This window comes from Melanerpes formicivorus, unplaced genomic scaffold, assembly GCF_026170545.1.
Source record: "Melanerpes formicivorus ecotype bairdi unplaced genomic scaffold, bMelFor1.0.p_v2 SCAF_26, whole genome shotgun sequence".
Taxonomy (NCBI): Eukaryota; Metazoa; Chordata; class Aves; order Piciformes; family Picidae; genus Melanerpes; species Melanerpes formicivorus.
The window spans coordinates 10,049,507-10,595,674 of NW_027142378.1; the positions used below are offsets into that span (position 1 = coordinate 10,049,507).

The 546,168-nt window shown below is 55.3% G+C and overlaps 20 protein-coding genes across 31 annotated transcripts in view; 13 read left to right on the plus strand and 7 right to left on the minus strand.

Moving 5' to 3' along the window:
* Positions 1 to 2,202: 2,202 nt before the first annotated feature.
* On the minus strand, positions 2,203 to 6,385 carry VSX1 (visual system homeobox 1). Its single transcript, XM_068153603.1, has 5 exons — positions 5,975 to 6,385; positions 5,515 to 5,593; positions 5,161 to 5,284; positions 4,026 to 4,206; positions 2,203 to 3,415 (listed from the first exon to the last, which is right to left on the minus strand). The coding sequence occupies exons 1-5, from the start codon at positions 6,342 to 6,344 to the stop codon at positions 3,150 to 3,152; spliced, it is 1,020 nt and encodes a 339-aa protein (XP_068009704.1). The 5' UTR covers positions 6,345 to 6,385; the 3' UTR covers positions 2,203 to 3,149.
* Positions 6,386 to 41,805: 35,420 nt separating this feature from the next.
* ENTPD6 (ectonucleoside triphosphate diphosphohydrolase 6) lies at positions 41,806 to 63,401 on the plus strand. The gene is made up of 14 exons (XM_068153598.1): positions 41,806 to 41,852; positions 45,036 to 45,369; positions 47,000 to 47,076; positions 47,870 to 48,013; positions 50,079 to 50,154; positions 52,227 to 52,262; positions 54,571 to 54,659; positions 56,444 to 56,523; positions 57,355 to 57,419; positions 57,769 to 57,870; positions 58,446 to 58,586; positions 59,962 to 60,018; positions 61,449 to 61,561; positions 61,988 to 63,401. Exons 2-14 carry the CDS (start codon positions 45,111 to 45,113, stop codon positions 62,069 to 62,071), a joined length of 1,323 nt encoding a protein of 440 aa, XP_068009699.1. The 5' UTR covers positions 41,806 to 41,852; positions 45,036 to 45,110; the 3' UTR covers positions 62,072 to 63,401.
* A 767-nt stretch (positions 63,402 to 64,168) lies between these two features.
* On the plus strand, positions 64,169 to 90,115 carry PYGB (glycogen phosphorylase B). Its single transcript, XM_068153601.1, has 20 exons — positions 64,169 to 64,429; positions 67,387 to 67,488; positions 69,810 to 69,888; positions 70,823 to 70,926; positions 73,250 to 73,381; positions 77,191 to 77,302; positions 77,985 to 78,067; positions 78,966 to 79,109; positions 79,628 to 79,720; positions 80,354 to 80,500; positions 81,911 to 82,074; positions 83,510 to 83,624; positions 84,477 to 84,578; positions 85,143 to 85,290; positions 86,092 to 86,150; positions 86,485 to 86,626; positions 87,794 to 88,001; positions 88,370 to 88,504; positions 88,678 to 88,744; positions 89,008 to 90,115. Exons 1-20 carry the CDS (start codon positions 64,187 to 64,189, stop codon positions 89,158 to 89,160), a joined length of 2,532 nt encoding a protein of 843 aa, XP_068009702.1. The 5' UTR covers positions 64,169 to 64,186; the 3' UTR covers positions 89,161 to 90,115.
* A 491-nt stretch (positions 90,116 to 90,606) lies between these two features.
* On the minus strand, positions 90,607 to 145,058 carry ABHD12 (abhydrolase domain containing 12, lysophospholipase). Its single transcript, XM_068153602.1, has 13 exons — positions 144,780 to 145,058; positions 111,403 to 111,527; positions 109,687 to 109,792; positions 106,583 to 106,702; positions 103,242 to 103,272; positions 101,625 to 101,670; positions 99,972 to 100,101; positions 97,642 to 97,679; positions 97,381 to 97,460; positions 96,248 to 96,330; positions 94,482 to 94,560; positions 93,016 to 93,143; positions 90,607 to 92,569 (listed from the first exon to the last, which is right to left on the minus strand). Exons 1-13 carry the CDS (start codon positions 144,932 to 144,934, stop codon positions 92,530 to 92,532), a joined length of 1,161 nt encoding a protein of 386 aa, XP_068009703.1. The 5' UTR covers positions 144,935 to 145,058; the 3' UTR covers positions 90,607 to 92,529.
* A 9,951-nt stretch (positions 145,059 to 155,009) lies between these two features.
* On the plus strand, positions 155,010 to 188,375 carry PPP2R5D (protein phosphatase 2 regulatory subunit B'delta). Of its 2 annotated transcripts, none has more exons than XM_068153605.1 (16): positions 155,010 to 155,093; positions 156,056 to 156,166; positions 162,947 to 163,160; positions 165,736 to 165,935; positions 167,163 to 167,273; positions 169,809 to 169,901; positions 171,273 to 171,403; positions 171,965 to 172,024; positions 173,483 to 173,591; positions 174,438 to 174,491; positions 177,575 to 177,745; positions 179,970 to 180,097; positions 182,470 to 182,571; positions 186,588 to 186,660; positions 187,101 to 187,217; positions 188,138 to 188,375. In XM_068153605.1, the coding sequence occupies exons 1-16, from the start codon at positions 155,067 to 155,069 to the stop codon at positions 188,273 to 188,275; spliced, it is 1,839 nt and encodes a 612-aa protein (XP_068009706.1). In that variant the 5' UTR covers positions 155,010 to 155,066; the 3' UTR covers positions 188,276 to 188,375. The 2 variants fall into 2 exon arrangements, with proteins under 2 accessions (XP_068009706.1, XP_068009707.1); XM_068153606.1 differs by lacking the exon at positions 155,010 to 155,093 and adding an exon at positions 155,502 to 155,565.
* Positions 188,376 to 190,936: 2,561 nt separating this feature from the next.
* On the minus strand, positions 190,937 to 192,194 carry MEA1 (male-enhanced antigen 1). The gene is made up of 3 exons (XM_068153615.1): positions 191,902 to 192,194; positions 191,696 to 191,819; positions 190,937 to 191,613 (listed from the first exon to the last, which is right to left on the minus strand). Exons 1-3 carry the CDS (start codon positions 192,142 to 192,144, stop codon positions 191,450 to 191,452), a joined length of 531 nt encoding a protein of 176 aa, XP_068009716.1. The 5' UTR covers positions 192,145 to 192,194; the 3' UTR covers positions 190,937 to 191,449.
* Positions 192,195 to 192,421: 227 nt separating this feature from the next.
* Positions 192,422 to 229,129, plus strand: KLHDC3 (kelch domain containing 3). 2 transcript variants are annotated; one of them, XM_068153611.1, is made up of 11 exons: positions 192,422 to 192,516; positions 204,590 to 204,749; positions 208,459 to 208,635; positions 211,893 to 212,008; positions 214,322 to 214,393; positions 217,906 to 218,119; positions 219,364 to 219,450; positions 220,695 to 220,803; positions 227,633 to 227,706; positions 228,211 to 228,289; positions 228,475 to 229,129. In XM_068153611.1, exons 2-11 carry the CDS (start codon positions 204,596 to 204,598, stop codon positions 228,539 to 228,541), a joined length of 1,149 nt encoding a protein of 382 aa, XP_068009712.1. In that variant the 5' UTR covers positions 192,422 to 192,516; positions 204,590 to 204,595; the 3' UTR covers positions 228,542 to 229,129. The 2 variants fall into 2 exon arrangements, with proteins under 2 accessions (XP_068009712.1, XP_068009711.1); XM_068153610.1 differs by lacking the exon at positions 192,422 to 192,516 and adding an exon at positions 195,408 to 195,861.
* Positions 229,130 to 229,752: 623 nt separating this feature from the next.
* Positions 229,753 to 234,810, plus strand: NPAS4 (neuronal PAS domain protein 4). Of its 2 annotated transcripts, none has more exons than XM_068153607.1 (8): positions 229,753 to 231,338; positions 231,920 to 232,086; positions 232,183 to 232,322; positions 232,488 to 232,593; positions 232,737 to 232,998; positions 233,754 to 233,863; positions 234,288 to 234,423; positions 234,503 to 234,810. In XM_068153607.1, exons 1-8 carry the CDS (start codon positions 231,238 to 231,240, stop codon positions 234,789 to 234,791), a joined length of 1,311 nt encoding a protein of 436 aa, XP_068009708.1. In that variant the 5' UTR covers positions 229,753 to 231,237; the 3' UTR covers positions 234,792 to 234,810. The 2 variants fall into 2 exon arrangements, with proteins under 2 accessions (XP_068009708.1, XP_068009709.1); XM_068153608.1 differs by having other exon boundaries at positions 232,186 to 232,322.
* An 81-nt stretch (positions 234,811 to 234,891) lies between these two features.
* Positions 234,892 to 251,558, plus strand: RRP36 (ribosomal RNA processing 36). Of its 2 annotated transcripts, XR_010989216.1 has the most exons (9): positions 234,892 to 235,241; positions 236,930 to 237,068; positions 237,519 to 237,585; positions 238,992 to 239,096; positions 239,219 to 239,293; positions 239,395 to 239,512; positions 240,248 to 240,940; positions 241,414 to 241,557; positions 250,815 to 251,558. XR_010989216.1 is itself a non-coding variant. In XM_068153614.1 (7 exons), exons 1-7 carry the CDS (start codon positions 234,983 to 234,985, stop codon positions 240,385 to 240,387), a joined length of 903 nt encoding a protein of 300 aa, XP_068009715.1. In that variant the 5' UTR covers positions 234,892 to 234,982; the 3' UTR covers positions 240,388 to 241,331. The 2 variants fall into 2 exon arrangements, 1 of the variants encoding a protein (XP_068009715.1); XM_068153614.1 differs by lacking the exons at positions 241,414 to 241,557; positions 250,815 to 251,558 and having other exon boundaries at positions 240,248 to 241,331.
* Positions 243,878 to 247,297, minus strand: LOC137448770 (transmembrane protein 121-like). Of its 2 annotated transcripts, XM_068153612.1 has the most exons (3): positions 247,176 to 247,297; positions 246,466 to 246,585; positions 243,878 to 244,811 (listed from the first exon to the last, which is right to left on the minus strand). In XM_068153612.1, the coding sequence occupies exons 2-3, from the start codon at positions 246,570 to 246,572 to the stop codon at positions 243,878 to 243,880; spliced, it is 1,041 nt and encodes a 346-aa protein (XP_068009713.1). In that variant the 5' UTR covers positions 246,573 to 246,585; positions 247,176 to 247,297. The 2 variants fall into 2 exon arrangements, with proteins under 2 accessions (XP_068009713.1, XP_068009714.1); XM_068153613.1 differs by lacking the exon at positions 246,466 to 246,585.
* A 2,287-nt stretch (positions 251,559 to 253,845) lies between the features above and the next one.
* On the plus strand, positions 253,846 to 312,308 carry LOC137448774 (phosphofurin acidic cluster sorting protein 1-like). Of its 2 annotated transcripts, XM_068153618.1 has the most exons (25): positions 253,846 to 254,086; positions 286,623 to 286,710; positions 294,560 to 294,649; positions 295,479 to 295,604; positions 295,777 to 295,939; positions 297,336 to 297,427; positions 298,578 to 298,658; positions 299,383 to 299,442; positions 300,035 to 300,186; positions 304,794 to 304,887; positions 305,205 to 305,276; positions 305,529 to 305,659; positions 305,782 to 305,914; positions 306,037 to 306,141; positions 307,345 to 307,451; positions 307,760 to 307,914; positions 308,775 to 308,885; positions 308,964 to 309,066; positions 309,353 to 309,385; positions 309,752 to 309,794; positions 309,897 to 309,939; positions 310,045 to 310,186; positions 310,375 to 310,598; positions 311,238 to 311,351; positions 311,452 to 312,308. In XM_068153618.1, the coding sequence occupies exons 1-25, from the start codon at positions 253,893 to 253,895 to the stop codon at positions 311,565 to 311,567; spliced, it is 2,772 nt and encodes a 923-aa protein (XP_068009719.1). In that variant the 5' UTR covers positions 253,846 to 253,892; the 3' UTR covers positions 311,568 to 312,308. The 2 variants fall into 2 exon arrangements, with proteins under 2 accessions (XP_068009719.1, XP_068009720.1); XM_068153619.1 differs by lacking the exon at positions 309,353 to 309,385.
* Positions 312,236 to 327,440, minus strand: LOC137448773 (cullin-9-like). Its single transcript, XM_068153616.1, is given in 28 exon segments — positions 312,236 to 312,856; positions 312,936 to 313,138; positions 313,485 to 313,602; positions 314,015 to 314,160; positions 314,242 to 314,393; positions 314,395 to 314,700; positions 315,173 to 315,321; positions 315,602 to 315,784; positions 315,933 to 316,048; positions 316,329 to 316,535; positions 316,614 to 316,747; positions 317,352 to 317,527; positions 317,612 to 317,707; positions 318,749 to 318,854; positions 319,024 to 319,195; positions 319,720 to 319,810; positions 319,897 to 320,124; positions 320,784 to 320,889; positions 321,386 to 321,611; positions 321,788 to 322,190; positions 322,624 to 322,814; positions 323,512 to 323,647; positions 324,155 to 324,280; positions 324,282 to 324,560; positions 324,562 to 324,675; positions 325,036 to 325,190; positions 325,951 to 326,559; positions 327,282 to 327,440. Coding segments are annotated over 27 exon segments (5,199 nt in total). The 5' UTR covers positions 326,546 to 326,559; positions 327,282 to 327,440; the 3' UTR covers positions 312,236 to 312,571.
* Positions 327,441 to 328,108: 668 nt separating this feature from the next.
* Positions 328,109 to 329,796, minus strand: MRPL2 (mitochondrial ribosomal protein L2). Its single transcript, XM_068153624.1, has 6 exons — positions 329,522 to 329,796; positions 329,291 to 329,432; positions 329,089 to 329,204; positions 328,865 to 328,975; positions 328,445 to 328,518; positions 328,109 to 328,355 (listed from the first exon to the last, which is right to left on the minus strand). The coding sequence occupies exons 1-6, from the start codon at positions 329,760 to 329,762 to the stop codon at positions 328,143 to 328,145; spliced, it is 897 nt and encodes a 298-aa protein (XP_068009725.1). The 5' UTR covers positions 329,763 to 329,796; the 3' UTR covers positions 328,109 to 328,142.
* Positions 329,797 to 329,904: 108 nt separating this feature from the next.
* On the plus strand, positions 329,905 to 361,404 carry KLC4 (kinesin light chain 4). Of its 4 annotated transcripts, none has more exons than XM_068153620.1 (16): positions 329,905 to 330,012; positions 342,722 to 342,988; positions 343,265 to 343,495; positions 344,195 to 344,273; positions 344,363 to 344,588; positions 345,411 to 345,498; positions 345,845 to 345,946; positions 346,253 to 346,426; positions 346,586 to 346,685; positions 347,267 to 347,319; positions 349,907 to 349,974; positions 350,057 to 350,165; positions 352,516 to 352,665; positions 359,862 to 359,986; positions 360,109 to 360,166; positions 360,872 to 361,404. In XM_068153620.1, exons 2-16 carry the CDS (start codon positions 342,740 to 342,742, stop codon positions 360,959 to 360,961), a joined length of 1,902 nt encoding a protein of 633 aa, XP_068009721.1. In that variant the 5' UTR covers positions 329,905 to 330,012; positions 342,722 to 342,739; the 3' UTR covers positions 360,962 to 361,404. The 4 variants fall into 4 exon arrangements, with proteins under 4 accessions (XP_068009721.1, XP_068009723.1, XP_068009724.1 ...); XM_068153622.1 differs by having other exon boundaries at positions 352,516 to 352,638; XM_068153621.1 differs by lacking the exon at positions 329,905 to 330,012 and adding an exon at positions 331,964 to 332,057.
* A 135-nt stretch (positions 361,405 to 361,539) lies between these two features.
* LOC137448777 (heme-binding protein 1-like) lies at positions 361,540 to 366,737 on the plus strand. Of its 2 annotated transcripts, XM_068153625.1 has the most exons (5): positions 361,540 to 361,690; positions 361,951 to 362,036; positions 365,143 to 365,284; positions 365,420 to 365,603; positions 365,760 to 366,737. In XM_068153625.1, the coding sequence occupies exons 1-5, from the start codon at positions 361,540 to 361,542 to the stop codon at positions 365,932 to 365,934; spliced, it is 738 nt and encodes a 245-aa protein (XP_068009726.1). In that variant the 3' UTR covers positions 365,935 to 366,737. The 2 variants fall into 2 exon arrangements, with proteins under 2 accessions (XP_068009726.1, XP_068009728.1); XM_068153627.1 differs by lacking the exons at positions 361,540 to 361,690; positions 361,951 to 362,036 and adding an exon at positions 363,471 to 363,657.
* Positions 366,738 to 367,901: 1,164 nt separating this feature from the next.
* PTK7 (protein tyrosine kinase 7 (inactive)) lies at positions 367,902 to 416,116 on the plus strand. The gene is made up of 20 exons (XM_068153628.1): positions 367,902 to 367,998; positions 396,392 to 396,685; positions 397,252 to 397,354; positions 397,815 to 398,005; positions 399,379 to 399,526; positions 400,401 to 400,531; positions 400,804 to 401,070; positions 401,311 to 401,444; positions 402,304 to 402,439; positions 402,579 to 402,698; positions 403,418 to 403,567; positions 403,827 to 403,977; positions 404,798 to 404,925; positions 406,507 to 406,710; positions 412,519 to 412,674; positions 412,851 to 413,083; positions 414,000 to 414,080; positions 414,161 to 414,312; positions 414,389 to 414,567; positions 415,269 to 416,116. The coding sequence occupies exons 1-20, from the start codon at positions 367,962 to 367,964 to the stop codon at positions 415,427 to 415,429; spliced, it is 3,156 nt and encodes a 1,051-aa protein (XP_068009729.1). The 5' UTR covers positions 367,902 to 367,961; the 3' UTR covers positions 415,430 to 416,116.
* A 4,941-nt stretch (positions 416,117 to 421,057) lies between these two features.
* SRF (serum response factor) lies at positions 421,058 to 436,499 on the plus strand. The gene is made up of 7 exons (XM_068153629.1): positions 421,058 to 421,615; positions 422,995 to 423,261; positions 429,211 to 429,472; positions 431,518 to 431,637; positions 432,645 to 432,836; positions 433,323 to 433,399; positions 433,624 to 436,499. Exons 1-7 carry the CDS (start codon positions 421,166 to 421,168, stop codon positions 433,717 to 433,719), a joined length of 1,464 nt encoding a protein of 487 aa, XP_068009730.1. The 5' UTR covers positions 421,058 to 421,165; the 3' UTR covers positions 433,720 to 436,499.
* Positions 436,500 to 441,326: 4,827 nt separating this feature from the next.
* CUL9 (cullin 9) lies at positions 441,327 to 467,849 on the plus strand. The gene is given in 44 exon segments (XM_068153630.1): positions 441,327 to 441,384; positions 444,160 to 444,768; positions 445,548 to 445,702; positions 446,363 to 446,667; positions 446,669 to 446,795; positions 446,797 to 446,883; positions 447,017 to 447,152; positions 447,848 to 448,038; positions 448,468 to 448,615; positions 448,754 to 448,870; positions 449,073 to 449,271; positions 449,517 to 449,724; positions 449,806 to 449,999; positions 450,094 to 450,299; positions 450,423 to 450,648; positions 451,083 to 451,188; positions 451,496 to 451,723; positions 451,811 to 451,901; positions 452,076 to 452,247; positions 452,417 to 452,522; positions 452,971 to 453,066; positions 453,151 to 453,326; positions 454,071 to 454,204; positions 454,283 to 454,489; positions 454,770 to 454,885; positions 455,034 to 455,216; positions 455,498 to 455,646; positions 456,188 to 456,493; positions 456,495 to 456,646; positions 456,727 to 456,872; positions 457,541 to 457,658; positions 458,013 to 458,215; positions 458,295 to 458,554; positions 458,632 to 458,995; positions 459,299 to 459,439; positions 460,241 to 460,405; positions 460,497 to 460,660; positions 462,275 to 462,368; positions 462,592 to 462,666; positions 463,150 to 463,260; positions 464,339 to 464,456; positions 464,810 to 464,943; positions 465,961 to 466,052; positions 466,876 to 467,849. Coding segments are annotated over 43 exon segments (7,527 nt in total). The 5' UTR covers positions 441,327 to 441,384; positions 444,160 to 444,173; the 3' UTR covers positions 467,102 to 467,849.
* A 769-nt stretch (positions 467,850 to 468,618) lies between these two features.
* On the minus strand, positions 468,619 to 490,288 carry PSEN2 (presenilin 2). Of its 2 annotated transcripts, none has more exons than XM_068153632.1 (11): positions 490,223 to 490,288; positions 485,303 to 485,499; positions 484,066 to 484,292; positions 481,515 to 481,656; positions 480,243 to 480,310; positions 476,192 to 476,412; positions 475,331 to 475,429; positions 472,404 to 472,481; positions 471,414 to 471,530; positions 470,811 to 470,929; positions 468,619 to 469,732 (listed from the first exon to the last, which is right to left on the minus strand). In XM_068153632.1, the coding sequence occupies exons 2-11, from the start codon at positions 485,444 to 485,446 to the stop codon at positions 469,577 to 469,579; spliced, it is 1,371 nt and encodes a 456-aa protein (XP_068009733.1). In that variant the 5' UTR covers positions 485,447 to 485,499; positions 490,223 to 490,288; the 3' UTR covers positions 468,619 to 469,576. The 2 variants fall into 2 exon arrangements, with proteins under 2 accessions (XP_068009733.1, XP_068009732.1); XM_068153631.1 differs by having other exon boundaries at positions 484,066 to 484,295.
* A 9,314-nt stretch (positions 490,289 to 499,602) lies between these two features.
* The window catches only part of TTBK1 (tau tubulin kinase 1), a 54,782-nt gene continuing 8,216 nt past the window's right edge, over positions 499,603 to 546,168 (plus strand). Inside the window, exons 1-6 of the mRNA XM_068153728.1 lie at positions 499,603 to 499,775; positions 516,831 to 516,989; positions 527,212 to 527,359; positions 535,157 to 535,230; positions 538,497 to 538,637; positions 539,498 to 539,602. Of these exons, the coding sequence (XP_068009829.1) occupies positions 516,882 to 516,989; positions 527,212 to 527,359; positions 535,157 to 535,230; positions 538,497 to 538,637; positions 539,498 to 539,602 (576 nt within the window). The 5' untranslated portion in view covers positions 499,603 to 499,775; positions 516,831 to 516,881. The remainder of the gene's footprint in view (positions 499,776 to 516,830; positions 516,990 to 527,211; positions 527,360 to 535,156; positions 535,231 to 538,496; positions 538,638 to 539,497; positions 539,603 to 546,168) is intronic.

Genomic DNA, 546,168 nt, shown 5'->3' on the forward strand with positions numbered 1-546,168 from the left:
CCCCATCATCACCCAGCTCCACACGAGGGAGCGCTTACAACCCGCTCCTGCTCCCGCTCTGACAATTCAGCCAGTGGCTTGGGAGAGTCACGGAATCACAGAACGGTAGGAATTAGAAGGGACCTCTGAAGATCATTGAGTCTAAAGCCCCTGCCTGAGCAAGGCTTTGAAAGTCTTCAGAGTTAGAGACTCCACCACCTCTCTGGGCAGCCTATTCCAGTGCTCTGCCCCCCTTAAAGTAAAGCAATTCCTCCCCGTGTTTAGATGGAACTTCCTGTGTTCAGCTTTATGCTCATTACCTCTTGTCCTGTCACTGGGGAGCGCTGAGAAGAGTCTGGTTCCATCTTCCTGACACCCACCCCTTAAATATTTGTAAGTATAAGATCCCCCCCAGCCTCCTGTTCTCCAGGTTAACCAGCCCCAGGTCAATTTCTTATTCCTTCCCAACTGCAGGACTCTGCTCTTATCTTTGTTGAACCTCATTAGGTTCCTCTCTGCCCAGCTCTCCAGTCTACCCAAGCCCCATTGTCATCCACCAGCATCTCCACCACGGCCTCCCCTGGGCTCTCAGCCTGTGAGCAGGGCAGCCAGGGCACACCTAGACATCGCCATACCTGTCTAAACCCCGTGCTTACTTTCCAGCACAAGAAGAGCGCCTTGAGCCATCAGTCCTTGCTGTGACTCCCCCTCACAGCATGAGGTGAGCGCTGTGAGCCCACCAGACCATACCAGGAGCGTTGTCTGTACCCTGGTACGGTACCAGGGCCGCGATGTTTCACCTTGTAGCAGCTGAGGCAGCGACGTGCTTGCTCTGGCAGCCCTGCAGCCAGCCCAAGGCGAAGAGCCAGGCCATCTGCACGTGGGCAGGGCACAGGAAAAAAAAAAGAGAAAAAGATTGCAAGCATCCAGTGCCAGCATGGCACAGCCCAAATAAAAGGTTTGCAGATGCTGCTCAGGCAGGATTAGGTCGCCAATGTGCTAAGTCTCGGCTCTCAGTGAGCCTAATTGCTGCTGCAGTAAGCCCTGGCTGGTCCTTCCCTGAATCATGCTCCCCACAGCCCTCCCTCCCTCCCCCCACACTTCCCACCAAACATCTCTCTTTTTTTTCTGGTGCAAAGCTTGTATTTACCATGCATATGTTCCTCCCTGCCCTGCCTGGCCAAGCAGAGGAGAGGAGAGGCAGGCAATCTGTAGATACCAATTGTATTGCTCTGCTCTCCCCAGCCACTGTCCCCACTGCTGTTCCACCACTCTTCCCCTGGCCCCCACAGACCCAGCACAGCCCGTGGCTGCCTGAATGTGAGGAGCCAGGCCCAGCAGCAGGGGCAGGAACAGGTGACAGCATCCATTACATGGCCACACACCCACCCTGAGCTGTATTAGGAAACTTTCCAAATTGGAATTACTCAGATTTCAGTAAAACCTTTCGATAATTTTCTGTTATGTTTTGGCTGGCAGCTGAAACTGGAGGTGTTCCAGGAGAGCTGCTGCTGCATGTGCAGGGGCCAGTCAAGTCCAACCAGGAGATGAGGACCCGCTGCAGCCAGAGGTTAGGCAGTTAGGTGGCCATGATGCCCTTTGTGCTTGTGTGGTTGGCACCACACAGCTGCTCCGTGTGCTCCCCAGGAGGCAGAGGGGCCTCCAACAGTAACTCCCACCCCACACTCGCTTTGCTCAAGTGAGCAGCTGCTCCTTGTGTTTAACCAAGAGATGTGGGGACACAGGACCCAACTCTGCACCTTTGAAAGCAGCAGGATCAGCAAGAGGAGGAGAGCACTGCATGGAGACTCAGGAGGCAGAGCAACTTCCCTGCCACTGGGGCAGCAGATGCTTTGGTGAGGACCCTCACGCTTGAGCTGTGTCGAGGAGCATTTCCAACAGCCCTTGTGAGAATGGAGCAACTCCCCATGACTTCCCTCAGGAAGTGGCTGAGGGCTCCACTTCACCTTCTAACCTATAAGCTGTGGTTTGGCTCTTTGGCACACGTCAACAACCCTCTGGCATGTATAGGCCTGTGGACTAGAACTCAGTTCAGGGAAGAGTTTCCCTTTCCCCACCAGAACAACCACACTGCCTCAGCAGAGCTCTCCAGCCCACTCTAGGCACGAGCTCCACAGAGGATCTGCTCAAAAGCTAGCAACTGCCCTGAGCTGTGCAGAAGGAAGGTACAAAAAAATTGCAATCCAGAGCAGGAAAAAACCAAAAGGTACACCACAATTTTATTTTATGGATGTGTAATAAATAAATAAATGATGGACAAGAACCCAGGAAGAGCCACATTCAGAAATCCCTAAAGTGCTTTTAGACATAAATACAAGGACGGACCAAGAAACAGCTCTGACATTAACACTGTGGGGTTTTTTTTTCACCTTTTTCTTCTTCTTTTTCTTTTTTTTTTTCAGACAATTTACAAAATATTTTCTTCCCCTGTCAATTCCCCAAAATGGTTTAACTCTGCTCTGGGGGCTACTATGGCTTGGTTTTCAGAAAGCTCTGTTCTGGTATGCATAGCGCGGCAGACAACATCCAAGGAGTGTACAAAACCATTGCATAAGCGAGAACGTCTTCGCCCCCCTTCTCCCAGATGTGAGTTAAGGAAGCTCCACAGTGTAAATCCAGTGATAAGGCTGCACTGGCAGGCCAGATCCTCAGGAGGTATAGACCAGCGCTGTCTGTCAGGTTACACCAGCTTTAGGATGACTTAAAAACCCTGCCGCAACTCAAGGTGGAAGAAGTGCGTGTTCGAAGAGGAGGGGCTTGCCACGCAGGCACCGTGCAGTGGTGGAAGTGCTCAGAGAAGGCATCCAAATCCCTTGCTCTGTGCTCCTGGCTGGCCAGGGAAGCCTTGCTAGCCCAGGCTCTTCCCCAGCAGTGGGCTCAAGCTGACACCAATGCGGTCTCCTTCCCGCACTGCTCTCTGGGCCCTGCCGGGACACCTCTGCCACCCTCCACCCTGGCTCTGTTGAGATGTGAACAGCTTGAAAGTGAGGGAAACAAGGGGATGTGTGTGCCCACTTTTAAAATGCCCTGAATTCAGATAAAAGTTCAATTATATAAGAAATATATATATATATGTCTCCATAAATCAATAAATATTATTATCTTGCCAAGAAGCTGTGAGGTCTGGCCTCCTCTGGGGCAGCTCAAGCTCAGTGGTCCCTGTCCTTCTGCTCCGTAGGGGGGTCCCCATTGATGCATTGCCTCAGTACGCCCCTCTTCTCATGCTTGGCTGTCCTGGAGAGGTCAATAGCTGTGTCCTCCGAATCTTTTGCAGGGCCAAGCTTGTCAGAGCCCCTCTGGGAACTGGCCTGCTTCCCTTTTAGTTCCTCCTCCTCCTGCTCCGCTCGCCAGCCATCTGCCAGCTTCTCTTGGCTCTCCGCCTTCCTGCTCACCTCCATGGACTTTTTGTGCATGCCTTGCAGAGGGGAGAGAGCAAAGCCAAGGGTTCCAGTTGCTTATTTTTGCCCAGGACTGCTCAGCACCTCCTACCCTCCTGCTGCTGCCTTCAGGTCTCGCTTGCATCTCAAGGAAACCTCAGGCTAGCTACCAGCAATTCCTGATCCAGAGCCCTGCCACCTGCTCCCTGCAACCTGAGAGAGCAGCAGCAAGTTGGTCCATACCTCCCCTATAACAGGGGAGACTCAAAGGGGAAGAGGTACTGTGATGGTCCATCCCAGACTGGGTTTCGAGTGCCACTCCAGTGTAGGACTGTGGATGTGCAGAGGGCAGCTCTGCAGCACCATTACCATTATCTTCATTTCAGAGGGGGAGTGATGACTTCCTAAATACCCTGCAGCTCCCATGCTGGCTACTAGCACTAGGAAGTGATACCTCACCACGTGCAGGCACCTGTCTGACAGGGCTCTAAAAGGTTTTTCCCTTCCTCAGCCATTCTTTGCAAGGAGGGAGTGGAAAAAAGCCAGGCAAATGCTTGGCAGCTCGTGGCAAGGATAGCCATAGGAAAGAGGAAGGAAAGAGCCTGGCAGCTGCCCCTTAACACCCCCTGACCCTGAGCTCCCACTTACCCAGCAGCCACGGGGCGCAGGATCCCACCAGCCCGCTCTTGGCAGAGTTGATGATGGACTCGGGCAGAGGGATGGAGTGCCTCACCATGGCCCCATAGAGGCCATACTCTGCCATCACGCTGCTCCGGCCCCAGCACTTCTCCCGCTTCCGCCACTTGGCTCTTCGGTTCTGAAACCAAACCTTCCGGGGTAACAGCCAGGAGAGCACAGAGGGGTGGGATCGGGGAGGAGACGGCCCCCACGGCCGGGCATCCAGGGCCCATCGGGCACAGGGCAGCGTGTGTCCAGGGCAAAGGGGCAGCCGTGGGGTTGCGTGGAGGGATTGGGGTGTGAGGGCACAGGGTGCAGGTGTGCAGGCGGCAGCAGGAGGGCAGCCGGGGCAGTGCACAGGGAAGGGGTTGAGGGAGGGCACACACGTGGGTGTCAGTGAGAGAGGGGAGGAAGGGGGGGAGAGGGAGGACACGTTACACAAGGCTGATCGTGACACAGGAGGGTGATCCCAGCCAAAGTCACCCTATGCTCTGATGCCCACAGGGCCCCTCTGCTGCCTCCACATGGAGCACCAACCTCTCCAGAAAAAGGAGCCCATCACTCAGTGACAGACAGTGCTCAGGTCCTCCTTCCCACCCCCTTCCTGTGTTTGAAGGTTTAAGGGGTGTAGACACAACCTGGTTGCTGCCCAAGCTGCTACCCTGTTCTTAAGCCAATGGGTTGCTCCAAAGTGGGACAAAATCAGGCCCTAAAATGCCACGTGTCCCTCAAAGGGATGAGCTAGTGAGAAAGCTTGTGGGGCACATCATGGTCTAACAGCTCCCAAATTGCTCTTGGCTCCTGCCTGAGTTGGGTCTCCAGAAGACAGAGTCAAGCTGCTGGCAGTAAGCAGATGTCAGGGCCATTTCTATCCCCCAGTACTCGACTTGCATTTGGAGCCTGTTCAGTGCCAGAGGGCAGAAGCTGAGCCCTTCCCAAGCATCCTGCTGCATATTTCAGTGCCACCACTTTTCCACCACCGACACCGTTTCACTGCCACCACTTTTCCCACCATCTGCAGTCACTGACTATAGAACAGAGGAGACAGCCAGGGACAGGCAGCCCGCAGACTTCCCGGGAAGTGAGGATCGGTGCAGCCACCTACCTGTATCCTGTCCTCTGGCAGCTCCGTCTTCACCGCCAGCATCTCCCGGGCATAGACGTCGGGGTAATGAGCTTCGTTGAAAGCTTTCTCCAGCTCCTCCAGCTGGTGAGCTGTGAACACCGTCCTGCCGAGGAGAACATCCTGTGACACAGTCCCGATCCTCACGGCTCCCTCCCCGCTCAGGTTTTCCTCCTGAAAATTCTCCCCACCCCCAAACCATCTGCAGCCCTTCTCGTTCTTTGCTCCCTTGGGGACATGCCCCGCTCCAGCCGAAAGGGACCAGAGGAACGGCAGGAGGCTAGTGACAACGGTGAGGAGGTGACAGCGGGGACAGTCCGACTCCCGGGCTCTTACCTGTGCCGGCGTTTCTTCCTCTTGATCTGAGAGGCTGACATCTTCAGGTCGCTGGCGTCCCCCGACAGACTGTCCTCATCTGGCAGCAGCGGGCGGGAGGGCAAGAGTCATGTTCCAGTTGAGAGCAGGGAGACCAAACCCAGCTACCAAAATACGGCTCCGGCCGCCCGCGGGGAGCGCGGCTCGGGGCCGGTGTTCCCCTCCCCCAGCACGCAGCGACATCGCTGGTGTCGCCATCCCGGGGGCAGGCGCCCACCCTTGCCGGGGGTCGGAGGGGCGGCAACCCAGCGGGGCAGGGAGCTCGGGGCCGATCCTGACGAGGATGCTCGCCACCGCTGCTGCTCTTGCCTGTGCCGGGGGACTGCAGGTGTGAGGCAGCCTGGGGCAGCGGCTCCGGCAGGGGGTCCCTGTGAGCGGGGTGAGCGGCAACCCCCCGCCCCTGGCCCCGGCCCTCGCTCACCGGAGATGTTCTCCTTGTGGCGGCGGGCGGCGGGCGCCGGCCCGGGGGGCGGGCGAGGGCCGCGGGCGGGCAGGAGCGGCAGCGGGGCGGGCATCAGGCAGGGGGTGCCCGGCCCCCCCAGGCCGCACAGCAGCCCCAGCCCCAGCCCTAGCGCCCCGCCGGCCTCGTAGCCAGCGGCGGCGGCGGCAGGGAGGGGCCCGGGGGGCGGCTGCAGTTCGGCTTCCAGCCCCAGCAGGTCGGTGATAGCGAAGCCCTTGGCCCGCAGCCCCGCGCCGCCTGGCCTCACCGCCGCCCCTGGTGCCACCGGTACGGGCACGGCCACCGGCCCCGCCGTCGCGCGTCCCCCCGACGGCTCCGCCCGGCCTGGCATCGCCGCCGCCGCCGCCGCCTGGCCCGGCCCGGAGCGTGCACCGCCGCCCGCCTCCCTTTTTATCGTCCCGCCGCCGGCCCCGGCTCCAATCACGCCCCGGGCCGGCAGGGGAGCGCTCCCAATCCCGGGATTAACGGCCCCCCCAGCGCCCCCGCCGCACGGGCCCCGCGCTCCGCCTCCGGACTGCCCGGCCAGCCCCCCCCTCCCCCGCTCCCTTCCCCTCGGTCCTGAGAGCCCAGCTCCCCAGTAACCACCCTCACATCCCTGTGTCCCTCCTGGGACTTCTTCCTGAACTCCCCTGTTATGTCCCCATCTTCTCCCTTCCAAAGCCCCTCAGTGCTCCGGGCCCCGAGGCATCCCACCAGCCCTCTGCCCCTCTGTCAAGTGCCCCCGGGGACAGGGAGGAGGACGAGGACAGTCGGGGGTTGTGTGGCAGGATTCTCCATGAGCCCAGGTGTCCCACCACCGAGGCCAAGGCTACCTGCAAGAGCCTGGCCTCCCCGTTCGCTTTTGCTCCCAGATTCTTGCACCTGGGCTGCTATTTTTTTCCCCCCTCTTCCCTTCATCTGTTGATGGAAACGATTTACAACCGGCTTACACGGGCTGCCTGATCCGGGCCTTCGCTGGACGGTCAGATTAACCGAGGGTCCTTCTGATAAAGATAATTACAAGGGGACTCCGCATTAACTTTGCATTATTAAAGAAAGACCCAAATCTCCCCTCGCAAGCTGTTCCTGGGATTAGCAAAACAATAACTTTCATTTAGGATAATTGCCGTGGCCGGCGCTGGGGGCTGGTCTGGGGGGGGGGGGGGGGGGGACGGGGATGGGGCCGCACAGCATCCTCTGGGCCATCACGTTTTGCACCAAGAAAGGCAAAGGAGGGGAGCAGGAGGTGTGTGTGTGTGTAGGCATCACACTCCCAAAGCCACTGACTGGGAGTCCCTGCGTGTTTGGGATGCATCCCCACCCAGAGCTATCTCTCTACCAGGGGACAGGACGCTCTGGGGTCCCCTTGGGCGCCTCTGCTTCTCCAGAATGATTTTGCTGCAGTTTTGCTGGAATCAGGAGACTTTCACTGCTAGGCAGAGAGGATCTGCCACAGTAATTAGAAGCCATAATCCGGCCACCACCCACAACAAATTTCCTGTCCGGGCAGATATTAGTGGATAAAACCCTAATTTTTGACGTTGCCCCAGAATCAGCTTGATTTCAGCAGTTTATGTTCAGGCTGAGCTGTTGGGAGAGATGATGAAGCCCTTAAATATGCATATGGCCTAGGCATTTGGAAAGTTTGGGGATAAAGCACGTATAATTGCTCCTAATCAGTTTATGAAACATAAAAGCTCAAGCCCAAGAGAAAGCTGATGGATGGATGGATGGATGGATGGGTGGATGGATGGAGAAATGGAAATGGTGATTAAATCCCCTGGTGCCAGCGCGGTGGTGGCCTGGATACGGCACTGCTTCCCCCAGGGCAGAGGTTGGGGACAGGGGATGCACCTGCTCCTTGGGACAAGGGCTGGGGGGCAGGGGGGTGGGGGGGAACAGGTCTGCTGCCCACTGCCGGCTCCCCTGGCCCTGGTGGAGAAGGGGCATCCCCCCACTGGTCCTTTGGACAATAAATCAGTTAAAGGATATCTTGATCTATGCTCATCAGATAGGATTAGCTGGGATTAGACTAATCAGTAAATGTTTCTCTGCTCATTATTTTCCAGGGAAGATTTTCAGCTGATTCTCCGACGCCGAAAGATTATTAATTGCTTAAAGAGCAGAACATCAAACATCGCCCCTTGCTCTAATTTCCACGGGCTTCACCCCCCACACACACACCCTGCCTGCTGTGGGCACAGTGCCTGAGCCAACTGACCTGGCGGCCCTGGAGTGCCCCAGCACCCGGCCCCTCCATGGGAGCTCCAGCCAGGATGGATGGAGGCCACAGCACGCGGACCCCAGCACAGACGTGTGCCCCAGGGGTGGGTGCTGCTTGCAGCTGATGCTTGAGCATCCCTGTCCCCTGTGCTCTGCCTCCAGCTGCACTTTGTAGGACTGGGAGCACAGCAAGGTGAAGCAGCCTCCAAAGTGTTCCCTTCTCCCCGTGGCTGCTCCAGCACTGTGTCAGGCATCCCTGTGCCCTGCAGTACCTTACAAGGTGGCATGGTGTGGGCACACGAGATGGGATGGGTGCCTGGGGCTGTCAGACAATGGGGACAAGCCCTGCAAGTCATAAACTCATAGAACTGTTTTGTTTGGAAAAGACCTCTAAGATCACTGAGTCCAGCCATCAATCCAACACCACCGTGGCCATTAAACCATGTCCCAAAGTGCTATGTCCCCATGGGTTTTGAACACTTCTAAGGACAGCGACTCCACCACCTCCCTGGGCAGCCTGCTCCAATGCCTGACAACTCCTGCAGGAAAGAAACTTTTCCTCCTATCCAACACAAACCTCCCCTGGCACCATTTCAGGCCATTTCCCCTCATTCTATCACCTGATACTAAGGAGAAGAGACCAATCCCTGCCTCACTCCAACCTCCTTTTAGGTAGCTGTAGAGGGCAATGAGGTCTCCCCTCAGTCCTTGGGGGATTACAGATACATGGCATATTTTGGCAGACTCTCCTCAGCTGGTGATGTCTCCCATGCCAGTGGGGTTTTGGGGCCTCTACCTTTGCAGGGCTATGAAGCTTGGGGAAGCCCCAGAAGGATGTGCTCTCCCTGTGCAACCACCTGCTGTAGCAATGAGGAGGGGGTAGCAAGGAGAAGGTATTGAAGGGCCTGATTTAGGGGATTAGTAATGGGATAAGACAGCTTTCACCTCCCTGGTTTAGATATGAATCAGGTCAATAATAAAGGACCATCTGACAGTTTCAGGCAGCTCAGGGTGGAAGAGGCTGCCATGCCCCAGGCTGAATGGAGAACCCCTCTCTGAAAGCCCAGCTCCTGCTGCACACCCATACTTTGGACACACACCAGCAGACACAGCCCAGTGCTCTCCACCAGCTCTGTGATGCACACCTGCATCAGCTCCTGGCAACTTGGCCAGTCTGGTGCCCAGGGATATGTCAAAGCCACAACCTCTCCTTCATGTGTGTCCTTAGCAGGGCAAACTCATCCAGCCAGATGATGGCCACGGTGAACCTTGTGTGGGTGCAAGGTGGCCCAGCAGTGGAGCACAGCAGGGTGAGCAGCAAGCCAACAGCAGCACTGGCAGCTCAGAAAGGGCGAGAGCCTGTGTGGAAGGTCCCTGCATGGACAGAAGGAAAAAGGGCTTCTCTTCCACCTCCTCTGGGTACTGCTGGGAGCATTACAAAGTGATGGCTGTTGTGAGAACGTTGCCTCTGACAGATGTGTGAAAAAGAGCTGGGAACAGCCCATTTCTAGGGCACAAGATGGCAAATGGCATGAGGAGGGGTGTTGCAGTGAGGCCCATCCATCTTTGCAAGGCTAAATCCCCACCTCAAAGTCACAGGTTGGCTTCCTCCTTGTGAAGGAGGGGATGGGACTTTTCTCAGGCTGTTCCTTCTACTCTGCTCTTGTGAGTCCCCACTTGAAGCACTGTATCCTGTTCTGGTGCCCCCAACACAAGAAGCACATCAAACTGTTGCAGCAGGTCAAGAGGAGATCAGAGGGCTGGAGCACCTCCCCTGTGGGGACAGGCTGCGAGAGTTGGGGTTGTTCAGCCTGGAGAAGAGAAGGCTCCAGGGAGACCTTGTAGCACCCTTCCACTACCTAAAGGGGGACTACAAAAGAGCTGGTGAGGGACTTTTTTCAGGGGCTAGTAGTGACAGGACTACAGGAAATGGCTTTGAGATGGAAGAGGGCAGATTTAGCCTGGATATTATGAAGAGATTCTTTCCAGTAAGAATCGTAAGACACCAGAACAGGTTGCCCAGAAGGGCTGTGGATGCTCCCTCCCTGGAGGTGTTCAAAGCCAGGTTGGACATGGCCTTGAGCAACCTGGTCTTGTGGGAGGTGTCCCTGCCCATGGTGAGGGGGTTGGAACTAGATGATCTTTAAGGTCCCTTCCAACCCAAACCATTCTGTGATTGTACCATTTTATGCAACACTTTGTTTCCAGCTTGACTTCATGTGGGCGAAGCAAAGGCTTTGCAGGATGAGCACAACCACAGCTGGCCATGCATACCACCTGCCTAGCTCTGTAGCATCATCAGCTGAGCTTACTACAAGTGCATCAGCAGCCCTAATTTGGCACTGGAGGGGGCAGCGGGGTCGGGGCGGGGGATCCCTTTCCACGCCTCTCTCCCGTATACCCTGGAGACATCTCAACTAATTTCTTTGCCCATATTTCTGTCTTAAGGCATTTGTCTTTGATTAAAGCCAGAAGAGCAGTCATGATTTAAGCAGAGTTTAAGAGCACGCCATGTGCCAGGGCAGAGGGCTCTCACATCTGGAGTGTCGCAGATTTAATCAAACTGCTGGGAAGTGCCGCACGCCGACAGCTGTCGCAGCAGCCTGCAGCCCATCTCCCACTTAATTCCTAGCCAAACACAGGGCAAACAAATGACCATCAAGGTGCTGCACCTACCTGCTACTAGGAGGGGCTGGAACTAGATGATCTTTAAGGTCCCTTCCAACCCAAACCTTTCTATGTGGCCCCATAGCCACAATGGGTGTGACTGGCAGTTGGTGAGCGAGCCGAGCTCATCCTGTGTGCCTCCAGGAGCTACAGGCAACATAGCACATGGAAAGCCCTGGCTCTGCTCCTAGGGAAGAGAGTGGAGCTTGTCCCAGAGGTGTAAGCCTTTAGGTGATAGATGGGAACACAAGGGAGAGGGTGGTCATGAGGAAGCCCAGGTGGCACAATGGCTGTAGCTCTGATTTCTGTCTGATCCTTCAGCTGGTGCTTCTCATTTCCACTCCACATTGTGTTGTTCTCTAGTCCCATTGACCTACCCACATCTCACATCCCTGTGGGTGACTCCCTCCTGTCCTCTACAGGTGATCCTGCTTTGGCAGGAGGTTGGATCTGAAGAGGTCCAAGGAACCCCAGGGAGGTGGTCCCTAGACATCTTCAAGGTGAGGCTCAACAAGGCCCTGGGCAACCTGATCTAGTTGAGGAGGTCCCTGCTGACTGTGGGGAGGTCGGACTACATGACCTTTGGAGGTCCCTTCCAGCCTGGACCATTCTATGATTCTATGATCTGTGGAGGTCCATTCCAACCCCTGACATTCTATGAATCTATGCTTCTATACAGGGTGTGTGAACTCATCCCTCCCCGGGGAGGCTCTGCCCGGGGCTAGCCAGAGCCCAGTGCCCACCATAGGTCCTGCTTGCGTCCCCAGCCTTCTGCAAAGTCTGGGCAACAGTAAAACAGGGCAGGTCCAGACTCAGTTCTCCTTGGTGCTCATTCACAGCTCATTAAAGCTCATTGAACGACTACCAGAGCTGGGTCTATGTAGGTCCTTGGAAGTCCTGGGCACACAGCACAGCTAGGCTGGGAATATCCAACTGTGAGGAGCCCCAAACTAGCCGATGGACTGTCCACTCCAATTAGCCCCACAAAGGAGCTGTTATTCCTCTGCACTATGCTTGTCCGATTACTTTATCTTATTATTTTTTGATCATACCTCCAAAATGTGCTAATTACACAGAAATCATCAAGTCAATTAGAGAAACACTCATTAAAGCAGAAAAGAAAAGGCACTATCTGCAGAGGGGAAACGGCTGTGAGGCTCCCAAGCAGGCACAATAGCTGCCACAATCATTACATCAGGGAGGGACACTGTCCCGCTCTGCTAAGCGCCCTGGAAATGAGACTTCCCAAGAGATGGAGTCACATTTCTTCTGCTTTTATTTTCTTTCTCTCTTTTTATTTATTCCACCACCACCCCCTTTTAATTCTAAACCCAGCATTTCACCTCAGGTTTCTTTTACATTTGGGAGAGCAGAGAATTTATTTGTCCCTTGAAGGTCTCGACTCAAGCACAGCAAAACCTCCTTGGAAGGTTTTTTTCTCCTCACCTGAGTGGGTTTGCAACTGAACCTAGAGTCTTAACTTCCAGGCTGGAAGGCTGTCACTCACTTCATTCAGATGTTTGGCTTTCAGTCAGATAATGGCATGAAGTGAAATTGAGTTAAAGCAAGTTAAAGGCCAGGAAGGTCTTTCACAGTATCTCCACTGACATCCACAGCTTGTGCCATCTAGATACAGAGGTGTGAGGGAGTTTGCTGCACTTTACCCTTTGCACTGTATGGAACAGGCAGGGGAAAGGACCTTCCAGAGGCGAAGCTGTGAGCCAAGTCTTGCTGGATCCCAGCACAGGCACCTTAGCTAGGTGTCACAGGCATTGCTGCTGTTCTGCACTCACTCCTGGTGTAACATCATAAAATGTCCCAGTCTGCAGCAGACACACCAGTTGCTTCCAAGGGAAATATGCTTGCCTCAAGGACTCCAGGCTCCTGACTTGGGTTGGCCCTGGGGAATTGGATGGATTCCAATCTCATTCCCACAAGAGCCACAGCTTGTGACTGCAAGGAGTGGTGGAAAAGCGCAGGGACAACTGATTTGCTTTGAAACACACTGGTCCCAGAAGGTGAAAGAGTGATGGAGAAGTTCCTAGCTACAAGCAGTCCCTGTGAGAACTGGATGCTCCTCTAATGATTTGAAGGTTGATTTCTTTTTCTTTTTTTCTCTGCCTCACCTTCCTCTCCAACTCACAGTCTCCTTTCCCTCCCAGGCACCTCTACCCACCCAGCCTCCAAGCCACCCTGATCTTTCTGTGTGCCTCATTGTCATCACCTCTGAACCCCTATTCATCTTCACAAAATCATAGAATTGTTTCAGTTGGAGAAGACCTCTAAGATCCCTGAATCCAACCACCAACCTAAGGCCACCATGGACATTAAACCATGTCCCAAAGAGCCATGGCCACATGTTTTTTGAACACCTCCAGGGATGGTGACTCCACCACCTCCCTGGGCAGCCTGTTCCAATGCCTGACCTCTTGCAGGAAAGAAATTTTCCCCAATATCCAACCTAAACCTTCCCTGGCACTATTTCATCCCATTCTATCACCTGATAGTAGGGAGAAGAGACCAACACCCACCTCACTCCAACCTCCTTTCAGGGAGTTGTAGAGAGCAATGAGGTCTCCCTCAGCCTCCTCTTCTCCAGACTAAAGAACCTCAGCTCCCTCAGCTGCTCCTCATAAGAGCTGTTCCCTAGACCCTTCACCAGCTTTTTTCTTCTTCCTGCTGCCTCTTGTGGTTTTCCCATCCCAGGAACTTGGTGAACCCCTAGGCAGCACCTCCATGTTCATATCCAGCACTTCACCAAGCCAAAGCCTCCAAGAACAAATGCATCCCTTCCCACCTCTCTGCCCTGACCTGCAGCAAGCTGTAAGCAAGTGGCTGGCCCTGCAGACCCAGGGGAAATCCTAGAAAACACATCAAGAAGTGATTTCAGTATCTCTAAATGGGTAGTATTTCAGCATTTCTAAGTGGGCAGAGGAAGGTGGGGTTACTTTATTCTTACTCCAAAGTGGTGGAGAGCCTAGCTCAGCTCCGGCCTTGGCATTTCCGAGCCAGTTCAGCCATGCCTAATCGTGGGTGCCATGCTCTGAGACTTGACAGAATTACTTCTCCTTTAATTAATCTCCAAGTTTGCTCCCTGAGTGCTGTGCCATATGGTATTGATTTTTCAGCTTGCTATGACAGCACTTGCCATGAAAGAAGCTAAACTAATTAAAGCAGAGGACACCACGCAAGCAGGCGGCTACTCTCACTCTTCCCTTCAATGCCAGCCCTCTAGATGGGTTCCCTTGAATGCAAATAGGGGCCCAAAGGTGAGTTCAAAAGTTTCATCTCTGCAGTGAGGTCTGTGTCCCTTCCTCAAAACCAGCCTGGGATTGCAACATGGCTCTGAGTCTTGCCATTGGCTTTCCAAGCTCTCTCCACTCTGCAGCTGAGCTGGGAGATGGCATTGGCAGAAGGGCCAGGAGATTTTGGAGCATGGCTTCCCAACACCAAGAATTGTCTCCATTTCTTTTCAGACTGAGCAGATAATCATAGAACCATAGTTTTGGAAGTCTCCAGACTTTCATTTCACACACATCCCAAGCACCCCACATCCCCTGAAGGACTGGACTCCCAAGAGACATCAGCTGAGATCTTACAGCTAAAGAGACTGACATAGAATCATAGAATAATAGAGTTGGAAAGGATTTCCAGAGATCCTTGAGTCCTACCCCCCTGCCAAAGCAGGATGACCTAGCACAGGTCACACAGGAACATGTACAGATGGGTCTTGAAAGTCTCCAGAGAAGGAGACTCCACAACCCCTCTGGGCAGCCTGTTCCAGTGCTCCAGCACCCTCACAGGAAGGAAGGTTTTGTCATGTTGAGGTGGAACCTCCTGTGTTCCAGTTCTCACACAGCCCACCCAGCACTATACAAGCAAATGACCCTTTACTGAAGCAACCTTATCCCAACCCAACCATGAAAAGGACCTTCAGAAATAACAGAAAGATCACATCAAATATATCCCTGTGGATTGGGCAGGGCCTTGAGCAACCTGGTCTCATGGAAGGTGCCTCTGCCAATGGCAGGGGTTTGGAACTAGATGAGATTTAATCTCCCTTCCAACCCAAACCATTCTGTGATTCTATGATCTTCCTCCTCCCATCAGTATATGTGCTTGGCTGTCCCACCTTTGCAAGCAACTACATTAGAATAACAGAATCATTTGGGTTGGAAAAATAACATCCAGTCCAACTATTATTTGGAGTTAGAAGCACAGGTAGGGTTCCTATAGCTCACTTCACCCTGCAGGAGAGCTCTCTGTGACTATCTTGCCTCCACACTCTCAGGAGCACGTTTTCTGTTCTCTGATCCTGCATTCTGCAACTGTCTGATGCAGAAAGAGCAGCTTCCAACATGCTTCTCCTGATGTAGTTCAGCCTAGCTCTCACCAATGTCACTTCTGAGCCATCTTTTTGTCCTCTCCACCCTCCAGCTCCTTCCCTGGTAGCACCTAGTGATGAAACACACAGAATTTTCTTGTGGGGATTAATTTCTCCTATAATAATAGAGACATATTTTAGCACAAAGGACTTCACAGCTCTCCAACCAACTCCTGGCCTTTGCTTTGCTGTGATTCCTCCAACATAGCCAAGGTGGACCTTGATGCCAAAAGGGAACATATTGTCCAAGAGGAACAGCTTGAATGCTGCTGACGATGAACAGTTACTTAATCACGTCAAATAAGGACTTACATTATTGGTATTGTCATGCCCTAGGAAAGAAAAAGGAGGAGGGAAAGGATTAAGAGGAAGAAATAAACCTCTCCCTTGTGATACCATTGCCTGCAGTCTTCCCTTTTGGTTTGAGATTTCACTGGCTGATCTTCCTGTTTGGATATGGAGGTGAAGGCTCTTGGTTCCTTTTGCTCAGTACCTAGAAAGGTTTTGGTTTCACTAGAGAGGAGCTGCCTGGGTATCAGTTTCTTTCAGCATCCCTCACTCACCCTCCTCTTCAGCTCCTGCAGTGCTTAGCCAGCCAAAGTGCTCCCCAGTCTCCTGGAGGAGGTTGTACAGTGGACACCCCAGAAACCCTGGGGAATACCCTTCATAGAGTCAGAGAGTCACAGAATAGTGAGGGTTGGAAAGGACCTCCAGAGATCATTGTGTCCAACCCTGCCGCCAAAGCAGGGTCACCTAGGGCAGGTCACACAGGAGCACATCCAGACAGGTCTTGAAAGTCTCCAGAGAAGGAGACTCCACAACCCCTCTGGGCAGCCTGCTCCAGTGCTCTGGCACCCTCACAAGGCAGAAGTTTTATCTTATGTTGAGCTGGAACCTCCTGTGGTCCAGTTTGTACCCATTGCCCCTGTCACAGGACACCACAGAGACTGGCCCCTTCCTCTTGACTCCCACACTTCAGATATTTGTCTGAATATTATCTGAGTTTTACCCCTCTGCTCAAGTCACCCTGCCCAGCCCAGGGCAGGGAACCTGCTCCATTTTGGGGTGCTTGCTGCCCCAGCCTAGTGGAGCATCTTTGGAACAGGAGGGGACACACTGCAGAGCGTGTTCCTACCCCCACTTCCCCTTACTTTTGTTGGCCATCCTGACACCGTAACGGTTTGGAGCACGTTTGGATGGGTTACCTGTGTCTGCCCTCCCAGCTGGGAGCCCACAGCCCATCCTTCCCTCTCTTTTTAAGTGATTTCCCCTTTGTTTATTTAGCTCAGGAGGAGAAATGTGTGCAAGAACCCCATGGCCCCTCGTGGCAGTTGAGTGTTCATTTGTTTGGCAAAGGAGACGCTGGGGCTGGGGAGGGAAGCTCTGAGAACTCTGTGGTGAGCCACGGCCGGGCTGGGGGGCAACCATCCCCAGGGACAACCTGAGAAAAAAGGCAATTAGCCAGCCCCTCACCAGCACAGTGGGAGCAGTCCAAGGGGAAAGAAAAGCTGAGCCCCGGTGGTAATGACATTTTTCCACATGGGTAAATGCATTGATCTGTGACAAACAATACCAGGCACAGCCTCTGCCGGCGGTGCAGAGGAGGAGGGAAGGGAGAGCTGCCCGGTGCAAGATGTTAGAGGCAGAAGTTTCCCAGCTTCCCTGCAAGAGACTGGATGTATGTGGAGGATGAAGGCATAAGGATGGAGCCCCAGCCCATGCTGAAACCACAGCCCAGGTCTTGCCCAGGGATAGGCTCCCCAGCTGGTGCCAGGAGCTCCTCTTAAAGGCAGATGAAATGCAGATGAGCCTCATGCACCATCCCATACTGCACCTTCAGAAGCTCCTGCAGAGGAGAAAAGCAGGGTAGAGAGCACTTGAGTGAAGTGAAGCTTGGTTCACAGACCTCTCCTGGGGCAAAACAACCAGGGGCTAAACCAGCAATAATTAAATCTGCTTCAGTCCCTGACACCCTCACATCCCTGTAGCCTTAGCTGTCTTTTACCCATCCCCTGCAGGGCTGATCCCATGCTTGTAGAGCACCTGATGTAAGACACCCCAGGTGGTGCCTGGGCTGGAACATCTCTCCCAGGGCAATTCCTCTAGGAAAAACCTAAGCCTTGCAAATGCTGAATCTTTGGAGACCTGCTGAGTGTTGGTCTCTTCTCCCTAATAACAGGAGATAGGATGAGAGGAAATAGCTTCAAGTTGCACCGGGGAAGGTATAGGTTGGAACTTTGGAGAAACTTCTTTACTGAAAGGGTTCTCAAAGTCTGAAACAGGCTCCTCAGGGAGATGGTTGAATCTTCACCCCTGGAGGCATTTAAAGGCTGTAGAGATGCAGTGCTGAGGGACATGGTTAACCCCCAGGCAGAGAATGGTTGAACTCAATCTTAAAAGAGTCTTTTCCAGCCAAAACAATTCTAGGAGGCTGTTGTTCTATGGTGGACCTCTGATGTGCTTGCAGCTGCCTCCTTGCTTCTGAAAATAGCCTGGTGACCAGGTATAAATACCACTGCTCAGAGAGAAGTGATGGGATGTCCCTGGAATGTCATACACACTATGAACCGTGCGTCCAGAAGAACCATCTAGGATTGCGTTATTAGTGTCTTGTCATCAAGTGGACAAAGTGGTTTAAGAGAGCACAGGGCAAGGCAGGCATCCTGCCTGAAGAGCTTAACTTCTAAGCTTTAATCAGAAGAATTAGGGCTTTACTTTGGCTCTAATTTAATCAAAATGAATAGCAGAGGTGGTTGTGCCATTTCGTGGGCAGGGTGCTATCTGCATGGGGCAGTCGCTGCTGCCTCGCCTCCACCAAGCAGCACCCCTGGACCAGGGTCTGACTGCCAGTGACAGACACAGTCACCATTCAGCTCTGAGTACCTTGAGCAGGACAGAGGCTCTGTCAGCTCTAGGGGAGCTGATCAGACTGGCTTTGACCTGCCCTTGGAGGATTTAGATCTAGGTGGGCCCCAGAGGACTGTCCAAGAACTCAGCTACCTGGAAGCATGTGCAGCATGCTCCAGCAGGTCTCCGATGTCTCTGCTCATTTCAGCACTCTCCTTTGGGCTAGGAGCCCTTGGCAAGCAGCCCTTGATGGTTGTTTTATTGCCAGCTGGACTGTAGCTTGGGACCTGGTTTATCCTAGCTTCCAGCACCCATGTGGTCGTGTGACTGTGCTGTGAGCACAGTGAAGGTGGACCAGGTCTCCCGGCAGCAATAGCAAATATAATGGAAGCAGATTGGTTCCCTTCATGGCAGGCCTCTCCATCCATGGCACAGGGGTTGCAGATCACAGCATCACAGAATGGTAGGAGTTGGAAGGGAACCCTGGAGATCATGGAGTCCAACCTTCCTGCCAAAGCAGGATCACTCAGGGTAGGTCACACAGGAATGCGTCCAGATGAGTCTTGAAGTCTCCAGAGACTGAGACTCCACAGCCTCTCTGGGCAGCCTCTTCCAGTGCTCCAACACCCTCACAGGAAAGAAGTTTTTCCTCCAGTTGATGCTGAACTTCCTGTGCATCTTCCTTAACAGGGAGGACTTATGCATAGGGAAAGGATGCAGGGCTAAACCCAGAGCCAGCACCACTCTTCCCCCCAGCCCCGTGCCTGCCTCACCCATCATATTGTCATGGGATCACTTTCCCTTCCTTTTTAACTGCAATCTGCCACTTTGGGGACTGACTTTTCACCTGGCAAGCTCCAATTCAAGGTGAAGAGCCCCCAGACTGTGACTGGTTAAAGCAAACTGTCCCATCCTTCTGATGTGAGCTGTGGCAAGCGCAGGGCTTTTGTCTCTCACCTCTTTCCACCCTCTTGTGGGTTGTTCTTTTTTGGACACTCTCTTCAGTTTGCTTTTTCCACAGAAGCAAGCACATCCCTCATTGCAAAGCTGGACCTCAGCTACCCTGGGCACTGTGCCACCCTGTCACTCTCCTCCCTGGCCACAGCCAACTCCTGGCTGTGGCAGCAGTGACAGGCACAGGCACTGGATGCAAGCCTCATCCCAGCACCTCTCGCTGCATTTCCAGCCCACTGAAATGGCTGGGATTCTCCTGAGCAAAATCTAATCAAGCTTGTGTGAAAAGGGGGGGCCCCAAAAAATAATAATAAAGAAAGGAAGATGGAAGAGGAAAGAAAGCCCTGCTCACATTTTTAAATAACACCCAAAAGCTGTAAGTATGTGGTTGCTCTGCTTGCTCTTACTGCCTGGGATCAGCCCGATTATTCAGGGATTCATTTTTTATTTCTGAGTTTTATTTTTTCTCATTTAACAGCTGCACATTAATAAAAACTCCATTTATTGGAGGATTTGGCTGGGATTGCTATAATAAAATAGAAGGATTTGTGCTGGGCACTAAAAGAACTCTCTGCAAAAAAAAAGAGCGAGAGGGAGAGCAGTGTTTTTCCAGTGATTAGGAGCACCAGAACATATTGTTTTGCTGTGTAGCCCCGTCACTGCTGAGGATGGTGACAGATGTCTTGTGTTAATGTTGAATGATTAAATGCCATTTCTGAAGCCACTCCCTAGCTGGGTAGAATGGTGCTGCTTCATCCACACAATCTGCCTTCAATCTGTTCCCTTTGCCAAGAGCATCCTGCCTCGCTGACTGTCAAGAAGCCCCAGTCGTAACTTGGGCTGTATGCCTACATCCAGCCAGTGTCTGAACATCAGCCTTTCAGTCACCCTCTAAGGACCAGCCTACATCCAGCCAGTGTCTGAACATCAGCCTTTCAGTCACCCTCTAAGGACCAGCCTACATCCAGCCAGTGTCTGAACATCAGCCTCTCAGTCACCCTCTGAGGACCAGCCTACATCCAGCCAGTGTCTGAACATCAGCCTTTCAGTCACCCTCTAAGGACCAGCCTACATCCAGCCAGTGTCTGAACATCAGCCTCTCAGTCACCCTCTGAGGACCAGCCTACATCCAGCCAGTGTCTGAACATCAGCCTCTCAGTCACCCTCTAAGGACCATCCTACATCCAGCCAGTGTCTGAACATCAGCCTTTCAGTCACCCTCTGAGGACCAGCCTACATCCAGCCAGTGTCTAAAGTGATATCAGCCTTTCAGTCACCCTCTAAGGACCAGCCTACATCCAGCCAGTGTCTGAACATCAGCCTTTCAGTCACCCTCTAAGGACCAGTCCACATCCAGCCAGTGTCTAAAGTGATATCAGCCTTTCAGTCACCCTCTGAGGACCAGCCTACATCCAGCCAGTGTCTGAACATCAGCCTTTCAGTCACCCTCTAAGGACCAGTCCACATCCAGCCAGTGTCTGAACATCAGCCTTTCAGTCACCCTCTGAGGACCAGCCTACATCCAGCCAGTGTCTAAACTGATATCAGCCTTTCAGTATGGGCACTGCACCTTTGCTGTGGACATCTGATTGCTTCTGGGGCAGCAGGTGCTGTCACAGCCAGGTGCCCTGTTTGGTTTTTAATCCACTGGAATGTTGTGTCCAGTTCTGGGCTTCCCAGGTCAGGAGGGACAGGGACCTAGTCCAGAGAGTCCAAGAGAGGGCTACAATGATGATGAAGGAACTGGAGCATTGCCCTGTGAGGAGAGTCTGAGAGCCCTGGGGCTGCTTAGTCTGGAGAGGAGAAGGCTGAGAGGGGATAAATGTTTATAAGTATCTGAGGGCTGGGGGTCAAGAGGGAGGGGACAGGCTCTGCTCACTTGCACCCTGTGACAGGAAAAGGGGCAGTGGACATAAACTCCAGCACAGGAGGTTCCTCCTCAACATGAGGAGGAGCTTCTTCACTGTGAGGGTCACAGAGCCCTGGAGCAGGCTGCCCAGAGAGGTTGTGGACTCTCCTTCTCTGGAGACTTTCCAGACCCATCTGGATGTATTCCTGTGTGACCTGTGCTGGATTCTATGCTCCTGCTCTGGGGGGTTGGACTCGGTGATCTTGGGAGGTCCCTTCCAACCCCTAGCACGCTGGGATCCTGAAATTCAGCAGCACCAGTTCTCCTCTAAAGGGCTGCTCTGGCCGCTGCAAACAGAGACACTGAGAGAGAAACACAGACACACACAGAGATCCTTGATCATAACATCTGTATCCTCTGGAAGTATGTTGTCTTTCTCAAGCCCATGATCTGTTTGGCATCTGTTGCAGTGACCTACTCCAGCGACCAGTCGCGCGCCGCCGCTGACCCACACGCACACACGCGACATCTGAGCCCCAACACAGCCCAGAGGACAAATGAGGTTGTTTCTCCAAATAGAGCTGATGTGGTGGGGAGGGAAGGGGGGGAAGGGAGGAGGCCTGCTGGGGAAAATCTGCCTGTTCACATGCATTCACACATGTCCCTACGACTCCTGTCGGACAAGGAGAAAGCATGGGGAGGGACACTTGGGCAAGCTGGAGGTGTGGAAAGATGTTAAGGAGGGGGGGATGCTCCCTTGGGATGCCGAGCCAAGGTGGTGTAAACGCACTCATTCACAGAATCACAGAATCACAGAACATTAGAGGTTGGAGGGGACCTCCAGAGATCAAGTCCAACCCCCCTACCAAAGCAGGATCACTTAGGGTAGTCTGCACAGGAATGCATCCAGGTGGGGTTTGAATGTCTCCAGAGAAGGAGATTCCACAACCTCTCTGGGCAGCCTGCTCCAGGGCTCTGGCACCCTCACTGTAAAGAAGTTTCTCCTCATGTTGTGCTGAAACCTTCTGTGTTCAAGCTTGTACCTATTGTTCCTTGTCTTATTAGTGCACACCACCAAAAAGAGCTTGGCCCCCTCCACTTGACACCCAGACATTGATGAGAGCCCTTCTCAGTCTTAAGAGTAAACAGCCCCAGGGCTTTCAGTCTCTCTTCATAGGGAGGATGCTCAAGTCCTCTAATCACCCTCATAGCTCCTTGTGATTCATAGAACAGCAGTTTGGAAGGGACCTCAAGGACCATCCAGTCCAACCTTTCAGGGCAAGAATGTCGTTTGTACGAGACGGCTCAGCAGTCCATGAAGCTGCGCCTTGAAGGTGTCTCATGTAGGGGAATTCACCACCTCCCTTGGGAGCTTATTCCAGTGTCCAGTACTTTGAATCATGAGAACAAAAAAAAATTCCTGGCACCTAAATTGACTTATTTCCACCACCTCTCCTTTCAAAAACCACGCAACCTGCTGTCGCTCCCTAATCCAGCAGCCTGCCAGGTCAAGTAAAAGCAGGTTGCCCACTTGCTTTCACTTCTCCCCCCTCCCCCCCCCCCACCCCCTCACCCCCTAATCTCTGTGCTAAATTTCAAGTTGATAATGGGTTCTCATTAATTATTGATTTTCCAGATAATACTTGTTAAAGTGGAATTAACGCTATTGTTTCTGAACAAATACTGCCCAAATACTGTGTTTAGTGAGCTTGTAATCAGCTTTACCCACTTCTCCCCTAATCTGATTGGAACAGATTTCCTACCAAATCTTTTTTTCCCCCTCCTTTATTTTTTTTTGTTTGTTTGTTTGTTTGTTTTCGTGTTTTATCTATCCTCCTCATTTTTGTGGATATTCAAAGGTCACAGATTTTATGCCTGCCCAAAAGTTTAATCTAACTTCGCTGCCGCCGCCGCCGGTGACCGCCGGGGGGCTAAACGGCGGGGAGCGGAGCGCCCAGGGACCTCCTCAGCCTTCCTTCGGCCTGGGGGCGAAGAGGAAAGTGAAGAAGCAGACTTGCCAGAGCCTTCAGGGGAGGGATGTTGGGCATTGTGCATTTTAGCTTATTTTCCCAAGCCCTATATTATGATTCCGTTCATCATAATGCCTTTTGACCCGCTGCATTTACTCCCATCATAATTATCCTTTAATACTCTTATAAATGAACTTTTAGCTTATCTTCCATTAATTCTCAGAACAAGCAAAGCACACACGTAACAAACAAAGCCATCTCCACAAAGTGGTTAACCCTTTTGGTGGCTTCCCCTGATTATTCAAAGGCAGGCCATGCATTTAAGGGAGTGCTGCCTTAATGACACCTCCTTCTCTCCTGAGGTGCAGAGCTCCTGAGGTGCTGAGTTGGTGAGGGGCTTGGAACACAGCCCTATGAGGAGAGACTGAGGGAGCTGGGGTTGCTTAGCCTGGAGAGGAGGAGGCTCAGGGGTGACCTTATTGCTCTCTACAACTGCGTGAAGGGAGGTTGTAGCCAGGCAGAGGTTGGTTTCTTCTCCCAGGCAGCCAGCACCAGAACAAGAGGACACAGTCTCAGGCTGCACCAGGGGAGGTTTAGGCTGGAGGTCAGGAGGAAGTTTTACACAGAGAGAGTGATTGCCCATTGGAATGGTCTGCCTGGGGAGGTGGTGGAGTCACCACCACTGGAGGTGTTCAGGAGGAGACTTGATAGGGTGCTTGGTTGCATGGTTTAGTTGATTAGGTGGTGTTGGATGATAGGTTGGACACAATGATCTTGAAGGTCTCTTCCAACCTGGTCTGGTCTATTCTATTCTATTCTATTCTATTCTATTCTATTCTATTCTATTCTATTCTATTCTATTCTATTCTATTCATTTCAGCCCCTCCTCAAGCCAAGCCACGGTTTAGTAGTCATAAGGTCTTGGGTGACAGGCTGGATGGGTTGGACTCGATGATGTTTGAGGTCTCTTCCAACCTTAGTGATTCTGTGACTTGATGATCTTTGAGGTCTCTTCCAGCCTTATTGATTCTCTGATTCTATGAATGGCTCTCAAAAGCACCAGCAAGGAATTCAAACCAAAGCAAAGCTGCCTGGCAAGAGTGCCACAGAGCAGCCTGGGATTTCTCCAGCTGTGGTACTTTCAGGCTATGCCTTTAAAAATGTTTCAGAGATCTCAGAGCAGAAGAGTAGTAAAATGTAAACAAATCACTGCTGGGTGCCAAAAGGAAAATAAAGATCATTCTAAACAATCCCATTGGAAGAGATAAGGAACTAAAACTAGCCCTACCAAACCCATCTCTCCTCACTTCTTTGCTTTGGGAGAGATACTGACTCACTGCTGCTTGACCTTGGCTGCATTGGTTTGGTTTTAACTTCTCTGCCTCTATCTCTTCTCCCTGTTGTACAAGGGAATGAGGGCAGAGAGAGAGAAGCCAGTAGCTTCTCCTGGTCTTTCACCAGGGGGATTCTTGTGCTGTTTACTAACTGTAAGTATCTGTGAATATTGTAGCTGCTGTGTTTTGTACACATTTGTTGCATTCCAGTGTAGCTTGTCGTTTTGCTTGTAAACACAGCTTTCATTCGCTTCCACCTGAGCTGCTCTGGCAAAGTTAATGGAGGGGTGTGTGAAATTTCAACCCACCACACCAGGGCTGGGTGGCTACCCAAGCCCAATGGTATGCAGGACCTGAGATGAGCTGGTTAGAAAGGGAAGGTGGAGGCAATTTGTCTCAAGCACTTGAGTGGCTTACATTTGTTTTCCAGCTTGGCCAGGAGCTCTCAGTGAGCCCTTGGACAACACTTCTCTAGGAATCATAGAATCAGAGAATTGTCAGGGTTGGAAGGGACCTCAAGGATCATCCAGCTCTGACCCCCCTGCCATGGGCAGGGACACCTCACACTAGATCAGGTTGCTCAGGGCCACATCCAGCCTGGCCTTAAAAACCTCCAGGGATGGGAGAGAATACCCCTGTGAGGTCTGTCCTGTGTGCCTGCACCTTGGAGCAGAGACCATTTCTCATGACACAGCCATCAAAGAGCTTATAGTACTAACCAATCTATTGTCTCCCACCTTGTTTCTCCTTCATGGCCATGCCTAAGCCATGGCAGCAGAGGGGGATGCACCAGCTTGTTCCATTTACTGTGTTTCAGAGTTTGGCCCATAATCACCTCTCAGCTGTGATCTCCATAACGCTTTCTGTTGACACAAACATTCCAGTGATACAGTATCTGGGCAGCACCAGGGCCAACACTGGTTTGCAGCCTGAGCTGAGTGCAGGCAAGACATCGTCTGCCGGCAGAGTCCTTCTCGTCATTCACAACCGAGGAGGGGTGAGAGTGTCCATTACTCCCAGTGCCTTGGACATCTGCCACTGACCAGGCATGTCAGACTTTCTCAAACTCTTCTGCAGATGGCAGAGCTGCAACCTACCTGCTGTGACCTGATTTCCCTCACCCACCTTGCGAGGAACGCGAGGCAGCTGGCACCGGTCAGCGCCTGCCCTCCGAGACAGAGGGCAGACACCCACCACCCAAACACCCCTGCTGCCCATGCACTTCTGGAGGTCCCAGATGGGCAGAGAATGTGGCATAATGAGGGGTCACTTCCTTGGCAGATGCCTGCTGCTGCTAGCAGTGTTGTCACAACTCCTCTTGCTGTGGTTACTCCAGACTCCAGTTATTTATGATTAGCAAGAGAAGGTCCTTTTCCTGGAGAGTCTGCCAAGCCTAGACATGCAAGGGGAGATAAACAGAGCACTGTGCACCCCAAAGGAGGGGAGACACAAAGGTTAAAGAGTAGATCCAATGCAGGCTTTACCTGCCTGGGGGCTCAGATTTTAGGTGTCTACATGCAACCTGCAAACCTTAAACAGCTTCTAAGCAGCTGGTCAATGGTCAGCCCAAGCAGCCACACATTTTCCCAGGACACCTGGCAATGAGGTCTTGTAGGTAAAGTGAGGAATGGAGGTGGGTGGATGCTTCAATCACCAGGCCATTGGCTGGAAATAGGTCCACATACAGCAGGTACCTCATCTGCTTCAGCATTTCCTTCTCCACATGCATCCTGCACCTGCCTGTTCCAAAGGCAAAGTGCTTTCATTTTCCATCAGTTCATTGGAGAGAACCTCACCTGCACCATTCATAGAATCATAGAGTGCTTTGGGTTGGAAGGGACCTTAAAGGAAACCTAGTCCCAACCTCCCTGCCATGGGCAGGGGCACCTTCCACCAGACCAGGTTGCTCAAGGCCCTCTCCAACCTGGCCTTGAACACCTGCAGAGATGGGTCACCCACAGCCTTCCTGTACAACCTGTTCCAGTGCCTCACCACCCTCACTGGAAACAATTTCTTCTAATATCCAATCTAAATCTCCCCTCTTCTAGTTTCAATCCACTCCCCCTCATCCTATCACTACAAGCCCTTGTCCAAGTCCCTCCCCTGCTTTCTTGTAGGCTCCCTTCAGGTACTGGAAGGCTGCTCTAAGGTCTCCCCAGAGCCTTCTCTTCTCCAGGTTGAACAGCCCCAACTTTCACAGCCTCTCCCCACAGGGGAGGTGCTCCAGCCCTCTGATCATCTTTGTGGCCTCCTCTGGACCCACTCCAGCAATTCAATGTCCTTCTTGTGCTGGGGGCAACAGAACTGGATGCAATGCTCCAGGTGGGGCCTCAATGAGAGAGACCTGTTGGCTGTTTATCACAAGACCTCACAGGCATTGCAGTACAGGTATGTGATGCCTGATTTTTGGGGGTGCTGGCAGCCTGCAGTGTTGACAACTTTCAAATTGAGCAGAGCGCTACAAGGTCTCCCTGGAGCCTCTTCTCCAGGCTTAACAGCCCCAACTCTCACAGCCTGTCCCCACAGGGGAGGTGCTCCAGCCCTCTGATCATCTTCGTGGCCTCCTCTGGACCTGCTCCAACATTTTGCTGCTCTTCTCGTGCAGGGCAGCTACAAGATGACTCATGGGAGACAATTCTTAAGATCCCCTTCTGTAAGCTGAGTAAACTTTGCAAGCTGCCAGCGAAAATCAATCAGATTTTCATGGAAATTCGGTGGTGTTCAGTGGAAAGCTCTTAGTGTGCATTAATGAGAGAAACCCCCACCTAATTCTCCCACAGAATGTTTTCTGCCCCTAGGTGCATCTACAATAAACTGGCAGGGTTAGATTATAGCTGCTAATGCCACACAGCCTTCTAAAGGAGATTAACTCAGGAGGTCTCCTTATTAAAGGTGTACTGTTTGTGAGTTTAACTCCACTACACTGATAGCCACTGGATAGTCCTATGAAAGCTTAACAGCTCTGAGCAGCTCTATCAGATAATTTGCCTACACTGGTGTATATTCCAATAATGATGATGATGATGATGATAGTAATAATAATAATAAAGACCTCAGTAAATGACCAGTGAAGTCCTGTCTGCTCTCCAGCCCATCTTATCTGCTGTCTAATATTATATGCCCTCACCTCATTATATGTGATGGGTTAGGAACTGGCTGGAGGCTGAGCTCAGAGAGTGGTGGTGAATGGTGCCACAGCCAGCTGGCAGCCAGGCACCTGTGGTGTGCCCCAAGGATCAGTGCTGGGCCCCATGCCCTTTAACATCTTTATTGATGATCTGGATGAGGGCATTGAGTCCATCATCAGTAAATTTGTTGATGACACCAAGCTAGGGGCAGGAGTTGATCTGCTGGAGGGTAGAGAGGCTCTGCAGAGGGACCTCGACAGGCTGGGCAGATGGGCAGAGGCCAAGGGCATGAGACTGAACACATCTAAGTGCCAGGTTCTGCACATTGGCCACAACAACCCCAGGCAGTGCTACAGGCTGGGGTCAGAGTGGCTGAGAGCAGCCAGGCAGAGAGGGACCTGGGGGTGCTAGTCGATGGCAGGCTGAACATGAGACTGCAGTGTGTCCAGGCAGCCAAGAGAGCCAATGGTATCCTGGCCTGCATCAGGAACAGTGTGGCCAGCAGGAGCAGGGAGGTCATTCTGCCCCTGCACACTGCACTGGTTAGGCCACACCTCGAGTCCTGTGTCCAGTTCTGGGCCCCTCAGTTTAGGAAGGAGGTTGACTTGCTGGAATGAGTCCAGAGAAGGGCAACAAAGTTGGTGAGGGGTTTGGAACACAGCCCTGTGAGGAGAGACTGAGGGAGCTGGGGCTGCTTAGCCTGGAGAAGAGGAGACTCAGGGGTGACCTTATTGCTCTCTACAACTACCTGAAGGGAGGTTGTAGACAGGCGGATGTTGGTCACTTCTCCCAGGCAGCCAGCACCAGAACAAGAGGACACAGTCTCAGGCTGCACCAGGGGAGGTTCAGGTTGGATGTTAGGAAGAAGTTCTATACAGAGAGAGTGATTGCCCATTGGAATGGGCTGCCCAGGGAGGTGGTGGAGTCACCGTCACTGGAGGTGTTCAGGAGGAGACTTGCTGGGGTGCTTGGTGCCATGGGTTAGCTGTTTGGGTGGGTTGGATTGGTTGATGGGTTGGACACGATGATCTTGAAGGTCTCTTCCAACCTGGTTTGGTTTATCCTAATAAAGGTTTATTATTCTAAATCCTGTTATAGTCTTTTCCCTGGGTTTGCCAGCAAAGATGATGATTCTTTCAAAGTCCTGGGGCTGGATCTTCAGCTGCTGTGGACTGACCCAGCTGTGTGAGCTAATGGGACTATGTTGACTTAGATCAGCTGGGAATCTGGCCTCTCCCCTGCTTCACGTGGAACGGGCTGACAAAGATTATCAGTTAGCTTTAAGACTATCATGTTTTTATTGTAAAGAAATCACTCTAAAAGCATTTCCCCACCCCCTGATTCTGGTTTTTAAGAATCCAATCCTCTGCTGTAGCTTAAGGACAAACAATTTCACCATGACCACCAGCAGGGCCGAGGCCAACTTGAGAAATCATTATTTATTTTCTTAATAACATAATCCAGATTCCCCTGGAATCTGCCCTGTGAAATACACTCCTGGGTAATGCCAAAGTGTTAATGGCACAGAGTAAAACCACAAGCTGGGTTGAAATCCAGAGATTTCTGAAGGCAAAGATATGAAATCACATAATGCAGCTCCATAATCATTTGACAATAAATGATCCTTTCAGCCGATTATTGTCTCTGTTGCCCCTCTTTAATGAAATGCAGCAGCTACCCAGTCCTCCTCCAGGCACTGGGAGCAAAATGATGACCAAAGAACTGTAGCCTCTACCAGGAAAGCTGTGTCCTGGTGTAGGGGAAGTGGTTTGTGTTAATGAATGGTGACCCTGTGTTACTAGCTCAGCACGGGTTAGGCCACCCCTTGAGTCCCGTGTCTGGTGCTGGGCTCCTCAGGTTAGGAAAGATGTTGAGATGCTGGAAGGTGTCCAGAGAAGGGCAACAAGGATGGGGAGGGGTCTGGAGCACAGCCCTGTGAGGAGAGGCTGAGGGAGATGGGGTTGCTTAGCCTGGAGAAGAGGAGGCTCAGGGGAGACCTTCTTGCTCTCTATAACTACCTGAAGGGAGGTTGTAGACAGGCAGGGGTTGGTCTCTTCTCCCAGGCAACCAGCACCAGAACAAGAGGACACAGTCTCAAGATGCACCAGGGGAGGTTTAGGCTGGATGTTAGGAAGAAATTCTTCATAGAAAGAGAATTGGCCATGGGAATGTGCTGCCTAGGGAGGTGGTGGAGTCACCATCACTAGAGGTGTTTAGGAAGAGATCGGATGGGATGCTTGGTGCCATGGTTTAGTTGATTAAGTGGTGTTGGGTGATAGGTTGGACTTGATGATCTCAAAGGTCTTTTTCCAACCTATTCTATTCTACATCCTGGCCCTTCATTACCCCATGCATAGCCTGAGCTTCTCAAATCTTAGAACCATCAATAGGATGAGAGACAGGATCACATAGAATCATAGAATTGTCAGGGCTGGTAGGGACCCCAAGGATCATCTAGTTCCAAGCCCCCTGCCATGGCCAGGGACACCTCACACTACAGCAGGTTGCTCACAGCCACATCCAGCCTGGCTGCAAAAACCTCCAGGGATGAAGCTTCTACCACCTCCCTGGGCAACCTGTTCCAGTGTCTCACCCCCCTCACAGTGAAGAATTTCTTCCTAACATCCAGTCTGAAGCTACCCATTTCTGTGTTTGTTCCATTCCCCCCAGTCCTATCATTAACTGCTTGAAACTGCAGGAGCAGTTGCACCAGTGGTTATGGGCTGGCACATAGGAAATGGCAAGCACCCATACAGGAATATAAAGACAGCACTGAAAAAGAATCATAGGATCATTTTGGTTAGAAAAGGTCCAACCATTCTCTAACTCTGCCGAGACTGGTGCTAAACCATGGCCCCCAGCCCCTCTCTGAAACTCCTCCAGGGATGGAGACTCAAGCACCTCCCTGGGAGCCTGTTCCAGCCTTTGGGAACCCTTTCAGGGAAGAAGTTTCTTTTAATCTCCAACCTAAACCTCCCCTGGTGCAACTTGAGGACATTTCCTCTCATCCTGTCACTTGTTCCCAGGGAGAAGAGACCAACCTCCACCTCACTCCAACCTCCTTTCAGGGAGCTGTAGGCAGGGGGAAGGTCTCCCCTTACCCTCTCCTTCTCCAGGACAAACACCCCCAGTTCCCACAGCCATGCTGTTCTCCACCTTTCCTCCTTCACCAGCTGTTTTGCCATTCTTTGGGCCTCCACTGGACTCAGATGATTTTATTGTATATCTAAGTCTATATTTCACTAAATAGAAACTTTAGCATATTTCTTATGTTTTAATTCCTTCAATATCTCTTAAAATGACATAGTTTATATTCAGTCCATGCAAAGGTCTCACTTTTATACAAGGAAAGCAGAAGCGCTCACACCTCCTGATGACAGCTTCAGGAAGCCACCAGCTCCTGAACTTTCCAAGGGGAAACTCCCCAACACTGATAGACAGCTCCATCTGTAAAGAATCTGGGGGAAGCTCACAGAGCACCAGGGAAAGTTCTGCTCTTCATGGTGTCAGGAAAGGGAAATGATCCTTTCCCACCAGGCCAGCAGTTGGCTCAAAGAATGCAAGCATGTGGATAAAATAATCCCAGGGCTTCTCAAAAGAATTTGATTTCTTCCAGGGTTAGAAAGAAATGAGTGTTATAAAATGTTGGCTGTGTCCATATTGACCACTTTTCAGTCTGTTTGACTGCTAAATCCCCAAATCAACATCAGCCCTGCCTCAGCCCAGTGGAGTTTGGTTAACCACCGGGCTGCAAAAAAACATTAAATGTTACGGAGGTTTCATCACATTTGCAGAGGATTCAAAAATGAGCCCCAAATAGCACAGGGTCAGCTCAGATATGCAGACAAATTTAATCACCTGCAGAAATACCTCTTCTCTCTTCTCTCTTCCCTCTTCCCTCCCCCCTCCCCCCTTTTCCCTTCCCTTCCCTCTCCTCCTCCTCTCCCCTCCTCTCCCCTCCTCTCCCCTCCTCTCCTCTCCCCTCCCCTCCCCTCCCCTCCTCTCCTCTCCTCTCCTCTCCTCTCCTCTCCTCTCCTCTCCTCTCCTCTCCTCTCCTCTCCTCTCCTCTCCTCTCCTCTCCTCTCCTCTCCTCTCCTCTCCTCTCCTCTCCTCTCCTCTCCTCTCCTCTCCCCTCCCCTCCCCTCCCCTCCCCTCCCCTCCCCTCCCCTCCCCTCCCCTCCCCTCCCCTCCCCTCCCCTCCTCTCCTCTCCTCTCCTCTCCTCTCCTCTCCCCTCCCCTCCCCTCCCCTCCCCTCCCCTCCCCTCCCCTCCTCTCCCTCTCCTCTCCCTCTCCCCTCCTCTCCTCTCCTCTCCTCTCCTCTCCTCTCCTCTCCTCTCCTCTCCTCTCCTCTCCTCTCCTCTCCTCTCCTCTCCTCTCCTCTCCTCTCCTCTCCTCTCCTCTCCTCTCCTCTCCTCTCCTCTCCTCTCCTCTCCCTTCTCCTTTCTTTCATTTTCTTTTAATTTTTCTTCTCTTTTTCCTTTTCTCTTTTCACATCTTCATGGCCTCTGAACTCACTCCAACAGTTTGACGTCCTGAAGGACATTGAACTGCTGGAGTGGGTCCAGAGGAGGCCACAAAGATGATCAGAGAGCTGGAGCACCTCCCCTATGGGGACAAGCTGTGAGAGTTGGAGCTGTTCAACCTGGAGAAGTCTCTGGGGAGACCTTAGAGCAGCCTTCCAGTACCTGAAGAGGATGACAAGAAACCTGGGGAGGAACTTTTTACAAGGGCTTGTAGTGATAGGATGAGAGGGAAGGGCTGGAAGCTGGAAGAGGGGAGATTTAGACTTGAAGAAATTCTTTCCAGTGAGTGTGGTGAGACATTGGAACAGGTTGCCCAGGGAGGTAGGGGATGCCCCCTTGCTGCAGGTGTTCAAAGCCAGGTTGAATAAGGTCTTGAGCAACGTGGGCTAGTGGAAGGTGTCCCTGCCCATGGCAGAGGGGTTGGAACTAGATGACCTTTAACACAGACTGTTGTATGATTCTATGGCTCAATTACAGACTTTGTGAGGGCAATAGAATTTGTCTTTCCTGACCTTCATCTCCAGAAATTTGAGGCACATTTTCTCCCTTCCAACCCAAATCACAGAATCACAGAATTGTCAGGGTTGGAAGGGACCTCAAGGCTCATCTAGTTCCAACCCACCTGCCATGGGCAGGGACACCTCACACTAGATCAGGTTGCTCAGAGCCACATCCAGCCTGGCCTTAAAAACCTCCAGGGGTGAGGCTTAGAATAGAATAGAATTAACCAGGTTGGAAAAGTCTTTGAGATCATCGAGTCCATCGAGTCTACCACCTCCCTGGGCAACCTGTGCCAGTCTCTCACCACCCTCATGGGGAAGAATTTCCTCCTAACATCCAATCTGAATCTACCCATTTCTATTTTTTTTCCACTGTAGTAGCCACCACTGCTTCATTTTATGAAGTATTGAGGGGTTTGTTCTTTTGGCATGGGGGCAAAGCAAACCATGAGCTGCAGTACATGTAGCTCATGTACATGCAGTACATGCAGTACATGCATGTGCAGTAGGAAAGATTTAGGGGAAATTAACTTCTTTTTAAATCCCCTTCTTTCACCACCACCTCCCCTTTTCCACCCCACCTGCCCCATTTGCCCCCTTTTTCCCCTCAAACCCACAGCACCTGAGCCTGTTGGAGTCTCCTCCCATCCCAGGTGTAGCCACTTGGCCCTCCCCACCCACTCCTCTTTTTAATCCCCTCCAGGACAGGCAGAAGCTCTAAGCTGAGCCCTTCGGGGCTGGAGGATCCTCCTCTGATCACAGGTGAGTGCCCCTGGTGCACACTGGGTGATGGTGGTGGTGACAACAAAGGCCGGGGGGCCTGGTGGCCCCCCGGCTGTTAGGGCAGTGATTAATGACTACTCCAACATCACCCACGGGTGCTGGCTGGGGCTCCTTGCTGGGGCTGAGCTCCTCTGGGTAGTATCTTGGCTGGTTGAGGGTCTTGCCCCTGCCTCTGGGATGGCTGTGAAAAGGGTGGTGGTAGAGCAGAAGCTGTTTAGGCAGGCTGGAGGAAGGTGTAGAGGGAGCAGGAACTGCTTTGGGAAGGTGAAGGACGGTGGGAGGGGGTGGAGCAGGAACCCCTTTAGGAAGATGGAGTGGGGGGGAAGCAGGAACTGCTTTGGGAAGGTGAAGCAGGGTGGTGGTGGGGGAGCAGGAGCTGCTTTGGGAAGGTGAAGCAGGGTGGTGAAGTCTTACAGAATCATAGAATTATTCTGCTCAGAAAAGTCCTCTAAGATCTCTTAGTCAAACTTTCAACCCACCACCATGGCCACTGAACCATGTCCCCAAGTGCCATGTCCACTCACTTCTTGAACACCTCCAGGGATGATGACTCCACCTGGGCAGCCTGTTCCAATGCCTGACCACTCTTGCAGGAAATAAATTGTTCCTAATATCCAATCTAAACCTCCCCAGGGCAATTCCAGGCCACCTCCTCCAGTTCTGTCCAACCTGGCTCCAAACTCTTTTAAGGGAGCTGCAGAGAGCAACAAGGTCTCCCCTCTGCCTCCTCTCAGGATAGCAAAGCAGAACCATCTCAGCTGCTTCACATTGTTAACATTCATTCTGTGAACAACAAAATGCAGTGAAGGAAGACTTGCTGTAGTGGAATTATGTGTCAGAGAACAAGCCAGCAGAGCCAGGCTGGACAAGAAGGAAGTGGCTGACCCAGTGCAAATGTAGAGACCTTCATTAAAACCAGCCACTGTGTCAGGTCATCCCACAGCAACATTTTGGTACAGCACTGTTTATCTAAGTCCTTACAGCTGTCAAAGACATTTGCAGAGCAGTAAGTTTTTGACTTCAAGTGGCTGATTGATGTATACAAAGAAAAAGGTCCTACAGAGCACCTACAACAGCATGCTCTGAGGTATCCCAGAAGAAGGAATAGGTTGCCCAGGGAGGTGGTGGTGCCACTGTCTCTGAAGGTGTTCAAGAAATGTGTGGCCATGGCACTCTGGGACATGGTTTGATGGCCATGGTGGTCTTGGGTTGAAGGTTGGACTCAAACTTAGAGATCTCTTCAACCAAAACAATCCTATGGTTCTACAAATGCAGATGTCCCTGTAGCACATTCACACCTCCTGACCACAACTTGCTTTTCACAGCCCTGGAGGTAGCCTTTGGATTGCCAAGGGACATTTTGCCTGCATTACAGTGGTCCAGTAGTTGATGAGATAGCAGGAGCTGTATCTAGGCTCTGAATGTTATTTTGAATATCAATTAAGGAGCTGAATACTTTCAAGACCCACCTGGATGCATCCCTGTGCAGACTACCCTAAGTGTTCCTGCTTCAGCTGCGGGGTTTGGCCTGCATGATCTCTGAGGTGCCTTCCAACCTCTAATTTACTGTGGTACTGTGAGTATTGGGGTCTGCAAGGTAAATAGCTAAGCAGAGGAAGGCTCCTCTCCATCCTCGTGCTGGTGGAGAAACATCAGCAGGTTCAAAGCTGGGTGACTGAACCCTTAGACACCTGCAGAGACGATCAAAGATGGGGAGAGCACAACCACTCTCTTTGGCCTGTACAGGTTGATTGAAATGTCTGGTCAAGATGCCCAAGTATGACAGATGGAGCTGCTGCTGCTCAGGTAGCAGTGAGCTGCAGTTTGAGGTTTTGGGACTGAAACAGTAAATGTGGTGTGATGAGTGAGCAGGACTGTCCATCCAGTTAGACTCTCTTCCTTCCAATACGAACTCCCCACCAGCTCCAGCAAGTTCAGGCCAGAATAAAACTGCTGCTGTTAAATCAGGCTGAAAACTCGGTGGCCCTGCTATTTCTTTGGCTGTTGAAACCCCACCATGGGATTTCTCCAGAAATGAAGGAGCAGTTCAGTTGCTGGGATTGGGGTCACCTCTTCAAGCACGGAGCCTGTGCACCAGTTGGGGCAGTACGAGCTGACAGCTGTCATATTATTTTCCCTCACCAGAAAGTACTAAATGAGCAAAAAAACCCCCAACCCCCCATAACAAAACCCTCTGCACAACGCATGCCACCATCACACCCTCATCAGCCCCTCCCAGGCTTAAAACCAGGCAGAGATAACGCCCCTGGGAACCACTCTTTTTATTCCTTCCAGGGATCCCACCCGTTGCCTGTCCTCCCTCCCCAGGCAGAGGCGAGAACAGCGTGTGTGTGGGGCGGGGGGAAGGCGTTTGGCCAAATCACCTCATTTATTCATGGCCTTTCTTTTTTTTTGCCTTCCCTCCACCCCTTCCTAGCAATGATAAGGAGAAGAAATCCTGTGGGAGCAATGCCACTAATTCATGCACGGATGTGCAAATGGGCAATTTGCAAACTAATTGCCCCCACACAATGCCTTGCGCAGACAGGTTGTCCTCTGAGGGCTGTTTTTGTGTGTGTGTCCGGGGTGGCTGCCTGGTAAGAGGCGGTTGAAATGCCTCTTTTTTTAGGGGGGGGGGCAGACAATGGGCTTGCTCAAGTGTGCAACTATTTCAGAGGGAAGCTATCCCGCCCACCCCGGGTGGCAAAGGCTTGTTCTGCCTGCCTCCAGCTGCCGTGTCCCGCCAGCAAAAGACGGGGGCCATGTGTGGGACAAAACAGTTTGTTGCCTTCTTGCCTCTGCCCGGGGCTCAGGAGGACACAGAGAATCCCGACAGCATATGGGCCTCGGGGGGATTGCAGCTCTTTACCAAACGTTGGATGCTCCCGAAGCAAGCGACAATGATTTCAGCGCTTAGATCAAGCAGAGAGATAGCTAAATTAAACTCCCTAGATGGCGAGGGCTGGTATGCTAATTGGCTTGCCCGCTGAATTTTCTAAGCAGCTTCCCCAAGAAACAGACTGGCCCATTTTTCAGGCAACTGATTGTTAATTGGAGTAATGAATAGGAGGCTGGAAGGGCCGGTCCCTCTGCTTGGTAAATTCAACACCACCACCGCCGCCCTCCAATCGTTATTCATGGGGATGAGCTAGAGGTGAAGTGGCTTCTGTGGAAAGCAGGCAGATGGGCTGATGGCCAGGTCGACCCAAAAGTGTTTTTCTTTCCCCTTTCCCTTGTGTACCCAGCGTAAGGTTTAGCACCAGTACAGGTTAGGGTCTGGCCCGATGGAAAGCAGCTCCATGGGACAGCAATGTGCCCTTGTGGCCCACACAGCCTAAGGTATCCTGGAGGGGGACATCAAGAGAAGTGTTTTCAGCAGGTCTAAGGAGGTTCTTCTCCCCCCTCTACTCTGCCCTAGTGATACCACACCTGGAATACTGTGTCCAGTTTTGGGCTCCCCAGTTCAAGAGAGACAGACCTGATGGAGAGAGTCCAACAGAGAGCAATGAGGATGATTAGGGGGCTTGAGAATCTCCCCTGTGAAGAGAGACTGAGAGCCCTGAGGATGTTTAGTCTGGAGAAGAGAAGGCTGAGAGGGGATCTGATTAATGCCTATCAATATCTGAGGGGTGGGTGTCAAGTGGAGGGGGCCAAGCTCTTTGTGGTGGTGTGCACTAACAAGTCAAGAAACAACAGGTTCAAGCTTGAACACAGAAGGTTTCAGCACAACATGAGGAGAAACTTCTTTACAGTGAGGGTGCCAGAGCCCTGGAGCAGGCTGCCCAGAGAGGTTGTGGAGTCTCCTTCTCTGGATCCTTTCAAACCCCACCTGGATGTATTCCTGTGCAGACCCCCCTGGGTGATCCTGCTTTGCCAGGGGGGTTGGACTTGATCTCTGGAGGTCCCTTCCAGCCTCTCATGTACTGTGATTCCCCCATCCCTCTAAGATGCTGTGCTCTTCAGATGGCTGGACTGCCCGCAAGAAGGGCTTCCCCACATTGTCTGCAGAAGGGCAGCCAGCACTGAGCTGGTCTCTGCAGATCAACTCCAGCTCTGCACTCCCTAACACAAGCAATGTCTGCTGCCTTTGGGAAAGTCTTTTGTTTTGGCCATCTAGTCCAACCCCCTCTGCAGCAAGCAGGGACGTCCTCAGCTAGATCAGGTTGCCCAGAGCCCTGTCAAGCCTCACCTTGAATATCTCCAGGGATGAGGCCTTCGCTTCAGACAACAGAAATGGTTTGGAGTAGCATTAGAAAAGCAAAGACAGCACAGAAAACCAAAGCAGCCAGTGGAGGGCCCACAGGTTGGTATGATAAATGTTATGGTTTCATCCTCATTTCCTCAGAAGAGGAGGATGCTTATGCTATTGTTGTGCCTACCTGCTGCCCCTCTAAAACTTGAAGCAGTCACTAGTTCCAGCCACAATTGCCAGAAATATGCATGTCTTACATTTAATTTCTTTAGGTCTGTCAAACACTGATGGGTATCCAGAGCAGATGGAGAAGTGTTATCTCCATTGGAAGGGAAATGGCAGCTCATCATTTATCTAGCATTTGACCACAGCCCTCTGACCAAAGACAGATGCAGCTCCAGAGAAGCCCCAGGAATAACAAAACACAGTGGAGGGCATCAGATGCCCTGTGGGGTTTCAGACAAGTGATGGACTGCAGGGCTACCCATCCTGCTCAGGGACACAGGGAGGACATGGGGAGAGAATATCAGAGCCAAGGCTCCAGGTGTGTGCTTTGCAGCAGGGAGATAAAGAGGCTGTAGGACTCAGATCTGTAAGGAAACAAGCTTAATGTCCACAGTTCAATGGAAATCCCATTTTTCTGCTAAAGGTCACCACTATTACAATTTGTTCTTTGAGATGAAGGGGGGGAATGGATCTTGGATAGAAATTTGAGCTGCAGGTTTAGCTGCTGTTTGCTTTCCTGGTCACAGATATTGGTCACAAGTGGTGGCCCCCAGGGCTCAGTACTGGGGCCAGTTCTGTTTAATATCTCTATCAGTGACCTGGACAAGGAGATTGATGACACCCTCACTAAGTTTGCAGATGACACCAAGTTGGGAGGGAATGTTGATCTGCTGGAGGGTGGAAGGCTTTGCAGAGAGACCTGTGATGAGCTGAGACCAAGTGTATGAGATCAAGCAAAGTGCTGGGTCCTGCACTTGGGTCACAACAAGCCCTTGAATGCTCCAGGCTTGGGGCAGAGGGCTGGAAAGCTGCTCAGTGGAGAGAGCTGGGAGTGCTGATCAACAGAGAGATGAGCATGAGCCAATGTGTGCCCAAGTTTATCCTGGTGTGGATCAGGGATAGTGTGGCCAGCAGAGGGAGGGAAGGATTTGTCCAGTGTACTCAGCACTGGTGAAGCCACAGCTTGAGGATTGGGTTCAGATTTGGGGCCCTCACTACAAGACAGACATTGAGGTGCTGGAGCATGTCCAGAGAAGGGTAAAGGGTCTGGAGAACAGTTTAGTATCACAGAATAGTTTAGATTGGAAGGAACCTTAAAAACCATCTAGTTCAAACTCCCCTGCCAACCCTCCTGCCTCCCACCAAATCAAGTTATTCAGGGCCCTGTCCACCCTGGCCTTGAACACCCCCAGGGAGGGGGCATCCACAACCTCTCTGGGCAGCCTGTTCCAGTGTCTCACCACCCTCACTGGAAAGAATTTCTTCCCAATCTCCACTCTAAATCTTCCCTCTTCCAGCTCAAAGCCTTTCCCCCTGATCCTATCACTACAAGTCCCTCCCCAGTTTTTTGTAGGCCCCCTTTTGTAGTTTTTTTTTTGTACTGGAAGGCTGTTCTAAGGTCTCCCTGGAGTCTTCTTTTCTACAGGCTGAACAGCCCAAATTCTCACAGCCTGTCCCAATAGGCAAAGTGCTACAGCCCTCTGATCAGCTGCTGGACGTGCTCCAACAGTTCCATGTCTGTCTTGTGTTGGGGGTACCAAAACTGGATGCAGTACTCCAGGTAGGGTCTCACAAGAGCAGAGCAGAGAGGGAGAATCCCCTCCCTTGTCTTGCTGGGCACACTGCTTTTGATGCAGCACAGCACACAGTTGCCTTCTGAGCTGCCAGGGCACCCTGCTGGCTCATGTTAAGTTTTTCATCAACTGACACCCCCAAGTCCTTCTCCTCAAGACGTTTCAACTATGAGAAATAAATACTCTACACTCACGTCCCATCCTTGGGAAAATGGTGTTCCTGATAAAACACTGCTCCCTGCTGGCCTGACCGGCTTTTCTTTTCCAGCAGTCCTCTCTTCCCCAGTGAAAAAGGGAAACACCACCTTGTTCTGCTGGCTCTTTAACTGCATCCTTTAGCAATGGGTACCAAGAGCATCCTACATTTAGGATTAAAAACCATCCTATCACTAAGGAAAACAGTACTGATATCAGCTGAAACTCTTTGTCTTGAAGAAAAGAACACAAGTAGTCCTTGAACCTGAGTGGCTCTCTAGAATCACAGAATTGTCAGGGTTGGAAGGGACCTCAAGGATCATCTAGTTCCAACCCCCCTGCCATGGGCAGGGACACCTCACTACAGCAGGTTGCTCAGAGCCACGTCCAGCCTGATCCTAAAAACCTCCAGGGATGAGGCTTCTACCAGCTCCCTGGGCAACCTGTGCCAGTGTTCCAGCACCCTCATAGTAAAGAACCTGTTCCTAATATCCAATCTGTATCTGCCCTTCTCTAGTTTGAAACCATTGCCCCTTGTCCTATCCCTACAGGTCATTGTAAACAGCCTCTCTCCAGCCTTCCTGTGGACTGACTATTAGCAGAAATTCTTTCCAGTGAGGGTGGTGAGACACTGGTTGCCCATGGAGGCTGTGAACGCCCCCTCTGTGGAGGTGCTGAAGGCCAGGTTGGAAAGGGCCTTGAGCAGCCTGGTCTAGTGGAACATGTCTCTGCCCGTGGTAGAGGGGTTGGAACTAGATGATCTTTAAGGTCCTTTCCAACCCAAGCTATTCTATGACTGTGTTGCAATCATAGAATGGAGCAGGGGGGAGCCATAAATCTTAATGATTGTTTAGTCTTTGTGCCTTCATTTTCTTTTGCAGGATTCTCCCACTCATAGCATGATTTCTTTTAAGCAGAATTAAACAACATGAAAATCAGTTAGCAAAATAGTTTGAAAGATCAGTTTAATTTATCTGGGTAAAAGAGAGAGGGAGTTCAGTTTGCACAGTAACCAACAACAGCAAGTGATAGGATGAGAGGGAGTGGCCTCAAGTTGCACCAGGGGAGGTTTAGGCTGGAGATCAGAAGAAACTCCTTCACTGCAAGGCTTCTCTAACACTGGAATAGCCTCACCAGGGAGGTGGTTGAATTCCTATACCTGAAGGTGTTTCAGAGACACAGAGATGTGGTGCTGAGAGCCATGGTTTATCACCAGCTTTGATAGAGAATGGTTGGACTTGATGTCAGAGGTCTTTTCCAAATGAAACACTTTCGTGATCATTTGAAGCTCCTCCTCAATGCCTGCTTACCCACAGGGCTGGGGAAGAAGAAAACCTAATTTACATTCCAAACACTGCTCCAAGGGAGGTAACATCTTGGGAGACCACACTCATTCCTACCGCTGGGTCTCTCAGCACCTTCATGGGGCTGCGGGAGTGACAGCAGCACTCCCTGGGGGGATGTAAGCTGCTTGCAAGCAGCCAACAGCATCACTGCTTAAACCTCTGCTCTGCATTCTGTTTCCAAACATCAGCCTTCATCTGTTTTCTTAATTTTTGCTGCTGTGTGCTTGTCACCAAAGCTGGGAATCAAACTCCTTAAGACTGGGTTTAGCATTAGTGGCCAGGCTTTGGAACTGGCTGCCCAGGGAGGTGGTGGAGTCACTGTCCCTGGAAGGGTTCAAAAAATGTGGGGATGTGGTACACGGGAACATGTGGCCATGGTAGCCTTAGGTCAAAGGTTGGACTCGATGATCTTAGAGGTCTTTTCCAAGTGAAATTGCTGAGATGGCACCAGCTGCTCAGGCCAATGAAAACTTGTAAGCACCTTCAAGCAAGCCATGGGCTAAAGTAGTTCCTGCCAGGGCTGATCTGAGCAGTGGCACAGAGGGGGCTGCTGCCCTACCACTGGGTGAACTACAAAAGGCTGTAAAGATGGTTAGGGGAGTACAGCATCTCCCTGATGAGGAAAGGCTGAGAACTGTGTGGTTTTAGTCTGGGTGTCAGAAGGATGGAGGACCAGTCTCTTCGCAGTGGTTCCCAGTGACAGGACAGAAGCGTAAGAAGCTCCATCTGAACATGAGGAAAAACTTCTTTAAGGGTGACAGAGCGCTGGAAGAGGCTGCCCGGAGAGGTGGTGAAGTCTCCATCTCTGCAGGCATTCCAAACCCGCTTGGGCACGTTCCCGTGCGACCTTCTCTCGGTGAACCTGCCGTGGCTCAGTGATCTCCTTCAGCCCAGGGTCCCTCTCTCCCCTCGCACAGAGCCTGCTCTGCTCCACCCCTGCCTCACCTCAGGGACTGTTTCCCTCTCCGCTTTCGTGGCGTTTCGCTCTCTCTAAAGCACGTTTCCGCCTAGCTCCCGCAGCCAGCCCCCGTCCCGGACACCAAGGTACAGTCGCTCCACCCCGGGGACAGCCGCGGGGGGCGCACCGCGCCTGCGCAGGGGGCGAGGCGGGCGGGGCGGGGCGGGGCGGGGCGGCGAGGCGGCTGCAGCATGGCGGCGCCGGCGGCGTGAGTGCGGGGTGGGTTGGGTGCGGGGGTGGCCGCGCTGCGCTGCGGGGAGGCGGTGGGCGCCGAGGTCCCGCGTGGGAGGGCCGCGCGGCCCGTGGGGTGCGGTGGGGTGAGGCGGGCCGCGCCGCCCGCACCCCCCCGGGGGCCGTGCCGGAGCCCTGCAGGCCTGGGCTGTCTGCCGCGGCGAGCACCTGCCCCACGCCCGGCTGTGGCAGGCGGAGAGCTTCGCCTGTGCAGGACGTCGGAGGCAGGGAACAGTTAACCCTGTGTCTCCCGGCGAACGTAGGGGTAGAGGGTGCGGGCTGCTGCTGCGACGACCCCCTTCATCCTGCCGGCATCCTCTCGCCCGCGGGGGGCATTGCTGCCTTCTCCTAGGGCTCTCCAGTGCCTGCTGCTTCCCTCCCCTGCTGTGTTTTCAGCTCTCGTGTAGCTGCAGTCGAGGCCCTTCTGGCACCAGGAGGATCGGAGCAATTGCCCTCTGTGTGTGCCGCCTACATCCTACATCTCGGTGTCAGCTGATAGCAGGCACAAAGATTTGTCGGTTTTATTTGGTTGTTGCTTGGTGTTTGGCTTTGGTTTGTTATTATTATTGTTATTTATTTAATTTTAATGTTGTGTGTGTGTGTGTTTTGGTTTGGTTTTGGGGTGGGCTTTTTTTTGGAGGGGGTTGTGGTTTGGGGTTGGTTTATGTTTGGTTTTGGTTTGTTTCTTGGGTTTGGTTTGTTTCTTTTGCTTTGCTTCTTTCTTTTGCTCTGCTTCTTTCTTTTGCTTTGCTTCTTTCTTTTGCTTTGCTTCTTTCTTTTGCTTTGCTTCTTTCTTTTGCTTTGCTTCTTTCTTTTGCTTTCCTTCTTTCTTTTGCTTTCCTTCTTTCTTTTGCTTTCCTTCTTTCTTTTGCTTTCCTTCTTTCTTTTGCTTTCCTTCTTTCTTTTGCTTTCCTTCTTTCTTTTGCTTTCCTTCCTTCTTTTGCTTTCCTTCTTTCTTTTGCTTTGTTTTGTTTGGTTTTTTTAATGCAATTTCCCTGATTGCCTGGGTCAGGCAAAGCGTGGCCAGCAGAACCAGGGCAGTGGTTGGCCTCCTGTACTCAGCACTGCTCAGACCACACCTTGAGTCCTGGGTTCAGTTTTGGTGTCCTCTTTAAAAGAAAGGCATTTAAGTCTCAAGCTGTGCCAGGGGAAGGAAGTTTAGGCTGGAGGTGAGGAGAAAGTTCTTCCCAGAGAGAGCTGTTAGCCATTGGAATGTGCTGCCCAGGGAGATGGTGGAGGCACCATCCCTGGAGGTGTTCAAGAGGGGATTGGACCTGGCACTTTGTGCTGTGGTTTAGCAGTCATGAGGTGTTGGGTGACAGGTTGGACTTGATGATCTTTGAGGTCTTTTCCAACCTTATTGATTCTATGATTCTGTGAGATGGAATCGTAGAATGATTCATGAATTCATGAAGTAGAATCCAGGTCTGGAGAAGGGCAATGAAGAGAGCTGGTGAAGGATCTAGAGGACAAATCTTGTGAGGAGCAGCAGAGGCACCTGGGGTTGCTTAGTGTGGAGAAGAGGAGGCTGAAGGGCAACCTCATTGCTCTCTACAGCTCCCTGAAAGGTTGCAGCGAGGTGGGTGTTGGTCTTTTCTCAGTAGTAACAAGTGACAGGACAGGAAGAAACAGCCTCAGGTTGCACCAGGGGAGATTTAGGTTGGAGATTAGAAGAAAGGTCTTGGCTGAAAGGGCTCTCAAAGACCAGAATGGGCTCCCAGGGTTGAATCTCCATCCCTGGAGGTGTTTCAGAGATGCAGAGGTGTGGTGCTGAGTGACAGCAGAACGACACAATGGTATTTGCTCCCCATAAATCACTGCTGCCTGAGTTTTAATCATCTGAATGATGACATCTGAATGCTTGTAGGCTTCTTGCATTGTGCTTAGCTGTGGTTGCTTTCCTGTTACTGGAGCTGGGGGCAGAGGGCTGCTCTAATTCCTTGGGCCTTGTTATGCCTTTTAAACACTGATTTTTCAATTGTCCTTGTTCTGGGACCTCCTTCACTCTCCAGGAACTAACAAAGGTAACTGTGTGTGATTCAGGTTGCCCACAGAGATTGTGGGATGTCCATTCATGAAGGTTTTCCAGATGCAGTTGGATACAGCCATGAGCAGCATGTTGTGCCCCCATAGCTGTCTGTGCTTCGAGCAGAAGGTTGGATAAGAGATCTCTTGAGGTTTCTTCCCACCTCAGTGACTTTAGTTTCTCTGAATTCTCCTTAGTCTATTCCTTCATAGGCCTCAGTAGCAATAGGGGAGGAAGACTTCTGCAGCTTCATGTCATAAAAACAGTTGTAGAACACAAAGACATGCTGAAGGAGGATGGATGTATTCCTTCTGAACCACTGTAGAGTGCAGTCTTGTAGGCATCCAGCAGCCATGGAGGCATTTGCTGGGTAGGGCAAGCAACATGGGAGAGTGGGATTTTACAGGTGCTTTGCAGGTGAATCCCAGAACTTAGAATGCAGGAGTCTACTGCTGGAGTAAGTGTAAGCAGGGCAACAAAGCTGGTGAAGGGTCTAGAGAACAGGTCTGGTGAGGAGCAGCTGAGGGAACTGCAGTTATTTAGTCTGGAGAAGAGGAGGCTGAGAGGAGACCTCATGGCTCTGCATACTCCCTGAAAGGAGGTTGGAGTGAGGTGGGAGTCTGTCTCTTCTCCCTAGTATCAGATGACAGAACAAGAGAAAATGGCCTGAAATTGTGCCAAGGGAGGTTTAGGTTGGATATGAGGAAATACTTCTTTCTTGCAGGAGTGGTCAGGCACTGGAACAGGCTGCCCAGGGAGGTGGTGGAGTCTCCATCCCTGGAGGTGCTCAAGAACCCTGTGGCCGTGGCACCTGGGAACGTGGATTAATAACCACTGTGATCTTGGGTTGGTGGTTGGACTTGATGATCTTAGAGGTCTTTTCCAACCCAAACAGTTCTATGATTCTGTGGTTTAACTGCAGGTTTCCCTGAGTTAGCTGAGCACTGAAGTCAGCATCTGATACCTCAGCCTTACTGCAGGTGCTGAAGGAGTCGCGGGCACAAATCCTGTCCGGTTTGCTCCTCTAAGTCCCTTACCAAATAACCATCAGACTCTTGCACCCTTTCAGCAGGTTTACAAAGCCAAACCTTTCTCTCTTTTTTTTTGCTCTTCCTTTTCTTGCTGGCTCTACAGGAGTGATGTGAGAGCCCCCTGCTCCGTGTGAAGGACGGAACGTTGGCTGAAGGGGAGAACCGAAACGTCCGATAAATGGAAGCCATGAAGATATCAAAGCGCTCCTTTGCTTTTGGGATTTTGGCATGCATAGCTATTTATGTTGCCTACATCAAGTGGCACTTGGATTCCAAGCCTCTGGTGGCAGCAACAGAAGGGTTGGTGGAGAGGAGGGGAGACAAACTGAGCCAGCCGGCGCTGACCGCGGGGCTGGCCGTCTTCTACGGGATTATGTTTGACGCAGGAAGCACAGGGACTCGCATCCACATTTTTAAGTTTACACAGCAACCCAAAGGTATGGCCAAAGCCTGCTGGGGGGGTGGAATTACCCATTGAGGAGAAAGTTCTTCTCCAAGCTGCTCTCCATCATTTTCCTCCAGTCCTGGCTCACAGGTGAGGTCCCAGGTGACTGGAAGCTGGCCAACGTGGTCCCCATCCACAGGAAGGGTCGGATGGAGGAACCTGGAAACTCCAGGCCTGGCAGCCTGACCTCAGTGCCAGGGAAAGTGATGGAGCAGATTATCCTGGGGGCAATAACTGCACCTGAAGGATGGCCAAGGGCATGGATTTAGGAAGGGCAGGTCCTGCCTCTCCAACCTGATCTCCTTCTATGATCAGGTGACTGCCTGGTGGATGTGGGCAGGCTGTGGATGTGGTCTGCCTGGACTTCAGCAAGGCCTTTGACACCGTCCCCCACAGCAAACTGCTGGCTAAGCTGTCAGCTCGTGGCTGGGACAGCAGCACTCTGAGCTGGGTTAGGAACTGGCTGGAGGCTGAGCCCAGAGAGTGGTGGTGAATGGTGCCACAGCCAGCTGGCAGCCAGGCACCAGTGGCGTCCCCCAGGGATCAGTGCTGGGCCCTGTGCTCTTTAACATCTTCATCGATGATCTGGATGAGGGCATTGAGTCAGTCATCAGCAAATTTGCAGATGACACCAAGTTAGGAGCAGATGTTGATCTGTTAGAGGGCAGAAGGGCTCTGCAGAGGGACCTTGCCAGGCTGGGCAGATGGGCAGAGTCCAATGGGATGGCATTTAACAAATCCAAGTGCCAGGGGCTGCACTTTGGCCATGGCAACCCCATGGAGAGCTACAGTCTGGGGTCAGAGTGGCTGAGAGCTGCCAAACAGAGAGGGACCTGGGGGTGCTGATTGACAGCTGCCTGAACATGAGCCAGCAGTGTGCCCAGGTGGCCAAGAAGGCCAAGGGCATCCTGGCCTGCATCAGGAATAGTGTGGCCAGCAGGAGCAGGGAGGTCATTGTGCCCCTGTGCTCTGCACTGGTTAGGCCACACCTTGAGTCCTGTGTCCAGTTCTGGGCCCCTCAGTTTAAGAAGGACATTGAGACACTTGAAGGTGTCCAGAGAAGGGCAACAAGGCTGGGGAGAGGCCTTGAGCACAGCCCTGTGAAGAGAAGCTGAGGGAGCTGGAGTTGCTTAGCCTGGAGAAGAGGAGGCTCAGGGGAGACCTCATTGCCCTCTATAACTACCTGAAAGGTTGTTGTAGCCAGGAGGGGGTTGGTCTCTTCTCCCAGGCACCCAGCACCAGAACAAGAGGACACAGTCTCAAGCTGTGCCAGGGGAAGTTTAGGCTTGAGGTGAGGAGAAAGTTCTTCCCAGAGAGAGTTGTTGGCCGTTGGAATGTGCTGCCCAGGGAGGTGGTGGAGTCCCCATCCCTGGAGGTATTCAAGGGGGGATTGGATGTGGCACTTGGTGCCATGGTTTAGTCATGAGGTCTGTGGTGACAGGTTGGACTTGATGATCTTTGAGGTCTCTTCCAACCTTGGTGATACTGTGATACTGTGATCTTTAAGCTTCCTTCCAAACCAAACCATTCTCTGAGTCTGTGTAATCAGTGAAGGGGCTTGGGGTTTGTGTATGCAGCATGGTTGGTACCATTACTTACCCTGGAATCCTGTTTTTGAACAGAGACTCCCAAATTAACCCATGAGACGTTTAAAGCACTGAAGCCAGGTCTGTCTGCATATGCTGATGATGTTGAGAAGGTAATTCTGTTTCTGTTACTGCCAAATCCTGTCCCCCCAAAACCTCCTGCTTTCCATATGCCTTGCAAATCACATGCTGCTAAACTGCCTTAGTCTGGGGAAGTGTCTCCAAATGATAGGAGCCCACAGGAAAAGTTGGTTGACATGCAGAGGAGCAAGGAGCAAAATGCATCCAGTTCCACTCAGTGCTGCTGTAGTTAACCACAGGGGATGTTCATCATACCTCTGCCTCAAGAGTTTTGATGTGCTGAAGAAGAGAACCAAAGATCTGTGTTGAATTGAAGCAGAGCTGTTTCTAAAGCTGACCAGAATTGGATTCTCAGGAAGACAGTCTGAAAGCCAGGCCAAGTGCCAGGTGACTTCTCTCCTATTTCATTACCTCCTGGCTCACAGGGATTTAGGGGCTTCCTGATCCACACTCACACCCAGCCCACAGTGTTTTCATGGTCCCAAAGGTCTTTTTTTTTCCCCTCCAAGAATTTGTCCTGCTGCCTTTTTCATCTTTTGGAACCAAAGCATTCAGTTACAGAGAGCTCTGTGTCAATGTTTGAAAAGGTGACTCCTCTTGTTCAATTTTGATCTGGGCAATCCCCATTGAACCCACATGGCAGGAGATAGTGAGTCCCTCACCTTCTTCTAACCCCCTGGGATATCCACCTGTCTTTGTTCCATGTTCACAGTGAATCATACCTCTGATCACCCTTTTGCCTTTCCAGGGAAGGCAAATCTGAAGAGTTTCTAAGATTTGATGGGGGGTTTGGGTTTTTTTTTTTTGTTCTTTCTCTGCTCACAGAGTGGCCAGGGAATAAAAGACCTCCTGGAGGTGGCAAAGAAGGAAGTTCCTGTGGAGCTATGGAAGTTTACTCCTCTGGTCCTGAAGGCCACAGCTGGCCTACGGTTGCTGCCAGGAGAGAAAGCTCAGAGGCTGCTGGATAAGGTACAGCTTCTTGTCTTTTGGGTTGCTTTCCAGAAGTCTTGTGGCAAAACTTGGTCACTTCTATGTAAGCTACATACTCCTTTACCTTCACAGAGTCATAGAGTTGGTTTGGTTGGAAAAGACCTCCAACTGTTACCTAACTCTGCCAAGGCTGGTGCCAAACCATGGCCCTCAGCATCATGTCCCTGCACCTTTTAAACACCCCCAGGGATGGGAATTCAACTACCTCCCTGAGGAGCCTGATCCAGTGTGTGAGAACCCTTTCAGGGAAGCACTTTCTTCTAATCTCCAACCTGAACCTCCACTGGTGCAACCTGAGGCTGTTTCCTCTCCTCCTATGTCTTGTTAATAGGAAGAAGAGACCAACACCCACCTTGCTCTAACCTCCTTTCAGGGAGTTGTAGAGAGCAAGAAGGTTTCCCCTCAGCCTCCTTTCATCCAGGCTAAACAAGCCCAGTTCCTTCAGCCATCCAAGCCATGAGCAGCCAGTTTCTCCAGGAGGATGCTGTGGGAGAGTGTCAAAAACTTCACTGAAGTCCAGCTAAACAACATCCACAGCCTTTCTTTCATGCACTAAGCAGGTCACCCTTTTGTAGAAGGAGATCAGGTTCACCAGGACCTGCCCTTCATGAACCCATACTGCCCAGGCCTGATCACCTGGTTGCCCTGCCCTTGCTGCATAATGGCACTCAAGATGACCTGCTGCATGACCTTCCCTGGCACTGGGGTCAAACTGACAGGTCTGGAGTTCTTCACAGAACAAGTGGTCAGGCACTGGAATTGGTTGCCTGTGGAGGTGGTGGAGTCACTGTCCCTGGAGTCATTCAAGAAATGTGTAGGCCTGGCCATGGTGGTCTTAGGTTGATGGCTGGACTCAAGGATCTTAGATGGTCTTTTCCAACAGAAACAATTCTCTTACTGTGTTGTGTTCCCTGCTGCCTGCCAGCTGGCCTGTTCTTGTACACAAGGAATTTCAGCTGGAACTGCTGCAGTTGTTCCTTTAGAGGACTCTGGGAACCCAGGACTTCACTACCTCATGTAGGGTGTAGTGTAAAGGACCTCTAACAGCTAACATGCTCCTTGAAAAAATGCCATTCCCTTGGCATTCCTGAGAGCAAGGGTGCATTAAGAGAGTGTCCAGCAGATAGAGGGAGGCTCTCCTTCCTCTCTGCTCTGCCCTGGTGAGACCCCACCTGGAATATTGCACCCTGGGCACCCCAGCTGGAGAGGGACAGGGGCTTGAGATGAGTCCATGGAGGGTTAGAGGAATGATTAAGGGCCTGGAGCACTGCCTTAGGAGAAAAGGCTGAGAGACCTGGGGCTGTTTTGTCTGGAAAGGAGGAGACTGAGAGGAGATCTAATAAATGCATATAAATATCTGAGGGCTGGCTGTCAGGAAGGAAGGGACAGCCTCTTCTCAGTTGTGCCCTGTGATAGGACAAGGGCAGTGGATGTAAACTACAGCACAGGAGGTTCCACCTCAACATGAGGAAGACCTTCTTTACTCTGAGGGTCACAGAGTGCTGGAACAGGCTGCCCAGAGAGGTTGTGGAGTCTCCTTCTCTGGTGACTTTCCAGCCCTGTCTGGATGTGCTCCTGTGTGACCTGTGCTGGATTCTATGCTCCTGCTCTGGCAGGGGGGTTGGACTTGATGATCTTTGGAGGTCCCTTCCAACCCCTAACATCCTGTGATCTGTGTCCATAGGCCTCTGTGGTGCTTCTACTGCACAGAAATTGCAGTGAAGTAAGCTGGGTTCCCTTCTCTACCTGTGTTCACCTCTTAGAAATGGCATTTCTGAGTAGTCTTCATGCTTGATAAACCCCCACCCCTGTGGGGAGACTGTGCAGAGAGAGTGTGAATTGGTAATCTTGTATAGCAGAGTGCCCTCTGATGCTTGTTGGGCTCTTGAACTTGCCACAGTGATGAGCAGCAGTCAGGATCCAGCCTGAGAAGAGAAGCAGCTGTGTGAAACTACAATGTGAAAACCCAGAAGTTAAGATAGAATACAACTTGCTTGCTGGCTGAAGAAAGGTTTCTGAGTGTAGCTTTTATTCTGAACTACAGGTGAAGGAGATTTTCCAGGCCTCCCCCTTCTTCGTGAGGGACAACTGTGTGTCAATAATGAATGGAACTGATGAAGGTAGGCTTCTGTGGAGATCCTTTCTGCAGTTCTGGAGGTTCCTGCTGCACTGTGACAAGTCCCCATTCACTGTGGTGGGAACCCACAAACAGCAGGTTTGACAGAGATTTTCTGCTGCCTCAGGCAGGGCCAGCCAAAGAGAACTTGTGCTGTGTTTTCCAGTTTGAAGTCCTGAACCCTGTCCTGCTTTCCAAAGCTCTGTGTGCTGAGCAGTTCCTCTGGGATCACCAGAAAGCCACTGTGCTGTCAGCACTGCTGGAAAGGCTTCTTTGGTGTCTGCTTGTTGAGATGGTCTTCAACAAGTGGTTTTGCATGCTCTGCTCTTGACAGTGCTCCTTAGAGCTTTCTGGAAGTATTTGGTCCTCATGTTATTTATAACTGACCTGGTGACCACCAGAGACAGCAGCATCCTGGCCTGGAGCAGCAGTAGTGCAGCCAGCACTAGGGAAGTGATCATCTCCCTGTACTCAGCACTGGTGAGGCTGCACCTTGAGTACTGTGTCCATTTCCCCTTATAGGTGGACACCCTTGTAAAAAGTCCCTCCCCAGCCTTCCTGTAGGTTCCCTTCAGGTATTGGAAAGCAGTTATAAGGTCCCCCTGGAGTCTTCTCTTCTCCTGGCTGAGCAATCCTGGTTCCCTTAGCCTATCCTCATAGCAGAGGTGTTCCAGCCCCTGCATCATCTTTGTGGCCCTCCTCTGGACTTCTCCCAACAGATCTCTGTGTCTCTTACAGTGGGACAAAACCCAATGTGAAGAATATCTAAATTCTAAGGGATCAGATGTTGAAATGTGGATTTCAATCTGCTTAGAACCCAACAGTCAGCTGTTTATGAGGGGGTTTTGGGTGGTTTTTTTAGCTGCTTAATGGAAGGACAACTGTAGTTCTTCTTTTTGTTTTCAAATCACTCACAGCAGTGACAGCCTTCTTGGTTCAGCCAAGGGTTGAGCTGAGCTGTGCTCCCCAGCATGCCTTCAGCTTCAACCACAGAGATAAATGTTTGAATCTGTTAACATAAGGAGCACTGAGTCATCTAATTTGTGGGGGAAAGCTTTCTAAAACAAAGAGAAGAGAGAAACAAGGGTGGCTCACCAAAATGCTTAGAGGAAAGTGGAGTGCCTGGCATCAGACCCAAGCCTGCCAGGGGATGTTCTCCTGGGAAAAGAGCAATGTGGATTTCAAGTCATTGCCTTGCCTCCCAGCTGAGGGCTGAAGCCTTTGTGACTTTCTCACCTGTGAAACACAGATTTCCTCAGACATTTGATATATATGGGGCTTCTCTTCCAAATATGACACAATCTCTGGTGTAGAAGGTTGTTCTCTTTGTTCCAATCTTGGGTTTCAACAGCCATTGACAGTTGTGGACACACTGGCTTTTGGGCAAGGTGGATCAGGGAAGCTCAGCAGAGCCTCTTCACCCTTCTTGAAGGTCCTTCTTTGCTTAACTCTCAACTAGACATCCTTTGGAGAATTCCAGCTAGAAGAGGAGAGAAGGCTCTGGGGAGACCTTATAGAGGCCTCTTAGTACCTGAAAGGAGCCTACAAGAAAGCTGGGGAGGGACTTTTGGCAAGGGCTTGTAGTGATAGGATGAGGGAGAATGGATTGAAGCTGGAAGAGGAGAGATTTACATTGGGTGTTAGAAATTCTTCCCAGTGAGGCTGGTGAGACACTGGAACAGATTGTCCAAGGAGGTTGTGGATGCCCCCTCCCTGGAGGTGTTCAAGGCCAGGTTGGACAAGGCCTTGAGCAGCCTGGTCTGGTGAAAGGTGTCCCTGCCCATGGCAGGGGGGTGGAACTAGATGATTTTTAGAGTCCCTTCCAACCCAAACTGTTCTATGATTTGTGAAAGGGAGACAGGAGTGCTCGTGGCAGGCAGTGTCTCAGTTGGTGGGTAACAAGCTGTGAGCTGCTGCTGATTTTGTTTAGGTGCTGCAGTTAAAAATCCCCCCAGCTGAACAGATCCTGCAGCAGGAAGACTTTGTAGTACAGCTCATCTGCTTTGTTGCTGTGCTTAGCTCAAACCAAGCCCTGTGATCTAACACTGCCTCTTCTGAATCTTCTCTCCTTACTAGGTGTTTCAGCCTGGATCACAATCAATTTTTTAACAGGTATGTGTACATGGGCATGCATGTAAGGATGTCAGCAGTTCTTTAGTTGGGGTTTTGTTACATAAATCATACAGATTTTGGCCATGTGCTTGACAGAGTGAGGGATTTAGTCCCTTTTCCTAGATGTTTAATTGTGGCCTTTCTCATGACTCCCTGGAGTGTCCATTTTATTAGATTCCAGAGAATTGTATTCCTTTGTAGAGTCTGCCTTTGTAGAGTCTGACACTAGCTCTGACTGCATGGGGTTAATTCTCTCCCCTCTCCTCCTCTCCCCTCTCCTCCTCTCCCCTCTCCTCCTCTCCCCTCTCCTCCTCTCCCCTCTCCTCCTCTCCCCTCTCCTCCTCTCCCCTCTCCTCCTCTCCCCTCTCCTCCTCTCCCCTCTCCTCCTCTCCCCTCTCCTCCTCTCCCCTCTCCTCCTCTCCCCTCTCCTCCTCTCCCCTCTCCTCCTCTCCCCTCTCCTCCTCTCCCCTCTCCTCCTCTCCCCTCTCCTCCTCTCCCCTCTCCTCCTCTCCCCTCTCCTCCTCTCCCCTCTCCTCCTCTCCTCCTCTCCCCTCTCCTCCTCTCCCCTCTCCTCCTCTCCCCTCTCCTCCTCTCCCCTCTCCCCTCTCCTCCTCTCCCTCTCCCCTCTCCTCCTCTCCCCTCTCCTCCTCTCCCCTCTCCTCCTCTCCCCTCTCCTCCTCTCCCCTCTCCTCCTCTCCCCTCTCCTCCTCTCCCCTCTCCTCCTCTCCCCTCTCCTCCTCTCCCCTCTCCTCCTCTCCCCTCTCCTCCTCTCCCCTCTCCTCCTCTCCCCTCTCCTCCTCTCCCCTCTCCTCCTCTCCCCTCTCCTCCTCTCCCCTCTCCTCCTCTCCCCTCTCCTCCTCTCCCCTCTCCTCCTCTCCCCTCTCCTCCTCTCCCCTCTCCTCCTCTCCCCTCTCCTCCTCTCCCCTCTCCTCCTCTCCCCTCTCCTCCTCTCCCCTCTCCTCCTCTCCCCTCTCCTCCTCTCCCCTCTCCTCCTCTCCCCTCTCCTCCTCTCCCCTCTCCTCCTCTCCCCTCTCCTCCTCTCCCCTCTCCTCCTCTCCCCTCTCCTCCTCTCCCCTCTCCTCCTCTCCCCTCTCCTCCTCTCCCCTCTCCTCCTCTCCCCTCTCCTCCTCTCCCCTCTCCTCCTCTCCCCTCTCCTCCTCTCCCCTCTCCTCCTCTCCCCTCTCCTCCTCTCCCCTCTCCTCCTCTCCCCTCTCCTCCTCTCCCCTCTCCTCCTCTCCCCTCTCCTCCTCTCCCCTCTCCTCCTCTCCCCTCTCCTCCTCTCCCCTCTCCTCCTCTCCCCTCTCCTCCTCTCCCCTCTCCTCCTCTCCCCTCTCCTCCTCTCCCCTCTCCTCCTCTCCCCTCTCCTCCTCTCCCCTCTCCTCCTCTCCCCTCTCCTCCTCTCCCCTCTCCTCCTCTCCCCTCTCCTCCTCTCCCCTCTCCTCACATGGATGTTCTGGATGTGCTTGGCAGCTGCTTTCACAGAGTGAAAGAAAGTGCAGTGCTGCTTCCTTATGGATTTATGCCACAGAAAGCCCACACCTGTTTACACTGCTGAGTCAGAAAAGGGTAGCTGAAGAGTAAAGAAAAGGGTGAAGGAGGAACTAAGGCCTTTCTGACCATGAGTAAAGCAGTCTGCCATACCCAAGCACTCTGGTCAGCACTCACTCTGTATGGAGTGCTGTGAAGCTTTTTATGCTCACAGGAAGGGTCAGAGATCTTCAAACATAAGCTACCAAGAAGTATTTTGTGATATTTGGCAGGAATGAGTCTTGTCAGGAAGGGGTGTTTGAGGGATCTGACTGAGAGGAGCTGGATTTAAATGAGAAGAGAGGTCTGGCTTGGCAGCAGGAAGAAAGCCAAGAGAGCTGAGTGTCTTAGACCAGTTCTTTTCAGTCTGTCATCCCCTTGGCCATAGGAATCTGCAGAATATTTCTAAGGGATCAGGGAGAGGTGGCCAAGGAAGCCACATTCCTCTCTGCTGCACAGTGGTTACCAGAGCAGAGTTTGTAAAAGGATTCCTTGCACCTACTGGAAAAATGTTTAGGAATCCAATAACCAAAGCTGCTGTAATTAGGGCATGAACAGCCACCAGAGAAATGAGAGGAACTTTGTCACTTGGGGATTTTCAGGTCACCTTGATAAAGCCAAAAGAAGTGTCTGGTAGTTGATGGTATAATTGGGTGCTGAGTGGAAGCTGTCAGGTGGAGTTAGGTTGCCCTCTTTCCCCCTGTACTTCTGACGGTGTAGTGCCCAGCCAGTTTCTCACAACATCCTCCCATGTCTTCCTCTGCTCTCTCACACATTTCAGGCAGCCTAGATGATCCACAGAAGAGAAGTGTGGGGATGCTGGATTTGGGTGGTGGATCAACACAGATCACCTTCCTTCCACGCATGGAGGTAACGCCGGCGAACGCTGCGGCAGAAATCACGAACGGCTCGCTTTGCTCTCCCTTGGAAACTGAGCAGGGCTGTGTCAGTGTGCCATCAAGTCATGCTGTTGACAGGGAACCCCAGGTCACTTGGGCACCTCTTCCTTGTTCTAGTCAGTCACAGAAGCATTCCTAACTCTGCCTCCATGGGGCAGTGATGCATATCTCAGGTGACAGGACAAGAGGAAATGGCCTGAAATTGTGCCAGGGGAGGCTTAGGTTGGACATGAGGAAAAATGTCTGTACTGAGAGAGTGGCCAGGCATTGGAACAGGCTGCCCAGGGAGCTGGTGGAGTCACCATCCCTGGAGGTGCCCAAGAGATGGGCACTTTGGGACATGGTTTAATGGCCATGGTGGTCTTAGGTTGATGGTTGGACCTGATGGTCTTAGAGGTCTTTCCCAACCCAAACAATTCTGTGACTCTATATGGTGAATCTGCCAGGGGTGCTTTATCCTGGGGAAAATGCAGCTTTGCCTGAGTGTCTTAATCCTTCTCTCTCAGTTTGTGCTGCTTACCCTGAAGAGCTCAGTGCTGTTAAGGAATTCAAGTCCAACATTTAGCCTGTATTAGGTTTTCAGAACTCAAGGTGATTTCTCCATCCTTGTTTCTGGTTTCCCTGAGTTCACTCATTTATGAATGGTTGCTTTTTGAACTGTTAGGAAACTGTTCTTGTTATTAAGCTGTTACTCTGCACTAAACAGTACCTGGCTGATGTTTGTCATGCCAGCTTCCTGTGGTCTGTGCTGGAGGCCACGTGGATGTGGAGTTGCAAGGCTCTGGCCTGAGCAAGGATACAGTTCATACTAAAGCTACACAAAAGCAGAGAGTTGGGATGCTGCCTCAAGTGTCCCAGCCTGGGCTGATCAACACATTGTGCTCTTACAGCAGAACCAAAAGGGGTGTGAAGAGCCTGGGGTGTGGAAATTCTTGGCCTTAGGGATGGTGTTAAGGTTTGAGCAGCCTCAATAGCACCGTGGCCTGAGCTTCGCTCCTCGCAGCCACGCTAGCCGCCTTGGTGCGCTTGGGGAAGAGGCTGCAAAGTGCTTTAGATGATAACCCTGTCATTTCTCCAGACCACAGGCTGGTCCTCACTGTTCCTTGGCCAGCAGAGTGATGTTATTTTCCTCTGGCTTGTGGAAGTTCACAGCTGAATTCACTTGAGTAGGAAGTTAATGTGTGCCTGGCTTTCATATTACCTTGCATTCCGTTTTCCCTCCCAGGGGTCATGTGAAGAGGTAGTTGCTATGTGGCCTCTTGACAAAAGCAGTTAAGAGCTGGACTAGAAATTCCTTTTAAATTAAGTCAATTCTTTCATACAGCAACTTGGTGTGGAGTAAAATAGGAACTGAACCAGCTTCATGTGAAGACAGTGTTTGAACTCCAGGTTTTGTTGTGCTGGAGGTGTGTAAGGCCAGGTCGGGGGAGGCCTTGAGCCATCTGATCTAGAGGAGGGTGTCCCTGTCCATGACAGGGGGGTTGGAATTAGGTGATTTTGAAGGTCCCTTCCATCCCAAACCATTCTGTGCCTCTGTGAATCAGTGGTCAAAATGAAACACTGGCAAATCCATAATGTCTCCTTGAACCCTGTTAGGGTTGTTTCATGTCTTTCCTAATGCTGTGGAAGGTTGTTGGTTTGACCTGATGACCTTGGAGGTCTGTTCCAACCCTCATGGCTCTGTCACTCTGTGGTGCTGCTGATGTTTGATTCTGCTGGCAGACACCTTGCAGTGACACCATTTTCTCCCTCCAGGCAACTCTGCAGACGTCACCAGCTGGCCACACGACTTCATTTCAGATGTTTAACCACACCTACAAGCTTTATTCCTACAGGTTGGTTGTGGGAAAGAGAGCACTCTGTAATGGGCAGAAGCTTTTTATGGAGCTAGTGAGATGTTTGGCTGAAGTTGGGTGCTTTCAAATCAATGCTGGGAAAAAGCAGAGAAACCTGAGCCAGGTTTTTGTGGTGGGTTATCCTTGGCTGCCCACCAGGTGCCCACTTAGCTGCTCTGTTGCTCCCCTTCAGCAGGACAGGAGGAAGAAAAAGCTTGCCAAGATAGGAGAGGGAGGTCACAGACTCAGCTTAGAAATTAACTGATTGCCAATTAAACATTAGGATAATGTCAAATAATAACAAAATAATGAATACCCCTTTCTCCCCCCCTGCTCCTCCTCAGGCTCAGCTTCATTCCCAACTCTTCTGCCTCTTCCCCATGGAGCAGCACAGGAGGATGGAGAGTGGGGACTGCAGTCAGTTCATAGCACTTTATATCTGTCAGTCCTTCCTCCTCATTTCTGTTCCCCTGCTCCAAGTGTTTGAGGCAGAGGGAAGCAGCTTTATCCCACCCTTTGCTTGTTGTGAGGTGCATTTGGGCTCAGAAAGAGTAAGCTCTGCATGCTAAAGGCTGTGCTCTGTTTGAGGGGAGGAGGAGAAATGTTAGGGGAATGCCTTCAGCTTCCTTCAAGAGCCTGATGACTGCTGGCAGCTATTGCCTGTGCTTTTTCAGAGAGGGATTATCCTTCTGGCTAAGAGCAATGCAAGAGTGGGGTGTCACACTGTTGCTCTTGCCTCCCCCTGGAGCCATGTGGCTGGGCCCATGCTGTCATGTTGTCAGCAGTGGATCAGAGGAAGGATGTTACTCAGAGGTTTTTGTCTCTTTGCAGTTACCTGGGACTCGGGCTGATGTCAGCAAGGCTTGCCATTTTAGGAGGAGTTGAGGGGAAACCCTGTAAGTTATGGACACTCCCTGAGCCTTGGCTCTAAGCATAGGGTACACAGCCCTGCTGTGGGGGGAGGAGCTGCCTGGCCCCTTTGCACTGGACTCCTAAGTGGTATGTGGACTCCTGTCACCATGGCTGGGTGCATGTGAGATGAATGCAGGAGGTGACACTGCTGGATCCCAGAAGACTTGGATTCCTGTCAGCCCTGAGGGAGGGAATGGGATATCTAAGCCATGGCTGGGGCTTAAAGGTGCCTTACTGAGGCTGTGGGACAGGATGGAGAAGTGCTGGGGATGAGTGATCTGAACCTTAACTCCAGGTTTCTTCCCTTAATGTGGCTTTCTTTTACTTCTGCAGTAGGAGAAGGGGAGGAATTGATCAGCCCTTGTTTACCACCTGGCTTCAAATCTGAGTGGCAGCATGCTGAGATAGTGTACAAAATTAAAGGACAGAAGGCAGGTATAGTGATTTATCACTCTTCCTATCTAGGCCAGTGTGCTGTTAGCAGAGTAAATGATACACTCAGCCTCTTGCAGAGACACTAGATCCTCTGTTTACTGTTCTGTCTGGCTCCTCTTGATGTGCTGCTGCTGCTAAAGAGATTGTGCAGCTCTTTTCTTCTTGTGCTGTGGTGTGTGTATCCAGTCAGTAAAGCTGCTAGCAGTAATGCAGGAGGAGTTGAGCAGTCCCTGAGCAGGGCTTTCAAAACCTTTCTGCCTCAGATGATATTGTCCATCCCTGATCTATCACACAGTCTCATGCTGAGGATGGTTAAGTGGAAAAAAGATGCAGATTGCAGTTGCCTAAGAAGAGCTTAAAAGGTTGTGCAAAGGAAGCCTCTTTCCTGGCAGATCCTAGGTGAATTTTGTGTGTATGTAACTCCTGGGTGTTCAAGGCCAGGTTGGACAGTGGAAGGTGTCCCTAGCCATGGCAGGGTGGTTGGAATTAGATGATTAGGTTCCTTCCACCTCAGACCATTCCATGATTCTATGTAATTTGCCTGTAACATGCTGGGTTTCTTTGCCTTCTTTTAGGTGAGCCTCTGTACGAGTCTTGTTCTAACAAAGTGGCCAAGGTGCTGTATAAGAAAGTCCATAGAGCTGAGGAAGTGAAGGACCTGGATTTTTACACTTTCTCCTACTACTATGACCGTGCAGCAGAGGTTGGCCTCATAGGTATGTGTGCTCCTGTGGAGATTTCATTTCAAATGACACACCTGGAGGAAGTGCTAATGCACAAATCATGATGCTTGCACCTTGTGGAAGGTTTTGGAAGCAAACTGCCTGCATTTCCAGCAGGACTTTGCAGTCCTGGTGGACAGTAAGTTATCCTTGGGACAGCGATGTGCCCTTCTGGCCAAGAAGGCCAATGGAATCCTGGGGTGCATCAAGAGGAGTGTGGTCCTCAGGTTGAGAGAGGTTCTCCTACCCCTCTTCTATGCCCTGGTGAGACCACATCTGGAGTATTGGGTGCATTTCTGGGGTCCCCAGTTCAGGAGGTACAGGGATAGACTACAGAGTGTCCAAGGGAGGCTCCTGGGATGCTGAAGGGATGGGAACATCTGTCTGACATGAAAAAGGGGCCAGTTTCTTGTCAGTGGAGTTCTTTGTTAGAACAAGGGGCAGTGGACACAAACTGGCACACTGGAAGTTCCACCTCAGCATGAGGGAAAAACCTCTTTATTGTGAGGGTGCCAGAGCCCTGGAACAGGCTGCCCAGAGAGGTTGTGAAGTCTCCTTGCAAGACCTGTCTGGGAGCATTCCTGTTGCGATCTGCCCTGAGTGACCCTGCTTTGGCAGAGGGGTTGGACTCCATGATCTTTGGAGAGTCCTTCCAACCTCTGACATTCTCTGATTCTATGATTTTACAGTTGTCTGATTAACTGCAATCAAAAAGGAAGAGAGAGGGGAAAAAAAAGCCCTTATAGTCATAAACACCTTTCTTGAGCAGTGAAGTGATCTTGGGCTTGCTTCCCTGACCTTTCTAGCTGGCATGGAGATTTTCACATCACTCTGTGTCTGTTCAGAATGCCTCCCATCTCCTTTCCAGCAGTGTGCTGCTGCACAGAAGGCTGTCTTCAGAGGTAGAAAGCAGATTATGAGACCTCAGGCTAGTTTGGACACCCCTCTTTCCTTAGCCACTCTGCTTGACAAATAATTCCAGCTGTAACAGGTTGCAGAGCACTGCACTGACCTGTCGGATCTGGTCAGAGGCGTTCAGTGTGCTCAGGCATCCCAGGGGCAGGGTGGCAGAGATGTGGGGAGAAGGTGAGAGTCTATAAACCCTTCCATTAGGCTCTTGGAATAAAGGTCCTTTATAAAACAATACATAACAACCACAAACCAAGGCTTTCCAAGCTATAGGAATAATTGACTCTCTCACAGGTCTCTTCCCTTTAAAGCAAGTGTGAGTATTGTCATGGATTTCAGTGGCTCAAGGTTTGGTTGCCAAAGAACTTTTATGACTTGAAACTGCAATTGCCTTTATGCAAAGCCCATGAAAGAGCACCTTGGGTTTGTGGTGGGGGTTTTGTTCTCTCTCTCTTTTTAGATAAAGAAAAAGGAGGAAGCTTGACTGTTGGTGACTTTGAAATTGCAGCTAAATATGGTGAGTAAAGCACAGACACACACTGCTGGTTGTGTGTAAACTCATACCCAGGTGGCAAATGTGTGATGTGCTAAGAAGCCTGATTTGGTTTTCCCTCTCCACAGCATCTCACCAACTTTTCTACTTACTTCTGAAAAATCTGGTTTATGACAAAGGCCTGCAGCGATAGGATGAGGGCAAAGGGTTTCAAACTAGAGCAGAGCAGATTTAGATTGGATGTTGGGAACAGGTTTTGCACCATGAGGGTAGGGGAACACTGGAACAGGTTGCCCAGGGGAGGTGGTTGGGGCTTCATCCCTGGAGATATTCAAGGTGAGGCTCAAGAGGGCTCTGGGCAACCTGATCTAGTTGAGGATGTCCCTGCTGACTGCAGAGTAGTGGAACACTGGAACAGGTTGCCCAGGGAGGTGGTTGGGGCTTCATCCCTGGAGATATTCAAGGTGAGGCTCAAGAGGGCTCTGGGCAACTTGATCTAGTTGAGGATGTCCCTGCTGACTGCAGGGGGTGGTTGGACTGGATGACCTTTGGAGACCTTTCCAACCCAGAGCATTCTATGATTTTTATATCAGTTCTTGCTTTTGCAGCTCAGGTCAAGCACACCCTTAGAATATTTACACTTCAAAACTCTCACAAGAATTAGTGCTAAACTTATCCAGTTAGCAATTGTCCTGAAATAGAACTTTGAAGACAGCTGTCCTGAGCATCACCTGCTCTGATCTCAGGTAGTTTTTGGTTTTGGCTCAAGATTTCTTTGTGTGCTTGACTGTTAATTGGAAAAGAGGGAAAACCACTTCTTAGCTTTCTGCTTCTTGAGCTGCAGAGGGAATTGCCTGTGCAGATGTACAGATGGAAAAAGCCATTAGGGGTTTCTTTAATCCTGCATTCTGGGGTTTCTTTAATCCTGCATTCTGGGGGGGGGTGGTGTTTGATGAATTCTATGACTGACCAAACAATTGTTGCAGTTCTGATTCCTGAACTGCCGTTTGTGTAATCCCGAGAAAGGAAGTGAGGTTTGGTTTGGTTTTATCTTTTCTTTTGTCTTTGGGTGTTTTTTTTTCCCCTTCCCCTTGAGTGCTTAGGCTTGGGAAACACAACACACCTAAGGCTCTTCAGATTTTCTTTAAAGGTTTGAAGTCAATAGAAGAAAAGTTGGGACAGCCTTTTCATCCTTTCCTGCAGGGATGCAAGGAGCTCAGCTGTCTTAGGGGAGAGACAGAAGGCCTTGGTCTCTCCTCCAGTGTGCCAAAGCTTTTGTGCTTCTCCTAACATGTACATGTCCTTTCAGCCCCATTGTAACAAGCTTCATCACTGTGCAACTCAACTGCCAAGAGGTGTTTTGTGGATTCATTTGAGGGTTTTTTTCAGAGCTTGGGCTGATGCCAGCCCTGAGTCCAGAGTGTGCATTCAGACGCTGCTTTCTTTCTCCTTAGTATGCAAGACGATGGAAATCAGCCCTGGAAGCAGCCCTTTTCTCTGCATGGACCTCACATACATCACCTTCCTCCTGCAGGAACTTGGCTTCCCCAAGAGCCAAGTCTTTAAGGTGATGCACAAAATGGACTGCTGGGGGGAGAGTTGGCAGGAAGGTGCCAAGGCAGTTGTCGTCGTGCCAGGAGCTCAGTTCTTGATTTGCCTTCTTGCTAATGACACATGCTGTGTCCCCAGGGGTGGAGGGACAGTGTCCCCAGGGGTGGAGGGACAGTGTCCCCAGGGGTGGAGGGGCTTTGTCCCCAGGGGTGGAGGGACACTGTCCCCAGGGTGGTGCTAACTGTCTGGTGACAACTTTCAACACTGCATTCATAGAATCGTTTTGGTTGGAAAAGACCTTTCAAGATCATGTAGTCCAACTGTTGTCTAACTGTGCCAAGGCTGGCCTAAACCAAGCCTCTCAGCAGCACATCTCTGCCTGTTCTTCCAGAGAACTGGGATTTAACTTGGTTTGGGTTTGTTTGTTTCTGTTTTGTTCCAGCTTGCCAGGAAAATTGACAACGTTGAAACGAGCTGGGCGCTGGGAGCCACTTTCCACTACATCGACTCACTCAATAGGTACTAAAGCTCCTTGGAGGTTACTTTTGGGGAATCTCAGTTCTAGGAAGCTCAACACAGGAGAATCTGTTGAAGGGCCTGGGGGTTTGCCTTCCAGAATGCTCTGGGGGTTCCTCATGAACTTGGGCCCCTGCCCTCCCACCCCCTGCCAAGACCCCTCCGTCATTGCACTTTCATTTGCAGCGCAGAGTCCGCTCTCTAAAGGATGAGCCTTGATTTGGCAGGGCCTGCAGTCAGCTTGCTGTTCAATTTTGATCCCTGTTGAAGGGAAATCCAGGACTCTGCAGGCCATCTGTGATCTCTATGAGAAAAACAAACCTCTTTTTGTTGGGTGTTTTCTTGGAATGTGCCTGTACTGTGTGCTTGTACTGTGCTGAAGTCGCTGTAGGAAATGATCACTCCAGAAGGAACTCTTCACCATCCTGATTTCAGGGTGGGTTTTTTTTCCTGCTGGCCAGCAGCTTTCAGTGAGGACTTTTCTTTTACTACTTCCGTGTTTGAAGGTGAACTTGTGTGTCTTTGCACAAGAACAATGCCCTCGCCCCAGCAATGCCTCTGAAACAGGAAGTCTCAGCTCTGCTTTCCACTTGCTGAGCTGGAAAAGCTCAGGAGCGCTCTAGAAACTAAACATGGACTCAAGAAGAATAAATCACAGCCCAGACACCCTGTAGGGTTAAAGCCTACAGCCTACTGTTGGCTCCCTGGCTGTTAGGAGGTAGGTGGTGGATGACTTAAAGTGAGCAAGGCCTGGGAGTTGGGTACAGGGCTAATGAGGGATTTGGCAGTTCTGGAGCTGGTCAGGGTGACTGAGCAGCAAGATGCAGCTACAAAAAAAAGAAGGCCTGAGCATGGCTTCTTGGACCTCACAGACATTTGTGCCTTGGCAAGGTTGCTGCAGGGCCTGGGATAAAAAGCACTTCTGTGGCATTCTGGGTGCTGCTTCCTGAAGATGCATCTCACTTGATAAATGAATGTATTGCTGCACTGAGCTGGGGCAGGGCAGCTGCAGTGCACCACTCCAGCAGTGTCCTGGAGGTGGGCTGGGAGTGATCTTGGAGGTGGCAGGAGCTGGAGAGGGCACGCTGTAATCTAACTGTGAAACTGCATTGTGTCTGTCTGGATGTTCAGAGCAGACCCCAGTGGTCTCTTGGGGTGCAAAAGAGTCCAGCCTCCTGAAGAGCCAGCAGTGCCTGCACTCATGGCCACAGCCTTGTCCTTTCCAGGGGGTAGTGAGATGTTGTGTGGTGGCCTGCTTGGCTGCTGGCTCTGCAGCTGACTGTACAGGGGACACTTGAACCCTGCTGTACTGACAATAAAACCCCAATTTAAAACAAAAACCTGGTGATGGTGGCGTGGCTTTTGGCACTGGAGCCTGCAGGGCAGGTGGGTAGAGAAATGAGTGTGCTCAAGCCATTTCCAGCCCCTCACACCATCGCAGCCCCTGATACCATCCCTGTTCCCTGCCTGCCATCTCAGCCCCCATAGGCCAACCCTGTTCTACATGCCTTCCCTTGTCTCCTGAAGCCATTTCCATCCCCTCACACCACCAGAACCCCATATGCCAGCCCTGTCCATTCCCCACACCATCTCAGCCCCTGCATGCCATTCCTGTCCCCCCACAAACCATCCCCACCCCTCCATGCCACTTCAGTCCCCCCTATGCCAGCCCTGTCCCCCCATGCCATCCTTTTCTCCTCAAGCCATTTCCATCCCCTCACACCACCTGAACCCCCTATGCCAGCCAGCCCTGTCCATTCTCCACACCATCCCCGTCCCTGCATGCCACTTCAGTCCCCCATCTGCCAGCCCTGTCCCCCCATGCCATCCTTTTCTCCTCCAGCCATTTCCCTCCCCTCGCCGCCACAGCCGCGGATACCATCCCTGTCCTCCCATGCCACCTCTTGCCTCCCGAACCTTTTCCTACCCGTCGCAGCCCCAGCGCCAGCCCTGTCCCCCCCGGGCCATCCCCGCGCCCCCCCGGCCAGCCCCGCGCCGGGGGCCGGGCCGGGCGCCGGCCGTGCGGGGGCTCCGCCTCGCCGCGGGGCGGGGGAGGCGCAGGCGCGGCGCTGCCGGCCCCGGCTGCGGCAGAGGCGGCGGCGGCGCGGGAGGCGGCGGCGGCGATATGGCGGCGCCGCTGAGCGATGGGGAGCGGCGGAAGCAGATCAGCGTGCGGGGCATCGCGGGGCTGGGGGACGTGGCGGAGGTGCGCAAGAGCTTCAACCGCCACCTCCACTTCACCCTGGTCAAGGACCGCAACGTCGCCACCCCCCGCGACTACTACTTCGCGCTGGCCCACACGGTGCGCGACCACCTGGTGGGCCGCTGGATCCGCACCCAGCAGCACTACTACGAGCGGGACCCCAAGGTGAGCCCTTGCCCGGCCCCGCGGGGACTGCCCTGGCAGCTGGCGCTTGGCTGCGCCCTCCCCTTGGTCCTGCCGGTGTTTCCGTGTCCTCCCGACGTGGCCCTGTCCCTCGAGGGCATCTCGCCGCCTCCCCTCGGGCGTCATTACAGCCCTGGCTGTGTGCCTCATGCACCTTCTTCCCTCAGCTGTGTCCCCTGCAGCCGTGGCCGTGTTGCTCGTCGTGCACTTTCGTCCCTCTAGGGCTGTGTCTCCGTGCATCTCACTGTGTCCCTCGTGCATCTCACTGTGACTTCTTCCCCGTGGGCATTGCCACAGCTGGATCCCTTGTGTCCCTGTGGGCATCACTACAGCCATGCCCTTTGCGGGCACCTCCCCGTGGCTGTTTGATGCCACCCCTGTCCTCTGGTCCCTCCCTGTCCCTACAAGGCATCCCTTGCCCCGGCCATGTCGCTTGTGCCCATCTTGCCCTGTCTGTGCCCCTGTGGGCATCACCACAGCCATGTCCTTCGTGGGCACCTTCCCGTGGCTGTTTGATGCCACCCCTGTCCTCTGGTCCCTCCCTGTCCCCACACAGCATCCCTTGCCCCAGCCATCGCTTGCGCCCGTCTTGCCACGTCCGTGCTCCTGTGGGCATCGCCACACTGTGTCCTGTGCTCTTTCTCATGGCTGTGTCCCCACAAAGCTTCTTTGCAGCCCTGCCCTGTTGAGCCTTGCTGCAGCCATATCCTTCCTCAGGCATCCCCATGACTGTGACCTCCTGTGCCTTGTTGCAGCCATGTCTGTGATCCCCCTGTGAGCGTGTCCTCACATGGGCCTTGATGCTGCCATTCCTCTGCACCCTTCAGCACAGCCACGTCCTGCACTCACACCACTGTGGCAGTGTTCCCTGTGGGCATCATAGCCTCTGCATCTCAACACCTCTCAGTATAGCCATGTTCTGGCATCACTCCTACAGAGCCCACAGCCAGCTGGGCTTTGGGCAGGAGTTTCTTGCCTCGTGCAAACCAGACGAGCTCTCCCAGGTCACCAAACCCTAAGCTGCTGGTGGTTTCTGGGGTGTTCAACCTGCTCCCTCTTCTCCTGCCCAGTTGTCAAGTCATGGTGGTGATGCTGGAGATGTTGGGAGCTGCAGGACGTTACTCAGCCTTAATCCTTTTAATTTAAAACCCGTTGCAGCACTTAGCTGCAGAGCCCCAGAGGGCAGGGGTGGACTGCAAGAGGCATGTAGCTTCTCGGCATGCAGGCAGCTGCCTCCTCAAGTCAGCTCTTTCTTCAGGGTTGTGAATATTGGCCTGACAGAAGAAACAAGCTGCACTTTCACACCAGCATGACTGCACATGCACTAGGGACCGGCATGCAGAGCTCTCTCTCTTCTCCTTTCTCACCCAAATGCCCTCTGATCCATACTGCTGCACTAACAAGGGATGGTACAGATCCTGTAAGCTCTGCCTACAGTCCCCCCTGTGCTTAGATTTCCACTAGGAACACATCCCTGCAGGTGCCCGAAAGCAGCAGGTCGTTTATGCATCTGGGCCATGTTTCCAGTCTCTCTGATGTGGCCCAAGGAGCAGATGGACCCTTTCAGACTTGGAACCGTGGACTGGTTTGGGTTGAAAGGGACCATAAAGATCACTTGGCTCCAACCCTACTACCATGGGCAGGGACACCTTCCACTAGCCCAGGTTGCTCAAGGCCTCATCCAGCCTGGCCTTGAACACCTGTAGGGAGGGGGCATCCACAACTCCAGAGCTTCCCTGGGCAACCTGTTCAGTGTCTCACCACCCTCACAGAAAAGAATTTCTTCCCAATCTCCAGTCCAAATCTCCCCTCTTCCAGCTCAAATCCATCACCCCCCATCCTATCACTACAAGCCCTTGTGAAAAGTCCCTCCCCAGCTTTCCTGTGTGCCTCTTCAGGTACTGAAAGGCTGCTCTAAGGTCTCCCTGGAGCCTTCTCTTTTCCAGGCTGCACAGCTCCAATTCTCATAGCCTGACCCTGCAGGGGAGATGCTCCAGCCCTCTGATCATCTTTGTGTCCCATCTCCTCCTAGCAGAAGTGGCAGGATGAGCAGTCCTGCTGTTTATCAGGGAAAGATCCCAACCAGGAAGGAGAGAGATTCCAGGGAAAGCATGATTTAAAGTCAGGGTGTTGCTGCCTTGAAAACTGCTGTTTGTTTATAAAACCATGCAGAGCACTAAATCTGAGGGCAGGCAGAAGTTTGCCCAGCCTGTTTCTCGTCCTGCAAGCAGGCTTTGGTTAGCATTCACACCACACAGGCTCAGCTCCTCTGGAACTTGGAAGGTCGCTGCAGAGCTGACTGTCCTGCCCGGCTCTGCCAGGACCCCTGCTGCCCATGGGACACTTGATTTGTTCCACTGGGTGAAAATGTGCCTGTGAAACTCAGCGTGGGGAGAGCGAGAGGACCTCTTGTTTTTCAAACACAGAGTGCTGGAAAGCTGCTAGCAGGAAGGGGCCTGGCCCTAAGCCCAGACAGCGTGCATGGGGCAGGGGGGGTTCGCTCTGCCTTTCAGCAGGCTCCAGATCAGCTCAGCCTTGGAGGGAGGGGGGTTGGGGAAACTTTTCAAAGCCCAGCAGCTGTAAGCATCACCTCAGCTGAGCGTGGCAGTGTATAAATACCACCCTGCAGCATCCCAGATAATTCTTGCCCTAAGTTAATTAGGGAAACTCTTAAGAGGCAAGGAGATTTTGCTATAGAAGGCTGTTGGCAGGGAGGCGCAGGGCCGGGGTTTGGCCGGCGTCCCTCCCGCCTGAGATCCTTCTGACAAACAACCTCTGGTGCCTTGGTGTTCAGGGGCAGGCGCCAAGAGCAGGTTTGGGAAGTCATCCCTGACTGAGCCTGCCCTCCATTTGAAGTGTTTTGGGGTGGAAGGGAAGGGCTTTGCTACCTGTAAGCATCTTGCTTTGCTACCTGTAAGCATCTTGCTTTGCCTCCCCAGCGCATTTACTACCTGTCCCTGGAGTTCTACATGGGCCGTACGCTGCAGAACACCATGGTGAACCTGGGCCTCCAGAACGCTTGTGATGAAGCCATTTACCAGGTGATGTCCCAAGGGGTGCCTCTGGAAAGCTGGCCAAACTTTTCCACGCAGACAGGAAAGGGATGCCCTCTAAGGATGTGTTGTTTTGACTAAACAAAGGGAGGCTTGGCTGGCTGTTGGTGGTTGTCATCCCTTAGAGAAGACCGTGGTGGGACCTTGAGGTTCCTTAAGAGCTGGAGTATAGTTTTCCTCAAACCACCCTTTTCCTCTGGTGGCTGGGAAAGTCCAGAGTAGTATCCAGAAAGCAACAACCATTATAGAATCATAGAATTGTCAGGGGTGGAAGGGACCTTAGGAGATTGGACGTGGCACTTGGTGCCATGGTCTAGTCATGGGGTCTGTGTTGATAGGTTGGACTCGATGATCCTTGAGGTCCTTTCCAACCTTGGTTATACTGTGATACTGTGATACTGTGACCTCAAGGCTCATCCAGGTCCAACCCCTCTGCCATGGGCAGGGACACCTCACACTACAGCAGGTTGCTCACAGCCACATCCTGGGCTTAAAAACCTCCAGGGATGAGGCTTCTACCACCTCCCTGGACAACCTGTGCCAGTCTCTCACCACCCTCAAGGGGAAGAACTTCTTCCTAACATCCAATCTGAATCTACCCATTTCTATTTTTTGTTCCATTCCCCCCAGCCCTATCACTCCCTGACACCCTCAAAAGTCCCTCCCCAGCTTTCTTGGAGCCTCCTTCAGACACTGGAAGGCCACAATTAGGTCTCCTCAGAGCCTTCTCTTCTCCAGACTGAACAGCCCCAACTCCCTCAGTCTGTCCTCATTGCAGAGCAGCTCCAGCCCTCTGCTCATCCTCATGGCCCTGCTCTGGACAAGTTCCAGCAAAAAAATAAACCAGACAAAACCCAAACCCAAAAAGTTAGGTAGTGACAGGCTGCAGATAGCTTTCCATGGCTGGAAAGGAAGAGAGGGGGTGATGGCTCATCTTTGGGGTGCAGTCTGGGCCAGAAAGGGGAACTCGAGCACTGAACCAGGTTACACTTCACACCTACAGGTACACAAGGCACCACAGCCAGCACTGCCAGATAAAAGTGAATCACTGGGGAGGAAGAAAGGGAGGGGGGGATGGAAATTGTTTGCTTGACTCAAAATGTTGTGGGATTAGTTCACACTGGAGAAAAGCAGCACCAAGGCAATCGCAGACCTGAGGCCTCGACTCTCCGACTTGCAGCCACCTCTGCAGCAGGAGAGGGAATTTTTTGGACAGAGTATTGAGGTTTTGGGCTTTCTCAGCCCAAAGCTTTATTTCCCCTGTCTCCTCTTCCCAACTGGATTGATCCATGCTGCACTCCCTGGCAGAAGTTGGGCTCTGTCAGTGTCTCAAAATGAGGTGCTCTAATTGCCGCTGAAACGTCCTGGTGAGCGCTTTCCCTGTCAAGGCATGGGAAGGGATTTCCAGGGTGGGACCTGACACATTTCCTCTCTGAGGTGGTGTGCCTCAGAGGGCAGGCTGTTTTCTTTCAGGGAGGATCCTCAAGTTCCTTTGCAAGGCATTTTCCACCTGCTGATTTGGCCTGGTGTGTGAGCAGAGGCTTCCCTCTCTGTAGCCTCTGACATGCATGGCCGCTGGCCAGCTGGGATGGGAGGTCTCGTATCTGGTGTGGCTCTGCCATGGAGAGAGACTCTGTCACACTCTGCATAAGGTTTTCCTGCCTTGTGGTTGCAGGCTGTTGCCCCTGGCACTGAGGTGAGGCACTGGTGCCCTCTGAGAGGCAGCATTTCTTGTCTCCTGGAAAGTCCTTGCTGCTGGTGCACTTAGCCTTCAAGCAGCTGCAGCCCCTGAGCCAGAGAACAAATGGCCTGAGAGATGCAGCAGAGGAGATAACCACTTCCAGCATGGGCTCTGGCCAAGGAGCTGGTGGCAGGCTGGGCAGGATGTGGGAAGGTATAGAAAGCAAATGCCCTTCCTCAAGGACTGGGTGGGTGTGAGCAGAGGGGCAGCACGTGTACCCTGGCAGGACTCAGCTGTCCCTTCCATGTGCACTTGACCATTTGCCATCCCATCTCCAGTGACCAGTCCAGTGGAAGGGCCTTCTGCCAGGAGATGAGGTCTCTGAGGAAACCTAGTTCATGGGCAAGTGATGTTGGATGATGGGCTCAATAATCTTCCAGTGGATTAGGCTGCCCAGGGAGCAGAGGCTGCGGAGATACTTTGTGAGGAGGGAATGCAGAGAACCCTTTGGGTTTCATTTCCTGTGGTGTGCGTTGTTCTGCCATCTGTGTTTGCTGTCCTCAGAGAGCAGCCCCAGGGCATGGCCTTCCAGTGGTGACATGTTCTGCTGTGGCTCTTTCTCCTGTAGCTGGGTTTGGACTTGGAGGAGCTGGAGGAAATCGAAGAAGATGCTGGGCTGGGAAATGGAGGCCTGGGCCGCCTGGCAGGTAATATGGGTAGAGTGCAGCCCCCTCCTTGGGCAGAGTGCACAGGGACTGAGGGTGACCTGGCTGGAGGCTGTGGCAGCTGGCACTGCAGTGGGTCAGCATGCAGACCTTGGCTCACATCTGCTCTACAGCCCTTCAGCAGCATTGTGCCCTCCTGGCCTGCTCCCGGCTGTCCAAAACTCAGCCTCCTCCACGCTGAGAGGATCCAGGAGATGTAGTTGTGTAGTCCACAGCACAGCAGGCATGGCTGTGGCTGAAAGAGGCTGTCTGCAGCACTTCTTCTCACCTCCCTGTGGAATCTCTCACTTCTTGGAGGCACCCAAGCACTTAGGCAGACTGTTGGCTGCTATTTTCGTCTGCCTGTCCCGTGGGACTGCTGGAGGTGAGAGCTCCCCAATGTGGAGGGAATGCTGGAGAGCTGGTCCTTAGCAGAGCTGCCCCAGCCTGAGGGCTGGGAGGGTTTGCTTTGAAAGCACTAACTGCAAAGTAGCTGGTGGAGCTAGCAGTGAGTTAGGGTCAGAAGGGGCTTACAGCAAGGTGTGGGCAGCTCATGCAAGTTTAGAACAGCTCTCACTACACCGAGGCTGTGTTTGAGTTCGTGGTGGCCTGTCCTTGTCACCAGCTTCGAGGTGTTCATGGTGGCTTGGTGGGATGTGCATTGGGGTCTTGCTGCAGACTGTCCTCTTCTGTCCCTTCTGCACATGGACTTCCTTGGAGCAATAAATGCTTCCAGAGGCAGTGGTTGTGGTATCTCCTCACCCTGTTGTGCAGCACACCGGAGCAGGTGCAGTGGCCGTGGGGTGAGGTTTGGACATGTTCCTGTGTGGCCTGCCCTAGGTGATCCTGCTTGAGCAGGGGGAGTTGGACTAGATGATCTCCAGAGTTGCCTTCCAGCCCCTGTGATTCACTCTGTGACCATGCTCTGCTCTTCCAGCTTGCTTCCTGGACTCCATGGCCACGCTGGGGCTGGCGGCGTACGGCTACGGCATCCGCTACGAGTTCGGTATCTTCAATCAGAAGATCGTTGATGGCTGGCAGGTACATTGACAAGTTTAACTCAGCCTTTCTCCTTCTCTTCCATCCTGTGCTGGCTCACTCTGCCTGTGGACAAGACCTGTCCCCACTACTGGTGTTGCAGTGCCTTGATCTGGTCATAAACAGGGAGTCTGACAGCTGTCACTTCCTGCCACTTGTGCTGAGCAAGGAGGCAGTGGAGGGCAGTGGGGAGGGTGTGCAGCAGGTGCTCAGGCAGGGGCATGTGAAAACTCATCTCTGCCAGTCACCAGCCTGGTGTGATGGCATTGGAGCTGAGCCCACAAGGGCATGGCTGCAAACAGGAATCCTTGCCTACAGCGCAGCTGCAGCAAACTCAGGAGTCCCATCCAGCCTGGCAGTGAGTGAGTCAGGAGTCAGGCTAAGGATGGAGATGTAGCTAAGCACCTCAGCAGGCTGTCTGATGGAGGATGAATTTGAACACAACAGAACCCAGGCAAGTGCCTGGAGTGCTGCTGTTCCTGTGGGTTCCCTGGGAGACTGGCAGCAGGAGTTTAAATAAGATTCTAGTGTGGCATGAACCATCACAATATTTACCAAGTGAAAACAGGCAAAACAAACTGCCCCAGCTGGCAGCTTTCCCCACTGTGTATCTGGAGATGGTTTCCATTAGATCTGCCTTGCTCCTTACATGGAGCTAAGAAGGCCATCAGCATCCTGGCCTGGATCAGGAAGAGTGTGTCCAGCAGGACCAGAGGAGTCCCCCTGTGCTCTGCACTGGCCAGGCCACACCTTGAGGAGTTGGTTCACTTTTGGGGCCCTCACTCCAAGAAGGACATTTTGGTGCTGGAGCAGGTCCAGAGAAGGGCAACAAAGCTGGTGAAGGGTCTGGAGAGCAGGGCTGGTGAGGAGCAGCTGAGGGGACTGGGGTTGTTCAGTCTGAAGAAAGAAGGCTGAGGGGAGACTTCCTTGCTCTCTGCAACTCCCTGCAAGGAGGCTACAGCCACTCTTTTCTTCCTAGTAAAGAGTGACAGGAAGAGAGGAAATGGCCTCAGGTTGCACCAGGGGAGGTGCAGGTTGGAGATGAGAAGAAACTTCTTCCCTGAAAGGCTTCTCAAAGACTGGAAGAGGCTCCTCAGGGAGGTGGTTGAATGCCCATCCCTGGAGGTGTTTCCAGGAAGCAGAGATGTGGCTCTGGGGGCCAAGGTTTAGCAGCAGCCTTGGCAGAGTTAGAGAATGATTGGACTTGATGATCTTTAAGGCCTTTTCCAGCCTAAACCATTCTGTGCTTCCATGATTCTGTGCTTCTGAGCATAAAGCACCACTTCTCTTCTTAAACTAGCTCTCCATAGGTCAGGCTTTGTGAGAGCTTTGAGGGTTGTTTTTCCCTCCTTCCCCACAAGGAAGCTGTAGTGCTGGGCCCCATAAATAGTGAAAAGAGGGGAAAAAGCATCCAGTGTAACTGGCCTAAGGTTACTTCAGAAAGCACAGGGGTGGTGATGGTGCTGGCTGTGGACCAGATGTGCCCCCTGCCTGGCAGAAAAATGCCTGCAGGCACACAGCATCTCTCCAAGTGCCTCAGCCCCTGTGGTCAGCCTTGGTGTCCTTTCTGAACTCCTGTTGGTGCTGTTCTGGGCAGAGAGGGGAAACTCTCTCTGGCAGAGGGCAGAGAAGTCAGCAAGATCTGGGTTACAGGAGTTGGTTTGTGGCCAGGAACAGCACTGATGGGTTTCTGGGGAACCCCACCCCATGTTTCCCATGCTCACAGTCAAATGGGGTGTAAATGCCTTGAGACAGGCTGAATCATAGAATCATTTTGCTTGGAAAAGACCTTTTAGAGCATAGAGTCCCAGCATTCTCTAACTCTGCCAAGTCTGGTGCCAAACCCTGGCCCTCAAAACCAAAGTTATTTGGGTAGGGGTGTGTGTGGAATCAGTCCAACCCATCACTTGAAGCCTCAGGCCATCACTAGAAGCCTCAAGCCATCACTTGACCTTATTCATGGTTATAAACATGTCAAGGGTGAGTGCCCAGAGGCTGGAGCCAGGCTCTGCTCAGTGATGCCCAGTGACAGGACAAGGGGCAGTGGGTGGAAGCTGAGGCACAGGAAGCTCCATGGAAACAGGAGGAAGAATTTTTCCCCTGTGAGTGTGAGAGAAGCCTGGCACAGGCTGCCCAGGGGGGCTGTGGAGTCTCCCTCTCTGGAGATACTCAAGACTCACCTGGATGTGCTCCTGTGTGAGCTGCTCTAGGTGATCCTGGCAGGGGGGTTGGACTGGATGATCTCTTGAGGTCCTTTCCAGCCCTTAACATTGTGTGATTCTGTGAAGCCACAAAGCATCCCTTGTGCCCCCTTTGCCTTTTGCAGGTGGAGGAGGCTGACGACTGGCTGCGCTACGGCAACCCCTGGGAGAAGGCGCGCCCCGAGTACATGCTGCCCGTCCACTTCTACGGCCGGGTCGTCCACACCCCTGAGGGGGTGAAGTGGATTGACACCCAGGTACCAACATCTCCCTCATGGCTGGGCTGGGGGTGGGGACAGGTCAGGGTGGAGTGGAGCAGAAGAGTCTGTCTCTGGGCTGCCTGAGGGGGTCGAACTATGCCTCTCTCCCAGTCTGACAAAACTCACTCCGCTGCTCCTGCGGTTGTGAAGGTGATCAGAGCTGCCCCTGCAGTTGTGAAGGTGATCAGAGCTGCCCCTGCAGTTGTGAAGGTGATCAGAGCTGCTCCTGCAGTTGTGAAGGTGATCAGAGCTGCCCCTGCAGTTGTGAAGGTGATGTGATCAGAGCTGCTCCTGCAGTGGTGAAGGTGATCAGAGCTGCTCCTGCAGTGGTGAAGGTGATGTGATCAGAGCTGCTCCTGCAGTTGTGAAGGTGATGTGATCAGAGCTGCTCCTGCAGTGGTGAAGGTGATCAGAGCTGCTCCTGCAGTGGTGAAGGTGATGTGATCAGAGCTGCTCCTGCAGTGGTGAAGGTGATCAGAGCTGCTCCTGCAGTGGTGAAGGTGATCAGAGCTGCTCCTGCAGTGGTGAAGGTGATGTGACCAGAGCTGCTCCTGCAGTTGTGAAGGTGATGTGATCAGAGCTGCTCCTGCAGTGGTGAAGGTGATGTGATCAGAGCTGCTCCTGCAGTTGTGAAGGTGATGTGGTCAGAGCTGCTCCTGCAGTTGTGAAGGTGATGTGATCAGAGCTGCTCCTGCAGTTGTGAAGGTGATGTGATCAGAGCTGCTCCTGCAGTTGTGAAGGTGATGTGACCAGAGCTGCTCCTGCAGTTGTGAAGGTGATGTGATCAGAGCTGCTCCTGCAGTGGTGAAGGTGATGTGATCAGAGCTGCTCCTGCAGTTGTGAAGGTGATGTGATCAGAGCTGCTCCTGCAGTTGTGAAGGTGATCAGAGCTGCTCCTGCAGTGGTGAAGGTGATGTGATCAGAGCCGCTCCTGCAGTGGTGAAGGTGATGTGATCAGAGCTGCTCCTGCACTTGTGGAGGTGATGTGACCAGAGCTGCTCCTGCAGTTGTGAAGGTGATGTGGTCAGAGCTGCTCCTGCAGTTGTGAAGGTGATGTGGTCAGAGCTGCTCCTGCAGTTGTGAAGGTGATGTGGTCAGAGCTGCTCCTGCAGTTGTGAAGGTGATGTGGTCAGAGCTGCTCCTGCAGTTGTGAAGGTGATGTGGTCAGAGCTGCTCCTGCAGTTGTGAAGGTGATGTGATCAGAGCTGCTCCTGCAGTTGTGAAGGTGATGTGGTCAGAGCTGCTCCTGCAGTTGTGAAGGTGATGTGGTCAGAGCTGCTCCTGCAGTTGTGAAGGTGATGTTTCTGGCTGTGGCTGCACCAGGATTTCACAGGATCCCAGGATGTTAAGGGTTGGAAGGGACCTCCAGAGATGAGAGGTGAAGAAAAGCAGATCCTTCTCCAGGAAGCCTGGTGGTCAGGCAGTGCAGTGACATGGGTGATTCCCAGGACACACACAGTGCAGGGGTTCACCAGCACAGAGCCACAGACAGCATGGAGGCACCATGCCAGAGCTCTCTGGAGGAGAAGACATCCACTTGGGGAGCAAGTGGTGTTGTCTTTCTCTCTGTTCCTCTTCTGAGTCTGGTGGTAGTGCAGGGTTTGAGGGATCCCAAGCAGTGCAGTGGTTGCACAGCTTCTACAAGGATGCTCATTTTCAGATAGTGCTGTGAGGGGAAAAGCTGGAAAGGCTCAAAATAGCCCAAGACAGAGTCTCCAAATATAGCCTTGCTGAGTTCATGTGATGTCTGCTCCAGGCCTGTGGCTCAGGCAGGGCAGGCTTTCTGCCTGCTTCCATCTTGGGAGCTGCTCAGAGCAGCCTGGGAGCCTGACCTCTTGCTGACTCTCCTCAGAGGGGAGGTGTTGCTAACACAAAGAGGCTGTTCAGGGCCACTGTGCTGATCTGCCTGGCTTTCCCCTGCCCTGTCAGCACAGCTCCTTCTCTCCTCTGCTGCCTCTCATATTTTTGCCTGGGGATAGCTCCTGGCTGCCAAGCTGTCATGCCAGTACACACTGACTTGTTCAGGGGGATCATAGAGTGATTTGGGTTGGAAAGGGACCTTGAAGATCATCCAGTTCCAACCCCCTTGCCGTGGACAGGGACACCTCCCAGGTTCCTTAAGGCCCCATCCAGCCTGGCCTTGAACACCTCTAGGAAGGGGGCAGCCACAACCTCCCTGGGCAGCCTGTGCCAGTGTCCCCCAACCTCACTGGAAAGAATTCCTGCCTGATACTCAGTCCAAATCTCCTCTCTTCCAGCTCAAAGCTATTTCCCCTCCTCCTATCACTTCAAGCCCTTGTTTGTATGCTGACTCCCTGGCCAAGCATCAAGAGGCAGCCCAGGCTGTGTACTGCAGGGTCAGGGCTCTGCCCTGCATGCACCATTCAGCTCTGCTGGTGCAAGCCCTCAGTCTCTTGGTTCCAGGCTCAGGTTGGGGTGCTCTGCCTTGCTGCTTAGCAGCTCTGGAGCCATGTGGGTCAACTGCTCCACACAGCACAGTTTGGAAGCAGAGCCATGCCTTTCCTGGCTGGGAGCCTCAGTGTTATTCCTTGTAGCCATGTGTGCAGCATCCTGATGCTTAACCATCATCCACAGACTGCACTGAGTGATAGTTCACACTCACATGCAGCTCAGGTGCTGGAGATCTCAGGAACTTTACCCAGGCAGGTTCAACAAGCCTGGCACATGGAGTGAATTGCTGCAGGAGTAGTGCTGCCTTGGTAGGGTTTGGTCCTGGCAGGCTGCAGCAGGCTAACAGGCAGGCTTCAAGTTGTGGAGTTTATCCTGGCTGGAAACACAAAGGTCTCAGCTGCCCTGGCACTACCCCAGGGCAGACAGAATTTCAGTCACCAGCTGAGGGTGCTCTCAGTGCTCTGAATAGCAGCTCACACCAGTTGCTAGAAGAAGGGCAGCAGAGATTTCTTGCATCTCCCTCTTGACTGGCTTGCAACTCCAGTTTGTCAACTCAGGTCCAAACAGCTCTGCTTCTCCTGCTGGTGCTTTGCTGGTGCTGGAAGTGCCTGTGATATCAAGGAAGCTGTGTGTTTTAGTGAGGTGAGAGGCTAACCACAGCCAGGAGTTGGCCCTGGGTCAGCCCTGTGCCCTTGTGGCCAAGAAGGCCAATAGTATCCTAGGGTGCATTAAGAGGAGTGTGTCCAGTAGGTCAAGGGAGGTTCTCCTCCCCCTGTACTCTGCCCTGGTGAGACCTCACCTGGAATATTGTGTCCAGTGCTGGGTTTCCCAGGTCAGGAGGAACAGGGATCTGCTGGAGAGAGTCTGAGAGAGGGCTCCAGGGATGATGAAAGGACTGGAGCACTGCCCTGTGAGGAGAGGCTGAGAGCCCTGGGGCTGCTGAGTCTGGAGAAGAGTGAGAGGGGATTTAATAAGTGTTGATAAATATCTGAGGGCTGGGGGGCAAGAGGGAGGGGACAGGCTCTGCTCAGCTGCACCCAAGGGGCAATGGATATAGACTACAGCACAGGAGGTTCTCCCTCAACATGAGGAGGAGCTTCTCCCCTGTGAGGCTCACAGAGCACTAGTTGTGGAGAGGTTGTGGAGTCTCTTCTCTGGAGACTTTCCAGCCCCATCTGGATGTGTTCCTGTGTGACCTGTGCTGGATTCTGTGGTCCTGCTCTGGCAGGGGGGGTTGCACTTGATGATCTCTGGAGGTCCCTTCCAACCCCTAACATCCTGTGAGCCTATCTGTGTCCTCTGCATTCTTCCTGCAGCAGTTTCAGCCACTTTGCCACCTTCTCTGAGGCCACCATGCTCCTAATCCCAGGGGAATGCTGTCTGTCCTTCTGCAGGTTGTCCTTGCCATGCCTTACGACACGCCAGTGCCAGGATACAAGAACAACACCGTGAACACCATGAGGCTGTGGTCTGCAAAAGCCCCCAATGACTTCAACCTCCAAGAGTGTAAGTGCCCTCCCTTCTCTGCCTCTCTTGTGGCCAGGCTGGGACCTGCCTGTTCCTGTGTCTGGCCTGCTTTACCCATATCTCTTGGTTACCTCCAAAACACAGCATGCTGTGTGCATCCATGGGGTCACACTGCCTCCAACCACTTCCAGAGCCCTCATGCACCAGCACGCCCTCTGACCTCCTTGTGCTCTCAAAACCTGCCTTGTGCCTTCCCCAAGTGACACAGCTCCTGCCACCCCCTTCCCCACTTCACCAAGTGAGCTGCAAGCCCACACTTGCCATGGAAGGCAAGTCTCTCAGCCTTTCCTCACAAGACAGAAGTTCCAGTCCCTTCATCACTCTCTATTGGACACTCTCTAGCATATGTCTGTCCCTCTTGAACTGGGGAGCTCACAGCTGAACACAGTACTCCAGATGTGGCCTCACCAGGGCAGAGTAGGAGGGGAGGGGAACTTCCCTTGACCTGCTGGCCACACTCTTCTCAGTGCACCCCAGGTACCGCTGGCCTTGGCCACAAGGGCACATTGCTGTCTTAAGGATACCTTACTGTCCACATGTACATTCCCATTTCTATCTCATTACCACCAGCCTGAATGTTCCTGTTGCACAGCTCTGTGTGTGTCAGGGACCTGCCTGAGTCTCTCCAGCTGCTGCAGTGTCTCTTTCTCTCTTGCTGCAGTCAATGTGGGTGACTACATTGAGGCGGTGCTGGACAGAAACCTGGCAGAAAACATCTCCAGAGTCCTGTACCCAAACGACAACGTGAGTGATTCCCTGGCCTCTCTTCTCCTTCCTGCTCAGGATTGTCCTCCCTGTAGTTGGATCACCTTGTCTGAAGCACTGGGAGGTCATGGGCACCTGATGTTTATTGCTCCAGTTTGAGGAGTTCTGGTACAATAGGTTGGTCCTGTAATTCTCAGTGACCAGACATGGCTCTGCTGGCTCCAGAGCTCCTCAGCTGACTGATGGCAGCTGAGAATCTGGGCAATGTTGGCTGCTATGTTCCCTGCTGCGTGGAGGGAAAGAGATACTGCCCCTTCAGATCCAAAGTAGGTGACAATTTACATGCCTCACCCTTGGCAAAAGTAAGTTGTCACTTCAGAGGCAGCCATGAGAGGGGAACTCGTTTCCATCCCCACTTCAAGGGGATTGCTCACTGCAAAGACTGTCCCAGGCACCACATCCAAAAGGGAAGAGGCCTCACCATCAGGTCATGGATTGGCATCTGCACTGGAAAACCTCATCTGCACTTCCCCCCTGGCACCACCTCATTCCTCCTTGTTTTTAAACCAGACCAGCATGAGGTGTGGCATGCCTGGGAAGTCAGCTGGTGTGTTCAGAGCTGCTGGCTCCTGGTCCAAAACCCCTGCAAGGGGTCTTGCAGTGAGGGAGGGAGCTGCCTGTGCTGTGTAGGAGCAGCATGGGCATGGCAGGTTCTGTTTTCCTTTGGGCTGCTGAGCCACTTGTCAGTCCCTACAGCTGCTGCTGCTGCATCAGAGGCAGTAGGAGACGCATCCACATTTGCCCTTAGGAGGTGATGAGCTTACAAAGCCTGTTGGGAAGCCCATCAAAGGGGACAGGAGCATAGCCAGGCACTTGGCTGCCAGCTGGGGATGGCAGCTGCAGCCCTGGTGGCTGTGGTTTTTCTCCCCCCTGGCAGTTCTTTGAAGGCAAGGAGCTGCGTCTGAAGCAGGAGTACTTCGTGGTGGCTGCTACCCTGCAGGACATCATCCGCCGCTTCAAGTCCTCCAAGTTTGGCTGCAGAGACCCTGTGAGAACATGCTTTGAAACCTTCCCAGACAAGGTGAGGCTGTGGGCAGAGGGGGCCTGGGGGTGTTTCAGGCAGACCTGCATCTCATGAGGGATGCTCAGGAGCAAGCTGGGACATGTAGACTGGAGGTGAGGAGGAAGTTCTTCACCGAGGGAGTCATTCGTCATTGGGATGTGCTGCCAGGGAGGTGGTGGAGTCCCCATCCCTGGAGGTGTTCAGGAGGGGATTGGATATGGCACTTGGTGCCATGGTCTAGCCATGGGGTCTGTGTTGATAGGTTGGACTGGATGATCCTCGAGGTCCTTTCCAACCTGTGATACTGTGATGTACACAGAGCCCCTGGCAGTTTGGGTTGCAGAGCAGGTGGCCTCCAGGCCTGTTTTCCCAGCTTGGAGCAAAGCTTGCAGAGGTTGAATAGCTCTGCTGCTGGCAGCTCCATCTGATTCTGGGGTGTGTGCCTTGGGGCTGATCCTCACCTTCCCCCCACGCGTGCAGGGCACTGTCACAGCCCTGTCACTGCCAGATCTGAGCCCAGCAAGTCTGTGTTGCAGGTGGCTATTCAGCTAAATGACACCCACCCTGCCCTGTCCATCCCAGAGCTCATGAGGATCCTGGTGGATGTGGAGAAAGTGGACTGGGACAAGGTAAGCAGAGCTAGGAGGTCTGTGCTGAGCTTTGCAGGGCTGAAAATTCCACCCACCCCCCATAAAATTGCCAGAGCAGCTCAGCTGGAAGCAAATGAAGCTGCAGTTGCAAGCAGAACTACAATCTACAATGAAATGCAATGGATATGTACAAAATATACAGTGGTTACAGCTTATAAACAGCACAAGAACCCTCCCTGGGCAAACCAGGGGCTACTAATAGCTTCCCCTTCCCTGCTCCCTTCCCTACCCCCCTCTACACACGGGCCAGGAGAAGGAGCAGAGAGTTGTTTGTTGATACTCAGCCACAACAAAGCAATGCAGCCAAGGTCAGCAAAGCCAGCAGAAAGCAGAGCTGGTATCTGCCAGAGCAAGGAGGCCATAAAGAGAGAAAATGAGTTGACAGGCCTTTCATGTTTGTTATCTCTCCGATGGCATTGTTGGGAGCTTGTCATCAGTTCCCTGCTCACATCCAGTGGGGATTTATTTGCATTCTACTACTTCCTGCTCAAGACCTGTGGAAAATGTTCCAGGCACAGCCTGAAACTGCCACAGAGGAAGAGCTTCTCCTCTGTCCTCATGCAAGGATTTGCTTGCCCCTCTGTGCCCACTGAGCTCCTGTCCCTGCTGCAGGCCTGGGAGATCACGAAGCGGACCTGTGCCTACACCAACCACACGGTGCTGCCCGAGGCGCTGGAGCGCTGGCCTGTCTCCATGTTTGAGAAGCTGCTGCCACGGCACCTGGAGATCATCTATGCCCTCAACCAAATGCACCTGGATGTAAGGGTTTGGGCTGGGCACAGGCTGTGGGAACTCTGGAGGAAGTGTGGCTGGAAAGCTGTCTGGCTGAAAGGGACCTGGGGGTTCTCATCGGCACGCAGCTGAATATGAGCCAGCAGTGTGCCCAGGGGGCCAAGAAAGCCAAAGGCATCCGGGCTTGCATCAGCAGTGCTGTGTCCAGCAGGAGCAGGGAGGGGATTGTCCCCTGGTACTCAGCCCTGGGGAGGCCACACCTTGAGTGTTGTGTCCAGTTTTGGGCACCTCAGTACAAGAGAGATGTGGAGGTGCTGGAGGCAGTGCAGAGGAGGGCAAGGAAGCTGGGGAAGGGCCTGGGGAATAAATCTGATGAAGAGCAACTGAAGGAGCTGGGGATGGTTAGCTTGAAAAAGAGGAGGCTGAGGGCAGACCTCATTGCTGTCTACAGCTACCTGAAAGGACACTGTGGAGAGGCTGCTGCTGGTCTCTTCTCCCAGGTAATTAGTGACAGAACAAGAGGGAATGGCCTCAAGCTGAGACTGGGTAGGGTTAGACTGGACATGAGGAAAAGGTTTTTCCCAGCAAGAGTGGTCAGGCATTGGAATGTGCTGCCCAGGGAGGTGGTGGAGTCCCCAAGCCTGGATGTGTTTAAAGGTGGTTTGGATGTGGTGCTTGGGGCTCTGGCTTAGGGGTGACCCTCACAGAGTAGGGTTCTGGTTGGGCTTGGTGGCCCTGAGGGGCTTTTCCAACCTGAATGTTTCTGTGATTCTGAGTGTCTTGGGCTGGCTTCCAGACCAAGTGCACAGGCACTGAGATGCTGAGGGGGCTAGAATGTTTATCATGAGACTGCTGGGGCTGCTTAGCTTGGAGAAGAGGAGGCTGAGGGGGATCTCCTAAATGCTTGCAAGTATCTAAGGAGTAGGTGCTGGGAAGATGGGGCCAGACTCTTCTCAGTGCTCCCCAGTGACAGGAGAAGAGGTAACAGGCACAAACTTGGACTTAGGAAGCTCCTTGTAAACATGAGGAGGAGGCTGAGGGGGATCTCATTAATGCTTGCAAATGTCTAAGGGGGGTGTGTCAGGAAGGTGGGGCCAGACTCTTCTCAGTGCTCCCCAGTGACAGGAGAAGAGGTAACAGGCACAAACTTGGGCTTAGGAAGCTCCTTGTAAACATGAGAAGAAACTTCTTTCCTGTGAGGGTGGCAGAGCACTGGGACAGGCTGCCCAGAGTGGGGGAGTCTTCACCCCTGGAGACTTCCAAGGGGCACCCAGACATGTTCCTGAGCGATCTGCGCTCGCTGATCCTGCTCTGGCAGGGGGTCGGACCGGATGCCCTTCGGAGGTCTTTCCCACCCCCTGCCGCTCTGTGGTTGCTCCAGGACGGGAGCGCCCCTGGCTGGGCTGCTAACAGGGGACTCTCCCTGCCTGCCTGCAGCGGGTGGCAGCTCTGTACCCGGGGGACGTCGATCGGCTGCGGAGGATGTCTGTGATCGAGGAGGGGCCCTGCAAGCGCATCAACATGGCGCACCTCTGCGTCATCGGCTCCCACGCCGTCAACGGCGTCGCGCGCATCCACTCCCACATCGTGAAGAGCTCCGTGTGAGTCCTCCTCCCCCACCACCCTGCCCCAGGCACACCTCACCCCCACTGGCAGGCCCAGTTCTGGCCTCCCCAGCTCGGGAGGGACAGGGCGCTGCTGGAGAGAGTCCAGTGGAGAGCTGCCAGGATGATGGAGGGAGTGCAGCACTGCCCTGTGAGGAGAGGCTGAGAGCCCTGGGGCTGCTTAGTCTGGAGAGGAGAAGGCTGAGAGGGGATAAATGTTTATAAGTATCTGAGGGCTGGGGGTCAAGAGGCAGGGGACAGGCTCTGCCCTGTTGCACCCTGGAATAGGACAAGGGGCAGTGGATATAAACTTCAGCAGAGGAAGTTCCACCTCAACATGAGGCTCAGAGCCCTGGAGCAGGCTGCCCAGAGAGGTTGTGGAGTCTCCTCCTCTGGAGCCTTTCCAGCCCCATCTGGATGTGTTCCTGTGTGACCTGTGCTGGATTCTATGGCCCTGCTCTGGCAGGGGGGTTGGACTCAGTGATCTTGGGAGGTCCCTTCCAACCCCTAACATCCTGTGACCCAAGGCACACATCACTCTTCAGTTGCTGGGCTCTGCCTGCAAGCCTGGGGTCCCACTGGAGGTGTCAAGGTTTGCTTTGGCTGGGCATGGCAAACCAGGGGGACTGTCTCCTTCATGTATGTGTAAGGTCTAACTCATCTCCATTTGGAGATGGTGAAACCCTCAGCATTACAGCTGGGGAGTATGGTGAGAGGCCTGGTCTGCATGAGGATTAGAGTGGCCAGCAGGACTGGGGAAGTGATTGTCCCCCTGTACTCAGCCTTACCTTAGACAGGCCACACCTTGAGGACTAGGTTCAGTTTTGGGGCCCTCACAGATGACAGAAAGAAAAGTGTCCAGAGGAGGGCAGCAGAGCTGGTGAAGGGCCTGGAGAGCAGGACTGCTGAGGAGTGGCTGTGAACGCTGGGGTGGTTTAGTCTGGAGAAGAGGAGGCTGAGGGGAGACCTCCTCACTCTCTGCAGCTCCCTGCAAGGAGGCTACAGCCTGGTGGGGGTTGGTCTTTTCTTCCTAGTAAAGAGTAATAGGAAGAGAGGAAACAGCCTCAGGTGGCACCAGGGAAGGCTTAGGCTGAAGATCAGAAGAAACTTCTTCCCTGCTAGGGTTCTCAAGACTGGAAGAGGCTGCTCAGGGAGTTGGTTGAATCCCCATCCCTGGAGGTGTTTCAGTGACACAGAGATGTGGTTCTGAGGGGCATGGTTTAGCACCAGCCTTGGCAGAGTCAGAGAATGGTTGGGCCTGAATACCTTCAAGATCTTTCCCAACTGAAATGATTCTGTGTTCTGTGGTAGAGAGTTTGTGCTGGTTACAGGGAGACCTGCAGAGACTCTCCTCAGTCAGGAGCAGTTGCAGTGGGGCTCCAGTGGAAGCTCTGAGCAGCAGTGGGTGGTTCAGGACTCCCTGTTGTTCCAGGTTCAAGGATTTCTATGAGCTGGAGCCGGAGAAGTTTCAGAACAAGACCAATGGGATCACCCCCAGGCGCTGGCTGCTGCTGTGCAACCCCGGCCTGGCCGACGTCATCGCCGAGGTGAGTCGCGGGCGCCCGAAGGGTGACCTGGCTGCTTCTCAGCACCCCCTCACGTGCTCTGACCAGGCTGGGGCTAGCATGCCTGGGTGAGCACAGCCTGGCACACATGAGGCTGTCAGATTGGCTGCCCTTTAAACTCAGGGCTGGCCAAAAGAGTTGCAAGAAACTTGGGTCTGGTCCTCTGCCCTCGCAGTGGCTACACACAGCCGGTCAGGCAGTTCCTTGGTGCCAAAGCATTCAGTGTCACAGGGACAAAGAAGCTGCAGCTCTGGTTTGATCACCTTTGGGCTGGATTTCCCCTGCACCTTTGGGCTTCCTGATGACACAGAGGAGTAACCTCACCATAAGAAAGAGTGAGCCACAGTGACTCTTGCAGCTCCCAGTGGGACTGTGGTGCTTCTGTTGAGGAAACCTTTGACTACCAGACCCTTTTGGCACAGGTCTGTGTGATGTAGCACAGCTGGATGATGACCTGCAATGAACTGTATCTTCTCATCCTGCTCATCAGTTTCTCTGGCTGCATGTGCACATACCCTCCCTGTAAAGCTCCTTGAGGAGCCCTTAGAGCCCTTAGGCAGGGGGGTGGGAACTAGAGGATCTTTAAGGTCCCTTCCAACCCAAACCATTCTGGGATTGTATGATGTGATGTGTTGGTGTTTTCACCAGTGCCCAGTTTCCCCTGTAGCTTTGGTTTCCCTGCTGACACAGAGGAGTAACCTCACCATAAGAAAGAGACACAGTGGCTGTTAAAATTCCCAGTGGGACTGTGGCATTTCTGTTGAGGACAGAGATGGGTGGAGCAGGAGAGGTGTCTCACCAGGGGGATGTCCCTTTCTTGGTTTGCTCTTGTAGAAAATTGGGGAAGGCTTCATCACAGATCTGAGTCAACTCAGGAAGCTGCTGGATTTCATCAACAATGAGACTTTTATCAGGGATGTGGCAAAAGTCAAACAGGTAATGTGCACAGGAGGTGGGGTGAGGGCAAGGAGGTGAAGGGCATGAGAATGGTCAGGGGGTTGGAACACCTCTGCTGCAAGGGCAGGCTGAGGGAGCTGGGGCTGTTCAGCCTGGAGAAGAGGCTCTGGGGACACCTAATAGCAGCCTCCCAGTACTGGAAGGGAGCCTACAGGAAGGATGGGGAGAGTCTGTTTACCAGGGCCTGCAGTGACAGGACGAGGGGCAATGGCTTCACACTAGAGCAGAGCAGATTTAGATTGGATGTTAGGAACAAGTTCTGCACCCTGAGGGTAGTGGAGCACTGGAACAGGTTGCCCAAGGAGGTGGTTGAGACACCTTTCTTGGAGACATTCAAGGTGAGGCTCAACAAGGCCCTGGGCAGCCTGATCTAGTTGGGGATGTCCCTGCTGACTGCAGCAGGGGCCGGGCTGGATGACTTTTGGAGGTCCCTTCTGGCCCAGACCATTCTGTGATTCCTGTGAACATCCCAGCAGCAAATCCTCACTTCTGACACAAGGCTTGGGAATCCATGACTGTTTCTCATCAGGCTTTCCTTGCCAGGAGAACAAGCTGAAGTTTGCAGCCTACTTGGAGGAGCAGTACAAGGTGAAGATCAACCCCTCATCCATGTTCGACGTGCAGGTGAAGCGAATCCATGAGTACAAGCGGCAGCTGCTGAACTGCCTGCACGCCATCACCCTCTACAACCGTGAGTCCCTGCCTGGCCCCCCAGCCTCCCACTGCCAGGGACCCCCTGGCAATGTCTGTCAGCTGGTGGCCAGCCAAGGCCTTCTCTCCAGGAAGGAAACAAGACAGTGTCTGTAGGGTCGTCAGGGTTGGAAGGCACCTCTAGGATCAGCCAGTTCCAACCCCCCTGCCCTGGGCAGGGACACCTCACACTACAGCAGGTTGCTCACAGCCACATCCAGCCTGGGCTTAAAAACCTCCAGGGATGAGGCTTCCACCACCTCCCTGGGCAGCCTGTGCCAGTCTCTCACCACCCTCATGGGGAAGAACTTCCTAACATCTAATCTGAATCTACCCACTTTTGGTTTTGCTCCATTCCCCCCAGTCCTATCACTACCCAACACCCTCAGAAGTCCCTCCCCAGCTTTCCTGTAGCCCCCTTCAGATCCTGGAAGGCCACAATTAGGTTTCCTCAGAGCCTCCTCTTCTCCAGACCAAACAGCCCCAATTCTCTCAGTCTGTCTCCATAGCAGAGGAACTCCAGCCCTCTGCTCATCCTCATGGCCCTGCTCTGGGGCTCCAGAACTGGACACAGTACTCCAGGTGGGGTCTCACCAGAGTGGCTGTGTCCCTTGTCCTACCCCAGGGTGCAGCTTAGCAGAGCCTGTCCCCTCCTTCCTGACCCCCAGCCCTCAGATATTTATAAACATTTATTAGATCCCCTCTCAGTCCTCTCCTCTCCAGACTGAGAATAGCCTCCTTTCAGGAGAGCCCTGAGGTCTGCCCTCAGCCTCCTCTCCTCTGTTTGCTCCTGTTCCTGCAGGCATCAGAAGCGATCCGTCCAAATCCTTTGTGCCCAGGACCATCATGATTGGAGGCAAGGTAAGGCATGTTCCAGGCTGGCTGCATCTCTGGCTCAGTGGGGATGTGGGGAAGGTGCTGTCTGCTTGCTGTGGCTTTGCCAGGCACCCTGCCCAGCATTTGTCTGCTGGTGGGCTCTTCAGGACACACCTCTGTGGACAAGTCAGACTGAGGAGGTCCCCTGCACTCTTCCTCTGTGGCTCAGGGCTTTTCCCAGTAGGGTTTTGTTGCTGGTCCCTGTGAACAGCAGAGATGAGGCTCAGATTCTCTCCCCATGCTGAGGACCCACAGTGGCACCTCCTGTGCTCTCCCTTCCTTAAAAGCTTTCCACCATTTCTGGGCTGCTCTTCTGCAGGCAGCCCCTGGCTACCATATGGCCAAGATGATCATCAAACTCATCACATCCGTCGGGGAGGTCATCAACAACGATCCCTACGTGGGGGACAGGCTCAAGGTCATCTTCCTGGAGAACTACCGAGTCTCCTTGGCTGAGAAAGGTATGTCTGGTCCTGTGGAAGGACAGCTGGGGGCTTTGGCTGGCACCCCATGAGGCTGTGCTGCCATCCAACGAGAGCTGGACAGGCTGAGAGCTGGGTGCAGGCCAGCCTCATGAACTTCAGTAAGGACAAGTGCAGGGTCCTGCATCTGGAGAGGAATAACAGCAGGCAGCAGTACAGGTTGGAGGCTGCCCTGCTGGAGAGCAGCTCCATGGAGAAAGGCCTTGGAATGCTGGTGGACAGCAAGTTCTCCGTGGGACAGCAAAGAGAGCCCACAGTGCCCTGGGGTGCATCAAGAAAAGCGTGCCCAGCAGGTCTAGGGAGGTTCTTCTCCCCCTCTGCCCTGGTGAGACCTCACCTGCAATACTGTGTCCAGGTTTGGGCTCCCCAGTTCAAGAGAGACAGAGACCTGCTGGAGAGAGTCCAGCAGAGAGCCATGAGGATGGTTAGGGGGCTTGGGCATCTCCCCTGTGAAGAGAGACTGAGAGCCCTGGGGGTGCTTAGTCTGGAGAAGAGAAGACTGAGAGGGGATGTGATCAATGCCTATCAATATCTGAGGGGTGGGTGTCAAGTGGAGGGGGCCAAGCTCTTTTTGGTGGTGTGCAGACAAGGAACAATGGAGACAAACTTGAACACAGAAGGTTTCAGCTCAGCATGAGGAGAAACTTCTTTACAGTGAGGGTGCCAGAGCCCTGGAGCAGGCTGCCCAGAGAGGTTGTGGAGTCTGCATCTCTGGATCCTTCCAAACCCCACCTGGATGCATTCCTGTGCAGACTCCCCTGGGTGACCCTGCTCTGGCAGGGGGGTTAGACTCAATCTCTGGGGGTCCCTTCCAGCCTCTCATGTACTGTGATACTGTGATCTTAGGAGCTGGCTGTGTCCCAGATGAGTCCAGAAGCTGGCTGGCCCAGGAGCCTGTCACAGCAGGCCACCTGGCTCTCCCTTGGGAAGGGCCTGAAGGCTGCACACAGGGCAGGAAGCCAGCTCCATGCAGGAATGGCAGGGCCGAGCCTGGTCTGACCCCAGAGCTGTGCTGTTTGGGCTGAGGTTGGGGTCAGCCTGGCCACTAGCAGATGCCCAGGGTCGTTTTGCTGTCCTGGGCACAGTTCATGGGAAGCTGCAGTGTGCCTCCCAAAGGTTAACTCCTCCCTCTCCTGTACCCTGCAGTGATCCCAGCAGCAGATCTCTCCCAGCAGATCTCCACAGCTGGCACAGAGGCCTCAGGCACTGGCAACATGAAGTTCATGGTGAATGGGGCCCTGACCATTGGTACCATGGATGGGGCCAACGTGGAGATGGCTGAAGAGGCTGGTGAAGAAAACCTCTTCATCTTTGGCATGAGGGTGGAGGACGTGGAGGCCCTGGATCGCCAAGGGTTGGTACTGGGGAGAGCACAGTAAATGCCAGGCCTGCTCAGATGGGGCTACAGATGCCAGCTCTGGCAGGGAGCTCTGCTCTCTGCAAGGGACACCTTCCTCCCTAGGCAGCTCTGGGGGTGGGAAGAAAAGCCCTGGGCTGGTCAGTGGGTGTTCCATCCCCAAGCAGCTTCCCCAGAGCATGGTGGCTGTGAATGGGCCTGGGCACAAGGCAACCACTAGCAGGGTGCTCTGATGGCTGCAGCCCTGGGAGCAAGGCCCTGTGACATCCCTCCCTGCCCCAGACACATCAGGTCCTGCCCTCCAGGGTGCTGGGCCCCAGAGGAGAGCATCTTCAGCCCCTCCAGCCTGTCTCTGCTGGGCACAGGTACAATGCCCAGGAGTACTACCAGCGGCTGCCCGAGCTGCGGCAGGCTGTGGACCAGATCAGCAGTGGCTTCTTCTCCCCTCGAGACCCTGGTTGCTTCAAGGACATTGTGAACATGCTCATGCACCATGACAGGTGAGCCCTGGCAGGTGTCCCCTTCAGTGGGCTGCTCTCAGAGTCTCCCTGGGGGCCCCTGCAGCGGGGCTGAGCCTTGCCTGCCTGCAGGGGGGTGACCACGCTGCCCTGTGTCACCCGGCTGGGACATCACAAGGAGCCAGACCCCAGCCTCCCTCTGCTTTGGGTTTCAGGTTCAAGGTCTTTGCTGACTATGAGGCCTACATCAAATGCCAAGGCCAGGTGGACCAGCTGTTCATGGTAAGAGCTGCCCACTCCTGAGAGGTGGGCTGGGGTCCTTGGGCATGGCAGCAGAGCAGGGAGAGGAAGGGGAGCAGGGGTGAGTGTGCTCCTGTGGAGCCCTTACAGACAAAGCATTGTGCAGGCACGGGACAGGGAGGGGCAGGTTTTGGTGCTTCAGCAGCCCCACACACAGCCTTGAAACCAGCCAGGGGTGCAGAGTGGGTGCCCTGCAAGGCCAGGAGCTGGGCCAGAGCTGCTGACAGCGTCTCTCCTCTCCCTAGGACCCCCGGGAGTGGACTAAGAAGGTCATCAGGAACATTGCCTGCTCGGGCAAGTTCTCCAGCGACAGGACCATCACGGAGTACGCCCGGGAGATCTGGGGGGTGGAGCCATCCGCCACGAAGATCCCACCCCCCAACCTCCCCCGGGATTGATGCAGGCACAGAGGGCAGGGAGGAGGGATGGGCTGCCGGCCCAGGAGGCCTCCCCTGCGCTTCACCACCGGTCAGATGGGCTCAGCTCTGCAGAAACGAGGCCTTTCCCTCAAGGGGATAGAAGGATGCTCTGAGGAGGAGCCCTGCCTAAGGAACAGGAGCTGAGGAAGAGGAGGAAGGCTCCTGTCTCTGCACCCCTGTATCAGCCTGCACGTGCTGCGTAGTGCTTTCAGCCAGATGACCACGGGTCAGTCTTCCACAGCTGTGCTCCATGCCTAACAAGGGCTTCCCAACTAAATCCTCCCCTCCCCACTCACATGCAGCCTGGCCTGGCCTGGCCTCCTCGCGCCTGCCCCACAGGCAGGCTTAGCCAACCCAGAGTGTGTCTTGCATCCTTCCCCGGTGGGTCTGCCGGCCTCAGAGCCAAGGTAAGGAGAGGCCACTGCAGATTCCCACCTTGGGGATGCCTACAGAAGGTAGGGCTGGCTGTTTCCCACCTTGGTGATGCCTACAGAAGGTAGGGCTGGCTGTTAAAAGCAGCTGGCCCCAGTGCAGGCACCAGTGCCAAGTGCTGTGTGCCACAGAGTGCCTGGAATCAGCCAGTTCCTTGCCACAGGGTGCCATGGCCTCCTCCCACCCCTCTCTGTTAACTAAAAGCCCAGTGCCCAAACCACTCCAGGGAGGGGGTTGGCCTCCAGCTGGAACCTGCCACTGCTAGCTGAGTGGGTGACCCTGCCAGGCCTGTGAGCCCCAAGCAGGCTTCTGGGTCTCCAGGCACAGCTGTGTGCTGGCTGTGAACATGTGCACCAGCTCTTGCCTCCCTCCACAGCTGGGTCATGCTGCCCTGTGTGTGTCCTTCCTGGTGCTGGGGTCAGAGTTTAACACCCCTAGTGCTGTGTAGTGCACCAGTGCTCCCCTGTGTGATGCAAACTCATTAAACCAAGCAGAGCACCTACTGCTTTGACACTTGTGACTCCATGCTTGTGGGGCTAGCCCTTCCCCAGCTGTGCCTTCATGGGATGTGGGCTCCTGCAGCTGGCACGGTGCTGGCACCATCATGGGGGCTACATGGCCATGGCAGAAAGGTCAGTGGTGCCAGTGCATGGGCTGTGCAGAGGGCACTGGGAGCAGAGGCCCCGGGCATGCCCCGGGCATGCTTGATTGCACCGTCAGCAGTGCTGGGTTTGCCCAGCAGAGGGCAGCAGAGGGCTCCCGTGCCACAGCTCCCAGCCCCAGGAAGGGAAGTGGAGCCTCAGCTGCAGCCAGGCGACAGGTACAGACCTGCTGGGCTCCCGGGGAGCTGCTCATCCAGCGCTGAGAGCAGCCACAAAGACTTCCCCTGTCCCCCCTGCGAGTTTCTCTCTGATGCACAACCCTACTGCAGCTCACCACACCCCCAGCTGCCCTACCCAACCTGAGTGCCAGGTAAAAGAGCTGAAGCTGAAGTGATGAGCAGTCAATGCCTTTATTAAAACTACACCACTTGAAGATGATAAACAGTTGGGTTTACATTTCTGAGCGAATCACTGGCCTAATGGGAATGGAGTTGTTGGGCTCAACAAGACCAGCTGGGTCTGGTTGATGTGCTGGAGCCTCAGCTCTGTCCTGCAGGAGGCAGGCAGGCAGCAAGCCAGCCCCTGGCTCTGGCCTTGCCCCCAAGCCAGCTGCCAGCAGCAAGCAGCAGTGGTGGCTGGAATGTGCAGGTTGCTCTCCAGAGCCAAGTGGAGAAGTGTTTCTCTTCTGTCAGTGCAATAAATACAAATGCATCAAACATAACTGAAGTGGCACAGTTAGCTTGTGAGTATCTTGGGTCAGAAACCTCAGGGGACGACCAGGCTACAGCAGAAGGATCTGGGTACAAGACAGCTGCAGTCTGCTCTGCAGCCAGGAGGAGCCTGCACGAACTCGGACGCATGCTGAGCGGTGGATGCTACGCTGCACAGCCCTGGACAGATCCTTCAGGCAGCACAAGTCACTCTCAGGACTACTGACTACACCTACAGCACCTGGTAGTGTCTGTACAGACTGCCAGGGGGCAGCCAGACACCACAGAGTCGGCACAGGACCCCCACGGAGGCACAGCCAGCCCCTGTGCTAGCCCCAGGCAGGGCAAGGCCATCCCCAGATGTCCATCTCCTCCTCTCCACCTCAGCCTCCTGGGCAGCGTGCTCCACCCGTGGCTGTGAGATGGGCTGAGAAGTGCTACTGCACCTGGGAGGCACAGAGCACAGAAGGGAAGTCTGGGATGTCCCTCCCCCATCTATTTTTTTGCACCAAGAACTGCATACCACTGCCTGCTTTTAACTGCAGAGGAACAGTGTAGCCCTCCAGGGAGAGGAAAACCTAACCAGAGTAAAACTAGTGGAGGGAACAAAAAAACCCAAGGGAAAGCTTGTCCCTCCCACCCAAAAGGAAGCACAGGTCTGTCTGAGTGTGTAGGGGGAGAATGGAAGACATCCCTCCCCCCATCCTGGGCCTGTGTTGATGGAAGAGGCAGCTCAAACCAAAAGTAACAGCACACTTGCTGGCTTAAACTCCCAAATTTGCAACTCCTCTACTTCAAATCACTCCAGTCCTAATAAGAAGTGCATGTGAGGAAGGGCAGGAGATCCACAGGGAGCAAGAAACGATGTGCAGAGGGGAAAAGATAAGAGGGCACCAACCTTTTCCATCAAAGTGAGGGCTGAAAGGGAAGAATAAATTAAAGGGGGGAGGGGAGGGGAAGCAAATCTTCAGTTTTATTTCCAGATGACTGTAATTAGCTCAACACTTGCACCACAGTGTGGCAGAGAGAGGCTGAATAAAAACAGCTCTCCCTGCCTGGATCTCCCAGTTAGCCAAAGGCAAAAAAAGGGAAAGACAAAGACATTGGTTTCCTAGAAAGAGACCACCTCAAACCCAAGAGCTGTGGTACTGGAGACAGGGCCAAAGCCATTCACCTAGCAGTGAGTCTCTACACGATCCAGAAACCCCAACAGCAGCAGCGCTTTAGAAGTGAAAGAGCCACCCTCGGTCAGGGCCTCGGAGCGTCTGCCCCCAGGGGCACCACGCTGGATTGTCCAGGCTCTGTTGTGCTTGCAGGGTTTGGTGCTAGCTCCTGGGCTGTCCTCATCCCTTCACCCATGTCAGGCAAAAAAAGCCAAACCAAGAAGCAGCCAACGACTTCTTTCTTCTACCCTCGCAGGCGCTGAGGCCGGGAGCTGGAGTTGCCACGGGTACACAGCAGGAGCGGCGCGGGAATCCCTGACCTCCTTCGGTGCCAGGGGCGGAAGAATGGCAGACTGACCCACAGGGGGGAGGGGGGAGGAGCAGAGGGAGAGAGAGGAAGGAAAGGAAGGAGAAACCTCTGTGCTGCCAAGCAGCCAGGCTTCAGTGCTGATGCTCGTGTTCAGACTTTCCCAGGAATTCCCTAGGGGAGGAAAGGGCAGAGAGTGACTCCGGGCTCCGCCCTGCCGCCTGCTCCAGCCCTCCCCCGGCGCCGCGCAGCCCTCCAGCTGCCGCAGCGGCACCCAGCTTTGCCCTTGCCCAGCAGAGCCTCGCACCAGAAGAGGCAGGCAGAAGTAACTGCTCTGCAAGCAGCTCCTCCAGAGCCTCCAGCTCACAGCAGAGATGAGCTACGGGGGAATGCTCCCAGCCGTCTGTGGCTCCCCTTCCCGAAAGCCGTTAGCAGGGACGTCGAGAGTGCCGGCCGCGCTAAGCCAGCCCGAGCATCTCGCCCACTCTGGAGACCAAAGGGGTTTGCCAAAGATCTGCCTGGTGAGACACTTCTCTTGCTCCCAGGCAGGTGTCAGAGTGTGCCCCCACGCCCCCCCTCCTCCCCAGAGGCAGAGGAGCCCCCGGGAGCTGCGCTGTTACCGCAGTATTCGAGGTAGCTCTGGACTCCTGTAGATGTACTTGTGCAGGTAGCCCAGGTCTGTGTGGAACGGCACGAACTGCACCTTGTAGTCTCGGAAGCTCCGGGATGTCGCAGCGATGTTGTAAAGCTGGGGTCAGAGGGAGGCAGGTGAGGGACATGCAGCACTCCAAAGCAGCTACCTCTGCCCAGTCAGGCTGGGTTATGGGCCCTGGCCTGATCAGCTCTGCTTCATTGGAATCACAGAATGGTCTGGGCTGGGAGGAACCTCCCAGGGTCACCCAGGCCAGCCCCCTCTGCAGTAAGCAGGGCTGTCCTCAACTACATCAGGCTGCCCAGAGCCCTGTCAAGCCTCAAGGATGGGGCCCCAGCCACCTCCCTGGGCAAACTGTTCCAGTGTTCCACTACCCTCATGGTGCAAAACTTGTTCCCAAGATCCAATCTAAATCTCCCCTTCTCTGGTTTGAAACCCTTTGCCCTCATCCTATCACTGCAGGCCTTTGTACACAGTCTGTCTCCAGCCTTGCAGCCCACCCTGGGGAAGGTTGTTATTAGGTCTCCCCAGAGCTTCCTCTTCTCCAGGCTGAACAACCCCAGCTCCCTCAGCCTGTCTTCATAGCAGAGCTGCTCCAACCCCCTGATCATTTTCATGGCCCCCTGGACCCTCTCTGTCAGGTCCATGTCCCTCCTGTGCTGAGGGCTCCAGACCTGGATGCAGTACTCCAGGTGAGGTCTCACCAGAGCAAAATAAAGTGGCAGAATCAACTCCAACACCACCTAAGACACACCTTAGGACTTTTGCCTTCCAAAGCTCTCACAAGAATTACTAATGCACTTGCCAGTCAACTTGCAGCAGTCCTTGCAAAACAGATGCTCTAATACCCTGTAATTTTCCTTTTTGCCTCAAGATCCCTTCATCTGCTTGGTAATAGGAAAAAAAAAAGAGGGGAAACTGGTCCAGAGTGGTTTGCTTTATGCTTTCCCTCAGGCTGGAGCAAGGAAGGGATTGAGGGGAGAGCTTTTTGCTCTCTACAGCTCCCTGCAAAGAGGTTGGAGCCATGTGGGTATTAGTCTCTTCTCCCTAGTAACAAGTGACAGGACAAGAGCAAATGACCAGGGGAGGTTTAGGTTGGATATCAGAAGAATTCTCTTCACTGCAAAGGGTTCTCCAAGACTGGCACAGGCTCCCCTGGGAGGTGGCTGAATCCCCAGCCCTGGAGGTGTTTCCAAGAGGCAGAGATGTGGTGCTGAGGGAGATGGTTTAGCCCCAGCCTTGGCAGAGTTAAGGGAGTGGCTGACTCTCAGAAAGGTCTTCTCCAACCAAAGTGATTCTATCCCACAGCCCTTCTAGTCCCCCTGGCCTGTTTGTGCACACACTCTCCCAGTGCTGCCTTTCTGCCTGGCTGGGCTGTGAGCCTGCCCACACCAGCTCCCCCTGGCAGATGCGTTCGCAGGCCCCCGTCCGTACCTTCTTTCCGAGGTGAAACGGTACCACTGGGTCATCCTCAGCATGGAGGATGAGCAGGGAGCAGGAGATGTACTTCACACTGGAAGAGAGACAACCATGTCAGGAAGGCTCAGAGCACTCACTCCCACCACCACCAGGAATTCCCCACACCAATGTGTCTTTGCCTGCGGTTCAGACCTTCAAATCACCGTTAACCTGACCTGTGGAAGAGGTGCCACTGAAAGGCATCCTGTGTGAAAGCTACCTCTGTTTCCACCAGAGAAAGGTTGCTCACCCCACTAAAAAGCAGCACCCCCCAAGGCCTGCTTTGGTTTCAGTACTGGAAACCAAACTCACAAAGGCTTGAATGAAAGGCTCCAGTGAAGAACAGACAATGGTACAGCACACAGGGGTGGCTTAGAGAAATGCACTGCAGAGAACCCTTCCATGTCCCAGTGCTCCCAGTAAATGTGGAGCCTACACTTGAACAGCAGAAATCACATGGACCAAATTAGCACAGCCCTGAGTGGGCTCTGTGCTCTCTCTGTTCTATCTGCCCTTGTCAAGAATAATGGAAAAGGAAAGGGCTCCCCAGTGCAAAGCCTGTGTTGCACCCAGGGCTACCAGAGCAACTGAAATCCCCTCAGCAGCTATAATCACAGAATCACCAAGGCTGGAAGAGACCTCACAGATCATCAAGTCCAACCTGTCACCACAGACCTCATGACAAGACCATGGCACCAAGTGCCACATCCAATCCCCTCTTGAACACCTCCAGGGATGGGGACTCCACCACCTCCCTGGGCAGCACATTCCAATGGTGATTGACTCTCTCTGGGAAGAACTTTCTCCTCACCTCCAGCCTAAACTTCCCCTGGCACAGCTTGAGACTGTGTCCTCTTGTTCGGGTGCTGGTTGCTTGAGGGAAGAGACCAACCCCTTCCTGGCTACAACCACCTTTCAGGTAGTTGTAGAGAGCAATGAGGTCTCCCCTGAGCCTCCTCTTCTCCAGGCTAAGCAACCCCAGCTCCCTCAGCCTCTCCTCACAGGGCTGTGCTCAAGGCCTCTCCTCAGCCTTGTTGCCCTTCTCTGGACACCTTCAAGTCTCTCAATGTCCTTCTTAAACTGAGGGGTCCAGAACTGGACACAGGACTCAAGGTGTGGCCTAACCAGCACTGAGCACAGGGCACAATGACTTCCCTGCTCCTGCTGGCCACACTACTTTTGATGCAGGCCAGGATGCCCTTGGCCTTCTTGGCCACCTGGGCACACTGCTGGCTCATGTTTAGGCAGCTGTCAATCAGCACCCCCAGGTCCCTCTCTGTTTCCACAAACCAGAACAACACCTCCACCCCAGCCAACCAACCTACAAACCACCCCCTCAACCCAAACCCCAACCAACAACCCCCCAAAAAGCCCAGCCCAAACCAACAAAGCAAATTCCCAACCCCACCAACCCCAATGAACCAAACCCTCCCAACCCTCCTGCAAACCAAAACATCAAACAACAAAAATCCAACCCCCAAAAGGAAAAAAAATCAAACAAAACCCTCCAAACATACAAAAAAAACCCCAAACAAAAGCCCCCAAACTAATCCCAAACAAATGATTAACCCCCAAAGCAAGCAAATAAATCCCAAACAGAGAAGGTCAACCTCAGGCAAGCCAACCAAAAAATGAAGCCCTGAAGCAACCAACCCAAGCCAAGCCAAGCCAAGCCAAACCAACCCAAGCCAAGCCAACCCAAGCCAAGCCATGGCTGAAACCCCAGCCAAGAGGGAACTCACTTCTCATCATTTGCAAATTTAATCCCACTTGTGGTGATGGGGTCAAGGAAGAACCAGTCAAAGCCAGGGAAGTATCTGTAGATCTGAGGAGACAAACTGGCATTGGTGGCAGGCAGCAGCAGGACAGTTCACTAACAGCAGTCATGGGGCAGGCAGCTGCCAGCCCTGTAACACCCTGCTGGCTGTGCCCTCTGCAGTCAGATGGGCAAGGTTTCCACCTGCATTGTTCTCCCTCTCCTGTTGCAGCCCCATCCACTCAACCTGCTCAGAAACAGGCACTCTGCACTCTGGGTGCTTGTATGGTCAAGTCTCCACTTACCATGCTGCTGCTGACAGCAGTCAGGGAAGGGCAACTCACAGCCCAGCTGCACCCAGCACTCAGGGACTTGCTGGTCTCTGAGGTCTTTTCCAACCTTATTGATTCTGTGATTCTACTTGGGCTGGGGATCTCCTCAGTTCAGAGTCAGCTGGCAGCCATGCCAGATGGAAGAGTTGGCCACAAGAGAGTGACCTCACCAAGGAAACCAGGCAGGCAGACAGGGTAGTGACCAAGACAAGCTCAGCTTTGCCATCACTTTGCTTACAGCCCACAGAACACCCCCCTGCTGCAGAGAAGCTACAGCAGGAGAGCAGGCTGCCCACTGCTGAGAGCAGTCTTCTTCCCCTCCCTTGAAGTTTGAGGAAGGGAAGAAGATTCAGACTGGATATTAGGAAGAAATTCTTTCCAGAGAGGGTGGTGAGGCACTGGAACAGGTTGTCCAGGGAGGCTGTGGATGCCTCCTCCCTGGAGGTGTTCAAGGCCAGGCTGGATGTGGCTTTGAGCAATCTTTTCTAGTGGAAGGTGTGCCTGACCATAGCAGGGGAGTTGGACCTAGATGATCTTTAGGGTCCCTTCCAACCCAAGCCATTCTGTGAGTGCCTTACTGCCCTTGCTGCTCCCAGTCAGTGTCTTCGAGCAGGCTGCTTCCAGGGCTCTGGTGCTGCTCATTGTTTTGGTGTTCCCAGGAGCTGCCTCAAGTACCACTGCTGCCCCAGGAGCCATGCAGTTAGCTCAGCTACAGCACTTCTGCAGGCTCATTTCTCAGCAAACCCACACTGCCATGGCACTGGTGTGACAGCCAGAGTGTACTTGCCACAGAGAAGGGATGACTTCGTGCCTCCTCCCTGATGTTGGTGAACGGAGATTCCAGGATCAAGGCATCCGGGGGCGTCTCTGAAAAGCCAAAGGCAACCTGCTGAGAGGCAGGGGTGCAGAGGGCCAGCAAGGTCAGGTGCTGCTCTCAGTGAGCCCCTGCCACCGTGGTGCACCCAGGACAGCCTTGTGACAGCCCCAGCCGTAAGTGGGAGTCTGGGAGAGCAGCAGGAGCTGGGCTGGGGGGGGGGAGCAGACTCACCCCTCTCGCAGAGGCGTCTCACCAGGTTTGTGGCCACCCTGGAAAGAAGAACAGAAACATCTGCTCTGGCACAGACCCTCTGCAAAGCACCAGGCTCTAAGTTGCAGAAGATGGCACAGAAGCACAACTCAGTTGCCACAATGTTGACCCCTCACACTGACTGAGGTCTGGGCAGCAGCCCACAAGGACTTGGGTTCCCACAGGGCCCCCATACCAAAGTGTCCCCAAGGGCAGCAGGTGCCTGCCCTTAGGGAAGTGAACAAGTCCAACAAAGGCAACAAAGCTGAAGGGTCTAGAGAAAAACTCTTATGATGACCAGCTGAGGGAACTGGGGTTGTTCAGTCTGGAGAAGTAAAGGCTGAGGGGAGACCTCACTGCTCTCTACAGCACCCCAAAAGGAGGCTGGAGTGAGGTGGGGTTGCTCTCTTCTCCCTAGTATCAGGTGATAGTTGAGAGGAAATGGCCTGAAGTCGTGCCAGGGGAGGGTTAGGTTGGATATGAGGAAAAATTTCTTCCTTGCAGGAGTGGTCAGGCACTGGAAGAGGCTGTCCAGGGAGGTGGTGCAGTCACCATCCCTGGAGGTGTTCAAGAAACCTGTGGCCATGGCACTTTGTACCACAGTTTAATGCTGTGGTGGTGTTAGGCAGAAGGTTGGACTCGATCTTAGAGGTCTTTTCCAACCCAACCAATCCTATGATTCTATCCTGAGGAAGCAGCACAGCATGTAGCCACTTGGAAGAGCCTCCAACAAGGTGGCTCTCAGGCTGCCAGCTCACATGCAGCAGTGTGACACAACCTGTTGCCCTCACACTACAAGGACTGACCAAGGAAGAGGGGATGCAAGGGTATGAGCAGAGGGGTGCTGTGTTCCAGGCATCTGATCCTCAAGGTCCCATGGTGACACTGCATGGAGCTTCCACAACTGGGTCAGGAAGCAGCAAAGTCTCCCCCCATGCAACACCCTAAGAGAATGGAGTGTCACAAAGGTGCTGAACCATCCAAGCATGGGGTATTTCCAAACCCTCAAGCTGCAGCCTGGCTCTGGTCACTGCACCACAGTCCCAGGCCACTCACTTTGCCAGCAGTTATGCAGAAAAGGATCCTGCACAAGGCAAAATCTAGAAGAGCTAAAGGAAAAGCCTTTGCCTTCTCTCAAAGCAGGATGTTTAGCATCACAGAAACAAAAGGGCACCTTCCTGTCCCAGCAGCACATTTGTAGGACAGCCAGGCAAGCTGCCATGGTCTCAGTTTAATCTGCACACAGCTCAGCTCAAAAGGGCTTCCCTGGCACAGGCTGCCCAAGGAGGTGGTGGAAGCCTCATGCCTGGAGGTGTTTGCAGCCAGGCTGGATGTGGCTGTGAGCAACCTGATCTGGTGTGAGGTGTCCCTGCCCATGGCAGGGGGGTTGGAACTAGATGATCCCTGAGGTCCCTTCCAACCCAGACTGTTCTATGACTCTATGATTCTATGACTTCTTGTGTATGCTTTCTGCTCCTCCACAAATCAAGGGGGGAAGAGCACATGCCTGTGTGCTGAGGACAACCCACCTCCAGACAGCAACAGAGAGGAAAGAAGCAAGAAAGGAAGGAAATAAGGAGCAGGCAAGGACACCTGGAACTTGGAACTTCCCTGTGCCAGGCATGACCATGTAAGCATCACAGATAGTCAGCAGTGTAGTCATGCAGGCATCTGTCTGCACAAGTACCAGCTCCTCATGGCTTGTTGGCCAGGACAGGAGGAAAACCTTTTGCAAGGGTAAGTGAACGTGGCTGGTCTGAGACACTCTGAGCTTCACCACAGGAACAGAGCAGCACAGCTCCACTTCCTCTGCCTTTAGTCAATCTGCATTATATTGTCCTAATTGTCCTTGTTTCAGTGTAACCTTCTGGGCAATGCAATCTCAGGATCAGTTCCTGCACACTGGAGCTTTTCTTGCTCTGTGGAGTGTGAAGTGGAAGCTACTCAGCAGCAATGACGCCACAGACTCCAAGCTAAACCAGCTTGGTGCCTACAGCAAGCAGCACCTACAGCCAAGGTTAGTATCATAGTATCATTCAGGGTTGGAAGGGACCACAGGGATCATCTAGTTCCAACCCCCCTGCCATGGGCAGGGACACCCCACACTAGATCAGCCTGGCCAGAGCCTCAGCCAGCCTGGCCTTAAACACCCCCAGGGACAGGGCCCCAACCACCTCCCTGGACAACCCATTCCAGGGCCTCACCACTCTCATGGTGAAGAACCTCCTCCTCACATCTAGCCTGAATCTCCCCACCTCCAGTGTTTAGTGCTTTCCAGAAGCTGCCAAATGCCACCAGGATGAGATACTTGCCCTGTGCCCAAGGAGTGTCCCCAGATGTAGACAGGGTTGTCTCCACTTCTTGCTTTTATCCAGTCGAAGACGTGCAGGGCGTCGTAGGTCATGCCCCTCTCCGACGGGCTACCCACTGAATCACCCCAGCCTGAAACACAGACAGCACTTGTCAGAATCACACAAACTGCTCACTAAAGCCAACCAGCTCCTCCCATGCAGCCCACCTTCCACTGCACAGGGACCTGGCACTGCAGCTCTGCCATCTGGGGCTGAAAGATCTCACTGAGACAGGCATCTAAACAAGGTCACTCCTGGCTGCCAAAGAACTTCTGTGGATTTAATCCACAACAGGAGCTGGATCTCAAACTCATCCACACTGCCAGGCTCTGTCCACTCAACCCAAGACACACACTGTGTTCCTTGCCCCTGTCTATCTGCAGCAGCAGGGCACCCAACCCTTAGCTGCTTCTGCATACAGATTTGGAAGTGGAGTCTCTAACAACAAAAGCATTGGATGCTTAGGGCCGAAACCCAAGCATGTGTCACAAAGCTGCTGCACATCAGCCTGATGTTCAATCAACACCCTGCAGCAATTTTCCACCCTCCTGATTGTCTGGGCTCTCACTGCAGCTCTACACATGTTATGCTAAGCAGCAAGCATCCCCCACCCCTTCTGATACCTAACAAACAGCTGCCAGCAGGACTGAAAATCAGGGCAGGCTCCTACCACTAAAACTCTCCCAGATGTTGCCTAGATCAAAATGCAACAGATTAATTTCTGTATCTCCAGTGGCATCACACTGCAGCAAATTGCTTAAATGCTAAGAAGGGATAAAACAAACAACAAAAAGAAGAGAGAGAGCAGCAGATGCTTGGCTGCTGCTGCTGGCACAGTTGCAAAGCAGTCCTGGCTTTTGCTGAGGGCACTACTAATTGTTAGCAAATCATTTACTCTGTCTTATCTCACCCACAAGCTTGTATAAAGGAGTGCAAGTTCAGTTCCCTGTCTGAGCTCAGGAGAGTCAGCCAGATAATGACCAAAGCAGCCTGCAGAGGTGCAGCTGGAGGATGCTTTAACTGGATGCCGTGGCAGTACACGTGCCCAGGCCGCCCTCTGCTCCTCAGCTTCCAAAGCAATCGACCCTGTGTGTGAGTCCACTGAGCTCCTGAGGGTGGAGACTCCCTTTACACAAAGAGTCCCATGGAAAATACCAGGAGTAAAGGGTACAAGTTCTTCCAGTTGGAATCCAGAAGAAAACTTTCCCCCATGAGAACAGTGAGGCCTTGCAAACATCTCCCAAGGGGAGGGATGGATTCCCCTACGTTGTTCTGTGTTAAGGCTCAGCTTGAGGGGATGCTGGGCCAGCTCCTCTCAGCTACCACTATCACCTTGAAAGGCTGGACCAGATGATCCTTGGGGTCCCTTCCAACCTGGCATTCTGTGAGCTGCACATCAGGAAGCAGTGCTACATGAGGGCACTGGAAAGAAATTTTTGGATGTTCTTTGGATACCCATGAGGGAAAAAAAACCCAACAAGCAATACCCACATCTAATTAGCTGGAAACAAGCGTTTACTAACAGCCCTCCTGAGACTGAAGAGTAGAGTAACTTTGTTGCTCCTACAGAAAGAGCCATCTGAAAGTAGTTCAGAAGGAAAGCAGCTCACATACCTCGATAATCAAAGGTGACCACATGGTATCCAAGGGAGCTGAGAACCTGGAGGGCAGAGAAACAATGCAGGAACCCATCACAGAGACTTGCACAGCAGCCCTGCTCTTGGGGCAGGGATTGGATTTATCAGCTAAGCAGCCTGACAACTTACAGCTTTCTGGCACAGAGCTTTCCAAACACCAATCACCTCAGCTTGCTGGGTTTGCTCCATTTCTTTCCTGAGCTTCCTATCAGGCTATCCTAGGTGTTGATTCTTCCTTTAACAGCTTTGCCCTTAAGATTGATAAAGATCCTGTGACTGTTTGCCCCTGCAAACACTTTCAGGTTTTCAAGTGAAACAGCACAGCTGCATCATTGATGTTATTGTATTGGCCAAGTGTTAGCACAGCACACAGGAGCCCGTTTCAAGTTTAGAAGGCATCAATTTATGCATCCAAACCATGCATTGCCCTGGTGAGGCCACAGCTGGAATACTGTGTCCAGTTCTGGGCCTCTCAGCTCAAGAAGGACCTCAAGGAACTGTTTGAAAGAGTCCAGCACAGAGCCACAAAGATGACAGAGGGAATGGAACATCTGCCTGAGGTCATGAGGTCTGTGGCGACAGGTTGGACTCGATGATCTTTGAGGCCTCTTCCAACCTTAGTGATACTGAATCCTGAACATTAAGGGCTGAGGGAGCTGGGGCTCTTTAGCTTGGAGAAAAGGGGACTGAGAGATGACCTCATTCCTGTTTGTGAAGATGTGAAGGGCAGTGTCAGGAGGATGCAGCCAGGCTCTGCTCAGTGATGTCCAATGACAAGGGGCAGTGGGTGCAAGCTGGAGCAGAGGAGGTGCCATGTGAACACAAGGAAAACGTTTTTCACTGTGAGGGTGAACTCATGGCTTAGTGGCAGTAGCTTAGCAGAGGTGGGATTGGCAGCTCTAGGTGAGCTGTTGGAATGGATGATCTCAAAAGCCTCTTCCAGTGTCAACAGTTGTATCCTTCCATGGAGAGGAAGGTGCTGACCCATTTGCCATGGCATGCAGTGATGTTTGAGAAAGGTTCAAAGCTGCACCAGGTGAGACTTAGGGCATTAAGAAGCATTTCTTTGTTGAGAGGCTGGTCAAACACTGAAACAGGCTTCCTAGAGAGGTGGTTGATGCCCCAGGCCTGTCACAGTGTTTAAGAGGCATTTGGGCAATGCTTGAACTTTGTCAGCCCTGAAGTGATCAGGCAGTTGGCTTAGATGATCATTGTAGGTCCCTTCCAACTGCAAATACTCTGCTCTGTTCTGTGAAGGTGAGTATACAGAGGCTGATACCAAGAAGTAAAGCTCTTAAGTTAGTCTATGAGAATCATCATGGCTGGGATTCAATTCAAATTTCCTTCTTTTTCCCCTACAAACTGTGCTATTCCTGTGCTATTAGCTGGCTTGGAGCTGACAGTTAACAACAGCAAGCAGAAGACCTCTCAGATATCTTTTAACGTGGGGAAGTGTGCTCACAGCTTCCAGACCCCTTTCTCCCCAAACATGCCTCCTGTTCAGAGGAGACCTGGGCTGTAACAAGGTCTCCTCAAGCCTGTGCACATCTGCTGTGTTCATGCAACTGCCTGGGCAAGACATGCAGCCACTCACCTTGTACAGCTCCACACGGTGATCTCCTCCTCTGGCCAAAGTGATTCATGCAGAGAAGAGAAGAAAAAGGAACAGAAAACAACAAATCAAACCAAAGGCAACCCCACATGTGAACATTTAAGCTTCCAGAAACAGGGTGTCCCAATGGCCTCAAGCTTCCTGCTTAGCACAAACACACCAAACTTCAGGAACACCCAAACTGTTTTGTCACTGGCTTCGAGGAGACAGCAAGGCTATGCAGGACACAGTTCTGAGGTCAGCTTCTCCCTGGAAATCTCTTCTCACAGCAGGTAAACACAACCTTTTCAACTCACCCTGCTATCTGCCTTTTCCAAAGCCTGTCAGCTATCCAGAGCAGCCTGGCCTTGTTGGCTTTGCAGACTCTGCTCCTGCCACCCCTGCTGGCCCAGCCAGTAACCCCTGGTCTGCAAGGTGTGATGCTCTCAGCAGAACTCAACATGTCATTCCAAGGAGATGAAACCTTGGCTTTCCTCATCTGGCTCATAGAATGGTAGGGGTTGGAAAGGACCTCCAGAGATCACCAAGTCCACCCCCCCTGCAAAGCAGGACCACCTAGGGCACGTCACACAGAAATGCATCCAGGAAGGGTTTGAAGCTCTCTAGAAAAGGAGACTCCACAGCCTCTCTGGGGCAGAAAGGACAGATGCAGAAGACCAAACAGAGTTCTACACTGCAAATATGTCCAGTGAAAGAATCTGCTTTAAAGTTTTTGGGTCAGGTGAGACCTGGACAATGAAGTGGAGAATGAATGTGCCATTAGATGCTTTACAATACATCCACAACATGATGTGGCTGATTCACACTCAGACTTCAGACTTCCTTTGAGGTTAGAGTAGATTCTCTCCTGCACTCATATGAAAACTCCAAAACATTTAACCTGTGACTGGTTTGTGCAGCCTCTAAGCCAAAATGTCATGTTCCAGACCTTCCTTTAAGAACATGTGCATCTGGCCAGCCAAAAGCTGTCAGCTCCAACAGTACCACAAAATACCTAAGGAGGCCAAAACCACTCTGGGCAAAACTCAAGGGTTCAGTGTAAGTCAGTTTGAATCATACAAGTCTGAAGAAGAGGAACACTTGCTTGAGAGACTTGCAGTCTTTGAGGAGAAGGACTTGGGGGTGTCTGATGATGGAAAGTTCAAGATGAGCCAGCTGACAGTCCAGAAGGCAACTGTGTGCAGGGCTGCAGCAAAAGCAGGGTGACCAGCAGGACAAGGGAGGTGATGCTGCCTCTCTGCTCTGCTCTCATGAGACCCCACCTGGTGTACTGTGTCCAGTTCTGGTGCCCCAAACACAAGGGCATGGAACTGCTGTAGGGGGTTCAGAGGGACAGGCTGAGAGAGTTGGGGCTGTTCAGCCTCAAGAAGGTTCTAGGGAGACCTTATAGTATCCTTGCAGTATTGAGAAGAGCCTACAAGAAAGCTGGGGAAGGACTTTTCACAAGGGCTTGTAATGATAGGATGAGGGGGGATGGATTGAAGCTGGAACAGGGGAGATTTAGACTGGATTTTAAGAAGAAACTCTTTCCAGTGAGGGTGGTGAGGCACTGGAACAGGTTGCCCAGGGAGGCTGTGGATGCCTTCTCCCTGGAGTTGTTCATAGCCATGTTGGATAGGGCCTAGAGCAACCTGGTCTAGTGAAAGGTGTCCCTGCCATGGCAGGGGGGTTGGAACTAGGTGCTCTTTAGAGTCCCTTCTAACCCAAACCATTCTATTCTACAACTCTATGCAAAGTGACCCCTGACATGCACACACTGGTGCCTTTCCATGCCTTCCTCAAGGTACAACTGGATTTTTTTCCTATGGGAGCCAAGTAAATGCAACATTTTTGCTGCAGCCCCAGAGCAGTCAAGCAAAGCAGAAAGGCAAGGCAGTGCATTGTAGTTCTAGTTAATGCAGGCTGCACCACTGAAGCAGCCCTTTGACAAGAGGCTGAACATGCAGTGCAGCCACATACAGTAATAGACAACATTACAGCTGAAATAACAAAGCCATTTCACCCCCTCCAGCTTCTCCAGCACACAGTGTGTAAAGCAAAATGTGAAACACCTCATTGATCCACAGCTCAGCACTTCACCTCAGTGGCACTTTGGGGGAAGCCAAGAATTAAACCTAATCAATACACACATAACAGAGCTACTGGTCCCAGATGACCACCATTAAAGCTGCAGAACAGCTTCCATTAGTATCCTCTGCTACACCCAAGGCAGGAAGGGAAACAAAGCAAAGCACTATGTGAAAAAACAAACCCAAGAATGCAACAATTTGATGAAACCTTGCAATACAGCAGCACAAGGAAAACAAAGGTAATGCTAACCAACCCCATTGTTCCTCTGTCTGTGACCTTCTCTAGGTGATTCTGCTCTGGCAGGGGGGCTGGGCTCAAAATCCAGAGGTCCTTTCCAACCCCCACCATTCAGTGATACTAGTAAGACAAAAGAACTGAACTGAACTGAACTGAAGAGCTGCCTCATGCAGGATGTGTCAGTAAGAACATGATTTGGAGAAGCAGCCAGGAGGTCTCAGCCTGTGCTCATGGCTTTTCCCCTCTGTTTTCTACAGGGAGAACCCACCAGCTTCTTCAGCTGATACATGTGCTCAACTATGAAGTTAAAAATGCTCCTGTTAAAGCAGAGTGTCCTGAACATACCAAGCAGTGAAACAAGACCAGCACATTGCCTTCCTCTTTCCTTCTGATTTTCCTTCCTCAAAATGTGTTGACTGCTCAAAGAAGCTCCTGAAAGGAACTGGAAAGTGTCTTTAATGCACTTGCATCTTGGTGATGCCCAGTGATTGGACAAGTGGCAATGAGTGGAAGCTGAGGCATAGGAAGTTCCATGTGGACATGAGGAAGAATTTTTTCACTGTGAGGGGGACAGAGCACTGGAGCAGGCTGCCCAGCAGGGCTGTGGAGTCTCCCTCTCTGGAGACATTCAAACCCCACCTGGATGCATTCCTGTGTGATCTGCTCTAGGAAGGGGAGAGAGGAGTGAGTGAGTGGCTGTGAGAGGCTGAGCTGCCACCATGGCATCTCCCTGCAGTGAGCAAGGACATCTTCAACTAGATCTGACCTTTAATGTTTCTGGGGATGGGACATCTACCACCTCTCTGGGCAACCTGTGCCAGTGTTTCACCACCTCCAGTGGAAAAAATTCCTTCCTTGTAATCCAGCCTCCATTTCCCCTCTTTTAGTTCAAAACCATCAGCCTTCCTCCTGTCACCACAGACCCTGTTAAAAAGTCTGTCCACTTCTTTCTTAGCAATCTGTTGAAGCCAGGAAAACACAGCATGAAACAAAGCCAAGACTGTTCTGTGCCTCACCTTGTTCCTGCATTGCCATGCAAGTAAAGGATGACAGGATAGCTGGAGCCCAAAGCATCTTCAAACCACAACTGGTCCTTTCCTCGGGCATTCTTCCACAAGGCTGCAGGGACTGTGTGCCTGTATGCAGAAGGGAAAAGGGCATTGGCCTCTTGCTACTCAGTTTTCACTAACCAAAGCTTACACACCTCAAGCACACTCCTGATGAAAGTGTCATGATGAGCTGACCAATGGCCAAATTTAAGACACAGGGACTTGGCTTGTTTCTACATCTTCATCTCCATCGCTGTGGCCTTCAAAACTCAGGGCTGTGCAAGGCACCAAACTCCACAGGCTGACCCAAAGCACAATCACTGAACTTCCCACTGCTCTGGAGAAGGGAATCTCAACTGCTCAGCTTTGATGGCACTGAATTGCTTCAATTAACATACCTGCACACCATAAACAAGATTCAGAGAGAGGTCAGCAGGTATAACCCAAGTCAGCTGCTTGGGGGAAGGATGTTCTAAGTAAGAAGCACATCTGACTCCACAGACACTCTGAGGAAAAAGAGGGGCTCAGAGGCTGATGACTCTCTCTCATGTATTCTGTTTCCAAACACCAGCTTCCTGAAGGCAAAACATTTCAGGTGAAAAGGCTAGAATCGAGGCAAGAGGGCTGAGAGGGTCCAAAAAAGAAGGTGGGCATTTGATTTGGATCCTTACTCTAGGAGATGAACACTGAGAGCAAGTACATGCCCACAACCACCTCAAATTGGTGCTAAGGGGGCTGGCTTACAAATGCCAGAAGTAACTTCAGTACTCACAAACCATTCTCCTTGGAAGGAAGGCAAACTCCATCATCCACATCTTCCCTCCCCACCCCCAGATGGAAAGCTCAGAGGTCAAACCAGCCCAGGGGAAAAACAACACAAAAAGCCTACTTGCATGCATACAGCCAAGCAGACTGAGTTCTCAAGAAGTGAAAACACAAAGACATACAAAGCCCCAGGAACTGTAGGATTCAGAATTTCTCCAACTGCTCTTCCCCAAGACCTTTGAAAACTTGAGAACAAGACAGGCTGAGGACTTCATTTCAGAAACACACTGAACACAAGGCTTTGCACTGTCTGATGGTTTAGAGGCTAGCTGCCTTTAAAAACCTTGGAGTTACAGACCTCCAGGAGGTCCAGAGTGTCCAGGGGGTGGACCAGAAGGTGTATTTCATTCCCATACATCCTGCATCCCTATCAAACTGGCTGCAGGGTCACTTTTCTTCCCTTTTTTCCCTCCCTCTCTCCTCCCAGGGGGATGCACAGGCTGGGGAGGCCTGGTGTCAGCCTTGGCAATGCTGCCAGCTAGGCCTGGAGCAGCCTCACTGGGGCCTGGAGCTGCCAAGCTGAATTGTAGCTGCCTCACAATGGTGTGGTGTGAGGGGTGGAGAGGCACTGGGGTGGGGGGGCACAGAGGCCTGGGTTTGTTGGCCTGGTTTAGAGTGAGGTTTGTAAAAGCTCTGACACAATGAGCTTCTGTGTTAAGCCCAGACTATGGATTGTAGTGTGTTTGATATGCTTTGTACTGTGCTGTGTAGCCATGAACAGCATTTCCATTCAAACTTCCCAATCCTATCCAACCCTTTGTGTGAGCATTTTTCTCTTTTGCCCCTTTTGGAAGAGGTCAAAGAGCATCTGTCTCCCTCTGAGCATTACAGCAAGGCTCCAACCTCAGATGAAAAACCTGTCCCAAAAGATATCCAGACAAATGATGTGGACTTCTGAATTGCCACCACAAGCTTGGAAGTTCTCCTTCAGTGAAGACAGCACAGTGTGCTTGTATGGGAACTCTCAGCACTGTAATCTAAGCCTGCTCAGCAGCTTGGCAGGTAGAACTTGAATCATCCAAGTGAAGACACAAACCCTTCTTCATCAGCCTGCCCTGGAAAGGCTGAACCTTCAGCTTCTCAACATGTCTCTCACCAAAATTCACTTAAAGGGAAGGTACCAGCTCTATGCAGCAGGGTATCACTGGCCCAGCTCCCAAAGGTCACATACCCTCAAGGGGAGACAGAATCCCTGTACAGGTAACAAGTTACACACAGAGGATTCAGAACTCCAAGGACCACAGCTTACAGAGCTAAAAATGACTGCCTGCAACAAAGAACACTCCAGTCCCTCCACACCTCACATGGCCCATGTGTCACCTTCCTGCACTGGGAAGCACCTTTCACGTAGCTCAGGTGGTGTGAGAAGCTTTGTGACAATAACAGCACTTAATAACTATTCCTACATAGTTCCCAATGCTCAGAAAGCACAAGGGAAGATTCAAAGGCAGACCCAGGTGTTTGCTGCTCCTGCCCATGCATTCAAACTGCAGGCACCTCTTCACAGCTAGCTGTGGCTTTGAAATTTCTGGTGCTGAGAGAGAAGAGAGAGAGTGGTGATGCAGGAGTTGGTTTGAGCTGGTGAAGTGATAGGGGAAAGGCTGAAAGCAGAGCTTTTCAAACCAAAAGAAGCCCACAGCAGTGTTCTGAGCTTACCCTGGGCAACAAGGAGCATAAAATGACTTGCCCTTGCCTGGGATGGCAAAATGACAACTGATTCTGACACTGTCACTTGTTTGGTTGAGAGAGTAAACTCTGTGTTCTGTTCTCACCCACTCTCCAAACCCTGCATATGGATATTCTGCCTCCTACTCTAACACTTTGATGCTGTTTTTCCTGTCTTCCCCCACATTTGTTGTACACCAAAGGTAAAAAAATAATCCCCACAACACAGCTCCATTTGAACAGCAGTTGAATGACAAAAGCTCAAACTCCTTGGGTCCCATCTGATGCAGGATCTCTGTAGCAGTGCAGCCCTGGAACCTTTAGGATTCCAAATGCTGAAGTTTCTCTGAGTATACAGGTTGGCCAACTGCATTTCATGGTCTTGAGTTCAGACAGGCTTCAGACCTTCCCATACTTTTTAACATGCACACAGTCACTTGGCAGGGGAAAACACAAGCATCCACAAATCAGAGCAGGCAGTGGCCACTGTGTGCACAGCAAAAACACCAGACAGGCAACACTGGGAACAAAGAGAAGGACAAAGATGCACCACACACACTGCACAGAACAGGGTTCCTTACCAGACTCCTATGGTTACATCCTCCTCTGGCTGCAGATAATAGTTACAAGTGTGGTTTAAACCTTGATCCTGTGGTCTTTTCAAGTCAATGAAATATGGGACTCTCACTGAAATAAAAGTAAAGAAAAATCAAGAAGAAAAGAAGAAAGGCCTCTGAAACCTTCTCAGTTATCTTTACCTTACAAAACTGCTTTCCCAAGGCACTGAAGAGCTGTACCAGATGCTGTGCCTTAAAGATCCCCTAGTTCCAACCCCACTGCCATGGGTAGGGACACCTTCCACTAGACCAGGCTGCTCAAGGCCCCATCCAATCTGTCCTTGAACAATTCCAGGGAAGGGGCATCCATAAGGTCCCTGGGCAACCTGTTCCAGTGTCTCACCACCCTCACTGGAAGGAATTTCTTCCTAATCCCCAGTCTAAATCTGCTCTCTTCCAGCTTCAAGCCATTCCCCCTCATCCCAAGCACTTGTCAAAGTCCCTCCCCAGCTCTCCTGCATCCCCCTTCAGGTACTGTAAGACTACTATAAGGTCTCCCTGGATCCTTCTCTCCTCATACATAGAATACATACATAGAATAGACCAGGTTGGAAGAGACCTTCAAGATCATCGTGTCCAACCCATCAACCAATCCAACCCACCCAACCAACTAACCCATGGCACCAAGCACCCCATCAAGTCTCCTCCTGAACACCTCCAGTGATGGGGACTCCACCACCTCCCTGGGCAGCCCATTCCAGTGGGCAATCACTCTCTCTGTGGAGAACTCCCTCCTAACATCCAACCTAAACATCCCCTGGCACAGCCTGAGACTGTGTCCTCTTGTTCCGGTGCTGGCTGCATGGGACAAGAGACCAACCTCTGTCTGTCTACAACCTCCCTTCAGGGAGTCGTAGAGAGCAATAAGGTCTGCCCTGAGCCTCCTCTTCTCCAGGCTAAGCAACCCCAGCTCCCTCAGCCTCTCCTCACAGGGCTGTGTTCCAAACCCCTCCCCAACTTTGTTGCCCTTCTCTGGACTCCAGACTGAACAGCCCCCACTCCATAGGGAGGTGCTCCAGCCCTCTGAGCATCATTTCCACAGGAATAGAGTCACAAGTAAAACCTGACTGCCATTATATAAAGCAGTAGGAACAATGCCCCAGGGATATTAGAGCAAGGACAATTAGCTATGGGACAATCCGTTCAGTCACTTGGGAATTAGAGTTAGGAACTTCAGGGAGAACTAACAAAGACCTGCTAGGGCAAGCTAACAACTGGAATGATGTGAAAGCAAAAGATCTGGAGCTGGCCACTCTACCTTCCACAGCCAAAGGAAGATAGTTGTCAGAATTTAACTGCAAAATAGGAGTGAGGTTTAAAGACAGATCTAGATGGCAAAGATGTCTCTCTCATGCAGCAATGCTCCACCATTTTCAACCCTGTGGATTTTAGATGGGATATGAGGAAAAACATCTTTGCTGCAAGAGCAGTCAGGCATTGGCACAGGCTGCCCAGGGAGGTGGAGTCTCCATCCCTGGAGGTGCTCAAGAAACTGCGTGGCCATGGCACTTTGTGATGTGGTTTAATGGCCAGGGTGATGATGGGTTGAGGGTTGGACCTGATGTTAGAGGATTTTTCCCCCAACCTTAATGACTCTGTGCAAGTCGGTGCAGACAAACAAAAGATAAAGAAGCTCCTCCCCTTCACCCCTCACCCACCCCAACAGGCTGAGTCACTTACCAAAGTTAAGGAAGACCAGCTTAGCCTGAATAGCAGGGCAAAGTTTGACTAGAAATGGCACAGCTATGTACACTCCCAGCAGCCAGAGGAGCAGCTTCCGCAACCGAAACCATAATCCAGATCGCCTGCAGGGAGGGAAAACACAGACCTGAACTCAGCAGGACACAGGGCTCACAAGCACACAAAGCACCAGCTTGCAAGGCACCCTCAAAGGTCATCTTGTCCAACCCCTCTGAGGTCCCCAGGGACATCCTCACCTAGATCAGGTTGCTCAGAGCCTCATTAAGTTTGACCTTGAATGTCTCCAGGGATGGAGCCTCCACCACCTCCCTGGGCAGCATGTTCCAGGATTTCACCACTCTCACTGTGAAGAGCTTCCTCCTAATGTTCAACCTAAATCTGCCTGGCTCTAGTTTATAACCATTGCCCCTTGTCCTACACCACTACAAGCCCTTTTAAACAGTCCCTCCCCAGCCTTCCTGTAGGGTCCACTGCAGATATTGAAATGCAGCTCCAAGGTCCCCCCAGAGCCTTTTCTTCTCCAGGCTGAACAACCAGAACTCCCTTCCAGCCTGTCTTTGTAGGAGAGGTGCTCCAGGCCCACTGAGCATCTTTGTGGCCCTCCTCTGGACTCACTCCCAGGAGGTCCATGTCCTTCCTGTGTTGAGGACTCCAGAGCTGGACACTGTACTGCAAGTGACATCTCCCAAGAGCAGAGCAGAGGGAGAGAATTACTTCTCTCAATACGCTGGCCACGCTGGTTTGGATGTAACCCAGGGCATGTTTCACCCTTCTGGACTGCAAGTGCACACTGCTGGTTCACATCCAGTTTCTCACCTACCAGTACCCCCACAGGGTACTGGTAGGGCTGCTCTCAATCTCAGCCTCCCCCGAGATGTCCCTCCCAGCATCCCCAGGCTTGGCAGAGAAGCCATCAGACCCAGTGCAGGAACACAGAGAATCACAGAATTGCCTGGTGGAACATCTTCCTTATGAGGAGGGGCTGAGGGAGCTGGGGCTACTTAGCTTGGAGAGGAGGAGCCTGAGAGGTGACCTCATTCCTGTGTATAAAGATGTAAAGGGAGAGTGCCCAGAGGCTGGAGCCAGGCTCTGCTCAGTGATGCTCAGTGACAGGACAAGGGGCAGTGGGTGGAAGCTGAGGCATAGGAAGCTGCATGGAAACAGGAGGAAGAATTTTTTTCCCTGTGAGGGTGACAGAACACTGGAACAGGCTGCCCAGGGGGGCTGTGGAGTCTCCCTCTCTGGAGATATTCAAGACTCACCTGGATGTATTCCTGTGTGTCCTGGTATAGGAGATCCTGCTCTGGCAGAGGGCTCGGACTGGATGAGCTTTCAAGGTCCCATCCAACCCCTGTGATTCTGTGGTTGAAGAGACCTTAAGATCCTAGAGTCCAACCATAACCTAACATCTCATGCTGTGTGTGCTAGGTGCATTTGACAGCCTGGACACCTGCTGGTTAAACAGCCCCAAACTTTGAACACTTCCTGTAGCCTCAGTTGCATGAGAGAAGCAGAGGCAACCAAACTGTCAGCGGCTGATAGGCAGCTGAGAAAAAGGGAATAGAAACTCCCCTTTCGAACCACACTGCAACAAAAGCCTTTTCCTGCTGATCTCACAGATTAGAGGACCTTTAGAAATGCACAGCACGTGTTTGCCTGCGAGCTGCAGCCCGGCAGCACTTCCCCTTCCAGTCGCTCTCAGCCAGCTTGTGTTCCAGTCGATTTTCACAGTGGTTTGAGGAACTGCCTCCAGTGGGGCTGATCAAATTACACACTGCCTGGTGTGCAGGCTGCAGCAGACACCCTGCCTTCTGCAGCCAGCAGGATGCACACCTCTCAACACAGTCTCACAGTGTCACCAAGGTTAGAAGAGACCTCAAAGATCATCGAGTCCAACCTGTCACCACAGACCTCATGACTAAACCATGGCACCAAGTGCCACATCCAATCCCCTCTTGAACACCTCCAGGGATGGGGACTCCACCACCTCCCTGGGCAGCACATCCCAATGGCAAACAACTCTCTCTGGGAAGAACTTTCTCCTCACCTCCTGCCTAAACTTCCCCTGGCACAGCTTGAGGCTGTGTCCTCTTGTTCAGGTGCTGGTTGCCTGGAAGAAGAGACCAACCCCCTCCTAGCTACAACCTCCCTTCAGGTAGTTGTAGAGAGCAATGAGGTCTCCCCTGAGCCTCCTCTTCTCCAGGCTAAGCAACCCCAACTCCCTCAGCCTCTCCTCACAGGGCTGTGCTCAAGGCCTCTCCCCAGCCTTGTTGCCCTTCTCTGGACACCTTCAAGTGTCTCAATGTCCTCCTTAAACTGAGGGGCCCAGAACTGGACACAGGACTCAAGGTGTGGCCTAACCAATGCAGAGTACAGGGCACAATGACTTCCCTGCTCCTGCTGGCCACACTATTCCTAATGCAGGCCAGGATGCCATTGGCCCTCTTGGCCACCTGGGCTCACTCCCTGCAAAACACCCTGCAAAACAAAGTTTGCTCATAAAGCAGCCTGAAATTTCTTCTCTCTGGCACCACTCTTCATGACTCCAAACTGAGTTTGCCCCAACGACTTGTTTCTGGTCTCATGGAATCATGGGATGGTTTGGGTCAGAAGGGACCTTAAAGATCATCTAGTTCCAAGCCCCCTGCCATGGGCAGAGACACCCTCCATAAGACCAGGCTGATCAAGGCCCTGTCCAACCAGGCCTTGAAAACCTCCAGGAAGAGGCCATCCACAGCCTCCCTGGGCAGCCTGTTCCAGTGTCTCACCACCCCCACTGGAAAGAATTTCTTCCTAATACCCAGTTTAAAACTCCTCTCTTCCAGCTCAAATGCATTTCCTATTGTCCTATCACTACAAACATGCCAAAAATCCCTCCCCAGATAACCTCTAGGCCCCCTTCAGGTACTGCTCTGTCTCCCTGGAGCCATCCTTCTTCCAAGCTGAACAACTCCAACTCTGTGCAGCCCAGCCTGTCCTCACAGTATTTCTCCTAAATGGTGTTCAAGGGGGGGATTGGAGGTGGCACTTGGTGCCATGGTTTAGTAAGTCATGAGGCTTTGGGTGCCAGGTTGGACTTGATGGTCTCTGAGGTCTTTTCCAACCTTATTGATTCTGTGATACTCCGACGGGGGGAGAGCAAGCTACAGAAGAACCCCAAAGCAACCACACCAAAAAGACCAAACCAAAACCAAACAAACAAGATTTAAAAAGAACAACAAAAAAAAAACCCCAACCACCAAACCACCACCAAAGTATCACACAACAGATAGTTAAGCATTTTTCTTCCTCATACCAGACTTTGCTGCTTCCAAACCGTCACCGTGGATGCGGTACCACTCGTGCATGTAATGTGTGCATGCACATAAAGGGGCAGCAAATCTAATGGTCACAGACTCATGGAATTGTTTCAGCTGGAAAAGGCCTCCAAGATCATTCAGTCCAAGTGTGAAACTAACACCACCATGGCCATTAAACCATGGCACAAAGTGCCACAGCCGCTCGTTTCTTGAACGCCTCCAGGGATGGTGACTGTGCCACCTCCCCCCCGCAGCCTGTGCCAGTCCCTGAGCACTCTTGCAGGAAAGGAATCTTTCCTCATATCCAGCCTAAACCTCCCCTGGCACAATTTCAGGCCATTTCCTCTCTTTCTATCACCAAGGGAGAAGAGACCAACCACCCCCCACTCCAACCTCCTTTCAGGGAGCCAGAGGTCTTCCCTCAGCCTTCTCTTTTCCTGACTGAACAACCCCAGTCCCCTCAGCTGCTCCTCACCAGCCCTGCTCTCCATCAGCTTTGTTGCCCTTCTCTGGACAGGCTCCAGCACCTCAGTGTCTTTCCTGTAGTGAGGGGCCCAAAACTGAGCCCAGCATTTGAGGTGCAGCCTCACCAGTGCTGAGTGCAGAGGCACAATCACTTCCCTGCTCCTGCTGGCCACACCATTCCTGAGCCAGGCCAGGCTGCCGTTGGCCTTCTTGGCCGCCTGAGCACACTGCTGGCTCATGTTCAGCCGGCTGTTAACCAACACCCTCAGGTCCTTTTCTGCCTGGGCAGCTTTCCAGCCACTCTGCCCCAAGCCTGTTGCATTGCATGGGGTTGCTATGACCCAAGAGATCGAGCTGATTAACATTTCATGTGCAGAAACACTGAGGCCCTCAAGCCCCAGTGCAATCACGAACTAACATCCACGTAAACCCTTCAGGCAGCACAACTTCCTCTGCTCTTCAGCAAGTGTCTCAAGCAGGAATGAGATTGCACAGCACAGAGCAGCCAGCTCTCAGCACTGGGAGCTGCTGGCAGCTAAAAGCAGAGGTCAGTTTTTCCAAGAGGCATGGAATTATTCATCTCCCAATTGGTGAATGAGGAGCTGACACACTAAACCTCCCTCTCCACACTCATATTAAGAGGTTAATCACTGCCAGCTAGATGAAACTGTCAAGCAGAGAGCCTGGAAACCTCTTTTTAAAGCATTTCTACAACCAATACAAGTGATAAAATGGTTTTTAAGGGAAACCATTTGAGTAAATGCTTAGGTCACAGCGACACTGTATAAGGCAGGGTTGAATACACCACAGTGATGTTCTAAGTAAGATCACTGATCAGGAGCTCTGTGGTGTAAAGCTTTTCCCTTGGAGTAAACAATACCTGCCTTGCTAGGGACTAAAGGCTTGAAGAGGTGCTGAAAGACTGATGGTGGCTGGCTTGGGCTGGAAGTTCCCATCACAGCAGAACAAAGGGCTGTAAGGAGATGCCAAGGACATCCAGAGTTAAAGAAACAAGTACTTGTTAATGGAAGAAACTGATCAGCAAACCATGAACATGCAAAACTGTTGGGGGGGGCGTTCCTAATGACTGAACTTTACTCATTAGCATATCCCTGACCAGCAAGGCAAGGGAGGTGGTTCTCCCCCTCCATTCTCCTGAGACCTCAGTTTTGTGGCCTCTAACACAAGGGCATCGAACTGTTGGAGTGGGTCTAGAGGAGGCCACAAAGATGATCAGAGATCTGCAGTACCTCCCCTATGAGGACAGGCTGAGAGCTGGGGTTGTTCAGCATGGAGAAGAGAAGGCTCCAGGAAGATCTTACAGCAGCCTTCCAGTACCTGAAAGACACCACAGGAAAGCTGGGGAAAGACTTTTGACAAGGCTTGCAACGACAGGATGAAGGAGATTGGCTTTGAGCTAAAAGAGAGGAGATTTAGACTGGATATTAGGAAGAAATTCTTTCCAGTGAGGGTGGTGAGACACTGGAACAGGTTGCCCAGGGAAGTTGTGGATGCTCCCTTCCTGGAGGTGTTCAAGGTCAGGCTGGACAGGGCTTTGGTCAATGAGGTGTAGTGGAAGGTGTCCCTGCCCATGGCAGTGGGGCTGGAGGGGACCTTAAAGGGACCAAACCATTCTAATACTAAAAGCACACCACCCCTGGAACTGAGAAGCCCCTTACCTACAAAGACCAACCCCCGCTGGAGCATGCCTCATTCATTGTGTAGGTACTGCTGCTTTAACTGAAGGCAAAGGAGCTGCACACGAGTCAAGCAGTAGAACAAGAAGGGATATCCAGAGGATGTTCATGAGGCTTCCTTTTCTTAAGGAAACACTTCTTTACTTTTGAGGGTGCCTGGGCACTGGAACAGGCTGCCCAGAGAGGTTGTGAAGGGCTCCTTCTCTGGGGACTTTCACAGCGTGTCTGGGCACATTCCTGTGCAACCTGATCCCGGCACTAGCAAGGCTTCAGAGGTCCCTTCCAACCCCGACCATTCTGTGATCCTGTGAACTGAGCCAAGAGTGTGAAGCTCTGTAAGCAGGTAGAGCTAGCTCTGTGGAAATACAGCCAGCCCCTGGCTCTGCACCGCTCTGAGAGAACTGAAATCCCTCTGGCCTGCTGCACACCAGGTAACCGAGCCTGCTTTTGGGTAACACAGACAGAACTGGGATGGAAACGGTTTCATTGTGCAGCCTTCAAGATCTCAACAGCACCTGCAGCCCTAGATTGAAGGCAGAACTCTAGGGAAGAGGGTTTTTTTTTTCAGCATGGTGAAAAGAGAGAGACTAAAGTCCTCCTCAAGTGGTGACTGCTAGGCTACTCACAGAGAGCAGGCTGTCCTCCTCCTATCCATCCAAACCCTGCCTCTGCCACCTGCTAACAAGTACCAGTCTGTCTCCTCTCATGCAGGAACCACACTTTAGGCTTCAGAAGCATTGATCATTAAAGCTGATGCACTTTCATAGTATCATAGTATCATTCAGGGTTGGAAGGGACCACAAGGATCATCCAGTTCCAACCCCCCTGCCATGAGCAGGGACACCCCACACTAGATCAGCCTGGCCAGAGCCTCAGCCAGCCTGGCCTTAAACACCTCCAGGGACAGGGCCCCAACCACCTCCCTGCACAACCCATTCCAGGGCTTCACCACTCTCATGGGGAAGAACTTCCTCCTCATCTTCAGCCTGAATCTCCCCACCTCCAGCTTCATTCCATTCCCCCTAGTCCTATCACTACCTGAGATCCTGAGCAGTCTCTCCCCAGCCTTCCTGTAGGCCCCCTTCAGATACTGGAAGGCCACAATTAGGTCACCTCGGAGCCTTCTCTTCTCCAGACTGAACAGGACTTTGCTTGACAAGCTGAAGGGATTGCCATTCTTCAAGAGGGAAAGCCCAAGATAAATAAATAACTAAATAAATAAACACTAGTGAGACAGTGCCAGCCAGCTCTGGCTGCAACAAGCCCTTTGTGACAGGTCCCACAGATTCTAGTATTTTCTATGGCAGACCTGACAATTAGAGAGGTGAAGAAAGCCAGCAAGGCTTCCAGTGACATTTCCACACCTCAAGCCCAGTTTCCAAAAGCAGAAGAAAATTAAGGAAAGCAGAAACAACAGAGGAACAGCAGAGGGAACTGTACAAGACAGAATGCTTTAGAAGAAGATTAGCAAGTAGCAAAGACATCAAAGACACCTCTGGCCTGCCCTGTGGAGAGCAGCAGAGAGGGCAGCAGCAGAGCCCAGAGTGCACTAGCAGTAACAAGCAACACAAAGTCTGTCTATAGTTGTAGTCTTTGAGGGAAGCTCAGCAGAAGTAGTCCAGAGCCAGGGTCTGCAGGGCAATGCACTGTAATTTCCAGGAGGAGTCCCAGGGGTGATGAACGAACAGGTGAAGGTGAGCCAGCCTCTGCCCCAATCCCGCCTCTATCAGCAGCGTGGCCAGCAGGACCAGGGAAGTGATTGCCCCCCTGTACTTGGCACTGCTCAGGCCAGACCTTGAGCTCAGCTTTGGGGCCCTCACTAAAAGAAAGACATTGACAGCTGGCGGCCAGTCACCAGTGGCGTCCCCCAGGGATCAGTGCTGGGCCCTGTGCTCTTCAACATCTTCATCGATGATCTGGATGAGGGGGTCGAGTCAGTCATCAGCAAGTTTGCAGCTGACACCAAGCTGGGAGCAGATGTTGGTCAGTTAGAGGGTAGAAAGGCTCTGCAGAGGGACCTCGACCAACTGGACAGATGGGCAGAGGCCAACAGGATGGCATTCAACAAGTCCAAGTGCCAGGGGCTGCACTTTGGCCACAACAACCCCAGGCAGAGCTACAGGCTGGGGTCGGAGTGGCTGAGAGCTGCCAAACAGAGAGGGACCTGGGGGTGCTGATTGACAGCTGCCTAAACATGAGCCAGCAGTGTGCCCAGGGGGCCAAGAAGGCCAAGGGCATCCTGGCCTGCATCAAAAGTAGTGTGGCCAGCAGGAGCAGGGAAGTCATTGTGCCCTGTGCTCAGTGCTGGTTAGGCCACACCTTGAGTCCTGTGTCCAGTTCTGGGCCCCTCAGTTCAAGAAGGACATTGAAACACTTGAAGGTGTCCAGAGAAGGGCAACAAGGCTGGAGAGAGGCCTTGAACACAAGCCCTGTGAGGAGAGGCTGAGGGAGCTGGGATTGTTTAGCCTGGAGAAGAGGAGGCTCAGGGGTGACCTCATTGCCCTCTACAACTACCTGAAGGGTGGTTGTAGCCAGGAAGGGGTTGGCCTCTTCTCCCAGGCAACCAGCACCAGAACAAGGGGACACAGTCTCAAGCTGTGCCAGGGGAGGTTCAGACTCGAGGTGAGGAGGAAGTTCTTCACTGAGCGAGTCATTCGTCATTGGAACGGGTTGCCCAGGGAGGTGGTTGAGTCATCGACCCTGGAGGCGTTCAAGGGGGGATTGGACGTGGCACTTGGTGTCTGTGTTGATAGGTTGGACTCGATGATCCTCGAGCTCCTTTCCAACCTAAGTGATACTGTGATACTGTGATGTGCTGGAGCAGATCCAGACAACAAAGCTGGTGAAGGGTCCGGAGGACAGGTCTTGTGAGGAGCACCTGAGGGAACTGGGGTTGCTTAGTCTGCAGAAAAGGAGGCTGAGGGGAGACCTTCCTGCTCTCTGCAACTCCTTGAAATTAGGTGGTAGCCAGGCATGGGTTAGCCTCTTCTCCCTAGTAACAAGTGATAGGATGAGAAGAAATCTCCTCAAGTGGCACCAGGGCAGGTTTAGGTTGGATGTCAGGAGCAAACTCCTCATTAAAAGGGTTCTCAAAGGCTGGAACAGGGAAGCAGTTGAATCCCCACCCCTGAAGATGTTTCCAAGGGGCAGAGATGTGGTGCTGAGGGACATGGTTTAGCACCAGCCTTAGCAGAGTTAGAGAATGGTTGGACTCAAAGGTCCTTTTTAACTCTCATGATGCTGTGATTAGCACCTACCGCCTATTTCCATCCCTGGAATGTGTCTGTGGGAGAGGGATCAGCGAAGCGTGGCTGACATTTTGTTGCTGAGCAATCCGGATCTAATTTAGCTCTCTTTGATGAGGAAACTGGGGCTTTTCATTAAAGCTTCATCTCACTTGGCTGCCTGCTCAGAGTTAACAGAGCCTTGCCGTTTCCTTTCGCCTCACACTGGAGGTCACTCTGCCATCACCACCTTCCCCCTGGGAACTAACCCAGGTGAGAAACCACAAAGGATGGGGCCCTCCAGCAAGCTGTCCTGCCCAGGGGTGAGCAGAACTCTCCTGGGGGGAGCCTTTGCATACACCTGGATCTCAGTTCTCTACAGAAAAACACCTTGTTTAGAAAGGCACCAAAGTCAGGTCTGAACTCCTCCAGACACCACCAGAGCACATCAAAACACGAGCTCTCTGGATGCCTGGGCTGCAAAAGCCACTTAGCATGACCCAGCCACAAGCTGGGAGGGAGGAACATAAAACACAGAAGACCACACTGTCCAAGGAATGCTGTCAGAGCTCAGGAGTTGTTGTAGCTCCTCTTTCTTTAGAGCCTGAACTGAGACATCTCTTCCTTCGCCCTGGTGCCCCATGCCAAATGCTAATCAGGAACGTGACATTTACACTTCATCTCCAGGGAGATGTCTGCTTAAAATGCAACCAGGGCAGAGCCTCTATCCATTAAGAAACAGCTTCTCTCCTCCTGATAGCTCCAAGACAACGTGCTGAAGTGCAGGCGTTGTACAATTATTAGGTAAGCCTTCAGTGAGCAATTTGGCTAAATTAAACTGCTCTTGCTCTGCAGAAAAGCTCTTTCAGGAGATAAATGCCCTGCACAGGGAGCTTTTGATGTGCTGAGGCCAAAGCAGTGGCAGCAGCAGCAGCAGCAACATGCTTTTCACTGCCTTTTTTAACCAGGAAAATCCATTTGCCTGAGCTGGAACCTGGAAATGAGTTAAAAGGAGAAGCTGCTGCAAACTAAATGGGTTGAAGAGTGTCACAAACAGAACTGCAGTAACAATAAAAGTAAGAGCTAAAAAAAAAACCCCAAACAAACAACAAACCCCCCCCCCCAAAACAGCAACAAAAGCATCCAACCTCCATTCAAACCACTCAGGTTTTTAAGTCACCCCCAAAAAGGAGCAATTTCCTCACTGTCGTGGGTTGAGCTGGAAACAGCTCTGGACTGAGGACAGAAGCGAATTTCATAGTATCATAGAATCAGTCAGGGTTGGAAGGGACCACAAGGATCATCCAGTTCCAACCCCCCTGCCATGGGCAGGGACACCCCACACTAGATCAGCCTGGCCAGAGCCTCAGCCAGCCTGGGCTTAAACACCTCCAGGGACAGGGCCTCAACCACCTCCCTGCACAACCCATTCCAGGGCTTCAGCACTCTCATGGGGAAGAACTTCCTCCTCCCCTCCAGCCTCAATCTCCCCACCTCCAGCTTCATTCCATTCCCCCTAGTCCTATCACTACCTGAGATCCTGAGCAGTCCCTCCCCAGCCTTCCTGTAGCCCCCTTCAGATACTGGAAGGCCACAATGAGGTCACCTCGGAGCCTTCTCTTCTCCAGACTGAACAGCCCCAACTCCTTCAGTCTGTTCTCATAGCAGAGCAGCTCCAGCCCTCTGCTCATCCTCCTGGCCCTGCTCTGGACACCTTCCAGCACCTCCACATCCCTCCTGTAATAGGGGCTCCAGAACTGGAGGCAGTACTCCAGGTGGGGTCTCCCCAGAGCTGAGTAGAGGGGGAGGATCACCTCCCCTGCCCTGCTGGCCACACTTCTCCTGCTGCAGCCCAGGATCTGATTGGCTTTCCGGGCTGCAAGTGCACACTGAGAGCTCCTGATGAGCTTCTCCTGCCCCAGCACCCCCAAGTCTCTCTCCTCAGGGCTGCTTTCCAGCCTGGATTTGTGCCTGGGATTGCCTCGACCCAGATGCAGGACCCTGCACTTGCTCAAAGGAATAAATGTGGAACTGGAGGTGAAACAGAAATGCTGTTGCAAAAGCAAACCAAATACAGAAGGTAGAAAGGCAAGAGGATATACACACACACTCAGAACCAGGCCTGGCTTAGCGCTCCCCCTCCCACCCCACCCGCCCTGGCTAAGCCCCACGCTAGGTCTCACTAAGCCTCAACAGACAAAACCCAGCCAAAGCCTAAAGAAAGCTGGGGAGGAACTTTTTGCAAGGGCTTGTAGTGATGGGATGAGGGGAGATGGCTTGAAGCTGGAAAAGGGAGATTGAGTCTGAGGGTGGTGAGACACTAGAACAGGTTGCCCAGGGAGGTTGGGGATGTCCTCTCCCTGGTTGTTCAAGACAGGCTCACAGTCTCACAGTCTCACTAAGGTTGGAAGAGACCTCAAAGATCATCGAGTCCAACCTGGCACCACAGACCTCATGACTAGACCATGGCACCAAGTGCCACATCCAATCCCCTCTTGAACACCTCCAGGGATGGGGACTCCACCACCTCCCTGGGCAGCACATTCCAATGGGTAACAACTCTCTCTGGGAAGAACTTTCTCCTCACCTCCAGCCTAAAATTCCCCTGGCACAGCTTGAGACTGTGTCCTCTTGCTCTGGTGCTGGTTGCTTGAGAGAAGAGACCAACCCCTTGCTGGCTACAACCTCCCTTCAGGTAGTTGTAGAGAAATCTGAGGCTGAGATCTGAGACCAGGCTAGATGGGGCCTGGAGCAACCTGGTCTAGTGGAAGGTGTCCCTGCCCATGGCAGGTGGCTTGGAACTAGATGATCTTTGAGGTGTCTTCCAGGCCAAACCATTCTGTTATTCCATGATCTGAACCCACAGAGGCCACCTGAACCACCTATGCTGAATGATCTTTTCACTTGGTCCCTGCCAAGAAAATGGTAAAGGAAAGGAACCTCTCAGCTGTGTGAAAGCACATCCAGAGCCTCCCAGCTCCTGAGTACAGACAGGCAGCCTCCACTCCTAAAAGCTCCCAGCAGCTTTTGGTCAGCTTGTGCAGTGACAGGCACCAAAGGGATTCTCCCCTCCAACTTGAGCATGGGGGTCTGTACTCCTCTGATTTGCTTCAAAATCTTGGCTCATGGGCAGCCAAATGCCAAGGGAAGAGATGCTAATGTCTAAGGGCTGGTCCCCTCCCAGTTTCTGTGTGCAGTGGACTGACAGGCAAAGAGGCAGCCACATGGTTCTGTTCTTTGGGACCTGGCTATTCAGAATCCTCCTCAATGAGAAGTTTGCAGCCAAGCCTTAATTCTGCCTCCCTGGAGAGGCCCTGCACAGAGAGCAGGGAGGCTGAATTCTAGAAACAGCAAGAAGGAAGTCATCTAGCCAGTCATGTCCAGGGTCTCCTTGTGGGTTTGAATGGGGATTTTCAGAAGGGTCCAGCAAGCTTCATCTGCTGAGACCTCAATAACCACCTCTCAGCTCATGGAATTAGGGAAAGATTTTGGGTGGGACCTATGAGAATCAAGAGCCCAGTGCTGCAAGATGGGGAAATGTGACATCAGAACTCAGGCTATGGGCAGCCTGTTCCAGGGCCTGGCCACTCTTGCAGGAAAAAACTTCTTCCTAATATCCAGCCTAAACCTCCCCTGGTGCTGCCTCAGGCCATTTCCTCTCCTCCTGTCATTAGTTACCTAGGAGAAGAGGCCAACCCCAGCCTCACTCCAACCTCCTTGCAGGTAGCTGCAGAGAGCAATAACGTCTCCTCTCAGTCTCCTCTTCTCCAGACTGAACAATCCCTGCTCCTCCAGCCACTCCTTGTAAGTCTTATTCCCCAAAGCCCTCTCCAGCTTCATTGCCCTCCACTGCTTCAGCACCTCAATGTCTTTCTTATAGAGAGGGGCCCAAAACTGGAGACAGTACTTGAGGTGCAGCCTCATCATTGCTGAGCACAGGGACAGGATCACTGCCCTGCTCCAGCTGGCCACACCGTTCCTGATCCAGGCCCAGGTGCTGGTGGCCTTCTTGGCCACCTGAGGACACTGCTCCCTCACGTCCAGCAGGCTGGCAACCAGCATCCCCAGGGCCTTTTCTGCCAGGCAGCTTGCCAGCCACTCTGCCCCAGGCCTGGAGCACTACCTGGGATTGTTGTGACCCAAGTGCAGGACCCAGCCTTTGGTTTTGTTAAACCTCCTACAACTGCTCTTAGCTCCTGTCCAGACCTCTCTGCATACCCTTCCTACCCCCAAGCAGATCAACACTCCCACTTAATTTTGTGTGGTCTGAAAGCTCACCGAGGCTGCACTCAACCTCCTAATCGAAATCATTGATTAGGATCTTAAACAGGACCAGCCCCAGCACTGAGCCCTGGGGAACACTGCTTGTGACCAAACAAACCAAACAAGGAGTCCATAGAGTGAGGGTAAGGCAGGTCAGTGTTCAACATGAGCAAGCAGAAACAATGGAGCAATGTCTGGGCCTTTGCCACCGAAATGTGTTTGCAGAAAGCAAAACAAACAAAACAAGGTAGGGAAAGGCCCACAAAAGTCTTTATCCAGCCACAGGACAGGGAGATGAGAGCTAGATCTAACTTTTTCCCTCCTGGAGCACCTCAGGAAACAAGGAGTTGACCACTCAGCGATACAACACTGATTTTAAACGTCTCCTGGCAGCATGGCACAAGAAGCAGCTGCTCCTTCCCAGCACTTGGGTGAAAGGGCATTAGCATTTGTGTGACAGGATTAACCTGGAAGCTGTGCCGAAGAAGAAAGGAGCAGATGCTTCTGTTATTTTAAGCAGGCAGTAAACAAGGAATAATTACACCCTAGGCAACTGAACAATTGACTTTTGGGACAGAGAAGCAGGCTTGGGGATTAAGGGTTTAAGGTTGTTGACTCGAATGCATCTTCTGCAACAGCTGCTTCGTTGTACTAGCAAGGTTCTGGTGCCAAACCATTTCTTTACAGTCTAAGAACGTGCTTTCTCCCTAACTTCCCAGCAATGCTACTGACATTAATGTAAGACTGCCCTGCTGAGACCACACCTGAAATACTGTGCCCAGTTTGGGGCTCCCCAGTTGAAAAGAGACAGGGATCTACTGGAGAGAGTCCAGCGGAGCTACAAGGCTCACAGGATGTTAGGGGTTGGAAGGGACCTCCAGAGATCATCCAGTCCAACCCCCCTGCCAGAGCAGGAGCAGAGAATCCAGCACAGGTCACACAGGAGCACATCCTTTAGAATAAACCTTTATAAGAATAAACCAAACCAGGTTGGAAGAGACCTTCAAGATCACCGTGTCCAACCCAGATGGGGCTGGAAAGGCTCCAGAGAAGGAGGCTCCAGAAGGATTATTAAGGGACTTGAACACCTCTCCTATGAAGAAAGGCTGAGAGGCCTGGGGCTGTTTAGTCTGGAGAAGGCTGAGAGGGGCTCTTATTAATGTCTATAAATATCTGAGGGGTGGGTGTCAAGATGGAAGATGCCAGGCTGCTTTTGGTAACAGGTCAAGGAACAAGGGGTGTAAGCTAGAACCCAGGAAGTTCCACCCCAACATGGGGAAGAACTTTCCTGTGAGGGTGACAGAGCGCTGGAACAGGCTGCCCAGAGAGATTGTGGAGTCTCCTCCTCTGAAGACATTCAAAAGCCACTTGGATGCACTCCTGCATGACCTGCCCTAGGTGATCCTGCTCTGGCAGGGAGGTTGGATCCAATGGTCTCAAGGATACCTCCAACCCCTAACATTCTATGATTCTAATCAACTCCTAGATCACTCATACTAGATTGTTAGCTGAGCTACTGAAACACCGTGGGGCAGCAAGCAGACTCCCTCCACAGTGTTTACTAAATCCTTAAGTTTTTCACTCCTCTCACAGCTGACAGCTGGTTTATATTAAAGGCACAGCCAGCCACTAGTCCCTGAGCTGGGGAACACAAAGCTCTCTGCAAATGAAAGAGGAAGAAACAGAATGTTACCATGAAAAGACTGAAAGAGCCCCAGAAATGCAAAGCAGGAGTTGGAGAGCAGCTGAGTCAGATTTATATTGACTCATTTTTCCCTGCACAAGGAGGGACACCAGGGTGCACAAGGGAAGGTTCGAGGGCAAGACCAATTTTGACACCAAATGCTCCACCCCAGTTCCCAGCTGCTGCTAAACACAGTGGGGATAAGCTGGAGCACAGGAAGTTCCACCTCAGCTTGAGGGAAAACTTCATTGTGAGGTCCCAGAGCACTGGAGCAGGCTGCCCAGGGAGGCTGTGGAGTCTCCCTCTCTGGAGCCTTTCAAAACCCATCTGGATGTGTTCCTGTGTGGCCTGCTCCAGGTGATCCTTCTCTGGCATGGGGGTTGGACTGAATACCCTGTAGAGGTCCCTTCCAGCTCCTAACATTGTATGATTCTATGAAGCCACTTGCCTGTTGAATGCATACCATAACTGAAAAAGCACCCAGTGTGGCCAGGTCAGCTCTCCTACCGCCACTCAGAGCTGGTTAATGGATCACAGTATCACCAAGGTTGGAAGAGACCTCAAAGATCATCAAGTCCAACCTGCCACCACAGACCTCATGGCTAAACCATGGCACCAAGTGCCACATCCAATCCCCTCTTGAACACCTCCAGGCATGGGGACTCCACCACCTCCCTGGGCAGCACATCCCAATGGCCAACAACTCGCTCTGTGAAGAACTTTCTCCTCACCTCCAGCCTAAACCTCCCCTGGTGCAGCTTGAGACTGTGTCCTCTTGTTCTGGTGCTGGTTGCTTGAGAGAAGAGACCAACTCCCTCCTGGCTACAACCTCCCTTCAGGTAGTTGTAGAGAGCAATGAGGTCTCCCCTGAGCCTCCTCTTCTCCAGGCTAAACAACCCCAGCTCCCTCAGCCTCTCCTCATAGGGCTGGGCTGTACTGTAGAGCTGCCAGACTTGCATGGCATCACAGAACTGCTGTGTTTGGAGCTAAGATCATTGAGTCCCAAATGTCAACCCATGACCACCATGGCCACTAAACCATGTCCCCATGTCCACATGTCTCTTGAACACCTCCAGGGATGGTGGCTGCACAGCTGTGAGAACTTTACAGCAGTAACAGGAATGCCCAGGCAGATCCAGGCTGCTGTTCCTGTGGCCCCACATGCATGAACAGGTCCACGTTTCCAAGCTGCACCACTTTGTGAGCATGAAACCTGTTTCCTTTCCCCACAACACAGTTTTGGGGAGACAGCCACCCAGCACACAGCTTGAGAATGGCCACCCCTGGGAGGGGTTGTCACTGCTTCTCTTTTAAACCACCTGAGTGGAAGTCTCATTTGTGGACTGCAAACCTTCTCCCTTTTAAATACATGAAGACAGTCACCTTGTATTTCACAGGATCACAGAACCTGGCCCAACCTTCCTATTTGTCTAACTGAGAAAGCTCTGCTTTTGCTGGCAGAGATCAGAAGCCACTGCTCCTTGGAAGATTGCAGGGGGGAAAAAGCAGCTTTTGTGTTAGCAGGGATACTGCCACCTTTTAGAGGCAGAACACATCATTAGTAATACATTTTGATGACAATAAACCAACAGTTCCCTGTCTGAGACATGCAAGCAAACAAGAACACTGAACAATGCCAAAGCATTACATATGCTGACTGTCAGCTGAGCACAGTGACATTTAGCTGACAGTCACACTGCCCTCTGCAATTGTGGCTTGGTTCAAAAAGGGAGGCTTAACAAACAGAGCATGGCCAGAAAGCAACAGCTCTGGATGAAGAACAGATGCACAGAGAGATACAGAACCACTGTCAGCCTCTGGCATGCCTTGAGCAGGGCTGTATTCAACTCCCCTATGAAGAGAGACTGAGAAATCTGGGGCTGAGAGAAGGCTGAGCAGGGATCTCATCAATGTGCATAAATATCTGAGGGGTGGGTGTCAAGAGGAGGGGGCCAAGCTCTTTTTGGTGGTGCTCAATAATAAGGCAAGAAACATCAGGTACAAGCTTGAACACAGAAGGTTTTACCTCAACATGAGGAGAAACTTCTTTACAGTGAGGGTGCCAGAGCCCTGGAGCAGGCTGCCCAGAGAGGTTGTGGAGTCTTCTTCTCTGGAGGCTTTCCAACCCCACCTGGATGCATTCCTGTGCAGACTCCCCTAAGTGATCCTGCTCTGGCAGGGGGGGTGGACTTGATTTCTGGAGGTCCCTTCCAACCACTAATGTTCTGTGGCTCTGTATTTCACACACAGCTGGAAAGATTCATCTGTTCCTGCTTTCATTTGTGCTGTGAGACACCAGAACAGGTTGCCCAGAGAACCTGGGGATGCCCCTCCCTGAAATTGTTCAAGGCCAGGTCAGACAGGGCCTCGAGCAACCTGGTCTAGTGGAAGGTGTCCCTGCCCATGGTAAGGGGATTTGAGCTAGATGATCTTTAAGGTTCCTCCCAACCCAACCCATTCTGTGATTTGTTCAGTGCTTCCAGACTTAGCTAGCATCTTGTTGAGGAAGCATCTCCAAAAGGACAAAGGCTTGAACAATGGATGACAATTACAAGCTGAGGTTTTGGTAATACTACACAAGCCTGAAGAGACAAGACAGAAAACATGCTCCAAGAAGGTGAAATTCAGGTGCTGCAATTTCTGCTTAACTGCACAGAAAGAGAACATTTTGCAGCACTGCACACCAGTTTACCATGAAGTTTAAAGGGGGGAGGGGGGGGGGAATAAAAATCAGTTCCATGGAGGAGATAGACCTTGGAGCCAGCCATGTGCCCTTGTGGCCAAGAGTACCAATGGCATCCTGGAGTACATCAAGAAAAAGTGTGTCCAGAAGGACTAGGGAGGTTCTCCTCCCCTCTCTACTCTGCCCTGGTGAGACCACACCTGAAAGACTGTGTCCAGTCTGGGGCTCTCCAATTCAAGAGAAACAGAGATCTGCTGGAGAGAATCCAAAGGAGAGCTACAAGGATGATTAAGGGCCTTGAACATCTCTTCTATGAAGAAAGGCTGAGAGACCTGGAGTGGTGCCCAGTAACAGGACAAGAAACAACAGGCATAAGCTGGAACAAAGGAAGTTCATCTCACCAGAAGAAAAACTTCTTTCCTGTGAGGGTGCCAGAGCCCTGGAGCAGGCTGCCCAGAGAGGTTGTGGAGTCTCCTTCTCTGGAGGGCTTTCAAACCCCACCTGGATGCATTCCTGTGTGACCTGCCCTAGGTGACCCTGCTCTGGCAGGGGGGTTGGATTCAATGATCTCTACAGGACACTTGGAATCCTTAACATTCTGTGGCTCTATGAGATGTGGTCCCTGCTCTGGCAGTCAAAAGGGGGAAAGAGTGCTTCACTAGAGACAGCACAAAGCTACCAGGAGCTGACAGAAAGGTTATTCACTGCATTTCTGCTGAGCTTGCAAGACCAAGAGGATGGGATCTTCCCGATGATTGTGTCCAATTCATTTCTGTCACATTCAGCAGGATAAAACTGACATTGTCAGCTTTACTCCTGCTTCCTAAAGCTGCTCTGAAACCAACCAAAGCTTTACAAAAAAACAAGATAGGGCTGGTTTAGGGGAGAAAACAAGGCCAGGCTTCCCTTCCTGGAAAGTCTGAAAGTCTCCATCTTGCACACATTTTCCTCTGCAAGCAAGGATGCTGCAGCCTGGAAGCCCTGACTCCAAAGCTCCAGTTACATCACCTTCATTTGTGTAGGCTTCTCTGTCTCAGAATTCTAAGTCACTCCAGGGGCTGCTTCACTGCCAAGGGAAGGCAAATCAGCCTCTGCACAAGGTGAATGCATTTCCTGTTCTCTGCTCTGCATATATCCCACTGAAAAGTACTCTTCCAAGAAGGGTTTTTTGTCCAGTTATGTCACACAAAGTCCTTTATTCTGCACACCTTTAGGAGCAGGAGAGATAAGGCTCCACACAACCTCATCTTCCTTATCCTTCAACAAATGAGGAAGAATTGTCCTGCCTTTTAAGTGGGCAGAGATGTGATTTTAACCCAACCCTTCACATTTAGAATGGCAGCAGAGATACTGAAGAAAAGAACTAGAAAGCAGAGAACTGTTTGGATTGGAAGAGACCTTTAGGATCATCAAGCCCCTAAGAAAGCTGAAGCATTGAAAGGTTGAAGCATCAAAGACCCAGGCTTTCCTTCCTCTTCCCAGAGCTGAACAAGAATGCCAAGGTACAAAAGGTAAGCCTGACCCCATGATGCCAAGGCAGTGCTCCTCTCATGCCCCTGGAGTTGGTAGGCAGCTCTCCCAGCAAGCTGTTTGCAGCTGTATACACAAAAGAAAAAGGGCAGAAGCCAAGACCAGGATGAGCTACAAAAAGGTGGTCTGCAAAACTTCTACAAGTGTGGGCTGCCCTTCTGTATCCTGTCTCTAATGCACACAGACAGACACCAGAAGTGAAAGGGGAGGCCCAGATTCTGGCCTACCCCCAAGTTGTTCTTTTCAGAGGCTGAGGAGGAATACCAGCTCTTGACATTCATGTCACCCCTACTGCAAACACGAGAGAGAGGTGACCAGTGGGCAGTGTTATCACCTGGTTTAAACACCTCCCTGGAGATGGCTGACTCCCCACCCCTGGAGGATCTTTGGAGTTGCAGAGATGCGATGCTGAGGGGCAGGGTTTACCACCACGCTTGGCAGAGTCAGAGAAGGGCTGGGCCTGTTCTTAAAGGTCTTTTCCAACCAAAATGATCCCATGATTTCATAGAAGAGAAAAACTCTGAGCTTGAGGTGCTGGGAGAAGAATTCTAGATTCTGTTATCTACACTTAAAACACTTCAGCATCCACACAGCAGTGGCAGTTACAAACAAAAATCATAGAATTGTCAGGGGTGGAAGGGACCTCAAGGCTCAGCCAGTTCCAACCCCCCTGCCATGGGCAGGGACACCTCACACTACAGCAGGTTGCTCTGGCTGCAAACACCTCCAGGGATGAGGCTTCCACCACCTCCCTGGGCAACCTGTGCCAGGCTCTCACCACCCTCATGGGGAACAACTTCTTCCTAACATCCAATCTGAATCTACCCACTTCTATTTTTTTCCATCTCCTTTTTCCCCTCAAACCCACAGCACCTGGGCTCTGTTGAGTCTCCTCCCACCCCAGCTGTGGACACTTTACTCTCCCCACCCACTCCCCTATTTAATCTGCCCCAGGAAGGGCTGAAGCCCTAAGCTGAGCCCATCTGGGCTGGAGGATCCTCCTCTGATCACAGGTGAGTGCCCCTGGTGCACACTGGGTGATGGTGGTGGTGACAACAAAGGCCGGGGGGCCTGCTGGCCCCCTGGCTGTTAGGGCAATGACTGATGGCTCCTCCAATCCCATCCACGGATGCTGGCTGGGACTACTCAGTCCTGTGTGGGGTATCTTGGCTGGTGAGGGTCTTGCCCCCAGCTCAGGGATGGGTGCAGAAATGGTGGTGGTGGAGCAGGAGCTGTTTAGTCATGGAATTATTCAGGTTGGAAGGGACCTCAAGGCTCAGCCAGTTCCAACCCCCCTGCCATGGGCAGGGACACCTCACACCACAGCAGGTTGCTCACAGCCACATCCAGCCTGGCTGCAAACACCTCCAGGGATGAGGCTTCCACCACCTCCCTGGGCAACCTGTGCCAGTCTCTCACCACCCTCATGGGGAAGAACGTTTTCCCCAACATCCAAACTGAATCTCCCCATTTCTAGTTTTGCTCCATCCCCCCCCAGTCCTTTCAGTACCTGACACCCTCAAAGGTCCCTGCCCAGCTTTCTTGTAGGCCCCCCTTAAGAAAAAGACGGGGGGAAGTGAAACAGGCCAAGTCTATCCAGGGGGAGGGTTTTTATCCTAAGCATAAACTCCACAAAGACTGAGCTGCTTGTACTGCTCAATCCTATCTGCCCTCCACTGAAAGGTTTTGTTTCAGCTGTTTGTAGGTTCTGAAGACCACTTCAAGACTGAGGGTTTGCATGCCTGCCTTTCAAGTTCTCTCCCTGTGGTTTGATAAGATTGTTCTGATCAGGGTGAGGGCAGCTGTGGGACTTACCCCAAATGTTTAAGTGTTTGTGTTTTCAAGTTAACTTTCTTGTCTAACTATGTTTGTTGCTGCTCTGCTGCTTAGTAAGAGTTACAATGGTGAAGTAGAAGTGGATTAAACAAACACTTTTGGTTCAGAAAGTAAACACAGACATCCTTTCTCTTAGGTCAATAGCCTTACTTTACATGACCAAGGCATTTAAGAGAGTTTGAAATTAGGAGGCTCTGCTTGCAAGTCGAAATTGCCCTCGGGAAGAGGCAGACTCCTGAAGCTCAGTGCTGCACTGGTGACCAACATTTCTGGGCCCCTCAGTTTAGGAAGGATGTTGGCTTGCTGGAAGGTGTCCAGAGAAGGGCAACAAAGTTGGTGAGGGGTTTGGAGCACAGCCCTGTGAGGAGAGGCTGAGGGAGCTGGGGTTGCTTAGCCTGGAGAAGAGGAGGCTCAGGGGAGACCTCATTGCTCTCTACAACTCCCTGAAGGGAGGTTGTAGCCAGGCAGAGATTGGTCTCTTCTCCCAGGCAGCCAGCACCAGAACAAGAGGACACAGTCTCAAGCTGTGCCAGGGGAGGTTTAGGCTGGAGGTTAGGAAGAAGTTCTACACAGGGAGAGTGATTGCCCACTGGAATGTGGTGCCTGGGGAGGTGGTGGAGTCACCATCCCTGGAGGTGTTCAGGAGGAGGTTTGACAGGGTGCTTGGTTGCATGGTTTAGTTGATTAGGTGGTGTTGGATGATAGGTTGGACACAATGATCTTGAAGGTCTTTTCCAACCTGGTCTGGTCTATTTATTGTTTTGAGAAAGAGGTGTGTGCCAGCAAGGCAGAAGTGCAAACCCTGGGCTGCAGGCGGTGCCCCTGCCAGGCCTGTGTGAAAGGACAGCTCACAGAGGTCAATACCTACAACCACCTTGCTCTTAGTCACACTTACAACCTCCACACTCCCTCCCTCAGCCCTGCCAGCTACATCTAACCCGTGTTCTGGTGACCTCTCCATTGTTTGATCAGCTACCCCAGCCTGCTGGCTGCACTATCTGTCAGCCCTTATCAGCCCTCTCCTCCTCAGGGTTTTATCAGCAGTTATTGTCTCATCCTCGGGATAGTTGATACACACAATTGTGCACCTCTGAGCTCAAGCATCATTCACAAAGTAGCTCCCCAGTTGCTTCTCCCTCCTCTGGGCCAGTTTGCAGTGCAGGTAACACACTCTGCATGAGCAAAGCAAGCCCTTTCAGTACAATCAGCTGCAGTACAAAGTACGTTGGAGAAACAGTTTGAGCAGCGATGCTTTCAGCACCCAGGCTGTAACCTCCATACATCTGCCAGACCCTTGCACAGGGCACATCCATTTTGATTAGTATGTATCAGGTGCTCGAGAAACAGGAGGGCTTGATCATCTTTGAGGTCTTTTCCAGCCCAAACGATTCTATGTATTTATCTGCTAAACCTTCTTCCAGCTGAAGTGCAAATCAGCTCTTGACAACAGAACTGCACAGACTCCGCCTCAGGCTAATGACTTTAATGTCCCTTAGGTTTCCTGTTACCTTTGTAATACACCAGGAGTACTTCCTCTTTTAATCTCCCCGTGGTGCTGGTTCAGTCACATTAGCATAGTGCTCTCATTCCACACCCTTAGTGAATCTCTCTTGCTCACAAGCTCTCGCTCTGTGTGTGGTAGTTTCAGGCTGTGCCTTGAGAACGTTTCACAGACCTGGAGCAGAAAGCAGTATCATGTAAATAAATCACTCTTGGGGTGTGGAAAGGAGAATAATGATAGGTTCTAAACAATGCCATGGGATGGGATAGAATAGAATGAACCAGGCTGGAAGAGACCTTTGAGGTCATTGAGTCCAACCTATCACCCACCATTATCTAACCAACTAAACCATGGCACCAAGCACCCCATCCAGAGGCTGTCCCCTAACACCCACAATGTGAGGGTGCAGCTGCTAACACCACCATCACCAGAGCAGCTAGCCACTGCTTCTAAAACCCAGGGGCATGCAGGGGAGAATTGCTGTGGAAGCCTATTGACTGATTTCACATGCTGGCACGAGTACCAAAATAATCTGACCTGTCCTTCAGGCTTGGAAGGATAAAGTAACTTAGCTGCAGCCTCTTTAGAGGTCATCGTGGTGCTTTTCAAAGCAAACTAGTCTCAGCAGGAAGAACTCTTCATCTCCAGCAGCACAAGCCCTGCTTGGCTACAAAGGGGCTCCTGCATGTCCTGCAGCAGCAGGTTCAGGCAGGGAAATGAAGCCATCACCATAACTGTTAATGAAAACACCAGAAAGGTTGTTTTCACCCCAAAAAAACCCACCCCAAACACACAAACCACAGAGGTGGAGCATACTGGAGAGAACTTAGAGGCTCACTGTGATGACCTGAGGCTGAATCTGCAGAGAACTAGCTTCCTGGCTCAGCAACTACATGCCATTTATAGCATGAAGGCAAGCCCTCCTCAAAAAAAGAGCTTGTCATAAGTAAAGCATTGATCCTCTGCAGCAGTGGAAACAGCCTGGAAACACAGATGGGTATATCTGAGGGAAAGGTAGAGAGGGGAACCTAAGACTTGAGCTGGTATTAGAAACTCACTTTAGCCAGCCATCCTCTGCATCACAGTGGCCAACAAGCCAGCCCCTGGTTGTACAGGTATGTCCAAATGAACTGGAAGTGGCCAGTTGAGGAGAACTGACAGACCTCAGAGCCCCCCTTCAGGTACTGGAAGGTTGTTACAAGAAGGATGGAGAGAGACTGTGTACAAAGGCCTGCAGTGAGAGGATGAAGGGGCAATGGCTTCAAACCAGGGAAGAGTAGATTTAGACTGGGTGTGAAGAACAAGTTCTTCACCATGAGGGTGGTGGAACACTGGAACAGGTTGCCCAGGGGTGGAGTTGAGGCCCCATCCCTGGAGATATTCAACATGTGGCTTGAGTGGGCACTGGGCAACCTGATCTAGTTGAGGATGCCCCTGCTGACTGCAGAGGGGTTTGGACTAGATGACCTTCAGAGGTCTCTTTCAACCCAGAGCACTCTATCAAAAGATTGCAACAACACTGAGACTACCTTGGTCACCACAGACATCCCACTACAAAGCCCTCTTAGTCCCAGGAGCTACCCAGCACCATTCATATCCTGGGAAGTGGAGGTATAAGGAAACAAGCAAGGGTCTGCAATTCATACAGCTCCTGAGCAGAACAGACCCCTATAGGAATTACAAAGCAATAGCTATTAATAACACCACAGTAATTATTAATACAGGCACAAGCCATCAAAGTAGAGCAACTGAGCCCAGGGGCACACACATGATGTCAGAAGGCTCCCAGGTGACCTCATTGTGGCCTTCCAGTATCTGAAGGGGGCCTACAGGAAGGCTGGGGAGGGACTGCTCAGGATCTCAGGCAGTGATAGGACTAGGGGGAATGGAGTGAAGCTGGAGGTGGGGAGATTCAGGCTGGAGGGGAGGAGGAAGTTCTTCCCCATGAGAGTGGTGAAGCCCTGGAATGGGTTGTGCAGGGAGGTGGTTGAGGCCCTGTCCCTGGAGGTGTTTAAGCCCAGGGTGGATGAGGCTCTGGCCAGGCTGATCTAGTGTGGGGTGTCCCTGCCCATGGCAGGGGGGTTGGAACTAGATGATCCTTGTGGTCCCTTCCAACCCTGACTGATACTATGACAGAAGTATAACACTGTAGTGAAATAAGGAGTTCAAGGAGACCAGCACAAGGCTCAGTCACAACTAGAAGACAGACAAACTGCCTTCAGTCTGAAGCAAGCCTGAGCAGAGTTCTCCATGGGAAACACGGAGACTTGAGAAAACTGCTCAGAGACTATGAGTCTGTAGGATGAATACCACAGAGCAGCTGCAGCAGAAACATGCTGTGCTCTATTGCAGAGCATTCAGAGAAGGCTGGAGCTGGGGGGGGGGGGGGGGGGGGGGGGGGAATGTAGATCAGATAAGCCTGCAGGAGGATACCAGGAGCCAAGAGATGCCTGGGAGAATAAACAATGCCATGGCTTTAACACTAAAGGAAAAAAAAACCAGCAACACAGCAAAGTGAGTGATGAACATGGTGAGGAAGAAAGGAGAGGAGCCAGCTTTGACACAAAGGCTTAGAACTGTTAGCTACACAGCAGAACCTCACACATCAGTAAGTCCTTAAAAGGGGAAAAAAAAACCCAGATCAAAACCTCCACAGCACTGAAGCTGAGAACTGCCCACACTGCAAGGGAGCTTGCTGGGTTTACTGAATGACTTGAGGAAGAGGGAGGGAAGAGGTGAGCACAAGGCAAGAGAATGGCAAGGGGTGTAAAGGCTGAGCAAATGGGGAGGATGGTTGAAAGGCTGAACACCTAAAGCCCCAAACCTGGAAGCAATTCAGAGGCACCCACTTAGTGCTCAGCTGCCAAAATGGCTGGCAAGGCATGAGACAAACTAGGATTTAGGCACAGCCACTGAGTTCCCATTGATAAAAGAGAGAGGCAGAGAAGTGTGGAAATAATTACATAATCCCATTTGTGACAGATCTGATCAAAATACTCCTGAGCAGCCTCTTCCAGAGAGTTGTAACCAAAAAAAAAACCCCAATCAAAAATAAACCCAACAGAAATCCTCACACAGGGTAAGCTGCTTCCACCCATTTAACACAGATGAAGAACTGATTAAACCCCTGCTTACTATGGAAGAAAGCACAAGGAAGTCCCTGGAAAGCTTTTCCCAGCTCCTCTCTGAACTTTGCTCAAGGACAGCTGAAACAGCAAGCCAAGGAGAAGGTGAAACTGCTGCAAAAGCTGCAGGGCTGGTGAAAGGCCTCTGCACAAGCAGCACCTTTCATCCGTGAAGAGAAACTAACTGGTTTAACCTGAAGACAGCAATTAAGACAGACAATAGCACAAAAACTCACTCAGGGGAGGAGGAGATCTTAAGGAAGAGCCTGAGCAGAGAATCAGGCTCTGGAGGTGTTTAAGCCCAGGCTGGCTGAGGCTCTGGCCAGGCTGATCTAGTGTGGGGTGTCCCTGCCCATGGCAGGGGGGTTGGAACTAGATGATCCTTGTGGTCCCTTCCAAGCCTGACTGACACTATGATACTATGAATCTTTTAGGTTGGAAAAGACCTTCAAGATCAGGGAGCCCAACTATTATCTGCCTCTACCCAGTCTGGTGCTAAACCGTGTCCCTTAGCACCACGTCTGTGTCTTTCAAACACCTCCAGGGATGGTGACAGAGTCATAGAATGGTTTAGGTTGGAAGAGATCCCCAAAGGTCATCCAGTCCAACCCCACTGCAGTGAACAGGGACCCCCTCTGCTACATCAGGTTGTTCAGAGCCCTGTCAGCCTCACCTCAAGTATCTCCAGGGATGGGGACTCAACCACCTCCCTGGGCAACCTGTTCCAGTGTTCCACCACCCTCAGGGTAAAGAACTTGTTCCTCACATCCAATCTGAATCTGCTCTTCTGTAGTTTGAAGCCATTGCCCCTCCATCCTATCACTGCAGGCCTTTGTACCCAGTCTCTCTCCATCCTACAGGTACTGGAAGGTTGCTATTAGGTCTCCCTGGAGCCTACTCTTGTCCAGGCTGAGCAACCCCAACTCCCTCAGCCTGTCCTCACAGGAGAGGTGCTCCAGCCCTGAGACATGACAAGTTTTTAAACTGTTCTCACACAAGCTTTCATCTCTGCTACAAGGAGCAGGCTGGAATAATCCTAAAAGAATGTGCAAATGCTTCTAGACAGAGGGCAAAGGAGGCTAGAACCTAGAGACACAAGGTGGGTGGGAAGCCAGGTAATGGAGATAACCAAGTTCTCAGGTTTTTCTGTCAGAGTAAAGATGCAGCTGCTTAAACCCACAGAAACACAGGAAGGCAGGGAGCACTTCAGCTGCTGGGGCAGGATGCCACCACACACTGTGTTTGACAAGGGGGCACACTCAGCAGTCTAACTCAGCTGCAGCAGAAGGAAAGATAACAGCAGACTGCTGCAGCCTCCTGGCTTCAGCACCTCACTGTAGCTTTGTAAAACCCCTGGGGAAGTGAACCATCCAAGCAATCTTCTCTGTGCTTCAAGAGCAAGCACTGAGTGAGAAAGCTGCACCCAACAAGCAAGGAGGCGACCCTGGTGTAACTGAATTTGTATCTAATTGTCATGCTTCCAGACCCACAAAAGAGAGAGTCAGCTTGTGGGATATGCAAGCTGGACAGCCAGAGGAGGGCTGCCAAGAATGTACCTTGCAGGGAGTGAGGAATAGAGTGGCCCAGGAGCAAAAAATAGCTGAGATAACTCAGGAGACAGCCTGAGGAGCAGCAGGCTCCAGGCCATGGTTTAATGGCCAGGCTGGACTCGCTGACCTTAGAGGTCTTTTCCAGCTGAAACAATTCTGTGATGCTGCTGCTCTCCAGCAACAAAGAAATACTTGGTATCAAGATACACAGCTTGCACAGAGGGGATGTGCAGCCTCCCAGCAGGGAGAGAGACACAGAAACAGAGCTGAGTGTTGGCAGCAAACAAGTGTTTGTAGGAGAACAGTGAGGGGCAAAACTCATACTCTGGGACTACAGTCCAACTATTGATTGGGATGAGGCACAGATAAGGTCTAGGTCACAGGAGAGAAGGGTAACACACATGTGACTGCCACCAGGACCAAGGATCAGCAGCAATGAGATGGGAGAATTTGCTTTGCTATCCATGTCAGCATTCAACTCCCTTGGTTTCCTTTATTCCCTGTGTGCCTCCATAAAGAGTGTTTTGGTATCTCAGGCTGCTCAAATGCATTGCCTCAGAACCACACAAACAAGTCAGAGCAACTACCCAACAGATAGGGATGAGGCACAGATTAAGGTCAAGGTCACAGAAGAGAAGAGTAACACACATGTGACTGTTTGCCACCAGGATCAAGGATCAGCAGCAGTGAGATGGGAGAATTTGCTTTCCTATCCATGTCAGCACTAAACTCACTTCAGTTTCTCCATTCCCTGTGTGCCCACAGAGATCTTCTACACCTAAGGCTGCCTCAGAACCACTGATCACAGAGCAACTCCCCAAAACACTACCTTGATAAACACCTAGCACTCAAATACTGTCACCTGGGAAAGACATTATCACACAAACACTGGAGGAATGGCCACCCACACAAGATAAAAACAACCCCCAGAGCAGAAAAAACCAAACATTGCAGGGTGCTCTAGTGCTGCATTATTGCCTTGAGGAGTTTCAGGCAAAATAGCTCAGTTCTGGTAAAAATCAAGTCTTTCACAGGCTTTTGAAGCAGCTTCCTAAACACTGGGCTGCATTTTTCTGCTACCCGTGGAAGAAAAACAGAAATACCTGTGTTTGTTCCTCACTGCTCTTAAGCCACTTAAGAAAAGCCACACCAAACTCCAGTATGCACCAGACAAAGCCACAGCAATCTCATGTATCAGATCCCCATCTCTCTGTTACACCTTCTGTGCCAGAGCAGTTCAAAAGCACAGCCACCTCTTCAGAAGGGAGTTCCAGCCCCTGGATGAATGAGCACAGTGTGAAGATAGGACTGAACCAAACCAGAAGGATAAACACAGTGCTAGCAACAGTCAAATACCACTGCAAGAACAAGCTGCTGCTGGTAAGTCAATATTGTGTGCTGCAAGCATCACCTAAAATGTACAGCTAGGCTGCTGTGATTCAGCCCTTGTGGAGGAACTGGATGTGAAGAGCGATGGGACGTGAGGAAATGAGCTTAAGCTGTGCCAGGGGAGGTTTAGATTGGATATCAAGACAACTTTCTTTCCTGCAAGAGTGGTCAGGCATTGGAACAGGCTGCCCAGGGAGGTGGTAGAGTCACCATCATCCCTGGAGGTGTCCAAGACACGTGTGCATGTGGCACTCCGGGATATGTAGTTTGGTGATCATGGCGGTACAGCTACAGTTGGACTTAACAACCTTCAAGGTCTTTTCCACCCTTAATTATTCTATGATTCTAAGAGAGACAGCCCTTCTGCCCTGCTCCTGCTGCTCCACAGCCCTTGTCACTGCTGCAGTGGCAAACAGCAGTGCTTTTGCAGCCCCCTGCCAAGGATCTTGGCTGCAGAACTACACAGTTACTGTGGGGTCGCTTTGCTTCCCTAACCAGTGGGCTGTATCGCTTACAAAGGCAAGATGGAAACCCACGTGCTGAAGTCTCAAGGAGAAGGGGCCAGGCTCTTTGCAGTGGTGGGACAGGACAAGGGACCATGGATACAAACTGGATCAGGAAGCTCCATCTCAACAGAACAAAAAACTTCTTTACTGTGATGGAGCACTGGAACAGAGAGGTTGTGGAGTCTCCTCTGGAGACTTCCAAGGCCCATCTGGATGTGTTCCTGTGCGATCTGCCCTAGGTGATCCTGCTCTGGCAGAGGGGGTGGACTGGATCTCCAGAGGTCCCTTCCAACCTCTGCTGCTCTATGACTCTCTGAAGGCAAGCACTGGTGCTGTTTCCTCAAGTCTGCAGAGAGAGTAAGTAACAGAAGTCTGAAATGCAGACAGTTCCACTTCCCCTGAACTCTGAATTCCCAGCCACCAGCAGTGCTGAACTTAACTCATTTATCAGTGAGCAGCACTGCTAACAATGGTTCACTGTGGTACAAATTCCCAGTTTGAGAGATTATGCCACCCCCACCATCCCAGCAACCTCACAGCAGAGTTTTCACCTCCTTACCATCTCTACAAGCCAGGGTGTAAAGGTGGTGTAACACACTGAAAACACCACCACGAGCAAATACCAATTTCATGTCCAGTGGTATGAAGGAATGCTGCAAGAGCAGCATGACTTGGCATATTAAAATACAAAGATAGCTCATACTGCAACTGCTTGGCCCCCTAACTGGCTGCTGTCAGGATGTCCCACAAGGAAGAGGCACTGTATAGATACTCTCCTCATTATCTTCCTTAAACACCCACTGCTGTCTGCTGCCAAAGGGATACAGAGCTGGAAAGCTGTCTGACCTCACTTAAGGTGGTGGTTCTGGACAATCACCTTACCCCTAGGCATCATACCTACTCCTACCTGGATTAGCCATTCCTGCATGATCAGATGCACCCTTTAGCAGTGCATTTGATATCCTGTAGAAAACATCACTAGAAGGTTTTGGCAGGCACAGACTTTGGGTGATTCTGCCACTTTGCTCTGGTGAGACAGCACCTGGAGTACTGTGTCCAGGTCTGGAGCCGTCGATACAGGACAGGGACCTGATGGAGCAAGTCCAGAGGAGGGCCACAAAAATGATCAAAGGGTTGCTATGAAGACAGGCTGAGGGAGCTGGAGTTGTTCAGTCTGGAGAAGAGGAGGCTCCAGGGAGTCTTAATAGCAACCTCCCAGTACCTGAAGAGGGCCTGCAAGAAGGATGGAGAGAGACTGTGTACAAAGGCCTGCAGTGATAGGACAAGTGGCAATGGCTTCAAACTAGAGAAGAGCAGATTTAGATTGGATGTTATGAACAAGTTCTTTACCATGAAGGTGGTGAAACACTGGAACAGGTTGCCCAGGGAGGTGGTTGAGGCCCCATCCCTGGAGATGAACAAGGTGAGGCTGACAGGGCTCTGGGCAGCCTGATCTAGTTGAGGATGTCCCTGCTGACTGCAGAGGGGGTCGAACTAGATGGTCTTCAGAGGTCCCTTCCAACCCAGACCATTCTGTGATTCATGCCTGCAAGCCACTGTCTGGTGTCTTGCAACATGAGGAAGTCAAAGGTTCATTGCAAGTCAGTAAGCAAGACGGACAACCCAACGCAGGACAGCAGGGGAAAAACAAACCAACCAACACCAACCAACCATAAAGCAACCAGAATAAGAAGTGAGCTACTATCCCACTTCACACTTGTACTCAGTTACTCAATTTCAGCAATGCTGCACAGGCTGACCTTCAGGAACCTTTAAAAATACAAAGATTACTTGAGATGTAGAAAAGGGAAAGGGAGTTCCAAACAAATGAGGCCTTCCTACACTGTGGAGAGTTTAAGAAATACTGTGTCAAAGGCTCAGTGTAGAGAAAAGTGAGGAAATTTTTGCCTGCTGAGCATCTCAAATTGCACAAAGAAATAAATCATTGAATACTAAGGGTTAGAAGGGGCCTCCAGAGATCATGGAGTTCAACCCCACTGCCAAAGAAGGATCACCTCGGGCAGGTCACACAGGAACGCATCCAGAGGGGTCTTGAAAGTCTCTAGACTTGGTCACAAGCTCACCAGAATGTCATTCAAGCCTGCACCAAATCCAGGATTGTCTCTCCCTGGCTTCTCAACATCTCTTGCTTGCCCAATCCATCAAAACTTTGGTTGACCCTTTTGCCCTGACATCTGAGTACAGCCACAACCAAATCCAGGGTTATCTCTCCCTGGCTTCACAACACCTCTTGCTTGTCCAATCCATCAAACCTTTGGTTGACTCTTTTGCCCTGACACCTGGGTACAGGTACAACCAAATCCAGGGTTGTCTCTCCCTGGCTTCACAACATCTCTTGCTTGCCCAATCCACCAAAACTTTGGTTGACTCTTTTGCCCTGGCATCTGAGTACAGCCACAACCAAATCCAGGCTTGTCTCTCCCTGGCTTCACAACACCTCATGCTTGTCCAATCCACCAAAGCTTTGGTTCACTCTCCTGTCATGACACCTGGGTACAGCCACAACCACCTTGCTGGCAGACTGCACTTCAAAGAGCTCATCACAATACAAGGAAACTCTCCACAGACAGGATGTGCTTTCCTTGCTCTTAACTTCACAACAGCAGGTACCCAATAGCTGTGCTGTATCTGCTTTCCACAAAGCATCTGCCTGCCAGACCAAGCCAAAACCCTGCACTACGAGCTGTCAGGGCTTGCCCAACACTCATCACTGAAGGAGCATTTCCACTTCAGGATAAAGCACTCGAATGCCATTCACAACGCTGAAGAAGTTCATAAGCCCTCATTTGATCACCAGCGGTCTCAGAAGCTGTGCAGTCAGGCAAATGGGATAAACATGCTGAATTTTTTGGGTGGTGTGAAAGCAGAGCACCGACAGAGTCTGATCCATTGCAGAGTCACTGAAAGGGAGAGCTGGACGCAAGCCCCACCTTCAATCACCAGAAGCTTGTCACAACAGGAACAGAGAGCTGACAACATCCCAAAGGTTGACTCTCCAGGGCATGAAATTGAGTATCTATTACCCAATATATATGCATATACACAACAAAGTAACATTTTAAAGCCTCTGCCTTTGAGCACGACAAAAACCCACACTGTGAGCAAGAGAACCTTCTTTCCAAGTGTTTCTTTGGATTCAGAGAACAGAACAAAACCACCTCAGAAAATTTTACCAGGGGAACGGCTCACTTCCTAGAAATTCACTCGTGGTTTGTTTTCCTTGGTTGGTTAGTTCATCTGGGGTGGGGGGGGGGTGGTTTTGTTCTGCTTTGTTTTAACGAGGCTGCCGGGTTCCCAAAGCCCAGCACCTCGGGACGAGCGGCAGCCACGCAGCTATTCTGATCGTTCCCTGTTCTTTACACGTACAAAATGGAGTCAAGGGAAAGCAGCAATACTGGTGTAGAGGGAACTAAAAGGTTTGCATCTTTTGCCCCCCCTTCCCCCTCCCTGGAAGCGTTCAAGGCCAGGCTGGATGAGGCGTTAAGCAACCTGGTCTAGCGGAAGGTGTCCATGGGGGGTAGGGTGGTGGTGTTTGGAACTAGATGATCTTTAAAGCCCCTTCCAACCCAAACCATTCCATGAATCTTCCCTCCCCTAAGCCCTCTCCAGCCGTGAGTTGCTCTTGTATATTACAGCCCCCCCCCCCCCCTAAAATCCTGCTAAAAGAAGGTTCCATCTCCTAAGCACCTTCTTCTTGTCACGGACTTCATGGAAGGACACAAACATTTTCCCCAGCACAAACAGCTCCCAAACGCTCACAACATTAACACAGCCAGCAGAAATCCACACCCGATGGAGCCACACGTTGAAGCTTCTCCTACAGACCCCCCCCAACCTGATTCATTTATGAGAAAGGGATCACTTCTGACAGCTGCTTCCAAGGGGAAAAAATAAGAAGAAATAAAACTAATAAAAGGATATCCTACCTGCAGGACCCTGCTCCTCCACCTACACTCCGTGATGGAGAGGATAAATGCCAGGGTAATAAATGCCAGGCAGAGGATAATAAATGCCAGGCGTTTATTCTTTTCCCCACCTATCATTCCACGATTCTACACGGAGGAAGCAACACTCGGGCACGAAAATCAAACCCCTCCAGCCTTTGCTGGCAAGATCGGGGTCTGCAGATCTCGGACCCACAACTTGAAGCATCCCAAGGGACCGCACTTGCTCGCCCGCCCGGCACACGAAGGCCGGGGAAGTGTCACCGAGGCTGGGAGCACCCCCAGCTCCCAGGCACCTGCCTGCCCCCGGGGGCTCCTCAGCCGCAGACCGCCTGCGGTGCTGGAGAGGGATGATGGAGGGGGGGGAGACGGCGTTGGAGGAAAGGTCCTTTCCCCTCTCCTTGCAAAACCCTGCCCTGCTGCCACAGTCCTGAGGAGGTGCCCGAGGCCCCGCTCGCCGGCGGAGCGCCGGTGGTCCCGCTCGGGCGGGCACGGAGGGTGCTGCCGCCGCAGGCCCCTGGAGGGCGGCGGGGGCAGGAGGGCGGCGGGGGCAGGAGGGCGGCTCCAGGTGGGCTCGGCAGGCACTGGGGGGTGTGCGTGGGAGGGAGGGCTGACAAACCCCGGCGCGGCGCCGCTCACCTGCCTAGCGGTCGCTTCATACCCGAGTCGGCGGAGGCGGCGGCGGGCAGGCGCAGGCTGTGCCTCAGGCTGCAGCCCTTGTCGAGGGGCGCGGGCGCGGCGGCAGCGGCGGCGCGCTCATGCTCCACCGTGACCGACTCGTTGCGTTTCCTCATGCCGGGGCGGCGGCGGCAGCCCGGGGCGGCGGAGAAGGCAGGAGCAACAGCAGGGAGCAGCGACGCCGCTCACAACTGCCGCCCGCTCTGCTCCGCTCTGCTCTGCCCTGCGCCGCACCCCGCCTCGCCTCGCCGGCGCCCCCGTCAATCCCCGCCTCCGGACCGCCGGGATCGCGACGAAGTCGCCGCTTGCCAGCAGTTCAGAGGGGCCGCGGCGCCATCTTTGCTGCGGGCAAAAGCACCGGCCGCCATTTTCTTGGCGGGACTTCGCGGCGCGGGCGCGGGCGGTGCGGGTGTGGGGCGCGCTGGGTCTGGGGTCCTCCGTGCCCCTCTCCTCTGGGCACGGGAGCTGTGGTAGGGCGAGCAGGTGACCCTCTGGCAGCAAAGGGGCACAGCAAGGCATTGCCTGTGCTGGGGCTGCCAGGGCACAGTGTGTGTGTGGAGCCCAAAGCAAGGCAGAGCCTCAGAGCACGCAGGACCCTGTGGTTGAAGCATTGTTACCCAAGTTGGTTGAGTTTATAACCTAGGTCATCAGTGGTGCCGTGTCAGACAGGGCTAAATACACTGCTTTGGTCTTCTAAGGAGGATGACTGGCCTGGGGCTTCATGGAGTGAGGCTGGTCTGCCTTGCAATAAACAATACATGTGTGTGTGTCACACAACTGTGGAATGGCTTTGGGCTGGAAGGAATCTTAATAGATCATCTGGTTCCAGCTCCCCTGCCAGGGGCAGGGACACCTCACACGGGATCAGCTCACTCGAAGCCTCATCCAGGCTGGTTTCAAACACTCCCAGGGATGAGGCATCCACAATTCCTCTGGGCAACCCATTCCAGTGTCTCCCTGCTCTCACAGGGGATAACTTCTTCCTAATGTCTAACCTAAACCTACCCAGCTCTAGTTTAAACTCATTCTGCTTTGTCCTGTCCTTACAAGCCCTTCCAAACAGTCCCTCCCCAGCTGTCTTCCAGGCCCCCTTCAGTACTGCAAGGATGCTGTAAGGTCTCTCTAGAGCCTTCTTCAGGCTGAGCAGCACCACCTCCCTCAGCCTGTCCTCACAGGAGAAGTGTTGCAGCCCTCTGATCATCTTTGTGGCACCCCTCTGGACCCTCTCTAACAGCTCCACACAATTCTTGTGATGGGGGCCCCAGAACTGGACAGGCTGCTGCAGGTGGGCTCTCACAAGAGCAGAGCAGAGGGGTAGAATCACTGCCCTTAACCTGCTGCCCACACATCTTTTGCTGCAGCCCAGGATATGGGTGGTTCTTTTTTTGGGGGCTGCTGATCCACTTTGACAGCTAAAGTCAATGCATCAGCAGCCAGCACCCCCAAGCCCTTCTCAGCGGGGCTGCTCTCGATCCAGTCATCACCCAACCTCTCTCTGCGCTTGGGGTTACCCCAAATCAGATGCAGGACCTTGCACTTTGCCTTGTTGAACTTCCCGAGGCTGGCATGGGCTCACCTCTCCAGCCTGTCCTTTCCTTGCAGAGGAGCTGATAGATGGCTGATGCCTGGCCTGTGCTGGAAGTGCCCATCAAAGACTGTAAGAAAACCTCCTAGACATGGAGAGAAGCTCTTAACTGGAGGAGATTCCTTGGGTTTGTGTAGGCTGGGAAACACCCTGAGACAATGTGTCACCAGCACGGACTCTGGCAAGAGAACCCAGATCAGAGAGACCCTTTCTGTGAACGCCCCTCCTTACAATGTTAAACCCCACACCTAGCTAGAAAGCCCCTACCCAAATCCACCCCTCACACCCCCTCAGCATGGAGTTTAAAAGCAGATGAATCTCTTCAGCTGGAGCAAACAAGAAGCTAACCTAGGCCTAATCTGCAGGTGTTGCCAGGAGGTGTAGCTGGTACGTGCTACTGTAGAAATACCTGCTGTGAATGTCAGCTGCTGTGCCTGGCTTGGTGGGGACACCCCCAGCACTCAGATTGGCACAGCTCTGTAAGAAATCAGTACCTCATCCCAGTGTGTGAGACCAGCTTCTTGCATACTGGGGAAAGAACCTGTTTTTTTTGGGGGCAACAGTATAAGGTGTCATGCTGGTGCACATCCCAGTGCAGATCCCTGGGGGATAGCCCCTTTGGTGTCATGGAAACCTGCAGGGAACTGGAAATGTTGGCACCCCAGCACCCAGCAGGGACACCCAGCTTGCTGAGGTGCCACTCAGAAGGGGCAGAAGGGGGATGAGCCTGGCGTAATTCAATTGATGAGCCAGCGGGGCATGGGAAACGGGGCAGCTGTGAATGAGAACTCCACCTGGCCTGCATGGGCCTGGAGGGTCTGTCAGACCCTGCCAGGGGCTGGAAGCTAAGCTGTAGAGCACACCTCAGTATGGAGGTGTGGCACAGCTGATACAAGGACACAGGGAAAGGCAAAGCTAGCAGCAGTTGTGAGTGTTGGGCTCAGCAGTGAGGACAGGAGTGACGCAGTGAGATGACACAGATAACTGTAGCCATAGTCTCTGAGCAGTCAGAGATATCACCTTCAACTGTTTTGTGTTCCAAAGCTTTCTTTGAAGCAGAAGGCAGTGATATCAAAGGGCTGGATGTGACTCCCTGCCTCCCCTTTGCTATGTAGCCTTCTGGGGAGGTTATGATACCACTTTGGAAAGTACATCCTCATCTGCTGATCTCTACAGGCACACAGAGGCATGGCCAACTGGCAACAGAGCTTCCCTAGCAGTGCAGGGGGAGCATCATACAATGGTTTGAGTGGTAAGGGACAACCCCAAAGGGCATCCAGTCCAACACCCTGCAGTCAGCAGGGACATCTGCAACCAGAGCAGGCTGCACAGAGCCTCACACAACCTGACCTGCAATTGTTCCAGGGATGGGGCAGCCACCTCCTCTCTGGGCAACTTGGGACAGTGACCCACCACCCTCAGTGTCAAACACCTCTGCTCTATCTCTAGTTTGAATCCCTCTCCCCTAGTCTAAACCATCACCCCCTGGCCAGTCACAACAGGCCCCACTCAAAAGTCTGTCCCCAGCTGTCTTCTTGGTCTCTTTAAGTACTGAAAGGGCACAAGAAGGTCTCTCCAGGGCTCCCTCCTCTCCAGGCTGAACAAGGCCAAGTTTCCCAGCCCATCCCCATAGCACAGGGGCTCCAGCCCCTGGATTCTGCACTGGAAACAAGTGGTGGCAAACAAATCAATAAAACATTCCCTGAAGCATCAGCAAAAGCTGATGACCTCACTGCCCATACCTCAACATGTAGCCCATAGCTGGGGGCTATGGCAGTGGCTCCCCAGCAGAGAAGAGGAATTGGGCAGAAGAGACTCACAAATTGAAACTACAACAACAGTTTGACTTGTCAAACTGCTACCAAGATCAGTATAAAGTATATGAAGTTATACTCAGCCCAGCAAAGGTACAGGAGGCACAATAAACAGGAAGGCAGTCCTTGAGAGCAAGAGGAGGAAGAGGAGCAGGGTGAGCAAGAGCCTGAGCAGGAAGCTGGAGCACCACACCACTGGGGAGCAGGACAGCAATGCAGTGCAGAGAGCAGCCACACTCCTGTGTTCTGCCTCCCACTGCCACTGCTGCTGTTGGGTTGATTATTAATCACAGAATGCTTTGGATTAGAAGGGATCTTAAAAATCACCCAGTTCCAAACCCCCTGCCATGGGCAGGCACACGTCCCACTAGCCCAGGCTGCTCAAGGCCCTGTCCAACCTGGCCTGGAACACCTCCAGGGAGGGGGCATCCACAACCTCCTTGGCCAGCCTGTTCCAGTCTCTCACCACACTCAGTGCAAAGAATTTCTTCCTAGGTTGCCTTCTCTTTTCCTGCCAAGTGAAGCAATTCCTGGAAAATGGTTCTGTGGACAAGCCACCTCAGCTGTCTTCCACCCATTTCTCCTGACTTGCTTCTGACTGATGGAACAGAGGCATTCAAGAGAACTATGTGACTGTATTAATCCCAGAAACAAAGAACAAGGCAGTGCCCCCAAAAGGAGAAAGCCACTGTTAAAACACAAGCCCTCAGCTGTCTCAGCAGCCATGGACAGCTAGCAGAAAGCACTGTGTCACCTGCTGGTACACGCTTTGTCATGTTTCTGGAAGCTTCTCCTATCATTTCACAGAATGCTAAGGGGTGGAAGGAACCTCCAGACAACACTGAGTCATTTGAGACCCTTTAGACAAGCTCTCATAACTGCTAGCATTTTCAGCCAGGCTCTTCAAAAGACTGGGGCTTATTTGCCTCAGGCTTTGAACAGCAAAGGACAGTGTGCCCATCTCTCTGACCTTGTCTTGTTTCCTACATCTCATTGGGAAGGCTGAGTGCTGCAACTGGGGATTGTCAGCCATGTGTTCAAGGAGCTTGGTGGTCACTCCAAAAGCAGGCTCTGCAAAGGCTCTCTGGGGCTCCTTGGGAGTGCCAATGCAGTCCTGTGAAGAGGGAAGTGCAAGCTGCTCAACAGGCTTTGACACAAAGGAAATGGACTCAGGTGACATAAATCCTTCAGATGCTGCTGGGTGGTGTTTATTACTGAGAAGCATGACAAAGAAAAACTATCTGGAAGTCTGTCTTTGTGGCCTGAGTCTTAATCCTGGTTGATGTTTTTTTTCCCCTCTGTACAAGCAAGAATATTCTTGTGGTGACCTTAAGCTATTCTCAGCACTTCTAAAGGCTGCTTTTCCTTAGCTATGTATGGAATCAGTCATGGAATGGTCTGGGTTAGAAGGGACCTCCAAAGGTCCAACCCCCTCTGCAGTAAGCAGGGACATCCTCAACTAGGTCAGGCTGCCCAGAGCCCTTTCAAGCATCACCCTGAGTATCTGCAGGGATGGGGCCTCAGCTACCTTCCTGGGCAACTTGTCCCAGTGTCCTACCAGCCTCATGGTGCAGAACTTAAGCAGGTGCTTATTTGGTCTCTCCCATCATAAGAGGTTTTAAAGACTCAGTAAACACCACATGACCTTTTCTGTGTTCTCTGTGCTACTCATACATAATTCATGGAGCATGAAGATGTTCTCCCTTCTGGGATCAGCACTTGCTCTTCTTATCTTATGAAAGAGATGCCTGAGACATTTGCCCACTCACAGCAATCAACTCCCACCATCCATTCTGAACTCTAGAGTAACCCCCCCCAAATGCCATGGTGGAATTCTGCTGGACTTGGCAGGACTTTGTTGAGCCAAGGGTCCACTACATACACTACTGTTGCTGTTACAGGCAAGCCAGGGTGAAACTCTACCATCTGTGGTGACCAAATACTTCATCTGAACAATGCAAAGCAGCACAGGGAATGTGCTGCCAATGGATTGCTTAGCAGCCAGCAACTCCATGTGGTTCTACCAAGACAGCATGTACAGGAAGAACAGGAAAATCCAGTCAGAGCAAAGGTTGGGAAAGAATCTGAGATTCCTTAGCTCAAGGCATGAAGATTATGGTAGAGCAATAGGAGAAACTATCCCTATGGGCAAGGACATGCTCCATAGGCTTCCTGTATGTGTGGAACAATCTGGAAGAGGTCTGGAGGCAAGGCCATGGGGACAGAGCCTGTTGGACTGCACTGATGGCAATCTCTTCCCCATTGTGTTCTCCAGAGGCAGCCATGCATGAATTCATCTGTCTGGCCTGGAGATGAGGAACACAGATGGAAAGCAAAGGACAGGAAGTGAGCACAGTAACATCAAGAGAAGTAATGAGAGCTGTGCTTGGCTGTGGATGAGCTCAACCATCTCTCCCCAAAGGACAGACTCTAGAGCAAGGGACACTGAAGGAAGCACAAAAAGCCAGGAGAAAGTACTGGTTAGGGAGTGGCTGGGAGATAAGTCTCTGGAGAGCACAAGGATATTTTAAGCAGCAGAGAAATCAGAAAAGGGCAGAGCTACCTTCTTTGATGAGATGCTGAAAGGAGGGTAAAAGCCAAGGAGAGATGACTCAGGACAGAGCAGAGACTGCACCCTGCTGAGGAAAGCAGCAGTACCTCAGGAAATGAGGAGAGAAGCCCGCTAGGAGGACAGCTACCCACAGCTTTTTGTTCCTCAAGCTGCTCCTCTCTGGCAGGGCCTGATGGTACAAACTTTCCCGAGCCCCCAGGGATGGCATAAACTCTGTAGCTCAGCTTGGTGGTGTGGGTTTGTGCTCGATGAGCTGCTGCCCACTCCCAGAGGCGTGGAGTCGCAGAGCGGAACACTGAAACGCTTGACCCAAAGGAGAGCAAACTTCCCCTCTGGGGAGGGAATAGGGTTGCCCTTCTTACTTCAATTTTGCAAAGCTTGTGTTTTGAAGGGATATTGCTCAACTGCAGACAGTGACACTGAGGGTTCCATAGACAGATCGCTCACCAGAGGTGACTGCAAGGTTGCAGACGTCGTTGGGTTAGAAGCACAAAGACTTTGAAGAGATTATAGGGGACAGGGGTGGGCATCAAGATTATGGAACCAGACTCTTCTCAGTAGTTTCCAGTGACAGGATATGAAGTACTGGGCATAAACTTGAGCATAGGAAGTTAGATCTAAACATGAGAAGGAACTTCTTTCCTTTTGAGGATGGCAGAGCAGGGGAGGAGGCTGCCCGGAGGCATAATGGAGTCTCCATCTCTGGAGACACTCAAGGCCCATCTGGATGTGTTCCTATGTGATCTGCTCTGACTTCAGAGGTCCCTTCCAGCCCCTACCATTCAGTGATTCTGTCACAGTGATTTTCCTTACTCAGGTTGGACCATGTGGATGGAAAAGTTCATGCCATCCAGAAGGTTTTCCAGCTTCAAGTCCCTGCAGGGAAAAGGCAGAACGTGCTGGGGGCAGGTAAGGGCAGATGGCAGCTGTGGGTAGGGCAGGTCAGGGGCAACAGAGAGAGCTGTGGGTAGATGAGAAGCCAGAGGCTCCGCTGGGAGCTATGGGGCAGGTGGCCACGTGGAGGGAGGGTAGGTAAGGGTGCAGTGCGGCAGGCAGAGGTGTGGAGGCAAAGAGAAGCTTCCACGAGACCCTTCATGGCCTGGGCTGGGGTGAAAGATCCTCCAGTCATCATGGCCAGAGCCTTGCAGAGCATGTGCTGCCTCCAGGAGCTCTGCCCCTGCTGCCAGAGACTCTCTGTGTCGCTCACCCATCAGCGGACGACAGCCACAGTGAGAAGCAGCTGAGAGAAGCAGAGCCCTGCCTGGCCCCAGGATGCTCCCCGCGGTGGACAGCTCCATGAGGAGGTCAGAAGCCCATCCTCACCCCCGTGCCTCGGTACAGGAGGTGCTTGTGGCACCAGCCCTTCAAGACCTGCGGACAGCAGGGGTTTGAGATGGGACAGGGCTGCCCCCCTCTGGCGCCCCTCTGCCTTGCACCCCCTGTCTTTTGGCTACCGATGCTCCTCTAACGCCTGGCAGCTCCCCGCAGTGCCCACCACGGCTGCCAGCCTCCTGGACCTGCCACCCCAAAGAACTCCCTACCCCCTCTGAATTGCACACACACCCCGTGCTCCCAACGGCCCCCTACCCCACAGACTTTCCCAACCACTCCCTGCCCCACTGAGACCATGAAGTTCTCCCCAAAGGCTGCTCCCTCAGCTCCCCCTTAGCCCCTGATGCCCTAGTGACCCTCTGATGCTCCACCTGCCCCACAGCATTTCCCCTCCGTGGCCTCCTGATCACTCTGTTTGCATCAGATGGGGCAGTAGGTTCCTATGGTCTTCCTTGATGACTTTGACGGCTGCCTTGTGCCAGGGGGGGTGGGCTGTAGCCTCATACTCCTCTCAGTGGTCACCACAAGCCAGCAGCAGCCCCAGCTGGAAGCCCATCTTCCACAGCACCAGGGAAGTCTCCACTTGGAGTTTGAAGGTGTGTGTCAAACAAGGCTGTGGTAACCCCCTCTGTAACCAGCTGCCCCCAGACTTCTATGCTGCTCAGCACCCCTCACCCTCCTCTGGTTGTTCCCTCCACTCTTGACCCCTGGCAGAGCTTATGCCAAGGACCCTTGAGCACTGGCAGCAGCAACCCACCTGCCAAGGACCAACCCCCCTGAGGTGTGATGAGAGGGAGGGCAGCCAAGATGGCTGCAAAGTGGACAGGTGCAGACAAGGGCCCTCCTCTCCTGCAGCTCTGCAGCAGCAGCTAGCCAGTCATTTCTGAGAAATGTCCTCTCAGCCCTCCAGAACCACTAACAGCCTCCCAGCTGGAAGGTCAAATACCTGAGGTGATCTGGAAGAGCCCTTGGAGCAGCAGCAGCAGCAGACCTGCCATGCTCCTGCTATGGGGATGGCAGCTGGGAGAGGCTCTTCAGCTCTGGGTGTGGAGGGAGTACTGCCAGCAGCCCCAGCTGGGGGAGTGCAGAGCTCACTCTGCAGATGCTGGAGCCTGAGGTGTCCTGGGCTGACAGGCCAGGCAGGTGGCAGCAAAGGGCCTTCTGGTTGAAACCTCTTTCAGAGCTCTTTGTTAAGCTTGGAAAACTACAGTTTTGCTCTTTGCCACTCTCCCTGCTGGGGGCAAGCACATCCTTCACGGCTGGAAGCTGGGACTGGCACCAGGTGGATCTCACTGCTTGTGTGCTTGCTCTTGGCAGGCAGGACCCCTGCTGGAAAAGGCAACTGCTGTGTGGCTGTGGCAGTGGGATGCAACTTCTCTGCTGGTCCAATGATGATAGCTATGAGCTCTTCAGTCAAGCCTACCTGCTCACACTGGTGCACTTCTCTGCTTGCAAGCACATAGCTGCACCAGCGCTCTGGCCAGGGTTGCTCATGCATGCCATGGGAGGGGGACAATAACAATCACAGCCTCATTCTGTTTCTGGGGAACCTCTTGAGTGCCAGTGGCTCTCAGGCAGCTGCTGCTGGACTGATCATTTGTGATAGCCTCAGGGGATGTCTCACCCCTCTCTCCATGTGCAGTGCTGATTTTGTTCACCTGATGGCTTTGAAAAGATTGTGCTCCTGCTGGAGCACCTGGCACAGCCCAGTGCCCTCCTTCATTCCCCACTGAAATGCCAAATCCCACCCTGTGCAGAGCAGCTGTGAGGAGCAAGGACCCAGTACAGGTTTCCCGGTAACATGTCGACAGAGCACTCCACAGCATCCCCTGTGGGCAAAGGCTTCAGCCGGTTGAAAGTCACGGTGATGCTTACTGCCAGCTTGGCTAAAGTGAATGGGAGCTCCTGCACCTACTGCAGCAGGCCAGCAGCCACCAAAGGCACGCTGGCTTTTGTGCTGACCTTAGGCTCTCCAGGCATCACATGCCCTAACAGAGTGGCCCTTTGCCAGCATGCCCTGCTCAATCCAAATCCTTGAACTTGAGGACAGCTTGCCACCCACTGGTTGCTTTTCCCCGTGCTCAACATCAGGTTGAAGGCAATGTTTACAGGCTGTCCTCCTACTGCAAGGATGCAGGGCCATCTGCCAACAAGCTGTCCAACTTGTGCTATGCAAACAAGGAGGCATCCAGGGTCCCATATCCCAGGAACAGCTTTCTCCGTTATCAGCAGGGGCAATGCTCGAGCCGTGCTGGGATTCGCAGTGCTTCCGCACGCCCTTTCCCATCCGTCCACCCTTGGATCCATGCCTCCATCAGCTTTCTGCTGACACCATTATTTCCATCAGCAGCCTCCCTAAAGCTGTGCCTCGGAGCGCCAACAACCACCTGTCCTGCAAAGGCGGAACACTGTCCCTGAGGCCAGCTCAGGCTGCTGGGGCTCCTCCTCCCCAGGCGACGCGGGACGCAGCATAAAAAGGACCCTCGCCATTGTCGCCACTATCGCCCCTGCCCTTCGTCAGCCAGGGGCAGCAGCAGCGGCCCCACCGCCGGGGGTCCCGTGGAGATCTGCCCTTTGCTTGCACGTCCCCAGAGCTGCTTCCCTGCGTGGGAGAACCCCCGGGCGGGGGGGCCAGCGCCTCCGAGCCGCCGCGCCAAGCTGCACCCCAACCCCGCCGCGAAGAGGCGAGGCGGGCGGCGCTGCCCCGGAAGCGCCCCTCGCCCGCAGCCCTGCCCCGCCCCCCGGGGCCGTGCCCGGCGCCGGAGCGCACTTCCACCAATGAGAAAAATCCGCTGCTTTGCGTCAGCGCCGCGCGGCACTGGCGGAGCCTGTTGCTAGGCAGACCGCTACGCCTGGCCCAATGGGAGCAGCGCGCTGCGGCCGGGCCCGGGCTCAGGCGGCGGCGGTGGCGGCGGGCGCGGAGCGGCTGGGGCCCGGCGCTCACCATGCCCTACAAGCTGAAGAAGGAGAAGGTGCGGCAGGCGGGCAGGCGGGCGGGCGGCGCCGGGGATGCCCTTGCGCGGCCCGGGCGCGGCCCCGGTAAACCGGCCTCCCGCCCCCGCAGCCCTCCCCGGCGCGGCCTTCCCTCGGCGCGGCCCCCACGGGGCGGGGGCGCGCGCGCGGGGCTGCGGCCGGCAGGGGGCGGGGGCGCGCGCCCGGGGCGGGCGGGGCGCGTGGTGCAGGAGGGCGGCGGGGGCGCGCGCCAGCCGAGGGAGGGGGCGGCAGCCGGTGCCAGCGCGTCCGGTGCCAGCGCCGCCAGCGGCGACTCCGGGCCGGGGGGCAGCGGAGGCTGCGGCCGCCGCTTCCAGTGCTCCCCAGTGCCAGCTGTGGTGGTGGTGGTGAGCAGAGGCTGCGACCCGCCTCGCTCCGCGCTGTCGGGAGGTGGCGGGGGCTGCGAGGCACGGCCACCTCTCCTGCTCCCCCGTTATGCCTCCTATGGGGGAGGTACGGCTCCACCCGTGACCCGGACCCGCGGCGGGGCGGCCGGCGATGTGCTGCCTGCTCTGCCGTGTGTCCCTGCCCTGCCCGCAGGCGGGGCGGCCCCGATCCGCTGCTCTTGCCCTGAGCCCGCCGGGTCTGTGGCTGCCCTGCACTTTGTCACCGCAGCGGGCAGCGGCGGGACCCTGCGCTGGGCAAGGCGCTGGCACAGGCAGAGTGGGCGCAGGGCACTGTCACCCCCGGAGGTGTCTGGCCCGGGTCATCCTTCAGTGACCGGAATGGGCCATGCCAGCACTAGCTTCTGCTTGCGCCCGTGTCCCTGCCGCGGTTACCCGCTGCCCGCTCGTACCGCCCTTCTCAGGGGAGAAGGTCTGGGAGTTACCGCCCGCAGCAGGGCTGATTGCCGGGGGGGGGGAGGAGGGACGAGTCTGTGATCCTGCACGGCTGAACTCTGCACAAGGTGACATTTTATCTGGACGCGTTTTGCCCTTTTCAGGAGTCTCCGAAGTCTACGAAAAGCACGACAAAGCCTGGCGGCAGCAGCAGCAGCAGCAGCAGCAGCAGCAGCAGTAGCGGGAAGGATGGTGGGGTGGAGAATTCAGAAGAGGTAAGGCTTTCACCTTGGATACAGCAGTGTGCATGTGCAACTCATCTTTGAAGAGCAATTATCATCTTTCATTCTAGCTGCTTCGTGCTGCTCTGCCAAATAATGCCTGTCACCAGCCTCTTGAGGATTAGGAGAGGATGAGAGCAAAGACTGAAGTTAAAGATGAAGTTACTTCCCCTTGAAAGTTGGTCCAAAAGGAATGATGACTGTGGTGGAGACAGAATGAGTCTCATGCCCTGCAGCTCTGCAAGAGCAGTTTTGGCACAAAGCTGCTAGTGAGTGCTGCTCACAGAGGTGGGCAGAGATGAAAAGAGAGAGGGAAAAGCCACTGTTACCGGTGAGGAAGCCTGACAGATGGGGGCAGTTTCCTTGCTCCTTTCAGAGCAAAGTGCAATCAACTCTCATCACCTTGTGTATGAGTGGGAAAGTGGTGGGTCTGAGGTGTTTTCTAGAGGAAGTAATGGATAGAACACCTGAAAGAATAGAGGTGAGCTGCCAGAGGTCGGATGGTTTTCCTTTGGTGGACCAGCCTGGTTGCTGATCACATTGCTCACAGAAAGGCACAACCTATATTCCCATCCATGCTCCGTCTCTTTCACTCTCATTTGTGATGTTCACCAAGCTGGATGTGTTAAATGGCCCCAGCAGACTGTGATAATATCATCTGTGCTTAGGTTCAGCACAAATTTAGGTGAACTGGGACTTTTCTGGTGGATTTGAGTTTGTCCAGTGGTCAGGGTGGTTGTGGATTTTTAGACTTGCTTCAGAAGATGATGTGTGTCCAAGGAAGTGTGTGTGTGTGTGTCTTAACCCTGCAGTTTGGCTGTGCCAAGCAAGCTGTGCCACTTGGGTGTCCCTAAATGCCTGTGTGCTTGAGTCTTGTCTAGACCATGTTGCACTTGTAATTTGAAGGACTGGGGTAAGGGTCTAAGATCCTAGGAAGAAACCTAGTTCAGTGGGATGGTCCTGGTCAAAATAAGGTTATTTTAAAGTCTTCTTCAAAGCATAGATCTGTATTGTAGAGCCTCAGAAAATATCCCTACCTCTAGCCATGCAGTTTCTGTACCCCTCCCTAACCTGCTATGTGGCCAGCAAGGACTCAGAACTCGAATTTGTATGCTTTGTAGAAGTTTTGTGGATCCTCTCTTTATATCTCACCCTGGTCTTGGCTTCAGCACATTTTATTTTGTGTATACAGCTGAAAACAGCTTGCTGGGGGAGCTGTCTTCCAACTCCTAGGACATGAGGGAACTCCTGCCTTGGCGTCATGGGGTCAGGCTTACCTTTTGGTAACTTGGTATTCTTGGTCTGCTGAGTTCACAGCTCTGGGAAGAGGAAGGAAAGCCTGGGTCTTTGATGCTTCAACCTTTCAGTGCTTCAGCTTTCCTAGGTTGAAGTTTGGACTCGATGATCCTAAAGGTCTCTTCCAATGCAAACGATTCCCTGACTGTATGGTCAAGCGAGGGTGACGGATGGCCGTCCGAGCAGAGCACTCTGATGGTCCCCAGCAAGATCAGCGGTGGGCTGTGGCACTGCAATAGGAAAGGAAGGGCAGTGCAAGGCTGCAAGCTGCCTTCTGTGACCTGAAGTAGCACATAATATCTGGTTGTGCCTGAGTGCAGAAGAAACTTAGGAGCGATTTGTCTAACTTTTCCCTCCCACAAAACATTCCCAGCCACTTCCTCATATTCCAAACAAAATCCAGCCCTTCTTTAAGATGGAAGGCTCAGGCTCCTTTGATCATAGGAACAGAGAGCAGAGCAGAAAGAAGACACCTCTGCAGTCTGCACCGCCACAGATCTCTTTTCCTGTTGAGTTTGTGGTGAAGTTTGCTCTCTCTGGGTGCTTTCCTGTCTCCAAACTGCTCTGCTGCAGAATGGAAGAGAGCTCTTGGCTCCATCAGAAGAAATGCATGCTGGTTTGAATGCAATTTTCCTGCTCTTCAGGAAGAACAGAAAGGTATTTTGACTTTCACATTGGGGGACCATAAGGAATCAGGTAACGTGTGCTGGGGGTGAGACTGCTTCCTTGTGTCAGAAGCAGGGGATGGTTTGACTCGTGAGACACCAGGAGTGATGTTGCTTGGGGGGATTGGTGAGCTGATCCTAACCTAGATGCCTCTGCTAGCTGTTGAGAGAGTTCTGTGCCATGTAAATCCTTCCATGAAGTTTTGGTTGCTTTGTTGCCTTTTCTAGGCTGAAAGTTGTGTGCATCAAAGAATTTTCCTTCTTTTTGTCAGATTGCAGCGGGAGAGCAGCCTTTGGGCATCCTTCTTCCAGTATGCACTTCCCTCTCACACCATGCTCCAAGGAGCAGGGGGAGAACTCAGCCCTAATTTATCCTGATACCAGAAAGTTGTGACTTGTTTTGTGGGTAGGTTGTCTGGCTGGTGGAATGAGTAAAGCTCTTTGAAGAGCAGCTCTGGTTTGACAGATCTGAGCAAGTGCAGCAGACAAGGACCTCCTATGGGGATCTTTGTGGAGGGAGATGAAGAGGGTAGGAGTCAGTCCAGAAACCCTTAAGCATAGTGCTTTGTTCTCTGCAGCAAAGGAGCTTTTGCTGGAGCTGATCTGGAAGGAAAGATAGGTCCAAAAGCAGACATATCCCCACAAGGGAAGGCAAGAGTTCTCTTGCAAGTACAAGGGTGGTGCAGTCCTCTTTTAGATGCCTGTCTTAAGGTGAAGTTATCTGAGGTGAAGAACCAGCAGAGGTTGATCAGCCCTTGGCTTTGTGGGGGGCCAATGTGTTCAGGGAAAGGCAGGAGCAGTGGGGTAAAACAGGAGAGTAAGGAAAGGCAAATAAAAGGCTTGTTCAGTTTGTCCTCTCCAGAACATGATGAAGATGTGAATGGAGGGAATTTTCATGTGGCTATTTAAGGAGGGAAAAGGAAAAAAACAAAAAAGGACTAATGCCAGTATGATTTTGTGTGTGTGATTCAGCATTGAATGAGAGGATGAGAAAGAGTTACTCCTTCTGGCCAGAAAAACTGGGAGAGGCAGCTGGGTGGGGAAGAGAGTTAATGACCTGGAAGTGGGAGCAGGGATTAACAGCAGTAAAAAAGGAGAGAAGAGTTGCTCTGCAGCCTCAAGGGCAGCTTGGAGCCTCGCTGATGAGGCTTGCAGCTCTGGGAAAGGGTGCTCCTTTCCACTGAGCTGCTGCATGACGTGTTTCGCAGACATCTCCATGGGGCTTGTTACTGCAGCACCTGGGCTTCATTGTTCAGAGGCAGGCAGAGTGCTGATGGTACTTGTGAGGCAGAGAGCTTTATTTTAATGGGGAAGCTGTGTAACAGCAGACAAAGAGAGCAGGTACTGACTTGAGGGAAGGGAAAGGAAGAGTCATCTGAGGAGGAGGAGCTGAGAGCAGATCTGGGCTGAGAAGCTTAGTAAGCAGGAGGTGCTCAAGGGACCAGCGAAGCAGACGGGTTTCCGAGCGGCGATGCATCCAGCCGCCGCGGTAGGAGTGCCTGCAGAGGTGAGGTCATGCCTGGGTAGGAATGCAGAGGAGAGGCTGTCACAGCTCAGGGTGGATGGGGAAAAGTATCTGTCCCTGGGAGCCTGAGGTGAGGAGGGATGACACAGAGCGAGCCCAGGGCCTGGGGCTTGTCGGCTTGTGCAGGCAGGTTCGTAGCAGGATGAGGAGGTGATGGGAAGCAGTGGGAACTCCTGTGAAGCCAGGGACCTGCGCTTGGGGCGGGTCGAACGTGGCTGCAATGGGGGCTGGCCCAGCCTGTTGGCACAAGTGGCTGCACCACCCTGGCAGGAAAGTGGGTCTGCCACAGCTTTGTGCTGTTCTCCAGTCACTTCAGCACAGGCAGCAGGGTTACCTGCCTGTCAGGAGGGGGCTGAGCTTTATCAGGTAGATGTGTGCCTGCAGCCGTGGAGTAGCCAGCTGGTGTTGATGTTAGGAAAACACTCTGTGAGGTTGGTATCTGTGCATTAACAAAAGAACCTTTAAGTTTTAGCCTTCTGCTGTGTTTTCAGGAATGGGAAACTTAAGAAAGTGTTAGGAAACTTAAACCAAGCCTGTTGTGATTCATGCCTCCAGGATTGGAGGTGTTGAAGGCAGATGGACAGCAGGCCTGCCGCTGGAAGCACCTCCTGAAAGCAAGTATTGAGGATGATGTCAGAAAATCCATACAGAGGCAGTCCATCCTAAAACCCTCTGAGCACTGCTGCATGAGAGACTAGCTGACCTCCCCCACCATCGAATTTCCTCTGGCAAATTGGGTTGTGTGATTTTTGCATGTGTCTGCCTGCTTCTTAAACAACCAGCAGCTAAACCTGAGGCCCTGTTTTGTCTTCCTTCGTGCCAGCTGTTGACTGTAGAGCCTGGTGACAAGGACTTTTCCAGACCCCTTGATGCCACATGCCAGGCAGTGTGGCTGCAGCCTGTTAGTCTGTGATACACCACACTCACAACATTTGTCTGTGATGTTTCCTGAGTAGGTGGGGATGGCCTATCAGACAGGGGGATCCATGTGTCCTGCTTCCTTCAGCGTTACCTGTGAGGCCACTGGTGCATCATTTTTGTCTGTCCTGTCTTGTCTCTGTGGAGGCTCAGCATTCAGATTTTGCCCTTTTTCCCCTGTAGAAGGAGAGTGATGCAGAGTAGAGGACTAGCCTTCCCAAAAGCACCTGGGCAACAGTCTGTGGGGGTCATGCTGCCCTGATACCCAAATATTCAGGGTGAGGAATGAATTGGTCCATCTTGGAAGGTTGTCAGCACAGATCCAGCCTGACTTAGCTGAGGAGAGACCACTGTGGAGGATAAGTTGCCTCCAGTTTGCAATCTGGATCTGCTTTGTCTGGCAGTCACAGCTGTTTTCATCACAAGCTCATCATGCTTCCTCCTCTCATTGCAGGGCAGTGCTGCTCCATGAAAGGAAACAGATAACATCTAAAATGAAGAAACTTAAAATCTTCTTGTCTCCCCCAGCCTTGGCTTGGAGCTGAGCTTGAAACAGCACCACTTAAGATTTCCTTCAAGCAGAGCCAGAGCAGAACCAAAATGTTTCCAGTTTTATGTAATGGCTTGACAAAACAATTGGTGTTTTGTTTTAGGCACTGTTTTTCACAGGGAGTCCTTGCACTTGCTCTGTAGATCCCAATCTGCAGAGCAGAATATCCATGTAGGCAGCTTTCCCTGCCTGTACCTTGCTGCCTCCCCACATGCTGTGGGTGCAGTAACTCTTGCAGGCTGGTGCTGTGCTGCACCTCTTTGGAAACCATCAGGACTCAGTAAATAGGCCGTGCAGGGTGAATTGCAGCTCAGCTGCTCCCCACAGGAGGAACCTGGCCATATCTCACTTGGAGGAAAGCTCTGATGAGCTTCTGCATTGCTGCTGCTTTTCCTCAAGCCCATGCTGATGGGTACTGTGAGAAGGTTTGCTTTTGTCCCACCGTGCTGTTTGTGACAGCGGGGAGTTGATGGGGGTGACATCCAAGGGTTTCACCCACCTCTGCTTTGGACCCACTGTGCAATCCCTGGCATGTTCTAAACAGGTTCACCCTGCAGCTCCTTGGCTTTGTGTACCAGCAGGAAAGAGGTGGCAGCACTGAGGAAGGGAATGTTGCTGGGCTCACAATGCAGGGCCAGAGTAGGCTGAGTGCTGCCTCCAGCTAAGCCCCCTCCTACAGGCTTGCTGGCAGGATGTTGCCCTCTTCCATAGTACATTTTCCAGGAGTTAGGTAAGTGTGGGTCTTAAAGGGTCAGTTGTTGAGCCATTATAGCTTAAGAGGGACTTGAACCAGCAGAGGGTTTCAGCAAGATCAGGACAAAGCTGAGCTGAGCAAACACTGGCTTGAGTTTCTGGTCACCTGCTGAAAACAAGAAAGTGCCTCTAAAAGTGCTGTGTAACAAGCATGAGGTGAAGAGAATGTCCAGTGGAGGAAAGTTGGGGGGGTGTGCTAAGAAGAGTGTGGCCAGCAAGTTGAAGGAGGTCCCTTCCACCCCTTAGCATTCTGTGATTCAGTGAAAGTGCAGGCAAAGAGTTTGTGTTGCTGAAAGGAGTGATGGGGAAGAATCAAGCCTACAGGAGACAGCCAGAGAGCAATGAAGCAGAGACAAGGCAGGGGTGGAGGGAGCAGCCAGGATGGGTTAGGAAAACCAGCAGCCCAAGACATAAATTTGTTGTGGCTCCTGTGTGGTTCCTAGACTACCAGCTATGGATGCAGCAATGATTTTAAGTGGTCTTCACTGTTGTCATTCCAGGGCTGTCACTCCTGCTCTGTACTACAATACTGCCTTACTTTTCTCCAGGTGGTTCTCCATACAAGGACAAGGAAACAACTTGCATGTTTGCTATGGGGTGTCCAGGCTGCTGTAATCAGAGGCATTTCTGTCTGGACCATGAAAAGTTCTTACTTCTGCTTTTCTGGGTCAACAGGCTCCTGTCACTTGTTGCAAGATGTGGCTTTGCTTTCCATATCTCTAGCAGATAAGAGGCTCCCATGTCTTTGTGGTCATGGGGGACATGGTTTAATGGCCATAGTGGTCTTAGGTTGATGGTTGGACTCGGTGATCTTAGAGGTCTTCTCCAAGTGACACAATTCCATGACCTCTGTAGCTCACAGGAGTGAAACTGATGCTCACTTTGAAGGGGGACTGCAGATGCAGCCAGCAGGTCCAGAGCCCTGCAGGAGCAGGTGAATTGCAAGTGCCACAGTGGAAAGCTTGCCTGCTTCCTTCAGTCCAAGGAGCTGCTTGAAGGTATCTGATGGTTTGTGAGACTTGTAGGTAAAACCTTGTAAACTGTTTTCCTTTCTTCTCTCCCCTCAGGCCCAGCAGCCGCAGCAGCAGCCGCAGCAGCAGCCGCAGGCGCCGCAGCCGACTTCGAACAAGCGGCCCAGTAACAGCGCTCCGCCCCCAACCCAGCTGAACAAGATCAAGTACTCAGGGGGACCCCAGATTGTGAAGAAGGAGCGGAGGCACAGCTCGTCCCGCTTCAATCTCAGCAAAAACCGGGAGCTGCAGAAGCTGCCAGCCCTTAAAGGTGAGGAGGCTGTGGGGGGCCGAGCTGCGCCTCGGCCGGGGCAGAGCGCGGCGATGGAAGGGCTCTTCCCAAAGGCAGCCTGGTAGTGTCCTGCTAACCTCCCGTCTGCAGTACAGCAGGGTGGGCTCTGGGAAAGCTGCTTGGCTTGGCAGCAGCTTGAGACAGGGCTCTGGGCAAGCTGATCTAGTTGAGGCTGCCCCTGCTTGCTTCAGAGGGGGTTGGACTAGATGAGCTTTGGAGGTCCCTTCCAACCCCAAGCATCCTGTGAGTCTATGAATAGATAGACAGCCCAAAAGAGAAGGAAGATACTCAGTGGCAACTTCAGTACTTCCCTTCCCATTTGAGCTGATTTAAGCTTTCATACTTAACATGTGTGTACATGTGTGTATATATGTGTGTGTGTGTGTGTATACACACATATATATGTGTGTATATATATATATAGTGACCCCACTGCCATCCAGTGTGACCTGGACAGGCTGGAGAGCTGGGCAGGGAGAGACCCAATGAAATTCAACAAGGTCAAGTGTAGAGTCCTGCATCTGGGGAATAACAGTCCCATGGATCAGTACAGGTTGGGGGCTGACCTGCTGGAGAGCATCTCTAGGGAAAGGAACCTGGGGGTGCTGGTGGACAGCAGGATGACCAAGAGCTAATGATGTGCCCTTGTAGCCAAGAAGGTCAGGGGCACCCTGGGGTGCATCAAAAAGAGTGTGGCAGCAGGCTGGGGGAGATTCTTCTCCCCTTCTACTCTGCTCTTGTGAGACCACAGCTGGAATATTGCATCCAGTTCTAGGCTCTGTGGTTCAAGAAAGACAGAGAACTGCTGGAGAGGATACAGAAAAGGGCTACAAAGATGCTGAGGGGACTGGGACAGCTCTTTTATGAGGAGAGACTGAGAGCATTTGGTCTTTTTAGTCTGGAAAAGAGAAGGCTGAGGGGGGATCTCATCAATGCTTGGAAATACTGAAAGGCTGGGTGTCAGGAGGATGGGACCAGGCTTTCTCCAGTGGTGGCCAGTGGCAGGACAATAGGTAATGGGCACAAACATAAGAAGTTCCAGCTAAACATGAGGGGGAACTTCTTTAAGGGTGACAGAGCACTGGAACAGGCTGCCCAGAGAGGTGGTGGAGGTTCCATCTCTGGAGACATTCCAAGCCTGCCTGGATGTGTTCCTGTGTGACCTTCTTTGGGTAAAGCTGCCTTGGCAGGGTGTTTGGACTCGATGCTCTTCCAACCCCTACCATTCTCTGGTCCTGTGATATGCTTGGGATTCTCACATTCTTCAGCAGGTTGTGAGGAAGGTGGTGAAATGCAGAGACATGAGTGCAGACTGCTTTTGGTTCCTGCAGCCAATTGTTCCTGGGAGAGGGCCAGGCTGCCTCTTCCTCCTCCTTGTATTTCCATCACATGTTATGCAAGTGCAATTGAACTTGTCCACATTAGGGCAATGACCTAGGACTATAAATGAGTGCTAGGTGTCTGTACCACTACAAATGGTGGGCTTAAACATGGTCTAAGTGTGGACAAGGAGGAAGTGTTTTCAGCAGTCACTCTGCCAGACATGTTAGTGGCACAGCTCACCAAAACAGGTCATTGTTTTAGGAAGGATGACTGCCTTGCAGCTTCACCAGCTGTTCTGCAGAAAAGAGCTAGGTTTGGCCTTAGCACTGGGTGCTTTCCAGTGGCAACACACCAAAGAGAGAATGGTGCTAACACGGGGCCTCTGCCACCTGGGCCTCTCTTTTGGGTTAGCCTTTCTAGTATCCGGTGACAGAGCAAGAGGAAATGGCCTGAAATTGTGCCAGGGGAGGGTTAGGTTGGAGATGAGGAAAACTTTCTTCACTGCAAGAGTGGTCAGGGATTGGAACAGGCTGCCCAGGGAGGTGGTGGAGTCACCACCCCTGGAGGTGTTCAAGAAACATAGGGATGTGGCACTATGAGGAGAGGCTGAGGGAGCTGGGGTTGTTTAGCCTGGAGAAGAGGAGGCTCAGGGGAGACCTCATTGCTCCCTACAACTCTCTGAAGGGAGGCTGTAGCCAGGAAGGGGTTGGTCTTTTCTCTCTAGCAACCAGCACCAGAACAAGAGGACACAGTCTCAAGCTGTGCCAGGGGAAGTTTAGGCTGGAGGTGAGGAGAAAGTTCTTCACTGAGAGAGTTGTTAGCCACTGGAATGTGCTGCCCAGGGAGGTGGTGGAGTCCCCATCCCTGGAGGTGTTCAAGAGGGGATTGGATGTGGCACTTAGTGCCATGGTTTGGTCATGAGGTCTGTGGTGAGAGGTTGGACTTGATGATCTTTGAGGTCTCTTCCAAGCTTGGTGATACTGTGAGGCTGGGCACTTGGGGACGTGGTGTAATGGCCATGGTGTGTTAGGTTGACTTTGGGACTCGATGATCTTAGAGGTCTTCCCCAACCAAAACAATTCTAGGCTTGTATTCCTGTTCTCCTGCCAGCCCTAGAGGGGCTGTGATGGGGGAGGGGGAACGCAGGACAGGACCACAGCGATGCCTGTGGGCACATCAGGAGGATGCTGTACCTGCCTCCAAGGCCAGCCGTGCCTGCTTTCTCTGGCAGATGCTCCTCCCCACGAGCGAGAAGAGCTTTTCATCCAGAAGCTGCGGCAGTGCTGTGTGCTCTTCGATTTCATCTCTGACCCCCTCAGTGACCTGAAGTTCAAGGAGGTGAAGCGCGCGGGGCTCAACGAGATGGTGGAATACATCACGCACAACCGCGACGTCGTCACCGAGGCCATCTACCCCGAAGCTGTTATCATGGTACGCCCTGGGGCCGCTGCCGTGCCTGCCTTCCAGGCTGCTCTGAAGGCTGGTGGGGAGCAGGGCAGAGGGGTTTGGCAGAGAGGAGTGTGAGCCTGCTCCTACCCCTCCTTGTTTTCTGCCCACCCCCTGAAAGAGAGGAAGGGTGGGGTGGTGTAGGGAGAGGTGGGAGAGCCTCTCTCTGGCACAGACTGCACTTGTGGGGTCCCTCTGCAGGCTGTAACCCTACAGCCTCTAGGGAGGGATCTGTTAGCGGGCACAGCTATGGCAAATCCCAGTGTGGTGCTCTGCAGTGAAGGATTTGCTGCAGGGAGGAACACCATAAGGTGCAGGCATGTCAGTCATGCAGCTTCTCACTCACTTAAAGTTGGACACAGTGGTCATAGAACACCATAAGGTGCAGGAATGTCATACAGCTTTTCACTCACCTAAGGTTGGACTCAATGGTTGTAGAACACCATAGGGTGCAGGCATGTCAGTCATGCAGCTTCTCACTCACTTAAGGCTGGACTCAATGGTTGTAGAACACCATAAGGTGCAGGAATGTCAGCCATACAGCTTCTCACTCACTTAAGGTTGGACTCAATGGTTGTAGAACACCATAGGGTGCAGGCATGTCAGCCATACAGCTTCTCACTCACTTAAGGTTGGACTCAATGGTTGTAGAGGTCCCTTTAACAAAAACAATTCTGCTCTGGTGAGACCTCACCTGGGGTATTGCATCCAGATCTGGAGCCCTCGATACAGGAAGGACATGGACCAGATGGAGTGGGTCCAGAGGAGGGCCATGAAAATGATCAGGGGTTTGGAACACCTCTGCTGTGAAGGCAGGCTGAGGGAGCTGGGAGTGTTCAGCCTGGAGAAGAGGGGGCTCTGGGGAGACCTAATAGCAGCCTCCCAGTACTTGAAGGGGGCCTACAAGAAGGCTGGAGAGAGACTGTTTGCAAAGACCTGTAGTGTTATGACAAGGGGCAGTGGTTTCAAACCAGAGCAGAGCAGATTTAGATTGGATGTGAGGAAGAAGGTCTGCACCATGAGGGTGGTGGAACACTGGAACAGGTTGCCCAGGGAGGTGGTTGAGGCCCCATCCCTGGAGATACTCAGACTGAGGCTCAACAAGGCTCTGGGCAACCTGAGCTAGTTGAGGATGCCCCTGCTGACTGCAGAGGGGCTTGGCCTGGATGACCTTTGGAGGTCTCTTCCAATCCAGACCATTCTATGATTCAGTTTTCAGTGAACCTCTTCCGGACGCTCCCACCCTCATCCAACCCCACCGGCGCCGAGTTCGACCCCGAGGAGGATGAGCCCACACTAGAGGCTGCCTGGCCACACCTTCAGGTAGGCAGGAGAGAGGGGGGTGTCCATCTGGTGACTTCACACCCAGAAAGTCGAGAGCCTGTGTTGTGCTGCAGCTTGGCAGCCCTGCTGCTGCCTGCTCCCCACGCCTCCTAAGGGCTGCTGACGTGGAGACAAGGGCTGTTGGTGCTGGGACAGGGAGAGACCAGGCCTGCCATCCTGGTGTCTTGTAGGCATTGCAGGCAGCAGAGGTGTTCTGGACACTCTCTGATGGCTGTGTGCAACCTTCACCTGCAGATGGCTGTAGTCCCACGTGGCCCTGAGGTAGGCTGGAACTGGACACTTCCCTGGGAGTGAGGGAGCTGTGTCATGCTGTCTTTGCCAGAAGAAATTGCCATCAGTGTTCATGTCCCTCCTGAAAGCTCAAGAGCCTTTATCATCTGGGCTTTAGCAGCACTGGAGGCAGCAGCCCTGTCTCCTCTTTGTGCCCAGCTCCCTGGGTGGCACATGGAGGCAACAAGGGTTGTGAAGGGCCTGGAGCACATGGCCTACAAGGAACATCTGAGGGAGCTGGGCTTGTTCAGTCTGGGGAAGAGGAGGCTGAGGGGAGACCTCATTGCTCTCTACAGCTACCTGAAGGGAGGCTGGAGAGAGGAGGAGGCAGCCTCTTCTCCTTGGTGTCAAGTGACAGGACCAAAAGAAATGGTTTCAAGCTGCAGCAGGGGAGGCTCAGGCTGGATGTGAGGCAATATTTCTTTACTGGAGGGGTTGTCAGACATTGGAATGGTCTGCCCAGGGCTGTGCTGGAGCCACCATCCTTGAAGATGTTTAAGCAGCCTGTGGAGCTGTACTGGATGATCCTTGAGGTCTCTTCCAACCAGATGTATTCTGTGATTCTATGGAGGAAGAGGCCCACTTGGTGCCAAAGCAAAGCCTGTGCTGGCACCTGCTGACATGTCTCCTGCATGCTGGATGTAATTCAGTGGCATGAACTGGGAGGAAAGGTTTTGCCACTAAAGATAGGGAACTGAAGAGGGGGAGAAAGCCAAGGATCTTTTCATCAGGCTCTGTGTCCTGGGGAATGGACTTTAGGACAAACTAGTTGGAAACAACAGTGAGCATGTCCTAGCAGAAGTCAGCAGTGGAAGTCAGGAGGGAAGCTTATGGAGGCCTACCTAGGCAGCTGTGCAGGGTCAAGCAGACAAAGGTTAATCACTTCTAGTTGCTGCACTTGACACAGAGATCTGGGTGTCATTAGAAGGGGTGTAACATCTGAGTGCCATGAATGCTTTGAAGCTTTTGTTTCTCAGAGTTAGCTCAGCAGCAGCCACTGTGGGTTTGTGGCAAGTGTCTGCTAAGCTTTCTGGTCACCATCACAGTTTCTTTCTGTTGGCTTTGGCAGCTGGGCCCTGTCTGTGAATGTGTGACACCATGGCTCCTCTGTCTCCAGTATTTGGGATAACATGCTCTTGTTTGAGCTACTGGCCTCTGAGAAGCACTAGACAGAGTCAGCCTTGGCATGGACTCGGCCCTGCAGGAGGACAGCAGGATCAGAAGTTGCTGTTTAAGCACTGACAGTCCTCTTAAAACAAGCTGCTCTTTGTTGTTGAAGTGGGAAATCTCCAAGTCAGTTTCCAGCAGGCAGAGGACACAGCGTGTTTTGCAGGGATCTGTTCCGCTTCTCCTCTTTTCTGCTCTTCCTTGATGTGTCTCAGGGGCTTCCAACGATGCCTGAGCCTTTGACATCTCCTCTGACAGTTTCTCTTTTCTGTGGAGATGTGGGCTGGAGATGGGAGAAGAGTTTCCCAGGCCTAGTGTCTTCATCTGAGTAGGTGGCTGCTGTCTTTGCTGGGACCTAAGGTGATAAGATCTCTTTTGCAGACCTAAGCAGTTTTGTACCACCTTCTCACTGCCCAGCAGGGCAAGGGCAACTGCGTTGATTCAGCTGGGTGGGGAAACAGGTTCCTGTGTTTTCTGTGCTCCCATTCAGGCTTCCCAGCCTTCCTCTGAATCCTTAAGGAGAAGGAAGACATTTACAATCTGAAGTAAACACTGGTGAGAGCCTGTGTCCAGTTCTGGGCCCCTCAGGTTAAGAAAGATGTTGAGATGCTGGAAGGTGTCCAGAGAAGAGCAACAAAGCTGGGGAGGGGTCTGGAGCACAGCCCTGTGAGGAGAGGCTGAGGGAGCTGGGGTTGCTTAGCCTGGAGAGGAGGAGGCTCAGGGGAGACCTCATTGCTCTCCACAGCTACCTGAAGGGAGGTTGTAGCCAGGTGGGGGTTGGTCTCCTCTCCCAGGCAGCCAGCACCAGAACAAGAGGACACAGTCTCAAGCTCTGCAGGGGAGGTTTAGGCTGGATGTTAGGAAGAAATTCTTCACAGAAAGGGAGCTTGGAGTCACCATCACTGGAGGTGTTTAAAAAGGGACTGGATGATGGTGCCATGGTTGAGTTGGTTAGATGGTGCTGGGTGATGGCTTGGACTGGATGACCTGGGAGGTCTTTTCCTGCCTGGTGAGGTCTGTGACACACCTGGGAACTGTCTGCAGATTTCTAAGCCACCTGTCTTTCTCCCTCCATAGCTGGTGTATGAGTTCTTCCTCCGCTTCCTGGAGTCACCTGACTTTCAACCAAATGTAGCCAAGAAATACATTGACCAGAAGTTTGTACTGTCTGTAAGTAACCACTGCACCTGCCCCTGGGCACTGCCTCTGTGAGGCACAGGCAGCAGAGCTTGGAGAGAGACTGTTTGCAAAGGCTTGTCAAGGGGCAGTGCTTTCAGAGCAGGGAAGAGAGGGAAGGACTGCTCAGGATCTCAGGTAGTGATAGGACTAGGGGGAATGGAATGAAGCTGGAGGTGGGGAGATTCAGGCTGGAGGTGAGGAGGAAGTTCTTCCCCATGAGAGTGGTGAAGCCCTGGAATGGGTTGTCCAGGGAGGTGGTTGGGGCCCCAGCCCTGGAGGTGTTTAAGCCCAGGCTGGATGAGGCTCTGGCCAGGCTGATCTAGTGTGGGGTGTCCCTGCCCATGGCAGGGGGGTTGGAACTGGATGATCCTTGTGGTCCCTTCCAACCCTGAATGATACTATGATACTATGTGAGGACCAAGTTCTGCACCATGAGGGTGGTGGAACACTGGAACAGGTTGCCCAGGGAGGTGGTTGAAGCCCCATCCCTGGAGATACTCAGAGTGAGGCAACCTGATCTGGTTGAGGATGTCCCTGCTACTGCAGAGGGGGTTGGACTAGGTTACCTTTGGAGGTCCCTTCCAACCCAGACCATTCTCTGATTGTGGTCAAGGTGTTATGCAAGCAGTCCAGTCAGCAGGTGTTTGAGGATGTAGGGTTTCTGCTGTCCTTGGTCTGGTTTGGAAGGAGCAGCCAGAGCTGTCCGTGCAGGGCGAGAGCACGTGCCAGCGGCAGGCCCTGCAGCTCATCACTCAGTGCACAGCTGGAGAGGGGCACTGGGGGCCTTGCAGAGGAAGTCCAAGGACACACAGCTTGTAGAGCATGCAGGCTATTGCTGTGCTTTGAAGACAAAAAGCCTGCTGATGGTTCTAGCTTGTGCCTGGGAGGCTCCATGTTTCAGGAAAGAACTACTGTGCACAGGCTGGGGCCAGGGTGGCTGGAGAGCAGCCAGGCGGAAAGGGACCCGGGGGTGCTGGTTGATAGTGGGCTGAACATGAGCCAGCAGTGTGCCCAGGTGGCCAAGAAGGGCAATGGCATCCTGGCCAGTATCAGGGAAGTCATTCTGCACTGGTTAGGCCACACCTTGAGTCCTGTGTCCAGTTCTGGGCTCCTCAATTCAAGGAGGGTTTGGATGAGGCACTTGGTGCCATGGTTTAGTTGATTAGGTGGTGTTGGGTGAGACGTTGGACTCAATGATCTCAAAGGTCTTTTCCAACCTGGTTAATTCTGGATTCAGGGTGCTGAAGGCATCACTCCACTTGCAAGAGCCTCTTTTGCCAAGCAGGAGCAGTGGCCAGCATTGCTGGTAGCTTTGTCCAGATGGTCAGTACAGAGACACTGACTGATTTGCTTTCTCCACAGCTGCTGGATCTCTTTGACAGTGAGGACCCCAGAGAGCGTGACTTCCTAAAGACTATTCTGCACAGGATCTATGGGAAGTTCCTGGGCCTGAGAGCATATGTCAGGAGGCAGATCAACAACATCTTTTACAGGTGGGATGTTTCTTAGTGCCACTGGCCTCATGGGAGAAGCCAGTGAGGTAAATTTGGGGCACTAGGCCACAGCTTGCTAAGTTACTCAGTTATCTCACTCTGCTTTGGTAGGGGCAGCATTTGTGCTTAAGAGCAGTGAGGATGTGATGGTGGTGTCTTCAGTGCTGTCTTCAGCTTTAGCTCACCTGGGAGCCATGAATTTATTAGGAAGAAGTTCTTCATAGAAAGAGAGATTGGCCATTGGAATGTGCTGCCCAGGGAGGTGGTGGAGTCACCATCACTGGAGGTGTTTAGGAAGAGACTGGATGGGGTGCTTGGTGCCATGGTTTAGTTGGTTAGATGGTGTTGGGTGATAGCTTGGACTTGTTGATCTCAGAGGTCTTTTCCAACCTGGTTCATTCCATTCCATTCCATTCCATTCCATTCCATTCCATTCCATTCCATTCCATTCCGTCTCCCACCTTGCCCTTTTGTCCCCCTTCCTAGGGTTTCTCCTTGATTTTGCTTCCCAAGCTGTATCTAGCATTTGGCAATTACCTCTCCTTCTCTTCTTCTCTGTAGGTTCATCTATGAAACAGAGCACCACAATGGGATTGCAGAGCTGCTGGAGATACTGGGGAGGTAAGGGCATTTTTACAGTTCCCAGAGGGGCCATAGTGAGACCTCCCAGCCCAGCCCAGCTCATGAGCTAGCAGTGCCTTCCTTCAGCAGTTCTTGCAGGAGCCACCTCTTCCAGAAGATCTCAGTTTAACAAAGCACATGGTGAAAGTGCTCTCCAGCCTGCTGATAAATGCAGTGGCTAGCCTTCTCCTCCTCAGATCTCCCCTCTCACTGAGGGGACACACTGTCAGTCCCATCAGCTACCTGAAAGGAGGTTGGAGCAGCATAGGTGTTGGTCTTTTTCTCCCTGTAACAAGTGATAGGGTGAGAGGAAACATTCTCAAGTTGCACCAAGAGGTCTTTAGGCTGGGTCTTAGAAGAAACTTCCTCACTGAAAGGGTTCTCAAAGACTGGAACAAGCTCCCCAGGGAGCTTTGGAACACCCTAGAGGTGTTTCAAAGAGACAGAGATTTGTTGCTGAGCAGCATGGTTTAGCACCAGCCTTAGGAGAAGTAGATAATGGTTGGACTTGGTCTCGAAGGTCTTTTCCAACCAAACCAATTCTGTGGTTCTGTGATTTGTCTCCTTAATTTTGAGTCCAGTCACACCTCCTGTCTTGCCCCAGCAGGCAGTAGAAGAGAGTTCCTCACAGCACTGAGATACCTTAGCTGTGGGTAGCCTTCTCCATGCCTTCAACTCCCCTTCTACTTGCAGCCCTCTCTTTTGCTGCCATCCTCTTGTTCTATAAAGTACAGGCCTGGATGGTTTGGCCCTGTCAGAGGTGTTTCCCTGTCATGCCTGCTAAGGGAACACTGAGCATGGTATGTAGGTTGGGCCCTGAGGACCACACTTCTGGTGGATGCTTTCTCAAGTGATTCACAAGAGCTAGGGCAAGCCACTGATTCTTTTGAGGTGAGAGGTACTGCTTGTGTCCAGTTGTGGCTCCCCCAACACAAGAAGGACATCAAACTGTTAGAGAGTATCCAGAGGAGGCCACAAAGATGATCAGAGGGCTGGAGCACCTCCCCTGTGGGGACAGGCTGTGAGAGTTGGGGCTGTTCAAGCCCAGAGAAGAGAAGGCTCTGGGGAAGGCTTACAGCAGCCTCCCAGTACCTGAAGGAGGCCTACAGGAAAACTGAGGAGGGACTTTTCACAAGGGCTTATAGTGCAAGCATGAGGGGGAATGGTTTTAAGCTGGTAGAGGGGAGATTTAGACTGGAGATTAGGAATTCTTTCCAGTGAGGGTGGTGAGACACTGGCTCAGGTTGCCCAGGGAGGCTGTGGATGCCCCCTCCATGGAGATGTTCAAGGCCAGGCTGGACAGGGCCTTGAGCCACCTGGGCTAGTGGAAGGTGTCCCTGCCCACATTGCAGGGGGGTGGGTGGAAGTAGATGATCTTTAGGGTTCCTTCCAACCCAAATTATTCCATGATTCTGTGATTTCTTCTGGGTAAAGATGTTAACTCTTGTTTCTTCTCAGCATAATCAATGGCTTTGCTTTGCCTCTGAAGGAAGAGCACAAGATGTTCCTCATCAGAGTCTTGTTACCACTGCACAAAGTGAAGTCTCTCAGTGTCTATCACCCACAGGTGAGAAGTACTTCAAGCTCCCTGGGGCAGAATGTGGCTCTTGCAAAAAGCCTTTGGTCAGGCTTGCTTATAGCCATGCACCAGGAGGCATCACCCTGTCAGACAAAGTTCTGGCTGTGAGATGTTCTGAGCTCTGCACTGGCCCCTTACTGCTGTGGTTTGTCCCAGCCTTGTGGTGCTGAGGCCTGTGTGTATACCTGTGCTTTTCTCCACTGGCTGACAGGAGGGTATCTTGCAGTTTCCTGCTGCTGAAATGCTGTGGCCTGCTTTGCCTTGCTGGAAATCTGTGAGGTATTGGGGCCCTGCTGGAGCCAGAGGTAGAATTCCAAGCTGCAGTCATCAGGCTGTGCACGGCGTGTGTCAGCTCTTAGTCACTGCTGAGACAGCCAGAGAAATCAGTGTGCTGGGATGGTACAGAGATTAATTCCTTGCAATTTAGAATACAGAATAGAAAAGCAGAGAGGATCAGGGCTCAGGCTGAGGAGGGAGAAAGCACGAGTACTGAGCAATTATGTCTGTTCTCTTTGCCTTGTGCTTGTGGGGCCAGGCTTTGTGACAGTCAGCTTTGTTCCTGCCCACGTGTGCAAGCAGCTGTGCTTGCATTTGGATCTGTTCACTGGGGACTGCTTGAGGTGTCTCAGGTTTTATCACCTGAGCTGAAGCCCTGCCTGCTTGGTCTTACAGCCTTTGCTTGCTGTCAGAAGAACTGGATTGGTTTGGAGCTGCACATAACTGCTCATCACATGCCCTGTGGAGGGCATAATGTGACTTCCAGCCTGGGGGGGTGGTGGCCCTTTTCAGGTGCACTGGAGGAAGCTCTAACCTTGCCATGTTCTTTTCCTGCAGTTGGCATACTGTGTTGTACAGTTCTTGGAGAAAGACAGCAGCTTGACAGAGCCGGTGAGTAACAATCTTGCTTTAACTTCTCTGTGTCACTCAAGGCCCAGAAAGCTTCACAGCTTCCCCTAGAGTGCAGAAAGGGGTCAAGAAACAGGCTGAAGAAGCTGGGACTCAGCTGAATTGTTTTTGCCTGGTAGCCTGTGGTCAGAAGGGGCTGTGCTCCTCATGTATAAACCTGTAACATTTTCTGCAGGGTGCTTCAGATATTGGTGTAGCAGAAGGAACACTACACCAAGCTGTCCTTTCAGGGCAGAGCTTTCTGCAGGTGCTGCAGACTCATGGTCATCTGATATCTGATGGAACCAGCAGGAGCTTGGGAAGGCCCCAAAATAGTAAGAGTTCACCCCAGACTCCTGGGTTTGGCTGAAGAACTGTAGGGGTGAGGTTAGGAGCCTGAGACACAAAGGTCTGCTTAGGCAAGCATCAAGTTCCTCTCCTCCAGTTCGCTGCCTCCATGGTGTTAAGTCACATTGTAGCCACATTTGCCTCCAGGATGTAATGCTGGGAAACAGCAGGCTCAGAAATGTGTGAGCAGTGGGGATGGGGACCTCACATATTTCACTTACTGGCTGAGCAGACCTGCAGCCTTAACCAGGCCATGTGCTGGCTTGGCAGAGGGTGCAAGCAGGAGACAAGTGGTTCTCCACCCACTGCAGGCCAGGAAATGTCTTCTACAGAGCTGAGCTTCGCAGCCTCACAAACAGCAGATGGCCCAAGGATGTCTGCTTGTGTTACTGGAGCAGGGAGCACCAGAAAGTGAGAGCAGTTTAATGAGGGAGGCTAGCTGAGATCATTCTGTTCCCTGGATGAAATGTGTGCGTCCCTGGTGAGCCTGACACTGCTGGCTGGAAGGTGGTCAGCTGCTGTCAGCTCTCTGGCTCCTCAGCCCTAACAGCAGCAGTGCTGAAGCAGCCCTCCCAGCTTCCCCTTTAAGTGTGGGTCTTCCATTTCCTGTGTTCCCAAAAGCCTGCTCTGAAACAAACTGTGTAAAGGAGCTTCCTGATCGTGCTGAGTACTTCCTGTGGCTGACATCCAGCCCAGAAGGCTCCTGCCAAAGCATTTACTGTAGGGGTGAGGGAGAGGAGAGAAAAAGAAACCTGTCAATATTTCCAGGCTTCATTTTGCAGCTTGTTCAAACAGTAGAAGCTCCACAGCTCATCACTGCTTCCTGGGTAGTGGGTTGGTGGCCCTTAGAGTAGAGACCTGGCTCTGGGTGTGGTGCTTGTGGCAAGCAGTGGCTTGATCTAATTTCATTACCTTCAGTGATTGTTTTGTGTTGGGCCTCAACCAGACACACCATGGCTGTGTTATGGAACCACAGAATTGCCAGGGCTGGAAGGGACCTCAAGGATCAGCCAGTTCCAACCCCCCTGCCATGGGCAGGGACACCTCACACTACATCAAGTTGCTCAGAGCCACATCCAGCCTGGCCTTAAAAACCTCCAGGGATGGATCTTCTACCACCTTCTTGGGCAACCTGTTCCAGTGTCTCACCACCCTCATGGGGAAGAACTTCTTCCTAACAGCCAATCTGAACCTACCCATTTCTAGTTTTGTTCCATTCCCCCCAGTCCTATCACTCCCTGACACCCTAAGAAGTCCCTCCCCAGCTACAGGTGATGTCTTGTTGAAACACCCTTCTTGTGAAGGTTTTGAATCATCAGCTCCTGGGATGGCTGGGGATATTGAAGTCCTAAAGGATTACAGGGCTTGTGCATCAGCAGTGCACTAGGAGATGTTGCCATCAGTGTTGGAAGGAGGCCAGATTACTAACAAGGTCCATGCTGGCTTAGAGTGGGCCTCCCAGAGTCTTGCTCAGCAAGGCTTGACATGGTAGCTCTTGCCTTAACAGCAGAGTGACTACCAGGTGAGCAAGGCATCACTAACAGCAAAGGCAGACTCCACACACCTTGCACCACCTTAGCTGTAGGACAAATGACATCTGAGGTTATTGAAGCTGGCTGGAATGGCAGACCTGAGTAATGACAAACACTGAGGATACCAAACTGTTGGCTTCTCAGGCCTTGATTTGGTGGAAACATAATGCTCAGATGCTCCTCATCTTGCTGTTGCATTGCCTGCTGCTGTCCCTGCACTGCTCTGAGCTTCCTCCCAAGTACTGGCTTCAGGATCAGCTTGCTAAAGTACACAGGGTTTGAAAGAGCAACTCCTAACTCAGGTTGGGTGTGACTGATGTCCACAGTCAGCATTTCTGTCAGTGCTGTACCCACAGCTTCCAGAGAGGGAAGGCCTGCAGGATCTTGGATCCTGCCTTTGATCATGGCTAGAAGCAGATGGAAGGGAAGGAAGCAATACTACAGATAAATACTCTCAGGTGGGATCCTGCCCTTCCCCTGGTATACTCTTCCAGTACTTTGTAAACAAAGAGTTTACTCAGCCAGGAGTTGCATCTGCCTTGCCACATTGAACTATCACCATGAGGTGTAAGCTCCCTAGTCCTGTCTGCTCCCACCTGAAGTCTGTTTGAACTTTTGAGTCTCCACATAGTCTTGCCAGGATGAGCTCAGTGAGCCACTTACTCCTGTGTGAAGTTGGACTTCCTCTTCCTTGTCCCAGCTGCCTTCAGCACATTATTTACTGAGTGCTTCCCAGTTGTCAGGCTCTGTGGTGTACTGAATGATGATTCCTCAGTGACCTTCTCCATAGCATTTCCAGTTGTATTAGTTGGTCTTCCATGGTTGCTCTGCACCATCTGCCAGGCAGGGTGCAGCCCACGCTGGTTGGAGTCTTCCCTGTTAAGCTGTTTGGGGTGAAAAAAAACCCCAAAGTGTTTCTAAGCTTTGTGCTTGTGCAGAATCACAGCAGCCTGAGCTGCTGTCTTGTATGAAACAGGTTGGACTTGGTGATCTTTGAGGTCTCTTCCAACCTTGGTGATACTGTGAAACCTGGCAGAGTTTAGCCTTTCCTCTTTGTCCCTTCCCCTGGTAACCCACTCTTGACTTTCTGAGAGCCTCTTCTGTTACTTCCTCCCATCTGCTGTTGTGACCAGACCCTGAAAAATGTGTTTTCCCAGCTGGTGTGGCTTCCAGCCTCTAACAGTGTCTCTGTACCCTCCCCCCCAGGTGATTGTGGGCTTGCTGAAGTTCTGGCCGAAAACTCACAGTCCCAAGGAGGTGATGTTCCTCAATGAGCTGGAGGAGATCCTGGACGTGATTGAGCCATCTGAGTTTGTGAAAGTTATGGAGCCCTTGTTCAGGCAGCTGGCCAAGTGTGTCTCCAGCCCACACTTCCAGGTGGGTGGCAGCTCAGGGATGGGACATGGCCCTGGCTTGAGACCCCCTTGGCAGGTGAGGGCTCGTCTCTGTGAATCAGTGGCAGGTGGCAGTGAGATACGAGGGGGGAGGCAGTGAGAATCCTCATCACAGCCACAGAGCCAAAGAGAAGCTGAGAAGCTGAAGTGAATGGATGGAGCCCCTCCTGCTGTGCTGCTTGGCACCAGGTAACTGCAGCAGGCTGGAGGGTGGAGCAGAGGTGCTCTGTCACCTCCAGTGTCACTCTGTTGCAGTAAAACTAGGCTGGCTGCAGTGTTGGAAGGAGGCCAAGCAAAGAGACAGTGTGCAGGGAAGGTACTGTGTGTGATTCTGATGTAGGGGGGAAAAAGTGAAGTGTACTGAAAAACCCACTGGAGTCTGCTTCCTCCGTGTTCCCTCTGAAGGTGAGCAGGCTGTAGGACAGGCTAGAAGAATCTCTGATGGGTAGTCTTCAGGTTTAAGATGTCCCAGGGTGTTAGGATCTGCCAGTAGGTCCTAGGAGGTGTTCTTGGCTTGCTGGTTTAGGGTTTGGCTTGCTGGTGAAATGTGTGGCTGACCCAGGTATGGGTGGGCTGTTAAGCAATGACACAGCATGACTGTGACTGCACAGTGAGGCAGCCTGGCTTCGGTCTCTTTGGTACAGAGAGCTCCCAAGTCATGTGTTTGCAGGCCAAAAATGAGGCCAGCCTAGGTCATGGAATCATAGAATCACTTAGGTTGGAAAAAAAAGCCTTCAAGCTGATGGAGTCCAAGCATTAAGCATGTGCATATGTACAAGATCACTGTTTCCTGGAAAGGACTGGAGGAGCCTGATGGAAACCAGCTGGACATGGATTATTGGTGTGGGGATGAGAACCAAAGCACTAACATGACCTTCAAGCATGGAAGGAGCTACAATAGGGAGCTAAGGAGCCTGAATAAAGTAGGGTAAAGGCAGGTGGGGAGGCATCCTGTACTTGATAACAGCTCTCATCTGCTGCCAACTGAGAAATAAGACTGCAAAACCTGAAGAAGGTGGAAACACCTTGCAGCCTGAAAAAATGAACCCCAAATGTGTCCTGTATGGTCAGGCTGAACAGTCTCTGTGTCTGCAGCTTGCCAGAGAGCAAAACCAGGAACTGACTTCTTGGTAAGTCTGAATACCTTGGTGGGGAGAGGTTTCTCTGAGAGGATTGGGTGTTAACAAAGGCTTAGCAGGATCCAGTAGCTGGAAAGCAAAGCTCAGGAAGTGAACCTGAGGTGAGTTTCACTCCACTTCTGTGGAATGATACCTTAAGGGTATATAGGAAGTCTAAAATACAAAACTGAGGCTAGGTGTCTCTTTTCCTAGCTTTGTAAACCATCCTTGAGCTAGCTCTACATGTAGGAATTAGCCTGGTGATCTGCATGGCCCAGGTTTGTGGCTCACTCTGAAGGATTGTGGTTGAATCTGTCCCTCTGTGAGAACGTGTTAGACTTGTTTGTCTTGTTAGAGCAGGGTGGCTGCCCCATGGTTTTCCATGGTTTCACCCTTAGCTAAAACATTGTGGACCTGCTGCCTGAAGCATGCTCCAAAGCCCAGAGAGAGTTGTGGGCAAAAGCAGGGAGGAATGGGAGGAATGGAGTTTTACAGAGGAGGGTCTGAGGAAATTATAGGATCACAGGGTGTTAGAGGTTGGCAGGTCATTGAGTCCACAGGATATTAGGCCTTCAGAGATCATTGAGTCCAACCCCCTGCCAGAGCAGGACCCTAGAATCCAGCACAGGTCACACAGGAACACATCCAGATGGGGCTGGAAAGGCTCCAGAGAAGGAGACTCCACAACCTCTCTGGGCAGCGCAGTGAAGAAGTTCCTCCTCATGTTGAGGAGGCTTGGAGCTCATGAAGGAGACTTGGAGCTAGTCTGAGCTGGGACCTGGAGTGCATGACATTACTGTCCTCAAGTGTTGTGTGAGGGGTGTTGGAGTCATCAGTGTACCCAGGGCAGGCTTTGCCTAGACAAGAAGGTGAGGTTTCTGCCTAGGAAAGTGACAAGTGTGCAGCAGAAGCTAAGGGAAAGCAAGCTGGGCAACTGCCTTTAGAACTTGTCAAAGGTCATCCCTGCTGCCTGCACTGCTTTGGCTGGAGGGGGGGCAAGCTGTGGTCCCAGCACAGCAGTTTCCCTGTGCAGCACACAGGGCTTAGTGGCAGGAGCCTCTCCAAGGTTGGCTTTGTCTCCCGCTGCAGGTGGCAGAGCGAGCGCTGTACTACTGGAACAATGAGTATATCATGAGCCTGATCAGCGATAACGCAGCCAAAATCCTCCCCATCATGTTTCCAGCACTCTACAAGAACTCCAAGAGTCACTGGAACAAGTAGGTCTTGCCACAGGCCCTGGCACCTGCAGGGTTGCTTGACCTGCTGGCCCTCCTGGGGCGTGCCGCTGCCGCGCGGTGACGGACGGCGGTGCTCGGTGACACCGGGTGCTGAGCCAGAGGGGTTGTTAGTGCTGTCAGCATGGGAAAGTGCCACAGCAGAGCAGAGAGCCCTGCTTCTGCAAGGGGTCAGGCACCTGCCCTGACCAGCCTTGGTGACATTGAGTCTACCCAAGGTTGGATATCTCCGTGTCGTTGGTGCCAATGGTCTCCTGGAGGTGGGCTGTAGGTTTTGTTAACCCATGCGCTGTCCTGGGCCTGAGCTCCTGCAGGGCCCTGCTGCTTGAGTACAGGAAGAATGGAGAAAGCAGAAGTGACCAGGCAGAAGCCCCATGTCAAATTATTGCCCTCTCTGCCCAATCCCTCAATATTAGTCTGATCTCACATCATAGAATCACAGAACCAAGCAGGTTGGAAAAGACCTCAGAGATCATCGAGTCCAACCTAGTACCTGATACCTAACACCTCCTGGCAACTAAACCATGGCTCCAAGTGCCTCATCCAAGCCTTTTTTGAACACCTTCAGGGACAGTGACTCCACCACCTCCCTGGGCAGCTTCCTTCCTTACAACTCTCTTCAGTTGATTCCTTGCCTGATTAAGCCAAGTTGTAAGATGCACTTCCTTTGAATGAATGAGTTAAAAATACTCAGCCACAGCCATGATCCTAAAGGCTTCCAACAAAACCCACAAGAAGAACAAAAAAACAAACCCAAAAAAGTAATCTTCCTCTATTCTAGAGGGTGAAAAAAAGCCCAAAATGGCTAATTCTAGAGAGGCTGGGTGAGTTCAGGGCTTAGGGATATACTAAGGACAGGGTTATGGGGTGGAACTCTGTTGCAGAGAGCTCCCCACTGCTCTGCTGTTTGAGTGCTTCCTTCTCTTCATTGCATCAAGAAGCAGGAGCTTGAGCCACCAGTCAGGGGTGCTCTAATGACCCAGGTAGACACAAACATGCAGAGAGGGACACACACTAGCACCCAGATGTGCACATACGTGTGTGCACACATCTGTCCTTGCACATCTGCACGTGGTGTGCAGACAGATGGACACAGACAGGCACTCTAGCTCAGTGCTAGTGCCCCTCCTGATCAGAATTCAGAGGAGGACTTTAGATTCATGTCTAAGCATTTCCTTCTTGCACCAATCAAATTCTTAATTCTCCTGTTTCTCTCTTTTCTTCTTGTCTCCTTCCCAGTGATATGGCAGAAGAAGTCCTGAAGGTGTTTTCCTCCTTATTTCTCCTTTGTTTTAGCATTAGCCACACCTTCTCAGGGCAGATTGAGTACCTCAGATTCTCCTCTTCCTTCCCATAGCTCATCTACTCCAACATGTTGTCAAGTAACCTGCCAGTCCAGCAGGGCTGTCTCTCTCTCACTTCCTGCAGAATCACAGGATGGTAGGAGTTGGAAGGGACCTCTGGAGATCATTGAGTCCAACCCCCCTGCCAAGGCAGCTTCACCTAGAGAAGGTCACACAGGAACACATCCAGGCAGGTTTTGAAAGTCTCCAGGGAAGGAGACTCCATCACCTCTCTGGGCAGCCTGCTCCAGTCCTCTGTCACCCTTAAATTAAAGAGGTTCCTCCTCATGTTTGGATGGAACTTCCTGTGTTCAAGATTGTGCCTGGTACTCCATCTGTAGGACTGGTGAGGCACAGAGCTCTGTCTGCTGAGTCTCTTTATCTTTTTCCTCTGGGTCAAATGTTTCAGAGACAGCTTCAATACTTGCTTTTATTTCCCTGGAGAGTCTTTGTCCCAGAGAGAGCTTGCATACAGTGCAACCTATTCATGAGTTGCTGTCACAAAGTTGGCTTTTCTTTGTGTTCCCATCTCTGTAGGCTGCTGAATGTCTGTGTTTTGGGCAGCTCACTGACAAAGCTCATGACTGCACCCTGACCAGCCCCCCAAAAAAGTCATTGTGTATATGCAAGGTGAAATAGAGGATTAGGTAAAGCCTCTTGAGAACAGCCCTGAGCAGGTCCCTAGCATCCTTCCTTGCCAGTTTCTAACTACAAGCAATAATTGCATGAATGCCTATTTTTGCCCTCATTAGTCTCCCCACAGTAGTGCAGAGCTGTCCCAGCTGTCTTCTCTTTCTCCTTCATTTCCTGGTCTCCTTCTGTGATAGTCTCTCCTGTGTTTGTGGAGTGGTCCCATGCTAAGAGCTGGGACTGTGTGAAGATCTTTTGTCACTATGCTGTGGCATCTAAGTGGCTGCTGTTAGCTCTTGTCTGTGCTGCTGGTTCTAGCTCAGGGCTGAGAGCCTGGGGGATGCCACCATGACTCATTCTCCCTTCCTTCTTTCTTTACAGGACAATCCATGGCCTGATCTACAATGCACTGAAGCTGTTCATGGAGATGAACCAAAAGCTTTTTGATGACTGCACACAGCAATACAAGGCAGAGAAGCAGAAGTGAGTAACAGGTTCTTGCCAAGTGGCTTGAGCTCCTCCTTGGGGTACAGGAGCAGATGGTAGATGCCAGTAGGCAGAAGGGAAATGGAAAGGTGGTGCAAATAATTTTGTCAAAAGTGGGATTCCTCAGCAGTAGCTGTGTGCAGGGATGAAAGGAGGTGAAATGTGTGGGCTGAGAAAAATCCTTCCAGTTCTGGTGAAGCAGGCAGCTTGGGAAAGAGTGACAGAGTTTGCTGGATTGTGAGGAAAGAAATCACAATGGACTCAGCTTTGCAGAGACACTTATCATGGAATGGTCTGGGTTGGAAGAGACCTCCAAAGGTCATCTGGTCCAACCCCCTCTGCAGTCAGCAGGGGCATCTTCAACTAGATCAGGTTGATCCAGAGCTCTGTTGAGCCTCACCTTGAATATCTCCAGGGATGGGACTTCAACCACCTCCCTGGGCAATCTATTCCACCCTCATGGTAAAGAACTTGTTCCTAACATCCAATCTGAATCTGCTCTTCTCCACTGTGAAACCATTGCCCCTCATCCTATCACTGCAGGCTTTTGTACACAGTCTCTCTCCATCCTTCTTGTAAGCCCCCTTCAGGTACTGGAAGGTTGTAGTTAGGTCTCCCTGGAGCTTTCTCTTCAGGCTGAACAACTCCAGTCCCCTCAGCTTGTCTAGGAAACATTTACCACTGTGTCATAGTGATGCCAGTGAAAGCCTGCTGCTTTAAGGAGACTTCTGTGAAGGCCTTTGCTGCAGTAGGCTTTCTGCAGCTTTCATGCCACAGGACACTTTCAGTTATAAAGATAGAATAACACCTGGAGTTTCTGAGAGCTAATGGTGGGGATAAAAGCTGAGCTCAGCAAAGTGCCTGTACTATCATGCTGTGCAAAACTCCACTCCTTCTATCTTCTTGTGCTTTGTGCTTGTAGGACTTGCCTTGGTAAGCTGAGTCAGTTCAGTAAACTGGAAGGAAACTCTTTGGTTTGGGTTGGGTTGGCTTTTTTTCCCCCCCTTCTGCTGAGGGTTCCCAGCACTGGTGTGTGACTGGTGGAGGATTGTTCTGGAAAAGATCAACAAAGCAGCTCAGAGTTGTCCAAGAAGTAGATGGGTGGAGCTGGACTGTGTTCTGCCAGTGCTGATTTGATTGTATTTTTTTTCTCTAGTGCCTCTCTGCCCTAATTATGCTTCAGAAGACCTTCTGTTGAGTTTTAATCAAGGGTATACCTCTTGGCCCCCCTGCATAATCAAATGTGGTAGAAATGCCAATTGAAAGCTTGCTGAGCAGGATGGCAAAGCATTTGAGCAGCTGAATCTGAGATTAGTTGACTTGCAGTGAGCATAATACACTCAGCTAAGTGGGCTTTTCCTGCCAGAGGGAGCCAGCTGAAGAGGCCTTTCTGGGCAAAAGAAGAATCATGGAGTGGTCTGGGGTGGAAGGGACCTCCAAAGGTCATCTAGTCAACCCCCTCTGAAGTAAGCAGGGACATCATCAACTAAATTAGGTTGCCCAGAGCCCTGCTAAGCCTCACCTTGGATATCTGCAGGGATGGGGCTTCAGCCACCTCCCTGGACACCCTGTTCCAGTGTCCCACTGCCCTCATGGTAAAGAACTTGTTCCTCCAGAAGAAAGCTCAGCTGTTCTGTCACTAGCACAGCATTAGCCACTGTACTTGGCTTGAGATGGGAGAAAAGATTCCCCCTTTGAAGTGATGCTGGAGCTGGGATAGAGCTCTAGCAAATAGAGAGTGAAAGGTCTGGAGCCTGAGAAACATCTGGAAAAGGGAAATCACTGACAGAAGGGACTGTGGTGTGACAGTAGGCTGGGGGGAAAGCACAGCTTGTCTGGGCAAGGAGGTAGAGGTTTTGGGCAGAGGTACAGTGAAAAGCTGGCTTGGGGAATGGTGGTGGCAGTATCCTGGCCTGGATCAGCAATAATGTGACCATCAGGACCAGGGGAGTGATTGTGCCACTGGGGAGGGGAGGGGAGGAGAGGGAGAGGAGAGGGGGAGGAGAGGGAGAGGAGAGGGGGAGGAGAGGGGGGGGGGAGGGGAGAGGAGAGGAGGGGGAGAGGGAGAGGGAGAGGAGAGGGGGAGGGGAGAGGAGAGGGAGAGGAGGGGAGGGGAGAGGGGAGGAGGGGGAGGGGAGAGGAGAGGAGAGGAGAGGAGAGGAGAGGAGAGGAGAGGAGAGGAGAGGAGAGGAGAGGAGAGGAGAGGAGAGGAGAGGAGAGGAGAGGAGAGGAGAGGAGAGGAGAGGAGAGGAGAGGAGAGGAGAGGAGAGGAGAGGAGAGGAGAGGAGAGGAGAGGAGAGGAGAGGAGAGGAGAGGAGAGGAGAGGAGAGGAGAGGAGAGGAGAGGAGAGGAGAGGAGAGGAGAGGAGAGGAGAGGAGAGGAGAGGAGAGGAGAGGAGAGGAGAGGAGAGGAGAGGAGAGGAGAGGAGAGGAGAGGAGAGGAGAGGAGAGGAGAGGAGAGGAGAGGAGAGGAGAGGAGAGGAGAGGAGAGGAGAGGAGAGGAGAGGAGAGGAGAGGAGAGATAGGGGGTTTGGGGCAAGGGGTCTGGGGCTGAGCAGGGTATAGCACAAGGGCAGTGTAGAAGAGCATGCACTTGGGATGATGGATCACAGGATTATAGAATGCCAGGATGGAAGGGACCTGAAGGATCACTGAGTCCAACCTTTCTAGGTAACAGGGTAGTTGAAATGAGATGGCCCAGCACCCTGCCAAGCAGAGTCTTAGAGCTGCCCAGTGTGGGGAAATCTATTGCTTCCCTTGGGAAATAATTCCAGTGTCTAACTGATCTTCTGGAGTCCAGTCTGAGCCTCACCAGGAGTAACTTGTACCCCGTGGATTAGAAACCTGGGTTTGCTAAGTTCTTTCCTTAAGTCCACTGGAAATGTTTTATCTCTTCCTTCCATGTCTTTAAGCTGTCCAAGAAACAGAAGCAAATCCATGGGCACTTCTTACTCTGGCTCCATCTTCTGGACTGTAATAGAGGAAGTCACTGTTGGAATGAACAGGGTTAGAAGCAGCATGTTTCCTGGGCAGGGGAAAGTGTTATTAACACAAAAAGTGTTGTTTCTACTACCTGAAGGGAGGTTGTAGCCAGGTGGGGGTTGGTCTCTTCTCCCAGGCACCCAGCACCAGAACAAGAGGACACAGTCTCAAGCTGTGCCAGGGGAAGTTTAGGCAGGAGGTGAGGAGAAAGTTCTTCCCAGAAAGAGTAATTGGCCACTGGAATGTGCTGCCCAGGGAGGTGGTGGAGTCACCATCCCTGGAGGTGTTCAAAGAAGGCTTGGATGTGGCACTTGGAGCCATGGTTTAGTTGTCAGGAGGTGTTAGATATTAGGTTGGACTTGATGATTTCTGAGGTCTTTTCCAACTTGGTTGATTCTGTGATTCTGTTATTTAGTGAGGTCTCCCCTGTGGAACAAGGCTGTTTCAAAGCTGAAGTCTGCCTGGGGGTTTGGGATGCCACTCCTGTACCCCACAGAATGCTGCTGCCTGGTCTGTTGAGCAGCACATTCTGCTGTTGCTACCCTTCCAGTGGAGAAGATATGCAGCAGCCACAGCTCATCTCTGCTGCCTCCCTTGCAGAGCTGCCTGCAGGTCCTGCTTTTCAGTGCACAGTGATGTGGCCCTGCAGTTAGCTGCCATTTTCAAACAGAGACATAAACTGAGTAGAAATAGCACTTCTTGTGTTAATAAAAGCCTGCAAGGCTGTGATGTCATAGAATCACAGAATGATTTGGGTTGGAAGGAACCTTAAAATCATCTAGCTCTGAACCCCCCTGCCATGGGCAGGGACACCTTCCACTAGACCTGGCCTTGAACGCTTCCAGGCAGGAGGCATCCACAACCTCCCTGGGCAACCTGCTCCAGTGTCTCACCACCCTCACTGGAAAGAATTTCTTCCTAACCTCCAGTCTAAATCTGTGTCTGCTGTCTCTTGCTTTTGTTTACCTGTGAGTGAAAGCTGGACTTTCCTTCCCTGGAGTTCCCACCTGCACACTCTCTCTCTCTCTGCAGGGGAAGGTTCAGGATGAAGGAACGAGAAGAAATGTGGCAGAAAATAGAGGAGTTGGCCCGGCTGAACCCCCAGGTGGGTAACAGAAGAACCTAGGATGAATGAGACAAGACTCTGCTGGGGGTCTGGACCTGCTTCCTCAGCTGATGAGAGCAGGTTATAGCACCTGATCTCAGTCCTGTGCACACTACTGCAGTGGTCTGTCCCTCTCCAACCCCAGTGTCTTGGAGAGGCTGGCAGTGCTTTACCAGCCTGGTCCTCTGTAGCACTGACCTGTAAATGGTGTGTCATGGAGAGCAGGTGTGTGTCTGGGGACTCCTCTGTCATGCAGTGTGCTGTGGCTCAGAGGGTGCAAGAAGGAATGGGTAGGAGAAGATGCTCCTCTCCTGTCTCTGTGCCTACTGCTACCTTTACGAGCGCCAGGGAGGGCAGCTGGAAGATGTGTGCCACGCTGGGTTAGGATGCTGAGGGTGCAGGCTTGGTGCTGTCTCTCCAGCTGTCTCTCTTGTCTGCAGTACCCCATGTATTATGCACCTTCACCATTGCCTCCTGTCTGCTGTATGGAAACAGAGACCCCGACTGCAGAGGACATACAGCTGCTGAAGAAAACAGTGGAGACAGAGGCTGTGCAGGTGCGTAGCTGGCTGGGACCCTCCAATCACAGAGTGGTTTGGGCTGCAAGGGATCTTAAAGAACATCTAGCTCCATCCACACTGCCATGGGCAGGGACACCTTCTGCTAGACCAGATTGCACCCCTGGTGCAACTTGAGGTCATTTCCTATTGCCCTGTCATTGCTTACTTGGGAGAAGAGGCTGGCATCAGCCTCACTCCAGCCTCCTTTCAGGTAGCTGTGGAGAGCACTGAGGTCTCCCCTCAGCCTCCTCTTCTTCAGGCTAAACAACCCCACCTCACTCAGCCACTCCTCACAGGGCTGTGCTCCAGACCTCTCCCCAGCCTTGTTGCCCTTCTCTGGACACCTTCCAGCATCTGAACATCTTTCTTAACCTGAGGGGCCCAGAACTGGACACAGGCTCTCACCAGTGTTTACTTCAGATTTTAAATGTCTTCCTTCTCCTTAAGGATTCAGAGAAAGGCTGTTCTCCAAACCCTTCACCAGCTTAGTTGCCTTGCTCTGGACAGGCTCCAGCACCTCAATATCTTTCCTGTAGTGAGGGCCCCAAATCCAACCCCGGTATTCAAGGTGCAACCTCAGCAGTGCCAAGTGGAGGGGCATGAGCACTTACGTGGTCCTACTGGCCACACCATTCCTGATCCAGGCCAGGCTGCTGGTGGCCTTCTTGGCCACCTGGGCACACTGCTGGCTCATGTTCAGCCAGCACCCCCAGTTCCTTTTCTGCTGGGCAGCTTTCCAGCCACTCTGCCCCAAGCCTGAACCGCTCACTGGCTTGGTGCAACCGAAGTTGCTGCAGCATAGCGCAGAGCCACTCCACGTGCCCTAGAGCTGCTGGAGTCAGCGACGGGGGAGATGGGGAGGTTGGAGGGGTGGGTGTGTTTGCTGCTGGTCCCTGACTCCTTTGGTCTGTCTGTAGATGCTGAAGGACATTAAGAAGGAGAAAGTTTTGCTGCGACGGAAATCTGAGCTTCCTCAGGACGTCTACACCATAAAAGCCCTGGAGGCCCACAAGAGAGCAGAAGAGTTTCTCACCTCAAGCCAGGAGGCTCTCTGACGGGCTCAGGAGCTGGCCCGGGAAGCTCTGCCCCATCCCTTTCCCCCAGGGGTCACGGAAATGCACTTGGTTCTCATGTATAAATAAGGAATGAACATGGTGAGCTGTGCCTGTCCTCCACTCCATCTACATCCCTCCAGGGTAGATCTGCTTTTATGTTATAACTTGTATCTCACCACTGTCATGTCCTCCCGCTTTTCCTCCTCCCTTCTGCTTTCCTACCTGGGGTGTGCATGCATGAAGGGAACCTGCCTGACCTGTGATTGTATCAGCCCAGGCAGCTTCATTTCCAGCTGCTACCAGGTGGTTCTTACTCTGCCTGGGAGCCAGAGCCTCGCCATGCTGCGGCACAGGCTCTGCGTTGGCCAGAGACTACCACGTGTGGCTCAGCATGCTGCTGCAGGCCCCAAGTGCCCATCTCCACCTTGCCTGCCCCTCTGCAGCCAAGCCCTGTGGTGCCCAGAGGTCAGGCTGAGCTCGGGGCAGGAGTTTGTGGGGACCCTGCTGCCTCTCCAGCTCGCCTTGGGGTGCAGCTCTGGGGCTGAAGGGTCTCATGTACAGCAGAGGAGATGTTAGCTTCCAGCCTTCTTTTGCTTCAAGCCTCTTGTTCTGTTCCTCTCAGTGGAGTGGGGGTTCAGTGCTTTGCCACCCCTAGCAAAGCCGGGTGCAAGCACTATGTACTGTTGCTGCCCTCCCTTTAGAGCATCCTTAGAAGCTCTCTTGTGGGAAAGTGAATTCCTTCAGCTGTTTGTGTTGGTCTGTGCTGACTCCTCATCTGCATCCCAGTGTCTTGGGTTAACTGTGGGCCCAGAATTAACTTTCTGCTTTGTAGCAGGTGTCGGCCACTGACTCCTGCTCCCTTCATCTACCTGCTCAATTAAAAGACTCCTGCTGCTCTCCCTTTGTCACTCTCTCCCATCCCTAGCTCTGCAGTGGCCAGGGTTTCTAGGAAGCTTGTGCTGCTCAAGTAATTTCTACAAACTAATAGAAGCAATGGATACACGTTTCAGGGCCAGGCTGAGTTTGAGTGTTGTCTCCTCTTTATGACCAGTGGCTAGGTGCTACTGCTTCTGTGTGTGTGCTCTGAGCAAAGTCCGCCTTGCCCTGCTACTTTGGCACCTGCTGCAGCCCCGGGCCCTGGTTAGTTACCATGTGGTGCACCTGGAACTTGTGCTACTTTAGCCTTTAGAGCACACTTGCTGATAGCCCAGGGGGTTGCAAAGCACTTGGGTGCTACTATTATGCTACAGCTTTCTCCCCTACCTTTTGTGGTGCAGACTCAGTGCCAGGCCAAGGTGTCACCTCAGAGAGGCTGGTTTGTGGTAGCAGAGGGAACTCTTCCTTGCTTCTTACCTGCTGTGCTTGCATTTTTGACACATAAGCTTCAGTGGGGTTGCAGTAGTGGAGAGAGCACACAGGGTCGATGCTAGTCTGCCACTGCTTTGCAGCATCATGGGGTACTGCAGAAGCTCCTGGTGTATCCTGCTTATCCTCACCAGAGAACCATTCCCAGGTCAGAGGTTCCTCCCCTCTCATCTTGCCACTGGTGTGCAGTGTTCTCTTTCCTCCAACCCAAAACTAAGGATTTTTTTATGTCCCCTGTGTATCCTGTCCCTCCATCCCTGCTTGGCACACTTCCCCATCCCTTAGGAGTAGCTGGCAAGCACGAGTTCGTGCGGGACCACCACCAGTCGGGCAGGACCCTATCTCCCCTCTGCTTCGTGCAAGGGGCCAGTTCATCAGGAGACTTACAAAACACCTCAGGGAGGTTCTTGCTTATTTTGAACATTAGTCCAAGCTCATGGTCAGCTGCCAATTGATTACCTCATGCCTGGCACAGCATGTAGACATGCCCCGGGTGATGCCAGCGGGAGCGGCCGGGCAGCAGGCGTCTCGGGGCACAGGGGAGACGAGGCTGGCCGAGCACCCCTGGCAGCAGGGCTCGGGAGGGCGCTGCTCCCCGCTGCAGTACAGGCTCTCTAACTCGTCCCTGTCAGAACCCACCGCTTTACTTTTGGGGTGCTGCAGCATGCGTGTGCCCTCACCTGAGCCTGCTTGCTGCTAGGCCGTGCCTGCCTTTCCCCAGCACGGGCTGCTGGGCTCGCAGAGGGAAGAGAGGCTGGTGGTGCACAGAAGCTGTTTGGTGTCCTGCAGGGGGTCCCTCTCTGCTGGCAGCCCCCCAGCCTGGCCAGAGGAACGCTTGCTGGGGCTGCGCCGCGCGCGGGCAGGACTGCAACGCACCGCAACTACGTGCTGTACGGCTTCAGTGTTCCTCTCATAGTTTTGTGTGTCTTGTTCTGGGTCAGGGAATTTATGCTTAGTACTTCCACACTGCCATTAGTTTGCTGCCTATTCATTCCAGTGTCCTTGGACATCCAAGAAGGGGACCACGTAAGAAAGGGAGGGGGGGAGGGGGGAGTGTGCTCATCTGCTGCTCATCTGCAGGCCTCTGTCTGCAAGGCTACAGCTACCCCCTGCTTCTCTACACTTGGTTTCTAGCATTAGCACTGCTCATTTCTGCCTATGCCTTTCCCCACATCAGCCAAATGGACAGAACTGGAGCTGCCTCTTCCACTTCACCTGGCTCCCTCCTCCTGAGGGAACAAGCAAAACTTAACTATTGTATTCACCCCCTGGACACAAGTATTAAGCTGCTTACAGTTCATATGTACATATGGTGTACTTTATTTTCAGTAGAGCATTACATAGTATGAAAGTGTTGGATTTTGTACAGATGTCCCTGTATGTACAGAACTAAATAAAAACAATCTCTTGGAAAGACAACATTCGACTTCACCTGATACTCCAACACACGGTCCCTGCCCTGGGGGAGAGGGGCCCTAGCACGGAGAGGGACTGCTCCAGCACGGACAAATCCAGTGTTTGTCCTAAGGGAAACTGGGCAAAGCTGGCCAAGACCCCACCTGCCACATGCACACAGGTATGGAAACGGGCTGGGTTCCTCGCAGGCAGAGGAAGCCAACACAAGGACATCACAGCAGGTTACACGCCGGCTGGAACCGGGAAAGAGGAGCAGGAAGGGAAGTCGGGCAATGGCAGTGGGGACAAACTGAAAGGTGGATGCCAGCAAATCCTCTCACCGGCCGGCTCCAAGGCAGCAGGCGCGGTGGAGGGAGGGCTGGCTTGGGCAGCCCCCGCGCTGCAGCTCGGCCCTCACTTCCACTCGGGAGCGGGGCCGCCGAGGCTCTGCCGGGCCTGCAGCGTACGCTGCACAACAGCCTTCCACTGGTCCTCCGAGATCTGGCTGGCCCAGGCGGGAATGCCCAGGCTGGGAAGCTTCACGCCGGCCATCGTCCTCTTCACCAGCTCCACATGTTCTGCGGACAAGAGAGGGCGTGAGGCCGGGGGGGCTCGGCCGGGAGGGCTCGGCCGGGAGGGCTCGGCCGGAGGCGCCGTTACCTGCGTCCATGGGGATGGAGCTGCGGCTGCTGGGAGCCACAGCGCCTTGCTCGGCCGCCGCCGCTTCCTCCTCCGCCTCCTCCTCGCTGTCGGCCGGCGGGTCGGGCAGGTACAGCCTCATCATCTGCAGAGAAAGGCAGGCAGCGGCTGCTCCCCCACCCGCCGGCTCTCCCCCAGCCCTAGCCCGGCCCGGCGCGGGGTGCTACCTGCAGCCGCTCCTGCAGGTCGGGGCCCGGCTCGGCGCGGCCCGCCGGGGCGGCAGGAGGCCCTGCCTCGCCGGGGCCCTGCTCCGGCTCCTGGCTCAGCGGCTGGTACAAATACCCGCCGCCCTCTTCCTCCTCCTCCTCTTCCTCATCGCCGCTCCAGCCCGCCGAGCCGTTGGGGGCCTCCGGCGGCCCCGGCTCCTCGGGACACACCCGTTCCGGCCCCATACTCCCCGCCACTGCCATCCACCGGGCGCGGCGGCGGAGAGGCCTGGCCGCCTCCGCCCGGAAGCGTCGCCGCTGAGGCACTGTGGGTGCTGTAGTGCTGGGGCGGGAGGCGCCGCCGGCACCGCGCCGCCGCCATCGGCCTCCGCCGGCGCTGCCGCACCGCGCCCGGCCGGGGCAGGGCAGGGCAGGGCAGGGCGGGCTGCAAAAGGCCGTGCCCCCAAGGGGAGCGCCAGCCCGACACCCCCGAAGGGGCCCCGTGGGGCTGCGGTGCCGCGGCGGGGGAGGGCGCGGAGGGCGGGCGCCGGGCGGGGCGGCGCCGGACTACAAATCCCAGGGACGGGCGGGCGCGGCCGTAGGACTGGGGCTACTGGGTCGCCTTCCCGCCGCCAGGTACGGGGCTGAGGGAGGCTGCGAGGCGCCGGCTGGCAGCGCGGGGTGTCCGCGCCGGGGCTGCCGGGGAGCCGTCGGCGCGGGGCCGGTGCTGGCGGGGGCTAGCCGCGGGGCTGGCCGCGCAGGGCGGGCTGCAGCTGCCGCCCAGCCTCCCTGGGAGGGCTGCCCGCCGAGCCCGGCGCTGCCGCTCTCCCCGGGGCTAGCCTCCGGCCTCGGGGCTGGCGGGGACCCCCGGGCGGTGGTGGGAGGTGCAGGGCGGCCCTGAGGGGGCCCGCGAGTGTTGGCGGCAGCCGGCCCTGGAGTCGCTCCGCTTCCCCTCGGGGGCTGGCGGGTCCCTGCCCTGGAGGCTGCCCTCCTGCTCCTCGTCTGTTCCCCCGGGCCCCGGTCTGTTCCCGCCGGGCCCTCTCTGCCGGTGCCCGCGGGCTTGTGCCGGGTCAGCCCGATCGCCTTGCCGGGCTCGGAGCTCCGCGCCGGCAAGCAGGGGCGGCGGGGAGCAGCCCGGCGGGGAAGCAGCCCGGGGAGCAGGGGCGGCGGGGAGCAGCCCGGGGAGCAGGGGCGGCGGGGAGCAGCCCGGCGGGGAGCAGGGGCGGCGGGGAGCAGCCCGGCGGCGCACGCTGCCTTGCGGCGGCGGCAGGTGCAGGGCAAGGAGGCGGCGCGGCCGTGCCCCGAGCAAGCAACGCCACGGTCGTGGTCCCCTCCTGAGGCTCTCCCTTCCCACGGGGCTGCCCTTGGCGTGGCAGAAACAATCCTGACAGTAGCCAGAGACCCAGAGAAATTCCTCGCGGGGGAGAACGAGCCAAGGAATATCTCTGTAGGGGCTTGGAAGGCGAGATGAGGAAGGGGAGAAGCCACCTCGGAAGGTGCAGAATGGTAGTTGGAGCTTCGGGCTAAAGCAAGTCGGTGCTGGGCAAAGTGCTTGGGCAAAAATAAGGTAGTGGTGGCTGCTGCTGTCTGCAAGGAGGGACGCTGGAATCCACTGCTCCCTGAGGTCTGTGGTTTCTGTGTCTAAAACGAGCTTCCAGATCGGTTTTCGGGTAACGAGCTCAGGAGGGGGCTGTTCTAGCAGCGTCCAGTTGAGCGCTGCTGGAATCACATTGTGAGCGTCCGAGCTGGCTGAATGTGCAAGCTTGCAATTTCACACTGCCATAGCATAAATAGTCGAAGCATCACCAGGATAAATGTCAAGCACGAGGGAAGAAAGGGGGTGGTTCTCACCCTATCTCTAACAGTAAGTTGGATGTGCTTGAAATAAAACAGTCTATATGGGCTGCTGCGAGCTAGCTGGACTATTTTAAGCATCACTAAACCTTGTGGCTGGCATCTTTGGGGAGATGGGATTGAGGCAGCCACGCATTAGGGTTTGCTCTCTGGAGCCACGTTGCAGGAGCAGTAGGGCTTCTCTGCTTGGGGTGGTGCTCTGAAGAGCAAGCCCTTGAAAATCCAGGCTGCTTTCTAATGAGTTTCTCTCCCTTGCTGTGGGGATTGACTGCAGCAAGGGAAATCTGAGCAGCTTTCAGCAATGGCTCAAGGGTTTTTTTTTTCCCCCCTTTCTCTAGGTGTAAAGGAATAAGGCAGCCCCATGAATTCTCTGCACAAAGAAGTAGATCTAAGGAGCTGTATTTTGCTTCTAAGACTACATCATCTTTTTGGTCAGGCATTGGAGCAGGCTGCCCAGGGGGGTGGTGGGAGTCACTGTGCCTAGAGGTGAAACGTGGGCATGGCTCTTTGAGACATGGTTTAATGGCCATGGTGGTTTTGTTTTGATGGTTGGACTCTTCTCGTGGAGCTCTTTTCCAGCTGAGAGCATTCTGTAACTGATTCTGGCTGGCTGGTGTACTTGTAGGTGGTCAGCAGCTTTCTAGCTCAGATGAATTGTTTTCATAGTTAATTGTAGGGATTGAAAAGAGAAAGGCTAAAGCAAACAGCTGAGACATCCAACTGAAAGCCATGATGTGGCCGTGACACTTTGGGACCAGGCTTTCTCCAGTGGGTCCAGTCACAGGACAAGGGGTAATGGACACAAACTTGTACAGAAGTTTCATCTAGATGTGAGGAGGAACTTCCTTAATTCAAGGGTGACAGGGCACTGGAACAGGCTGCCCAGAGAGGTGGTGGAGTCTCCATCTCTGGAGGCATTCCAAACCTGCCTGGATGTGTTCCTGTGTGACCCTCTCTGGGTGAAGCTGCCTTGGCAGGGGGGTTGGACTCAAGGATCTCCAGAGGTCCCTTCCAACCCCTACCATTCTGTGATTCAGGTGTCATGTGCATCCTTCCCAGCACAACCAGATGTCTGGGTGTTGTCTGGAGGTGCTGTGTTGGAAGAGCACAGAGCCAACATAAGTCTGGTGGCTCTCTTGCTCAGCAGTGCAGTGCCCTGGGTGAACTGCTGTGCTCTCTGCTGGATCTCGGTGCTGATGAAGAGGAAGGGAGGTGTTGAAGGACATCCACAGCTGTTTCTCTGCTAACAGGATTGAGGGGGTTACACCTGTGGTCAGGTGTGATGCCTGACAGCAGCAACAGAGCCAGTCTGTGGCCATCTGATGGCTGAGTGAGTACCTGGGCCTGTGCAGTCAGCCAAGGGCTTCAGGCATCTCTGTGGGCAGGTCCTTTGGAGCACCTTTTAATTTTAGCCTCCCTGTGCTGAAGGGCAGAGGAACAACTCATTGCTGTGCTTGCTTGGCTTCCATCATCACCAGCACTGACTGCTGCAACTGGGGTTGGAATTATGACCTCACTTCAAGAAACTTTCTTGTTCCTGTCAGCTAATGGCAGCACCTCTCAGGGCTTCAACCCAAACTTCTGTGTGCCTCTCTGCTTGGCTGTGACTCTGAGGGAGGGTTCAGAATGGAGGGTGTCAGACTAGGGCAATGAGAAGTTGTGCAGAGGATTGCTGCCTTTGTGAGTGTCAAGTGAAGTTAAAAGATCCATTAGGGAAAAATTCTTGACACTGAGGGTGGTGAGACACAGGAACAGGTTGCCCAGGGAGGTTGTGGATGGCCTCTCCCTGGAGGGGTTGAAGGCCAGGCTGGATGAGGCCCTGAGCAACTTGGTCTTGGTGGAGAAGGTGTCCCTGCCCATGGCAGGGGGTTTGGAACTAGGTGGTCATTAAGGTCCCATCCAAATCATTCCATGATTCCTGCTTAGCTTTTGGAGGGGGTGAAGTGAGGTGCCAACACGTGTGCCAGAAAAGCAAGCAGAGGTTTGGGACAGAAAATAGCTCTTAAAAATAGATTTCACTCCTATTTGTAGATGGTGCAACAAGAGGAGCTGCAAGAGGAAAGTGGCTTTGGGACAGGAGGTTGCTTTAATGGAAGGGTGTTCTTAAAAGGCAAGAGAAGGAGGCAGGTTGGAGCTGAATGCCAAAAGCATGGGGAGGAGCAGAGGGCTCCTCAGGGGGCAGGGCTGTGGGACTGGGCAGGGAGGAGAGGGAGGCTGAAAAGGAGAGCAAGCCCTCAGTGAAGGCAGGAAAGGTTTGTGAGAGGTTTGGGATGCGGTGTGGCCAGCAGTGGGAGAGAAAGCTGGCTGGATGTTTTCACTGCAGTGTGGGGATGAGCACTCCTTTTTAGGAAACCCTGGCAGCTTGCTTCATCCTGTGCCCCCCCTTTGCCTGGCAGGGTATGATCCTGGGAGGATTGCTTCACAGTTCCCAGTGTTTCCTTTTCACCAAGCCAGGCAGTGGTTCTGCATGCCCAGGGAGGTGGTGGAGTCACCATCCCTGGAGGTGTTCAAGAAAAGTGTGGATATGGCACCTGGGGATGTGATTTAATGGCCACAGTGGTCTGAGGTTGATGGTTGGACTCAAGGCTCTTAGAGGTCTTTTCCAACCAAAACACTTCTGTGACTCTATGCCCTGGCTCTGAGGAGTGGCAGCAAGAGGCTGTGCTGGATGTTTGCTCTGCAGGGGCATCTCCACCCTGAGTCAAGGCCATGAGCAGCTAGCTTCAAGCCCTAACCACCAGCCCAGGGCCCTTGTACAGCTGCCTGCCTCCTGGGAAGGGTTGATGTCTGGCAAACCCCTCCCCACAGACTGTCATTGTAGGAAGCAACATCAACACCAACATCAGCCTTTCCTGCAGTGTCACCAGCTGGGCCTTCAGCCACCGCCTCTCCCTTGACCAGATGAACTTCTTAGGCTGTGTCTGCCTTCAGTCTGGGCTGCTCAGCCTGCAGAGGAGAAGGCTGAGAGGAGATCTTACTGATTACACATGTCTGAAGGGTGGCTGTCAAGCAGCAGGGGCCAGGTTCTTCTCAATGGTGTTTTGTGCTAGGACCAAGGAGCAGTGGATGCAAAGTGGAACACAGAAAGTTCCACCTCAGAATGAGGGAAAACTTTACAGTGAGGGTGGCAGAATCCTGGAGCAGGCTGCTCAGAGAGGTTGTGGAGTCTCCTCCTCTGGAGACTTTCAAGACCTGTCTGGAGACATTCCTGTGTGACCTGCCCTGGGTGATGCTGCTTTGGCAGGGGGTTGGGCTTGATCTCTAGTGGTCCCTCCCAGCCCCTACCACTCTGTGATTCTGAGATTTCTTCTGTTCCTGTAGCTAACCTTAATTGTGGAGCTGTTCAGGTGGCATAGTTCAGGCTGTTCAGTGAGCACTTGCAGCCCAGAAAGCCAACCCCATCCTGGGCTGCATCAACAGAAGCATGGCCAGCAGGGCAAGGGAGGGGATTCTGCCCCTCTGCTCCCCTCTGGTGAGACCACACCTGGAGTACTGCCTCCAGGTCTGGAGCCCCTATTATGGGAAGGATCTGGAGGTGCTGGAAGGTGTCCAGAGAACGGCCACGAGGATGAGCAGAGGGCTGGAGCTGCTCTGCTGTGAGGACAGACTGAGGGAGTTGGGGCTGTTCAGTCTGGAGAAGAGAAGGATCTGAGTAGACCTAATTGAGGCCTTTCAGGATATTAAGGGGACCTACAAGACAGCTGGGGAGGGACTTCTTAGGGTGTCAAATAATGATAGGACTGGGGGGAATGGAGCAAAGCTAGAAATGGGTAGATTCAGACTGGATGTGAGGAAGAAGTTCTTCCCCATGAGGGTGGTGAGAGCCTGGCACAGGCTGCCCAGGGAGGTGGTGGAAGCCTCATCCCTGGAGGTGTTTGCAACCAGGCTGGAGGTGGCTGTGAGCAACCTGCTGTGGTGTGAGGTGTCCCTGGCCATGGCAGGGGGTTGGAACTGGCTGAGCCTTGAGGTCCTTTCCAACCCTGGCAATTCTGAGATTGGTAGCTGGCTGCTGTTGGAGTGAAAGGGCCAGGCTGATGTGCTCTTCTGCCTCAGGAAGAGCCAAGGGGGGATTTGGGCTCAGCCTGAGGTATGCAGAAAATACTGATGGTAAAGGCCAGCTAAGGTCTTCAAGGTGTCTCTTACACCAAGAAGCAATTCTGAGGCAAGTGGTTAGATCTCTCAGTGCAAACTCCTGACTGAGGCAGGAAGCAGATTTAGATACGATTCAAAATAGCTTGGAAGAAGGTGACTTGGGTGGTCTCCATGGAAACTCCTCTCTGCTGTGTCTTTGCAGAGCTCTTACACAAGAGCTGCTGCCTGCCTTAGAGAAACCACAGCCTTTTAAAAACCAAACCCCAAACCTGCTTGATCTGAATTTGTGGTGGTCCCAGCCACAGTGCAGCATGGCCTGTAGGAGAAGGGGGCCGCTCCTGGGTCCTTCTGGAGCAGCTTTGCTGGAGAAGAGTGTGGAAGGCACATTGAGGGAGGTTCTCCTCCCCTTCTCTTCTGCCCTGTGGGACCTCATCTGCAATATTGTGTCCAGTTCTGGGCTCCCCAGTTCAAGAGGGACAGGGACTTGCTGGAAAGAGTATGGGAAAGGGTTACAAAGATGCTGAGGGGACTAAAATGTCTCTCCTGTGAGGAAAGACAGAGAATTTGGTCTTTTTTAGACTGAGGGGGGAGCTCATCAGTGCTTAGAAACACTGAGAGGGTGGGTGGCAGGAGGATGGGAGCAGTCTGTTCTCAGTGATGCCCAGGGACAGGGCACAAACTTGAACAGAAGAAGTTCCATTAAATAGGAGGAGGAACCTCTTTAATTCAAGGGTGACAGAGCACTGGAGCAGGCTGCCCAGGGAGGTGGTGGAGTCTCCATCTCTGGAGGCATTCCAGACCTGCCTGGATGTGTTCCCGTGGGGCCCTCTTGAAGTGAAGCTGCCTTGGCAGGGGGGTTGGGTTTGCTCTCCAGAGCTCTCTTCCATCTCCTACCACTCTGTGAGAAGAGCTCCATGTGACTCTGTGGGCTGCTGACTGCAGTGAGGGTTCTGTTGATTGCTGCTAGGAGAGGCTTTGCAGGAGGGACTGCATGGTGTGTGTGCTCATGTGATGCAGGTTGAACTGCAGCATGTCCTGTTGCTGTGACTGCCAGGTACAGAGCATGCCCTGGCTGCCAGGCACTAGTTTGGAGGCAACTTGTAAAAGAATTAACTTTCAAAGGAATTTACTCAATTTACTTATTTTTCTCCTGAGATGAACAGTTCTGGGAGGAGGTGACTGGCTTCTGGGTGCCTCTCATGGAATCAGAGAACTGTTTCAGTTGGAGAAGACCACCAAGATCACTGAGTCCAACCCAAGACCCCCATGCCTGTTAAACCATGGCCCAGAGTGCCATGCCCACAGGTTTCTTGAACACCTCTGGGGATGGTGACTCCACCACTTCCCTGGGCAGCCTGCTCCAATGCCTGACCACTCCTGCAGGAAAGACATTTTTCCTCCTATCCAACCTAAACCTCCCTTGGCACAGTGTCAGGCCAGTTTGAAGTGTCTGTAGTGAGCATGGCTGGAGCTGGAGGCTGAAGGCATCTCTGTTGGGTCACATCTCTGACTCTTTCCCCAGGTGGGGAGAAGATGAGAGTGTGGAGGTGGTCCAGATACTGTGGTGGTCAGGCTGCTGCTGCTGCATGCCTGGTTGTGAGCAGTGGTTCTGCTTGGTTGAAGGGATGGAGGGAGATCACTTGAAGCAGAGCAGCTGCCTCTTCTTGCTGCTCTCTGTCTACTCTGGAAACTTGAAACAGAAGGTTAAAGGAACTTGAAAACCTGCTGGGAGTGCTGGTGGACAAGTTCACTGTGAGTCAGCAGTGTGGCCTAGTGGCCTAGAAGGCTGATGGTATTCTGGCCAGCAGGTCAAAGGATACTCTCCACCCCCTCTGCTCTGCTCTGGTGAGGCCACATAGGCAGTACTGGGTTCAGCTGTGGGCTCCTCTGCTCAGGAGCTTGGGAACTACTGGGGAGAGGTCCAACAGAAGGCCACAGAGGTGCTGAGGGGGCTGGAGATCTCTCTTGTGAGAAGAGGCTGACAGACCTGGGGCTGTTTAGCCTGGGGAAAAGCAGACTTGAGAGGGAATCTTATCTCTGTTTATCAGCACCTAAACAGCAAGGGTCAAGAGGATGGGGCTGGGCCCTTCCCAGGGGAGCACAGCGATAAGACAAGAGGCAATGGCCACAAACTAGGTTGTGGGAGGTTCCACCTCAAGAGGAGGAAAAACTTAGTTACTTTGAGGATACTGGAGCACTGGGACAGGCTGCCCAGAGAGGTTGTGGGGTCCTCTGCTCTGGAGATTCTCAAACCCCATCTGCAACCTGATCTAGGGGAACCTGTTCTAGCCAGGGGGGCTGGAGTCAGCGGTGCCCAGAGGTCCCTTCCTACCCCTCCCCTTCTGTGGAACTCTGCCTTTTCTCTTTGGAAAGTAGTGAGAGAAAATGTGTAGGGATTTTGCTCCTTGTTCTGAGGCCTCTGCAGATCTCTTTGAGTCCTGCAAATGCCACAACTGAGTGTGGGGTGGGAGTGCACTGACTGCATCTTCCAAGAAGCTGTAACCAAGCAATTGAAAGAGAGAACCTTCTGTAGGCTCTCTGGAACACTGACCTCTCCTCTCATGGCTGCTTTCCAGCTGAGGGGAATGTTATTTTACTGACCTACAGCACCCACAGACTCATAGGATGGTTTGGGTTGGAAAGGACACCTTAAAGGTCATCCTGTTCCCCACCATGAGCAGGGACACCTTCCACCAGACCAGGCTCCTCAAGGCTCTGTCCAACCTGGCCTTGAACATCTCCATGGAGAGGGCATCCACAGCCTCCCTGGGCAACCTGCTTCAGTGTCTCACCACCCCCAGTGGAAAGAATCTCTTCCTAACATGCAGTCTACATCTCCCCTCTTCCAGCCTGAGCAGGATTGTGTTCTGGATCCTTAGCTCCAAAAATCAGCTGCAGTAACTTCTTTGAGAGCTGATCTAAGCCATCTGTTTAGAGTGGAGGCAGATCAATGTAGCTGAGATATGGTGTTACACCATTTTCCTAGCTAGCTCTTTCCTCCTCATCAGAACAAGGCCTTTCTCCCCAGGCTGGGAGGTTTCTGTTCTCCTGTTTTTCAGTGACCCAGACCCTGGTGCTCGAATCAACAACTCCAAATGCTGGTGTTGAGCCTACCCCTGTACTGAGGAGTTGATTGGTTTATGTGAGCCTGGTTCTTTGGGGTTTCCTTGTTGGGTGTCTTTAGAATGTGTTCACAGATCCAACCCCCCTGCAGTCAGCAGGGACACCTCCAACTAGATCAGGCCACACCAAGTCTGATCTTGAATGCCTCCAAAGACAGGGACTCAAAACACAGCTCTGGGCAACCTGTTCCAGTGTTCCACCACTCTCATTGTGAAGAACTTCCTCCTAATATCCAGCCTTAATCTGCCCTGCTCCAGAGTAAACCACTGCCCCATGTCCTATCACTTCAAGCCCTCCTAAAGCAGTCCCTCCCCAGCTTTCTGTAGTAGTATAATCCTTCTCCTACAGCTTTCCTATAGGCCTCCTTCAGGTACTGGAAGGTGTCCCCAGAGCCTTCTCTCTTTTCCAGGTGGAACAGTGGCAGTTCTCTCAGCCTGTCCCCACAGGAGAGGTGCTCCAGCCCTCTGCTCCCCTTTGCGGCCTCGCTGTGCACCCACTTCAGCAGGGTCTCTCTCTGTGTTGCAGGCCCCATGGCTCTGCTCTGCTCTTTCTGATGGTGGCTCTCTTCCCTCTGGCTCTGTTATTTTCACCTTCTCAGCTGGCTCTCTGTTCTCACTCCTGCAGACCAATTGTTCTGGCAGGAAGCTGATGTGTGCCTGACCAGGCCATGGCTAGGCACGCCGTGCTCACTGCCTTCACCAAAGGTGCTTAGCTTGGGCTGCCTGAACAGACGCCTGCAGGGCTCTTGGAGAGCTGCTCTGCTCACTCGTCCAAGCTCAGGTTACTCTACCTACCTGTGGTAGTTTTAGGCTGTGCCTTGCAAGTTTCCCACAGATCTAGGGTCAGAGTGTCACAGGTTGAGGTCAGAGTGGCTGAGAGCAGCCAGGCAGAGAGGGACCTGGGGGTAATGGTCGATGGTAGGTTGAACATGAGCCTGCAGTGTGCCCAGGCAGCCAGGAGGGCCAATGGCATCCTGGCCTGCATCAGGAACAGTGTGGCCAGCAGGAGCAGGGAGGTCATTCTGCCCCTGGACACTGCACTGGTTAGGCCACACCTTGAGTCCTGTGTCCAGCTCTGGGCTGCTCAGTTTAGGAAGGAGGTTGAGTTGCTGGAAGGTGTCCAGAGAAGGGCAATGAAGCTGGTGAGGGGTTTGGAGCACAGCCCTGTGAGGAGAGGCTGAGGGAGCTGGGGCTGCTTAGCCTGGAGAAGAGGAGGCTCAGGGGTGACCTTCTTGCTCTCTACAACTACCTGAAGGGAGGTTGTAGACAGGCAGAGGTTGGTCTCTTCTCCCAGGCAGCCAGCACCAGAACAAGAGGACACAGTCTCAAGCTGTGCCAGGGGAGGTTTAGGTTGGATGTTAGGAAGAAGTTCTACACAGAGAGAGTGATTGCCCATTGGAATGGGCTTCCTGGGGAGGTGGTGGAGTCACCATCACTGGAGGTGTTCAGGAGGAGACTTGACAGGGTGCTTGGTGCCATGGGTTAGTTGGTTAGGTGGTGCTGGATGATAGGTTGGACACAATGATCTTGAAGGTCTCTTCCAGCCTGGTCTGTTCTGTTCTATAGCAGGAGGTGATAGAATGTAAAGAAAGGTTGGAGGTTGAAAGGGAAATGTTGATGAGTTCTGGATAATCCCACTGGACAGCCTGCTAACAAAGCTGGTTTGTATGAACTAACCTCCTCTCTTTTGGGCTGCCTCACCCTGGCAGATTCTAACTTCTGGCTTTGCTGACCTTGAATGTGTTCTTGTTGTGGTTAGGTAACTAACAGCAGCTCTCTGCCCTTCCTCTTGCCCTGGGTACAGGGGGTGGGGAAGGGAGTGGGGAAGCTATTAGCAGCCCCCTGGTTGGGCCCAGGGGGGTTCTTGTGTTGTTTATAGGTTGTGTATGTCTGTAAACATTGTGCATTTTGTACATGCTCACAGAACTGTCAGGGCTGGAAGGGACCTCAAGGATCATCCAGTTCCAACCCCCTGCTGTGGGCAGGGACACTTCACACTAGATCAGGTTGCTCAGAGCCACATCCAGCCTGCCCTTAAAACCACCTCCAAGGATGAGGCTTCCACCACCTCCCTGGGCAACCTGTGCCAGGCTCTCACCACCCTCATGGGGAAGAACTTCTTCCTAACATCCAATCTGAATCTACCCACTTCTATGTTGTTTTTTTCCCCATTCCCCCCAGTCCTATCACTCCCTGACACCCTCAAAAGTCCCTCCCCAGCTTTCTTGTAGGTACCTTCAGATACTAGAAGGCCACAGGAAGGTCTCCTTGGAGCCTTGTCCAGACTGAACAGCCCCAACTCCCTCACTCTGTCCTCACAGGAGAGCAGCTCCAGCCCTCTGCTCATCCTCATGGCCCTGCTCTGGACACCTTCCAGCACCTCCAGATCCTTCCTGTAATGGGGGCTCCGGAGCTGGAGGCAGTTCACTGCATTGCATTTCTAGTGGGTAGCTTTGCTTGTGCCTGCAGCTTCTCCTGCCTCCTGACCGAGCCGGGCTGGGGATGTGGGGGGATCATTTCCAGCCCACCACACTACCTCGTGTCTCCTCTCTGAGGGAAGAGTGAAACTGCCCCCGCGGCTGGGACGGCAGCTGAGTGAGGGCTGCCGAGGGAGCCCTGCCGGGGGCACGCTGCTGTTGTAGGCTGTGGCTGCCTTCCGGAGCGGGGAACAGCGGTGGCGCTGCAAGCGTGCGGCTCTCAGGGTCAGAGTGGCTGAGAGCAGCCAGGCATCAGCAGTAAATGTGCAGATGACACCAAGCTGGGGGCAGGAGTTGATCTGCTGGAGGGTAGAGAGGCTCTGCAGAGGGACCTGGACAGGCTGGACAGATGGGCAGAGTCCAAGGGCATGAGATTGAACACATCCAAGTGCCAGGTGCTGCACATTGGCCACAGCAACCCCATGCAGTGCTACAGGCTGGGGTCAGAGTGGCTGAGAGCAGCCAGGCAGAGAGGGACCTGGGGGTGCTGGTTGATGGTAGGCTGAACATGAGCCAGCAGTGTGCCCAGGCAGCCAAGAGAGCCAATGGCATCCTGGCCTGCATGAGGAGCAGTGTGGCCAGCAGGAGCAGGGAGGTCATTCTGCCCCTGTATACTGCACTGGTTAGGCCACACCTCGAGTCCTGTGTCCAGTTCTGGGCCCCTCAGTTTAGGAAGGAGGTTGACTTGCTGGCAGGTGTCCAGAGAAGGGCAACAAAGTTGGTGAGGGGCTTGGAACACAGCCCTGTGAGGAGAGGCTGAGGGAGCTGGGGCTGCTTAGCCTGGAGAAGAGGAGACTCAGGGGTGACCTTATCGCTCTCTACAACTACCTGAAGGGAGGTTGTAGACAGGCAGAGGTTGGTCTCTTCTCCCAGGCAGCCAGCACCAGAACAAGAGGACACAGTCTCAGGCTGTGGCAGGGGAGGTTTAGGTTGGAGGTTAGGAGGAAGTTCTTCACAGAGAGAGTGATTGCCCACTGGGATGGGGAAGTGGTGGAGTCCCCATCCCTGGAGGTGTTCAGGAGGAGACTTGACAGGGTGCTTGGTGCCATGGGTTAGTTGATTAGGTGGTGTTGGGTGGTGGGTTGGATGATCTTGGAGGTCTCTTCCAGCCTGGTGTGTTCCCTTCTGCGGCGCTGGGGGTGCTAAGGCTGTCTGGCGTTGCAGGGAGGAATGCTGCGGTGGGCAGTGCACCTGGAAGGAGGGCCCCGGAGGGTGAACCACGCGGCCGTGGCCGTCGGGCACAAGGTCTATTCCTTCGGCGGGTATTGCTCTGGGGAAGACTATGAGACCCTGCGCCAGATCGACGTCCACGTGTTTAACGCAGGTAAGTGGCGCCCTGGGGGCACTGAGCTGTGGCTGGCCGGCCTTGGCTGTGCCTGTTCCTAAGGTGTTAGGCTGCTGGCCTTGGGCGTTTGTTTTCTGTGAGGAAGGGACCTCTGGAACCTCCTTTTGATTGCCCAAAGGACTTCTCACAGCATCAGGATCACAGGATGCTCTGAGCAGCCTGCTCTAGTGTGAGGTCTCCCTGCCCATAGCAGGGGGGTTGGAACTGGGTGGTCCTTGAGGTCCCTTCCAACCCTGACAATTCTGTGATTGGATGTTAGGGGTTGGAAGGGACCTCTGGAGTCTTGGAGTCCCAACTCCTCTGTAAACAGAATGTTCCAGAGGGTTCTGACAGAGGGGTGGACTCCTCCAAGTTCATCTTACAGTAAAGATAAATCTCTCTCTCAGGATCACAGGATGTTAGGGGTTGGAAGGGACCTCCAAAGGTCATGGAGCCCAGCCCCCCTGCCAGGAACACATCCAGATGGGTCTGGGAAGTCTCCAGAGAAGGAGACTCCACAACCTCTCTGGGCAGCCTCAGTGCTCTGTGAGCCTCACAGTGCAGAAGTTCCTCCTCACGTTGAGGTGGAACCTCCTGTGCTGCAGTTTCTATCCATTGCCCCTTGTCCTATCCCAGGGTGCAGCTGAGCAGAGCCTGTCCCCTGCCTCTTGAGCCCCAGCCCTCAGGTATTTATAAACATTGATTAGATCCCCTCTCTGTCTTCTCCCCTCCAGACTAAGCAGCCCCAGGGCTCTCAGCCTCTCCTCACAGGACAGTGCTCCAGTCCCTTCATCATCCTTGCAGCCCTCTGTTGGACTCTCTGAAGTAGATCCCTGTCCCTCTTAAACTGGGGAGCCCAAACCTGGACACAATATTCTGGGCCTTCTTGTGGCCACCTTCCCCTGAGCAGCCCCTGTATCTGCAGCTTCAGGGGCAGGGCACAGAGGATCTGTAGTCCTGCAGTCTGCTGGGAAAAGGACTCCCTAGAAGTGACCACACAGCCAGTGGCTTGTAATGCCCTTGTTCTCTGGGAACATTGGCTCAACTAGGTTCAGAGAGGTGATGCTTATCTGACTCAGGGTACTGCCTGCAGCTCACAGCATAGCCATTCTCAGCTGCCCCTAGCAAGGAATCCTAGGATCACAGACTTGTTTTGTTTGGAAAAGACCTCTAAGATCATTGAGTCCAACTGTCAACCTAAGGCCATCATGGCCACTCAACCATGGCCCCAAGTGCCATGGCCACAGGTTTCTTGAACACCTCCAGGGGCAGTGACTCCACCACCTCCCTAGGCAGCCTCTTCCAATGCCTCAACACTCTTGCAGGAAACAAGTTTCTCATAACACCCAACCCAAACCTCCCCTGGCACACTTTCAGGCCATTTTCTCTCATTCTATCACCTGATACTAGGGAGAAGAGACTGACCCCCATCTGCCTCCAATCTCCTTTCAGGGAGTTGTAGTGCACTTAACTAAGTGTCCAAGTGTAGACTGCTGAGGTGTTTCCCTTGGGGGACAAGCTGGTAACTGCTGCCAGCATGGTGGAGATCAGTAAGGAGTGTGTGGCTAGGATGGAGGCCTTCTCATTTTGGCAGCAGCTATTGGGGAGATTGACAATATGGCTTAGAACAGCATCTGGAGCTAGAGCCATTTGTGTAGGGTAGGCAGGAACTGTCTGGAGGCTGAGCTGGAGCCATGGCTGTGCTGGGAGATGCTGTACTTCTTGATTCAGTGCTCTCTGAAGAGAGCTGGTCCATGAAGTGGACCACAGAGCTGGGTCCATGAAGCATTTCCCTGTCGCGAGGCAGGTGGTGGAAGAACTGCACAGGTGCTGGGATGGGTCCAGCTGAACAGGGACAGGAGCAGAGGAGAAATGACCAGTTTGGCAGGCTGGGCAGCAACAAACCATGGCATGTAGGTAGAACTGAATTCACTCCTCTGAATCTGCCTGTGGAGGAGGCTGAATTGTGCAGCTGTAGCTAAAGGCTGCCAAGGTGACCTGCTGGCAGCGCAGAGGGGAGCGTGGCTCAGGATCTTGTGAGCAGGGACATTCATCTCCACCCAGAGGGACTGGGCTCTCCTATGCAAGGGAGGTGAACACTGTAGCTTGTAAAACGTGCAGCAGAGCACTGTTTCCTCAGTGGAGGCATAATTACTGTGCCCCAAGGAATGCTCTTGTGTTGTCTTTCCTTCTCACCACTCCCAAATACTGAAGTGTGGTGGTGCTGCAGCCACCACGTGGGAGGTGACACTGGCTTCCCAAGCCTCTTAGCATTGCCAGGTTCCAGTGCTAAAGCCCCAAGACTGGATTTTGACTCATCCCTTTCAGTCTGCCATAGAGGAAGACTGGCTCATACAGGGAAAAAAAACCCATCTAGTGTGACTTTGGCATTGGTGGTTCTTCCTCAGCAGCCTCCTGCCCCTGGGGTTGACTTTAGCATTGGTTGTTCTCCCTCAGCAGCCTTCCTGCCCCTGTGGCAGATGCCCATCTTTGAAGATGCCTGACTCTCTTTCCATTTCAGGATTGCTGCAGACTGGTTTCTTCTGTGGTTTTGTGTTCTCTTTGTGTTGAAAACAAGACTGGGGTCTGTGTGTGTGGCAGAGGGAAGATGTTTGGGTGCTCTTGTGCAATGGCCGTGTAATAGTCTCTGTGACTCTTGCACTGTCATTAAAGCCTGTAATAGCTGTTGACTGCTCTGGCTACTGCTGAAGGTGACTTACAGGCTGCCAGGAAGGAAAACAATTAATCACAAGATGCTCCTGTTAGTAACACAGGGTTAGGAGGGAGAACTCAGGTAGGGATGGGAGTAAAGGAGCAGCCAGCTCCTCTGAAGCTTAAAAAGACAAAGCAAAGGCAAATGAGAAAGCAGTTAAACCCTGTTTCTACAAAGCTGCTGCACTGCTTTACTTAAACTGCACTGCTGCAAGTTCAAATGATGCCTTCAGATGTGTTCCCTTGTGTGTTGCTGCCCCTTGGGAATCAGCTCTGAAGGGAAGCAGTGGATTCCCCTACGCTGGTCAGTCTTAAGGCTCAGCTTGACAGGGTGCTGGGCCAGCTCATTTCAGCTATCACCTAGAAAGGTTAGACCAGATGATCCTTAGGGTCCCTTCTCACCTGGCATTCTGTGATTCTTCCAGCTGTGAGTCTCTCAATAATGTCACTGGCCCGAAGCAGTGTCTGCTTTCATTATCACCACTCCACTCCTTGATCCCTCTCTTTGTTTTGTGTGCGTTGTACCTTCACACACCATCTAGGATGAGTGGGTGTGGAAGTGCCTTCATGACATTTTCACCCCTGCCCAGGGAGGTGGTGGAGTCACCATCCCTGGAGGTGTGCAAGAAGTGTGTGGGCATGGCACCTGGGGACGTGGTGTAGTGGCCACCACAGTCTTAGGCTGTAGCTTGGACTCGGAGGTCTTAAAGGTCTCTTCCAACTGAATCAATTCTATGATCTTCACTGATAAAAGAGTTCTGTCCAGAGTCCTCTGGCCCTCTAGTGCCTCCTCTAAGGCCTTGGAAGGCTCTGCTTCTGCATGCCCTAGGTATCCCTGGCTCAGAGTCAGCTGCAGCTTTGTCTTGCTGGTTCGGCTGCTCCCGCTGCGTGTGATCGGCGGGGCAGGGGGAGCGCCGCGCAGGAGGGCTGGTGACCCGCGGGCAGGCCGGGTGGGCTGGGCTGGGCGCTTGATGTGGGCTCCAACTTGTGCTTGCAGTGTCTCTGCGCTGGGTCAAGCTGCCTCCAGTGTGGACCAACAGTCGAGACCAGGTGAGAGAGGTGCCCTACATGAGGTACGGGCACTCAGCAGTGCTCATAGACGACACCGTCTACATCTGGGGCGGCCGCAACGACACCGAGGGAGCCTGCAACGTGCTCTATGCCTTTGATGTCAGTAAGTTCCAGCTTCTGCCTCTTCCTCCTTGTGATAGTTTCAGGCTGTGCCTTCAAAGATTTTTTTTTCCCCAGATCTTGAACAGGAAGTAGCAAAATGTAAATGAATCACTGTTGGGTGTAGGAAGGGAAATAAAGGTAGTTCTGGAGAATCCCATCGGAGGGACACCTACCACAGGATTCAGAGCTCCCAAAACAGCCTCTCTCTCTCTCTCTTCTTGCTGCTTTGCTCTGGGAGAGATACAAACTTGCTTCTGCTTCACCTTGGCTGCGTTGTTTTGGTGAAGTCTAACCTCCCCCTGCTCCTTTCTCTTCTTCTTGTACAGGGGGGTAAGAGGGAGGCAGAGAGGGAGAAGCTAACAGCTTCCCCTGCTCCTTGGCCAGGGGGCATCCTTGTGCTGTTCATTAATTGCAAGTACCTGTAAATATTGTAGCTGCTGTAGATGTTGTACATCTTCATTGCATCCCAGTGTAGATTGTGGTTTTGCTTGTAAAGACAGCTTTCATTTGCTTCCAACTGGGCTGGACTGGCAAATTTGATGTTGGGGTGGGGGTGGAAATTGCAACCCACCACACTTCTCCCAACTTCTTCTCACTTGTCTGTCCCACCACACCTCTCTCCACTTGGCTTTCCTGTCCTTCAGTCTCCACAAACTTAGGCTGGAGAAAATGGTGCAAATGGGGAGCTGGTGTTGCTGGGTGTTTCAAGAGGTGTAGAAGGGGAGCAGGGTGACCAGTGTGTCTGCAGGTCTGGCTCTCTGCAGAAGAGGTTAGTGAGCTTCTCTAATGGTCAAACTGGCTTTAATTGTCCTGTCACCTCTGTGTGCTCCCTCTAGCAGTAACTGCAGCCAAAGTGTTCTCTCTGTGTGGTATTCTGTGGCTGAAGGTTGCAGCAAGAAGGTGCCTAGAGCCCTTGGGGATTGTGGTTCCTCTTCAGGGTGGTCCTTCTCTTCAGAAAGAATGAAGGAGACCAAGGAGTAAAACACAGGAGTAATCAGGGATAGGATAATAATAATAAGCCAGGTTGGAAGAGACCTTCAAGATCATCATGTCCAACCTATCAACCAATCCAACCCACCTAAACAACTAACCCATGGCACCAAGCACCCCATCAAGTCTCCTCCTGAACACCTCCAGTGATGGTGACTCCACCACCTCCCTGGGCAGCCCATCCCAATGGGCAATCACTCTCTCTGTGAAGAACTTCCTCCTAACATCCAACCTAAACCTCCCCTGGTGCAGCCTGAGACTGTGTCCTCTTGTTCTGGTGCTGATGCCACAGGAAGGGAATTCATGGGTCAAGCTTGTTCTGGTACTGATGCCACAGGAAGGGAATTCATGGGTCAAGCTTGATAAGCCTGAAAGATGAACTCCTTGAGACCTTCAGTTGGCTTCTCCACAGTGCTAGTAGAGCACCTGGGGAGAACTAGGGTAGCACTAGGCACCATCACTGGAGGTGTTTAGGAGGAGACTGGATGAGGCACTTGATGCCATGGCTTAGCTGAGTTAAGGTGGTGTTGGGTGATAGGTTGGACTTGATGATCTTAAAGGTCTTTTCCAACCTGGTTAATTCTGTTCTGTCAGGAGCTGGGTGGGCAGAGTGTCAGGAGAGTGAGGGAGTACATATGGGGGCTCTGAAGGCAAGTCCATCTAAATACTGACCTTCAAGAAAGGCTGGTGCTCCAAAAACCTCAGCTTGCTGGGCTTGCAAGGAAACTTCTTGCTCTGATGTTTGATCCTGGGTTCCCATCTTCCCCAGGAAACATCTCACAGCTTGGAGCTGCTCCGTGGGCACCGGGGTTTCCCCCTTGCCTTGACACGTGCAGCTGGGAAGCCACCAGTAACCCTCTGCCCACGCAGAGGCCTCACGGTGGGAGCTGCCTGGTCTCCCTGCCAGCTCCAGTGCTTTAGCATTGAGTGAAAATTAATGGGAAGGCCAGACTTCAGCCCTGGGCTGAACCCTCTGCAGCTGTCTGTACACGCTGTCCTCCTCCCCTGCCAATCCTGGAAAGAGAAGCTGGCAGTTGCGGTTCCCACGTCTGCGGTGTGAGTTCCACCGCAGGAATCGCAGCAGCTTGGATTCAGGTCCTAGCTGAGTGCAGTGTGGTGCCCTGGGGTGCTGAGGAGATCACAAGTCAGGCTCTTTTCCACCTCTAAGTTGATGTGTTGTGTTTGGGTGAGCTCTTGCTGCTACTGTGAGGCTGGGCTTGCAGGAAGCCCCCACGAAGGAAAGGAACTCAAGAGCCGCTGCAGCTTTCTCACTAGAGGCTGTCCGGGGATTCTGCTGACCTGGCAAGACTCTTTGTGTGGCTCCAGCTGGAGTCTAGCTGGATAGCTGTGGCTGCAGGCCAAGTTCAGAGGAGTTTATCCTCATGAGGAATCTTGCTTTGGCTCCAATGTTACCACTTTCTGAAATAAGCACTACTCTTGGCAGCTTGCAGCAGTTGGGGAGGGTGGGGGCAATGTCTCCTGCTGCCTCAAGGCTTATCTGTGCCTCTCTGGGCTTTTGGGACAGGTGCTTGTTTGTGCTTGGCAGCAAGTCACTGGGTTGGTTATGTGTGGCCCTGACATGAATAATAGCTCTGGCAGGGTTTAAAGTCCTGCTCTAAATCAAGCCAACCCCTGCAGCGTGCAGGCTAATAAGGGGCTGAACCTGCCTGGTGCAGGCTCACAGGGAACAGTGCAAAGAGAACCAGGAAGAGTGGAGAGTGAAGAGGGCTTCTAGGGAAGAGGGCATGAAAATGTAGGAAGAGGAGCACATAAGAGAGGGAGATCTGCACTGCAGAGGCAGGGATGTGTGCAGCAGCTCTACTCACATGGGTGAGCTGCTGGTTAAGTGATCTCTGCCTGGAGTTGAGAGCTGGTTTTCCCCAGCCATTTAGTAAGCACCTCCACACCATGAGGTTAGCTGAGCCACCTAGCATCGTTGCCTCATTGCAATTGAGGCTGTGAATGCAGAGCTCAGTGAGTCACAAGTAGGCTTTGCAGGAGGTTGGGTACAAATAACATTGCTCAACCAGTGCTTTGCTACTGGCAGTCGAAACGTGAGCTGCTCAGCAGGTCAGGCAGAGCTCTGCCCAGGAACTCTGTCACCAGGTAGCCTTGCCTGGGGAAGCTTGTAGCTTCTTCAGAGGGGCAGGTGCTGTGTGTGACAGAGAGAAGGATCTCTGTCTCAGACCTGGAGAGCAGCAGCAGCAGAGCTGTGCCATCCCAGCACCTACTGTACTTTCTTACTGTCGCCTCCTGGTTTTGTTTCAGACACGCACAAGTGGTTCACGCCAAAAGTGTCTGGAATGGTCCCAGGAGCAAGAGATGGGCACTCAGCTTGTGTCCTGGCAAAGACCATGTTTATCTTTGGAGGCTATGAGCAGCTGGTGAGTAGTTATTTGCTGATCCTACCCCTGGACATTGGTAGAGGCAGAATACAGGGGTGTATTTCTATCCATAGCTGAAAGCAGCTCTGGCTGATCAGTAACTGAAGCATGAGGGGCAAGAGGATGAGCCCAGACTCTTTGCAGTGGTGCCCAGCCACAGGACAAGGGGCAACAAACTGGAAGCCAGGAGGTTCCACCAGAACAAGAAGAGAAAACTGCTTTGCTGTGAGGGTGCTGGAGCAGGCTGCCCAAAGAGGTGGTGGAGTCTCTTTTCTCTGGAGAGATTCCAAACCTGCCTGGACATTGTGATCCTGGGCAAGCTGCTGTGGGTGAGCCTGCTTTGGCAGAGAGGGGGCTTGGACTAGATGATCTCCAGAGGTCCTTTCCAACTCCTACCATTGTGTGATTCTAGGATTGATCACCCAGGTTATGCTTGCTGTGGAGAAGAGGGCTGGGAAAAGAGGCCTAAAACAGAGGGTGGATTTCTTTCCTTCCCCAAAACATTTAGCTAGAGGTAGAAGTATAAATATCTCTATCTGGCTTGGGTTTTTTCCTGGCTCATTCCTCAGTCAAATTCAGATAGGTAAAGACATAACATTTGAAATCAATTCTAGACTGATCTACATTTCATTTATGGAACCATTAAGGTTGGAAAGGATCTCTAAGGTCATCAAGTCCAACCTTCTGCCCAACACCTCCATGAATTTAGCTGAGAAACAAGCCACAATAAATCACTTTCCAGTGTCAGCAGTGGTGCTGTAAGGTTCTATCCTAATCCAGTGTATGTTCCCCACTCCCATCATACTGATCCCCTCTTCAAACACTCACTTGCCCTCTCATGGAGAATGCCTTCAGCTGAAGGTCATCCTGCACTGGCTGTCAGTGTGCTTTGTGCTCCTTTGAGCAAATCCTAATGCTCTGATCCTGAGAGGTGGGTAAATGCCATCTCAGGCTGTCACCAGGCTCCAGAAAAGCTGTGCAAAGTCACAGCTCTTCACCTGGAAGAAACCTGGGGGCTCTGTTACAACAGTCCCTGGATTATCCCCACTCTTATGAGAACAGCAGCGTTCCAAACCCATGATCTTGACTACAGCAGCAGGAGCAGTGGTGAGGTGGCTTGGTTATAAACAAGCCAAGCAAGCCTGAAGCTGTCTTACTGCTATTTTGCTGGATCACAGAATTGTTTCACTTGGAAAAGACCTTTAAGAGCATCAAGTCCAACCATTCCCTAACTGCACCAAGTCTGGGGCTGAACCATGTCCCTCAGCACCACATCTCTGCCCCTTTGAAACACCTCCAGGGATGGGGATTCAATCACCTCCCTGGGCAGCTTGTTGCAGTCTTTCAGCAAAGAATTTTCTTCTGATCTCCAATCTAACTCTCCCCTAGTGACACTTGAGGCCACTTCCTCTTGCTCTGTCATTTGTTACCTGGGAGAAGAGACCAGCCTCCCTGCAATCCCATCTCACTCCAACCTCCTTCTGGGAAGCTGTACAGAGCAATGAGGTCTCCCCTCAGCCTCCTCTTCTCCAAACTCAACAACCCCAGTTCACTCAGCCATACCTCACCAGACCTGTTCTCTAGACCCTTCACCAGCTGCTTTGCCCTTCCCTGGGCCTGCTCCAGCACCTCAATGTCCTTCTTGTAGTGAGAGCCCCAAAACTGAGCCCAGTATTGGAGGTGCAGCCTCACCAGTGCTGTACAGGGGGACAATCAGTTCCTTACTCCTGCTGGTCACCTGTTGCTGATACAAGCCAGGCTGCTGGTGGCTGCCTTCACCCCCTGGACACATGCTAGGTCATATTCAGCCAGTTGTCTTCTTTACCTGGAGGAACAGGTGTTGTGAATGCAGCCTATGCCAGCCAGCCAGCTGTGGATGAGCTTGGGGAGGTGGGCATCAGAGCACTGAGTGTGTCTTCCTTCTGGATGTTTAGCTTCCTAGATGTAATTTTACTGCCTCTCATCCCATGGCCTTAGCAGAGGCAGTTTGACAGTCCCCTTAGTGCCCCTTTCTTCCATTGCTTCATGAAGTGGAGGCAGGGTTCTGAAGGCATCAGCAGGACAGCCCCAGACAGGTGGGAAAGCTGCAGGGAGAGAGCAGACAGCTTTGAGGAGCAATGGCCTTCTCCTCCCTGTTGTTAAGTGAGAAGTGCACTGCCTACCTTGCCATTTTGGAGCAAGCACCACATCTCCTAGGAAGTACCCACTCCAAAGAGATGCTGCAGGTGTGTCAGGACAGCATCCTCCTTGGGGCCAGATGTGAGCAGGCTCCTCAGAGGGTTTGTGACCGGGCCCTGCCCTGCTGTTTTCCAGGCCGACTGCTTCTCAAACGATATCCACAAGCTGGACACCACAAACATGACCTGGACCTTAATCTCTGCCAAGGTCAGTGCCTGCTTTTCACTCTGCTGTGGGGAGGAAGTCTCCTACCTGCTGCTGTCTGGGGTTGGGTAATGCTGTCTTTGTCCCACTGTGTTTGTGTCTTTGCTTAAAGAGCAGACAGAAATAGCTGAACTCCCCAAGGAGTACAATAAAGACTCACTTGTGGAATTGGAGGGAAATGCAGGCTTGTACTCAAAATACACAGGAAAATACAGAGCCCCTGAATCCTTAACACCTAATACATACACAGGATGCATGGAATAACCCCAAAAACCTTCTCCCAAGCAGGCTGTGGGCGTTTTAGGCTAGGCCTTCAAAATGTTTTCACAGATCTTGAAGGGAAAAGTAGTACAATGGAAATGAATCCCTCCTGGGTGTGGAAGGGGGGAAGTAATGATCATGCTAAACTGTCCCCTTGGAAGAGATGAGGGACTAAAACTACTTGTACCAAAATCATCTCTTCTCACTTCTCTCTGGGAGAGATGCAAACTTGCTTCTGCTTGACCTTGGCTGCGTTGTTTTGGCTCAGTCTAACTTTCCTCTGCTCCTTTCTCTTCTCCCTTTTGTACTGGGGGGGATTAGGGAATAGAGAGGGAGAAGCTAGTAGCTTCCCCTAGTCTTTGACCAGGGGGATTCTTGTGCTGTTTATCCATTGTAAATACCTGTAAATACTGTAGCTGCTGTGTGTTTTGTCCGTGTTCATTGCACTCCATTGCAGCTTGCAGCTCTGCTTGTAAGCACAGCTTTCATTTGCTTCCAGCTGAGCTGCTCTGGCAAATTTAATGCTGGGGGGGAGGGGGGTGAAATTTCAGCCCACCACACAGATCCAAACCACAAGCCACAGTGCTTTTTTTTCTCCCCCCCCTCGTTGTCTCCCTTCCATCAGGCCTAAACAGGCCAAGATTACACAGGGACAAATTAGTCAGACAACTGAAGGCCACAAACAGAACTACTCCCCCATGTTACCAGATAAGGACTCCCTCCAGAGAGCCAAGAAGGAGGCAGAAAAGAGAGAGAACAAATTGTACAGCCTGCGTATAAAGAGACAGCAGAACTATGGGATAGAGTAAACACTTTCTGGTCCTCCTGGAGAGGACTCAATTCTGGTTTGTGGGTTTTGTGGTTTGTTTCTTTTCAAGGCATCAGCCTCAAACCATGGCAGTTGGAGAGCAGAGCACTGCTGTGAAGGTGCCAGCTTTGGCTCTGTGGTTTTCTCTCAGCTCTCTGTATAAGGTGAACTTGAGGAAGAGCAGGGGAAAGGGTCTCTGAGTTTCAGGGGTGAAAATCTGGCAGCAGCATAATGCACAAAAGCTGCAAACACACTGACTTACCCCTCACTTTCCAAGTTAATTGGTGGCTTTACTTTAGCTAATGCCTATTAATTAGCTAATGCCTATTAATTAGCTAATGCCTATTAATCTTCCCAGCCTTGGTAACATAATTCCAGGGTAACATTCAGCTGATTTTGACATTCAGAGGGGCACATTCAAAACAGATCTTCCCAAGTGTGTCTGTGGGCCCCAGTTAGCTTCAGAGCACGTTGCTCTTTCTTTCTGCTACTAAGCTTTTTGAGGCTGTGATGTCACTTGGAGGCCTCATGGAAGGGACTAAAAACTACTCCTGAGAAGCAGCTCCCTTTTTTGCCTTGCTGGCTTTCACAGGGTGTCAGTGGTTGGAAGGGACCCAAAGAGATCCTCAAGTCTAACCCTCCCCCCTCTTTGTTTTCAGCTCAAACAAAGGAGCCAAGCCAGAAAAGTTATCAACTAAAGATAGTATTTTATTAGGAATAGGGACATGCTGGAAGGTGTCCAGAGCAGGGCCAGGAGGATGAGCAGAGGGCTGGAGCTGCTCTGCTGTGAGGACAGACTGAAGGAGCTGGGGCTGTTCAGTCTGGAGAAGAGAAGGCTCCCAGGTGACCTCATTGTGGCCTTCCAGTGTCTGAAGGGGGCTACAGGAAGGCTGGGGAGGGACTGCTCAGGATCTCAGGCAGTGATAGGACTAGGGGGAATGGAATGAAGCTGGAGGTGGGGAGATTCAGGCTGGAGGTGAGGAGGAAGTTCTTCCCCATGAGAGTCGTGAAGCCCTGGAATGGGTTGTGCAGGGAGGTGGTTGGGGCCCTGTCCCTGGAGGTGTTTAAGCCCAGGCTGGATGAGGCTGTGGCCAGGCTGATCTAGTGTGGGGTGTCCCTGCCCATGGCAGGGAGGTTGGAAGCAGATGATCCTTGTGGTCCCTTCCAACCCTGACTGATACTATGATCCCTGTTGGACTGAGAGTAAGGGCTGCATAAAGAGGCCCTGAGTAACCAGGTCTAGGGGAAGGTGTCCCAGCCCCTGGCAGAGGGCTTGGAGCTAGATGATCTGTGAGATCCCTTCCAACCCAAACCACTCTGTGAATCTTTGTCTACCCACACTTGTCTCACAGCTTCTGTCTGATGACAGGCTGGGCTTTGGAGGTCTTTTCCAAGCTTATTGATTCCATGAGGCTGGGATCTGCAAGAGGGGAAATCCTCTAGGAATGGGTAGCCACCCATTGTCATAGTTTGAGGAGGGTGCCTTTAAAAACAAACAAAAACCCAAACAAACAAAAACCCAACCCAAACCTTCGAGATGAGTCCTTCAGGAGGGTCCAGGAGGTGGATGCCAGAAAATGGTAACTTCATTATTCAACCCCATAATGCTGCTATCAGTTTATAAGCTGGCAGCAAGGCCAACTCAGTCTCTTTCCTCCCTCCTTCAGCTTTCCAGAGGGAGTCCTTAATCTGGTAGCATGGGGGAGTAGGCCTCTTTGTAGCCTTGGGAGGCCTGGCTAGTTTGTGCTGCACAATTGTTGCCTGCTTAGGCTGGTGAGGAGAAAATGAGCCCAGGGGCTTGTGGCTTAGTCTGGTTAGGGGAAGGTTTGGAGGGGCTTTCATCTGTCCTGTATATGCATTAGGTGTTAAGGATCCATGTGTTCTGTATTCTCCTGTGTATTTCTGTATTTCTCTCCAATCCAAGGAGAGCAGGGTTGTTTTACTTCCTTTGGGAGTAAAATCATTGCTGCCTGCTCTTTAAACTAACCACAGAATCAAACCCTCAGGTTGGAAAAGACCCTCAGGGTCACCAAGTCCAACTGATAACCCTGCTCCACAAGGCTCACCCCTAAACCAGAGCCCCAAGCACCACATCCAAACCACCTTTAAGCACATTCAGGCTTGGGGACTCCACCACCTCCCTGGGCAGCACATTCCAATGCCTGACCACTCTTGCTGGGAAAAACTGCTTCCTCATGTCCAGTCTAACCCTACCCAGTCCCAGCTTGAGGCCATTCCCTCCTGTTCTGTCACTAATTACCTGGGAGAAGAGACCAGCAGCAGCCTCTCTACAATGTCCTTTCAGGTGGTTGCAGAGAGCAGTGAGGTCTCTCCTCAGCCTCTTCTTTTGCAGTGTAACCAGCCCCAGCTCCTAAGGCACAGCTCAGGTTGTGTCAGCTGGGTAACCTGCCTGCTTCCTGTCTGGTGTTTGGTTGTGTCCCTTCAGGGTACCCCAGCCCGCTGGAGAGACTTCCATTCGGCTACCATCATCGGGACGAAGATGTACGTCTTTGGGGGCAGAGCCGACCGCTTTGGGCCCTTCCACTCCAACAATGAGATCTACTGCAACCGCATCAAGGTGTTTGACACGGAAACAAACTCCTGGCTGGACTCCCCTCACACCCCGGTGCTGCCCGAGGGCCGCCGCAGCCATTCGGCATGTGAGTCTGGGGCTGCTGAGGGCATCGGCGCTGGGCCCCAGCCTGCCCAGCATCTTCAGTGGTGAGCTGGATGAGGGCAGTCAGTCAGTCATCAGCTAACTTGCAGATGACACCAACTTGTCGGCAAGTGTTGATCTGTTGGAGGGCAGAAGGGCTCTGCAGAGGGACCCTGACAGGCTGGGCAGATGGGCAGAGGCCAGCATGATGGCATTCAACAAATCCCAGTGCCAGGGGCTGGACTTTGGCCACAACAACCCCAGGCAGAGCTGCAGGCTGGGGTCAGAGTGGCTGAGAGCTGCCAAACAGAGAGGGACCATGGGGTACTGATAGCTGGCTAAACATGAGCCAGCAGTGCATCCAGGTAGCCAAGAAGGCCAAGGGCATCCTGGCCTGGATCAGGAATAGTGTGGCCAGCAGGAGCAGGGAGGTCATTGTGCCCCTGTGCTCAGCACTGGTTAGGCCACACCTTGAGTCCTGTGTCCAGTTCTGGGCCCCTCAGTTTAAGAAGGACATTGAGAGACTTGAAGGTGTCCAGAGAAGGGCAACAAGGCTGGGGAGAGGCCTTGAGCACAGCCCTGTGAGGAGAGGCTGAGAGCCCTGGGGCTGCTTAGTCTGGAGAGGAGAAGACTGAGAGGGGATTTAATCAATGTCTATAAATATCTGAGGGCTGGGGGTCAGGAGGGAGGGGACAGGCTCTGCTCAGCTGCACCCTGGGACAGGACAAGGGGCAATGGACATAAACTGCAGCACAGGAGGTTCCACCTCAACATGAGGAGGAACTTCACTGTGAGGGTGACAGAGCCATGGAGCAGGCTGCCCAAAGAGGTTGTGGAGTCTCCTTCTCTGGAGACTTTCCAGCCCCATCTGGATGTGCTCCTGTGCTAGCTTCTATGGCCCTGCTCTAGCGGGGGGTTGGACTCCATGATCTTGGGAGGTCCCTTCCAACCCCTAGCATCCTGTAATCCTGTGAGATAGATTATTGTGAGCTGAACTGGGAGGAGTCCACCCCTCAGGCTGTCAGAATCCTCTGGAACATTCTGTGTACAACCAGCATCGAGTTCTAAACTGTAACAGTTAGTATTGAGTACGCAGAGCCTGGCTTCTGTGGGAACCTGCCTGCCAGTGAGAAGCCCTGCCTGTGAGGGGGGTGCAAGTGAAGGTGGAGAGCCAGCAGCACCTTGCTTTGTTGTGCTGGGGGCCTCCTCGATGGGCACACTGACGATGCCTGTGCTTACCGCCCGCAGTCAGCTACAACGGCGAGCTCTACGTGTTCGGTGGCTACAACGCGCGTCTGAACAGACACTTCCACGACCTCTGGAAATTCAACCCAGGTATGTATGCTTTTAACCTGGGGGGTGCTGATAGTGCTTGAAGGCCCTCAAGATATCTCAGCCTTCTCTCCAAGGGCTAGGAGCCCACCTGAGGGGGACAATGGGTCTTGTAAAAGCAGCCATGTGAACGCGCTGCTGTGCTTGGGACCCCTCTCCTTCCTCAGACCGTCTCCAAGTCCCAGAAAGTGGGAAGGGAAGTGTTGCTGAAAGACAGGCCTCATCAAAGGGTGGCTGGCCAAACTGTGGCTGGTTCTTCAGTGTGCATAAGTGGTGGAAGAAGATATGGGGAAGCAATGGGGTTAGGGGAACTGGGGAAAGCACTCAGGTCAAGCTGCAGGATCACCACCCCTCAGTCTCGGTACCAGATCAAACTGTGCAGCAGCAGGGGTTGTTCTTCAGCTGGCACTCTGACTACCAATCCCTTGTGAGCTGTTTTGGGGTCCTCAGGCACTTGTTGTAGTTCATTAGACTGTTTTCTAACTAAATCTCCTTCTCTGGAGCCTTTCCAGCCCCATCTGGATGTGTTCCTGTGTGCCCTGGGCTGGATTCTGTGGCCCTGCTCTGGCAGGGGGGTTGGACTCAATGATCTTTGGGGTTCCCTTCCAATCCCTAACATCCTGTGATCCTGTGTAGTTGCTTTGCATGGTGAAGTTACCTGAGACCAATCAACTTGGTGCTCCCCAGGCTAGTTGCTGAGCTCATGTGAGAGCTTCTGAAGGTTTCAGTGCTGTGCATGAGTGATCAGTCAGCCTCCCAGAATCTGCCACAGAGCAGCAAGGACAGAGGCTGCTGTTCTCTCCACCTGCTTCAGTTGCTGTCTGTGAGGATCCTCTGCATTCAGAGTTGCTGCCAGCAGATGGAGCTGGGGACTGGGCCTCCCTTCAGAGCTGCCCCACAGCAGGGTGCTGTGGAAAAGGGGTTGCCTTCCTGCTCCTGGAGCACTGCTCTGTACCTTCCCTGTGATGTCTGACTGTGGGTCCTGGCACTCAGGCTTTGCAAGCAAAAGGCCTTGACCTGCAACTTGTCTCTCAGCAGGCAGAGCTCCAGGGCTGGGCCTGGCATTTGAGCAAGGCTGCAGGAACCTCATGGAAGTGCGAGGAGGTCACTAAGGAGGGTGGATGTTGGGTTTTGTGGGGCAATGAGCCTCTGGTTTCCCTATGATCCATTTAAATCCATAACCTGCTTATACCTGGCTCATGGACAGGCTCTTGTGCCAACCTAGTGCACTCTTTTCCACCCCTTAGTTTCCCTTTCTTGGAGGAAGATTGAGCCCAAGGGGAAGGGCCCGTGTCCTCGACGCCGGCAGTGCTGCTGCAGAGTGGGGGACAAAATCATTCTCTTTGGAGGCACCAGGTGAGTTGGTGGCTCTGGGAGAGGGTTTCCCACTTCCCTTCAGCACTGTGTCCCTCCCTGCTGTGCCCTGTGCTGCAGTCAGAAGCACACAGAAACTGTCCTGTCTGGAAGAGTCCAGAAGAAAATGCTTTCCCCATGAGAATCGTTAGATGCTGGAATCCCCTCCCGAGGGAAGCAGTGGATTGCCTTGCACCTGGGGACAGCTTTAGGGCTCAGCTTGACAGAGTGCTGGGCCAGCTCATTTCAACTGTACTGTTAGGAATGGGCTGCCCAGGGAGGTGGTGGAGTCACCATCACTGGAGGTCTTTGAGAGGGGACTGGATGAGGCACTTGGTGCCATGGTTTAGTTGATGAGATGGTGTTGGGTGAGAGTTTGGACTTCATGATCTCAAAGGTCTTTTCCAACCTGGTTAATTCTATTCTATTCTAACCTAGAAAGGTTGGAGCAGATGATCCTTGGGGTCACTTCCAACCTGGCACTCTGTGGTTCTGTGATGTGCTTTACAAGTGTGAGAAGTGCTGTAGATCAGAGCTCCTCTAGAAAAAGGACAAGAGGCTGAGGATGTCCTGCAAGCTTGTAAAGCACCTGGTGACAAGCCTTCAAGTAGAGGCAGAAGTGTGCAATGTGCTGCTCAAGAGGGGTTGTGCAGTGGTCAAGTTTGCTGTGAAAGAGGTGGTGGGGAGGAGGTCCTGCCCTCAGAATGCCAAGTGTCCTCATCTGCTGTGCTGTAGCACAGCTCGGGCTGGCTTATCCTCCCCTGTGTGCTGCCCTGCTGCTCCCATCAGAGGTTGTTTCTTTCTGTCTGTGGTCGGTGTGGTGCCTGCCAAGCTGCAGTGGGAGGTCAGCTCAGCTGGGAGCTGTTTGAAGAGCCCATGCACACAAGAAGGCAGCACTCCCTTCTGTGCTAGTGCTCCTCAGCAAAGTTTCCATTCACAAGAGGGACCTGGTGTCAAGGATTCAGCTGTCAAACACTGGAGGTGACACTGTCAGCCAGCAGGGCAGCTGAATGTGGCCAAGAGCCTTAACAGCTGCTAAAAGAAAGGAAGTAGCCCATCAGCAGAACACACTCTGATGTCTGGAGTGACAAATTGCAGCTCTGAAGCACAGGCCTCTTCCACAGCATCTACCTTGCAGAGACATCTGAAATGTTTTCAGCCCTCCACGTGGTTTGGAGAACTTTGGGGCTCTCTCTGAGCCCCAGGCTGTGACTTTTAGAGGCTAATTGTGAAAACAGGACAAGTCAGGGCAGATTCTCTCTCCAGTTCTGTGGCCCCCAACACAAGAAGGGCATGGAACTGTTGAAGTGGGTCCAGAAGAGAACCATGAAGATGATCAGAGGGCTGGAGCACTTCCCATGTGGGGAGCAGCTGAGAAAGTTGGGGCTGTTCAGCCTGGAGAACAGAAGGCTTTGTGGAGACCTTAGAGCTGCTTTCCAGTACCTGAAGGGGGCCTACAAAAATGCTGGGCAGGGACTTCTGACAAGGGCTTGTAGTGCTAGGATGAAGAGGAGTGGCTTTAAGCTGGAAGAAGGGAGATTCAGGCTGGATATCAGAAAGAACAGTTTTCCAGTGAGGGTGATGAGACACTGGACACTGCCCAGGGAGACTGTAGATGTCCCCTCCCTGAAGGTGTTCAAGGCCAGGTTGGACAGGGCCTTCAGGAACCTGATCCAGTGGAAGGTGTCCCTGCTCATGGCAGGGGAGTTAGAAATAGATACCTTTAAGGTTCCTTTCAACACAAACCATGCTGTGAGTCTGTGGCTTGAGCATAGCAGTGTTTGGAATGAAGAGCCTCCGGGCCCCAGAAGTGCCAAGGGTTGCAGGATGTCCATGCAGATGTGAGGGAGTGCCTTGTCCAGGTGAGGTACACAGGGGTGCTGCATTGATCCAGTCTCCCCAACAGACAGTGGCTGCAGGTTTGTACAGTAGAAGGCTGAGCAGGGTCCAGTGGCATTTGGGGCTGCTGTGAGATGCTGCAGTGTGGATTTGTGGTCCAGCAGTGGCTGAACTCCGGTGTTGAACCTCTAGGTCCTCCCAGGAGGTGCTGGCAAGCCAGAAGAACCTTGACATCAGCTTTTGGGAGTTTGGTCCATCTCTGCCAGGCAACACAGCAGGGCTTTGCTCTCTCCACCAAACAACTTCAGTACTCAATGTATTCCTTCACCCAGATTCAGCCCCAGTTTGGGATAGGAAGAGCTGCTGGCAGCCAAGAACGCAGGCGGCTCGGGCTGGAAGGGGGAGATGGAGGCGAGCGCTGTGCTGGCTTCCTGTAACAGTTATCAGGTGTATTCTGGAGCTGCCTGCAGAGATAAGAAGTTTTCCAGGAAGTCATTGTAATGGAGAACTCCCTGTGGTCTGCCTCCTGACCTGTGCTCCCCTGCCCAGGAAGGGGGAGGAGGAGCCAGGAGGCTCCACTTGCCAGGCGGCAGCGCTGGGGGGTGGGCAGGCAGGCGAAATCCCTTTGTGTCAGGACCGAGAGGGACTTCTGCTGAGGCCACATCTGAAACACTCTGCCCACTTCTGGGCTCCCCAGGTGAAGGACAGAGAGGTGCTGGAGAGGGTACAGAAAAGGGCTACAAAGATGCTGAGGGGACTGGGACAGCTCTCTTAGGAGGAAGAGAATTTTGTCCTTTTAGTCTGGAAAAGAGAGGAGTGAGGAGGGATCTCTGTGCTCAGAAACACTGACAGGCTGGGTGTCGGGAGGAGGGGGCCAGGCTTTCTTCAGTGATGCCAGTGACAGGACAAGGGGTAACAGGCACAAACTTGAAGAAGCTCCATCTAAACATGAGGAGGAACTTCTCTAAGGGTGATGGAGCACTGGAGCAGGCTGCCCAGGGAGGTGTTGGAGTCTCCTTCCCTGGCGATACTCAGAACCCCCCTGGATGTGTTCCTGTGCGACCTGCTCTAGGTGAGCCTGGCTTGGCAGGTGTTGGACTCAACCTCCAGAGGTCCATTGCAACTTTCACCATCCTGTGATTCTGCAGTGTGCCTACTCCTGTGGCACCTGGATGCTTAGTTTCTTTGGTTGTACTGCCCAGACCCTGGGCTTTTGGCCCCAGCTCTGGTCTCTTCCTGCTGCCAGCAGCAATCCTATCGTCTGTGTCCATTTGAGTGACAGGCACTAAACTCAGTGTTCCCCTGAGCTGTGGCACAGTTGTGGCCCTGGTCTGATTTCCTCCCAAACCCATGCAATAAAACTGTTTAGCTAAAGAGATCACAGAATCATCCAATCATAGAGGGCTTTGGGTTGGGAGGAACCATAAAGATCATCTCGTTCCAACCCCCCTGCCATGCTCAGGGCACCTTCCACTACACCAGGCTGCTAGAGGTCCAACCTCCCTGGGCAACCTGTTCCAGAGTCTCACCACCCTCACTGGAAACAAATTCTCCCTAATATCCAGCCTAATCTCCCCTCTTCCAGCTTAAAGCCACTCCCCCTTGTCCTGGCATTACAAGCCCTTGTCAGAAGTCCCTCCCCAGCTGTCTTGTAGGCCCCTTCAGGGACTGGAAGGTTGCTCTAAGGTCTCCCCAGAGCCTTATGCCAATTCAGGTTTGTTTTCAGGCTGTGATTTCCCTGTCAGTGCTTGATTCTAGTGAGAGGCTGGGGGCTCTCCCTGGGTGCTTGATACCTAAGATCATTCATCAATGTGCCAAGTTGCTGTGCAGCTGGAACAAGTTTTGCTGAGCTCTGGCTGGCAAAGGGGTGCCCTTGCACCCTGCTGGCAGGGAGTTGTGCCTCTCCTGCTCTTGAACTCCAGGCTTTCCCTTGCTGCTTGCAGCTGGGTGATTAAAAGCACAGATGTGGTGCCTGCTGGCTTTCCTTTGAAAGATAAGGGATGGTCTGGGATTTCCTGTGACGTGGATGTGAGATTAGATTGTGGTGTGGGGAGCACAGAGGGGTGGAATTAAAGGGGCTTTTGCCTGTGTCCAGGCAGATGGGACCCATCAGCAACAGGTCTTCACTGCCAGCAGTGAGCTGCAGCTTGTGCTGCTGGGGCTGTGGGAAGCTGGCAGAGGCAGGTACTGCCTCATGTCCCATGAGATGTGAAGCTTGGTGGGTCATGGTTGGGGAAGCAAGTGACACTGATGTGAGAGTTCACTGTGTGAGGTCCCAGCTAAGCAGTGAGGACACTTTCAATTACCTTGTCACAAACCAAAGCAGGACTCTAACCACCATTTCTTCCCTTCCCATTCTCCACATGGCCATCAGCCAGGGCAGTCCTCTCTGGTCAGTGACCAGTTTCTCAGGTGGTGCTTTGGCTGTTCCATCAAGACTGCAGGCTTCTGCAAGGCCATCCTCATGTTGGCACAAGCAGGGAGCTGTGGCTGGAACCCACAGGGATTCTCAAGCCAAACTGAGCACTGCCTGTGCTTGCCCTGCCATGCAGATGATTCCTTGCTGCTCCAAGTGAAGTCACTTGGAATATCTCAGTGGCTGTGCTGGAATAATTGCAGTAGATCCTAACCATGGGAGACCTGGAGCCACAAACAGCATTTGCCTGGGTAGGATCTGTTTCAAACCTTGTGCTGTTGTGCTTGGCATGCAGACTGAGCTCATCCAGCAGACCTCACAAGCAGGCCAGGCACTGACATCAGCAGAGGAACACATGCAGGATGTTGTCCTGGCTGCAGTTTGCTAACCTGGTGGCTTTTGCTGGAGTTTGTGCTACCAGAGAGGTGATTGTCCCACTGCACTCAGCACTGGGTTCAGTTTTGGGGCCCTCACTACAAGAAGGACATTGAGGTGCTGGAGCAGGTCCAGAGGAGAGCAGCAAAGATGGTGAAGGGTTTGGAGAATAGATCTTGTGAGGAGCAGCTGAGGGAGCTGGGATTGTTTAGTCTGGAGAAAAGGAGGCTGAGGGGAGAGCTCATTGCTCTCTACAACTTCCTCAAGGGAGGCTGGAGTGAGGGGGGGGTTGGGCTCTTCTCCCCCCTCACAACTGATAGGGCAAGAGGAAATGGCCTCAAATTACAGCAGGGGAGGTTTAGGTTAGACACTAGGAAAAACTTCACTGCAGGGGTTCTCAAAGACTGGAAGAGGCTCCCTAGGGAAGTGACTGAATCCCCATCCCTGGCTGTATTTAAAAGCCTAGAGGTGGTGCTTAAGGACAGGGTGCAGTAGTGGCCCTGGTAGATTTAGGTAATGGCTGGGCTTGAGGATCTTAAAGGTCTTTCCAACCATAGCAGTTCTGTAATGCAGCAGCTACAGAGGAGGGACAGAGCTGCCCCTAAGCCAGGGTGAAGACCTTCAGGTGCTTGTTTGTTGCTGCTGCCTTTACTTGTCTGTAGAGAAAGCTGCACATCTGCAAAGCACCTTCCACGTTGTCTTCTGAGGAGGCAGCTGGGCTTGTGCTGCAGCTGGGCTTGTGCTGCAGCAGTGTGGGTGCAGTGCATGCAGCCTCAGTCCCCAGCAGCACTGCTGAAGGTCCTGAGAGCACACAGAGAGGAGCATCTGGCTCACAGGTTGCCATGGCCCAACTCAGGAGTGCCATATGGCATGTGGTGGTCTGCAGCTGGTTCACACAGCCCTGGAAAGCTAAGAGCTGAGGTGGGCACAGCAGTGTTGCCTGCAGGCTGTGGCTCCTGCTGCTGCTCCATCAGGTTGCAGACAATCTGGATGCTCACCAGCTACTGGGCAGGGCTGCTGCCTTCTCTCAAGACAGGACATGGCTCCCATGGTCAGTGGCACTGCACCACAATGAGCTTGCCAAGTGTCCCCTGGGGGTTCCAGCTTCTCTTCCCTGACCTCCCTGAAGACACCAGCACAGCTTTTTGGGCTTGGTGTGGTGGTGGTGTGTGACGTCTGATTCTTCCCAGATCAGATGTCTGTCCCTTGTGATGCTCTTGCAAATCCTTCTGCTTGCCATTTCATGCCTGCCCTTGGCTGTGAGGTGAAGCTGGCCTGAGGTCTGCACAAAGACAAGGTGTGGGCTGGGTCAGGCTGCCCCACATGGTGTTTGGGGCCAGCTTTGGATGGGCTGAGCACCACCTGCCCAGGCAGCTGGATCCATGTCTCCTGCCATGCTCCTAGGGCAGCTTTTCAGGATGGAGCAGTGCTGTGGCAGCTGGTGAGGCTCCAACAGTGCACTGGGCTCTCCAGCTGGTGCCAGCCTGCCTGGCCCTGCCTGCTGTAGACTCTTTGTCCCAGAGAGAGGGACAGAAGCTTCTGAAAGCATGTCTGCCAGCCTTCAGGAGCTGCTTGACACCCTTTCTCCAGTCTGCTCAGGCCTCTTCTCAGCCTGGTCCTGGGGATCAGCTTTCCCTGTCTGACTGAAGCTCTTTGGAGGGTTGGAGCCACTGAAATTGCTGAACAAATAGAACTTTGGGACAAGCCTCTGCTCTGGGAAGAGCTGTTTGCCACCGCCTTGCCCCTGCCCTCAGGGTGGGTGCCACTGCTCTGGGGAAGGCCCTTGGCTTGCTCAGTTGTTGGAGAGCAGTTTGGGAGGTACCCAGGGGATGAGAAGTGAAACCAGCCAGGGGCTGGACAAAGTACAAGGAGGGAAAAGGGATGTTCCCCACAGAGTGGGACCTGTGTTTGGAGGTGCAGCAAAGTAAGAGAAGGAAGGAGGCCTACAGCTGGAGTTGTCAGAGTCATGCAGGAGACAGTTCATCCATGCCTTACTCTGCCTTGCAAAGGAGATGGTGCAGTGGTGTGGGCTCTGCAAGGAGCTGGGAGAGGGAGGGCTTTGGGTGCTCCTGGGGGGGGGATCAGAGGGACCCTGCATGGGGCAGAAAGAGTTCTGGACTCCCCCAGCCCTTGGGGAGCCCAGGAGACCAGAGCTGGTGTACAAGCATTCTAGCACTGACTGCCCCACTTTGGTTTCTGCAGCCCATCTCCAGAGGAGGGAATGGGTGATGAATTCGACCTGATGGATCACTCAGATCTCTACATCCTTGACTTCAGTACGTGAGCACTCCCTGCCCAGCTTGCACCCCTCCCCACGAGCTGCTCTGTGAGCAGGGCCTGCACCACAGCACGTCCTGCATGGCCATGGGTGCTTCCCTCTTGGAGGCACCACTCAGACACAGCTGTGCTGGAAGGCCTGAGCTGGACTCATGGCTCTTCATGAGCTGCTCCACAAACTTTTCATTGGGGCAGAGGAAACTGCTGCAGGCTGTCCCTGCTGTGCACCCCACCTTAGCCCCCACCCTGAGGAATAGGGTGCTCTGCCTTGTAGCACTGGTTGCTATGCCCCCACCATAGCAGGAGCCTCCCTGGGTTGTGGAGTCTCCTTCTCTGGAGACCTTGAAGACCCATCTGGCTGTGTTCCTGTGTGACCTGCCCTGAGTGATCCTGATTTGCCAGGGAGGTTGGACAGATCCCCAGAGGTCCCTTCCCACCCCTACCCTTGCCTGATTCTGTGGTCCAGGAAAGGACTGCTGTGGCTAACTGCTCTCTCTCCACAGGCCCCAGTCTGAAGACACTGTGTAAGCTAGCAGTGATTCAGTACAGCCTGGACCAGTCCTGCCTTCCCCACGACATCAGGTACTGTGTGCCTTGCTGGGAGGTCACCCCATGGGTGCTCCAGCCCCGGCTGAGGGCTGCCTGGGACCCTCTTCGGCACCGCGCAGCTGCGGGGCGTGCTGGGCTGGAGAGCACCCTGGGGGCTGCCCCGGCCCTGGGAGCTGTGTTGGTGCCCTCCCTCAGCACGTCCCCTTGGTGTGTTGCAGATGGGAGCTCTCTGCCATGACGACCAACAGCACCATCAGCCGCCCCATCGTCTCGTCCCAGGGCTGAGGCCGGCCCGCCCCTCTGCCACCCTGCCCTTGCTCCTCCACACGACGACTTCTTCCTCCACTGCCTGCATGAGTTTTTGTAGCCCTTTCAAGCAAGGAACGTGTGAGCTCAGTCTGTCTTCCCCTAGCTAGGCCTCTCTCTGCTCTTGTCACGTGTTGGGCAGCACAAGTGGACAGGCAGAGCAGGCTGCCAGGGAAGGAATCCACTCAGCCCAGCAGCGGGACTGTGAACTGCTCTCCTTGCCGACGGCTCCGGCGTCTCCTGCCTTCCTTCCCCTTCTTGCCTGTGGAGCACCATCTCTGCTGGCCTGGTCCCTGGCCACTTCCCAAGGGCCTGAACCAACTCCTACCACCAGCCACGTCCTGGGGTTGGCCCTGGGCTCTGAACTGTTCCTGTGCTGCAGCGGGAGAGCAGGGATCTCCGTGCCTGCGCCTGCCAGTGCCGACCACCTCCCTGGCAGCGGAGCGCAGGCCCCAGCCCCACGCTGAGCCTGATGTGGGGGCCTGGACCCAACTGCCCAGCTCCCAACTGCCCAGCTCCCACTGTAAAACAGCAACTGGGGGGGAGTTTTATAAATGCTGAGGCAGATGTGGTTTCTCCTGCTCTTTGTCCTAGCAGGTCAGCTGAGGGGAAACAAAAGTTTGGGAGGGGAAGAGGCTGAACCAGGTGCTTTCTCCTGCAGCTGCAGGCCAACGTTGTCTTGTGGCTGCTGTGGGTTGTCTGGTGTGAGCTGCAGCCTTGGCTGGGGTGGGAGAAGAGTAGCTGCACTGCTGTGGTGTGCCTGGGGCTGTGCTGCCCTGCAGGAGAATCACACAGAATCAACCAGGTTGGAAAAGACCTCAGAGCTCATCAAGTCCAACCTCTTACCTAACACCTCCTGACAACTAAGCCATGGCTCCAAGTGCAACAGCCAAGCCTTTTTTCAACACCTCCAGAGACAGAGACTCCACCACCTCCCTGGGCAGCACATCCCAGTGGCCAATTACATTTTCTGGGAAGAACTTTCTCCTCACCTCCAGCCTAAACCTCCCCTGGCACAGCTTGAGACTGTGTCCTCTTGTTCTGGTGCTGGTTGCCTGGGAGAAGAGACCAACCCCCACATGCCTACAACTTCCTTTCAGGTAGTTGTAGAGAGCAAGAAGGTCTCCCCTGAGCCTCCTCCAGGCTAAGCAACCCCAGCTCCCTCAGCTGCTCCTCACAGGGCTGCTCCAGACCCCTCCTCAGCCTCACTGCCCTTCTCTGGACACATTCAAGTGTCTCAATGTCTATAAAGTGAGGGCAGGGAAGGAGATGCTGCATCTCTCCTGGGCTCTGCTGCCTCAAAATGTGGGTGGCCCACAGCTCCCTGCTCCAGGGAAGGAGGTTGGAAGGGTGTCTGAGGCAGCCTTCCTAGATGGCACAAAGAGCCCCATCCTGTGGAGGTGTCTGATGTGAAGAGGAGCTGTGGTGGCACCAGTAGCAGAGTTAACAGAGGGAAAGCTAGGAAGGTGCTCTGTGGGTTGTAAAGTCACAGGGCAGGCAAGAGATGGTGGTGGCTGCCTGCCAGAGAGGAGTGGCAGAAGGCCCAGGCTGTCTCCTGCCTCGAGGGCTGGCATGTAGCCAGGGTCAAGTGCTGCTCATCCAGCAGCATGAGTTCACAGATGTCTGGGCTCCTCAGTCTGTGGGAGGAAGGCCACTGGGGGTGTGAGGGAGCAGTCTGGGGTGGTGTGCAAGCAGCAAAACCCCCCTGACAAGAGAATGGAAGGCACCACCCTGGCAACAGGAGCTGGCAGCACAGCTGGCTCAGGGAAAGCAGCTCCAGCCTGGGCTGCTCCTTTGTGGTCCTGTAAGGGCTGGATGGACATCTCCCACATGTTGTCCAGCATCTGTATCTCCCCTTCCCCAGCACTAAAGCACCAAGCTTGCTCTCCTTGTAGTGTGCCAGGCAGCAGGAGACACCTCCAGACCACCCAGCACCACAGCACTGGGCAGCATGATGCTGAGCAGAGACTCCCCAAGGTGCTCCTGGCTCTGTCCATGAATGGCTGCCACTGGCTGCTCTAGGGAGCATCAACCTCTGGGACACTGAGTGGAGACAAAAGGCCCTAGAGAGGCTCAGCTCCCCGTGCCAGCTGCTTCTAGATGAGCAAAAGCAAACCTTTGGTTGGACCCTGCTGCAGAACCAAGGATGGGACAATGCTCACCACCTGGTCCAGGTGTTTCCACTAGTTCCCTCTTCCAGCACCCAGCTCAGTGGTGCTGGAGAGCAGCTGCTGGGTGGGCAGGCTAACCATGGGCCTTCAGCCCATCACAGGCTTCCTACTGGGCTGGTAACAACTGTGAGCCAGGAGCCAGGCAGATGTTTGTCTCTCAGGGGGGATCCCTGCTACCGTCATCGTCACCCCCTCGGAGCGGCCAGGTTTGCTTTAAAGCCCCTGGCTTCCTTTTATTGCTTCCCCTCTCGGATTGCAGCCAGCTGCAGGGGCTATTTTTAGCAGCCAGCCTTCTAAAAATAGCCCTGAGCTGTTTGGAGTTGCGTCAGGAGAGGTAACCCTCACAGCGAGGGGCTTGGCCCCTGCGCCCCAGGAGGCTACAAAAGGAGGCCGGGAGCAGCAGGGTCAGCGAGTTCAGAGGCAGCCAGGAGGCAAAGGAGGTAGCAGTGCCCTGCCAGCTCCAGGCATCCTTCTGCCAGCTCCAGGCCTCCTCCTGCCACCACCATGACCATCTTCTGCAGCCACTGCCACAGGCCCCTGCAGGCAGAGATGAGCTGCCTGCCCAAGAGAGGGGCACAAGTGCCTACTGCCTCGAAGCCGTTCAGGTGAGCTCCCACCCACCCCCAGAGCTCTGATGGCTCCTAGCTTGGGAGAGCCCTGGGTCAGCTTACAGAGCCCCAACAGCCTTTGGCAGGGGCTGGCACCAGCGCAGGGGGAGGAGGTGGAGGAGCTGGGAGGGCCAGAGGGGTTTTGGGTGGCCAAAGGGTGAAGGCAGACCCAACGGGCCGGGGCTCGCGTTCTGGCACTGGATGCAGTTTCCATCCTCGGGGGGCTTGCTAGGGAGGTCACACCACTTGGGTCCCCCCCTGAACCACAGGTCATTGTCCAACCCACCTCCCAGCGAGAGGGGGACCAGCTGTGCCAGCAGTGTGTCCCCTTGGGCAGCCATAAGCAGCTCTGCTTGCACCCACTGCACCTAAACAGCCACCAGGGGTTTGCCATCCCAGAGACAGCTGGCACGGGCACTGAGCGTCTGCAGGAGCATCTCCCTGTCCCTGAGCTTGGGCACTGAGCCTCTCTGGGGGAGCATCTCCCTTCCATATCCCCAGGCTTGCAGTTCTGCCTGTAGCGCTGGGTGCCGTCGCTTCCTTTCCGGACACCCCTCCCCAGACCGCTGGCTTTGCAGGTCAACCAAGAGCGCTTCCAAGGCTCGCCGAGACCAGATCAATGTGGAGCTGCAGGCGCTGCGCTCCCTGCTGCCCATCTCTGCGCGGGAGAAGGAACGGCTCTCCTACCTCCACACGATGGCCCTGGTGTGCCTCCAGCTGCGGGGGGCTCAGCTGTTCCCTCCAGGTACCCACGGCACTGCCGCGGTCCCCGCCAGCTGTGCTCTGCAAGGGGCACTGCTCCCGCGGCACACAGCCAGCGCCTCGCCCTCTGCTCCCCCAGCAGACTCGGCTGCTCCCGCGGGACCGGCTCCCGCCGCAGAGCTGCTCTCCCTGCTGCCGGGCTTCCTGCTCGTGTTCTCCGCCAACGGCAAGCTGGTCTACATCTCAGAGAATGTGGCTCAGGTCCTGGGTCTCTCCGTGGTACGGCCTGCCCACGGGGCGTTTGCAGTCACCGTCCCTGCCCTGGTGCCTCTGCGGCGTGCATGCCGTGCTGCCCTGGCAGACAAGGGGCCTCTGGCTCCGGTGGGACAGCATTCGGCACGCTGAGGTAGCCACAGTCCGCGATGGTAGCCCCCTCTTTGGCAGGTGGAGCTGCTCGCCCAGGGGGACACAGTCTTTGACCTCCTGGATGAGCGAACGCACGACGAGGTGCACAAGAAGCTCCTCCTTGCCCAGGAGGCACCGGGCAGCGGTAAGGAAGGGCTCAGCTGGCAGCTCGCCGGTGCTGCCGTCCTGCTCTGGCCCTTCTTGGTGCTCGGGGAGGCAGGGCCAGGCAGCCCCAGGAGCAGGGCGAGGCACCCCCTGCCCTACTCCGGGCGGTTTGTTTCCCTGCAGAAGTCACTTTTGTCAGCGAGATGCGCACCTCCAGGGCTCTCCGGCTGCAGCACGGGGGGAACCGGGCCGTGGCGGTGCGCGGCCGCTTCATGGCTCAGCGGTGCCCGGCCCCCTCCTCCTCCTCCTCCTCCTCCTCCTCCGCCTTCCTGGCCCTCTGCACGCCCCTCGCGCGGCTGCCTGCAGATGGCGACTCCAGCTCCCGGGATGACCTCTTCCAGAGCACACACCTCCTGGACATGACATTTGCTGACGTCACGGAAAGGTGAGGGCTGCCCGCGGCCACCACGGGCCCGACCGGACAGCTGGGGCAGCAAGGAGCATTCCCCTTGCGCAGGCCTGCGTGTGGGCTCTGGGCTGGACCCTGCACGAGCAGTCAGACCCTCCCAGGCACTCCTCAAGTGTATTTCCTCCCTCCCTCTTTCACAGCTCACAGAAGGGTTTGGGTTGGAAGGGATTTTACAGATCCCTTAGCTCCAAGCCCTGCCATGGGCAGGGACACCTTCCACTAGGGCAGGCTGCTCAAGGCACCACCCAGCTTGGCTGTGAACACCTCCAGGGAGGGAGCATCCACAGCCTCCCTGGGCAACCTGTTCCCACATCTCACCACTCTCACTGGAAAGCATTTCTCCTTGATACCCAGTCTCAAGTCTCCCCCCCAACCAGTTTGCAGACCTCCCCCTCATCCTAGCACTTCAAGCCCTTGGCAGAAGTTCTTTCCCAGCTTTCTTGGAGGCCTCCTTCAGGTACTGGAAGACTGCTGTAAGGTCTTCCTAGAGCCTTCTCTAGCCTGAACAGCCCCAACTCTCTCAGCCTGTCCCCAGAGGGGAGGTGCTCCAGCCCCTGATCATCTTTGTGGCCCCCTGGACCCACTCCACCGCTGTCCTCCTTCTGCTGGGGCCCCCAGAGCTGTACCCTTCTTCTTTTTGCTTTCCATCATGCAAAACCTGCTTCTTGCTGATGTGGAACAGAGACAGCAAAGCACTCAGTCCCCCCTCCCCTCCCTTTTGTGTTGCCCAGTGTCACCTACCACCTCGGCTACCGCAGGGAGGAGCTGATGGGTCAGTCATGGTACAACCTCCTGCACCCCGAGGATGTCCACCTAGCAGCTGCCCAGCACAGGGCCGTGGGTGAGTGTTAGGCCTGGGCACAGGTGTGGTTCTTCTCTGGCTCTACCTGAAGCCTGTCTCTCCAGGACAAGAGGAACAAAGTTATCTTAGTGACTATGGCTTCCTACTATGAAAAGATCAAAGCAGAGAATGTGCTACATGCCCCATGCAAGCTTTATATATTAAAGTAGCTTCCAAGAGTGGGAGCACAGCCACCCTGCTTTGACACAGTGCAGAAAGGAGGGCCAAGGCTGCTCCAGCCACAGATTTTTAAGAGGGGAAGACCATTATGGACCTGATTCCACTACCTCTGCCTCCTGACCCCGGCAGGGCCAGAGCAGCAGCCCGACTACAGCTCCCCCTGGAGCAGCTCCTGGGGTGTGTGGGCAGTCTGCGCCTCTGCCCTGGCACCTGTGGTAGGCTAATGCAAGGCCCTTGCCCGCAGTGCTGGGGGCCGGGGCTGCAGCAGGGCCTGCAGTGCTCCGTGTGCTGCGCAGAGACTGGACCTGGGCCTGGCTGCGCATGTCGGCGCGGCGGGACGGCGGGGGGCACACCATCACCTGCACCAGCCACTGCCTCAGGTGAGGGCTCAGGAGGCGGGAAGGAGAACAGCGCGGGGCTGTGCCGCGGGGCGCGCCCTCACCGCCGTCTCTGCTGCAGGGAGGAAGAGGCGGCTTATCTGCGTGCCCGACAGCACCGCCCCACGGCCATGGCGCCGCCACCCGCGCCTGCCGGCGCTGCGCCACCGCTGCCGGAGCTCAGCCTGCTAGCCGCGCAGCTCCGGGCTCTGGCTGACAGCCTCTCGCCGCCTGCTCCCGAGCCGTGGCCCTGGTCCGAGGCCGAAGCCTTGTCCGCCGCCCCGCCAGACGCCATCTTGGCCTGCCTCCTCGGCGACGCGCCGGAAGGGGCGGGTCCCCCGCCCGCCCTCGCGCCCTGCTTCCACCAATAAACGTCCTTCCCAACCCCAAGCTGCCTTGCTCGCTCGATGCGCGCGCGCGCAGCCCTCACGCGTCACTTCCGGGTCCCTGTGTCCGCGCGGCGCGGCAGCGGGGCCTCCCGCCGGTTCGCGACAGGCGCGGGCGGCTGAGCGCCAGCAGCCCTCTGAGGCGGGCGGGGACGGCCCAGCGCCGGTGGGAGGCGATGCGACCGCCTCGGGAGGGCGCGGGGGGCAGGCCGAGGCGAGCCCGGGCGGCGGGATGGAGAAAAAGCAGCACCGCCGCCGCGGAGCGGGAGGAGGCGGCGGGGCGGCGGCGGCCGCTGGGCCGGAGCGCGGAGGGCGAAAGCTTCAGTGACAGCAGCGACAGCGGCGAGAGCAGTGAGCACAGCGGCAGTCTGCTGGGAGCCGAGGTCGCCAGCAGTGGGGAGGAGGAGGAGGAGGCGGAGCTGGAGAAGGCTGAGGGTAGGGCTGCCCGGCGCCGGGGGCCGTGCGGGGCGGGGGATCCCCCCCGAGAGCAGCGGTGGTGCTCGGGCCGCGGCCTGTCGCCGCTGCCGGAGGGCGAGGGCGCGGTCGGAAGGGATGAAGGCCAGGCCAGGCGCTGCGAGCTGCGGGATCTCAATGCTGGTCGGGGTGTCGTGGCCACCAGTTCGGTGGGAAGCGAATTGGCAAAGCGCTTTGTCCCTTCCCGCGTTCCAGGTCCTTTACCTCCTGCGTGTCCTCTGCCATCTGCTCCGCTCAGGGCATGAGTGCGGGGGGAGGAGCAGAGGTTTGATTAGCGCTGCGGGAGGGGTCTGTGGTGTGGTTCACGTGGTGTTGGGCTGGGGTATGTAGTGCCCCTCTGCATACAGAGCCATAGCTGTAAGTGGAGAGTGATCGCTCCCTGTCCTTATCTCAACCCCTGAGGCTTTTGGTGTGTTTTCTACCCCTGTCTAGCTGAGGAGATGAGGAATGGAGTGGCTTTACTGAGCACTTGGTTTCCAGCCTGGGTCAGCCACACTTGGAGTGTCCTGAGCTGAGTGCACAGCAGGGCAAAGGTTTACTAAGACTCTGTGCTTGTCACTGCCTGGAGGTGTTGAGCAGGCAAAGCCAAGACTTCCTCCTTCTAAAGGAGGCCAAGGGAAACCTTGTTCTTTCTTGCCCCTGCCATCATCCAGAGAATGGAATCAGCATATCCAAGTGCTGCCTTAATACAGCATTTCTGATTGCTGATCCTGAGCACTCAGAGGTGTAAGTCTGGAAAGACTTGTTGACCATATGTTCCTATAAGAAGTGTTCAAGATTGCTGCCTCTGAAGGATATTAAAACCCATAGCAGTAGAAAATCTTGTTTTGGCATGGGGGGTGGACTTGGTGTTCTCTTGAGGTCCCTTCCAAGCCCTGATGTGCTGTGATGCTGTGAAAATCCCAGAAGAACATCTTGTGCATCCATCCCCTCTTTGGTTTTGCTGTTTGTTGTGGTGTTTGTCTTAATCTTCTAGTCTGCAGTCATAGACTCATAGAATCAATAAGGTTGGGAAAGACCTCAGAGATCCTCAAGTCCAACCTGGCAGCACAGACCTCATAACTAGTAAACTATGGCACCAAGTGCCACGTCCAATCCCCTCTTGAACGCCTCCAGGGATGGGGACTCCACCACCTCCCTGGGCAGCACATCCCAATGGCCAATTCCTCTTTCAGGGAAGTGCTTTCTCCTCACCTCCAGCCTAAACTTCCCCAGGCACAGCTTGAGACTGTGTCCTCTTGTTCTGGTGCTGGCTGCCTGGGAGAAGAGACCAACCCCTGCCTGGCTACAACCTCCCTTCAGGTAGTTGTAGAGAGCAATGAGGTCTCCCCTGAGCCTCCTCTTCTCCAGGCTAAGCAACCCCAGCTCCCTCAGCTGCTCCTCACATGATCTGTTCTCTAGCCTTCACCAACTTCATGCTGGGGAGATGGAGAAGCTATTCTAATGTTAAAGACTGCAGTAATTAATGAGAGAGAAAGGAAAGGCTGAGGGACGCACTGGCTTCTTTCTGCCATGCAGTTGTGTCACCATGGCACTGCTGTGCTCGTCTCAGTATCTCAGGCTCTGAGGCATCCCTCTTGGTGGAATTTGGGTGTGGGAAGTGCCTTGGGAAGCTGTTCAGTTCCAGCATGTTCTGTGCTTCCTTCCAGATCCATCTGACATGTCTTTTGAAGAACTTCTGAAGATGCAGAGTGATGTGCAGATGAAAGTGTGCAAGCGGGTGACCGCTGGGAAGAGAACTACAAAGCCTGCCAAAGCTATGGTGAAGCAGCAGCCAGGCAAAAAGGGGTAAAGCAGGCTTTTGTGATCAGAAAACCCTGCATGGGTGCTCTCTACACTCCAGAAATGACCCTGGGAGCTCCTCACAGTGTTGCCATTGCCTTGGAGCTTGGTTAGATCTTCATTCAGTGTGCTGCACAGCAGTGCCTTTCACTGTAGTGAAGGAGTGGGCAGGCACTGGCACAGGCTGCCCAGGGAGGTGGTGGTGGAGTCACCATGCCTGGAGGTGTTCAAGAAACCTGTGGACATGGCAGTTTGGGACATGGTTTCATGGCCATGGTGATGTTGGCTTGATGATTTGGCTCAGTGATCTTGTCACCTCTTTGTCCTCCACAGGCTCACAATGAGGACTGGGTGGCATATTCTGCCATTAGCACTGTGCAGTAGTACTCTGTTGAGGTTAGCCTCAGCCTCATTGTGTCCTCTGCTCCTCTTAAGTAGACTTTTTCTCTCCTTTAGGCCATTGGAGATGTCTGCCAAGAAGCCTGTACCTTTCCTGAGACAAGTGGTCCCTGTTAGAAAGAAGGTGAGTTCCCACCCAGGTCGGAAGCTGATGCTTTAGCAATGCTCACAGGACACAGCTGGGGTGGCAGTTGGGCTGCTGAAGGTGGCACAGGCTGGTTTTGGAGAATAGGGCTTGGACTGCCTGGTGAGGATAGGTGTTTCTCTGGGGAGGAGAGGCTGGTGCAGGAGCAGCTGCTGCCTGTAGGACCTGCTGAACGTGTCCTGCACAGCTTTGAGACCCAGTGTTCCTGGGAGATGCAATCATTGCCACCAATGCCAAGGGCACTGCAGGCTGGGGTCAGTGTTCAGTGCTTTGGAAGTTCACAGCACCAAATTTGTCATCTGAGTATAACTTTGACTTCATGCTGGATCATCTTGTTAGAATCATAGAACCAACCAGGCTGGAAAAGACTTCAGAGATGATCAAGTCCAACCTGTGACCTAACACCTCCTGACAACTAAACCATGGCTCCAAGTGCCACAGCCAAGCCTTTTCTGAACACCTCCAGGGACAGTGACTCCAACACCTCCCTGGGCAGCACATCCCAATGGCAAATTACTCTTTCTGGGAAGAACTTTCTCCTCACCTCCAGCCTAAACCTCTCCTGGCACAGCTTGAGGCTGTGTTCTCTTGTTCTGGTGCTGGTTGCCTGGGAGAAGAGACCAGCCCCCAAATAGATTTAGTTATAGGGTTTATGGGTTTGGTTTTTTTGTCTCTCCTTTTTCTTTCTATGACCTGACCCAGGCAGTTTTTGACAACCTAGATAGGTTTGAGTTGCCAAATCTATCACCTTGGTCTGGGAGTGCCAGGGGTTAGGATGCAGCACTCCTGCTGCTGTTTCTTGACCTGGGTGGTAGAGCTGCACATGGAAATGTCTGGTGCCTGGCAGACTGGAGGCAGGTGTGGTGATGACTTTGTGAGAGGCTGCCACCTTTCTTCAGTGGGCTCAGTCCTTGCCAGATGTAGCTGTTTTTAGTGGTGGGTACATGGTACTGCTAGTAATTGGTGTCCCTGCCTGTGTTGGTGGGATTGGAGCTGGCTGATCTGTAAGGTCCCTTCCAACCCAAAGCATTCTGTGATTGAAAAAAGAAAGAAAGAAAAGCCAAAGGCAAGTCTGATCCACATCAGGAGAGGAAGCAGGCTGTTAAGAGAATCACAGAATATTAGGGGTTGGAAGGGACCTCAAGAGGTCATCCAGTCCAACTGCCCTGACAGAGCAGGCTCACCCAGAGCAGGTCACACAGGAACACAGCCAGGTGGGGTTTGGAAGCCTCCAGAGAAGGAGACTCCACAACCTCTCTGGGCAGCCTGCTGCAGGGCTCTGTCACCCTCACAGTAAAGAAGCTGAGGTGGAACTTCCTGTGCTCTAGCTTATATCCACATTAGCTGTGTCACCCAGTTGTAACCTTAGCCTTCCCTGCTTCCAGGTGCACAGAGACCCTAGGTTTGATGACCTGTCTGGAGAGTATAAGCCTGAGATATTTATGAAGACCTACAGCTTTCTGGACAGCATCAAGAAGCAGGAGAAAGAGGTGATGCTGCCTGCCTGTCCTTGGCCAGAGGCAGCTTTCTTGGCAAGGGCAGCTTCCTGAAAGGCTTTCCAGAGTGGAGGTGGCAGGCAGGCAGTCACACAGCTTTCTGCTCTCTCCCTCAGATGGTTCAGAAGCAGCTGAAGAAATGTCGGGACGCGGAGCAGAAGGAGAAACTCCAGCGGCTCCTGAGCCGCATGGTGAGCTCACTGCAGCCTCTCCTCTCCTCTCCTGTGAGGCAGTGCCCCAGAAGGCAGGATGTGTCACCCATTTGCTGATGTGGGCTGTCCTTTCTCTACAGACACAGCAGGAACAGGCACAGAAGCAGCAGCAGAAGTTGAGGGAGAGGGAGCTGTCTTTGAAGAGACAACAGAGGGAACTGGCAAAGCAGGGGAAGAAACCCTTCTTCCTGAAGAAATGTAAGTACCCAGTCTGAAGGTGCTGCAGGAGGACCTAGAGGGAGTACTGCTAACAGGACTCCAAACCCTGGAAGAGGCTTGTCCATAGTCTTACAGAGGGCTGTGGCATTGGTGAGGCTGCACCCCTAATACTGGGTTCAGTCTGGAGCCTCTTACTACAAGAAGGACATTGGGGTGTCTGGAGAGGGGCAGCAAAGCTGGTGAAGGGTCTAGAGACCAGGGCTGGTGAGGAGCAGCTGAGGGAACTGGGGGTGTTTAGTCTGGAGGAGGCTGAGGGGAGAACTCATTGCTCTCTGTAACTCCTTGAAAGGTTGGAGTGAGGTGGGGGTTGGTCTACCTAGTATCAGGTGGTAGAATGAGAGGACATGGCCTGAAATTGTGCCAGGGGAAGATCAGTTTGGATACGAGGAAAAGTCTCTGTCCTGCAAGAGTGGCCAGGCTTTGGAACAGGCTGCCCAGGGAAGTGGTAGAGTCACCATCCCTGGAGGTGCTCAAGGACAGTGTGGCCCTGACACTCTGGGACATGGTTCAGTGGCTGTGGCAGTGTTAGGTTGAAGGTTGAACTCGATCTTAGAGGTCCTTCCCAACCAAAACAATTCTGTGATTGTGGTGGTGTGGTGCTGGGACTCAAGGAAGAGGCCAGGCCTGGAGCCAGGGAGGGAGTGATGAGGTGGGGCTGTTCTGGAGGTGATTTGTGCTTCAGTTTACAACCTTCTGTTCCCTCCTCCTTTGCAGCTGAGAAGCGGAAGCTGGAGCTAGCTGAGAAGTATGCAGAGCTGAAGAGGAGTGGAAAGCTGGAGAGCTTCCTGACCAAGAAGAGGAAGAGGAACGCCGTCAAAGACAAGCGCCGCCTGCCCGCGCAGAAGGACTCCTGACTGCGGGACAGATGCTCTTGTCTGGCTCTGGGACCTCACTGCCATCCCTCTTCTCGGTACCTGCCGCTCACTGAGCAGCTGTGGGGCTGCAGAGCAGAGGCTGAACTGCAGGAGGTGCATTGTGTAGCTGAAATGTCCTCTCTGCCTGGCAGCACCCAGGCGTGCGAGCCACAGGCCTGTCATGCAGGGTGTCATAGCCGACTGTCCTTCAACCACCTCGGCTCTTCCTCTAGGAGAGGGCAAGCACTGCATCACTTGTTCTGCTCCAGGGCTTAGGAGACACCAGCTGAGGTGAGAAAGGATGTCAGCTGTGAGGGCTCTGGTGTGGTGCCTGCTCAGAGCAGAGCTAGCACTCACTTCACAGCAGGTTGCCCAGGGTTGCCTCCCTTGGGCTGAGGGCCCAAGGACAAATGACATGGCCTCTCTTGGTCTCTGCTTCCAGTTCTCAAGATGAAACTTTTCACCTCCTCCATGAAACTTGTCCTCCAGGAAACTTGTCCTCAATGAATGGCCTGGCTTCATCTTCTCAATAGCCTCGTCCCAAGTCCAGGAGGTGGGTGGAAAAGGGGTGCTGTTAGGTCTCCCCAGAGCCTTCTCTCGCAGAAGGTGAATAAACCCTCTTCTCTGAGCCTCCTCATAGCGTGCTCCAGCCTCAGAACTTTCATGTTCTTGACTGGAGTTAGCTTAGAGGACCAATATCTGTCTTCTGGTGGCCCAGCCTGGCTGCAGTATGTGGATGTAGCCCTGGTGCTTGAGTAAGGAGGGATGATGATTCCCCTGTGCATGGGCTGGTGATGCAGCCCCAGTGAGTGCTGCTCAGGTACTGCTGCCTGGTGTCTCTCCAGCAGGGATACCATCTCTTCTTGGCTTCTCAAGGTGTCTGCTACAGGGTTCTTAGTGCTCCTAGGAACTGTGTGAAATAAAAATCCCTCAGTTTCCCTTTCTTCCCAGTGTTGGTGCTGTTACAGTCAAAGGTATTCAGGCTTAGGGGAATTAATGCCTCTCTCCAACTTGTTTGATCACCAGCTCTCCTTTCTGCTTGCTCCTGGTCACCTCTGTCTCCCGTGGCTGTGCTGACAAGAAGGTGATGTGGATGTGACCCAGGCAGGTTGGAGCACGTGCTGGGAGCGTGGCTCAGCTCTGGGGCAGAGGACATCCTGAGCACAGCAGGTGAGCAGCTGTTGTGTGGGGCCTGGGGAAAGGCCTTGTGATCAGCAGGAAAGGGAATGATGAGTGCCTGAGGATGTTGCTGAAGCTTCTGCCTCCACATCAGTTTCTGTGGGTGCAGGGAGTTCAGCTCTGGTGACAGATTTGAGTGTCACTGGGGGAAGGCAGTAGAAATGGGATGTGCCACTTTGGTGGCTGGAGACCACCACTGAAAGCCTCAGCTGCCTTTAAGCTGTGTGTGGCTTATTGCTTTGTACTGTGGCTGTTGTTTCCTCCTCCTTTTGTCTCCATGTGGGATGGAGAGCCTGCCACATTCTTATGCCTTCAGAGAAGTTACCTTGGGAGCAACACATCAGCATGAGAGGCCAAGGCTGTCCTGACCTTTCTCATGGTTTTGGTGTGCTGATGTTATGCTCTAGAGCTCAGTGAACCTGGACTTGAATGCAAGAAGGGAAGAGGACTGGGGGCTGGAGAGGCTGGAGATAGCTCACCTGTGGCACTGCTGCTAAGGGGCTGTATGGGAGCAGCATTCCTGAGTCCATCTGTCCCCCTCCCCAGCTGCTGCTTGGTCTTGCCCAGCAGGGAGCAAGTCCCAAAGTGGTCCTGCTTTCCCCTCCTGTCCCTCTGAAGCCAAGTGTCTCCTCCCTGCTGAGGCCAGCGAGCGATGAACTCTTCCTTGCTGGGATGCTCAGCAGTGAGCAGCAAGCATATGGACAGGTCTCCTTGGCAGCATGGCAACACCAGCTCCAGATGTGGCCAGCATCTCCAGCAAGCTTTATACTGGCAGAGGCCCTGTTCATCCCCCTGGCCTCCCTGCCTTGAATCAGTTGTTAATCAATAGGATTGGGGATAAGTGAGTGGAAGATTGCCCATCAGAAAAGGACTTGGAGGTGCTGGTTGGCAGCCAGCTGAGCATGAGCCAACAGTGTGCTCAGGTGGCCAAGAAGGCCAACAGCAGCCTGGCCTGGATCAGGAATGGTGTGGCCAGCAGGAGTAGAGAAGTGATCCTGCCCCTGTGTGCAGCACTGATGGGGCACAGCTTGAATACTGGGTTCAGTTTTGGGCCTCTCACTGCAAGAAAGACATTGAGGTGCTGGAGTGTGTCCAGAGTAGGGCAACAGACCCTGGTGAAGGGTCTGGAGAACAGGGCTGGTGAGGAGCAGCTGAGGGAACTGGGGCTTAGTCAGGAGGCTGAGGGGAGACCTCATTGCTCTCTACAACTCCCTGGAAGGAGGCTGGAGTGAGGTGGGGGTCAGTCTCTTCTCCCCAGGATCAGGTGGTAGGACAAGAGGAGATAACCTGAAATTGTGCCAGGGGAGGTTTAGGTTGAATATGAGGAAAAATTTTGTTCCTGCAAGAGTGGTCAGGGATTGGAACAGGCTGCCCAGGGAGGTGGGGGAGTCACCATCCCTGGAGGTGTTGAAGAAACCTGTGGGCATGGCACTTGGGACAGGGTTTAATGGCCCTGGTGGTGTTGGGCTGAAGGTTGGACTCAGTGGTCATTTCCAACCAAAACAATTCTCTGATTCTCCTGCTTCTAATGCTGCTCCCACAGTGTGTGTAGGCCAGACCTGGTGTTCCTCCAAGTGGAGTGGCACCAGATGATGTAACTGCAGCTGGCTGCACAGGCAGTGGTGGCTGACAGAGCTGTCACAAGATACTCCCCAGCTGACACCGTCAGAGCCCACCAGGCTCTCAGAAGGACCTGCCTCGCCTCTTCCAACTGCTAACCAGGAGGAATGGTGTCTGGGATGCTCTCCCCAGACCTAAGCAATCAGAGTCCCCCAGCCCAGGCTCACTCTGCAACTGGACATCCAGGCAGCCATGGGAGCTGGGGGGACCCAGCTGCCTGCCAGCAGGGACACAGATACAAGGAGGCTGCAGGGCTCAGGTCTTTTATTGCAAAGAGGGAGATAAGAAAAAGGGTGGTCACCTCCAGTGGCCAGGTCCAACCACAGCAGTGTGGTGGGTGACCCTGTGCAGCCCCCTGGCCTGAGCCCTGGCTGGCCAGAGGGTGTAAGGAAAGCACTGGCACCAGGGTAAGGCTGCTCAGCCAGACACAGCACGTTGGGCAAACCTGGCCTCTTCCTCCGCTCTGCTGCCTGTCTCACTTGCTGGGTGCTGAGCTCCCAAAGTGTTCTGAGGCCTTACAGAAGCTGCTCTGAGAGGCTCCTCGCCACGTGGGGCTGGGAGCAGCTTCACCCAGGGAGGGAAGGAGCAGAGTCAGTGCGCTCTGTCCGGGCGGGGAGCTCAGCAGCCCGCCTCGGGTCGGCAGGTGTGGGCCTGGCACGCTGGCGCCCAGGCTATGGCTCCTGCTGGCTCGTCACGTGTTGTCCTGGCTCAGCTCCTCGGGGCAGGCAGGCTGGTCCCGGGCGCTGTGCGGCGCTGGGGAGGGCTGGGCCTGGGCGCTGTGCGGCGGGGCCGGGGCCGGCGCCGCGTGCTGGCGGTGCCGCTGGTACTGCACGAAGGTGCAGGTCTTCAGCCCGATGGCCAGCATGTTCTTGCTCATGAAGATGCTGGAGACCCGGGCGTCCCTGAAGAAGAGCATGTTGCTGCCTCGGATGAAGATGGTGGCGATGTTGACGGTGAGCATGCTCAGCATGGGGTACAGCATCATCCGGTGCGGCATGATGCCGATCCCTTGCATGCTGATCTCGCAGAGGGACACGCAAGGGAGGACCAGAAGCAAGATGTAGCAGTAGAAGAACATGATGCCCTCGGCCCAAAGGGGCAGTCCCTTCTTCTGGGGCTCCCAGAGGTTGGCCTGGATGTCCAGCACGTCCAGCACGTCCACGATGACCCAGAAGAGGCGGTTGCGGAGGTCCTCCTTCTTCTTGAAGGTCCTGACGTACTCCATGTGCTCCGTGGCCACCAGCAGCATGTAGAGGGCAGGGATGCAGATGGAGAGCAGCAGGGTCAGCGCCTTGCGGGCGATGAGATCCAGGCTCTTCCGGTCGGCTTTGTAGTTCTGGTAGACGAAGTAGACCTTGATCTCCAGGACAAAGACGTAGAGGAACCAGAGGATCATGGCGTAGCCGCGTTTAGCCGTCTTCACCTCTGCCCCCACCCAGATGGCCATGTAGCGGAGCACCAGCAGGAAGCACACGTCGCCCACCGCCACCATCACGCAGATGCCCAGCTTCCTGGAGCCCTGGCTCTGCTCCACCAGGTAGGCATCCATGAGGACGAGGCTGGTCATGATGAGCACGGTGGAGAGGCACACGTGGGGCTTGCTGACAGGCGGTGGGGGAACCATCCTGCACGGAGAAACAAGCAGAGCTGTCAGGGGGTTGCTAGGATTGCCCAACTTTGGGCCCCCTTCTGCCCCTCCCCAACAACTGTGGATGGCTGAAAGCAGCTGGAGGAGGTTCACAGTCTCACAGTATCACTGAGGTTGGAAGAGACCTCGAGGATCATCGAGTCCAACCTATCAACACAGACCCCATGACCAGACCATGGCACCAAGTGCCACGTCCAATCCCCTCTTGAACGCCTCCAGGCACAGTGACTCCACCACCTCCCTGGGCAAATTCATGGACTGTTCATAGACTCTTAACCCATCTGATGTGCCTGGATTGTTCCCAATTCACAGCCTCCTATCCAAAGTACTTCTGAGAGGCCTGGAGGCACAGCAGGCCATCCTGGTGACATGTGCTGGCTGAAATCCAACTCCTAGGCTGTGCAGGGGTAGATGCTGGTGCAGGCTGGACAGCCCTGAAGCGCTCAGGATGCCTCTTTGGTAGCTCATCACAGGCTCTGCCACAGTGAAGGGAACTTGCCTTATTTTCCATGGGATTTCCCAACCAGTGGCACTGGCTACCTTCTACCCATCAAGGCACATAAAAGCCTAGACATAGTATGAACACAAGCAGGTCCTTGCCTGCTAAGATCCAGGACTGCTCTCATTTTGGTCTACTTTTTTTTCATGCACAGTATGAGGTGAAAGATTATTTTTAGTCTATCCTGGGGGGAGAGTGGGAAGGAAGCAGTGGGCCCAACCTCTTCAGCTTCACAGTCCCCAAGAACCCTGCCTACAGCTGCTTGCCCATGCCCACCCTGCTCCAGCCAGACCAACCAAAAGGAAAGCAAAGCAACACCAGCCCACAGCTCTAGAACACAAGGAGCAACACCACCAACCTTCCCTTTCTGTCTCCCTCATCAAGACAGACTGGGATCTACTGGAGAGACCCCAGTGGAGAGCTGTGAGGATAATTAAGGGACTTGGGGCTGTTTAGTCTTGAAGGCTGAGGGGGAATCTTCTTAATGTCCATACATAACTGGAGGGTGGGTGTCAAGGTGAGGGTGACAGTCTTGGTGGTGGTGCCCAGGAACAGGACAATGAACAATGGGCATAAGGTGGAGCACATAAAGTTCTACCTCAGTATGAGGAGAAACTTCTTTCCTGTGAGAGTGGCAGAGCACAGGGACAGGCTGCCCAGAGAGGTTGTGGAGTCTCCTCCTCTGGAGACTCAAGACCCAGGGGGAGGCACTCCTGTGTGACCTGACCTAGGCAACCCTGCTTTTGGCAAGAGAGGGTGGACTGGATGATCTCTAGAGGTCACTTCCAACCCCTGACATTCTCTGATTCTAATTTCAGCTGGATGCTCAGCTTGCCCAGGCTGGGGTAGAGCAAAGCACAGCCCTTGGACTGCACCAGGGCTCTCAGGCCCTCTCCTCCTGGCCGAGCACAGCTGTGGGCAGCTGCTGCCAGAGACAGAGGGAGGATAGAGCACAGCCCTCACTGGGCACAGCTTGGCAGCTGCTCTGGAGGAAAGCCAGGCCCCTGGCTGAGCTGGAGAATGAATCTGGCCTTCTAACAGTGTGGAACAGCACTGTACAATGGCTGCCCACACACAGAACAGTCAGCCACACCTGTGCCCCATAGGGGCCCTGGGACACCATCCTGCTTACCTGGTGTGCACTTGACCAGTGCTGGGTAGCAGGACGGAGACCATGCAGCTACTGCTCACTCCTGCACACCTTGGTACTGCCGTGGCAGCACAAGGCCTTGGGCACATGCTCGCTGGCCTGCTTCTTGGCAGCAGGAGCAGGAGTCCTGCAGTGGCACATCCTCGGGCACAGAGGAGCGCTGAGGGAGGCAGCACAGCCCGAGCCTGCCGGCCACGGCTGCCTGCCTTGGGGAGAGCTGCGCGGCTGGCGAGCAGGGGCGGGCGGGTGGCGGTGGCACATCTGGCGAGTGCCGCACGACCGGCGTCCCCCGCCGCGCTGCCCCCCGCCGCGCTGCCCCCCGCCGCGCTGCCCCCCGCCGCGCTGCCCCCCGCCGCGCTGCCCCCCGCCGCGCTGCCCCCCGCCGCGCTGCCCCCCGCCGCCCCGTCACGCCTGGGGGTGGCGGAGCCGTGGGCAGCCCAGGCCCCAGCTCCGCAGCTGCTCCGCCTGACGAGGGGGGCCGGGCAGCCCCCTGCCCGCCTCTAGCCCCGGCCAAACGCAGCCCCTTCGGGCTGCCCGGGCGCGCAGACCCCCGGCGCGCAGACCCCGGGCGCGCAGACCCCCGCCCCCGCCCGCCCACGGAGAGCCAGCCCGCAGCGGGCCCGCACCGAGCCGGGGCGGCCCGAGCAAAGGGCGCAGCGCGGCACGCCGGCCCCCGCCCGGCTCACGCTTACCTCGGCCGGCTCCCCCGGGCGCCGGGGCAGGGCGGCGGCGGCGGCGATCGCGGGCCCCCGGTGGCGGCCCCGGGCCCGGCGCGGCATTGCCCGGCGCGCCCCGGCGGCGGCTCTGCGGCGGCGGCGGTTAGCCCCTCCCGGCGGGCGTGCGGGCGGGGACTGCGGTGGTCTCCGCCTCAGCGGAGCGCCCGGCGGTGCCCGGCGTGTCCGCTCGCTCCGCGCTTCCCCGCACGCCTTCCCCCAGCACGCCTGCAAATGCCCCTGCCCGGCCGCCCCCCCGCTCCCCGGGGGCCGCATCCTGCCGGCACACACACGCATCTCCGGCCAGCCCTAGGGCCGGGGGTGCTCCCTGCCACAGCCCAGAAGAGGTCCCAGGAAAACCTGGGGTGCTTGGGGAAGCCTGGCCTGGCAAGTGTCCTGCCTGCTGGCACTCAAGCCTGCCAGCCTGTGGGGTCCTGGGCAGCTCCAGCTCCTCAGGGCGCTGGTAGAACTGGGCTGGCCACGGCCAGAGGCGTGTGTGGATAAACCAGGCCAGGGAAGGCAGAATGTTTCCCACGCCCTGGTGGATATCCCTCTCTGCAAACGCTCTTCTATCAGCCTGAGCAGCTTAGGGAGTTTGTTCCTTACCTACACAGGGAAGGTTTTGCAGTGTGTGTCCACTCTGAAGTGCTCATCCTAAACACAGGGGTTTTGGAAGATGGGGAGGCAACTGGAGATGGGATAAGAGCAAAACTAGGCAGGCACAGACCTGAGTGAGAGGACCCAGTGTCAGTCACAGTCACTGAGTGCCAGAAGTGCAGTCCACCTCACCTCCAGCTGCTGGCAGGGTGGCTGGCCATATGTCCCTTGTGTCTCATATGCTTCTCACCAGTGGAGACACTGAACCAGTATCCAGGCTCAGCTCACGTGTCCCACAGTGAACATGGCCTGGTTTGTGGAGGGCCTGTGTGAGGGAGAAGAACTCTGGGTTGGAGAGGTTGCAACAAGGTAAAGAGTTTGGCTTTGATACCATTGTCCTCATCCAGGAAAAAGCCAATGATTTCCAGAAGGGCTGAGAGAGGAGGAACATAAAGTGGCCAGACTAAACAACCCCAGCTCCCTCAGCTGCTCCTCCCCAGCCCTGTTCTCCAGTCCCTTCCCCAGCTTTGTTGCCCTTCTCTGGACACACTCCAGCACCTCAATGTCCTTCTCAGAGTGAGGGTCCCACAACTGAAACCAGTATCCAAGGTGTGGCCTGATCAGTGCTGAGTACAGGGGCAGGATCACTTCCCTACTCCTGCTGGCCACACCATTCCTGATCCAGGCCAGGATGCTGTTGGCCTTCTTGGCCACAGTATAACAGGAAGGTAGGACAAACCACAGTGCAGGCTGTGCAGCCAAGCCCCAAATAAACAAAGCACACTGAAACAGCCTCAGGTGGAAAAAATAAAGCACACATCCAGAAGGCTGAGATGAGCAAAAGAGCTGCACTGAGGCGAGAGGTACTCTAAGGGAAAAGGCTGCAGGGTTACAGCCAGGGGAATCCACCTCAGTCACACTGAATGTCCCCTCCAGGGGACAGGGAGGAAGCTCCCAGCAAGAAGCTGCAAGTGGTGACTGCAATGGGGAAAAGCCATCTGTTACCTGGGGACCATGCTGAGAGCTTCAACAGCTCTGGGAAAGCAGCACAGATCACAGAGTGTGGCACAGATCACAGAGTGTGGCACAGCCACAGAGCAGAGCAAAGGTGGCTGGAAGTGATGAGGCATCCTTCAAGCACAGGGGAGGAGCAGTCCTCTGTGTCCAGAGAGGTGGCCTGGAAGAGATGCAGGACTCCTAGCCCTTGAGGGATGCCTGAAAGGGCTATGTGCAAGAGCTGTCACTTCACCAGGCTGCCTTGGGCTGTGCAGAGAGGTGCTCCCCCTGGCATCCCTGAGAGCTCAATGCTATGGACCACTCAATGCTACTGAAGTGCCACAGAAACAGTTGGGAATCTTGAATAAGACTGAAGGCAAATGGATGAAACCAAACAGCTAAGGAGGCACTGGGTTGGGTTTTCACAGAATCACAGGTTGGAAAAGACCTTCAAGATCATCAAGCCCAGCACCATCTAATCAACTAAACCATGGCACTGAGTGCTCTTTTTAAACCCCTCCAGTGATGGTGCCTCCACCACCTCCCTGGGCAGCACATTCCAAAGGCCAGGCTCTCTTGCTGGGAAGAATTTCTTCCTAACATCCAGCCTGAACTGCAGAATTGTTTTAGAATCATAGAATTGTCAGGGTTGGAAGGGATCTCAAGGATCATCCAGTTCCACTCCCCTGCCATGGGCAGGGACACCTCACACCAGATCAGGTTGCCCAGAGCCACATCCAGCCTGGCCTTAAAAACCTCCAGGGATGAGGCTTCCACCACCTCCCTGGGCAACCTGCTCCAGCATCCCACTACCTCCATGGGGAAGAACTCCTCCCTACCATCCAGTCTGAATCTACCCATCTCCAGTTTGTTTATTTTCCATTCCCCTTAGTCCTATCATTCCCTGACACCTTAAATGTCCCTCACCTGCTCCTTTTTTGCCTTTTGTTTCCCTCAAACCCACAGCACCTGGGCTCTGTTGAGTCTCCTCCCACCCCAGCTGTGGACACTTTACCCTCCCCACCCACTCCCCTATTTAATCTGCCCCAGGAAGGGCAGCAGCCCTAAGCTGAGCCCTTCGGGGCTGGAGGATCCTCCTCTGATCACAGGTGAGTGCCCCTGGTGCACACTGGGTGATGGTGGTGGTGACTACAAAGGCCGGGGGGCCTGGTGGCCCCCCGGTTGTTAGGGCAATGACTGATGGCTACTCCAATCCCATCCACGGGTGCTGGCTGGGACTACTCAGTCCTGTGTGGGGTATCTTGGCTTGCCCCCAGCTCAGGGATGGGTGCAGAAATGGTGGTGGTGGAGCAGGAGCTGTTTAGTCATAGAATTATTCAGGTTGGAAGGGACCTCAAGGCTCAGCCAGTTCCAACCCCCCTGACTAGAGCTGGTTGCTTACAGCCACATCCAGCCTGTCCTTAAAAACCTCCAGGGATGAGGCTTCCATTACCTCCCTGGGTAACCTGTTCCTGTGCCTCCTCACCCTCATGGAGAAGAACTTCTTCCTAACAAATCTATCCATTTCTGGTTTTGTTCCATTCCCCCCAGTCCTGTCACTCCCTGACACCCTAGAAAGTCCTTCCCCAGCTTTCTTGTAGTTTCCTTCAGATATTGGAAGGCCACAATTAGGTCTCCTCAGAGCCTTTTCCTCTCCAGACTGAACAGCCCCAACTCTCCCAGTCTGTCCTCACAGCAGAGCAGCTCCAGCCCTCTGCTCACCCCTGTGGTCCCCCTCTGGACACCCTCCAGTGCCTCCAGCTCTCTCCTGCAATAGGAGCTCCAGAACTGGACACAGTGCTCCAGGAGAGGTCCCACCAGAGCTGAGCGGTGGGGGAGAATCTGCTGGCTATGCTTCTCTTGCTGCAGCCCAGGATGGGATTGGCTTTCTGGGCCCATCAGGTGGTACCATGCTAGTTACACTCTTTTTGCCTGAAGGCCCTTTGAGTCTGCTCTCATCCCCTAAATCTCTGCTGTTGTGCCTCACTTACAGACCATTTATTTCCCCTTATTGCTTCTTTCCAGAAATGAGGAAGGAAAGGAGGAAAAGGAGCAATAAAGCCTCTCTGGAAAGTGCATTCACTTACCAATCAGCTCTGAACAGGAGGCCCTCAGGAGGAGGGGCAGCTTGGAAAGTGAGAATCCCTTCTCATGAATCACAAGAGAAACTTCATGAAGAACAGACAGGACAAGACTGCATCTTCTCCATCATTGCCTGACACCCTAAAACATCCTTCACCAGCTTTCTTGTGGGCCCCTTTCAGATGCTGGAAGGCCACAATAAGGACTCTTTGGAGCCTTCTCCTCTCCACACTGAATAGTCTGAGCTTTCTCAGTCTGTCCACATGGCAGAGGAGCTCCAGCCCTCTGCTCACTCTTGTGGCCCTTCTCTGGACACGCTGCCAGATCATCATGTTCCTCCTCTGTGAAGTCTGCATATTCAAGTTTCCTCCTGGGCCAACCAAGGATTAAAAGTGACCTCCAGAGTTCCAACACCAGAATGTGTTCTCCCTGGAGGTTATGAGGGGAAAAAAAAACCCAAAATATTCAGAGGGGAAAGGTTTTCATTACTTCTCAGGAAGAAGATTGTGGCTCAGCCTTAGCCATGTTGCAACATAATCACACCAGAGCCTGTGTTTGAAAGCATCTCCAGGAGAAGTGATAAATAAGTGTACTGTGTACAGATTATTGTGTGTGGCATGTGAGATGCCATCCAAGAAGCTGTTGTCTCAGGTCTGGATTGATGCCCCAGCTTGGTTGTTTGGGGGGTTTGTCATTAAATAAAAAAGAGAACCCCCAGACTGTGGCAGACTCTTGTTTGAAATGAGTCAGGATCCCAAAGTCCTGCTGCAGCAGATCCTGCCCTGTGTCAGGTGTGACTAATGGGTTAGCAGGTCCTGTCACACCCAGCAGCAGGACCTGCATTTCTAAGGGCAGGGAGGACTCTCCCGAAAAACTCCCTGGTTTAAGCTATCAGCATCACAAGATCAGCCTGAGGGAGTGATGCAGGCAGCTGAAACTGCCTTACACATTCGTAACTCCCAGGGAAGACTGCCCAGAGAGGCTTGGCAGATCCCTCACCCACAGCAGCTCCTCTCCAGAGCTGAGCAAGGGCAGTCTCTGAGCAGCAGTGCTGCCACACAGGCTTCACCCACACCTCTGTTCAAGGTGCTGGCTTTTTATTCCACCACTGAAGGGCCCTGACTCAGACCCAGACTCTTCCTACTGAAGAGAGAGTCAGTGCTGCTGTGCTTGGGGTAGATGGGGAGGTGCAGTCTCCCAAGGAACTTGCCTAGCTGAGGAAGGTGAATGTGCTGCAGATATGTGCTTCATGTCCATGTTGTAGAGATGGGTACTTCATATAAAGAGAAGGAACACTAATGTGCAAGGGAGACTACACTTGTCACAGAATGGCTTAGGTCTTTCCACCTAAGATCATCTACTCCAGCCTCCCTACCACAGGCAGGGACACCTCTCAACTAGACCCAGCTTCCCCTTTGTTCTGCTGAGACCCCATCCAGGTGTGGTGTTTCCTAGGGACAAATCAAACCTCTAGCAGGGTCCCATAGAGCAGTCAGCTGCTTTCAGGGAGAAGCAGTGATGATAATCAACTGAGATCAAACCACCATGAGTGGCCAGGCCAGCATGACCATCGTGTGCCTGCCCTGCAAACCAAGGTTTGCACAGTCAGCTGCAGAGTGTCATGAAGATGCAGAAGCTGGAGGGGTTTCCCCTCTTATTTTGTGGCTTGGCCATTATTGCCTCAGCCACTTTTTTCAGGTCATTTTAAACTAGGAGCACTCCAGGCCCCAGTTTGTGGCTGCCTGCTTTCAGGGCACCTCAGCCAGCATCCCCCTGCTCTGATGCTTTGGTACTTTGCGTTTTCCCAGAGGCAGTGCCGCTTCTGAAGGATCCTCCACTGCAGGTGAGGTCCATCAGGGGATGCTTCCTGCTGTCCCCTGGAACAGCCCCCCAGCAGTGCAGTGGTTGGTGTTTGTTAAAGGAGGAAAACACATCGGAACAGCATCCGAGAGGGGAGGAGTGGGCAGCTCCGTGCTGGGATCCGTGCCGTGCACCAGAGGCAGACACGGGCGAGGAAAGGGGCAGAGTGCGAGGTGGGAGCATGTGATAGGGCTCGTATCACTGAAACTGACAGCTGAGGTGAATGGCTGCTGTGCCACAGGCCCTGCCCCTGCACACGCTGCAGCCCCACAGGTGCTGTGCTGGGTCCTTGTCCCCTCCGGGGCTTGTGGGGAAGGAGTCAGCTTCAGCTCCCAGCTTCCCCTTACAAGGCTTGGCTTGCGTTCAGCTTCAGCCTGCCGGGCCCGCGGGTCTTGGCTTTCCTCCCTGAGGCACCCTGAAGAGGATTCCTCGCTACGTGCGCCCGCTGAGCGCCCGCGCCGTTCCGGGCATGGCCGTTCCGGGCATGGCCGTCCCCAGCGCAGCCCCCGAGGGGAGCTCCGGCGACCCCTCCGCGACATCCCCTCCCTCCCCCCGCCGCCCCCCCCCCGCGCAGCTCCTGCACGAGGGGGCTGGGAGCCTGCCCCGCTGCGGGGACGGGCGGCGGTGGCGGCGCGAGGTTCCCTGTTGCCATGGCAACCGCGCGAGCTAGGCCTCGAGCCCCCGGCGGGCGGGCGGGCGGGCGCGCGCACGACCACACCCCTCCACGAGCTCGCGCGTGCCGCGGCGGCGGCTGCGCTTCAAAAGGATCGCCGCCACGCGCCCCCCTTCCCGCATCCGCCGGGGCTCGGCGTTCTTCCCATTGGCCGCCCCTCTCCCCGGCCGCCTCTTCCATTGGCCTGCCGGCCCTTTCGGCTGCCTTCCCTCTCGGTTTCTATTGGCTGGGTCGACCGATTCGCCAGTCCTCGCGCTCTCCCTGGCTCCGATTGGCTCCGTCTCGCGCCGCAGGCCGCACCCTAGCCGCGCTCTGACTGGACGGGGGCCCGAAGCCCCTCCCCTCCGCCGCGCCCTGCCACGCTTCGGTTGGCAGCCTCGGGAAGAGCGGGCCCACCCCGGCCCGCCCCGCCGCGCGAGCGAGCGCGCGCGTCCGCCAAGGCGGAGGCCGGCGAGGGGCTCGGGCCGCCCCCCGGCGACGGCGGCGGGATGGCGGCGGCAGCGGCGGCGGCGGCGGCGGCTGGCGCGTTGGGCTCGGGATCCACCGCGGGGCCCCCGGCCATGGCCGGCGGGACGCCGGCGGCGGCGATGGCGGCGGCCGGCCCCCCCGGGCCGGTCCCGGTGCCCATGAACCTATTCGCGACGTGGGAAATCGACCGTTCGGCGCCGAGCTGCGTCCCCAGGTGAGCCGCGCCGCCCGGGGCCTCGCTGAGGGGCCGCCTCGCTCCGCTGCGTGGCCTCGGTGAGCCGTGCGAGGCCGAGAGCGGCACGGGCATGGGGGGGCTAGAGGCGGTCCCCGGGCGGCCTCCGTGCTGCTCCGCTGTCGGCGGCCCCCGCAGCATCCCCGTCCCGCCGAGCCGCGGCCGCGCCCCCTCCGTGGCGGCTGGGCGAGAGGCGAAGGCTGACCCCTGCCGCCGCTCCCCCGCCCTGCCGCCGCTCCCCCGCCCGGCGTGCTGCGAGCGGCGCCGGGGGCCGGCGGGGCTGGGTGTGCCAGCCCCAGACCACGGCTGCGTTGACTCCATGTTGCGGCCTCAGACTGGCGTGTGCTGTGATGGCCATGGCAGAGCTCGGGGGAGATCGGCTCCTGAAGGCTGCCGCTCGGCCTCCGACGGCTCTGCAGCCGCCCCTGGGGGCCGGGCAGTGGCCAGCTCGCACCGGTGGGGCACCTGTGACACCGCCGCTCCGGGCCACAGCCAGCAGCGGAAAGGGTTCCCTGCCGCCCGCTGGAGCCGCGGGGCAGGCGGACGAGCCGCAGGGTGCCGGTGTCGTCGCTCACGGTGTGGTGCGGGGTGTCGCCAGGTTTGGAGTGCTCAGGGGAAGAATGTGAAGAGCCAGGAGGTGCTGGAGGCATTCATGAGCTAAGCGTGTTTTGGCCCACTCATCAGATGTTGGTGAGGAGGCCTGCTTGTGAGGCTTGATTCAGGAAGTCGGTCTGGATCCCTGTGTCTCCGGGCGGGCGGTGCGTTGCCTGCAAGTGATGTATTCGAGTGCTGCACAAAAGCCGGGGAGGCCGGCTTCAGTAGGGGGGAAAGAGTCGTTCCTGTAGGGAAGGAGAGCATCAGCCGTTGTGAAAAGCCTGCAGCGGGGCGATGTGTTTGTAGGAAGAAACTTGGCGACTGGGTGGCCACACGGCTAGGAATAGAAATGTTCCAAAATACTCTGAGCTGGCAGAGAAAGTCTTTGTGGTTGCAGTGCCCAGGAAAGTCCTGGGCTGAGCAGGCTGCACATGGGAAGGAGTTTGCAGCATGTGCACTGGCTCCTCACGGGCAGCTCTTGATGACACATGCCGGGGCTGTTGTGTCGAGCAGGAAGCAGTGATCCTTCCATAGCTTGAAAGTGACTCGAGGTATTGTTTGTTTGTGTGTGGGTAGGTTACTCCCAGGCTGGAATTTGGAGAGCAGGACAGAATTAGCAGGTTGACTTCCTGCAGAAAGAATTTGCAGATCCAGAGCACAGAACCCAGTGGCCATGAAGCATGGTTGGTACATAGCCTTCACCAATGGAAGTGCTGCGAGAACACGAGCCAGCAGTGTGCCCAGGTGGCCAAGAGGGCCAATGGCATCAGAAATAGTGTGGCCAGCAGGAGCAGGGAGGTCATTCTGCCCTGTACTCAGCACTGGTTAGGCCACACCTTGAGTACTGTGTCCAGTTCTGGGCCACTCAATTTAAGAAGGACATTGAGACTCTTGAATGTGTCCGGAGAAGGGCAACAAGGCTGGGGAGAGGCCTCCAGCACAGCCCTATGAGGGGAGGCTGAGGGAGCTGGGGTTGCTTAGCCTGGAGAAGAGGAGGCTCAGGGGAGACCTTCTCGCTGCCTACAACTACCTGTCAGGAGGTGTTAGGCATTAGGTAATAGGTTGGACTCGGTGATCTCTGAGGTCTTTTCCAACCTGGTTGATTCTATGAACAAAGGAGAGTAGGAACTGCTCTGAGCAAATCAAAGGGAGGATGATGGGGAAGAGCGTGACTGAGTTTCTCAGTGGTGGGATGGCAGTGGGTGAACATGCATGGTGTGTCATCAGTGTAAAAGTTGTCTGTCTGAAGAGCTGCTCTTTGGCCCATGAATCCTGTGCCTTTTCGTGAGGGCAGTTTCCCACTGGCAGTAGGTAGATGCCTGTCCTAAGGCACAAGCCTCTTTGCCTGTTGACAGACATGGGAGGCAGTCATCTGACACACCAGCTGGGAGGAAACTGTGGTGAAATTAATCTGAGGTATTGTCTCTGGGATGTCTTCAAATGCAACATTTGTCAGGATGGGAAGAAGCAGATAGAATAGAATAGAGTAGAATAGAATAGACCAGAATAGAATAGAATAGAATAGAATAGACCAGACCAGGTTGGAAGAGACCTTCAAGATCATCACATCCAACCTATCATCCAACACCACCTAATCAACCAAACCTGCAGTGATAGGATGAGGGCCAGTGGTTTTAAACTAGAGGAGGGCAGATTTGGATTGGACATTAGGAAGAAGCTCTTCACTATGAGGAGCACTGGAACAGCTTGCCCAGGGAGGTGTTGGAGGATCCATTCCTGGAGGCATTCAATGTAAGGCTTGATGGGGCTCTGAGCAGCCTGATCCAGTTGCAGATGTCCCTGCTTACTGCAGAGGGGGTTGGACAGCATGACCTTTGAGGGTCCCTTCCAGCCCAGTGCATCCTGTGACTGTGTTGACTCTTTTCCCATGGCTCAGCTGTTGTGTTCAGCGTTCTGTGAATGCTGTGGCAGGGATAAGGCATCGCACTTTGAGGTGAGAGGTACGAGTTGTGTCGTGGCTCATGTGCCAGTATTAGAACCATAGAAGCATGGAGGAGTTTCAGCTGGAAAAGACCTCTAAGATCATTGAGTCCAGCCACAGACCTAAGACCACTGTTGAGCTCAGGCTGCAAAGGCAGATTCTACCTGTATAAACTGTGCTGTGAGTGGCACTGCAGGGACTCACACACATTGTGTTGTTTCGTCCAGAGGGCCTCCTATCTCAGCATGATGCATGAGCTCAGATACATTCCAAGTCCTGCTGCCAACCACACAGTGTGCTTGAACACAGTGTCTCCTGCCTGTGATAGAACAGCTTTGACTTGGGGAGATGCCTGTGCTTCGGGCTCAGGCTGTGAGGCTGCATATAGGATCACAGAGTTGTTTCATTTGGAAAAGGCCTCTAAAGGTCACTGAGTCCAGCCATCCACCTGAGCCCACCATGACCATTAAACCATGTCCCAAAGTGCCATGCCCATGTATTTCTTGAACACCTGGAGGGATGGTGATCCACCACCTCCCTGGGCAACCTGTTCCAATGCCTGACCAAGTATGTGCCTGGGGAGGGACTTTTTAGGGTGTCGGGGAGTGATAGGACTGGGGGGGAATGGAGCAAAACTAGAAGTGGGTAGATTCAGATTGGATGTGAGGAAGAAATTCTTCCCCATGAGGGTGGTGAGAGCCTGGCACAGGTTGCCCAGGGAGGTGGTGGAAGCCTCATCCCTGGAGGTGTTTGCAGCCAGGCTGGAGGTGGCTGTGAGCAACCTGCTGTAGTGTGAGGTGTCCCTGCCCATGGCAGGGGGGTTGGAGCTGGCTGATCCTTGAGGTCCCTTCCAGCCCTGACAATTCTATGATTCTATGTTCAATGTGCACCCTCAGGACATTATGTTTCAGAAGATGCCCTAAATTCTTTCTTGGTAAAACTTCCAAATGCTGGAGAACTTCACTCATTGGAAAGCCTAATGAATGTCTTGGGAGGAGAGCAGCTCTCTGAAGTACAACTGGAGAGAGCTCCTACGTGACCTGTGCTGTGCCCCATGTGGTGATCCTCTGAAGGGCTAGGAGTTGGATGCTCTGTCTCTGCAACGCTGTTGTCTTATTTGGGCAGCCAGGATCTGTTACCTGACACCTCATGCAGCTGGCTGGATGCTTTCCTTTGCCTGAGGTGGGGAAAGCCTTGCAGTGGGCAGCCCATGTCCTGCAGGAGTAATACCTTCTTCTCTGGAACAGCTGCATTCAGCCAGGTTGGCAGCATCTCACAGCCCCATGAGCTACACTGCTCTGTCAGCTCTGGATTCATGAGGCTGCTTCCTCTTGGCAACCCTTAAGAGGTTTCTTCTCTGAAGCTGATTTCATAGAATCACAGAATGGTTTGGGTTGGAAGGGACCTTACAGATCATCTGGTTCTAACCCCCCACCATGGGCAGGAACACCTTGCACTAGGCCAGATTGCTCATGGCCTTTTCCAACCAGGCCTTGAACACCTCCAGGAAGGGGGCAGCTGCAACCTCCCTGTGAGTTTTTTTGGTGAAGAGCCTCTGAACTGGATGTTCCTTTAAGAAGCACTCCTTCCAGCTGCAGTAATGTGTGTGTTTATAGGCTTGAGATGTTCTTGAGTGATTTACTGGGTAAATCAGGGATTTTCATGGTAAACTTCCAGCCTCAGCAAGATTCTGCTCTGTTTGGGTAAGCTACAGAGTTACACCTCTGGGGATGTTAAATGATTCCAGACTGTTCCCTCAAAAGATACTCATGACAGACTGGAGTAGGTCCAGGCAGGGAGTATTTGGGAGAGGTTCCAGCTTCTTGTGAGGAAGTGGTCTCTCACAACTGGCGATGTTTGCTGGGTTTGAATTATGGTTTCCTTTCAGTCCTACGTAGAAACCAACATGTTGTTAACAGCCACTGCCTTGCTTACTGTTCTTCATCCTGTGTGCTAGGCTGCATCTGATGTGTTGTGCACTATCTGTCACTCTCTGTGGCTTGTCTGTCATAAAACTCATGAGGTTGTTTCAGTTGGAAAAGACCTCAAAGATCTTCGAGTCCAACCATCACCCCAAGGCCACCATGAGGAGACACCCAAGAGCAAAGCTGTGGGGAGTTACCTGGGGTATTCCTTCCTTTCTCACCCTCACAGAATGGGGCAGGTACTTTCTGTTGCATTGGCAGTAGGAGGGTTCCTGTGAAGTTCCCTGATTCTGAAGGTAGGCTTTGGTTTCCTTGTACTTTGTGTGTTGAAGTTAATGCTTTTGGCAGCTGTCACCCTCTGAACACCAAGACTGGCAGCTTTGCTTTCCTGAAGGGTGAAGATCTTATTTTGAAGCTGTAAGCAGATGTTGCTCTCAAGGAAGGTGTCTAATAAAATCATAGAGTCATTTTGGTTGGAAAAAGATCTCAGAGGTCACTGAGTCCAACCACAAACCTGAGACCACCACGGCCACTAAACCATGGCCCCAAGTGCCACGGCCCCAGGTTTCTTGAACACCTCGAGGGGCAGTGAGTCCCCCACCTCCCTGGGCAGCCTGACCACCTTCCTGACCACTCTTTCCTTATATCCAACCTACCCTCCCCTGGCACAATTTCAGTCCATTTCCTCATGTTCTGTCAGCTGACACTGGGGAGAAGAGACTGACCCCACCTCCCTGCAGCCTCCCCTCAGGGAGTCGTAGAGAGCAATGAGGTCCAGTGCCTGACCACTCTTGCAGGAAACAAGTTTTTCCTCATGTCCAGCCTCAAGCTCCCCTGGCAGAGTTTCAGGCCTGTCACAGAGGAGTGCTTGGGATTTATCCTCTGGCAGTGTTAGGTTTCCCTTCCCAGCAGACAATCAGTGAGGGGGTGTCTGTTATTCCTTCTTTCCGCTCGCTAGCGGAGCTCGGGCCGAGTGTCCCCTGCCAGCGTGATCGATGTGGGTGTGGGCTCCTCTCAGAATATTAATAGGTGACTTCCCTCAAGACTTAATTTGCTTTGAAGTACCTGCCATGCTGCCTCCTGGCCTTGCTCTCCAATGTTTCATTCATGAGCTGGGCTGTGTTAGCTCCGTTGTCTGATGGCTTATCAGGAATGTTGCCTTGCTCTGGTTGTGCCAGAAGGCAGCGAGGGCTCATTCTGCTTCCTCTGCTGTACTCAGTGACTTCTGGTTCATTACCAGCAGCCACATAGTATGTTCACAGCACATCCCCCTCAGGGAAGGAGATCTCTTGACCTTTATGCTGTCAAAAGGATGAATTGCTGAGAGCCAGTATCTCATGGAGCCCCTGCAGCAGATCCATTCTTTGATGAAATCCATTTGCAGTATGGCTTTAAGCTGGAGGAGGGCAGACTGAGACTGGATATTGGGAAGAAATTCTTTACACTGAGGGTGGTGAGACACTGGAACAGGTTGCCCAGGGAATTTGTGGATGCCCTCTCCCTGGAAGTGTTCAAGGCCAGGTTGGAGGACAGGGCCTTGAGCAACCTGGCCCAGTGGAAGGTGTCGCTGCCCATGGTGGTGGGATTTGAAGGAGATGATCTTTAAGGTCCCTTCCAGCTCAAACCATCCTATGATTCTAGACTGAGTTCCCAGTCAACTTCAGAAGAAGTTAATTCCAAAGACAGAGGCAGAGGTGAGAAACACTGCATTTGGTAGCATGCAGATGAGTATGTGGACAGGGCTGTTTGGTTGTGTATTCCTCTCAGGTCACAGCTTTCAGCATCCCAGCTGATGGGGAAGCTGTGCTTCTGTCTGAGCTTTCTTGGATTGCTTGGGGGTTTTATTTAAGGACATCAAAGCTGGTGGATACTGTTTGGGAAAACAAAAAGTGAGAGTATCTTCCTCTTCTGTGTGGGATGTGGCAGCAGGACCTGGTGTCTGCCTCTGGGGAAGCAGACAGCTGAAGGGACATTGCTCTGGTCGTTGGAAGTCTCTGGTTGGATACCTGGGTACACTCCTTGGCAGTGGCCTGGAAGAAGAAATGGCTTCTTTCAGATGCTGTCACACATTGCAAGTGTAGCTACAGAGAGCACTCCACATTCTGCAGGGTGATTCAGGCTCTGTGCACACAGATGAAAATGACACTTCTTCTTTTCTGCAGGCCCTTTGCAATGCCACATCTGTTATAAATCTACTGCCCATCATCTCCTGTGCTCTCTATGTTCCTCCTGTCTCATCTTTGCTCCTGGCATTCAGGGCAGCAAGGCTGGGGAGAGGCCTTGAGCACAGCCCTGTGAGGAGAGGCTGAGGGAGCTGGGGTTGCTTAGCCTGGAGAAGAGGAGGCTCAGGGGAGACCTTCTTGATCTCTACAACTACCTGAAGGGAGGTTGTAGACAGGTTGGGGTTGGTCTCTTCTCCCAGGCGAGCACACAGTCTCAAGCTGTGCCAGGGGAGGTTTAGGCTGGAGGTGAGGAGAAAGTTCTTCACTGAGAGAGTTGTTAGCCATTGGGATGTGCTGCCCAGGGAGGTGGTGGAGTCCTCATCCCTGGAGGTGTTCAAGAGGGGATTGGATGTGGCACTTGGTGCCATGGTTTGGTTGTCAAGAGGTGTTGGGTGACAGGTTGGACTTGATGATCTCTGAGGTCTCTTCCAACCTTGGTGATTCTGTGATTCTGTGTGGTCCAACCTATTGAGAGATTCCATTTAGTAAATAAAACCTCCCAGTGCACTGTGCCTGCTATTCCAGTTTTTCTGGGCTCTCCTTATTTCTGTACTCATGCTGACTTCTGCACTTCCTTCTTCTCATGCTTCTTACTCTTCAGTGCAGGTATGTCTTCTCCCAGGCAACAAGCACCAGAACAAGAGGACACAGTCTCAAGCTGTGCCAGGGGAGGTTTAGGCTGGATGCTAGGAAGAAGTTCTTCATAGAAAGAGAGATTGGCCTTGGGAATGTGCTGCCCAGGGAGGTGGTGGAGTCACCATCCCTGGAGGTGTTTAGAAAGAGCCTGGATGGGGTGCTTGGTGCCATGGTTTAGTTGATTAGATGGTGTTGGATGATAGGTTGGACTCAATGATCTCAAAGGTCTCCTCCACCCTGGTTAATTGTATCCTGTTCTATTCTTCTGTAGTGTGAGAGGCAGAGCATGTGGGTCCAGCTCCTGAGCAAAAAGACAATGCCCAGGTGCCATGCTCAGCTGGGTATTTTCAGCTGTTGTTTGGGTTTGGTTTGTGGTTGGCTTTGGAAAGTGAAGACAAGACTTGCCCAGCACTTCAGCAGCTGTGTTGAAGGGACCAAGCATGAAATCTAGATGAGACACCACGGCTCTCCAGCTTGTGTTTCTGCTGAGATCAGGAGAGATCTCAAGGAATACGTGGCCATGGCACTCTGGGACGTGGTTTAATGGCCATTGTGGTGTAGACTTGATGGTTGGACTCAATGATCTTAGAGGTCCTTTCCAACCCAAACAATTCTGTGATTCTGTGATTTTTCCCTTGCTCCTGCCTTGCCTTGCACACCTGTGATTGACTCATTTTTAGGTCTGAACCTTCCTGTTTCTCTTTTCCAAGTAGTTTGCTTGCTCTCAGCCCTTGGAGACTCTTCTTTGTGAAGCTGCAGTGCCCACATGTTCTTGTGTGGCCTGCATTTTGCAGGTGGAGTATGTTAGTGATGTGTTTAAAATGGGTTTTAAAGGCCTTGGTTTTTTTTTCCCCCACTGTTAATGAATGTTTGGGGTTTATTTTTGTTTTTTTTAATTAGGTTTTCTGATTGATTTTTTGAACAGACTCACAGAATTGGTTTGGTTGGAGAAGACCTCAAAGATCACCGAGTTGAGCTGTCAGCCTAAAACCACCGTGGCCATTAAACCGTGTCCCAGAGCGCCAGGCCAGACTGTTCCAGACTCCACCACCCCCCTGGGCAGCCTGTTCCAATCCCTGACCACTCTTGCAGGAACAAAATCTTTCCTCCTGTCCAACCTGACCCTCCCCTGGAACATTTTCAGGCCATTCCCTCTCATTCTATCACCTGATACTAGGGAGAGGAGACCAACCCCCACCTCAGTCCAACCTCCTCTCAGGGAGCTGTAGAGCAAGGAGGGCTCCCCTCAGCCTCCTTTTCTCCAGACTAAACAAGCCCAGCTGCCTCAGCTGCTCCTCATGTGTGCATCCCTGAAATAGTCTCATCAGTTGACATTTCTCTCAGTCCTCTCATACCTTATGCTTGAGGCTGCTTGCTCCAAGTGCTTCTTGTGTGCTCCTCTGTCAGAGGCAGGCTCAGGCTGTCCTTTGGCTCTCACAGCATACTCTAGATATGAATAATTTACTATATGAATAATTCACCATTATTTTTATTCCTTGTCTGTAAAGCCCCTTGGACTTCTCAAGGGTTTTCTTTCTCTGTTATATTCCTTAATCTCTGGTCAGGCAACTGTTCCCTTTACTCTGCACTTAGACTTTGTCCATCTCACCTACCCATTGATAAAGTGCCCATAGCTATTGCCTTGGCATCCAGCTGGCAGCTGAGCCCCACACAGCTGCTCACACACTGCCACTTCCTCTCAGCCTGCTGGAGTGGGAAGGAAGATCAGGAAGAAGAGGCAAAGCCCCTTGGGGTGAGATAAGCAAAGTTTACCAGGACAATGCAAAGAAGAAACAGCAGAAATGACAATACTGCTGCTGAAGGAATATATGAAGTGAATGAAGTCAATTGCTGACACTCACCCAGCTGTGCCACTGGCCAAAAAACCTCCTCACCTGCCCTCCCCCTGTATAGCAGGCATGATGTCCATATAGACTGGTAGAATGGTTGGGGTTGGAAAGGACCTTAAAGATCATTTAGTTCCAATACCCTCACCATGGGCAGGGCCACCTTCTGCTGGGCCAGGTTGCTCAGTGCCTCACCCACACTGGCCTTGAGCACCTCCAGGGAGGGGGCATCCACAGCTTCCCTGGGCATCCTGTTCCAGTGTCTCACCACCCTCACTGGAAAGAATCTCTTCCTAGGATCCAGTCTCAATCTGCCCTCTTCCAGCCTCAATCCATTCCCCCTGTCCTTTCCCTAGGAGTCCTTTCCCAGTATGGTGCAGAACACCTCCCTGGCTGGCTCAGATAGCTTCTTGTGAAGAAGTGAACTCTCTGCTAGCTGAACCCAGAGCACTAATTTGGGGATAACTTTTATCTGTTGCAATACTGAGAGCTGGGGCTGTTCAGTCTGGAGAAGAGAAGGCTCCAAGGTGACCTCATTGTGGCCTTCCAGTATCTGAAGGGGGCTACAGGAAGGCTGGGGAGGGACTGCTCAGGATCTCAGGCAGTGATAGGACTAGGGGCAATGGAATGAAGCTGGAGGTGGGGAGATTCAGGCTGGAGGTGAGGAGGAAGTTCTTCCCCATGAGAGCGGTGAAGCCCTGGAATGGGTTGTCCAGGGAGGTGGTTGAGGCTCTGTCCCTGGAGGTGTTTAAGCCCAGGCTGGCTGAGGCTCTGGCCAGGCTGATCTAGTGTGGGGTGTCCCTGCCCATGGCAGGGGGGTTGGAACAAGATGATCCTTGTGATCCCTTCCAACCCTGACTGATACTGTGATAGTGATCAGTGGAAGCATGGACAGGTCAGCCTCATTTCAGGGACCTGCTTCACCCACAAGAGTCTGAGCAGAGAGCTGCATTTTCCAAGCTCTGGCTGTTAGCAAGTTGTGTTGCAAGTGGGTGAGAAGCCTGCATACAAATTCAGCACTTCTGGTGAGAATCCTTCTCTTCATGGAAGAGGCTTAACTGGGCAGCTCTGTAGAATTAAACTGCTTTTGGTTTTCTTCCCTTTAGAAATACATTTTTTTCTCCTTACAGTTACGAAGAAGCCTTAATACCAGAGATAGATGTCCATGCTGTCACTTCCCCAGACCTGTGTCCCTTCAGTCCCTCCCCTCTGCCCTCTTCTTATGGTATTATCATGCTGAGACAGTGGAACAGGTTGCCCAGAGAGGTTGTGGGTGCCCCCTCCCTGGAGGTGTTTAAGGCCAGGTTGGATGAGGCCTTGAGCAGCCTGGGCTAGGGGAAGGTGTCCCTGCCAGTGCCAGGGGATTTGGAATTAGATGAGCATAGAAGAGAATCACAGAATCAACAAGGTTGGAATAGACCTCAAAGATCATCAAGTCCAAGCTGTCACCCAACACCTCCTGACTGCTAAACCATGGCACCAAGTGCCACATCCAGTCCCCTCTTGAACACCTCCAGGGATGGGGACTCCACCACCTCCCTGGGCAGCACATCCCAATGGCCAACAACTCTCTCAGTGAAGAACTTTCTCCTCACTTCCAGCCTGAACTTCCCTTGGTGCAGCTTCAGACTGTGTCCTCTTGTTCTGATGCTGGTTGCCTGGGAGAAGAGACCAAGCCCCTCCTAGCTACAACCTCCCCTCAGGTAGTTGTAGAGAGCAATGAGGTCTCCCCTGAGCCTCCTCCTCTCCAGGCTAAACAACCCCAGCTCCCTCAGCCTCTCCTTGTAGGCCCCCTCCAAGCCAGCCCATCCTGTGTATCTATGAGTGATGTTCCTGAGCCTGCAGGTGGTTGTGTCTGAGGTGCAAGTCAGCTCAAGGAAACAGGATGTTCGGTGGGTTTGCTACTTCAGAAGCTGCAATGAAACCTCAACTCTGCTTTCATGGGGAGGAGGGAAGTCAGGCTGTGCACTGCAGAAGCTTCTGCATGGCACATGGTCCCTTCTTAGTGTGCATGGAGCTCACTGCCAGGACAGGCTGGAGCACTGAGGATGCCCTTTCTGTGTTCTGAGTCACTGCAGCAGGGTTTGCCAGACAGGTGTCTGTTGGCACTTGAACAAATGTCTGCAGCAGAGAGCTGGAGGAAGTTGGTGTGGGTCAGTGAACTAACCCTGACCTCCTTTCACTGCTTTTCCCAGCTTGGCTGGATTGGCACCTCTCCAGCAGACTTGGAAGTGTGCTCCAGCAAGCTCTGCCAGGTGATGAGTGCCGGGATGTAGCCTGTCCCTATTAGCACTTTCAAACTCGGTTGAAAGGTACTTGTCGCTCCCTCTTAAGCACTTGGTTGTTCTCCTGTGGTGAAGGCTGTGAGTGGTGGTTTTGTAATCACTCCGTGCTTTGTGGGGGTGAATTCATTAACACCGAGAGAGAGCTGCTCAGCAGCGGCTGTGGTGTCAGACTGCTGGTGCTGTGGCTCCGGGGAGCTGTGCTCTGAGCACCTTGCCATGCCGCCGGCTGCTGCTCCCATCCAAGCTGCCTCTGCAGCAGCCTTTCTTAAAGCAGCCTTGGGTTTGGAGGTGCAGCAATCTTGCTGCCTGGGTAGACAACAGCTGCAAATCTGTTCTGCTTTTCAGAAAGGCTCTGGGACATTGCAGTATCACCAAGGTTGGGAGAGACCTCAAAGATCATCGAGTCCAAGCTGTCACCACAGACCTCATGACTAAACCATGGCACCAAGTGCCACATCCAGTCCCCTCTTGAACACCTCCAGGGATGGGGACTCCACCACCTCCCTGGGCAGCACATTCCAATGGCTAACAACTCTCTCAGTGAAGAACTTTCTGCTCACCTCCAGCCTAAACCTCCCCTGGCACAGCGTGAGACTGTGTGCTCTTGTTCTGGTGCTGGTTGCCTGGGAGAAGAGACCAACCCCCACCTGGCTACAACCTCCCTTCAGGTAGTTGTAGAGAGCAATGAGGTCTCCCCTGAGCCTCCTCTTCTCCAGGCTAAGCAACCCCAGCTCCCTCAGCCTCTCCTCACAGGGCTGTGCTGGAGGCCTCTCCCCAGCCTTGTTGCCCTTCTCTGGACACCTTCAAGTCTCTCAATGTCCTTCTTAAACTGAGGGGCTCAGAGCTGGACACAGGACTCAAGGTGTGGCCTAACCAGTGCTGAGCACAGGGCACAATGACTTCCCTGCTCCTGCTGGCCACACTGTTTCTGATGCAGGCCAGGATGCCCTTGGCCTTCTTGGCCACCTGGGCACACTGCTGGCTCATGTTTAGGCGGCTGTCAATCAGCACCCCCAGGTGCAGCAATGCTAATGCTGTTCAGGATGAGAGGAAATAGCCTCCAGTTGATTCTGTGATGCCTAATTCCAGCGTGGCTAAACTGAGAGCAGATCAATGTGCTGCTGCAGGCTTCCACTTTTCTTCTGCCTGCCCTGAGGTTGCTTTTTGGGCAGGCTCCCAAGTGAGCAGCTGGAATTTCAAGCAGAGTGATCTTAGGCACAGCAATGAGCAGTTAAAGGTGGGGATGTTTCTCCAGTGATGTATCCTTTCTGTTGCCTGTGGAAAAACCTGACTTTCAAAAGCTTGTAGTCACTAGAGCTCTGCAGAAGAGAAGACTGAGAGGAGAGCTCAGCAGTGTTCATAAATGTCTGAAGGGTGGGTGTCCAGAAGAAGGGGCCAGGCTCTTTTCAGTGGTGTCCTGTGATAGGTCAGGGAGCAGTGGACACTAACTGGAAGGAAGGAACATGAGGAAAAAAAACTCTTTGCTGTGAGGGTGAGGAAGCACTGGAACAGGCTGCCCAGAGAGGTTGGAATAGAATAGAATAGACCAGGCTGGAAGAGACCTTCAAGATCATCCAGTCCAACCTATCATCCAACACCACCTAATCAACTAACCCATGGCACCAAGCACCCTGTCAAGTCTCCTCCTGAACACCTCCAGTGATGGTGACTCCACCACCTCCCCAGGCAGCCCATTCCAATGGGCAATCACTCTCTCTGTGGAGAACTTCCTCCTAACATCCAGCCTGAACCTCCCCTGGTACAGCCTGAGACTGTGTCCTCTTGTTCTGGTGCTACTTCCCTGGGAGAAGAGACCAACCTCTGCCTATCTACAACCTCCCTTCAGGTAGTTGTAGAGAGCAATGAGGTCTCCCCTGAGCCTCCTCTTCTCCAGGCTAAGCAACCCCAGCTCCCTATTCTACTGGGCACGGCAGCGAGACGTAGATTCAGATCCAGGATCTGAAGTTACCCTCTCGGCTTCTGGTTGAAATAACTCCTTTCCCCTGCTTGAAGCCACAGCTGTGACCCCTTGTTCCCCTTCTCCCCACTTGGTTCCCAGCTGCTGGTTTCCATGCTGCAAGGTTGCTGTTTCCTTGCCTGTGCTGGCAGGGCTGTGAGGGTGCAGAAATGATCTTGAGGTGTGGCGGGGTTCCTCCCAGCGCCGATGGCCTGTGGCGCAGCGCCAGAACTCAGGAAGGAAGGAATCTGCCCTTCTTGGGAAAGAGAGGCCCTCACAGAGCTGCCCTTGTGCTCTTCTGTGTTTCCCTGAGATGGAAAGACAAAGCTGAATTAGAGGAAATGGCTGGGGCTTCTGCAGACTGGAGGGGCTGGGCTGGGAAGGCAGAGGCCTTCCTGAAAGCAGAGAGAAACCATCCGAGAGCCAGAGCATTCATAGTATCAGTCAGGGTTGGAAGGGACCACAAGGATCAGCTAGTTCCAACCCCCTGCCATGGGCAGGGACACCCCACACTAGATCAGCCTGGCCAGAGCCTCATCCAGCCTGGCCTTAAACACCTCCAGGGCTGGGGCCTCAACCACCTCCCTGGACAACCCATTCCAGGGCTTCACCACTCTCATGGGGAAGAACTTCCTCCTCCCCTCCAGCCTGAATCTCCCCACCTCCAGCTTCATTCCATTCCCCCTAGTCCTATCACTGCCTGAGATCCTGAGCAGTCCCTCCCCAGCCTTCCTGTAGGCCCCCTTCAGATGCTGGACATTCAGATGCTGGACATTCAGATGCTGGACATTCCTTGCTGCCTGATCTGGATGCTGCCAAATGGGAATCCCTGGAACGGGCTGAGAGGACCACAGTAACTGTCAGGGTCTGGGGGAAGGTTGGGGAGCAGTTATGTAAAAGTCAGCTGGGATTCTGTTTTGGGCTTTCTAATGCTGTTTGTGCAGACAAAAGGCTTTGCTTCTGGTAGGGGCAACTGATGTCTGCATGGCTTGCAGCGGAGCATGAGGGAGGCTAATGGCTGTGTGAGCCGGCGGCACGCACAGCGTCCTGGGACAGGCTGTCTGGGCAGCTGCTTCCTCAGGAGAGGCTTCTTGGCAATGTGCTTATTATCTGGAAATCAGCTTGTGTGACAGGAGATACCAAGAGGCTGTGGCAGAGCCTCACATCCTGTTGTGGTTGGTGCTGCACGCTGTGCTGTTACGCAACGTGGCTGCGCTGTGGAGGTTTCACTCCGTGGGCTGGGTGGATGTGGGTGTAGGGGAAGCAGAGGTGAATGGATTCATCCAACAGGTAAAAAGTGGCAGAGATGGATTAAATCTCCCCTCTCTGCCCACAACCAGGTCTGCATTCCAAATTCCTTCTGTAAAAGCAGTGAAGTCTGAGTGGAGCATTGCCTGGGGATGTGGTTATGTCACTGTGGCTCTCCTGTGCACGTGGTGGGACAGCAGCAGTTGTTTGGTGTGGTTTGCCCTCAATTAATTCTCTGCCTAGAGGGGTTGCAGAGTGTCCTGTGCTGGGGACTCTCAAGACCCATCTGGATGTGTTCTGTGTGACCTGCCCTAGGTGATCCTGCTTTGGTACGAGGGTTGGACTTGGTGCTCTCTGGAGGTCCCTTTCAACCCCTACCATTCTGTCACTCTATGATTCTACTCTCCCCAACCCCCCAGTGGTTGGGTATTGTGGGTAACACAGCAAGTGAGTAGCAGCCTCATACAGGAAACTGCTAAGAAAATGCCCAGTGTCTGCCCAACTCTCTGAGCTTCTGATCTGTTTGCCTGATTTTGGCCTGACTTGGCAAGGGCCACTGTCTCAAAGAGCCATGTTCCAAAGAAACCAGTGCTTAGAGGGAGGTTGGAGGTCACAGAATGGCAGAATGCCAGAGTGGAAGGGACCCTAAGGATCATCTGGTCCAACCTTTCTAGGTGAAATTATAGTAGAAATGGGATAGCCCAGCACCCTGTCAAGCTGAGTCTTAACACTGTCCAGTGTGGGGGAGTTCACTGCTTCCCTTGGGAGATGATTCCAACATCCAGCTGTTCTCATGGAGAAACATGTTCTTCTGGAGCCCAGTCAGAACCCCCTCAGGAGTAACTTGTACCCATTACCACTTGTCTTTTCCATGGGATCCTTGTACAAAGGGTCTTAGTGGATCCCCTGTGATGGAGAACTTGACACCCTTCCAAACCCCTGTTTGCAGGTTGGTGTGCCTGGGTACGTTGCAGGGATAGCTCCAGGCATCTTCAAGCTTTGCTGTCTTTTTCCAGAGGGGTGGCACTGAGTGTTGAGAGGGGAAGTGAAGAAGAGGAGACAGCCTGGAAAGAGCTGATGTAAGCACAAGACAGGAGGTGGGAGAGAATGGTGCATTCTCAGGCTAAGCTGTTTCATGAGTAGCAGTAGCTTGAGCAGTGTGTGAGCAGTGATCCTTCCAGCAGTGCATCAGTGAGGATATGGAATGTGAATGGAAGCAGGCTGGGGTGGGAATGGTTTCAAGGAACCTGCTCCATTCTTCCTTTGTGCAGGAAGGTGTGCTCACTCCACATGAACAGAGGTAAATGTGCCTTGAAACCAGGGAGGTGAGAAGTGTCTGACATGAGTAAGGAGGTAAAATTAGCAACTCTGAACACACCTCTTAAGCAATGGGAGGAGGAAAGGTTTAACAGCCACCCCCTTGCCTGAGAGCTTCTGCCTACTCACAGCCTAATCAAGGGGAGGGAAAGGAAATCTCTTAACCTTATTATGGTTTCTTAACTACAGTAAGCAATGCTGTTACTGTCATCCTTTAATCCTGACACCACTGGACCCAAATGAGACCAGAGGAGTCTTGATTCCATACCCCTGCAGGCAGGGCTGTGATGTGTGAGGCAAGTCACCAAACCTCTCTGGGCTTTGACCGTTACCCGACGAAGCTGTAAGGAAATTTCACCCTGGCCGCTCGGAGTTTGTCCAAGGATTGTGAGGACAGTTGGCCCCCAAGTGTGAGTCCTGTCCACCTGTCCAGGTGAGGAATGGAATAGACCAGGTTGGAAGAGACCTTCAAGATCATCGTGTCCAACCTATCATCCAACACCACCTAAACAGCTAACCCATGGCACCAAGCACCTCATCAAGTCTCCTCCTGAACACCTCCAGTGATGGGGACTCCACAACCTCCCTGGGCAGCACATTCCAGTGGGCAATCACTCTCTCTGTGTAAAACTTCCTCCTGACCTCCAGCCTGAACCTCCCCTGGTGCAGCCTGAGACTGTGTCCTCTTGTTCTGGTGCTGGCTGCCTGGGAGAAGAGACCAACCCCTGCCTGGCTACAACCTCCCTTCAGGTAGTTGTAGAGAGCAATAAGGTCTCCCCTGAGCCTCCTCTTCTCCAGGCTGAGCAACCCCAGCTCCCTCAGTCTCTCCTCACAGGGCTGTGTTCCAAGCCCCTCACCAACTTTGTTGCCCTTCTCTGGACTTGTTCCAGCAAGTCAACCTCCTTCCTAAACTGAGGGGCCCAGAACTGGACACAGGACTCGAGGTGTGGCCTAACCAGTGCAGTGTCCAGGGGCAGAATGCCCTCCCTGCTCCTGCTGGCCACACTGTTCCTGATGCAGGCCAGGATGCCATTGGCCCTCCTGGCTGCCTGGGCACACTGCAGGCTCATGTTCAGCCTACCATCAACCAGCACCCCCAGGTCCCTCTCTGCCTGGCTGCTCTCAGCCACTCTGACCCCAACCTGTAGCACTGCCTGGGGTTGCTGTGGCCAAAGTGCAGAACCTGGCACTTGAATGACTGCCTGGCTGCTGCTGGGGTCTCCAGCCCCTCTTTTAAGAGGCCTGGACGCTTCATATACCTAAGTGTCTTTGGGGGGGGATGTTCTAAGCTTTCAGCTTAGCTCCTGGTAGTTCCTCCTTCTTGAGAAGAGTAACACTGAAAAAACATTCCCAAGACCTGTGGCCATGGTTATTTCTGCTCTGGGTGGCCAGCAGAGCTCTGAAATGGGCATGAAACTGGCCCACAGGCTGCGACAGTTTGTGCTGTGCTAGGGGAGTGGGCTTTGGGGGAGATGCAGTCAAGACAGATAGTGGCTGATGGGGCAGCAGAAGTGGTCAACACCCCAGCTGAGCCCTGCTGTGAGCCAAAGGCAGAGCTGTTGGTTATTGGCCTCCAGAAGAGCTTACACTGTGCTCTGAAAAATGAGGAGGCACTGGTGTCTAGCCCAGATTGTCATGGAAGACACTTCTGTTGACATGGCTATGAATAGATGTGGGGTCCCAGGTGACAAAAGATTAATAACTTTGCTTAATTACAACCTTGGGTTTTTTTTTCCCTGATACTCTGAGAGCAAATTACTTTTCAAGGAGAACTGGCTGTGAGCTGTGCAGGGTGTCAGAACTCTCCTGGGGAAGAAGGCAGAATTAAGTAGATCAAGGTTTAAAATCCAGGGTAGCTTTGTGTGAGAGAAGCTCCTTGGTCTCTGCCTTCAGGGTAGATTGTGATTACAACCCAAGGTTTCTGTTGAGGTTAGAATTGTTCAGTGCAGATCTCTTACAGCCAAGTCTAGAAGTTCTTGAAGTACTTTTTGAGTGTCAAGCTCTGGGGCCCCCAGCACAAGAAGGACATTGAACTGCTGGAGCAGGTCCAGAGGAGGACCACAAAAGATAGTCAGAGGGCAGGAGCACCTCCACTATGGGGACAAGCTGTGAGAGTTGGGGCTCCCAGGGAGACCTTACAGCAGCCTTCAAGTGCCTGAAGCAGGCCTACAATAGAGCTGGGGAGGGACTTTTGACAAGGACTTGTAGTGATAGGATGAGAGGGAATGGCTTTGAGCTGGAAGAAGGGAGATTTAGATGGGAGGTGAGGAAGAAATTCTTTCCAGTGAGGGTGGTGAGACACTGGAACAGGCTGCCCAGGGAGGTTGCCCCTTCCCTCGAGGTGTGCAAGGCCAGGTTGTACAGAGCCTTGAGCAACCAGGTCTAGGGGAATGTGTTCCTGCCCATAGCAAGGGGCTGGAACTAGATGGTCTTTAAGGTCTCTTCCAACCCAAACAGTTCTCTCATTCTGTGACTTTGGTTTTGCCATACCATTCACAGCCTGAAACACCAGGACTTCTTGCTGCTGCTGAGTTTCACCACACTCCTTCAAGTAGCATTCAGATCCCTGACAGAGAACTGACTTGGAGCATATTCACCTGAGCTGGATGCTTCCTTTCCTCTGAGGGGAAAAATCTTTCTCTTCCATGAGGAGACACCCAAGAGCAAAACTGTGGGGAGTTACCTGGGGTATTCCTTCCTTTCTCACCCTCACTGAATGGGGCAGGTACTTTCTGTTGCATTGGCAGCAGGAGGGTTCCTGTAAAGCTCCCTGATTCAGAAGGTAGGCTTTGGTTTCCTTGTACTTTGTGTGTTGAAGTTAATGCTTTTGGCAGCTGTCACCCTCTGAACACCAAGACTGGCAGCTTTGCTTTCCTGAAGGGTGAAGATCTTATTTTGAAGCTGTAAGCAGATGTTGCTCTCAAGGAAGGTGTCTGATAAAATCATAGAGTCATTTTGGTTGGAAAAAGATCTGAGAGGTCACTGAGTCCAACCACAACCCTGAGACCACCACGGCCTCTAAACCATGGCCCCAAGTGCCACGGCCCCAGGTTTCTTGAACACCTCGAGGGGCAGTGAGTCCCCCACCTCCCTGGGCAGCCTGACCACCTTCCTGACCACTCTTTCCTTATATCCAACCTACCCTCCCCTGGCACAATTTCAGTCCATTTCCTCATGTTCTGTCAGCTGACACTGGGGAGAAGAGACTGATCCCCATCCCCCTGCAGCCTCCCTTCAGGGAGCTGTAGAGAGCAGTGAGGTCTCCCCCTCAGACTCCTCTCCTCCAGCTTAAACAACCCCAGTCCCCTCAGCTGCTCCTCACCAGCCCTGGTCTCCAGAGCCTTCCCCAGCTCTGTTGCCCTTCTCCTGACACTCTCCAGCACCTCAGTGTCCTTCTTGGAGCGAGGAGCCCATAACTGAACGGAGTTTCAAGCTGCAGCCTCACCAGTGCTGAGTCCAGGGGCACAATCACTTCCCTGCTCCTGCTCACCACACTTTCCCTGATCCAGGCCAGGAGGGAAAATAAGGCATTTTCCCATCAGGACAAGTCATGGGATTTCAGGGGCTGGAAGGGAACTGTAAGGATCATCTAGTCCAACCCCCCTGCCAGAGCAGGATCAGTGGGTGGGCTGCTCCTCAAGCACACCTTTCATAATCAGATCTGTCTCTATGCTGTGAAGTGTTGGGCTACACCCAGGGCTCAGAGTGGATGTATAATCATGCTCCTGACTGCAGGCAGCTCCTGAAGCCCCAGCTCCAGAGCAGAACAAAACATGCTGAGTGTTAAGTCGTTCTTCAAGCAGCTGCTGTCCTGCAGATGAGAAAGCTGGGCTATGAGCTGTGTGGTTGAGTTTTTCCCCCTCTCCTTTGGGATGCATTTCAAGCTGTTTCTCAATGGCTGTTGGCAGACTTCCAGCCTCTTGCTGCCTTACTAAATCACCTGGAGTGTGAGGAGTTTAGCAACACATGGGAATTACAGCGAGCAGAAGGCAGCCTGACCTCAGCTCAAGAGAGACACTGCTGAGCCCCGGGAGCACAGATGGAAAAGCCTGCCTGGAAGTGGTACTTGGGGTGATTGGTTAGTAGGAATTTGAGTGCAAATCCAGCACTAACTCCCAGCAGCTGTTGACAGCTGTAGCAGGGCGTGGGGTAGGAGCAAGCCGGTTGGAGTTGGTTTCTCTCTTCTTAGTTTTATCACCAAGCTAAAGGAGAATGGAGAAAGGTGATAAGAAGGTGGCCCCTCGTGACAGGAAGGGGTTTGAGTTTGTGGAGCCTGTCTAGAGGAGGGCAACAAAGCTGGTGAAGGGTCTGGAGAACAGGGCTGGTGAGGAGCAGCTGAGGGAACTGCAGCTGAGGGAACTGCAGCTGTATAGTCTGGAGAAGAGGAGGCTGAGAGGAGACCTCTGCTCCCTATGACTAATTCCAACCCCCTGCCATAGGCAGAGCCACCTCACACTAGAGCAGGTTGTTCAAGGCCTTTTCTAACCTCTAGGGAGGGGATTAGTTGATAGGTTGGATGTGATGATTTTGAAGGTCTCTTCCAACCTGGTCTGGTCTCTTCTCTTTTCTCTCCTCTCTCCTCCTCTCCTCTCTCCTCCTCTTCTCTCTCCCTCTCTCCCTCTCTCCCTCTCTCCCTCTCTCCCTCTCTCCCTCTCCTCCCTCTCTCCCTCTCTCTCCCTCTCTCCCTCTCCCTCCCCCCCTCTCTCCCTCTCTCCCTCTCTCCCTCTCTCCCTCTCTCCCTCTCTCCCTCTCTCCCTCTCTCCCTCTCTCCCTCTCTCCCTCTCTCCCTCTCTCCCTCTCTCCCTCTCTCCCTCTCTCCCCTCTCTCCCTCTCTCCCTCTCTCCCTCTCTCCCTCTCTCCCTCTCTCCCTCTCTCCCTCTCTCCCTCTCTCCCTCTCTCCCTCTCTCCCTCTCTCCCTCTCTCCCTCTCTCCCTCTCTCCCTCTCTCCCTCTCTCCCTCTCTCCCTCTCTCCCTCTCTCCCTCTCTCCCTCTCTCCCTCTCTCCCTCTCTCCCTCTCTCCCTCTCTCCCTCTCTCCCTCTCTCCCTCTCTCCCTCTCTCCCTCTCTCCCTCTCTCCCTCTCTCCCCTCTCTCCCTCTCTCCCTCTCTCCCTCTCTCCCTCTCTCCTCCCTCTCTCCCTCTCTCCCTCTCTCCCTCTCTCCCTCCTCTCCCTCTCTCCCTCTCTCCCTCTCTCCCTCTCTCCCTCTCTCCCTCTCTCCCTCTCTCCCTCTCCCTCTCTCCCTCTCTCCCTCTCTCCCTCTCTCCCTCTCTCCCTCTCTCCCTCTCTCCCTCTCTCCCTCTCTCCCCCTCCTCCTCCCTCTCTCCCTCTCTCCCTCTCTCCCTCTCTCCCTCTCTCCCTCTCTCCCTCTCTCCCTCTCTCCCCTCTCTCCCTCTCTCCCTCTCTCCCTCTCTCCCTCTCTCCCTCTCTCCCTCTCTCCCTCTCTCCCTCTCTCCCTCTCTCCCTCTCTCCCTCTCTCCCTCTCTCCCTCTCTCCCTCTCTCCCTCTCTCCCTCTCTCCCTCTCTCCCTCTCTCCCTCTCTCCTCTCTCCCTCTCTCCCTCTCTCCCTCTCTCCCTCTCTCCCTCTCTCCCTCTCTCCCTCTCTCCCTCTCTCCCTCTCTCCCTCTCTCCCTCTCTCCCTCTCTCCTCTCTCCCTCTCTCCTCTCCTGTTCCACCGTCCCACCACCAGCTGGTAGAGGAATTCCACAGTTCAGGCACTTCTGGAGTAGTTTGTGCATTCAGCAGCCAGAGGGGCTGACAGCAGCCTTAAGCCTACGAGCCCTTTCTGATCCTGCAGGCCAGAGGGATCAGTGGTGTTCTCTGACTGAGGCTTCAGCTAGGTGTTTAATAGCAGCTGCTGAAGCTCAAGCTTTGAGAGCTGGTGGGAACAAGAGGTTCAGATGCCTCAGGGATGTTTCTGGGCTGTTGGAAAGTGCTGGAGAGCTGCTGTGCTCTGCATTATTGTCAGCCTTTATGAAGTGGACCTGAGGGCTCCTCGTTCCAGGAGGTCTGGGTTTGTGTTTTTCTTGTCTGCTGTGCTGAAGCAGCTCAGGCTACTTCTGTAACGCAGCAGGAGCTGTTTGTGCTGCACACAACGTGCCTGCTGCTTGGAAACCAGTGTGTGGAGTCTTCAGAGGTCTCCAGTCTGTCCTTTCCTCGGCTGGGAACACCTGAGGAATCTGTCGTGGTGCCAGTTCAAAGATCTGTTTTATGGCACCTTGACAGCCTGGGCCAGATGTCCCAGGTGCTCTGGTGTCTCTTGGAGAGCTTCCACTCATAATCCTGAGCCAGGCTGATCTCACTTAAGCTTGCAGTCCTGCTGCCAGAAAGCAGAGCAGCTGGCTGCCATCCAGGTGCCAGAATGTTGTGGAGGTGGTGGTCTCAGGTGATATGGGTCTGTACAGTTGCTGTGGCAACTTGCACTGATTCCCTCGAGCCCCAGCCTGGTTCTTGGCATCCCAACTGGCTTCTCTATTCATCCTGCTTGTGAGAGGGGGAGTTGGGGCTGAGCCTTGGGGCAGTGCCCCTGCTGGGCATGGACAGGCTGGAGAGATGGGTGGGGAGAACCCCAGTGACATTGAACAAGGGCTTGTGTAGAGTCCTGCATCTGGGGAAGAACAGCCCATGGATCAGTGCAGGCTGGGGGCTGACCCAATAGCAGCTCTGGGGAAAAGGACCTGTGAGTGCTGGTGGACAACAGGCTGAGCATGAGCTGGCAATGTGTCCTTGTGGCCAAGAAGGCCAACAGCATCCTGAGGTGCACTAAGAAAAGTGTGGCCAGCAGGTCGAGTGAGGTTCTCCTCCTACTCTACTCTGCTTTGGGGAGAGCTGATCTGCAGTATACTGTGATATTGTGTGCAGTTCTGGGCTCCCCAGTTCAAGAAGGACAAGTAACTACTACAGAGTCCAGTAGAGAGCCACTGAGATGTTGAGGGTCCTGGATCATGTACCTTCTGAGGAGAGGCTGAGAGAGCCACTGAGATGTTGAGGGTCCTGGATCATGTACCTTCTGAGGAGAGGCTGAGAGAACTGGGGCTGGTTAGCCTGGAGAAGAGGAGACTGTGCAGGGATCTCATTCATGCTGATCAATAGCTAAAGGGTGAGTGTCAGGAGGATGGAGCCAGACTCTTCTCAGTGGTCTCTAGAGAGACAGGATAAGGGGCAGCAGACACAAACTGGAGCCCAGGAGGTTCCACTTAAACATAAGGCAAAACTTCTTCACTTTGGGGATGGCAGAGCACTGGACCTGGCTGCCCAAAGAGTTTGTGGAGTCTCCTTCTCTGGAGGCATTCCAAACCCACCTGAATGGATCACAGTATCCCCAAGGTTGGAAGAGACCTCGAGGATCATCGAGTCCAACCTGGCACCACAGACCTCATGACTAAACCATGGCACCAAGTGCCACATCCAATCCCCTCTTGAACACCTCCAGGGATGGGGACTCCACCACCTCCCTGGGCAGCACATTCCAATGGCTAACAACTCTCTCTGTGAAGAGCTTTCTCCTCACCTTGAGACTAAACCTCCCCTGGCACAGCTTGAGACTGTGTCCTCTTGTTCTGGTGCTGGTTGCCTGGGAGAAGAGAGCAACTCCTTCCTGGCTACAACCACCTGTCAGGCAGTTGTAGAGAACTAACCTAGTTACCTAATACCTAACACCTCCTGACAACTAGACCATGGCTCCAAGTGCCACATCCAATCCTCTCTTGAACACCTCCAGGCATGGGGACTCCACCACCTCCCTGGGCAGCACATCCCAATGGCCAATTCCTCTTTCTGGGAAGAACTTCCTCTTCACCTGAGCCTAAACTTCCCCTGGTGCAGCTTGAGACTGTGTCCTCTTAAAGTACCTTTGGACTTAGTTTTATACAGCCTTGAGGTGTTCTGGGTATTGTCCATGTGTTACAAACACACCAGAGCAGCAAACACGTGCTCAGGACTTGAATGCCTGCAGAGCCTTTTAGTGATCTCAGAAACCACAGTTCTTAGTTCCCAGATGGAGATCCTTCTAGTGCCTGTGTGAGATGTTCCAGCACCCAGCACGGAGCCTGCATGCTGCAGAGACCATACATGGATGCTTAGTGGAGGGTACACAGCCACAGAATTGTTTCAGCTGGAAAAGTCCTCAAAGATCCTCGAGTCCAGCCATCAGCCCAGCACTGCCACGGCCACTGAGCCTTGCCCCAGGGTGCCATGCCTGCGCGTTTCTGGAACACCTCCAGGGGTGGCAACTCCACCACCTGCCTGGGCAGCCTGTGCCAATGCTTGGCCACTCTTTCAGGAAAGAGAATTTTCCTAATAGCCAACCTCAACCTCCCCTGGCACAGTTTCAGGCAGCACAAGTTCTGATCTTCGGTGTGGGCAGACGGCTGGGCACACACCAGTGTGTGAAGAGGGGCTGTGCAGGGGGAGCTCTGGCACAGTGGGATGGGATGGGATGGGATGGGATGGGATGGGATGGGATGGGATGGGATGGAATAGAACAAACCAGGTTGGAAAAGACCTTCAAGATCATCGAGTCCAACCTATTACCCAACACCACCTAATCAACTAACCCTTGGCACCAAGCACCCTATCAAGCCTCCTCCTGAACACCTCCAAGGATGGTGACTCCACCACCTCCCCAGGCAGCACATTCCAATGGGCAATCACTCTCTCTGTGTAAAACTTCCTCCTGACCTCCAGCCCAAACCTCCCCTGGTGCAGCCTGAGACTGTGTCCTCTTGTTCTGGTGCTGGTTGCCTGGGAGAAGAGACCAACCCCCACCTGGCTACAACCTCCCTTCAGGTAGCTGTAGAGAGCAATAAGGTCACCCCTGAGTCTCCTCTTCTCCAGGCTAAGCAACCCCAGCTCCCTCAGCCTCTCCTCACAGGGCTGTGCTCCAAACCCCTCCCCAGCTTTGTTGCCCTTCTCTGGACACCTTCCAGCAGGCCAACATCCCTCCTAAACTGAGGAGCCCTTTGCAGTCCATTTTGTGTCTCCTGGGTGTATCACAAGCACACCTGAGTGTCCATTCCCAAACTCCTGTGGGGATGATGAGAAGTGTCACAAATCAAGGGGCAGGGAATGGTGGTGAGGGAGCAGAACTGCTGCTGCTTGTTTCTGCTTCTGCTATTTCAGAGTCATCTCAAATATTTGTGTCACATCTCAGCTGTGCTCTGCCTCTCACTTGCCAAGGCTGGTTGCCTTAGTCACCAGGGCTTTGGTAACTAGGACAACAAGGTAGAAATAATGGTAATAACTTTCTCAACTGTTTCTGAAATCAGCTTCTATGAACAAGTATCATGCATGTGGGTGACTTGTGCCAGCAGCCTGTTCTCCCTCCCTGCCTGACACAGCCTGAAATCCTACTGGCAGCACTACCTTCACAGAGCTGTGTCCCAGTTGCCCTTCAGCAGCGTGAATGTTGCTGGCCTCTTCCTTCCTGGAGCATGGAAGCCTGAGCTGAAGCTGGGGCAAAATCTCAGGGTATCTAAGGCAAGCCCTTGGGGGCCAGCACTTGTTTGCTCACCACCTTGGTGGCAGATCCTGAGTGGGAGTGTGTCTGTTGGGATGGGCTGGAGGCTGGCTCTCCCAGCGCTGGCAGTAGCTGGTGGCTGCTATCAAGCCAGTGTCTTCCACAGTTACTGTCCTCTTCTGGAATAAGTATCTCTTTGTGGCTGAACCCTCCCCAAGATTATCCATGCAGCCTAATCTAGAGCTCAACTTCACGATCTGATTCTTTAAAAGAACTGTTCTGATGGATTCCCTCTGCCAACCAGCACCTGGATGGGGCTGCAGAGGATGCTGCTGCAGTGCATGCAGTGTTCCAGTTGGAGCTAGTGTCCCTGTATCTCATTGTAAGAGCACAGTCTCACAGCATCACCAAGGTTGGAAGAGACCTCAAAGACCATCAAGTCCAGCCTGTCACCACAGACCTCAGGACTAGACCATGGCACCAAGTGCCACATTCAGTCCCCTCTTGAACACCTCCAGGGATGGGGACTCCACCACCTCCCTGGGCAGCACATCCCAATGAGCAGTGCCTCTCTCAGTGAAGAACTTCCCCTCACCTCCAGCCTAAACTGTCTCATGGATAATTGTTGCCCACCAGGACTCCAAGGTCTGTGACTCCATGATCCATTACCTGGCAGTGCTGGATCCCCCCTCACACCTGACTGCTCTCACACACGTACTAAGTAGCTCTGATAGCTGTTGCTGGTGGTCACCAGCAGTTGCATCTGCTGGTGGAGATGCACATGGTGTTGTCCCTTCTCAGAACGTACTTATCTTGTAGGTGCACTTAACCCACCCTAGTGCCCTTTCCTGCCTGTTTTATCTCTCTGGGGTGTGGCCTGCTCATCCCTGTGCATCTGTTGTGTAGCTGTGGTAGTGCAAGGCTAGGAAACACACAGCTGAGCACAGAGGAGTGCTGAGTGCTCTTGGCAGAGAGCAGGATGTTGCTGGGAAGCCTCTGGGTGGCAGTCAGAGCTCCTGGGCAGAGCTGGTCCTTGCAGTGAGAAAGCTGCTTTTGTGTGTGTTTAGTGGAGCAGCTGGCTGCAGCAAGCTCGGGGGCACATTGCTCAGCAAGCTCAAGCTGTGCTGAGATCATCTGCCCAGAGATTAAAGGGCAAGGCACACTTCTGAGGGCTTGACTGGAGTGAGGCATGCCTGCTGAAGTGGGCACACACAGGGAGATGGTGATGGGTAGTGCAGTTAAGAATGGGCTGCCCAGTCAGCTGAGAACACTGAGGGCTGTTGGGGTGGGCTTCCTGTCCTGTGAGGATGGGAAACATGATGAAAAGGAGGTGGTCCAGTTCAGCACCGTGGTGCTGAGCTCCTGTTGAGTGTGCTGTAAAGACAGAACTTGCACTGACCTCTTTGAGTAGAGGCTGCAGTCAGTCTGGGATAGCACAAGGCTGTGAGGAGGGCTCTGGGCAGCTGCAAGCAGCCAGCCAGGGGAAGGTGGATTTATCTACCTGCAGGGCACTGTTTTCTTCCCTTTGCCTCCCATTTGTCCTGACTGAAGTTGGCATCTTGCTCTTGGTGATGTGTACCCTGCCAAGACTGGTGCTCTTTGCTGTCCCCAGCATGCCTTTGCTGTTGAGACCTTAGCTGATGACTGTGCACCTGACAGTGTTGAGCAGGGTGCCTGGAGGGCCAGTGCTGGGAAAGGTGGATGTGCTCAGGGGGGTGTAGGTGGCAGAACACAGGGATCCCCTTAAAGGCTGGGTGTCAGGAGGATGGGAGCAGGCTTTTTTCAGTGGTGCCCAGTGACAGCACAAAGGGCAACAGGCACAAACTTGAACATAGCAAGCTCCATCTAAACATGAGGAGGAACTTCTTTGAGGGTGACAGAGCACTGGAACAGGCTGCCCAGAGAGGTGGTTGAATCTCTGTCCCTGGAGACATTCAAAACCCACCTGGACATGTTGCTGTGTGACCTTCTCTGGGTGAGTCTGCCTTGGCAGGGGGCTGGACTCAATGATCTCCAGAGGTCCCTTCCAACCCCTACCATTCTGTGAGTCTCTGCTCCTGGCTGCTGCCACTGGAAATGATTGGTACAGATGTTCAGGAAGATAACCCTGCCCAGGTAGTGAGGCACCACTCCCCTGCAGCCAGTGAGCCAAGCACCAAATTCTTCTGCTGGCCCAGGGTGTCAGCAGAAACATGTTGACATGTCTGCTCACAGGGAGTGAGAGACCTGCTGGTGAGGTTTTATATCCCATTACTGACCAGGTGGGCCATGCAAAGAGCCCTTGTTGCTGACTTGGTTTACCCTCTAGCCTGCACCTTCCATGTGTGAACCTAGCAGAAGTGCTCCTGAGCTCCCCTGCTTTCTCAGTGCCTGAGTCCCATGCAAGAGGAGGCTCCTGCTTTACACAGAGGTGTACATTTCTCTGGCAGGCACCTTGGTCAGTTTGTGCCTGGGCTTTGGGTAGTCTTGCAGGGTTCTTCTGAAGCTACTGCTCCACCACTGTGTGCAGTGCACCCCCAAATCACAGAGTCATGGAATGCCAGGGATTGGAAGAGACCTCTGGAGATCATCAAGTCCAACCCCCCTGCCAAAGCAGGATCACCTCTGGCAGGTCACAGATTTGGCAGGGGGCTCAGACTCAATCTCCCAAGGTCCCTTCCAGCCCACCCACCCCCCCAGTCTGGTGATTCTAGGTTTCAAAGTATGACTTCAGTGTCTAAGAACATCTGGAAGAAAGTTCCCCTTTGGAGGTTTTCCTGCTGTCAGTGAGCTCAATGACTTCCTGAGTTTGATCCAGGCAGCCAGCACCAGAACAAGAGGACACAGTCTCAGGCTGTGCCAGGGGAGGTTTAGGCTGGAGGTTAGGAAGAAGTTCTACACAGAGAGAGTGATTGCCCATTGGAATGGGCTGCCTGGGGAGGTGGTGGAGTCACCATCACTGGAGGTGTTCAGGAGGAGACTTGATGGGGTGCTTGGTGCCATGGTTTGGTTGTTTAGGTGGTGTTGGATTGGTTGATGGGTTGGACACGGTGATCTTGAAGGTCTCTTCCAACCTGGTCTGGTCTGGTTCTATTCTATTCTATTCTATTCTATTCTATTCTATTCTATTCTATTCTATTCTATTCTATTCTATTCTATTCTATTCTATTCTATTCTATTCTATTCTCCTCATGCCAACCCCATCTTACTTTGCTGTCATGCTGATGCTGAGCTGCAGGGAAGTTAGGGCTTGCTTAGCTGAGCTGAGTCGCTGTGCCTGCCGTGCCCCTCAGCCAGGGCTGGTGCTGTTGGGGTGCATGTGTTTGTCTGTATGTCCAGGTCTTCCTCTTGGGGTTGCCCTCACCAACTTACAACTCACCAACCACAAAACTCAGTGACTGAGGGGGGAGGGAAGAGGGGGAGTCACACAGTGATCAGCTGTGGGCAGGATCCTGGGGCAGCTGCTGTGAGGTTTTGCCTGAAACGTTCAGAGAGCCAAACCATTCTGATCCCTGTGGATCGATCCTGCCCTGCAGAGCTCTGCAGGGATTAGTGTGAGCCCCATTGCTGTCCAGTACTGGAGCTCAACAGCTAGCAGTGACACAGATCTGGGTGGTGGAGGGGTTGGTTAAGTAACAGATCAAAAGAGGGTCATCAGGGACAGCCGAGCTGCTAGGGAGCACTCTGAAAAGCTGCTGTGCCCTTGCGTTGCAAACAAACACACTGAGAATCCAGAACGTGCCTGCTGGTCCCAGGGGAGGGGCAGTGGTGGCTGTGAAAGCACTCTTTTGAGCAGGGGGGTTGGAGTTCCAGCTGCACCTGAGCTAATGGGAGTGTTGAATGCTGAAGTGTGAGAAGAGGATGGAAATGATTGTTTCCCTCTGCCCTGCTCTCCTGAGACCCCACCTGGAGTACTGCATCTGGTCCAGGGGTCCCCAGCACAAGAAGGGCTTGGAACTGTTGGAGCAGGTTCTGAGGAGGGCCACAAAGATGAGCAGAGGGCTGGGGCACCTCCCTCATGGGTGCAGTCTTGGGAGAGTTGGAGCTGTTCAGCCTGGAGAAGGGAAAGCTCCAGGGAGATCTTATAGCAGCTTTCCAGTCTCACAGTATCACCAAGGCTGGAAGAGACCTCAGAGATCATCAACTCCAACCTGGCACCACAGACCTCATGACTAAACCATGGCACCAAGTGCCACATCCAATCCCCTCTTGAACACCTCCAGGGATGGGGACTCCACCACCTCCCTGGGCAGCACATTCCAGTGGCTAACAACTCTCTCAGTGAAGAACTTTCTCCTCACCTCCAGCCTAAACTTCCCCTGGCGCAGCTTGAGACTGTGTCCTCTTGTTCTGGTGCTGGGTGCCTGGGAGAAGAGACCAACCCCCACCTGGCTACAACCTCCCTTCAGGTAGTTGTAGAGAGCAATAAGGTCTCCCCTCATTTAGCCTTCAGGCTAAGCAACCCCAGCTCCCTCAGCCTCTCCTCACAGGGCTGTGCTCAAGGCCTCTCCCCAGCCTTGTTGCCCTTCTCTGGACACCTTCAAGTCCCTCAATGTCCTTCTTGAACTGAGGGGCCCAGAACTGGACACAGGACTCAAGGTGTTGCCTAACCAGTGCAGAGTACAGTACCTGAAGGGGGCCTCCAAGAAAGACTTTTGACAAGGGCTTGTAGTGGTAGAATGAGAGGGAATGGCTTTGAGCTGGAAGAGAGCAGATTTAGACTGGAGATTAGGAAGAAATTCTTTCCAGTGAGGGTGGTGAGACACTGGAACAGGTTGCCCAGGGAGGTTATGGATGCTCCCTCCCTGGAGGTGTTCAAGGCCAGGCTGGATGAAGCCTTGAGGAGTCAGGTCTGGTGGAGGGTGTCCTTGCCAGTGCAGGGGCAGTTGGAACTAGGTGATATCACTGCAAGGTCCCTTCCAACCCAACCCATTCTATGACTCTATGAAACCAGGGCCAGAGTGTAGGATCTTCCACTATGTAAAAGAGATCCTGACAACTGTAGAAGGGTAGGAAAAGAAGGCAGGAGTTTAAAAGTCCCTCCTCAGAGGTGAAAGAGCTGCCCAAGTGGGCAGAGCTGATCTGCATGCAGGTATTGGTGGTACTCCTGAGTGCCTCAGGGAGCAGCACAGAGGAGCTAATGAGTGAATTAATTTGGCTGAGGAGCACGTCTGTACAGCCAGAACAGCTGCCAGGTGGAACTGTAATAGTTCAGTATCCTCAAATTAAGACTGGCTGTCCTTATGGAAGGTGGAATCTTCTGGGGAGAGCTTTGCCATGCAGGTAGCTGCCACAACGAGATCAGTGCTGCAGGGAAAACCTGAGATGATGTTCTGCCCTGATCTTACACAGGCAAGCCTCACTCCTCTCTGTGACTTGTCTAGGAACTAGGAACAGTAAAAGGCAGCAGTGGTTAGTGGTGGTGGTGTTAGCTAAGCTTAGACTCTTAGCAAGCTTTTCCTGGTGTAGTTGCTGTGCTCCCAGTCCTGTCCTCCTGCTGCAGAGGTGGCTTCCTTGTCTGTGGCCATGCTCCCTGTGTCTCACACCTAACCTTGCCTAACCTTTCTGGGGAGTGAGAGGCTTACCTTAGGGGATAAAACCTCACCCATCCCCACAAGCTCAGAGGGGAAGGGTGAAGAGAGATGGGATCACTGGTTGCTGTGCTGGGGTGCAGAGGGGATGGAAGCTTTCGGGTGCCATGGCCCTGGGCTTTGGCTGGAGGAGTCCAAAGCATCTGGCATCTGATCTCTGCTCTGCACCATACCCTGCTGTCCCAGTGCAAAAACTGAGCAGCAGGGCTCCACCAGGAGCAAGTTCTGCACCATGAGGGTGGTGGAACACTGGAACAGGTTGCCCAGGAAGGTGGTTGAGGCCCCTTCCCTGGAGATATCTAAGGTGAGGCTCAAGGAGGCCCTGGGCAGCCTGATCTAGTTGGGGATGTCCCTGCTGAGTGCATGGAGGTTGGACTGGATGACCTCTGGAGGTGCCTTCCATCCAGGACCATTCTGTGATTCTGGGATCACACTCCAGCAAACCTTCTGCACAAGCTAAGATCATTTTAGCAGGCAGGGCAGGAACATGGTAGGAGGTGAGTGCTTGCTAAGCCCTAAACCCACCCTGTAGTATGGCTTCTGTCCTTCCTTTTCCAGTACCATTCCACCTCTGGGCTGCTCTGCACCCTTGCTGTCCTTTAGCATAGCAAGAGCAGGTTCTTTTCCTCCTTAGCAACCACAGAGAAAGCAGGGGGAATAGATGTGGCCCTGAGAGTGCACACTTTGTCAGAGACAAAGGTGTTTGGGAGTATCCCATCTGCTTTCTGGGAAGGGTGGCCTGAGCCTTAGGTGCAGCACAGTGGTGTCCCCAAAACTGCTGGGTGCCATTGGCTGCAGCAATGCAGACAGTGAGTGCAGAGCACATGAAGAGCAGGAGCATGCCAGTGTTGCTTGGAAAGAACTGGCTGACCTGTGCTCCCTGAGGCAAGTGCTGTCTTGGTGGGACTGCTGCTGCAGGCTCCCAAGGCAGGAGGTTGGGGTGGCTGGCTGGCTCACAGGCACTGCCTAATCCTTGGAGCAGCAAAAGTAGCTCTTCTCACTCAGCCTCAGGCTCCTGGCACTGCCACTTTCCCTACTGAATTCCCAGTGCTGTAGGAGGCTTCCTGCTGGCTCCCAGCTTCCCCAGTCAGTTCAGTGTGGTGCTGTGCAGGAGCAGAGCCGGGCTGGGATGCCTGCATGCCAGCGTTTGCCTCAGCTGTGTGTCCAGAGTGGGCTGAAGTGCTTTGGGTTATAAATAAACAGCGCTGGGGCCAAGGTAGATTTCAGCAGAGCTGGCAACAGCCCTGCTGGGGAAGGGATGTCTTTGCCACATGGCCTGCTATTGGACTTCCTGTTGCATGCTAATCCCTTAAGCCTGCTTTAGCTCTGTTAATTTTCCTTCTCCCCTCTTTCCCCCCCCAGAGGGCTGTCTCAGGGGCACGTGAATGCCAGTGTTCCTTGGCCAAGCTTGTGCCTGCCGCGGGGCCAAGCATCCAGGCTTGCCTTCCGAGCACCAGCTACCATGTGGCAGGGCCCCAGGGATGGTGGTGCCTGAATGTGTCCAATTCTCTCTGTCTTACAGGCTCTGCAGTCTGCGCCTGAAGAAGCTCACAGTGCTGAAGGAGCTGGACAAAGAGCTGAGCTCTGTGCTTATCGCTGTGAAGATTCAGGTAGGCTTCCCTCCTCCTGCTGCCTGCGGGCAGCAAGCCCCTCCTTGGACTCTCTGAAGTGCTGCTCTGTGTGTCCCTTGCCTTGTCCCAGCACCTTGCTTCTCTCCTGGTTAGCAGCCCTGGGGAGATTTTGGCTCTCAGGCAGGTGGGAATGATCCCCTGGGGAGAGCAGCAAGCTGTCTGTGGTGCTGGGATGGATCTGGTTAGGCCTCTGTCCCGGGGCAGTGTATGCCTTGCATCCCTGCCTGCCTCAGCCAAGGGCCTCCTCTCAAGCTGCTGGTGGGAGTTTGGCATTCCCTGCCTCACCATTCCTCACCCTTCAGACAAGCTCAGGGCTGAGTGGTTCATGGTAGTGCCCTCCATCCCCTTCTCCTCCCTGGGGAGTGGAAGGTGGGAAGGGAGGAGGGCAGGGGCTCAGCAGCTCCGTGCATGACTTCTGCTGACCTTTGCACCTTGTGTGAGCTCACTGCTGCATCTGCTGTCCCCTCCCTTGCTCTCTGCAGCCCAGCTAGGCCTGGTGCCTCTACTCAGAGTCAGGCAGAGGGGAGAGGGGAGGATCTTTGCCACCAAGGGGAGAGGGAGTTTGCACACATCTTGGTATGTGTGATCCTCCCTCCTTTCCTCTCTGGAGCTGGTGATGAAGAGATGGGTCTCTGTCGGTGCAGGCACATCCTCTGTGCTTGTGAAAGGACAGGCAGATGCCTCTGAGTGTGCTGTGCCCACCACAGCTCCCCTTAACCTTCCTTCTGGTGGTGTCCTTCCTTCGTTCTTGTCAGCCGGCGGACAAGCTGCTGATCCCTTGGAAAGCATCATGGGGCAGCAGCTCAGCAGCTCTGCGCTCTCACACAGCTCTCTGTGCCACACACACATTAGGATCTAAATCCTGGATTAGTGCTGGAAGCTGCAGCTATTAGTGGAGCTCTGGGAGCCAGGGTTTGCCTTCGTGACAGAGCTGATTCCCTGGCCGCGACGGGACCGACAGCAGAATGTGTGAAGCCCGGGGCCAGGAGGATGCTGTGCTCCACACTCAGTGGTCAGTGTCCCACTTGGCTGGCCTTGCCATCAGTGCCCTTCAGCAGGGCTGAAAGCACTGAGCTTTTGGCCCCAAGACCTGTGCCCCTTTGGTGCAAGCCTTAGCAGGGAACCAGTCTGGTCCCTGGAAATGCCTGAGTCATCTGTGCTGGGCTACAGGGGACAGCAGCGCGGCACGGGGGGGCTGGGAACCAGCTAGAGGCCATCAGTCCTCTCTCACTGGGATGGCTAAGCTGGTCCCTTGCTCCTTGTACTTCCTGCACTGTCAGCCTAACTTGTCTGTGCTTCCCTGAGCTGGGAGAAGCTCTGAGCTTCTGTGCATCCCTCTTTATTCTGGGGCTGCCATGTCCTGAGCATGTCTGTCCTCAGCTGCCTCCTCTCCCAGGCACTGCAAATAGGAGGCTGTGAAAGAAGCTGTACAGGGGGACTGCAGCTCTTTCAAACAGGTCACCTCCCTCCTTGCCACACACCAGCCTTGCACCCTGTTGGCTGAAGAAATTGCCAAGCCTCAGCAGTGACTGTTTGAGGACACAGGGACTGTGAAGATGGAATGGAGACTTCATTCAGGGTCTTAAACATGGTCCCCTCCTCTCTGTGTGGCCACATTCCTGTGGCTGCATGCTGGGGGAGGCTCCTTGCAAAGCTGAAGGGGACTGGGGCAGAATGCTGCTGCCCTCATTACCCTGTGGCTGGGCACTCATTGTGGGAGTTGGGTGGATTTGTTGACCTCCCCACCTGCCTGACCAGCCACCTGGGCAGGGTTGGGAACTGCTGAGCCTTCCTGGGTGGAAGGCAGATGGAAGCCGAAGGCAGCTTCAGCGCAGCCTGCCCACGGAACGGTCTCAGATGGATCCGTCCCTCCCTCTCCTCTCCTAGGTAACAGATGAGTCATGCTAGCAAGGAGCTGTTTGAAGGCTGCCCAGTGAGTGCTGCCATCTCCATCTTTTGGATGGAAACAGCTGATGCATGTAATTTGTGGAGGTCCTGTGAGCTCCCAAGGGGGCAGCTGAGGACCAGTGGAAAGAGGAGCGCTGTTTTCTCTCGTTTCAGTAGTGCCTCTGTTGGGTTAAGCAAGCTTTCCTATCAGGAAGTTGCTGTTTGGAAGGGCAGGTTGCATGGAAACAAAGCTCTGACCCTGTCTAAGTGGGGCTGGTGCCAAGACAGCAGCCCTGGTGCTGGCAGGACAGCCTGCCCAGTGAATGTACGTGACCCAGAGGGTAGGGTGAGCCTGTCTAGCATATCTGATCTCCTCACAGCCACGGTGCCCTTCCTGTCTCAAAAGGCAGCTTCCAAGTGTGGGATGTGCCCTGGTGAGGCCACATCTGCAACACCATGTGCAGTTTGGGACTCCCCAGTTCAGAAAGGACAGAGACTTGGTGAGAGGCTACAGAACAGGGTTACAAAGCTGCTGAGGGGACTGGGACAGCTCTCTTGTGAGGAGAGACTGAGAGAACTTGGTCTTTTTAGTCTGGAAAAGAGAAGACTGAAGTGGGATCTCATCAGTGCTGAGAAATACTGAAAGGGGGTCAGGAGGATGGGACCAGGCTTTCTCCAGTGGTGCCCAGTGACACAGGACAAAGGGTAATGGGCACAAACTAGGACATAGGGAGTTCCAGCTAAACATGAGGAGGAACTGCCTTAGATGAAAGGTGGCAGAGCCCTGGAGCAGGCTGCCCAGAGAGGTGGTGGAGTCTCTTTCTCTGGAGACCTTCAAGACCTGCCTGCTGTGTTCCTGCCCCAGATGAACCTGCCTTGGCAGGGCTTGGACTAGATCATCTCTAGATGTCCCTTCCAACCCCTAACATCCTGTGATTCTCTTGTGGTTTTAACAGCTCTACTTTCATAGCTCCCCCTCTCTTCAGGCAAGGGTCCTTGGGTTGTTTGTGCCTTGCACAGCAGCCTCACTGGTCTGGAGCAGTGAGTTAAAGAGACCTGTGAATCAGAGAGGTTAAAAACCTGTTGGGAAACTCCATGCATAAATGTGAGCCCTCTTGGATGTGCTCCTGTGTGACCTGGAGGTGAGCCTGCCTTGGCAGGGGGATTGAACTTGATGATCTCCAGAGGTCCCTTCCAGCATGAAGCAGCAGTCTGAGCTACTGCCAGTGAGGGGACTTGCACCCATACCACAAGTGGCTTTTAAGCTTTCATCCCTTGCTGTTTGTGCAGCTGCTGTAGAGTGTTTCCTTCTGTGTATTGTTCAGCATGGCATTAAGTCCATCAAGGTGCAGATATCTGCTGTGGCCTCTTGACTGAGGATGGCTGTGAAGGGACACCTGGCTCTCCTTCTCAGCAGAGAGAAGTACTGTAATGTAGAAACACCCAGTGCTGGGCTGTGAATAGAGGCAACAACCAAAGGAAGAAGGAAACAAGCTCCAGTACTTGCAGAACATTTAGCTTCTGTGACAGGTGCTGTGGGAGATATGCAAATCCTCTTGCCACTGCATGCAGGATGTGGCTCAGGGTCAGCCCTGGCTGCTGCTCTGGAGGGGTGATGCTGGCAGCCCCTGACTGGTGACCCAGAGCGTGTGCTGCAGGCCAGGCCAGACTGAGAAGCTTGTTTGCCTCTGCCAGGCCTGCCTGCTGCAGGAACTGGGATGGTTTTGTGCTGCTTCTTGATATGCATGGAAGGTTCACCTGGGTTTGTGTCTACACCTCACTCCTGCTTTGTTTCTAATCTACTCACAGAATTTTCCTGCCTTGCCTGAGCAATCTCAGCCGTCACCTACGTTTGCTGATGGTGTTTAGTGGGCTGTCCTCTCCCCAGATGGCCTCAAGTTGCACCACAGGAGATGAGGAAAAATTAGGTTTGGAGATGAGGAAAAATTTCCTCACCCCAAGGGTCATGGGGCACTGGAACAGGCTGCCCAGGGAAGTGGTGAAGCCACCATGGCTGGGGGTGTTTGGATAAGGTGCTTAGGGACGTGGTCTAACAGCTGTGTACAGGCAGATGTTAGGTTGTGGTTGGACTGGATGACCTTAGGGTCTTTTCCAACCAGGCACAGCAGGTGTGATTCATGCACCTCTAGCTGAGTGGTGCTTTGCTGTCTCCCCTGGCCTGCTCTCCAAAGCTATGTGAGTTCTCTCCTTCTCCAGGTTTTACATGCTCTTCTAACCTCAGCTCTGCAGTTTAACCAGAACCTTCAGGACAGATTCATACTGGGGACTTTCACCTTGCAAACCAGACTTTGGCATCAGCCATTGGAATTGTCTCCCCTGGGAAGTGAAGTCCCCCAACAGCCTGAGAGGGTGCTGAGCCATCTCATCTAAACTATGGCTTTGCCCACAAAGCTTGGGCCAGGTGATCCTGGAGGTCCCTTCCAACCTGGTACTCTATGTGTCTAACCTGGTGTACAGATCATGCACCTCTGCACAGGAGTGAGAGCTCCTGTATGTCTTCAGCCTATCAGGCAGTGGAGATCTGTGACCACAACCTTTCTTTTGTTGCTCTTCACTTCCTTGACAGTCTTGGTGAGCTGTGAGCTTTGCTTTACCAGCCTGATGCTACATTCTCCTCTTCCTGATGGTGATACTCCACTGTCCTGCTGAGAAATCTCTCTTGCCTGACATGACTCAAATTGCACAGCAGCTGAGCTACATCAGGTGCTCAAGGCCAAGTCCAGTTAAGGTTTTCCTTTCTCAGGGATGGAAAACTCTGTTCTGTGTCCAAGGTTTGACCACACTCAGAGGAAGAAAAATCCCAGCATCTAATGGTAATCTCCCATGTTCCAGCCCATTCATGTGGCTCTTCACTCTGTCCCTGTGCACCTCTGAGAGGTCACTTCTGTCTTCTCTGCACTCTCCTGCTAAGTGTCTGCAGGCATCAGCAAAGTGCCCCTTCAGCCTCTCTTTTTCCAGCTGAACAAACCCAGGTCACTTAGGGCCCTCCCTGTGCTCCAGCCCCTGACCATCCTGATGTCATCTATTGGACTTCCTCCAGTCTGTCAGTGTCTTGTACTGGGGAGCCCACTCTGGCTCTGGAATCCAGTTGTGGTGTGTCTAGTGCTGTACAGAGAGGGGGAATCCCTCTTCTCTGCCTGCACATTTGCTGAGGCTGAGGTTGGTGTAATTGCTGCAACAGGACATGCTGCCCATGTAGAGGCATCTTGATGCCCCCCCCCAGCATCCCCCTTGTCCCTTTCTGCAGAGCCTTTCCTTCTGTCTGGGGCTCTTCCTTGGCAGACAAGTTGTGGGATGTCCTAGGAAAGGAGGACTTTGATTTTTGCCTTTATTGACTCTCCTGAGGTTTGTGTTGACCTTACTAGGAGCCCCAAGTTGTTCTTAACTGCCTGTAGCTGATCAGCAGATGAAATCCCTCAGCTGCCAGTTTCTAAGCTGTTCCATTGGAGCAGGGCTGGTTCCTGGTGGGTTGTGGTTTGCTCTTGGAGGTGATCAGTGTTTCCTACTGGGTATGTTGAGTGCCATCCATTTCATGGAACCTGGCATACCTAGCAGGCTGAACTTGAGCTTTAGGTAGTGGCTTTACCTTGCTGAGAGGGCTGTGCCTCATGTATGGACTCCCCTGCTCTGGCCAGCCTGATCTAGTTGGGGTGTCCCTGCCCATGGCAGGGGGGTTGGAACTGGCTGATCCTTGTGGTCCCTTCCAACCCTGACTGAGTCTATGATACTATGACACCTTTAAGACTCAGCTAGACAGGGTGCTGGGCTGTCTCATTTAATCTAGACCATTGCCTAGAAAGCTTGGACCAGATGATCCTTGGGGTCCCTTCCAGCCTGGCACTCTGTGATTCTGCAGTACAATGTCTAAGACCTTCTTCTACCTCATGTCCTAAGTGCTGTGCTCCATGGTACCCTGGGAGCTGGCCCTCTGGCTAAGCTTAGGCACTATGATCTTCCTCTCCCTGTGTGAGCTCCACAGGCCAGGCATCTCCTAGGGCTTGGAGCTCAGCCAGGATGCAGCCTCCTAGGTCATTGCACCCATAAAGAGCTGTCCCAGACCTAAAAAGTGCTGCTGTTCAGGGGTCTCTGAGCCCTGCTGCTGCTCCTTTCAACCTGACCTGTGAATGTCTTTGGAACATCTCTCCTGGGAGGAAAGGCCGAGAGACCTGTGCATGCCTTCAGCCTGGGCTGTTTAGCCTGGAGGAGAGAGGACTGAGAGGAGATCTTACTGATGTTTACAAATACCTGAAGGGTGGGTATCAGGAAGGGGCCAGGCTCTTTTTGATGGTGTGCTGTGATAGGACAAAGAGCAATGGACACAAGCACCAGCAAAGAAGTTCCACCTCAACACTGTGAGGGTCACAGAGCGCCGGAACAGGCTGCCCAGAGGCCTTGTGGAGCCTCCTTCTCTGCTTTCCAGCTCCATCTGGATGTCTTCCTGTGTGACCTGCCCTGGGTGATCCTGCTTTTGACTCACTGATCTCTAGGGTTCTGTTCCAACTGCTGCCACTCTGCTAAGGAGCCAGCCTCTGTCCTAGTTCTTACAATGCCACGTGGGCATGCACTGGGGTTTCGCTGGAGCTGGTTGTGTAGCTTCCCCAGTGCTGCCAGTAACACACAGGACAGCAATACTTATGAAGCAGTCACTTGTTGGATACCCCACCCAGGCTGTCCTCCCCTTCCCTCTGCTGAAGCTCTGTCCCCAGAAATAGCATCTTGAAGAGGAAGAATTGCACCAGGAGGTGTTTGGGTGAAAGGAAAACCTCCGTGGTGGGTAAGCAAACGTGCCGAAGTGCATGGTGCCTGGCGTGGTGGCCACCTGTAATTCCTTGGTAAAGAAGAGCTCAGGAAGGAAGAGTCAGCATGCTCCTGGCCAGGGAAGCTCACAGATGGTGGAGGGGATGAGCCTCTGCCTCTGCTTGCTTTCTGCTTTAGGAAGACCTTTCACAGGGAAGCCTCACTGCTGGCACACGCGCTGGCAGCGCGGTGCAGGCCGCTCAGCCTGGGCCTCTTGGAGACACGAGGGAGAGCTTTGCTGGAGCTTGGCTTTGCTGGGCTACTGGTGAGAGCACAGTGCTGCAGGACTGCAAAGTGGGGAGGCCTTCCTTGCCTCTCTTCCAGAGGCTGTTTTATTCCCTTGCCAGCAGAGGTAACAGCAGCCAGGGGCTCAAGGAAAGGCCCTAAAACAGCACCACCCAGGCTTGAGGAACCTGCTGAAGGTTCCATCAGCAGACTCCTTTGGTGTTCTGTGGGTGCTGGAGCACCCCTGTGCCCATAGCCACTCTGACTGCAGAGCAGATGTAGCTCTGGTCTCTTCTGTGATGCCACCAGCATACTCCTGTCCTGAGTTCTGGGGCTGCTATCTCATTTGCAGTGGAGATGAAGAGCTGGGGTCTCTAACCTCACCTAACTGTGGCCAAATCTAGGGTTTGTCTCTGACCACAGCCAACTCAAGATCCTGCTCTTCACAGCATCTGTCAAGATCCAAGGGAAAAGAGTGAGGATGCAGTGAGGCCCTGGGAAGGGGCAGCATATGTCAAGTGGGACTCAGTTTCCTTGAACCTATGTGCTTGGCTTTGATGCCTCTGCTCAGTAGCTCACAGTTTAAGTTAAGGAGCATGCACAGAAGCAGTGAAGGCTGGTGTGTAGGAAGAGCTCTTCTGGCCTCTCTCCTTGTCTCCTGCAGTCAGTGTCTCGGCTTACTGGTCCATTCACGGGGAGGAGGGCAAAAGTGAGGAGCCACCATAGGCTGCTGTATACTTGGAGCGGCTCTCACAGCCCTGAGGGGACACAGCCAGCAGGCATGGGCCTCTTGGGAAGCCTGAGGGTTGTGCCAGCCTGCAGCCAAGAGAGCCAAGCGGGGCCCGTGGGCAGGCTGCTTCAGCTTAGCTGTGAGCTTCTTGTTGCACTCTTGTTGCAGGGTTCAAAGCGAGTCCTGAGGTCGAATGAATACATCCTCCCACCCGGCGGCCTCATGGAGACTGAGCTGGAGCTGACCTTCTCCCTGCAGGTACCTGCTGCTGCCTGGCCCCTGGGGCTCCCCCCGGGGCTCCCCTTGCAGGCTGCTGCCCTCACTGGCCGCTGCCCTCTCCGGCCGCTGCCCTCTCTGGCCGCTGCCCTCGCTGGCCGCTGCCCTCTCCGGCCGCTGCCCTCTCCGGCCGCTGCCCTCGCCAGCTGCTGCCCTCTCCAGCCGCTGCCCTCACCTGCCGCTGCCCTCTCCTGCCACTGCCCTCGCCGGCCGCTGCCCTCTCCGTCCGCTGCTCTCTCCAGCCGCTGCCCTCGCCTGCCGCTGCCCTCTCTGGCTGCTGCCCTCTCCGGCTGCTGCCCTCTCCGGCCACTGCCCTTGCCAGCCACTGCTCTCTCCGGCCGCTGCCCTCTCCGGCCGCTGCTCTCGCCAGCCACTGCCCTCACCTGCTGCTGCCCTTACCTGCCGCTGCCCTCACTGGCCGCTGCCCTCTCTGGCTGCTGCCCTCTCCGGCTGCTGCCCTCTCCGGCCACTGCCCTCGCCAGCCACTGCTCTCTCTGGCTGCTGCCCTCGCCTGCCACTGCCCTCGCTGGCCGCTCCTTGGCATGCGCGGCTCTGGGGGCTCGGCCTCTGAGGTGGGGCCTCAGATCCTAACAGCATCGATTCCTGCTGCTGGCCAGCTGCTCCATGGCCCCAGGGGCTGCTTAGCTGGCCATGGGGGTCTGAAGGAGGCTGCAGGGTGTAGGTGGCTTGGAGAGGCTCCTCAGAGCTCAGCAGGTCAAACCCTGCCGGGCGTCGGCACCGAGGAAGGGCTTTTTCTACCTGTGTGCCACGCTAAGCCCTCTGCCTTCTTTCCTGTGCTTCCCTCTCCCAGTACCCACACTTCCTCAAGAGAGATGGCAACAAACTGCAGATCATGCTGCAGCGGAGGAAGAGGTACAAGAACCGCACCATCCTGGGCTACAAGACCCTGGCAGTGGGCATCATTAACATGGCTGAGGTACAGGGGGCTGGGAGCAGAGGGCAGCACTGCGTGTGCTCCCCATGCCAGCGCTGGGAGGGAGCCGGGCCAGCTGGCAGGCACTGGGTGCTCTGGCTCATTGGCTGCCTGTAAGGCTGAGGGGTCAGCTGCCACGGTGCCCCCCTGTTAGGAGGCTTGTCTGTCTGCCTAGGTGATGCAGCACCCAACGGACGGTGGGCAGCTCCTGGGCCTCCACAGCAACATGAAGGACGTGAACATCCGAGTGGCTGAAATCAGCATCTACTCTTTGTCCAGTCAGCCCATTGATCATGAGGATGGGAATGTCCCCTCAGGCCCTAAAATCAAAGCCTCAGGTGCGTTGGTGCTCCTCGCAGAGCTGGAGGCAAGCGTCTGTGCAGGGCGTGGGTGACAGCCTGTGTCCCCTACTGCCTGCTGTGGTGGCTTGAAGTTACCACCCCCACCCCCCAACATACCAGTGCCAGGCCAGCTCAGCTGGAAGCAAGTGAAGCTGTGTTTACAGGCACACTGCAGTCCAGAAATATGGGATGCAGTGAGTGTGTACAAAACAGACAGCATTTACAGGTGTTTATAAACAACACAACCCCCCCCCCCCGGACAAAACCAGGGAGGTTATCAACCTCCTCCCTACTCCCCTCCCCCACCTGGCACAAGGTAAAAGAGAGAGAAAGAAGAGCAGAGAGTAGCTTGTTAGTGCTTAGCCACAGCAAAGAAACGCAGCCAAGGTCAGCAACAGCCAAGCAACAGCCTCCAGCCAGCATCAGCTAGAGCCAAGAAGCTGAAAAGAGAAAGAGTTAGTTCACTGCTCTCTACAACTACCTGAAGGGAGGTTGTAGCCAGGTGGGGGTTAGTCTCTTCCCCCAGGCAAGCAGCACCAGAACAAGAGGACACAGTCTCAAGCTGTGCCAGGGGAGGTTCAGGCTGGAGGTGAGGAGAAAGTTCTTCACTGAGAGAGTTGTTAGCCATTGGGATGTGCTGCCCAGGGAGGTGGTGGAGTCCCCATCCCTGGAGGTGTTTAAAAAGGGCTTGGATGTGGCACTTGGAGCCATGGTTTAGTTGTCAGGAGGTGTTGGGTGATAGGTTGGACTTGATGAGCTCTGAGGCCTTTTCCAACCTGGTTGATTGTGTGATTCCATGCACAGCTAACTCTGTGTCAGATACCAGACCAGTGGGGGTGATTTAGACCTTGTCATTATTTTCCTTGAGCATCCAGTGGCAATTTGTTTGCATTCTATCACTCTTCCATTCAATCTGTGGAAAATTTTCCTAGGCATCTGCCTAAAACTACCACACCCACCAGCAATGCTGAGAGGGCTCCAAGGAGACCTTCCTGTGGCCTTCCAGTGTCTGAAGTGGGCTACAGGAAGGCTGGGGAGGGACTTCTGAGGGTGTCAGGGAGTGACAGGACTGAGGGGATGGAAAAAATAGAAATGGGGAGATTCAGATTGGATGTTAGGAAGAAGTCCTTCCCCATGAGGGTGGTGAGAGCCTGGCACAGGTTGCCCAGGGAGGTGGTGGAAGCCTCCTGCCTGGAGGTGTTTGCAGCCAGGCTGGATGTGGCTGTGAGCAACCTGCTGTGGTGTGAGGTGTCCCTGCCCATGGCAGGGTGGCTGGAGTTAGATGATCCTCGAGGTCCCTTCCAACTGTAACAATTCAGTGAGTCTGTGAATGCTGGTGGTTTCACTGGGGGCAGTTGTGCTTAGCTGTGGCACCTGCCCTCTCTGCTTCCAGATCGCTCCCCAGACATCGACAACTACTCTGAGGAGGAGGACGACAGCTTCTCGTCAGAGCAGGAAGCCAGCGACGATGCTGTGCAGGGCCAGGTAAGGGGGGCCTGACCAGGTGGCTGGAGTGGCTGAGTGGGTGGGGAGTTGCCCAGCAGAAAAGGAGCTGGTGGTGCTGGTTGACAGCTGGCTGAAGAGCCAGCAGTGTGCTCAGGTCCTGGCCTGGATCAGAAGTGGTGTAGCCAGCAGGAGTAGGGAAGTGATCCTGCCCCTGTACTCAGCACTTGAGTGGGACCACACCTGAAGGACTGGATTCAGTTTGGGGCCCTTCACCACAAGACAGACATTGAGGTGCTGGAGTGTGTCCAGAAGAGGCAACAAAGCTGGTGCAGGGTCTGGAGAACAGGGCTGGTGAGGAGTGGCTGAGGGAGCTGGGGTGGTTGTCTGGAGAAGAGGAGGCTGGCTGGTCTGCTGCATAAACCCCTGCTGAGTCCTCTCCATCTTGCACCACTGTTCTCTCCCATCTCCCTGTGATAAGAGGCCAGAGGCTGTGCTCCCTCTGAAAGAGAAGGGATTTTAGAAGTAAGTACAGTCTGAGTCTAGAATGATTGAAGGTGGCAGAGCCAGCCCAGGCCTGTGATGAGCTGTGCCACTCCTCTTTGTTGTCCTCTTGTTGTGGTGCCTACATTCGGGGCCAACAAAGACTTGTGGTAGCATGCTGATCAAGCCCAGGGACAAACCCCTCCTCAGGGGCCTCCACATTCCCTGTCCCATCATGCTGGGTTAACACTTCAGGGCCCTGTGTCCCTAGGAGCTGCATGTGTTGTTGAGGCTGATCCCTGGAGGAAAACTTGTTGTGAGCTCAGGTGCTGTGTCCTCTGAGTTAATCCTGGAGAGGAGACAGCAGAGCAGCACATGGGTCATGGGGAGGCTGGTGAGTGCAGAGAGAAGAATTGAGGTTGTAACAAGGGCTGCTTCAGAAAGCTGCTGTCTCTCCTCTGAATCTTGCTGGTGCATGTCCCTCTGGTGGGACCTGGGGATGGAGGCACTGGGAAAGGTCTGTAGGCAGTGCTAAGGAGAGAGAAGGAGCTGCACAGAGAGAGGCAGGAGGAGTGAGAAGCACGATGCTGGGAACAGGGTGGGCCAAAGCTTTACAAAATGAGGGGCCTGTGTAGGGCAGGGAATTTCTAGGAGGTGTTGCTGCCTGCATTCTGAGCTGCTCTGCTGTGCTGTGACCTTTTGTCTGCAGGATCTCTTTGATGAAGAGGATGACTTGAGGAAAACCAAGAAGGCCAGGAGAAAAATGATCCGAACCACATCGATGACCAGGGTAACAGCAGCACCTACTGCATGGTCACAGGCATGGAAGGATTCACTCCCTCCCCTGCCTCCAGGGAGTGAGGGAGGCTGGAAGGTGCAGGACAGGGGAGAGAGCCCTTGGCTCTGAAAAGGGACACACTTCTTGCCATCAATGAATTTGCTGCTCAGAGCTCATGGCCTGCCCTGGCTTTAGGCTGGCTTCATGTCAGTGCTGTGAGCAGCACAGTTTGGACTTGCTGCTGTGGCATGGATCTTCCATTTCCCTTTCTAAGGAAGGGTAAGGTTGGTGCAGGGAAGGGTGAACCATAAGCAGCTCCTCTGCCTGTCAGCAGAAGGGAAAAGCTGCCTTGCCAGCCCATCCTTGTGCTCTCCCAGCATCTCCTTGTGCCTGAAGGTCCCTGGACACCTTCCTGAGCTTGTTCCCCATCCTTTTCTCACTTGAAGGAGGCATTCCTCAACCAGGAGAAGGGGGAAATAAATGGAGAGAACATGCTGTTTCAGCCTGTCCCAGAGACTCTGAGTCCTTGCACCCTCCCTCATGCCCAGATACAGCCATTTCTTGCAGAGTGCAGCTTGAGCCCAAATCCTACAGCAAATGGAAGGAGCAAGGGAGATGATAGCTGGCCTTGTGCCTGTGCACCCCTAAAGGAGGCAGCAGCCCCTTTGTTAGTCATCTCAGGACGTGGTGGCATCATTTTGCTGATCTTTTATCCCCCCCCCTTGTTTTGTTTTAGCAACCAAACTTCAAACAGAAATTTGTGGCTTTGCTGAAGAGGTTTAAAGTGACAGAGGAGGTAAGAACTGGGAAGGGAGGCTCACCTGGCAGTGCCTCCTGCAGATGTGTAGGTGTCAGAATGCTGCTTCTCAAGCCACTGGGAGCCCTAGGCATGACCTGCAGCGGGTGTGACATATGGCACAGGCTGGGCCTTGGCTTTTCCAAGGCAGCCCTGAGACTCATGCTCAAATCAAAAGACACCTTCCCTCCTGGGCAGAGATGCCACAGAGGGAAAGCTGCTGTCACACATTGGCTCTGCCCCAGAAGCAGTCCTGTTTGTGACTGAGAGCAGGCTAACATCAGCCTGAGGGGAGCTGGCCTTGGCTGGGACCTGCACTGAGTGTACAGTGCAGCCGGTGGAGGTCCTCCCAGGACTCTTAACCCTGAGGAATGATGATGAGTGTGTGAGCCTCCTTTGGATGCCATGCTCATGACATACTCATTTGGCCTAATGACAGTGTCACTTGCTTCTTCCACAGCCTGGATTTGGCTCCCTGAGGTGGAACAGTGCCATGGGTGCCTCGTGGCTGGGAGGGAGCCTGTGCTTGTCTGGTCTGGGATGTAGGTGACTCCATATATCTCTTCACTGCTCTCTGGGCTTGGCCCCACAGGTCCTGGACTCTGACCCCGTGGACCAGACCCAGGAGGTGGAAGAAGACCTGGGCTTGCTCTATGACAGCCTGGAAGAGTGCAACAACAGTGACAGTGGCCCAGAGATTGAGGACAACGAGAGTGTGCACAGCACACCAAAGCCCACACTGAGGTGAGAGCTGCAGGAGCTCCCAGGCAGACAGCACAGTCTGGGGGACCTGGAGAAGTGCCCTCTGCCCCTTCTCTGTTACTTGTTGTCTTGTCTCCACTCTTGCTGCCATCTTCTGTTGCATGCCCTCTTCAGTAAACTCAAGCCTGCCCCTGGGATCTGCCTGCCTTCACATTCAGTCTCATTTCATTTCCTGCCAGCTCAGCACCTCTGACCCTGACCTGCTGAGAGTGCTTACTTGCTCTAAGGTCCCTGCTGTTCCCAGCTCTCATTTCTTCCTACTGACAGCCCTGGCCTGCTCAGAGCTCTCCACACTGAAGCTTGCCTGTCTTTCTGAGCCCTTTGTGACTGCTTTAAGCAGTCCTTGTGCCCCCTCCCTGTGAGATCTGCATGCTGCATTCCCACCCTTTGTGAAGGCACATGACTAGCAACCCTCAGCAGTGTTCCTCACCCTGTTCCCCAGGCTTGACTGGCTATGCCAAGCTCTGCTGGCCTGGAACAGAGGTCTCCAGTGGACCATGCAGTGACACCAGGCTTTTCTCCCCTGTGATCTGGCCTCCCTGCTCATGGCTGTTCTGTTTCCATGCTCTCCTTTCGTGAGAAAGTTGCCTTTTATTGTCTGTCCCCTTGGCTGCCTCACACTGCACCGAGTCCCTTCCAGCCAGCCCTAGCTTACTTGTCATTGTCTCTCTGGTTAGGTATTTAAATAGAGGTTTGGATTAGTTGGAATCCCTGCTGAAGGGACTTAGCAGGGGCAGCAGTCTCGGTCTGCCACAGGCAAACTGCAATGAAATCTGCTGGGTTCAGGAGCCCATGGCACAAAAGAAACCTGAGGGAAGTCACGTTTCAGCTAGCCCCCAAGTCACTGTGGAGGAGACAGCAGGCATGTGGGCAAGGGGGAGCTGCTTAGGTGGTCTGCTTGGACTCCAAAAGCAGTTTCACATGGTCTCTCATCAGAGGAAACAGAAGTGCTGTGGGAGAGAGGGTAAGGTCTTTCTGTGGTCAGATAATGGTTTGTGTCTGTAAACCATAAAGGGAGTCTGCTGAGAGTATTGGTAGAAGACCTCACCCTGGTTCTCTCAAGTGCCTGCTTGCAAACATCTGGTCCCCAGGAGAGCATCCTGAAGTGAGTGGTGCTGTGTGCTCATACCTGCTTGTAGCCAGCTTTTCCTTGGCTGTTTGCTGCTGTCTCTGCTGGGACAGCCTGTTGGGCCCTGGGCTGCTTTTCAGCCTCTTCTCAAAGTGTCCCTCACTTGGTTTGCTCTCTGAGGCCTCAGTTCCTAGCAGTGCTGAGGTTGTATCCCCTTGAATTCACAGTGCTGGCTCTGTACCAGGGAGCTGTGAGAGCTGACTGCCAGGGACTTCAGTGTGGACTTGCATGGTTCCGAAACCCTTCATAGCCTCCTCCCTTGGTGGTGACCTTACAACCCAGACTGCAAATTCAAGATGTGAAACGTTGGATTTCTTTGTTTGTTGTCCTAAACAGCCTTGTTAGACACTCTGAAGGACTGGGTGGAGCAAAGGCACCAAGGCAGTGCTTAAGGATGAGCAGTGGGTTGGGACAGTGCAGTTGGGAGCCATCCTTTTGATCAGCCAGGGAGGCCATGCAGCTGTAGGCTGTGCCTGCTTTGGGGGCAAACTGGAGCTACAACTTAGGCTGTTAGGTAAGACCTCAGCAGTCAGAACATCTGATTGAAGGTCAGAGGTGAAGGAGCAAACTTCTCCATAGGTGACTGGGAAAAGAGATGAGGGAGAGGAGGCTAATCCATTGGAAGCAGAAGGAAGCTGTGCAGAGGGGCTGGGATCTGCCTAAGTTTCAAGCTGCTGAGACTCAGACTCATTCATGCCTGGGGGAGAGCCTTCAGACTGCAGAATGAGGGACTCTGAGAGCTGCAGGAGAGCTCTGTGCTCAGAGGCACACATCCTCAGGGGGTGAAAGCCTCTGAACTGCAGGTGAGAGAAGGCAGTGAGAGCCCATTTGAATGGGGTGTTGAAAGCTACAGCAAGTGCTGACAGGCCAGGCACATCCAAAAAAGGAGAGAATGAGGATCCCTGTTCAAGGTGCTGGTGGCACCAGGGGCCTGCTGTGCTCTGGTGGGGTTGGTGGGACAGGGCAGCACAGGGGAGTGTGGGAGAGAGGCTGGCTGTGGGGGTGAACTATGTCAAAATGTGCAGCTGTCTCTGCTGTGACTCCTAAGTTACTACAGGAGTCTCTCTGGGTTGGAGTGATGACTACACAGAGTTGTGGCAATGCCTGAGGTCCTGTGGCAGAGACTGGAGAAAGCAGGAGTCCATTAATAGCAGGAGACATCATTTGCTTCTGTGGGCCTTGGAGGAAATGTCCCACCAGGGCACAACTCTAACTCCAAAGCTGAACCTTTGGTAGATGAAGATGTTGTGAAGCAGCTGGGCACAGAGCCAGCAAGCTTTGGCTTCTCCTAGCCAGTGTGTAAACACTGCTGCTGAGGAGCTGCTGTGTGGTGGGGACCATCACTTACTGAGATGACACATCCTTGCAGGAGCAGTGAGGGCAGAGAACCTCACCAATGTTGCTGGCCCTGGCAGCACAGCATGTTAGGTACAGATGAGGTAATGTGTTAAAAGGGAAGGGAGCAGCCATGGGCTGCTGGAGAGGGCTGCAGCTGTATCCAGGTGAGGACAGCAGAAAACAGAGAAGCTGCTCTAGATCCTACACCTCTGTGGCCATCCCTGAGAGCCTGCAGCCTGGTATTCCCCATCTGCCCCCCAGGAGGAGCAGCAGGAGGCTTTCCTGGGAGTCAGCACAGCTTTGAGGGAAGCAGGCTGGGAAGTGGTGGAATCATAGAATGGTTTGGAAGTGACCTTAAGGGTCATCTGCTTCCTACCCCACCCCCCCATGGGCTGCAGGGACACTTGCCACCACACCAGGCTGCAGGTGGGCTGCTGCTGCTGCAAGGCTCCTGGGAAAGCTGAAGGTGAGATCCAGTGATGCAGTCTGCTCTCTGCCTAAAAACTGGCCTTGGAGCAGGTCCTGAGATGGAGAGAGGGCTCTTGGCACATGAATGATCTGCACAGGCTGGATTGGTGAGCTGAAGTCAGCTGCATGAGGTTTCACAAAGCCAAGTGCTGGGTCCTGCACTCAGGTCACAACAACCCCAGGCAATGCTCCAGGCTTGGGGTAGAGTGGCTGGAAAGCTGCTCAGCAGAAAAGGAGCCACGGGTGCTGTTTAGCAGCCAGCTGAACGTGAGCCAGCAGTGTGCTCAGGAGGCCAAGAAGGCCACCAGCAGCCTGGCCTGGATCAGGGATGGTGTGGCCAGCTGGTGTGCCCCTGTGCTTGGCACTGATGAGGCTGCACCTTGGATAATGGAGTTTGGTGTTGGGCCCCTTCCTACAGGAAGGACTCTGAGGTGCTGGAGCAGGTCCAGAGAAGGGCCTGGAGAGCAGGGCTGGTGAGGAGCAGCTGAGGGAACTGAGATTGTTTAGTCTGGAGAAGAGGAGGCTGAGGGGAGACCTCATTGCTCTCTGACTCCCTGAAGGAAGGCTGGAGCCAGGTGGGGGTTGGTCTCTTCTCCCTACTATCAGGTGGGAGAATGAGAGGAAATGGAATTGTGGCAGGGGAGGGTGAGGTTGGATAGTAGGGAAATGTGTTTCTCTTAGGAGTGTTCAGGAGGCCTTGGAACAGGCTGCCCTGGGGGGTGCTGCAATCATCATCCTGGAGGTGTTTAAGAACCCTGTGGCCATGGCACTCTGGGACAGGGTTTAATGGCCATGGTGGTGGTGGGTTGGTGGTTGGACTCGGTGATCTTAAAGGTCTTTCCCAACCAAGGCAATTCTATGATCCTGTCACAATGGATGTGAAAAGGGGAACCAAGGGTGGAAGCTCACACTGCAGTGGCCAACAGAGCTGCTGTCCCAGGGGAGTTCCTCTTTCCACCACTTCAACTTGGGAACAGGAGCTTGGAGCTGCACTGTGCAGCTCTACCAAACCCTGAGAGACCTGAAACAAGAGGCACATTTTGGTGCTGGGGAACAAGACACTGCTGTGCTCCTGCTGTGCCTGAGGTGGGCTTCTGCCTGCAGTGCTCTGATCTTCAGAGCGTCCAGGGAGCAGAAAGGGATGTTGGAAGCTGCTGCTTGAAGTGTGCAGCAGGGAGCTCTCTCTGCCCAAAGGGGAGCAGAAGGGAGAGCAGCAGCAATCTGTGGAAGCTGTGGTGGTGTAGAGAGGTTCAGCAGCGGATGGGAGTGGTGGTGCTGACAGAGACTACGAGATGGGGCAAGGTGGTGATTCCTCACCCTGCACTGCAGCAGCCCAGGATCACCTGAGGGAGAAATCAGTGCTGGCTAGGAGGCAGGGACCCTGCCTCCACATCCCTGGGGGCACAGGTTGAGCCTGATGGTCCGGGACGGCCCCATCCTGTCCCTGCATCCAGCACCCTTGCGGCAGGCCGCGGCTTGCTGTTCAGACACGGTGTGGTCCTGCCTCCCGAAGGGGACCTCCTCCACGGTGCCTTGTGCTTGGGACAGGCCAGCAGGGGTGTGCTGGGATGATGGTGACCTTGTTCCTCTCTTATTCCTGCCTTTTTCTCTCCCGTCTGTCTGTCCGTCCGTCCGTCTGTCTGTTTCTCTGCAGGCGTTTCTTTGAGGGAGTCTCTCACTCTGGTTCCCAGACTGAGATCGGCAGTCTGCACAGCCAGAAAGGGCAGGATCCAGAGTCTGGCAGCCCTGTGAGTTACAGCACCACCACCACCACCACCTCCTCCTCCTCCTCCTCTTCTGCCCTCCCCTCCTCAGCCAGCCTAGCAGCCCCACACTGCCTGCAGCTCCCTCTGAGACCACAGGTCCTGGCAGCACCTTCCTGGGGCTGCTCCTTCCCTTCTTTTCCTCTTCTTTTTCTCAGTGCAGGCAAGCAGGTGGCACTGGGGGGGTGCCCTCTGGGGCTCCCCTGTGGGAGTCTGTATCCTGTGAGGCCAGGCATGGGGCACTGGCAGCAGTCCTGCTTGGGGCACTTCATCCTGCCCTGACCACACTCCCTGTCCCCCAGGGCGAGGCAGACAAGAGGAAGCCAGGAGCACTTCGACCACAGGAAGAGCCAGGAGTGGAGGTCCCCACAGTGGTGAGTCTAGGCTATGGGGTGTGGAATGGGGCTGGAGCTCCCTCAGGCCCTGCTTTGCTTTCTGGGGTACCAGGGGTGCCCACCAGCCTGGAAGCAGGGCTGTGGGGACAAGGAGATTGGGCTGGAGGGCAGTAAGAGTGGAAGGGTCTGCAGGAGATGCAGCCTTGGCCATGCAGCAGGCCCATCCTGGATTATGGCACTGAGGGGTGCAGGCAGATTGCTGTGTGTGATGTGACTGTGTGTGGCCCTCAGGAGCTGGCTGCAGAGGAGCCTTCTTCACGGCTTAACCCAGCAGAGGCTGCCACCAGGGAGGGTAGCGTGGACAGGCTGGCCCAGCTGGGACCTGGGACCAAAGCCGAGCTCCCCAGTGCTGTGTCCCCCAGGTAAGGCGGGTCCACATCCCATGCTAGGGCTGAGGAGGCTCCCACTGGCTCCCTGGAGTCAGTGGGATGTGCTGGAGGGGGATGTCCTCAGCGGCCTTGCCTCTCCTGCTTCTGGCTCGCAGCAAGTCGGAGAGCAAGCAGCTGTGGCGGCCCCGCAGCACCTCCGTCAAGGACCGGCAGAGCTCCAAGGGACAGGGCGGCCGCACCAGCAGCCTGGACAGCGAGAGCTCTCCAGACTCCTGGCAGAGCACCCAGGTGAGGCCCTGGAGGCAGCCCTAGCTGGAGGCTTCTCTCCAGAGAGCCCAGCCGGGCCTTCAGCCGCGGGCAGGGCGGCCAGGGCGGGCGGCGGGGTTAACCGTGGCGGTGACGTGCCGCAGGTGCCGCGCAAGTCCGTCTACGACCAGCTGAACCAGATCCTGGTCTCGGACGAGCAGCTCCCCGAGAGCATCGTGCTGGTCAACGTCGCCGAGTGGCAGGGCCAGGTGAGTAGGTGTGGGGGGAGCTCGGTGCCTGAGGCTAGCTAGAAGCAGGGCCCCAGATGATTCTCCCGACCACGGCAGGGTGTCCCAGGGGAGCTGGCACCAACTGTGCCCTCCTGTCTTTGGGGAGAGCGCGCTCTGTAAGCGCTGAGCTGCAGCCACGAGAGCCTGGTGTGTCTCCTCTGCCATGTGCCCCACACCAGCATTGCTGGATGCCCAAAGCGTGCTACCCGGAGCGGTCCCAGAGGGTCTGGTGAATGGAGTATGCCTTGTGTCCAGCTGCTTGATCCTGGCCCCTGGTGGTCAGAGCTTTGTGGGATGCCAAGACAGAGGGGCCAGACTCTGCTGGCACCTGGCCCTGGGAAGCAGCACTATGTGCATTGTCAGAGCTGAGGTCTCTGGACAGGGAGGAATGTCAGGTGTGTTTTTTGTGGGCCCCATCTCTGATGAGCTCCTGCCTCCCCCATGCCTGGAGGAGCTGGCTGCCAAAGGTGAGTGCAAAGATGCAAGCAGCACTGCTGAGGCCCCTTTGAGATCATGCAGCTGCATCTGACATCCAGAAGGAGTTCTGGAAAGTCACAGCAGGGCTTGTGCAGAAGAAAGGCCTTCTCAGTAAGAGCAAGTGGAGTCTTGACCCAAGCTGTGCATTCTTGGCTTGTTCCTGCTCTAACTGTTGTCCTGATGGGGAGCATAGGAGCACAGCCCCCTCCCAGACCCTGTCATGGCATCTTCTAAACCCCCTTGTCTAGCACAGCTGCCTGTTTTACTCAGCTGCCCACAGACAAGGGGCACAGAATGTGAGAACAAGAGAAGGGAGCGAGCTGGGCCTTGCTGGGGGATGGGTGAATTTAAATCAGAGGGGTCCTGGAGCAAACCCTTCAGCTGAAGGAGCACAGCCTACACACAGCTCAAGGAGCACAGCCTACACACAGCTCAAGGAGCACAGCCTATACACAGGCACAGTTTTGCTCTTTGCTCCTCAGGGCAGTGACTGCTGTGCTCAAACCTGAGAGCCCCTGGGAGCAGAGTGGGGAGGAGCGGAGGTGCTCAGGTGCACAGCCAGGGGTGACCTGATGGCTTCAGCCTCCCCACACAGCGTGGGTGGGGACAGGGGGCACCGGGGGAGTGCAGGCACGGGCTGGTGCTGTCCAGCACAGCCATGTCCCCCCCCCAGGTTGCCTTAACCCCAGCTCTCTGCCTTGGCAGTACGTCAGCGAGCAGCTCCAGGCGCACAAGCAGTTGGTGGTGTCCACCTGCTCCATGGCAGACATCCAGGCAGCCTTCAACACCACCGTCTCCCGCATCCAGCGATAGTGAGTACGGCTTGGGGCTCGGCCTCTGACTGCAGAGAAAGGGTGGGAAGGGCCCTGCCTCCCCCCAGGGCTCGTTGGTTGTGCCCATGGTCCTAGAGGGCGCTACAGAAGCTAGTGGAGGCCCTGGGGAAAGCAGAGGATGCCACTGCTGGTTGTGCCCAAGACAGCGCTCAGCCAGCTGGAGATTGTCAGCAGTGGGTTTCTAATGCTGGGTTGGTTGGCCTGGCAGGGCAAGCCACCCGCTCCCCTGGCCCTCCTGCTGAGCCCCAGCATATCCCTCACAGTCTCCTCTGCTCTCCTGTTGGCAGCTGTAACTGTAACTCCCACATGCCTCCCCCGGTGAAGGTGGTGGTGGCAGGGGACCAGAGCTACCTGAGCGTTGTCCTCCGTTTCTTCGTGGAGCAGCTCGCCAGCAAGACACCGGACTGGCTCAACTACCTTCGCTTCCTGCTCGTCCCTCTGGGTGAGCCTGGCCACAGGGCTGCCTTCTCCCACCACCCTGGGCTCCCCTGCCTGGACCAAATAGAACTGTAGAAGCATAGAATTGCTTTGGTTCAGAAAGACCTCTAAGGTCATGGAGTCCAACCCTCAGCCTAACTGCACCGTGGTCATCAAACCACGTCCACACCTTTCTTGAGCACCTCCACAGGGATGGTGACTCCACCACCTCCCTGGGCAGCCTGTTCCAAAGCCTGACCACTCTTGCAGGAAAGAAACTCTTCCTCATACCCAACCTAAACCTCCCCTGGCACAAGTTCACCTGACAGTATTATCACTGACCCCCACCTCACTCCAACCTCCTTTCAGGTCTCCCCTCAATCTCTGTTACTCCAGACTAAATCCCAGTTCCCTCAGCTGCTCCTCACCAGCCCTGTTCTCCAGACCCTTCCCCAGCTCTGCTGCCCTTCCCTGGACACACTCCAGCACCTCAATGTCCTTCTTGTAGTGAGGGGCCCAAAACACCCCAGTGTTCGAGGTGCAGCCTCACCAGTGCTGAGTACATGTGGACAGTCACTTCCCTGCTCCCGCTGGCCACACTGTTCCTGATCCAGGCCAGGCTGCTGGTGGCCTTCTTGGCCACCTGAGCACACTGCTGGCTCATGTTCAGCTGGCTGCTAAGCAGCACCCCCAGTTCCTTTTCTGCTGGACAGCTTTCTAGCTACTCTTCCTCAAGCCGGAAGCATTGCCTGGGGGTGCTGTGACCTGAGTGCAGCACTTGGCTTGGTTCAGCCTCATAGAGCTGACCATCAGCCCGTCCATCCAGCCTGCCTCGATGCCTTTGCAGAGCCTTCCTAGCCTCAGTGTCACCCTTCTTGCCTGCAGGCTCCCACCCCCTGGCCAAGTACCTGGCCTCAGTGGATAACAAGTACAGCACCCTCTTCCTGGACACGGCGTGGCGGGAGCTGTTCAGCAGGGCTGAACCCCCCGCTGCAGGTAAGGAGCCAGCAGTGTCCTGAAGTGGGGAGGGAGCCCAGCTGCCACCGAGGCCCTCACTGCTCTCTGTGCCTGCAGACACTGTGGACATTGCAGGCCGAGTCGCCCAGTTCATCGCTGGAGCCAGCCTGTCTCACCAGCTCCCCATCTCTGAGGCCATGCTGACCTACAAGCAGAAGAGGTGAGGGTGGTGCTGCGCTGCTGTCCTGCCTCGGCTGGCCCCGGTCTGGGCTGTGGGAGACGGGAGAAGCGAGCCCGGCCTCACGCTCTCCTCTGAGCAGCGTGGTGCCGAGGGGAGCTGGGGGTCCCCTGCTGCCCCCCTCCAGCGGCTGTGGGCTGCCATGTCCCCAGAGATAGGGACAAACTGCCAGGGCTGGGCTGGGGGCTGTGAGCCACCCCCTGGGGGTTGACACTCATGTTCCAGCTGCACTCTCACCTCTCCCTTCTCTTGGTTTCTGGCACCCAAGGAAGAGAAGTCTCTATTTTGATTTTTATATCAGGTATTGGCTTGTGCTTGCTGTGCCGCTGCCTGGTGCCCCCTCCCTTCCCCCATGTGCGTCCATCTGTCCCTCTTGCCGTGCAGAGGAGCTGTGGCCCCCAGAGAGGGGCAGGGCTGCCCTCCCGCATGCAAGCCCTCTCCCAGCACTGGAGAGGCCGACCTCCTTGCCTCCTTGTGTAGTGTGCCCTGTGCTGCCATGTTGGGGACTAGGGGTCCCACGGGAAGGGAGGGCAGAGGAGATTGTTCTAGTGGCCATGAGCCAGCATTGGCCCCTGCCAGCGTGGGGGTCTCTGGGCCACAAGGCTAGGCACGTGGCACTCGGCGCTCAGCACAGCGATCCCCTGACCAGCCTCTCTTCCTTGTGCAGCCCTGACGAGGACTCCTGCCAGAAGTTTGTTCCCTTCGTGGGGGTGAGTGTGGTGAGGGGCTGGTGGGCAGTCTGGGCTGTGGGGAGAGGGGCAGTACATGGTCCTGCTGATCCTGGGGCTGATCCCACTGGTCTGTCTTCGCAGGTGGTGAAGGTGGGCCTGGTGGAACAATCCTTCAGTGCCTCAGGTGAGGCCTTGGGAGCCCCCAGTGCCTGGCTGCCTTCTCCACAGTGAGGAGGCCCTCGCTGGTGTTCCCCAGCCCCCCACCAACCCCCACTCTTTTTCTCCTCAGTGGACTCAGACGATGCCACAGTCTGCACCCCGTCCCTGCTGAGCTCAGCGCCGGTCACCGGCGGTGCCGCCCCCTACTGCAAGGAGACTGTGAGCACCCCACCCCCCTCCCCGTCCGTCAGCAGCGGCCTCTCGGGCGTTGGGTAAGGAAGCCTCAGCCTAAAGCACAGCAGTGGCAGCTGGCTGGGAGGGCTTGAAGAGCTCTCAGCTGAGGCTGCCACACGCTGGGGTCATGGAGCTTGCCCCTTGGGCAGGCTGCAGCTGGGCTGCGGGGAGGAAGAGGAGCGAGGACAGCGTCGGTGTGCTGCATGGTGCTGCCTGTCTTGCCCAGGTCTCTGAGCCCTGGTGTGGAGGTGATGGGCCTGCAGGTGGACTACTGGACAACACAAGGGCCTGACAGGAAGAGGGAGGGCGAGAAGAGGGAGACAGGTATCAAGAACACCCTCAAGAGCAACTTCCGCTCGCTCCAGGTCAGCCGCATCCCTGGCACAGGGGAGCTGGTGTCCCCCAACACCATGGCCATGACTGTAGTCACCAAGGAGAAAAACAAGAAAGGTAACCAAGCACACCCTGGGGTGCTCTCTGCCTGTGGGGCTACAATCCACTGCAGGGGCAGGCATCTGCTGGAGAGAGTCCAAAGGAGAGCTACCAGGCTGATTAAGGAACTGGAGCACTGCCCTGTGAGGAGAGGCTGAGAGCCCTGGGGCTGCTTAGTCTGGAGAGGAGAAGGCTGAGAGGGGATTTAATCAATGTCTATAAATATCTGAGGGCTGGGGGGCAAGAGGGAGGGGACAGGCTCTGCCCACTTGCACCCTGGGATGGGGTAAGGGATGTAAACTACAGCACAGGAGGTTCCACCTCAGCATGAGGAGAAACTTCTTCACTGTGAGGGTCACAGAGCCCTGGAGCAGGCTGCCCAGAGAGGTTGTGGACTCTCCTTCTCTGGAGCCTTTCACCACCCAGCTGGATGTGTTCCTGTGCTAGCTTCTACAGCCCTGCTCTGGCAGGGGGGTTGGACTCCATGATCTTGGGAGGTCCCTTCCAACCCCTGACATCCTGTGGAGAAGGGCAGGAGGGCATGGCTGAGACCCAGCCCAGCAGGGAGCAGTCAGAGCAGCCAGCCCTGAGGTGAGGGCTCCTACCCAGGGCCAGGTGGGAACATCCTAACGTTGGTCATCTGCCCTTGGCCCCCAGTGATGTTTCTGAGCAAGAAACCAAAAGAGAAAGACATCGAGCCCAAAAGCCAGGTCATCGAAGGGATCACACGCCTCATCTGCACTGCCAAGCACCAGAACACCATGCTGCGAGGTGAGGGCAGGCCCAAGCCGCAGGGGGCGGTGGGAGGGCAGGGCAGGCAGCACAGGCTGCCTGTGGCAGGGCTGTGCTTCACGGCAGCCTCTCCTCTCAGTCTCCATAGATGGGGTGGAGTGGAACGATGTGAAGTTTTTCCAGCTGGCAGCACAGTGGCCAACGCACGTCAAGTACCTCCCTGTGGGCATCTTTGGCTACTCCAAGAGTGTGTGAGATGCAGGGGCAGCTGCAGAGGGTTGCAGGAGGAGGTGGGGAGATGGAGATGGACTTGCTCATCCCCTCTCTTCTGCGGCCCAGCCCACGCCCGCTCCGCAGCGGGAGATCTCACACCCGCACCGCTCCCTGTGGGCCAAGACCCGTGGAGGTGAGGCCAGCGAGACCGGGTCCGTGCACCCTCCAACATCAGCCAGGGTACCATGCCATTTGCCTCCCCTGACCCCCCCCAGCAGCCTGGGACAAGGGTTGGCGCCAGCTCTGGGCTGCCAGGCCAGCTCCCCAGCCAGCGGGAGCCCCAGCTGGGCTGGGCTCGGGCAGGTTCCCCAGCGCTGGAGCCAACAGGACGGCTCCTGGGGGGCAGGCGTCCTGCGGGGCCCACCGGCTCCGCGCCGCCCCACGCCAGCTCCACTGCCAGCCTCCTGCTGCCGGGCCTGGTCCTGCCCTGCAGGGCTGAGCCTTGGCAGCTTTTCTAGTCCCTGCTGCAGCTCTGCTGCCGAGGCTGGCATAGCTCTGCTTGGGCCAGCCCCCCCTGCCCCCCCATCTCCCCCGCCCCACGGTCCCGTGGTGCTGCCAGCTGGAGGTGTGCCCTGCAGAGCACCACCTGTGGGGGTTGTGTTGGTTCTGTTTTTTGGTTGCTTTGGTTCTTTTTCTTTTTTTTTACAAGATTCTATTTTTTTTAACTTTATTGTACGGTTACCTTTCAGGATTAATTTTAATAAATTAATGCTGGTACCAGTAGGGCAGAGCTGGGGCTGTGCTCTGTGTGCCCCCCGCCTCGGCCCAGCGCCCAGCACGCCGACAGGCTGGGCAGGAGGCTGTCGCTCCGTGCCCAGAAACCAGCGGTATGACCTGGCAGCCTCTCGGCCAGGGGCCAGCAGCTGCCTCCCAGCAGGCCTCAAGCTGGGTCGGGGTGGAGCTTGGCTCATTTAGTGAAAGCAAACCCCACCGGTGCTCAGGGACAGGGCTCAGCCTCAGTCCTCCTAGCCCAGCCAGGTCTTCCTCTACCTGAAAGTGGAGAAGGTCTCTCTCCTTTCAGCACGCTCCAGGCTGGCTGCTGTCTTGATCTCCACAGTCTGGAAGGCAGGCTGAGGCTGGAGCTGGGAGGCTGGGGGGGTTGTAGGCTCTGCAGGGACGTACTCCAAGACGTGAGGCCGCTCCTCCTGGCGCCGGATGTAACCCTGCTTCAGCAGGTGCAGCACACAGGACAGCACATCCACACTGTGGCAGCAGAAGCTCAGGAACCGCAGCCCCGGCCCCAGCTCCCCCTTCTGACAGGCGTCGGTCACCTGCAGCAGCCGAGGAGCCCCAGGCTGCAGTGCGCTGCGGCGCTGGGCAGCCCCTCCCTGCCCCCCCGGCCCTCCATACCCTGAACACCAGGTTGTCAATGTGGAGCTGCTTCTCCACCTTGAGGATGCGAGTGATGAGGCAGCAGAGGACGTTCCTCTTCCTTTCCAGGACGCTGGGGTCAGCCCCCTCTGACCTCAGGTACCTCTGCTGGGGCAGCAGCCTCAGCTGGGGGCCAGAGGCATGGGCCAGGGCCTCTGGGTTCAGCCGCAGCACACCTGGAGCTGGCACCCGGCCCAGGGTCAGCCAAGCCCTCGGCTGGGCCCTGAAGGAGCCCCAGGCCTCCTCTGGCTCCTGGACCTGAGCCTGGGCCTCCCAGCTGCTGCCTTCACACCCTGGCCCTGCCCCAGCACATGGCCCTGGGCAGCAGCCACACACACAGCCCTGGCCCCAGTGCCCAGCTGCTGCACCCCAGCGCCCCCAGCACCCCACCCCCAGCCCAACACACGGCCTCAGCTCTCCCCACACACTGACCACCCCTGGACAGACCCAGCCCGGCCCCTGGGCTCCCCTGCAAGCCCCAGCCCCCCCTCAGGGCTCAGCCCAGAGCCGCCCCAGCCCCACGCTCACCTCCTGGCGTGCAGCTGCCCACCAGGATGCCCTCGCTGCGGGTCAGCGGTGCCAGGGCATGGTGCACCAGGTCGGCAGGGAGCCCTGTGGCCTGCAGCAGGCTCTCCACAGCCACCTCCTGCCAGGAGCGGCGCAGGAGGGCGATGGCCAGCCCAGGCCTGGCAGCCACAGGCCCAGAGCAGAGGGGCCGGTGCCCCAGGTGCTGCCCGCAGGGACCCCCGGCCCCGCTGCCCCCCGGCCCCACTGCCCCCCAGCTGCCTCCCTTCCCCTCGGCTGCCTCCCTGCCCCCCGGCTTCCTCTCTCCCCCCGGCTGCCTCCCTGCCCCCTGGCTGCCTCCCTGCCCCCCCGGCTGCCTCCCTGCCCCCGGCTGCCTCCCTCCCCCCGACTGCCTCCCTGCCCCCCCGACTGCCTCCCTGCCCCCCCGGCTGCCTCCCTGCCCCTCGGCTGCCTCCCTCCCCCCGGCTGCCTCCCTGCCCCCCTGGCTGCCTCCCTCCCCCCGGCCCCCTCCCTGCCCCCGGCCCCAGCCCCACCTGGGCAGCGTTGAAGCACAGCAGGATGTACATCTGCAGCGTGGACACCCGCAGCAGGCAGGCTCCGAACCGCACTTCGGCGTGGCCCAGCCACGTCCACTGCAGCCGCCGGGGCTCGCTGCACTCCCAGCCCAGCCAGGCCTGGCCTGCCGGAGACAGCCTCGGTGCCAGGGCCGCGGCAGCCTCGCCGGGCGCCCCCCGGCCCCCCCGCCCCTCCCGGCACTCACTGCGCCTGCAGAAGGAGGCGAAGCGCTGCAGGGGGGAGCTCAGCGCCGCCGAGAAGAACCTCCCCGGGTCGTCCATGTAGCAGAGGGGGGACACGGGCCAGCAGCGCGGGGACAGAGCCAGCACCTTCACCTCCGGCACGGCTGCCGGCGAGGCCGGCCCCGGGCCCTGGGCGCACGGAGAGCGGGGGCTCAGCGCGGGCCCCGGCGCTGCTGCCGGGCGGCCCCCAGCTCCCCCCCGGCAGGCTCACTTCATCCAGCCCCGAGTCCGGCTCCAGCAGCTGCTGGTCCTGCTCCTGCAGCCGCCAGAGGCGAAACCGCCGCTGCAGCTCCTCCGACTGCGCCAAGTTGCTCAGCATCTGCTGGGGGAAGCGGCTGGGGAAGCACAGCCCGAGCTGCTCCACGACGGCTGCCTCCAGCCACGAGGGCTCTTGTGCCAGGAGTCGGTCCCCCAGGTAGTGCCTGCCGCGGCCACCGGCGCCGGCTCAGGGGCTGCCTCGGCCCCCGGCCCCTCGCCGCCACGCAGATGGCCCCAGGGGCCCAGCAGCGCCCAGCTGCCCCCCCTGGCACCGGCAGGGAGCCTGCCCTGCAGCCTGGCACTGCCCACGGGCGCTGGCAGCCTTTTCCCCGACACACCAGCAGCGGGAGAGGCCCAGCAGGAGCACCCCTGCCACACTCAGGCTGTGCCACAGCCTCGGTGACACCCTGCCAGGCACCCTGCCAGCCCCCCTGCCAGCCCCCCCTGCCAGGCACCCTGCCAGGCACCCTGCCAGGCACCCTGCCAGCCCCCCCCTGCCAGCCCCCCCCGCCAGCTCCCCCTGCCAGCCCCCCCCACCAGCTCCCCCTGCCAGCCCCCCTGCCAGCCCCCCCTGCCAGCTCCCCCCCTGCCACCTCCCCCTGCCAGCCCCCCGGGCACGGCCACAGCGCCCCTCACCGGTAGAAGTGCTCAAAGGTGTGGGCGAGCTCCAGGCCGCTGACAGCCAGGAAGGGCTCCAGGATCTGCTGCAGTGGCCCCAGGCTGCCTGCAGCCCCGCACAGCTCCGGGACTTGCCCATCCAGGTAGCAGGCAAACTGCTCACTGACCTGCAGGGGACAGGGCTGGCTGCAGCAGGGCCGCGCAGGGTGCCCACGGGGCCGGGCTGCAGGCACAGCCCCGAGGGAAGCAGGCACCAGCCCACGGCAGAGCGCACCAGGGCCACGCCGTGCCCGGCGCCGTGCCCGCAGCTGGGCGCTGCCCAGGGCCACCAACAGGGCAGGGCTCTGCGGGGGGAGCCTGGAGAGCCACCCAGCCCTGGGCCAGGGCACCCTCCGCAGCCTGCACCGGGGCCAGGGCCTGGCACCGGGGCCACGCTCCCCAACTCACCTGCAGGGCAGCAGGGAAGGGCAGCTGCACCAAAGCCCCTGCAAAGCCCTGGCCCAGGGCCAGCAGGAAGGAGCCCTGCTGCCCAAAGAGCTCCTCCGTGGCGCGGCGCAGGCGCTGGTACAGCTGGCAGTAGCGCTCCACCAGGTCTGGTGCCTGCCCTGCCAGCTCCAGGAGCCGCTGCACCTGCAGGACACAGCACAGCAGGGCTCGGCGCCGGGGCAGGACCCCAGGGCGCTGCCAGGCCACGCTCACCACTCCCACCTAAGCCCACCCAGCGCAGGGTCTGGCACACCCCCCCTGCAGCCCCCCTGCCCAGCCCTCCCAGCTCTACCTGCTGCTGCACCACACCCTGCCAGCACTGGCAGATGCCCCACAGGCTGCTTGACTTCTCCACTGCCGCCCTGGCAGCCCTGGCAGGCTCCTCCTTGTCCTTTCCTTCCTTCCCACCTGACAAGAGACAAACCTGGGCTCGGCAGGGCTCCCTGGGGAGCCCCCACACGCTGAGCAGCAGCAGCCTCAGCCTCTCCCTGGGGGGCAGAGGGGATGCCAGAGGGGCTTGGCCACTGCGGGGGGACGGCCAGGAGCCCTCCCTGCAGGGCTCAGGAGCCTCCTGTGCCACGAGGCCATGCCCAGAGCTTCCCAGCGGATGCCCACAGCTGCAGCCTGGCACTCTGGAGCCCTGCCCTGCAAGGCCCAGGGGGAAGCAGCTCCTCCCTCCCTCACTCACCAGCAGCTTTGGCCTGCTCTGGCTCTGGGCAGGCTGGCTCCACGTGCACCAGCAGCTGGGTCAGGCGCCGCACGCGGGGCCCGAAGGTGGCACCACGGCTGGGGGCACCACGGCTGGGGGCACCACGGCTGGGGGCAGGCTGGGCACACTCCAGGCTCTCCAGGTACTCGCCCAGCAGCCAGGCCAGGGGGCTGCTGCCATTGGGCTCTGCAAGGCAAAGAGACTCAGAGCAGGGAGCCTCTGCCCAGGGCACGGCGCAGCTGGGCACGGGAGAGAGCAGGGTACCTGGGCTGGTGATGCTCTGCACCAAGGGGGTCACCAGGGCCTCCCAGCACGTCCTGCCCAAGGCCTGGGCCGCCTCAGCATCAGGAAGGAAGCGGTCAGCAAAGCCCTGCTCGTGCTGCAGCGCTCGGTTCAGCCTGCAAGGGGCAGCGGGCAGCCAGCGGTGCCACAGGGCAGCCAGCAGTGCCACAGGGCAGCCAGCGGTGCCACAGGGCAGCCAGCGGCGCCACAGGGCAGCCAGCAGCACCGCAGGGCAGCCAGCAGTGCCACAGGGCAGCCAGCGGTGCCACAGGGCAGCCAGCAGTGCCACAGGGCAGCCAGCAGCACCGCAGGGCAGCCAGCAGTGCCACAGGGCAGCCAGCGGCGCCACAGGGCAGCCAGCAGTGCCACAGGGCAGCCAGCAGTGCCGCAGGGCAGCCAGCAGTGCCACCGGGCAGCCAGCGGTGCCACAGGGCAGCCAGCAGTGCCACAGGGCAGCCAGCGGCGCCGCAGAGCAGCCAATGGTGCCACAGGGCAGCCAGCGGTGCCACAGGGCAGCCAGCAGTGCCATAGGGCAGCCAGCAGTGCCACAGGGCAGCTGCTGCCCGCCAGGGAGACTGCCCCAGGAGAGCAGAGCCTGGCAGCGCTCCCTGCCCTGCCCCCTGCCAGGTGCCAGGGCTCTGCAGCCCCACTCGTGCCCAGCAGCCTGTGGCTGTCAGACATCGCGGAGGGGGCGACGGGCACCGCCCGCAGCCGACTCACTTGCCAGAGAGCTGCAGCAGCCGGCCCCGGTCCCGGCTGAGCTCCTGGCACCAGGCACGAGCCAGGGCGCTGCAGGAGAGGAAGGTCCGGCGGCACAGCTGCTCCCTGAAGACGGGCCAGAGGCTGGGCCTGGGCCCCAGCACCTCGATGCCGCGCACGCGAGTGTCGATGCCACCCTAGGGGACGGCGGCGCCCTCAGCTCCTGGGGCGCGGCCCCGGCACCCCGGGCGCCGGCTCCCTGCCCGGCCTCCGCTCCCTACCTGCTGGCAGCGCTTCACCTGCACCTGGATGAGCGGCCAGAAGCGGCTCACGTTCTGCAGCAGGGTCACTCTGCTGGCCGAGGGCAGGACGCTCACCTGCGGGCACACAGCCCTCAGCGCCCGGGCACGGTGCCCAGGCCTGCCACGGCCTCCCGAAACCTCTGTGCCCCCCGGCCGCCAGCCCCCCGCTGCCAGCTGCTGCACCCCAGCACACCAGGCTGCTGCAGACTGGGCTCGCAGTGCTGCCTGTCCCCGAGCCTCCAGCACCCCATGCCCACTGCCAGCAGGCTCTGCGGCACCTCCAGCACCCCATGCCCACTGCCAGCAGGCTCTGTGGCACCTCCAGCACCCCATGCCCACTGCCAGCAGGCTCTGTGGCACCTCCAGCACCCCATGCCCACTGCCAGCAGGCTCTGTGGCACCTCCAGCACCCCATGCCCACTGCCAGCAGACTCTGCAGCCCCTCCAGCACCCCATGCCCACTGCCAGCAGGCTCTGCGGCACCTCCAGCACCCCATGCCCACTGCCAGCAGGCTCTGCAGCCCCTCCAGCACCCCATGCCCACTGCCAGCAGGCTCTGTGGCACCTCCAGCACCCCATGCCCACTGCCAGCAGGCTCTGCGGCACCTCCAGCACCCCATGCCCACTGCCAGCAGGCTCTGTGGCACCTCCAGCACCCCATGCCCACTGCCAGCAGGCTCTGTGGCACCTCCAGCACCCCATGCCCACTGCCAGCAGGCTCTGTGGCACCCCCAGCACCCCATGCCCACTGCCTGCAGGCTCTGCGGCACCTCCAGCACCCCATGCCCACTGCCAGCAGGCTCTGTGGCACCCCCAGCACCCCATGCCCACTGCCTGCAGGCTCTGTGGCACCTCCAGCACCCCATGCCCACTGCCAGCAGGCTCTGCAGCACCTCCAGCACCCCATGCCCACTGCCAGCAGGCTCTGTGGCACCTCCAGCCCCTCCAGCACCCCATGCCCACTGCCAGCAGGCTCTGTGGCACAGCTGCTGCCATCCTCACCTCCCTGGGGGGCACCTCCCAGGGCCCCACACCACGGCCAGGCCTTCACAGCCACACCAGGGCTCACCCCACCGCCGCCCCAGGCCCCGGGGGCGCAGAGCCCCCCAGACTCACCGAGCTGAGCTCCGTTCTGATGGTGGCAGGGCTGTCTCCCCCCAGCACCACCACTCGAGCTGGCATGTAGCTGGAGTCCTCGCTGGCCACCAGCATGCTCATCTCCCTGCGGCACAGCAACCCGGCTGCTGCCCACAGCCCCCCGGCCCCGGCCCGGCCCCTCGGCCCCGCCGCCCGCAGCGCCCGGGGCGCAGAGCGCTGGGGCAGGGCTCCCGCGGGTCCCCGCAGCCCTCTGCTTCCCACACAGCCCTCCCAGAGCCCCGGCCCGGCCCCACCTGACCACCACCCCCCGCCGCATGTGCACGGTGATGAAGTGGCTGCCGGCGCTGCCGTTGGACTCCCAGTAGGTCTTGGGGTTCCTGTCCGTCAGCTTGCCGGCACGGTGAGGGTTGGAGGAGACCTCCACCTTCTCCCAGCACTTCTCCTCCTTCACCTCCACGCTGGAGCCTGCGGGCACAGCGCGGGAGGCCTCCAGCCGCCGGCACAGCGCCCGGCGGGCACCGGGCTGCGGGCACCGGGCTGCGGGCACGGGGCTGCGGGCACAGGGCACGGGGCTGCGGGCACCGGGCTGCGGGCACCGGGCTGCGGGCAAGGGGCACAGGGCTGCGGGCACCGGGCTGCGGGCACAGGGCACGGGGCTGCGGGCACCGGGCTGCGGGCACCGGGCTGCGGGCAAGGGGCACAGGGCTGCGGGCACAGGGCTGCGGGCACCGGGCACCGGGCTGCGGGCACGGGGCTGCGGGCACTGGGCACGGGGCAGCGGGCACGGGGCTGCGGGCACGGGGCTGCGGGCACTGGGCACGGGGCAGCGGGCACGGGGCTGCGGGCACGGGGCTGGGGGCACCGGGCTGCGGGCACGGGGCTGGGGGCACCGGGCTGCGGGCACGGGGCTGCGGGCACGGGGATGCGGGCATCGGGATGCGGGCACAGGGCTGCAGGCACCGGGCTCCGGCCCCGCTCCCTGCGCTCACCTCGGCACAGGCGCCGCAGGAAGACGTCGAGGAAGGGGATGCCGAGGGGCTGCCGGCTCCGGCGGTGCTCCTCGATCTGCCCCAGCACCAGCTGCAGGGGGCAGAGGCTCTCAGCCGGGGCGAGGCGCAGAGGCTGCCCCCGGGCGGCCCCGAGCCCCGCAGCCGCCCCAGGCTCACCTGCAGGCAGCCGCTCAGGATGCTGGCGCTCAGCCGCCGGCACAGCGCAGCCTGCCGCTCGCAGGCGGCCAGCAGGGCCAGCAGGGCCGGCGCCAGCGCCGGCACCGAGCCGTGCTTGGCCAGGGCTTGGCTCAGGGCCGGCTGGGCGCCCGCGCCGCACATCACCACCGCGCAATCCTTGCTGGCGCTGGCCAGGCCGTGCAGGAAGCCGACCACCTCCTGCAGCACCTGGCGAGCAGGCAGCCCTCAGCAGCCGCCCGGGACCCGGCCCCGGCAGCAGGCAGCTGCCTCCCCTGCGCCCCACACCGCGGCGGTGCCCGCCCCAGCCGCTGCCACCCGCCCCAGCCGCTGCCACCCGCCCCAGCCGCTGCCACCCGCCCCACACCGCGGCGGTGCCCGCCCCAGCCGCTGGCACCGCCCCAGCCGCTGCCACCCGCCCCAGCCGCTGCCACCCGCCCCAGCCGCTGCCACCCGCCCCAGCCGCTGGCACCGCCCCAGCCGCTGCCACCCGCCCCAGCCGCTGCCACCCGCCCCAGCCGCTGCCACCCGCCCCAGCCGCTGGCACCGCCCCAGCCGCTGCCACCCGCCCCAGCCGCTGCCACCCGCCCCAGCCGCTGGCACCGCCCCAGCCGCTGCCACCCGCCCCAGCCGCTGCCACCCGCCCCAGCCGCTGCCACCCGCCCCAGCCGCTGGCACCGCCCCAGCCGCTGCCACCCGCCCCAGCCGCTGGCACCGCCCCAGCCGCTGCCACCCGCCCCAGCCGCTCCCCGCCTCTGCCCTGCCCACAGCCAGGCCGGGCTGCCGCAGGCAGGGACCCGGGCACCGGCACCGTGCGGCACAGCCGAGCAAAGCCAGCGCGGCCTCGGGGCTGTCCTCAGCCCCCTCACCTCCTGGTCACCGCTGTGGGCACGCAGGGAGGACAAGCAGGGCTCCACACACTCGTGCCACGGCAGCACGTCCTCCTGGTCACTGGCCAGGAGCTTGCTCAGGATCCTGAGGCACAGAGGAGCCCGCTCAGGAGAGGGCACGCCGAGCGCGGTGCCAGAGCCAGCCCTGCCTCCCCCTCCCACCCCAAGGGCTGGCACCCCACAGACCACCGGCAGCCGAGGCTCCCCGGGCACCCCCAGCACCCAGGCAGCTGCTGCTCCGGCCCCGGGGGGCGCTGTGCCACAGGACACCCCAGGCAGCACCTCCACAAGTGCCCTGCTGAGGAACAGCCCCAGCAGCACCCCCAGCTCACCCTGCCTGCCCCACAGCACCCCCAGACACACCCTGCCTGCCTCCAGCAGCACCCCCAGACACACACTGCCTGCCCCACAGCACCCCCAGACACACTGTCTGCTCCAGCAGCACCCCCAGACACACCCCAGCAGCACCCCCAGACACACACTGCCTGCCCCACAGCACCCCCAGACACACCCCAGCAGCACCCCCAGCTCACCCCACGCCGCGGAGGAGCCAGACCCTGCTCAGCCCCCTCGGGACCCACCTGAGGACACTCAGGCTCACAGCCTTCTCCGCTCCCAGCAGCTCCAAGCTGCGCAGCAGCAGCCTGAAGCTTCTGCGGTCCTGCAGCAGCTGCGACTCCTGGCCAGAGGGGAGGGCAGCGCTCAGCTGCCGCTCCAGGGCCACCACCACCTCCTTCGACAAGACACCGGCCCCCAGCTCACCCAGCAGCATCTGCACGGCCCCCGGCTCCAGCGGGGCCTCTCTGCCTGCCACGACAAGGACACGTGTGCCCAGCCCAGGCGCCACAGCTGCCGGCACTGCTCTGCCCTTGCAGGGGAGGCAGAGGCCGCTGCAGCCCTGCGGGGGCAGCACGGGGGGGGGCACGCTACCTGCCCTGCCCTGCCCCCCTGGGGGCAGCATCCAGCACCTAGCAGGTGATTACCTCTGCTCTGCTCCTCGGTCACCTCTGGCAGGAGCAGCCCTTCCCTCTCCAGCAGCTCGCTGAACAGCTGGGCATCCCCCTTGGCTGCTGCGGCAGGGGCTGGCGGCGGCACCGCGGCTGCAGAAAGGTTCTCCTGGGCTGCACAGAGGCTCCCTGCTGCCTTGGCCACTCTGCCTTCAGGCACAAGGCTCCCAGAGCCACCACCCTCCGAGGACATCGAGGTGCCCCCCCCACCGGCCTGCTCAGCCCCCCTACCGAGGAAGTATTTGGTGTAGACGTGGGAGCTACGCAGGTCACAGCGAGCGCTGCCCTGGCACCGCTTCTCCACTGCCTGCAGCACCTTCTGGGCCAGCTCTGCAGGCACTGACAGCTGCAGCAGAGCTTCTTCATCCACCTCCAACAGCTGGACAGAGGAGCTCAAGTTAACCCTCACCACTCACCACACAACCCTTGTCACAGCCACTGCAGAGCAAACACAAAGCCTGCACCGCCACAGGCCCCCAGGGCCCTTCCCCGCTGCCACCCTCCCCTCCCCTCCCCTCCCCGTCCCCAGGCCAACTACCCCCGGCCCAGACCTCCCACCTGCACTCCCCACCCACCACAGCCAGCACAGTCCCCCCTGGCCTTGCCTCACCTGCCCAGACCTTGTTGGACTCACTCACTCCCTCACTCTGCCAGGGACATCTCTCCTCGACCCTTAGCTGTGCCCAGCTCCCCAGGCTTTCCCCACCCCTCTCTCCCCCTCCCATTTCAGTCCTGGGTCTGCCCCATCCAGGCTCTCCCTGCACAGCTCACGCTGGCCATCAGCTCCTTCCTCCAGGCCCAGCCCCTCACACCTGCTCTCCCTGCTCCTGCTGGATGAGGCAGATGATCTCTTTCTGCTCCTCTGCTTCCAGCTTCCTCACCAAGAAGAGCAGCTCCCACCACTCCGCTCGGCTCAGCGCCTCGGCAGCCTTGCTGGGCTGCTCCCTCAGGTAAGGCAGGGAGTGCAGCCCCCCCGAGGGCTTGCAGAGCAGCGGCCGGGCAGCTGCAGGGGAGCACAGCAAGGAAGGGCACTGCCGGCTCTGCCCTCTCCCCACCCTCTGCTGCACTCCCCACTGCCCCAGGGAGACAGCTCCTGCAGACCAGCTGGGCACAACAGGGCCCCTCTGCCCCACAGCCTGCTGTGGGAAAGCAGCTGACAGCAGGGCGCCAAGAAAGGGGAACGTGCTGGCAGGAGACCCTAGAAGGCACAGAGCTGGGGACAACCATCCTCACTTGGACCCCTCTGGGCACTCAGAGCTGGCACCTTCATGGGCACCTTCAGCTCGCTGCTCCCCAGCAGTGCCCCCTGGGCCTGGATCAGCCAGGCTGGGGCACCCAAACACCCAGTGCCAGCGGCACCCACAGGGCCAGGCTGCAGCTGCAGAGGGGCAGAGGGGAAAGCCCTCCTGCCCAGCTGCCAGGCTGCTCACCCGCTGCAGTGCCAGGCTGCAGCTGCAGAGGGGCTGAGGGGAAAGGCCTCCTGCCCAGCTGCCAGGCTGCTCACCCACTGCAGTGCCAGGCTGCTCACCTGCTGCAGTGCCAGGCTGCAGCTGCAGAGGGGCTGAGGGGAAAGCCCTCCTGCCCAGCTGCCAGGCTGCTCACCCACTGCAGTGCCAGGCTGCTCACCCGCTGCAGTGCCAGGCTGCAGCTGCAGAGGGGCTGGGGGGAAAGCCCTCCTGCCCAGCTGCCAGGCTGCTCACCTGCTGCTGCCCTGCGGCTGCACGTCCCAGCGCACACCTTCCCCGGCCCCTCCAGCCCCTCCTGCTCCGCAGGGCTGACGACCTCCAGCATGTGCCAGTGCACCCAGGAGGTACGGCCCAGGCCGTGCCAGTACACCTGAGGAGAGAGCCCGGAGGCGGCGCTCAGCCCAGCGGCAGCGCTCAGCCCAGCGGCAGCGCTCAGCCCAGAGGCGCTCAGCCCGGAGGGGCTCAGCCCGGAGGGGCTCAGCCCAGAGGGGCTCAGCCCGGAGGCGCTCAGCCCAGCGGCGGCGCTCAGCCCAGCGGAGGCGCTCAGCCCAGCGGAGGCGCTCAGCCCAGCGGCGCTCAGCCCAGGGGAGCTCAGCCCGGAGGAGCTCAGCCCGGAGGGGCTCAGCCCAGCGGCGCTCAGCCCAGCGGCGCTCAGCCCAGCCGCAGCGCTCAGCCCAGCGGCAGCGCTCAGCCCGGAGGGGCTCAGCCCAGCGGCGCTCAGCCCAGCGGCGCTCAGCCCAGCCGCAGCGCTCAGCCCAGCGGCAGCGCTCAGCCCGGAGGGGCTCAGCCCAGCGGCGGCGCTCAGCCCGCGCCGGGTCCAGGCCCGCGCCTCCCACGCGAGGCCCCCGCGCAGCCCCCGCCCCCCCGCGCAGCCCACCTGCACGTGCGGCACGCTCTCGCCGCTCTGAAGGACCTGGCCCTCGTCGCCCGCGCGCAGCTGCTCCAAGTCCTGCAGCACGCGCACCCTCGCGCCGCGCGCCAGCCTCGCGCGCACGTGCTCGGCGCAGCCCCCCGCGGCTCTGGAGGGCCGAGCGCGCCCGCGGGGCGCCGGGCACCCGCGGCGAGGAGCCGGCGGCCGCCGGAGCGGCGCTGCGGGACGCGGCCCCGCGCTGGAAAATGGAGCGGCCGCCGGGGGGCCGCGGCTCCCGCCGGGCCGGGGGCTCCGGCGGCTGGCCCTCGTCCCAGCCCATCACGTGCGCCAGCTCCAGCAGCAGGTTGCCCATGGCCGTGCTGAACTCGAACTCCTGCTTCGCTCGGCTGCTCCCCTCCGTCACCCGCGCCGGGCACGGCGCAGTCCTGCCGCTCCCCGCCCTGCCCCGTGTCGCCGCCCAGCTTCTCCAAGAGAGAGGTGGCGCGCAGGTAGCGCTTCACCAGGACAAACAGCAGCTTGCCAGGGATCTGCAACCAGCAGGGCTCTCGGGTTCTGGCCTGCAGGGCCACTCCAGCCCCCGGCTCTGCCCCAGACCCCAGCACATCCACAGACAGGCTCCTGCCACAGCTCCACAGCAGCAGCCAGCAGCAGAGACCTCTCAGCCCACCCTCAGCCCCTGCTCACAGACAAGGTTCTCCATGCACCTCTCCACCTCCCCTCAGCCTCGAGCCGAGCCCAGCAGCCTGTGCCAGCTCTGCCAACATGCACTCCTGCTCAGCTGCCCACTGCTGATGACCCTCCTGCCCCAGACAAGGACACCGGCTTAGCCCCCAACTCTCCCTGCTCCTGGCTCCCAGCAGCCACAGGCTGGCAGGGCTGGCTGATACCTGGGGAAGGTGAATCCCCTCAAAGGACATGCAGTGCTCCTCAGAGGAGGTGGTCTCAGCAAACAGCTCCAGCAAGGTGTAGCGACTCTCAAAGTCCATGTGCTGCTCAATGCCATCCTGCTGGCTCAGGGAGAGCAGGACATAGGCCCAGCTCCCTGCAACAGAGACTCTTCAGGTCCCATAAAGACAACCCTCACCCCACCCTCCCTGTGTGAGAGAGACCTGCAGGCAAGGAGCAGCTCTGCTGCTCAGTGTCACCCAGAACCATCCAGCTGCACTGGCACCGTTGTGCTCCACTGCATTTCTTCCACCCCTGAAGCTGTGAGGTTCCCCTAAAGCAGCAACCCCGAAGAACTGACTCCAGAACAGGGCTCCAGGGAACAAACCAGTGGAGTTTGCACCTGAACCAGACCCACATCTGCCCAAATGGAGAGCCACACGGACCTGGGCCCTAGGACAGGCAAAGCCAGATGTCCTGTGGGACACACCACCATCAGCAACCTTGTGGCTGCCTGGGGCAGTGTCCTGAGAGACAGCTCTGGGATGGGTGCTCAGCTGTGCTACTGCTTGATCCTGCAAACAGCAAACTGACAGCTGCACCTCTCAGTCTGAGGGACCTCAGATCCCCAGGCTGGGGCCCTGCTGGAGGGGACACTCACCCCTAATGGCCCTTACCACTCCTAAACAGTCACATCCCAGGTCAGGAACCCATCAGGGCAAACTGCTCCCAAGTCCTACAGCACCCCAGACAATTACCACCCAGAAGCCACCTGGAAGCTCCAGGTTGACTCTTCCCCTGGAGCCCAACAAGCCTCCAGGCAGCCTGCTTCCCAGGCACCCCACCCCTGCAGCAGGACTGGCCCCCAGCTGCCCAGCAGCACTTCCCCAGTGGCACCCAGCAGCAGCAGCTCCCACCTGCGTCGTGCGAAGCCAGGGCCCTCAGCATCTTGCCGGCGCTGCGGCGGATCTCCTGCTCCCGGTGGCACAGCATCTTCAGCAGCAGCTCCAGGGCTCCTGCCTCCCTGAAGGCGTCTGCCAGCGAGCCGATGCCGGCGTAGGCGCTCAGCACGTGGACGGTGTGGAGGACGGAGGCCTCGGGGGCCCCGGCCTCGGCCATCTGCCGGCCAGCTCTGCGCACCAGGCTCCTGACGTCAGCCTTCATCTCCTGCAGCCACTCTTCCTCCGGGGGGCCGTCTGCAGCCGAGGGGCCGGCTGCCTCCTCCCCTTTCCCCCACGGCCCTGCCGGCTTCCTCTTGCCCAGCAAGGCCGGGCAGCTGGCACAGACCTCTTCTGCAGACATCCACAGCGAGATCTTCTCTGGCTTGCTCTCTGCGGAGGAGCTGCTGCCTCCTTCCACCGCTCCCTGCTCCGAGCTGACTACGCTCCACTGGATCAGGTACTCGGGCTGCCCGTCGTGGCCCCGCCGCTGCCGCAGCAGCTCCTGCGGGCAGGCCTGCAGCCGGGGGCCCAGCTGCACCAGCAGGTTGCCATTGTGCCTCTCGTTCACCATGACAGGAGATGTGCCTGCAGAGACAGAGGGGAAGCAGGAGCTGGGGAGAGGTGGCTGAGGCACAGGCTTTGCTATGACTAGGAATCTCCTATCCTGTGGGTCACAGGGCAGTGTAACAAATCAGATGTGTTGTTGTATTGTCTGTACTAAAGGCCAGTGCTGTTAAGCCCTTGACACAGCAAAACTACTAAGGTGCAGGTATGAGGTGCAGCTCACTTCCTACTTAGAAAACATCATACATGTAGCAATGAGAACAGGGCAGGACACAGCGACCCTGTTAAATGGGCTGTAGTCATGGCAGAACACAGGCAGCAGTGCCCAAGAAAGGCAGATTTTCCCAGGAAGCTCAGCTGTAGAACCTGGCTGTACACAGGCAGAGCTCCCCAAGCCAGGTACTGTGCATGCTGGCCCCGAGCACTACTGCAAGTCGGTGCTGGAGGGCTCTGGAGGCGCTGCACATCACCCAGCTGGGACTGGAAACATTCCAGGATCGGATCCCCTGTGCCCCGACCACCCTGATTCCTGGAACAGGCATTCTGAAGGCAGGTGGAAGGGCACCACAGTTACTGGGGAGAGGGCCTGGGCGGACATGTCCCCCTGGCAGGAGGGATAAAGCTCCTTCTATGCACGGATCCAGCCAAAGCTCCAAGAGCGCCGAGAACAGCCCGTCTCTGCCCGCTCTTGCCGGGCTGCCGTAGCCCCTTCCCAACGTCGCAGGCGAGCCGGGCTCCCTCACCTCGGGGCTCCGGTACCGAGGCCTCCTGCAGGGCTCCCCAAGAAGGAAGGTCCCGGGGCCACCCCAGGCTCGAGGCGCTCGCCGGGTCAGCTCAAGCCAGGCCAGTCCCATTCCCAGCTCGCTGCTCTTCACCGCGGCGCCACACCGTGCCCGGCCGCCTGAGCGCCAGCGTCGCCTCTGCGTCACTTCCGTGCCGGCGGTGCGCGCGTGTGGTCCAGACGGCAGCCGCGCGGGGACAAGCTTCGCCCGCCCACCCGCGGCGCGTCCCCAGCCCGCTGCCCCGGGGCAGCCGCTGAAAGGGGCCCCGGGGCAGCCGCTGGAAGGGGCCCCGGGGCAGCGTGGAGCGGGGGCGCTTGGCCACTGGGGTACAGACTGAGCTATACATGGCACGGATGTGCCGTAGGACAGCACTTGGTGGGCAGTGCGGTAGAGCAGAGCGGGACGGGGAGGGGAGGAGGCAGCAGCAGGTCGGTAGCATTAGTGGGAGCTAGGGAGCAGCAAGGGCATTACCGGGGCTGGGAATTCCCAGGCTCTGTGCTCCCCAGATGCACAGCAGGTCACCCTCACCGGCAGCCACCTTCCTGCCTTCACTGCTCTAACGGAGGGTGCTGGAAGAACCCAGCTGTCCCACAGTCAGGCTTGGCACCATTGGGCAGAGCTCTGTTTGCCCCCACCCACCTCAAGTTGAAGCCCAGGCAGACCATGGGCCCCCACTCGCCTCTCCTGGTTGCCTAACTTCTACCAGGAGCTGAACACAGTCAGCTGTGTTGCATGGGAGAAGCAGTGCCTGAGAACCCATGCAGAAAAGACACCAGTAACACAACAGCAGTGGCATGGAGAACCCTTTATTAGTTCCTGGCATCACTCCTGCGCTGCAATCCGTGGCAGGTTGACGTAGCTCTTCATGGGTGGCAGGGGTTTGATCTTGCGCCCAGCCCAGCCACCCTTACGATGCCACAGGCCTGTGTGTGGCCGCTTGCCCAGCCAGCGGTTCCGCCCTGCCTTCCCGATCACCCGCTTGTTGTGGTCAACGTTGGACACTCGACCCACCATGGCCACACAGGTCTCCAGCACCTAGGGGACAGGTAAGAGCTGCTGGCCTCCCTGAGTACACCCAGCTGTATGCCCAGGTGGTCAGTTCAGGGACAGCATGGCTCCTCTACCTGCATATGCCTCTTGGATGGCAGCTGCACAATGGCCGTGCCGTTCACTTTCCTCAGCAGCACCCCACAAGTCCCTGCAGCAGGCAAGGGGAAAGGAGACAGCCACCTCAAGCAGCAGTACAAAGTACCTCATCCTCTGGTAAGCACAGTCCCCATACTAGGAACTCCCTGAAGACCCTGCCACTGCCCTTCAGACAGCGCTCCTTCCCAAAGAGAAGTCCTCAAGGCATCACTAGTAAGTGATGGAGGCAGAGCTGCCACTGCCTCTGCCTTTCTGTAGGGATGTTTTGCACCCTAGCAAGGGGAGAAGGGAGAACAGCAACTGCCTGTCATACCCAGAGCATGCCCCCCTGCCCTCCTCTCTACCTGTGCCAAGCCCACCCCAGCTACAAAGAGTGGGTCCCCTGCCCAGAGACACACCAGCTGCCCGGATGTACTGCGCTCCCTTCCCAGGGTGGCTCTCCAGATTGCAGATCAGGGTGCCAACAGGGAGGGCACCCAGCGGGTAGGCATCCCCTTCGTTGGCTGACACTGGAAGACAGAAGCCGATGAGTTGGGCAAGGCGCAGCCAGTAAGGCCCTGGCTGTGCTGGCACAGCCGCCCTGGCCGTGCTGGCAACATCTGCCCCTGGCCCTGCGGTGCACCTGCCATCCTGCCAATGTGAGAGGAGTTCTTGATGATGTCCCCTGGCTGCATGTTCTCCGTGGCAATGATCCAGCGCTTCCGATTGCCGCCGGCCACTAGGGCGATGTCAGCCGACCTGCAGGGGGAACCCACGGTGGCTGGGTGGTTCAAAAGCAGATCCAACCTCCAGGGGCTGAGGCTGACCCCGTACCCTGCACTCGCCTGCAAGGGTCGTATCGGACGTTGATGACCTTCTCGCTGAAGGGCTCTGGCGGGGCCCCCTTCTCGTAACGCAGCCGCTGGAAGTCAATCATGCGGTACCTCCGCTTGTGCCCCCCGCCGATCCCCCGCACACGGATGCGGCCTGCGGTACAAAGGGACAGCTGCAGGCGGGTCTGTCCCCGCCACACCGGCCCCGGGGCTCCGTCCGCCGCCGGCCACCCGTCCGCCCACCTGTGTGGTCGCGACCGCCCGTCTTCTTCATGCCCACGGGCCGCACCGTGTACTTGACGCGGCACTTCCACATGGGGTCGGTGGTGCAGCGCGGCGCCGAGACGTTCAGCCCGCGGCGGGCAGCCGCCAGCGCCGCTCCGGCCACGCAGGGCAGGGGAGCGGGTGCGGGGACACGGGGCAGAGCGGGCAGCCGGGCGGAGAGGAGCAGCGACCCGAAGGCACGGCACAGGGCGGCCGCCATGGCTGCGGCCACGGCGCCGGGGGCGGGGCGGAGCCTCGGGCGGAAGCGGCGGCGGGGCCGGGCCCGGCCGGGGCGGCCATGTTGGGTGCGAGGGGGCTGCGCCGCCGAGGGGAGGGCGGGGCCGGGCTGGGTCCTCGCCCCGCCCCCCCTGCCCTCGCACCGCGGCAGGGGCTGGGACAGCGGCCGCGGTTGCGTCGCGGTGGCCGTCGAGACCTCGCCTCGAGCAGCTTGGGCGGACGCGGCTTGCCGGGTAGGGTTTCGCGGTGCGGTTCTCTGCCGGTCTCCTTGCCCTTGATGGAGGGTCCTGTCGGGTAACCGGCCGGCCGCCGCCGCAGCGGAGGCCCGCGGGGAGGAGGGTGGCCGCCCTCTCCGGTGGGGGTGCGGGCAGAGCCGCACGGCCGAGGGGGACGCGGCCTCGGCTCGGCGGATGGCGAGGGATGCGGAGGGCCCGGCGGGCGGGGGCGGCGTGGCCTCCCGGGGGCGGTGGGAGAGGAGCGGGGCCCCGCGGTGGAGCCGCCGGGGGGAGCGGGCGGCGGTGCCCGCCCCAGGCGCCGTGCCCGGAGCCGGCGCTCTGCGGTAGTGCTGCGGGCGAGGCCGGCGAGAAGGGCGGCGGTGCTGCGGACTTTGGAGCCGGCGGGGTGCTGCCCTCCGGCCTGCTGGAGCCAGCCCCCGGAGCCAGCCGCTTGGCTCTGCGGTCGCCGCCGGCTGCCCGGGGGGCTGCGCTCTCGGCCTCCCTGCGGACAGGGCCGGCTGTGCCTCGCTGCCTGTGCCGGGGGCAGGCAAAGGCCCGGGTGGGTGATAAGGATGAGCCAGCCTCAGGTCCCAGCCATGGCTGTGTCCCGGCTGCCGTGGGCGCAGGCTGGGGGATTCGGTGCTCTATAATTAGGCTGTGTCTTCACTGCCAGGAATGGCTTTCAGCCTGAGCTAAATAACATGCGTTTGCCCTCCTGCTGGACACCCCGTGCGATTCGTGTTGTATTTGTTTTTATTCAACCGCCCTGTAGCTGTGTGTACCTCTGTGGCCAGCCCGGTTCACCCTCCAGAACGAGGGAAGGGAGAGGAGCAAGATGCTTTAGGGGAGAAGAGTGTGGTGTGAGGCGAGGCAGGAGAGAGCCTGTGCGCCAACACGTCTGGGGATCCCTCCTGGGACCCTCACTCCTCGAGGGAAACCCGGGACAAGAATCCCACTGAAGCACCGTCTTGGGTGGGTGTGGGTGGGTTGGGGATGGCATGCCTGCAGAGGCTCAGAAAGCACTGAGGAGAGCTCTGAGGGTTGCACGGTGCTGTGGGTGAGGTGGCTGCAGCAAGCTACGTTACATGCTGCGGCGTTTGTCCTCTCTCTGTGCAAAGCAGCTAGAGGTCGAATGAAAGCTTCCAGGCAGTGCCTGGTCCGGCTCTGCACTGTGCAGTGCTGACACAGTAGGACTCACAGCGATCTTCTCCTGTACCTGGGCATTTCTGTGGGCACAGCCGGAGTGATTGCGCAGCTTGAAGGTTCTCTGCAGCTCCACCTGCTTGGCTTTAGGGGGTGGGCTGGGGTCAGCAGTGGGGATGTGGGTGAGGGTGACGCCAAGCAGAACCTTTCACCACAAGAAGGACAAACACTCCCCTCCCTGGGAGCGTTCAAGGCTAGGTTGGACACAGCAGCTTGGTCTAGTGGAAGGTGTCCCTGCCTGTGGCGGGGGGGGTGGAACAAGGTGGTCTTTAAGGACACTTCCAACCCAAACCATTCTGTGGATCTATAAGATTGAGTGTAGGGTGGAGCGGGATCTAGATGGATATATGGCCCGCGTGACTGGCCAGATGGCTGAGCAGGAACAACCCGCAGTGGGGCAGAGTGCCTTGGGCAGTGTGTGGGGACAGCCTGGGGGCCCTGCCCTGCTCCTTGGTGCTCCCGCCGGGCCTCAGGGAGGGAGCCCTGGCTTTCGCGTTCGTGGCACTTGCTGCATTCCCTGGAGAGCTTCTGACCGTCCTGTCTCTGGCGTCTGGCTGCACCTCCTCCCTGCCCCTGCTGCGGTGCGGTTTGGCTGCCTGGTGCTTGCGCTTGCGCTGGGAGCGGAGGGCAGAGCGGGAGCCCTGCGTGGCTGGGGCGCCCGGGAGCGCCAGCGCTGGGCGAGCCGCTGCAGGCAGCCAGGTACTGCTGCTCCTCCGCACTGCAGGGTGGGGGAGGATTCCCATCTGCTGACTGAGACGGGCAGGGTGCCCAGCTGTCCTGGAACAAAAGACCGTTTTGAAGCGCAGTTTCGGGCAGTGCTGAGGAAAACTTTTCTCCTTGGGAAGCTCCCCGTTAGCCAGGTGGGCACAGAATTTCTCTGCGGTGGGATGAAGGGGATTCTCTGGGTTGTTTGTCCCAAGGGTATGCAGCGGGCGTGCCTCCTGCTGCCAGACAAAGCCGGAGACACGGTGATGGAGGCAGCTCCTAGCGTACAGCAGGGGCTCTCAAAACTTCCAGAGCATTGTTTCCTTCCAAGCCTCCCTCTCGTTAATGAGCTGCTTCCTGAGCCCCTCCAAAGCGGCGGTGTGCCCCCACACACCGTACCAAAGGTTGGGGGGGCCGGGGGGAGCGGTTGCTGGTAAGCTTCTGAGGGGGAGAGGATGCGGCTGGGAGGAGCTGCCTGAAGGAGGGCTGGGGGATGGTGTTGCAGCAGAATGCTCTGGCTAGGCAGCCGGGAGAGAGCTGCACAATGGTGGGAGGCAGCAGCACAGTTAGCCGCAGCCGCAGGCTTTCTTGTGCCTCCTCCTCTAGCTGCCGTCTGGCACTCTCCTGTGGCTCCACGCTAGGGGCTCCTCGGAAGCCCTTGGTTCCCTGTCTCCCGTGGCAGCTCGGAAAGCAGCCGCCCTGCTCCTGCGGGAGGGGAAGGAGGGTATTGCTCAGCAGGCATCTGGTGAAAGAGCTGGCTGGCTCAGACAGAGGGTAAATAAACATGGCAGAGCCCTGCTGCAATTGGTAGAAGGAGCAGGAAGCGCATGCTCCTTCATCTGCTGCCTTGGAGGAGTACCCAGGTAGGAAGAGCATTAACCCTAAAACCCAAAATGGCTCTCAGGGCACAAAGGAAAGGTGGCCAGATTTGGGCCTTGGCAGAGGTGCTGGAGGAAGGCTTGATTTGTGAGGAAAGAGCCAAAAAGCTCCTCAGAGACCTCCAGCTGATCCAGGGAGACAGAGGTAAGCCTGATCCTTTGCTTAGTGTGCAGGCAGAGCTTTGTCTCTGGATTCTTTGGCAGCCTTGTTATGGTTTACCAGACACATTTGCCCCTGGAAATGATAGCTGAGTCTTGCAGCCTGCAGGCAGCTGGTCCCTGCAGCTGCCCCAGGTACACTGTGAAGGAAGTGTGGGCACTCCAGAGCCCTTCAGGGTACACAGAGTTGGCTTCAGGGGATTTGCTGGTCCCAGCTGTGTCCTAGGCATCACCTGTGCTCCTGGGGCATATCCAGTGCTTTGCCCTCACGTTAGACAGATGCCTGCAGAGGCACTGGCTCCTGGGAATTGTTCTGCCTGCTTTGATTCTACTTCATGCTTTCAAGGCAAGGTGATGGCTCTCACTTTGTCCTTTATAGAGTGAGACTCCCAGTCAGATTCTGAAGGCAGGAGGAGATGCTGGTCCTGGCTTTGTTCCAGCTGCTTAGCTCTTCCCTCTGCTAGCCTGGAAACAGGTTTTAATTCTGTGCCACTGTAGTCACAGGCACAGCAGGTGTGGCATGGATTTGGTGAGCTGCTGCAGGCAGGAGAGAGATGTTAAACCCAAGGTCTTATCAGCTGATCTGGAGGTGCCAGCACAAGCTGTCTGGTGAATGAGGGTGGTGAAGGCTGTTCTGCTGGCTCCATGAACTGCAACAGGGAGCAAAATGGCCCTCTGCTGAGGGCACACCTTGGTGATGGCTTGGCTTGGCTTGTTTTTGTAGCTGGGTTTTTAATCCTTGCTGTTCTCAATGCCTCTCTTCTTTTACTGCTAATGAATGAAAGGAATAGGACCTTGATCTAGTGCGAGGTGTCCCTGCCCATGGCTGGGGGGGGTTGGAACTGGGTGATCCTTGAGGCCCCTTCCAGCCCTGACAGTTCTCTGCTTCTGGCCTTGCAGTAGTTTTAGGCTATGCTTTTACAACTTTGTTACAGATTTTGAGCAGAAGAGTAGAAAAAGAATAAATCAATCACTCTGGGGTGTAAAAGGGGAAAAAAACCCAACCCACAGGTCTGGAAAGGAATGAGTGGTCTGATACAAAGCCACCCAGGCCATCCCATCTGTCCTCCTCATTGGAACTGGGTTGTGCTTTGGTGTCACTGGAGCTGAGTGTTTTGGTCAATCACAGGCTTTTGGCTTGTGGTTTCCAGCTGTGGGCTGCAAAGCAGGAGGGGAATGGGAAGCTCCCAGCTCCTTTCTGTAGTGATTTGAACCTGAGTCACTGGGGCCAAGCCCCTGTAAACCTGGCTTGCTCTAGGTTCCAGGAAGCTTAATGCTGTGGTGCCTTTTCTGCTAGAGATGGTCCATGGTGGGGAGCTGAAGCTTCTGAGGGTTTAGAATAGAATAGACCAGGTTGGAAGAGACCTTCAGGATCATCATGTCCAACCTATCAAGTGCTGATGGGAAGGAGCATGAAGGGAGCCTCCCATCTCCCTGTGGGAGAGGCCTCCCACTTGAGCTGCAATTCTGGTTCCTTAGTCCCAGTTAAAAGCCCTTGGGGCTCTTGCAGCCTGCACAGCCTTTCCCAACACAGGCCTTCTGGTATCTAGAAGCTTTACACTCAGCTAGAGCTGGCATGTGTCAGCTGCTGCTGCTGAAAGGAGCAGTCCTGGCCTCAGTGCCTGTCCATGGGATGGGGACAGCTGGGCTGTTTCCAGCAGCACATTCACTTTGTACTGAGTTACACATGACTATAAAGCTGAAAAGGGAAACCTGGTTGGGTGAAGCCCTTCTGGGCTTGGAGATTGGCTTTAAAGCCAGGCAAAGGGTGGCCTGGATCATAGAGTCATAGAATTGTTTCAGTTGGAAAGAGCCTCTTAAGATCATCAAGTCCCACTGTCAACTTGAGACCACCATGGCCATTAAGCTGTGTCCCAGAGTGCTATGTTCACACATTTCTTTCACACCTTCAGGGTCAGTGACTCCACCACCTCCCTGGGCAGCCAGTTCCAATGCCTGGCCACTCTTGCAGGAAAGGAATTTTTCCTACTCTCCAACCTAAACCTCCCCTGGCCCAATTTCAGGCCATTTCTTCTTGTCCTGTTGCCTGACATGCTGAAGAGTGCCTTGAGTTTTGGGCATGGGGGAGTGTGGGTGGGATAGCCCCTTGCCTCCATTCCCTGCTCTGCTCTGGGAAGTGGCCTGCATTGCCTCTCTTGCTCTGGGACTGGGGGACCCTGTCCCCATGGGACCCTAGGGAAAGGAGGCACGTGCTGCATTCCCTTCCTCTGTGCCTGGAGTCCCTTTGTAGTGCTGTGGTGCCTGGGCCCTTGCCCTGAAGTGGTGTTCAGTTAGAGGCAGGTGTAACAGTTTAGCTGAGGAATTCAGGTGAGGATGTTTGTATTTATGTAACCACTGGGTTTGTCCCACATGGGGATGGTTAAGAGAGAGGGATCTGAAGGGGTTTGGGGATCTATTTTGGGTGATGTTCAACCCTTGACAGTCACAGCCCTGCTGTGAGTGAAGGAGTGAACCACAGAGCTCTAAGAGACCTCTGGGCATCCCTTCCAATTAACACAACAGCCAGACCCTTGCTGGGGAGGAAGCTGTGACAAAGCAGCCTCTCTCTGTCATCTCTGTGTTGCTTTGACTCTGCAGTGCCAGAGAGGCCTGGGCTGGAGGCTGGGGTGGGGAAAGCACTTTGATTCTCCATCCTGCTGCCTACTCTTTTGTTGGCAGCAGGATGGAGAAGCTCATGACCCAGAGACAAATGGTGGCAGAGGACCTCCTGCACGTCAGACTTGGAGTGACATCATTTGGCTCTGGCACTGTGGAGATGTGCTGGCTGTGAACTAACTACCAGGGTGCTGAGCCCTGACTAATCTCCTCTTGCTGTGTTCCCAGTGGCTCTAAGGCAGCAGGAGCTGTACCAGGCATTTCTTTCTGGCAGTGGTGCCAAGCATCACAGAGCACCATTGCTCCCCTGTAGTCTCCTGCAGTCTCTGCTTTCTGACACTGTGGTATCAAAATGAGGAGAAAACTGCTGTTCATGGCACAGGCTCTGCAATCCTTGCAGCCTTGACACTCTGCTTGCTTCTATTTCATTTTTCAGCATCCAAGGTATTTATCAGGTCTGGATTTGGTTGCAGTATCCCTTAGGAGTGAGCTCAATCTCGCTTCTAGCTTTGGAGGTCAGCCAGGCTTCCCAGAGACCACCCCCCTCTTAAACCCTTTATTCTGTTGAACAGTAATGAGCTGGCAGGGATCCAAAACACAACAAAGAAATCCCTCCCCCAAACCCCAAAGACAACAAACAAACCTCCACCAGCCAACCAACCCCAAAACCCCAACCCCTCAACCACCTCTCCTTGCAAGTTGTTCTGCTTCCTAAACACATAACCTTGCTGACTCTCCAGGCAGGGAAAGCATCTCTCACAGCATGAGCACAGGATGAAGAAGTGCCAGGTTGGAAGGGACCCCAAGGATCATCTGGTCCAACCTTCAATGTTTCTAGGATAGTTATTGTGGAACTGAGACTGGAAGCCCTCTGTCTCCCTGTCTAAATGCTGCCGTTGCTAGCTGTCTCCCAGACATGGGGCACTCCTGCTTGCTATGGGTCAGACTTACTCTTCTCCACAGGGGGATTCCTACCACAGCCAAACTCTTTTTCTGCAGCTACCTTAGATCACTTTCTTTGTAGAAGAGTTTACTAATAAGAAGCTGTACCCACATCTGTGTTGGGGCTGTTCAGTCTGGAGAGGAGAAGGCTCCCAGGAGACCTTCTTGTGGCCTTCCAGTATCTGAAGGGGGCTGCAAGAAAGCTGGGGAGGGACTTTTGAGGGTGTCAGGGAGTGACAGGACTAAGGGGGAATGGAGCAAAACCAGAAGTGGGTAGATTCAGATTGGGTTAGGAAGAAGTTGTTCCCCATGAGGGTGGTGAGAGCCTGGCACAGGTTGCCCAGGGAGGTGGTGGAAGCCTCCTGCCTGGAGGTTGTTGCAGCCAGGCTGGATGTGGCTGTGAGCAACCTGCTGTGGTGTGAGGTGTCCCTGCCCATGGCAGGGGGGGTGGAGCTGGCTGAGCCTTGAGGTCCCTTCCAACCCTGACCTTTCTATGTGCAGAGGTGCTGGCAGGCCAGCTGCCAGTTGAGGGAGGCTGCTGTCACTGTCTTGGCAGCACTGCTTGGGTGAGGTTGGGATGGAGCCTGCCTCTCACATATAGAATCGTGAACTGTTGAGGTGGGAAGAGACCTTTGAGCTCATCAAGTCCAACTGCTCACCTAGAGGTCACACTCATAGAACTGCTTTGGTTGGGAGACACCTCTGAGCTCACTGAGTCCAGCCTTCAAACTGACACCACCATGGCCCCAGATGCCACTGCCACACCTTTCACCTCCCAGAGCAGTGACTCCACCATGTCCCTGGGCAGCCTGTTCCAAGCCCTGACCACTCTTGCAGTGAAGAAATTTTTCCTGATCTCCAACCTAACCTTCCCTGGCACAGTTCCAGGATACTTCCTCCTTTGGTCAGCTGATACTGGGGAGCAGAGGCTGCTCTAAGCCTGCTAAGCCATTACCACTAAACCATGCCCCTCAGCACCCCATCCATACCTTTCAAATAGAATCATAGCCTCAGTAAGGTTGGAAAAGACCTCAGAGACCATCAAGTCCAACCTGGCACCCAACACCTCATGACTAGCTAAGCCATGGCTTCAAGTGCCACGTCCAGTCCCCTCTTGAACACCTCCAGGGCTGGTGACTCCAGCACCCTCCTGGGTTTACTGGGTCCAGGAACATGCAAAGGGGAGAGCAAGAGAGCAAAGTGAAATGAGTTTGCTGAGGCTTGTGTAAGTCTGACCCAGCAGCTGGCTCCTGATTTCCCTCGTGTTTGTGGTGGGATTGTTTTGGTTGGTTGGTTGGGCTTGTTTTCCTTTACAGCCTTCTAGCTCCAGACACCATAATCTAAGCTTTAAGATTCTCTTTGACCCATTTAATCTGCGTGTCCTCGTTCCTGTGGTGGCAGCTGGCAGTTGAGACGGCAGTGCAGCTTCCAGGCCTTTTCTCTTGCAGCTCTCGCATGTGGGAGCAGCTCTCTAGAGGCAGAGGGGTGGGCTGCTGGAGTGGCTAATGCTCGGTGCTTTCCCGGTTTCGCACTTGAATGCGGGAGGAAGGATTCTGCCCGGCCGGATGTGCTGGCTGCCGGCTCCCCAGGCGAGCGCTGCGGCTGCCAGGGAGCTCGGCGCACGCATGTGCCTTCCCTCTCTGCCTGCAGCACTGCTCCGGAGGGGGGCAGGGGAGGTGGGGATGGGTGTCGCTGGAAAGCCAGGCTGTTCTGGCAGCTGACTGTGAACAGGGAAGACAAACCAACTGGAGCAGAAATGTGCCGGTGGAGAGCTGGGCTGAGACACCTGCAGAGCTGTGGGGAAGGCAGCACCTGGGCACCCCAGCTCACCAGCAGCTCGCTGGAGAGGATTTTCTTCCCCTTCTCGTCTGAACCCTGCCAAAAGGAAAGGAAGGTGTCAAGCCTCCTCTCTGCAGGAGCCTCTGAGTGCATTTTCTGGCTGGCTGAAGGACACTCAGTGCCCTTTGCTGAGTGTGTGGGTGTGGGACAAGTGCTTACACTGCAGCCTCGGCCTGCCTGACCTTGGTGTTGGTCCCCACAGAACATATTTCCTCCCTGGGGGGCCTGGCACCGAGTGTAGAGCTGCCAGCACTGGGGAGGGCTGGGTGTAAGGCTCTGTAGGGAAGAACTGACACTTTGGAGAGATAAGAAGTCAGCTGCTGGCAGTGTTGGTTGGTTTTCTTTGCTGTGCAAGATGTGACTCTTCTGCATTCCACTCTTTCTTTTCTGGTTGGCCCTTGGAGGTGAGCAGCTCCTGTGCTGCTCTTCTCAGGTTTTGCACCCTCTGTCTGCTCTGGATGATGCCCTGTCCACCCCTGAGCACTGGAAGCACCTTGGTACCTAGTGGAGCTGTGCTTCTAGGGTATCATCCTAGAGAAGAAGGACCAGGGCTGTGTGGAGGTGTTTGCACAGCCAGTGAGAGAGGAGGAGCCTGTGTTGGGAGGTCTTGAGGATGTAGATGAAGCTGTGCTGTGGGTTGGGACATTTTGGTTACTTGCCCTTCTCTGTTGAAATCTTTACAGTTCTGATAGACAAGCTGATGAGAGGGGCTAGAGGAATGTCTTTCCTGCAAGAGTGGAACAGGCTGCCCAGGCAGGTGGAGGAGTCAGTCTCACAGTATCACCAAGGTTGGAAGAGACCTCAAGGATCATCGAGTCCAACCTGGCACCACAGACCTCAAGACTAAACCATGGCACCAAGTGCCACATCCAATCCCCTCTTGAACACCTCCAGGGATGGGGACTCCACCACCTCCCTGGGGAGCACATTCCAATGACAAATGAATCTCTCAGTGAGGAACTTTCTCCTCACCTCGAGTCTAAACCTCCCCTGGCACAGCTTGAGACTGTGTGCTCTTGTTCTGGTGCTGGGTGCCTGGGAGAAGAGACCAACCCCCACCTGGCTACAACCTCCCTTCAGGTAGTTGTAGAGGGCAATGAGGTCTCCCCCGAGCCTCCTCTTCTCCAGGCTAAGCAACCCCAGCTCCCTCAGCCTCTCCTCACAGGGCTGTGCTCAAGGCCTCTCCCCAGCCTTGTTGCCCTTCTCTGGACACCTTCAAGTCTCTCAATGTCCTTCTTGAACTGAGGGGCCCAGAACTGGACACAGGACTCAAGGTGTGGCCTAACCAGTGCTGAGTCCAGGGGCACAATGACCTCCCTGCTCCTGCTGGCCACACTGTTCCTAATGCAGGCCAGGATGCCCTTGGCCTTCTTGGCCACCTGGGCACACTGCTGGCTCATGTTCAGGCAGCTGTCAATCAGCACCCCCAGGTCCCTCTCTGTTTGGCAGCTCTCAGCCACTCTGACCCCAGCCTGTAGCTCTGCCTGGGGTTGCTGTGGCCAAAGTGCAGCCCCTGGCACTTGGACTTGTTGAATGCCATCCTGTTGGCCTCTGCCCATCTGCCCAGCCTGGCAAGGTCCCTCTGCAGAGCTCTTCTGCCCTCTAACTGACTAACATCTGCTCCTAACTTGGTGTCAGCTGCAAACTTGCTGATGACTGACTCAATGCCCTCATCCAGATCATCAATGAAGATGTCAAAGAGCACAGGGCCCAGCACTGCTCCCTGGGGCACACCACTGGTGCCTGGCTGCCAGCTGGCTGTGGCACCATTCACCACCACTCTCTGGGCTCAGCCTCCAGCCAGTTCCTAACCCAGCACAGAGTGTAGTGGTCCAAGCCAGGGGCTGACAGCTTAGCCAGCAATCATCATCACCATCAATCATTGTCACCATCCCTGGAGGTGCTCAAGAGTCTTGTAGGGGTGCAGAGGCACTGGGGTTTAACAGGTAGCTGAGGAGCAGTCCTGTGCATGGTGGAATTAGTGAGGCTGATTTTCAATGGATCTGGGTCTTGCCTGACTCTTACCTAGCAAGGTGTGAACTCTGGCTGTTTGTCAGGGCTTGTGACATGAATCTCTTCCCAGTGGGTTTGTGTTGTGCTCTCTAAAGATGGCAGCAGGAGCTCTGGGTGGACATCAGTCATGCTCCCCTGAGAACTGTGAGCACTTTACAGCTGCCTTGCTGCACAGAGGGGCAGGTGAGGAGGCACTTGTGCTGCACATCTGTCAGCTGTGGAGCAGGCTTGATGATCTCAGAGGTATTTCAGACCTTAGTGAATCTGTGATCCAATGACCATGAAGCCAATGTGAAGTCAGCACTGACTCTGTGGCAGGTGGGGAAGGACTCAGCTCTTGCTCAAAGGGATGAAAAGGAACCAGGTCTTCAAGAGATGTGCAGTGCCTCTGCCCTGCTGAGCTGGATGTGGAGGCTTTGCTGCTCCTTCTGAGGGATGGATATGCATCACTGGAACAGAAACCAAGTGGGAGCTGAGAGGAGAGCTCAGGCCTGTAAAGCAGCTTGAGGAACTGTTGGAAGAGTGAGGCTAAAGAGGAGGAAATGGGTGGCTGTAATGAGATGTGTGTCCTTAGAGCAACTGCCCCAGCACTCTTCTCCATCCTCACCTTCAGTGAGGAAGAAACTGGACCCCCCCATTGCTCAGGGCCTGCTTCTGGGCAGGGGTAGTGTTAGCTGAGCTGGGGGGCTTGCCCTGAGCCCCCCTGAGCCGAGTGCACAGCTGTGGGGAGAGGAACTCTGCCAAGCAGAGGAGCTCTGCTCTCTCTGTCCTGTACCTGGGGCAGCATTTCTGCTCACTCAGTCCAGCAGCACAAGGCTGCTGCTGCTGCTAAGCAAGGAGCATAAACCAGGCAGAGGTGAGCCCTGCCAGAGGACAAAGACAAATCTGTAGGCAGCTCTTTCCCCACCTCCTCCTGTGTACTGCCTGGGCAGTTTGCCAGCTTCCTGCCAGCAAGGCCCTGGGTGCTCAGCTTGCAGAGCCTCCTGCCATCTCCTGCTGCTATGGACATGCTGCTGGGCAGGTGCTGCCCACACAGGGCATCACAGCCAGCTGCCTTCAGCCCTGCAGGAGCCTGTCTTTGGAGGGACCAACAAGGGAGGGGTGTAGAAGCTCTCCTGAGGACTGTGAAGAAGTTGCTAGGGTGACCCAGCTAAGGTGAGGGTTAGATGAGTGAGTCAGGGAGCAGGCAGGGTAGTGTCAGCCTGCTGTAGGAGGTCTGGTTTGCTGCTGCTGTCCCTCACAGGATGTTAGGGGTTGGAAGGGACCTCTGGAGATCAACTCCAACCACCCTGCCAGAGCAGGACCCTAGAGCCTAGTGCAGGTCACACAGGAATGCATCCAGACAGGTCTTGAAAGTCTCCAGAGCAGGAGACTCCACAACCTCTCTGGGCAGCCTGCTCCAGGGCTCTGGGAGCCTCACAGTGAAGAAGTTCCTCCTGATGCTGAGGTGGAGGGAGTTGTAGAGAGGAATGAGGCCTCTCCTCGGCCTCCTCTTCTCCAGACTAAACAACCCCAGCTCCCTCAGCTGCTCCTCCCCAGCCCTGCTCTCCAGACCCTTCACATCAGCTTCATTGCCCTTCTCTGGCCCTGCTCCAGCTCCTCAGTGTCCTTCTTGTTGTGAGGGGCCCAAAACTGAACCCAGTATTTGAAGTGTGGCCTCACCAGCACTGAGTACAGGGGCATGATCACTCCCCTGCTCCTGCTGGCCACACCATTCCTGGTCCTGGCCACCTGGGTACACTGCTGGCTCATGTTCAGCTGCCTGCCAAACAGCAGCTGACTCCTTGGCAGCTGTTCTGTGCTGGGGCTGAGATGGTGAGGTTGTACTCTTCTGGTCAGGGTGTTCTTTGTTTGGCCCTAGAAGGTCACTCATGCCTCCCCTGCTGAGAGATGCTCTTCCAAGAGATTTTTCCATGGAGGAAGCAGCAGAAAGCTGTGAGCTGGCTCCCCTCCACTTTCTATCCCCTTTCTTCTGCAATTGGAAGGGGTGTTGGGCTCTGACAGCCTCCTTACATCAGTGGGCTGTGGGCAGGAGGTGTACACATTGCAGCCTCACATGCCAGCTATAAATCTCTGCTCACAAATGGAAGCTAAATCAGCTTTCCCTGCTGCTGGGAGTGTGGGGGTGTTGGAGGTCAGCACTGATTCCAGCCTTTTTGTCCCCTGTCCACGTGTACCACCTGCACTGCTTGCCAGAACTCCCTGCCACAAAAGCAGATACACGTGCCCTGGCAGCTCCCTGCCACCAAGGGGAGAGGGGAAGGTGAAGACTAAGGGCTGAGAGTAGGCAACCACTTCAGCACTGGCTCTGGCTGCTGGCTGGGGCTCTCTGAAGCAGCAGCGAGGTGCTCAGGTTTTGCCTCTCTGTGCAGGGCTGCGGGAGCAGGACTATGTCCACCATGGTGTACCCAAGGGAGGAGAAACTGGACAAGCTGAGCCAAGAGGAGATCATTTCCAACACCAAGCTGGTGATGCAAGGGCTGGAGGCACTCAAGAATGAGCACAACTCCATCCTGCACAGCTTGCTGGAGACCATCAAGTGCCTGAAGAAAGATGAAGAAGCCAACCTGGTGCATGAGAAATCCAACCTGCTCCGCAAGTCAGTGGAAATGATTGAGCTGGGGCTCGGGGAAGCTCAGGTGAGAGCGGTGGGTGACCCCCTGGGTGCTACCTGGGACTGACAAGGGGGAGGTGGCTTTATGTCCCTTCCCCCCATAAGCCTCAGTGCAGCCAGGGTTGTGTCCCTTCCCCCCATAAGCCTCAGGGGCGGCGAGGGGCTGAGCGTAGAAGGGTGGCGGTGAGGGGCTGAGCGTAGAAGGGGGGCAGCACGGCCCTGAGGCCGGGCCCTGAGCGTGCACTGGGGGGTGGAAGGGCTACCAGACTGTGGTGCCTGACTGCCTGTGAGCCTTGCCCAGGTGATGATGGCCTTGTCCAACCACCTGAACGCCGTGGAGTCGGAGAAGCAGAAGCTGCGCGCTCAGGTGCGGAGGCTGTGCCAGGAGAACCAGTGGCTGCGCGACGAGCTGGCCAACACCCAGCAGAAGCTGCAGCGCAGCGAGCAGACCGTGGCTCAGCTGGAGGAGGAGAAGAAGCACCTGGAGTTCATGAACCAGCTGAAGAAGTATGATGAGGATGTGTCACCTTCGGTACGCCTGAGCCACGGGGTCACAGGGCGTTAGGGGCTGAAGGGACCCAAAGAGATCATGGAGTCCGATCCCCCCCTGCCAGAGCAGGAGCAGGGAATCCAGCACAGCTCACACAGGAACACAGCCAGAGGGGGCTTGAGCATCTCCTGAGAAGGAGACTCCACAGCCCCTCTGGGCAGCCTGCTCCAGTGCTGTGTGACCCTGACAATGAAGAAGTTCCTCCTCACGTTGAGGTGGAACCTCCAGGCTTCAGCAATAGGCCAAGCTGCCCACTTCCATTGCCAGACAGGTGACCGTGTTCTGCAGCTGGCTCAGCTCTTCCTCCTTCCCTTTTCTTCACAGTCATTGTATGACAAGCAGCCACCTTTGGGGGTGAGGGAGGTCAGAGCCACAGGAGTGCCTGGGTGTGATGGCACTGCCCTGGCATTTACTCCTCCCTGGCTACCCTGCACAGCAGTGCCTGTGCACAAAGGGAGCCTGCCCGTGGCAGAGCCTCTGGGGGAGCACGGAGCAGCTTGCCGGGGCACGCCGGGGAAACTGGGCTCCGTTAGCTTCAGCGCGGGGGAGCACGCGGTGGCAGAGACAACAGGGGAAGCTGAGGGTGTCAGTGGGCTGCAGCAGGGAGGAGCTTTGTGCAGCTGACTCAGCTGCTTCTGTCTCCTCTGAGAATCACCCGTTTTGTGATTCCCTCCCTCTCAGGAGGAGAAGGAGGGCGACTCCACCAAGGACTCTCTGGATGATCTGTTCCCGAACGAGGAGGAGGAGCACGGTCCTGGCTGTAAGTGTTTGCTGACCCAGGGTTGCTGGCTGTCTCTGTCCACACCTGCTGTGCCAATTGTGCCCCTCTTTATTCCTCTGTGCCTGCAGTGCCCCACCAGCACAGCAGTGCAGTGGCAGCTGCCCAGCAAGGAGGCTATGAGATCCCTGCCCGCTTGCGCACCCTCCACAACCTTGTCATCCAGTATGCCTCACAGGGACGCTACGAGGTGGCTGTGCCCCTCTGCAAGCAGGCCCTGGAGGACCTGGAGAAGACCTCAGGCCACGACCACCCTGATGTGGCCACTATGCTCAACATCCTGGCACTGGTGTACAGGTGAGTGTGGTGGGGAGGGCAAGAGTGGTGAGGCCACACCTTGAGTCCTGTGTCCAGTTCTGGGCCCTTCAGGTTAAGAAGGAGGTTGAGATGCTGGAAGGTGTCCAGAGAAGGGCAACAAAGCTGGGGAGGGGTCTGGAGCACAGCCCTGTGAGGAGAGGCTGAGGGAGCTGGGGTTGCTTAGCCTGGAGAAGAGGAGGCTCAGGGGAGACCTTCTTGTGTCTACAACTCCCTGAAGGGAGGTTGTAGCCTGGTGGGGGTTGGTCTCTTCTCCCAGGCAACCAGCACCAGAACAAGAGGACACAGTCTCAAGCTGTGCCAGGGGAAGTTGAGGCTGGATCTTACAAAGAAGTTCTTCACAGAAAGAATGATTGCCCCTTGGAATGTGCTGCCCAGGGAGGTGGTGGAGTCACCATCACTGGGGGTGTTTAAGAAGAGCCTGGATGAGGCCCTTGGTGCCATGGTTGAGTTGATCAGATGGTGCTGGGTGATAGGTTGGACTGGATGATCTCTGAGGTCTTTTCCAACCTGGTTAATTCTGTATTCTGCCTCCCCTGCTTACCAGGACAGCACATTCTGGTGACAGGGAGCTCCCCCAGCTTCTAGGGGCTTGCCTTTCACAAAGGGTTTGGGGCACAGACAGGTTATTTGAACCACCAAGTTCCCTGCTCTGTGGAAGGACTGGCTGAGGTGTTGGGGAATGGAGAGCTGAAAGGGCTGTGGGGGCTGGGTCTGTGTGGAGGGAGGACTGTGGCTTGCAGTTGTGCTTGCCCTGGGCTGTGGGGGGCAGATCCCCAATAACTGTCTGACTTTGCACTACAGGGATCAGAACAAGTACAAAGAGGCAGCACACCTCTTGAATGATGCTCTCTCCATCCGTGAGAAGACTCTGGGCAAAGACCACCCAGCAGTGAGTGTCTCCCTGCTCCCTGGCACTGCCCTGACCTGTGGGTGCTGCTGAGGCTAGATTCCCAATGCCCAGGGACAGCAGTGTGCTCTGCCCTGAGGGCAGCTCTTCAGGTGGGGTGGGGCTCTGCTTTACTGCTGCAGTATTTCCTGCTGCCCTGCTCAGCACGGTCCATCAGGGGGGCTGGAGCCTGCAGCGTAGCTTTCTGCCTCTGGACCTGCTTCCTGTCAGAAGCAGCTGTGGCACAGGCATGCAGGAGGCAGGACAGCCACTGTTACTGCTGTTTGCACCCCTTGTTTGCTCCCACTGGATTCTGCTTTGTCTGATGGAGAAGCTGTTGTCTTTGCAGGTGGCAGCAACTTTGAACAATCTGGCTGTTCTCTATGGCAAGAGAGGGAAGTACAAGGAGGCAGAGCCACTGTGCAAGAGAGCCCTGGAGATCCGTGAGAAGGTACTGCGCCCCCAGGCTCTGCTTCCCTCCAGCTCTCCCTCAGGCTTTCCCACACTACCTCACTGCACCTGGAAGATCCAGGATCTCTCTGGTCTCTTCAGCTGCTGATTCTGCCACCACCTGCACTGTCCCTCCAGTGTTTGCAGCCATAGAGAGGTCTGCCAGGAGGTGGAAGCTGGAATTTCTCTTCTTTTCCTTGGCTCCTATCTGACATAGGCTTGTCCTGCAGGGACCACAGAGTCCACTGGTTCCAGGAGTCCACTGCAGTGTTGACTTTCTGTGGCTTCTCTGCCTCTGTTTACCCAGGTGCTAGGCAAAGACCATCCTGATGTGGCCAAGCAGCTGAACAATCTAGCCCTGCTGTGCCAGAACCAAGGCAAATACGACGAGGTGGAGTACTACTACTGCCGGGCCCTGGAGATCTACGAGAGCTGCCTCGGTCCTGATGACCCCAATGTGGCCAAGACCAAGAACAACCTGGTGAGGCCCTGGGGAGAGGCCTTGTGGGGCTGGGGAGGGGTGCCATGGGAAAGGTGAACACTGTCTGGTGCTTGGAAGGTGTGGAGGAATAGCTGCGAGGACGGGGGGCAGGGCTGGGCTCTGTTCCCAGTGGGGCTGGAGCTGTTCTCTTGGTTGCAGGCCTCCTGTTACCTGAAGCAAGGCAAATACAAAGATGCAGAAGTGCTGTACAAGGAGATCCTTACCCGTGCTCACGTGAAGGAGTTTGGCTCTGTGGATGGTTTGTGCAGCAGAAGCTCTTGGGGCTGGGGAAGGGCGAGCGGTTTGGTGCCCTGGCTCTCAGCCTGAGCTTGCCTGAGTCTGGCGATCCCTGGCAGGGGGGTGGGATCCCTGGCAGGGGGGTGGGATCCCTGGCAGGGGGGTGGGATCCCTGGCAGGGGGGTGGGATCCCTGGCAGGGGGGTGGGATCCCTGGCAGGGTCCCCATTTTAGGCAGCCCTTGAGACACTGCCATTCTAGTATGTTAGGCTGCTCCACCCCTCCTCTCTGAAGGGGTCTTGGAGAGCTCTGGCTGTCAGTCTGTGGTGGGCTGGGAGTAGCTGAGGCTAGAAGGGGAATAGCAAGTGGCACAACCATTCCCCAGCACAGGCTGAAGTTTCTCCTGTACACCTGCCCTTTCCCTGTGGGAGGACTTGTTCCTTCCTCCCCCTCTCCTGCCCCTGCAATGTCAGTTGCCTTTCTTGGGGCTCTGGCCCAGGGGAATCTGGCAGTCATGTCCCTTCCCTCTGGTGACAGAGTGCAGGGTGGCAGACCAGCAGAGTGGGATGGTGAGCTGGGCTGACTTGAGTTCTTCCCCACACAGATGAACACAAGCCAATCTGGATGCATGCAGAGGAGAGAGAGGAGATGAGCAAGGTGAGTCTGAGCTGGTGGTGCTGCCTCTTGACAGCAGCAAGAGCCCTGGGAGGGGAAGGAGGCCCAGGGGTTTTGATCCTCTCTTTTCACAGCCAGACCCTTTTTCCTGCGGTCTGAAGAGCTGCCATGGCCACTGATGAAGGCCAGGAGGGGTCTGAAGAGTAGGGAAAGGGCCTGACTGCTCCTTGGGGCAGCCCATCAGAGACCTTGGTGCTTTTGCTGGGGCAGAGGGCTGTTCAGCCTCTCAAACACGGCTGCATGCACTTTCTTTTTGCTTTAGTCATCCTTCTAGGCCACAGAGGTGATGGAAGATGGTGGCTGGCAGAGAGCTGTGCTGCAGGGCCTTGGCACTCTGTTCCAAAGAGGTGCTGCTACCCACAGCACAACCTGCTTCTGAAGCAGGCCTAAGGCTGCCTGAGTCAAAGTGGAGATCAAGAAGAAGCTGCTGCTGGCTCCTTGCTTTAGAGATGGAGCCAAATCTCCTGAGAAAGATCTGTGCACAGGGCAGGCCCTTGTTGTTCTATGTCCTAGCTGGCCTCTGAAAGAGAGCAGCCATGAGCTGTGCTTGCTTTGGACTAGGATGAGAGGCAGAGGCTGTTGCCCAGCCCCTGCTCTGTGCTCAGCTGCTAAACCCCACAGGGTTCTGTCTCTGCTTTGCCCAAGCCTAAGACCTCACCTGCTTTCTGGCAGGTGCACACAGCAGCAGAGTGAGGGGCTCTGCTCTGGTCCTCTAGCTGCAGTGGGAGCAAACACTGCCTCTGCTGTTCCTTTGCCTTCAGTGAGCCCCATCCCTAGGTGGGCTCAGACAGCAGGTTGGCAGGCTTGGCTTAGTGACATGCCAGTCCCAGCCTGCAAGGCCTGAGAGCAGCCTGCTCCCACCAGCATGCAGCTCCACCTTGCACTGTTCCAGTTGCTTCCCTGTGAAGCTCTGCTGCAAGGAAATTAACACTTGCTGCAGCACTACCCTGTGCAGAAGTCAAAGCTGAAGTAGAGACCAGGCCTCCCTTGCCCTCTCTGGGACTGGTACACTCCTGATGATATCTGGAGAACAAAGAGATCAGAAGTAGAGAGTTGCAGTGTGGGGCAGTGCTCCAGGTAATGCAAGAGAACACACTCAGGGCCCTACAGCTGGAGTGAGATTTGTTTTACAGCCTGGGGCAAGGGCTGAGCCTCTGCCCCTGGGCTTCTGACCTGAAGGCAGCAGCTGTGCCCATGCTCTATGGCTGGCACAGTGGCTCTATGGCTCTAAGTCTTGGCCTTCCTGGCCAGGCAGCAGTAACCACAGCTGGTACAGCTGGCCCAGGAGCCAGGACTGCTGTGCTCTGCTTTGTGCTGTGTTCCTCCTATTAAAAGGCATCAAACCTCTCTTGCAGAGCTTCACTTCTTTCCCTCAGACCCCTCTTTCCCTCTGCTCTCACTGGCAGCAGCAGGAGGCCAGCTTGTGCCAGCAGCCAGGCCTTGGCACCCTGGCCTGCAAGGCTCCTTCTGTCCCAGGGGATTGGATACCTTTCCTCTTGGGTTCAGCCACCCTCTTAAGGCTGCCACTAAGCAAGCTTCAGAGGTGTTTTGAGCTCTCACATCCCTGGGGCATGCACAGGCAGTGTAGGCTCTGGCCTTGTGCCTCAGGGAGGCTCTAGCACATGGGGCAAAGACCTGAGAATTACTGTGGGAGCCAGTAAGAAAGGTGGTCCCTGGGAAGACAAGTTTCCTCTGGGCCAGAAGCCCTTGCCAGAGGGAACCTCCTACTGTGGAGCAATGGCCCCCTGCACCTTCTGCAGCCCTTCTGGCCTTGGGGCTGAGCTGGATGCTTCTTGGCCAGCCCATGTGTCCTGGGGATGTAGAGCCAGGGGCATGGCATGCCCCCAGGTGCTCAGCATCCAGCAGGCTGCACAATGTGTGGACAGGCAGCCCTGCTCCTGCAGGTGGAGGGTCCCTGCTGACCCAGGGCAGTGCTGGGTGCTGCACCCTTCAGAGTGGATTGTCCTGGCCATAGATCTTTCTCCTTGAGCATCAAGCTCTGGCCAGCAGCCACTTTGCTCCTGTGGCAGGGCCAGCCAGTCAGCTTTGGGGGGGGCATGGAGAGGAGACAACTGGGCTGAAGTGCTGTGGAGCAGGCCTGACTTTGCATGCAGAAGGTGTGGATGTGGCTGGCTGATTACTTTGCTGGCCATGGCTGCAGGGGGGGGTCAGTCAGTGTCCACACTGCCTGGCATGCCTCTGAGGGGTTTGTTGGTGGGGGATATTTTGTGCATGCTGGCAGGGGTGGGGTGTTACCTCCCCCCAGGGTGCTGTGAGGGTGGGCTGTGTTGTCCCTGTTGCCTTTGGTCCCATGGCAGGGGCAAGGAGAGGGGACTGTGTTGCTTCCTGAGGTAGGGTCATCGCTACTGCTTGTGGCCCTGATCTGTTGCAGCAAATGGGCTTTCAGCTGCCCCTCCAGGGCTTCATCACCACATTTGCAGGCTGTGTTTCCAAAGGCTGGGCTGGTGGAAGGGTCTGGGGCCTGACCTTGGCACCCAGTGGGAGAGCACAGGCCGGAGAAGGGTAGCAGACACGGAGTTAACCGCTCTCATCTCTCCTCACCCTGCAGAGCAAGCACAGAGACAGCGCTCCCTATGCGGAGTATGGCGGCTGGTACAAGGCCTGTAAGGTTAGCAGGTAAGAGGTGGGTTGTGGGCAGCTGCCAGCTCTGGGGGGGGTGGCCTCAGGGCTCCTGCTCAGCTCCAGTCTCTGACTGCAGCCCGACTGTGAACACTACTCTGCGGAACCTGGGCGCGCTGTACCGACGCCAGGGCAAGCTGGAGGCAGCCGAGACCTTGGAGGAGTGCGCGGTTCGCTCTCGGCGGCAGGTAACCCCGGGGGCACCTTCCTGGGCCACAGCTTTTGGCTTGGGGGTTGGCAGGGCTCTCTCCTGGGTTTCACAGCCTTTGATAGCCTCACCTGTACTGGTCAATGCTAGGCTGAACATGAGCCTGCAGTGTGCCCAGGCAGCCAAGAGGGCCAATGGCATCCTGGCCTGCAGCAGGAACAGTGTGGCCAGCAGGAGCAGGGAACTCATTCTGCCCCTGTGCTCAGCACTGGTTAGGCCACACCTTGAGTGCTGTGTCCAGCTCTGGGCTCCTCAGGTTAGGAAGGAGGTTGACTTGCTGGAATGAGTCCAGAGAAGGGCAACAAAGCTGGGGAGGGACTTGGAGCACAGCCCTGTGAGGAAAGACTGAGGGAGCTGGGGTTGCTCAGCCTGAAGAAGAGGAGGCTCAGGGGTGACCTTATCACTCTCTACAGCTACCTGAAAGGAGGTTGTAGCCAGGCAGAGGTTGGTCTCTTCTCCCAGGCAGCCAGCAGCAGAACAAGAGGACACAGTCTCATGCTGTGCCAGGGGAGGTTTGGGCTGGATGTTAGGAAGAAGTTCTACACAGAGAGAGTGATTGCCCGTTGGGATGGGCTGCCCAGGGAGGTGGTGGAGTCGCCGTCACTGGAGGTGTTCAGGAGGAGACTTGCTGGGGTGCTTGGTGCCATGGGTTAGTTGTTTGGGTGGGTTGGATTGGTTGATGGGTTGGACAAGATGATCTTGAAGGTCTCTTCCAACCTGGTTTGATTTATTCTGTTCTATTGTTTTTATTCTCATGTTCCCACAGCAGCGGAGGCTCCGGGGCGGCTGGGGTCGTGCAAGGCTGTGCAGGGGAAGGGGCTGTGTGTGTGGATGGAGCAGGTGGTGTGGGTGTCAGGAAGATGCTGTGGAGTTTTGAGTGCAGAGATGCTTCAGGTTTTTTGTCTAGGGAGCACAGTATGGGCTGCTTGGAGTACTTCTCCCCCTCATTTGTTTAATGTGGAGAAGAGGAGGCTGAGTGGAGACCTCATTGCTCTCAATAGCTCCCTGAAAGGAGGTTGGAGTGAGGTGGGGGTCGGTCTCTTCTCCCTAGGATCAGGTGATAGAACGAGAAGAAATGGCCTGAAACTGTTCCAGGGGAGGGTTAGGTTGGATAGTAGGAAGAGTTTCTTCCCTGCAAGAGTGGTCAGGCACTGGAACAGGCTGCCCAAGGAGGTGGTGGAGGCACCATCCCTGGAGGTGTTCAATGTGGCCGTGGTGGTGTTAGGTTGGTGGTTGGGCTCAGTGATCTTCGAGGTGTTTTCCAACCAAATCAATTCTATGATTCTAAACTCCTCTCAATCCTCAAATAATAGAGCAGGAACTGTAAGCCCCTAGCACAAAGGCTGAGGGGCAGCAGAAACCTTCACACACCAAAACATGAAACAAGCAAAGCTGTCAGCTTTAGTGTGGGAAGGCCTTGTTCTCCGGTGTGGTTTCTGGTTGTCTCGGGGACTCGGTGAGCTGCAAACCCAGACAGGGACTACTCAGTTTACAGGTTGGACTGGATGATCTCTGGGGCCTTTTCCAACCTTAATGATCACAGTCTCACAGTATCACCAAGGTTGGAAGAGACCTCGAGGATCATTGAGTCCAACCTATCACCACAGACCTCATGACTAAACCTTGGCCCCAAGTGCCACATCCAGTCCTCTCTTGAACATCTCCAGGGATGGGGACTCCACCACCTCCCTGGGCAGCACATCCCAATGACTAATGACTCTCTCGGTGAAGAATTTTCTTCTCACCTCCAGTCTAAACCTCCCCTGGCACAGCTTGAGACTGTGTGCTCTTGTTCTGGTGCTGGTTGCCTGGGAGAAGAGACCAACCTCTGCCTGGCTACAACCTCCCTTCAGGTAGTTGTAGAGGGCAATGAGGTCTCCCCTGAGCCTCCTCTTCTCCAGGCTAAGCAACCCCAGCTCCCTCAGCCTCTCCTCACAGGGCTGTGCTCAAGGCCTCTCCCCAGCCTTGTTGCCCTTCTCTGGACACCTTCAAGTCTCTCAATGTTCTTCTTGAACTGAGGGGCCCAGAACTGGACACAGGACTCCAGGTGTGGCCTAACCAGTGCAGAGCACAGGGCACAATGACTTCCCTGCTCCTGCTGGCCACACTGTTCCTGATGCAGGCCAGGATGATTGTATGATTGCAAGTGCAGCATGGCCTTGGCTTCCAGCTCTGTCCTCCCTGTGCTGGAGACTTTGGCTGCAGTGGGGACGGTGCCCTAGCGAGGGGCTGGGACCAGGCAGGGTGAAGGCACGTCAGGTCACTCGAGGGGAGCAACAGAAGCCCAGAAGGGCCAAGCACCGTGCTCCCCTCTCCCTTCCTGCTTGCAGGGCATCGACCCAATCAACCAGACGAAGGTGGTGGAGATCCTGAAGGAGGGCGACGGCACTGAGAGGCGGCGGAGCCTGGGGGGCAGCGTCAAGTACGAGAGTGCCACAGACGGTAGCGAGGAAGTGAGTATGGGCGTGGAATGGAGCGGGGTAAGTACAAGACACCATCAAGAATGGCCTCAGCTGGCTGCCAGAGGGCAGGGACAGCCCGGCTCAGGACTGTCCCCGCGTGGCCTGTCGTGGCATCCTTGTCTGCCTCGTCCGTTCCCTGCACACTTCCTTCCCCCCTTCCTTGGCACGGGCCAGCCGGTGCGCGGAGCTGCGTGCCTGGGCCCGGCCTCTGGTGGGCAGGCCGAACATCCCCCACCGAGGGCTTCTGCTTCCAGGTGGCTGCCAGGCCCTGGCAGTGCACAGCATGAGATGGTCCTGGTCTGCCCTTAATCTTAGCCTCGCAACCTTATTAACCTCTCTCCCTGCTGCTCCCCTCTCGAGGGCCCTGGCTGAGCGCCTCAGCCCCACCTCAGGCCCCACACAGGCTCTGTGAGCAGCTTGGCTGTCTGTCCTGCACTGTGCCACAGGTGGTGCTGAGCCTGGGGAGGGGTCTGTATGTGTGTCTGGTGTGGCTGTGACTGAGTGACTGCAGGGCACAAGAGTAGTCTGCAGCCGGTGTCTTTGCTGCCCTCCTTTCCTGGCCTCCTGCCCCGTGTGGGCTCTGGCCAGGCAGAGGTGGTAAGGGGCAGGTCTTTGCAGGATGCCAGGCTGTGGATGCCATCCTGACCAGTGCTGGCAAATGAAGCTGATGTTAGCTGAGGCACAGCTGAGGTGACCTGAGCCTGTATGGGCTTGCTGTGAGACTGAAGGGTACTTTGGTCACTAGTGCTGAGCTTGGAGGAAGGTAGTGATCTGGAGCCTTTTGTCTTCTGCAAGGAGGAGGATGGAAATGAGGCAGCAAGTGAGCATGGTGCTGGGGGTGCTTGGCTTGAGAGCTGCTAGAGCTGTTAACACCACTCCTCCTGCAGGGCCTAGCCGAGAGTGCAGTGTAGCTGGGTACCCAGGGGCTGCTGCAGCCTGGCACAGGCAACATACTGAGTACAGAGAGTCCTCTGCTTCCCCCTCACATCTGCTCTCACTAACCCTTCCCCACCTGGCTCTGCTCTATCCCTACTCGCATGAGCTCCCTCTCAGCCTCCTGCCTCTTCCCTGTTGCCATGACAGCCCCCAACACTCGAGTCTGAAGCCTGCTGGCTCTCTTGATCGTGGATTGTACCCAGGAGATGGCTGGAGGGGATCTGGGGAGCAGAGCTTTGAGAGGATCCAGCAGCTCTGCCAGACAGGGGGCTGTCCTCTGTCCCAGCTCTTGGCATCAGGAGTGGAAAAGGGTCCTAAGCCCTGGCAAGGCACCAACCCTGGAGCCTTTTCCTCCTCATTAGCAGAGGGGGCAGAGAAGAACAGAGGGAGGGTTATAGGTTTGGATTAGGATCATCTGGTCTCTGCCCTTGCTGGTGTACCTCTGTAGTTCCTCCTGGCTGTGGTTGGTGCTGGGTAATGGCTTTGCACTGGTGATGGTCTTCTTCAGACCCTTCTGACAGTCTCTGAGCTGATCATCCCAAGGCAAGCAATCAATACCATCCTGTCCTGCAGCCAAGGGGGGTAGTCCCTGTTCATATGATCCTTCCCCAGGGGACTTGGCAGGGCTTATTTGGTTTAACCAGCTCTAGGTAGAGGGTTGGAGGGCTCTCCCACACCCTGGGGCACATGGCTGCTGCCACATGATGCTCAGTGCCTTTGCCAGCCTGCTGCACATGTAGTCAGCCTCCTCTGCCAGCCAATAGCCCTGCACTGGGCTGCAGCTCCCCCCAAAAAGGCAGCTCCTGCTGCTGCTGTCTGTCATGGCCAGCTGTTCCCTGCATTGGGCTGGAGAGCTTGTGTGTGCTGCCTTAGGGCAGGCTCTCTCTGCAGCCCTCCCTTAGCTATTAGGTGCTGCAGGCAGGGCCACAGCAGCACCCAGGGTGCCAGCAACCTCTGTGCCCCACTACCAAGAGCAGCTCTGGAAGCACCCCCGGGCCTGGACCTGGCCATTGAGCTGGGAGAGGCAGGGTCTGGGCCGTGGGAGCGAGGATGGCACCAGCTGAGTGCTGCTGAGGCCTTGGCCGGCACCCCGTGCCCAAAGCCCAGGAGCAGGAGCCCTCAGAGTCAGCAGGACGTCCGTGCTGTCCCTCCCTGAGCTAGCTGTCCCTGCCAGGCTGCTGGAGCCTGCTGGCCAAGACACTGAGCCTGCTTTGGCAGCGCCCCCCCGCCAAGTCCTGCCTCCCTGCCCAGCTGCCTGTGCCTGCAGCCTGGGCCCTGCCCCGGCCGCTCCCTGGGTGAGCCCCAGCCTCACAGCCGTGTCACTTGTGTCTCTCTCCTCTCTGTGCACTAGGCTTAAATGCCTGCCGAGACTCCCTCTTTCCCCTCCACTGCCATCACCTGGACCTTTGTGTTGTCTTCCGACCTTCCCTCCACACCATCCCTCCTTCCGCGGCGAGAGCTCTACGCCGGCCCCGGCGGCGCCTGCAGCGGAGGCCCTGGCCGTGGGGCCCGGCTCCAGTCCCCGTGGCCAGCAGGAGCAGGAAGATTCTGCGAGGAGCTGCCTGCTCCCCCCAGCCAGGGCAGCCAGCCACTCTCCCCTGCCTGCTCCCACCCCTGTCCTGCCCTGGCTCATCCCTCGGGACCAGGCCTGCCGGGCATTGTCTTCACTCCAGCCACACCAGCTCCACTCTCACTAGATGTCCTCGACCCTCCTAGCTTGTTCCCTTCATTTCTGCAGAGGCCAGGACGGAGGCATGAAGATGGGCACTCTGCTGGGGTGGAGGCATGGCCTTGGCAGAGCTGTTTGGCTCCCAGTTGCTTTCTTTCTCGTAGGCTTAGCTACTGTTAGCACCCTAGAGCAAACCTGTGCTGGCCACCAGCGAGCTGTGCTCCCCCTGCAGCACTGTCTTGCTGTCCTTGCCCCACATGAGCTCTGCAACCCAGGGGCTGCATGTATTCCTCTCTGCAGGGACACAGGGATGTAGGGCAGCCCATAGCTACTGTACACACAAAAGGAGATGAGGAGGTGACAGCCAAGGGCCATGCATGGAACAGGGACCAGCCAGGACAGGCATGATTGGTTGCAGCCTCCTGACATGATGCTGTAGCTGAGTTCCTGACCTGATGGCATGGAGCAGTGAATTGAGTCCCCATTGCTGCAGGGTCCCCAGCTGTGGCTGCTGGGAGAGTGAGCTGGGGAGGGGGGGGGGTGAAGCTTTTAACTGTTCTTGGAGACAGAAGAAAAGTAGGAGGAAAGCAGAACTTGTCTGTAAGGGGCCAGACTCCAGACCAGTGGTGGTGAGTGAGACAGGTGATGGGCTGGTTTGGAGCAGGGTGGTTGGGAGAAAGGAGGTGCAAAGAAAGGTGTGAGGAAAGGAAGAGATGGGACTTGGGGTGCTCTGAGCATGTAGGGGCAGATGGGATGGGGCTGTTCAGCCTGGAGAAGAGAATTCTCTGAGGAGACCTTATACAGCCTTCCAGTAGCTGAAGGGGGCCTGCAAGAAAGCTGGGGAGGGACTTTTTACAAGGGCTTGCAGTGGTAACAGGAGGGGGAATGGCTTTGAGCTGGAAGGGGGAGATTTAGACTGCATATTAGGAAGAGATTCTTTCTGGTGAGGGGGTGAGACACTGGCACAGGCTGCCCAGGGAGGTTGTGAACACCTCCCCCCTGGAGAGGTTCAAGGCCTTGAGCAGCCTGGTCTAGTGGAAAGTGTCTCTGCCCATGGCAGGGGGGTTGGAACTAGATGATCCTCAAGGTCCTTTCCAACCCAAACTGCTCTGGGGTTCCATGAAGGAGGTTTCCACAGGTGGAGAAGGGGTCAGGTGGCTCACAGAAGAGGTTAATGCTTGAACACAGGAGCTGGCTTGCCATGCATCATCCCTGGGGCTGTTACTTGCTGTCTGGCTGTCCCTCATCAAGTGTCTGGGAAACCTTTGAGCCTGTTACTTCTAGGGAGACACTACTGACTCTCTGCTCAGTGCCTCTGATGGAATCCTAGGCCTGCACAGGGTCTGGTGCTGTGGGTCACTGCTGGCAAAGGGAACATTTCCAGGGCCAGACCACCACTGCCTTGAGCCTCACACCCTTGGATGCACACCTTCATCCCACCTCCTGTGAGAAGCAAACTTCTCTGGCCCTCCTACCTGGGAACAAAGCTGGGCAGGCTGCAGCCAGCAGGATAGAGGCCAGTGCAGGACACCACCCCTCCCTACTGCCCCTTTATTTATTTAGCTAGGTAGTTTCTCTCCTGCTTAGTCACCTGGCAGGTGGTGATACTAAATGTGCTTCTGTGCTTGTGTCTGTCTGGGCCTGGCTTTGCTCTGGTGGTGCAGAGGCCTTGGGGCACGTGCATGCTGCTCTCCTGGGAGCTTGTGCTTGCTGAAAGGTTTGTCCTCAGGACCATGGAGTGTTCTAGGGCTGTGCCTTCCCTGCCAGCACTGCCCCATGCTCCTGGAGAGTGGCGAGTCCTTAGTGCAGGGTGCTTGCAGGCCACGGTGCCCCTCTGCTTTGCCATGTCCTGGACCTGGTGCTGTAACAACCTTACCTCTGATTAAAGGTAGACAGACCTGAACTGCTGCCCTGTGCTTCTTTCCATGCTCTGTAGGCTGGCGTGGGCCAGCCCTGTGGTGGTGGGTGCAAACGCTTGCTGGAGCAGGTGTGGGGGTGCTTGGTGGCCTGTGTGTGTGAAAGGGGACGTGCTGCCTCCCAGGGCACCTTTCCTAGGCAGGCTGAGCATTGGAGATGAGGGACCCAACTCCACTGCCTCTCCCTCTAAGCTCCAAACTGGGGTTGCTGCTAACCTCAGCTCTGTGTGTGGCGAGGCTGCCCCAGGGCATCAGAGCCTGGGCCATCCCCAGCGAGTGGTTCCATTGCCAGAGAAATGCCCACTTGGGTCCCTCAGTGCTCCACATGCTGCCAAATCCTGCCCCAGTCCTCTGCCTTCATGCAGCAGGCAAGGAGGGAGCATGCAGTGAAGAGCAGCTCAGTGATGGAGCTGCTGCTTTTTTCCCCCCCCTCTCTGAGTGTGCTCATCCTGGTGGGTGCAGTGGGATGGGGGCTTTGCAGTAAGCCAAGCCCCCAAACCACCCTGGGTTAAAAATAACCCTGCAGAGAAGGGAGTGGGGAGAGAAAGGAGGCTATTTTTAACACAGCATGCAGCAGCATTTGGTTCTGGTGTTGGTCTGCAGGCAGTTTGCATTGCTGCAGCTGGGGCAATGTGGCTCCATCCTCCAGGCCTGGTCACTTCTGGTCGGACCCTACTGCCCTTGTACCTTGTGTTCCCTTCTCCACCCCTGGCTTGCATGCCCTGGCAGAAGGAGCAGTGCCTGATGTGGCAGTACCCTGCAGGGAAAGTGGGGACCCAGTGCAAGTCTTACTGGGGAGGCAACAGACACCCCACTGCATCTGTGCTAGTGCCACGTACTGATGGCCAGCTCCTCCAGCATCTGGCCAGGATGCTTGGTGCAGAAGCCAGACTGTTACCCTGCTAACACTTGTGGTGCTTTCTGCATTCCTGAGGGAGGGAGCCCCTTGCAGCCACAGCACATGGCTCTCAGGCTGGAAACACCTCGTCCCAATGAGGAAGCTAAGAGGTGTAGTGCACTTGGCCTCTCCAGGAAGGGATGTGATGAATACCAGGAGAAAGGTCTGCTGGTATGAAGCCATGTCTGTGCCTTGCAGGGGGGAAGTGTCAGAACAGCTCTCCACAGGGGTCAGAGTGTGGGGATGGCCCTGCAGAGCTGCATGAACAAAGGGGCAGTGGATATAAACTGCAGCACAGGAGGCTCCACCTCAACGTGAGGAGGAACTTCTGCACTGTGAGGCTCACAGAGCCCTGGAGCAGGCTGCCCAGAGAGGTTGTGGAGTCTCCTTCTCTGGAGCCTTTCCAGCCCCATCTGGATGTGTCCCTGTGTGACCTGTGCTGGATTCTGTGGCCCTGCTCTGGCAGGGGGTTGGACTTGATGATCTCCAGAGGTCCTTTCCAACCCCTAACATCCTGTGACAGTCCTGGGGCAACTCACAGCTTCACAGATTGCATTGGATTGGAAGGGACCCCCAAAGGTTATCTTGTCCAACCCCAGCAGGAACACCTCCAACTAGATCAGGCTGCCCAGGGCCACATCAAGTCTGATCCTGAGTGTCTCCAGGGATGGGGCCTCAACAACACCCCTGGGCAACCTGCTCTAGTGTTGCTGCTGGGACACAGGGCATTCTGGAGTGGTAACAGAGGGGCTGGCACATGTGCCTGTAAGTTGCCAAGGGCTTTTGCAGTTGCCTTATCTCCACTTGTTCTGCCCTGATGTGCCAGGAGCCATTGGGATCAGGAGCAGGGAGGATTGCAGCTCTCAGGCCTTCAGAGCAAAAGTAACCTCCCCATCATCAGTAGTGCCACAACCTTGTGCAATGAGCATGCCTGGCCACAGGAGAAGAGCCTGGTGCCATTTTGGCACAGCAGCTGGCACGTGGAGCTAAATGCAGGAGATAGGCTAGAACCTGCCAAGGGCTGAGAGCACTGGGAACTTGTGAGGGCCTGTGGGAGGGAAGCAGACTGAGGAACAAGATTTAGAGCTGGTTTTGGTCTTTGGAAAAAGCAGGTAGGCATAAAGGAACTCCTGCAAGAGCAGGCCAAAGAGAGTGGTGCCTGCTTGGCAGTACAGGGTTGGTGCAGCCAAAGGAAGACATCTCTGAAGGAACTGCCTGAATTGCTCAGGGGGGTCAAAGCTAATTGTCCTGGGGGTGTTAGAGGTGGGACAAGGCTGAGTGTGCATGTGGACTGGTCTTGTCTGACATGAGTGAGCCTGCAGGACCAGGATGTGCAACAGGATGAATGCTGGATGGAGGAGAAAAACAGCAGTAGCTTGGAGTGGAAGGGGGAGGATGATGTCCAGGTAGCAGCAAGTGAGGAGGGAGGAACTTAGTATCCCAGCAGCATGTCCTGATCTGACACAGGTAGCCCCAGGCTTGGGGTTCCCAGCAGGGCTTGTAGCTTCCCTGGCCACTGGGACCTCTTTGGTAGCTGCTGCCTGAGCTGTCACAGGTGGTGAAGGTATGAGCAGGGCATGGTGGTAGGGGGCCCTGACTGCACGGTGGTCACGTCCTGTGGAGGCCCAGTGCGAGGCAGCATCGTGTACCAGGCAGTGAGCCTACTCTGGGCCAGGGCCAAATCCTCAGTGCAAGTGGGCAAGAAGGTGTTTGGAGCCAAGCCACTCATATGCAGCATGCCAAAGCCTGGTTGGTGCCCCTCAGCCGTGGCCCCAGCTTGTGTCTCTCTGTCCAGGATGGCAGTGGCACCCTGCAGCGCAGCAGCTCCTTCGGGAAAATCCGGGATGTGATACGGAGAAGCAGTGAGATGTTGGTCAAGAAACTGCAGGGCAACGGTGCCCTGGAGCCCAGGAACACCAGGTATGGCCCAGGGGCAGGGGGGACAGCATGGGTTCAGGGCAGGCAGGGGCTCTGCTGCCCCGAGGTCTGGGGTCTGGCCAGGTGTAAGGAGATGACTCTTGCTCTCCTCTGCTTTATTGTAGCATGAAACGAGCTGCATCATTAAACTACCTGCACAAGTCCAGCGATGCTACCTTTGAGGTAAGCAGGGACTGGGTGGTGGGACGGGGGCAGGAATGAGCGCTGGGGTGGGGGCTGTGTGGCTGCAGCTGGCTCTGGGGGCCATGGCCAGCAATGAAGGTGGAGAGAGGCCACACCTGGTGCCTGAGATCCCACCGAAGGCATTGATCCACGCACAAGGCTGCAGGGTGGCAGTGTCCCTGCTTTGGCCATTCTTTTGAGGTCATGGCTCCAAAGCTGAAGGTATTGCCTCCAGCCAGCCCTCTCCCTGTCTGCTGAGCTCAGCAAACCTCCTGCCACAGAATGGGAGCAGGGAGGGCAGGGAGGTGCCCTAACTTATTTGATCATGTCACTGGGGGGGTCCTGGCTTGCAAGGCAAAGGGTGCAGGAGGAGGGCTGGCAGCTCTGGGAGGTGGGCACCTAACTTGGTTAATAACATCACCAGGGAATCCAGGCTTGTGAGGCAAGGGGTGCAGGAGGAGGGCTGGCAGCTCTGGGAGGTGGGCACCTAACTTGGTTAATAACATCACCAGGGAATCCAGGCTTGTGAGGCAAGGGGTGCAGGAGGAGGGCTGGCAGCTCTGGGAGGTGGGCACCTAACTTGGTTAATAACATCACCAGGGAATCCAGGCTTGTGAGGCAAGGGGTGCAGGAGGAGGGCTGGCAGCTCTGGGAGGTGGGTGTGGATTTGCAGGCACTGGTCCTCACAGGTGCTGTGTTTTCCAGGGCACCCAAGGCCTCCGTGCAGAGAGCAGAGGCCTGAGCGCCAGCAGCATGGACCTGTCCTCCCACAGCTCCCTTCTCTCCTCCAACTGACCTGCCGGCAGGTGCCCCCTGCCTCTGGCCCTTCTGCTGCCGGCGTGGCACAGCTTTGCGCTGCACGGGGCGGCGCCCAGCACCCTCCCCACCTCGCCCGCTCTGTTTTCCCCACCCCCTGCCATCACTGACTCTCGTGCCGCTGTCCACCCCGGCCTCCACGGGCACCGGCTGGCCCCTAGGTAGTTTGGGAACCGCAGCCCGCACGCATGCTCCTCCGCTGCACACCCAGGGCCGGGCAGCTCGGGTCGGCAGCACGCTCGGCACCCACTCGCACACGCTAGCCAGGTAGAAACGCCAAGTCCGGTGGGAGCCGGGGGGCCTCGTCCGCAGGGGGGTGGCGGGAAGGGCCCCGGGCCGCGGCCGTGCGGCCGGGGGGGGGCGCTGCGGGGCGGGTTTTGCTGTACCGCGTTTTACTGAATAAAAGGCACCGGTAGAAGCGACCGCGGCTGGCTGCGGCGCGCGGCGGCGGCGAGCCCGCCAGGGGGCGGGCGGGCACGGGGCCGTGACGTCAGCGGGGGCGGGGGGGGCTCCCTTCCGCGGCGGAGGGGCGCGGGGCGGGGCGGGGCGGCGCTGCCATGGCGCGGATCGGGCTGGAGGACCTGGAGGGGCTGGGCGAGGAGTCCGCGGCCGGCGGCGGGGAGGATGGCGACGAGGAGCGGGAGCGGGCTCGCTTGTTCGCCCGCTGGGAAGCCGTAGCCAACACGCACCGAGTGAGCCTGCCCCGAGGTGAGCGCTGAGCCGCGGCGGGGAGGGCTCCGCCGCCACGGAGAGCTTTGCCGCTGCCACGGAGAGCTTTGCCGCTGCCGGGGCAGCCCGAGGCGGCGGGGGGGGAGCTCTGAGCAGGGCCGGGGAGGCTGCGATGGATGGGGGCCGGTGGGGGGTCCCAGCGGATGCTGTCAGCGCCCTGCGAGCGGCCAGGCGCGCCGTGGGGCCTCCCCTGCTGCCCAGCCGGGGCGAGCCTCCCCGCCCCTCTCTTTGCCTTGCAGACATGGCAGGTCCGATCCTCCAGATGACCCGGCACAGCCAGGCGCCCGAGGCCGTGCCCTTCGTTACTCTCTCGCGGCAGGTGAAGGTGAGGTCTCCTCTCTGCGCGCCCGGCTCTCCGCCCGCCGCGGCAGCTCCCGCCCGCTCGGGCCGCAGGAGGAGAGCGCTTCCCCTGCACGGACGGCAGCCGCACGCCGGCCTGCCGACAGAGGCTCCTGCAGGAGCACTGCAGCCGGGATGGCAGCTCCGGAGTGGGGCGGCCTCTGGCTCCCCTGCATTGGCCAGGAAGGTCAGCGGCTTCCTGGGGTGCATTCAGAGGAGTGAAGCCAGCAGGTCGAGGGAGGTTCTCCTCCCTCTCTGCATTGCCCTGGGGAAGCCTCCTCTGGAATGCTGCATCCAGTGCTGGGCTCCCCGGTTCAAGAGGACGAGGAACTACTGGAGAGAGTCCATCAGAGAGCCACTAAGATGCTGAGAGGACAGGATCATCTACCTTAAGGGGAAAGGCTGAGCAGAGGCTGTTTAGCCACGAGAAGAGGAGAATGAGGGGAGAGCTCATCAATGCTGATCAGTATCTAAAGGGTGAATCAGGAGGATGGAACCAGATGCTTCTCAGTGGTGTCCAGTGATAGGACAAGGGGCAATGGACACAAACTGGAACACAGGAGGTTCCATGTAAACATAAGGAAAAAAAACTCTTTCCTTTCAGGGTGGCAGAGCCCTGGGCCAGGCTGTGCAGAGAAGCTGTGGAGTGTCTCCATCTCTGGAGGCACTCCAAACCCACCTGGATGTGTTCTGGTGTGATTTACTCTAGGTGCTCTGGCTCCAGCAGGGAAGTCAGACCAGATGATATTCAGAGGTCCCTTCCAACCCCTGCCATGCTGGGATTCTCTGATCCTCCCTTATGTTGAGTAATGGCAATGCTCAACTACCCAGTCTTTAACTCAAAATTGCCTGTCTTGCTCCTTTCTCTGGTCTCATGGCTTGCAGCTGCCTCTTTTACCAGCCTACCCTCTGTGGGAGTGGACACATCCAAGAGAGGGAATTTTCAACTCAGAGTATTCTCCCTGCCTTGCTCAGGTCTCCTTGTTGCACAGCTCCAAGTCCTGCTGGGTTTCTGTTTGTGTTAGTTACGTGGCTGCTGGCTGAGCTGGAGATCTCAGCTGGCACCAGCTAAGAATGCTTCTGAGGGGAGCACAGAGCCTGTGGCCCTGGCTGCTAGACCCAAGCATTGTGGTGGTGTTTGTCACAGCTGCCAATCCAAGCACAGCAGCTTCTGCCTGAAGACCTCCTGTTCTTGCTAAGTTGCACACCTCTCCTCTCTCACACAAAAGGGTGCTTTGGAGCTTTCAAACATAGCTGAAGCAGTGCTTGTCAGACTGGTTTCTGTTTCTCTGCAGGCTTAGTTGGGCCTCCTACCAAGAAGACGTCTGTCAGTTGTCCTCTCTATGGAGAGAGCTTAACCAAGTTCTTCTGGGCTGAGCTCCAGCACTCCTGCCTCTAAAGCACGCCTGAGCATGTGGGTTATACAGCTCTGAACTGGGACTTACCCTCTGCTGGGTCCCAGAGGCTTAGTCTGGGCTCTTCTCTGCTTATGCTGGTCCCAGGCAGGAATGGGGCTCCAAGACCCTGTGGGGCCTGAAGATCCTCTGTTGTTGTTGGCATCCCCTCTGTGCCTGTGGAGGATTTTTGGAGTTGGGCTCTGGGACTGGGTGAGGAGATGGGAACCGCTTCATGGCTTTAGCACTGAGGGGACTAAGGAGCTGGGGCCCTTAAGGAGACATTTCCCAGGCTTGGGCAGGTTGCTCCTGCTCCATTTGGTTGCTCCTCCTGAGCTGTCAGTGCTACAAGCTTTCATCCTCTTGGAGGCAAGTGAATTGTTATCCTACCTACAGAGCTCTGCTCTGCCAAATGCTGTTGCCACTGGGTCTTCATGAAGCATCCAGGCTCTTTCTCTTGGTCAGGTCTCACCTGCTAGAGTGGTGGTGCTTAATGTGGGGATCAGGCTGTGACAGAACCAGATGCTGTGCCTCACTGACAGGTTTATTCTCAGATAGTGTGGCAGATGAGAGCTTCAGATCATCTAGAGGGACTGGCAGTTTCCTTGCTTGGAAAACCCTTTGCTCTTGCTTTGCTTGGTGGGATAGTAGCAGGCATGGCCCCATCTAGAAGCAAACATTGCTTGGCCTGCAGAGCTTTGGAGCACTCTTCCTGACAGCCCACTGACACACACAGGCAGCCCAGATGCCTTCCTTTTGCCTTTGGTTTGGCTTTTTGAGTTGAGACCTGACGTGGGTGGAGGCACAGGGATGCTACACTTGCTGCTGAGGCTGCTTACAGCTTCCTGGCTCACTCACCACTGGTGAGGACAGGTACCCTGAGCTCTGAAACAAAGGTTGCTTCATGACCACTTCAGTGTGTCTGAAGAAGCTGAGAGCAGGAAGATAGGTGCTAACCACAACTCCACAGCCTCTCTTTGTGTGGTACTTGTGGTTGTAACCAAGCCATGAGCTGAACTAAGAGCAGTTTCCCCCTTCCTTCTTGTGTTTGTCTGGAAGACTGAACATCTGTGCTGCAAATAGAGATTTTTTTGACCCATCCCACAAAGCTGTTCCCTCTTCACCAGCTGGGTTCATCTCTCTCTTTCCTACTCTCACTTCTTGGTGTGGGAGAGTTTTGTTCCAACCTTCACTGCTCTTCTGGGTGCTAGAGCTCTTCTGCCAGACTGACTTCTACTGGGCAGGAGGTGTTTTGCTTGCTACCCTCCAGGAACACCGTGCTGCAGTGACAAGGTCCTCCACTTGAGAATGAGATCAACCTTACTGGAGGCCCTTTGGGTGCCCAGAATCAAGAGCACCCTTGCAAGTAGGCAGGACATCAAATGGAGAGGAGCAGGAAGCCCTGTGTCCCCTGCTGAGGATGTGCTGCATTCCTTGTGCCTCCCTGCACCCCGTCCCCACTCTGTGCTTTTCCTTTCACTGACCTCTGCCCAGTGCTGTGAAGTGTCCTTGTCTGCAGTGCATGTGGTGCCAGTTCTCCTTGCCCTCCCTGGCTTCTCCTGCCAAGCACTGACTCGCAGGGGCTCTCATTTTGGCAGGGCCCTGTCTTCCCCCCCTCCTGCCCGTTTGCCTCGGTTGTGCCACCCAGCAGTGCCGGGGTGCTTGGCTCTGACTTGGCTTCTCTGTGGCCTGTTCCAGTGTGAGGAAGCAGCCTACGAGGAGCGGCGCTACCCAGCTGGGAAGTGGGCATGTGTCACCAAGGGGGAGCCCATGTATGAGCAGAGCATCTCCATGAGCTTCATGAAGCTCATGCGCTACATCTGCCAGGACAACTCTGTAGGTGTGTGCAGGCAGGAACCGGAGCGGGCTGGCAGGCTGCGCCCTGCCCCTGTTCATCTGGAGCAGGCAGGAGGGCTGCTGCCACTCCCCCAGCCATCTCACTGGGCCTACTGCCTGCCTTCCTCCCTCCTTCCAGGTCGCTATCTGGGCATGACAGTCCCAGTGCTCAACGAAATCCACCTGACCAAGGAAGGGACTGGGCTGGAGCGTGAGGTCATAACCGCCTATTACCTCCCGGGACAGTTCCAGCAAAACCCTCCTGTTCCCACAGACCCTGAGATCCACATCACTGAGAGGTCTCCCCTCCGGGTTATAACCAGGTGACCCTAGCACCAGAAGCCTTTCCTCTGCTCAGCAGAGGGGTATGGACTCCCTGCATGGCCGAGGTGGTTCCTTGGGCAGAGGGGATGGGAGCCCCGGCTGCGGGAAGAGGGAACGCGCCAGCTGGGTTGCTCACCTTGCGCTCTTTGCTGCAGGGTTTTCTATGGGGTGACCACTGAGGAGACAATTCTGCGAGAGATCAGTCTCTTCTGGGAGCTCCTGGGCTCCACAGACAGTGTGCTCCAGGGGACATACATCGTGGCTGCTTATCAGAACCCCAGCGTCCCTCGGCGCCGCAACGAGATCTGGTTCATCTGCCGAGCTGAGTGAATCTCCGCGCTCGCCCTGAGCCCTCCTGCTCCTGGACCTGCTCTTCTGACCCAAAGGAGACAAATGCACCTCTTGACCCACCACTGACCCACAAAATGACAGACCAGGGTGCTGGGGGGTGGGCTTGCACTCCACCTTGCGATAGCCCGGGCAGGGGAAAGCCTGACTGCTCTGCACTTCGCTCGCTGCTGTGCCTGAGGCTGAAGGTGGCACCAGGGAGAGCCTCCACAGCAGGCTGCTGGTGGGAGGCTCCTGTAAGGCAGGAACTGTGTGGGCTTGTGCAGCACGACCTGGGCTTTCCCTCAGCTCTGAGCTGGGCTTGCAGAGCTGTGCTAGGCATGCTGGCTGGCCCTGTGTTTGCTGCAGAGTCGTGAGCTGGAGGTGGCTAGAAGGCAAATGACTTGTGTAGGAGGTGTGGGGCTCTCTGTGGCCTCTGAGACATGGCTGCCTGTCCCAAATGGAGCCACTGAAATGGCTGCTGCAGAGACAGTGGGGTTCAAAGGGCTCACCACAAGCAAGGCATTGATCCTGAGCATCCCCTGCTAGGGGGGGGACTGTTGGGTGCCTCCCTGGCTCCCACCCACCGTTCCTCAGCCAGGACTGGGATGCTGGCAGCCTTTGCCCATCAGTTGTGGGTGCTGTTTGCAGAGCTGCTGCGAGCTGAGAGAGAAAGGTGGTGCCAGCAGCACCACTGGTGCCACTCTGCCTTGCGTTCCGCATTGATCAGCGAGCTTCACATCCATGAATCCTCTCCTGTGGGGAAGCTGGCAGTGCCAACAGTAAATAAACCCATGTCAAACCACTGCAGCTGCAGATGGCTGAGGGAGGGGATGGGGCATGCCCTGGTGGGCTTGGGAAGAGCTTTGTTTGCCTCAAGATCTTCCAAGTCGCAAAGCTGTGGTTACTGAGAAGGGCTCTCCTGTGTGCCCAGGTTAGGGCCTTGTGGTCAGTCAGTGCTTTGCTGCACAGGCTGCTTCCATTGCTGCTCCAAACAGCTCTGGCTGTGCTCTCCTGTAGCAGCTGTGCTCCCATCCTGTGCCACAGGCTCTGCTGAGTCAAGGCTTCAGCATCCTCTGTGATGCATCCCAGAAACATGCCTGGGGACTCATTGGTGTCTGATGGTGGGTCTTCCCCAGCCAGCATTTGGGAGGCTCAAACAGCAGCTGTGGGTGGCATAGAGCTGCACCGCGTTCCATGGGAGTTGCTCAGCCAGGTAGGGTGGCCCTCAGCCTGTGCTGTGCGGGTGGCCAGGTGAGCTTGCACTGCTTTGCCCCGGCTTTGGGCGAGATGGAGGAGCAGCCAGGATCAGACACTGCGTTGTGCAGCCAGAGCTGTGACCGCAGCCCTCTGCCTGCAGCAGGATGCAGGGCTCCTGGCTCCCAGGGGCCCCTGTGCTTTCACAGGGTACAGATGAGGAGCTGCTAAGGGGTGGGTGTCGGGAAGAGGGGGCCGCACGCTTCTCAGGGGTCCCCAGTGACTGGACAAGAGGTACAGGGAAATAAAGTTGAACATACAAAGTTCCACCTAACCACGAGAAGCACTTCTGCGCTGGGAGTGTGGCGGAGCGCTGGAACAGGCTGCCCAGGGAGGTGTTTGAACCTCTGTCTCTGGAGGCGCGCTCCTGTGTGACCCGCTTTAGGCTATCCTGCTCGGGTAGGGGGTGGCCTCGATGGTCTGCAGCGGTCCTCTGCCCCGCTGTCACTCCGTGATCCCAACAGCAGCTTCGCGAGGAGCAGGGCAGGAGCGGAGCTGCCGCGGCCGCCCCACGCCGGGGCTCGCTGTGGGCGGGGGCGGGAGGCTCGGCCCGGCCCGGCCCTACCCCTCCCGCGCGGCGGCGGAGGGCGGCGGGGCGCGCGCCGCGCAGACCCCTCTCCACCCCCCCCCCGGCCACCGCCCGGGCCCCACCTGGGTTCCGGTGGCCGCCCCGCCCCCCGGAAGCCCCTCCCGGCGGCGGCAGGCGGGGCGACGGCGGCATGGCCAGGGGCTGGGGCGCGCACTGACCGGCGCGGCGGGGAGCGGCGCGGAGGATGGCGGCGGTGCGGGCGCTGCTGCTGCTGCTGCTGGGTGAGTGCGGGCCGGGGCCCGGCCCCGCGGCTGCCGCTGCGCCCCCCCGGTGCGGCTCTCGCCGGTGCCCCGCCCGCGGCTTCGCGCCTCCCGGTACCGCGGCAGGGCGGCGCCGGAGGGGCGGTGCTGACGGCGATCCTCGGATCGAGCCTTCGGGTGGTCCGGGCCCCTTGGGTTCCCGGGAGCCGGGCGGTGATGGGGCCTGGCATCCCCGGGGGGGTGTGGGCCGGCGGGGCCCCCGAGGGCTGCGGCTGCGGGGCGGGGGGTGCCGGGGTGCCTCGGCAGGGCTCTCCCTGGCCGCCCGCTCCTTGCGCGGCGCGCCGTGCTTTCCTGCGCTCGGATGCAAATGCACCGGCCGTCTGCCGTCCGGGGGCGCCGAGCGGGCGCTCCCGGGGCAGCGGGCACGACGGGGAGGCGGGTCCCGAAGCCCCCCTCCGGCTGAGCTCGGCCCCGGCTCGCAGCCTGGCCGGGCCCCCGGTGAGGGGCTGGGGCCGGGACGGCTGTTCGTGTGCAGCAGTGGGTGGTTTTCCCGTGAAATTTGATCAGATCAGCCCTCGGAAGGGAAAGAAAAAAGCAGCAACCCCCCCACAAACCAACCGGACCTGGGCAGGCAGTGGGCTTTCACCCGTGGAAATTGGCCTCCCGAGCGCCGAGGGGGTTGTGCCCCTTGCTGAGCACATCCGGAGGAGCCACCCGCCCCCATCCCCCCGGCCATACCCTGCCTCGCACACGGGGAGGTGTGAGCCTCCCTGCCTCTTCCCAGCTCTGCCGTCCTCGGGGGCGCAGGGGGCACCCCGCACATTTTCACGCCCGCTGCCTTTCACTGCTTAGCTTCAGCTGTAAGACTCCGAGGTGCCTTCTCTCGCTCTGCTCCCTGGTATTTCTCCTTGCTGGCCTCCTAGCGCCATTTTCCGTGCCTGGGGAGCCTGGGGTTTTGGTTGTGGTGTGAGAGCCACAGGGGTGCGAGCTCGTTACCAGCCTGGTTTGGAAGGGTCCTGCACAAATGTAGGCTGGATGAGGAGTGGCTTGAGAGCAGTCTGGAGGAGAAGGACGTGGGGGTGTCAGTTGATGGAAAAACTCAACATGAGCTGGAAGTGTGCCCTGGTAGCCCAGGTGGCCAGCTGTGTCCCGGGCTGCATCACAAGAAGCATGGCCAGCAGGACGAGGAAGGTGATTTCTGCCCTTCTACTCTGCTCCCATGAGATCCCACCTGGAATACTGTGTCCAGTTCTGGGGCCCCCAGCACAAAAAAGGACATTGGACTGTTGGAGCAGGTCCAGAGGAGGGCCACAAAGATGATCACAGGGCTGGAGCACCTCCCCTGCAGGGACGGGCTGAGAGAGTTGGGGTTGTTCAGCCTGGAGAAGCGCAGGCTCCAGGGTGACCTTACAGTGGCCTTCCAGTACCTGAAAGGGGCCTGCAGGAAAGCTGGAGAGGGACTTTTGGCAAGGATTAGTGATAGGACAAGGGTGAAGGGATTGAAGCTGGAAGAGGGGGGGATTTAAACTGGATAGTAGGAAGAAATTCTTTCCAGTGTGGGTGGTGAGACACTGGAACAGGTTGCCCAGGGAGGTTGTGGATGCCCTTCTTTGAAGGTGTTCAAGGCCAGGTTGGACAGGGAGTTGAGCAACCTGAGCCAGTGGAAGGTGTTCCTGCCCAGGGTTGGGGGTGGGGTTGCAACTAGATGGTCTTTAAGGTCTCTTCCAACCCCAACCATTCTGTGATCTGCCCCACAGGACACTGCCTTGTTTCACTTCATTTGGGAACCCCACAAACAGGTTCCTGCATGTCACCAGCACCCAGCTGCAGTGCTTCTGTGTCACTGTGCACAACTGCAGCTTCTGCTTCACAATCAAGAGTAATCTTAGTCTAGCACCTGAGGAGGATATTGCCTCTGAGGGGAGGGCTGCTGCTGCTGCTCTTTGCATTACTGGAAGCTGTGGCAGAGTCCTGCTGCCAGACTGCAGGTAATGTCCAGTGTACAGCTGCTAAGCATGGAATGAACACAAATCTTATGAAGAAGCCCTGAGGGAATTGGGGTCAGGTAGTCTGGATAAGAGGAGGTTGAGGGGAGACCTCTTTGCCCTCTACAACTCCCCAAGTGGAGGTTGTATCAAGGTGTGGGGTGGGCTCCTCTCATACACAACAAGTGACAGGACAAGAGGAAACAGCCTCAAAGGAGGTTCAGGTTGGATATTAGGAGCAGTTTCTTCCCAGAAAGGGTTCTCAGGCACTGGAGCAGGCTGCCCAGGGAGGTGATGGAGTCACTGTCCCTGGAGGTATTTCAAAGCTGTGTGGCTGTGGTGCTGAGGGATGTGGTTTAGTGGCAGTGGCTCAGCAGCAGAGGTGGGATTGTGAGCTCTAGGTGAGCTGAATGATCTCAAAGCTCTCTTCCAACCTCAACAGTTCTGTGAGCCCAGTGCAGCCCTTGCTTAGCTAACTATAGCACCCTGATTACTGGTTGCCTTGGCAGGCTTCCATGGAGGCTGTTTTTGAAGGGGATGTGGCATGTTTTGCTTGGGCTCTGGTTGGGGGCAGTGGGGCTGTGGACCTTCGGCAGCATTCATCTCCCTGTCAGTGTGCTACCAGCAGCAGCTGGGGTGTGCAGGGCTGCCTTTCCTGCTGCCACACTCCTCCCTGGTGGCTGGGATTTCTGTGCTGCTTCAAGCACATACTCCTGGCTTCGTTTCTCTTGCTCATCAGGATCAGCACCACTGCCCCTTGGCTTACAGACACTGTCAAAAGCCTCAGAGGTCAGCAGTGTGCCCCAAACGTATGGTTTCACGTCTAGGTTTTATGGCCAGCAGTGAGTTCTGTGGGGTTGCAGGGCAGTGTCTCCCTAGATGCTGTCTGGAGAAAGGGCTAGGGAGTGACCTGTGAAGGGTGGAATATCCCAGGCTCACCTGACTGCTTCCTGTGATCCTCCTTTGCCACGTAGGTGCTTGAGGAGTGTTTGGCTCTTGGCCTGAGGGTCCCTGCTCCTCTCATTCCGTTGTTCACCAGCGCTGTGATCTTTGTGGCCGTGACACCGCGATGTGCCAGATGCATGCTGGCTTCTGCTCCAAGATGTGGTTGAAATGCTAACAGAGGAAATATTTGCTGAGTCAGCTTTTCTTTAAAGCTGAAGAAAACCCCAGCTAAGCACCCACTCAAACCCCAGCAGGCCTGTTTTGCCCTGGAAGTGCCTCGGTGTCCCGTGTGGAGCTGTGTGTGTCTGCATGGTGGTGCTTCTCCTGTGCTTGCTAGCGAGCCTGCTCCTCAAGGAGAAAAGCTCTGACAACATGAGCGATCAGAGAGAATCTGAGAGCTTCCCTTGGCTTTAAAGGGTCCAAAAGAAATTTCCAGCAGTACCACTTGAGTGACTTCTCCTCTTTGGGAAGCTGCTGCTCTCTGGGTTTTTTTTTTCCCAGCAGCTCTGAGTCCTCTGCAACCAGACCAAGTGCTGTGGTAGCTAATCTGAGCGAGCATCTCTCCAGCAGCTGACAAGTTGTGCTGCTCAGCACATTTCTGGGCTGTTTTGGGCAAAGCAGTGACAAGCCAATATCATTCTTTTCTTAAAAAGCATGTGATTCCCCCTTGGTACTTGGCTGTGCTCAGGCAGGGCTCCAGTCAGGCTGTAAGCCCAACGTGGCAGGCGCTTCAAAGGCGCAGCAGCTCCACAGCCATGGCCGTAGGCACTTCTTTGTCTGCGCAGTGGGTCCTGGACAACTGGGAACTGGCACAAACCAGAGAGCTGTCATGTTCTGCAACCCTTGAAGATGTCCTCTGATCTCTTAATTGATCTGGAATGAGACCTTCTTCGAGAGGCAGATGTTTAAACTGCAGCAAGAACCCCTAGCTAGTTGTGTACTGCATGGTTTACAGTGAGGGTGGTGAGGCACTGGAACAAGTTGCCCAGGGAAGTTGTGGATGCCCTCTCCCTGGAAGTGTTCAAGGCCAGATTGGACAAGGCCTTGAGCATTCTGGTCTAGTGGAAGTTGTCCCCTGTTCATGGCAAGGGGGTTGGAATTAGGTGATCTTTAAGGTCCCTTCCCACCCAAACCATTCTAGGATGAATACTTTTACTGATGGGACTTTCCTCCTAGTCCTTGGAAGCCCCTTTGCTCAAAAAGAAGTGGGTAGATGGCACTGCATGTCTGTTACTTAGATGGACAGGGCTCTCACATTGTTTGGCCAAAGGCTGGTTCATGTTGCATCCAAGCAGGCAGCCACAGATGTCCTAGGATGGCAGGCTGTGCTTTCTCCAGAGGCTGTGGAGACAAGGGCAACGCGAGAAAGAAGGTGGGAGAGGAAGGGGAGATGCTGGCTTTGGGGCAGCAGGCAAGATAAGGCACTTAAAAAAGATCTGAAGGTTGGGAGGCCTGGTTACAGGTATTTACTAGGGGAACTTTACACTAATATTTTTCTTCCCTTCCTTGCAATTTATCTGCTATTTGAGCTGCGAAGATCAAAGCTGTCTTCCAGCAAGCACACGTGGACTTAAATAAATAGCTGGACCTACACCTCTCTCCAGTGAATAAACACTCTTTCCTCTCTGAAGGTTTGCAAGCCTACCTCTCAAGCCTGGAATGCAAAATATGTCACATTAGCAGTGGGTGTCTCCACTGCTTTGGATGTTTGGGTCCTTGGAACAGATGCTTATTTGGCAGCAGGCAGGCCGGGGTACAAACGTGCTCTTTGTGAGGGCACGCCGCTGCCGCCACGCTAGCGGGGAAAATTCCCCCTGGGACCGGGAGACGTGCAATTGTCTGTCCAGACCCCGAGGAAATGGGTCTCCTGCTCCTCTAACATGAGTGGTGGTCTGGTGGGCAGGGACAGGCAGCTCTCTGGAGGGTGAGGGTGACAAGATGTGCACAGGAATGCTCTTCTCCAGGAGGATTTAAGCTGCGTTGGGGTTGGGCTGCAAACTAGCCGGGTGGATTTGGCTGTGAAGTGAAGGAAGCAGCTGTACCAGCTCGTGTCCCTAGGCCCCCAGAGTGAGTGCCTTTGGTGTGGTGATGCCTCCTGGTCATGCCTAAGGTGGGAGAAAGGCCAGGGTAGTGTCTTCTACCTGTTTTGGAGGAGAGAAGGAATCAGAGAGTTGTTTCTGTTGGGAAGGAGCTCTAAGATCATCGAGGCCAGCTGTCAGCCTAGCACCACCATGGCCATTACACCACGTCCCCAAGTGCCATGGCTGCACGTTTCCTGGACACCTCCAGGGACAGTGACTCCAGCACTTCCCTGGGCAGCCTGTTCTGATGCCTGACCACTCTTGCAGGAAAGAAATGTTTCCTCATATCCAGCCTGGCACAATTTCTGGCCATTTCCTCTCATTCTATCTCCTGATACTGAGGAATAGAGACCAACCCTCACCTCACTCCAGCCTCCTTTCAGGGAGCTGTAGAGAGCACTGAGGTCTCCCTCAGCCTCCTCTTCTCCAGACTAAACACCCCCAGTTCCCTCAGCTGCTCCTCACCAGCCCTGTTCTCCAGACCATTCAGCAGCTTTGTTGCCCTTCCCTGGGCAAGCTCCAGCACCTCAGTGTCCTTCTTGGAGTGAGGGGCCCCAAACTGACCCCAGTACCCAAGGTGTGACCTCGTGTGGCTTTTCACGTGGCAGCCTGCTTCCCTGGGCTTTGTCACGGTTCAGAGGCCCTGCACATGGCTCATTCTTGTTCTTGATGTCCCTGTGAGGTTTAAGCAGTCCAGATACATTGTGCATCTCTTGCCTTTTAGGGAGGCTGTTCAGAGTAAGGTGGGGGACCCTGGGGTCTTTCAGAAGCAGTTTGCTCCTAATGCCAAAGCTGTTGAAGTAGAGCATAAGAAAGCACAGCCATAGCTTTTTGATTTTGGGGGATGTGAGCTGGGCAGGGTCCTGCTGTGGCTGTCTTGAGGAGCTGTTGGCTTTTCCATTTGTCTCTCTGCTGGAGCATCTGATCCAGGTGCTGCACTCCTGCATTGCTCTTGGGTGCTATGTGAGGGAGCAGTGTTCCCTCACCTCTAGAGTTGCATGGTGCCAGCCAATCCACTTTGCATTGCAATGGGAAGTGTTGTGACTGCTGCTGAGTTTAGGCCAGAAACCTGGTGTCCCTGAGCACACACACAAAAAGGCCCAACCGGAGGGTCAGCATGAGGGAGACTATCTTCTGTTTCCTGCTTCACTGCCTTCTGAACCTTCCACTGTGCAGGCAGTGAGAAAGAAGAGAGTAGGTTGGTTTGGGAACTAGAGCAGAGTGCAAGAGAAGCTTTGCAGGATGCTCATGGCTGTCTGCAGTCTCAGGAAGAGCAGCTCTCTCCCTTCTGCTGGGTGTTGTTCATGGGCTGTGGGCACAGGCTGGCTGTAGTGAAGCTTCTGCAGGCTCCTGGTAGTTGGAGGCACATTCAGTGTGTCAAAGAGCTGCAGCTGTCCAGGCTGCCTCTGTGGGTCTGGGTGCTGCTTGAATTGAGGTGGAGCAGAGTCCAGTCCAATGCTTTGTCCACGGTTTCCTCTTGTCTCTGCCTGTTTTGGCACGTTGCGGCGGCGTGAGGATGGACCCATGCCACCCTGTCAAAGCAGGGACTCCATTTTGGGCCATTCCTTTGTTGTGAGGGAATACTTGGCAGCCAGCACTGGCCTCTTCTGTTTACCTGTGTCTCCTTTTAATCTCTGCAGCCCCTACTGAGTAGCTGTGGAAGATCTTCAAGCCAAACACAAGTGGTCTTTGTTTCAAAGCATCAATTTGTGTTGGCAGCCAAATCTGCAGCGCATGTGCTTTTCATTGACTGCTGCTCCAGCTCTGTTCCTCGCTCTTGCCAGCTCTTTCTTTTTTTTCCCCTCTTTAAATCTAATACAAAAATGTTTTTCCTGAGTTTAAAAGGCTGAGCCATACAGTACTTCTAGTCTTAATTTAAGCCTTGCCCTTTTTTTTTTGGGGGGGGGGTGAGGGGGAAGCAGTCTCTGTCTCTCTCTGTGCATGCAACAGGCTGCTGTCCTTTCCTCAGCATGCATTAGTTATCCCTCCATCTGATCAGCAGAGAGGGAGGTGACAGGGGCTTCATGGTGGTTTGCAAGCTTGGGCTGTGTACCTGGAATGAGGAGGTTTGATGTGCTGGCCCAGGCTCAGGTGGCCAAGAAGGCCAACAGCAGCTTGGCCTGGATCAGGACTAGTGTGGCCACCAGGAATGGGGAAGTCATCCTCCTGTGCTCAGCACTGGTGAGGCTGCACCTTGAATACTGGGTTCAGTTTTGGGGCCACTCACTCCAAAAAAGGCATTGAGGTGTTGGAGTGTGTCCAGAGAAGGATAACAAAGCTGGTGAGGGGTGTGGAGAGCAGGGCTGGTGAGGAGCAGCTGAGGGAAGTGGGGTTGTTCACTCTGGAGAAGAGGAGGCTGAGAGGAGACCTCATTGCTCTCTACAACTCCCTGATAGGAGGTTGGAGCGAGGTGGGGGTTGGTCTCTTCTCTGTGATGCCAGCTGATGGATCAAGAGGAAAAGGCATGACATTGTGCTGGGGAAGTTTAGGTTGGATATGAGGAAAAACCTCTTTCCTGCAAGAGTGGTCAGGTGCTGGCACAGGCTGCCCAGGGAGGTGGTGGAGTCTCCATCCCTGGAGGTGTTCAAGAAGCCTGTGGACGTGGCACTGTGGGGCAGGGTGTAATGGCCATGCTGGTGTTGGATTAATGGTTGGACTTGATCTTAGAAGCCCTTTCCAGCTAAAAGGATTCTGTGATTGCCAAGCCTGCTTGTCTCAGAGCATTTTTGGGAAGGTTGGTACTTTGGTTGATCCTTTTTGCAGACTCTTGCTGCCTGAGGCTGCTCTTTTGGTTTGGTCAGCTTTCAAAAAAATCCATCCTCTGTTCCCTGCTTTTGACCCTCTGGAAAGCTGTTCTGCAAGGGCTCCTCTTGAAAATGCATTTTAATCCTTAAAATGTCAGGTGTCACTCAGACAAGGCCCAGGGCCCTGCTGAAAACACTCCTGTTGATGGTGAACATATGGATGCTGAAGTGTCCAGGTGCCCCAGAGAGCAGAAATCATAGAATCAGAGAACTGTCAGGGTTGGAAGGGACCTCCAGGATCAGCCAGCTCCAACCCCCCTGCCATGGGCAGGGACACCTCACACCACAGCAGGTTGCTCACAGCCACATCCAGCCTGGCTGCAAACACCTCCAGGGATGAAGTTTCCACCACCTCCCTGGGCAGCCTGTGCCAGGCTCTCACCACCCTCATGGGGAAGAACTTCTTCCTCACATCCAATCTGAATCTCCCCACTTCTAGTTTTGTTCCATTCCCCCTTAGTCCTGTCACTCCCTGACACCCTCAAAAGTCCCTCCCCAGCTTTCCTGTAGCCCCCTTCAGACACTGGAAGGCCACAAGAAGGTCTCCTCAGAGCCTTCTCTTCTCCAGACTGAACAGCCTCAACTCTGTCAGTCTGTCTCCACAGCAGAGCAGCTCCAGCCCTCTGCTCATCCTCCTGGCCCTGCTCTGGACACCTTCCAGCACCTCCAGATCCTTCCTGTAAATAGAGGCTCCAGAACTGGACACAGTGCTCCAGCTGGGGTCTCACCAGAGTGGAGCAGAGGGGGAGAATCCCCTCCCTTGCCCTGCTGGCTCTGCTTCTCCTGCTGCAGCCCAGGATGGGGTTGGCTTTGCAGGCTGCAAGTGCTCACTGCTGGCTAAAAGCAGCCAGATGCAACCACAGACCACTTCAGACTGGGATGTGCCAGGGTGGAACACTGCAGTGATGAGTGCTCCTGGACAAGCTGTCCCCTTGCACAGCAGGTACACACAAATGGTGTCTGGAGAGGAGGCATGACTGGTTTGAACCAGTGAGTCCTCCTGTGGGATGGAGCTTGCAGGTGCAATAGCAAGGGCCTGGCTGCTTCTCACATTAAGCTCTGATTTGAATGCAAGGCAAGGAAGGGGCTGTGCACAGGGCCCCTGAGTCTGTGTGAACTGAATCGATCACTGTCAGATGGTCTGGACCTCTGGTGAAGTGGGGATGTCTTGGATGGGTGTCCATTGGAGCTTGGGGGTGTTCAGCCTGGAGAAGTGAAGGCTCCAGGGAGACCTACTAATGACCTTCCAGGGACTGAAGGGGGCCTGCAAGAAGGCTGGAGAGAGGCTGTGTACAAAGGCCTGCAGGGATGGAATGAGGGGCAATGGTGTGAAATTAGAGCAGAGCAGATTTAGATTGGATGTGAGGAACAAGTTCTGCCCCATGAGGGTAGTGGAACACTGGAACAGGTTGCCCAGGGAGGTGATTTGGGCTTCATCCCTGGAGATATTCAAGGTGAGGCTCAACAGGGCTCTGGGCAGCCTGATCTAGTTGAGGATGTCCCTGCTGACTGCAGAGGGGCTTGGACTAAGATGACCTTTGGAGGTCCCTTCCAACCCAGACCATTCTGTGTTGTGCAGGGTGAGGAAAACTGATCCCACAGACTCCTGTCTGGGAAATGGAATGACAGCTTTGGTTTGGTGGTTTAGGTTGGGAAAGGCCTTTGAGATCACCCAAGCCAATTTTTAACCCAGCACTGCCAGGCCACCACTAAACCATGTTCCTCAGCACCACGGCTGGGCAGCTTTTCAGGGGTGCTGACACCACCACTTCCCAGGGCAGCCTGTTCCAGGCCTTGACAACACACCTGGGGAAGAACTGTTCCTCACCTCCAGCCTAAACCTTCCCTGGCACAACCTGAGGCATTTTGCTCTCATCCTATCACTTATTACTGGGGAGAACAGAATGACCCCCACCTCCCTCCAACCTCCTTCCAGGGAATTGTAGGGAGCAGTGGGTTCTCCCCTTTTTGTAGCCTCTTTTTCATCAGACTAAACAGCCTCAGTTCCCTCAGCTTCTCCTCAGAGGACTTCTCTAGACCCTTCACCAGCTCTCTTGCCCTTCTCTGGACCCATTCCAAGCACCTTGATGTCCTTCTTGTAGTGAAGGGCCCGAAACTGAACCCAGTACTGAAGATGTGAATATCTGGGGGGCTGTGAACCTTCTTGCTTTGGCAAGCAAGATGTTGCAGGTTGGGAGAAAGCAGTGACACACACACAGGGTTGCTACCTCTGCTTGGACCTGGTGTGGGAAAGGGCTTGGGTTTGAGTGAGTGAGTGTTAGGAGACAACTTGTATTTCAGTCCCTGATTCATGTACATTCAGTTCCTGAATGACTTCTGTCCTGAAGGACAGGACAGCACAGGAGGTTCCACCTCAGCATGAGGAAGAACTTCTTTACTGGAGGGGTCACAGAGCCCTGGAGCAGGCTGCCCAGAGAGGTTGTGGAGTCTCCTTCTCTGGAGCCTTTCCAGCCCCGTCTGGATGTGTTCCTGTGTGACCTGTGCTGGATTCTCTGGTCCTGCTCTGGCAGTGGGGTTGGACTTGATGATCTTGGGAGGTCACTTCCAACCCCTAACATCCTGTGAGCATCCCTGAGTGTTTTGCACTGGGATCTCAGTGCTAACAACAGCTCTTTGCTTTCAGGGTAGCTCTAAGGTGAGGGGCTTTAGAACTTTTCATCTCCTCCAGTGCAGTTGTGACATGAAGTTTGTCCCAGCATCAGGGCTCTCCACACCTGGGTGTAGCTCAGGCCAGCCTGGGAAGCAGCCAAGGCAGCAGGCTCCTGCTGTTGATACAGACACGCCGGTGAGTTGACTCCGTCCTCTGTCACCCCAAGCCAGGGGGCTCTGTCCCCAGAGCCATGGCACAGGGAATCCAAGCCCTGTTCTGGCTGCAGAAGGGAGGCTTGTGTGCCCCCAGGCAGCTCTGTGCAGGGCTGTCCTTGCTGTTGAGTGTGATGCTGGCACAAGACTGGCATGGTGTTGCTTAAGACCAACTATAAACGCTCTCCTCCTTACGGCTGCTCCTTGACCCTCTTTGGGAGGACAAAGGAAGCCTTTGATTCCAAAGCATACAGTAACTCTCCAAATGGTTAAAGCAGGACAAGCTGCAGCTTGCAAGTGGCTTTATTGCTCCCCACACAGCATGCTTGTGTGTGTGTTGGCTTTGCTGGGGAGCACCACCACTTGTGCAGTCACAGAGCTGCTCCGTGGTTCTGGGCTGCATCAAGGACAGTGTGTCCAGCAGGTCAAGGGAGGTTCTTCTTCCCCTCTACTCTGCCCTGGTGAGACCACTCCTGCAGTACTGTGTCCAGTTTGGGGCTCCCCAGTTCAAGAGAGACAGGAATCTACTGGAGAGAGTCCAACAGAGAGCTATGAGGATGATTAAGGGACTTGAACGTCTCTCCTCTGAAGAAATGCTGAGAGCCCTGGGGCTGTTTAGTCTGGAGAAGAGAAGGCTGAGAGGGGATCTGATCAATGCCTGTAAATATCTGAGGATGGGTGTCAGGGTGAAGGTGCCAGTCTGCTTTTGCTGATTCCCAGTGACAGGACAAGGAACAAGAGGTATCATCTGGAACACAGGAAGCTCCACTTCAGCATGAGGAGAAACTTCTTTCTTGAAAGGATGCCAGAGCACTGGAGCCCAGGGGAGCTGTGGAGTCTCCTTCTCTGGAGACTTTCAAAACCAGTCTGGATGTGTTCCTGTGTGACCTGCCCTAGGGGATCCTGCTTTGGCAGGGGAATGGAACTGATCTCCAGAGGTCCCTTCCAGCCCCCAATGCTCTGTGGTTGTGTGGTGTTGGCGGTGCTGAAGCCATCGGCGGTGCTGAAGCCGTCGGCACTGCTTGTCTGAGCTTTCATGGCAGAAAAGGTTATGGGATTTTTGTCATTCTCAGCAAAGCCAAGATCAGAGAGGGTCAAACCAGACAGTCCTGTAGGATGCCACACAGAGCAGTGCATCCAGCTCTCCCAGACCCTCCATGGGAGCGCAGGAGGGTTTGTGCTGCTGCGAAGGGTTGTTGGGTCGCCTCCACAGCTGCCGTGGGGAGAGGCTCGCAGGGAAAGCCTCCTCCAGCAGCTGAGGAATTGTGCAGACCAAAGAAAACAGAGCTCCCTGTGAGTTACTTGGCATTCTGCTTTGTTCCTGTGCCTCTGTGCTGCCTGCTGGGAGCACTGGGAGCCTGGAGACATCTGAGAGCACCTGGCAGGTGCTATGGGAGTGGCTGGTTCCTGCTCTGAGCCTTTTCCTATAGCAGTGAGGTGCCAGGCTGTCAGCTGCTTGTCTTGAGATCCCTCCTCCCTTCAGCCAGGTTTGAACAGATGTGTATCCACCATACTCCCAGCAAAAGCCAGGGCAGGAAAGCCATGTGAGATTTTTCTCCACTGAGGTACCTCCTGCTGGCTCTGCCTGCATGTTGTGTGTGCTTGCAGCCTTCGGATGCATTAAGTGTAGGAGCTGCTTGCCTGGAGCCTCACCTGGCCCAGCAGCACTGACCCCTCTGCCCTGCTCCTGCTTCTGTCTTGTTGCTTTGCTGCTCTGGCCCAGGTGCAGCTGTTCTTTTTCCACTTGTGCTTCTTGTCTCCCCTCTTCCTGGTTCCTCTTCTCTATCCATACTCCCTCAAGGCATGCCACAGAGCCCCTTCTCAGGCTTTCCTCTTTCTCAGCTTCCCTTTGATGCCTGGCTGTGAGCACTGCTCTTTTGCCAAGTGTGGCTGGGATTTCCTTGCCCCATCTTGAGAGTGCCAGGCCTCCAGTTCCCAGCTGCTGGTGAGACATCAGAGCAGGATGAGGGCAGGCTGCTGAGCTGTTCAGATGGTTCTTGGAAATCAGAGACACTTTTTGGTAAGAACTCTTTGACTCAGCTAAGGAAAGTTTCAGAGCCACACATCCTGAGGCAGAAACCATTCATCTGACAGTCTGGCAAGAAAATAAGGGCCCAGGAAACAAGAGTGGGCATCCTTAAGTGTCAAACTATGTTGCTGTGACCTCACTGGGATTTGATCCTGCTGATAGCCACATGATTTGTGAGGTGGTGCCTCCTCCTTCCACAGAGTGAGAAGGGCTGCCCCCATGGTGTCCCCATCCTGGCAGGCTGGCACAGGAGCATTCTGGTGGTGTGCAGGCCTTAGCATCTCTTCTCCCAGGCCAGGGCTGCTGCTCAACACTTCATTGGGATGGCTGTGTACTTAAGCAAGGAAGGCTGTGGATTAGAGCTTAGGATGTTTTTTGCCTCTCTAGCTGATGCTAGGGTTTTGCAGGCTCCTGTGGCCTCTGGAGACAGAGGTGTTCCAGAGGGACCCCTGAGAAAAACCAGGGAAGAGCAGGAGTCTTAGTCCCCTCTTTCTTCCCACCATGCTGACAGGAGCCCTGCACTGTGCTGTCTGATTTCTGGTCATTAGGAAAAAAACAACTCTCCACTGCAAGAGTGGTCAGGCATTGGCCCAGGCTGCCCAGGGAGGTGGTGGAGTCACCATCCCTGGAGGTGTTCAAAAGCCAGGTAGCTGACCATGGTAGAGTAGGGTTAATGGTTGGACTGGATACCCTTGAAGGGCTTTTCCAGCTGCACCAAGATGCTCCCCATGCAGGCAGAGATGTGGGTCTGATGGAACTGATGGAGCAATCCATCTTACTTGCATTGTCAGGCTGCCACAGTGGGCAGCCAGGCACCTATAGATAGCTCAGCTCAACATCTTACTCTCCAGGACCTGGTTGTTGGGTGTCTACTACCAGGTTTTGTGTGCTGTGCTGCCTTGGCACCTGGTTGCTTGGGATGTCCTGGTGTTCTTCCCACTGGGGGGTTAGTGACTGTCCAGTAGGAGTCACTTGTTCTCCCAATCCCCTGGGAACTGTCCTGCCACTCTGGAGGGAAGAACTTGCTTGTCAGGGAGATTTGGTTAGCACAAGTTTCTGTCTTTAATTTGTCACTGAGCTCTGCATTAGGTCTGTCCCTAGCAGGCAGTCTGCCTGCTTACTGATGTGTGAGAGGGTTCTGGAAGGTTCCCTGCTTGCCTCTCCTTCCCACTCTGTGCCTGTTCTCCATTTTTAGCTCAGTTAATGTACCAATGTCTCAGAGAGAAGCTAACTTTTAATTAATATTGAATGAGCAGAGGAAATATTGGCTTCTCTGCCTCCTCCTTTGTGATGGGTTTTAGTATAGATTTATAAATGGCTTTAATGAAAACAAGCACAGAGCTGTGCTTTTCTTAGCCCTCTGCTTTCAAGAGGTGATCCTGCAGCTCCCTGGGGAGGCTTGCCCAAGGAGGCACATCCTAGGCCTTAGCTGGCCAGCAGTGCTGCCCTGTGCAGCTGTGAGTGGTGGCTGTGAGCAGGCAGCAGTGAAAGGAGGAGGAGCTGCAGGGCGCAGCTGGAGGCAGCGATGGGGAGCTGTGGCTGAGGCATTGTGTGGCAGGTTTAGGGCTGTGCCCAGGGGAATCTTCCACACATCTTGAGCAGGAGAGTGGGAGAAGGTAAATAAATGCCCACTGGATGTAAAAGGGAATGGAATGGAATAGACTAGAATAGAATAGACCAGGTTGGAAGAGGCCTTCAAGATCAAGTCCTAATCAAGGTACCAAGCACCCCATCAAGTCTCCTCCTGAACACCTCCAGTGATGGGGACTCCACCACCTCCCCAGGCAGCACATCCCAATGGGCAATCACTCTCTCTGTGGAGAACTTCCTCCTAACATCCAACCTAAACCTCCCCTGGCACAGCTTGAGACTGTGTCCTCTTGTTCTGGTGCTGCTTGCCTGGGAGAAGAGACCAACCCCCACCTGGCTGCAACCTCCTCCCTTCAGGGAGTTGGAGAGAGCAAGAAGGTCTCCCCTGAGCCTCCTCCTCTCCAGGCTAAGCAACCCCAGCTCCCTCAGCCTCTCCTCACAGGGCTGTGCTCCAGACCCCTCCCCAGCTTTGTTGCCCTTCTCTGGACAAGTATTGATGAGGTCTAAATAACCCCAGTGGTCTGATAGCTGATAAAATTAGTTGTGTAAAACAACTCTTTCTCTTTTCAGCTGCTTGGCTCTAGCTGATGCTAGCTGGTGGCTTTTGCTTGGCTGTTGCTGACCTTGGCTGTGTTTCTTTGTTGTGGCTAAGTACTAATAAGCTACACTCTGCTTTGCTTCTTTTTCCTCTTGTCCTGTGTACAAGGTGGGGAAGAGGAGGAAGCTGTTGATAACCCCTCCTGGTTTTGTCCAGGGAGGGGTTCTTGTGTTGGATGTGAGGAGGAAGCTCTCCCCCATGAGAGTGGTGAAGCCCTGGAATGGGTTGTCCAGGGAGGTGGTTGGGGCCCTGTCCCTGGAGGTGTTTAAGCCCAGGCTGGATGAGGCTCTGGCCAGGCTGATCTAGTGTGGGGTGTCCCTGCCCATGGCAGGGGGGCTGGAACTGGATGATCCTTGTGGTCCCTTCCAACCCTGACTGATACTATGGTACCTGTAAATACTGTCCCTGCTGTATATTTTGTGCACACTCATTGCATTCCAGTGTGGAGTGTAGCCCTGCTTGCAAACACAGCTTTCAGGTGCTTCCAGCTGAGCTGCTCTGGCAAAGGTGATGTTGGAGGGGGGAAATTTCAACCCTCCACACTGCTCAAACCAGGCCACTGGATGCATACTTGGTGGGCCATGCAGAGGCATCTGCCTGCAGGAGCTGACAGCTGAAACCATGCAGCAGTTGCCATGGCCTGGGTGTCATCATAGAATGGTCCAGGCTGGAAGGGACCTCCACAGGTCATCCATTCTGACCTCCCCACAGTCAGCAAGGACATCCCCAACTAGAGCAGGTTGCTCAGGGCCTTGTTGAGCTTCACCTTGAACTCTCCAGGGATGGGGTCTCAACCACCTCCCTGGGCAACCTCTTCCAGTGTTCCACCACCCTCAGAGTGAAGAACTTCTTCCTGCTATCCAGTCTAAACCTGTTCTTCTTTAGTTTGAAGCCATTGCCCCTTGCCCTGCCACCACAAGCCTTTGTAAACAGTCTCTCTCCATCCTTGTAAGCTCCCTTCAGGTACTGGAAGGATGCTATCAGCTCTCCCCAGAGCTTCCTCTTCTCCAGGCTGCACACCCCCAGCTCCCTCAGCCTGTCCTCACAGCAGAGGTGCTCCAACCCCTGATCATTTTTGTGCCCCTCTCCATCAGGTCTGTATCCTTCCTGTCCTGAGGGCTCCAGACCTGTACACAGTACTCCAGGTGAGGTCTGAGCAGAGCAAAGGGGCAGAATCACCTCTCTGGCTCTGCTGGCCACACATCTTTTGATGCAGCCCAGGATGTGATTTGCCTCCTGGGCTGCAAGCTCACACTGCCTGCTCCTGTCCAGCTTCTCATCCATCAGCACCCCCAAGTCCTCTTCCTCAGGGCTGCTCTCTGTCACCTCATCCCCCAGTCTGTATTGATAGTGAGGATTGCTCTGGCCCCTGTGCAGAACCCTGCACTTGCTCTTGTTGAACCTCATGAGGTACACCTGGGCTCTGCTCTCCAGCTTGTCCAGGTGCCTCTGGCTGACATCCTGTAAGTGATTTCCAAGGCTGTGCCATGGATGAACCATTTGCCCTATGAGCTTTGAGCCATTCAGAGAAGATGGGCAGCTGAGTCTTCCTGGCAAATCCAGCTGAGTCTCTCTCTAAGCAGTTAACCAAGGGACCCTTAGCTGTAAATACACCACTGTGACCTGGAGAGAGATGTGAAATATTTATCTCAGAGCAGGGCCTGCAAGATAAATAACCCTTCCCTTGCGTGCAAGGCTCTGGAGTGCAGCTGTCCCTGTGTCCCCAGCTCTGGGAGTCTGCTCCCTGGGGCTTGGCGGTGGGCTTGAAGCTCCTGCAGAGAGTGGAAACACATAGCTGCTGGGAAAAGGGAGAAGGGGACACCAAGGGTAGTGCTTGCAGCAGTGTAGATGTGGGTGTTGTCTGCACCCCCTGCTCCCCCCTTGGCTCTCCCAGCTGCTCTCTCTGCTCTGCTGCCCTCGGGGTGTCTGTGCAGCTCGCCGCTCACCCACGTCTGGCTTGGCTTCTGCAGGGTAAGGTCACAACCCTCACACCTTAACCCCTCAGAAAGCAAGCTGTGCCAGGCCTCCTGAGCAAGGTCTGGGTGGTACTGGGGAGGGTTTCCTCCTTCCAGTGGGTTTGGTGGCACTGTGCAGGGAAGCAGAGTCATTCCAGCAGCTTCAGTGCCAGAACTGCTTCGTTCTTCACCCAACAGCGCTGGGAGAGCCAGGAGGGCTGGGTGGCAGGAGTGTGCCATGCCCCCTGCAGCCTTCATTTGACCCAACAGCCTCACTGCCTTGAGAGGAGCTGGCTCTGAGTGGCAGCCTTGACTTCTCTGACAGTGTCTTGGTGAAAGGGCTGCCTGGGCTTGGAGCCCTTGCGTGTGTGCTTCTCCTCACTGCTTCCCTTGCCCTGGCCTCCTCCTCCTCCCCCCCTCCCCACCTCCCCTCCCTCTTTTGTCTCTGAGTTTCCATTCTCCAGGCTGGCTGGGGCTCCTGTTTGCTGAAGGGAAGTGCCAGGCAGCTTCATGGAGCTTGTTCTGCTGTTGTGGTTTCTTTTTTATCATCTCCTGGAACAGCATTTTGGATGGAAGAGGAAAAACGTGAAGCCCTGTCCAGGGGCTCCCTCTGCACACACAGCAATGCTGTGGAGGAATTCCTCTTGGCTGGGCTTGGGATAGCAGGAACAATGTCAGCCCTTGGCTCTCAGCCTGGATGAAAGGCTGTGAGGATGTAGTGGTGAGCACTGCAGTGATACCTGGAGATGCTGGCCCAAACTGCCATGGGATGAGTTCCTGCCACACAGACCTTCTGGGTGGAGCAGTGCAGCCTCATGGCTGCAGGGTCTCTCATCTGGCCCCAGGGTAAGGAGTGCTGAGCCCTGAACCAGCTCTGTCACAGCTCTTCCTCACTGGCAGGACCTGCCTGGCTGTTCCACAGCTCCTGGGCTCCCTTCTCCCACCAGAGGGGTTTTGCTTGATTCTCACAAGAGCTTTGTGTTCTCACATGGCCCTGCATAAATCGTGGGGGAAGCAGCATCCTTCAGAGGCACTGCACGAGGAGCATGCCACTGCCTGCCTGCCATGGCTGCCATGTTTCCTTTGGTGGGAGAATCTTGGCTGACCTTGGTCAGAGAGCTTGGCCTCCAGAGCAGCTGCAGCTCCAGCCTGCCATGTCCTGCTAGCAGCACACCTCAGCTGTAAGTGAGTGTTTCCTGAGGCAGCCAGAGAGTTGCTTAAGGGCTCTGAGTAACTGGGACAAGCAGTTGGCAGGACCAGTGGAGGCAGCAAGCCTGTCACTGGTACTGAGTCACCTTGGAACTCTTGTTTTTCTGGTGGGGGCTCAGCTGTTGATGTCTGCTCAGGGGCCTTTGGCTGATGCACCATTAGAAGTGGTTCCATCGAGCCAGCAGGGTTTCAAGCTCCTGCCCTGGGCTTGTGGCCTTCCTGTCTCTCTTGTTCCTGTCTGCCTTCCACCAAGACAGTGTTCTGGCCTTCCTGGAGGTGCCATGGCTGGTGCTGACAAAAGCAAGATTTCCTCTCCCCAAGCCAGAGGCCAAGTGATGCAGACAGCTGTCACCATGTGCCTGTGCCCTGAGTGCTTGGGCAGGAGGAGCTGTGGTCTAGTTGCAAGCTCTGTCCTAGCCCTCTCCCACTTGCACCATCCTGGCACTGCACTCATGCCTTGAGCTGGCTCTCTGGGCTGGTGTCTGGGCTTCTCTTAAGGGCCTGGGGCCACCTGATTGCCTCAGTGATCTCAGTAGTGAATCCCTCACCCCTGGAGACAAGCTGTGCACCATCATCTTTTGTCACTGGTACTGAGAGACAGAACAAGAGGAAGTGGCCTGGAATTGTGCCAGGGAAGGCTTAGCTTGGACGTGAGGAAAAAGTTACTCACTGCAAGAGGGGTCAGGGATTGGAACAGGCTGCCCAGGGAGCTGGTGGAGTCACCGTCCCTGGAGGTGTGAGGAAGCACATGGCCATGGCACTGTGGGACAGCACTGCTGCTGCTGCTCTTGCTCACTCTCAGAACAGCAGCTAGCTTGTGTGCTAGCAGTGCCCTGGGCCTTGCTCCCCTGCCCTGTGCCTGGCTGCAGAGGTTGTCCTGTTAGGTTATCCTGTTAGGTTGCTTTGGAGTCGTTCTTCTCTTACCCTGCTCTCTGGCTTTGAGTGCACAGAAGAGCAGCCCTGCAGAAAAGGATCTGGGGATACTGGGGGATGAGAAGCTGGACATGAGCCAGCAATGCACATTTGTAACCCAGAAGGACAATCACATCTGGGCTGCATCAAGAGAGGCATGGCCAGCAGGATGAGGGAGGTGATTCTCCCCCTCTACTCTGCTCTTAGGAGACCCCACCTGGAGCACTGCATCCAGTTCTGGGGCCCCCAGCACAAGAAGGATGTGGAATTGTTGGAGGGGTCCTGAGGAGGGCTGTGAAGATGATCAGAGGGCTGGGGACACTCTCCTACCAGGACAGGCTGCAAGAGTTGGGGCTGGTCAGCCTGGGGATGAGATGGCTTTTGGGGAGGCCTTAGAGCTGCACTTCAGTATCTGAAGGGGACCTCCCAAAAGGCTGGGAGGCACTGTTTTGAAGGGCTTGTGGTGATAGGACAAGGGACAGTGCTTTTAAACTGGGGCAGGGAAGATTTAGGTTGGACATTCTGCTCATTGTGAAGAGCTTCCTCCTGGTGAGCACTGGAACAGGAGTCCCAGGTCAGACCTGGGAGACCCTGAGCAGCCTGATCCAGGTGGAGATGTCCCTGAGGACTGCAGGGGGGATGTTGGACAGGATGACCTTCAGGAGTCCCTTCCAGTCAGACTGACTCTATACCTGCTTGCTGTCAGGATGAGGGCAGGGAGCTATTGAGTGCAGGCACTGCACAGCTCCTGTGGCTGAGTAATGAAACGGAGCTTGAGATGGTCTTGGAGGAAGCAAGCCCAAGGAGGCTGGGGAGGGATTCACAGGGTCTGTGCTGAGCAAGCAGGATGGGCAGTGGGAGAACTGGAGGCACAGAAGCCCCAAACTCACTTGAGCTGGGTAGGTGAAGGAGGTGAGTGCCAGGAGCTCCTGGCTGGGCATGTGGCAGCAGCAGTTGGGAGCCTGCAGCTGGGTGTGCAGGCTCTCTGTCCTTGTGCTGAGCCTCTTCCTCAGTTACAGGCTCACAGAATGGTTTCAGCTGGAAAAGACCTCGAAGATCCTCAGGTCCAACCATCAAGCCAACCCCACCATGGCCACTAAACCATGTCCTGAAATGCCATGGCCACAGGTTTCTTGAACACCTCCAGGGGTGGTACCTCCCTGGGCAGCCTGCTCCAGTGCCTGACCACTCTTGCAGGGAAGAAATGTTTCCTAATATCCAACCTAACCCTCCCCTGGCACAATTCCAGGCCATTTCCTCTCATCCTATCCCCTGATACTGGGTAGAATAGCCCAAGCCCCACCTCACTCCAGCCTCCTTTCAGGGAGCTGTAGAGAGCAGTGAGGTCTCCTTCAGCCTCCTCCTCTCCAGACTGAACCACCTCAGTTCCCTCAGCTGCTCCTCACCAGACCTGTTCTCCAGACCATTCAGCAGCTTTCTTGCTCTCCTCTGGCCCTGCTCCAGCACCTCAGTGTCTGCTATTCTGGTCTCTTCTCCTGCAGCATCTGCCTGAGCAGTCCCTGCTTGCTTTGGGGCCGGGGCTGTGTGCCGTGGAGGCTGCGGCACCTCCCAGCTGCGGGTGGCAGCAAGCTCTTCCCGTGGCCAGCTGCAGCCCAGCGCCTTCCTGCAGCACTGCCTCTGTGCTGGCCCCAGCAGCTGACTTACAGCACTCACACCCAGAGCCTTTTGTTCTGGTTTCCTCTGATAATGGCTCAGAAATTGGCAGGAGGATTGGCCTCGGTGATCTTCATCTGTCCCTTCCAATCCCTACCACTCTGTGACTGCCCAGTGTGGGATCCTGGGGCTGGAGGTTGCTACCCACAGTGGGGGAGAAAATCCTCCACTGCTTGCAGCCTCCCTGAGCAGTCCTGGGGAGGCTAACTGGGGTTGTGCTAAGTGATGATGGCTGGGGGTGTTCTGAATTCTTGAGCTGGGTTTGAAGGGCTGCTCAGTGGGTGAGTGGGCCCTGTGTTTAAGAGCAGCCCTCCATGCAGAGGGCATTGAAGAGAGGTGCTGTGAGCCACTTACAGCCAGTTCAGGCTGCAGTCCCACTGCAGGGAAGTTGTCCCTCACCAGCAGGACAGCTGCCAAGATGTTTCCAAACAGGGCCTTGCATCTGCTGTATGTCACAGGGCTCCCAGTGGGGACCACCAGGCTGCCCAGGGTCTGGGTAGATGCAATCTTGCCCTGACACACAGGAATGGAAGTGAGGAATGAGTCTCTTTCCAGTGCTGTCCTGTGATGGGACAAGGGACAATGGATACAAACTCAGCATGGGGGAGAACCTCCTTACTGTGAGGTGGGCAGAGCCCTGGAACAGGTTGTGGAGTTGCTTCCTCTGGGGACTTTTGAGACCTGTCTGGATGTGTTCCTTTGTGGCTTGCCCTTGGGAATCCTGCTTTGGCAGGGGGGTTGGACTTGATGATCTCTGGAGGTCTCTTCCAACCCCTGCCATTCTGTGGTGGGTGTGATTGTGGAGCATGTGGTAAAGACATAGCCTGTGTGGAGCTGGGGTTGCTTAGCCTGGAGAAGAGGAAGCTCAGGGGAGACCTTCTTGCTCTCTCCAGCTCCCTGCAGGGAGGTTGTAGCCAGGTGGGGGTTGGTCTCTTCTCCCAGGCACCCAGCACCAGAACAAGAGGACACAGTCTCAAGATGTGCCAGGGGAGGTTTAGACTGGAGGTGAGGAGAAAGTTCTCCCCAGAAAGAGAGCTTGGCCATGGGAATGTGCTGCCCAGGGAGGTGGTGGAGTCCCCATCCCTGGAAGTGTCTAAGAAGGGACTGGATGAGGCACTTGGTGCCATGTTTGGGTTGATCAGATGGTGCTGGGTTGGACTTGATGACCTGGATTTTCCCAGCTGGTTGGCTCTGTGTTTGTGTGTGGTGATGTGATAACTGGCATGAAGCAGTGGTGTGCAGGCATCATGACTCCTGCCAGCCTGGCAAGCTGCTGTGGAAGGGAGAGGCTTGGTGCTCACCTGGGGAGATCCTCTCTCTCAGAGCAGGGCTCTTTACAGCCAAGTGTGGGGGACAACTCCAGGGGCAAGCAGAGATTTCCCCAAGTCCCTCATCCTCTTGATCCATCCCAGTACAGCCATGCTGTGTTTACCCCAGAGGTGGAGCTCCTAGGCATGGGTGCAGTTCCTGGCTGATGAAGCCCAAAGGCACTCAGGATGAGCACTGCTTGGAAGTGCTGTCTTGTACCCATCTGTGGGTTGGGGACAGCAATGGTTTCCTTCCTTGGTGCACACTGGGAGGGTTTTGACTCTTCTTTGACTGGAATGCAGTTTTAAAAGGTTTATGTGATGGGTGCCCAAAGACCTTCCAGATGTTCAGCTTGATCAGACCAGGCCTGCTGTGTTTATTGCTCCTTGACTGCATCAAACCCTTTCTGTCTGGTCCTGGTGGGAAAGAGCAGTTTATTGCAACTCTGCCCGTCTGAGAGGCTTCCTCAGCCTGGAACCTCTTGCACAGAGGAACATGGCTGGCTGGAAGTGATTTGGAGATGCAAATCTCTCTGGGTGTTTGGCTTGGCTACTGTTTGTGCAGTATCTGCTGAGCAGCGGTGCGGGGAGCAGGTGTGCTCCAGGCAGCTGCTTTGTGTGGCTGTAGGGACTGACCTGTGAGGCAGGGGGGAGTTTATTGTGTTCCTAAGCATCCAGGACCTCTTTTCTTGCCTGCTTCTACAGCTTCAGCTGGTGCAAATGAGCCAACTGGCTCTGGGTGTGTGACCAAGAGGGGAGGAAAAGCTGACCCACGTGTTAACTGTTCCCAGTCCTGGCATGCCAAAAGCATCTGCGTTTATGGGAGCATGCTCGTAATGAACTGTGCCAGGAAACACATGGCTTGTTTGAGCCATGAATGCAAGGTCTGTATGGGGCCCTCTGCTCCCTGAGAGCTTCACAAGGACAAAGAGCAGATGCTGGCCTGCATTACTTGCTCTGTGGCAGCCTGTGTCCTCTGGGTTGCAGTGGATGGGGGGAGCAGGAGGTGGGATTAAAGCACTAAGTGCTTGGCTGATCCAGTGAATGGCAGAGAGGGCAGAACAAGAGGCCAGGCCAATGGTTTTGCTGCATCCAGCTCTTTGTGGCTTCCCTGGCCTGGGCAGGGCTGGCTCACTTCTCTGCAGATGTGTCTGCACTGGAGCAAGGTTGGAAGGAGCCTCAGCACTGCAGGAAGCAAGGAAGTGCTCCTGACAGCTTGGGGTGATGATTGTGGATGGGGAAGAGAAGGAGAAGGAAGGATGTGTGGAGTCTCTTGGGGCACAGAGTGGTCATGTCCCTTATGAGGAAAGGCTGAAGGAGCTGGGTCTCTTTATCCTGGAGATGAGTAGACTAAGAGCTGAGCTCATTCATGTTTATAAAGATGTGAAGGGGCAGCACCAGGATGCAGCCAGGCTCTGCTCAGAGATGTCCAATGGCAGGGCAAGGGACAGTGGGTGCAAGCTGGAGCAGAGGAGGTTCCATGTGATCAGAGGGAAAAACTTTCCCTGTGAGGGTGACAGAGCCCTGGAACAGGCTGCCCAGAGAGGTTGTGGAGTCTCCTCTGAAGACTTTCAACACCTGTCTGGATGTGTTGCTGTGTGACCTACTCTAGGTGATCCTGCTCTGGCAGAGGACTAGGTCATCTCCAGAGGTCCCTTCCAACCCCTGAGACTCTGTGATGCTGTGATTCAGAGAGCATAGGGACAGTGGGATTGTGCCATGCTGTGCCTGGCTGCAGCAGAGGGGAAAGGCTCTCAGGTGGGAGATGTGACACTGATCATCAGCAGGGCTTCAATGTCTGGAGTGTTCCTCTCCTGAAGAAACTGCTGCTGAGGAATGCACACCCAGCACATAAAGAGTTAAACCTGCCCCCAGTGAGTGGAGCCTTGTCCCCACAGAGGGCTCAGTGCTTGGGATGTTGCTGCTGGGTGATCTGATTGTCCAGCCTTCAGGAGCTAGCCAGGCCTTGAGCCCAGGATCTGCTGCTCTTTGATCCAAGAGGGGCTGAAAGCAGAGCCCCAGCACTGGAGCCATTCCTGAGGGCTTGGCAGCAGACTGAGCTGCTGCTTGCATTTCATAAATGGCTCCTCAAGGCAAGGCCTCTTTGACAATGCTTCCTGGGAATGTCTTCTTGGAACCTCCAGGACCCCTAACCTGACACCCACTGGGCCCTAGTGGCCTTGGCATGGAGCACAGCTCAGGAGCACAGCTCAGGAGCTTTCCTGAGCAGAGGTCAGTGCTTGCCTTTGACTCCAGGCTTCTGCTGTGACCCAAGGCCTTCCCCAGAGAACATGGTGATAAACCAGTCCCATATCTGGGGCTGTCGACATGTCCATCCCATGGTGAGCTCCTCTGGAACATGGGACCTGAATGTGCACTTCTCCTTTCCTTCTGCTGGGGGTTGGTGTTCTTGTCACAAAATCACAGGATGTTGGGGGTTGGAAGGGACCTCCAGAGATCACTCAGTCCAACCCCCCTGCCAAGGCAGGGTCACCCAGGGGAGTCTGCACAGGAATGCATCCAGGTGGGGTTTGGAAGGATCCAGAGATGCAGACTCCACAACCTCTCTGGGCAGCCTGCTCCAGGGCTCTGGCACCCTCACTGTAAAGAAGTTTCTCCTCATGTTGAGCTGAAACCTTCTATGTTCATCTCCATTGTTCCTTGTCTTATTAGTGCACACCACCAAAAAGAGCTTGGCCCCCTCCACCTGACACCCACCCCTCAGATATTGATAGGCATTGATCACATCCCCTCTCAGTCTTCTCAGGACTAAACAGCCCCAGGGCTGTCTTCATAAGGGAGATGCTCAAGCCCCCTAATCATCCTCATTGCTCTCCATTGGACTCTCTCCAGCAGGTCTCTGTCTCTCTTGAACTGGGGAGCCCAAACCTGGACTCAGTATTGCAGGTGTGGTCTCACCAGGGCAGAGCAGAGGGGGAGGAGAACCTCCCTAGACCTGCGGAGCACAGTTTCTTGATGCAGCCCTCTTAGACACAAGGGCACATTCTTTCTTCAGAGGGGCTGCCTGCTCCTGCAGCCTGTGGCCCTTAGCTCTCCTTCTGGGATTGCAGGGAGCCAGGTGGTCTTTGTAGCTGTGGCCTGGGCTCTTGCTTTTGCCTGGGCTTAGCAGCAGCTAAGCATGGCCCTGAAGGATGCAGTGGCAGCTTCAAAGTAATGCTCTGTCTGTGTCTTCCTTGCCTTGTTACAGGTCTTCTGAGCTGAGGAGCAAGTGCTGCAGGGTGATGTGAGTCTAGAGTATGCTCACTCATCCAAACCTTCCTTTCCACCTGGCTATTCCTCTTCCAAGAGAAACAGCCTGCATTGCTGCTGGGTCGATTGCAGAAGCTTTGTTTCTTCAGTGGTTTGAAGAGTGGCAGTGGTAGAAGCATAAAGGTCACAGTGTGGCTATGATAGGCTTGGTGATACATCAGCAGTGGATTCCCAGGTGGCAAAAAGCTGTTGCTGCCACCTTGCTTGGCTGAGGTTCTCTTAGCTGACACAGCCAGAGTTGTTCACATAGTGGAAAGCGCTGCAAAGGCCTCTGCAAGGCTGGGGAGCCAGAGGGAGCAGACTGCCCAGCTGTGTGCTGCAGCAGCAGTGCCTTCCTGAGCAACAGGGCAGCTTTGCTAACTGCTGAAGAGAACTATCAGGGAAGAAATCTGGAGCTGTGTGTTACCAGGCTCTTTGTGTTACCAGGTGCTGAGCTGGTAGTGGAAACACAGCCAGCCCCCACCTCAGAGCTGAGACTTGCAAGCTAATTGTGCATCCCTAGGGAGAGCCAGCTCCACAGTGCAGCTGGGACAGCTGGGAGCTCCCCTGCTCTGCACTTGAGGTCCTGTTTTGAGAGGCCAGAAGAGATGCTGGCCAGCCATGTCCTCTGCCAGAAGGACTTGGGGGACCTGGCTTTTGCATCTCGCTCCTCTCATTCCATCCAGTGAGTCTTGGGGGTGTTTGCTGGGGTGTTTTGGGTACCTGTAAGCCACCTGTCCCCCTCCAGCTGAGAGAGTCCTGGTGGATAACAAGTTATCCATGGCTCAGCAATGTGCCCTTGTGGCCAAGAAGGCCAATGGGATCCTGGGGTGCATTAACAGGTGTGTGGCCAGCAGATCCAGGGAGGTTCTCTTCCCCCTCTAGTCTGTCCTGGTGAGACTTCACCTGGAATACTGTGTCCAGTTCTGGGCTCCCCAGGTCAGGAGGGACAGGGATCTGCTGGAGAGAGTCCCAACAGAGAGCTACCAGGATGATGAAGGGACTGGAGCACTGCCCTGTGAGGAGAGGCTGAGAGCCCTGGGGCTGCTTAGTCTGGAGAGGAGAAGACTCAGAGGGGATTTAGTAAGTCTTTATCTGAGGGCTGGGGGTCAAGAGGGAGGGGACAGGCTCTGCTCACTTGCACCCTGGGATAGGACCAGGGGCAATGGATAGAAACTACAGCACAGGAGGCTCCTCCTCAACATGAGGAGGAACTTCTCCACTGTGAGGCTCACAGAGCACTGAGGCTGCCCAGAGAGGTTGTGGAGTCTTCTCTGGAGCCTTTCCAGCCCCATCTGGATGTGTCCCTGTGTGACCTGTGCTGGATTCTCTGGTCCTGCTCTGGCAGGGGGGTTGGACTCAATGATCTCCAGAGATCCTTTCCAATGCCTACCATCTCACCAAAGGAGAGAGGAGGAAGGAGGGTGCAGTTTGAGTACTCTGGGTGTTGCTGTGCTCTGCAGATGAGTTGTGACTCTACTCTGCTGTTCCAGATGCAGAGCACTAAAGGAGCTTGCATATCTGGCTCAGCTGCCCAAGGATGAACTTGGCTCAAGTGCCCCATGGAAGCAGGTCTGCAGCATAGTGTCTCTGAGGCCTGGCTGGAGTGTGGAGCTGGCCTACAAGCTGCAGAAACCCTAAGCTTTTGGGCTTGGTTTTCAAACCAGGAAAGTTGCACAAAGCCCTCTCCCAAATCCCCTTCCCACGCTTTTAATTCCTTGTTTGGTTGCAGAGAGCTTTGGGATTACTCACAGCCTTGCATCAGCTCTGCTGTCTCAAGAATAGAATAAACCAGGTTGGAAAAGACCTCAGAGATCATCAAGTCCAGCCTCTCACCCAACACCATCTAATCAACTCAACCATGGCACCAAGCACCCCATCCAGGCTCTTCCTAAACACCTCCAGGGATGGGGACTCCACCACCTCCCTGGGCAGCACATTCCCATGGCCAAGCTCTGTGTCTGGGAAGATCTTCTAACATCCAGACTAAAGCTCTCCTGGTGCAGCTTGAGACTGTGTCCTCTTGTTCTGGAAGTTGGTAACCTAGGCTCCTTTGGGTCCAAAGTGAAGTGGATCCTTTCCTTTTCCCTTTCTGCCATCAGTCCAGATGGTAGCTCGGTGAGGAGATGCTTAGGAGCTGGGCGCTGGACACGGGTGGGTGGCTAAGGGTTGAGGGGAGCATGGATGTGGGGCCAGGGGTGTGGAGCACTACAGTGTGCTTCCAGCTCTGCTGGTGCTGCAGCCAGGGCAAATATCACTCGCTGAGATCTCTGCCAGCTTGCCTTCCTCCACAGCTGCCGCTGGGTGCAAGTGCTTGGGGCAGGCAGTGGGCTGCCACGCTGCAGCAGATGCCACCAGCAGCCAGCTTACCTGCTGCTTCCCCAGCATGGCTGTGGCTGAGTGAGATGGCTGCAGAGGCAGCAGGGACTGGGGGCTGTGCAGCAGCTGAGGCCCTGTGGTCAGGGCTGCATTCCCAAGCGATGTCGTTAGGCAGGGAGACCAATGAATTTTTGATTGCTTCAAGATGTAGGCAACTCAGCCTGTCAGGCAGGGCAGGAGATGTGCTGCCTGATCTCCTCAGCTTGCACAAGCACTCTGCAGCACCCAGATGGGGTTGAGCTGCTGGACTGTCCCCAGGTGAGTGCAGGGCTGGGACTGGCACTGTTGTTTTAAGCACTGGATAGAAAACTTCTCTTGGGTCAAGGCCTGGCTTGTAATGAACATGTCCAGAGAAGGGCAGCAAAGCTGGGGAGGGGTCTGGAGCACAAGCCCCATGAGGAGAGGCTGAGGGAGCTGGGGTTGCTTAGCCTGGAGAAGAGGAGGCTCAGGGGAGATCTCATTGCCGTCTACAACTACCTGAAGGGAGGCTGTAGCCAGCTGGGGGTTGGTCTCTTCTCCCAGGCAGCCAGTGACAGAACAAGAGGACACAGTCTCAAGCTGCACCAGGGGAGGTTTAGTCTGGATGTTAGGAAGAAGTTCTTCCCAGACAGAGAGCTTGGCCATTGGGATGTGCTGCCCAGGGAGGTGGTGGAGTCACTGTCCCTGGAGGTGTTTAAGAAGAGACTGGATGGGGTGCTTGGTGCCATGGTGGAGTTGATCAGGTGGTGTTGGGTGATAGGTTGGGCTCGATGATCTCTGAGGTGTCTTCCAGCCTGGTCAGTTCTGTGTTCTCTGTGGCCTCACCAGAGCCCATGTTTCCCTGTTCTGGCCCCTCCCCACGCTCTAACCGTGCCCTCCCTCCGGTGCCTTGCAGCTGTGGGGGCTCGGGCCGCGGGCCTCTTCACCAAGGAGCCCTACTCGCAGGACGCCCTGCACGGGCGCAGCGCCATCCTGCGCTGCGAGGTGAAGGAGCCGGCGGAGGTGGAGTTCGAGTGGCTGCAGAACGGCCTCCCCATCCAGGACACCGAGCAGCGCTTCAAGGAGGGCAGCAACCTCCAGTTCGCCGCCGTGGATCGGCACCGGGACGCGGGCAACTTCCAGTGCGTGGCGAGGAACCTGCTGACCGGGGAGGAGACGCGCACCGCCAACGCCTCCTTCAACATCAAGTGTGAGTGTGGGGCGAGGGCGGCGTGGCCCCCCGCTGCCCTCCCTGCGCGCCGGCGAGCGCCCCCCGCAAAGGCCTTAGGGCTGGAAACAGCTTTACCAGGCTGCCCCATGGGGAGTGGGGCGGAGGGATGTCAGCAGACAGGGATTCACTGAATGTTAGAGGCTGGAAGGGATCTCAAGAGATCATCCAGTCCAACCCCCCTGCCAGAGCAGGATCACCTGCACCAGCTCACACTGGAATGCATCCAGAGGCATCTTGACTCCCTCCAGAGAGGGAGACTCCACAACCTCCCTGGGTAGCCTGTTCCAGTATTGGGATTGGATTGGGTGGTATGAACTGTGCAAAAAGGATTCCTCCACAGGCTGCCCAGAGATGTTGTGGAGTCTCCTTCTCTGGAGACTTCCAAACCCCACCTGGATGCATTCCCGTGCAGACTACCCTAAGTGACCCTGCTCTGGCAGGGGGGGTTGGACTGAGTGATCTCTTGAGGTCCCTTCCAACCTCCAAGGTGCTGTGATGCGGTGGGTTTGGAGAGCCAGCTGTGCTGATGTTCTTTGACCCCACAGGGATCGAGACAGGCAACGTGGTGCTGAAGCAGCCGGCCAGCGTCGCTGAGATCCAGCCCTCCTCCACAGTGGTCTTGCGGTGTCACATCGACGGCCACCCACGGTAAGGGTTGCTTCCCGAGGAACGGACCCTGCCAGGGGTCCCCCCTGCACCTTTTGCTGGGTGCTCTTCCCCTTTCTCTCTGTCTCTCCTCTCTCCTGCGAGGATTCAGTAGAGTCTAGGGAAGGTGAAGGGCAGGATTGAGCCTGCGGCTGACCGCCGGGGGAGAAGGCAAATGGCTTCTTCGGAGCCGTGTAGCGAGGAGCACAGTAAGGACAGACTGTCCCAGTCCGGTCGCTGAGCTGCTTGGTGTCGCTGCAGTCACTCTCCGTCGCTTTCCAGTCGTGTCCCCTCCACTTGGCTGCATGTCTCATGGCTTGGTGTCTGTGTGGGGGCGGGCCGCGGGGCGGGCGAGCCGGGCAGAAGGGCCATCCATCTCTGGGCTGGCTCCTCCGCACACCGCTCCCCGGGGAAGCCCTGCCGGCGCCCCGCCTCCGCTCACCCTCCGGCCGCTGTCTTGCAGCCCCACCTGGCAGTGGCTGCGGGACGGAGCCCTGCTCCCCGACAGCCGCAGCGGCTACGCCGTCAGCAACAAGGAGCGCACCCTGACGCTGCCCAGCGCCGGCCCCGACCACAACGGCCTCTACTCCTGCTGCGCACGCAACGCCGCCGGCTCCGTCTGCAGCCTCAACAACTTCACTCTCAACATCGTCGGTGAGTCGTCCTCACGGCCCTGCCCTGCCCTGCCCTGCCCTGCCCTGCCCTGCCCTGCCCTGCCCTGCCCTGCCCTGCCCTGCCCTGCCCTGCCCTGCCCTGCCCTGCCCTGCCCTGCCCTGCCCCAGCCTCCCCTCTCTTGCAGGGGATTCTGCACGGGCTTGTCGTCAGATGAAGGCAGGGAGCTATTGAGGGTAGAGGCTGTGCAGCCCCTATGGCCTGATGGGACCCTGAGCAACCTGATCTAGTCGGAGATGTCCCTGATGACTGCAGGGGGGGTGAACCAGAGGACCTTCAAGGGTCCCTTCCAACCACATTGATTCTATATCTGCTTGCTATCAGTGCAAGGATGAAGGCAGGGAGCTATTGAGGGTAGAGGCTGTGCAGCTCCTATGGCCTGGTGGGACCCTGAGCAACCTGATCTAGTTGGAGACGTCCCTGATGACTGCAAGGGTGGTTGGACAAGATGACCTTCAAGGGTCCCTTCCAACCACATTAATTCTATATCTGCTTGCTATCAGTGCAAGGATGACCTTCAAGAGTGCCCATTGGCCTTTGGAGGCAAGGCCCAGGGAGGGCCCAAGATGTTGACCCTAGAGAGGTGTTTGGAACTGGACAAGGGAATGTGCAGTCTGGTGATGGGTTTGATACGTTTGCTAAGGACCCAGGGTGCTCAGGGCCTTGCTGGAAGCAGAAAGGGCCTTTCCCCAGAGCAGCTACCACTGGGCTCTGGCTGCATAACTGCAGCCATGCTGGCATGCCTGCCTCCTGCAGGCCCACAGTGTGCTTGCAAGATGCCCCCAGCTCTTCTCTGAGTTTCAGCCAGAGCACTTGTGGCTTGAAATTTCCCCAGAGCAGCTGAGCTGGAAGCAAATGAAAGCTGTATTTACAAGCAAAACTACAATCCACACTGGAAAGCAATGAACAGGTACAAAATCTACAGCAGTTACCATTAATGGACAGCACAAGAGCCCCCCTGGGCTTTGACTGGCTTCTCCCTTCCTGCCTCCCCCTGGCCCCCCTGTACAAAAGAAGGGACAGGAGAAAGGAGCAGAGAAGCTAATACCAAAACCATGCAGCCAAGGGCAAGCAGAGGCAAGGTAGTGTCTCTGCAGAGCAAAGAAGTGAGGAGAGGAAAGATTGTTTTGGGAAGTAGATGTGGTGGTAGATCTCTCTCCAGTGGGATTGCTCACAACTGCCTTCCTTTTCCTTTCCACACCTAGCAGTGAGTCATTTACATTTTTACCTTTGTGCCCAAGATCTGTTGAAAACATTTTAAAGGCATAGCCTAGGACTACCACAGCACTGGTGAAGGGAGACCACAGGCCACTCACTCTGCTTTCCTCACCCCACTGTGGTCTCTGCCATTGCAGATGAGAGCTTCCCTCAGGCAGTGGTCGTCCCGCAGGACCTCATCGTGACCAAGAATGAAGAGGCCATGTTTGACTGCCAGTTTGCAGCTGTGCCCCCTCCCACCCAGGAGTGGCTCTTTGAAGACAGCCCCATCACCAACAAATCCAAGTAACAGGGACCCCAGTGATGTGGGGAGGGCTGGAAGGGCATGCTGTTCCAGGAGCAACAGACAGAGGCCAAACCCTGGCTGTGCCCAAGGGCAGGCACTCAACGTCGAGCTGGCCCTTGGGATTGGTTTCTGAGCTTGGCTGGCTGGGGGTCAGCAGGGGCTTGGTGCTTGTGCATGACCTGTGCCTGCACAGGACTCAGCAAGCAGTTTGTCCTCGAGTCCTGTGGGGCTGTCAGTCCTGGATGCCCACAAATGATGATCCCTAGAGTCTGGGGATGCCTCCCATCCCCAGAGGTGTGTGTGTGGTGATTCTGTGGAGCCAGGGACAGCTCAAGCCCCAGACACCCACTTAGGACAATTCCCAGATTCAGGGACACCTCTCAGTCCCCAGCATCTGCACCACCTTATGGCTGTGTTGCACCTTCAGATGCCACTGCATGGTGATCTCTAGAGCCAGGAATGTTTCTGAGCCCCAGAGCTGGGGACATCTCCCAGTTCAGGCTGCCCAAAGACAGTGGTCCTGGAGCCCAGGATGTCTCTCATCCAGACTGTGTGAGGCAAGTGATGCTGTCTGGCTGCCAGATGCCCAGTGGCCTGGCAGTTCCCAGGTGCCACCTGGTCCCCCTAATCATCTTTGGTGAGAGTCAGCTCTTCTCCAAGAGGCAGACTTCTCTTAGCTCATTTCCTCCATGAAGGATGTGTCCCACCATCTCCTGGTTTATATGTGCTGCTCCCCCTGCACTGGGAAGCTTTGACTCGGCACAGAATCTCCCTCTTGGTTCCAAGGGCTCATGTAGGACATCACAGGGCTGTGTCTCTGGTCTGTGTCCTGCAGAGATGCCCACTGAGCTCTGCCTCTCCCCCTATGCCCAGGACCACCATCTTTGCCAACGGTTCCCTGCTGATCACCCAAGTGAGGGCTCGCAGCACCGGTGTCTATAAGTGCGTTGGCCATGGGCAGAGGGGGAAAGCTCTTGTGCTGAAGGCGACTCTGCAGTTAGCAGGTGAGATCCTGGGGCTGATGGCAGCGTGGGCAGTGGGTCCCAGAGCCTCAGTGTCCCTCTGGAGCTGTGGGACAACATAGCAGTGGGTCGCTGTGTGGAGATCTGCTTGGTGTGTCTGTGAAGCGGCTCGACTTTGCTGCCTGGAGGAGTGGGGCAAGCACAGCTTGTGCAGGCCTGCCCTCAGCTGGTACCTGCTGTGGAGATGGTGCTGCTGGTGGATTAGCTACACCTTCCTGCCCTGTTTGAGCCCTGCTGTCTGTTGCACCTCTTAGAGATAGAAGAGATGGCACCCTTCACCCCGAAGGTGTTGACGGCGAACCAAGGGCACCGTGTGGCCTGCACTGCCCCCCGAGGCGTACCCACGCCTGAGGTCTGGTGGGAGAGGAACCAGGAACGAGTTCCCACTGCTGGCAGGGTGCACCAAGAAGCAGAGCAGCTCGTTTTCACCAGCATCAACGAGACAGATGCAGGGACCTACACCTGCCATGCTGCTAACAAGGCTGGAGAGAAGAAACAGGAGCTGAACATCATTGTGGCTAGTAGGCAGCTTTCTGAGAAGGGCTGGGAGGGGACAAAGGGGCTGGAGAGGGGGCTGAGATGAGCTGGGTGGGGATGGTGCATCACCTCACTGCTACACAGAGGCACATCTCATGGCTGGGCTGCAGGGACCCTTGGCTGGCTGCACACTGCCTGTCTGGGATGCCCTGGTGCTGGGCAGAGGGGTGGTGAGCAGCCCTGCATAACCCCTTCCCTGCCTAACCCCTTCCCTCCATGCCCAGCGATGCCCAAGTGGGTGGTGATGCCCAAGGACAGCCAGCTGGAAGAGAGCAAGCCAGGATACCTGCACTGCCTGAGCAAGGCCTCCCTGAGACCCACTGTCACCTGGTACCGCAACGGCGTCTCCATCTCTGAGGTGAGGCAGTGGGGCAGGACGTTAGGGCTTGGAAGGCACCTCCCAGCCCCTGCCACTCAGGGGCACTTCTGCCAGGCATCTGCTTGGCTCATTCCTCTGCTGCTGCTCTTTCCCGTATGGCTCCTAGGCCCAGCATCACTGTCACACTCACTCTGGCCTCGTCCCTGGCACCATCTCCATCCTGCTGGTGTATGGCTGCACACCTGGCTTGTCTTTAGCCACTCGGCTGGCAGCCAGCCCTGTGCTTGTGAGGCAGTGACAAGTACAGTAGCACAGTATGTTGGAGGCTGGGAAGGACCTCTAGAGAGCATCAAGTCCAATCCCCCTGCCAAAGCAGGATCATTTGGGGTAGTCTGCACAGGAATGCATCCAGGTGGGGTTTGAAAGTCTCCAGAGAAGGAGACTGCACAACCTCTCTGGGCAGCCTGCTCCAGGGCTCTGGCACCCTCACTGTAAAGAAGTTTCTCCTCATGTTGAGCTGAAACCTTCTGTGTTGAAGTTTGTCTCCATTGTTCCTTGTCTTATTAGTGCACACCACCAAAAAGAGCTTGGCCCCCTCCACTTGACACCCACCCCTCAGATATTGATAGGCATTGATCAGATCCCCTCTCAGTCTTCTCAAGGCTAAACAGCCCCAGGGCTCTCAGCCTCTCTTCGCAGGGGAGATGCTCGAGTCCCCTAATCATGCCCTAACCAAGTGAGCTGCCACTGCAGCTTGCCCTCCACGTGGGTCCCGGCAGGGCTGTGTCTCTCGGCGGTGTGCTGCAGGGCTTGTGGAGCCTCGGGAGGGCCCCAGGCGAGGTCTGAGGGCAGGGCTGGTGACAGTGTGGGTTTTGCCCCCCTGCATGGCCGCGGGCAGGACTCGCGGTTCGAGATCTCGGCCAACGGGACGCTGCGCATCAACAACGTGGAGGTGTACGACGGGACCCTGTACAAGTGCGTCAGCAGCACCCCCGCCGGCAGCATCGAGGGCTACGCCCGGGTGCACGTCCTGGGTACGCTCCCAGCGCCCCACCTCCGCTCCTCCTGGCGCTCTCTTCTGCCTGGCAGGCTGCGGGAAGGCATTTCCCGCCCCCCAGCGCGGGTGCCTCCTGCAGCTGTGGGGGCCTAACGGCAACGTCTGTCTCCCGGCAGAGAACCTGAAGTTCACGCCGCCCCCCCAGCCCCTGCAGTGCATGGAGTTCGATAAGGAGGTGACCGTGTCCTGCTCCGCCACGGGCCGGGAAAAGCCAACCATCCAGTGGACCAAATCAGGTAGGGGCACTCGGATGGGATAGGGCTTGTCTATGCTCTGGGGTCCCAGGAACTCTGTGCTGGCTCACCTCCAGCATGGGTGAAGCAGGGGTGCTGCAGCTGCCTGGGAGCTGTGCAGCGGAGCGCAGTGCTTCGTGCACGATGATCCAGAGGGCTGCAGCACCTCCCCCATGGGGACAAGCTGGGAGAGCTGGGATTGTTCAGCCTGGAGAAGAGGAGGCTCTGGGGAGACCTAATAATGATCTCCCAGTACCTGAAGGGGGCCTGCAAGAAGGCTGGAGAGAGACTGTGTACAAAGGCCTGCAGTGATAGGACAAGGGGCAGTGGTTTCAAACCAGAGCAGAGCAGATTTAGATTGGATGTGAGGAACAAGCTCTGCACCATGAGGGTGGTTAAACACTGGAACAGGTTGCCCAGGGAGGTGGTTGGGGACCCATCCCTGGAGATATTCAAGGTGAGACTCAACAGGGCTCTGTGCAACCTGATCTAGTTGAGGATGTCCCTGCTGACTGCAGAGGGGGTTGGACTGGATGACCTTTGGAGGTTCTTTCCCACCAGACCATTCTGTGACTTTATGACAAGGCCTTGAGCAACCTGCTCTAGTGGGAGGTATCCTTGCCTGTGGCAAAGGGGTTGGAGTTAGATGACCTCGAAGGTCCCTTCCAGCCCAAGCCATTCTATGTGATTCTGTATACAATCCCTTTCCTTGCCTCCTGCAGATGGGAGCAGCCTGCCAGCCCACGTCAGCCACAATGCTGGCATCCTGTCCTTCCACAAGGTGAGCAGGAGTGACTCTGGGAACTACACGTGCATCGCTTCCAACAGCCCGCAAGGCGAGATCCGCGCCAACGTGCAGCTCGTGGTAGCAGGTGAGGGCTCTGCAGCAGGCAGGGAGGTGCCCTGCTGTGCTGGCCCAGCAGTGTGCTTGCCTGGGTGGCATCTAGCTGCCAGCTGTCTGGCCTGACCCCGAGCTCTGCCCTGTGGCACTTGAGTGTCTCGGTTTGTCAGCGTCTCGCACGCGGCCCGGGAGGGCACGTGGCGCCGTGCCAGGGCTGGCCCTGCTAGCCCCTGGGAGCTCAGCCCCCTCCCAGGAGCTGACAGCCTTCTTCTTGGGCTCTCTGCCTTCAGTTTATGTCACCTTCAAGCTGGAGCCAGAGCCCATGACAGTGTACCAGGGGCACACAGCCATGTTCCAGTGCCAGGCAGAGGGAGACCCTGTGCCACACATCCAGTGGAAAGGGAAGGACAAGCTTCTGGATCCCGGCAAGCTCCTGCCCAGGTAGGCAGCCCCCTGCCCTAACTGTGAGGTGGCACAGAGGGGTGCTCCCCACACCTACCCAACGTGTGCTGATGCTGTGGTCTTGGGTTCCCAGCCTGGGGGGCACACAGTCAGTCATTTCCATGTCCCAGAGCCTGGACTCTCCTGGCCCCAAGTCTGCCAAGCTGCACTTGGGCAACAGCCATTCTTTCTTGAGCACTGCACAGCCTGGGATTCAAGACAACCCAGCTGGGCAGCCCAGCTCAGGAAGGACAAAGAACTGCTGGAGAGAGTCCAGTGCAGGGCCAGTGAGATGCTGAGGGGACTGGGACATCTCTCACGTGAGGAAAGGCTGAGAGGGCTGGGGCTGGTTAACCTGGAGAACAGGAGGCTGAGGGAGATCTTATACTTACACATACCTGAGGGGTGGGTGTCAGGGAGATGGGGTCAGACTCTCCTTAGTGCTCCCCAGTAACAGGAGGAGAGATAACAGGAACAAACTTGAACACAAGAAGCTCCATCTAAACATCAGGAGGAACTTCTTTGCTTTGAGGGTGGCAGAGCACTGGAGCAGGCTGCCCAGAGAGGTGGTGGAGACTCTGTCTCTGGAGACTTTCAAGGGCATGCTCCTGTGTGATGTGCTTTAGGTGATCCTGCTCTGGCAGGGGGGGAATTAGACTTGCTGATCTTCAGAGGTCCCTTCCAACCTCTCCCTTTCCATGATTCTGTGCTAGCACCTTGGGGACGCGGGGCTGGGGCCTCCTGGGGGCGAGGGGGCTGCAGGTGCCTGAAGGCTGCCTCTGCCCTCTGGTGCTTGCAAAGGGCTGTGTGTGGTTGGCAGGATTCAGATCATGCCCAACGGCTCGCTGGTGATCTACGACGTGAGCAGCGAGGACTCGGGGAAGTACACCTGCATCGCCGGCAACAGCTGCAACATCAAGCACCGCGAGGCCTTCCTCTACGTCGTGGGTAAGGGGCTGCGGCGGGTAAGGGGCTGCGGCGGGTAAGGGGCTGCGGTGAGTAAGAGGCTGCGGTGGGTAAGGGGCTGCGGTGGGTAAGGGGCTGCGGTGAGTAAGAGGCTGCGGCGGGTAAGGGGCTGCGGCGGGTAAGGGGCTGCGGCGGGTAAGGGGCTGCGGTGGGTAAGGGGCTGCGGCGGGTAAGGGGCTGCGGTGCGGCCCCCCACCGGCCCCAGCCTCCCGCTGGCCCCAGCCCCCCGCCTCGGGCCCTGCCGCCGGGCTCCTGCTGGCGAATCGCAGAGGCTGCCCAAATGTAAAGGGGTTGGGGGCAAACCCCCTCCCACCATAACCATCCTCTGCTAGCAAGAATGTGCTGGGTTGAGGCAGCCCCCTGCCCCACCCCTGGCGACAGCAAACACTCAGACAAACGGATGGCAAAAGTGATGGAAAGTTTAAACTGAAAGCAGTGAACAGTCACAGACAGCCAAAAGCACAGTGACAGAGACCCCAAAGCAGACCCAGAGAGATCCCATCCCCACCTGAGGGTACACCCAAGACCCCCAGGGCTCCTTCTTCCCGCCCCCACTGCTAGGCTAGTCTCAGCTGGCCAGATCTGAGACTGCCCATCCCCCTGTGGCCTTGGGGCTAGCCAAGCCCAAAGCCAGGAGGCAGCTCCCCCAGTTACCAGCTGATGGAGGAGGAAGAAAAGAGGAGGTGCTAGACTCTGCACTGCATCTTGTAGTGGTGCAAAGGATTGTGCTAGGAAATACTACATAACTTCCTGTGTCCACCCCTCTGGGCTGGACTTCTGGACACAGGAAGTAAACATTGCAGGGGGGCACCCAGCTCAAACTGCCACACCAAACCTTCCTGCCTGTCTTCCTCTGTAGCCTGCCCTAGGTGGACCTGCTGTGGCAGGGGGGTTGGGCTGGGTGCTCTCCAGAGGTCCCTGCTGTGGCAGGGGGGTTGGGCTGGGTGATGTCCAGAGGTCCCTGCTGTGGCAGGGGGATTGGGCTGGGTGATGTCCAGAGGTCCCTGCTGTGGCAGGGGGATTGGGCTGGGTGATCTCCAGAGGTCCCTGCTGTGGCAGGGGGGTTGGGCTGGGTGATCTCCAGAGGTCCCTGCTGTGGCAGGGGGATTGGGCTGGGTGATCTCCAGAGGTCCCTGCTGTGGCAGGGGGGTTGGGCTGGGTGCTCTCCAGAGGTCCCTGCTGTGGCAGGGGGGTTGGGCTGGGTGATGTCCAGAGGTCCCTGCTGTGGCAGGGGGGTTGGGCTGGGTGATGTCCAGAGGTCCCTGCTGTGGCAGGGGGGTTGGGCTGGGTGATCTCCAGGGGTCCCTGCTGTGGCAGGGGGGTTGGGCTGGGTGATCTCCAGGGGTCCCTGCTGTGGCAGGGGGGTTGGGCTCTCCAGAGGTCCCTTCCAACCCCTGCCCTTCTGGGGATGCAGCACTGTGTGCTGTGCCTCCTGTGGATGGGGGAGGAGTGGCCACAGCACTGGGGGAAGGAGGTGGATTTTCCCAGTCTTTCAGCACATTCCTGGACAGGATTGGGGAACCCCTCTGCACCCTCATGGATTTAGTGCTCTCTGCCCCACAGACAAGCCAGCAGCTGAAGAGGATGAGGGGCCAGGCAGCCACACCCCCTACAAGATGATCCAGACCATTGGGCTCTCAGTGGGGGCAGCTGTTGCCTACATTATCATCGTGCTGGGGCTGATGTTCTACTGTAAGAAGCGGAGGAAAGCCAAGAGGCTGAAGAAGCACCCAGAGGGCGAGGAGCCTGAAATGGAGTGTCTGAATGGTGAGGCTGGCATTCCTGGGGGTGGGAACTTCACTGCCAGCCCCTTAGCCCTGAGATGGAAGGGGTGTGGAGCAGGGAGCAGCCAGGAAGCTCACCCTTACCTTAGGAGTCTCTTCATCTTGACTGTGGCTGTGCCACCTGGTGGCAGAGACCTGCTGCCAGGTGATAAAGTCTAGGCTGGGGCAATCCTCAATATCAATACAGGCTGGGGGATGATGAGATTGAGAGCAGCCCTGCAGAACAGGACCTAGGGGTACTGGTGGATGAGAAGCTGGATGTGAACCAGCAGTGTGCACTTGCAGCCCAGAAGGCCAACGGCATCCTGGGCTGCATCAAAGGAAACATGGCCAGGAGATGGAGGAAGGTGATTCTGCCCTTCTGCTCTGGTGAGACCTCATCTGGGGTACTGTGTCCACAAGAAAGACATGGGCCTGATGGAGCAAGTCCAGAGAAGAGCCAGAAAGATGATCAGAGGGCTGGAGCTTCCCTCCTGTGAGAGCAGGCTGAGAGAGCTGGGGTTGTTCAGTGTGGAGAAGAGAAGGTTCTGAGGAGCCCTTAGAGCTGCATTCCAGTATCTGAAGGGGACCTCCAGGAAGGCTGTTTCGAAGGGCCTGTGGTGAGAGGAAGAGGGGTAATGGTTTTAAACTAGAGCAGGGGGGATTTAGGTTGGCTGTCAGGAGGAAGTTCAGGATCAGGGTAGTGAAATACTGGAACAGGTTGCCCAGAGATGTGGAGGCCCCATCCCTGGGGACATTCAAGGTCATACTTGATGGGTGCCTGAGCAACCTGATCTAGTTGGAGATGTCCCTGCTCACTGCAGGGGGATTGGACAAGGTGACCTTTGAAGGGTCCCTTCCAACCTGATGTATTCTGTGAAGTAAGTTGATGTGAAACCTGCATCCCAGCCCCTCTGTGCACTGAGTTATGTACTGCTCCTACTTGCAGCACTCATACCTGGCATCACATACACCCTGTGCCACGAGGAGCAGGGTATCCCTGTTGCAATGTGTTAAACCAGAAGTACTCTGCTGGACTGTTCAGATCCCAGCTCCTGCTGCTGGAAGGGAAAACCTTCCACTGAGCAGCCCTGAACTCTTGCTGTCAGCTCACCCTGTAATCTTGAAAGCCCATATGAGCTTTGAGCACCTACGGCATCCTCCAGCAAGGACTTCTGGAGCATAAAAGGTTATCTAGAAGCTCTCTCTTTGCTTCTCAAGCTTGTCAGCTATTAGCTCTGCTCTGGGACACACAGCTCTTCTGTGTCTGGGTGTTCCTCCGAGTGCCTTCTCTGGTTGCACCTTTCTGAGACGGGGAGCCTGGGAGCAGCCATGGTGCATCCAGAGTGACACAGCTGTGCCACTGCCTTCAGTGCCCTGCCCACAGAGCTTGCTCTGGAGAGAGAGCAGGCAAGTCAGGGCTGAGGCCACCACTGTAACTGGGGCATCAGGATTGCTTTTCCCAGGCCTGATGTGTTATCTGTCTCTGGCTGCACCTGGAAGCATTTCCCAGTGTCATGGCATCATAGAATTGCCTGGTTGGAAAAGCCCAACCATGACCTAACCTCTCCCTGTACACAACTGCCCTCTGCAGCTGGCCACAGCTGGCTTGTGCTGGTGGTGCTAGCTGAGCTGGTGGCTTTGGCAAACAGCTGCCAGCAGCACACAGTGCTGCCCTGGTTCCTGCTTTCTGTGTGCCCACTGAAGGATTTTCCCCTGCCCTGGCAGCTGAGTTGCTTTATAACAGCTGTTCCCATGAGAGCCTGCAAACAGACTAAGCTGTAGGTGTCTGTTGTGCATGACTCATTGAGAGAGCCCAGGAGCTCTCAGGGGCACTCTCATTTCCAAAAGCTGTTAGAGCTCTCTCTCCTGATGCCATGGTTGTCCTTGCACCGCTCAGCCCAGCAAGGGTTTCTATGTGATGGGGTGAAGTGGAGTTTGCTGCCCTTACAGCTGCCTGCATCTCCTCCTCTGCCCCTGCAAAGGCTTCCTCCTCCCAGTTCTCCAGCACACAGCACATCTTGGTCCTGTGGGGTCCTGGCTAAACATCACTGCTGGCTTTGTCTCCTGTTTTACCTCTTGCATTGGTACTTTGAGCAGAGCTACACCTCCAGGAGAGAAGTCTGGCTGTGGGGAGCATCCTGGGGGTAGGGATGCAGGAGGATCTCTGCAGCTTTGCCACTCTGCTGCTGCTGCTGCCCCTGTGAGCTCTTCCCATGGACAAGTTGCAGGCAGCTCACCTGTGCCAACAGGCTCTGGATGTCATCCTCCTCCTGGGAAAAGGATTTGGTTTATCCTTTAGGAGGTGGTCTCAGGTTTTTATTTGTGTCTTTCTTTATGATATTCTTCTTTTTATTCTGCCAGAGTCTGCCTGTTCTTATCCCCTTCATTTGGAGCCAGGTTAGCTGTCAGAGGCATCCTCCCTGCTGTGAGCAGACCCAGCTGCCCAGATGCCTGCACTCCTCTGGTGCTTTCATAGCCTTTCTGGAGGACTGGTTTGTGCTTGCTGTCCGCTCCAGCCTTCACCAGGGGCTTCAAAGATTTGCCTCTTTTTCCTCCTTTTGGTGTGGTCCTGCTTTAGCTGGGTGACCTGAAGTATCTCAGCATCTACCTGAGGACAAGTGCTCCCTGGCTGGCTGACTCTTCCAGTGACTTCAGGATGCAGCAAGGTTTGAGCTGCCTATGGATTTGCAGTGGATGCTTCCTGTGGATCTCTGTGCTCCTAACAAGTCCGTCACCCTCTGAGGTCATGTCCCTGGTGTGCCACGTCCTCTGTGACAGGGGTGTCTGCTCTCCATGTCCCTCTGTGTGACTGTTCTGCTTTTTTGGGGGATGAATACAGAAATAGCCTTTGGAGAAGCTAACAGCTGTGGGGCCTGAAGGGGAGCATTTGGTTTCTCTCTTGGCACGTGCTGACTTCTCCAGGGTATCGTGGCTGTGACTCTCGGACAGGCATTGGCACAGGCTGCCCAGGGAGGTGGTGGAGTCCCTGTCCCTGGAGGTGTTCAAGAAATGTGTGGCCTTGGCTCTTCAGGACATGGCTTCATGATGGCTCTTCAGGACATGGCTTCATGATGGCTCTTCAGGACGTGGTTTCATGGCCATGGTGGTATTGGGTTGATGGTTGGACTCGGTGATCTTAGAGGTCGTTAACAACTGGAACACCTCTACGATTCTTTCTCCAGGAGATACTCTGGTGTTGCAGGCAGCTCCTCTCTGCTTGGTTCCCCTCTGTTCTGCTGTAAACTACACTTCCTGATCGTTTTTGGGGTCCTTTTGTTCCCAACTGTCCTGTCAGAGCTGTGTGAAACACGGAGATGTCTGCTTTCAACCGTGTCTCCCGCCACTGCCTGCTGGTGCTGTCTCTCAGTGTCAGCATACTCAAAGTTCTGCAGCCTTTGGTATTTTCTTGGCACAGCTGCAGTGGTTGTCTTGTGTTATCCTCTTGGCTTGGAGCTTGTTAGTCTTAAGATACTACCAGTCATGAGTGCAGACAGCACAGGGTCAAACAGGCTTGCTAACAATTAGCCCAAAACCGGGGAGAGTGGAAGTCCCATCAAGGTTTGGTGTGTGGGGTAGGTGCTGGTTTTTCACTGGGATCTTCTGCAGATGTTACTCCAGCATGTGGAAGGGGACAGCTGTCAGCAGCCATGGTTCTTAAGTCAGCATACCTCAGTCTTCACACCTCCAAGCCCACAAGTGACAAAGCTACTGTCCCTGTTGTGGTCAGAGCCGCTCAGGGTGGGCCTGGTACCTATCTTGTTTGCATGTATGGTGTGCACACACTGCCATGCAGCAGCACTTCTTGGGGGAGATGATGGGCAGTGGGATTGCTGCTGCATGAGGAACACCTGAGGGAGCTGGGGTTGTTCAGTCTGGAAAAGAGGAGGTGGAGGGAAGACCTTATTGCCTTCTACAACTACCTGTAAGGAGGTTGGAGCGAGGTGGGGGTCCCTATCCCTCTGCCCATGCCTTTCCATACCACTACCCCTATCCACAGCCCTATCCCTATGCCTGTCCCAATCCCTCTCCTCATCCCTGTCACTACCCCTATCCTTAACCCTATTGCTGTCTCTGTCCCATTCCTTACCCTTATCCCTGTCCTTATCCTTACACCTCTTACTAATCCTCTCCCCATGCCTATCCCTGTCTCTGTCCCATTCCTTCCCCCTGTCCTTCAATCCTATCCTTATGCCTTTCCCTGTCTCTGTCCCTATCTCTGTCCCTATCCTTCCTGGACACCTGTCAAACAAAAGTATCTTCAAGCACCTTAAAGGAGGTTGGAGCCAGGTGGGGGTTTGTGCCTTCTCACATGCAAACTAGTGACCAGGGACCAAAGGAAAGAGCCTCAGATTGTTCCAAGGGAGGTTCAGGCTGAATATTAGGAACATTTTTTTTCCCAGGAAGGGTTCTCAGGCACTGGAGCAGGCTGCCCAGGGAGGTGGTGAAGTCACCACCCCTGGAGGTGTTTAAAAGATGGATGGCTGTGGTGCTGAGGGCTGTGGTTTAGTGGCAGTGGCTTAGCAGCAGTGGTGGATTGTGAGCTCTGGGTGAGCAGCTGGGCTGGAGGATCTCAAAGCTCTCTTCCAACCTCAACAGTGTTGTGGTTCTGCTTCAGTTTGGGTCAAATGTTACTGCTGTGACTCAGTCCTTTTGTGTGGCCAGATGATGTACTCCTTTCTCCTGAACTAACTGAAATGGGAGAGTGCACAGTAAGGCAGGGGGATGCTGCACCCCTGCCAGCCACCTAAGCTTGGTGCTCTGCCCCACTTTACATGCCAGGTCCTGCCTTCAGCCTATGGAAAGTGCCTCTTCCTGGTGGTAAGCTTGATCCAAGCAGTTAATGTATCCAAAGCTAAGGCTGGCTCTCTGTACAGTTACCTGTGCAGTCTGCCCCCTACAAGCTGCCTGTAGGGATCTCTGCTTTTTTAAGGCAATAATGCTTTGTCCCTCCTGGGGTTGCCCAGCAAGGTTGTGGATGCCCCCTCCCCAGAGGTGTTCAGGGCCAGGTTAGACAGAGTCTTGAGCATCCTGGGCTGGTGGAAGGTGTGCCTGGCCAGGGTGGAAGGCTTGGAACTAGATGACCTTTAAGGTCCTTTGCAACCCAAACCCTTCTGACTGTATGATTTGCCCTGCTCAATACTGTGTGTGCCAGGGAAATCCCTGACAGAGGTCCTGAGCAGAAGGCTTGCAGGAGTTGGCTACAAGGACAGTGCTTCCTAGCACTGCTTTAACCCAGACAGCAAAGGGAACTCCAGGCTGATTGGATCTGACAGGTTCCACACTACCAAGGACATGAGCATTGCTGGCTCGCTGGGAAGTGAGCAGGAAGGTCAGCCTGCAGCCAAGTGCTAGGGAGGATAGATAGGTGGTAGATAAGTGCAAGATAAGAGCATGCTGGGCATCAGGAGACTATGCTGTAGTGAGCAGGGTCTTTTCTGCTCTGCCTGTCTCACACATCTGCTCTGCTGCTGCCCTGCAGGGGTTTGGCAGTGGTGGTTTGGATGCAGCCAGTCCTTGGGGGTGACTGAGTGGCATGGGATGGACAAGGCCAGATGGGGCTCACTGGCTCTGGGACCAAAGGCATTGCTCAGCATCTGATTTCAGGGGTGGCTGCAAGGCTGCTAGAGATGGGGTCAGATGTGAGCCCAGAAGAGGCAGCTGTGTGGGGGCCACTCTGGTGCCTGGAGCACACGCATCAAGCTGGCCGCTCAGAGCCAGTTGTGGGTGCTTGGGAGTGGCAGCCTCAGAAGGGACTGATGTTCTCTGCACAGCCTGGCAGGATGCTGAGCTGTTTGTGCCTCCCTTGCAGGTGGTGCTTTGCTGCAGAATGGGCAGATGACAGCAGAGATCCAGGAAGAAGTAGCCTTGACCAACCTGGGCAGCAGCTCCGGGGCCAGCAAGCGGCACAGCACCGCTGACAAGATGCACTTTCCGCGTTCCAACCTGCAGACAATCACAACCCTGGGTATGCTGAGCCACCCTGGCCCTGACCCCCCTCCAGCAGGAAACCTGTGGCTGAAACCCCAGCTTGTCCTTGCTGGAAAAGTGGATCTGTTGGGCTGGAGAGAGCCCTGCAGCCGCTGGGCTGTGAAGTCCGCACGCTGCCCTAACGTCTTCCCCTGTGCTGCTCTGCGCTTCCAGGCAGGGGGGAGTTTGGTGAAGTTTTCCTGGCTAAGGCAAAAGGTGCAGAGGATGGTGAGGGGGAAGCACTGGTGCTGGTGAAGAGCCTGCAGACGAGGGACGAGCAGCTGCAGCTGGACTTCCGGCGGGAGGCAGAGATGTTTGGCAAGCTGAACCACGCCAACGTGGTGCGGCTGCTGGGGCTGTGCCGCGAGGCAGAGCCACACTACATGGTCCTGGAGTATGTGGACTTGGTAAGGGCCCCTCCCAGCAGTGCCTGCAGAGAGGAGGAGGAGGGTTGGGTGATGGGCAGGAGGGCCTGCAAGAGTGGCAGGGTCCAGGCTGGCAACCCAGGGCAAGGAAGATGCAGGGAGACCAGTCTGAGGTAATCGCTGTTCCAAATCTGTGGAGGAGTCTCAGGGGAATGAGTGCCTCCTGCAAGACCTGAAGTGACTTCTTCCTCTCCAACATGCTCCTAATCTCTGCTTTATGAGCAGGACATGAACCAGGGGGTTGCAGAGGATGACCTTTGAAGGGTCCCTCCCAACCCAATGCGTTCTGTAGAATTGTTTTGGTTGGAAAAGATCTAAGATCAAATCCAACCATCAGCCCAAGACCACCAGGACTCTGCCACTCAGCCAGGTTAGGCTGTGGGACTCCATGCTGCTGAATGGCTGTGAGTGCTGAGGGCTGTTATGGAGAGCTTGGAGTTCAGGGGAGAGAAAGCTTGGGGCATGAAAACCCTCCTGGAAATGTCAGGCATGCTTACTCTCATCTTAAGCCATTTCAGGCCCAGAAGTGACCCAGAAGTGTTGGCTTGCCCTACAGGGCAGGTGGGAACTGTGGCCCAGGAGTTGAGAATCTGTGGGCTTCCCAGTGGGCTTGTCACCTCTGGGCATCACAGGGGTGGATGTGGGTAGAAATGGGTAGGCTCAGACTGGATGTGAGGAAGTTCTTCCCCATGAGGGTGGTGAGAGCCTCATCCCTGGAGGTGTTTGCAGCCAGGCTGGATGTGGCTGTGAGCAACCTGCTGCAGTGTGAGGTGTCCCTGCCCATGGCAGGGGGGTTGGGACTGGCTGATCCCTGAGGTCCTTTCCAACTCTTTCCAATTGTATGATTCTGTGGCTGGCAGCATGAAGCTGCCTCTGAGCTTCACTTTCTGTCTCCCAGGGGGACCTGAAGCAGTTCCTGAGGATCTCCAAGAGCAAAGATGAGTCTCTGAAGCCACAGCCCCTCACAACCAAACACAAGGTGCTGATGCAGTTTTGGAGGTGCTGTGGGGCTGAGGAGCCTGAGTAGGGCAGGCAGTGCTGACATCCCTCTGGGGTCAGGTGTCTCTCTGCACACAGGTGGCCCTGGGCATGGAGCATCTCTCCAACGGCAGGTTCGTGCACCGCGACTTGGCAGCCAGGAACTGCCTGGTCAGCGCCCAGCGGCAGGTCAAGGTCTCATCCCTCAGCCTCAGCAAGGATGTGTACAACAGGTCAGCTGGCAGCCTGGCAGGGGGCTGGGAGGGGTGGGATGGCAGCAGGCTCACGGCCTGCCCCCGCTGCCTGCAGCGAGTACTACCACTTCCGCCAAGCCTGGATCCCGCTGCGCTGGATGCCGCCTGAAGCCGTGCTGGAGGACGAGTTCTCCACCAAGTCAGATGTCTGGTCCTTTGGGGTGCTCATGTGGGAGGTCTTCATGCATGGAGAGATGCCTTACGCCCCCATGGCAGATGATGAGGTCCTAGCAGGTATGTGGTGTCCCTAGCACTGCAATCTGCTGCTTTTTCCTGTGGTGGAGGCAGCCAGCCAGGCTGGGGGGTGTCCTGCTTTGCGCCCCGTGGTGCTGGCCTGGCTGGGGAGGCTGTTCCAGCCCTGCATGGAGGGATGCTGTCCTTGGATCACAGGATCTTAAGGGTTGGAAGGAACCTCTGGAGATCATCCAGTCCAACCCCCCTGCCAGAGCAGGACCACAGAATCCAGCACAGGTCACACAGGAACACATCCAGATGGGGCTGGGAAGCCTCCAGAGGAGGAGACTCCACAACCTCTCTGGGCAGCCTGCTCCAGGGCTCTGGGAGCCTCACAGTGCAGAAGTTCCTCCTTGCATTGAGGTGGAGCCTCCTGTGCTGGAGTTTATGTCCATTGCCCCTTGTCCTATCACAGGGTGCAGCTGAGAAGCAGCTTTCCCCTCCCTCTTGATATTTATAAACATTGATCAGATCCCCTCTCAGCCTTCTCCTCTCCAGACTGCACAGCCCCAGGGCTCTCAGCCTCTCCTCACAGGGCAGTGCTGCAGTCCCTCCATCATCCTCATAGCCTCTGTTGGACTCTCTCGAGTAGATGCCTGTCCCTCCTGAACTGGGGAGCCCAGAGCTGGATGCAGTGTTGCACCCTCTGGAGAGGATCACAGCTCCTCCCCATGGCCCTTTGGACTTTGCTTCCTTGGCAGGTCTGCAGTCGGGCAAGACGAAGCTCCCCCAGCCCGAGGGCTGCCCCTCCCGCCTCGCCAAGCTGATGCAGCGCTGCTGGGCGCCCAGCCCCAAGGACCGGCCCTCCTTCAGCGAGCTTGCCACCGCCCTGGGGGACAGCCCAGCCGACAGCAAAGCCTGAGCATCCCCCCCTGGCCGGGGAAGGATGCAGTGGGGCGGACAGGGAGCTCCTGTAGGCGCCTGGGGACTCCCTGGCGGTCCCGTGGGCCCCTCGCTACGCCCGACCCCCGTGCGCCGGCAAGCACCTCAGCACCAGCAGCTGCTGGACTCGAAGCACAAGCCAGTGTACCCCGGGCCCCCACCCCTCTCCTCCACAGGTCCCAAAAGACAGCCCTGCCGCCTCCCCGGCTCTCTGCCTGCCCAGCCCTGCGCCCTCGGGCCGCTGGCGTGGATGAAGGGCAGCTCTCGCCGGCCTGGCAGGACCTGGGCTCCAGCACCAAGCTCTCTGTCTCCACTCACCACCTGCATATCTGACCCTGCCTCCCCTCCTCCGTGCTGGGCAGGCCTGCCTCCCCTGCGCCCTATGGGTCCAGGCAGCCTGCAGGGACACGGAGTGCCCGGCCCAGGGAGGCTCTCACCACCTTCTCCTCCTGCCCTGTGCCTTTTTTTGTACAACGACTCTGGGTAGCACCCCTCCCTCTCTTCCACAGCGCTGACTCCTCCCTACCATAGTATTTCTGTTACTGGAATGCAGCCTAGTGTGGGTTAGTTTGCTTGAGTGGAGGGTACTGCAGCCACCAAGGGTTGGGTTTTGTTGAGTTTTTATATGTTGCTCTCAATAAAGAAGGCTTTGGTTTTTTTTTTTAAAGGCTCTTTTCCTCCACCTGGCTGCTGGGGGCTGCTGGGGGACTCCTTCCCCTGCCATCTCTCTCCTGGGTCTAACACTTTTGCCCCCTTCCCAGCTGGATCCAAGCTGCTGGTCCCAGCCTCTGGTGCCCCGAGGGAGCACTGTGCCTCGGCACTTACTGCCCCGCTGGGCAGTCATGGGTGGCTCCTCCAAGGGGGGGTCTGTGTCTCACCAGGGAAATGTTCCTTGTGGGCTCCCTGCAGGCAACCACTTGCAGACACAGGTTCCCCTCTGCCAGAGGCAGCCAAGCTCTTGGGGCAGCTTTTCTCCTTTGGAATGGGGGTGGTGCTCCCAGCCCCGAGGCCTGGAGCAGCTTTGCAGCCAGCAGTGCATTGTGTTTTCATACAGCAGCTTTCAGCTCTGCTGTCTCAGAGGACTGAGGAGCCAGCAGGGCCAGCACTGGATAGTGGGGAGGCTCCTGCAGCCCTCTCCTCTGTGCCAGTGTCCCAGAGCAAGGGCAGAGCTCTGACAGATTCCTGGGGGAGGAGGAAAGGGCAGACTGAGGCTTCTTGTCTACAGTCATAGACTCATAGAATGGTTTGTGTTGGAAGGGACCTTAAAGATCATCCAGACCAAACCCCTCCACCATGGGCAGGGACACCTTCCACTGGGCCAGGTTGCTCAAGGCCCTGTCCAGCCTGGCCTTGGAACACCTCCAAAGAGGAGGCATCCACAATCTCCCTGGGCAACCTGTTCCAGTGCCTCACCACCCTCACTGGAAAGAATTTCTTCCTAAATCTCCTCTTTTCCAGCTTCAATCCATCCCCCCTCATCCTATCACTGTAAGCCCTTGTCAGAAGTCCCTCCCCAGCTTTCTTGTAGTCCCCTTCAGGCCCTGGAAGGCTGCTGTAAGGTCTCCCTGGAGCCTTCTCTTCTCCAGGCTGAACAGCCTCAACTCTTGTAGCTTGTCCCTGTAGTGGAGGTGCTCCAGCCCTCTGGTCATCTTTGTGACCTCTAGACCCACTCCAGCAGTTCAGTGTCCTCTTGTTGAAGGCCCCAGAACTGGGTGCAGTACTCCATGTGTGGTCTCACAAAGGCAGCACAGAATCACCTCTCTCATCCTGCTGGTCACACTGTTTGTGATGCAGCCCAGCACACAGTTGCCTTCTGGGCTGCCAGTGCACACTGCCAGATCATGTTGAGTTTGTCACCAACTGCCACCCCTAAGTCTTTCCCCTCCACTGGGCCTTATTGAACTTACTGAGGTTGGCTTGGGACCACCTTTTGGCCCTGAAATGCTCCTAGCTGGCTCTGCATCTGCCTCATAGAATCATAGAGTTGTTTTGGTTGGAAAAGACCTCTGCCCCCAGGTGAAGGCCACCTGCATATTGGACACCATGAATGATCCCTTCTCCTCCCAGCTTGCTGCCCCATGGTGGGCAGGACAGGCAGAGCAGCAGGGCTGCTGCTGTGCTCACTCAAAATGCTCCTGGATGTGCTGGAGTTGGAGCCAGGCAGCATCACTTGTGGTGACCTAGCCAAGCAGGACCTTTATGGTGCCACAGCTGGGGAACAGAGAAGCCAAGGGTTTCTGGAGTGACAGAATCACTACAAGGTTCACCCCTAAACCATATCCCCAGGCACCACAACCAAACCACCTTTAAACACATCCAGGGTGGGTGACTCAGCCACCTCCCTGGGCAGCACATTCCAATGCCTGACCACTCTTGCTGGGAAAAGATTTTTTCCCCCATGTCCAGTCTAACCCTACCCAGTCTCAGCTTGAGGCTATTCCCTCTTGTTCTGTCACTAATTACCTGGGAGAAGAGACCAGCAGCAGCCTCTCCATAACATCCTTTCAGGTAGCTGTAGACAGCAATGAGGTCTCCCCTCAGCCTCCACTTCAGACTAACCATCCCCAGCTCCTTCAGTTGCTCTTCATCAGATTTATTCTCCAGGCCCTTCCCAGCTTCCTTGCCCTCTGCCCTGCCTCCAGCACCTCCACATCTCTCCTGTATTGAGGTGGCCCAAAACTGGACACAACACTGGAGGTGTGGCCTCCCCAGAGCTGAGAACAAGGGGACACTCTTGTTCTGCCAGCTTCATGCATGCAGGTATCTCTGTCCTGGGAGAGACCACCATGAGCTGGTTGTGTCAGCAGTGTCAGAATGGGCTGCTCAGGTTTGTTGCAACACAGCTTGGGGACTCTTGTGCACGTTTACCATGCAGTCAAGACTTGGTGACTACAGGGAAGAGCCCAACTGGAAAAGGCACTAAAGGCAGGACAAACTCCAGACCCCAAGGGTGCAGGAAGATGGGGGCTGGGGCTGTGTATTTTTAGGAGTGATGTAATGAAGGAGTTCTGGATCTTTGGGGATGGGACAGATGTAGGCCAAACTAATTGGAAACAGCAAGCTGAGCTCAGTACAGTCCTGGGCTGATGCAGTGGAGCAGAGCAGGAAAACACAGCCCCTGCAGGAGAACAGGAGGCTTTGGGTGGTTGACAGAGGTGGGATCCAATTGCTTCAGCCCAAACTGGAGGAACATCAAGGAAAAAACAGACAAACCCACACCAACAACAAAGAAAAAAGGCCCAAACAAAAAAAAGCCAAACCCAAACCAAATAAAATAATCATTAAAAAAACCCAGACAACCAACCCAAAAAACCCAACACACCAGAGCAAAGGGGCACCTGGTGGGGCCACCACCTGGGCCAAAACTGAGGAGTCAGTGAACACCAGAAGAAGACAGCAAGCAGGTATGCACAGTCCCAGCTAACAAAGCACAAGGACACCCAAAACAGGCACTGCCAGCAGCTCTTGATGGTCTCCTTTCATCAGAAAGCGATCTGAGCTCCCCTTCCATCTCTGCATGCTTTGAGCACCTCAAGGCAATCCACTGCTCAGCTTGAAGCAGCACTTTCTTGGGGTTGCTCTGATTTAATCTGCCACCCTGGAGCTCTTATGCATCAGTGTCAGACACCTGGGGGGGGGAACTAATGGGTCTTAATTGTCAGAAGCAGCCTCACCTGGGACCTCCTAGCCACTTGAGCTGCATTTAACCTCAAGCCTGGGTGTTCAGCTTTGGTTAGAACAATCTGGTAAGTGTTATTCTTCTTATCTCTAGCCCTGTCTTCTAGGTATTTGTTGCAGACTCATTATCCAATCCTGGCTTTGGCCCTATCTCCTGACTGGGTGGATGCTGGACTTGGTTCACTGCCTGCTCTGTGCATGGACCTTGTTACCAATGCCCATCTCTGCTCTGCTCAGGTACTGTGGGACCATACCTGTTAGTGAGGGCATGGGATCACCTTAGATACTGGCTAATCACTCCTCATGGAGCAGCCACACTGTCATGGATGAAGGGCAGAAGCACTTTGGAACACGTGCTGAAGATGAGGCTAGAGAGGGGGAGGATGGCAGCAGAAGGCTTCAACCTGCCCCAAATGTGCCAGTGCCCATCTCTTGCCTGTGCAGACTCTCCTGCAGCCTAGGGGGCAAAAGGCCTCCACATGGCCCTGCCATCAAAAGGCCTAGGGGAAGGGAGAAGGAAGGAACATGTAGCAGCACTATGGGCAAGAGAAAGGCCAGTCCTGGTGGCTGCATGCTTGTGCTGAGCAGGCAGACTGGCCTGGCTCTGGCCATCACATCTGTGTGCCAGTTGCTCTCAGCCTAACTGGTGCCTCCAGCCACGCAAGAGGGTCTTGCAGCCCCTTCCTCAGCCTGGCTTGACACAGGGAGGCCTTTGTCTCACCTGTGCCAGGTGTCATTTGCACTCTGCTGAAAGCCAGGGTGGTCAGGGCATGTGATGGGAGGCATGTGAGTCCCAGCAGCCCTGCTGGGAGCTATAAATGGCATGTGTGCTCACTAGAGGAGCATGGCTGGCAGGGAGGAGGGGGAGGCAGTGGCGGCCAGGGGGGTGTTTGGTTTTGCAGTTACTCACTTGCTCTGTAGGAGGCTGGCCCTAGAGTGGGAGACAGCTGTGAAGGCTGGTGGCAAGCCTCTGTGTCCTCTGAGTGATGAGGTGGATATGGAAAGGGCTTGTGCAAGCTGCTGACCACTCCGGGGGGGGGGGGGGGGCAGAAGGCCAAATGGGTCCGTGGCAGGGCCGGTGCTGGCAGGGCTGGGGTCTTGTCCTAGCTCCAAACTGCTGTTTGTAGGACAGGGAGCAGGAGAGCCTTTTCTCTCAGCCAAGGCTGTGGCTCTGTCCCCAGAGCTGTGAGCTCTGTGGCCCGTCCTGCTAAAGTGAGACCCTCCTCCTTCCACCAGCGGTCATCCTGTAGTTGGGCAATGGGCATTTCGGTGGCATCTGCCCAGTCCTGTGCCCTGCACGCACTTGAGCACCCGTGCGGCCCCCGGGCCCCTGCAGCTCCTCCTCCTGACCCCGGGCAGACCCCGCGACTACCAGAGACAAGTGGGCAGCACGTTGTCCCCGCAGTGGGAACAGCTGGGATGGGCTGGGGGGGCAGGGGGGGCGTACAGCTGCCTGGAGCAACACCTGGTGGCACAGCGAAGGGGCGGGCGGGATGGCGGCGCTGGCGCCCAGCTCCTCCCGCCTGCAGCCCGAGGCCGGCGCCGGGGGCACGGCGGGGCGCCTCAACCATGCGGTACGTCCTTCAGGAAGAGCAGCGTGCCCGGGGCCGGCGGCAGGAGCCGGGAACACCGCGGCTGAACGGCCCTGCTCCTCGTGCGGTGCGAAGGGCCCCAGCGCCCTACAGCCGCCGGAACCGAGCCGGGGAGCGCGGAGCGCGGCGCCTTTAAGGGCCTCCCCGCGCGCCCCAGCCGCGGCGTGACGCCAGCGCCGTCCCTGCGTATGCAAAACAAGCGCCCGGCGCCGGCCAATGGGGAGGCGGCTGGCGGCAGCCCGCCAATGGGGAGGCGGCTGGCGGCGGGGCGCCGGCTCGCCCCATATAAGGAGCTCCCTGGCCATAAAAGGCAACATTGTATCGCTTTATATGGGGGCGGCGCGGTGCGGCGGGGGCGGTGGTAGAGCGGGGCCGTGAGCGCGGAGCGGGCGGCGGGGCCATGGCAGGGCCGGCCTGACCCGACCCGACCCGCGCTCGCCGCCGCGATGTTGCCGAGCCAGGCCGGGGCCGGGAACGGCGGCGGCGCTGCTGCCGCCGCCGCCGCGCTGGCCCGTGGCTCGGGGCTGGGTCGGTCGCCGGTACCGCGTGGGGCGAACGGCGGCGGGGCGGCGGCAGGACCGCCCGGGGGCCGTCTGGAGCGGGAGGCACTGTACAGCGGCAGCGAGGGCGACTCGGAGTCGGCGGAGGAGGAGGAGCTGGGCGGCGAGCGGCGCGGCGTGAAGCGGGGCCTGGCCGAGGCGGCGGCGGCGGGGCCCGCGGCAGGAGCGGCGGCGGCTGCCTATAGCGGCGGCGTCGGCGGGGGCAGCGGGGCCGTGAGCGGCGCCAAGCCCGGGAAGAAGACGCGGGGTCGGGTGAAGATCAAGATGGAATTCATTGACAACAAGCTACGGCGCTACACCACCTTCAGCAAGAGAAAGACCGGCATCATGAAGAAGGTGGGGCCCCGGGGGTCCGGCCGGCGCGGGGGGGGCGGCAGCGGGGGGCGGCTGGCACCCACCTTTCCACCGCCGGCAGCAGCCCCCGCTCCTGGGCGGCGTGTGCCCGGGCCGAGCAGGGAACCGGCCGGCAGGGCCGTGCCCGGAAACGGCGGCGGCTTCCCGGTCGTGCGGCGGGTGGGGGCGGCCCGGCCGCAGCTCCTTCCGGGGGGCTGCGCGGGTGCCTCCGGCGGGGCCGGCTGTCGCCTTCGTCTCTCTCCTGGCTTTTATGAGGCTCCTGACAGGGACCTGGGAAACGGGGAGCGGGAAGAGCGGTAACGGTCACGTAGCCCCAGGGCCGGCGGATGCTGGGTGCGTCCGGCGGTCCCCGGTCGGCTCTTGCGGCTCGTTCTGGTGCAGCCTCCGGCCGGAGCTAACCGGAGCCCTCGGGCCCCTCCCTGTGAGCCGTCGCTGGGTGCCACGCCAGTCCTGTGACACGGCTGGACTGCCCTGCCAAGAGCCCGGCAGGGCTGGCTCCCTCGGCCGCGGAAGGGCTCCGTGCCTTGCCCGGGCCGGAGTGCGCTCCGCGGCTCCTGAGTGGCTCAAGCCGCTGTACAGAGACCGATGAGAAACTTTGGGCGGGAGTGGGTTAGGTGCGTTTGGATGCTGCTGGCTCATCTCCATCCTCATTGGTGCTCATAGCATCCTCTGAGCGATTGGGTAATGCTGCGTCTCAGCTGAGCTGGACTTCACAGGCACCCTGGGAAGGTGGGAACGGTTGTGGGGTACCACTGAGAGAAGTGTGGTAGTGTGGGATGTAGAATGAGGCCATCTGGTCTTGTGGCAGCTTGGGTGAGACCACTGAGTGTGCCGTGATGGCATATCAGCAGTGTTCTTCCCAGCCCACACATCAGTCCTGGGGGCTGGTAGCCTCTCTGCAGGGATGTTTGGGTGTAGCTCTGCTCAAGACTTCGAAGACTGAGAAGGGAAGCTGGGTCCTGCCCTGGCTGCGGTGTGAAGAGGTAGCAGAAACATGTGGGCCAAGTTGCATCCTCTCACACGGCTCAGCAAGGGGGGGGGGGGGGGCATCCAGAAGTGTGTGGAGAAGCAGGTGGTATTTCCAGAGTGGGGACAGCCCAGTGCTCCCATCTAGTGAGGCTGTTCTCCTGAGGGCACTGCTCTTTCTCTGTGGCCTCTTGGCACACAGTTGCCCATGGAGCGCTCTCAAGGAGCTGGGAAGGCAGCATGGCGCGCTTCACCCTCTGGGGACCCAACCTGGAGTTGGCTGTGGAGGGGAGCTGCCAGGGAGCTGGAGCTGGTGTGAGCGAAAGGAGGGGAGGACTCTTGACCTGCCTCCCTCCCCTCCATGACTCCCTGTTGGTCCTCTGTGCTGCTGGCAGGCCTACGAGCTCTCCACGCTGACGGGCACCCAAGTGCTGCTGCTGGTGGCCAGCGAGACGGGCCACGTGTACACGTTTGCCACGCGGAAGCTGCAGCCCATGATCACCAGCGAGACGGGGAAGGCGCTGATCCAGACCTGCCTCAACTCCCCCGACTCGCCGCCGCGCTCCGACCCCACCACCGACCAGCGCATGAGCGCCACGGGCTTCGAGGAGACCGACCTCACCTACCAGGTGTCGGAGTCAGACAGCAGCGGGGAGACCAAGGTAACCCGCCTGGGCATCCGGGGGGCACGGCTGTGCCCGTGGGGCGCTGCTGGGAGCCTCCAGCGTCCCCCGTCGCCCCCCAGCCCTTCTGGAGGAGCAGCTTGGGAGGCTGAAAATGAGTCCCTGTCAGCTAGGACTCCGCTTGTGGCCTCTCAGAGCTGGCTCCTTCCCTTGGCTGGCAGCAGTGGTGATTCAGAGAGGGAGGACAGTGGGTGGCAGGTGTCCTGGCCCTGTCCTTTGCAGTGGGGCTCCCCATCAGCCCAGCCCACCCCCCAGCCAGCTCTCAGCACTGTTATCTCTCCCTGGGCGTCTTCATGCTCTTGCACTCATTGATAAAAATTTGATTCTGCCTCCATGGCCTTATAAGGCCTGGTTTCCCTCACCAGAGTCCCTGGCAGGGCCCCTCACATTCCTTATAAGCTGCAGCTGTCTCTTGCTTTGGTGCTGTTTTGGAGGGGGGCAGGGAGGACATGGGGAATGGAAACACTTGGCTGGACGGACTGTTTCTGCTCCCTGCCCAGTGTCCCTGCAGGCACTGGCCCTTGCCTGCCCATCTTACTCGCCCAGGGTGCTGCAGGAGGTCTGCCCATGGATGCAGTCAGGCAGTGGCTGTTTTCTGCTGGAAGGGCTCTGTCTTGTCCCCTGCATCCTCTGCTGCAGTTCATAGAATGGTTTGGGTTGGAAGGGACCTTACAGATCATCTGGTTCCAAGCCTTAGCCATGGCCAGGGACACATTCCACTAGCCCAGGCTGCACAACGCCCTGTCTGACCTGGCCTCGAGCACCTCCAGGGAGGGGACAGCAGTTCCTCAGAGCTGTTGCAAGATAGCTGGCCTCTGTATTGCTGCTGGTCCCTTTGCAGGCTGGAGCTAAGGTCTGTAGGCACTTGGAGATGAGAGGCAGGGGAGTCTGTGGTGCATGGCCGGGACAACATGCTGGACTAGGGGCTGTGCCACAGCTTCCTGCACCTGTGTGGAGTGCCATTAGGTGATAGGAGTTCCTGCATGCTCTGCTTTACCTGTGCTGGTGCCATGGGTACTGGGCTTGCTGCAAAAGCATTCTTCCAGATGAACTGTGGCCTTGCTCTAGGAGTCCTCCAGCCAGCTGTCTGCAAGTGACAGCAGCATCCTTGCTATGCACATTAGCCACTGAATATTAGCAGAAGAGAGGACCTGGAGATGGATGTTGGAGATCTGTGCTGTAATCCCAAAGTGCAGCCCCAAGATGTGCCCAGCATGTTGTCTGTTCAGCTGTGTGTTTGTATCCTGTGGCAGCCCAGCAGCTCTGAGCTCAGTGCTGCTTGAGGCTGTGACAGCCACAACTCCTCCATGCCCTCAATACTGCTGGGGATGTGACCGCCACAATTCCTCTGTGCCCTCTTCCCCACCTGTGTGCAGTGCTGTGCCAGGCAAAGCCTTACTGCTGCTGAGTCCTGAGAAGTATCACTCATGGAGATCCTTGCAGGCAGAGAAGCTGGTAGGCCAAGGTGTTGCTGGCTGCAGAGCTCTGTGCTGCAGCCCAGAAGAGTCCCTGGGAAGGCTTCCCCCTGATGGGAGCCCAGTAGTCCCAGCTGTCTCAGCTTGGTGTGACTCCTGTGGGTGCCTCCAGTTCCTAGTGTGAGCTGTGACAGCCCTTTGGGCCAAGGAGCCTGTTGTCACCAGCAGCTGCTCGTTCGTGCAGCCTTTGTTGGTAAGGACTTCTCTCTTGGGCTTCTCCTGGATGAAGAGGCAAGTCCTGAGGGCATTTTGTAATGAGACAAGTTGCCTGTGCCTGGAGTAGTTTGGAGGTGTGGGAAGTATCCCCAGTTCAAGAGAGACAGAGACCTGCTGGAGAGAATCCAACAGAGAGCCATGAGGATGGTTAAGGGGGCTTGAGCATCTCCCCTGTGAAGAGAGACTGAGAGCCCTGGGGGTGCTTAGTCTGGAGAAGACTGAGAGGGAATCTGATCAATGCCTATCAGTATCTGAGGGGTGAGTGTCAAGTGGAGGGGGGCAAGCTGCTCTTGTTGGGGCACACTAGTAAGACAAGGAACAGTGGAGAGGAACTTGAACACAGAAGGTTTCAGCTCAACATGAGGAGAAACTTCTTTACAGTGAGGGTGCCAGAGCCCTGGAGCAGGCTGCCCAGAGAGGTTGTGGTGTCTGCATCTCTGGATCCTTCCAAACCCCACCTGGATGCATTCCTGTGCAGACTCCTCTGGGTGATGCTGCTCTGGCAGGGAGGTTGGACTGAGTGATCTCTTGGGGTCCCTTCTGACCCCTAACATTCTGAGGTAAAGTACTGTGCAGGCAGCTGACCTCTCTCTGACTGTCTCTGGCATGGGGCTTGTCCACATCACGTCCCTGAGGATATTGCTAGGGAGCCCCAGAGGAAGAATGCTCTTGGAGTGCAGTTTTGGAGTTTTCAAACCCAGCTTTCTGCTGCAGTCCTGCAAGCCCATCAGGAGTGGCAGTGCTTAGTGCAGAGGGCTTCATAGCCACGGCCAGCATGTGGGGTGGGTCTGGGGCAGCCTTGTGCCTCTGTCTTCTGCTTCCTGTTCTGGCTGTACCATACCTGCTTCTGGCCTCCTAAGGACTCTGACTTGTGGCCAGACATGAGGCTAGGGATGGTCCTACCCTGACCCTCCCCACTCTGGCTGTGCCTTCTGCAGTGCTGGGAACCTGGTTTGGTGTTGGTGATGAAAACTGGCCCAGTTCTGGGTCAGATGAAGAAGCACTCCAGGGACGAGGGGAGCCTGTGGGTGGGCCATGTGAGGTGGATGGGGGCCTTGAAGGGTGGGTGGTACCCAGGGCTGGATTAGGGGTGCCTCATTAGAGGAAGTGGCAGGGAATTGGTCCTGCCTCGACAGGAGGGTTGGACTGGGTGATCTCCAGGGGTCCCTTGCAACCCCCCTACCATTCTGTGATTCTGTGGCATTCAGTTAGGATGCTCTGAGGGGGTTGGGCATGTGCTGCCTGGCCTTCCTGTCAACTCTGCTTTCTGGGCCTCTGCATGGATAAAACCTGCCTGTGTTGAGCTGCTGCAGCAGAGAGAGGAGCACTGCAGCTAGGCTGTTACCTATGGTCAGCAGCCAGCAGCAGCTGTGAGATGCTTCTGCTGTGCCAAACCCAAACTCCCTGCCACAGAGCCTGAGTTTGGCCTGCAGCTAACACTGAAGCAAGCTGCACTTCCAAGACAGCAGCCACATCCTCATGGTGCCATGTACTGACCTGCCTGGTCCCCAAAGGACACACTGTCCTCAGGCAGTCTCCTGGCTGTGATTGTGCAAGAGAGGGAACTCAAGGCTGTAGATTGGGGTGAGAGCCTGGGATTAGCCCTGGTCTGCTCACATCTTCTTGGGGTGGGACTTGTTGGCCCCTCTGGATTGCAGACCAGGTGTTGGAGTCCAGATTAGGATTTCCCATTCTCCAAGGCCAGTTACCCTGCAACATCCATGCAGCAACGCTGGGTTGAGGGCTCTGGGTCATGCTGAACAGCACTGTCCTGGGCAGCATTGAGAAGCTGTGGAGAGGGATTGGTTTTGTCCTCAAGCCCCTATTGTGGTCCAGGATGTGCACCATCAGATGACCTGGGCCATATCCTGTGGTCCACTCATGCCGTATAGCACTTTTCAAGCATGCAGAGTGGTGTGGGTCTGTGCAGACATCTCTTGCTGCTGTGCCACACTCCTCTGCTCTGTGTTGAACCCTCAGATGCTGCTCTGTGAGCAGCAGAAGTTTACAGCATCTGGGAAGTTTGGTGGGGAACGGATGTGCAGCTGGACCAGGAAGGGAAGAGCCTTCAGGGCTGCTGTGCTGCCTCAGGGCTTGTCCCTGGTCCCTTGGGTAACGTGTACTGAAGGTGACCTATGACTTGGTTCCTGCTGAAGGCTGGCCTAGTGCATGTAGTCTGGGTTTTGCAGGGTGCAGGGAGGAGCTGAGGTGCTCTGGGGCTCTAAGGCATCCCAGATAGGCAACAGGTGTCCAGTCCCAAGGTCTCTCCTGCTGTCTCTGTACTGGGAGCTGCTGCTGCAGCTTGAGAGAAACACAGCAAAGATGGGACACCTGGCCTGTCTTCTTGGGCTGGGGGAAGGAGGAGAATCTGAGTCTCACCTATGGCAGAGGAGGGAGGGCAAGAGAGAGGGCATGCAAGGTTTGAGCCTGCTGGCACAACATCTTTCCCAAGCACCTTTCCTGCTCTGGTTGTCCTGAGGTTTGCCCATGTGCTCCTAATGAGTCCTGAGTAAGGTGCTGTGAATTTTTTGGGATGCCTCCTCCAGCCCTAAGAGCATGGAGAGATGCCAAGTGCCCTGGCTGCTTGGGGGCTGTATCTCAGGGGTGTACAGTTGGGGATGAGGGTGCTTGGCGTATGCCCTGCTGCGCTGTGGCTTCCGTGGCCTAGCGGGGGCCCTGCCCTGTCACCCCTCTGGGGAGGGCACCCACAGCCTCCATGTGAGATGGCAGGGGTTTGTGGTTGAGCTAATGGAAAGTGCCTCTGCTGGGCTGTGCTCTGCCATCACGTGCCCCTGCTAATTCGGACTGCAGGGCGCGCGGTGCCAAGCGCGGGGCTGCCGCTCTCCTCCTTCCCCGGGCCCCGGGGCAGGGCCGAGTGCCGGGGATTGGTTACCCCTCTCCAAAATGGGCTGCCTTCCCTTTTTTAGCTCTTGCTTGAGCTGTGAATTCCTCGTTCCTGGCAGCTTGACAAGCTGGGAAGAAGGCTTAGCACTGGAGAGCTGGGCCCACCAGCCTGCGGGGAGGGGTGGGAGTGTGGCAGCCTGAACTCTTCCGGGGCGCGCTGCCAGGCCTGGCAGGGCACGGGCACAGCAGGTCTCTTGTGGCGTCCTGGGGAGCGGTGCATTTGCAGCCTGCTCTTGGCTGAGCAGGGCAGGAGAGGAGCCATGGAGGTGATGGGTAGCCAAGAAGGGCTTTGGGAGAAGGAGGCTCATTGGGTGAAGTGTGAGTGCTGGGGGGCAAGAGGGATCCTGCTGGGCTCGGTTGGTTCCTGCAGGTCCAAGCCGTGTCCGGCTGTGTGCTTTGTGGCTGCAGAAACTGGGGTGTTAGGCACCCTGCAGACCAGCATACATCTTCCTCCTTTGTTCCCAGACCCAGGAGCCAGCCTCTTAAGCTAGCTTTGGCTCAGTGCAGGACCCTCCTTCTTCTGGAGCTTTGCTTTCCTGATGATGCTGTCCTCAGGCACAGAGCCCCAACGCTCCTTGCAGGGCTGTGGGCTGTAGCTGACATATGGGGTCCCCTGGAAGCATTTGCCCCCTGCCTGTCTCCAGCTAGTAGGCTGGCAAATGGGTGCTTTCCCTGGCTGGGATCTCCCATTTGCTTCAGGAAACTTGTGGAGGCATTCCCCAGGGCTGGACAAAGCAGCTGTCACAGCTGGGTCTGGGCCTCCCTGGTGTCTGGGTATGGCCTCTCTCCCCTCTGCCTCGGTGCTTCTAGTGTACAGCTGCCTTTAGAAGCCAGTTCTTGGCTTCTTCTTGGCCATGTGTTTCCTGCCATAAGGGAAGTGGTGTGTGTTCCTGACAGGAGACAGTGTGTTTACCTTCATGTCTGTCCCTGCAAAGGCTGCTTTTGCCTCTTGTGTGCCAAAGAGAGGCTGCTCTCTTAGGGCCTGTGGGGGACTCCTGGGGAGGGAAAGGGTTGCTTCATTCCCTGGTGTCTTGCAGAGAAGTCTCTCAGGGGACCCGTGTGGCCTCGGGCTCGTGTCCAAGGTTTATGCTGAGCTCTCTCCAGCTCTTCTCATGCTACATTATTGGGCACAGCCTCCTTGTGCTTGTACAAGCAGCTCCCCTCTGCTGCTCTGGCTCTGCTCCGTGTGCAGGCAGCAGGCAGTGGGGGTATGGTTCAGCAGGAGGCTGCACCCTTTGGGGCCTGCACCCTTTGGAGCCTGCTTTGGTCTCGTGGGCAGGTGCTGAGTGCATCCCAGGGCCAGGCTGAGTTGTCACAACCTCTCCTTCCCCAGGACACGCTGAAGCCTGCCTTCACTGTCACCAACCTGCCGGGGACAACGTCCACCATCCAGACAGCCCCCACCACCTCCACCTCCATGCAGGTCAGCAGCGGCCCGTCCTTCCCCATCACTAACTACCTGGCGCCAGTGTCTGCCAGCATCAGCCCCAATGCCGTCACCAGTGCCAACGGGACAGTGCTGAAGACCACTGGAGCCAGTGCAGTGACGTCGGGGGGCCTCATGCCCATACCCACAGGCTTCACCCTCATGTCAGGTCAGTGCCTCGAGGGGCCGCGTCTGTCCGTCCGTCTGTCCGTCTCTGCTCCCGTGTGTTGCCGTCTCCTCCAGGGCAGAGGAGGGCTGGTGGCAGGAGGGAGCAGAGTGGTTGCTGCTGTAGGGTGAGCCTGGCTGGGGCTCCTTGCATGAGCCCAGCCGGGCCAGGGGCCAGACAAGGGTCGTGTGGTGACTCAGAGCGCCCCCAGCTGGCCCTGCAGCTGGGAAGGGTGCAGTGGCAGGCAGCTGAGCTGGGAGCCCAGGGCAGCACCTAGAAGCCTGGAGGGAGTGAAGAGAGCTGGTGGTGACACAAGCTTTCCTTTCTCCCCCACTCTTGGCAGGTGTTTCTCTTTCTCTGGGGACCCCTTCCATTCCTCTCACTCAGTTACAGCCCCACTCCAAGCTGTGCCCAGCCAGCAGAGCCAGGTGCTCACAGGTGTGGCTGGGCAGCTGCAGCAGGTACAGCAGGCAGTCTCCTGCTTCCCTGCCAGAGCTGGAGGGCAGGTTGTGTTGCTGACAGGTCAGCACTCACCTCTCCTCCCTGTGCTTCAGGTGGGGGGATGGAGGCGTCTGGGGGGGCTCTGCTGGCCTGGCCGGAGAGCTGAGCCCTGGTGCAGGGGGGAGCACAGTGGAGACAGAGTGCAGGGCACCCTGGCTGTGACTGTGAGGGAGAGATGGGAGGACAGGGCAGAGAGTGCTTGGCATAGGCAGGAGCAGCCTCCTAGGGGATACAGACCATGGGAAGCAGCAGGTTTTCAGTCTCCTTCCCCAGGGTTTGCCCTGTGACTAGCAAAGAAAGGAGACAGATCCCTGATGCAGCTGTGCTGAGGCTCAGTGGTGTTAGGAGGATTGATGGAAAGAGACCATAGGGGCTCAGATGCCCAGTGGATGTGTTTTGTGTGCTGTCATTGGGCTCTGACCAGCTGCCTTTGCTTCTGAGTTTGGAGCTGCAGTCACTGAACCAAGGTGCAGAAGACAGATTAGGAGAGAGCCAGAGCAGAGTAAGAAGCTGGTGCTGCTGGGTTGCCTTGTGGGCAGTGCTCTTTGTAGGAGTTGTTTCTTGTGCTGAGTGGAGGTTCTCCAGGTGATGTACTAGGGCTGGTCCTGCTCCTGGCTGGAATTCCAGAGCAGGGCTAGACTCTGCTTTGTGGGGACAGTCATCACCTGAGAAGCACAGTGAGAGTGAGACACTATCTCTTGTGTCCTGCCTGTCTGAGCTCAGGTTGATGAGTCTGTTAGCCTGCATGCCTTTGTGAAGCCTTTATGGCTCCTGTGGGCCCTGGCAAAGAGCATGATCTCCTGCAGGGGGTCTGGATTTCCCTTGTGGTCTGAGGAGCTAAGAGAAGAATGGATGTGTGTGCCTGCAGTGTGGTGCATGGGGAGGTGCTTGGCCTGAGCAGGGTGGCTGATGACTGCTGCTCTCTGCAGCATCACTTGCTCTTCCCTCTGGAGTCAGGACCTGAGCTGTGAGGGGAGCTTTCTGGGCTGAGCTCTGCCTCTGGAGCCAAAGAGCTTTGCAATGTGTGGAGTGGGCCAGAGGCTGTGTCACCATGCCTCTGCAGGTCTGGGATGCACATCTTAGGGTCCAGTGGTTGCTAAACCCTGTGCAGGGCACCACGATGTCCTGGAGATCACAAGGTGGGTGAGAGCTTTTCTCCAAGTGCCCTGTGGAGGATGGAGCTGGGCTTCAGAGCTTGAAGGCAGGGGGCCCCAGCCAGCCTGAGCAGGGGCAGTGCTGGGGGTACCCTCTCCTCCCATCACCATCTGTGCTGTGTCTTGGTGGAACCAGGACATTCCTGAACTATGCCTGGCAGCTGGACAAAAGCTGCTGTGGCCTTTCCTTTCCTCTTTCCTCTCTGGAGCCCTGTAAGCCAGCTAGCTCCTCCTTGGCCCCTGTGTGCCAGGAAAGAGCAGGCTTGAGAGCATGGTGCAGAGCCATGCTGTGGAGCTGTGTGTGGCCAGAGAAGGACTGAATGTCTTTTACGTGGCTCAGAGTGCTTGTATCCCTGCTGAGCCCCAGGCTGACGGGCTCCTCTCTCTCCCCAGGTGGTACCATGGCTCAGCAGGTTCCAGTCCAGGCTATCCAGGTGCATCAGGCACCGCAGCAAGCATCTCCCTCTAGTGACAGCAGCACTGACCTTACCCAGACCTCTTCCAGCGGAACAGGTAATTGGGACATCATGGCAGCCCTCTTCTGCCTGCCTCTCTAACCACTGCTGACACCAACCCACACCCAGAGGCCTCATGCCTGCTCCCTGCCCCAGGGTCCTTCAGACCATCTCTATCCTGCTCTTCCTGACAGTTCCCCAGGTGTATTCATCCCTGTTGCCAGCCCCTGTGCTACGCTCTGTCTGGGTAGATGCTGCTGTGCCTAGGGCATCTCACAAGGGATTTCAGAGCCTTTCCACATGCACAGAAACACAGGATGTTAGGGGTTGGAAGGGACCTCTGAAGATCATGTAGTCCAGCACCCCTGCCAAAGCAGGATCCCTTAGGGCAGATCACACAGGAATGTATCCAGATGGGTCTTGAAAGGCTCTAGGGAAGGAGGATCCACAGCCTCTCTGGGCAGCCTGGTTCCCAGGGCTCTGTCACCCTTACAGTAAAGTTTTCCCTCGTGTTGAGGTGGAGCTGCCTGGAGCTGGGAACAGGTTGCCCATTTCTCAGGTGGTTTCTTAGTGAGCCAGCATGGCCCCTCCTGGCTCACATCTCCTTGAGATTGTTTTACTCTTGTAGTCTCAGGCTGTGCATTGAAAGTTTCCCACAGACCTTGGAACAGAAAGCAGTGGAATGTTGGTGTGTTTCAACTCACCACAGCTGTATGTGCACAGGAGACCTCTTGTCAGTAAAACCTGATGCCAGGTGCCTGCACGCAGGCTGAATCCAACTCAGCTCTATTACAGCTTCATCAGGAAACTTGTATCTCAGGTTGAATTCAGTCCTGGGATATTTGGCTGCCATGCTGTTCTGCCCTCTCCTACTCACTCATGAAACAGAGAGGTTTGAGCTCTCTTGCCTGTTCCCTGGGGCTTCTCCCCGGCAGCTTGGGAGAACCGGCTGAGTATCTCCACGGGCCTGCTGCTTCAGGGTGGCTGAGGGAGGGGTGCTAGGCAGGTATGTGAGTGTAGCACAGCCCTTTCGTGTAGCTCACACACAGTCTGTCCTGCTGCCAGTGACCCTCCCAGCGACCATCATGACGTCGTCTGTGCCAACCACTGGGGGTGGCCACATGATGTACCCCAGCCCACACGCGGTGATGTATGCGCCCACATCTGGCCTTGCAGACAGTGGACTTGCAGTCCTCAACGCTTTCTCACAGGCACCTTCAGCGATGCAGGTGTCCCACAGCCAGGTCCAGGATCAGGGTAAGATAGCTGTCTGGGTCAGTGCTCCCTTAAGCACTCTTGACACCCTGATTTTTCTTGTCTCGTGCCCGCTTACCGCTGCGGAGTCCAAGAGTGCTCTCCTGAGCAGTCCTAGCAGCTGTGCAGCGGCCTGGCAGGGGTGATGCTCGATGCATGCTTTTAGATTCTGCCCTTCCTCTGTGCAAAGGATTGCTGAGGACAAAGGGTGAAGGTTGCTGGGATGGGTGGTGGATGGGGCAGTGGCCTAGGAGAACCTGGAGAGGAGGTGTGGTTGCAAAGCAGCGTGAAGCCATGCAGGCAAGACTTGGCTTGAGGTCTTGTTTTCCAGTGTGTGGAAAACCTAGTGCATGTGGCTTTCTCCTTCCATGCCTGCATGCATGCAAACAGGTACCTTCATCCTTGTCAAGCTCCATGGAGCTCAAAGACCCACAGGTGAACACTGCTTAAGGGATGGCATCATTGGTGTGCTCTCTCTCTCTGTGGCAGGTGGCGTCCCCCAAGTGTTCCTGACAGCCCCATCAGGCACCGTTCAAATCCCAGTCTCAGCTGTTCAGCTTCACCAGGTAGGCACAGAGTGGCAATTGCAGGTGTTCAGGGGGTGCCCTCGTCCTGGCCCTGCCTGCACATCCTTTGTGGGTCTGGGCAGCCTTGGGCCCTCAGGTAGGGTCCATCCCCACATCTGGGAAAGCTCTCAGCACCCAGCAAGGAGCGTGCCACCCTGGCTGCTGGCACACGTGGTCTCAAGGCACGCCATCCTCCAGTTCTTCCTCCTCCCTTTTCTCTCTAGATGGCTGTCATTGGGCAGCAGAGCAGCAGTGGCAGCAGCCTGACAGAGCTGCAGGTGGTCAACTTGGAGACCTCGCACAGCGCCAAGAGTGACTGAGAGGCCTCTGCTGCCGGCCTTGCGCCTGCCCCTGGCTCGCCAGGCCGGGGCTGGCAGCAGCAATTCCTTCTCCTACAGACTGCACCGATTATTTATTGTTGCCTTTTCACGTTTCCTTCATCCACACATGCACCCACACACACACAGACATGCACCCACACACACACACACACACAGGCATGCGCATGGGGCCGCAGGACCCGCCTGGGGCAGAACCGTGCTGGGGCCGTGCAGGGCTTTGGGGGTGTTTGGATGCTGCTGTGCTTGTCTCACGCCAGCCAAAGAACCTTTGTCTCTCGAGGGGAGGGTCGCTCTGCGCTGTAAATAAATACTGTGGGCTGTTCCCCAGCTGGAGGCTCTGGCTCCTTCTGGGCTCTCTGAGTCGCCTTGCCCATGAAGTGTTTGCTCTGCGTGGGGCTCAGCCCTAGAGCCCGTCCTGTGGGTGCAACTCAGAGTGGAGCAGGCCGAGGCTGTGCTGCTGGCCTCAGCAATGTGCCTTTGTTGGGGGGGGGGGGGGGGTGTGACACGTTCTGGCTGCAGCAACTCACCCTGGGCTCTGGACAGGGGAGAGTGGCCACCTTGCATGCGCATCTCTGGCTGGGCCTGGGCACCCTTCCTCCAGAGGGCAGGGCAGGGCACGGCCTGTGGCATGTGCCTGGCAGCACGTGGCCCCATCCTCCTTGTATGCACTACAGTGAGCCCTCTGCCCTCAGTGCCTCCTTGCTGGGCTGCCCGGCAGGTTTGCAGCCTGCCCTGGTGGCTGCCCTTGCACAGCTGAGGTGGTTGGTGGGTGCCCAGGGGTACAGCGACGGCCCTGTAGAGCTCACAGGGGGCTCTGTGGCCAGCTCAGCCCCCACACTCTCCTCTCAGCCCTCACACTGCTTGCAGACTCCATACACTCAGGGGAATGTGGCCAGGTCTTTCTGACGTCCCCCTGCAGCTCCAGCCAACGCTTTCTAAACTTCTGTCTGATGCAAGGTGGAGAAACGACTTAAGTGTCAAAAGGGAAGAAGAGCCCATGGAGCACTGAGCTGCTGGACAGGCGGCAGGCTCTTCCTCTGAGCACCAGAGTGGCTTGCTGGCCTCTCCTGTGTGGCAGAGGAGCAGCTGTGGTTCCTGTGCAGGCTCAGCAAGGCCAGGGCAGAAGGGCTGGAGCGTGCCTGGGCCTGCACAGAGAGTTGTTGTGAATGGCTCTGCTACATAGTCCTATCCCTGGAAGGAGAGTGAGCAAGTGAGAGAAGCTGCTGAGTCCTTAGGGGGAAGAAGCAGCTACTGTAACTCTTTCTTTGGTTTTGGTTTTTTTTTGTTTTAAGTTAAAAGACAAAAGAAGCCTTGGAGAGAAAAAAAAACAAAACAAAAAAAAAACAGGAAAAAAGCTTAAAAAAAAAGAGAAAAAAAGGAGAAAAAAAAGAGGAAAAAAAAAAAAAAGAAGAAAATTACTTTATTTTTCTAAATGTTAAACTCAGTATTTATGTAATTCTTTAAGGAATAAAAGTTTGGCTCCTGTACAGTTTTCACGGGGTTTGTACCAGGGGGATGGGGGAGGGGTGGTGGGTGGGCACGGAGGCAGGGAAGGGGCCTTGCTTTTGACTTTGTATTGTAACCTTGGACATGTCTCCTCAGCATTAGCGTTTAAGCTGCGCTCTCCACCCACCAGCATGTGCCAGGGATCAGGCTGGCTCCAGGGGGATGCTTGCTCCCTGCTTCCCTGTGCCGAGAACTCCATACCCACTGCCCGGGGCTTAGCGGGCAGAAGGCAAGTGAAGCGCTCTCCGGAGGTGGGGGAAGTCATCCCTCGGCAGCAGGGGCCCTGCCGTGTGCCCAGCAGCCAGAGATGGGCTGCGTTTGCTGAGGGCTTCCCTGTTCACCTCTGGGCCTTGGACCTGCGGCTGTTCTGGTCACTGCTTTTGCTGGGGGCTTCCCTGTTCACCTCTGGGCCTTGGACCTGTGGCTGTTCTGTCGCTGCGTTTGCTGGGGGCTTCCCTGTTCACCTCTGGGCCTTGGACCTGTGGCTGTTCTGTCGCTGCTTTTGCTGTGGAGCAGCTGTAACTGCCTAAGGGATATGGGCATCCCCACTCCTCCCTGGGTTGCGAGTGGCCAGCAGTGGCTGATTGCTGCTCATCCTGCTTCACTGTGCAGGTAGCAGCGTCTCCTGAGCTCGCTGATGATCTGTAGTTCCCACGCTACAGCTCTTCCTTGGTGCACAGATGCAGGCATGTCCCCTGTGCAAAGAGCTCCCAGAATGGTCTTTCAGCCCTCAAAACTGTTAAGCCCTTGTGGAGAGTGGGGTGTCCCATCTGGTGAGAGTGACATTGCATGCCGCCTCCCTTTAGCATCCTTGCTCTAAGAGTGATGTGTACCCCGCAGCTCGGAGCATGTGGGAGTGCTGCGCCGTGCCCCATCGCTTCGGTGTACGAAAGCTGCTCGGTGATGCTTCCAAAGCAGGGCTGTGGGCACCTAGGAGTTCACCCAGGGAGAAGGACGGGGTTGGGATTTGCATTGTTCTCTGCCGCCGGCCTGGCTTTGCTCCGCTTCGCTTGCGTGCCCGCACGGTGGAGCAGAGCCGCTTGGGGGGCCGGGAGGGCCGGGAGCGCCCCTGCTGCTATCGGGCTGCATTTTCCTCCCCTCGGCTCCCCCCAGAGGCGAAACCGCTGGTTAAACGCTAATGGTGGTGTTTTATTTAAGTGCAGAACTCGTTAAGAACACTTGTGTATCAGGGATGAAATGGCATTTATTGTGTGGTGACATGGGGGTTGCTTTTTGGGGGGGTGGGGTCGTTTTCAGTTCATTTTACCGGCTTGAGGGCGGTGTGTGTGCGTGCGTGCGCGCGTGTGCGTGAGATGAGCTGGTTTTGGGGGAGGGGTGGGGGGTGGGGTTGTTTTGTTTTGGGGGGTTTGTTGTTTGTTTTTTGTTTTGTTTTTGGTTTGTGTTTTTTTTTCCCCTCCAGTTTCCAGGGTTGTGTTTCTGGAAGGATGTGGAAGTAATCACAGTACTATGTACAGAGCTTTTTCTTTTGTATTAAAACAGACAAAAAACCCTGACAACAAACAAACAAACTACTCTTTCAATAAATGTTATCATTTTGTGCACAGATTTGGGGTCCTGGCCCTGCTTTGCTGCACCTTTAGGGTCAAGGAAGGAGGTGGGGGGGGGGATCAGAGGTAGATTGCTGCGCCTCTTCGTATCGCCAAGGTTGGCTGGGGGACTCGGTGAGCTGCAAACCCAGACAGGGACTACTCAGTTTACAGGTTGGACTGGATGATCTCTGGGGCCTTTTCCAACCTTAATGATCACAGTCTCACAGTATCACCAAGGTTGGAAGAGACCTTGGGGATCATCGAGTCCAACCTGTCACCACAGACCCCGTGACTAGAGCATGGCACCAAGTGCCACATCCAATCCCCTCTTGAACACCTCCAGGGATGGGGACTCCACCACCTTCCTGGGCAGCACATCCCAGTGGCCAATGACTCTCTCAGTGAAGAACTTTCTTCTCATCTCCAGTCTAAACCTCCCCTGGCACAGCTTGAGACTGTGTCCTCTTGTTCTGGTGCTGGTTGCCTGGGAGAAGAGACCAACCCCCACCTGGCTACAACCTCCCTTCAGGGTAGTTGTAGAGGGCAATGAGGTCTCCCCTGAGCCTCCTCTTCTCCAGGCTAAGCAACCCCAGCTCCCTCAGCCTCTCCTCACAGGGCTGTGCTCAAGGCCTCTCCCCAGCCTTGTTGCCCTTCTCTGGACACCTTCAAGTCTCTCAATGTCCTTCTTAAACTGAGGGGCCCAGAACTGGACACAGGACTCAAGGTGTGGCCTAACCAGTGCTGAGCACAGGGCACAATGGCTTCCCTGCTCCTGCTGGCCACACTATTCCTAATCCAGGCCAGGATGCCCTTGGCCTTCTTGGCCACCTGGGCACACTGCTGTCTGATGTTCAGGCAGCTGTCAATCAGCACCCCCAGGTCCCTCTCTGTTTGGGAGCTCTCAGCCACTCTGACCCCAGCCTGTAGCTCTGCATGGAGTTGGTGTGGCCAAAGTGCAGCACCCAGCACTTGTGCTGTGCAGAGGGTGGAGGGCTCTCTGGACACAATGTGGCCCAGGGGAGCTCTTTGTGAAAGTCTCCATCCCCACTGCCTCCTGCACAGGTGAGACCTAACCAGCTGGGCTTCTGCTCTGGAAGTTCCAGAGCCAGGGGAAGGGCCAGGAAGGGCCTGTGGTAGACAGCAGGGCTGTGAGGGTTGTCCTGTTTGAAAACATGGGAATTGTGGTGGTGAGTGGGGCATGGTGTTGAGCCAAGAGAAATAAAAATGAAGAATGAGGAGGAAGTGAAACTTTCAAAAGAGAAGGACTGCTGTAATTTATGAGTGTTAGCAGGCAAGAGCAGGAGGAGCTCAAGAGAGAGGCATGGAGGCGGAAGAGAGGATGCTGCTAATGGAGTAGTGAGGCCAAAACTAAGGTCTAAGGAGAGTTTTTGCTGTGGTGACATCAAAGAAAATACAACTCAGGTGGGTTATATAAAACTATGGAATTCATAGAATGGTCTGGGTTGGAAGGGCTCTCCAAAGGTCACCCAGTCCAACCTCCTCTGCACTAAGCAGGGGCATCCCCAACTAGATCAGGCTGCCCAGAGCCCTGTCAAGCCTCATATTGAATATCTCCAGGGATGGGTCTCAACCTGTTGCAGTGTTCCACTACCCTTATGGTGCAGAACTTGTTCCTAGCATCCAATCTAGATCTATTCTTCTCTAGTTTGAAGCCACTGCCCCTTGTCCTATCCCTGGAGGCTGAAACAGTCTCTTTCCAGCCTTCTTTAGGTACTGTGCAATGTAGGGCAAATACATCTCAGTGTGGCAGGAGAGGAGGACTCCTGGAAGTGCAGCTGCACTGGCTTTCACCCTCATGAGGGAAGGTGCTTTAATGCTAGGGGTTACACCACTGCCAGCCCCACGTTCATCTTCTTTGGGTTCAGCACCACAAAACCTCTATCAGCACCAGGAACCCCATGTTACTTGTGTGCAGGTGTCTGTAGGATGTATCAAACTGCTGCCATGGAGTGAGATTCCACAGGCATCACCTTGATTTTTAGGCTAAATGACTGACTAAGGCACGGTATCAAGACCACCAGAGCGAGGAGGTAGCAGGGCGTGTAAATACCTGTGGTGGGTTGAAATTGCCCCCCCAGACAAGCTCAGTGGAAGCCAATGGAGCTGCATTTACAAGCAAAATGACAGTCTGGAACTGTGACATGCAATGAATGTGTAAAAAAATACACAATATCTACATCTAATCAACACAAGAAACCCTCCCAGGGGGTTACCAACAGCTTCTTCCTCTTTCCTCCCTTCCCCCCTGTACACAGGAGAAGAGTAAAGAAGGAGAAAAGCAGAGAATAGCTGATTAGTACAGCAAAGAATGCAGCCAAGCAAAAGCCAGCAGCTACTATCAGCTAGAGTGAAGAAACCAACAAGAGGCAGAGAGTTATTTTGCATAACCAACTTTGTTAGTGACCAGACCCATGGGAGGATCCAGACCTTATCACTGTTTTCCCTTTCCCCATCCAATGGCCATTTATTTACCTTCTCCCACTTCCCTTCTCAATCTGTGGAAAATGTTCCTAGGCCCTCAGAGTTTGCCACAACAAACAGACTCTCAGCCCCACAAAAAAAAAATAGGTCTGTGCCCTATCTGACCACTGCTATTTATTGCTGGTGACAAGTTGGGCTGCGGGATGCTGCCAGCTGGATGATGTGGCCGAGCCAGGCGGCGCTTCCCGCGGCAGAGCACTGTCCCCACCTCGTGTTTGTGACACTAACCACAGCAGCGGTGCAGGTGCTGTGCACACACAAGAGATAACAGCTGCCAGAGGCGAAGGGAAGCAGCTCTTGTCGATTGTGTTATCAGCTTTTATGTGGCTGTGTGGCATTCAGGAATCTGTTTCTTTCTTCATTAGTGCAGGCACACTGTGCTTCTCCCTAGGGGAGAGGAAGGGGCCTGAAAAGAAGGCAAAGCACAATATAGCTCAATACTATATTGATCCTCTAAACTTTAACAGTGCCATGGGAGCTCATGGGGAAGGAAAATGACATGCTAATGGAAAACAGAGACTTCAAAAGCCTCCACGGGATTCTGGAAGGGGAGCATCAACAGAGGTGACAGGTGTCAATGGAGGAATCAGGAGGCTGCCTTGGGAACATTTACAGTCATTTGCACCCCGTGACAGCACAAGGGGCAATGGACACAAACTACAGCCCAGGAAGTTCCACCTCAACATGAGGAAGAACTTCACTGTAAGGATCGTGAAGCATTGGAACAGGCTGCCCAGAGAGGTTGTGGAGTCTCCTCCTCTGGAGGCTTTCGAGACCCATCTGGATGCGTTCCTGTGTGACCTGTGCTAGACTCTATGGTCCTGTTATGGCAGGGGGGGTTGGACTCAAAGATCTCCAGAGGTCCCTTCCAACCCCCTAACATCCTGTGAGCTATGCCTACGTAAGTCTGGGGGATGCTGTGGTCTCAAACGGCACAGTGGGAGATCTAGACTTGGATGTTTGAAGGAATGCCTTCCCTGAAAAGGTTTTCAAAGCCTGGAACAGGCTCCTCAGGGAACTGCTTGACTCCCCATCCCTGGAGGTGTTTCAAAACCACAGAAGTCTGGTGTTTAGCACCAGACTTGTCAAGCTGGACAACGGCTGGACCAGATGACCTTTCCCCAATGAAAGCCATTCTCTGATTGTTTGACGCTCATCGATCACCACAGAAACCATGCGCTGTGACACAAGCACCCTGAGCTCCCACAGGCGATTCAGCTCCCAGCCTCAAGCTTTTCTCTAGCATCAGCTGGAAGAATCAGAAGATACTCTGACCTCTCCTGTCCCCGTGTGCCTCACAGCCACTGCCCCGTGCCCAGGCAGCACAGCAGGGCAGGAGCCCTGTGGCACACGGCTGGAGGGGGGGACAGGCACATGGCTGGAAAGTGGCTAAGCAGAGGGCTGGAGGAGTCTGGCACAGGGCTGTAGGGGTCCAGCAGAGGGCTGGAGGAGTCTGGCACAGGGCTGTAGGGGTCCAGCAGAGGGCTGGAGGAGTCTGGCACACGGCTGGAGGAGTCCAGCAGAGGGCTGGAGGAGTCTGTCACACGGCTGGAGGGGTCCGGCAGAGGGCTGGAGGAGTCTGGCACACGGCTGGAGGAGTCTGGCACACGGCTGGAGGGGTCCGGCAGGGGGCTGGAGGGGTCCAGCAGAGGGCTGGAGGAGTCTGGCACAGGGCTGGAGGGGTCCAGCAGAGGGCTGGGGGAGTCTGGCACACGGCTGGAGGGGTCCAGCAGAGGGCTGGGGGAGTCTGGCACACGGCTGGAGGGGTCCAGCAGAGGGCTGGGGGAGTCTGGCACACGGCTGGAGGGGTTCAGCAGACGGCTGCAGGGGTCCAGCAGAGGGCTGTGGGGTCCCACTGCAACCAGGCGCCCCCCTGTGGGGAACCGGCGCAGGCCGGCGGCTCCCGCGTGAGGCTCGTGCCTGCGGGGCGGGCCCTGCCGTGGGGCAGCGCAGCGCAGCGCTCGGGGCCGCGGATAGCCGTTAGGTACCGGAGGGCTCGGCCCGCCCCTTCCCCTCCCACCATCCCCGTAGCGGGCGTGGTCTCCGGGGCCCTGCGTGCCGAGGCCCGGCGGCGGCGGCGGCGGCGGTAGGTTGAGGGTCGCGGCAGAGGGGGGAGCGGGTGGGCTGCTGCCGCTTCGCCCGCCCTGGGCAGGGGGGCCGCGGATCCGGGCTGCCGCCTCGCCCGCGGGCCGGTGCGGGAGGAGAGCGGCAGCGGCGCCCGTGGGGCCGGGGGGCGCTGAGGGGCCGCCTCCTGCTCTCCGTGGCCAGGGAAAGGCGGGGGGCGAAGGTGAGCCGCCGCCCGGTGCGGTGGGGCCGGGGCGCAGCGGAGGGAGGAGGAGCAGGGAGGGCCTGGCTGGCATGGCTGGCATGGCTGGCATGGCTGGCCTGGCTGGCATGGCTGAGGGGTCCGGAGCGGCCCGGCAGGGAGCCGCCTCGCCGCGGCGGCCATTGCCGAGGCAGGTCGGGTGTTCAGCGGCCCTGCTGGCCTGTGCGTGCTGCGGTGGAGTTGTGTTGCCATCGGCTGAGCAGCGCTGCTGCTTCGCTGCTTCTCTTGCTGCTGTGTGCTCAGTGAGGGCCTGCATCCAGTGGAGTCCCTCAGGGGTCAGTGCTGGGACCACTGCTGCTCAGTACATTCACCAGCGACCCGATCAGAGCCTGGGCTGCAGCGGGAGAAGTGTGGCCAGCAGGGCAAGGGAGGTGATCCTCCCCCTCTGCTCAGCTCTGCTGAGACCCCACCTGGAGTACTGCCTCCAGTTCTGGAGCCCCTATTACAAGAGGGATGTGGAGGTGCTGGAAGGTGTCCAGAGCAGGGCCAGGAGGATGAGCAGAGGGCTGGAGCTGCTCTGCTGTGAGGACAGACTGAAGGAGTTGGGGCTGTTCAGTCTGCAGAAGAGAAGGCTCCCAGGTGACCTCATTGTGGCCTTCCAGTGTCTGAAGGGGGCTACAGGAAGGCTGGGGAGGGACTGCTCAGGATCTCAGGGAGTGATAGGACTAGGGGGAATGGAATGAAGCTGGAGGTGGGGAGATTCAGGCTGGAGGGGAGGAGGAAGTTCTTCCCCATGAGAGTGGTGAAGCCTGGAATGGGTTGTCCAGGGAGGTGGTTGGGGCCCTGTCCCTGGAGGTGTTTAAGCCCAGGCTGGCTGAGGCTCTGGCCAGGCTGATCTAGTGTGGGGTGTCCCTGCCCATGGCAGGGGGGTTGGAGCTGGATGATCCTTGTGGTCCCTTCCAACCCTGACTGATACTATGACCTGGATGAGGGCACTGAGTACACTGTCAGCAAGCTTACTGAGGACACCAAAGTGGATGGAGTGTCTGACACACTGCGGGGTTGTGCTGCCCTTCAGTGGGACATGGGCAGGGAGGAATTTGATGAAGTTCACCAAGGGCAACTGTAGAGTCTGGCACCTGGGAAAGAGCAACCCCAGGGACCAGGAAAAGTTGGGGACTGACCTGCTGGGGAGCAGTGAAGGGGAAAAGGACCTGGGGGGTCTTAATGGTTGGGATGTTGACCATGGGCCAGTAATGTGCTTTTGTGGCCAAGAAGGCCAATGGTATCCTGGGTTCCGCTAGAAAGGATGTGATCAGTAGGTCAAAAGAGGTTCTTCTGCCTCTCTACTCTGCCCTGGTGAAGCCACATCTGGAATAGTGTGTCCAGTTCTGGGCCCTTCAGTTCAAGAAGGACCTCAGGGAACTGTTTGAAAGTCCAGTACAGAGCCAGAGACGTGATGGAGTGGAACATCTTCCTCATGAGGAGAGACTGAGGGAGCTGGGGCTCCTTGATTTGGAGAGGGAGACTGAGAGGTGACCTCATTCATGTTTATAAACATATAAAGGGAGAGTGCCCAGAGGCTGGAGCCAGGCTCTGCTCAGTGGTGCAAGGGGCAGTGGGTGGAAGCTGAGGCACTGGAAGTTCCATGGGAACAGAAGGAAGACTTTTTTCCCTGGGAGGCTGACAGAACACTGGCACAGGCTGCCCAGGGGGGTTGTGGAGCCTCCCTCTCTGGATGCTCAAAACCTGCCTGGATGTGTCCCTGTGTGATCTGCTCTAGGTGACCCTGCTCTGGCAGGGGGGTTGGACTGGATGATCTCTCCAGGTCCCTTCCAGCCCCTAACATTCTGTGATTCTGTGTTTCTACTGCCACTTGCCTGAACCTCTCTGAGCATCTTCTTATCAGACTCTGATCTGGCATGCCTTGTAGTAATGAAGTCAGTCCATTGTGGGTAGTGTTGTATGTCATTGGCCATCTGGTTGTTGGCACTCAGACTGCAGATTATTTCATGCTCCTCTTTCCATGGATCAAAGAAGTGCCGTGGCTGCTTCTTTGCAGCCCCAAGCTATGCAATCAGAACAATCAGGCAGCAGAGAGTTGAATTTGCCCATAAAGAAAACATTGCAAAGGCAGAGAATACCTGAGATAGGGCCAAGGAGGAAATACTGAGGGGCTTTTAGGTAGTGACCTGATTTGATGGGTATGAACTTGATCTGGGAGAAGGCTGTGGTCATTTTCTTCACTGCCTGGTGACTGAAGTTTGGTCCAGCTCCACAGTGAGAGTGCCCTGAAGTCTAAACAGGTGTAAATTGTAAATAACAGGGACAACAGAAGTGCAAAAGCAGCAGCTTGGTCAGGGTCATGTTGTAGGGGCTGGCAGCAGGTCATTATGAGAATCTGAATAGGCTTCTTGAAGAGAACCTCATTCAGTGTGTGCCAGTAATGCTGGGAGCAGGGGTTGTGTATGAAGCACTGGCTCACTTTCTTGGGCCTTTTCTTGCACTGCTGCTGTCTGCGGGGCTTGCTTACACTTTTGCTGGCACGAAGCTCAGAAAGAAGAGCTTTCCTCTGCTTCCCCTCTGTCTCTGCAGGCACATCTCCTGTCATGGTGAACGAGAGGCACAATGGCAACCTGCTCGTGCAGCTGGGCCCCCGGCTGCAGGCCTGCCCGCAGGAGCTGCTGCGGCAGCGGCGGGGCCACGACGGGCAGCCCGAGTACCTGATCCAGTGGAGCGTAGTCAGCTCGGAGCAGGGAGCGGTGGAAGGAGGCAGCAGCTCCTCCGCAGAGAGCAAGCCAGAGAAGATCTCGCTGTGGATGTCTGCAGAAGAGGTCTGTGCCAGCTGCCCGGCCTTGCTGGGCAAGAGGAAGCCGGCAGGGCCGTGGGGGAAAGGGGAGGAGGCAGCCGGCCCCTCGGCTGCAGACGGCCCCCCGGAGGAAGAGTGGCTGCAGGAGATGAAGGCTGACGTCAGGAGCCTGGTGCGCAGAGCTGGCCGGCAGATGGCCGAGGCCGGGGCCCCCGAGGCCTCCGTCCTCCACACCGTCCACGTGCTGAGCGCCTACGCCGGCATCGGCTCGCTGGCAGACGCCTTCAGGGAGGCAGGAGCCCTGGAGCTGCTGCTGAAGATGCTGTGCCACCGGGAGCAGGAGATCCGCCGCAGCGCCGGCAAGATGCTGAGGGCCCTGGCTTCGCACGACGCAGGTGGGAGCTGCTGCTGCTGGGTGCCACTGGGGAAGTGCTGCTGGGCAGCTGGGGGCCAGTCCTGCTGCAGGGGTGGGGTGCCTGGGAAGCAGGCTGCCTGGAGGCTTGTTGGGCTCCAGGGGAAGAGTCAACCTGGAGCTTCCAAGTGGCTTCTGGGTGGTAATTGCCTGGGGTGCTGTAGGACTTGGGAGCAGTTTGCCCTGATGGGTTCCTGACCTGGGATGCGACTGTTTAGGAGTGGTAAGGGCCATTAGGGGTGAGTGTCCCCTCCAGCAGGGCCCCAGCCTGGGGATCTGAGGTCCCTCAGACTGAGAGGTGCAGCTGTCAGTTTGCTGTTTGCAGGATCAAGCAGTAGCACAGCTGAGCACCCATCCCAGAGCTGTCTCTCAGGACACTGCCCCAGGCAGCCACAAGGTTGCTGATGGTGGTGTGTCCCACAGGACATCTGGCTTTGCCTGTCCTAGGGCCCAGGTCCGTGTGGCTCTCCATTTGGGCAGATGTGGGTCTGGTTCAGGTGCAAACTCCACTGTTTTGTTCCCTGGAGCCCTGTTCTGGAGTCAGTTCTCCGGGGTTGCTGCTTTAGGGGAACCTCACAGCTTCAGGGGAACCTCACAGCTTCAGGGGTGGAAGAAATGCAGTGGAGCAAAACGGTGCCAGTGCAGCTGGATGGTTCTGGGTGACACTGAGCAGCAGAGCTGCTCCTTGCCTGCAGGTCTCTCTCACACAGGGAGGGTGGGGTGAGGGTTGTCTTTATGGGACCTGAAGAGTCTCTGTTGCAGGGAGCTGGGCCTATGTCCTGCTCTCCCTGAGCCAGCAGGATGGCATTGAGCAGCACATGGACTTTGAGAGTCGCTACACCTTGCTGGAGCTGTTTGCTGAGACCACCTCCTCTGAGGAGCACTGCCTGTCCTTTGAGGGGATTCACCTTCCCCAGGTATCAGCCAGCCCTGCCAGCCTGTGGCTGCTGGGAGCCAGGAGCGGGGAGAGTTGGGGGCTAAGCCGGCGTCCTTGTCTGGGGCAGGAGGGTCGTCAGCAGTGGCAGCTGAGCAGGAGTGCATGTTGGCAGAGCTGGCACAGGCTGCTGGGCTCGGCTCGAGGCTGAGGGGAGGTGGAGAGGTGCATGGAGAACCTTGTCTGTGAGCAGGGGCTGAGGGTGGGCTGAGAGGTCTCTGCTGCTGGCTGCTGCTGTGGAGTTCTGGCGGGAGCCTGTCTGTGGATGTGCTGGGGTCTGGGGCAGAGCTGGGGGCTGGAGTGGCCCTGCAGGCCAGGACCCGACAGCCCTGCTGGTTGCAGCTCTGGAGCTGTGGCAGGAGCCTGTCTGTGGATGTGCTGGGGTCTGGGGCAGAGCCGGGGCCTGGAGTGGCCCTGCTGGGTGCAGCTCTGGAGCTGTGGCAGGAGCCTGTCTGTGGATGTGCTGGGGTCTGGGGCAGAGCTGGGGGCTGGAGTGGCCCTGCAGGCCAGGACCCGACAGCCCTGCTGGGTGCAGCTCTGGAGCTATGGCAGGAGCCTGTCTGTGGATGTGCTGGGGTCTGGGGCAGAGCCGGGGGCTGGAGTGGCCCTGCAGGCCAGAACCCGAGAGCCCTGCTGGTTGCAGATCCCTGGCAAGCTGCTGTTTGTCCTGGTGAAGCGCTACCTGCGCGCCACCTCTCTCTTGGAGAAGCTGGGCGGCGACACGGGGCAGGGCGGGGAGCGGCAGGACTGCGCCGTGCCCGGCGCGGTGACGGAGGAGAGCAGCCGAGCGAAGCAGGAGTTCGAGTTCAGCACGGCCATGGGCAACCTGCTGCTGGAGCTGGCGCACGTGATGGGCTGGGACGAGGGCCAGCCGCCGGAGCCCCCGGCCCGGCGGGAGCCGCGGCCCCCCGGCGGCCGCTCCATTTTCCAGCGCGGGGGCCGCGTCCCGCAGCGCCGCTCCGGCGGCCGCCGGCTCCTCGCCGCGGGTGCCCGGCGCCCCGCGGGCGCGCTCGGCCCTCCCGAGCCGCGGGGGCTGCGCCGAGCACGTGCGCGCGAGGCTGGCGCGCGGCGCGCGGGGTGCGCGTGCTGCAGGACTTGGAGCAGCTGCGCGCGGGCGACGAGGGCCAGGTCCTTCAGAGCGGCGAGAGCGTGCCGCACGTGCAGGTGGGCTGCGCGGGGGGGGCGGGGGCTGCGCGGGGGCCTCGCGTGGGAGGCGCGGGCCTGGACCCGGCGCGGGCTGAGCCCCTCCGGGCTGAGCGCCGCTGGGCTGAGCGCCGCCTCCGGGCTCTCTCCTCAGGTGTACTGGCACGGCCTGGGCCGTACCTCCTGGGTGCACTGGCACATGCTGGAGGTCGTCGGCCCTGCGGAGCAGGAGGGGCTGGAGGGGCCGGGGAAGGTGTGCGCTGGGACGTGCAGCCGCAGGGCAGCAGCAGGTGAGCAGCCTGGCAGCTGGGCAGGAGGGCTTTCCCCTCAGCCCCTCTGCAGCTGCAGCCTGGCACTGCAGCGGGTGAGCAGCCTGGCACTGCAGTGGGTGAGCAGCCTGGCACTGCAGCGGGTGAGCAGCCTGGCAGCTGGGCAGGAGGGCTTTCCCCCCAGCCCCTCTGCAGCTGCAGCCTGGCACTGCAGTGGGTGAGCAGCCTGGCACTGCAGTGGGTGAGCAGCCTGGCACTGCAGTGGGTGAGCAGCCTGGCACTGCAGTGGGTGAGCAGCCTGGCAGCTGGGCAGGAGGGCTTTCCCCCCAGCCCCTCTGCAGCTGCAGCCTGGCCCTGTGGGTGCCGCTGGCACTGGGTGTTTGGGTGCCCCAGCCTGGCTGATCCAGGCCCAGGGGGCACTGCTGGGGAGCAGCGAGCTGAAGGTGCCCATGAAGGTGCCAGCTCTGAGCGCCCAGAGGGGTCCAAGTGAGGATGGTTGTCCCCAGCTCTGTGCCTTCTAGGGTCTCCTGCCAGCACGTTCCCCTTTCTTGGCGCCCTGCTGTCAGCTGCTTTCCCACAGCAGGCTGTGGGGCAGAGGGGCCCTGTTGTGCCCAGCTGGTCTGCAGGAGCTGTCTCCCTGGGGCAGTGGGGAGTGCAGCAGAGGGTGGGGAGAGGGCAGAGCCGGCAGTGCCCTACCTTGCTGTGCTCCCCTGCAGCTGCCCGGCCGCTGCTCTGCAAGCCCTCGGGGGGGCTGCACTCCCTGCCTTACCTGAGGGAGCAGCCCAGCAAGGCTGCCGAGGCGCTGAGCCGAGCGGAGTGGTGGGAGCTGCTCTTCTTGGTGAGGAAGCTGGAAGCAGAGGAGCAGAAAGAGATCATCTGCCTCATCCAGCAGGAGCAGGGAGAGCAGGTGTGAGGGGCTGGGCCTGGAGGAAGGAGCTGATGGCCAGCGTGAGCTGTGCAGGGAGAGCCTGGATGGGGCAGAACCAGGGCTGAAATGGGAGGGGGAGAGAGGGGTGGGGAAAGCCTGGGGAGCTGGGCACAGCTAAGGGTCGAGGAGAGATGTCCCTGGCAGAGTGAGTGAGTGAGTGAGTCCAACAAGGTCTGGGCAGGTGAGGCAAGGCCAGGGGGGACTGTGCTGGCTGTGGTGGGTGGGGAGTGCAGGTGGGAGGTCTGGGCCGGGGGTAGTTGGCCTGGGGACGGGGAGGGGAGGGGAGGGTGGCAGCGGGGAAGGGCCCTGGGGGCCTGTGGCGGGGCAGGCTTTGTGTTTGCTCTGGCAGTGGCTGTGACAAGGGTTGTGTGGTGAGTGGTGAGGGTTAACTTGAGCTCATCTGTCCAGCTGTTGGAGGTGGATGAAGAAGCTCTGCTGCAGCTGTCAGTGCCTGCAGAACTGGCCCAGAAGGTGCTGCAGGCAGTGGAGAAGCGGTGCCAGGGCAGCGCTCGCTGTGACCTGCGTAGCTCCCACGTCTACACCAAATACTTCCTCGGTAGGGGGGCTGAGCAGGCCGGTGGGGGGGGCACCTCGATGTCCTCGGAGGGTGGTGGCTCTGGGAGCCTTGTGCCTGAAGGCAGAGTGGCCAAGGCAGCAGGGAGCCTCTGTGCAGCCCAGCAGAACCTTTCTGCAGCCGCGGTGCCGCCGCCAGCCCCTGCCGCAGCAGCCAAGGGGGATGCCCAGCTGTTCAGCGAGCTGCTGGAGAGGGAAGGGCTGCTCCTGCCAGAGGTGACCGAGGAGCAGAGCAGAGGTAATCCCCTGCTAGGTGCTGGATGCTGCCCCCAGGGGGGCAGAGGTGGCTCCGCTGCCTGAGCGGAGGAAGACCCTGGGCAGGGCACGGGAGGCCAGGTGCCCCAAGGCTGCCTGGGCAGGGTCTGTGGGCACCTGGCAGCCCAGGAGCTGCCGGCGGTGTCGCTGCCTCCCTGAGTCCTGTGCCTTTGCTTCCCTCCCAGCAGTGCTGGGCAGCTGCAGCGGGGTGAGTGCCAGGGCCTCGCTGGCCCAGGTGGCAGCCATGGTGGAGGTGATGGAGAGCAGCAGGCCGGAGCTGGGGCTGTGCTTGGGTGGGCTCAAGCACATCCTGAAGTTTCTGGAGGAGGAGCCTGAGCAGCGAGTGGGCCAAGTGCAGGATGGTCTGGAGAGCAGGAGTGTGGGGTGAGGCACGGGGTGCTGCACAGCCCTGCCGCCGGCCGGGGGAGCGCGGGAGGAGCCGGTGGCCGTGTGAAGTCCCTGCAGGGTGGGCAGGGGCAGAGGAGGCTCTCAGTGCCTTAGTCCCGGGCAGGCTGCTGGCCGGGGCTGCGGCGGAGCTGCGGGCAGGGAGGAGGCGTCTGGCGGGGCCGAGGTGCCGCCGTGGCGCCGGCAGCGCTCGGGGCGGCGCTGAGGCATCCTTTGGCGTGCAGGGAGCGGCTGGTGAAGGTGGCGGTGGAGCTGCTGAGCGGCCAGGCGGCAGAGAAGGCTCCGGCGGCGGCGACGCTGCGGCTGCTGGCCCTGCTGCTGGCCAGGCACGACTGGAGGGTGGCGTTCGCCACGGAGGGCGGCGTGCGAGCTGTGCTGGCCTGCATGCGGCGGCACGGCTCCTCCGCCCTGGTGCAGCAGGCGGGCCTGGCGGTGAGCGTGGCGCAGGGCAGGCTGTGCCGGGGCGGGGGAGCTGCCCGCCGCCCTCCCTGCTGACCGCCTGTGCCCTCCCAGGCCCTGAAGGTGCTGGTGGGAGCCGAGGCTGCGAGCCCCGGCGGGGCTGGAGGGAAGGCCTCTGCCCTGAGCCACGCTGACGCCCAGGTGATGCGGGAGATCTTTGCCAGCATCGGCTCCGCCTGCAGCGAGAGCTCGGCCAGCCTGCTGAGCGCCATCCCTGCTGCCATCAGCACCATGCAGAGGGTGCCAGGGTAGGGGCTGGGGGGGCGAGAGAGGCGAGCGGCCTGTGGGCTCGGGGGGCTCCGTGCCGGGGTGAGGCTGGTGGCCCCACGGCTGTCCCTGCAGGGGCTCCTCGGGGGTGCACAACGGCCTGGCGGTGGTGAAGATGCTGCTGGAGAAGCACCGGGGCCTGGCGGAGCAGCTGGTGAGCTGTGACCTCCCCAGGGTGCTGCAGAGCTGCTGGGGGCAGAGCAGCGACTGCCCCCAGGCGGCGCTGGCCCTCAGCGTGGCCAACAGCCTGGCGGAGCACCGGCTGCCCCCGGGCAGGGCAGGTAGCGTGCCCCCCCCCGTGCTGCCCCCGCAGGGCTGCAGCGGCCTCTGCCTCCCCTGCAAGGGCAGAGCAGTGCCGGCAGCTGTGGCGCCTGGGCTGGGCACACGTGTCCTTGTCGTGGCAGGCAGAGAGGCCCCGCTGGAGCCGGGGGCCGTGCAGATGCTGCTGGGTGAGCTGGGGGCCGGTGTCTTGTCGAAGGAGGTGGTGGTGGCCCTGGAGCGGCAGCTGAGCGCTGCCCTCCCCTCTGGCCAGGAGTCGCAGCTGCTGCAGGACCGCAGAAGCTTCAGGCTGCTGCTGCGCAGCTTGGAGCTGCTGGGAGCGGAGAAGGCTGTGAGCCTGAGTGTCCTCAGGTGGGTCCCGAGGGGGCTGAGCAGGGTCTGGCTCCTCCGCGGCGTGGGGTGAGCTGGGGGTGCTGTGGGGCAGGCAGTGTGTGTCTGGGGGTGCTGCTGGGGTGTGTCTGGGGGTGCTGTGGGGCAGGCAGTGTGTGTCTGGGGGTGCTGCTGGGGCAGGCAGTGTGTGTCTGGGGGTGCTGCTGGGGTGTGTCTGGGGGTGCTGTGGGGCTGTTCCTCAGCAGGGCACTTGTGGAGGTGCTGCCTGGGGTGTCCTGTGGCACAGCGCCCCCCGGGGCCGGAGCAGCAGCTGCCTGGGTGCTGGGGGTGCCCGGGGAGCCTCGGCTGCCGGTGGTCTGTGGGGTGCCAGCCCTTGGGGTGGGAGGGGGAGGCAGGGCTGGCTCTGGCACCGCGCTCGGCGTGCCCTCTCCTGAGCGGGCTCCTCTGTGCCTCAGGATCCTGAGCAAGCTCCTGGCCAGTGACCAGGAGGACGTGCTGCCGTGGCACGAGTGTGTGGAGCCCTGCTTGTCCGCCCTGCGTGCCCACAGCGGTGACCAGGAGGTGAGGGGGCTGAGGACAGCCCCGAGGCCGCGCTGGCTTTGCTCGGCTGTGCCGCACGGTGCCGGTGCCGGTGCCCGGGTCCCTGCCTGCGGCAGCCCGGCCTGGCTGTGGGCAGGGCAGAGGCGGGGAGCGGCTGGGGCGGGTGGCAGCGGCTGGGGGCGGGTGGCAGCGGCTGGGGCGGTGCCAGCGGCTGGGGCGGGTGGCAGCGGCTGGGGCGGGCACCGCCGCGGTGTGGGGCGCAGGGGAGGCAGCTGCCTGCTGCCGGGGCCGGGTCCCGGGCGGCTGCTGAGGGCTGCCTGCTCGCCAGGTGCTGCAGGAGGTGGTCGGCTTCCTGCACGGCCTGGCCAGCGCCAGCAAGGACTGCGCGGTGGTGATGTGCGGCGCGGGCGCCCAGCCGGCCTTGAGCCAAGCCCTGGCCAAGCACGGCTCGGTGCCGGCGCTGGCGCCGGCCCTGCTGGCCCTGCTGGCCGCCTGCGAGCGGCAGGCTGCGCTGTGCCGGCGGCTGAGCGCCAGCATCCTGAGCGGCTGCCTGCAGGTGAGCCTGGGGCGGCTGCGGGGCTCGGGGCCGCCCGGGGGCAGCCTCTGCGCCTCGCCCCGGCTGAGAGCCTCTGCCCCCCTGCAGCTGGTGCTGGGGCAGATCGAGGAGCACCGCCGGAGCCGGCAGCCCCTCGGCATCCCCTTCCTCGACGTCTTCCTGCGGCGCCTGTGCCGAGGTGAGCGCAGGGAGCGGGGCCGGAGCCCGGAGCCCGGTGCCCGCAGCCCGGTGCCCGCATCCCCGTGCCCGCATCCCCGTGCCCGCATCCCCGTGCCCGCAGCCCGGTGCCCGCAGCCCGGTGCCCGCCGGGCGCTGTGCCGGCGGCTGGAGGCCTCCCGCGCTGTGCCCGCAGGCTCCAGCGTGGAGGTGAAGGAGGAGAAGTGCTGGGAGAAGGTGGAGGTCTCCTCCAACCCTCACCGTGCCGGCAAGCTGACGGACAGGAACCCCAAGACCTACTGGGAGTCCAACGGCAGCGCCGGCAGCCACTTCATCACCGTGCACATGCGGCGGGGGGTGGTGGTCAGGTGGGGCCGGGCCGGGGCTCTGGGAGGGCTGTGTGGGAAGCAGAGGGCTGCGGGGACCCGCGGGAGCCCTGCCCCAGCGCTCTGCGCCCCGGGCGCTGCGGGCGGCGGGGCCGAGGGGCCGGGCCGGGGCCGGGGGGCTGTGGGCAGCAGCCGGGTTGCTGTGCCGCAGGGAGATGAGCATGCTGGTGGCCAGCGAGGACTCCAGCTACATGCCAGCTCGAGTGGTGGTGCTGGGGGGAGACAGCCCTGCCACCATCAGAACGGAGCTCAGCTCGGTGAGTCTGGGGGGCTCTGCGCCCCTGGGGCCTGGGGCGGCGGTGGGGTGAGCCCTGGTGTGGCTGTGAAGGCCTGGCCGTGGTGTGGGGCCCTGGGAGGTGCCCCCCAGGGAGGTGAGGATGGCAGCAGCTGTGCCACAGAGCCTGCTGGCAGTGGGCATGGGGTGCTGGAGGGGCTGCAGAGCCTGCTGGCAGTGGGCATGGGGTGCTGGAGGTGCCGCAGAGCCTGCTGGCAGTGGGCATGGGGTGCTGGAGGCTCGGGGACAGGCAGCACTGCGAGCCCAGTCTGCAGCAGCCTGGTGTGCTGGGGTGCAGCAGCTGGCAGCGGGGGGCTGGCTGGCCGGGGGGCCCTGTGGCCGTGGGGGGGCTGCCGGGGGGCACAGAGGTTTCGGGAGGCCGTGGCAGGCCTGGGCACCGTGCCCGGGCGCTGAGGGCTGTGTGCCCGCAGGTGAGCGTCCTGCCCTCGGCCAGCAGAGTGACCCTGCTGCAGAACGTGAGCCGCTTCTGGCCTCTCATCCAGGTGCAGGTGAAGCGCTGCCAGCAGGTAGGGAGCGGAGGCCGGGCAGGGAGCCGGCGCCCGGGGTGCCGGGGCCGCGCCCCAGGAGCTGAGGGCGCCGCCGTCCCCTAGGGTGGCATCGACACTCGCGTGCGCGGCATCGAGGTGCTGGGGCCCAGGCCCAGCCTCTGGCCCGTCTTCAGGGAGCAGCTGTGCCGCCGGACCTTCCTCTCCTGCAGCGCTCTGGCTCGTGCCTGGTGCCAGGAGCTCAGCCGGGACCGGGGCCGGCTGCTGCAGCTCTCTGGCAAGTGAGTCGGCTGCGGGCGGTGCCCGTCGCCCCCTCCGCGATGTCTGACAGCCACAGGCTGCTGGGCACGAGTGGGGCTGCAGAGCCCTGGCACCTGCCAGGGGGCAGGGCAGGGAGCGCTGCCAGGCTCTGCTCTCCTGGGGCAGTCTCCCTGGCGGGCAGCAGCTGCCCTGTGGCACTGCTGGCTGCCCTATGGCACTGCTGGCTGCCCTGTGGCACCGCTGGCTGCCCTGTGGCACCATTGGCTGCTCTGCGGCGCCGCTGGCTGCCCTATGGCACTGCTGGCTGCCCTGTGGCACTGCTGGCTGCCCTGTGGCACCATTGGCTGCTCTGCGGCGCCGCTGGCTGCCCTGTGGCACTGCTGGCTGCCCTGTGGCACTGCTGGCTGCCCTGTGGCGCCGCTGGCTGCCCTGTGGCACTGCTGGCTGCCCTGTGGCACTGCTGGCTGCCCTGTGGCACTGCTGGCTGCCCTGTGGCGCCGCTGGCTGCCCTGTGGCACTGCTGGCTGCCCTGTGGCGCCGCTGGCTGCCCGGTGGCACTGCTGGCTGCCCGGTGGCACTGCTGGCTGCCCTGTGGCACAGCTGGCTACCCTGTGGCACCGCTGGCTGCCCGGTGGCACCGCTGGCTGCCCTGTGGCACTGCTGGCTGCCCTGTGGCGCTGCTGGCTGCCCTGTGGCACCGCTGGCTGCCCTGTGGCGCCACTGGCTGCCCTGTGGCACCGCTGGCTGCCCGCTGCCCCTTGCAGGCTGAACCGAGCGCTGCAGCACGAGCAGGGCTTTGCTGACCGCTTCCTTCCTGATGCTGAGGCAGCCCAGGCCTTGGGCAGGACGTGCTGGGAGGCCCTGGTGACCCCCTTGGTGCAGAGCATCACCAGCCCAGGTACCCTGCTCTCTCCCGTGCCCAGCTGCGCCGTGCCCTGGGCAGAGGCTCCCTGCTCTGAGTCTCTTTGCCTTGCAGAGCCCAATGGCAGCAGCCCCCTGGCCTGGCTGCTGGGCGAGTACCTGGAGAGCCTGGAGTGTCCCCAGCCTGCCCCCAGCCGTGGTGCCCCCAGCCGTGGTGCCCCCAGCCGTGGTGCCACCTTCGGGCCCCGCGTGCGGCGCCTGACCCAGCTGCTGGTGCACGTGGAGCCAGCCTGCCCAGAGCCAGAGCAGGCCAAAGCTGCTGGTGAGTGAGGGAGGGAGGAGCTGCTTCCCCCTGGGCCTTACAGGGCAGGGCTCCAGAGTGCCAGGCTGCAGCTGTGGGCATCCGCTGGGAAGCTCTGGGCATGGCCTTGTGGCACAGGAGGCTCCTGAGCCCTGCGGGGAGGGCTCCTGGCCGTCCCCCCGCAGTGGCCAAGCCCCTCTGGCATCCCCTCTGCCCCCCAGGGAGAGGCTGAGGCTGCTGCTGCTCAGCGTGTGGGGGCTCCCCAGGGAGCCCTGCCGAGCCCAGGTTTGTCTCTTGTCAGGTGGGAAGGAAGGAAAGGACAAGGAGGAGCCTGCCAGGGCTGCCAGGGCGGCAGTGGAGAAGTCAAGCAGCCTGTGGGGCATCTGCCAGTGCTGGCAGGGTGTGGTGCAGCAGCAGGTAGAGCTGGGAGGGCTGGGCAGGGGGGCTGCAGGGGGGGTGTGCCAGACCCTGCGCTGGGTGGGCTTAGGTGGGAGTGGTGAGCGTGGCCTGGCAGCGCCCTGGGGTCCTGCCCCGGCGCCGAGCCCTGCTGTGCTGTGTCCTGCAGGTGCAGCGGCTCCTGGAGCTGGCAGGGCAGGCACCAGACCTGGTGGAGCGCTACTGCCAGCTGTACCAGCGCCTGCGCCGCGCCACGGAGGAGCTCTTTGGGCAGCAGGGCTCCTTCCTGCTGGCCCTGGGCCAGGGCTTTGCAGGGGCTTTGGTGCAGCTGCCCTTCCCTGCTGCCCTGCAGGTGAGTTGGGGAGCGTGGCCCCGGTGCCAGGCCCTGGCCCCGGTGCAGGCTGCGGAGGGTGCCCTGGCCCAGGGCCTGGGTGGCTCTCCAGGCTCCCCCCGCAGAGCCCTGCCCTGTTGGTGGCCCTGGGCAGCGCCCAGCTGCGGGCACGGCGCCGGGCACGGCGTGGCCCTGGTGCGCTCTGCCGTGGGCTGGTGCCTGCTTCCCTCGGGGCTGTGCCTGCAGCCCGGCCCCGTGGGCACCCTGCGCGGCCCTGCTGCAGCCAGCCCTGTCCCCTGCAGGTCAGTGAGCAGTTTGCCTGCTACCTGGACGGGCAAGTCCCGGAGCTGTGCGGGGCTGCAGGCAGCCTGGGGCCACTGCAGCAGATCCTGGAGCCCTTCCTGGCTGTCAGCGGCCTGGAGCTCGCCCACACCTTTGAGCACTTCTACCGGTGAGGGGCGCTGTGGCCGTGCCGGGGGGGCTGGCAGGCAGGGGGGGCTGGCAGGGGGGGCTGGCAGGGGGGGAGCTGGCAGGGGGCCTGGCAGGGGGCCTGGCAGGGGGGGCTGGCAGGGGGGCTGGCAGGAGGGGCTGGCGGGGGGGGGCTGGCAGGAGGGGCTGGCGGGGGGGGCTGGCAGGGGGGGCTGGCAGGGGGGGAGCTGGCAGGAGGGGCTGGCAGGGGGGGCTGGCAGGCAGGGGGGGCTGGCAGGGGGGGCTGGCAGGGGGGCTGGCGGGGGGCCTGGCAGGGTGCCTGGCAGGGTGTCACCGAGGCTGTGGCACAGCCTGAGCGTGGCAGCGGTGCTCCTGCTGGGCCTCTCCCGCTGCTGGTGTGTGGGGGGGAAGGCTGCCCGTGGGCAGTGCCAGGCTGCAGGGCAGGCTCCCTGCCGGTGCCAGGGGGGGCAGCTGGGCGCTGCTGGGCCCCTGGGGCCATCTGCGTGGCGGCGAGGGGCCGGGGGCCGAGGCAGCCCCTGAGCCGGCGCCGGTGGCCGCGGCAGGCACTACCTGGGGGACCGACTCCTGGCACAAGAGCCCTCGTGGCTGGAGGCAGCCGTCGTGGAGCAGCTCGGGCTGTGCTTCCCCAGCCGCTTCCCCCAGCAGATGCTGAGCAACTTGGCGCAGTCGGAGGAGCTGCAGCGGCGGTTTCGCCTCTGGCGGCTGCAGGAGCAGGACCAGCAGCTGCTGGAGCCGGACTCGGGGCTGGATGAAGTGAGCCTGCCGGGGGGGAGCTGGGGGCCGCCCGGCAGCAGCGCCGGGGCCCGCGCTGAGCCCCCGCTCTCCGTGCGCCCAGGGCCCGGGGCCGGCCTCGCCGGCAGCCGTGCCGGAGGTGAAGGTGCTGGCTCTGTCCCCGCGCTGCTGGCCCGTGTCCCCCCTCTGCTACATGGACGACCCGGGGAGGTTCTTCTCGGCGGCGCTGAGCTCCCCCCTGCAGCGCTTCGCCTCCTTCTGCAGGCGCAGTGAGTGCCGGGAGGGGCGGGGGGCCGGGGGGCGCCCGGCGAGGCTGCCGCGGCCCTGGCACCGAGGCTGTCTCCGGCAGGCCAGGCCTGGCTGGGCTGGGAGTGCAGCGAGCCCCGGCGGCTGCAGTGGACGTGGCTGGGCCACGCCGAAGTGCGGTTCGGAGCCTGCCTGCTGCGGGTGTCCACGCTGCAGATGTACATCCTGCTGTGCTTCAACGCTGCCCAGGTGGGGCTGGGGCCGGGGGCAGGGAGGCTGCAGGGGGGAGGGAGGCAGCTGGGGGGCAGGGAGGCAGCCGGGGGGGGGGGAGGGAGGCAGCCGGGGGGGGGGGGGAGGAAGGCAGCAGGGGGCAGGGAGGCAGCCGGGGGGAGGGAGGCAGCCGGGGGTCAGGGAGGCAGCCGGGGGGGGAGGGAGGCAGCCGGGGGGCAGGGAGGCAGCTGGGGGCAGGGTGGCAGCCAGGGGGCAGGGTGGCAGCCGGGGGCAGGGTGGCAGCCAGGGGGCAGGGTGGCAGCAGGGGGCAGGGAGGCAGCCGGGGGGGGAGGGAGGCAGCCGGGGGGCAGGGAGGCAGCTGGGGGCAGGGTGGCAGCCAGGGGGCAGGGTGGCAGCCGGGGGCAGGGTGGCAGCCGGGGGCAGGGTGGCAGCCAGGGGGCAGGGTGGCAGCAGGGGGCAGGGAGGCAGCCGGGGGGGGAGGGAGGCAGCCGGGGGGCAGGGAGGCAGCTGGGGGCAGGGAGGCAGCCGGGGAGGGAGGGAGGCAGCCGGGGGGGCAGGGAGGCAGCCGGGGGGGTGGCGGGACCGGGGGTCCCTGCGGGGGGCACCTGGGGCACCGGCCCCTCGGCTCTGGGCCTGTGGCTGCCAGGCCTGGGCTGGCCATCGCCCTCCTGCGCCGCTCCTGGCAGGAGGTGGCTGTGGAGAGCCTGCTGCAGGCCACAGGGCTCCCTGCCGACCTGGTGCACCATGCCCTGGCACCGCTGACCCGCAGCGAGGGCATCCTGGTGGGCAGCTGCATGCCAGGAGGTGAGCGTGGGGCTGGGGCGGCTCTGGGCTGAGCCCTGAGTCGGGGCTGGGGCTTGCAGGGGAGGCCAGGGTCCGGGCTGGGTCTGTCCAGGGGTGGTCAGTGTGTGGGGAGAGCTGAGGCCATGTGTTGGGCTGGGGCTGGGGTGCTGGGGGCGCTGGAGTGGAGCAGCTGGGCACTGGGGCCAGGGCTGTGTGCGTGGCTGCTGCCCAGGGCCATGTGCTGGGGCAGGGCTGGGGCTGCCAGCTGTGAAGGCAGCAGCTGGGAGGCCCAGGCTCGGGTCCAGGAGCCAGAGGAGGCCTGGGGCTCCTTCAGGGCCCAGCCGAGGGCTTGGCTGACCCTGGGCCGGGTGCCAGCTCCAGGTGTGCTGCGGCTGAACCCAGAGGCCCTGGCCCATGCCTCTGGCCCCCAGCTGAGGCTGCTGCCCCAGCAGAGGTACCTGAGGTCAGAGGGGGCTGACCCCAGCGTCCTGGAAAGGAAGAGGAACGTCCTCTGCTGCCTCATCACTCGCATCCTCAAGGTGGAGAAGCAGCTCCACATTGACAACCTGGTGTTCAGGGTATGGAGGGCCGGGGGGGCAGGGAGGGGCTGCCCAGCGCCGCAGCGCACTGCAGCCTGGGGCTCCTCGGCTGCTGCAGGTGACCGACGCCTGTCAGAAGGGGGAGCTGGGGCCGGGGCTGCGGTTCCTGAGCTTCTGCTGCCACAGTGTGGATGTGCTGTCCTGTGTGCTGCACCTGCTGAAGCAGGGTTACATCCGGCGCCAGGAGGAGCGGCCTCACGTCTTGGAGTACGTCCCTGCAGAGCCTACAGCCCCTTGCGGGGGCCAGGCACAGATGGTTTTCCAGAGGGGGCCCCCAGAGGCGTCTGCAGAGGAGGACAGCGTAGGCTCCCCGTGCTGGTAGGGATGCATGTCAGCAGCTGTGGAGGGCTGTGCATCTCCACCCTCTGTGGGCATGACACCTTTCTCCTTGGCAGGCTGGGCCCTGGCACGGGCAGGCTGGAGGAGTTTCTGCTGGCAACGCTGCAGGTGCCCATGGGGCAGACGCTCAGTCCCGAGGAGGCCAAGCTGCTCATGAACCAGACGGTGCAGCAGGTCCAGGACACTCTCAGCATCCCGGGGGATGTTGCCTGGCACCTCCTCATGCACTGCAGGTGGAATGTGGATTTTCTGATCCAGTGCTATGTGGAGAACTCTGAGACCCTGCTCATCTCCTCGGGGCTGCAAGTGCTGGATTCCCAGCCCCCTCCCAGCCCAGGAACCCCCTGCCCGGTCTGTGTGACCCAGCTGTGTCCCACTGAGAAGCCACCAACCCTCTGCTGCATGCACTACTGCTGCAAGGTGAAGGTCTTTGGTCTTTAGCTCCCTAGCTTGGTAGGGAATCACTGCTGCCTAGCTGGGGCAGCTGTTCTGTGAAGTTCTTAGCAGGTGGATTTCACAGAGCTAATGCATTCTGCTTTATCTGCTCCCTTGTGATCCACCAGCTCTTGGTTCATCTGTTGCCACTTGTGTGCCTTTGAGGAGTTATCCACAGCTGGTGGTGACTTCCTGCAGCCAGTGGTGGGTGGGCTTCCAGGGTCACACAATCCAGGTGGTGCAGCTCCCATGGAGCTCTGATGTCTCTCCCCTCTTCTGCCCTCACAGCCCTGTTGGAATGAGTATCTCACCACTCGCATTGAGCAGAACATGGTTGTCAGCTGCACCTGTCCCATAGCTGAGTGCCAGGCACAGCCAACTGCAGCCTTCATTTATTCCATTGTTTCTTCTGAGGAGATTATAGCCAAGGTGAGGTGGCTGTTGAGTGCTCCCAGGGCTGTTTTGTTTGGGTCAGCACTAGTGCAGATGAATGTGTTGGTGCTTTTCCCCTCCCTGAGTGTGTGGTAATGGAGGCAGACCAGATCTCTGCCCAGTGTTGTCACCTCCCATCATGGTTAGTAGAATCATAGACTCACAGAGTGGGAGGGGTTGGAAGGGACCTCTGAAGTCCAACCCCCCCTGCCAAAGCAGGATCAGCTAGGGCAGGCTACACAGGAATGCATCCAGATGGGTTTTGAAAGTCTCTAGAGGAGGCTCCACAGCCTCTCTGGGCAGCCTGCTCCAGCACACTCCCAGTGAAGAGGTTTCTCCTCATGTTGAGGTGGGGTTGGTACTAGATGACCTTTAAAGTCCCTTCCAAGCCACCATTCTATGAATGTGTGGAGGTCTCTGGTCCAACCAAACCGGTGCTCAAAGTAGCCAGGTGCCTGTGGGAGAATCTGAGGCTGAAGTGGAAACATACTGTTCCAGGTTCAGTCTTCTCTGCCTCTTACACTTCAGTAGCTCTGGGCAGTGATAAGATAACCTCCCTGCTGCCTTCTCCCCATGCTGAGCCAGCCCAGCTCACTGAACCTCCCCTCACACATTCTGTCTTCCAACCCCTGAATGTCTTGGTGGCCTGTGGATGACGTTTTCTTTAATCTCTTTATGTCTGCCTTGTGCTTGGGAGCCCAGTGTCCAGTGGTACCTCAGTGTCCAGTGGTACCTCAGTGTCCAGTGGTACCTCAGTGTCCAGTGGTACCCCATTACCCAAGTGTCTTCTTATTGCAGTATGAAAAAGCTGTCCTCAGAGGTTATGTTGAGTGCTGCTCCAACCTAACATGGTGCACCAACCCTCAGGGTTGTGATCAGATCCTTCTCAAGGATGGGCTTGGCTATGGAGCAGCCTGCTCCAAGTGCTCCTGGATGTCCTGCTTCAGCTGCAATTTCCCAGAGGTGAGGCTGAGGTGAAGCATGGGCAGCACAGCCTTGGGCTTGGCACACGCTGCTCTGCTTCCCCGTGCTTGACTCTCTCTCTCTCTTTCAGGCCCATTATCCTGCCAGCTGCAGCCACATGTCTCAGTGGGTGGATGATGATGGGTACTACGAAGGAATGACAAGTGAAGCCCAAAGCAAACATCTGGCCAAGCTCATTTCAAAGCGCTGCCCAAGCTGCCAAGCTCAGATAGAGAAGAACGAGGGGTGCCTGCAGTGAGTGTCCACTTCTGTTTGCTGCTGGGGGCAGGAAGAGGCAAAGACAGTTGGCTCCATTGTGCTCAGGTTTGGCTGTGGAGTAAGGGTTACAGCAGCTGTCATGTACAGCTTTAGAAGCATGAGTGATTCTTGAATCCCTTTAGTCCCAAGGAAGGGCAGAGTTAAATCCACTGATGGTTCTGTGGTGTCATCAAAACTCATGCTGCAGCACCTTTTTGTAGTGCACACTTGTCTGCTCTCAGAACCCACCCTGGACTTACAGAGGTGAGGGGAGGGAACAGCTCAGCACCATTCTTCCTTTCATCCTCACCTACTCCTAGAACTTGAAGCCATTTTCTTCTAACTGCCTCTTTTGAGCTGACTTGGATCTCTGTCAGCTTTTGTACATGATAGGGCAGTTAACCTGCAGCTTTGAAGCCAGGGCTTAGGAGTCACCCATTTGATTCTTTGGCTTAGGAGTCACAGGATGTTAGGGGCTGGAAGGGACCTGGAGAGATCATCCAGTCCAACCCCCCTGCCAGAGCAGGGTCACCTAGAGCAGATCACACAGGAACACATCCAGGGGATTCTCTAATATCTCCAGAGAGGGAGACTCCACAACCCCCCTGGGCAGCCTGTGCCAGGCTTCTGTCACCCTCACAGGGAAATAATGCTTCCTCCTGTTTCCATGGAGCTTCCTATGCCTCAGCTTCCACCCACTGCCCCTTGTCCTGTCACTGGGCATCACTGAGCAGAGCCTGGCTCCAGCCTCTGGGCACTCTCCCTCTACATATTTGTAAGCATGAATGAGGTCACCTCTCAGGCTCCTCTCCAAGCTCAAGAGCCCCAGCTCCCTCAGTCTCTCCTCATACAGAAGATGTTCCACTCCATCATTTTTCTGGCTCTGTGCTGGACTCTTTCAAGCAGTTCCCTGAGGTCCTTCTTGAACTGAAGGGCCCAGAACTGGACACAGTACTCCAGATGTGGCCTCACCAGGGCAGAGTGGGAAGAACATCTCTTGGCCTGCTGAGCACACCCCTCACCATTTGTTTCTTTGGCTTAGGACTCAGCATTTGTTTCTTGCACTGGCCCAGCACTGAGTGCCCAGCTTGGTACCCACATGTTGTATGTGGCCCTGGGGCTGTGCAGTTGCCTCCCACACTATGGAGTTAGTGCATTAGTGAGGGAAGAGATGAGGTGAGCTGCAGAATGCTTGGTTCACCCTTGGGGTGCTTGGGAAGTTGGTGCTAGTTTAGAATCACAGAATCAACCAGGTTGGAAAAGACCTCAGAGATCATCAAGTCCAACCTGGTACCTAATGCCTAACACCTCCTGACAACTGAACCATGGCTCCAAGTGCCACAGCCAGTCCTGTTCTGAACACCCCCAGGCATGGTGACTCCACCACCTCCCTGGGCTGCACATCCCAACTCATTTTTGGAAACACAGGGTGTGGGTTTAAGCATCATCTGCTTCCAGCCAGGGCTTGGCCAAACAGAGGCAGTGAGATGCATGGTGACTGGGGGTGACTGGGTGGCACACCAGCTCTGTGATGCAGAGGAGAGCCAGGAGGAAACTCTCTGCAGTTTGGTGTTAGGACTGAGTGATGCCCATTTGTCTCCTGCCATGCAGCATGACCTGTGCCAAGTGCAACCATGGCTTCTGTTGGCGCTGCCTCAAGCCCTGGAGTCCCACTCATAAGGACTACTACAACTGCTCTGCCATGGTGAGTGCTTTGCTGTCTCCAGTGGTTCCTGCTGGCGTTCAGATGCACCCAGCCTAGGAGAGAGAGGGTGAGGCGCTCTCCCCTTGTGCCCTTTCCTCTGGGCTTTGTGCCCTTGCCACTAGCATTGATGGTATTTTCAGAGGCTGTGTGTGTGGTAGCCATTTCCAGGCCACCCTGGTACTGGAGGGAGATTGCTACAGATTCCCTCTGCCCTTCCTTTCAGGTGAGTAAAGCAGCTTGGCAGAAGCAGCGATTCCAGGACTACAATGAGAGATGCACCTTCCATCATCAGGCAAGGGTAAGGCCTCCTTCCTTTGCAGGTGCTGATTGTTGTGGCCTCAGCCCTGCTGAGCAGGGCCATTTCTGTCCTGTCTGGATGTGGTTCACCTGAAGCTGTAAAAGCAGCTTTTGGATCCAGGTAGGGGGATCCCTGGCCATTTCACCCTTGCTCTGACACAAGGGACAGTTCTTGGCCTGCTTCCTTCTGCCAAGTGTCTCGTGGGGACTGCAAACCTGCCTTGTGGTACTCACGTGCTCACACGTGGAAGCAATGGCAACCAAGGGCTGAGGTCTGTCTAGAGCTGAGGTACTGTAAAAGGTTGAAGTGCTGGCATAGCAGAGAGGTCCTAGCTGGATGCAGTAAATGCTCTTGTGCTGCCCACATCTGGGGGGCACTTCAGGGTGCTTAGCAGCTTTCTGTGTGCAGAGTGCTGGCTGGTCAGTCTCCTGGAGTTTTTGAGCTTCTTCTCTTTTCTTTGTCCCTCTCCTTTGGTTATTGCAGGAATTTGCTGTGAATCTGAGGAGCAGAGTCTCTTCCATCCATGAGGTGGCCAAAATGAGAACTCTGAGCTTTGTTCTGGATGCCTGCAGAGTACTGGAGCAGGCACGGAAGGTGAGGCTGCGGAGCAGGTCTGCTGAGGTTTAGGCCTGGTTCTGTTGCTGTGTTCTATCCCTTCCTTAAAGTGAGGAGATGCCAGCCTTGCTCTACTCCAAACAAGGGCAGACAGACAAAAAGCTTGAGGGTGGGGATTAGCCTCCAGACAGAGTAAGAGCTCTTTTGTTGCATTTCCCTTCCCTCACTGTCAGCTGGGCTCTGTCTGCAGCGTTCCTCACAGTCGGGATTTAGAGCTCAGCTGAAGTTGACACCATGGAATCAGTGCAAGGATCTCTGGTTAGGGCTTGCAGATGCTGTGTTTGGTCCATTCCAGTTTGAGATGCCCCAGTGGTGGCACACTTAGCTTTTTGCAAACTCCCCTGATGCTGTGTCACTGGTAAGACTTCTCTCTTGATGCTCATGCTGTGATTTTCCTTCACTAGCTTCGTTTCACAGAGCCACAGAATTGCCCAGATTGGAAAAGACCTTGAAGAGCATCGAGTCCAATCATCAGCCTAACCCTGACCAGCCCCTGACCAAACCATGTTCCTCAGCACCACATCTACACAGCTCTGAAATACCTCCAGGGGTGGGGACTCCACCACCTCCCTGGGCAGCCTTTTCCCATGCCTGAGAACCCTTTCAGTGAAGACATTTTTCCTGATGCCCAACCTGAGCCTCCCTTGGCTCAACTTGAGGCCATTTCCTCTTGCTCTGTCATTTGCTACTTGGTTGAACAGACCAACCCCTACCTCACTTACTGCAGGAGTGGTCAGGCATGGGAACAGGCTGCCCAGGGGGTGGTGGAGTCAGCATCCCTGGAGGTGTCTGAGAAACCTGTGGCCATGGCAGGCTGGGACATGGTTTAGTGGCCATGCTGGTGGTTGGACTCAGTGATCTTAGAGGTCTTTTCCAACCAAAACAATCCTGTGACTCTATGATAGTGGTTCACTGGGCTGCTGACACAGAGCAGAAGCACTCTCAGGCCTCTCTCAGCTCCTGATGTGTAATGAAGTCTGGGAGGGTTTGGCTACTCTCTTCTTGCCCACTCTGGAGGTGAATGAGGATGCTGACAGCATGATCTGCACTGCTGCAGGTTCTGGCCTACTCCTGTGTGTACAGCTACTATAACCAGGACATTGAGAGCATAGATGTTGTGGAACAGCAGACTGAGAGCCTGGAGCTGCACACTAATGCTCTGCAAATCCTCCTGGGTAAGTCCCACAGCCTCTCCAAAGCAGAGACCAGCATTCCCAGCTGTCTGCTTCAAAGGGTGGCAGCTCTGCAGTGGGGTGACAGCACACACACACCAGCACCTAACTGCTCTCTCTTGCTTCTCCAAACCTCACTTTGCCTTCTTGATGTCATTTCTGGGAAACCCACTGATGCAGCCTGACTGCTGGTGGAGACCAATGCAGTGAGGCTCAGCATGTCCCTTCCAAGAGACAAATGTATGAGCACAGGGGACCTAAACACCTGTGCCTGCCTGCAAAATCAGAGTCAAGGGACTTGGCCTCTCCTGAGGAGTGCAGGCAAGTAGCCTGACTTTGTTGGCCTTGGATTGCAGAGGAAGCCTTGCTGAAGTACCAGGACCTGGCCTCTGCTCTTCGTCTCATGAAAGCAGAGCACTTCAGCGCGGGGCTGGAGTTGGTACACCAGATCAAGGAGCGGCTCTTTGCCATTCTCTGGCACTCCACACAGGTGAAGCCTCCCTGCCTGCTGCAGGTCTGTCTTGCTGTGATGGCTTGAAGCTCCAGGAGGGTGGATTTAGACTGGAGGTTAGGGAGAAATTCTTTCCAGTGAGGGTGGGGAGACACTGGAACAGGTTGCCCAGGGAGGTTGTGGGTGCCCCTTCCTGCAGGTGTTTAAGGCCAGGTTGGATGGGGCCTTGCTCACTCTGGTCTAGTGGAAGGTGCCCCTGCACATGGCAGAGGGGTTGGAACCAGATGATCCTCGGCTGCATCAGGAGAAATGTGGCCAGCAGGGCAAGGGAGGTGATTCTCCCCCTCTGCTCAGCTCTGCTGAGACCCCACCTGGAGTACTGCCTCCAGTTCTGGAGCCCCTAGCACAAGAGGAATCTGGAGGTGCTGGGAGGTGTCCAGAGAAGGGCCAGGAGGATGAGCAGAGGGCTGGAGCTGCTCTGCTATGAGGACAGACTGAAGGAGTTGGGGCTGTTCAGTCTGGAGAAGAGAAGGCTCCCAGGTGACCTCATTGTGGCCTTCCAGTATCTGAAGGGGGCTACAAGAAGGCTGGGGAGGGACTGCTCAGGATCTCAGGTAGGGAATGGAATGAAGCTGGAGGTGGGGAGGTTCAGGCTGGAGATGAGGAGGAAGTTCTTCCCCATGAGAGTGGTGAAGCCCTGGAATGGGTTGTGCAGGGAGGTGGTTGGGGCCCTGTCCCTGGAGGTGTTTAAGCCCAGGCTGGATGAGGCTCTGGCCAGGCTGATCTGGTGTGGGGTGTCCCTGCCCATGGCAGGGGGGTTGGAACTGGATGATCCTTGTGGTCCCTTCCAACCCTGACTGATACTGTGATACTATGACCTTGAATGGCCTTCCAGCCCAAACCATTCTATGGATCTGTGAAACTTGGAAAGGTGCCTGCTCAGCTGGAGGGACAGACTGTCAGGGCTGTGTGCATGCAGGGAAGGGTTTGCAGCACAAACCACACTCCAGCTGGGATCTTGTTCTCTCTCTTCTGACCGTTCTTCCACGCTGGCAGGATTTCCATGTCGGACTCCAGCCTTTGGCAGATGCCAGCCAGGGAAAGGTGGAACTCCCAAATGTGCCTGCTTCAGCCACTGACTCTGCAGGGTGAGTTTTCTGAGCAGGGTGACAGGGAAAGCTGGGTGAGTGCAGACAAAAAGGAGGGGACCTGAGTTTTCTGCTTTGCTCACTGACATATGGAAGAGTTAATCACAGGTATTGATCATTTGCCTCTGGAGCTGTGGTTTGAGGTAATGCCATAGGTGACTTAGGCAGTGTGCAGCTCTGGTGCAGAAAGCTCTCTCACTGACAGACCCTGTTGGGGAGGTTCCTCTCCCTGGACTCTCCTGGGTTTCTGTGGAAAAGTCACACTCAGAGGTGCAGCAGAGATGTAGGAGGTGTCTAGATGAGAGGAGCATGAAGGGGTCTGACATTTATCTGAAGAGGGAAATGGAGAAGAGGTGATGGCAGCTGCAAAAAGCTGTGAGCAGAGCTGGAATGGCTGGTTTGCTGTATCCCTGTCTTGGAGTACTGAGCTGGCAGGTGTGGTGGGGTGCTTGGAAGGTGGGGAGTTCCAAACCAAGTCCATTCCTGTAGGAGATGATGGTGGTGTCTGCTACCCCAGCATGACCAGCAAGTTCCCTCTGGCAGCTGCTGCACTTCTAGGAGCTGAACAGAGTGTTCCAAGAGAATGTTTTGGAGCAGAGCTTTTGGTCTCCTTGGAACGTGGCTGAGACACCAGAGCTGGTGGCAGGCTGCAGCTTGCTGCCCAGTCACAGCCCTGTGCTCCATGCATGGATAAGGCCTTCCCCTGGCCGCTGTCTCAGGCCTGCTCTGGGGTAGGGTTGCTGAGGGGATGCTGATGGGGAGGACGAGGGTGGTTGCTGTGCTGACAGCCAGGACTCTGCTCTGATACTCTCCTCCTCAACAGGCCAAAATGTACCATCCTGTGGGACTCCCCCAACACAAATGAAGGTGACAAAGAGGTTGAAGATGAGTATGAGCTGCAGTGGCAGGAAGGCTATGATGATGACGGTGACGATGATGATGACAGCGACGACGACGATGACTTTGATGAAGACAACTTTCTGTTTGATGCTGAGTCAGAAAACCTGGATTGTGACTCCTACTTTGATGAAGAAGATGCCTATGACTAGCAGTGGGCTGTCACCTGGCCTGCCAGCCTGGACCTCTGTCTTGACCAGTTTGTGCTGGCATCTTCCCTCAAAGCCAGTGAGTAGCTCTCAGGCAGAGCAAAGAGACATTTCTTCTGGGGGCTGCCTGTGCAGTGACTCACCTTTCCTGTACAGAAACTTTGCTCTGGGCTGGTGGGCTGCATCACTGTGCCCACCTCTCAGGAAGACATCTCCTTGCCTTTCTCCTTTCTCTCCACTGCTGCCCATAGCTCTCTCATCGAGTTGGAAGGTCACCGCTGAGCTGCACGGTGAGCACTGCTCGCCACCTGTTAAAGAGCTGTTCGGTGTCCTTGGGCATGCTGTCCCCAAGGGGTGGGCACAAGCAGAGAGGGCACTGTCTCATCCAGCCAGTGTTTAGAGGTGCTGTGAAGGGCTGAGTTTGCCCTCAAGTCAGAGCTGGTGGGGTGCCACAGCTGGCTGTTGTTGCAGTGCACTCTAGTTCAGGGTCGGCGTCTGCTGCCACTTGTTGGAGCTGTGGTCTGCGCTGCTGTGGAGCAGGATGGGCTGCTCTGAACAGCACAAGTTTGCAGGACTCTTCTGAAGTGCTTAGCTGTCCCCACAGGCACATCTGTGAGGTGCATCTGCAGTTACACACCTGCAGAGGTCCTTCAGATCATCCTTCCTCTTTGCAAAGGAAAAGCAAGCAGCCCTGAGGAGCAAGGGTTGGAGAAGGTTCTGTTTGAAGAAAGAAGCAGTTCTGTTACAAAAAGCTTTCTTCTAGCACAAGGCTCTGTGTTGTCTCTGGGGCACATGGGTGTGGAGGGAGAGCAGGACAGTGAGCAAGGCCAGGACCTGGCTGAGCCAATCCAAGGTGGTATCTGTGAAGCTGCTGTGGATTTGGCATTCTCACCTAGGCCATGCAGTCTGCCCCTGCACAGTGGCTTAGCCTTCCTCAGCAGTCCAGGGAACAGTAAGGGCTGTGGGGAGGGGTGGGAAAGAGGGCTGGGGCCCAGAGGGGTAGGGTTGGTGTTGCTGCAAGACAGAATGCTTGCATGCTGGTGAGGGTGCCCAGCAGAAGGCAGGTATGGGACTGGCAGCAGGGCTTGATGGGTGAATGGAAGGCTTGGGGGGGTTATTGTTGGAGATCCAGGGCTCTTCTCAAGCCTTGGCTGTCAGCTGGCAGGGATGTGGGCTTGCTAGGGGGTGCTGGGCAGGAGCAGCTCAAAGAGAGAGGACTGCTTCTTTCCCCTCCTCCACCCCCTTTCTCCTTCTCCTGTGTAGGGTTCAGGCTTCTGGTGAAACCCTGGAGCCTGTGGTGGTGAAGTCCCAACCCAGCTCCGTGTGTGGCAGTGTGAGTTCCCTGCACCACAGCCACACTGGGACACCTCCTGAGGCCTCCTCAGGGCCCCTCTGGGGAGAGATGTGGTGGCTGTGCCCCCACAGCCTCATCTAAGCCAGCCTGGCCAGACCTTGCAGGAACAGCCTGAGTTCCCTGGCATGTTCTGACTGTGTGTGCAGTGAGACAGGAAGGGCACACAGGAGGGTAACAGCTCTGCTTTACTGAAGGTGTGCAGTGATCTCCACCTCATGGCAATCTGAGGCTTCTAACACAGACCCAAACAAACTATTTCCAAAGAGAGAAAACGCTGGGAGGAGAGAGGCTGAAGCATCTGCTTGCCCACACAGGGGATGGGAGGAGGCTGGGGAGTCTCCTTCTCTGGGGACATTCAACACCCCCCTGGCTGCATTCCTGTGTGACCTACTCCAGGTGATCCTGCTCTGACAGCAGGGGTGGACTGGACAACCTTTTGATGCTCTGTGAGTGTGTGAAGGGGCAGCTCTGCCTTCAGCAGCTGTTAGGTGCAGTGGTGAATGCACTCAGAACCTGAAGCTTGATGTTTGAGCCTCCCACCCCTGCCCCTCCTGCCCAGCCCTGTCGTGGCTTCACTCTGGCTAACCAAGCTCAGAAAGGAGCAGCATTTGGGGCAGTTTCAAGAGCAGCTGGGTGCACAGAGGCCAGCTTCTGAAGCTCAGCCTCACCTCCCTCCTGCCCATGCCCAGCTGTCCCACACTCTGCTTCCCCAGCTAACAGCTTGCTTGCACCACAGCTGCACAACACTTCCAAAGTGTGAAGTGTTAGAAATGCTAGAGCAGAGTTAAACACAACCTTAGCTGCTGGCAGCACAGATCAGACCCTTCCCCTCTCCAGTGCCCCACGCCCCACACAGCCAGTGTGCACCTCAAATAGCACAGCACTAATAACCCTGAGCTCAGCAAGGAGCCAGGAGTCCAAGAGCTCTGTGAGAAGAAAATCCTCTCCCTTCAGGCTGTCACTAGTGGGTATATTTTTTGTGGTACTCATCAGGTCACAGACTTAGTGTTCTCCTTTACAAATATATGGCACTAAGTGTAAAACTTGAGGGCTTCTCTTCCAGAGAGTGGTTATCACACTTCCCAGCAAAGCTTTAAGGAGAAATCCTTCCCCTCCCACTCCTGCTAAATGTAGAGCTGGTGAGAGGCCAGGGTGTCCATGAAGGGTCGCACCAGGTTGTCTGTGGAGAAGTAGAAGACCAGGCCAAAGGTGATGGAGATGGGGAGAGCAGGCAGTGCCTTCTTGAAGACAGCCAGGAGTAAGAGAGTTAAGCATAAACCCTGCCAAAGGGAATAAAACACACTGGGTGAGACAGGAAGCAGCCTGGAAACCCCTCTGCCACCTAACAAATCACAGGCTCACAGGATGTCTGGGGTTGGAAGGGACCTTTGAAGATCATCCAGTCCAACCCCCCCTGCCAGATCAGGAGCACAGAATCCAGCACAGGGCACACAGGAACACATCCAGATGGGGCTGGAAAGGCTCCAGAGAAGGAGACTCCACAACCTCTCTGGGCAGCCTGCTCCAGGGCTCTGTGAGCCTCACAGTGCAGAAGTTCCTCCTCATGTTGAGCTGCAGCCTCCTGTGCTGGAGTTTCTATCCACTGCCCCTTGTCCTGTCCCAGGGTGCAGCTGAGCAGGGCCTGTCCCCTCCCTCCTGACCCCCAGCCCTCAGGTATTTATAGACATTGATTAAATCCCCTCTCAGCCTTCTCCTCTCCATTCTAAGCAGCCCCAGGGCTCTCAGCCTCTCCTCACAGGGCAGTGCTTCATCATCCTGGCAGCTCTCCCTTGGACTCTCCAGCAGATCCCTGTGCCTCCTGAGCTGGGGTGCCCAGAACTGGACACAATATTCCAGGTGAGGTCTCAGCAGGGCAGAAGATAGCTGCACCCTACAGCAATGGCAGCCTGCCTGAGCTACCAGAGGCAAGGTTCTGTTTGCCTACAGCTTCATCTTTCACACAAGCTGCCCAGACTGTTTGTTTTCCTTCAGCTATCCTGCCCACAGCTCTCTGCTGAGCAGGGGGCAGAACCAGCTAATGCTGACATACAGCTGGCCCAAGAGCTCACTTTATTTACCTGTTACTCTACTGGGGAGTGAAGAAATGGGGGGTGATGATAGAGGAAGGGACCAGTCTCTTTTCATCTCCCTGGAGATGTTCAAGGCCAGGCTGGACAGGGCCTGGAACAACCTGGGCTAGTGGAAGGTGTCCCTGCCCATGGTGGGGGAGTTGGCACTAGATGATGATGATCTTCCAGCCCAAACCATTCTATGATCCTGTCACCTGCAGTGCTCAGCTGCTGGCACCCCTGGCAATGCTGCTGTGCCAAGCAGGGTGTGACTGGCTTGTTCACTTACTATGAGGATGGCCACAAAGCAGGCCAGTGTAGTGTTCCAGTCTCCACTAGCTGTGGCAGCTGCTTTCCCCACAAGCACACTGTAAAATATGAAGTCACCAAGGCCCAGCTTCACCCCCCCTGAAAGAAGTGGAAAAAGAAGACAAGTGTTAATTCTGCTCCTCCTGAGCAAGATCTCAGCCCCTGAGGAGCAGGTGAAGGCTCCTCCTCCATCAGCCTGGGGCCTTGGCCTCTCACACATTACTGAGGCTGCTAAGACATCCAGCTCCGTGTCCTGCAGCTGTTCTTGGTCAGCCTCAGTCCCTGAAGTGCTTCCCTGGGCTGCCCTACAGGTGTACCAGCTGAGGAAGTATGAAGGTGGAGAGCAGTGGGAGGCAGGAGCAAGACAGAACTGTTCCAATAGTCCCCAGAGGCAGGAGAGGTCCCTGGAACCCCCCAGCAGCTGCAGCAGCAGCAGGGACTGTCAGCCAGTCAGACTCCAGGTTGCTGCTGCTCTACAAGTCCCAGCTCTTTGAATTAACAGCAGTTAGAGCAAGTTGGGGCCAAGCAGAATGAGCAGCAGGCTCTGACTGAGACTCAAGACAAGGCAGAAAGCTTCCCATACTTTCCTCCTCCTCCAGCTCCTCCACAGAAGCGATGGGGCGGGCCGCACCGGGGCTGGTCTCTGCCGGCTGAGAGTCTGCAGGGGAAGGGCTCCTGTGGGTCCTGCTCCCATCCTCAGCTTGGTTCCACAAGAGCAGACAGACAGGGGGAATAAAAGAGCAACAGCAAAACAAACACAAGAGTTAGCCACGTTCCCAACTTGTGTTCATGCAGGAAAGCCACACTGCTGGGGAGCTTCCCTGGGAGGGGTAAGGCCTTTGCTTCTTGGAGGCACGACCATCAGCTCCAGTTCAGGCAGGGACAGGGCTGCTAGGGTTTGAAACAGCTGGAAGGGAAGGAGGAGAGGCTGAGGGGCTGGGGCTCTTCAGTTTGGAGAGAAGGAGACTGAGGGGTGACCTCATTCATGTTTATAAACATGTGGAGAGTGCCAAGAGGCTGGAGCCAGGCTCTGCTCAGTGATGCCCAATGACAGCACAAGGGGCAGTGGGTGGAAGCTGAGGCAGAGGAAGTTCCATGGGAACAGGAGGAAGAATTATTTCCCTGTGAGGCTGACAGAGCACTGGCACAGGCTGCCCAGGGGGGTTGTGGAGCCTCCCTCTCTGGAGATACTCAAAACCTGCCTGGATGTGTTCCTGTGGGGTCTGCTCTGGGTGACCCTGCTCTGGCAGGGGGGTTGGACTGGATGATCTGCTGGAGAGCAGCCCTGGGGAGAAGGACCTGGGAGTCCTGATGGACAGTAAGTTATCCAGGGGTCAGCAGTGTGCTCTGCTGGTCCCCAGCAGCCCAGCCCATGGGGCCACCTTTGCTGCCAGTCCCAACAGCAGGCTTCAGAACACCATGGAGTTCTGCCACTAACGACACACCACCAAAGCCCATGCAGCCCTCGGGGTTCCAGGGGCCTGGGGCTTGCTTCTCCTTGCAGTCTCCATCCTGCACATGATTTCCAGGGGCCAGTGCTCTGCATGGAAGAAGGAAAAGCAAACCAACCAACCTGCATCCCACCTCTGCTGTCTTGGTCCTCTTGATGCTGTGTCTGGCTTTGCCATTCCAACTGTCCAGATCATGGCAGCTAGAAGGGAGGACAAGTAGTGATCAGCTGCATCAAACATTGCTCAGAGGAGCTAAGCATTTAGCTGGCCTGAAAACTGCAGCCTCTTTCCCCTGACAATGCATTTAAACCACTCAATCTCAGCTGATTTTCCTAGGCACTTAGGAGGCTGGGGTGGGTTGAAATTGCAATTGCACCCCCTCCCCAACATGAACTTTGCCAGAGCAGCTCAGCTGGAAGCAAATGAAAGCTGTGTTTGCAAGCAGAGCTGCAAGCTGCAGTGGGATGCAATGAACATGGACAAAACACACAGCAGCTGCAGTACTTAAAACTGATAAACAGCACAGGGACCCACCCTCCTCAGAGACCAGGAGAAGCTACCAGCTTCTCAATAGGGTAGGATAAGGTAGGATAGGATAGGAAAATAGAATAGACCAGACCAAGTTGGAAGAGAGCTTTGAGATCCCTTTTTCTGCCCCCCACCACCCCCTGTCCAAAAGGGAGCAGAGAAAGTTGCTGTTAGACTTAACCAAAACGATGCAGCAGCTCTCTCCAGAGCCATGAAGGGAGAAGAGAAGAGACAAGCAGGAGGAATTGTTGTGGTACAACCACTTTTAGGGTAGCTCTCTCTCCCATGGGACTGTCTGGAGTTCTCTCTCTGTTCCTTTTCCCACCCAGCAGTGATTTATTTACATTTCACTCCTTTTCTGCTCAAGATCTGTGGGAAGGATTTGAAAGGCATAGCCTAAAACCCCCCCACAAAGGCCAAGTGGAAGGAAATGAATGCAATGGATCCATTCAGATTGGGAGAGAGTGTGGGAGCACAAATAGCTAAGAGTCAGCATAGCCTGCCCTGGAGGCTAAAGCAAGTGAAAATCCAGGAGTAATGTCCTCATCTCCTTTGTTTCCTTCCTGGTTTCTGTCTCTTCAAAGAAAACAATTGCCCAGGAAATGGCAGTGGCACAAAAGGTAACCAGAGGTTAGCTCCCCCAGCTCAATCCTCACCCTCTGCCAAAGGTAAAGCACCCGGCTGAGGGCTGTGCTGCAGCTGCCAGAGTGCCTCTTCTCTTCTCTTCTCTTCTCTTCCTGCCTCTTTGCTTTGGTTCTTTCCTCTCCAAACACTGGCTGGCTCCCTTCTGGTTCCAGGAACAGCTGATGAGCAGGAGGGGTGGAGCCCTGAGTTGCACAGGAATGCAAACCACTCTGCAGCCAGGGGCAGGGGGCTCCAATCAGCCATTTGTTTGTGTGCAGTCTTCCTGGTGCTCAGAGGTGCTCAGCTAAACAAAAGCAGCCAGGGCAATCACAGTGCCTGCTCTTCCACCCCAAGCTCAGCCACAGGGACGGTTCTGCAGCCAGAGGGAGCCACAGAATGTGGTCTGGCCCAGGAGTCACTGACATTCTGCACAAAGACCTCGGGATTCTGCAGTTATCATTTCATAGTGCCACAGAATCAGTCAGGGTTGGAAGGGACCACAAGGATCATCCAGTTCCACCCCCCCTGCCATGGGCAGGGACACCCCACACTATTTGTTGAACTGCATTCTCCTTTAGAGGAACTTTGAAGCAAACCACTTAAAAGCCTTCACCCAGATGGTCTCAGGAGGGTGTAACAGGCTGTCCAGTAACAGGGAAATCAGCTGAAGCCCAGAGAAGTTCCCCTTGGAAGGTACAAAAGCATTTAGTTCAGTGATTGGGGGGGGGAAGTAAAAACCAAAGAGAGGTATTAAGGTTGGAAAAGACCTCTAAGATCATCAACTTCCACCCACCCCCTCCACCACCACTAGACCATGGCCCAGAGTGCCACATCTACTGGGTTTTTGACTTGGTTGGAAAGGACCTCCAGGATCACTGAGTCCAACCATCAACCCAACACCACCCTGGCCAATAAACCCTGTCCCAAGGTGCCATGGCCACAGGGTTCTTGAGCACCTCCAGGGACAGTGACTCCTCCACCCCCTGGGCAGCCTCTTCCAATGCCTCAACACTCCTGCAAGAAAGAATTTTTCTCCTTATATCCAAACTAAACTTCCTCTGGAGCAGCCTGAGGCCATTTCCTCTTGTCCTGTCATAAGGTACTTGGGTGAAGAGGCCAACCCCATCCTCACTCCAACCTCCTTCCAGGTAGCTGCAGAGAGCAATAGTCTCCTCCCAGCCCCCTTCCTGTCAGGCTATCAAGCTGTAGTCATCCTTAGCTTAGCACCCAGGGGGGAATTGCTCAAGAGTCTAGTGCAGAGCCACAAAGATGATTAAGGGAGTGGGAAAGCCACTGAGGCCCAGGTGCCATGACTGTTGGATCACAGGCCTTCCAACTATTTTAACCTGCAGGCCATAGAAACCTTTGTCATAAGGCCACCATAGTTAGCCAGCCCAAGAACAGGAGGGAGGAGAGGACTGCTTTGGCTTGCAGTGGCCAAAGGCAGCAGCCAAGCAAACACATGCTAAACTGTGGCAGCCATGCAGTGCAGAGAGCAGGAGGGGAGCTGCAGGAGGGGAGCTGCAGGAGGGATGGCAGTGTCTACAGAGTACATGCACAAGGAAGAAGCATCTTGGCTGAGCATCATCTCAGCACAGGACCTTTGCAACCACAGCTTCTTGTGGGCAGACCCAAGGGGCAACCTCTGCCCTGTCTGCAGGAGTGGATCCATCTGCTTTTGACCATCTCACCTCCCCAAGGCCAAGGGGGGCTGCCTCTGACTGGTGAGGAGTAGGCACCCTGGTAACAAAGCCTTCTACAAATGGGCTGCTGCAGAACATGAACACATCCCAGTCTGAGGGCCCTGAGGCACCTGGCATGGTGCTCTTTGGTCTGGCACAGAAACAGGCTGCAAGGTGAAGCTGCTTACAGACATTGACCTTCTCATCCTACTCACAGGAATATATCAGTGCAGGGAAAATGGGCTCATTCCTCTCCTGGGCAGTTTCTACCAGCATTCTCAGTGGCCCCTTGGGACAGAGGACAGCCATCAGATCTGCAAAAGGAAGAGGGCTGGACAATCTCATCTCAGACTGTTAAGCATGGTTTACCTTCTTCTTCATCCTGAAGCAGCCCTTCCCCTCTCAAAAAGCCATCCCTCCATATTAACTGGGTGACCTCCTGAGTGGCAGGTTTGGGCACTTTGCCTAACTCCAGCTGCTTCTAGCCCCTGAGGATGTGATTCACCTACACCACCAGCCCCAAGGCTTCCTGGAATAAAAGAGAGCTTTTACTGTGCCACTCTCAAGAGCCTCCTGAGCAGACCCCATGATTTCTGTGGAAGCAGATGACAGCATTACCCTGAGGTGTTCAATTTAACCACAGGAGGACTGGGGGCACTTTGTCCACCTTCCAGACTGTGTGTGTCACATGAGTGAAGGCCTTTGGCCCAGCTCCTCTTTGCTTACCCTCTCTCCTCCATCAGAGTTCCTCACCAGCCTGAATGTTCCCTTCCAGCTGCCTCTTGTTCTGCAGGTTTCATTGAAACTTGTAGCTATCATCTTTTGATAGCTGGAAATGAAGCCTGCAAGACTATCAGGCTGCAAGTGATGGAAGTCCAACCACCTCCACCAGGCAGTTAGATGTGGCTCAGAGCTTCCCTGGCTTGGCAAGAGGCTAGCTAGGGAGTCCACCTAATTACTCATCTGCATCTCCCTGCAGCTGCCAGTTGGTTTTCTGAGGGGTATACACAGTCCTGAGACTGTCTCAGAGCAACCTCCCCTTGAGCCACACCTTTAGAGTCACAACCTAGACTTACCATAGATGGAGATTGCCCCTAGAATCACCCATGCTGACCACTCAGGTAGGTATTTGATGAAAACCAGTGCCATCAGAGCACTGATCATAATGAGATAGGCTTGCTGGAGCTGCAAGGGACCTTTCCAGTGGATGCAAATCATTCCAACAGCTCCAAAATTCCAGATGACTAAGAAGAGGGTTGGATAATCCATGGCCACGTTGTAAGTCTTCAGTACTTCACTGGAATGCAAGGGGAAAACTTATCTAAGCAGCTGGCACAGGAAGCATCCTACCACCTGCAGTTACACAAGTCTCCTGCTGCATCAGGAGGAAGCAGGCTGGAAGCAGCTCTCAGCAGGAAAGGGGAACCTGCCCTGTGCCCAGCTGTTGCTCTTAGCAAGTTGTTCCCCCTCCTGTGTGTGCAGGCAACCACCACACTGCCTTAGTCCTGAGGCTGGCAGTGAGTCCTAGAGTCTGAGCAGGCAGGCTTTCAAACCTTACCAAAGCACAGGCCTGCAGCTACAGCACCATCTGCAGCCTCTCCCCACCAGATGCAGGATGCTCTGGCTTAAACATGCCAAAGTTTAGCAAGTGTTACCTGCAAGTTAAAAACTTGGTCCTGGGTGAGCTGAGAGCTAAGGGAATGAGCTTGAAACAATGGAGGGTGAGGAAAGGGCAAAATGGATCAGAGAACCAACTCATAGGATCAGAGGGTGTTAGGGGTTGGAAGGGGCCTTCAAAGATCATCCAGGCCAACCCCCCTGCCAGAGCAGGAGCAGAGAATCCAGCACAGGTCACACAGGAACACATCCAGATGTATCCTCAAAGTCTCCAGAGGAGGAGACTCCACAACCTATGCTCCAGTTGCTCTGTGACCCTCACAGTGAAGAAGTTCTTCCTCATAGCAAGGTGGAACCTCCTGTGCTGGAGTTTCTATCCATTGCCCCTTGTCCTACCTCAGTGTGCAAGTGAGCAGAGCCTGTCCCCTCCCTCCTGACCCCCAGCCCTCATATAAACATTTATTAGATCCCCTCTCAGTCTTCTCTAAGCAGCCCCAGGGCTCTCAGCCCCTCCTCACAGAGCAGTGCTCCAGCCCCTCAGCCCCCCTGGTGCTGCCTGCTGGTATCCAGGGGAAGAATTCACTCTTGCAGAACATGTTTGTTTTGTTAAACCTTGCTCTCTTGATCTGCAAAGCAGAGGTTTCCCCCCCAGGCCAGGTGATAATGATGGGAAGGTGTCATTGCACCAGCCACCACTGGGCTTCTGTGTTCTGAGGGGTTTGTTCTTTTGGCATGGGGGCAAAGCAAACCATGAGCTGCAGCTGTGCATGAGGAGAGATTTATGGAGAATAGGCTTATTTTAAAACCCCCTCTTTTCTTTCACCACCACCTCCCCTGTCCCACCACACCTGCCTCTTTGCCACCCCACCCACCCCCTTTTCCCCCTCAAACCCACAGCACCTGGGCTCTGCTGAGTCTCCTCCCACCCCAGCTGTGGCCACTTGGCCCTCCCCACCCACTCCCCTATTTAATCCCAGCAGGAAGGGCTGAAGCCTAAGCTGAGCCCTTCGGGGCTGGAGGATCCTCCTCTGATCACAGGTGAGTGCCCCTGGTGCACACTGGGTGATGGTGGTGGTGACACCAAAGGCCGGGGGGCCTGCTGGCCCCCCGGTTGTTAGGGCTACAATTCATGACTGCTCCCATCCCATCCACGGGTGCTGGCTGGGGCTCCTGCCTGGGGCTGAGCTCCTCTGGGCTGGCTGAGGGTCTTGCCCCTGGCTCTGGGATGGATGGTGGAGCAGGAGCTGTGCAGGCAGGGTGCAGGAGGAGCAGGAGCTGTGTAGGCAGGGTGCAGGATGGGGGAGGGGGAGCAGGAGCTGTGCAGGCAGGGTGCAGGATGGTGCAGGGGGAGCAGGAGCTGTGCAGGCAGGGTGCAGGATGGTGGAGGGGGAGCAGGAGCTGTGCAGGCAGGGTGCAGGATGGTGTGGGGGGAGCAGGAGCTGCTTTGGAAGGTGAAGTGGGGTGGTGGTGGGGGCCAGAGTCCTGGTGGCTCCCAGGCTGGGTAGAAAGGCTTTCTGGAGGGAGAGCTTACTGAAGGGAGAAAAGGAACATTGAGGTAGTGCTGAGCTTACAAAGGATTCTTTGCCTCTGCTGCTGCCTTTCCAGCACTTTCTGCCTTCCTGTCTGCTGAGCAGTTGAGAGCCAGCTGCTAACAGGAGTGTTTGAGCAGCAGCTGGAAGCTCCATTTGCAATAACCTTTGTTTGTTTTGTCTGTAGGTATCACTGCACTCTGAGAGGGTCTTCCCTTATGCTCTTCAAACTGCAGCTGGTCAGACACTCCTCTGACATGGAAGTCAGAGTTGAAGTTGAGACCTCAAAGGTCATCCAGTTCCAACCCCCTGCCATGGGCAGGGACACCTCACACCACAGCAGGTTGCTCACAGCCACCTCCAGCCTGGCTGCAAACACCTCCAGGGATGAGGCTTCCACCACCTCCCTGGGCAGCCTGTGCCAGGCTCTCACCACCCTCATGGGGAAGAACTTCCTAACATCTAATCTGAGTCTAACCATTTCTAGTGCTGCTCCATTCCCCTCAGTCCTATCACTCCCTGACACCCTAAGAAGTCCCTCCCCACCTTTCTTGTAGCCCACTTCAGACACTGGAAGGCCACAATGAGGTCTCCTCAGAGCCTTCTCTTTTCCAGACTGAACAGCCCCAGCTCCCTCAGTCTGTCCTCACAGCAGAGCAGCTCCAGCCTTCTAGTCTTCCTCATCACCAAAGCAATGAGCACTGTACACAGCCATCTGAGGCACAAAATGTCTTTATACTTCCTCAGGAACTACTTGAAAGCAATCAGGGTGCCCATTTCTCCTCAGTTCACACATTCTAAGCAAAACCTGATGTTGCACTTCTGAAAGGCAAAAGAAAAGCTTGTGCAATCAGAGATGAAGCCTGAGACAGCTGCAAAGGAAACCAGAGTTGACTGGCATGGCATGGCAGGGTATGAGGCTGAGCCAGTGGCTGTCACTCCTCCCACTGAGTCAAAAATGCCCTTGGTCTTGCCCTGTAAGTTTAATAGCATTCTTCTTTGCCACAAGAATGCAAATCAAGCTCCTCTTGAGCAGCAAACTCGAGCTTGGCAGCAGTGCTGCTATCTTGACTCCCTTTCTCAGTGAGGATTCAACTGAGCTTTTGATCATGGCATTCATTTGGAACACAGAACTGCTTCAGCACATTAACCACTACTGATGCTCCTCCTTGTCTGAAGACTGGCCTTTAAAGAGGCAATCTTCCTTTGAAGTCTACTCAGCTTCACAAGGTCAAAGTTAGCTTCAGTCCCCTTCCATTTTTAATGAGTTTAATTTCTTGTTTCTTCTCTTCACAGCTGTAGAAGTGGAAGGATCTCCTGGGACTGCAGAATCATGGAGGAGTCTCATGAGATCCTCCAGCCCAGCTGCTCACCTAGAGCTCACAACCCTGCCACTAAACCACATCCCCCACAGCCAGGCAGCTTTTAATTCCCTCCAGGGCTGGTGACTCCACCACCCCCTGAGCAGCCTGCTCATGCTGGTTTTTTTTTCCCCCCTGAAGGATGTTTGCATCCACCACACTTCCACTGAACTCAGCACAGGAAGTTCCTTTCCACCTGCTTCTCAGGGCCTCTCTCTCTCTCAGCTCAGCCTGTTCACTCCATGCTCCCAGCATCACTTCCCAGTGGTTTTGGTGGAGCAGACATTGCTCATTTTAAACTCTTTCTCTTTTTAGAACTGAAATAAGAAATCTGAGTTCTAACAAGTCTTAAACCTCCCCTGGGAGAAGAGAAACCTTCCTTTCACAGTATCACCAAGGTTGGAAGGGACCTCAAACATCATCAAGTCCAACCTGTCACCACAGACCTCATGACCAGACCATGGCACCAAGTGCCACATCCAATCCCTTCTTGACCCCCTCCAGAGATGGGGACTCCACCACCTCCCTGGGCAGCACATTCCTTATTGAAGTTGGGGATTTGCTGCTAGGAGGTGAAAGGAGCCCCAGGCTGCCAGGTTACCTGCACCACTCCCACTTACCCAAGGTAGATGTAGGTGAAGAGGAAGAGCAGCATCAGGGAGGACAGGATCAGCCAGCCATGGATGAACTGCCAAGGGCAAGAGGAGACAGTGATTGAAGGGGCAGGTTGCAGGGCTGCATGCACCACTGACAGAGCTTCCTATTGTCCAACAGCCTCCTTCTGCACTCTCCCTCCAGTTTCTACAGACCTGGCCTTCCCCACTGCCAGTGAGGGAAGAGGGACAGCTACTTGTTCCCTGTTCTCCCAAACTATTCCTGTTGTATTGTATCCCTTCTTTGGCTTTGGTGGTTTGAGGTTTTTTTCAGTCTCTTTGCTATCCTCCCCATGGGTATCCATAGCTCAGGTGAGCAGCTTCTCTCTGCTTGATGGAGAGGAGAGGTTTGCCCATGGCTGTACAACAGATCCATCTCAGGGCCCAGTTCAAAAAGCATCAGTGGCCAAGTGCTCAAATTCTGGGGTGGCACCACAAGTAACAGTTCCCAGAGGGACCATAGAGCCACTTGAATGCAATGTGCCTTTCAGCCCACAGCCAGAGCCTCCCCAGGCAGGCAGAGTATGGTTTCCCACAAAGTTTGTCTGAAACCCAAGAGAAGGCCTTTGCAGCCAATGGTACAACTTAGTCCATAGGTACACACAGCAAACCCTTCTGGTCTGAGATTCATAGAATGGTTTGGGTTGGAAGGGACCTTGAAGATCATTTAGCCCCAACTCCCCTGCCACTGGCAGGGACACCTTCCACTAGACCAGGTTGCTCAAGGCCTCATCCAGCCTGGCCTTGAATAGCTCCAGGGAGGGAGCATCCACAACCTCCCTGGGAAACCTGTTCCAGTGTCTCACCACCCTCACTGGAAGGAATTTCACCTAATATCCAGTTTAAATCTCCCCCATGCCAGTTCAAGTCCATCCCCCTTTGTCCTCTCACTGCAAGCCCTTGTGAACAGCCCCTCCCCAGCTTTCTTGTAGGCTCTCTTCAGGTACTGGAAGGCCACTACAAGCTCTCTCTGTTCTCTTCTCCAGATGGAGAAGCCTCAGCTCTAAGACAAAGCAGCAGCCCTCCTTTTTAAGAGCCCATCCCTAGAGCCAAGACAGCAGCAAAGCCTCTCCAGAGGCACAGCTCCACCCCCTGCAGGAGCTTCTGCAGAGTCTGACTCTGGCCGTGCCTGAAACGCGGAGTCCCCCTCGCAGTGCCTCTGACACTGACACACCAAGCCCTGCTTGAGCCCAAGCTGCCAGCAGGAGGGAGGAAGAGGCTGTGGCAGGAGCTCTTCACCTTGTAGCAGCGGTACTTGTAGAGCAGGACCAGGAAGACGGTCATGAGGACGATGACGCTGATCATGATGATGGTGTTGAGCACGGAGTTCAGCAGGCGCTGGCCCACGGAGGGGGTGTCCTCGCTGAAGGGGGTGTAGATCCTGCAGGGTAAACCAAAGGCCACGATGCAGAGACAGCTCCCTGCCAACCAGCTGCCCCAGGGTAAAACCAGAGCTCTCAGTGTGAGGGGAAAGAAAGGCAGGGAATGAAGCTGGAGGTGGGGAGGAAGTTCTTCCCCATGAGAGTGGTGAAGCCCTGGAATGGGTTGTGCAGGGAGGTGGTTGGGGCCCTGTCCCTGGAGGTGTTTAAGCCCAGGCTGGATGAGGCTCTGGCCAGCCTGATCTAATGCTGGGTGTCCCTGCCCATGGCAGGGGCGTTGGAACTGGATGATCCTTGTGGTCCTTTCCAACCCTGACTGATCCTATGATACTATTTGGCTGCCAAGGACAGCAAGCATGAGAGGCAGCCTCTGGAGGGGCTGGACTCCAGGGTTGGAGACTCATGGAAGGGTTTGGGTTGGAGGAGACTTTAAAGATCATCTAGCTCCCACTCCCCTGCCATGGGCAGGGACACCTTCTGCTAGACCAGACTGACTGGTGCAAGGCCTCATCCAACACTTCCAGGGAGGGGGCACCCCTGACCTCCCTGGGCAACCTGTTCCAGTCTCTCCACCCTCACTGGAAAGAATTTCTTCCCAATCTCCAGTCTGAATCTCCCCTCTTCCAGACCAAAGCCATTCCCCCTTGTTCTATCTCTACAAGCCTTTGTAAAAGTCCTTCCCCAGCTTTCTTGCAAGCCCCTTTCAGGTACTGGAAGGCTGCTATATGATCTCCTGGGAGGCCTTAATTATCAGCTGAAGATTAGTGGTCTTTATCAAAAGCATACTCCTACAGAGAGGCTGTGGCTGGCAGAGCTCTAAGCAGAAGGCAGACTCCTAGAATGCAAATGACTTCATCTAAGTGTAGTAGATTCTCTCCAGGCCATTTTTTATTGCATGCTCTTGGTCCTCCCCATGATGATTACAAGGATACATCCCAGGTGCTGCCCTGAAGTGGGACTCTGCCTTTCCACACACAGCAGGAGAGTCTTGGACTCTTTCATACCCAATCATCATCCTGCACAACCCTTTCTCCCTACCCCCATTTTGGTTCAGTTCAGGGGACAACAGCTCCCACTTCTCCACCTGATGTGTGAGGTGCAGTTAGAACCCCAGGAGCAAGAGCTGGATGGAATTACATATCCATACCATGAGTCTTTAGGAACCAGAAATGCCCTCAGGAAATGAGACACTCATCCAGATGAAGATGCTGTTTCCTGCTTGATGCCAGTGTAGGACTAAAAGATCAGCTTGGGCCTTTTACCACAGTACATTAGAGGTTGGAAGGCACCTCCAGAGGTCATCAAGTCCAACCCCCCTGCCAGAGCAGGATCACCCAGGGTAGTCTGCACAGGAATGCATCCAGGTGGGGTTTGAAAGTCTCCAGAGAAGGAGACTCCACAACCTCTCTGGGCAGCCTGCTCCAGGGCTCTGGCACCCTCACTGTAAATAAGTTTCTCCTCATGTTGAGCTGAAACCTTCTGTGTTCAAGTTTGTCTCCATTGTTCCTTGTCTGCACCCCACCAAAAAGAGCTTGGCCCCCTCCACCTGACACCCACCCCTCAGAGATTTATACACATTGATGAGATTCCCTCTCAGTCTTCTCTTCCCTTTTATGCTGCAGTATGAAGCAACTTCCTCATTAGGCTGCTCCCAGGCTTGGCCCTAATGCCAGTGCTAATGAGAGAGTGTAACAGAGCCAAGGCAAAAAACTTACATGGGTGAATGCAGCATAGAACCACAGAACTGTCAGGGTTGGAAGGGACCTCAAGGCTTAGCCAGCTCCAATCCCCCTGCCATGGGCAGGGACACCTCACACTGCAGCAGGTTGCTCACAGCCACATCCAGCCTGGCTGCAAACACCTCCAGGGATTAGGCTTCCACCACCTCCCTGGGCAGCCTGTGCCAGGCTCTCACCACCCTCATGGGGAAGAACTTCTTCCTAACATCCAATCTGAATCTACTCACTTCTAGTTTTGTTCCATTCCCCCCAGTCCTATCACTCCCTGACACCATAAAAAGTCCCTCCTCAGCTTTCTTGTAGCCCCCTTTAGATATTGGAAGGCCACAATGAGGTCTCCTCAGAGCCTTCTCTTCTCCAGACTGAACAGCCCCAACTCCCTCAGTCTGTCCTCATAGCAGAGCAGCTCCAGCCCTCTGCTCATCCTCATGGCCCTTCTCTGGACACCTTCCAGCCCCTCCAGATCCTTCCTGTGACAGGGGCCCCAGGACTGGAGGCAGTACTGCAGGTGGGCTCTCACTTTACTTTAGTAAAGATCTTTGTACAGTCACACAGCCACCTTTAGCAGTGCAAAGGCTCTCCCAGTCTGCCAAGGCAGCACTCTGTGTGTGTCTGTGTGTGTGTAGTTAGGGATCCCACGATCTCAGAGGCTGTTGGGAAGACCTCACTTACAGCTGCCCGTTTTTCTCCGTATAGAAGCGCACTGACTTTATGGTGGCGACGACAACAATCATACAAAGGGTGACAGGCACAAAGAGCATGATTACATGCTTTGCTCCATATTTCAGAGTCAGCTCCTCCTCTTCATTTTCTGAGGTGCTTTCTCTCACTGGAACACCCGAGTCAGGCCTTTCCCCACCGGCAAGGTTGTTAGGGTTGGAGCTGCCGCCCGCTCGCCTCTTCTGGAGAGAAACAGCACAGAATCAGCCAGGGAGAAAGAGACCTCCAAGATAGAATAGAACAGACCAGACCAGGTTGGAAGAGACCTTCAAGATCATCGTGTCCAACCTATCACCCAACACCACCTAATCAACTAACCCATGCAACCAATCACCCCATCAAGTCTCCTCCTGAACACCTCCAGCGATGGTGACTCCACCACCTCCCCAGGCAGCACATTCCAGTGGGCAATCACTCTCTCTGTGTAAAACTTCCTCCTGACCTCCAGCCTGAACCTCCCCTGACACAGCCTGAGACTGTGTCCTCTTGTTCTGGTGCTGGCTGTCTGGGAGAAGAGACCAACCTCTGCCTGTCTACAACCCCCCTTAAGGTAGTTGTAGACAGCAATAAGGTCACCCCTGAGCCTCCTCTTCTCCAGGCTATGCAACCCCAGCTCCCTCAGCCTCTCCTCACAGGGCTGTGCTCCAAGCCCCTCACCAACTTCATTGCCCTTCTCTGGACACCTTCCAGCAAGTCAACCTCCTTCCTAAACTGAGGGGTCCAGAACTGGACACAGGACTCGAGGTGTGGCCTAACCAGTGCAGTGTACAGGGGCATCAAGTCCAACCAATCACCCAACCCTCTCTAATCAACTAGACCATGGCACATCCAGGCTTTACTTAAACACCTCCAGGGACATCGACCCTGACTGGGGGTCACTGAGTCTAACCCTCTACCAAAGCAGGATCACCTAGGGCAGGTCACACAGGAATGCATCCAGATGGGGCTTGAAAGTCTCCAGAGAAGGAGACTTTCTCCTCTAGGCAGCTTGTTCCAGTGCTTTGTCACCCATACAGTGAAGAGGTTTTTCCTCATGTTGAGTTGGAACTTCCCATGTTGCAGTTTGTATCCACTGCCCCTTGTCCCAACACAAGACTCCACTGAAAGGAGACTGGCCCCTTACTCTCCACAGGACTCCATCTAACATCACTCTGCTTTTCTGTGCTCCCCAGGAAGAACACACACCTACCCTATGTGCCTGGGCTTCCCCTGCTTCTGAGGCTTGCAGGCCATCCTGGTAGGAGGGCACTGGAGGGCTCTCTGCAGACATCAGGGATGTTCTCTCATTGCAGGGCTCCTCCTCGCTGTCCGAGTTGTTCATGAATGTGATCATCGTCGCTCTCCTCGGGAGCACCCAGCAGAGGCACAGCCGAGCGCCACTCAAGCCTGAGGGGACAAAGCAGAGCAGAAGAGAAGCAGTGAACACCACAGTGCAAACCACTGGAAGTCTGAAGAGGAGGCAAAGTTTTGGCAGGGAGGCCTCAGCACGCTGCTCAACTCTGTCTCCTTCCATCAGCTGCTCAGCCTGCTGTCCCCCAGGCACGCCAATCCCCTCAGCTAAAGCCACTGTGACCCCCACAGCCAGGGAGAGCAGCAAAACACAGCACTGAAGCAACTTAATGCACTTCTCTCTGCTGCCTCCTTTCCCTCTCCCCTTCACACCTCTTGACTTTCACACAGGAGTCTCCTCAGTGCTTAGGGTTTGCTCTGCATGGGCCAGAGAAAGCTTCACCTCAGGTGCTGGCTGCCTGCTGGAGAGCTTAGGAGAGCTCAGCTCTTGCACAATGCTCCCAGGAGCATCGGCAGGTAACACCCCAAGCCTCAGCTTTATGTAAGCCACCAGCCCAGGAGCTACCTGCTGTCTTCCCTGGCATGAGTGTTTAATTGAGCAGAAGGATTTTACAAGCAATCCTTCTCTTCCTCCATGGACAAAGGTAGGTTTGTGCAGAAAGGGGAAGGCTTGTCTGCTTAGGTGTGCCACCCTTTTTATCATCTCCTCTGATTAAAGGCAAAACAGGGGCAGTACCTTCCCCCTGCAGAAAAGCAGACAAAGCAGTGGCACATTGCAGGAAGGGAAGGAAGAGCTCTTCTCTCTAGGGGAAAGGAGAGTCACTGGCCTGGACACTGCAGAACAGGCTTAGAGCCAGGGTTTCAGGAAGCCCCAAAGGCGAGCGATGGGAAAATCCCTTTTGGTATTTAATAACTCAGCTTAACAAAGCTGCTGGGGTCCAGGAGGATAATTCAGTCACCTCCTGATTCTCAGCCACCTGCCCAGAAGCAAACCCAGACCTCTCATGTGTTGTAAAGCTCTGGTACCTCCAAGAGCACTTCCCATCTGCAGCTTTTGACCCGAGCCCACATGCTTCTGGAAATGCAGCCAGCTGAGAAGAGGAAGCAGCAGCAGCCATGTGACTTGGATGCAGTCACTTCAGTCTGAATCATGCCCTGGCAGTCCAGCCAGCACACTGTGCTGCCTACCAGCCAGCTTGAGAGGTCACAGTGGGTGCTTTGGAGATCTGTGAGATGCACTCTCTCTCTTCTCACTTAAGGAAACCAAAAGTCACTGTGGAGGAGGTAAAACGGGAGAGCTTCTCCTTTCTTTCACAACCTCCCCAACACACAGCTGGCACCTTCAAGACATTTGGGGATGCCAACTCCATCTGCCCAAGAGAAACATCTTTCAGACATCTGCTCCTCCCCTCCCACCTCCTTGGATCTTTTTGTTCCTCTTTTAGTGATACAAGTGGTACAGCCACGAGAAACAAATGCAGGGGCAGCCCTCAAGCCAGGCCTGTCAGCTCCACAGCCACACTGTGTTCTTACCAAGTGAGCTGCCCAACAGCTTATGTCTTACAGAGCCCAAAATCTCCACTCCAGGTGCTTAACACTCTTCTGGTTGAGCATAGGAGGACTCACAATTGAGAGCTGAGAACCTAGATGCTGGAGCAGTTATAGCACTTAGGCCTTTAAAGAAGCCAGGCACATAGAGTGACTCAACCATGACATACTGCTGGCTGTATGAGGAGGCTAAGCTATGCATGCCATGGGAGCTGTGAGCCATGGAACTGAAACAGCTCTCCAGATCTTCTACCCATGTCAGGCACCAGGGAATAAAGAAGTAAAAGTTTACTCTCTCATAGTGTGGGACCAATACTTGGGTTTCAACCAAGCAATACTGAAGAGCTACTTCTCCCAGTACTTAAGCAATTTCTGCACAGGTTTTGCTACATGAACAGAGCAGCTCTGCAGGGGATTTAGAAGGGGCAGCTAATTAGCCTACTTTCAGCACACTTGGATGAGTTAAACAGCAGTGACACAGTGCCCACTACTAACTTGCACAGAATCAAGGAATTGTTTCAATTAGAAAAGACCTCTGAGCTCCCTGAGTCCAACTGTCAACCTAAGACCACCCTGGCCATGAAACCAGGGTCCTGAAGTGCCATGGCCACACTCCTTGGGGCAGTGACAAAAGAAACTCACATCATTCAGCTGGTTTTAAGCTGGACATTTCCTGCTCTTCCCTCTTAATAAGGATGTGGACAAATGCAACAGAGCAAGAATACTTGTGGCCAGCAAGCAGACTCAGAGCTGAACACAGCTCTACTGTCCCCTGATCACAAGGCTCTGGTTTCAGGGAGAGCAGACACAGCCCCCAGTGTAGCTGCAGCTTTACAGGAGCTGCTGAGCACTAAGCCACAAGAAAGGGATGTTACACAGCCATATTGTTTTCTGATTTCATTTCACCAGTTAAGCTAAAGGGAAGGGTCCTTGCAGAGAGGATTTCTGCCCCCCAAGGACACTGCATGCCCTGTCATGGAAAGCAGGAATATCTTCATTCCTACTTGTGCACATGACACCAGATCCCTTGGTGCATGCTGACTGTGTTTCCCTAGGCTGAGCTGAAAAGGAGGAAGCAGAGTTCAGGAAAGGAAAGCATGGAAGGAAAGGAAGCAGAGTTCAGGAAAGGAAAGCTGAGACAAACAAGCATGGTGAGCTGACACAAATACTTCCTGGTTATAAAACCAGAAGGAGCTCTTGGGATGAGCTCTTGGGGGAGAAATGCAAGGGGGTTCTGTAGCCACAGAAAGCATACAGCAAACAAAGGTGACGAACACCACATGCCAGACCATCCTCAAACTGACCCAGTAAGCTGCAGAGTACCAGGCACAAGTTTTGCCCCTGGGGATGGACTTGAACCACGAAGTCCTGCTAAAAAATACCGTGTTCATGATGTTGAAGAGCAAAAACAACTCCAAGCTCTCAAAGCCACAGAGCAAAACTGAAAGGGGACAAAAACCAGGCCAGCAATGCTTCTGTGTAACAGGGCAGCTGAGGTGGGAATACAAACTGCTCCTGCTCTACAGCAGTCTCACAAAGCTTCCAGGAGAGCAAGGAGTCACCGTTTCTCTCCTGCCAGGCATCCTCTTTCTTCATCAGCTTCATGGACTTAATGAAACTGGGCCACTTCACATTTTAACTTGAGGATCTAGCCTCAGTTTGCTTTTGGATTTCATGCTGCAACACCACCCTGCTCCAACCAGACCTAAATCCTTTCCTTTGCATTGCCTCCATCACAAATAATACCAGCACAATATGCAGCCCAGGACAGCTGCTGTAGGCTGGCAGAATGCTTAATAATCCATTTGAGACTTAAATTTCCTGCTTCTACCTTATTGTTCTCTCTGATGGCAATTAGATGAGGGGAATTAGTCTTCCTTTGCTATATTTAGATCAAGAGGAAGCTTTGGGCTGACACTGACAGCCTGATGTCCTCCTAAGTTTTGGCTGTTGGTAAAGGCAAAGAGGAGGAAAAACCTCTTAAGAGATCCTAAGTGGTGGGACCAGAATTAGGAGAAAAGCTTTCCAGGTTCTTGCCAATAAATAAAGGTGCACCCTGCTAAAATGCCAAGGAATTTGAAATACACCTTTTCAGTGGGCAAAAGAGAGCTTCTCAGTGCTGTTCACTTTGAGCCCCAGAACACAGGGATAGCATTGAAGAAAGGCACAGCACAGAACTCCAGAAGTTTGTTTTGCTGGCAAAGCTGAAATCAGCCTCCCCAAGAGGGTCAGAAGGATTATTTTACCAGCCTTATGCCCAAATGACACTAGCAGTCAAATTCCCATCAGAGAACAAAGGCACCACATCCCTGCAGAGCTGCTCACACCAGTCCTCAAAGCTTGGTTCAGCTTTAGGAGAGACGTGGACTTGTTAGAGCAGATCTTGATGAGGCCACACAAAAGATCTGAGGGCTGGAACTCCTCTGCTCTGAGGACAGGCTAAGAGGTTTGGGGTTGTTCAGCCTGGAGAATCATAGAATCAATAAGGTTGGAAAAGACCTCAAAGATCATCAAGTCCAAGAGAAGGGTCCAGGGCCTTTAAGTACTTAAAGGGGCCAGTAAGAAAGCTGGGGGCAGACTTCTTAGCAGCGCTGGGTCAGCTTTCCTGCCCACCCCAGGGCATGGCCAGCTCGGCCACCCACACAGCGGCTGGTGGAGAGAAGGAGAGAGACAACCAGCACTTTAAAACTAAAAGGAGAAAAAAAAACCCTGCCAGGCAGAGATTTTACAGGAGGCCAGGTGGAAACTCTGCACCCAGGCAGGTGCTTTCCCCAGCTGCTTCCAAGCCTGGATGCCAGGGGAGGTGTGCAGGCAGCACTTCCAAGTGACACCCTGGGTTTCAGGTAGGAATGCCACTGCCCAGGAGAGAGACGTTTACAGGCATTTCTGTTCCACACGTACATACACACAGAAGCACACATGTAAGATAGGTGTTTATAAATACAGACACATTACAGATGCACGTATACAAACACACATATCTACGTGTCCACATGCACATCTATCTATCTATATATATAACTTCCAGCAGCAGGAGCCAGCCAAGCTGCCGGACCTCCCCCGCCCCCGGCCTCTGTGCCGGGCCCCGACGTGAAGCACAACGGAGGGGCCCTCACCGGGCTCCAGCAGCGCGGCCACCCCCGAGCCCCGCGCGATCGACCCCGTCCCGTCTCACGGGGAGGGCAGGCAGAGCCCGCCACGGCCGGATGAGGCCACAATGCACATCGGAACCGCCGGGGCAGCCCGAGCCGGCGTCGCCGCCGCTGTTTACCTGCTCCCGGGCACGGCACAAGCTCCCCTCCGCTCCCATTGGCCCCGGCGCACTGTGGCCGCAACACTTAGCCTCAGCGATGAGCGCGCCCAGCGATTCGCTGCAGCGACTGTCGCTCAAAAAGCGCCCCGCCTGCGAGTCAGTCTCCTCCAATGGAAGAGAGGAGTGGGTAGAAGGACGGCCAATAAGGAGGCGGCTGTCGCAGCCCTCTCTTCCCCCGGCCGCGAGCAGAAGTGGGAAGCGGCAGCCAGCGGCTGAAGCCGCCATGGTGGGGAGGCGGTGGGCGCTCGCCGGGGGTGCCGCAGCTGGGCGAGAGGCGGGCGGGCGGCTGCGCCTGGTGGTGGCTGCGGCTCCCGCGACAGCCCCCCGGTGTCAGGGCTTCCCCTCCCAGCTCGGGGGTCCGAGAAGTGTTTCTGTGGGAACACGAAGTGTGCGAGTGACAGGTCTGAGGCAAAGCTCCGTCAGCTTCGCCTCAAGCGTGAGGAGCGCAGCCCCGCAGCGGGACGCGCCCACCGGGTTGTGCCGGGGAAGGGCACTTGGGGACGCACTGCTTGGAGCTGCCTGCCTTGGCGCCCGTGCAGCGGGGGTGCAAAATGCACCCGGTGTCTGCCCGAGCCACCAGCCTTGGCACGGAGGCGTTTAAATGCTCACCCGCAGCCCTCAGTAAAGGGGAGTGTGCGGATCCCGGTTGAAATAGGAAGGTAAAGGGGAAGCACGAAGAAGGAGATCGCAAAAGCGGGGGATGTTGACGGAGTGTGGCTCTCCTGGGGTTGTGTCCCATCTCGGCTTGGTTTGTAGAAGAGAGGGGTGAATAAATCATACAGTCAACAAGGTTGGAAAAGACCACAGAGATCATCGAGTCCAACCTGTCACCCAACACCTCCTGACTACTAACCCATGGCTCCAAGTGCCACATCCAATCCCCTCCTGAACACCTCCAGGCATGGGGACTCCACCACCTCCCTGGGCAGCACATTCCAGTGGCTAACAACTCTCTCTGGGAACAGCTTTCTCCTCACCTCCAGCCTAAGCTTCCCCTGGCACAGCTTGAGCCTGTGTCCTCTCAACATTTTCACGTGGTTTACTGTAGACATGTGGTCTGTGTTTTCAGAGGGTAGGATCAGTATCGTTTCTGTTGGACAATACTTTCAAGGTCATCAAGTCCAACTGTTAGATCTCCAACTCTCCAGTCCTAAATCACATCCCTCTGCACTCTATCTCTGCTTCTTTTAAACACCTCCAGGCACAGGGATTCAACCACCTCCTAGGGGAGCTCATTCCAGTGCTTGAAAATCCTTTCAGTGAGGAAGTTTTTCCTAATATCCAGCCCAGACCTCCCCTGATGCAACCTGAGGCCATTTCCTTTCCTCTTGCTCATGACTGTGGAGAAGAGACTGACCCCCACCCGGCTCCAGGCATCTCTCAGGGAGTTGCAGAGTGACATTTCCGCTGAGCCTCCCTTTCTCCAGGCTAACCAACCCTGGTCCCCTCAGCTGCTCCTCACAAGACCTGTTCTTCAGACCCTTCACCAGCTTTGTGTCAGGCTCTGGCCAGGCTGATGTAGTGTGGGGTGTCCCTGCCCATGGCAGGGGGGTTGGAACTAGATGATCCTTGTGGTCCCTTCCAACCCTGATACTATGATACTATGATTTGTGGACCTTCTCTGGACATGCACCAGCACCTCACTGTCTTTCTTGAACACTGACTGAGATGAGGCAAGACCTCAATGTCTTTGTCTAGTGAGAAAGTCTAAGCCTTTTTGTTTAAAATTGAAAATCAGTAATGATTAGCTTGATAGCAAAGCAAGATAATCCTGCAGACAGATGAAGCTGTTCTCCAGTCAGCACACAAGTCACTTCTGTGCCTCTGCTCCCATCGCTTTATCAAGCAACAGTTAAGTGAATTTCAGATTGTGGCAGCTCTGCAGCTCATCATCTGTGGGGGCAGAGACATGAACTAGAGTCATGGTAAATTCCCTCTGCTGCTGCTGCTGTCACTTAGGAAGAACCTCAGGCACAGAGATGGATTTGCAGCAGAGCTTTGCTTTCCCCTTTGCTACATGCCACCTGGGAGGATCTTGCCTGCAGAGGCCTGAGGGAGATGTGAAGTAAGTGTATTGCCTCACTGTATACTGTTGGACAGAAAGGAGTCTTCTGCAGGTTGCAAGTCTCACATTCCTTGCCCTGAATTTCCTGCACAATAGTGGTCAGAAGTGGTACACTTTCTTTATACCTAGTGTCATTTAGAGCTACTCTGCACACAGAAATAGGTTACATGTGAAATTCCTCAGAAGCCCAGAGAGTTGCCTGTCAAGAGTGTGGCCATCCTGGCCTGCATCAGGAAGAGTGTGGCCAGCAGGAGCAGGGAGGTCATTCTGCCCCTGGACACTGCACTGGTTAGGCCACACCTTGAGTCCTGTGTCCAGTTCTGGGCCCCTCAGTTTAGGAAGGAGGTTGACTTGCTGGAACGAGTCCAGAGAAGGGCAACAAAGTTGGTGAGGGGTTTGGAACACAGCCCTGTGAGGAGAGGCTGAGGGAGCTGGGGTTGCTTAGCCTGGAGAGGAGGAGGCTCAGGGGTGACCTTATTGCTCTCTACAACTACCTGAAGGGAGGTTGTAGCCAGGTGGGGGTTGGGCTCCTCTCTATCAACCAGCACCAGAACAAGAGGACACAGTCTCAAGCTGCACCAGGGGAAGTTTAGGCTGGAGGTGAAGAGAAAGTTCTTCCCAGAGAGAGTTGTTAGCCATTGGGATGTGCTGCCCACGGAGGTGGTGGAATCACCATCCCCAGAGGTGTTCAAGAGGGGATTGGATGTGGCACTTGGTGCCATGGTTTAGTCATGGGGTCTGTGGTGACAGGTTGGACTTGATGATCTTTGAGGTCTCTTCCAACCTTGGTGATTTTGTGATTGCCCCTTGTCCTATGCCAGTGTGCAAGTGAGCAGAGCCTGTCCCCTCCCTCCTGACCCCCAGCCCTCAGATATTTATAACCATTTATCACATCCCCTCTCAGTCATCTTCTCCACAGGTTGCACAGGTTTGGGTGCTGGGGGCATTCCCACAGATTTAGCAGCCCAGCTGAAACTGCCATGGGCACAGTGAAATGTTGAGATGACATCTCACGCCAACACCTACTCACCCTCCTCTGGTCAGTTGCTCAACACAGTTCAAGTTAAAGTTCCAGCTTAAATTGGCTCAGAGAGTGAAAGGTTGTGTTGGGGAGGGGGTCTTCCATCTTCCAGCTAGGAGGTGTGGCCACTAGGGTCTCTGATGGTCTTTCAAGCTTCAGCTTTCTTTGAACCTCTGAATTCCTTTTCCTTAGATCATCAATTAATTTGCCAGCTCTTGGGCCATGTTAATTGGTGTTCACTGGCTTTGAAGGACACCTCCTTTAAGGAAAGTTACACCTGGGAGCTTCAGCAACAAGGATGCAAAGAATCTTTGCCAGGGAGAGGCAGTAAAGATGTGTTTAAAACTGCCAAGATGGCACAGGCTGCCCAAGCTAATTAAGATTTGTAAACAATTTCCCAACACATTTATTAATAGCCCAAGGAAAATAAAGAACACTTAACTACAGGCCACGTGGGTGATAACAACATTCAAAGGAAGAAGAGCTGTCAGATTATCCCTCACCAGCTTTGACAGAGTGCCAGAGTGGAGGCTGTTCAAAATAATCTGTGTTTTATTTCTTACTGGGATGAAACTTGGGGTACTGGATTTAGTCTTTTTGAAGCAGAAGGTGTTTCCCTGAATATAAACCAGGAACAAGGCAGCTTAAAATGCCAAGGGGAAGGGGAAGGAGAAAAAGGGAGGGGAAGGGAAAACCCTCCCCATTATTTTCTCAACCCTACCATGCTGGGGTTAAGGCACCCTGCTGGACCTGCTGTTTGCAAACAAAGGACTTGAGGGTGATTGTGGTGGGCTGAAAATCCCCCCCCTAACAAGTAACACACAACAGCATCTAAGCCTGAAGGTGCTTCTGAGGTTGGACTTAATGATCTCGAAGGTCTTTTCCAGCCTGGTTGGTTCTGTGAATTGGCTTTCCTTTTGTTTCCTTAAAGCAGGGGAGTGATGTGTGGAATTTTGCCTGGCAGCTTATTTCTACTAGGAGGCGCTGTGAGACCTGGGATGGGATGAGCCTCTCCACCCCCACCCTCCCTTTAGATGCATCTTCAGCTTGTGCTCGCCTCCCCAGGGCTCTGCAGGGCTTAGCTTAAAATGCTTCGCAGCCCAGGGAATCCCACAGCACCTGGGACTCAGGTACTGAGGCCATTCCCTCTTCCCAGCTGAGCAAAGTGCTGTTTGTCCATGTAAGGATTTGTCTCCCTCTAATTGCCTCAGAGTTGTTTACCTTGCCAAAATGTTTCACACCATTGTCCCAGGAATCCACAAGCCCTCTGCTGACCCCAGACTCACATCCTCATGTTTTGCCTTCACACTGTTGCCTCAGGAGGAATCTTCTTTTCTTATCTACAAGACCACAAACTCTGTGCTGGTAGCCAGTGGATGCTGGGACTCACTGGGACAAGTCTTGATGGACCTTCTCCCTCATGGACAGGATTCTTAAGAGATGACTGACACAACAGTTTCCCAAGGTGTTTTCACACCATTACCATCATTACCATCACCACAAGCTGGTAACCAGACAAGGCCACAAGTTCTGCTCTCAGGAATGTTACTGTGAAGCCAGGACTGGCACAGGTAAGCAACTGTGGGACCGGTGCTGACACCAGCCAGAAGTGTTCAATTGAGTGACTGCCTACGGGACTGGAAAAGGTATAAAAGCCAAGAGGCAACAGGGAGAGTTTGAAGCTTCCACACCAATCAAGCAGAGAGGTCTCATCTGCTCCAACACCTCAGCCTTTGCTGCTGTAAGCTTCCCCACCTTGGATCAAGACCTTCAGGGATCACAGAAGCCCAGAATCAACCAGGTTGAAAGAGACAGCCAAGATCATCGAGTCCAACTGATCACCCAGCCCTGTCTAATCAACTAGACCATGGCACTTAAACACACCAGGGGAGGTTTAGGCTGGATGTTAGGAAGAAGTTCTTCAGAGAAAGAGTGATTGGCCATTGGTCTATTCTACCTCCAGGAACATTGACCCCATCGCCTCCCAGGGCAGCCCATTCCCATGGCCAATCTCTCTTGCTGGGAAGAACTACTTCCTAAGATCAAGTCTAAACTTCCCCCTGCACAGCTGGAGGTTGTGTCCTCTTGTTCTGTCACAGAACACAGAAGAGACCAACCCCCACCAGGCTACAAGCTCCCTTCTGGTAGCTGTAGGGAGCAATGAGGTCTCCCCTGAGCCTCCTCTTCTCCAGGCTAAGCAACCCCATCTCCCTCAGCCTCTCCTCACAGGGCTGTGCTCAAGGCCTCTCCCCAGCCTTGTTGCCCTTCTCTGGACACATTCAAGTCTCTCAATGTCCTTCTTAAACTGAGGGGCCCAGAACTGGACACAGGACTCAAGGTGTGGCCTAACCAGTGCAGTGTCCAGGGGCAGAATGACCTCCCTGCTCCTGCTGGCCACACTGTTCCTGATGCAGGCCAGGATGCCATTGGCCCTCTTGGCTGCCTGGGCACACTGCAGGCTCATGTTCAGCCTGCCATCGACCAGCACCCCCAGGTCCCTCTCTGCCTGGCTGCTCTCAGCCACTCTGCCCCCAGCCTGTAGCACTGCCTGGGGTTGTTGTGGCCAATGTGCAGAACCTGGCACTTGGATATGTTCAATCTCATGCCCTTGGCCTCTGCCCATCTGCCCAGCCTGTCGAGGTCTCTCTGCAGAGCCTCTCTACCCTCCAGCAGATCAACTCCTGTCCCCAGCTTGGTGTCATCTGCACATTTACTGATGATGGACTCAATGCCCTCATCCAGATCATCAATAAAGATGTTAAAGAGGATGGGGCCCAGCACTGATCCTTGGGGCACACCACTGGTGCCTGGCTGCCAGCTGGCTGTGGCACCATTCACCACCACTCTCTGGGCTCAGCCTCCAGCCAGTTCCTAACCCATCGCAGTGTGCTCCCATCCAAGCCATGGCATTTTGCTGGCATGCTTTGGTGCTCTCAGGTTGCCTTTTTCTTTCTTCCTCTTTTTTTTTTTTTTTTTTAATCTCTCTGTTTTGTTGGGTTTTTAGCCCAAAGGACATTCACCCCATACACACTGGGCTTAAACAAGAGGCCACAGTCTCAGGCTGCGCCAGGGGAGGTTCAAATTGGATGTTAGGAAGAAGTTCTACACAGAAAGAGTGATTGCCCATTGGGATGGGCTGCCCAGGGAGGTGGTGGAGTCACCATCACTGGAGGTGTTCAGGAAGAGACTTGCTGGGGTGCTTGGTGCCATGGGTTAGCTGTTTGGGTGGGTTGGATTGGTTGATGGGTTGGACACGATGATCTTGAAGGTCTCTTCCAACCTGGTTTGGTTTATTCTAAATAAAGGTTTATTCTAAATAAACAGCTTGCAAAAAAATCCGTTTTCTTCTTGGTGCATGCAGTTGTCCCATCCCCAGTGAGCTTGTGCTCGTGTCGGTGTTTGTTTCTGGCTCTGAGCCCACGCTGTGGGAAAACAAAATCACAGAATCAGCCAGGTTGGAAAAGAGCTCAGAGAGCAAATGTGTCCAGGGCCCGGGCGGGAAGCGCCCAGCCAATCACAGCTCCGAACCGCAGCGCGGGCTCCCCCGCGCGGGGGAGTGCCTGTGAGGGAGCTCACTCCCGGCGGGAGGAGCGGAGCCTCTCACCTGTGCCCCAGGGGGCGGGGGAGGCGATTTCCCGCCTGTGTCTCCCCCCATTCAAACCTCCGCTGGTGGAGGTGGCAGACAGGGGGTTTGGAGCGCCCTGTAACACTGTGATCTGCAGCCCTTGGCATCTATTTAGGGTCAAGCAATACTGTTTTGAGTAGGGGATGAGTTTGGCTGTGGGTATCCGTTGATCAGAGCTGTAGCCAACAGCAGCAAGAACAAAACAAACAAAGTCCAGCCCAAAATCTTCTGCATCACACAGGGAATGGTAGGGGCTGGAAGAGATCTCTGGGGATCACTGAGTCCAACCCCCCTGCCAGAGCAGCATCACCCAGGGCAGGTCACACAGGAACACATCCAGATGGGGCTGGAAAGCCTCCAGAGAAGGAGACTCCACAACCTCTCTGGGCAGCCTGCTCCAGGGCTCTGTGAGCCTCACAGTGAAGAAGTTTTTCCTCATGTTGAGGTGGAACTTCCTGTGTCCCAATTTGGGTCTGTGGCCTCTCATCCCAGGGCACCGCTGAGAAGAGCCTGGCCTCTTATTGACACCCACCCTTCAGGTGTTTATAAACACGAGTAAGATCTCCTCGAGGTCTTCTCTTCTCCAGGCTGAACAGCCCCAGGTCTCTCAGCCTTTCCTCATCAGACAGATGGTCCAGTCCCTGCATCACTCCTGTAGCCTCTGCTGGATACTGTCCAGCATATCCCTGTCCCTCTTGAGCTGGGGAGCCTCTAACAGAACACAGTAATCCAGATGTGGCCCCACCAGGGCATCTTTCTACTCCCATTCTTACTGACACCAAGAGATTCTTTTTGGTGCCAACTTTGACTCCTGCCAATATATGCAAGACTTATGCAATGTGGTGAGCAAGCCTTAAAAGTGCCAGTGTAAATCTGAGCATGGGCAGAGGTGTTTGCAGGACCTTGGAAAGCAGCAGAGAACTCGTGTGGTAGATGTCACTCATCTGTCAGTCATAGACTTAGTATCATAGTATCACAGTATCAGTCAGGGTTGGAAGGGACCACAAGGATCAGCCAGTTCCAACCCCCCTGCCATGGGCAGGGACACCCCACACTAGATCAGCCTGGCCAGAGCCTCATCCAGCCTGGGCTTAAACACCTCCAGGGACGGGGCCTTGACCACCTCCCTGGACAACCCATTCCAGGGCTTCACCACTCTCATGGGAAGAACCTCCTCACATCCAGCCTGAATCTCCCCACCTCCAGCTTCATTCCATTCCCCCTAGTCCTATCACTCCCTGAGATCCTGAGCAGTCCCTCCCCAGCCTTCCTGTAGCCCCCTTCAGACACTGGAAGGCCACAATGAGGTCACCTGGGAGCCTTCTCTTCTCCAGACTGAACAGCCCCAACTCCTTCAGTCTGTTCTCACAGGAGAGATGCTCCAGCCCTCTGATCATCCTCCTGGCCCTTCTCTGGATACCTTCCAGCACCTCCACATCCCTCTTGTAATAGGGGCTCCAGAACTGGAGGCAGTACTCCAGGTGGGGTCTCAGCAGAGCTGAGCAGAGGGGGAGAATCACCTCCCTTGCCCTGCTGGCCACACTTCTCCTGCTGCAGCCCAGGATCTGATTGGCTTTGCGGGCTGCAAGTGCACACTGCACTTAGAACGACAGAGGCCTGGGAATGAGGATACAACTGCTTGTTGAAGACTTGTGGTAGACCCTGAGAGCTGTGGGATACGCTGCTGCAGGGCTGCAGACTGCCCAGAATGTCTGAAGGATGCTTTCACTGAGCAAGCCCTCAGTGCATTGAAGCCCAGAGCCACCTACAGCAATCATGGGAAGCAGGCAGCCCAGGTCTCCCCAGTGAGTGGCTGGGGGAGGCCATGCTTGTGGTGCATCTACCTTTGCACTGCACAGAGAAGGTGCTGGGGAAATCTTACAGCAGCCTTCCAGTATGTGAAGGGGGGCTAGCAGAAAGCTGGGGAGGGACTTTTGACAAGGGCTCATATTGACAGGGTGAGGGAGAATGGCTTTGAGCTGGAAGAGGAGAGGTTTAGACTGGACATTGGGAAGAAATTCTTTCCAGTGAGGGTGGTGAGACACTGGAACAGGCTGCCCAGGGAGGTTGTGGACTCTCCCCCTTCATGGAGGTGTTCACGTTGGGCATGGCCTTGAGCCACCTGGTGTAGTGGAAGGAGTCCCTGCCCATGGCAGGGATGATGGAACCAGATGATCTCTGCTTCAAACCATTCTGTGCAGGGGTGTCAATCGTCACAGCCACTGCGTGTCCCAGTCCCGGGACCGCACAGTGCCCAGCCACACGCCGCTGGTGCTGCCCCAGTACCCAAGCCTCACCTGCTGCACGCTGGCAATCCCAGTGCTGATGCCAGCAGCAGAGACGAGCCTTGCCCCAGTCCCTGTCCTGGCAATGCCCGTGATCGTGCTGGCCGCGCCGGTGCCGGGGGGGGGGTTGGTGCCGGGGTGGGGTTGGTGCCGGGGTGGGGTTAGTCCCGTGGCCAGCACCACGCCGGTGCGGAGCCCAGCCGCATGTGCCAGCAATGCGGTGTCCGGTATCAGCTGCCGGTGGCAGCGGGGCGGGCCCAGGGCGGGCCCGGCCGGGCGGGGGCGGCCCGCGAGTGATGTCAGGCTGATGCTGTCGGTGCGGCGCGCGGTGCATTGTGGGCGAATCCCGCCGCGGCTTCCAAGGGGGAGGATGCGCCGGGGGCCGGTCCGACCCACAACCGCAGCCGCAACGCGCCGGGCCGGTGGCACCGAGCCCGGGGAGACGCACTGAGGAGCTCGGGGTATGCGCTACCCACGCCGGACGCAGCGGGAGGCGCCGGCGGCGGCGGAGCCAGGTGAGTTGGGTCGGGCCGTGGCGGCCGTTGCGGTCACCGCTGGGGAAGAGAGCGTCCCGTTGGCGGCTCCGGGGAGATGCGGGGCCCCAGGCCGGGCTGGGCCGGGCCCCTCCGCTCCGGGGCTGTGCGCGGGGCACTGTGGGAGCTGTAGTTCTGCCCCCGGCCCAGTGCCGGCGGCAAAAGGGAAAAGTTCCCACGTCGAGAACTCGGTTTCCCAGCATGCCCAAGGGGCTGGGCGGGCTCGAAGCGGAGTGACGGGCAGGCTCTGCCAATGAGCAGGCGGGCCGGGGTGGGGCGAACCATCTGCCGAGAGGGGCGGGGGGTGGGGGGAGCGGTGTGCCGGCAGCTGCAGTGCAGGGGCGGACGCGGCCACCTCCTCAGTGGGGGGGGGGTGGCGGGGCGAGCTGAGGTGAGGGGCAGGGCGGAGGCGGGGGGTGCAGCGGCGGTGCCCTCTTCCCGCGCCCCGACGCCTCCTGGCCGGGAGGGTGCCGGGGCCTCGGGGCGAGGCCCGGGGCGGGAGGGAGTTGTCCACCCAAGGGAAGGGCGGGCGGTGGCCTCGCAGGTGCGCGGGGGACCGCCAGCGGGGTGTGGGGCCAGGGGCAGGCTGCGAGGGAGTGCTCCGATCCCTCTGCCCCTGGGGAAGGGGAACGGTCTGTGCCGGGCGGTGGTGCCGCCGGGTGGCTCTGGCGTCTTCCCGGTCCCTGGTGCCGAGTTGGGAGCGGAGGTGCGAAGGCAGCCGGCGGCCGTGTGCCGGGCAGGGCCTGCGGGCAGGGTGTTGGTTTGCTTCAGCGAGGCCAGGCTGCCGCCCGCCGCAGGGCAGGAGCATCCCTCTGGTGCCGCCGAGGCCGTGGCACTCGGTGCCTGCCCAGCCCTGTCCCTTAAGCCAGCCTGCTTCGCAGGGGCTTTGGGGCAGGCAGCGTTTTCGTGCTGTCATTTCGGGGGTGGCTCATTGGCAGCACAGGAGGCTGCGAGTTTCTGCCCGTTAGCTGTTGGGCACTTGGGGGATTTGACTCCTGTGTCTGTTGCTGTCTCTTCTGCAGCTCTGTAGCTCCAAGTTCTCTGCCTTTGTGTCTCTCTTACTCGTGGTGTCACAAATGTGTGCTGGTGAATGTGGCTGTAGTCATGATGGTTTTGCTGCATACCAGGGGAGGAGGTATCCACTAACCTGGGTCTGACCCACTGGGAACTTTAAAGATTAACACCATGACCTTGAAATCCATCTTGTATTAATAAGAAACCAGTGTGCTATGGGAAGCACTAGAGGGACACTGCCACTCCATCAGCGTTGCTGAACTACTTGCATACCAGGTTCAAAACCTCCTGTCATTTTCAGGGGAGTGAGGATTTCAATGGGAATGGAAAATGGGTGAGAAACCAGTAGAAAAGGACTTGGAGGTGCTGGCTGGTAGCTGTCTGAACGTGAGCCAGCAGAGTGCCCAGGTGGCCACAATGACCACCATCATCCCGGCCTGGATCAGCAGTAGTGTGGCCACCAGGAGTGGGGAAGTGATTGTGCCACTGTGCTCAGCACTGGTGAGGTCACACCTGGAATACTGGGGCCAGTTTTGGGCCTCTGGCTACAGAAAAGACATTGAGGTGCTGGAGCATGTCCAGAGAAGGTCAGCAAAGCTGATGCAGGGTCTGGAGAACAGGGCTGGTGAAGAGCAGCTGAGGGACCTGGGGTGCTTTAGTCTGGAGAAGAGGAGAAGGGAGACCTCATTGAGCTGGACAAGTCCCTGAAAGGAGGTTGGAGTGAGTGGGGGTTGGTCTCTTCTCCATAGTAACAGGTCATAGAACAAGAGGAAATGGCTTGAAGTTGTGCCAGGGCAGGTTTAGGTTGGATATGAAGGGATATCCTCAACTGGATCAGATTGCCCAGAACCATGTTGACCCTTACCTTGGCATCTCCAGGGGTGGAGCCTCAACCTGCAGTCTAAGTCTTTTGTCCCTAGTATCAGGTGAAAGAATGAGAGGAGATGGCCTGAAATTGTGCCAGGGCAGGTTTAGGTTGGATATTAGGCAAAAATTCTTTCCTGCAAGACTGGTCAGGCATTGGAACAGGCTGCCCAGGGAGGTGGTCATGGTCCCTGGAGGCCTTCAAGAAACCTGTAGCCATGGCACTTGGGGACATGGTTTAGTGGCCACGGTGGTGTTAGGCTGAGGGGTGAGCTCGGTGATCATAAAGGTCTTTTCCAACCAAAACAGTTCTGTGATTCTATGGGACCATGTTTCTGAAGCCAACTGTACCTGAAAATCTTTCTTCTTGATTTTTGAGTTGGGAGCATCAAACTTCTCAGGAAATCACCGTGGAGGTTTTTCAGCCTGAGAACGTTTTATCCCCTGAGTGAAGCCGGATCGCGTGCTGTGTGTGAGCTAAGGTGTGCTAATACTGCCTCTGCACTCATGCTTCCAGGTGCTGTGACTGAAGGGCAGCCTGCAGCAGGACTGTCTTACCACATTTCAGTGTATCAGCTTCTTTTGAGACCATCTGTCAGTATCAGAGGGGTAGGTTAGGAATTCTCTCTTCCCCTTTGTGTGCCAGTAAGCAGCCAGCTCATTACAAGCATTCTCCTGCTGGTGTGTGTGGGATCAGAAACTCTGGAGATGCAACACACAAATGGGATGGGTGGTGTCCACTGCTGTTGTTTTTGTGTTCTCTGTGCTCTTGTGTGCTTTATCACACTCCCATTCCTTCAGGAGTGGGTGAAGTTCCTCTTCTTGAGTTGGCAAAGGGAAACACTGGACTTATCATTCCCCTGTGCAACAATTTTACAGGGATCAGCCTTTGGAATGCTTGACTAACCCTTTCTTCTGGGAGGAATTGCAAAGGGAAGGTCAGATTCCCAACAGTGCTCTTGGTCCTCCATAAAGGAGCTTGTTCTTCACCACATCCCAGGGTTGATGCTAATAAAGTAGTGCCCATGGCCCTTTCCTTCTCCATCTCAACCCTGGTGTTTGGTGGTAAAGGCAAGCACCTCTGCACTGCAACAGGCAGCATGGAGCTCTTCTCCAGTGGAAGCAGTTGGAACATGTTTTCCAAAGCAGGAGTGATCAGACAGATGCAGGAAGAGCCAAATCCCTCTTCCTTCTTTTATATTCAGCACTGGGATCCCTTCATGCCCTTTTCTGTCCTCTCTTACAGAAAGATTGCCACATCACTTTATAGTTTCTTCAGTAGCCCTCCCCTCTCATGTGAGTCTTGCTGTGGGCTCATCTGTTCACTTGTGGCCTGTTAATTCTCTGCCTTGATCTTATTTATGTTTCTAACAATGTGCAGGGTCCAGATAACCTCTGCAGGAATGGCTTCTCCTTCTGAGAAGTTCCTACATTAGATTAATTTGTCAGAGCTCCATAATGACCTTCCAGTAACATCAGTTCACAGAATCACAGAGTGTTAGGGGCTGGAAGGAGCCTTGGAAGATCATCCAGTCCAACCCCTCTGCCAGAGCAGGGTCACCTAGAGCAGATCACACAGGAGTGCATCCAGGTCAGTTTTGAATATCTCCAGAGAGGGAGACTCCACAACCCCTCTGGGCAGCCTGTTCCAGTGCTCTGTCACCCTACTGTTTCCATGGAACTTCCTATGCCTCAGCTTCCACCATTGCCCCTTGTCCTGTCATTTGGCAGCACCCAGCAGAGCCTGGCTCCATCCTCTTGGCACTCTCCCTTTACATCTTTATTAACATTAATAAGGTCACCTCTTAAGTCTCCTCCAAGCTAAGGAGCCCCAGCTCCCTCAGTCTCTCCTTGTAGGGAAGATGTTCCACTGCCTTCATCATTTTTGTGGCTCTGAAAACAGCAGAAGACAGAAAATAGGCCTTGATAGGGGAGTATGTCTCCATAAAGTCCTCAAAGGCTTTCTAAACACTCTTCTCATTCTTAAGGATTCATTGGCTCTGTTGGTATCTTCTCCTTTGAATGTCACAAGGCATAGGCCAATATTTGCTGGAGTGATTGTGGAGGCATTGACTGCAAAGGCTGTTTAAGCTCTGCTGGTTTATAGACTAAGACACAGAGTGGGTTTCACTAGTGCTTCTCAGGCCAGGCTGCTGGTGGCCTTTTTGGCCACCTGAGCACACTGCTGGCTCATGTTCAGCTGGCTGTCAACCAACACCCCCAGATCCTTTCCTGCCAGACAGCTTTCCAGCCACTCTGCCTCAAGCTTGGAGCATTGCATGGGGTTGTTGTGGCCCAAGTGGCTTAGTTAAACCTCCTACAACAGACCCCAACCCATTGGCTTACCCTTTCCAGGTCTCTCTGTAAGAGCCTTCCTGTAGAGCCTCCTGTCATCTGCAGCCTTACTGAGGGTGCACTCAATCCCCTCACTCAGATCATTGATAAAGGTGTGAAAGAGAGCTGGCCCCAGTTCTGAGCCCTGGGGAACACCACTAGTGGCTACCACTAGTGACACAGAGCCTGTTGAGACCCACAGCAGTTAGCTCAGAAAAGAGGGGAGACAATCTAGGGACAGCAGTGTGACTTGGGCCTTGGTGTATCAGGTGGCTTATTCAGATGAACTCTTCCATTTTTGGAGGTGAGGAGATACCATCAACACATTGGACTTGATGGAGAGGACAAAACACTTGCCACACTGGCTTTTCTGTCAGACTCAGCAACACCTTTTGGTCTTGCCCAGTTGCCCACTTTTCCATCCGGTCATCTTCACCACCCATGAGCTGCTGACATGGGAAAGGGTCTTGTGTAAAAGGGAGGTGTTGGCAGTGTGGTGGACTTGCAGATCTCCTCAGATAAGACATGCTTGGAACCTCTGCTGGTGTCATTTGGTGAATGATCTGAAAGGAGCAACCTGCAGATCCTGGGCTGACTGCAGCCATACAGCCACAGTGGGAGTGCTTGTGGGTGCAGATTTCCTCTGCTCTGGAGCAATGGGACAGCCTAGCCTTGAGAAAGAGGTACAGTGATAGCTGTGACAGATGGAAGTGGATTCCTCGCTGCCCATGTGACAGTCAGTGTTAGGCTCACCATCAGCCCAGGGGCTGTGTGTGTAGAAGGCTTTGGAGGCCCTACTAATCAGGTATGAAAAGGGATGAGAATCACAGACTGGTGAGGAGCTCACAGGAGGGACCTTCAGAGGTCATCTAGTGTGACACCCCTGTGAGAGCAGGTTCTCCCAGATCAGCTTGCACTGGAACTTGGCCAGGAAGGCTTTGAAAGCCTGCAGAGAAGGAGAGTCCCCAGCCTCTCTGGGCAGCTTGTGCAAGGGCTCTGTTACTCTCAGGAAAGAAGCTTTTCCTTATGTTGAAGTGAAACCTCCTGAGTTCCACTTTGTGCCTGCTGCGACTTGTCCTGTCGCTGGGCACCACCGAGCAGGGATGCGCCCCTGTGGGACACGGTGTAGTGACCCTGGTGGTCTTGGGTTGATGGTTGGACTTGGTGATCACAGAGGTCTTTTCCAGCCAAAATGCTTCTATGCCTCCTTCCTGGGAGTGTTCAAGGCCAGGCTGGACAAGGCCTTGAGCAACCTGGTCTAACAGAGAGCGTCCGTGCCCACAGCAGCAGGGTTGGTCCTCTCCAGCCCAAACAATTCTGTGGTGGTTTTGACTCCTGTCTTTGCCTCTTCCAGCTAGTTAGTTTTAGGGAAACTTCAGTTTTACCCAGGGACATCCTCATTTTGAAGGCCTTTGGTTTGCTCCACCACCTGAAGGGTTTGGCTAGCCACAGACATTGTTATTAGTGAGGTGGCCTTGTCTGGGTGCTTGTTGAGTCTTCCTTAAACCACTTAGCCTTCCCAACGTATCTGTGAGCCATGGCTTCTCTTCCTCTCAGTTGATTTGCATGTTCACCTTCCTGACCACCTCACATGGAAGTCAGACTTCCTGGTTTTCATGGAACCAATCAGGTAGGAAAAGACCTCAGAGATCATCAAGTCCAGCCCATCACCCAACACTTCCTGACCAACTAAACCAGTTCCTTTGCATAGCTCTTCAAAATGAACAACAGCCCAGAGCCCATGGCCTCTTCTTTCTTATCTTTTCTCTGTTCACTCTTTTTCTTTCTGTTCTGTGTCATCTGGTTTGCCTCTGCTCAGGACTTGATGATCTTGGAGCTCTTTTCCAGCTGAAACAGCTCTGTGCTTCTCTATGTGGAAAAGATGTCAACTTTATCAGTAGAATTTTCCTTCCACCCTCATCTTCACCAGGAACATGATCTTAGAAGGGCAGTGAAGATGGTTGAAGGGTCTGGAGAACAGGTCTTGTGAGGAGTGGCTGAGGGAACTCTGATGGTTTAGTCTGAAGAACAAGAGGTTAAGGGGAGACCTCCCTCTCTTTCTCCCTGAAACTCCTTTGCAGTGAGGTGGGGGGCAGTCTCTTCTCCCTGGTAACAAGTGATTGGATGAGAGGAAATGGCCTCAGATTGCACCAGGGGAGGTTTGAAATTGGAGAGCAGAAGAAACTTCTTCCCTGAAAGGCTTCTCACAGACTGGCACAGGCTCCCCAGAGAGGTGGTTGAATCCCCATCCTTGGAGGTGTTTCAAAGACACAGAGATGTGGTGCTGAGGGATGTGGTTTAGGCCCAGCCTTCTTGGTAGGGTTAGTTTGGACTCAATGATCTCCAAGGTCTTTTCCAACCCAAATGATTCTTTGTTTTTATAAACCTGGTAACACCATTTCCCCTTGGAAACTGACTCACACCAGTGCAGAAAGACATGAAACAGGCCCAGCAGTTCTGCATCTTCTGAGGATGCTCAGGCCTAGAAACAAGTGCAGGCCACAGCCCTTCTCTTTGTTGATGTTCCTCTTTTCTTTGTTGATGTTCTCTTGAGATACTGAATACAAAGGCAACCAATTCCTCTAGAAATGTAGAGCCTTTAAATAAGGAAATCTGAGATTCCAATCTCAAACCCAGTTTTACATCTCTGGGGACTTCTGCCTGAGAAAAAAGCTCAGGGAAGTGTTGAGTATGGTTGAGAAAGCACTGGGATTTCCCAAGGGTGGAAGGGAAAGTGGGTCAGCCATGAGGACATCAGCTTTGGGCAAGTCACCAGCTGTCTGCAGACTGAAAAAATGGTGAGGCTGCAGATTAGAGAATGAAACAGTAGAGTTACAGGGAGCAGGGGAAGGTTGGACATGGTCCACTGAGCTTGCTCCAACAAGGTGGGGAGAGTGCCTTGCAAAGGAAATTGTTAGAGAGGGGCTGTGGAGAGATGATTTAAGTGACTAACAGTTGGCATGATGAAATGTTTTTGTCAGCTCTGGGAAATGCCTTCAGTGGAACTCCAGACCAAATCTCTGCTCTGCTCAGCAGTGAGGTTGGAAAACCCAAGCAATTTTGGCCCACCTTGTGGTATTTAGTCTGCTCTGATGTGTCAGTGCAGCAAGTGGCAGTTCCCCACTTCAGCTAATTTCCATTCCATTTCAGAAAGCACTTGGCATCGTGCAGGCTGCATGGCAGACCTACACATACATCATTCTTCCCTTCAAAATAACCTGCTCTCCAGAATTGGAGTAGAAATGTGGATGACACCAACCTGTGTGGCCCAGCTGGCATGCTGGAGGGGAAGGGTTGCCATCCAGAGGGACCTGGGCAGGGGTGTCAGGAGGATGGGACCAGGCTTTCTTCAGTGGTGCCCAGTGACAGGACAAGGGCACAAACTGCAACAGAAGAAGTTCTATCTAAAAGTGAGGAGGAGCTTCTTTCATGTAAGAGTGATGGAGCAGTGGAACGGGCAGCCCAGAGAGGAGCTGGAGTCTGTGTCTCTGGAGATAGTCCAAGCCTACCTGGCTATGGTCCTGTGTGACCTTCTTCAGGTGATCCTGCTCTGGCAGGGCTGTTGGACCCTGTCTCCAGAGGTCCCTTCCAGCCCCTGCTACTCTGTGTTTTGGTGATGTTTGCCTGTGACATTAGTGGAGTTTAAGCTGGTTGTGGTCCTAGAGGGGTTTCCTGGTATGAGACTTAATTTTCTGCTTGGATCAAAAACTGGAGTCAGCCCTGTCAGGGAGATTGCTCAGAAGGCAACAGACTTCTAAACTCTCCTGCTCCTGTTCTTGGCTCTGGGGTTTTTTTTGTAATTGGAGAGGATGAGGATCACCAACTGCCAGTAGTGCAGGTGTCCTTATCTGGTGTGTGTTTGAGAGGAAATGGCCAGGGGAGGTTGGGTTGGATGTTAGGAGAATTTCCTGACTGGAAGAGCGGTCAGGCATTGACACAGGCTGCCCAGGGAGGTGATGGAGTCACCATCCCTGGAGGTGCTCCAGAAACCTGGGCCTGTGGCACTCTGGGACATGGTTTAATGGCCATGGAGGTGTTAGGTGGAAGGTTGGACTTGATGATCTTGGAGTTCTTTTCCAGCCTCAGTAATGTTCTGATTCTGTGTTTTGCTGTCAGAATGAACTGGGCTGATGCTCCCTGCAGGTAGGTTATTGTAGCACAGGCATCACTGGGGCATCTTGAGTGCTCTGTTGTGTCTCTGGATGCAGTCTCTGGCAGTATGAAACGATGCTTTTGGGGATGCTTGTTTGCTTTGCTTAGGTCAGGTGGTCTGCTGTTGCTTCTAGGTCACTGTGCAGGCAACCAGGTAGCCACAGTAATGCTACCAAGGTGCATCTGTGTGGTAGTTTTAGGCTGTGCCTTTACAATTGTTCAGAGATCTTGAGCAGAAGAGCAGTAAAATGCAAACAAAACACCATTGGCTGTAAATCTGTTCCCATATTTAATACCTTCAAGGATCTTCAGTGCAGCTTCATGCTAGCAGGAAAGCCAGGCCAGTCCATCCTCCCTGCAGGCTTTTTTTGGGGGGGAATTTTGGTTGCTTGGTTTTTTGGTAGTCATAGCTACCTCACTCCTTCATGCTCATAAACCTTTCAGAGGTGAAAAACAGTCCCCAGGACCTTGCAGCCTCACCTTTAACTGTGTTGGGTTTTTCTTTACAGAAACAAAATGCTCTGAATAACAAATGCAGGATGTCTAAGGCTGATGCCCTTGCATGCCTGTGAGAAGAATATGTCACAGAGGAGACTTGGAAGCTGCATCTGCTAGGAGCTGAGCCTGCTCCCTCAGCAGGGATTGCTGCAGCAGAGGCAAGCAATGAGTGAAGATATGTATCTTTGAGGAACAATCCAAGCTCCTGCTGTCAGAACCTACCTTAACAGTGTATGACTTGGGTTTAATTGCTGCCTTAGGTTCAGCAGGAGGGATGAGGCATTCCAGGGCTCAGAGGCTCTTAGTCCAGTCCACTGTTCCTTGTTTCCTACACTGTCATGTGCATCTCTGTCCTGATAGCAGGATGCTAGTGCATGGCATAACTTCCCTGCACAGAGATGCCAGGGGAGTTTTGGTTATTTTGATGTGAGGGACTGAATTGGTGTGATTGGCATTGTGTGGTGGAAGCAGATGTTTGTACAGCCAAGAGGGATGCTGAGTGTGGGCAGTTCATGCTGCTGGTAGCTGAGCCCCCAGTTCTGCTGCTTAGAGGCACTTGGAAACTCCACTGTTCCTCTTTCTTACTTCTGAGCACTCCCATTGCTGTTTCATATCTCTGCCTCTTATTCCCCACCCAATCTGTTTTATTTTGGCTTAGTGTCAGTGAAGTTGATGTTGGGAACAACTTCAATTCAATTTATAATCCCAGGATCACAGAATTCTTTCAGCTGCAAAAGACCTCTAAGATCATCAAGTCCAAGCATCAACCTCAGGCCACCTTGGCCATTAAACCCTGTCCTGAAGTGCCTCCAACATTCTGTATCTTGGCACTCTATGGTCTGTGTTTCAAAGCTGAAAGTGAGGTGTGTCTGTCAGAGCTCAGGTTCATGGTCACCTTTTGAGTGGGAGTTGAAGGCAGATATAAACCTTCCACCCCTCCTTCACTTCCCCTTAACACCACTTAGTATTGAACATGCAGAACTGATGCTCTCTGCTGTCTGTGGGGACACAGAAGCACAGAATTGGTTTGGTTGGAAAAGATGTCCGAGTCCAACCTTCCACCTAACACCACCATGGCCATTAAACCATGTCCCCAAGTGCCATGGGCACACACCTGAAAGGTGGTTGTAGCCAGGAAGGGGTTGGTCTCTTCTCTCAGGCAACCAGCAGCAGAACAAGAGGACACAGTCTCAGGCTGTGCCAGGGGAAGTTCAGGCTGGAGGTGAGGAGAAAGTTCTTCACTGAGAGAGTTGTTGGCCATTGGGATGTGCTGCCCAGGGAGGTGGTGGAGTCCCCATCCCTGGAGGTGTTCAAGAGGGGATTGGATGTGGCACTTGGTGCCATGGTCTAGTCATGAGGTCTGTGGTGCCAGGTTGGACTTGATGATCTTTGAGGTCTCTTCCAGCCTTGGTGATTCTGTGATACATTTCTTGACCACCCCCAGGGATGGTGACTCCCCCACCTCCCTGGGCAGCCTGTGCCAATCCCTGACCACTCTTGCAGCAAAGAAATCTTTTCCTAATGTCAAACCTAACCCTCCCCTGGCACAATTCCAGGCCATTTCCTCTCATTCTGTCACCTGATAGTAGGGAGATGAGACCAACCCCTGCCTCCATACAGTGCTGCCTTACCTCCTCCCCCCTCCAAACTACCTTTCACCACCTCACTTCTGTAGCTGCATTAGCAACTGCAGCTCTGGGAGGCTTTGATGCTAGTCAGAAAATAGTTGCACTCTGGTTTATTGCTTTTAGATGGAATTAGAATAATGTGTAAGTTAAAAGCATCAGTCCAATGCAGTTATGTTTTCTGTGCAGAGGGAACTTCCTCCTGCTCAAGTTCTGTCTGGAGCTGTAATCAAATTGTCTTTTGGTTTGGCTGCATCACTGGCTGTGCCAGAGCACATCCAGAAACCTAGCACTGTGGTTCTATATTACTCAGTTTGTGCTGTTCTTGACAGTGCCCAGGAGGGCTTTGTTCAGTGTCAGAGCCATTGAAGGTGTGTGGGACACCTCTAAATAACAAACTTGCTGCCTTTGCTCACTTGTATTAGGGAATTTGGACACCATGCATTGTGGAGTAGTAGAATTGAGTTGGTTGGAGAAGAGCATTGAATCTATTCCTGGAGCCTGTTCCAATCCTTGAGAGCCCTTTCAGTTCAGAAGGGGTTCCTCTGATACCCAACCTAAACCTTCCCAGGTGCAACTTGAGGCCATTTCCCTTCATTCTATTACTTGTTACTGGGGAGAACAGACCAACCCTCACTTCACTCCAGCCTCCTTGCAGGGAGCTGTAGAGAGCAATGAGGTCTCCTCTCAGCCTCCACTTCTCCAGGCTGAACAACCCCAGTCCCCTCAGCCATTCCTCACCAGGCCTATTCTCCAGTTTTGTTACTTTTCTCCAGCACCTTGATGTCTTTCTTGTAGTGAGGGGGCCCAAAACTCAGTATTGCAGACCACAGATGTGGCCTCACTAGTGCTGAGTACAGAGGAGAGATGTGGCCTGTCTGGTGCTGAGTACAGGGGATAATCCCTTCCCTGGTCCTGTTGGTCCCAGTGTTTCTGATCTAGGCCAGGATGCTGTGGGCCTTTTTGGCCCCATGGGCACAGGCAGGCACATCTTCAGCCAGCTGTTGATAAAGAAAGTGCACTGGTGCACCAGGGAAAGCAATTCTGCCTTCCCTAGCTCTGAGATCAGGCTGCCCAGAGCCCTTTTGAGCCTCACCTTGAGTATCTCCAAGGATGGGGCCCCAGCCACCTCCCTGGGCAACCTGGTCCAGTGTTCCACGACCCTCATGGTAAGGAACCTGTTCCTAACATCCAGTCTAAATCTGCTCTGCTCTAGCTTGAAACTATTTGCCCTCATCCTATCACTCCAGGCCTTTGTACACAGTGTCTCTCCAGCCTTCATGCAGGCCCCCTTTGGGTACTGGAAGGTGGCTATTAGGTCTCTCCAGAGCCTTCTCTTCTCCAGGCTGAACACCCCCAGCTCCTTCAGTCTGCCTTTGCAGCAGAGGTGTTCCAACCCCTCCATCACTTCTGTGGCCCTCCTCTGGACTTGCTCCATCCCTGTGTGTTGGATGTTTTGCTCCAAAGGAAAAAACCTCTGCATGTCTGACTTGCTATGGAAAACTCCTGAGCTTCCTTCTGTCTGCTTTTGTTGGTACTTGCACCCCATGTCACAGATCTCCAGCTGCCCTTCTGTCCCCTGGAACCCAGAGCCTTCATTGTGCTGTACTTCATAAATTGATGCCAGCAGACCTTCAAGAACAGAGGAGATACCTGCCTGTCTGCCTCTTTGTTCCTGTCTGAGGGGAGGGGGTGTGTGTTATGTTTTTGTAAGGTTGAGGGTTTGGGACAGTCTAAAGTTACTTGCTCTAGCTGGGTTGTTGGTCTGGATGATCTCAGCAGGTCCCTTCCAACTTGTGAGTCCATGTGACTTTTCCTTAAAGACCAGAAGAAAGCCTTAGAAGAGACTGATGCAGAGATGCTCTCTCCTGTGCAGTCTGCAGGGATGTTCAGGGTGGCTGGGTGCCCAGCAGGCCCAGGGCAGTGATTGTCCCCCTGGGTTCTGCACTGTTGAGGGCCACACCTTGAGGATTGGGTTCAGGTTTGGGCCTTCACTCTGAGGAAGTCATTGAGGTGATGCAGCAGGTCCAGAGAAGGGCAACAAATCTGCTGAAGGCTCTGGCCAACAGGTCTGCTGAGGAGTGGCTGAGGCAGCTGGGGTTGCTCAGCCTGGAGGAGCCTGAAGGTAGACTTTGCTCTCTAGAACTGCTTGAAAGGGGATTGGAACAAGGTGGGTGTTGGTCTCTTCTCCCCAGTAAAAAATGATAGGAGCAGAGGAAATGACCTGGAGCTGCAGCAGGAGATGGTTCAGTTTGGTTGAAGCTTCTTCACTGAAAAAGTTCACAAACACTGCCCCAGGGAGGGGGTTGAATCCCCATCCCTGGAGGTCTTTCAAAGCCATACAGATACAGAATGCAGAATTAACTAGGTTGGAAAAGACCTTTGAGATCATCCAGTCCAACCTATCACCCAACACCACCTGATCAACTAAACCATGGCACCAAGTGCCTCATCCAGGGATGAGGACTCTTCCAGGGACACTTGTGGGGATGGTGACTCCACCACCTCCCTGGGCAGCACATTCCCATGGCCAATCTCTCTTGCTGGGAGGAACTTCTTCCTCACATCCAGCCTAAACTTCCCCTGGCACAGCTTGAGACTGTGTGCTCTTGTTCTGGTGCTGGTTGCCTGAGAGAAGAGACCAACCCTCTGCCTGTCTACAACCTCCCTTCAGGTCGTTGTAGAGAGCAAGAAGGTCTCCCCTGAGCCTCCTCTTCTGCAGGCTAAGCAACCCCAGCTCCCTCAGCCTCTCCTCACAGGGCTGTGCTCCCTCCCCAGCTTTGTTGCCCTTCACTGGACAGGTAGAACAACTCAACATCTTTCTTAAACTGTGGGTCCCAGAACAGGGCAGCGGTGCTGAGGGACATGGTTTAGCCCCAGACTTGGCAAGTTGGACTCGGTGACCTCAAAAGTCTTTTCCAATCCAAGTGATTCTATTGTTCTATCACTCTGTGCATGGAGACCAAGGGTAGCTTAGGGATGGTCAGTTGAGATGTTCTGGTGAGCACAAAGGAGCCTGGGAATGGCATCAGACTTGCTCATTAGGAAGAAGCAGCAGGCAGGCTGTGCTGTCAAGGACAGCATGTACTGCCCAGTTTGTGATTGCCAAACCTGGTGAGTGAAAGGGCTGCTGCCCCCCTCAGCTGCAGGACCCTTCCCAGCACAATCTGCAGCACTTTGCAGCACGTTTCTTCTGAGTGTCTTTAACACTCAGCTCTTTCTCTCCCTTCTCTCATGTTGATTGTACTTCAGCAGATGTTGGGCTGTGTGACCATTGTCAGCAGCCTTTGCACCAGGTTAGTCTGGCATTCCTTCTCCTTTTTTTCCCCCCTTAATGTAGTTCTCTTCTGTATCTGGAAAGAAAAGATCTTTTGTGAAGCTCTTTTGAGAACATCTCTTTGAGGCCCTTTGTTCAGGTGTTGTTTGATCAGCCTCTGTCTTGAACTTGTGACATACTTCTGTCTGCTGCTTCCTTGTGCATTCTACCTGCTGGCCACTTCTTCGCCTTCTTTCTCAGTCCTTTTATTGCTAGCAAATGAGCTCTCCTCTCAGCTTGAGCTCACCATTCACTGGTGACTTTTGTACCCTTTTCTTGGGGAGAGGGGGAGCTCCAGGAGTGTGGTGGTCGAGTGAGCAGCTCCAGTGTCTTTTGGTGCTTTGGCTTGGCTTGGGTTGGGTTGAATTTGGGGTTTCTGTTGTGGCTCATCTTGAAGTCTGCAGTCAGAGTGCTGCAGCAACCCCCAGTTTTAGGGAGGAAAACTATTGGCTGGGAAGGACAATAGAACTGCCAAGGAGGCTTAATAAAAGACCTGGCCCACTTCTAAAGCCAGAGAAATCACAGTATCAGTCAGGGTTGGAAGGGACCCCAAGGATCATCTAGTTCCAACCCCCCTGCCATGGGCAGGGACACCCCACACTAGATCAGCCTGGCCAGAGTCTCACCCAGCCTGGGCTTAAACACCTCCAGGGCTGGGGCCTCAACCACCTCCCTGCACAACCCATTCCAGGGCTTCACCACTCTCATGGGGAAGAACTTCCTCCTCACCTCCAAATATCTTAGAGTAAGGGCTGAAATGCCTTAGGAAGAGCCTCTGAGAGTCCTGTTTTCAATTCATTTTCTCCCAGGGAAGTGGAGTTAATGTGTATCCAAAAGTCATTTTGCTGGAAGAATTATAACCCAAAGAAACCTCAAACCCAGAATTAATTTCAGCATAGGCTCTCTGGAGCTCCCTATAAAAGCAAGAGAAAGGGGCATGAGGTACAGTGCAAGCAGTGTAGGAATGAGATAGCTCTCTGTATTTTAATTTGGTCATTTTTAGCACTCCCTGTGCTATGAGGAGGACTAATTCCTGCAGAACACTGAAGCCCTTTCTGACCATCCCCCTCTTCTGTGCTTGGCTGTTCATCACAGCCATAGTGCCTGTGATCCTGCCTCTCTGCAGCCCCTTCTGCCCTATTTCAGATGCTTTTAGGCATATTGGATGCAATACCTGGCAGACCTTTCTGATTTGTGTTGGCTGTCATCCAACCAAAGCCATGAGCAACCTGCCTGTGCAGCAGCTGCTTTATTAAAAGCAAGACCCTTTGGCCTGCTTACAGTAAGAGCCCTCACAGCATTTTGTCATTAGATTCTCTTCCACTTGTGGGCTGTCAGGCCCAAGAGCACTGGACTCCTGCATGATGTAGCTGGTAATCATCCTCACTGTGGTAGTTTGAGGCTGTGCCTTTAAATGTTTTTCCACAGATCTTGAGCAGAAAAGTAGTAAAAGGTAAATAAATCACTGCTGGGTGTAGAAAGGAAAAGAGTGATCACTCTGAACAGTCCCCTTGGAAGAGAGCATAGTGTCATAGTGTCAGTCAGGGTTGGAAGGGACCACAAGGATCATCTAGTTCCAACCCCCCTGCCATGGGCAGGGACACCCCACACTAGATCAGGCTGGCCAGAGCCTCATCCAGCCTGGCCTTAAACACCTCCAGGGACAGAGCCCCAACCTCCTCCCTGGACAACCCATTCCAGGGCTTCACCACTCTCAGGGTGGGGGCTAAAACTGGTTGTGCCAGAACAGTTTCTTTTCTCACTTCTTTGCTCTGCTTTTGCTTGACCTTGGCTGCATTCCTTTTGTGGTGGCTGGTATTAACTTCTTAGGCTGGCTGTTAGGAAGAAGTTCTGTACAGAGAGAGTGATTGCCCATTGGAATGGGCTGCCCGTGGAGGTGATGGAGTCACCATCCCTGCAGGTGTTCAGGAGGAGTCTTGATGGGGTGCTTGGTGCCATGGGTTAGTTGTTTAGGTGGGTTGGATTGGTTGATGGGTTGGACACGATGATCTTGAAGGTCTCTTCCAACCTGGTCTGGTCTATTCCTATTCCTATTCCTTTCTTTGCTTCTGTCTCTTCTCCCTCTTTTGCAGGGGCGTAAGAGGGGGGCAGAGAGAGAGAGAGGCTAGTAGCTTCCCCTGGCCTTTGACCAGGGGGGGTCCTTGTGCTGTTTATCAATTGCAAATACCTGTGGATATTGTAACTGCTGTGTCTTTGCTGTTTTGACTGAAGGTATCTCCAGTTTCTTCAGCATGCTCACAGAATGTTAGGGGCACTGCATTCCAGTGTAGACTGTGGTTTTGCTTGTAACCACAGCTTCCATTTGCTTCCATGCTGAGCTGCTCTGGCAAAGTTAATGCTGGGGGGGTGGGGGGTGGAAATTTCAACCCACAACACTTACCCTTTGAATTTGTGCTGCTGACTTGAAGCAAACAGAGAGGGACCCAAAAGAGAGGGACCTGGGGGTGCTGATTGACAGCTGCCTGAACATGAGCCAGCAGTGTGCCCAGGTGGCCAAGAAGGCCAAGGGCATCCTGGCCTGCATTAGGAATAGTCCTGTGTCCAGTTCTGGGCCCCTCAGTTTAAGAAGGACATTGAGAGACTTGAAGGTGTCCAGAGAAGGGCAACAAGGCTGGGGAGAGGCCTTGAGCACAGCCCTGTGAGGAGAGGCTGAGGGAGTTGGGGTTGCTTAGCCTGGAGAAGAGGAGGCTCAGGGGAGACCTCATTGCTCTCTACAGCTCCCTGAAGGGAGGTTGTAGCCAGGTGGGGGTTGGTCTCTTCTCCCAGGCAAGCAGCACCAGAACAAGAGGACACAGTCTCAAGCTGTGCCAGGGGAAGTTTAGGCTGGAGGTGAGGAGAAAGTTCTTCCCAGACAGAGTTGTTAGCCATGGGAATGTGCTGCCCATGGAGGTGGTGGAGTCCCCATCCCTGGAGGTGTTCAAGAGGGGATTGGATGTGGCACTTGGTGCCATGCTCTGGTCATGAGGTCTGTGGTGCCAGGTTGGACTTGATGATCTGTGAGGTCTCTTCCAACCTTAGTGATACTGTGTGATACAGCCTGCCAAGCCGATGCAAGGAGTGAGCTCAGGCATTTGCAAGGTGAGGAGGTTGCCTCCTTTCCTAAGGGGCCATAAGCAAAACCTGTGGGTGCATAACCAAGTGCTGCTGCCATGACCTGTGCTAATTTTGTCCTTCCTTCCCCTACCCTTCTGCTTTGTTTTGTTCCCCCCCCAGATAAATGGCTCGTTTACATGGTGAGCTACTAAGAGCTTCTCTGGCTGGCAGATGCAGTGCCTAGCAGCGGTCATCAAGGACGAACCAAACATGAGCGGAGGAGGGGAGCAGGTTGACATTCTTCCGGCCAATTATGTGGTCAAAGATCGCTGGAAAGTGGTGAGTACTCCAGCCTTCTGCCTCCTTCAGTGCCCCAGGCAGGTCTCTTCCTCCTGTAAGAGGATACAAGCTCCTCCACTTAACCCTGGGTTCCCCAGAGCAGCAGTGGAGTGGGGTGCTGTGATGTAAGCATGGAGTGGGTTGGCTTGGAAGGGACCTTGGAGGGGCTCTGCTCTGCTGAGACCCCACCTGCAGCACTGCCTCCAGTTCTGGAGCCTCTATCACAGGAAGGATCTGGAGGTGTTGGAAGGTGTCCAGAGCAGGGCCATGAGGATGAGCAGAGGGCTGGAGCTGCTCTGCTATGAGGACAGACTGAGGGAGTTGGGGCTGTTCAGTCTGGGGAAGAGAAGGCTCTGAGGAGACCTAATTGTGGCCTTCCAGTGTCTGAAGGGGGCTACAAGAAAGCTGAGGAGGGACTTTTTATGGTGTCAGGGAGGGATAGGACTGGGGGAACTGGAACAAAACTGCAAGTGAGTAGATTCAGATTGGATGTTAGGAAGAAGTTCTTCCCCATGGGGGTGGTGAGAGCCTGGCACAGGCTGCCCAGGGAGGTGGTGGAAGCCTCCTGCCTGGAGGTGTTTGCAGCCAGGCTGGATGTGGCTATGAGCAATCTGCTGTGGTGTGAGGTGTCCCTGCCCATGGCAGGGGGGTTGGAACTAGATGATCCTTGAGGTCCCTTCCAACCCCAACAGTTCTATGATTCTGTAATTCTATAACCTTAAGGATCATCCAGCTCCAACCCCTCTGCCATGGGCAGGGACACCTCCCACCAGATCCTGCTGCTCAGGGCCTTTTCCAACCTGGCCTTGAACATGTCCATGGAGGGCACATCCACAACCTCCCTGGGCAACCTGTTCCACTGTTTCACCAGCCTCCCTGGAAAGGATTTCTTCCTAATCTCCAGTCTAAATTTCCCCTCTTCCAGCTTCAATCCATTCCCCCTTGTCCTAGCACTACAAGTCCTTGTCAGAGTCCCTGCCCAGCTTTCTTGCAGGCATGTGAGTAAGACACTGAGAGAGGATGGTTGATATTGCTCAAGTGTATTTTAGACTGTCTGGTATTTTGGGGAGACTAGTCCTGCCAAAGATTTTTAAGTAGGATTGAACTGTTGCAGCAGGCTGAGTCATCTTGGAGGAAGAAATTGAGATTTCAAATGGCTGTGGCAAATACTACTGCAGGCTTGCCTATAAATAATTTACATTACAATAAAATACTTTACAAGCAATGCAGTTGGCAGCAGATCACAAGTGGTGCTCCCCAGGGCTCACTGCTGGGGCTGGCCCTCCTAAACATCTTTACCAGTGGTTTAGGCAAGAGGATTGAGTGCACCCTCAGTAAGCTTGCAGATGGCACAAAATGAAGTGGGAGTGTTGATCTGCTTGAGAGTAGGAAGGGTCTGCAGAGAGATCTGGGCAGGGCCATTGTACCAGCCAAGTGTGACCAGCAGGATCAAGGGAAGTGATTCTGCTTGTGAGAGCCCACCTGGAGTATTGTGTCCAGCTCTGGTGCCCCCAGCACAAAGAAGGACATGGAACTGTTGGGGTGGGTCCAGAGGAGGCCACAAAGATGATCAGAGGGATGGAGAACCTCCCCTATGGAGACAGGCTTTGAGAGTTGGGGCTGTTCAACCTGGAGAAGAGAAGGCTCTGAGGAGACCTCATAGTGGCTTCCAGTACCTGAAGGGGAGCTGCAAGAAAGCTGAGGAGGGACATTTGGCAGGGGCTTGTGGTGATAGGATGAGGGGGGATGGATTGAAGCTGGAAGAGGGGAGATTTAGGCTGGAGATTTGGATGAGATTCCTTTAGAGTGAGGGTGGTGAGACACTGGAACAGGTTGCCCAGGGAGGTTGTGGATGTCTCCCTCCCTGAGCGGGAGCCAGGTTGCATGGGGCCTTGATCAACCTGGCCTAGTGGAAGGTGTTAGAACTAGATAATCTGTAAGGTCCCTTCCATCCCAAACCAGTCTATGATTTGTTGTAGTAGCATTAAGTCATTTCTCTGTCCTGACTGGCTGTGGTCCAGCTGCCCTTGAATTTTGCTGTGGGCTGTGAAGGGCAGAGGACTTTGCAGGACTTGGAACTCACTTCAGTTCCAGGCTGTGTGGAGAGGTTATTCTGAAGAGCCCATTTCAGACAACTTGCTGTTTTTCCAGCAGACTTACCTAAAGCTTGCTATCTCTGTGTTACCCTTGGAAGTTCCACCTCACTCTGTTCCTGTGACTTCCATGGTGCCTGCCTCTCTTCAACCTAGCACTCTGCTCCTGCCTTCTCCACAGCCTTCACTTCTCAGCCTATTTATATAATGAAGCAAACTGCTCTTCATTCTCTCTGCTTCCTGAGAGCAGATGGAGAATTGCAATTTTCTCTGTGATTAGATACCAAAATGGAGGCAAGCCCTCTTCCCCTCCCAGAGCTTTCTGGCACAGCTGAAGGGAAGTCTTGCTGTGCTCTTACAGCTCATATCCTTGTTCTGGCAAAGTGATGCTTCTGCAGGTAAACTGACCTGTAGGACTTGAAACGTGCTCTGTGCTTCTGGGCTCCTCAGAGAGCACTGCTTGCAGCTTTTAGGGAGTCATAGAATCAGGAAGATTGGAGAAGACCTCTAAGATGATCCAGTCCAACCTTCTACCCAGTGCTTCCATGACCACTACACCATGTCCCAAAGGGCCACAGCTGCTCCTGTTTTGAACACCTCCAGGGATAGTGACTCCACCACCTCCCTGGGCAGCCTGTTCCAGTGCCTGACCACTCTTTCAGTCAGGAAATTCTTCCTGATGTCCAGTCTAAGCCTCCCCTGATGCAGCCTGAGCCCATTTCCTCTTGTCCTGTCTTTAGTTACTTGGGAGAAGAGGCCAACACCAACCTTACCACAACCTTCTGTCTGACTCTACTCACACAAATGGAGATTTCTTCACTGATGCATGTGCTTTGCAAAGCTGAATTTAGACACCCTCCTGATGCTAGGCCATTGAATCAGAGAAGCATAGAATTGCTTTGGTTGCAAAAGACCTCTGAGATCCCTGAGCCCAACCATTCTCTCTCTCTGTCAAGGCTGGTGCTGAACCATGTCCCTCAGCACCACATCTCTGCAGCTCTGAAACACCTGCAGGGATGGGCAGTCAACCACCTTTGTGAATCTCACCCCCAGCATGCAAGGCAGACCAGCCAAGCTTTGCTGGGAGGGATGGTTCCTGCTCAAGCAGCTGTGTGGCATGTTTGTGAGGCTGGGGTTCAGCTGCCAGAAGATTTGCTGTGTGCACTTTGTCCTCCCATTGTGACTGTCTTTGGCTGGGCATATGCTTGAACCTTTGTAGTTCTTAGTTCTGGCATGCTTCCAGTATTGAGCCAGTCTCTAATTTTAGATCAGTGTGATGTATTCCTTAAATCCCTTTCTTCCTCTCCTTCTGTGTGCTGCCTGTCAGCTGTTTGACAAATGAAGATGTTAGTTCTCTGCAGTTAGCCTGTCCAGACTTCATTTGCCTGTCACTCCAAGTCAGTACATTTTGGCTGGCTGACAGCAAGGATGCTTTAGTTCTGTTTGGTTTGGTTTGGTTTGGTTGGAGAGAGAATGGCTTCTGCTTTTTATCAAGACATTTGAACCTGAAGTGTTCTTTTAAGTCATCCTCCTTTACTTGCAGACATCCTTGCTGCTTTGAATGGATGAAATGTGGATGGTACTGGAACCACGTGATTGTTTTTTGCTGAGGGTGACTTCATCTACACCTGCTCTGAATGATGTGAGCTGCTTTGTTCAGGGAAGGGAATAAAGTCAAACACAACTTGTCCTTGCTTTGAACTAGCTATGGGTGTTAGGGCTGAATTGATGTCTGGAGCTGTTTCACCTAAGTGCTTTGTACCAGGCATTCACAACAGACTTCTGAGCAAGAAGGAGCTGGCAGCTCCTGCACTGAGCCTTGAATACAAGCTGTTCCCCTTGTACACATGTGTGCTCCTTTGTCAGGTACAATCCATACTTTGGTTTCTCCCAGGTTTCTGAGGTTCCTGAGCTAAAGCTTTGGTTACACTTGTCCTTATCCTCTTTGTTTTGGAAACCTTGCTGGAAGCCCCACAAGCTTTTGTGGACTCTTCACCTTGGCTTGGTCATAAAGGTAATTTATGATTCCAAGAGAGGACTTAAGAGTCACAGAATCAAGCAGGTTGGAAAAGACCTCAGAGATCATCAAGTCCAACCTAGTACCTAATGCCTAACACCTCCTACAACTGTTGAGGCTGGAAGAGACCTTTGAGATCAAGTCCAACCTCTCACCTAGAGCTTGCAATCCAATCACTGCTGCTGAGCCACTTCCAGTAAACCATGACTCTCAGAGCCACAGCCACACACCTTTTAAACACCTCCAGGGATGGTGATGACTCCACCTCCCTGGGCAGCCTGCTCCAGTGCCTGAGAACCCTTTCTGGGAAGCCATTTTCCCCAGTGTCCAACCTGAACCTCCCCTGGCACAACTTGGGATTGTTTCCCCTTGTCCTGTCACTTGTTGCCTGTGAGGAGAAGCCAAGCCCCACCTCACTGCAGCCTCCTTTGAGGCAGTTCTAGAGGGTGATGAGGTCTCCCCTCAGCTTTCTCTTCTCCAGAGCAAACAGCCCCAGTTCCCACAGCCATAAAACTTGTGTTCAAGGCCCTTCACCAACTTAGTTGTTCTTCCTTGGTCATGTCCCATCACCCCAATGTCCTTCCTGTAGTGAGGGCTGCAAAACTGAAGGTAGTGTTTGAGGTATGTGCTGAGTGGAGGAGGACAATCACATCCCTAGACCTGCTCACATATTCCTGATACAAGCCAGGATGCTTATGGCTGAGGTCACCATAGGTCACAGGCACTTGGTTTGGTTCTTCACTCTGGGTTCAGAACACATCTTCCTGTTCCTAAGCTTGCCACCCATCCTGAGAGTGAACCTCTTGTGCCATGGGCCTGGAATGCTTCCCTGGGAAGGCCAAGCCTCTCTGTGGTAGCCTTGGGAGGCAGACTTTGTTTAGAGCAGTGATGTCTTACAGGCTTGCTGAATAAAAGACTAAATCTGTAGTTGAGGGTTATTTTGGTTAGGGGGAGATGTGTTGCCTTGTGGTTTTGAACTGCCTGTGAGTACTGATTCCTGCTCAGTGGGAAGACAGTGTGTTGGGTGGGTTTAACAGGCTCTGGAGGATTGTGCTGCAAGAGGCTTTTCAGGATAAATCCAAACCATTTCAGGATAAATCCAAACCATTTCAGGATATTTAAGGGAGGCTTCAAAGGGAGCCATCTGTGTCCTGTGTAACTACTGCAACACCCAGAGGAAGAGGCTTTGGGGAGCAGCTTCTCCCATCAGGACCTGGCTGCTTTATGGTGGTGGTTTGGTGTGGGGAATTCCTGGAAGCCTGGAGATGGTCACTTGGAGTGGTCAGGTGTCACAGAATGTTAAAGATTGGAAGGGACCTCCAGAGATCATCAAGTCCAACCCCTCTGCCAGAGCAGGATCACTTGGGGTAGTCTGCACAGGGATGCATCCAGGAGGGTTTGAAAGTCTCCAGGGAAGGAGACTCCCCAACCCCAGCAGAGTGGTATTTTGGTAACAGTTTACTTTGAGGGCCTAATGTTGCATGAGACCCCTTAGGATATGGCAAAAGCAGCTCAGTGAATTAGATGACTGGTAGTGGGATGCTGAAAGGACTGAAACCATCTCTGAGAGGCAGCAAGACAAGAAACAAGAAGTTCAAGCTTCTGAAACTTCTTTGCAGTGAGGGTGACAGAGCCATGGAGCAGGCTGCCCAGAGAGGTTGTGGAGTCTCCTTCTCTGGAGACTTCCAAAACCCCTCTGAAAGCATTCCTGTGTGCACTACCCCAGGTGATCCTGCTTTGGCAGGGGGGTTGGACCTGATGATCTCTGGAGGTCCCTTCCAACCTGCAAGGTACTGTGAGTTGTCTGTGTGGAAATCCAAACAGGTACTTGTGTTTGATCAGATGTTTGCTCACTTGGTGGAAACCTGGACACTCAGCTCACATTTAGGCTCATGCATGTAGGTAGAATGAATCCTGCTGCTGTTGCCTCTCCATATCCCAGTCTGAACAGTAAATGAGCTGGTGGGGGGTAGGAAACAGGATGAGAGGAGAATATTCCCAAAGCAGTGAGGCTTAGCACAGTCTGGTGCTTGCCATTATCACTTCAGTGAGTTTCATTCTATGTTCCCTTCTCTTTCTTGACTTTGTCTTCATTGTTTTCTTTTCTTGAGTGTCATATGCCCATCTCTCCTTTGTGACCAGCAGAAGGCTGTGCTGAGTTCACCTCTCAGGTGAACTCTCTCTCACAGAGTACCCAAGCAATGAGGGAATGCTTGTGTGGCAAGTCCCTGACCTCAGCCAAGACCCTGAGTTGCAAGTTCACAACTTGCTCTACAACAAAGCAAAGGAAATGGTTGTTGCTGGCCTCTGGATGCTGTTGAAAAGTCAAGGATGCTGCTGCTGCTGAAGAGGACCATCTGGTGTGCTGGGAAAAGGATGCCAGGGAGTAATTTCCATAAGAGGCTACTAGAGGATATGAGGAAGCAGAGGCAACTTAAGGACTCTTGGACAGTGGGTTGCATTGGTTGGCTGCAGTGTGTACAGAATGGGGGTTTGACTCAGCAGAAACCCTGACCCTGATCTCATGTCATCTTGCATTTGCTAGCCTGTAGATTTGCATGGGTCCTCTGATTTAGAGTCATGGAACTGTTTTGGTTGGAAAAGACCTGTAAGATCATCAAGTCCAACCTTCAGTCCAACACCACCATGGCCATCAAACCCTGTCCCAAAGTGCCATGGCCACAGGGTTCTTGAACACCTCCAGGGATGGTGACTCCACCACCTCCCTGGGCAGCCTGTTCCAGTGCCTGACCACTCTTGCAGGAAAGAAATGTTTGCTGATGTCCAGCCTGAACTTTCTGTGGCACATTTTCAGGCTCCTTGTCTGTGTTCCCAGGAGCAGCCTCAAAAGCTGTGCCTTTCCTTCTGAGCCTGCTTCTCAGGTGCACACATTCTTTCAGTCTTTCTGACATAGCAAGTCCTAGCCTGCCCTTGGTTCTCCCAGGCTCCTGCTCTTCATCCTGAAATCAACCACTCCTAACTCAGAGCCTCTGGCAGCAAGGTGATTGCTATTGGGCATTGTGCATGGCTAGGATCATAGAACAGTTTGGATTGGAAGGGACCTTAAAGATATCTATTTCCCATCCCCTTGTCCTGGACAGGGACACTTTCCACTAGGCCAGGTTGATCAAAGCCCTGACCAGCCTGGCCTTGAGGACCTCCACAGCCTCCCTGGGCAACCTGTTCCAGTGTCTCACCAGCCTCACTGGAAAGAATTTCCTCCTAATCTCCAGTCTGAATCTCCCCTCTTCCAGCTCAGAGCCATTGCCCCTCATCCTACCTCTACAAGTCCTTGTTCAAAGTCCTTCCCCAACTTTCTTGTGAACCCCCTTCAGATACTGGAAGGCCACAATAAGGTCTCCCCAGAGTCTTCTCTTTTCCAGGCTGAACAGCCCCAACTCTCTCAGCCTGTGCCCATAGGTGAGGTTCTCCATCCCTCTGATCATCTTTGTGGCCCTTCTCTGGACCCACTCCAGCAGTTCCAAGTCCTTCTTGTGTTGGGGGAGCCAGAAGTGGATGCAGTACTCCAGGTGGGCTCTCACAAGAGCAGCTTAGAGGGGTGGAATCACCTCCCTTGCTCCTGCTGGTCACATTGCTTCTGATGCAGCTCAGGACACAGTTGGCCTTCTGGGCTGCCAGAGATCATTAGTGGCTCACATTGAGCTTTTCATCCCCAGGCACCCCCAAATCCTTCTCTGCCCAGCCTATGTTTTTGCTTAGAAATAGCTCTGACCCAGCTGCAGCATCCTGCACTTGGCCTTGTTGTACTGCATGATGTTGAGATGGGCCTACCTCTGAAGCCTGTCCAGGTCCCTCTGGATGGCATCCCTTCCATCCCATGTGTCAGCTGGGTCACACAGCTTGGTGTCTTTCTGAGGGTGCCTCCATCCCACTGTGCATGTCACTGACAAAGATGTTAAACAGCAGTGGTCCTAAGTGACAGCCCCTGAGAGATCCCACTCTTCACTGCTCTGCATTTAGACTGTGAGCTGTTGGCTGCAATCCTGAGTGCAGCCATCCAGCCAGTTCCTTATCCAGCACTTGCCCATTCTTCTGAACATTCCTACAGGGCCTGTTAGTGCCTCTCTTTTAACCCTATTGCTGTGGTGCCCCACAGCCTCTCTTTTCCAGTGCTCTGCCAGCCTCACAGCAAGGAAGCTTCTCCTTATCTTGATGTGGAACTTGCTGTGTTCCAGCTTATACCTCTTGTTCCTTGCACTATTACTGGGCACCACTGAGAAGAGCCTGGCACCTTCCTCTTGACACCCACCCCTCAGGTCTTTATAGGCATGAATAAACTTCCCTCTCAGCCTTCTCTTCTCAAGACTTAACAGCTCAAGTTTTCTCAGTCTTCCTTCACAGGAGAGGTGTTCAAGTCCCTTAGTCACCCTCATAGCTCCCCATAGGGCTCTCAGATCCCTGTCTCTCTTGCTGTGTGGGGTACATGTTTGACTACCTGCCTGTTTCAAACTTTCTCTTTTTTCTTCAAGTGCTACGGCTGCTGTTGACAAGAAGCAGTGTTCAGGGTTTCCTGGGCAGTTGTGTGCAGAGGCAACACAAAACACTGAAGGGATGGACTTGCAGCCAAGTGCAAAGCAGATCAAAGGAGCCCTGCTCTAGCTCTGCTGTAAACCTGAGCTTGTTCCTGGGCAGCATAGTAATCTTTAAATATATCTAAGAGAAAGAGAGAGAAAATCATTTGCCTGACATAGACACTGCCACATGCAGCACATTGGGAGTCTGCCTCATACATGCATATGTATAGCTGTGTGTGCATATGCTGCCAAGTCTCAGCAGAAGGAGAACCAAGGAATCACCTTCCAGGAAGAGCAGAGGATTCCAGCTTGCTCTCTTGAGTGGGTGGCTGCTCTAGAACAGGCAGACAATCTATCTCTGGTAGGTGCATATCAAATCTACTGAAACTTAAGCATCCTTAGCTTTGACTTTCATAGAATCATAGAGTGCTCTGGGCTGGAAGGGACCTCCAAAGGTCATCTGGTCCAACCCCCTCTGCAGTCAGCAGGGACATCCTCAACTAGATCAGGTTGCCCAGAGCCCTGTTGAGCCTCACCTTGAATATCCCCCAGGGATGGAGCCTCGACCTGCAGGTTGTGTCTCTTCTCTCTAGTATCAGGTGATAGAAGCAGGGGAAATGGCCTGAAATTGTACCAGGGGAGGGTTAGGTTGGAGATTAGGAAAAATGGTCAGTGGTCAGGCATTGGCACAGGCTGCCCAGGGAGGTGGTGAAGACACCATCCCTGGAGGTGCTCAAGAAACCTGTGGCCATGGCCCTTGGGGACAGGGTTTAATGGCTGTGGTGCTCTTAGGTTGATGGTTGGACTGAATGACCTTGGAGGTCTTTTCCAACCTAAACACCTTTATGATTCTATGATTCAGTTAAGATTGTTTTGATTTCCAAGCAGGGGTACCCTTCTGTTGTGAAACAGGCTTTAGTTTTGCTCAGGGACATAAACAGCACCAGTTGGTGTAGTGGAAAACTAGGGGGTGAAGAAAACAGAAGAGAGAGACAGAAACAGTGGAGCTTCACTTCTGACTTGCACACAGCTGTTTTGAAATCATGCAGTTGGAAGTCCTCTGAAGTAACCTCACAAGCAGAGCAGGTCATGCACCTTATAAACTACTGCAGGGGTTGTTTTCCTCTGTGCTTAAACCCTGTGCAAATGGCATTTGAACTCCACTTCACTTCAGTCTCCCAGCTGCAGCTTACCTCTGTGTCTGTTGAGAGGCAGTGGCAGGCTTTATCTGCCGTGCTCTGGACAGCAGTTCTGCTGCCTCCTCAAAGGGGCTTGAATTTTGGCAGGCAGGTTATGGAGGCCATAAGGAGGCCTTGCCATTTGCTTTTTAATGTATGCCATGCCATCCCTTGCCTGCCTGGCTCTTTGTTGTCACAGCAGAGGATTTATACATAGCACAGTCAAGTGGGTAGCTGGACTCTTGCCTAGCTGTGCAGTGAAAGGGATGCAGGCACAGCATGGAGAGGGAGCCAAATTTGCTCTTCCTATGCAGGAAAGAAGCAACTGCCTGACTTTGTGAGAGCCAGCTTGATCTTGTCTCTCTTCTACATGCCACAAACCTCTCTGTGCTTTTCCAGCTGAAGAAGATTGGTGGTGGTGGCTTTGGGGAGATCTATGAGGCGATGGATCTGCTGACGCGTGAGAACGTGGCCTTGAAGGTGGAGTCAGCCCAGCAACCCAAGCAGGTGCTCAAGATGGAAGTGGCTGTCCTGAAAAAGCTGCAAGGTAAGGCAGAGAGCTCTTAGCAAGTGCTAAAGGTCCCAGGGTATGTTACCAATGACAATCTGAAGTTGCAAATGTTCCTTACTGTTTTCTCTGCAGCTTCCATCTTGGACCAGGAGATGGATACAGAACTGGCCTGATGGCTGCACCCAAAGAGTGGCTGTCAATGGGTCCATGGCCCAGTGCAGGCAGGGCTGGTTCTAAGCAAAAACATAGGCTGGGCAGAGAAGGATTTGGGGGTGCCTGGGGATGAAAAGCTCAACATGAGCCACTAATGATCTCTGGCAGCCCAGAAGGCCAACTGTGTCCTGAGCTGCATCAGAAGCAATGTGACCAGCAGGAGCAAGGGAGGTGATTCCACCCCTCTATGCTGCTCTTGTGAGAGCCCACCTGGAGTACTGCATCCACTTCTGGCTCCCCCAACCCAAGAAGGACTTGGAACTGCTGGAGTGGAGGAGGACTGCCCTCAGCCTCCTCTCCTCCAGGCTAAACAACCCCAGTTCCCTCAGCTGCTCCTCACCAGCCCTGTTCTCCAGACCCTTCCCCAGCTCTGCTGCCCTTCTCTGGACAAGCTCCAGCACCAAAATGTCCTTCTTGGAGTGAGAAGCCCACCAGAGGTGGTTGGGGCCCTGTCCCTGGAGGTGTTTAAGGCCAGGCTGGCTGAGGCTCTGGCCAGGCTGATCTAGTGTGGGGTGTCCCTGCCCATGGCAGGGGGGTTGGAACTAGCTGATCCTTGTGGTCCCTTCCAACCCTGACTGATACTGTGATACTATGATCATAGAATGATTTGGGTTGGAAAGGACCCTAAGCACCCTCTGGTTCCAGCCCTCTCTGCCATGGGCAGGGACACCTTCCTCTAGACCAGGTTGCTCAAGGCCCCATCCAATCTGGGACTCTTGGACTCTTCCATGGGGAACATGGATACACAGAGCTCCCAGAGAACAGCTGAGCAGGTGGCTGAAGGCTGAGAGCAGCAGAGGGCAGGCAGGCAAGGCAGAGGTTTAGATAGTTGCATTTGGTTGTACCCTTGGAACTGCTCTGAGCTGAGTGAGGGTGTGACTGTGTAGAAGGGCAGAGGATACAATCATAGAATGGTTTGGGCTGGAAGGGACCTTAAAGATCATCTAGTTCCAATCTCCCTGCTGTCAGCAAGAGGTGATGCTAGTGTCCATGTGTGTTATGTCCAAGGCTGGGAATGCTTGGAAAGAGTGACCTGAAGTCACCTCATCAGAACCAGCATAAGACAATGTGCAAGGAGGTGACTAATACTCATCAGTGTTTATTTCTGGAAAACATTTGAGAACACCAAAACCTTCCCCAGCCCCCCCAGCCACCCACAGTTGTACACAGTGTGATGCTGGGAGCTGGGCAGAGGGAGTGGTGCTGTGTGGCACTAACACAAAGCACTTAGCAAATATTGAGGGGCAGGAAAGACAGAAGAAACAGACTTGGCTGTGCATCAGCTGTCTTGCATTCCAGAATGGCAGCTTGCTCCAGCCCTGTTCTGATGGGAATTGTGCCTGGATCCAGCTGCTCTGTCAGAAGGATGCTGCTCCAGGGCCAAGCCTTTGTTTTATTACCTTCATCACTGCTGTAAAACTCTCTCCAAGTGAGGTCATTGTTTATGATTGCAGAGTTTGCACAGACATGTAAGCCCCTGGGTGCTTCTGCTTTGCAGACAGGCACTTTTGCAGGTGACACTAAATGGGATGGGAGTGTTGGTCTGCTTGAGGGTAGGAAGGCTCTGCAGGGAAATCTGGACAGGGTGAATTGGTGGGCCAAGGTCAGTTGCATGAGGTGTAGCAAAACCAAGTGCCAGGTCATGCACTTGGGGCACAACAACCCCATGCAATGCAGCAGCTTGGGGCAGAGTGGCTGGAAAGATGCCTGGCAGAAAAGGACCTGGGGGTGTTGGCTGACAACTGTCTGAACATGAGCCAGCAGTGTGCCCAGGTGGCCAAGAAGGCCACCAGCAGCCTGGCCTGGATCAGGACCAGTGTAGCCAGCAGGAGCAGGGAAGTGATTGTCCCTGTACTGGTGAGGCCACGCCACAACTACTGGATTCAGTTTTGGGCCCCCAGCTAAAAGAAGGACACTGAGGTGCTGGAGCAGGCCCAGAGAAGGGCAGCAAAGCTGGGGAAGGGTCTGGAGAACAGGGCTGGGGAGGAGCAGCTGAGGGAGCTGGGGGTGTTTAGCCTGGAGAAGAGGAGGCTGAGGAGAGACCTCATTGCTCTCTCTGACTCCCTGAAAGGAGGCTGGAGTGAGGTGGGGCTTGGGCTCTTCTCCCTACTATCAGATGATAGAATGAAAGGAAATAGCCTGAAGTTGTGCCAGGGGAGGGTGAGGTTGGATAGTAGGAACCATTTCTTTCCTGCAAGAGTGGTCAGGCACTGGAACAGGCTGCCCAGGGGAGGTGGTGGAGTCACCATCCCTGGAGGTGTTTAAGAACCCTGTGGCCATGGCACTGTGGGACAGGGTTTAATGGCCATGGTGGTGTTAGGCTGATGGTTGGACTCAGTGATCTTGGAGGTCTTTTCCAACCAAGACACTTCTGTGATTCTCTGTGGCAGTTGTGTGTGTGGGGGCAATGTGGGGGCTTGCTTTAGGACCTCATTGCTGTTGTGACCCAGGACTCTTGTGACTCCTGCTCTGTGGAATTATGGAGAGAAAATATGGGATGGTTTCCTGTCACTGAGCCCCTGCAAGGAAGAATCCTATCACTTCTAGAGGAGCAAATGTTGTTACATATCTTCAATGCTTTACTAACCCTTTGGAATGCAGACAAACAGAAATCTGTCTGCTCTCTCTCTCTGTGACTTTGTTTTCCTACCCTGGGTTTGCTGGGGAGCAACACTGGGGTGGCAAAGGAGCATCTGTCAATTACTCTCTGGACTCTGTTCCCATCTCTGAGGTCTTTGAGGTTAATCACACACAGCAGCTCTGTTTGAGCAGCTCTTGCATATCTTTAGAGGTGCTTGGTTTGGGCTGTCTCAGTGTCAGTCTGCCTTTCCATGGCAGCCTGCATTGGAGAAACAGTGATGAGCAGAGGGCTGGAGCACCTCTCCTGTGAGGACAGACTGAAGGAGCTGGGGCTGTTCAGTCTGGAGAAGAGAAGGCTCCCAGGTGACCTCATTGTGGCCTTCCAGTATCTGAAGGGGGCTACAGGAAGGCTGGGGAGGGACTGCTCAGGATCTCAGGGAGTGATAGGACTAGGGGGAATGGAATGAAGCTGGAGGTGGGGAGATTGAGGCTGGAGGTGAGGAGGAAGTTCTTCCCCATGAGAGTGGTGAAGCCCTGGAATGGGTTGTCCAGGGAGGTGGTTGAGGACCTGTCCCTGGAGGTGTTTAAGGCCAGGCTGGATGAGGATCTGGCCAGGCTGATCTAGTGTGGGGTGTCCCTGCCCATGGCAGGGGGGTTGGCACTAGCTGATCCTCGTGGTCCCTTCCAACCCTGACTGATACTATGGTACTGTGAACCAGTGTCCCTGCTTGAATCCTGTGGGTTGCTGTCTCTAACTCTCAGGCTGCTGCTGTGAGGGGTGTACAGACCACCTTTACATGCCAGATCAGGCACTTTGTCTGCTCTGGATGCTCAGCCAGGGCTGTGTGAGGCCCAGCAGCAGCTGCTTTGAATTCAGAAGTATCCTCCCTATCCTTACCCACTTCCTGCTTGGTCTTCCTTCTGGTCCACAGGCTCCCCAAGGGAGAGTACAGCCATGGCATTCAGTCTTTCTTTCCTGGGATTCCTCTTGAAGTGTCCTAACAGGCTGGCAGTTAGAATGGGCAGGCTCTGTGGTGCTGAGTGCTGTCTGCATAGAATCATAGAATGCTGGGGGCTGGAAGGCACCTCCAGAGATCATCCAGTCCAAGCCCCCTGCCAAAGCAGGATCACCTAGGGTAGTCTGCACAGGAATGCATTCAGATGGGTTTTGAAAGCCTCCAGGGAAGGAGGCTCCACAACCTCTGGGCAGCCTCTTCCAGGGTTCCAGCACCCTCACCCTAAAGAAGCTTTCCCTCAAGTTGAGGTGGAACTTCTTTGTTCCAGTTTGTATCTATTGCCCCTCATCCTAGCACAAGACACCACTGAAAAGAGCCTGGCCCCTTCTCCTGGACACCCACCCTTCAGGTATTACCAGACATTGATCAGATCCCCTCTCAGCCGTCTCTTCTCCAGGCTAAACAGCCCCAGGGCTCTCAGCCTTTCCTCATCAGACAGAGGTTCCAGTGCCTTCAGCATCCTTGTAGCCTGTTAGACACTCTCCAGTATATCCCTCTTCCTCTTGAGCCAGTGGGGTGCAGGACTGGACACCATGCTCCAGATGGGCAGAGGCCAACGGGATGGCATTCAACAAGTCCAAGTGCCAGGGGCTGCACTTTGGCCACAACAACCCCAGGCAGAGCTACAGGTTGGGGTCAGAGTGGCTGAGAGCAGCCAGGCAGAGAGGGACCTGGGGGTGCTGATTGACAGCTGCCTAAACATGAGCCTGCAGTATGCCCAGGTGGCCAAGAGGGCAAATGGCATCCTGGCCTGCATCAGGAATAGTGTGGCCAGCAGGAGCAGGGAAGTCATTGTGCCCCTGGACACTGCACTGGTTAGGCCACACCTTGAGTCCTGTGTCCAGTTCTGGGCTCCTCAGTTTAGGAAGGACATTGAGAGACTTGGATGTGTCCAGAGAAGGGCAACAAGGCTGGGGAGAGGCCTTGAGCACAGCCCTGTGAGGAGAGGCTGAGGGAGCTGGGGTTGCTTAGCCTGGAGAAGAGGAGGCTCAGGGGAGACCTCATTGCCCTCTACAACTACCTGAAAGGTGGTTGTGGCCAGGTGGGGGTTGGTCTCTTCTCCCAGGCAAGCAGCACCAGAACAAGAGGACACAGTCTCAAGCTGTGCCAGGGGAAGTTCAGGCTGGAGGTGAGGAGAAAGTTCTTCTTAGAGAGAGTTGTTAGCCATTGGAATGTGCTGCCCAGGGAGGTGGTGGAGTCCCCATCCCTGGAGGTGTTCAAGAGGGGATTGGATGTAGCACTTGGTGCCATGCTCTGGTCATGAGGTCTGTGGTGCCAGCTTGGACTCGATGATCTGTGAGGTATCTTCCAACCTTGGGGTTACTGTGAGAGTGTGATGTGGTCTCAGCAGGGCAGGATGGAGCAGGAGCAGAGCCTCCTTTGGGCTCCTGCCTACTCTCTTCTCACCACAGCCCAGGGTGCCTTTGGCCTTCCTGCCCACACAGACACATTGCTGTCTCATGGATGACTTCTTGTCCCCCAGGACAGTAAGTTTGTTCATCTGTGGGGGTCATTGTGCCCTGGTGTGAGGCTCTGAGGCCCCAGGTACTTGCCTGTGGCCTCACTCCTTCCTGATCTCTCCTCAGTGTGTCCTTTCCTTTGGGAGTGCCTCCTTTTAACTGTAACCAATCTCACTGCGTAGGACTCTGATTAATTTTACTCTGCAGTGCAGAGATCTTCTGCATATTGAGTAGCTGTGCAAGATGCAGCCTGGTCACAGACAATGTGGTTTCTGAATGCCTGATTTTATTCCAGCAGACAAGGAAGCAGCTCTCCCTTGCCTTTCCCCTTATTGCTGGTTGGACAGGTAAGGCTCTCCTAATGAAAGGAGGGCAGAAGAAGGCTCCTGCTTGGCTTTTGGTTTGCCTTTTCCTTTGCTTGGTTTAGTGTTTGGTTTGGTTTGGTTTTGTTTTTTTTCTTCCTCCCCTTTTCCCAGTCCTTCCTTTTGCATATCTGGGTTCAAGAGGTGCTTTTACTCCCTGTGGTTCACTTTCTGTGACTTTTGTAGACACATTTGGTGTGTTTCTGGAGTGGTTTGCTAGGCTGATGTAAGCAAGCTCTTTGCAAAGGCTGGAAAGCAGAGTGAATTCAGCTATCACAGAGTGGCAGATCCAGACACTTGGTGTAGCTCTAGCTTCTGTGCCCAGCACTGCATTCCTCCATGTGGGTGTTGGAGTGAACTGGCATTGGGGCCTCAGAGTGGTAGGAGCTGGGAGGGACCTTCAGAGCTCATCCAATCCACCCTCCCTGCTCAAGCAGGTTCACCTAGAGCAGATTGCACAGGAGCACATCCAGGGGGGTTTTGAAACCCTCCAGAGAAGGAGACTTCCCAGCCTCTCAGGGTGCCTGTTGTACTGCTCCAGCACCCTGCAAGTGAAGAAGCTTTTTCTCATGTCTAGGTGGAATTTCCAGTGTTCCTGTTTGTGTCCATCTCTCCTAGTCCTGTCAGTGGGCAGCACTGAGAAGAGTCTGGCTCCACCCTCCTGACACTTGCCCTTTAGATGTTGGAAAGCATTGATGCTATCCCCTCTCAGTCTTCTCTTTTCCAGGATAAAGAGTTCCAATCCTCTCAGCCTCTCCTAGGAAGAAGATACCCTCCAGCCCCCTCAGCATCGTTGTGGCTCTCAGTTGGGCTCTCTCCAGCAGATCCCTGTCCCTCTTGAACTGGAGAGTCTGGAGCTGGGCACAGTATTCCAGGTGTGGCCTCAGCAGGGTAGAGTAGAGGCTGAGAAGAGCCTCTTGGCCTGCTGGCCACACTCTTCTTAATGCAGCCCAGAATAGCCTTGGCCTTCTTGGCCAGGAGGGCACATTGTTGGCTCATTGTGAGCTTGCAATCCACCAGCACTCCCAGGTCCTTGTCCCCCAGAGCAGCTCTCCTGCAGCTGTGCTGATCCATGGGGGTTGCTCTTCCCCAGGTGCAGCACACACTCCACTTGCCCTGGTTGAACTTCACAGAGTTCCCTTCTGCCCAGCTCTCCAGCCTGTCCAGGCCTGGCTGACTGGCAGCACAGCCTGCTGGGGTGTCAGCCACTCCTCCCAGTCTGGGATCATCAGCAAATTTGTTTAGAGTACATTTCCTTCCTCCATCTAGGTCACTGGTGAAGCCACTGAACAAGGCTGGGGCCAGCCCTGACCCCTGGGGAAGGCCAGGAGCTGTCCTCTTAGTTGACAATCCCCTTCAACTCTTGAAGAATCTCTTGCTGCCTTCCTTTTCTCTGTTGCTTTATTTTAGTAACAAATACAGATACAGGAGTTAGTGCCTGAAGTGTGAGCTTGCCAGCTGCTGTAATCTCCCAGTGGCCCTTCAGTGGGACAGCTGGGCAGAGGAGCAGGGGTGGGCTGGCAGGTAATGCTTGTGAGGGTCCCCAGGCTAAGGCTTTCCTCAGAAAAGCTTCTTCTTGCTTTCCATTTTTTTCCTTCTTTCTTTTCTGGGTTAAAATAAGCTTTTGTCCTTTCCTGCAGGAGTGGTCAGGCATCAGAACAGGCTGCCCAGGGAGGGGGGGGAGTCCCCATCCCTGGAGGTGTTCAGGACAGGAGTAGGTGTGGCACTTCAGGATGTGGTGCAGTGGTCATGGTGGTTGGGTTGTGGTTGGACTTGATGATCTTGAAGGTCTTTTCCAGCCTCAATGACTCTGTGATTCTATAAGGAGTCCAAGTGTGGTGCCAGTGAATCTCTGTAACCCTGTGGTCAGGGTTCAGTTTCAGGGTGCTGGTGAGTGTGGTGGTGGTGCATGCCCTTGGTGGTTGTATGAACTGCAGCTTGTTACACTCTGACTCCTACCCTTTCTCATTCTGAAGGTTTGAGGGTCCCTGACACTGATTTGTTTCAGTTTGTTTCTCCACTCTTGGCTCTTTCTTGCTGAGTTTCAGTACCCTTCTGAGCTGTGATTCTGGGAAACAAACCCAGCCTGTTCTGCAGGACTCCCTGCCTGATGCCAATTGCAAGCTCTTGATCAGAGACAGCTTGTCTGAAAATCCTGCTTGCAGGGTGAACTTCTGTTCCATGCTCTCTCTTTCTTTGCAGGGAAGGATCATGTCTGCAGATTTATTGGCTGTGGAAGGAATGAAAAGTTCAATTATGTGGTCATGCAGCTTCAGGTGAGTTCTGTGCTTCCCCTCTCTTTCCTGTCCCATCTCAGGGGTTTGCAGTGACAGAATAAGGCCAAGCACTGGTGTAGAGTCCTTGCTGTGCACAAGTAGGTGGAATGGGAAGTAGTGAGGAGTGGTGTTGCTGTGATGTCCCTTGGGATAGCTCCAGCTGTCAAGATGTTCTCTAAGACACTTCATAGCTCTGCTTTTTGGGTGAAGATGCATTCTGTCAGCTTTCTGGGGAGAGCACTCAATTCAGAATGCTTGCAGGAGCTGCCCACAATATTATGAAGCAGTGACAGCTGTTTGAAATCTCTCCTGCTGGGCTCTGTGATGCAGCATTCAAAATATGTCTCAGAGCTCAAGGGGGTGATGGGAGCCAGTGGTGTCACACCAGCAGCACAGTCTTTACTGTGAAAAGGAATGATCTCTGGCTCCCCCAGCTCTGCCAAGCTCAGCAGTGGCTTGGCTTCTGCTGTGGAAGTGTTCTCTCCTGTTTGAACACTGCTGATACTCAGTCAGGATGGGTAAGTACTTGGGTAGGCAGTGCATGGTGACTGCACTGCTAGGCAGCCCAGCTCCTCCTATTGGAGTTAGCCAGCTGAAGTCTTTCATAGCTATCTGCACAGGCCCCAGGAGCAGCAGAAGCTACAAGGGCCTCTGCATGACTCATTCAGGAAACTTCACCAAGAAAACCTCTCCAGTTGGATCTTCAGAGCCCATATCTGGTGGTGCTGTCATGAAAACAGCTTGCTTTGTGGTGGAAGCAGCTTCCTCTTACAGCATGGAGTCACAGGAGAAAAAGTTGGAAGGGAACAAGTGAGAAGAGATGGCTGAGACAAAACTACCATGAAGAAAGGCCTTTAGCCAGAGTGAGCTTGGCCTTAGCTTGAGGGGAGGAGCTCTCCAAACCAAAGATGCTTTTTCTCTGACACACTTGCCTTGGAAGCTGGCCTGTTTCAGCAGCTGGCAGAAGAGTTGACAGGGAGCTTGTTCTCTCTCTCTTGCTGCTGAGGGCTTTGCTGTGCACAGCCTGTCCTTCTCTGGCAGAGCTTACAGCCCTTCTTGTATTTCTATATGTAGAAAGCTGCTTGAATGTGAGCCAGCGTGTGCCCAGGTGGCCAAGAAGGCCAACAACATCCTAGCCTAGATCAGGAATAGCATCACCAGCAGGAGCAGGGAAGTGATTGTCCTCCTGTGCTCACCACTGGTGAGGCTACACCTTGAGTCCTGGCTTCAGTTTTGGAGCCCTCACCACAAGAAGGCATTGAGGTGTTGGAGCATGTCTAGAGGAGGGGCAGCAAAGCTGGTGAAGGGTCTGGGGAGCAGAAGTCTTGTGAGGAGCAGCTGTGGAAATGGGTTGGTTTATCCTGTGTCCCTCTGAGTGTTGTGGGCTGCAGTTCTGTCTTTCCCTTCAGCCACTGGGACTGAGGCTTCCAGTCCAGGCTTGTGCAGCTCACTGCATCTTCTGCATCGCTTAGCCAGCCTGCTGGGATTTATTTGCAGAGTAGTGCTCATTTTCTGTCCTTTCCTGGGGGCAGTGTGGGATGTTCCACATGCCTTGGATTGTTTCAGGAGAGCAGGTGTCTGAGACCATCTCCCAAACCATCTGGAGAATGTTGTGGCACATTTCACTGTGTGGCTCTGATGAAATGCCTGCCTGTCCCTCTCACCATTGGATCAGAGAGTTGGTGTCCAAGGAACCACTTCACAGGGGAACACAAGATCTGCTGTGGATTCAGGAGCTTGGAGCTTTCAGGAGAGTGATGACAAATCTTTGCTGCCTCTAGTAAACTGTCACCAAAGCTTAAAAAGTTAAGCCCCAGGAAGAGTGGCTTAGCCTTAGTTTGCTCACACTAAGGAGCAGACCAGCTCCTGTGCTTTGGCTGTGTCTCTGCCCTCCTCTGAACCTCTTGCAGCACCTCAATATCTTTCTTGTGGTGAGGGCCCCAAACCTGAGCCCAAGGCATGGCTTCACCAGTGCTGACTACAGGGGGACAATCCCTTCCCTGGTGCTGCTGGTAGGACAGTTCCTGATCCAGGCCAGGATGCTGTTGGCCCTCTTGGCTGCCTGGGCATACACTTGTTCATCTCCAGCTGGGTGTGGATCAACATCCCCAGGTCTGTCTCTGCTGGGCAGTGTTGCAGTCACTCCTCCCCAAGCCTGTACATTGCCATTTCTTTGAGAAGCATTTAAGTCAGTGTGAAAATCCTCCCTGCTCTCCTGATTCTGGGGCTGATTCTTTTTGCTAGGCAGCTTTCCCTGTTGTGTTGTTGTACCACCAATGCTGGCTTGAGCTTGAGCCAGGCAGTTTTGTGCTAGGGAGTTTCTGGTGCAACTGCTTTCATGAGCTGGAACAGGTCATGGCTTCATCATTTGCTTATCACATTTGTACTGCTTTACTCTTTAGACAGCTCAGAGAACAGTCTAAGGTTGTTTGTAAGTCAGCTGCTGGGCTGAACAGCAAGGAGGTGCTGGGCTCCTACAGTCTGAGGCACTGCTCTCCATGCCATGCCTCTTTCCCCAAAGAGTGCATCAGCTGACTGCCCAAGAGAGCAGTCTGGTATCTTCTTACCAGCAAAGACATCACTTAAAATGAAGTAGAGGAAGGATTGTTGCTCTGTACTCAGTGCTGCTGAGGTCACACCTTGAACACTAGGTTCAGTTTTGGGGCCCTCACAACAAGCAAGACATTGAGGTGCTGGGGAAGGGCCAGAGAAGGGCAGGAAAGTTGGTGAAGGGTCTGGAGAGCAGGGCTGGTGAGGAGTGTCTGGGGGAACTGTTTAGTCTGTAGAAAAGGAGGCTGAGAGGAGACCTCCTTGCTCTCCATAGCTCCCTGAAAGGAGGTTGTAGTGAGGTGGGGGTCAGTCTCTACTCCCTAGTGACAGGACAAGAGGACATGGCCTCACCTTGCGCACCGGGGGAGGTTTAGCTTGGAGACTGGAAGCAAATTCTTCCCTGAGAGGGTTCTCAAACACTGGAACAGGGTCCCCAGGGAAATGGTTGAATCCCCATCCCTGGAGGTGTAGATGAGGTGCTGGGGGATGTGGTTTAGCAGCTGACTTGGTTGGAGTCGAGGCTCTTGTGAACCAAAAGGCAATTCTTTGCTGCTGCTGCTGCTGGGAGAATTCCAGTTCATTCCACATGCAAGAAGTAAAGCAGACAGAAGGTGAGCACCTGGCTGGTCAGCATTTCTGCTGCTGGGAGGATGCATGTGAGAGCCTGAAGCTGTGTCCTGCTGTGGTGGTTTTAAGTGACTTCTCCATTGTTTCAGGGCCGAAATCTTGCAGATCTCAGGAGGAGTCAGCCCCGGGGGACGTTCACGCTGAGCACCACGCTGCGATTAGGCAAACAGATCCTGGAATCAATAGAAGCCATTCACTCTGTGGGATTCCTGCATCGGGACATCAAGCCTGTATGTTGGTTTGGCTGTTTCTCCCTTTTGGCTGCGTGTCTGTCTGTTCTGCTCAAGTCAATGAAGACAGTCTGCATATGGGCAGATCCCAGCGGGGGCATTCAGGCCTCCTTGCACGCTCCCGCTCTCTGACACCTTGGCTGTTTGCTTTAAGCACAGGGTGAGACAGGACACTGAGACTCCTGAGTGTGTCAGAGAAGGGCAACGAGGCTGAGGAGAGGCCTTGAGCACAGCCCTGTGAGGAGAGGCTGAGGGAGCTGGGGTTGCTTAGCCTGGAGAAGAGGAGGCTCAGGGGAGACCTTCTTGCTCTCTCCAACTCCCTGAAGGGAGGCTGTAGCCAGGTGGGGGTTGGTCTCTTCTCCCAGGCAACCAGCACCAGAACAAGAGGACACAGTCTCAAGCTGTGCCAGGGGAGGTTTAGGCTGGAGGTGAGGAGAAAGCACTTCTCAGAAAGAGTAATTGGCCATTGGAATGTGCTGCCCAGGGAGGTGGTGGAGTCCCCATCCCTGGAGGTGTTCAAGAGGGGATTGGATGTGGCACTTGGTGCCATGGTCTAGTCATGAGGTCTGTGGTGAGAGGTTGGACTTGATGATCTTTGAGGTCTCTTCCAACCTTGGTGATTCTGTGTTTGCCTGGGAGAAGAGACCACCCCCCTCCTGGCTACAACCTCCCTTCAGGTAGCTGTAGACCGCACTAAGGTCTCCCCTGCGCCTCCTCTTCTCCAGGCCAAGCAACCTTCACTTTGACTTAGTTTTCCACCAGAGGCAGGCACATGAGGGCTGTATGACAAAATGTTGATCCCAGATGGCCAGGCTGTTGGCATCAGATGTGCTGTGTTCTTCCTTTCTCTCTCTGTCCAGTCCAACTTCGCCATGGGCCGCTTACCTTCAACGTACCGGAAGTGCTACATGCTGGACTTCGGCCTGGCGCGTCAGTACACCAACACCACTGGGGAAGTCCGACCAGTAAGTGCAGCTGAAGTCTCTTCTTTGGCTGGGTGTTTTGTTTTCCCTCCCCCCCCCCACCTGGAAAGGTTTTGTGATTGCTTTGGTTTGCTTCCTGTTTGCTGCTCTCAGTCCTGCTACTGGACTGAATTGTCTGCCCAAAGGGCCTGCAGCCGAGCTGGGAACCGGAGAGGGTTTTGCTGTCGAAGCTGTGTGGCTCTTCTCTTTGTTACTCCTTTAGGACAATCATGTCTTCTGCAGATTTTACCCTGAAAGGTTGGACTAGATGGTCCTTGGGGCTTTTGAGGGTGTCAGGGAGTGATAGGAATGGAACAAAACTAGAAGTGGGTAGGTTCAGATTGGATGTGAGGAAGAAGTTCTTCCCCATGAGGGTGGTGAGAGCCTGGCACAGGTTGCCCAGGGAGGTGGTGGAAGCCTCATCCCTGGAGGTGTTTGCAGCCAGGCTGGATGTGGCTGTGAGCAACCTGCTGTGGTGTGAGGTGTCCCTGCCCATGGCAGGGGGGGGTGGAACTGGCTGATCCTTGAGGTCCCTTCCAGCCCTAACAATTTATGATTCTATGATCCTTGAGGTGCCTTCTAACCTGGTGTTCTGTGCATCCATGAAATGTTTACTGAGTACATTATAGCCAAGCAAAGAGAGTAAGCCCACTGCTGGCCATGGGACTTCTGGAGTTGCAGAGGACTGGTCTGGTAAATTCTCTGTCTGGGGAACCAGGCTGATGCATTCTTCAAGCTCAAAGGAAAAATGCTCAAAGTTCAAGCCTGATCTGACCTTTGATACTGAGCATACAGTGAACTGCAACTGTAATGCTGTTCTCACCCAAGCCTGGCTTTGCTTTTGTGCTTATTGCCCCCTGCCCAGATTCCTTAGCCTGTCTGCTTGCAGGGCAGGTAAAGGCAGGGAGTACAACTTGAGTGTTATCTTCAGCCCTTTAGCAGCACTGTGTTTGCTGAAGGCACTCATAAGCAAGTGTTGAGCTTCCAGATGCTCTAAGAATCAGTCAGAGCCTTCATAGATGTGTTTTGGAATAGAGAGGGGAGAGCTGAGGGAATCTCTCTGTGTATCATCCCAGGCTTACACCTTGGGGTCTGCACACTTCTGCCACCTGCAAGAAAATTGTTGTTGTGGAGAGTGTTGATACTGTGAGAGTTTAACTCAGAGACTTGGCAGTACAGTGGCTGGGGAAGGAGAAGAAAGTAAAGATCAGTGAGGAGATTTTGTGTCTCAACCCACCTGGAGGATTTGTCCTCTCTTTTTGTTGGGTTTGGTTTTGTTTTTTAGAAGCTGGGCATTGCAAGCCTTTGGAGCTGCTCCCATCTACAGCAGAGAGGGTGGAGTGCCTGCAGCTTACTCTTAAAGACACATACTGTGTATCATAGAATCAGTCAGGGTTGGAAGGGACCACAAGGATCATCCAGTTCCAACCCCCCTGCCATGGGCAGGGACACCCCACACTAGATCAGCCTGCCCAGAGCCTCATCCAGCCTGGGCTTAAACACCTCCAGGGATGGAGCCTCAACCACCTCCCTGGACAACCCATTCCAGGGCTTCACCACTCTCATGGGGAAGAACTTCCTCCTCCCCTCCAGCCTGAATCTCCCCACCTCCAGCTTCATTCCATTGCCCCTAGTCCTATCACTGCCTGAGATCCTGAGCAGTCCCTCCCCAGCCTTCCTGTAGCCCCCTTCAGATCCTGGAAGGCCACAATGAGGTCACCTGGGAGCCTTCTCTTCTCCAGACTGAACAGCCCCAACTCCTTCAGTCTGTCCTCACAGCAGAGCAGCTCCAGCCCTCTGCTCATCCTCCTGGCCCTGCTCTGGACACCTTCCAGCACCTCCAGATTCCTCTTGTAATAGGGGCTCCAGAACTGGAGGCAGTACTCCAGGTGGGGTCTCCCCAGGGCTGAGTAGAGGGGGAGGATCACCTCCCTTGCCCTGCTGGCCACACTTCTGCTGCAGCCCAGGCTCTGGTTGGCTTTCTGGGCTGCAAGTGCACACTGAGAGCTCCTGGTGAGCTTCTCCTCCCCCAGCACCCCCAAGGCTCTCTCCTCAGGGCTGCTTTCCAGCCAGTCCCTGCCCAGCCTGGATTTGTGCCTGGGATTGCCTCCAGCCAGCTGCAGGACCCTGCACTTGATCTTGTTGAACCTCCTGAGGTTGGCTTGTGCCCAGCTCTCCAGCCTGTCCAGGTCCCTCTGGATGGCCTCCCTTCCCTCCAGCTGTCTGCTGCACCACACAGCTTGGTGTCATCAGCAACCCTGCTGAGGGTGCACTCAGTGCCACTGTCCATGACACCCACAGAGATGTTGAACAAGCCTGGTCCCAGGACTAATCCCTGAGGGACTCTGCTTGTCCCTGGCCTCCATTGGGACATGGAGCCATGGACAGTCACTCTTTGGCCCTCAAGCCAGTTCTGTATCCATCTATTGGTCCACCCATCAAACCCATGTGTCACCAGGGTACCACTGCTCTTCCTTGGCAAGCCATTGAGTTTGGGGCTCACCCTTAACCACACTGCAAAACAAAAATGCAGCCCCACTCCTTTCCTCTTCCTGCAGTCAGGGTTCAAGCCCTTTATAGGCTGAAACTGGCATTTGGCCTGCTGAAAAATGCAGGCATTGCTTCAGGATGGTTTCCACCTCTGGGGCTCCTAACACAAGAAGGACATGGAACTGTTGGAGCCTCTCTGGGCAGCCTGCTCCACTGCTCTGCCACCCTCAGAGTGAAGAAGGCTTTTTTCTGTTTGCATGGAAACAGGCTGCTGATCTCTGCAGACCATCCAGTCCAACCCTCTCTGCTAGGGCAGCATCACCTGGGATAAGCTGGAAGTGGCTGAGCAGGAAGCAGCTTTGTGTTAATTATTTATTTGACAGTAGAGGACAGCTTCTGGTGTGTTGTGTTTTTTTTCCTGGAGTCTGTCTCCCATTGCAGGATCTGCCACCAGGCTGTGGTGCTCAGCCAGCACTTTTTTAGCTTAGTCAGCTGCAGCCCATTGATCACATCCCCATCTCCTCGTGGCTCAGGCTGCACTGCAGCAGTTTGCAGTCCCTTGCCGAAGGTACTTCCCATGTGTGAGGGTGGCTGTGTGAGGCAGCAAGAGGAGGTAGGCAGGCCAGTGCCTAGCCCCTGGAGGCAGGCATGGTGAAGGCTGCAGGAATGTGTCAGCTGTCTGAGAGAAAAGGTTTTCATTTTCTGAATGCCTGTGGGGGGGGTTAGAAATAAACTCTGCTGTGGTGTGGAAGGCAAAGGAGAGTCTGGCGTGCTTAGCTGCTGAGGGGGTTTCTCCCCACTGTAAAAGGAGCTAGAAAATAACCCAAAGGATGTTAGCTCCTACATTCTAAGGACTCCACATAGTCAAACATAGAAGCTTTCCTCCTTGCTTTGTGCTTGAGGTATCCCTAAAGCTGTGATGGTCTGTAGGAGGTGAATGTTTTGCAGTGGAATGAATTGTGGAACCCTAATACTGGGAGTGCAGTGCTCAAGGCATGTAGCTAGTGGTGTTCCCCAGGGGTCAGGACTGGCTCCAGGCTTGTTGAACATCATCCTCAGTCACCTGGATGAAGGGGCAGAGTGTACCTTCAGCAAGTTTGGTGGTGATATAAAACTGGGAGGATTCCCTGACACCCTGTCAGGCTGTGCTGCCATTCAGCTAGACATGGCCAGGCAGAGGGGAACCTCCTGAAGTTCAAGAGGCAAGTGTGGAGTCTTGCACCTGGGAAGGAGTAACTCCCTGCACCAGGCCAGGGGAGGGTTTGCCCTGCTGGAGAGCAGCTCTGCAGAGAAGGACCTGAGAGTGCTGGTGGATGGTAAGGTCACCAGGAGCTAGCAATGCCCAGTCGTGCCCAAGGAGGCCAGTTAAGGAGAGTGTGGCCAGCAGATGGAGGTTGGCTCTCCTCCTGCTCTACTCTGCCCTGGTGAGGCCACACCTGCCCAGTTCTGGGCTCCCCAGTCCAAAAGAGATAGGGAACTACTGGGGAGAGCCCAGCAGATTGCCACTAAGAAGCTGAGGGGCCTGGAGTGTCTGTCCATGTGGGGAGAGGCTGAGAGAGTTGGAACTGTTTATGCTGGAAAAGAGCAGGCTGAGAGGGGGGCTTCTGAGTGAAGGTTGTGAGGAGGGAGCTGGACTCTGCTCAGTGGTGCCCAGTGATAGGGTAAGGGGCAGTGGGCACAAACTAGAGCAGAGGAGGTTTCACTTAAACATGAGGAAAAACTTTGCTTTGAGGATGCCAGAGCAGTAGAGCAGGCTGCCCAGGGAGGTTGTGGAGCCTTCACCTCAGGAGAATCCCAGACCACACCTGGACATGTTCCTGTGCAGCCTGATCCAGGTGACCCTGCTTCAGCAGGAGGATTGGCCTAGGTGATCTCCAGAGGTCCCTTCCAACCCCTACCATTCTGGCATTCTGAGCAGATGGTTGGCTGAGAAAGGGATGTAATTTTAGTCTCTAGCTTTGTGTCACAGGAAGGTGATCAGAGCAAAGGCAGAAAGCTCAGCCATGCCAATTCCCATAGAAATGGGGGACAGGAAGAGAAACATTGGCCTATGTCTTTAAAAGTACTGTCACTGAATGCACTGCAGAGGTTCTGTTCCTCTGGGATTGAGTCAGTTGTGAAGCAGAGCAGCAGCACCTCTACATAAAGGTTCTTGTTGTTACTTTCCTTGTTGGGGTAGCAAAGCTGGACTTGGTAAGGGAATTTATGTTCTGGTGCAAGACATTGCAACCACAGAAGGCCACTGCAGGTGACATTAGATGCATGTAAAGCAGACTAGCTGAATGGTTGGAAAATCCCTTAGCAAGCAGGGCCTCTTGTACCTGGTTATAAGCAGCTGTTTCTCTGCTTCCCTCCCCTGGAAGCCTTGGTTCAGTGAGGGTGACCTCAGCTCATTCCACATCAGGTCATGGGTTTATTTTCTGCAGTAGAGAGCTCTTGTGCTGCAGGGAAGAAGAAAAGGCAGCTCAGGCTCAAATCCCATGCAAGTCTGCAGGGAACTGAAATCCCATCTTCCATCTCCAAGTGCCTTTGCTGCCAAGCTGCAGAGGGGATTCAGGGCATCCAAAAGTGTCACTGCTTTGGGTGCTGCCATTCTGCTTGAGGCTGTGAGTATTCTTCCCACTTGGACAACAGAGAGAGGAGTAGAAAAGGGTTCCTGTGTGCAGGGTGAGAGAGCAGGGGCTTCACTCCCCAGGCAAGTGATGTGGAGCTGGATTGCATGTCAAGTCTCCTCCTCCATCAGGTAAAGGGATTTGCTGTCAGGTTACAGAGGGCCTCTCATACATTTGTCTTGGCTGTTGCAGTTATTCTGTGCAAAGGGATTCTTTCCAGCCTGGATGGCTTTAGGCTTGCCTCTCAAAGCACCTAGAGGCTTAGGGGTGCAGTGGTGTACCCTGGGAGGAAGGAGATGTGGTTTTCAGGTCTGTCCAAGGGGGAGGAGAAACTTGAGTGTAGGTTTCCCACATCTCAGTGGTTAGCAGGACTGTCTTTTGTCTTCTTCCTTTGGGTAGAAAAGGGCTGCAGGAAAACATGATGAGCTGCAAATCCCCAATGAAATGTGACTAACACTCCACAACAATCTCTTAAACCATTTCCATTTCAGAGGCTCCTCTTCTCTGTGTTCCAGCACATCAAAAACTTACCTTTCTTCCTTGCCATTCCCTGTGCTTTCCCTGGGGATATTCTGGGCTGCTTTTGACCCTGTGGGACCAGGCATGTAAGAAACAAGTGCAGCTCTAAGGCCAAAGTTCTCTTCAAAAGTGGAATGCTGTTTGACTTGCCCTTGCAGCTGGACTGTGCTGTTGGATTCAGAATGCTCATTCTCAGCCCACTTTGTCAGTTGGGAAGAGTCTCCTCATCTCCTGCTGGTGTAGGCATCATCTGATGAGATGGTTGGTGCATGCTCTCCACAAAGCCATTACTCATAGAACCATGAAATCATTTTGGCTGGAAAAGAGCTTTAAGATCTCAGAGCCCAACCATTCTCTAACTCTGCCAAGGCTGGTGCTAAACCATGTCCCACAGCACCACATCTCTGCTTCGTGGTGACACCTCCAGGGCTGGGGATTCAACCACCTTCCTGGGGAGCCTGTGCCAGTCTTTGAGAACCCTTTGTGAAGAAGTTTCTTCTGATACCCAACCTAACCCTCCCCTGGTGCAACTTGAGGCCATTTCTTCTTGTCCTGTCACTTGTTCCTAGGGAGAAGAAACCAATCCCCACCTCACTGCAGCCCCCTTTCAGGGAGCTGTAGAGAGCAATGAGCTCTCCCCTCAGCCTCCTCAACTCCAGACTAAACCACCCCAGGTGCCTCAGCCACTTCTCACAAGATCTCTTTTCCATTCCCTTCACCAGCTTGGTTGCCCATCTCTGGGCTCACTCCAGCACTTCAGTCAGTACCTTGCTCTTCTCTGCTGTTAAAAGCCATTGGAGAGGTTGAATTTTCCTGAAGCCAAGCAAAGATGGCATTTTAACTCACCTCCTGCAGCCCTTTTGCTTTGGAAAGGATCAGCAGAAGACTGAAGGAGCCTCCTCACAACTAAATTTCATGCAACATCTGCCAGAAGTCTCAGGACTTTCA

What these genes read in the sequence shown, in the direction of transcription:
- MEA1 (XM_068153615.1), bottom strand. Translation starts at nt 192,144, where the DNA reads ATGGCAGTGGCGGGGAGTATGGGGCCGGAACGGGTGTGTCCCGAGGAG. An exon ending in ACCTGCAGGAGCGGCTGCAG is followed by an intron (nt 191,820 to 191,901) that starts GTAGCACCCCGC and finishes CTTTCTCTGCAG; the next exon opens with ATGATGAGGCTGTACCTGCC. An exon ending in CTCCATCCCCATGGACGCAG is followed by an intron (nt 191,614 to 191,695) that starts GTAACGGCGCCT and finishes TCTTGTCCGCAG; the next exon opens with AACATGTGGAGCTGGTGAAG.
- LOC137448774 (XM_068153618.1), top strand. Translation starts at nt 253,893, where the DNA reads ATGGCGGCGGCAGCGGCGGCGGCGGCGGCGGCTGGCGCGTTGGGCTCG. An exon ending in GGTTTAAAGTGACAGAGGAG is followed by an intron (nt 299,443 to 300,034) that starts GTAAGAACTGGG and finishes TTGGCCCCACAG; the next exon opens with GTCCTGGACTCTGACCCCGT. An exon ending in CCAGAACACCATGCTGCGAG is followed by an intron (nt 311,352 to 311,451) that starts GTGAGGGCAGGC and finishes CTCTCCTCTCAG; the next exon opens with TCTCCATAGATGGGGTGGAG.
- KLC4 (XM_068153620.1), top strand. Translation starts at nt 342,740, where the DNA reads ATGTCCACCATGGTGTACCCAAGGGAGGAGAAACTGGACAAGCTGAGC. An exon ending in CCAAGACCAAGAACAACCTG is followed by an intron (nt 346,427 to 346,585) that starts GTGAGGCCCTGG and finishes TCTTGGTTGCAG; the next exon opens with GCCTCCTGTTACCTGAAGCA. An exon ending in CCAGCGATGCTACCTTTGAG is followed by an intron (nt 360,167 to 360,871) that starts GTAAGCAGGGAC and finishes TGTGTTTTCCAG; the next exon opens with GGCACCCAAGGCCTCCGTGC.
- ABHD12 (XM_068153602.1), bottom strand. Translation starts at nt 144,934, where the DNA reads ATGAGGAAACGCAACGAGTCGGTCACGGTGGAGCATGAGCGCGCCGCC. An exon ending in GGTCACCTTTGATTATCGAG is followed by an intron (nt 100,102 to 101,624) that starts GTATGTGAGCTG and finishes TCTGTGTTTCAG; the next exon opens with GCTGGGGTGATTCAGTGGGT. An exon ending in GAGACGCCTCTGCGAGAGGG is followed by an intron (nt 97,461 to 97,641) that starts GTGAGTCTGCTC and finishes TTGGCTTTTCAG; the next exon opens with AGACGCCCCCGGATGCCTTG.
- MRPL2 (XM_068153624.1), bottom strand. Translation starts at nt 329,762, where the DNA reads ATGGCGGCCGCCCTGTGCCGTGCCTTCGGGTCGCTGCTCCTCTCCGCC. An exon ending in GTCCGATACGACCCTTGCAG is followed by an intron (nt 329,205 to 329,290) that starts GCGAGTGCAGGG and finishes TTCCCCCTGCAG; the next exon opens with GTCGGCTGACATCGCCCTAG. An exon ending in GCAGTACATCCGGGCAGCTG is followed by an intron (nt 328,519 to 328,864) that starts GTGTGTCTCTGG and finishes TGCCTGCTGCAG; the next exon opens with GGACTTGTGGGGTGCTGCTG.
- NPAS4 (XM_068153607.1), top strand. Translation starts at nt 231,238, where the DNA reads ATGACCATCTTCTGCAGCCACTGCCACAGGCCCCTGCAGGCAGAGATG. An exon ending in ACTGCCTCGAAGCCGTTCAG is followed by an intron (nt 231,339 to 231,919) that starts GTGAGCTCCCAC and finishes CTGGCTTTGCAG; the next exon opens with GTCAACCAAGAGCGCTTCCA. An exon ending in TGCCCAGCACAGGGCCGTGG is followed by an intron (nt 233,864 to 234,287) that starts GTGAGTGTTAGG and finishes CCTTGCCCGCAG; the next exon opens with TGCTGGGGGCCGGGGCTGCA.
- RRP36 (XM_068153614.1), top strand. Translation starts at nt 234,983, where the DNA reads ATGCGACCGCCTCGGGAGGGCGCGGGGGGCAGGCCGAGGCGAGCCCGG. An exon ending in GGAGCTGGAGAAGGCTGAGG is followed by an intron (nt 235,242 to 236,929) that starts GTAGGGCTGCCC and finishes GCTTCCTTCCAG; the next exon opens with ATCCATCTGACATGTCTTTT. An exon ending in TGGTCCCTGTTAGAAAGAAG is followed by an intron (nt 237,586 to 238,991) that starts GTGAGTTCCCAC and finishes CCCTGCTTCCAG; the next exon opens with GTGCACAGAGACCCTAGGTT.
- PYGB (XM_068153601.1), top strand. Translation starts at nt 64,187, where the DNA reads ATGGCGGCGCCGCTGAGCGATGGGGAGCGGCGGAAGCAGATCAGCGTG. An exon ending in TTGAAACCTTCCCAGACAAG is followed by an intron (nt 79,110 to 79,627) that starts GTGAGGCTGTGG and finishes TCTGTGTTGCAG; the next exon opens with GTGGCTATTCAGCTAAATGA. An exon ending in ATGCTCATGCACCATGACAG is followed by an intron (nt 88,505 to 88,677) that starts GTGAGCCCTGGC and finishes TTTGGGTTTCAG; the next exon opens with GTTCAAGGTCTTTGCTGACT.
- PSEN2 (XM_068153631.1), bottom strand. Translation starts at nt 485,446, where the DNA reads ATGATCACATTCATGAACAACTCGGACAGCGAGGAGGAGCCCTGCAAT. An exon ending in TTCACCTACATCTACCTTGG is followed by an intron (nt 476,413 to 480,242) that starts GTAAGTGGGAGT and finishes CTTGCATTCCAG; the next exon opens with TGAAGTACTGAAGACTTACA. An exon ending in ACAGCAGAGGTGGGATGCAG is followed by an intron (nt 471,531 to 472,403) that starts GTTGGTTGGTTT and finishes TGTGGAACCAAG; the next exon opens with CTGAGGATGGGAGCAGGACC.
- KLHDC3 (XM_068153610.1), top strand. Translation starts at nt 195,766, where the DNA reads ATGGTGCAACAAGAGGAGCTGCAAGAGGAAAGTGGCTTTGGGACAGGA. An exon ending in AAGGCAAGAGAAGGAGGCAG is followed by an intron (nt 195,862 to 204,589) that starts GTTGGAGCTGAA and finishes CTGGCGTTGCAG; the next exon opens with GGAGGAATGCTGCGGTGGGC. An exon ending in TGCCTTCCCCACGACATCAG is followed by an intron (nt 228,290 to 228,474) that starts GTACTGTGTGCC and finishes GGTGTGTTGCAG; the next exon opens with ATGGGAGCTCTCTGCCATGA.
- LOC137448777 (XM_068153625.1), top strand. Translation starts at nt 361,540, where the DNA reads ATGGCGCGGATCGGGCTGGAGGACCTGGAGGGGCTGGGCGAGGAGTCC. An exon ending in CCGAGTGAGCCTGCCCCGAG is followed by an intron (nt 361,691 to 361,950) that starts GTGAGCGCTGAG and finishes TTTGCCTTGCAG; the next exon opens with ACATGGCAGGTCCGATCCTC. An exon ending in CTGCCAGGACAACTCTGTAG is followed by an intron (nt 365,285 to 365,419) that starts GTGTGTGCAGGC and finishes CCCTCCTTCCAG; the next exon opens with GTCGCTATCTGGGCATGACA.
- PTK7 (XM_068153628.1), top strand. Translation starts at nt 367,962, where the DNA reads ATGGCGGCGGTGCGGGCGCTGCTGCTGCTGCTGCTGG. An exon ending in GCTGCTGCTGCTGCTGCTGG is followed by an intron (nt 367,999 to 396,391) that starts GTGAGTGCGGGC and finishes GGTGCCTTGCAG; the next exon opens with CTGTGGGGGCTCGGGCCGCG. An exon ending in AGCAAGGATGTGTACAACAG is followed by an intron (nt 414,313 to 414,388) that starts GTCAGCTGGCAG and finishes CGCTGCCTGCAG; the next exon opens with CGAGTACTACCACTTCCGCC.
- ENTPD6 (XM_068153598.1), top strand. Translation starts at nt 45,111, where the DNA reads ATGGAAGCCATGAAGATATCAAAGCGCTCCTTTGCTTTTGGGATTTTG. An exon ending in GTTTACACAGCAACCCAAAG is followed by an intron (nt 45,370 to 46,999) that starts GTATGGCCAAAG and finishes GTTTTTGAACAG; the next exon opens with AGACTCCCAAATTAACCCAT. An exon ending in TACAAGCTTTATTCCTACAG is followed by an intron (nt 56,524 to 57,354) that starts GTTGGTTGTGGG and finishes GTCTCTTTGCAG; the next exon opens with TTACCTGGGACTCGGGCTGA.
- PPP2R5D (XM_068153605.1), top strand. Translation starts at nt 155,067, where the DNA reads ATGCCCTACAAGCTGAAGAAGGAGAAG. An exon ending in TCAGTGTCTATCACCCACAG is followed by an intron (nt 173,592 to 174,437) that starts GTGAGAAGTACT and finishes CTTTTCCTGCAG; the next exon opens with TTGGCATACTGTGTTGTACA. An exon ending in TGGCCCGGCTGAACCCCCAG is followed by an intron (nt 186,661 to 187,100) that starts GTGGGTAACAGA and finishes TCTTGTCTGCAG; the next exon opens with TACCCCATGTATTATGCACC.
- SRF (XM_068153629.1), top strand. Translation starts at nt 421,166, where the DNA reads ATGTTGCCGAGCCAGGCCGGGGCCGGGAACGGCGGCGGCGCTGCTGCC. An exon ending in AGACCGGCATCATGAAGAAG is followed by an intron (nt 421,616 to 422,994) that starts GTGGGGCCCCGG and finishes TGCTGCTGGCAG; the next exon opens with GCCTACGAGCTCTCCACGCT. An exon ending in GACCTCTTCCAGCGGAACAG is followed by an intron (nt 431,638 to 432,644) that starts GTAATTGGGACA and finishes TCCTGCTGCCAG; the next exon opens with TGACCCTCCCAGCGACCATC.
- VSX1 (XM_068153603.1), bottom strand. Translation starts at nt 6,344, where the DNA reads ATGCCAGGCCGGGCGGAGCCGTCGGGGGGACGCGCGACGGCGGGGCCG. An exon ending in AGGAAGAAACGCCGGCACAG is followed by an intron (nt 5,285 to 5,514) that starts GTAAGAGCCCGG and finishes TCTCCTCGGCAG; the next exon opens with GACGGTGTTCACAGCTCACC. An exon ending in CTGCGCCCCGTGGCTGCTGG is followed by an intron (nt 3,416 to 4,025) that starts GTAAGTGGGAGC and finishes CCCCTCTGCAAG; the next exon opens with GCATGCACAAAAAGTCCATG.
- LOC137448770 (XM_068153612.1), bottom strand. Translation starts at nt 246,572, where the DNA reads ATGTGCCCAAGGCCTTGTGCTGCCACGGCAGTACCAAGGTGTGCAGGA. An exon ending in ACTGGTCAAGTGCACACCAG is followed by an intron (nt 244,812 to 246,465) that starts GTAAGCAGGATG and finishes TTCTCCGTGCAG; the next exon opens with GATGGTTCCCCCACCGCCTG.